The 517,742-nt window shown below is 52.5% G+C and overlaps 28 protein-coding genes across 44 annotated transcripts; 20 read left to right on the top strand and 8 right to left on the bottom strand.

Moving 5' to 3' along the window:
* Positions 1–9,463: 9,463 nt before the first annotated feature.
* Positions 9,464–25,366, bottom strand: SBK1 (SH3 domain binding kinase 1). Of its 3 annotated transcripts, none has more exons than XM_065644705.1 (4): positions 24,667–25,366; positions 11,437–11,639; positions 11,130–11,332; positions 9,464–10,608 (listed from the first exon to the last, which is right to left on the bottom strand). In XM_065644705.1, exons 1-4 carry the CDS (start codon positions 24,726–24,728, stop codon positions 9,826–9,828), a joined length of 1,251 nt encoding a protein of 416 aa, XP_065500777.1. In that variant the 5' UTR covers positions 24,729–25,366; the 3' UTR covers positions 9,464–9,825. The 3 variants fall into 3 exon arrangements, with proteins under 3 accessions (XP_065500777.1, XP_065500776.1, XP_065500778.1); XM_065644704.1 differs by lacking the exon at positions 24,667–25,366 and adding an exon at positions 18,658–19,175; XM_065644706.1 differs by lacking the exon at positions 24,667–25,366 and adding an exon at positions 17,771–17,830.
* Positions 25,367–31,372: 6,006 nt separating this feature from the next.
* Positions 31,373–83,988, top strand: XPO6 (exportin 6). Of its 3 annotated transcripts, none has more exons than XM_065645297.1 (24): positions 31,373–31,716; positions 47,912–48,002; positions 49,358–49,470; positions 51,054–51,251; positions 53,760–53,919; positions 54,325–54,402; positions 59,665–60,118; positions 63,253–63,379; positions 64,164–64,273; positions 66,594–66,702; positions 67,490–67,579; positions 69,598–69,667; positions 71,396–71,555; positions 72,250–72,342; positions 73,703–73,847; positions 74,280–74,426; positions 75,225–75,414; positions 76,571–76,726; positions 78,029–78,143; positions 78,621–78,792; positions 79,224–79,385; positions 80,517–80,615; positions 81,573–81,803; positions 83,292–83,988. In XM_065645297.1, the coding sequence occupies exons 1-24, from the start codon at positions 31,714–31,716 to the stop codon at positions 83,391–83,393; spliced, it is 3,375 nt and encodes a 1,124-aa protein (XP_065501369.1). In that variant the 5' UTR covers positions 31,373–31,713; the 3' UTR covers positions 83,394–83,988. The 3 variants fall into 3 exon arrangements, with proteins under 3 accessions (XP_065501369.1, XP_065501368.1, XP_065501367.1); XM_065645296.1 differs by having other exon boundaries at positions 67,487–67,579; XM_065645295.1 differs by having other exon boundaries at positions 66,594–66,735.
* A 3,197-nt stretch (positions 83,989–87,185) lies between these two features.
* Positions 87,186–89,685, top strand: NME4 (NME/NM23 nucleoside diphosphate kinase 4). Its single transcript, XM_065645308.1, has 5 exons — positions 87,186–87,303; positions 88,863–88,993; positions 89,138–89,239; positions 89,312–89,424; positions 89,505–89,685. The coding sequence occupies exons 1-5, from the start codon at positions 87,213–87,215 to the stop codon at positions 89,623–89,625; spliced, it is 558 nt and encodes a 185-aa protein (XP_065501380.1). The 5' UTR covers positions 87,186–87,212; the 3' UTR covers positions 89,626–89,685.
* Positions 89,686–90,592: 907 nt separating this feature from the next.
* On the top strand, positions 90,593–97,346 carry DECR2 (2,4-dienoyl-CoA reductase 2). 2 transcript variants are annotated; one of them, XM_065644725.1, is made up of 9 exons: positions 90,593–90,723; positions 90,866–90,934; positions 91,382–91,433; positions 92,966–93,101; positions 93,538–93,662; positions 94,223–94,316; positions 94,570–94,674; positions 95,271–95,459; positions 96,233–97,346. In XM_065644725.1, the coding sequence occupies exons 1-9, from the start codon at positions 90,626–90,628 to the stop codon at positions 96,265–96,267; spliced, it is 903 nt and encodes a 300-aa protein (XP_065500797.1). In that variant the 5' UTR covers positions 90,593–90,625; the 3' UTR covers positions 96,268–97,346. The 2 variants fall into 2 exon arrangements, with proteins under 2 accessions (XP_065500797.1, XP_065500796.1); XM_065644724.1 differs by having other exon boundaries at positions 90,614–90,723; positions 95,271–95,488.
* Positions 97,347–98,408: 1,062 nt separating this feature from the next.
* RAB11FIP3 (RAB11 family interacting protein 3) lies at positions 98,409–173,448 on the top strand. Of its 2 annotated transcripts, XM_065644877.1 has the most exons (15): positions 98,409–99,084; positions 119,901–119,994; positions 135,291–135,382; positions 148,986–149,173; positions 152,353–152,526; positions 155,847–155,981; positions 158,994–159,029; positions 161,688–161,781; positions 163,629–163,732; positions 165,493–165,633; positions 166,334–166,415; positions 168,357–168,494; positions 169,395–169,550; positions 169,967–170,107; positions 170,889–173,448. In XM_065644877.1, exons 1-15 carry the CDS (start codon positions 98,785–98,787, stop codon positions 171,000–171,002), a joined length of 1,989 nt encoding a protein of 662 aa, XP_065500949.1. In that variant the 5' UTR covers positions 98,409–98,784; the 3' UTR covers positions 171,003–173,448. The 2 variants fall into 2 exon arrangements, with proteins under 2 accessions (XP_065500949.1, XP_065500950.1); XM_065644878.1 differs by lacking the exon at positions 155,847–155,981.
* A 2,954-nt stretch (positions 173,449–176,402) lies between these two features.
* SEPTIN12 (septin 12) lies at positions 176,403–186,850 on the top strand. Of its 2 annotated transcripts, XM_065644544.1 has the most exons (11): positions 176,403–176,543; positions 178,949–180,016; positions 184,553–184,744; positions 185,173–185,301; positions 185,414–185,495; positions 185,592–185,729; positions 185,810–185,927; positions 186,007–186,102; positions 186,193–186,289; positions 186,548–186,599; positions 186,706–186,850. In XM_065644544.1, exons 1-11 carry the CDS (start codon positions 176,489–176,491, stop codon positions 186,848–186,850), a joined length of 2,172 nt encoding a protein of 723 aa, XP_065500616.1. In that variant the 5' UTR covers positions 176,403–176,488. The 2 variants fall into 2 exon arrangements, with proteins under 2 accessions (XP_065500616.1, XP_065500617.1); XM_065644545.1 differs by lacking the exons at positions 176,403–176,543; positions 178,949–180,016 and adding an exon at positions 181,455–181,571.
* Positions 186,851–187,957: 1,107 nt separating this feature from the next.
* Positions 187,958–188,973, top strand: LOC135994188 (myeloid-associated differentiation marker homolog). The gene has a single exon (XM_065644547.1). The coding sequence runs from the start codon at positions 187,974–187,976 to the stop codon at positions 188,838–188,840; it is 867 nt and encodes a 288-aa protein (XP_065500619.1). The 5' UTR covers positions 187,958–187,973; the 3' UTR covers positions 188,841–188,973.
* Positions 188,974–190,830: 1,857 nt separating this feature from the next.
* On the top strand, positions 190,831–198,072 carry LOC135994270 (cytoplasmic phosphatidylinositol transfer protein 1-like). Its single transcript, XM_065644710.1, has 10 exons — positions 190,831–190,915; positions 192,302–192,415; positions 193,702–193,850; positions 195,044–195,132; positions 195,317–195,324; positions 195,617–195,688; positions 195,780–195,875; positions 195,967–196,122; positions 196,201–196,264; positions 197,191–198,072. The coding sequence occupies exons 2-10, from the start codon at positions 192,368–192,370 to the stop codon at positions 197,454–197,456; spliced, it is 948 nt and encodes a 315-aa protein (XP_065500782.1). The 5' UTR covers positions 190,831–190,915; positions 192,302–192,367; the 3' UTR covers positions 197,457–198,072.
* Positions 198,073–198,077: 5 nt separating this feature from the next.
* MSS51 (MSS51 mitochondrial translational activator) lies at positions 198,078–201,240 on the bottom strand. The gene is made up of 6 exons (XM_065644709.1): positions 200,782–201,240; positions 200,304–200,459; positions 199,967–200,091; positions 199,222–199,785; positions 198,636–198,729; positions 198,078–198,559 (listed from the first exon to the last, which is right to left on the bottom strand). The coding sequence occupies exons 1-6, from the start codon at positions 201,072–201,074 to the stop codon at positions 198,283–198,285; spliced, it is 1,509 nt and encodes a 502-aa protein (XP_065500781.1). The 5' UTR covers positions 201,075–201,240; the 3' UTR covers positions 198,078–198,282.
* A 1,392-nt stretch (positions 201,241–202,632) lies between these two features.
* CFAP70 (cilia and flagella associated protein 70) lies at positions 202,633–225,651 on the top strand. Of its 4 annotated transcripts, XM_065645170.1 has the most exons (27): positions 202,633–202,764; positions 204,676–204,862; positions 205,189–205,281; positions 205,528–205,607; positions 206,654–206,830; positions 207,232–207,414; positions 207,885–207,976; positions 209,058–209,157; positions 210,118–210,252; positions 211,694–211,846; positions 212,085–212,165; positions 212,656–212,747; positions 215,080–215,140; positions 216,201–216,392; positions 217,045–217,176; positions 217,794–217,919; positions 218,473–218,606; positions 218,689–218,804; positions 218,965–219,153; positions 220,127–220,234; positions 220,970–221,058; positions 221,761–221,913; positions 222,651–222,812; positions 223,260–223,349; positions 224,329–224,430; positions 224,998–225,045; positions 225,471–225,651. In XM_065645170.1, exons 1-27 carry the CDS (start codon positions 202,633–202,635, stop codon positions 225,549–225,551), a joined length of 3,288 nt encoding a protein of 1,095 aa, XP_065501242.1. In that variant the 3' UTR covers positions 225,552–225,651. The 4 variants fall into 4 exon arrangements, 3 of the variants coding, with proteins under 3 accessions (XP_065501242.1, XP_065501243.1, XP_065501244.1); XR_010607014.1 differs by lacking the exons at positions 223,260–223,349; positions 224,329–224,430; positions 224,998–225,045; positions 225,471–225,651 and adding an exon at positions 222,077–222,273 and having other exon boundaries at positions 222,651–222,730; XM_065645171.1 differs by lacking the exons at positions 202,633–202,764; positions 204,676–204,862; positions 205,189–205,281; positions 205,528–205,607 and adding an exon at positions 206,479–206,537.
* A 159-nt stretch (positions 225,652–225,810) lies between these two features.
* WDR90 (WD repeat domain 90) lies at positions 225,811–257,233 on the top strand. 2 transcript variants are annotated; one of them, XM_065645168.1, is made up of 43 exons: positions 225,811–225,853; positions 226,405–226,496; positions 226,598–226,774; positions 227,066–227,204; positions 227,698–227,868; positions 228,780–228,903; positions 229,597–229,664; positions 229,759–229,868; positions 230,512–230,799; positions 231,229–231,291; positions 231,617–231,685; positions 232,357–232,467; positions 232,572–232,717; positions 233,013–233,070; positions 234,499–234,617; positions 234,811–234,972; positions 235,730–235,860; positions 236,914–237,030; positions 237,554–237,789; positions 238,238–238,377; positions 238,912–239,042; positions 240,329–240,459; positions 240,940–241,101; positions 241,386–241,514; positions 242,038–242,171; positions 242,259–242,296; positions 242,771–242,890; positions 243,306–243,488; positions 244,612–244,712; positions 245,645–245,747; positions 246,206–246,327; positions 246,683–246,842; positions 248,302–248,492; positions 248,767–248,935; positions 249,278–249,389; positions 249,970–250,141; positions 250,962–251,084; positions 251,755–251,935; positions 252,972–253,102; positions 254,078–254,221; positions 255,323–255,442; positions 255,948–256,032; positions 256,849–257,233. In XM_065645168.1, the coding sequence occupies exons 1-43, from the start codon at positions 225,844–225,846 to the stop codon at positions 257,004–257,006; spliced, it is 5,631 nt and encodes a 1,876-aa protein (XP_065501240.1). In that variant the 5' UTR covers positions 225,811–225,843; the 3' UTR covers positions 257,007–257,233. The 2 variants fall into 2 exon arrangements, with proteins under 2 accessions (XP_065501240.1, XP_065501241.1); XM_065645169.1 differs by lacking the exons at positions 254,078–254,221; positions 255,323–255,442; positions 255,948–256,032; positions 256,849–257,233 and having other exon boundaries at positions 251,755–252,088; positions 252,972–253,013.
* Positions 257,234–257,389: 156 nt separating this feature from the next.
* RHOT2 (ras homolog family member T2) lies at positions 257,390–270,539 on the top strand. 2 transcript variants are annotated; one of them, XM_065645173.1, is made up of 19 exons: positions 257,390–257,468; positions 257,953–258,011; positions 259,022–259,103; positions 259,228–259,271; positions 260,533–260,586; positions 261,007–261,059; positions 261,613–261,721; positions 261,900–262,001; positions 262,475–262,573; positions 263,027–263,135; positions 263,389–263,509; positions 264,378–264,462; positions 265,590–265,735; positions 265,810–265,910; positions 265,983–266,113; positions 266,566–266,646; positions 266,857–266,979; positions 267,071–267,273; positions 268,668–268,866. In XM_065645173.1, exons 1-19 carry the CDS (start codon positions 257,432–257,434, stop codon positions 268,783–268,785), a joined length of 1,857 nt encoding a protein of 618 aa, XP_065501245.1. In that variant the 5' UTR covers positions 257,390–257,431; the 3' UTR covers positions 268,786–268,866. The 2 variants fall into 2 exon arrangements, with proteins under 2 accessions (XP_065501245.1, XP_065501246.1); XM_065645174.1 differs by lacking the exon at positions 266,857–266,979 and having other exon boundaries at positions 266,566–266,601; positions 267,259–267,273; positions 268,668–270,539.
* Positions 270,540–272,686: 2,147 nt separating this feature from the next.
* On the top strand, positions 272,687–278,452 carry RHBDL1 (rhomboid like 1). Its single transcript, XM_065644916.1, has 8 exons — positions 272,687–272,752; positions 274,964–275,122; positions 275,376–275,600; positions 276,196–276,344; positions 276,443–276,555; positions 276,820–276,920; positions 277,338–277,398; positions 277,499–278,452. Exons 1-8 carry the CDS (start codon positions 272,714–272,716, stop codon positions 277,768–277,770), a joined length of 1,119 nt encoding a protein of 372 aa, XP_065500988.1. The 5' UTR covers positions 272,687–272,713; the 3' UTR covers positions 277,771–278,452.
* An 836-nt stretch (positions 278,453–279,288) lies between these two features.
* Positions 279,289–283,347, top strand: STUB1 (STIP1 homology and U-box containing protein 1). Its single transcript, XM_065645303.1, has 7 exons — positions 279,289–279,589; positions 280,289–280,487; positions 280,599–280,764; positions 280,934–281,024; positions 281,657–281,713; positions 281,899–282,015; positions 282,408–283,347. The coding sequence occupies exons 1-7, from the start codon at positions 279,404–279,406 to the stop codon at positions 282,531–282,533; spliced, it is 942 nt and encodes a 313-aa protein (XP_065501375.1). The 5' UTR covers positions 279,289–279,403; the 3' UTR covers positions 282,534–283,347.
* A 174-nt stretch (positions 283,348–283,521) lies between these two features.
* JMJD8 (jumonji domain containing 8) lies at positions 283,522–285,881 on the bottom strand. 4 transcript variants are annotated; one of them, XM_065645307.1, is made up of 9 exons: positions 285,794–285,881; positions 285,169–285,252; positions 284,936–284,984; positions 284,749–284,845; positions 284,576–284,644; positions 284,368–284,487; positions 284,210–284,277; positions 283,922–284,056; positions 283,522–283,796 (listed from the first exon to the last, which is right to left on the bottom strand). In XM_065645307.1, exons 1-9 carry the CDS (start codon positions 285,835–285,837, stop codon positions 283,650–283,652), a joined length of 813 nt encoding a protein of 270 aa, XP_065501379.1. In that variant the 5' UTR covers positions 285,838–285,881; the 3' UTR covers positions 283,522–283,649. The 4 variants fall into 4 exon arrangements, with proteins under 4 accessions (XP_065501379.1, XP_065501376.1, XP_065501378.1 ...); XM_065645304.1 differs by lacking the exon at positions 285,794–285,881 and adding an exon at positions 285,353–285,556; XM_065645306.1 differs by lacking the exon at positions 285,794–285,881 and adding an exon at positions 285,353–285,556 and having other exon boundaries at positions 283,522–283,773.
* On the bottom strand, positions 285,859–291,943 carry WDR24 (WD repeat domain 24). Its single transcript, XM_065645299.1, has 9 exons — positions 291,243–291,943; positions 290,753–290,930; positions 289,253–289,928; positions 288,812–288,927; positions 287,599–287,720; positions 287,173–287,277; positions 286,743–287,080; positions 286,168–286,352; positions 285,859–286,027 (listed from the first exon to the last, which is right to left on the bottom strand). The coding sequence occupies exons 1-9, from the start codon at positions 291,721–291,723 to the stop codon at positions 285,859–285,861; spliced, it is 2,370 nt and encodes a 789-aa protein (XP_065501371.1). The 5' UTR covers positions 291,724–291,943.
* A 3,441-nt stretch (positions 291,944–295,384) lies between these two features.
* FBXL16 (F-box and leucine rich repeat protein 16) lies at positions 295,385–298,746 on the bottom strand. The gene is made up of 5 exons (XM_065645302.1): positions 298,051–298,746; positions 296,730–297,238; positions 296,389–296,473; positions 296,003–296,066; positions 295,385–295,533 (listed from the first exon to the last, which is right to left on the bottom strand). The coding sequence occupies exons 1-5, from the start codon at positions 298,744–298,746 to the stop codon at positions 295,385–295,387; spliced, it is 1,503 nt and encodes a 500-aa protein (XP_065501374.1).
* A 16,085-nt stretch (positions 298,747–314,831) lies between these two features.
* Positions 314,832–318,076, top strand: METRN (meteorin, glial cell differentiation regulator). Its single transcript, XM_065644920.1, has 4 exons — positions 314,832–314,973; positions 315,958–316,379; positions 316,564–316,623; positions 316,912–318,076. The coding sequence occupies exons 1-4, from the start codon at positions 314,888–314,890 to the stop codon at positions 317,226–317,228; spliced, it is 885 nt and encodes a 294-aa protein (XP_065500992.1). The 5' UTR covers positions 314,832–314,887; the 3' UTR covers positions 317,229–318,076.
* Positions 318,077–321,340: 3,264 nt separating this feature from the next.
* Positions 321,341–326,342, top strand: ANTKMT (adenine nucleotide translocase lysine methyltransferase). Its single transcript, XM_065645020.1, is given in 7 exon segments — positions 321,341–321,421; positions 323,636–323,761; positions 323,763–323,951; positions 324,039–324,143; positions 324,544–324,684; positions 325,226–325,276; positions 325,856–326,342. Coding segments are annotated over 7 exon segments (882 nt in total). The 3' UTR covers positions 326,045–326,342.
* A 654-nt stretch (positions 326,343–326,996) lies between these two features.
* Positions 326,997–339,494, bottom strand: CCDC78 (coiled-coil domain containing 78). Its single transcript, XM_065645052.1, has 15 exons — positions 339,408–339,494; positions 339,054–339,170; positions 338,756–338,842; positions 338,301–338,480; positions 334,927–335,100; positions 334,790–334,843; positions 334,026–334,114; positions 333,343–333,421; positions 332,778–332,903; positions 331,534–331,745; positions 330,757–330,928; positions 330,041–330,084; positions 328,317–328,383; positions 327,779–327,879; positions 326,997–327,123 (listed from the first exon to the last, which is right to left on the bottom strand). The coding sequence occupies exons 1-15, from the start codon at positions 339,492–339,494 to the stop codon at positions 326,997–326,999; spliced, it is 1,716 nt and encodes a 571-aa protein (XP_065501124.1).
* A 6,695-nt stretch (positions 339,495–346,189) lies between these two features.
* IGFALS (insulin like growth factor binding protein acid labile subunit) lies at positions 346,190–348,703 on the top strand. The gene is made up of 2 exons (XM_065645065.1): positions 346,190–346,205; positions 346,890–348,703. Exons 1-2 carry the CDS (start codon positions 346,190–346,192, stop codon positions 348,701–348,703), a joined length of 1,830 nt encoding a protein of 609 aa, XP_065501137.1.
* Positions 348,704–350,295: 1,592 nt separating this feature from the next.
* Positions 350,296–355,038, bottom strand: NUBP2 (NUBP iron-sulfur cluster assembly factor 2, cytosolic). The gene is made up of 7 exons (XM_065645050.1): positions 355,015–355,038; positions 353,729–353,847; positions 352,795–352,993; positions 352,302–352,456; positions 351,971–352,081; positions 351,596–351,665; positions 350,296–351,003 (listed from the first exon to the last, which is right to left on the bottom strand). The coding sequence occupies exons 1-7, from the start codon at positions 355,031–355,033 to the stop codon at positions 350,858–350,860; spliced, it is 819 nt and encodes a 272-aa protein (XP_065501122.1). The 5' UTR covers positions 355,034–355,038; the 3' UTR covers positions 350,296–350,857.
* A 333-nt stretch (positions 355,039–355,371) lies between these two features.
* SPSB3 (splA/ryanodine receptor domain and SOCS box containing 3) lies at positions 355,372–363,977 on the top strand. Of its 2 annotated transcripts, none has more exons than XM_065644579.1 (7): positions 355,372–355,449; positions 357,238–357,386; positions 358,994–359,171; positions 359,914–360,101; positions 361,979–362,081; positions 362,570–362,695; positions 362,999–363,977. In XM_065644579.1, the coding sequence occupies exons 2-7, from the start codon at positions 357,258–357,260 to the stop codon at positions 363,337–363,339; spliced, it is 1,065 nt and encodes a 354-aa protein (XP_065500651.1). In that variant the 5' UTR covers positions 355,372–355,449; positions 357,238–357,257; the 3' UTR covers positions 363,340–363,977. The 2 variants fall into 2 exon arrangements, with proteins under 2 accessions (XP_065500651.1, XP_065500650.1); XM_065644578.1 differs by having other exon boundaries at positions 355,449–355,491.
* Positions 363,978–365,175: 1,198 nt separating this feature from the next.
* NME3 (NME/NM23 nucleoside diphosphate kinase 3) lies at positions 365,176–369,902 on the top strand. The gene is made up of 5 exons (XM_065645309.1): positions 365,176–365,276; positions 365,634–365,764; positions 366,272–366,373; positions 366,707–366,819; positions 368,218–369,902. The coding sequence occupies exons 1-5, from the start codon at positions 365,231–365,233 to the stop codon at positions 368,333–368,335; spliced, it is 510 nt and encodes a 169-aa protein (XP_065501381.1). The 5' UTR covers positions 365,176–365,230; the 3' UTR covers positions 368,336–369,902.
* Positions 369,903–371,062: 1,160 nt separating this feature from the next.
* UBN1 (ubinuclein 1) lies at positions 371,063–396,245 on the top strand. The gene is made up of 17 exons (XM_065645298.1): positions 371,063–371,134; positions 371,878–372,284; positions 374,112–374,198; positions 375,147–375,242; positions 375,527–375,661; positions 376,037–376,140; positions 376,846–377,284; positions 380,016–380,086; positions 381,382–381,511; positions 381,737–381,855; positions 382,351–382,479; positions 383,411–383,554; positions 386,618–386,668; positions 387,851–387,893; positions 388,243–389,469; positions 390,815–391,067; positions 393,873–396,245. The coding sequence occupies exons 2-17, from the start codon at positions 372,045–372,047 to the stop codon at positions 393,923–393,925; spliced, it is 3,321 nt and encodes a 1,106-aa protein (XP_065501370.1). The 5' UTR covers positions 371,063–371,134; positions 371,878–372,044; the 3' UTR covers positions 393,926–396,245.
* An 802-nt stretch (positions 396,246–397,047) lies between these two features.
* On the bottom strand, positions 397,048–424,910 carry PPL (periplakin). Its single transcript, XM_065645294.1, has 22 exons — positions 424,776–424,910; positions 415,438–415,537; positions 414,755–414,909; positions 413,734–413,854; positions 412,703–412,828; positions 412,387–412,428; positions 412,113–412,274; positions 411,572–411,679; positions 410,942–411,037; positions 409,768–409,890; positions 408,726–408,872; positions 407,740–407,891; positions 407,113–407,210; positions 406,237–406,394; positions 405,134–405,312; positions 404,904–405,042; positions 403,890–404,083; positions 403,383–403,533; positions 403,009–403,092; positions 401,921–402,037; positions 401,139–401,231; positions 397,048–400,633 (listed from the first exon to the last, which is right to left on the bottom strand). The coding sequence occupies exons 1-22, from the start codon at positions 424,835–424,837 to the stop codon at positions 397,949–397,951; spliced, it is 5,292 nt and encodes a 1,763-aa protein (XP_065501366.1). The 5' UTR covers positions 424,838–424,910; the 3' UTR covers positions 397,048–397,948.
* Positions 424,911–432,024: 7,114 nt separating this feature from the next.
* LOC135994608 (syntaxin-binding protein 4-like) lies at positions 432,025–474,801 on the top strand. Its single transcript, XM_065645301.1, has 22 exons — positions 432,025–432,092; positions 441,937–442,010; positions 446,857–446,952; positions 447,732–447,801; positions 448,847–448,921; positions 455,858–455,943; positions 456,722–456,842; positions 459,482–459,623; positions 459,815–459,921; positions 460,345–460,498; positions 461,613–461,685; positions 464,415–464,512; positions 466,888–466,984; positions 468,135–468,262; positions 468,819–468,911; positions 469,459–469,524; positions 469,621–469,809; positions 470,103–470,219; positions 471,448–471,497; positions 472,345–472,475; positions 473,828–473,885; positions 474,696–474,801. The coding sequence occupies exons 1-22, from the start codon at positions 432,025–432,027 to the stop codon at positions 474,799–474,801; spliced, it is 2,199 nt and encodes a 732-aa protein (XP_065501373.1).
* A 10,277-nt stretch (positions 474,802–485,078) lies between these two features.
* SEC14L5 (SEC14 like lipid binding 5) lies at positions 485,079–517,517 on the top strand. The gene is made up of 16 exons (XM_065644787.1): positions 485,079–485,095; positions 486,993–487,068; positions 500,538–500,687; positions 500,815–500,946; positions 502,878–503,006; positions 503,672–503,891; positions 505,681–505,793; positions 510,372–510,561; positions 510,906–510,994; positions 511,526–511,596; positions 512,233–512,404; positions 513,062–513,196; positions 513,601–513,738; positions 514,561–514,806; positions 515,212–515,390; positions 516,539–517,517. Exons 2-16 carry the CDS (start codon positions 487,006–487,008, stop codon positions 516,642–516,644), a joined length of 2,133 nt encoding a protein of 710 aa, XP_065500859.1. The 5' UTR covers positions 485,079–485,095; positions 486,993–487,005; the 3' UTR covers positions 516,645–517,517.
* The last annotated feature ends 225 nt before the right edge of the window (positions 517,518–517,742 follow it).

The raw sequence follows: 517,742 nt of genomic DNA, 5'->3' as shown, positions 1-517,742 counted from the left end.
GATCTCCCATTTTCCGGGCATGCTCTGGCCTGAGCATCATCTCCCTTAGACAGGCGAGTGCCTCGGGGTGCAGAGCAGCTCCTCGTCCCCCACAGAGGTCCGTGCTGCACCCCAGCACCAGCGGGTGCAGGCACATTGTCTTGATTCGCTGCGCGGAGAGCTTGGTAGCTCTCACGTGAGCTGTTTGCTCCGCCTTGGAGCAAATTCATGTCCCGAGGGATGTGGAGCTGCTGGGTGCTCTTCCCTATTGTGGGCACAGGCCATGGAGGGTCGCACTCATGTTGTAGCTTTTGAGCTCGCTTTGTGCCAAGGACAGGTTTAACTAATTTTCAGTTAGGCCTAGAAATCACTACCTGGCTGCCACCCGCAGCAGCAGGACACCAATATCAAGCGGGGTGAATGGAGGAGGATCGTAACAGTTCCTGTATCAGCGCTAAGCAAAGGACGCGCATGCGGCCGTGTGATTCGCAGGTGGAGGAGCTGAACCGGCGGCCAGTCTGCTCTGCTGAGAGGCTGCGAGGGCAGCTCGTCCCCGGGGAGCGCGCACTGGCTGTGCTCTTCTCCGGCATCCAGCCGCTGCGGGACAGACGGGTGACATCTCTGCTGACCGTCCTTCAGCCACCAGTGCAGACTCAGCAGCTGCTCAGAGGTTTTGCAGTCTGGCCAAACTGACACTTCTACCACCACCATCCCTACCCTCCCGCCCCACTCCCAAATTAAAATGACAAGGAAAATCCCAAAATAAAATTAATCACTGCAGAGAAAAACTGATGGGTATTTTGCTTTGGTGTCCCCATCCACCTTCTGCTGTATTAAGCAGATTTGAAAACATGTGACACCTGGAATTGAAACAACCCCCTAACACTGACATGTGCATTTGATTTGGGCCAGAATAGTTCTTTTTTTTTTTTTTTTTTTTCTTCTTCCTTTCTTCTCCAGCCCTGTTCTCATGAGCCCTGCTGAGCACCGGGGATGTCTCACATCACTGCTCAAACCTACCAGCCTGAAAATCACTCCCCAGCAAACAGGATTTACTGCCTTCCTGGTGAGCTGCTGAGAAATGGGGCACTGGTTTCCATCTCCAGAGGCCGACGGCTGCCTGGGGAAGGAGGAGGAGCTGATGGACCTGCTGGAGCTGTCACCGAATCAGCCATCCTCGCTGGGCTGGATGATCTTGGTCCGCACAGATCCCGTGCTCACAAATATTTGCTTTACTTTAGCTGGCATCGCCATAAGCACCTCTGTCTTGGCTGAAAGCCGCCGCTGTTGGATTTCCAGGTGTCTCTGCATCTAGAAGTTTTGCTGGACCACCACACAAGAGAGACCTGGCTGCGCTGAAGAGCTGAAATGCTGTGGGCATTAGTGAGGCCAGCGTCCTGGATGAGGGAAGGGCAGGGGGGCGGCTGGTCCCTGCTGGGGGAAGTGTGTGGCTCCTCCTCATCCTCCTGGGCTGGGATCAGTGCCCAGGCTCTAGTCCCAGCTCTGTCCCATCGAGCAGGCAGTGGCCTCTCTCTGTTGCTTGATCTCCATCTTCCTGGGGCACCATCTCCCAGGCCCGTCACAGCAGGAGCTGCTGATTAATTGGTACTTGGCAATTCCCCACTGACAGGGGCTGGAGGAGCACAAAGGGCAGTTTGTGTGCGAGCTCTGATAGAGCAGGGCTGGGATGGCTCGGACATGATTAAACTGGTTGGAGCAGCGTGTGGCTCAGGCTGAAATACCAGCTCGGTGCGTGAGGAGCTTGTGGAACTGCTCTGAGTCACTCCAGTAAAGCCAGATAGAGACTCCATCAGAACAGTTTCATGTGGTGCAGGGCTCAGCTGGGGACTGCAAGTGCTCCTGGGGAGATCAGCAGAGAGGCTGTAGGGTCAGTCTGGTCTGTCTGTCTGTATGTATCTATCTATCTATCCATCCATCCATCCATCCATCCATCCATCCATCCATCCATCCATCCCCTCTCCCAGCACGCAAACCCATCACAGTCCTGCAGGGCAGTAGCTGGGCTCTTGGCTGTGAGACCTGTCACAGGCTGGGATTGGTCGATGATGCAGGGACTCCCAACCAATCCCCTGCTGCCTTGCTCTCTCTGGCCAATCCTGTGTCTCCCTGCTCCTGCCCTGGCCAATCACATGCAGCTGCTGTGTCAGCAGAGCTATATAAGCGCCTGGGGCGGTGCGCCAGTGGGGGTTTGTTTTGCTGTTTTGCCAGGTGAGTGGGTGGATCTGGGGGTCATTTGTTCTGCTGACCCCTGGCATCCTTCTACTTGAAGGCCTGTGTGGTGTTTGCCATTTTCCAGCCATCAGGAGTCTCCTGAGATTCCCCATGACCTTTGACAAATGATAGACTTTTGCCGCCAGCAAGATCACCAAGCTGCCACAGCTGATCAGGATCCTCAGATGGTTCCAATGGGCCTGTTTGTGACCAGTTTGCCCAAGACCTTTCTCCACTGTGGGTGATGCTCCGTTTGCTGGCTCTGGACTGAAGCTGCTCTGTGCACTGTGGCAGACCGCGTTATGCTGCTGGTGCTGACAGAGGAGATGTTGATGCTGTGGTGTCCTGGCTGACCTGCCTGGGCCTGAAATCTGGGAGACTTATTCAACAGACAGAGAGGGAAGAGGGAGCAGGATGGCTGTCCCTGCCGCCCTGCCTCTGCTGGCAGCCCCTGCCTGGGGCCTGGAGGATGCGTTTAGCTTGTGTGGCACAGCTGCAGGTCCTCATCTGGTTGTGAAGCTCTTACTGCAAACAGCTGCATGTCTATACCCTGAGCAGTGACTTGGGGTGTGGGACTCACCCTTTTCAGAGCTCTGGCAGAATATCCTGAGCTGTTTGTGGCTGTGCACTGAGATGCTGATACCCTCTCAAAGCAGACTGGCCAGTGAATGTCCTCTTGAGAGCTGTGGAGCAGCTGTTCAGACCTGCAGATCTCATCTGCAGTAGGCTGGGCTCACTCCATGGGACAGCAGAAGAGGGTTTGCCATGAACAAGTGGCTCCCAGGAATGGCTGTAGGTTATCTCCAGTTGAAAGCTGAGCAATGATTCAGAGCTGGATCCTTGATGCTGCAGGGAGTTTGCTGTAAGACTAATGTGACTGTTGTGCTGGTTCCAGTCTCTGACCCCATGCCTGGCCTTCCACAAGATCCAGCCTGCCTTGGGAAGCCTGGAAGCCACCCAAGAGGATGTTCAGTTCCTGACCCTGCAAACAGACTGAGAATTCTGGTCTGCTTCCACCAGCTAGAGCTGATGCCAACCAAAGTGTCCGTGGGTCCTGCAGAGCAGCTCCTCTCCCCCAAAGGGAGATACTTGAACACATGAACCTGAACGTATTGAACAGTGATGCTATGAAGCAAACTAAGGACCACCAAGAAGTTCCTGACCACTGAACTACCGCTGTCTCCTGGATATCTGCTGCTGAACTTCTCAAACAACCATAGACTGTGTTCTGGTGCCCAGCCTCCAGAGTCTCCCAGCCAGCATATCTGGCAGCATCCAAATACTGGAGTCCACTTGGACTTGAAGCCAAGTGAGCATTCCAAGCATCCTGTGGGTCGGCCACCCAGTCCTGCCATGCACGCGTTACCCTGGCCAGCCTCAGCAAGCGATGCCCATGAGGGCAGACGTGACTGAGGAGCTCTGCAGAGCAGGACACTGTGGTGCCTTGTCCAGAGCAGACCGACCTTCATCTCTGGAACAGGGTCCTTGCAGCATTGGTCACAAACCATGCTGGGGAAGGGTCAGTCCCTCAAGTGACTGCAGATGTGTCACAAGCTGGAGCGAGTCCAGCAGAGGCTGAGGGAGCTGGACCTTCTTCAGTCTAGAGAAGAGGAGACTGAGGGAGGGGATCTAAATCACTGTCTGGGGCTGTCCATGCTGGGAGCAGAGATCTCTGGGATGGATGGAGTGGTGAAGCTTCAGCAAGAGAAGTGCTGATGGGCACAAGGAAAAGCTGTTCAGGCAGAGGGTGATGTAGCCCAAGGAGAGGGACCTGGGGCCAGTGTCAGTGTTTGCCCTGCTCTGGACAGTGTCCCATCACCTCTCCACCCCCTGCTGGTGACCAGGACAGGTACCCTTTCACAGGGGTGGCTACACTTCAGGTGGGATGTGCCCATCCATTATAAAGTGCCCTTGCTTTGTTATGGGCTCCTGACCCAGCCCCAGGGCACAAGGGTGACCCAAATTCCTTTCTGCCTTTGTGCCAGCGCAGAGGTGACAATGCTGGTAACTCAAACCCCCTCTAAAGCAGCGCAGGGATGGGGCAGGCTCCCTCTCTCATCCACAACCTTTTATCCAAAAGTTTCTTTCTGGTGTGGTGCCTTCAGGGCTACAAGGTGATAACATCCACTTTAAACATGTTCCAGACATGTTCTAGGTGCCTTTAAGCCCCTGAGGTGTTACAGATGGCTTACAAATTTGGCTCCATTAGCAGTTGATTCACTGTTTATTAAAACCTCTATTAATCCTATATTAATGCTTTTCAAATGAGACCTTTCTGGGGATGTAGCAGCCTCTGAGATGAAGAGCTTAGTTTCTCCCCAGCCTGGTGCCACCGATGTCAGTGAGGGTTTAGTTCAGGATCTTGTCAGGCTGAAAGCCGAGGTCCCACCAGGCTGCAGAGAGCAAGAGCTGCCCGTGATGATGCTCTAATTAGCAGGAGGTAATGCCGGTCCCAGACAGCTGCCCTGCAAGCCGGGGTGACTGAGAGAGTCGGGTGCGCAACCTGGGAGCCCACTGCCCACCCTGTCCCCACCAGGAGGACAGGAGGGGTTTGGGGACAGCCTGGGGACATTGTGTCTAGCAGAAGAGCAAAGCTGCAGCAGGCGGGGGCTGCCGGGGGAGAGTCCTGCACGCAGCCCTGCGAGTTGTGCATCAGCTTCAGCTCCAGCACACGCCGCCTGGCTGCAGGGGGGTTTGAACGGGCAGATCCTTGTGTGAAAAGCAAAAGCCTCTCCTGCCCCCACTGCTTTTGGAGGGGTGTGAAGGAAGGTGTAAATTAGCAACATGGACCGGCACCTAGGAGCGAGTGTAAATAGCACCTTGTGCTCTGCCATGGGCTTGGGATGCTGCCTGTGGCACCCTGAGCTGGGGCTGAAGTGCTGCCTGGGCAAGGTGCTGGTGGGGATGGTGAAGATCTGTCCTTGCCAAGCTGGGATGCTGCAGTTGTCATGGCAACATGGGAGGCCTGCTGAGCTGGAGCCCATAACCCAACCGTTCAGGTGGCCAGGGGGTGTGCAGGGCTGGGTGTTCTCCCCATCAGCCTCTGGGCCCTGGCACCTCACTGCATTCCAAAACTGTGAGCAAAAAGCTGACAAACCCACCCATTTTTCAGCAAAAAGGCCCTGTTGCAAACCACTGGGTTTTCCACAGGAAGAAGCACCTTTGGTTGAAAAAATGTGTCTGATCCCGTTGCAGGGAGCACCCAGCCAGGTTGGAGGTGCCAGCAGCCTCCTGCCTTCCTCTGCCCAGTGCCAAAATCCCCCTGGCCGGCAGAGGCTGCAGGAAAGGCAGAGTTTGGCCCAGAGCCGTTCCCTGGGGATGCTCATCGGGCTGTTTCCACCAAGCAGGGACCTGCCCAGGAGATGGGCTGTGGAGGGATGGGGGTGATGGGGATGGATGTGCAGTCAGCTTTGCTCTCCCGTTCTCTGGAGGTGGATGGATCTGTCACACAAGGTCACCTCTCCCTTCTGCCACCAGCCATGGCCCTGCTGACCACCCCATGTGGTGTGACGCTGAATTTCTCCCCACTTCAGGACAGCTTTTGCTGCCTGGCTTCAGTGGCTTGTCCCCACAGGGGCTCTCAGCAGCTGCCAGGCTTTGACTGACACCTGTCCATCATCTCTGCAGCAGCTGGAAAAGTGGACAGTGGAGGGGCCCTGTGGGAAGGACAGCAAGGGGACAAGCCCAAGCTCTGCAGCCACCAGAAAGGGCATCGGGATGCATCCCGAAGCAGACCCCACAGCCGGCAGCATCCCCGAGCAGCGGCTCGTGGTTCGCTTTGCACGGCGGCCTCGAGCTCATCCCATCTCGCTCGGGCGCTGGGTAGCACATGAGTCACATTTCCTTCCAACGCCCAGCTCAGCTCGGTGCTGTCACTATTTTTGGAAACTCTTGAAAGCAGATCAGCCCTAAGCAGCACATTTAACGAATACACTTGCCATGCCGGGCTTACGTCCCCCTGACGTCCCCATGCGGTAGCTGGGGAAGCAGCCGGCAGCCCAGACCCCCACGCTGCCCTCCAGGCTTGGGATGCTCAGGAATGCCTCATCCTGCAGCCCCTCCTGAATCACCGGGGAGCTGAAGCATCATCTTGGTGGCAAAATATTTCCTTTTAAAGGGCTTGTTTGGGGTTGGGGTTTTTTTTGGCAATGCCAGCTTGGCATTGATCATTTGTGCTCCAAACGAGCGGATCATTCACAGTTATTTTTACTCTCAACTTCCAGTATTTTAGCTGGGGCTGCAATGGCTCACTTAGCATCTCTAAGCAAAAACGGGCAAAATTTAGCTCTAGAAATCAAGGGCTGGATGAAATTAGAGGCGGGCAGGCTTTGCTGAGTACCATGAGCAGGACCTCCCAACCTCCCCACTCCGCGGCTCAGGAAGGGTCTGGTTTTTTGGGACGCCGGTGGGGCTGGACCTGCTGCACCCATCCCGCATCCAGCACCCATGCTGCTTCCACGCCTGGCACCCTGCGCCTCTGCCCTCTGGCTTTGTGACCAGTTGAGAATGTGTACAAATCTATTAGTTATTTTCTTTTGGAGCTGCTCATCCATCACTCAGGGACTGCCCAAGGTCAGCAGCCGCTGTCCTGGCCAAACTGGGAGCAAACTCAGAAGGGTCACAGGCAGGCAATGGCTTTGCCAAGCTGCCATTTTTTGGGTCTGAAGGTTTCACCTGGAGGCAAGCAGCCCTCGTCCTCCCAGCACTGTTGGGCTCTCAGCATCCTCGACCTTGCCGGGATAAAATTAGCCATTTCACTTTGAATTAAAGACAGTTCAGCTGAAAGCAACCCGAGTGGTTCATCTCAAAGACGTCAAATGGCAGCATTTCCTTTTTTGTCTGTGATTGGAGAGGGGAGGGTCCTTCCAGCCGGCGCCTGGTGACAATGACATTGATTTCCTAGACCTTTTGGCATGGCCAAATCTGTATTTTTAGCTGGGGGTGGAGAAGAAAAAACATAAATCACGAGTCAAAGAAATGCTTTCCTTGCCCTGATGGGAAGGGAAAGGGGATGAAAGCGTTTGGTGCTGAAGCCCCAGCTGAGCAGGACTTGCTGCCCTCGACCCAGAGCGGGGCTGGGGACGCACCGGAGGAGCCGCTGCCACGTCTGCCTGGGGTCTCTCCCGGGCACTGACCCCCGGCTGTGCCCCATGCCAGCCCCACACAGCCCCTGGGCTGGGGACCCTGACCTGCCATGGGGGCCCAAGGCAGGGAGCAGGCGGGATCCCCACCTTCCAGGGTGGGCGCTGCCTTCATCTCTCCTCCTCCTCCTCCTCGCTCTCCCCCATCCTGTTCTCATTTCCCCAAGAAGACTTTAACGAAATCTGCCCTTAATTAAATCCACATTCATTTGCATAATTACCAGGAAATTGAAATTAGCCTGCGGACGTGGCTGGAATACATTTGGCGCCAGGCAGCCCTGCCTGTTGGGAGGGGGCTGCACCAAGGGTGGCTGGGTCCCCCCCACCCATGGGTGCTGCCACCCCACCCCACAGCCCCACCGTGCTGCTCCTGCCCCACTTCCCTGCCTGCCCTGGGGGCCATGACAATGGGGCTTGTGAGGATGGGGTGGAAGTGGGGGGACGGTGACCCTGAGGCTGTGGCAGGGCGAATGCAGGCAGTGCCCCCCGCCCGCCCACAGCCGCACAAGCAGCAGCATCACGTTTGTTTGATTTAAAATAAAAAGTCTTCACCGCAATCTATAATTTTTTTGTTGCTTTTATAACTATGTATTTTGTCATTTTTTACCATTTTAGTTTTGTTGTTTGGTTTGTTTTTTTTTTTTTATCCTTTTCAACAGTGACAAACTGAGGTAACATCTGTGACACTACAGCCTCTCCTACGGGAAGAAGGTCCGAAACCCGACAGCCGAGGGAATTGGAAATAAAAACCCGACAACCTACCGACACAGTGACCTCGACGGCAACAGAAATCACACCTGGGCAACCCCCCGCAGGACAGACCCCCCCGGGGAAGTACAACTGAGCCCTCCCGGGGGTGGCCGGGATCCCTTATCTACATTATTGCACGGAAGATCGAGGACATTGAGGGACCTAAGGCAAAAAGGAGAAAAAACCGCGTCTAGCGTCTCTACATCAGGGCAATGCTACGTCTAAAACCGGCCCCGGCCCCGCAGGCGGGCGGTGGGCAGGGGTGGGTGCCGCGGGGACAGGGGCAGCGGCGGTGGGGGGGGGTCCGGCTGGGCACCCGCCTGCTGTGTAAACTGCTGCTGCTGCTGAATAGAGTTATAGCCCTTTGTACGGGTACTGGGGGGCTGGAGGGAATGGGGGGGGTCCCCACGGCACCCACCCAACAGGAGGGAAGCCCAAACCATGCCAGGACTTCGGTGCTGCCACCCTGGGGTGCCCCCCAGCCTCCCCACCCTGGCAGCAGAGTGAGTCCCCACACCGCCCTGGGTGCCCAGAACCACAAATGGGGGGTTGTGACCCTTCCCACACGCTCCATGAACTTGTCACTAAGGGGCAACCAGTGGCTCCTGCCACCACTCCCCGCCTGGCTGCAGCCAGCCCTGGGGGATTTACCCCACTGCCTCCTCCTGGCAGCCCCCAGAGAGGGCAACCAGGGTTTGGAGAAGAGGTGACAGCAAGAAGGGGTGATGGGGACAGTGTGGGGAGCCATGGGGACCTGCAAGAGGCCACATGAAGCCCGCTCCCCTGCTCCCCAGGTCCTGCTCTGGACATGTGCCACCACCACCTTTTCCAGTTCTTGGGTACGAAAAGTCTCCAGAGGGGACAAGGGGACACCACCATGGCAGAGCCAGCCCAGCCCTGAGCTCCCACCTGCCGGACAGGTGGCACCGCAGCCACGGCTGAACCCAGAGCGCAGGTCCCGGCTAGGGGACACCAGTCCCTCTGAGGCTGGCACATGGCCACCCATCGGGACAGGGCTGGGGGACAGGGGCTGCCAGCGGCTGGGACACACAACAACACACAGATGGGGACACTTGCTACATCAGTGGCTGCCAGCACCTCCCACGGCAGAGAGGCAGCCGGGGCTGCCGGGGGTCCCGGGTTGCCAGTGACCCCGCCAGGTCCCCATCACTGACCTGGCACCTGCTTTCCCATCTGCTCCCCATCCCCACCAGCAGGACAGGGACAGGTGGCAGGGGGTAAATCAGCCCCCACCCAAACCTCCCTGAAGGCCTCCTCCACGGCGCGGGGTCATCGGCCTTCCCTCCCCCCAGCCAGGGGCCAAGCATGGGGAGGGGGAGACCTGGCGGGCGCTGCCTGCCCTCCCACCCACCCACACAGCCCCCCTGCTCTTCCCATATTGGGACACCCTCTTCATGCCACCGTGATGGGAGCCTTGGAGGGGGCAGCGCGGCCGTGGCAGGAGCCAGGGAGATTGATGTCACCCCTGGCAGCTCCGGCCGCCGGCATCGCCCGGGCGGGGTGGGGGGGATCAGCATCCTCAGCGCTATGGGGCTCAACCAGTTTTGTCCTTTTCCTCTTTGTTCTTCTTTCTTTTTCTTTTTTACTTTGGGAGACCTGGAGCCTGGTCCCGGCTCATGCCACCACCACGAGCAACACCCCCATCCCTGTCCCTGGGCCAAGGGGACAGGACAGGCGGCCGCCATGTGCCACCGCGGCACCGTCAAACGCAGATCTCTATTGCTGTGGCCAGGACCATCTGCCCTTTGCCTTTGTCCTGCCGTCCGTCTGTCCTGCTGGCCGTCCCTGGGGGGGCCGTGTTCGGCTCAGAGCCGCGGGATCCGCTCCCTTCAGTCAGGACGGTCCTCTTGAGCGGGGCGGGGGTGCAGGAGCCTGTGGCCTCGTGGCGATGGGGACCGGCCGGGAGCTTGTCCCCAGCATGCTTGCGGGAGCGGTAGGAGGGTCGGCGCCGCACCTCGGCCATCAGGTCACACTTGATGAAGTAAAAGACCTCCTTGACGGGACAGCGCTTCTCGGGGTCGAGGGCCAGCAGGCGCTGGAACATGCGCAGGGCACTGTCCGTGAAGCGCCGCCACTGCGAGGGCAGCCCCGCCAGCCGTCCCTTCTGCCACCGCACAAACTCCTCAAAGAAGGCATCAGAAGCCGACGCCGCCTCCCAGGGGAAGTTCCCAGTGAGGACGCAGAAGATGAGCACCCCAAAAGCCCAGACGTCGATGCTGGTGTCCACGGCAAAGCCCTCCGCTCGCCCGGCTTGGCAAACCTCGGGCGCTGTGTAGGGGATGGTGCCGCTGATGCGCTTGACCCGGCAGCCCACCTTGCGGGTCATGCCGAAGTCGGCCAGTTTGACGCGGCGGCAGTCACGGTCGAAGAGCAGGACGTTCTCCGGTTTGATGTCCCGGTGCACCAGGCTCTTGCTGTGCATATAGTCGAGGGCCAGGCCCAGCTGCTGCACGCAGCGCTTCACCAGCTCCTCGGGGAGCCCCACCTGCGGGCATGGGGACATGGTGTCACCACCCACCACCAAACTCCGTGGTGATCCCACCCAGCTCAGGGACCGCCACAGCTGTATCATCCAACATGGTCACAGCCACATTTATCTAGGGTGCTCTCTGTGGCAAGGAGACAGGTGGTGGGTCCTGGGCCACCCCAGGGATGGGCGACAGGTTTCAGGACCCCCAGGGGACCGGTGACAGGTCTGTGGCCACCCAAGGGATGGGTGATGGGTCTCAGGCTCCCCAGGGGGTGATGGGTCCCACGCCACCCTAGGAATGCATGATGGGTTGCAGGCCACCCCAGAAGATGGGTGATGGGTCCCAGACCTGCTTGTATGTGCTGCAGACTCTCTGCTGCGTTTGGGGCTGACTCATCCAGGGATGCCCAGTCCCCACACACGGGGCCCCCTCCTGCACGGCCACCAAAGCACAGCGGCAGCTTTGCTCAGTGCCCTGGGGATACTGAGCCCCCACACCCCAAAGGGGCTCCCATGGGAGGGGTGGGGGCTCCCACCTGTGGCGGGATGATGTCGAAGAGGTCCCCGCCGGGGGCATACTCCTGAGCAAAGACATAGCAGTCCTCGGTCTCGAAGACAACGTCGAAGACCTTGATGATGAAGGGGCTGGAGGAGAGTGTGTTGGTGATGCTGAACTCCCGCAGGAAGTTCTTCAGCTTTGTCTTGTTCTTGTTGACAAACTTCAGGGCCATCTTGGTGCCTGCAAAGGGCAGAGGATGGGAGTGAGCAGGCACAGTTGGGACACACCAGGCACCCCACTCCCAACACGGCCACATCCCCTGCACCCCCTTTAGCTCTCCCCACCTGTGCTTTTGTGGGACACCAGGTCCACCTTGCCGTAGGTGCCCTTGCCAAGCTCACGGATGAGGTCGTAGTGCTTGCTGATGTCGGTGCCCGAGAGGGTCCGGATGGCCAGGGACTGCATGTCCTCGGTGATGAGGGGCACCCCACAGCAGGCCAGCTTGCGCGACGGCTCTTGATCAATTGAACCCGCACTCATGGCTGCACTGCAAAGCAGAGGCATGTCACCGCTTTTGGTGGGTGCCGCAAAGCTGCCGCACCCTGTCCCACCCTGTCCCCTCCCTTCCCATCCCATCCCCTCCCATCCCATCCCTGGCACTGGCAGCCACGGCGCCTTGTAAAGGGCCCCGGGCTGCTCGGGGCGGTGCTGAGCAGCACCCGCTGCGTGCCACCCCTCTGTCTCGGGGGGGCCACCAACCCAATGGCTCTGGAGAGGATGCTCCAGCCTCCGCAGGGGCTGCAGCCTGTGCCCCTGACTCGCAGGGATGTCTGGGGGCAAAGCGAAGGATCAGGGTATGGCTGAGCCAGGAGGGCAGAGACACAGGGACACACACACACGTGTCCTCAGCCCTGGTGTGCTCACAGCCACCACAGAGGATAGGAGCTGAGGCCCTTTGGGGTTCCCCAGTGCTGCTGCAGACCCCCACGGGGACCTCAGGAGCTGGCCATGTCCCCCCCACCCCTCCCACCTTCGCAGAGCACGGAGCCGCCTCCAGCGCCGAGCCCAGCGGGGAGCCAGCGACGCTCCGGAGTGCAGCTGGGGTCACACCGCAGGCGCCAAGCAGGACACGAGGGCTCTGCAGCAAACTGCCCCACCATGTACCTTCGACCATCCCTGAGCACTGACTCTCAGCTCTGCACTGCCAGGGCGAGGGACACGCTGGCGCAGAGCCCAGCCAGCAGCACATGGATGGCAACACTGATGTTCCCCGCTCCCAACAAACCCGTGGTGGTTTTTCCTCGCCCCAGCCATCCCCACAAGAGCCGAGGTTGGACTCACCCGCCACACCACCATGCCAGCAAAACCACCCCGGGATCTCCTCTGATGTCTTCAGGGTGCTGCATCACCCTCCGTCATCCCCCAAGAGCACAATCCCAGCTGCAAGTGCGCACAAGAGTGCAGCACGAGCACCCTGTGCTGAGTGAGCCCCAAGCAGAGACACGGGCACCCCAGGGGTACCTCAGTAGATAAATCCAGCTGCTCTGGATTTTATAGCAGATTGACAAAAATCATGGGACAGCAGCTGAGCGGGTGCTGGCTTATATTTAGATTTTTTAATGCATCTCACTGGGGGGAAAAAAAATATCTCTGCTCAAAATGAGTCCTGCCCTGGGACCAACAGCACCCGAGGGTCCGATGGGTGCCAGGACAGAGCTGGGAGTGTGGGTGGCCAGGGATGTGACATGGGTGCTCTGCAATCACAGCCATGGGCTCACTGCTTGTGAAACAACCAAATGGGTGTTTTGCGGGTGGTGAGCCCACGGCTGCGAAAGACAGAAGCCGAAAGTGGCCCCACCACGGGAGGGAACCCGCGCAATGCCCACGAGCTGAGCCCTGTGCTACGGCCACACAGGGGCTGTGACAGCCACCCCAAATGGTGCCAGATGCCCCACAGGCACCCACGAAATGCCAGCAGCACCTCAGGGTCAGGATCCTGCCCGACACACGAGGATCTTCCCAGCCCTTTCCCAACAAGGCTGAGCTTGATCTCCAACCTCTCTCTCCTTCCTTTCCAGCACTGCACTGCCTCTCATCCCGAAGCAAAGCTCAGCTTCTTAATTTTTTCTTTTCCTGGGAAGTTGGGCAAAAAATAGAAAAGGAACTTCAACATCATGATGTTCCAAAAATGTAACGGCTTGACTCATAAGATCTCCAAAGCAGCTCATCTCCATAGTGTTTTATTGGCCTCCTGGAAGAGGAACACCATTTCAGTGTCTGGGTGCTGGAGGTGGAGGTGGATCCGCGCAGCAGCTCGGTGGATGCATGACTAAAAACAGCTCCCAGCATCCTGCAAGAAGAATTCTGTCTACACTTGAATTTACAATCATGCTCGTCAATGTCTCTTAATTAACTGGTGTTGAAATGCAATTATTCAAGTCAGCAAAGTTGGGGTTTGAGTAAAAAAACCTGCCGGTGCAAAGAGAGGAGGTGAAGGACTGACGACTGCTTAAAAGACCTCTCCACGTCAAGGACTATTTGCTTTTTCCCTTGGCTAAACCTGTTGGGTTTTCCAGGCAGCTCCTTTCCAACCGGCAACCAAGAAACACCCATGACAAACGGGTGTCCCACCACATGAGATGTCCTGCCTGCCTGCTGCCTGCCCGGCTTTCACAGCCACCCCAGGGCTGTGGCTCCTGCATTTGCGGAGCTCTATGGGGCAGACAAAGCCGCCGGAGTGCGGGTGGGCATGGCAGGTGTGGGGACACGCTGATGGGGATGCCACCGGGATCCTGCTACCGTGTCCCCATTCCTGCCGGCTTAATATGACGCCCTGTCACAGCTAATGGGAGCGCAAAGCCAACGGCAATCCCAGGGAAAACCAAACAGCGATGGTGGTCAAAATACCAACACGCCAAGGCCAAGACAAAGCATAAATGCAGAAGTTTTCATTAAAAATTGAAATGCTTCTGGAAACATGTTGGCTTTGATGTAAACAGTAAAGCAGGGCAAGAGAGGGAGCGAGGGTTCATTTCTAGCTTGTTCTGGACACTCCCAGGGATGGTGGGACACGGGTGCTGGTGACAACACGGCAAGAGATGCTGCCAGTCTGGCCTTGCTGGGGTCGAGGTCCCACATCCTCGACCAATGCCAGTCACACCGATGCAACTGCCCATGCAGCTGTGTGCCAGATTTGGTCAAATTGGAGCAGAAACAGGCCTTTTCCCAGCACACCAGCTCTTCTCCCACCTCCACAGCACAGCCCCGAAGCCTCGGGGCAGAGAAGCCAGCGCCTGAAGGAAGCCCAGACCACCTCCCAGCACTCAGCCACTTGGCTCAGCTGTTTCAGGTGTTTGGGAAGAAGGAGGTTACACAAGCAGAGAGGAACGATGCACATCCCAAGTCCTGACCCCAGTGGCATGAGACCCTGGGCAACAGCAAAGGGGCAACAAAGATGCTGCCAAGCGGCACCAGGACCCTGCCGCTCACCACAGGTGGTTCATGTCGTCATCTCCGTGTCCTGAACCATTTCTCCTACTATTCAGACTAAAATTGTTCTGTGTTTAAGCTTCAGAACCATTTATCTCATTGAGTGAGGAGGATAATCCACCCACCTCTTCCTCGTTCCCTGGCAGGTATTTATAGGCAGCCACTTGTCTCCTGGCAGCAGCGGCCGCTCCTCTCCCCAAACCTCCCCGGCCTGATCCCCAACACCACAGAGCAGCTCCAGGGAGGATGGCAACCCATCCCCGGAGCCCAACATCCTGTATCCAGAGTCCATCATCCTGTATCCAGAGCCCAGCATCCCACAAGCACTGGGACCACCACCATTGACCCACTCCCGCTCCAACTCCGCTCCCTGCAAGAGGATGCTTTCCCCTGTTCTGCATCCCGCTCTGCTGCACACCCAGCCCTGGGTGCATCAGCTCTGCCAATAAGTAATTGCAAACTCATTAAGAGCTCATTGAGAGGAGCAGAGGCCGCCGGGGAGAGCTGCCCCAGGCATCTGGCAGAGGAGGCTGGTGGAGCAGCGGCTGCTTGGAAATTAAGAAGGAATGGGGGGAAAGAAAAACCCTCTGGCCATGTCAGAGACTGACGGGTCAGAAAAATAACCTGGTTATTGAGTGGGGTCCGAGGAAAAGGGCTTTGGGCTGAGCCCAATGCAGGGGTCTCTGCGGCCAGGCAGCATGCTGGAAGCCCGGCCAGGGAGCAAGACTTGCACCATGGGCTTCTCTGGGGCAAGGAATTGGGAAGACAAAGGGCAAAACCATGCGGGTCAGGGTTAAGGTCTCTAAAAGACTCAGACTTCCCTTTAGAGAGCAGAGAAATGAGAAATACCTGGCAGCTGGGTGGGTGCAAGCACAGGCTGCTCTGCCTCTGCGGGTACCCCAGCCACACCACGTGTATTCTGTGGAGCTTTGATTTCCCTCCATCCCCAAACCCTCCTGCTGCTGCAATGCTCAGTACAACAGCAGCGTGCTCATTAATTATGGTGTAATTGGCATTAGTTATTAGCAGATAACACTGCCTCCCTGCCAGCCTGGCAGGCTGGAGGCCAGGGCACCCATCAGGAGCTTGCTCACTCCCTCCGCACCCCAGCCAGCTCCCAAACCTCCTCTATTTTCTCCAAACCACCCGCTGACCCAGCAAAGTCATTTCCAAGTGAGTGCTTGGCCCTGCCAGCGTTGTCACCGCTCCTGGTCACCCACCTCCTGCACTGCCCTGGTTGTGCTGGTTGGTGGCCAGGTGCTACCAGGGCAAGGGGACAGCCAGTGTCTTGGCCATGCCCTGCGCCGAGCTGCTGCCTCCCAGCACCCTGCTCCATTTCCAGCCTCTGCTGCTGCCGTTCCTGCCTGACCCCATTCTGGGGACATCCTCTCATCTCCTCCGTGCCGCTGGGACTCGCGTGCTGGTGCAAGGCATTATTAGCTGCGCTTCCAGGGGGCAACAGCACGCTGGTGCCCAGGGGGGCTCACAAAGGCACCTTTGCCTAACGAGGATGACATCTCTGTGGGTGCAGAGGGGGGACAGGCATCTCGCAGGGGCTCAGACATCCTCTGCCCGGGCTGGCTGCTGCCTCCCACCCCACCAAAACCAGCAAAATAGGCATGGGGAGAGGGTCCCTTCACCCATGCACTGCACCAGGGCCACCCAAAGATGCTCAAGACAAGCTGAGTGTGTCTGGGAGGTGGTTGGTTGAACACAGTACAGGGAAACCGGCCAGCGGCTAAAGGCGGGCAGCATTTTGGGAACAGCCCCTCTGCCAGCATCCCATGACCCAACAGGAGCAGCCACACCACAAAGAGGTGATGGATGGGGCATGTCCCCATGTCATCTCACCGGCTCCATGGTGGTGGGAAGGCACTGGGAAACACTCAAGTGCCACTTGCACCATGAGCCTGAACCCGCACCAGCCTCCACCAATGCACCTGCAGCAACTGTGATTTCCCAGTGCCCCCAGTTTGGGACACTTCATTTGATGGCAATAAATTCCCGGTTATCTGGAGTTTCTCATGCCAGCTCCTTGCCTAGACTGGAATGGACTGTCCGGCACCAGGATCGGCTTTGGCAAAGCCAGTGAGCACCAGACACACGTGGGCTCCCAGGTGGCGGGAGCTGCTCTCCCAGTGGGATGTCTCAGCTGCAGGGCAGGTCAGGCCCTGTCACGCGCATCCATAGGGCTAACTGTCCCTCATCCCAGCCATGAGCCTGTGACAAGCTTCTTCAGCCTTTGGTCCCAGGTGTCAGGTTTTGCAGGCAAATTTGGGAAGAGCAAATAAGGCAGTGCCTGGGCTCTCTCTTCCAACAGCTCTCGCCATCCTCCCAAGGGACAGGTGGCAGCTGCTCCCTGGGGAGCCACCACTCTCCCCTCCCACCGCCATCCTCTGTGCCCTCTGCACTGCTCTCCCGGAGCTGTCAGCAGGATTTTCCCTGCCCTCGGATGCACCATCTCCACCTATCAGCCCCTGACAGCAGGATCTTGGCCACCTTTCAGCACTTTGGCCTCCCAGGACTTCTCCTGACGAGCGGGATGGCTTTGTTAGGGCCCCAGCTACTCCAGCCTCCAGCTCCTCCCGTCTTTGCCGTGCCTTGCTGCCGGCACAGGGAATTATGATTACTTCATTGTTTGATTGGTTTCATCAGCCATTCATCATCTCCCTCCCAAAACTCTTCCACCAGCGCCGGCAGCATTGTATTATTGGGATCTGCAAAGACAAACGCCCTGAGCGGCATCTGCCCATCACCCACCCGGTCCCCACGGGCAGGGCCAGCCAGCCCCTCGGCACCTCTCACTCTCGGGGGCAGTGGGGCATGTCACCCTGCTGCCAAAACCAGCCCTGTCTCCACTCCAAGGAGCTTCACAGCCTTTACATGCGGTGGGACTGCTGTAACCCCGCAGCCCAGGCATCGCCCTGGTGGCCTCCACCTCGGCCCCAGCTCCCCCAGAGGGGGATGCTCCCACCTCTGCCCTGCCTCGCCTTCACTCCCTTGCCCCCCAGGCAGCCCCCTCCCGCAGCATCCCAGGCAGGGTACAGAGCCTGCCTCTGTATAGGGTATGGAGAGCCAGGCGGGTCACCCAGCTCCGAGGCTCTGCCTCCCGGCAGGTGACACCCCAACATCAGATCCAGCACAGAGGGGCACTGAGATTGAAATGCCTCATCCCTCGGCACCACTCACCCATCCCTGAGCTGCCGCAGGGCTCCTGGCTGGCATCACCCGCCCGCGGCCACCGCGCCAGCGAGGCCGGACCTGGAGGAAAGTGGGTCACGCTCCTGCTTTCCGAGCCGCAGCCGACAAGAGGCTGGCATGGGCTGGAGGCCGGTTCCCGTGTCCTCACCGTGCTGGAGATGAGGGGAATCGAGGGGAGACGAGGGGAATCGAGGGGAGATGACGAGGAGAGATGGCCTCAGCTGCCCCCGAGGCCGCCTCTCGCCTGCCCTCCCCTCCCTGCTCTCCTTCCTCTGCCTCCAGCCGCTTTCCATCTCAGCGCATCCTTCCAGAGCCACCCCCAAATGCATCGGGACCCCTTTCTCCCTCGGATACCGGCCCCGCCTGCGGCCCCGGAGCAAGTGCAAGGCACAAGCCCCCCCGCCGCCGCCCCGGCCCCCGGCTCCGGCCCCGCTCCGGCACAAACTCCTTTCAAGTGTGACTCACGCCGCTTCCGTCTCCGGCCCCGAGTTTGTCCCCGCAGCCGCAGGGCCGGGGCCGGGCCGGGGCGCAGGTGGCAGCGGCTGGAGGACGGACCCGGGACCCGGAGGCGGTCGCCGGCGGGACCCTGCGCTCCTGCCGGGGAAGCGGCCGAGCCCCCGGGGGCAGCACCCCCATCGCCCGGCGATCCGCCCCCCGGGGGCTCTGCAGGGAACGGCGGGAGGCGACCCCCCCCATTCATCCCGGAGCCCCGGTTGCACCGTGATGCTTATTTTGGCTGGCGGGGAACCGCCGCCGTCCCACTCCCCCCCGCGCCGTGCGGGCAGACAAAGGGCGGCCCCGCCACAAAGGCGCGGGCCGGTACCGGAGCGGGCGGCGCCCCCCGTGCCCCCTCCCCACCGCCACCGCCGCCTTACCGGTGGGGCGAGCCGCCGCGCCCCGTCCTCGGCGGGAGAGGAGCCGCAGCCGCCCGCCCCCCGCGCGGGGCCGCGCCGCGCCGCTCGCCTCCCGCACCGCCGGGCTCATGCCGCGGCCCCGCCGCCGCCGCCACCGGAGGAGTGGAGGGAGCGGAGCGGAGCGCGGCCCCCCCGCAGCCCCCCGGCAGGGCCGCCGCCCCCCGCGCCGCCCCGCCCCGCGCTCCGCCCGGCACCGGCACCGCCCCGCAGCCCCCGGGGAGGGCGGGGGGGGGCTCCGCCGCCGTTTCCCCGGGTGCTGGTGGGGATGGGGGGCGCTCCCCATCCCCGCCCCTCGGCCCCCCCAGCGCCGGCACCACTCCGGCCTGTGGGCCCAGGCCCACGTGGGGGTTGCGGGTGGGGTCGCCCCGGTGGAGCCGGGGGCACTCGGTGCGGGAAGCCGCGGTGTGTCCCGGGGCAGGAGCCGCCGGCCGCCGCTGAGCCGTCCGACCCCCCGCGCCGGCCGTGGGAGCTCCAGGCATCGCAGGGTTCAGCCCGGGGAGCCACCTCACGGGTGGGACCTGCTGGTGAGCAGGAGCTGGGACAGCTACCTTCCCACTGACCCACGCAGGGATCGGGCCCCTCAACCCTTCCCCACCCCACTTGTCACTGCACGCAGCAAAAAGGACTCGGATAGCCCAAGCCTGGAACATCTGGGGTTCACCGCCATCAGCACCACTCATCGGAAATGTCCTTGCACAGGACCACATCCTGCTGTCGGCAGCTTCCCTGGCTCCTGCTCTCCCTGAGCCTTCCAAGACTTTGTATTTTTTCTCCTCCAGCATGGGTGAGCCCCACCGCCGTGTGGGCAGCACCTGGCTTGCCCCTCCAAAGTGCTGCTCCTAAACACATGCAGGACACGTGGCTGCTCCCTGTGCACTCATGAATTGGTGGGACCATTTGGACCGAGCCAGGGAAAGCCGGCTGAGGTAGACACGCTGCATGGGCTTCCTTTCAGCCTCGTTAAAGTTTGGCAACACGTTCAGCAAGTGATGCCAGAGCCGAGCACCAGGAGCTCCCGGGCACCTCCAGCTCAGACGATGGTGGCAGCTCTCCTGGAGGAAGCTGAGCGGTGGGCACCACACTCTTCCTTGAAGCCTGGGCTCGTTTAGTCTTTCCAGATTTCTTTCTGCACTCACCAGGGCTGAGCAGGGGGGGTTTAACACAGGTCATGGTCTGCTTTGGGGCTTCCTTAGCTCTCAGCTGGGTGCTGGGTCCTTTCACTCCTGCAATGCCAACACACAGCCATGGGGCTGCCCCGTGCTCCAAGGGGTGATGGTGGGTTGCTCCCACACACCATGTGGGCCATGTGAGCTGGTTGTGCCCACTCTGCTGGGACCAAGGCCATCCTGCTGCCACCTGAACCCCCTGCCACTGGGGAGGGCAGGAGAGCCATTGCCACTGACTCACTGGCAGCTCTAATCTGCTTCTAGTTTAGCAGGCAGAGCAATTAGTCTTTTCATGAATGACTTTGAAGCAAGAGGCTGAATCACATTCTGACACTTCTCTTTAATTCAATGCCAGGTGCTAAGGTGACATCGCCACCCTTCTCATGTCCAGCAGCCACCCAGGGCACAGCCAGACTCCAGTCCAGGCAGCAGAGGGGTGGCTGTGGCTCGTGAGCGCTCAGTGGTCCCCTTGATCCCCCCTCCACTTGCCACTCCCTGCCACAGCTCCTGGTACCTGTGGCTTGGATGCTCTGAGTACAGATAATACCAATTGGGATGGAGGCATCCCTGTTGCATGAGAGGAGAAATGTTGTCCCCTGCGTCACCAGAGCCCAGTGACCCAGAAAGCCAGGGCAAGCTGGATGGGTGCCAGGTGGGTGCTCAGACCAGCAGCTGCAGTGCTGGGAAGGGGCAGGAGAGCATCTGAGGGGTGAAAGAGCCAGGAATGGGCATGGTGCGGGAGACGGAGCTGAGGCCTCGCAGGTGCTCCCTGTGCTGCCGCATAAGCAGGACACAGGCTGGTGAAAGGCTCCGCAGCTTTCCTCGCACACCCTGCTCCATCGGCTGCTGGGGAGGGAGTGTTCCAGCCCCATCCCTTCCCTTGGCACCCACACAAGGCACTTGTCCACCCATGTCCCCTGCTTGCCCTTGCCGTGCTGTTCCCCCAGCTGTGGCTCCCTGGCTCCCGCAGCCTCCTGCTTGCAGCGTTTTGAGCTGCGTCTCTGAGCTCTCCTTTGGCTCAACCTATTTATAGCTCAGGGCTGTTTCTAGGTCAGGCGTGAGGTGCCAGTGCCCGGGGAGCCTGCACAGGGACCTGCAGGGACGGTGTCACACACCCTGCACGCTGTTCAGCTCCCAGTGTCACTGTCCTGGTGTTGGACGATGGGGCTGTGCCGTGCCCCAGGTACATGGAGGCTGAGCTGTCAGTGAGGGACCAGTCACGCTGTGGCAGGGCTCCATGGGGCTCCATGGGGCGCAGTGGGACTCTGTGGGGCTCTGTGAGGCTCAGCAGGGCTCTGGGGGGCTCCATGGGGCTTGGCAGCTCGTTTTGTGTCTGCCACGCTGCAAATCAGCACATCGCCAGCACATGGGTCACGCACAAATTGAATAATAGTAACACCAAAAGCACCCATTAGTGTTTGCATTGAGCTCGTGGTCTTCAAAGCACTTAGAGAATATTAATAACTAATTAAGATTAGCGAGATGAAAGGAGCCGGATCAAACGTTTATCACCTAGCTCGATCCCAAACCGTGTGATGAGTCCATAGCCCCCAAGAGACCACAAAAGCCCCTGGGATTTCTGCTCGGAAAGGAAATATCCTGGCTTGTGCCACAGGGTATGTGCTCAGACAGGGCTGGCAACAGGGAAATGACCTGAAAAGCCCAAAATATTTCTAGCAAGCCAAATCCCCTCCAAATTCAGCAAGAAGGTCACTCATCTCTTCACCATCACTTGGTGCCCTCTGGCAGAGTGGGAGTCAAGAGGCCATGTCCTGCATAACACACAGGTCGAGGTGCCATGGCCACCCGCAGCCTGTCACACTCCGGTGACATGAGCTAAAATCAGCCTTAAGATGCTGGCAGGGATGCTGGGAAGGAGCAGGCGGGGAAGGAAGGAGGGAGGGCAACGCGGGAGCAGAGCACGCCGGGAGCCGCAGTGCCAGCGGAGGGGACATGCTCAGCCTGGGGAGCTGCTCACGGTGTCTCCCAGCTGCTTTTGGATGTTTTCTCCCCCGCAACATCCACCAAGCCCCCCCAAACCTCCTGCCCTGCCCCTGTGGTTGAGCCAGCCTCACCACACTGAGCAGGCACCAGCACAACCTTTGCTACACGCTGTCCATCCCCTGTGGCCAGGGCCGCTTGCCCGGCATCCCTCTGCATCACCAGCCCGCGATGTACGACCCATGTTGGCGGGGGGGCAGGTGTCCCCTCAGTCCCTGGGGACAGGACCCAGCCAGGGGGATTTTAAGAGGAAATAGGGATGGTGGGAGCTGGTTCCCAGAGTGCTGGGGTGGGGAGTTAAGTGCCCCCCACCTCAGTGGTCGCCCCGAGCGATGTGCCACCATCCCCTGCCACGGTTGCCGGGATGAGATTCCCAGCAGTGCCTCCCAAGGTCAGGGAGGAGACACAGCCCAGGCGCCATGTGGCACAATCTGCAGCTCAGCTTTGTGGTGGGGACGCACTGGACTGCTGTCAGAAGCCATTGGTTTGCTGCCTCCCCTTCTGCAGCCCCCCAGACTCTGTCCCATGTTCCTGGGGGGCACAGGATGGACCCAAGCCAGCCGGGCTGGGGGGACAGTGTCCTGTGTGCTGGTGCCCCCGCACAGGCTGGGTCAGGACCTGCGGAACCATCTGCCTGTGGCCACTTGCCAGGAGCTTGGATGTGGCTGGCTCTGGAGCATAACGATGACTATTCGGCTACTGAAAGGAAACGGAATGGTTTTCTTTTGAATGGGTTTCTTCTGAAAAGAAGCAGAATAGATTTCTTCATGAGGGAGATGGAATTTGGGGGTGTAGTGGGGTCATGGCATTGTCCTGCTCCCATCCCCATCTGGGTCTGAAGCCACAGACACCAGCTGAATCACTGCCTGGGGCCACGGCACAGCTTTGCCCACAGCTCCCGCTTGCAGCATTTCCCGTTCCATCACCAGCTGGGGCTGAAGCAGCAAGCAGGACTAAACTGAGAGCACGGGAAGAGCCATGGGGACTGCTCCAGCACCCTGGGAGCCTGGGGAGAGCCATGGGGCCTGCTCCAGCACCCCGGCCAGCCTGGCACCGTCCAGCACCGCATGCCCGCCGGCCGCCTCCACTCGCAGCTCGTTCTCCTGGCACCATCTAGCGAGGCTGTGGGGACAGGCACGCTGCCGCCGGCACCCCCCCACGGGGGCCCACGCGCTCCCGCGCCGCAGGGTGACAGGCCCAGGGACGGGCAGTGGCACGGTGGCAGAGCGGAGGGCACTTGGTGGGTCTCTCTGCAGACACCCCCCTGCCAGCCTGGGAGGAGCCCACCCCGGCAGCTGCTGTGCTGGTGGTGGCAGGCGATGACAGTCCTGTCCCCATGGCCTGGAGGCAGGCCCAGGGAAAGGCTGGTGGGGACAGGCTGGTGACAACTGAGGCGGTTGTTCAGGGACAGAGAGCCCCAGCCAGCACAGCCCTCGTTGAAGCAGGGCAGGATGGGGAAACGTCTCTGGGGACAAGCCATGAGTGTCCATCCCTCGCTGTCCCCCTGCACAGGGAGGCATGATCCCTGCAGCCACCATAAAGGACCGCGGGCCACCACTCTGCCACTGTGGGTGCTCTGCTCCCTGGCTGAGAATGCCAAACTCGTGCCACCTGTGCCCAGCACAGGCTGGATGCAGCCACTCAGCTCCAGCTCCAGGTCAGGCTGTTAGAGGGGAGCCCCGGGGATGCTCTGTGTCCCTGTCCAGCCAGCAGCACCCACATCCAAGGGCCCCCTCCCACCCCTGGTCTCCCAGTCTCCCCCCACCTCACCCAGTGCCTTCGCAGCCAGCGCCAAGCTTGTGGGCAATGTATCATGGGAATCGAGGCACCAAAACCCATGATTTACACCAGAACAAATCCTGCAGCTTCTTGCACACTGGCAGGAAGGACAACTGCCTGGACTGCCACGCACCCACAGCCCAGCTGATAGTCCTGCCCAGGTGCCAGCCCAGCATTGCTGTCCCCCTGAACCTCACCACGGGTAGCCGGTGCTTGTGGGGGGCTCCCAGTGCTTGTGGGGGCTCCCAGTGCTTGTAGGGGGCTCCCAGCCACAGCAGGTGGGAGCTTTGCTCTGAGGATGGCAGCGTGGGACAGGAGCTGGCAGTGGCTCAGTGCCACGGAGGAGCAGTTGGGCACAACATGTGCCAGCATTCACACCTCGCATCCCTGCCGGCTGCCGGGCTAATTCCGGCACGGGCACATTCGCCTTGGCTGCTGCTCAGCAGCGCGGATAGGAGAGGAGCTTTCGGGGAGGAGAGAGGCGAGTGCTGGTGCTGCTGCCGAGAGGGCCAAGCCTTGGGGAGCCTCGTGGCCCTTCTTGGGGACCTCCCCACTGCCCTGGCCCCCTGACCCTCCAGACAGCCCCTGCCCCAGCGGCGGCAGCAAGGCCCTAGGAGCCTAGTCTGGGCAGAGACCCCATTCAGGGGAGCACGATGGCTCTGGGACAGTGTGGGTTCACACCCTGCTTCAACAGCCCCTCTTCCATGGGCACACCAGCACCACTCGGCATGGCACAGCACAGCACACGACACCTGCCCCATGCCCTGGAGAGCTGCTGCCAGGGAAGCACATGCTGTGCACACAGCCTCTCTTGGCACAGCATGGCAGAGCACCAGGCCACGGTCTCCTCTGGCCAGGAGAGGATGCACCTGCTCCAACAGAAACTTCGGCATGGCCAAGGCAGGCAGCTCTCATGCCAGGCATCGTCCCCCAGCCCAGCTCAGTGCCATTCTCCCATGCCCATCACAGATTCGCAGCATCTCCACTAGCGGCATGCTGCCCAGCCGGGTACCGCGGCACTGACCTGTGCAGGTGCAGGGGCTGCAGCTCCTCTTTCTGGAAGCAGACGAAGCAGAAGGAATCCATCGCTCAGCTCCAGCAGCCGCCGTGCCCGAGCGAGGGGGACTGCAGGCCAGGCAGTGCCAGAGTGGTGTTGGCATCTTCCTCCCCCTTGCCAGCGCGGCCAGCAGCGGGAGGCTCACACTTGCCCACCCAGGGCCATGGTGCCAGGGAGCCCTTCACACGGCCGGGCTGAGCACTGGGGTTGGCCACTCACTGCACACAGAGGCAGCACTGGGCTGTGCCATGTCCCACGTCGCTCTCACTCTGGGGCCAGCGATGCCCAATGCCATCCCGGCATCCATCGTGCAGCCCAGCTGGAGTTGGCACCAGTCCTCAGGGGGTGTGGGCAGGGACCTGGGGTGGCATTGCCCAGGCTGAGGAGTCCGGCAGGGCAGGATGAGCCCTGTGGTGCTTCAGAGGCCGGAGGAAGCAGCTGCCCTTCTCCGGCACGCAGCGCCCATGTGGCACCGGCCGGTGGTGGGCACAGAGGACAGTGCCCACAGCACTGCTGGGGAAAGTGTCCCCTGCACAGGACCGTGCAGGCAGGGTCTGGCAGGATCTGGCAGGGTCTGGCAGGCAGGCGGGCAGGCTGGGAGCCCCGCACACTCGCGGAGGAAAGTTGTGTCGTCGGTGAGCTGCGGCTCGCGGGGCTTGTCTCACTGGCAGAGCAGCCGCTCGCTCTGACAGCTAAACCAGTGTGCGAGTATTAATAGCTCCAGATTCATGCGGCAAGGCTGGGAAGTTAACTCCTTGGCTGCCACTGCCAGCCCTGCCCAGGCTCCAGCCGCCCTCTCCCGCCTCCGGGCTGCTGCCTTGGGGCTTGCCAGCACCACAGCTGAGCCCTGGCAAACTCAACCCATCTTCTCAGTGCACCGAGTGTCACTGAGAGACCGGTGTTCTGTCCCTCAGTACCCTGACCTCCTCCTTCCCCCGGCTCTGTCGTGTCCAGCCCTTGGCGCAGGGCACATGGCACAACCAGGGAGGGAATTTGTCTCAGCCTGGGTGCCTGTGGGTGCCCTGAGCCGCAATGGTGGTGGAGAAGGTGGTCTGGAAGCCATTTCAGGGAGGTGGTCCCCACTACATGGCCAGGCATGGTGGGGCATGGCAAGGCACAGAATGGCAGGGCTCAGCGTGACAGTCCTGTGCGGGCATGGCAGGAGCATCATGGTGCTCAGTGAGGGGTATCCCTGCCTCACAAGTGGTGTGTCTTCCCCACGGTAGGTGTTTTCACCCCACAATATGTGTTTTTGTCCCACGAGGGGTGTCTTTGTCCCACAAGAGGTGGCCCTGCCCCACAAGGGGTGGCTCTGTGCCATCGGGGCAAGACAGGGCAGCTGTGACAGTGATGTCTAGCTGCTCCCCAGGGAACAAGCTGGGCCACTTCGGGGACAGCGTGCTGGGTCAGGAGACCCCTCACCCATGTGGCCACATGCCCTCACCGAGCAGCTCTGCAGTCTCACTGTTCCTCATCTGCTGGGACCAGGTCAGGGACCAGCGGGGGGTCCCCAAGTCCCTGAGACCAAGAGTGGTGATAGTCCCTCACCCCAGGCAGCATCCAGCACCCTGGGACAAAAGCAAAGGCCACGTCCTTGGGAGGTGGCAGCAGGAGGACATAGAGAGGCATCCCCAGCCTGGCCACAGGCTTTGTCATTTCTTCTTGTGAATTATTCAGTGTGTGGCTCTGCTTGCAGTGCATCTGCTCCAGCCACACCCCCTCTAATGGCAAAAATCGATGACTTTTTAATTTCTCTTGGCGGCAAAGCTCCCGGCCATGCTGCTCGAGGGTCCCGTCTTCACTGCACAGCTGTCTCAGGAGACAGGGGACCCAACCTTGAGGGTGGTTTATCCCAAACTTCTTTCCATCACTTTTTTACATGATCTAGAAGGGTGCTGGGCTAGACAGTTCCACCTGTGAGGCTGCGAGGTGCCTGCGCTTTGTAGTTCTGGTGGGGCTCAGCCACCTGCGCTGGACCCAATCCAGGATGAGGCCCAGGGCGCAGCAGAGACCCCTGCCCTACAGCCAGGTCCTCAGACCTGCCCCCAGTGGACCAGCCTCCAGTGCCTCAGCTGGCTGGGACGGGGCAGACATGTCCCAGGGGTGTGTGGGGAGCATGCCTGGCTGGCTGTGCTCTCTGGCCATGGTTGTGGGTATGTTTACATGGGCCAGGCTGGAGTTGATGTACATCTGCATGCGTGCGCAGCTCTGCTCAGCGTGTACGCATGTGCATGGGTGTGCTTGGTGTACATGTCCACACATGGCTGAGCGCAGCGAACACGTGTGTGTGCAGCCATGATGGATGAGAGCATGTTGCCCCAGGTGTGGAGCAGCGGGAGCTTCATGATTCAGAGCAGGGGGCTCTTCCTTGAGTGCTCTCCTGGCTGACCTTGCGGGCTGGGCTGATGTGGAGGTGGCACCATCTTGTCACCCCCTGCCCATGTGGGGAGCTGGCAGGGACATCTGCCCAGGACGATGGGGCTGTGCAGTGTGTTTGCAGGGGTGCTGCTGCTGTGCTGGTCTTTGAGCATCAGCATTCCGCAGGCTTCTGGCACCAGAGGAGCCCCTCTCCAGCCCATGGGGTGCGGGCGGGTACCCCTGCCACAGCCAGACTCCCATGGTCCCCCAGGTCCCCTGGGTACAGCACCAGGGCCCTGGCACCCACCCAGGCACCCACTCACCAGGAACGCACTGCAAAGAGCAACAAAAAATGTTAAAATTTAATGCTTCAGCTAATGGGCCAAGTGGAGAGGAGCAGAAATCCAGAGAGGAAGGGCTGCTCTCCCACAGAAGGGAAGAGACGAGTGTGCCCAGCCCCGGGGAGCCCCTAATGGCTTCTAGCTTCACAGCTCCCTCCACCTCGCGCTTCCTGGAAGAAGGGGAGACCTTCCCGGTCCACCATGGTGCCTGGCTGATGGGACCCTGTTCCCATCTCGCTGCACCCAGCTCGATAAAAACCCATTAGCTGCCTCCCAGTGCCTGCCGAGGCGCGGGACTGAGCAGACAGTCGGGAACCCATGCGGCTCCCGGTGGATGCCCCACAGGGCACCGACAGCCTTGCTCATGGGAGCCCGAGCTGTGCTCCTCCACTGTCACCTGCATCTCTGCTGGTCCTCTCTCAAAATCACGGGAGGCTGAGAACAGGGAGAGGTGCAGAATTGGCATGTTGGGACATTTTGTTGCTTTGCCTGGGTGGGTTTTTGAGGTCTAAGAAGTCAGGGACAGACTCTGAACTTTGTGTGGGTTTAAAAAAAGCCACAGCCCAAAAGTCCTTTCTCCCTTGCCTGTAACAGAAGCAGAATCTCTTATCAGAGAGGGTGAGCTGCCTGGGCTGCGCCTCTTGCACCCTGCTCCTCTGGTCTGAGGCTGCTGGAAGGGGCGATTTGGACACTGGGATGAATTTCCAGGCCTCCCTTTCAAATGCACATGGAACACCAGACCTGCAAGGCCTGTCTGAAGCATGGTCTTGCCTGTACTCCCCCCACGTCTGCATTTTTAGGGACCTCCTGTCATGTCTGAGCCCCTGGCTCCAAGGTCTTGCTTTGTCCTAGCCTAAAGCAGCTACCCTTCAATGGGAATTGGGAAGCCATTCCCTGTGATATAATCAGCAAAAAACCCAGCACCTGAGAGCCCAAATAGCCCCAGATAAATCCCAAAGGGGTGCAGAGCAGAGGCTGGAGCACCTGGCCAGGAGCTGTGGTGGCCACAGAAGACCCTTGCCCACCACAGATACCCTGCCCAGGACGGAGTGATGGCAGCAGGGGAGGAAGGACACCCATCATGGGGAGGGGTGTCTCGGGAGCACTTCTTCCCTGGAGCAGTGGGCTTGGTTGTTTTTTTAAATTAATTATGCACATCTGTACTTTCCACAAGTATTTGTACTCCAGGCCTTTACCTGCTGTATTTTTTATAGCTTGCTAAATAAGCAAACTTATTGCCAAGCCACTTGTGAGACACAGGGACTGGTTGGGGTTTGCTGCACAAAACTTTCCTTCACATTTCAAAGTTGCTTGGTTGTACTCATAAAATACGGTTTAAATCTTTTCATGAAATTACTTTACATTAGGTGGCAGGGTAGTAAGATGCTCATTTATACATTGCATTCGGAATGAGTTACAGCTCAATTTGTGGTAGGAACAATAAAAGGAGATGGAAACAGATACATGGCTGGATGTGAAGTGAAGCGTTGCCAGCTGCTAGGTTGGCATTAGGCTCAGACTAACCCTGGAGGCAAAACCCAAACTCTGCAAAACTCGAATAAAGCAATTAAATGTGGTAAATATTTCAATGTGTGATTGAGCGGGCTAGAATCAAGGCTGGGGCTGTGCAGGCGGCTTTGATAAAAGGGCTTCAAATCACATTCCAGCAGACACATTTCTGTGCATGTTTACAATAAAAATTGAGGGATAAACCATGCAGTAATGAATGATTTTCACAAATCCTGTACCCTTGGTGTCCCAACACAGCTGTTCAGCTCCATAGTATTTCCCTTCCTAAAGCAAGGACGAAGGCTTGCTGTGGCAGATGCACTCACTTTCAGCCCCAAATCCTGTGCTAAAAGGTCTTGCAACCCCTTGGGTTTTGTAGGGGAAACAGGAATAAAGAAGAAAATCTCCCTGTAAGGATCCCGCAGTTTGGTGGAAGGCTCCTCTTCTTTCTTTTGGTTCTCACCACCTTGCCTTATGCCTGTAGCATGTCAGATCCCTCTCACCCCAGCCCAGGGAGCTGCAGACAATCCTGGAGAGACAAATAATAAAAAAAAACACCCCAAAAAGCTACAGCGGCAGGAGAAGCAGGTCTCCGCAGCTTTGGAGGCAAGAGGTGCATGGCTCAGCAGATCCATGTCCGGCAGCTGTTTTTCCCCGGCTGGCAATGTGCACCTTGGAGCACGTGTCAACAAACAACCCCCGTGGGAATAACAAACAGCAATAATAAGATTATCCTTTTAATGATCACCATGGCAACCTGCCCTTTGCCAGCACAGCTGCAATATCTTGATGTAACCATCACTGAGGTGGTGTCTCAAGGCAGTTCCAGCCTCTGTTGAATGTACTGGTGGGCACAGCATATAGCTCAGCTCGGCCTGGAGTTTTGGAGATGTTGGAGTGGTTTTGGAGATGCTGGAGGGATTTGGACATGTCAGAGGAGTTTTGGAGGTGTTAGATGAGTTTTGGAGGTGTCAGAGGGGTTTTCTAGGTGTTGAAGAGGTTTTGGAGGTCTTGGAGACATTTTGGAGATGTTGGCGATGTTTTGGAGATGTCGGAGAGGTTTTGGAGATGTCGGAGGGGTTTTGGAAGTGTTGGAGAGGTAGGTTTTGGAGACAGTGCTCTTCCTGGGGGTGCATACAGTAATTCTTCAGCACGTGGCAGTGAACAGACGCACCTCCCACGCGCCCAGGCGCTGTCTGCTCAGCCGTGAGCTGCACGTCTCCTTCTTGGCGAGTTTTTATCAGCCTGCATGGCCCAGGAACAGCATTTCCACCCACGGGGAAAGGCTGATGGGGACGAATGGGATGGGGGCCCATGGGGTCAGCGCTCTGTTCAAAGTGTGGAAGCGGAGGAAAATCTGCCGTGGAAAAGACACAGGGCTGCTCAACCATAATCTCCTTGTTGAGCCTCGTGGTTTGTTACACCCCGTGGAGGGTTTATTTTCCTCCCTCTCTGGTTTTGTTTAATCCTATAATGTAACTGCAAGCATTTGCAATATCCTCATATGTATATTGTCCCCTCTAAAGCCTATTAAGCCGCTAGTTTCAGCGATTGCTTGTAACAGTGAATGCCACAGGATAATTTGGGAACTGTAAGAAGTATTTTGATCTGTATTAACTTGACTGCTTTGGGGCACCAGTTGGCCCCAGCTCCTTGATTTTGTCAGGCAGCAGCTAGGGGCTGGATTTCATATTTTTCAAATTCACCCACTCTTCTGGATGTCTCCAGACCACAGCAGACGTTGGAAAACTGAGGACTGCAGAGAGGCCCAGCTCGAGTTAAAAACTGGGGGATGGGAACAGGAGCTTAGGAACGGGTTTATGTACCACGTAGCTTCGTTATCGCTGCTGACTTGCAGGGTTTGGGGTTCCCTCTCCCCAGTTCATTTTAAGTATTTAATTAGTCACACGGGCACAACGCCAGTAAACACAGTGTCCCTGTATGCCTGTAACTTTCTGGAGGAGCCGGGGGGCAGCACGGCCACCCCTGAGGGCCGGGGTTGGGGGCGAGACCCAGGCCCGGGCCCGTGGCTGCCCCACCGCGTTGCCAGGCAACGCTGCCCCCCGCGAGCCTGGCAACGGGGCGCACCCAGGCCCCGCCTTCGGGGGCGTGGCCAAAAGGAGCCCCGCCCCCCCGACACACGAGGGCAAAGGGCGGGCACAGACCCCACCCCGACCGCCGCTTCCTGCCGGGCGGGAAGCGCCTCCCGCGCATGCGCAGCTGTGCCGGGGCGGGGCGCCGTGCACCTCCGGGCGTGCACCTTCCCTCCCTGCCCCACCCCGCACCGCGAGGCACCGCGCCATACTCCAAGATGGCGGCCGGCGGCGTGCCGCGGCGAGTTGCGCATGCGCTGGCACCACCGCCTCGGCCCCGATTGGCTGCGCGGGCCCGGCGACCGCTTCCGGCGGGAGGGCGGGGCGGGGCGGGGCTGGCAGAGCCGCCTCCCCGGTGCGCGGTAGGATGTGCCTGGCGTAGTCACCGGCCGCACCGACAGCCGCCGCACCGGGCCGCGTTCCCTTCCCGTCCCTTCCCTCCCGCCGGCGAACGCCGCGCGGGCCAGCCCTCCGGCAGCACTTATTAGCGCCCCGGGACTCCCCGTCCTCGCCGGCCGGCGGAGGCCCGCGGTCCGGGAGGCGGCGGCAGCAGCGGCGGCTCTCCGGGCGGAGGGCCGCCTGCGGTGCCCGGGACTCTGCGGCTGGCGGGGAGTTCGCCGGTGCATGGGCGGGGAGGCCCCGCCGCCGCCGGCCATGACATGAGCGGAGCGCGGCGCCCTGCCTAGAGCCGCCCCGCGGAGCCGCCGGCAGCCATGGTGAGTGCGGGCGGGGAGCGGCGGGGCTGGGGGGCTCCGCTGCGCTCCGGCGGGGCCTGCGGCCTGTCCCGGGCCTGCCAGCCCTTGGAGCTGCCCCGGGCACGGGGACCGGGCGGCCGGGGCCTGCTGCGGGGAGGTGCCCGGGCAGCGTGCCGGCCGGACCCGAGGGGCCTGCGGGTGCTCGGGGCGGTCTTCACCCCCGGAGCCGCCGTGGTAACAAATCTCAAAAAGCCGTGAAGGCAGAAATTCTTCATGGGAGCGTCTGTGCCAGAGGGTGTTGAGAATTGCAGATTTTCTGCAGTGCCAGCCGTGGACTTGGCCTGTTCGCCTCCAATTTAGCCTTGGATAAGCTGCAGAAATGACCTGGATTCCTTTCCGTGCAGAGCGTTATTTAATTCTGCTGTAGATAGCGGTCTCCAGCCGCCTTCCAGCAGCGGGGGTTGCAGCTGTGTGCAAATCTACTGAGAGATACAGAGCTGAGATACAGCGTGCTTTGATTTGCACAATCTTTTTTCTCTTGGTAAGAAGCTAGAGAAGACATCTGCAGTCCGTTGGGTGCACACACAGCCAGGCTTGCGGGGCTGGTAGGTGGAAATGTGTTTTCAGGGGATCGTGATGTCGCTCACTGTTGCCATGCCAAGCGCTGGCAGTGGTGTGCTAATAACAGCTGCTCTTCTTATTTTTCCTGTGTTTTACCTGCAGGGAAACCTTATATCCCCAAGCTTACTGGGTTGACAAAGGGAAGCCACAAACAGGTACTTTCCAGCTGGTCAGTAAGTAGAGATGTGTTTGGCAGCCCTGGATCTTCTCAGGGAAAACTGCCTCCTGTCCTGTCTCACCCAGAGAGTCCCCCTGGGCAAAGGCAGTAGTTACTGATCTAGTTTTCAACAGCTTTCTAGCTTATGCTGTCTTAAATAATGTAGGATCAGGCCTTGCACCCCTTTGGGAAGTTGGGATCTTGGTTTGCAGTTGTGAATTTCTTCACCCAAGAGCAGAAATAATCACATCTGCACATTGTTTGCTGTGTTCCTGGTACCATCTGTTGGTAGTTTATTGAAACCTTGCTATCTGTAGCCTGTTTAAGTTGAATTTCATTGGTCTATTTGAGAGGCTTTGCTACTCCTTGTGTCTGCTGGGGTGGGACATGATCTCCTCAATAAATACACATAGCAACCAGATACTGCTAGGTCTGCATGCACCTTGATCAGTTGGAGGGATGCACCTGTCTGCTCAGGACAGACTGCCAAATGTCACCGGTGTTCCTGAGTTTAGCTTTGGCCAAAGCTACAACAAAGGGTGATATTCTTGAGGTGGATTCTTTGTAGTGAATACCCCTGGTTCATGAAGATTAACAAATACTATAGTGAAGTTCGGTGAATTTGGTGGATCAGTGGTATAGAGCAAACTGGAGCTCTGCATGTGGCAAGAGGTTACAGAGTTTTGTGCTTCAGGTTGTGCGCTCATAATTGCAGATGGCACAAGGGCTTCTTAGTTTTTCCCTTGCCTTCATACAGATATGTACATTTAGCCTCCTGAATTACACCTAATTTTCTTTTTTTCCTTGACCATCCAATATTTGGTTCAGCTGCAAACTGAGTATTGGCTTTGGAAGTTCTGAAGCAGTCATTGGGTTATCCTGCAGAATTTACTGTTGTAACTCATCATGTGACTGCTGTGCAAGATTTTCCTTATGTTCCCATTTCCTTGGAGCTTACAGATGGATGTGTTCTGCTGCTAGTGTACTCTCCTTCCTGGAAACAGTTGGAAAAATGTGAAGATAAGGTGCTGTAAGGCCTACTGGGAACAAATAAAACGTAATTAAACTCTGCTGTCAAAGATACAGACTTGTGGAAGCAGATTTTATTAGTTGAAGTCAAATTGGGTTGATATGGGAGTAAGTAATGGGAACAGTAATGAGTTAGATCTTGATTAAGTGAGAAGGAATATTGAGAACAACAAATTGTAAAGTCAGAGCACCCATCAAGGCAGGAGGGGAAGCAGTGATGTGCAGCGTGCTCAGAAACTGTGCATGTGTTGTAGAACCAGTGCCGGTTCGGTGTGCTTAGATGCCACTTGTGGCTCACAAATCTTATGCCACCATTAAAAATGTATTTAGTTTCACAGGAAGCTCAAATCGTTCTTTTGCATTCTGAGGCATTTGTAAAGAGCACCCCGGCTGCGTCGAGCTTTCTGGTTGTCGTACAACGTGTGGTGGTTATTGCATGCTTGTGGCATGTCAGACTAATGCACGTTGCACGTCTACTAAATAGTTCTAGTACAGCACCCAGTTTGTGGCTTTCTGTGAAAAAGATGCTTTAGTGTTGATTATATGATATTTTTGTAGAAAAAATAGAGTATTTTACAATACAGGCTTCTCAAGTGGATTTCTGTGGAGTCAAGTAAACCTCTAAACATGTAGTAACTAGCTCCAACTTGTGCACTCAGGTGGCACTCCTCAAGCTTTTCTTTAATAGAGCAGAAGGTATTAATACGGTTTCCTCTTCAACTTCTGGGATCCTTCCAGGTGATTTAAGTGAACAGCTTCAAAATAAATATTGTTGGTGGAACTAGTCCTTGAGTGCATTTGTGTTTGCGTCCAAATAAGCTATGCGTTTGTCTCATCACTTGTTCTTTCACCTTTTTTATGCTTCCACTATCAAAGATGGCCCACCTCTGAAGCCGTCAGCACTCAGTTACAATCTCCTGAGCCTTATCAGTCACCTGGCAAGTGCAATCGTAACTCCCATGTGAGGCTGGAAGTCAGGTGATTACTTCCGAGCAAATTTATTCTTCAGTTATCTGGGATTTGTGTCCTCCCAGCAACTAGAAGAACAGCTTAGGAAAAGGGACTTCTTCCAGGAGATGCTGTTGTGTTAAGGAGCAGATTTAAAGCTGAAGTCAACCCTTCAGTTAGAGAACTGCAAACAGGCTTCTCAAACATGTTTGCTTTAGTTACAAAACAAGTCGCTCTTCTTTCAGGTTATCATTAGGCCACATAAACCTGTAGGAAAGCAGGAAGCAGACAATAGAAGCAGCAGCAGATCCAAAGAAGCTTCTGTCCCTATTCTGCCTGAAGCAAATACAGCTTGCAAAAATGGAAGCAGGCAGTGGGCGTGTGTAGCTTGAATCTTTCTAAGTTTTCTACAGCAGCATTCTAATTTTTATTTTATAGCCCCTATTATCACCTTTGAATTTTTTTTATAGCAGTAAATGGTGTCATTTTTCTTATGCTTAAAGCTTTCTTTGGAGACCTGATGATGGTTTAAGTCTTCCATTTGCTAAGGAATGAAGTATATCTGGATTGCGGTGTATCTAGCCAGGTATTGCTGGTGTGCCATAGGTTATTCTGGCACTCTTGGTTACCAAGGAGCTTGCTACTGATTTACTGAAATAGCTCACATTTATTATGTATGTCAGCAGAGCTGAGCTGGTGGCACTGAGACTGGATCAGGTCTGTGAGCTTGTCCCATGTTGTGGGACCACTCCTGACGTCCCCTGTGCGGGTGGCTGAGGACATTGTCATGGCGGGAGGCAGCAGCTTCTTGCTTTCGCAAAACCCCCTGCCTGGCCGTCCCGTTGTGCCAGAGACGCATAAATCACCTTTGCGCTGCTGCTGCCTGGTCCTGGAGCAGGTGCCATGTGGGGGTGGGTGTCTGGCCATAGCAAAAGATGGAGCAGAAGGTGGTGAAGCTGAGCGCGCTGCCTTGCTGCAGCAGGCAGGACAGGCAGCGCTCGCGCATGGTGGGGTGGCCTCAGCCTGATTTTTGAGATGAGGAGGGGGCTGGAGCGGGTTGTCCCCTCCACCAGGCAGCGCCTGTTCTGACGCTGCTGGCTGACGTGCGGCGTCAAAACTAGACTGCTGTGGTGTAGTGGTCTGAAGTTCTGTTGGCTTTCTGTATATCCCCTTAAAGGACGTAGTTTAAAAATAAAAGTAAACCCTTTTAAAAACCATTCTGACTCACTCTACTGAGTAGAGAAACAAGAGAATAGGAACTTTGAAGTTCTAGCCTCGGCTCCGACATTTGGCTTCCGTTTTCGGCCGAGTCACGTAATTTTCTGTGCCTCTGTATTATCCCCCCCTTTATTAAATTGTGGAACGAGAGTTGAGACTTAATGCTGGTGTTTCACGTGTTTACCAGTTGTGCAGCCCTGCCTGCTGTGACACCCTCGGCAGTGCCAGCTGACCTGGGTGGCCCCGGTGATGGCTGAGCCTGCGTGTCCCTTCTGGCGGGGTTAGAAGAAAAGGAATTGGAACTGAGTTTGTAGCAGGGACGCTGGTCTCCAGCGTGACTGTTCAGGATGCTTCCTCCAGAATGAAAGCTTTTTCTCTGAAGAAAATAGCTAATTTAGCAGAATGGTTATAGATAGTACCTTTCAGGATCTATAATAGTGACAGTACCTGTGCCATATTTCAAAGACCTTGGCAGCTAAATCAGGCTGCACTGTCTCCAGTTGGACTAAAAGGCAAAAATTGTTGAGCCTCAAGGTTCACTAGACTAGCTTGAAAAACCGCTTTCTGCTAGGCGATGATCATGGCAATCCATTGATAGGCCAGTGTTGGTTATTATGATTATTTTTGTAGAAAAGCATTAAATCTGGCATGTGCTACTAAGCTCATGCAGTGGGGTTCAGCACTGTGAGATCGCTCAGTGCGCGGATACCTGAGAGCTCCAAGGAATTTGGGTTCTGTTTGGTTATTATAATGCATGTTAGTAAGTGCTGCCATTTAGATCAGGGAGAAGGAGCTGCTATTAGTGTTATTTTATTTCTTTAACGGGTGTTAGTACATGCAAAGTAGAAAAAAAATAATGTAGCTTTTATGTGTATAAGTTGATACCTGTCTGGTAGAATAACGTGTCCTAAGATCCTCCCAAATCATTATCCTTTGTCAGTCAGCTGTTCTGTTAGTGAACTCTATTTGTATTTGGGTCACTGCTGCCTTGGCCTTCTCTGCATCCCAGGTGTTAACGTGGCAATCTTCTACTTTCAGAGAAAAAAAAGTTTGCCAGCTTTGTTTTGTCAAACTAAAATGCTTAGAATACCATTTATAGAGGTAAAGTGCGTAGCATGTGCCTGTTCTCTGGTGAAGGTCTGGTTGTTCCAACAAAAGTGTAAATGTTAACAGTTTGGTAGAGGAAAAGCAATTGGCTCTTTCCTGTACCGCTGATGATGGTCAAGTTGCTTTACTCATCCAGGCAGCCCCGGGGGTTTGTTTTACATCAGAAAGGGAGCGGGTCCCCTGGTGAGAGCCCCTGGAAGGTCAGGATGGCTGCAGCTTCTCCAAGCCCAGGCTCAGGAGCGCCTACAGTTTACAAAAGGTGTTTCTGCAGTGAAGCAACTTTTTTTCAATCTTACCTTCTCCCCCGCCCCCCATTTTATTCCTTTCTCGACCCATGTTTCTGTTTTCTCTTTACAATCAGAATATGAAGCTTTTGCTTTACCTGAAGCATTTCAGGCTCTTTTAGCAACATCAGAAATGCCTTACTTTTTTTTTTCCCCCCCCTAATCTTCCCTGATCCCTCACCTGTGGGGATCATGCCCAGGATTACATTTCTTTTACCATTTTCAGCACTTTGCATTTCATGCACCAGATTATCTTTTATTTGTGTCAGCATCTCCAAGTTTGTGGCTTGGTCTTCAAATCTCTGTGTGTATTTTTAGTAGTTTGATTTAATATTTTATTACAGCTTTAATTGCAGCATGAATTTCTTCCCAAGAGGGATTTTTGTGATTCTTTTGGTTCCCTCTTTTGAGAAAGGAGCGTACTCATCTGTTTTGTATACTGGCTTGTCAGGATGCCAAAGTCAGCATTGAATGCAGGAGATGCAGCCTTCGAGAGGAAAAGCTGTTGTGTTTGGTTGGTTTTTTTCCTTACAAGAGATGATGATTTTTTTCTGAAAAAATCTGTATTGTGCTTGGTTGATTCTCTCCTGCTTCAATGGGTGAAAACAGAGCAGATTTCTTCTTTGTTATCGTACAACTAGTCCTTTTCCTTGGCACTGAGGGCAGTTGCTTCCACTGAAGTTTGTCCAAATGGTTGATTTCCTGTGGTTGAAGAACAGTGTGTTTAAAATCAAAGTCTGGAAGGGAGACAGTAGAGAGAGCTACTCTGTAGCGGCTGGGTTTGTTGTTGTCCCTCCTTACCATTGCCCAGTTCCTTTGCTTATAGGGAGAAAATTGGATTTTCTCCAATTCCTTGGCTACCTTTTTGCGAATGTGAAGAAAGAAAAAAAAAAAGAGAGGAGAGAGGTGGATGGTGCGATCCATAGCTTATAATGTCTGATGGGCAGGTGCTGAGGAGTGAGGCTGTTCCTGCCCCATCCACATCTGCCGCTGAAGGCTGCACCAGCTGCTCCTCCGACCCCACAAGCAACCCAGGAGACCAGAAGCAGCTGTTTTTGTGATGGGGAAAAGCTGCTCTGCAGCAGCTTGCTGCAGAGTTTCAGCTTCTTTTTCGTGTTTCCTGTTGCTGCTTGATGAAGTGGATTGGGTTGGCCAAAGCCCAGTTGTGTGTCCTATGTCGGCCCATCAGAGCCCCCTGGTTCCAGGAGGAACAGCCCTCGACCTTCCCCAGTGGCAGCACTTGATGGTACCCTGGAGCTGCAGGACATGCAAGGGTGAGAAGACAACTGCTGTTGTGAAATACCCCAAAGTGCAGAAGCATTGCAGATACTAACATCTTGTTTTGCTTTAAGTGGACTGGGTGTTCTTCCTGCATGTGCTGTCCTTCGGAAACATTTAAAATTAAGAAAAAAAAAAAAGTCTTGCAGAGTTATTCCTATGTAAGTGTCATCCATGGTAGCTTCATTATACACTCTTAAATGCCCAACACAATTTTTACTGCTTTTGCCAGGAATTAAACTTTCAATACCACAGTCTTTTATTTCTTCTCTTTGATAGGGAGTGACTATTTTACAAAATATTGTGGTTTTGTGTATTGTAATCATCCCTTCTTGGAAATCAACTCTGTCTGGGGTAATATATTGGGCAAGGTATAACCCTTCTCCCAAGATTGCCATAAACCTTGCATTGATGTCACATTGTGTAGTCTGGTGTTGGGAGAGTTGTTCTCCAAGGTAATGGGCTTAATCCTGGCAGGAGGAGATGTTGGGGAACAACCTGGAAAATAAGCAGCTGGGATGTGTCAAACCTTCAGCAGCCTTTGCCTTTCTGTAGATGGAGCTGCATCTGAATAGAAGTGCCACTTTAAGAATTATGCTGAATAATTGTTTTCTTCTTACATTCACTTTCTTTTTTGCTTGTCCTAGTGCTTTCCATTTCGAGCTCTGCATATGTGCATTATTTCAGAGACTCCTTAAGTTAGGATTGCAAACAACTGCAATTCAGAGCATTTGTCCGGGTATTATTGTGAGTTGTCTGGAGGTTGAGATAAATAAGGGCTTATTTTTGGCTTTGCAGACAGTGAAGTATTTAAGAAGTGTTTTTAAAAGTCTGTTAATGCATCTTGGATGGCTTAGTGCTGATATGCAAGCATGCCAGGTTTATGACTCCTGTCACTTATGCATCTTTTTTTCTAGTCTCCTCTCTGGTCCAAGGAGCTGCCGCATTTGAAGGAGTGGTGAGGACCGAGCTTTTTAGCATTTTTTAAGTGCCAAACATCCATCTGTCAGAGCAAGAATAGTGTTCTGTGTAGGAAGACTTGGTTAAAACTTGAAGATAGGTGTATTTTTTTAAAGCTGCTTTCAACTAAAAAAGCCATGCTTTGTACTTTTTGTATGTTCATTTTACACACAATTGCTCATCTATTTACTGTTCTGGACCTTAACATCTGAGGTTTTTTTATTCCTCATGTGTACCCTCCTGCCTTAACATACTTGTGTCCAAAATACTACAGTCTTGGGATCTTTTTCCCACCCGCCTCTTTAAAACTCAAGTTATTTCACCTAAAATGGCAGGGGAAGTGTTATCTCAAAATGAATGTTGCATGCATTTGTTTGGTCCAGCCTTGTGGTCCCATTTGTGCAAGCCTCGATTTGCTTATGCAAAGAAAAGGGAAGTGATTTGTACCCTGTGCCTGTGGTCCCCGAGCTCCTGCATGAGCATCGCCCTACAAAAAAGGACGGGATCTCCCTCTGCGGTGTCACAGGTGAGGTGAGAGCACAGACCCAAACACTGAGATGTAAATTTCTAGACTTCACTGGAAGAGTTAATGTTACTTTTGTACTCTGCGAGAGAAACAGAGTCACCTTGTGGTATTTTAGCATCTGGAAGGCGGCACGTGCCCAACCAGCCACTGTTGACATTTGATCAACCTTGTGCAGTGTCCATCTGAAGAGGGTACTGTGACTTTATGGCTTTTTTCCCTAATAACACCTAAACTGAAAATTTGGTGGTGGCTGAAAAAGTGGTGAACAGCAGCTGAGAACTATCTGAACTGAGTGTCTCCTGAGAAAGCCCAATGACTGTAGCTGGATTGTCAAATTTAAGTCATAAGTCCAAAAGTGACTTTGATGCCACCTGTACCCGCCTGGGAGCCCTGTGCTATGTCCACATGCAGTCAGATGATGCAGAACAGCAATCTTGAGGACTCTGCTTTGGATGCTTCTGTGCATCTCATCTGTATGTCATCGTTTTAGCAACTACTTGTTTGGGGAAATAATGCGTTGCTAAGTCTTTTCCAGCAGCTAAACCACAATAAATCTATCGGCAAGTCGTTGCCATGTGACCCTCTGTCTTCCCTGGGTGGTGGGGGCCTATAAATTGCTTGTGTTCATCCTTGGTGAAAGCCTGGCTTGTAGCAGCGCTGTCTAAATCTTGTTTTGCTTATGCCAGCTTGCTATGATTATTTTATTTCTTGGTGGGTTTCTAAGAGAATTTCTGGCTGTTGAATTTTAATGCTCTATGCTTACTGTGTTTCTGTGTAATGAACATCTTTTGTAAACGGTAAAGCAAATGTGAAATGCTTCGTGGATGACAGACTGGCTGCTGGACTTGTGCTGATTAAGAGTTATCGGTTTAGAAAGAATCAGACTTAGACACTTGAGCCTGTTAGTCAAAGTTCAGCCTTAAAACATGAAGCCTGGTTAACTGAACCTGCCCGTACAAGAAGATTTAAGAAATAAGATCTCTTAGGTATTCAAAAAGGTGCCCGATTACTTGCGTAGCAGGCAGTGTTTACAGGTAAGATGATCTCTTTATCCTGTTTGAGAAATCAGATTATCACTGCTGGCTTTCCATAGCCTCTTCTGTGCAGTAGTGTTCAGCCTGTGGTCATTTTCAGTCCTTAGCTGATGTTTCAATAAAATACATTGATTCCTGAAGTGCAGCCTGGGGTTTCCAAAGCGATGAGCTGTGCAGGCAGAAGGGCCTGGAGCAGCTCTGGACGTCAGCTCCACCACAGCAGGGAGATGGAGAGCAGCATAGTACCTTCATTCCTCTGCCAGTAGCCTCAAGGTAGAACAGTAATTCATTACGTTTATAGTAGATGTTTTTTTCTTAAATTGTGGTATAACAGAAATGAGTTTGCAAAAATCTGCATCTCATTAGTGAGCTGCCAAAGTTATGGCCCATGAAACAAATGACCCAGATGACGGGTTGTATTGTGTGGCCAGGAGATGTCTTGAAATGGCACCAGGAGCTTGAGCTTGTTCTCAAAGCACAGAGTGAAGCTGACTCTAGTTTCAGTTCATTAAACCACAAAAACATCTCTGAAATGCAATGCGGAAACTGAGAATAAAGACAGAGCCACGTCTTGATAGCATCAGCAGCGCGCTGGCAGGGAGCACATATGCTGCAGGGTCTGTGCGCTGTCTCCTGGTTTAAGACCTCTGTGTCAGTTATGCTGGTAAGGAGACCCTGGGAATAAGAGTGAAACCCCAGACTTCTGATATTATTAGTTGGAAATGATTAAATGTGGGAAGTAACACTGCCTTTGAGCTGCACAGCTCTGCCTCTCGGTCATGTGCATTCATGCTTTCTAGGAGATGTGTGCGATGTCGTACAACTCTTTTAAAAAATACTTCATAATTCTGCTTTTGTTGCTAAAAATACTATGCTTCAGTTCTTTCGTGAACTTTAGTGCATAGAATGACCCAAGGCTGCTCCAGGGGTTCACTGAAGTGGTGATAGTATCTGTGCTTTGCTGACAACTACAAAAGGAAAGGCTTTTTATGACCCACACAAGTAGGCTTGAAATGAACCACCATCTTTCTGAGAGCGTAATTACTAATTTATGTGTTCATTATCATGTTATGTTAGGGATTGGGCAGGGAGGGGCTCTGAAAGACACCCTAGTGTCATTCTCAAATGAGTAAATTACTACCTTAGTACCTATGCATGTCAGGTATGTCTATTATTAAATTAGCCTTGATTGAATTCCTTTAAAAATTATCTACAATACTGAAAAAAAAAAAAACCAAACAAACAGAAGGAAGAAAGTTCAGCAGCTAAAGTGTAGTGGTTTGAATTTGTATGTGTACACCTGTACTGTTAAGTAACCATGCACGATTGGAAGCAGAAAGCTCTGAGGTAGAAGAGTGTGATTTAGGAAAGGCAGGGTGATGCTGAGTTATTTTATACCAGCAGCTGCCATTGTGGTGCGTGCATGATTTTTCTTTTCTTAATCCTGTGCACTGGCTTGTTGGTGGCATTATAGCAATTCCTGCTGGAAACACTTAAGACAAAAGGGTTTCACGTTGTGTGTTCTCCTGCAGTCCCTGCTCTGCTGGAAAAGTTGCCCATTACGAGCACAGGCTGGTAGATGTATCTGATACTCATTTTAGCAGAGCTGGGTAAAATGCGATAAGATCCAAACCTTGATAACCAGGAGGAGGCTGAATTGTTCCAGGCTGTGTGTCTTGCACTGGTGATGGTAGGAGACATAGTGGGTAGGAAGGGAGTGGAGAAGCAGGCTCAAAAAAATTAGGAAGCTGGAAAAATACCTATATTTGCTATCAATAAATGGTATAGGGAGGCTTTATGGGCTGGTAGGTCTGAGATAGTGTGAAAAGTGCTTCAGGTATTGAAGGAAGGATGGAACAAGAGTGAGGATCTGAATTAGAAACATGATGCGGTGCAGAGGGGTGGTAAATAACAGCTTCCTAACAGAAAGAGATCCTGTACTCTTTATTTAAAGAGACGTTGCAGGAGGCTTTAGAACTGTGGCAAGGGCTTTTGCAGTTCAACAGTGCAGGTGTTTTTCCTACTTGTCACTGAAGGAGGTGTTTTTAAGGTTCAGCTTGTGTGGTGTAAAATCCATCCTTCCACATCAGAGGAAGGTGTTCCAGCGCTGCTTGAAGTCGCATTGGAAACGTTGCAGCTGCAATCAACATCTTACTAAAAAAGGCTTTGTAGAGGGATTACCTTAATTTTGTCTTGCGGTGATATCCATTTCCAAACACATTAGAAAAAAAATCAACAGGCATAACTCTCCTTTTACAGTCGTCATCAGCCTGAGTTGCCATATTTAGAGCATCGTTTGTATGATCGATACTCGGACCAAGCTGTTAATAGCAAACATTAAAAGGTTAACAGCTTGTGCCTTTATGGCATAGCATTAGAGAAAAGCTTTTCTCTAAAAGAAACAATTGCTTTAGAGAATGTAAAATGAAGTAAAAAGATAGGAAGGGAACTCTAAATGAGAGCACTTCTGGAGAAAATGGAAATAGCTTTATAAAGCACTTTCATATCTCCCAGAATGATCAGGTAGTTTTTTAAGGGGAGGAGATGGTGTCTTTGGTTTAATGCAAACTAAAATTAGTGTTGTATATTCTATTAAAGTATATGTGCAATGTCTAAATTGCAATCCAAAAATCATTCCTCTATTATTTGCCAGAGTTGGATGAGTAATTCATCCTACCCAAATGCTTTAGTCATAGGCTACAGGCTAAACTGAACTTGTTATGGAGCCCTGGTTTAAGCAGCAAGGTACAAAGATTTTGCTTCTCTAGAGCCTTATTGAGGTGCAGTGAACTGCAGTTTGAACAGCTTAAAATATAGGAAGTTAGCAGCTATTAGTATTTTTCCTTAATTAACAGGACTCAGTTAATGGCTTATACATCTTAAAATGTAATTGCATTATAGCCTTGAAGTCAGCTGTTTTTGTAGAGCCTCCTTTTGATACTTGGGTGGATGGAGAATGTCTTTGAGTTTGCAAGTTCTTGGTAGCAAATCTCATCATTTCTGTCCAAATAGGAAGCTGTAGTCTCAGCTGTGAATCTGTCATTGTTCTGGTCGTATGAAACTGCTATTAAAGGTTGGAGTCCATAGATAAATGGTATGAGTAAGCAGCTACGTGCCTCTAGTTTGATAACTGTTAATGAAACACCTTTAGCAAATTTAATAAGGCAAAAATGGCATAGATTGACAGTGGCTCTCCCACCCTGATCCGCATCAAGTCACGCTCATCAGGCAGGACAACTCCAGAAGCAGCAGACTTGGGACAGACCTGGCACCCAGTCCACGTGGTGCGGACCCGACGCAGCACAGCAGCAGGTAACAGCTCCTGTTTTGGGGAGAATCACCTGTAACTCATCTCCCGGAGATGGCCTCTTGGAAACAATTTCTAGGTCGAGGTGTGGGTGTCCTACTGGCACACAGGAATCTGTAGCTGTTTGCACAATCATTTAGACCTCTTGCTTACTTCTGTGCATCGCTGACTTATTCACCTACCCAAGCTGTGACTGAGGATTTCATCTGTGGCCAGAGGAACTGCTGGAACAGCAGCTGAGATCCTCCCTGCAGGTCCGAGCTCAACCCGAGCGTTTGGGCAATGGGAAGGAGTGGAGCTAGTGTGGATGGTGGCGTGTCAAATTGTACCTTGACTGCTTTTAGTGAATTGGAAAGGTTTTCATGGAGCTTTTGCTCCCATTACCTGCTGTGCAAATGGGATTCATAGAACTGAGTATTTTTTACTTAAATGGCTGACAGAAGAGAGCAAACAGCATTTCCTGGCAGTTTGATCCAGTCCTGAGTAGCCTGAGACATTGGGGATGGAGTGGTCAGATTTTACAGCTTGTGAAAATAAGTGGGAAGTACTTCGTGTTTAATAGTTGAATATTTTGTAACTGCCAGCCCTCACACAGAAACTCTGTAGTTAAATTCTGCTAATGATGGTCCAGACTTCATGACTTTCCTTGAAAACCTTTAAAAATGGAATTTGCATGTGACCCAAATGGCTGAATTTCAGATCAGACAAAGTGAAGTGAGTGCTGCTGGCTCTGAATGCCCGTGGGGTTTGATCTTGTCCCGACTGTGCAGGACTGAGGCAGCTGTTAATGTCCACGTGTTGTTGCTCAGTACCAGGATTTGTTGGCATTTCTCTTTGCAGACCCTGGTGATACTTTCCAGTTCTCTTGTTAAATTCAGAGTAAACACTGAGCCCCAGTAGAAAGCAAGCTGCATATTAACATGAGCAATAATACTGAGGTAGAGCTGGAAATATTACAGCTGCAGGTCCTACAAACAGCTCTACTTTTTTATAGCCTTACTAGATAATCTACTTTCTGGGGTGTCTGGATATAGGTACAGCGAATTTCCTCTGCAGGTCTCCAACAGCATGTGTCCTTTTTATCTCAATGACCCTGTTATCCTTTGCTTGGAAGGCTGCTGATCACCACATGTTCCAGGAACAGTTAACTTGAGTAACACCCAAAGGTATAAGCAAATGCAGAACGCAGCTCTCCACCTTTTTGAGTCCTACCAAAAGCTAGAAGGAGGTGCACTTGGTGCAGCCATCAGATGGCACCTGGAGGAAGAGCTGGGATGGTCTCTTGTTCCCAGAGCCCATCATGGGCTGGGTTTTGATTACTTCAGACAATCTGTGCTACTCCACCTTCCTTTGGCCCAACTTCTGGAACAGCCAGGAGAAGACAAATAGATGAAAACAATCTTGGTGGTCACACTGTTTCTTTCTGCTCAAGCTGGCCTTTGATTCTGACCAGCCTGGGCTTTTTACATGAAATGCTTGTGTTGTGCTCTCTATTTTCTCTTTTGCTTTTGACACATTGAACATTGTGATGATGGTGTTTTTATATAAAAGGTTGTGTTCCCAGGAGTAGACACTGTCATCTTCAAAATCACAGTGCCAAGGCAGTGTTGTCAGTGGAGGACATCAGATGTTCAAGATTTATGAGAACTCTGCAATTCATTTCCAAAAGTAGGAAATAAATCTTGAATCTTGGAAAAAATGACTTAGCTACTCTTCCTAAAGCAGGATTGAATTCACCATCTGAAAATGACTGAGTGCTGCCATTCCTGTGTGAAGAGCCAACACCTCTCTGAACTGAGGTGATCTTGAACTTGGCTGGTGGAGGGGTGGAATGGGAGAACAGTGCTGCTTATGGGGGAATTTACATGAAATTGATCTGCCCAGTGTTTGGAAAATCCCCTGTGGGGATTTGGTGTCAGAAACTGCTGATGAGACTGAACTCCATGTGGAGCAGCAGAGAAGTAAACTACAGGGATTTACGAAAATGTTGGATATGTGTGTCTGGATCTAGTTGGGAGGAACTTGCAACGATGTCCAATGTCCCAGAAATAAATGCATAGAAATGGCAGTGTGGCTGTACCCTAATGTCATTAAGGACTACGCTTAATTTAATTTTTTTTTTAAGGTAAAGCTCTTGTCCAGAGTGTTGCTTTTATCTGGGAAATGGTGACTGGCAGGAGGAGCCCCTTCCATGGCTGAAGGGCTGTATTTGAGGGGAAGTCTACAGTGCAAGGGACTGTTTGCAGAGACCGTGTATAAATGGATTAAAGAGGTGATAATGGGTGCTTGATCTTGGTTAAGCTGGCAAAGTGGCTTTGATTTGATTGTAGGTTATTTTAAGCCAATTTCGCACTAACAATGAGTCTTGCTAAAATAGTCCTTGCTTGCTAGTACAGGTCTGAAAAAAAAAAAGGGGGGGGGGAGGTGTGGAGGACAGGGGGAAGATAGGCTGAAGTTCAGTATGCCTTGCTGAGTAATTGAAAATGCGTGATGTCCGACAGAGCATCCATTTCCAACTGTTTGGAGAGCAGAGCTGAGTTTGTCTTCCTGTGCTGTTGCGTTGAGCTGTCGGTTCTCCTGGGGGGTGGATCCAGGCCCCGGGCTGTTTGGGGAGGGCCTGAGGGTCTCCTGGTGCTTGGCCCTGTGCTGGTCCTTGGGGAACCTGCTGGACGTGGAAACGGGAGCTGGCAGAAGCCTGTAGTGGTTCTGCAAGTTGTCTCATTTGCTCACCTCTTCGCAGAAGATTGCCAGTCATGGGTTTTGTTTCTGGTTTTATTTTTTAGAGGTAGAACTTTCAGTTTTCTTTAATGGCTTACTTTGTTTCTGTGCTGAGGAAGGTCAGGGCTTGAATCTTAATGCATTTATTATTGATAGCATGCGTTGCAAACATTAGAGGAATGACTAATGGCATGGTCTGTACCGGAGCAGCACTGGTTTTTAAGGCAATCCATTACCAGGCTTAGACCACTCTGCTTGCGAGGCTGAGCTCAGCGGTGAGCTCTTACTAGAATAAAATCATCCCAACTCCAGAGACTTGCAAAACTCTAGTGACCTTGCAACAACTGTATACTAATTCTGATAATTTTTTTAAGAGCTTACAAACACTGAGCTATAACTGGCGAATTCCAATAATAACAGCTAAATTTAGGGATGGTGGCATGTTCTTCTGGAATCCAATTGCAAAATAGTTGTATATTGTTTTTCAAAGTGCTGGAAATTCCTTAATCTTTCAAGCTGCTACTTCCTGAGCACCTTTGGTGTTGCAGGTGGCAGCATGGCACAGTGTGGCACCCAGGCAAAGATAACAAGAGGTGTCAGGAGTCTTCTCAGAGTTCATGTTCCCCATGCTATTGCTGCATTTATTGTCTCTAAACATCTAAGAGCATCTTCACTTGAATTTGCTGTCTTTGTGAGAATTACTTGACAAGGACGAGCTAACTTAAAATTACTAAATGACACTAGAGAGAGAGGGAAAAAAAAAAAAAGCAACTTTCTCATGTTGCTTTTGTTAGTTAATGCAGCTGAGCAAGTGGCCCTTCAGGTCCAAAGCCTTCACTTGCAGTGGACAAATCTAGTTGCTACTCAGCACCAATGAGCTGTTTAAATTCCAGATCATTTTGCCCGCCACCTGGACTTCATGTTCTTGTTGGTTTTTAGGTGCATCTGTGACAGGAATGACACCAACCTCCTGAGTGCAAGTCAGAGTGAAAGTTGGTTTTAACTCTTTCCTTTAAATGTCATTCCCAGGCATCTGAAGAGGCCTCGCTACGGGCTTTGGAGAGTCTCATGACAGAGTTTTTCCACAATTGCACAACGAATGAGCGGAAACGTGAGATAGGTGAGTTCATGCCACTTCTCAAGGGTGGTCCCCTTTGCTTTCTGCTGCCTGCAGACCTTGGTGGAGGTGACGTGCTTTTGTTAAACAAATACAGTGGATGAAAGTGCTCCATCTGATACCAAACCGTCATCTTAGCCCCTCCTGCTTGAACTTTAAGGCTTATGCAGTTTGGGTTTTGGAGATCCCACGGCAAGTTCTATAGATAATTAATAGGTCAGTAACTGTCTACTGCTGTGAGTGTGGAGATGCAGGTTTTTATCAAGGGTAGCAAGTTGGTTAGGGTAGGAGAAGGATGTTACATTTTTCTGTGTGTACATTGTGGAATTGCATGTCCTGGAAAATCTCAACTTTCTGCCTAGAGATGGAGCATGGACTTAGATTTGTTCAGCATTAAGAAGGGAAAGCAGAAGACTCTCCTAGTTATTGCAAAATGACAAGTAGGAATAAACAGTGGTTTCATTTTGGCTGATGTTATTACTTAATGTCCTTCTGAGAACCAGGAGAGATCTTAGCAGTGCTCCAGGTTGGCTTCTTGCATTCATGGCTAATGGCTGTAAACTGGCACTTTGTTTTTATTCTCTAACTTCTGCCATCTCTAACTTCAGTGCCAAACGTATGGTCAGCATGAAAGACTTCTAGAAATCTAGTAAAATAAAGAATAAGCAACCAGGCAAGTTTGTTTATTTGTGTTATGGAGATCTCCTGCTGTGGAAAAGGTAGAAGCCTTTGACATCCTCTGTTTTCCTGCTTAAGTTCCAGGAAATAAACCAATCGATTAAGGCTTAAATTAGATAAGCCTGTAAAACAGTCCTTGCAGCTTTTCCCTTTGCCACATTTGGTATGTAGTCACTTGATGTGAGATGACCAAACCCTGTACCAGACTGTTTGGAGAGGTTTTGGGTATGCTGGCCTACAACAAAGTCGATGGCTCGTGGAGCAATTGCATTAAAAGGGGTGATTTATAACCTGCATGTGATCTGAAGTACTCCTAGTCTTTCATAGTGACCTGGTATCTCAACATTTGGCTTTTATAGATAAAACGGTAATGCTTGCAATGCAATTTTTGTGTGATTTATTTTAATATTAAGCTACTAGTTGAGTATAGTATTTATGTCAAAACTGTATTCTAAAATGACATGCCTGTTTTGTTTTCATTAAAGCCTATTGTTAGATTACTTTAAATATTTTAGAGTGTGATTTTATTATTTTTTTCTCTCCTCCAGGTTGAGTCATTCGCTGAACATGGGGTTCCTTCCATGCTCAGTGTGTTATTGTGCTGTCAGTATACATTTTTATTGATTTGTTTACAGCTTAAAAATTTTAATGTGATTTTTTTAATACTTTATTTTTTTCAGAGGAGCTTTTAAATAACTTTGCCCAGCAGATAGGAGCCTGGAGGTTCTGCCTCTATTTCCTGTCAAGTACAAGAAACGACTATGTGATGATGTACAGTCTGACTGTGTTTGAGGTAAGATGTGTACTGTTGCCTGCTCAGTGCATTTTCTGTTCGGTGCAGTTCTATATGGCAATCGATTTTATTTGAAAATGTTTGTCTAAAATGGCAGTCTAGTAAGTACAGTGATAAAAGATGCTTTTATTGCTCTCTACTAGAGAGGTTGCTTAATGGCAGGCTGAGAGTAGGAGAATATGAATCTTTATACACAAATTGAAGAATTAATTTCCTGGCATCTCTAAGTACATATTACCTACAGTTTCAAGGGCTGCTTGAATTTTCTGCACAATGCTTTTAAGAGTGTTATTGCTTTTATACTGTTTATATGGTCAGAACTATGTGCATGATTACCTGATACTAGCTACTGGAAACTTTAATGCTAAGAGGGAAGACAAAGTTGCTTTTATTTTTCTGATGTCTCATGGTTGTGGTCAATGCTATTGAACTACATCCCACAAGCTTATGTGCTAGTTGTAGAGGTAAAGTCTCTTTTAGAAGACCACATCCCACTCTTCACCTATTTATAAAAGAACAAAGTTATGGTTAAAAGCCTAAATATTGATTTGTGTATCTACTAGAAGAAACAGAAGTATTTTGTGAACAGCTCTGTTTTATCAACAATTTCTCAGTGACCAGTGCGGTGTCTTTCCCTGAGGACGTTCTGTTCACTTTATTTATCTTGGGTTGTGTGAGAAATCTGGACTCTATCTGCAAACTGAATCTGGTGTGCCATCTTCTCAGAAGGGGTAATCATGGCAAACGATATGGGAGTTGTTCCCTGCTCTGGGCATGGATGTCACACAGCAGTAGCCTGCAATAATTAAACTGATTTTCATGAAAACATGCTTGATTAATAAACCTTTGCTTCCCTGGAGGGGGGGAAAAGGTAGTACTGAAAAAATAATTGTGCCCAGAACTAAGCAGAACGAAGAAGTCACTGTCCAAGTGTAAAGTGAGGCATGTGAGTCCACAGCTCAGCTGAGAGATTAGGATCTCTCCACTGAGGAGCTTGAATTTCTGAAGTTAGCTGCTGTAGTTCCGGGCACTCATAGCTGTACTCTGTCGTAGTCTGCAACTTCATCAACCTTGAACTTCTCTGAGTACTGAATGTCAGTAAAAGTGTGTGTATAAACACAAGGATTGTTCCCAAAACTAGCCTTTCAGGTAGCTGTAGAGAGTGATGAGGTCTCCCCTCAGCCTCGACTGCTGAGCAGTTAGAGCATCTTAAATTTCAGCTCTTTGCCCCACAAGCCTGTGTCACAGCTCTAAGAAAAGAGAAACATCATCTGTTTAACCTGCTAATACCTGCTTGTTTCCTTATCTACAGGTCTGCCTGTGGCAGCAGAGAAGGTTGAGCTACATCAGGTGTAGATGTTTAAGTTTTTTAACTGCCCAGGCTTGGACAGCAAGAGGCCTGGCTAGATTTGACAGCTACAGCGTTTTCCCTGCCTGTGCATCGCGGCAGGTGCTGGGGCATGAGGTGGAGCAGCTCTGCCTGGTGCTGTGTCCCTGCGTTACGTGTCTACATTCTCTCACTGTTTAACTTCAGCGCAGCATGTCTGAGATGAGCTGATTTGGGAGGTCTGTTTCTTTTCCAGAACCTAATCAATAAGATGTGGCTTGGGGTCCCGTCTCAAGACAAAATGGAGATCCGCAGCTGCCTGCCCAAGCTCCTTCTAGCTCAGCATAAAACTTTGCCTTACTTCATCAGGAACAAACTCTGCAAAGTCATTGTGGATATTGGCCGGCAAGACTGGCCAATGTTCTACCATGACTTTTTCACGAACATCTTGCAGGTAAGAAGGTTCTAATGGGAAAACTTGGCTTCATTCACGGAGAGACATTATTTTGTTTCTTTGAGTAGTGACTTCCCTTAAAGGTTAAATAATTACATGAAAAACAAAGTTGCTTCTTAAATTCCTTTTCTTTAATTTTGTAAATGACCCTAAGCTTCCTACATGTTACATTTCTTTCTAATGTTACAAGTTTTTTGACAAAGCAACAATACTAGGCAACAAGTATCAACTGCACTTTGACTTCTGAATATTTAGGAGCAGTTGTTGTAGGGGTTGTGTGTTCTTTAAAGAAAAAAAAGTCAGTAAAACTATGCATGCGTCACTAGATGATTCTCAAAAGTGAAGTTTCTGAATATGGCTGTTGAAGGTTTTTCACCTGAAAGCCAGAGATACCCTAAATTTTTTGGCACCTAATTGTGTAAAGTCACTAATGGAATGGTGTTGGGGTGTTTAAGAGGGCTCCTGCAGGAAGATGAGTGTGTGTTTGAGGATCCTGGCTGAGATGGTGCCACTAGTTTGAATGTTGGTTGTAATTCTGTATCTCCACAGTGAAGCCTGAGCTGAAGTGCTGCACAGTCTTTTTCTGCTGACATAATTATATGGTTTTGGATGCAGCTGTGCCCACAGACAAACCACAAGGCAGTTAAAAAAAAAAAAATCAAAGTCCCTGAGTGTCAGGAGTTTACTTGTTAAGGCACATGGCTCTAGTATTAATTGCAAAATTAAAAAAAAGCGAACTTGGCATACAGAGCTTGTTACTAACTGGTGTAATCTCTTTTCAGATAGCTTTTTTTTTTTGTAATCATGTAGTGCAACATGCTGCAATTTTTTCCTGAATTGTGAATTTGACAATAAGTACTCTGAGACAACTGTCTACACTACAGATTTGACTTTCATTTCATTTGCGTCTGAATTTCTGAGCTTCTACTTGCTTTTATAGCACTTTGGAGGTTATCTTTAGTGATTGCAGAGCCCACTTTTGGTATCTATTTTTCCTTAAGCCTCTCTTCGTGAACGCAGCTTCAGAGGGAAATGTTCCTGTCAATTTTTATAGCAGACACCTTCCAAAAATGTTCAGAGAAAGTGGGGAAAAAGCCACTAATACTGAACTTCAAGACTTCAAAATAAAGAAGAGTACCACAGGAGCAGAATGTTTTTCTTTTGGAGTTGCAGATGAGTCTTCTCTCCAGACTTTCTTCTGAGATAATTTGAAGGAACTATTTGATTCTTTAGCATTAATTTGTATCCCAGTACTCTAAGTAGTCTTAAACTTCTACTGAATCATTTGAGGGATGGAGGAGAAAAGTAACTTGGGCTACTGTATTGTCATTATGGAAACCAATAATTTTATGTAGAAAGTGCTACTTTTTTAGAGGTATGAAATTTGTTTAACGTTACTGAAGTGCCAGGACATGGTATTGCTAAACTTCTTCATGTTGTCAGAAAATATTCTGAGAGATATTGAGTGTCTTTGCAACTTGATAACAAATTATGTATTTTCTTTTTTGTCTATCTGCTTATATGCCATCGTGTTTCCTTTCCGAAAACAAGCATACATCTAGACTAAGAGCTTTTCGATGGGCTTTTCCCCCCAATGTGTTTCACCAAACTGTGTAGCCTTAGCAGTGTTAACTCAATGTTTTTCTAGTTTGGTGGGTCAAGGAGATTAGGACTGAAGTCAGCCTGTGTTACAGAATTTGACTTTAAGGATTACTTGTAGTAACTGTGATTGGCTTTAGGCTTTTTCTCCCGGAGGGAGTAGTGCATAAATTGTGTTGGATGTTCCAGGTCAACAGAGAAGAGAAGCAATGAATTTTAGCTGAAAATAAATCTTTGTCCCACTTGAATGTGTCTTTAATATCCCAGTGGCTAATGTAGGCAAAAATCATTGCTTGTTCTGATCCTGTTCCTCCACAGTCTGTCTATGGTGGAAGTCACTCTTTTTAGGGTAAATATGATTCCCAGTTTGAGATGCAATACAGATGCAAGGAGAGGTATCCCTTAGCTGTGCTCCTGTCTCATCCAATATTGGCTGTGGCTCTTTGTGTGGGAAGGGATGAGCTTTTTAACGGGAAACTGCTCAGCTGATGGTGTGGGCTCCCGAGCTGAGCAGGGCTGCAGCAGCAGCCCCGTTACGTGGTGAAACCGCTGGGGCAGTTCTGAGAAGTGATGATGTCAGCAGAAAGCAGTAAACAGAAGGAACAAATGGTTACTGGTAAACATGCTGGAACAGAGAACGCGTGCAGTGACATTATGAAAGCTCTCTTGAAACCCCAAGGATTCCCATGGTACGTGAACTGTTGCAACATCGTTGATTAATGTCTCAGGAAATTGAATATTTGCAGTTCTCTTCCCTCAACACACAGCGCTGCAAACTGTGGGAACTGATACTCCTTCCGTCTTGAAGCGCTTCTAAACTGCTAATAGTGTTACTAACCCCCTGTTTGTCAGCTAATGGCTTTGCAGAATGTTGTCATCACATGTTGAATTCATGTGTTTTCCTCTCAGTTAATTCAGTCTCCTGTGACCACTCCTCTGGGACTGATCATGTTGAAAACTACTTCGGAAGAACTGGCATGTCCACGGGAAGATCTTAGCGTAGCCCGGAAAGAAGAGCTACGCAAGCTGCTCCTAGACCAGGTGCAAACGGTGCTTGGGCTCCTCACAGGTACGAGTTACTGCACTAGCAGCATTGAAACAAACGTACTGCTTCACCATCCCTGGGATGCCAGCGAGCTGCATGTTCCTGGTTCAGGGAAGCAGCGTGTGGGTGATAGAGTGGCTGCTCCTGCGGTCTGAACACTCAAATCTACCCTTAGGCATTTGGGTCAGTTTACTGTGAAACAGGCTTGTGTAGCAGAACAGCTGTTCAGCTGTGTGTGTGTCCCTCTTCAGGAAGAGGGATTGAGACTGTGTATCAGCACTTGGTAATTTCTTTGGGCTCCCTAAGAGAAGACAACGTTCCTTGTCGAAGCACTAAAGATGTGTTCTAAGGAAGTTTTCTTGCAGTCTCCAGTGTGTTAGGCCAGTCTGTCTTTTAGCAGACTGTTCTGAAAAATATCTCTTTGGCCAGGTATTTTGGAGAGCATCTGGGACAAACACAGCGTTACTGCTGCCACTCCACCACCATCCCCAACTTCAGGAGAAAGTGGTAAGGATGGCTAAAGCTACAAGATGATATTTCCATGTACTTAAACTTGTAATATTGGGCATAGATTCCTTCGTTTACTGTCTAACTTCTTGTAATAACCCTTTCCTAGAGCTTTTCATAGGTCAACAAATTTCTGATCAAAAAGACAAAGCTTACATGAAAAAGCAATTTCCACTGTGGGGGATGCTCCAGTGAAAGTGCCACCTCGTTGAAAAGTGCACACATGGCTTCCATTGTCCTCAGATGGCAAAAAGCTTTCTGAAGTGTCAATGCAAAATGCTCTAACATCAGTGAGCTGGCATTGTCCTTTATGAATTTCAGCTGTAAATGCCAGAGTGGAGCAAAACTGAAGCCTTAACTAAAAAAATGTGGCTAGGACTTTGTATATATTTATTGCAAAAGTTTGGTTTCTACCTATTCTTAAGGGTTTTTTTGTGTGGGTGCTTATCTGATCTAAGCTCATTTACATATCTATTTCTTAGTTACCTTCAAAATAGAAGATGTAGTTCTGTGGTCCTTGTACTTGGTGCACATTTTACTCATCCTGTTAAAGCTAAATAGGGGATAGATGGATATGGTCATCCCAGGCTGATCTTGATGACCACCAGTTTCTCTTGTGCCTTGATGTAACACAGGTTGTTGTTATGTTCAGCTCACCCAGCATTGTCCGGCACACTGTGGGGTCTTTGTTCCTGCTTCTTCGAAAACAAATCAAGAAACAATACCATGATGTAGTGAAATCAATAATATTGTCTGATCATGGTTCTGTCTGCTTTTAAAGAAGGAAAAAGAAGGGCTTAGGGTAACCTGAAATACCTGGTTGTGCATAGGGAGAAGGTGAAACACTTGTGGATCTGGTATTTCTTCCTCTGGGGTTGTATTGACTGAGTTGTGCTTGGTGCAGTGTGTTCTGTGTGTTAACACAATTGTAGCAGGTACCTTTGTCTCTCTTGTCTTTGGGACCTTAAACAGTTAACTGAGAGTTGCAGGTCACTTCCTTGTGGCCAGATTGCACTAGTCAGCTTCAGGCAGCTGCCCGTGATAAGGTTTTGTTAGTGTTTTGGTTAGTGTTAAAACTTTCTCATTTAAGTTTGAGTTGGAGCGGAATTTCAGGTGCTGCTTTCCTGTAGAAGAGCTTAAGACACTTTTATTTATACATGAAAGAAACTTAAATGGGAAAAAATAATATTTTCTTGGTTTGAGCAGGGAGTGGATGGATTTTCCTATAGAAAGCAAAAGTTTGAAAAAATAACGTTAACAGAAAAGGACAGAACTTGTAGTATCCCTTGGGAAGAGTGAACGTGCTGCTTGGAGAGGGCAGGAGCACCAGCCTCACCCTGGCAGCAAGAGCCTCAGTACTTCCATGTGACGTTGAGTAAGACTGGGGTCTTCCATGGTAAAACACTGATTTATGTTAGTATCAGTTGTTGGTAGTAAATGCCTCAGTAGCTAAGAGGGATGCTGTATTTGTGCAAAACAGGGTGAATTGCTCGGGGAGCCCAGGTGTGCACTGGCAGGTGCTGGTTAATGCAGGCACATCCACGCTGTGCCTGCAGGAGGGGGTACTGCACTGCAAACTGCAGGTTCCAGAATTACCTTGGAAAAAACCCAACACTGGTTTGTTCTGAGGTGCTAGTAACGTGAACTGATACAACCAGAAATTCTCTGTTTTGTTGTCTAGAGTTGTAATAAAAAAAAAATTACCAGTGGAGCAGATTGTGGGCTGATTGTCAGTGGAAGCTGGTTTGAGAAGTCTTCTCAGTTCATCGCTGAATTGCTGGATGGTGCTTGTGCTGAAGCTGCTTTTCGTCCACCTAATGTGTTCACCTGATGACTTGAGATTGTATTTCTCCAAGTGAAAGTTTCTGTTCTCGGTCGTTCCTTTCTCCCCTTTCAGTGAAAACAAACTTCTTATACAGCGTATTTTCAAGATAATCGCTAGTAAATAAGACTACACTGACAGTTCATTTAGAAGTTCAGGCTCAATTTCATTTGGTCCTGTGCAAACTTATTTGAAACTTCCTCTGTTTTCTTCTGTGCTTTGCCTTAACTACCCTCCCCATGTTCACCCTGGATGTGCTTCAAGTTCTCAAGCCCAAAAGGAAGAGCACTGACTGCTTCCCTCTTGTCCACTGCTTGCTCACTTTCTGTGTTTTGTGAAGGACTCTTTTCTTTTCCTTTACTTTCTTTGTTAACCAAATGTCTCTTGGGTCAAATAATGGTATGATATGCTCAGTCAAATGAGACAGAGTGGAGTAAGAACACTGATGGGGTTGCTGTTGTGGGGAACCCGCAGGGCTGAAAGCCAGATGTAAAGGTCAGTAGCAGTGAGTGGCAGTCATGGCACTGCAAGAGATACATACATGATTGGAAGGTGAACTATAGAACAAACGTGGGTTTAGTGAAACTCTGCCGTTACATTCTGTACTGGCCATGTTAATTGTTTCTCTGTCCTTAAAATTTGTGAAATTTGTAAGCTGCCCCAATCTTTTTACCCATGTATTCTTGTATTTGCGTGTCATTCATGCAGCAAAGTATTTCTGTTTACTGGTGACACTTGGGCTTTTTTATTGCTTAGATGAGGCCACCACCTTTTTCTCTTTACATGCAAGTGAAATTAAAGATGTTCCAAAAGGCAAAATAAGAATCAGCATCCCTATAAATGTTTAATATCATCCATCAGAGCCAAAATCTCTTTAGGAACTTGGAAGACTGATGCTTCCTTTTTCTGCATAGGAAAGCAGGGTGAAATTATTACTTGTGAGTCTTGCATAGTTTTTAAAAAGCACTTGAAGACAATGTTAATTTCTCATAGCACTTAAGCAAAGGAGCTCTCATAATGTCCTATGTTGGGAAACATTTGAGTTATTGCATCGGTATAGAATTTGTTCAGCAATAACCTCTCAGCCTCCAAATGTTGTCTTTGCATGATTTATAGCTCTTTACTTGATGAATCCCTTCCTTAGGCATATTCACTCATGTGTGGTAAACAAATGAGTAACAGAAATAAATGTTTGTTGATGTTTACTTCTGCAGAGCTAGCCTGATCCCAACTTCTCCCCAAGAGTTTTCTCCCTGTGCATGAATGCAGTTGATCCTGTAAATTTATCACCTGTTTGCAAAGACATCAAATATAACTTAACATACCTTAAACTCTGAGCTTCAGTACTTTAACTGGGTGTAAAGCGCTCAGACCAACTGGTGTGGGGTTTGGACTGGACATTTGAAAGAAGCATGTTTGCTTCTGTAAAATCACAATGCAAGCAGCTCTTGCACAGCAGCATGTGTGTAATTGTGAATGTTACTGTGGGGGCTGCTTTAATATGAAGACTAAGTGCAGGGTGATCTAATTCAGCTGAAGTAGCATGATGCCTTAAATTCCTGGAGCAGAGGAGAAAGAAACAAGGATAAGTTGTGACAGAGTTATGAATTCAGTAATGTAAGACATTGATCTTGATGAAAAATGGAGACTTAAGAGGAATCTGTGCATCATTCATGCTTCTGAGTACTTCGGAAATAGCTCAGTAAATCATATCTGTTTTCGTATTCCTAGTGTGTTGGGTCATTTCACTTTAAAAAAAAAAAATTACTCAGATTTTCTGGGGAGAACTTTAAACTTACTTAAAGTAGCAAGTGCCTGTGGGTTTCTAAAGGTGAAGAGACTATTTGTACTCAAGGACGAAGAAGCGTATTGAATAACCTGGGGAAGGCGAATAGGTTTTCAGCATGTGGTCTATGGAAGCCTCCGAGTTAGTCATCAGCCTTAGCTGGGGGTATCTGCTTGGATTTCCATAAAGCTTGCAAGAAGGCTCCTCACTAAAAGCTTTTGAGAAAGTTAAGGCCATCAGGGATGAGGGGAGTCTCTGCATTGTTTAAAAAAAAAATATGGTTAGAAGGTAGGAGGTAAAAGGTACATGGAAATGGTTCCCTCTCCCCACGATGGGGGAGGTCACCTGTGGAGTAGTGATTGGGACTGTGCTCGTGGATGTACATGGAGACCTTGGAAAAGGGCTCAGTAAAGAGCCAATGGCACCAGGATGGTCAGAATGTTGCAAAGGAGGTATGGCTGAAGACCCACAGCAAGATCTTGCGCATCTCTGGGCAAATGGAAGGTGAAACGCAATGCAGAGAAGTGTAACCTGCATTTGGGCAGGGAGAGCAATATTCATCTCACGCCAAATCATGTGCTTCAACTTCACCTTCAGTATATAGGATTAACTTCTGAGCATCATACCACATCATTCTACAAAAATTTCAGATCAGTAGCACTTAAAGATAGGTATCTGCTGTGGTGCCGCATGGACTTAAGGTTCATCTGTGCCTTGAATAGCAGCTGCAGTTCTGGTGTTTGTACATCGATACCGTGTGGATCGGTGTATATCGATATGGTGTGGAGTAGAAATGAAAGCTTTGTAGAAGGACAGTAAAGATGATTCAAGATATTGAATGGCTTCCATATAAGTAACAAGGAAAGTAGTACTCTTCATTCTCAAAGAAACTGAGAGTGAGGAGCTGTAATAGGAAGCTACTGAGTGACATGTAGAAGGTGAATGGAAAGAGATACTTTTTTGCCGTGTTTGGGTACAGGAGGTAGGAAATGGAGCTAGCAGCTGACAGGCCCCAGAAAAAAACTATCTTTACATGATGTGTAGTTAAGCTGTGGAACTCCATTGCAGGGTGTTGCAAATATTAAGTTTGTGATTTTAGTTGGAGACTGGATAAATTCATGAAAGGTAAATCCTGAGGCTGTGCAGCATTCTTCAAACCCCATCTGGCTCAGAAAGCTTTTGTAATGTGAGTGGTTGGAGGCTGAAGAGTGTGATCTGTGCCTGCCCTGGGCTTTTGGTCACTGAGAACAGGTACCCTACTAAGTCAGCTTTTGGGTCTGAGTGGGTACATCTGCTTTTACATCATCCACAAACTGGCATACGCAAGCAGAAGCAACTCTGCCAATGTTCAGTGTAACACAGATGTGCCAGAGAACTTGTGCAAGCTTACATCAAGGATGCTTGACTTTGGGAAGGGAGTGAATTTTATAATAAATTCTTAAAATACACCCCATGGCATTGCTATTATCTGAATAAAAGTTCTGAAAATTCCAGGATACAAAAACGACTAGTTCATCTTGGATAAATCTTGGTACACTAACTTGCTGAGTGCCAGAGGCTCTGATGCCTTTTGCTTTATAGCTGGGGTTGGTAGTTGCACCATTTGAAGGTAATTGTCTTGATTCATAATGCAGATGTGTGCTTTGTTTCCTAGGTGACCTGTTAAGTAGCCTGTTGCAGAGTCCCAATGCAGCCAAGTTATTGAACCAGCCAATCCCCATCCTCGATACAGAAAGTGAATATATATGTTCCCTGGCACTGGAGTGCCTGGCACACCTGTTCAGCTGGATTCCTTTGTCTACCAGTATCACCCCATCACTCCTTACCACCATTTTCCACTTTGCTCGCTTCGGCTGCGACACCCGTGTTCGGAAGATGTCTTCTGTCAATGGCAGCAGCCAGAACTCGGTGTTGGGACAGGAGCGTGGCCGACTGGGCGTCTTGGCCATGTCTTGCATCAATGAACTGATGTCTAAGAACTGTGTGCCTATGGAGTTTGAAGAGTATTTGCTGCGGATGTTCCAGCAGACTTTCTACCTCCTGCAGAAGATTACCAAGGAGAACAACGCCCATACGGTGAAGAGCCGGCTAGAGGAACTGGATGAAAGGTAAGAGCAACCAAACAGCTAAGTAGCTGTGCTAGGGCCTCTTGCTTTCTAAGGGACTGTCTTTATTATTTTGCGGTCATGCATGGTGTGTCTAATGGCCTTTTTTTCAGAGTACTGTGCTGGGAGAGACAGGCGGAAAGGTAGGTGCCCACAGGTAAGGTTCTGGTAAGGGGCTGAGTTTGCTAAGGGACTGTGGTGGCGCAGGTTTGTATTCTTTCCTGTCCTCTTCCTCCCCTTTCCCCCGTTCGTTACTGTTTGACTGCAGGTCTGAGGTGGCACAAGAGCTGAACCTGCCCTTCATTCAGTTGTAACAGAAAACAGAAGAAGCTCAGTGAGGTAAAGGCATTGCAGTATTCCCTTCCCTGGTCGGCATCTGCCTTCTCTGCTTAAACATACAAAGAGTGGGTAGATATTCTGCGAGTCATGACTTGAAAGAAAATAGAAGTAGTTTCCTACCCATCATTGAGACGTGATGATTTCTGATTGCTTTTTTATTTTTACTATTTTTAAACAACACCAAAAGACAGCTTAGGGAACTCCATTCACAGCAGTGAATGGCTGTCTGGCACGTGTGACTGGAGGCAGCAGAGAAGTGGCAGCATCTTGGAAGGCTGTGTATTGTCATCTTCCAGAAAATGAAAGTTACTATTAATACCATCCTTGTTGCCTAAAACAGCTCAACTCTATTATATCAGCTATTCCTACTTGTAGGAGAGAAAGTGAGACTTGTCTTGCTGTTGTGTGGAGTGGTTGAATCTGTGTGTTGGCAGGGTGGTGGCAGAGGTGACAACTTGCTGCTGCTGCTCATTGCAGGCCATGTGTGCCGTGAGAAGGTGGGCAGACTGGTGCTAACGCTGGCAAGTAGGTCACAACTGTGTGAATGTGCTCAGTATCTTGCTATGGATACCTGATGATGGAAATAAACTTCTGGTGCAGCTATATACTTGTATTCCCAGATGCAGCAGCAAGGCTTTTGAGCTTCTTGTTGCTTTTCTTTGATATCCACTTGGGAGAAAAAACAAATTTAGGGGAAAACTGGGTCGGTAGAGATGTAGAGATGACTTGCATGTTTCTTGTGTAAACCTCCCTTTTTCCATATCTTTAGATACACACCCACCCACCCACCCTCTTGGGATAGTAACTGTAGATTAATCGTGACTTCTGTTTAGCAGTGGTATTGCCACATCCTTGTGTTCTGCTCCTTAGACGTGTTATCCACAGAGACGGTTGGTGTCTGTAATTGTGAGACCCCTCGGTATTCATGGTCTGAAATAGAGATGTAACTAAGATGTTGTGGAGACTGGAAAAATCCAGCTGGCTTCTGGAGGAGTGGAGCTTTTTCTGAGCTGACCCTGTTTTCTCTGTGGAAAAGGCTGTGAGGATTTTCCATTTGTCACCTAAGGGCATAACTGTACATTTTATGTCCAAAACTAAAGACCTTACCACATGAAAGTGTTGTCCTGGCTTGGACTAAGAAAATCAGAAACAAAATTGACACCGAAGAAACTACCTTCAGTAGATTGCCATCTTCAGAACCTGCTTGCCCTGGGTCTTTCCATTCCTCTTGTGGTGCTGGCTATGTGTTCGTTACAAAATCAGTGTGTTTCTGAATGGTTTATACTGCCAAAATAGTCCAGAAAGAGTAAGCTTAAACTGTCTTCTTGCTTTGTGTTTGGCTTTAATTTGAAGATCGCAAAATATGGGGAATGGCTAGTAAGGACAGCAGCAATGGCACGGTGGCTGCAGAAGGGACTTTGGGGCTGGCAGAGCTAGAGGCCGTGTAATAATTTCAAGGGTCTCAGATCAGAGCCTCTTTAGAAAATAAAAATTGAAAGCAATGTTTGGGTCTGGACTTTTTTGCTGGCTTTACTTTTGAAGTGTTTGGTCAGCAAGATGTGTTTAGTGATGCCTTGTCAAGTAGGCAGTACCAAATAAAAGTGAAATATAATCTTTTTGCATATTCAAAGTATTGTGTGTTTTCTGTAGGCTTGTAATAACCAACAGTGCTGTAGCTGTTTGTTAGGTGGCAATGCTTCTGGTCTTGAGTGAGTTTTCATTAGAAAGAGCAGGGGATTTCCCTGAAAAAGAATTAAGAATTTGCAGAGGGAGAGTGCAAGGCAGCTCGGTGAAACTAGGTTGTTCAAGCATGCCTGAAACTTTGCCAAGCCTAACTTTTTATTTAAAAGAAAAACTTGAAGTGTTCTTGCCCTTACCATATGGGAAGAGTGGGCTTCTCTGCACACACACGCCCTTGTCACCGGGTCACCAGAGCTCTTGCTGTTTGTGTGCGATGCTGGAATGGATGGGTCCTGTATGCTGGTGGACTATTTAACACTTTTTTGTATAGGTAGAAATGAAGATGATTTCTAACCTTGATGAAGCTCACATTGTGCAGGGTGTGATCTTATTCCACAAGAAAAGCTTACTCCATTCTGGTCTCTGTAATTTTTCTCCAGTTGTGCACTCAAGAACCCACCAGTGCTTGCACCGAGGTCATGCTCTTGCTGGACTCCCTGAAACTTTGGTAGCAGGCTCCCTTTTGGATCGTCACTTCCTACAGTCCCAAGCATTGAGTAGTCCCATGCTTTGGAGGAAGATTTGTCCTAGTCCAGTTCAGAAGCTTTTAGATAGTTGATGTACACTGCAGAAAGAACTGTCCTTTCCAGCACTCAGCTCTGTGGCTCTCCGTATCTCGTGTAAATGTTTAACATGTGTATTGCTAACTTCTGCATTAACTTCTTGCTTCCAGCTGAATTCCTCCGTGGTCCAGTTTGTTTCACTAATCCTAGCTGCATCAGTAAGATGACCCTTGCTATTAAATACTTATTTCTCTATGGTGGGAGGGTTTGTGCTTTATTTGCAGGCCTAATTTCATTTATATTTATCTGAATATTAAAGTTGCTTTTGACTAGACTGTCTTTTCTGCTGTTTCAGGTATTAATGGAATGAAGGGTTGCCCATCCCGTAGGTAATTGTTGTAGGGCTTTATATTTTAATTGTTCTACTGGCTGTTATTTGTAACTTTCTTTTTATTGAAAGGATTTTGAGTGAATTTTATCACTATTTCAATGAAATTGCTTTCCCTTGTGGCATCCTCATGTTTTCTCAGTTGTGTTTTCTTCTTTCTCTTGTAGCTACATTGAGAAGTTTACCGACTTTCTCCGTCTCTTTGTGAGCGTCCACCTACGAAGAATTGAATCCTACTCCCAGTTCCCTGTGGTTGAATTTCTGGCACTGTTGTTCAAATACACTTTTCATCAGGTACAGCCCTGCGACATTATTTTTCCCTCAGTCTGGTCTCCGTGTTCTGTTGTCTTGTACAACAGGGGTAGCGTGTTTTCCCCAAAGAAGTTGATACCTAAAGTTAGCCCAGCAAAAAAGCAATTAACTTGTCTTACTGGCACTTTCCCAGTAGTGCTGGGGACTGGGAAATGGCTTAATGTGCTTTTGGATTTAGTTGGAGACAGCAATCACATGCAGTTACCTTGCAAGAGCAAGCTGTCTGGTGTTTAACTTTGCTTCTGCTTTTACATTTTTTTGTTAGTGCTTGCAATGGACTGTCTGGAAAAACTTTTCTAGGTTGCTTGTTTTGTGTTTGAGATGCTTTTCTTTCTCTTGAATCTGCTGCTTTTACTGTATCTGGTGCTTCCATGTGACTTTTAGATGTAGCATTAAAAAAACAACTCCATGGCTTGTGATAGGTGTCACCTTGCTGTAGCAGCTGTCACAATGCAACTCAGCCCTGTTGACCCCCAAATGTGAATAATGACAAGCAGATCTATAAAACGCTGGAAGCTGATGCAGCAAGCCATGGGATGGGTTAATGCTGAGACCACCCTTGTAATTTCTGGGTTCCCACCCTTGTGCAAAACCTCTTGTTCACCTTTTGACAGCTATAAATCTTTCCAGTGACCTCCTAGAAAATTTGCAATAAAGCAAGGAATTCTTCCCATGGATCGAAGTGCATGTTAACTCATGTTTTCCTTATGTGAAAACAGTCTTACCATAGCTTGTGATATTCATTGTGAATTTTGCTGTATTTCAGCCTACCCATGAAGGTTACTTTTCTTGCTTAGACATCTGGACGCTCTTCTTGGACTATCTGACTAGCAAAATTAAAAGTCGCCTGGCAGACAAAGAAGCAGTACTCAACAGGTAAGCAGGCAGGAAGCTGTCAGGGGCAACAGCTGCAGAGACTTCATGGTCACCATGGAAGGACTGTGAGAAACAAGCCATTGTTCCAACTTCACATGTGGTTGAGTGCTTGTTTTTTCTAAAATAGAGTATAAAAAGTGTAAACTTAAGTGTTTCACACACATTAACTCAAAAGAATTCAAACTGAGCAAACGAGGGCAAAAAAGTGTCACTTGTGTGTGAACCTAGCAGCCAGAGAAAGAAAGTTTTGCAGTCTAAAGTTGAATTGTAACACATTCTAGCAAATTTTAGAGCACATATTAGAGGAGGAGACCATAGACTAAGTTGCCTACTAAGTGTTCACAGCTTATACAAGCAATTATTGAATTAGGAGAGGTTTTAAATTTAATTAGGATTTTAAAAATCCTGTTTAAATGGAGTCTGTATTTCTGAGAAATATTGATGAAACTGTGTTTGAAAGTTAAAAATTCCACTTGCTTACCTCTGATGCTAGTTGTGTGTATCAATTGCAACAGCGGTTGGCAGCTCTTCCTTTGTAGATGCTGTCTCCTGAAATGGGTGGCTCCCTTTTGATGAAAGTCCCTTTCCCTGCCCTTTAAAAAAAATCTGGTGAATATACTGGTACCTTGTTCAAGTCTTGGAGGCTTAAAAGTGCCATGGCTTGTGCCATAGTATGTTCTGCAAAGTGCAGAAGGAAGCTTCTTTCCCTTGAGCACACTAAATATAGGTGGTTGGTTTTTGAAAGACAGCCTGGCCTCTTAACCACAAAGGACAAATGTGGAACTACCTTACATGAGGCAGCTCTCTTCCTTTCAGCATGGGAACTGTGGTTTTTTTAATTTCTCAAGTAGTAGATATTTGCATTTGAACTTTGTTATAATTTGTTCCTAATTTGCTACTCTCTGCCTAGTGCTGTTGAATTCTGGCATTCTGCTCTTTCTTTATCTGGGTAACATACGTGTAACCTGTGTTATCTTGGTGTCAAATGGTTTGTTATGGGGAGAACTGAAACAAACAATAGATGTCTCTCTAGGAGATAAAGTCAGACTATAAACAAACAAAAACATCATGTAAGTGATTGAAGCTTGGACTGTTTTGTCAGAACTACCTCTCCTTAGTGACAACTTCTGTAGGTTTATTTCCTGCGCGCTCTCAGACATGTCAGCACTGCAGCGTGACAGGCTGGGAGTGGTTACACCGCAGGAGCACAGAGGAAGTTTCCTGTTCTGTGGTTTAGAAACTTTGCATTTTGTACATGTTACAACTTCTACTACTGGATAAGTTGCCAAATCCAGAGTTACGTCTTGTGGTTACGGAAAAGGTGGTAATTCAGCTACTTTGCACAGAACAGCTTTCAGCTGCTTAGCCAGTGACACAGCTGACTTCTCTGACACTTGGATTGCATCATGCTCTCAATCTCTGTTAGTGTATGCTAATGCCTGATTTTTCCAACCTGATTCCAGCTAGAAAAGAGTGTGACTCTTTGCATTGGATCCCAGCTGTTTTGAGGAAAGAGGTTTTTTAAAACAAACTGTCAAACCAAGCCCCCTTGAAATCCCTAAACTTAGGCGTTATGTCACCAGGAATGATTGTGTGCTCGGGTGGCTCTGTGCTGATTTTGCAACTTGACGTTATTCTTAGATGATCAGTGAGAAGGACGGTCTTCTGTGCTCTGTCCCAGCTGCTTAGCTCCAGGAGGTGACAAGATATCTTTCTGTTGCATGCCTTTAAGCACAAGCAGAAAAAATGCTGGCTTTGTTTCAGAGGACAAGGGCCTGAATTCTTTGGCCAATGGTGTAGAGAAAGAGCATAGCAGAACAAATAGCCTCAGGGGAGGTCCTTTTTTGAGAAAGGCAGCAATAACTCTGCCCTGTTGCATCTGTTCCTCATTTGCTGCCCAAAAAGCAGAGCACCAGACAGACTGCTAAGGAGCAGTTTAGCAACAAGAAGCTCTTGGTGCTGTTCATGTACATCTGTTGTTATTCCTGGCAAGCCACTCCTACCTTTCCTGTTTTGAACTCTTGGGCTGCTTCTATTGCTAACGGTTCTCCCTTTCCCTTTCAGGGGTAGAGGGATACCAGATATTACCAAGGCTCTTTCCTTTTGGTAGCTTGTGACCTGAAACGACATAATGCTCTTAATCCCAGGATCTGCTTGATGTTTCCTCAAACCTGTAAAGCTATGCTGCAGGCTCTTTGCAGTGGCTCACTTTAAACTCTTGTCTGTTCTATGTGTCGTCTTTGCTGCAAGGACTGTGGGCACAGCAATCTCTGCAGAACTGTTTTATGAAACTCTTGCTCTGTTTTCTCCATGGTCATAGGTACGAAGATGCCTTAGTTCTGTTGCTGACAGAGGTGTTGAATCGAATCCAGTTCAGGTATAACCAGGCACAGCTGGAGGAGCTGGATGACGAGACACTGGATGATGATGTAAGGAGCAGAGTTGAACAAGGACAGCTGCAGGTCCAGATATTAACTCTTGCACTGGTAACTCCTAGAATGTCTTTCCCAGAGCTTGTACTTTGGAGTACAAGATAGACAGCTGCTGCTTTGCTCCATTCTTTTGTGGGGTTTGAGGTTTAAAGCAGCACAGAATGCTTTTAACAAAAATGTACTTAGTCACACTGAAAGGATATGACCTTTGTTTTTAATTTGGTTCTTATGGGGAAAAAGTTGTAGATACTTCTGATTATCAGAGGCATGAGGTGTCTGCATCTGGTAGCTTTGGAATTTTAAATGCTGAAATATCTCTGAGACAAAAGCTTTAAGCTGTATGTATTGTTGGTGTTTTAATTTAAGATTTTCTCTTTAAGTCAGTACTGGTAAATATCTCAATATTGCTGAATGTAAGAGTAGAGTAGGTGGCCGAAATGGATGAGACCAGAGCACTGGAAGGGCAGGTTGTTCTGCACAACAGCTGCTTGTTATCTGAGGAGTAACTATGTTTTAGGAGTGAACACCTGTGACTTATCACTCCAGGGAAACATGTATGTGCACCCAAAGTGTGGGTTGGCAAAAATTATTCTCCATCAGATGTCTGGCTGCATACAAGAATCATAAGAGCAGTATCTCTTCAGTATCCTTGTGTCTGCAAAAGCCAAGCTCTGGGAAGGAGCTAGCTAGTCCCAAGCATCAATTAAGACTGACTAGTCTACAAAAAGCCATCTGGTTCCCTCTGGAAGTGCTATGCTTACCTTGGTGTTTCTTCCCATAGCAGCAGACCGAGTGGCAGCGGTACTTGCGCCAGAGCTTGGAAGTGGTTGCAAAAGTCATGGAGCTCTTGCCAACTCATGCCTTCTCCACACTAGTAAGTAGTTATCCAGAACAAAAGTGCAATGTGAAATGAGAACCAACTGCTGGAGTTTGTTACAAGCTGTTGGATGGAGCCACAGTGCCAAACAAGTAGGGAGATTTGGTTTTGGATACAAAAACTTGGCAAGGAGAACAGAAATTGAAGGGAAAAACCTTGGTTTTTTGGCTTTGTCAAATTTCTAGGTGTGTTTTTAAAGAGGGTACTTCAGTTAACATCTGCACCCCACTTGCTGGACACTAAGCTCTTTAGAAATTCCCATCTTTCAAAGTGTAAACATTTGGCAGCAATCCTTCACTGCTCTTTGTCTTGGCCTTTATATTAGGAGGCAGCGCTGCGACCTGAGCAGATAAGAGCGTCATTATTAGGGTTTTAAGGAGAGTGAAATCTTTGTTTAAATGAAACACTAGATACAGATGCTGAAGAGCACCTTGGACTACTAGTATCTGATAAACAGATAAGTGCTTCTCTCCAGCTAGTGTCACTGCTGTTGCTGGAATTGGTGATGTAAAAGTTGCCTGAGTTTGTAACACTATAGTGGTTTTTGAGGAGTTGATCTTGAGGCTATAAGCCATTGGAGCACAAAATTTGAAGTAGTTGGTGCCTTTTCTCTGGGTGAGAAGAACAGCAAGTATAGCAGGGGCATCTCAAAGCAAATTTATTAATTCTGCCGGAGATACTGTGTGTCTCTGAACCTTCTTCCCAAGAAGCAGAGAAATCTGAGCTGCTGCAGAGGCAGAAGATGCCTGACCTGAACTGCTTTTGTTTTAATTGATTTTTTTTTTTTTAATTTAAGAAACACTGACTGAGCTAAGCACTAGAAGCATATTACTAGAAACTCTGAAGTAGTAAACAAAAGTAGAAGTTCCTCTGCAGTGTGTGGCATGGTGTGAGTCAGCAAGAGGCAAACAAATGGAGCAGCTGTTTGTGAGCAGACAGGTCATATGGTGAAGAGCATGTGGCTTCCTTAAAGTAACACATTAACATGAGGAAGACTCTGGGTTTTTTTAAAGTAGTTCTCCTCCTGTGGTTATACAATGGTGCTCAACTGTTAGGCACAGCCTGTTAGAAACTTGCTAGTGAGTGCTTTCCTTGAGCCCTGTTAGTTCATTTTTGTACAGTGGATAATCTTGGAGATGCTCGAGCAGTTTCATGTGCTTTTCACAGCGGTCTGCAGTGCAGCTGAACGCAGTGGCTCATCTGTCAGTAGCAAATAATGAAAACCATGTACAGCAACTGCTGTTACTCTGTGCCATGCTGGAAAATGAAAGGCTGTAGTTCCCTGTGCTGGTGGATGAGTGAACTTTCATAAAACCAGCCACTTCAAATGTGATGACTTTGCCAATAGAAATTAAGTAGAATTATGCCAGACTGAAAGGGTTGGAAAATATTCTTTCAGGCGGGATATCTAGGAAAATGTCAGCGTGCAATTTTGTCCTTTATGTACACAGAGGCCTTCAGGCACAAGGCAAATAACCCCTTAGCAGATCCCATTGCAGTACCTTGCCTGCCTGAGCGCTGCCGAGAGGCCTCTGGTCTCTGTGTACAACACACACCCCCATTGGTGTCACCTGTTGCTCAGCTGAATGTCACCAGGAATGGGTGTGTTTGCTGTCGGTCTTGAGCAATGAGGTTAAGCTGACACTGATCCCAGACCAGGATGCATGACGATGACTGTGGTGTTTGCTCCCTTGGCTGCTTTCCCTGTGGGCTTCAGCTGTTCTTGTGTGTGCCGACAGTGCTGCAGTGCTTCCCTTCTGTGCTCTGGTACAGAGGCACCAAACCCATCTTCTTTGATTGAATGATATTTCAAAAGCTGCATTTTGAGAAGCCGATACTTATGGGTGAGGCGGGTGCAGGATCAGCCCAGAACCAAGCAACTTGCCTTCTCCCTAGTGCCTTTAAAAAGACATTTGGAGAAAAATGAGAGAACTGTGCTCTAACAGAGTAACTAGTAGTTGGGTGCTACCTATCTGCCAAGGATCAAAATCATGCTCACTTCTTGTCTCTTCTAGTTCCCTGTTCTGCAGGATAACTTGGAAGTGTATCTGGGACTCCAGCAGTTTGTGGTCGCTTCAGGGACAGGTAATAACCAGCACTGTGGTCCTCACCCTTTGAATAACTGATTGCAAAAACATCCTAGAGCTGCTTTGGTATGGCTTCTTCTATATTCCATTGAGGATCTGAACACACGTATGGTGACTAATGGCTCAGTAGTCGAACTCCAATAACAGACAAAAATCTAATTGTGTGATTTATTTTTTTATTGGTGTAGTTCTTCCCTTGTTCTGGTACTTGAAATGAAGATACCATATGTATTAAGAACAGATATGCAGCATCAAATACTGCAGTAACATGGAGGGGTAATGGTTATTTTCCTCCCACTAAAACTGATTTCAAGAAAGGTTGCGCTCCTGTTTGCTTTGGGCTCAAATCTGGTGTGAAGTTGTCCACCATAGGAGCACTTTTATTTAGACTTGAATTAAAACCTTTGTGAGTCAACGAGAGGATGAACTATTTAGGATGTAGTAGTGGTTTCTGAAAACTTACCTAGCTGGCATTTCAGGAGCCTCGTGTATGAAGTATTTTACAAGGATACCAGTGCTCTCAATGGAATAAAAAGCCCGAGTGTAGCTTTGCTCCTTCCTGAGAAATAAGGAAAGTAGCAGTAGTGAGATCTGTGTGAGGGAAGATTGTAGCTAAGGTTATGTTTAAGTTTTCTGGAAGGGCTAGTAAAGGAATCTGTTACGCGTTCAATACTGCTATACATGACAGAATGGTGATGATTGTATAGACAATTCAAGAAAATATACTTCAAATTTTAGGATCATTTCAGACCTAGGATAAGCAATGTGTAGGTTTTTAATTCTGTAGCAATGATGTGTATCAGAAATTCACGTGGGCTGGCTGGGTAGCTGATGGACCAGGAGCAGCAGGTCAGATGCAGCTGGGGATTCAGATCTGGGTGGTAGTACACTGGTGCTGATGGTACAAAACAGCAAACTTGTTGCTGAAAACTTAATCTGAGATTAAATATGGACAGTGGAAAGAAAAACTCTTTTGGGTGTTTTTGTTTTGTTTTTTCAAAACATGGTGTTGCAGAATGTGTTTGCTTTTTTTAGTAAAAGGTCTGGAATATATGGAGACCAGGAATATGCAACTGAGTGGTAGGACAATTGTATTGGTAATAAGACTTATTGGTTTGTTTCTTGTATCTTAGAAATATGAAAGTAAATAACCACACTTCACATCAAAAGCGAATACATACTTATTCTAATATGCTTCTGCTGTTGGAACCTTTGTTGCCCTGTAGCCAGCAGAGGGAGTGAGAGTTACAACCGTCTCTGCAGAGCTGGGCTTGCTTTTTGATGTCAATGGATAACCAAATGTTTGTAATAGGTATTAGTACCAAATAGAAGAAAATAAATGTATAAGTTAGTTGGTAACATCAGTTTCAGCCTTCAAAGAGGAATTTGAAATGTGGCAGTTGGAACAGTTGAACTCGCTCAGTTGGACCATCTCAGTCGCTTGGACAGTGCTCTGGTTTGAACTGTGACCCTCCGCCGAGCTAATTCAAGAAGAATGCTTGTAATGTAATTAAAATAAACTTCGCATTTCCTGTAGCTTTGTAATTAGGTTTCCCATCCCACAGAGCTGTATTTATTAGCCACAAGGTTACATTTGTTTTTCTTGCACAAGGTTTTTGAAGTATGAGTTTTCAGACTGCCAGGCTCTTAGTGCCTGTTAGCACAAGCGATTATTTACACTTAGATCTTTTGGCTTCATTGCTAATGAACCATAATGTCATTTCAGGTCACAGGCTGAACATCACTGCAGAAAACGATTGCCGCCGCTTGCACTGTTCCTTGAGGGACCTGAGCTCCTTGCTGCAGGCCGTGGGTCGTTTAGCAGAATATTTCATCGGGGATGTGTTTGCTGCCAGGTTCAATGATGCTCTGACAGTAGTGGAGAGGTAGGTGTGGGCGGGAGATTTGCTGTTCCTTCCCCAGTACAAGGAGCAGTTGTCATCACAAACCAAGGAGTTTTTCTATCTTGCCTTGTTATGATGAAATTGAGATACGAAGAACTGTGGCCAGAACCTTAGTTGTTACATTCATCCATGCTGTGTTTCCCAGATGGCTTTCTAAATCCCTAACTAAAGAAGTAACTAATAGGAGGGATTAAACAAAATCGGTCACTTGAAAACATTGAGGTGGTTGTTGTCCAGCATCTGCATTTGCGATGCAATGAAATGGGATATAGTCTGATTACTTCAGAGTTGTATCTCTCAAAGCTAAATGACCAAAATCTCTTATCTGAAAAACTTTGTGAAAACTGAAAGGCAGACATCATTGGATTCTTTGCCTCCAATAAACTTAATTAGTATGTAGTTGCAAATTAGAGAATTTCAGGGCTTTACACAGCTGCCTTGGTTATATTTTTTCATTTCCATGCAGGAACATCGTACTTGTTCTGTCTTATCACAAGCAGTGAAATAGGCTTTAAATTATTTTCAACTAAGTGGTCTAAATCTTGTCTACGTTTAAGTTAAATATTGACACAGACTTGCCAAGAGCTGCATTCAGATGAGATGTTCAAGTGGATTTGTACATGTATTTATCCATCTTACAGTCCCTTTACACTACTGTATATGTATTTGCTTCCAGGTTGGTGAAAGTAACGCTATATGGATCCCAGATTAAACTGTACAACATTGAAACTGCAGTACCATCTGTATTGAAACCTGACCTGATCGATGTGTGAGTGCAAGATATACACTGCAAGTTATTGTATGCAAATTTGGTACCTACCTGGAGGGAAGGAAGCTCCTTAGTCTGGTGCTCTAACCTCTTGCTTGGCAAATGTTCTGCAAAGTGCATCTCTCCAGTGGTTGCTGGAGGGCACTTTCTTTTAACTGTTGAAGGTCAAGGCTGCTGCCAACATTTTGTACCACTGATTTCTCAAATTGATTTACTGAGGTTATTTAAAGAGAAATAAAATTGCGCTGGGAAGTAAAAATGCCTGTTACATTGGCTTTAAAAGCAAACTGTTACTCTGCCCTGTACTAATGGCTATAAAAGCTTAGTTCTTTTACAGTTTAATTAAGTGATAAAATAAATGTTATAACAGCGCTTTTTAAGAAATGGATCCACTGTTGGTATGTAGTTCCAGTTTATGGATTTTTTTGCTATCAAAGTCAGATCTATGGCTCAGGTAAAAGATGTTTGTCTTAGCTGAAGACACAAAACCCTGTACTTCTAAGACAAATCTATGCCTTCCAGCTGTGCAAACCATTTCTGAAACAAATACCTTCGATCCAGAAGTTGACATTAAGTGTGAAATCTTGATGCTGCTAGTAATAGAACACCCCTCTGACAGCCTTTTAGAGACTTTCTATTCTTAATGTTGTGTAGTACAAACCTGTTGCTAGCCAGCCCCTGTTTTGTGAGCAGAATTTAAGATTGTCCTTTTGAACACAAGTGCTTATACTAATTTGTGATTGTATGTATAGCAGTTCCTTGAAAATCCACACTAGATTTCGTCATATAGTTCCCTGGACTTCTAATAATCCCGATTTACTAGCACTGAGTTTCATGCAGATTATGCTCTATTAATAGTCTATTGTCTTTCCTGGTTTAAAATAATTTGGAAGGGGTTTTTGTCTGTTAGTGAGGGGGTTTTCATCCTTTCCTCTGTCCAATGTCCCTGAAGAAACTCGTGATCCATTTTCTGATGCTAGCCTAGCAAAGGTACATCATCAGCATTTGGAGGACACCTGTCTGTGTGGTCCCAAAGAAATGTCATGTCTCAAATCTTAATATGGTGTTGTGCCAAAAGTATAATTATGAAGTACAATTATAGTTTGATCTTATCAGGTTATAACTTTGGCTCATTGGGTGAGTCCAGTTACAGCACATCTTTAAATGTACAGAGCCCAGGAAAAAAAAAAAAAAAAAAAAAAGAAAAAGCTGCCAGGTTTGTCTGACAATACCAGTGTTCTTTCCCAGTATCATGTCAAAACTACCCACCGTGCTCAGGACTTGTGTCCTTGTGCAGCTGTCCTGCTAGTGTGCCATTTGTCCCGTGTGTGCATCTCACCCTTGCTCTGCTCCTCCGCAGCCACGCGCAGTCCCTGGCAGCGCTGCAAGCCTATGCGCACTGGCTTGCCCAGTTCTACAGCGAAGTTCACCGGCAGAACCCGGAGCAGTTCATCTCTCTCGTCTCCACCGCTCTGGAGGCAATCACACCCCTCATCAGCTCAAAGGTACCTTTGCTGGCGCTGGGCAGCGACATTGTGTTCGGATGTTTAACCATCTGCTCTGGACCACACGTGGGTCCTAATGTGAGTCAGTCTGTGTGAGCTGGATGTTTGTCTTCCAGAGTCACAGCAAATGTCTCATGTGAGGTTAGACCAAGAGCAGTTCTAAAAAGAGCTGTAGGTCAAGTTAATACGAGAGTAAGCAATTTACAGGCATATAAATTCAACCTAGGGGCTTGAAAGTAGAGACATTTCTATCTTCCACGGTATTAAGGGAACTCACCTGTGCTATGATTGGCAAATAAACACTATAAACTGTCTTGCTTGCAAAAACCTGGCAGTGGCAGCTTGCTGTGCTGTGTGATGCCAGTGTTGCCTCATCTGGGTCTGTGTGCTGGTGTCACTGGGCAGCCTGACCGCGTGTCCCCTCTGTTTCAGGTGCAGGAGAAGCTGCTGCTGTCTGCGTGCCACCTGCTTGTCTCTTTAGCGACCACAGTGCGACCAGTGTTCTTGATCAGCATCCCAGCAGTGCAGAAGGTGTTCAACAGGATCACAGACACTTCTGCTCAGCGGCTTCCCGACAAGGTGATCTGTCTCAAATATGAAGAATGTAGATGAGGTGTAATTGGGAAGCTATGTCTCAGTTCTTACTATGGTGAGGTATAACCTCAAAAAAAAAAAAAGAGGGGGGGAGAGGGACTGGGGGAGCCACAGGTACCTCTGTACTGTGAATATCCAGGAATCCCAGTGATACGATGTGTCAGCAATGATCTGTTTCAAGCAACATTGTAAGGAAAAAGCACAATTGCACTTCTTGGATCTTAGTCCTTTCTTGCTTACTGACAGAGTCCCTGATTCTGCATCATCTTTACAGGCATGTTGATTCTGACATACAGCAAGAGTTTTCTGTGAAACTTAACATTAGCATTCCACATACCTCACTCCAAGTTAGTCTTTATATTACAGAAATACTGGAAAGCTACAGTGGAGGTTGTGATCTGCTTGTACTGTGTGCTGGCATGGAGACAAAGTGCTGTACAAGTATACAGGCTTGCTGTGCAAACCAGACAAGGACTGATGAAAGTGGCATCATCTTCGTTTTAGAGATAGGAAGAACAGAGTTACCATTGCAGGGAAGGGCTGACAGAGCTGGGAGCTGGTTCCAGCCCTTAAGTGGTGGAGCTTTGCTTCTCTTAACTTGCGGAGCCGGGAGCTTTCACTTGGGCTCACCTTCTGCTGTTGATCTGTTTCCTCAAACAGCAAGCACTGCTGGTGTCCTGGACAGCTGTAAAATGTCACTTCACTCTAGGGTTGCGCTCTAGCATAAAGTGAATAGTAAACACAGGAAAACTTTCTCTTTGCTTAATGTCTCGTTGTTTCTAGGCCCAGGTGTTGGTGTGCAGAGCGCTGTCAAATGTGTTGTTGCTGCCCTGGCCAAATCTTCCAGAGAGTGAGCAGCAGTGGGCAGTTCGCTCCACCAACCACGCCAGCCTAATCTCTGCCCTCACGAGGGAATACCGCCAATTAAAATCCAATGCGATCTTGCCACAGAGGAAAGTGCAGCTGGAGGACAGTAAGTTCCAAGTTTCTTGTTGCATGCTGTCTTCCAACAGCTGCAGTGCAAACTGCTGATAGGCGTCATTAAGCTGGTCTTCTAATTATTATTTTGGTGGAGAAACTCTAGTGTATGGGGAGGGCAGGGAAAGAGTAATTATGTTTTATTTCTTTTTTTAGAGACCCTTCTTCTGTGGGTGTGCACAGGGCAGTCTCACACCAGGCTGCCTCTAAACTTCCGTCAAAGTGCTGTCTTTCTTAGTCGTGCAGGGAACGTGGGATCAAGTCTGTGATAAAACTTTGAATAGCAGTGATTGCATTCGGAGTACTTAACAGCGTCATGCTGGGACTCCCATGCTACAGTATTAGAAACATTGACTAGAGGCAGTGTTAATGAAGATAATGGTTATAAAAACTTAAAGGGAAAATAATAATTTCTTCCAGACTCAAGAAGTACTGTAGAGGGTGAATATATGTAGAAGAGCCCTGAACTGATGGGAGCTAGGGAACTTTGGAAGTTTCAGTGTATGTTTTGGGACTGCTTTTTGGTGTCTTTTTTTTTTTTGAGAATCACTTTAAAAATTGTTTAGAAGTATGCATTGTCACAGCTTCTGACCAACCTGACAAGCTGGTCAGCTGTGTGCAGGGACAGAGTGTGGGAGAGGGTGACTTGCTCCTCACAAGAAGAACATCAGCAGACTGGTTGAACTGGGTTGAACTGAGCCAGTTCTTCCAACCTTTGGGTTAGCTTATACAGTGACTGTGTATCACTCCAGTTGTTACTTTTAGAAACAGAAATCTGCAGTACATTTTGGTGTCATAATGTGCTGCTTTTTTCTTGGCTAGTGTTTCTTTAGCATTAGTGTATTGCAGATTATATTGTTTGCAGCTCCCTTCAGTCTCTCCACCTTAGTAGTTGAGCAGTGGGTGCATCTGTTGGGCAGTAAACCTGTATAATTTATGAAAGCGAGTGCCCACAGTGACCTAATTGAACCTGTTTAAATGTTTAAAATGTGACCACACACTTGGGAACATTTTTTACTCCAGCCCGGGTTTGGTGTGTATGCCACCTTGTACGTTGTTTTAGTTACTGTGTCTGAGAACTTGTCTTAATTTCTTGCCTCTGATTAGTAGTTTTGACACATGCAGGAGATATCACCTCTCTTATTTTGCAGCCAAAGTGATCATCCATCAGACACTCAGCGTTTTAGAAGATATTGTAGAAAGTATCTCTGGAGAATCCACCAAGTCTCGGCAGATCTGTTATCAGTCGCTGCAAGAATCCGTGCAGGTCTCACTAGCCCTCTTCCCAGCTTTCATTCATCAGTCAGGTATAACCATAGGACAGGCTTTAATGCTGTGAGTAGCTTTATGACCCACTGATAACATCCAAAGTCCATCAGCATAGGATGATGGTGGTGTTCATGTGAAGTGTGAGGGTTTGCTGTGCCTGAGTGTAACGTGAGTCTGAATTTCTGGGTGGGCTGGGCTGCATTAGAACAGGAAAGGGAGATCTTCTCTCCCATCCAGATACAGGCATGAAGGTTTGTCACACTTCCAGAAGATGGAGATGTCTTGTGTTCTACACTGAAACAAGACTGGAGATCAATCCTGACCACCAGAAAAAAAAAAGCTTTAAAATACCCTGTCTGTCTGTATTTGCCATTTATTTTCTCTCCAGTAGCTTGAAGAGAAAGTGGAGTAGATTTCATCAGATTAGGTCAAATGATGTGGTTTTTTTTTTTCTCCTGTAAAACAAAAGCTCCTGAGATATAACCAGGACTGTTGCTTGGCAATCTTGTGGCCGGCAGCTTACATCTTGTATCACATCAGGGTAGCTCAAATGCCCAGGACTACCGCAGATTCTCTTGTGAAAAGCCAGACATTCCAGGAAATCTTTTGGAGCTAGGTGGGATTTTCTCAGAAGCAGACATGGGAGGGAAAACAAAGTTGGAATGCAGAGAGGATCTGAGACAGCAAGCTGATGCTGTGACTCCAGTGAACTGTTGTCTTCAGAACAGGCCAGCAGCCTCGTGCAGTTGCTATTTATGGGCTATAACAGGCTGTACAAAGGAGCTGAGCAGCTCAAGCTGGTTATTCAATAAAGCGTGTTGGGACTGATGAAGAATTAGCTGCAGTGCTGATCAGCCAACTGCATAACCATGCGCTGAAGATGACTTCTGAAGTTAGAAGGGGCTTCTCAGCTCCAGACAAAAAAAAAAAGCTGGGTTCTGTCTCCTGGCCGTCCCAAGCTGTATAGCTCTTGTGGATTTCTCTGTATTTCTTGTTAACCCTGCGTGAGCATTGAGTAGCTGGAGATGGGCCCAGAGCCTTCTCCAAGAACTCTGTGTGGGCAGACCAGACTAAGGGCCTTTCCGATAGTATCGTATTTGTTCCGAGTCGTTTGATGCTGCCTGTACTTGCCATCCCTGGTGGTTTTCAGAAATGGATGAACAATCTTTAAGCCCTGCAGTACCAGCTGTTGGTTTCAGTTGGAAATGGCAACCCTGCTGCTAAATTTCCAAGAGTAAATGGGGTTCCCTGAACAGGAAGAGCAAATCTCACATTAAAAAACTTAATGATGCACTTGAATGTTATCTTAACATCTTTTTGCTTTCCTGTTTTTACCTTAGATGTGACGGATGAGATGCTGAGTTTCTTCCTCACTCTGTTTCAAGGACTGAGGGTGCAGATGGGAGTACCTTTCACCGAGCAGATCATACAGACCTTCCTCAACATGTTCACCAGGTATTGTCTGGTGTTGGTCACGTCTTTCTTATCCCTCAGGATGATTTATCTTAGTAAGTTGCTCACACAACAGCTTCCTGCCCCTAAAGACTGTAGTGTTTCCAACTCCTTTGTATCCAGACTTTTGTCATGTCCCAGGGCTAAACCTAAGGAAAGTGCTTCCGGGTCCAAAGTCACCCAGCCCATGCACGTCAGTCATAACTTCAGCTCTCGAACGGGCTTTCTGGAAGTGTGTGATGCTGAATTGGAGTCTCACACTACCTATTAGCTCCTGCCCAAGATCTGGGGGTATCTCAACAAATCCCGAGCTTTTGTTGGGGAAGGGTGTCTATCAAAACCTAGCTCCTTTCTGTGGATTAACGTACTTGGTCTGTATTACTTGAGCAAGTTTAGAGGCACTGCCTGCTTTCCTTTAAATTGGGTAAGTGTGCAGATCTCTGGGAAGGTTCCTATGCAATTACTTTGTTTTTGTTGTAGGGAGCAGTTGGCAGAGAGCATTCTCCATGAGGGCAGCACTGGCTGTCGGGTGGTGGAGAAGTTTCTGAAAATACTGCAAGTGGTGGTGCAAGAGCCAGGCCAAGTGTTCAAGCCTTTTCTACCCAGCGTCATCTCACTGTGCATGGAGCAGGTCTACCCCATCATCGCAGAGGTACGACTATTCTCACACGAGGTGAAGGAAGAGGGAGATGGGATGGGAAGGTGTTGCTGGGGGTGTGGGAGCAATGAAGCTTTTTGCTTTTCAAGAGCTGTAAATCTTAGTCCCTGTGCGGGGGGAACTGGGTGACTAGGCAGTGGGGATTGGAAGCAGTGTGGGTGGAGGATTTTGTCAAGAATTGTCAAAGAGGCTAAAACTACAGATGTGCTCAAAGCAGGAGGTAAAACTCAAAACTCAGTGCTGTGTTCTTAACATCACCAAACAGTTGCTGAGTTTGGTGCCTTCCTTAGGAGGAAACATTTTCATGCTCTGGTATCTTGGCTGCAAAGCGCTGCCCTGGGTGGCACCTGCCTGGGTGCTGTGAGCAGAGGGATCCAGGGGATGAGTGGGATTCCAGCACAGAACTTGTTCTCCTCTCCTCCTAGCGCTCATCTCCTGATGTGAAAGCAGAGTTGTTTGAGCTACTTTTCCGGATCCTCCACCATAATTGGCGGTACTTCTTCAAATCTAGTGTGTTGGCTAGTGTCCAGAGAGGAGTAGCAGAAGAGCAGATGGAGAACGAAGCACAATTCAGTGCCATTATGCAGGTAACTCAGCTATTCCTGCCATTGTCCAGAACCCTTTCTGCAATGGAGCATAGGCTGCTTGCAGCAGTGCATTAAACATGTGGGTGATGGGGGCTAGACTGTGTCCTGAGTGAGGTTTTGCCTTCAGGAACCACTGAAAATCAAAGCATTTGCAAAGTGCCCTTGCTGATGTGCTCACAAGGCACAGTGCCTCCCTGTGCAGGGAAGCAAGCAGTGAGGAAGGAACCTTAATTCCTTCCAATGCCTCATACTGCATCTGGACCTAAAAGTATATTGCTGGCTCTGACCTGTTTATTTCTGTTACAAGTCTTGTCATTAGCACTAGGACAAATTGCCAGTGCAGGAAGGTGTTCTTGAGACGAAGATGTCTTTTGGTTTGTATGGACTTGTTCTATGCTGTCCCGTTGGATCTGGTAGAGAGGGGTCAGTAGGTTAACAGGCTTTGTCCTGGGGAACAGAGAAGGCAGGGCAGTGTGCCAGCCCATACACAGAGCCAGCACCAATCTTCTCAGGTTGAGGAATTTGATTTTTTAAGAACAACAGACTGTATTCCACATGATCAGAGCTGGCCAAATGAGTTCCTGTGCAGTTCCTAGCAGTAAGAACTGTTGCCAAAACAGGTAGTGCAACTTAAAAGTAAAATAATTTTTTTAAAAAAAGCTTCCTAATCTGCTCTCAGAATACCTCGTGTAGGGCCCTTCACCTCCAGGCCACGTTGGTGTAAACAGAAGCGTGCGTGTGTGTTCTGGTTCTGTTCATGCCCACTGTGCTGCCTAATGTCCCTGGGAAACAGCCAGATCCTTTGCGAGCAAACTGCCCGCCCAGGGAGCGGTGCTCAGCAGCTCTGTTCCTCTTCACCACAAGCTTGGCCCACCTCTTTCCGACAGACCCAGCTTAGCAACTGTTCTGCAAGGATATGGCCATGTTTCCATTAAAATTTCTTCACTCTCCTTGGTCTGGCAGCATCACAGTTGACTTAACTGCCTGTCTTGTTAGCTACTGCACTGAGAAGCAGCAGAGGCTCCCAGGGGTTTGTTCTGGTGTCAGGGTGGAAATGATGTTGTTCTGCCTGGTAGGTATGATATTCATTGTAAAATTAGTCCCCTTCCTGCAATTCTGCTTTGTTCACAGGCATTTGGCCAGTCCTTCCTGCAGCCTGACATTCACCTGTTCAAGCAGAATCTCTTCTACTTGGAGACGCTGAACACCAAGCAGAAGCTGTACCACAAGGTGGGTCCTAGTTGACCAGCAGGTGCTCTTCTGAGACTTGTTTTAAACTGCTCAGGAACTGAAGGTCAGGATTTTGGGGGCTTTTATGCCACAGCCTTTGTTTGCTGTAATCCTGATGGATGTATTGCTGGTCAGGGTGGCATTCCCACCTCCCTGATTCTGCTGCAGTGGGCACAGGAGGGATCCCCACTCCAGTCAGTCAAAGCAAACTCTTGATGTGTTCCCTTTGGTGGCAATGAGGGAAAACAGAGCGTGCACAGTGACAGCACAGTTGGTCCGAGGAAGAAGAAATTGTGATCATCTGTGGGACAGCGCCTGAGTCCCTCTAGCATTCTCACCTGAGTCAGCAGCAGGGTATCTGTATTTACAGTCGAGTCACTGCCAGGTGGTTGTCTCCATTGCTGTCATGTAGGACCTGTCACCCAGACCCTCTAATTTAGACCTGTTAGCTGCTGTCAGGAAGGATTAAAGTTGTAATCCAGTGTCTTGCCCTTCTGGCTAGCCTGTGAAAGCAGAGCTTTCAGGTTCGCATCTGTGGTGACAACTAAAGGACAGCGTGTCATGTTAACAGCTGCCTGTTGCAGCCAGATTCTCTGGCTTTCAGGAGCACTGTGCAGGCCTAAAACTGGCTGGAGTTTGAATGGGACCTGATGCTGTTTGCTTAAAACTTGGGTCAGACACATGATGTGTGGCGAAATTCACGGTTAGCTTTAAAGCTGAAATTAGTCCTAGCTTACTGTAGCCATTTGTGATCTTGTCTTGGAAAATTAGCTCTGTGCTCACAAGAGCGCAGACCCCACTGATAGCTCAGAAGCTGTTGATGTTGGAATGGCCCTCTGACTGGTCTGACCTTGGTGAATTTGTACTTCTGAAGCGCTGTGCTGGTTGCTGTGGTCCCTCTTGTGGGAGGATGGCTGGTGTGAATGCTCCTAACAGTCTGCTTCTCTCACTGTGCAGAAGATCTTCCGGACGACCATGCTGTTCCAGTTTGTGAATGTGCTACTTCAGGTGCTTGTCCACAAGTCGCACGACCTGCTGCAGGAGGAGATTGGCATTGCCACCTACAATATGGCCTCAGTGGACTTTGATGGCTTCTACTCAGCCTTTCTCCCCGAGTTCCTGGCCAGTTGTGATGGTGTGGACTCGAACCAGAAAAATGTGCTGGCAAGGAATTTCAAAATGGACAAGGTAGGAAGGGGAAGTGCTGCAGCAGAATGTCGGTATCGCCAGGATGCACAGTGTTTTACTCCTAGAACATGCTGGCAGACAGCCCTAAGCTTCTCAGGACAGTGTTTTGAGGCAGGACCCCTTTTGTTGCAAACGGTTCCATGCTCAACAATGCCTCGCCAAGGAGTTTTTGCTGTAGGTAGCCAGACTGCTGAATGCTGTGGGAGTTACAGTATGTATTTCCTGGAGGAAGTTTTCATAGGGGTAGACTGACACTTTCTGGAGTGGGGCGCTCGGATCCTTGCCAAAATCTCCCTCCAGCTGATGGCCAGTTGTTTGAGGGTTACATCTGCCCTGTGCTCAGGATGGGTGAGGCTGCACCTGGAATCCTGTGTTCAGTTTTGGGCCCCTCACAACAAGAAAGACCTTGAGGTGCTGGAGCGACTTCAGAGAAGGGAACAGAGCTGGGGAAGGGGCTGGAGCACAAGTGTGATGGGAGTGGCTGAGGGACCTGGGGGTTCAGCCTGGAGAACAGGAGGCTGAGGGAAGACCTCACTCTCTAGAACTACCTGAAAGGAGATTGTAGCATGGAGAGTGTTGGTCTCTTCTCCCAAGTAACAAGAAGAAATGGCCTCAAGTGGCGCCAGGGGAAGTTTAGATTGGTCATTAGGAAAAATTTATTCACTAAAAGCGTTGTCAGGCATTGGAACAGGCTGCCCAGGGAAGTGGTGGAGTCACCATCTCTGGAGGTGTTTAAAAGATGCATAGATGAGGTTCTTAGGGACATGGTTTAGTTGGTGGACTTGGCAGTGTTGGGTTAACGGTTGGACTTGATGATCTTAAATGTCTTTTCCAACTTAAACAATTCCATGATTGAAGACAACAGCAGAGTATGGCTCACAGTTCTTTCAAATTCCACAGTACGAGCATGGAGCAAATGGGGGGAGTCTGTAACCTCCACGGGGAACATTATAGCAGTGCAGTGGGTCATGGTTCCCATCTGCTGAAGCTGGCTTGTCCATTGAGTGCTTCCTCTCCTCTGGGAGATGGGAGGGAGTTTGAAACCAAGGGGGAAGATAGGAAAGGAGCCTGGGGAGAATCACTGAGCTCCAGGAGGCATTTGCTCTTCAGGGAAACTGGCCCTTGTTACGGGGTACGTGGCACCCAGGAGCCTTGGCAGCAATACAGAGAGTGGTGGTTGCTGCACATGGCCACGTTGTGACCATTGATGTGGTGCCTGACTGCACAGCAAGGAGCTGGTGCTGTGAACAGAGCCTGGTTCTCTGTGGTCAGCTCTGTGCACAGAGCAGCTCTGGAGCCGTCTCTGCTCCCTCCCTGCACATGGGTTGCAGAAACTGGGCTCAGACTCTGGAGGAAGGGGTCTGTTCTCCTGTATGAAAATACAGATGGGTGTCTGGCCCTCTCGGTTCCTCTCTGTCCTCTGCTGTAAGGAAGTGCTTGTAGGTATTATTCTGTTTGCAGTACAATGTGTTGTTTGATCTTTTCCAGGATCTGCCATCGTTTACCCAGAATGTGCACAGACTGGTGAATGACCTGCGTTACTACAGACTCTGCAATGACAGTTTGCCCCCTGGAACTGTGAAACTATAGTTGCTGCACTGGACTCGTTTTGATCACTGTAGGGAACGGATCTATGTTTCGTTTTGCCACCACCTTCTCTCCTCCCTGGTTTCATCAGTACTGCAGGACGCGGTGTCTTGCACATGGGCACATCTTCTTGGATTCACGCACCACGCTTCCTTTTTTTTTTTTTGTCCTCTCCCAACCCAAAGGCCCCCAGCTGGAGTCAGCACTGTCTGCAGGATGTGTCTTAACGCCCAACCGCAGGGCATCTCAGCTGCATGGAAAGTCCTCGCGCTGGGGTTTTGTTCGACTAACGTAGCACTTTGTTGCTTCCAGAGATTTCTGTGGAGTTGTCTTGAGAGATCATGTACGTATCAAACGTGAGGCAGAAGCGCCAAAGACTACTTCAGACATTCGTACCTTCGTGTCATTCCACCTTCCTGCCCCTGCCCAGCTCTTGGAGGAGGAGACTTGTGATGTTGGGACTGTTTTGGCACTTCTGTCACTCCCTTCGTTTTTAAATTGCCTTGAAAACCTCCCTGCTGTTTGTGGGGATTAGAGACTTTTTTTGGGTTTTTTTAAACGTTTTCTCATCATTCCATTGTGATACTAAAACAACATGCTTAATGGAAATAAAGTGCTTACTTTGTTGTTTTAAATAACTTGTAGCTTGTTTTAGTTTCCTTGGAGGCCTGTTTGTCACCAAGCTGTTCCACTAGATCAAAATGCTGCTGCAGGCAGCAATCTGCAGCCTTTCCCCGGGATCAGGCAAGAGGACAGGCAGCAGGTCCCTGCATTGCCCGTACTGCAGCCTGGGTGCAGAAGCGTCTTGCCCGGGCTCCCAACAAGGTCAACAGCTCCTGAAGGGTGCTGTATGGAGCTGGTGCACATCAGTGTTGGCTGCTTTCTTCACTCTCCCCTTGTATTATATTTACCATGTGTGCTCCCTAGTGTGTTTTGTTACCTGTTGTGATGTTCTATTTGTTCCCCCAGCAGTCTCTTGGCTGAATTGATCGAGAGCTGCCTGCGGGAGGAAAATCCCTGAACATTCACAGTGTTGCATCATAGGAGACCTGAGCTGAAGGCCCAGCCGCTGGCTGGAATGACCCGATAGCAGCATCTGAGTGTGAGGTTAAAAGCCCAGTCAGACAGGACCAGGCCTTGTAGAACTTCTGAATCTCTGATCATGCAGCTGGGAAGGATTTTTTTTTTTTTTTTCCCTGAAGTCTCTGGCCAGGTAGCCCATGTAGAGTGTTAAATCAGGCTTAATTACAAGAGCTGTGTGGTGGCAACAGCACTGGTCACTGTGAGGGCAGCAAGCCTGGAGATGGTGTGGTTAACACGGGTTCTCCTGTAAACCTCTGTAGAAGTGGACTTGGGTGAGATGGCTGCTTGTGGACAGCCAGGAGGCATCAAGGGTGAGTTGGAGTGTAGGAACACTTGCTCCATGGTTCCTTTACAGTTTTGTGGAAAACATCATGCCGTACACATGTTTGCTGTTGGGTGATAACGTATGCTGTTTGGATAACCTGTGGACAGACAGAGCCTTGCATCCAGTCTGTCTGAACTGGGACCAGTTTGATGTTTGTGCTTCATGCCCTGCAGCAAGCAGCTGGAGTTGAAAGTTGCATGTGAACCAGAGTCCAGCCTGCTGAGAGCACGCCTTGGGTACAATCCCTGCACCCAAGGGCCGTGAACCACTGTCTGCAGAGGTCACAGGTGTGAGAAGACCAGTGTGGTGGGAGGTGATTGCCAGCAGACTGCGGAGCTCTGACCAGCCAGAACCTGCACCAGGAGCATGTGGTTTGGAGCAGTCAGCTCTGGAGTAACTCAGTATCTCCATCTGCACTTAAAAATTGGAGTCCTTGGTTTTCCTGCTGGTTATTAAGACTATGAAGATGTCGCACAGGCTCCAAACCTGTCCGCCTGTCCACAGAGCCTTTCCCTCCTCCTGGGCTGCCACCCTAGTCCCTCACAGCAGTTCTACCCTGCTCCAAGCTGCGGTGGGGGACAGTGGTGGCTCCTCCACCAATCACCCAAGGGGTGGTTTCCCTCAGAGATGGGCTGAGGGGACTTCACCTGCTACCGGCATGGATCTCTGGTGGTGCTTCTGTTTCTTGCAAAACATTGAGTTGACAGAGGGTGAAAGTGCATATTTTTCATGGTTTTTACCTTGCTGAGTATCTGGTCAAGGGCAGCAGCTGGAAGGTGGCCAAAGCCCAGGCTGGAACCTGCCACCCCTTGTGCTGAAAGCTGATTCTCCTTCGCCAGCCATCACCAGCTACAGCACTCAGCCCTCTGTGTGAGCCAGGCAGCTCCCTGGGTGAAAGTCAAAGAGCACCTGATTTCTATGTATCTGGCTGCCTTAATCTTCTTCAAAGCATGCTGCCTTCTGTACTATCACCGCTGGCACAGCAGATACTTGAGAGGGGACTTTTCCATCCTTGAGCCCCCCAGCTTCTGGCCACCAAAGAGTCCATTTTGCAAGAGCTGATGATCTCTGCCCATAGGGAAGCCATGTCAAATTATGCTCTGCACAGCTGCAAAACCATCTCCATGTGCCCCCCAGGCTGTGGCTATTGGGAGCCCTGGTCCCCCCACTCCCTGTAATTTGGGGGGCAGGAAGGAAATGAGGAAGGAGAAGGAGATCAAGGAGCCAAGCCCAGCCTTCCTGGGGCACCCAGCCCCATTAATCGCTTTGAGCCACTGTGTGTTGTGCATGTTCCTTGACGCATCACTCATCACAGGTTTAGAAAACAGACTTGAAGTGATCTGGATTTTCCATGAACTAGCAGATATTTTAATAGCAATGTTTGTGTCAAGCTACTCTCCCAAAAGGTGTCTTGGGAGTTTGGGAGGGATAGGTAGGTCAACAGAGTGGTTTCCCAGCATGGGATCTAGGATGGGGCTGCCTGTTCAAACCAGACCCTGGAGAACTGCCTGCAGGGCTGCCCATGCCTTTCAGGAGCAGGCAGAGCTCCCTCACCTATTTGAGGAAAACTCAAATCTGAGCTGGAGGGATGCTGTGAAGGGGAGCATCCTTCTCTCCTGCACCCAAGGCTCTGCCTATTGCTGCTTCACAACCTCCCTGTCTTTTCTGCCTCCTTCAGCATAGGCTGAAGCACTCTGCATGCATAGGGCTCATTCCCCTCCCTGCTTCCCACAGCCTTCAGTGATTATTTAAAGCAGAGGGGCTCCCACCTGGGCGGTGCTGCAGGAGACCTGGGCAGTGGCCTCGGGGCCTTGCACCCCTTTCCCAGCACCCACTACACATCCAGGGCAGCCCCGTGTTGAGGGCACCGGACTGGGTGCTGCCACTGTGGCCCTTCAACAGGGCTGGGGGTCCACGCAGCACAGAGCTCCCTTGCACCCCAGGCTGGACGGGCTAACGCGGGGTCTGTCCTCGCCTGGACCATCGGGGTAAAGCACGAAGCAGGTCTGGTTTTTTCTCAGGGTCCGGGCCCTCCATGTCCCTGGGTCACCCGTGGGGTCGTGCAGGCTCTGCTCCCACTGGGGCTCAGCCCCGCAGAAGGAAGGGCTCCGTGCCGGAGATGCTCCAGACGAGAAGATTGTTCCATACCGAGGATGCTCCGTGCCAGAGATGCTCCGTGCCAGAGATGCTCCATACTGTTCTGTACCGGGGATGCTCCGCCCCGAGGGGATGCTCCGTGCCGGGGATGCCCTGTACCGGGATGCTCCGTTCAGGCGCGGTGGCCGCCCGGTCCCAGCGGCTGCTTTAAGGGGAGGGACGGAAACCCGACCCATCCCCGGGCTCGGCCGGGCTCTTAAAGCCTCCGCGGGGCGGCCGAGCCCCGCCGCGGCCAGGTCCGACCCGCCGGCCCCGCCATGGGCTCCCTGGGGCGCTGCCTGGCCCGGAGCCTGCTGCGGGGGCAGCCGGGCCTCAGCCTCCCCCCCGGGCCCCGCTGCTACGGCTCCGGTGAGACACGGCCCCATCCTGTTCCCCGGCCCCTTCCCCGTCTGGTTCCCGGGGACCCTGTCCCCATCCTTGTCCTGCCCTCAGTCCCTTCCCCATCCTGCACCTGGGGATCCTGTCCCCATCCTCATCCTGTTCCTGGCGACCCTGTCCCCATCCTCATCCTGCCCTGGGGACCTGGTCCCCATCCCTGTCCTGCCCTGGAGGACCCTCTCCCCATGCCCATCCTGCGCTTCGCTGCTTCACTATCCTGCCCTTGGGGACCCCATCCCAATCCCTGTCCTGCTCCTGAGCATCCTGCCCCCATCCTGCACCCATCCTGCCCCCGTGAACCCGGTCCCCATCCTGCCCTGAGTTCCCTGCCCATCCTGCCCCTCGGGGCTCCCGTTCCCAACCTGTCCCCGTGATGCCCACTGCCCCATCCCCTCCTAGTCGCCTCGGCCCCCCCAGTGCCCTGTCCCTTTGTTCAAGGGGCAGCCCCTCAGAGTGGGTGTCCAGCTTATGGGGCCTTTCACTTCTTTGCAGTGTGGGTCAGTGCCGCAGTCTCCTGCCCCCAGCCATGCGTCATGACGGGGCAGCGGCTGGAGCTGGTGGCTCCCCTGGCACTGTCCTGTGGATCCCGAGGGGCTTTGTGTCCCCAGGGCCAGGATGGGTCAACCCCTGTGCCATCCCCAGGGCGGGAGCCATGTGAAGCCTGGTCATGTCCAGCAACACCCGGAAAAGTGGGTGACATCGTGGGGTCTGCCCCCACCGGCACTGGGGCCCGGTCTTGCAGCCCAGGGCAGGATCCTGAAGCCTGAGGCTGGCAGGGAAGGTCCCGGCTTGGCAGCTTCTCTCCCTTCCCCTCCTTCCTGCCCTGTTCCTCTGGTGGACAGGACATGTTGTCCCCTGGGGACTTCTGTCCCCTCCGGCCAGTGTGGCTCCAGCAGGGCCAGTGTCAGGGCTGAGGGCATGATGGCGATGGTGGACCCTGCCATCCCACGGTGCCGTGGGTGATGGCAATGCCAGACCTTGCTGTGCCACAGTCCGCGGGTGACAGTGACGCTGGACCCTGCCATCTCACAGTATCCATTTTGCTCTCTGCCAGTGGAGGGCTGTGACCAGGGGCCTGCTTTGTGCCAAGGCTGGTGCCCCGCTGCCTCCAGGCAGGGGGAAGCGCTTGAGGCCGGGCAGGAGTGATGGCACATGGGGTGGCACCTGCAACCCCAACACCAGGACTTGGCAGCTGAAACCAGAGCCAGCCTGTTAAAGGGTGTCTCCCAGCCACAGATGTGTTCCCAGCACCCACCTGGGCTTTGCAATGTGTCCCTTGGGTCTCCTATGGGACCCCCCCCAGTCTGCAAGGCACAGCTTGGCCAGGGGGATACAGCCCTGGGATGGGGACAGGGATGGGGACAGGGTCACCCCGCAGCAGCCGCTGCCTACTGGAACTGAGCAGTGACAGGTGGTGCCCCAGGAGCAGCACGCGGTCCTGTTGCTGCAACCCATGCCCGTGTGCCATGTCTGGCGGTGACCTGTGCACCATGCCTGGCAGTGACACTGGCCCCCCCATCCCCACGCAGCCCCCCCAGAGCTGCAGGAGAAGACGCTGGTGCTGGTGAAGCCGGACGCGGTGCAACGGCGGCTGGTGGGGAACGTCATCCAGCGCTTTGAGCGGCGTGGCTTCAAGCTGGTGGCCATGAAGCTGCTCCAGGTACCTGTCCCCACCAAGCTGTCACCTGTCCCCCCTAGGGACCCTGCTCCCCTCACCCTGCAGCTGGCTCAGGGGGAGCCGTGAGGCAGTGCCAGCGGGGGGCACTGGCCAGGTGTCCCCACTGTCACCCCGCACTGCCATCAGGCAGACCAGGGTCTCCTGGACAAGCACTACCAGCAGCTGCGGCAGAAGCCCTTCTACCCAGCACTCCTCGCCTACATGACCTCGGGGCCACTGGTGGCCATGGTGAGGGCTGTGACAGGGGTTTTGGGGGTCCCGGGGAGGGTCCAGGGGGCTCAGGTGTCCCCTGTCCCACAGGTGTGGGAGGGCTACAATGTGGTCAGGTCTACACGTGCCATGGTGGGGGACACGGACTCAGCGGTGGCAGCAGCAGGCACCATCCGAGGGGACTTCAGCATGCATGTCAGCAGGTAGGGGTGCGGGGCAGGTGACAGGGCTGGTAGTGGGACCCCACGGCCACGGCACCACGCCCATCCCCATCCCTGCGCAGGAACGTGGTCCACGCCAGTGACTCGGTGGAGACGGCCCAGCGGGAGATCGGCTTCTGGTTCCAGCGGAACGAGTTGGTGGCCTGGGAGAGCGGAGACCGGGACTACACTTGGGGGCCATAGGGCAGCCCTGGACGGCACCGACCCCCCCACCCTGGGCAGGACCCCCAGCCCCTCAATAAACCCAGCGTCTCCAGTCACGGCTCCAGTTCCCTCCCTTGGACACTGTCAGGCTGTCATGGGGCCACTGGGGGGCACTGGGGTAGTACTGGGGGCACTGGAGGGATACTGGGATGTCCCTAGAGCTCACTGGGGGGATACTGGGAAGCTCTGGGAGGCACTGGCATATCCCTGGGGTGGTACTGGGAAGGTTAGGCAGGCACCAGGATGTCACTGGATGGCCGTGGGACAGTACTGAGAAGCTCTGGGGAGGTACTGGGAAGGTTAGGCAGGCACTGGGATGACACTGTGAAGGGCTGGGATGCCTTTGGGGGGCATTAGGGTGGTGCTGGGAGTCAGTGGGCTGTCCCTGGGGGGCACTGCGGTGATACTGGGAAGTTCTGGGAGGCACTGGCACATCCCTGGGCTGGCATTGGGAACCTCTGGGAGGCACTTGAAGGTCCTCAGAGCACGCTGGGCAGGCACTGTGCTGTCCCTGGGGGCCACGGGGGCGGTACTGGGCGGCTCTGGGAGACAGAAATGTCCCTGTGAAGTGCTTGCGTGTCCCCAGGGAGCACTGCGGTGATACCGGGAAGCTCCGGGAGGCACTGGGCTAACCGCGGAGGGCACTGTGGTGGCACTGGGCTGTCCCCGGGGGCAGCAGGAGGCTCTGCAGGTCCCTGGAAGAGCCCGGGGTGGGTCTGGGCTGGCAAGGGGCGTCCGGGGGGCTCCAGGGGGCACTGGGATATTGCTGGGAGGGCCGGGGGTGTCGCCGGGCTGCCACCGGCACACCAGTGTGCCCCTAGGGACACTGGGGGGCGCCATGGGACGCCGCGCCACCGTTGCCAGGCAACGCCTGCCGACGCCTGCGCATGCGCGGGGCGGGCCGTTTCCCGGCGAGGACTACATCTCCCGGCGTACTCTGCGGCGGCGCCGTCCCGGCGTGCTCTGCGGTGGGGCCAGCATGGCGGAGGCCGCAGCAGCGTCCCGTCCGCCGGCGGACGTGGACAGCGATGACTGCCTCCGCGAGTACCGCCACCTCTTCAGCCCCGACATCCTGGCGTGAGTGCCGGGGCGCTGAGGGCTCCGGCCCGCCCTGGGGCCTCAGCTCGGGCCGCTGGGTGTGCGGCCGCGGCCTGGGGGGCACAACCTCTCCCGCCGGCCTTGCCCGGCGCTTGGCTCTGACTGTCCCTTTGTTCCCCAGGGGCCAGGTGGCGTTCGTCACTGGGGGCGGCTCGGGCATCGGCTTCCGCATCGCCGAGATCTTCATGAGGTGGGGGAGCGCGGCGGGGCTGCGGTTGGCGGCGGTGCCCGGGGGGGCTTGGGCTTCCTGGGGCGCCGGTGGCACAGAGCGGGAAAAGCTTCGCTTCCGCTGAGGCGGCTGTGGTAACGTGGCCTGGAAGAGGTGGGGTGTGAATCCGGGGGCAACAGAGCCCTTAGGAGAGTTGTGAACAGCAGGTGCTGGGATGTGAACCTGCAGGCTGGGGGGTGTGGGAGGCTGGGGCTGCCGCTGGCACAGCGCTGGGACGGGTCTCTGGTGCCCCGGCCAGAACTCTGCCTGTTTGTGAGTCCTGTGGGGTTGGAGGAGCAGCACTTCCTCCAAGGATGTTGTGCCACCTCCTACTGCTCACCAACCAAACTCCTGGTAATCCCCAGAGGGCTGAGATAACTGGGAGGAGCTGGCGCCTTGTGGTCCTTCTCACCATCGCCTTCTTTGCAGGCATGGCTGCCGGACAGTCATCGCAAGCCGGAACCTGCAGCGCGTATCAGAGGTGAGTCTGTGCGCTCCAGTGGGAGAAGCAAGCAGAAGGGAGAGCTGTGAACACCTGGAATTCCTTCTGCCCTCTCCTCTGGGCAGAGCTAGGAGCCCTGGGAATGGTGTAACAGGAGTGGCTCACCAGTGCTGCCTTGTCTTCTCCCAGCTCTGAGCACTCCAGCACCAGCAGTGATGGGGAGGACGGGTGCGGGTTTAGGGTGAGCTGCACCTACTGCACCTTGCAGTAGAGCTCAGTTAATTGTGCAGATACCTTCCCCTGCCAGCTTTGGGAGTGTCTGTTCCAGGTATCACATCACCTTTTTGTTGATGAGACAGAGAGAAACACACTGTGGGGAAGGTTTGTCAGCAGGGAAGTGGCAGACCCCGAGGTCACACCTGAATCTCAGCCTCAAGTAGGGCAAGTCCTCCTTGTCCAAGGGTTACCTGGGCTGGGGGAGGTACTCTGAGCCCCCAAATCTTGTTTATCTTGCATCTGGAGACACAGGATGCAGGGCTGGGAAGCAGTGACTGAAGAAGCTCTACTAGGTGGTAGCTACCCTGTGGATGGCTGGGCTGAGCAAACACCCACCCCTGTGTATCTGACCTGGGGCTGGGGTTTGGCTGATCACAGTTTCCGTTTGTCGCTGTGGCTTGTGCTGTGGTCTCAAGCCAACACAGACTGTGAGAGAGCTTTGTGGTAGCTGTGGGGGGCCTTCACTGAAATGTAATAACGATCAAAATCGGCACTTGGGAGTGAGCTGGCACGACCCAGCTGCCTGGACGTGGTTAGTGCTGTCATTTCACATTTCTTCATGGTCGTGTACCAGAAAACAAGCTGCAAAGCTCAGCACCTTTTTGTTCCTAAGGGGCTGGGGTCTTCTGAGTGCACAGGGGCTGCTTGCCCAGGCTCTTGATGCTGGGTGTATGCTAGTTGGTGCTCAAAGCCTGGAAAGGCCTAATGAGCCCGAGCAGGAACATCGCTGGGTGTTGTGCAGGGTTGTTGCTGAGTTTGTGCATCCCCTATGCTTAATTTGCTGGGGAGAGTCATGTTCTTAATGAGCACCACGGGGCTGGTTTGTGGCAGGCACTGAGCCGCAGAGCTGGCCCGCTCTGCCTCGCAGGCAGTGACCCTGGCAACTGCTGTTCTGCATTTGTCCTTTTGCCTACTGACATTTTTGGATCTAAAGGTTAACTATGCCTGGGCTGATGTCAAAAATGCCTCGTTTGGGTCCAACCTTTGTACTTGCCCTGCAGAGATGCTGCTTGGGATGTGTCAGTGACAGGCCACGGAGATAACTGCGCTTAGTGAGGCCTCAGGGTCAGCCTGTCGTGTGGCTGGAACACGACATGCAGGAGCTTTCTGTGGCTACCCTAGGGCTTTACCTGCTGCAAGGCTGAAGCCATCTGTGTTTAGGCAGGTCTCTCCCATGCCCATAGTATTTTGCATGGGGCTCCTGCCTGACTTCTTCCTCACCTGTTACAAGGTCCGGGTCTAACCCTCACTGAAGGACAGAGTCTCAGCATGAACCTCACCTCTCTTTTTTGTAGGCCTCTAAAAAGCTGGTGGCAGCCACAGGCCAGCAGTGCCTCCCTCTGTCCCTAGATGTCAGGCAGCCCCAAACCATTGAGGCAGCGGTGGATGAGGCGCTGAAAGAGTTCAAGCGGATTGACATCCTCATTAACGGTGACTGCTGGGGTGGGCAGGGGGAAGATTTGGTACAGACTCACTGCTAGGAAGGGCATTTCCATGCATGGGTGTTGTGTTTGCCTGGTGTCTGGCTTATGCTGCTTTGGCCTGGGAGCATCTGGGCAGCCCCTGGGAGCGCAGAGGAGATGGGCTCCAAGGAAGCAGAGACCCGTTCGTGATGCATGGCCATCCCTACTTGCCTGGGTGTGGATCATCCCTGCTCCCACTGCACCAGCACTCTCCTGCCCTCAGGCTGGCTTTGCTGCTGGCCACCCAGAGCCACAAGTTGTCTATCCCCTTACCAGGGCTGTTTCCACATGCTCTCCAGTCTACCCAGATGGTATCGCTCGCCTTCCCTCTTGCAGAAGTGCACTGAACATACTTTATCTCTCCTGGCCCCATCTGACTCTGCTCCTGGCTGCTTGTTCTTCAGGTGCTGCCGGAAACTTTCTGTGCCCAGCCAGCGCCCTATCCTTCAACGCCTTCAAGACTGTGATAGATATTGACACCATTGGCACCTTCAACACCTCCAAAGTCCTCTTTGAGAAATATTTCCGGGTAAGTGGAACCAGAGCCAGGAGACTCGCTGGAAAGGCTCCTGGTAAGGCAGGTTAGCGTCAAACAAGCCACACTTCACTCCTGAGAAATTCAGGGAAGTTTGAAGGACAGAAGGGAGCACAGAACCCATGTAGCAAGGGCCAGGCTGCTGGGCCTCTGCCACCACCCTGCTCAGATCCAGTCCGTTCCATCCCAGGAATGGCAGCCCCTGCACAGGAACCAGGAATCCTGCCTGTACCCAGCCCTGGGGCTTTGACTTTAGTGGCACCTTTCCATGCTCTGCCACCTGCCTGGGAGAAGCTGTGATCTGCTGCTCCTTTTCCAGCTCCTCTGCTTTCCCTCGGCCTTTGCTTGTCCCCTGCATCTCCCACCTCTCTGGAAGGGCCTTGCTGGCTGCCTCAGCTCGGTGACGCTGGGTGGGCAGTGCTGCCTCAGTGATGGGTTAGCAACGCAGAGGTGGCAGTGCCTGTGGGTGAGCTCAGCTCTCTTGTCCCATCACCTTCCTGTGCAAACCTTTGTGCTGCTCCCTGCCTAATGCCACATCCCCTTTCCTTCCCCAGGACCACGGTGGGATCATTGTTAACATCACGGCAACCCTGAGCTACCGAGGGCAGGCCCTCCAGGTGCATGCTGGTTCTGCTAAGGCTGCCATAGGTACTTAAACACTCCTTGCTGGGGGTCTGCAAGGGGATCAGGAAGGAGGCTGGTTCTTCCCAAATATTGGAATGGGAGAGATGAATGTGAATTGGTGTGGTTATAGGTTTGGGCCGAGGCTTTTCTCTCCCCCAGGCTTGCTTTTACAGGGCCCTTTGTTCTTGTCCAGTCTCTTGTGGCTTTTTGCCCCCTACAGAAGTTACTGGAATGGCTCTGCTCTCCCTTTCTCATTCCTGTTGTAATCCCTTCCCAGATGCCATGACCCGTCACCTTGCTGTGGAGTGGGGACCCAATAACATCCGAGTGAACAGCTTGGCGCCAGGCCCCATTACAGGCACCGAGGGCTACCGGCGGCTGGGTGAGGCAACCTGGAGCTCTTGTCTCTGCTCAGTGGTGGCTTGCTGGCATCTGTCTGGGAGAGGGCTGTGATGGACCACCAGTGCCACTCGGCTCGGGGGGTGTGTGATGCAGTTGGGGCCGTTGCTGTTGGGCATGGCTGTACTGTGACCCAGCTGCACGTCTCTTTGGGGGAGCAGCCCTTCCTGTGTCCTTGGTACCTCGCGGGGCACCGATTTTTCTGCTGAATGGCAGCTTTTTATGCTCTCTGACACCATGATGTAATGTGTTCTCACAAAGCTCAGCCTGACCAGCTGCCATGCCTGATGGTGCAGCTCTTGCAGTCCATCAGTGGCATGTGGGTTCATCCCTGGAGGCTGGGAAAGCTCTCTGAAGTGTTGTCTTGAACTCAGTGTTGCGGTACAAACTCCACCGCTGGGCTTGAGCTCCCCTCATTTAACCCTCTTCTGAAGCCTTTTCCTCTGTGCTGTCCTTAGGGCTGTGCCAGGATCTCCTCCAGGTTCCCTGGGGCTCTCAGCAAGCCCTGCGCAAGCGGCACTGCAGTGGTGGTGGACAGGGGTCCCATGGTCCTACCTCACTCTTTCTTCCACCACTTAGGTGGGAAATTTGCCAAGGAAGGAGGCCAGTTTGACATGATCCCCCTCCAGCGTGCAGGGAACAAGACGGAGATCGCCCACAGCACGCTGTACCTGGCGAGCCCCCTCTCCTCCTATGTGACGGGAACCACCCTGGTCGTGGATGGTGGGAGCTGGCTGACCTCTGCCAACAACTTCCCCGCCTTGCTGGGTATTGCTTCATCCTCTGCTAAACTCTAGGTGACGTGCATTTCCCATTCTGTGGAAATAAAGCAGGGCTCGTGTCAGAAACCCTGTTGCCCTGTGGTACAGGGACATGGCGTTACCTTCTTCAAGTGCCTTGGTCATCTGGTGCCAGCACCAGGCTCTGCCCCTCCTGTGTTGGGGCAGAGGGGACAGACGGTGGGTGTCAGGGTTTCTGAGTGAGGGCAGCCAGCCCAGGTCTCGACACGAAAGCACTTTTTTCAAGCCTTCCTCTGTTTTTGGGAAGGTGGAGCAGGGTCTTCCCCCATGCTGTTATCAGAACAGGCACTGAGCAACATGGGGAACATCTCTTGAGTCCTCATGGATGGTTCTAGGGATGACTTGGGAAGGGCAGGAGAAATTGCTGGGTTTTTCCTCTGAGCCTGGGGTTTATGTGGTATCTCTTGTTGTTCCTGCTGGAGGATCCTAGTCTGGACACCTCTGAGTGTCCCCTGAAGCGGTATGATTCCCCTCTGCTGTGCCTCACCAGCAGGACTGGGCACAGAGGGTCCTGACAGCTTCTGCCTCTCTTTTCTTCCTTGCATGAGGTACTGCGATGTGTTTTGTGTTGCAGTTGAACTGTATACAGGATTCTGTAGAGGTGGGATGGAAGCTGATGCCTGGTTACTGGGGCTTTCTGGGAGAGAGGTTTCCCTTCTTCCCCTTTCCTCCTGCCTGGCAGCCCCCTCCAGCCCAGCAGGCCCAGGCAGGACTCTGTACCCACTCCCTGCTGTCTTGCAGATTTCTGGGCTGCAGGAGCAAACAAAAATCAATGATGGACAGCCTGAGACTGACCGATGGACAGAAACAAGATGGAATGCTGCTGCTCTGGGACATCTCGGGGTGACATCTCACAGTGTCATAGCCGATAGTTGCTGCCTGTGACTGGTGGCGACACTGATTCTGCCTCGGGGAGGAAGCACTGGGGTGCTGGGTGGGGAGCAAGGCCACCCCCGTTCTGTGCTGTTACTTTCTTCTGAGCTGACATGGCTGAGGGCGCAGGGACAGTGTGGGACATTCACTGTCCATTTGTGTCTCCTATGATTTGCTCTCCTGGCCTTTCCCAAGTCCCAGGCAGTGTTGCCCATGGTTACCTGTCCTCTTCCTCCCCTCTCCCCCATCTCACTCTGGGAGCTGCCCAAGACCCCCAGCAGCAGCTCCTTTTTGGGAGGGGAGAGTAGTTCAGCCTGTCCTGGGCTGAGATCAGCATTTTGGGGGCAGCTCTGGCTTGGCAACAGGAGCTGGCAGCTCTCCGGAGAGGAGCAAGGACCAGGCTGGCCCCTGGCATGGGGAAGTGGCCCTGTCCCCTCTGGGGGAGTTCCTAATGGGGCAGCAGTCCCCAGAGCAGATTTAGCTGGGGTGTCCCTCTCCTGGGAGCAGAGGTGGTGTGAGGTTGGAGCCCACCAGAGCTGGCTCTGTACACTGTAGCACTGTATCTGTTGGGAGCCTGGAATGTCCAGTTGTCTGTCTGCCCCCCCAGTCTGTCTGTCACGCCAGTCTCGTGCTGTCTCCTTTCTTCATACAGACACTACAGCCGAGGGTGAATCAACGGCTACTGAAATTCAGTCCTTTCTGAGCAGGGCGCTGAGCTGACGAGCTGCAGGGGCTGCACCAGCTCTGCGCTGGGCTGCCAGAGCCAAATATGCCCCTGGTGCCAGCACCTCGGGGGCACACGCACACACACAGCTCATGTGCTGCAGCCTCCTGCTGCTGACAGCAATCTTTAAGCTTATCCTGAATTCCGTAAAGCTTGTTTTTCTACTTGATTGTATTTCTTACTTGATTGTAGACTTGCCAGGTTTTGCTCCTTCCTCCAGGCCACAAATAAAGAACTTCCACCCTGAGCTGTGACACTTCTCATCTGTTTGTCTGTGCAGGCGGTTGTTCCTGTGGCCTCTGACTGCTGGGACCTCGGGAAGGTTTGCTGGTGCTCCTTGTCCTCTGTTGAGCCGGTGGTGGCAACAGGAAGAGCTTTAGGAGGCAAGTCATGTCTTTGATCAGAGCACCAATGTATAGATCACTGCTACTCGAGCAAAGCCAGTGCCTGTGCCCTGGGGTGCTGACTGATCCTGATGGCCCGAATTGTGCCCTGAGGGAGGTGGAAAACCACCGTTCGTTCCCAAAGCCTTGTGCAGTCCCAGTCTTTGGTGGCTGCTGGACCCTGTCACCCCATACAAGTGGTACTTGAGGACCTGGTCCCTTCTTGGCCCCAGCCAGCTCTGGGGAGATAGTTCCAGCAGCCATTGAGTCCCTCAGCAGAGGTGACAGGGAAGTGCTGAGGGATTTGGTGGGAGGGACACGCCGACCCCTTCAGTGGGGATGGGGATGTGGTGCTTGCCCTGGGGTCTGGGCACTGTCCTTTGCCCAGGACTCTCCTAGGATTTGCATCTGGCCACACTATCCCTTTTCCCAGACAACACGGCAAGTATTTCCTCCTGGAGGACTGTGTGGGAGGTTTGCTGGTCCAGGCTTCTGCATCCCTTGTTCTGGGTGGATGCACCTATTCAACTGGGTCTCGGTTCACCGTACCCGAGCGGGTTGGGGACTGTCTGTAATGACGCGTGGTCCCTCCCATAGGCTCAGCTTGGGCCAAACCCCGGGGCGGGGTCCACGGGGCGGCTAACACGGGCAGTGTGGGGCTGGGAGCGGGGCAGGAGGATGGGATGCGCAGGGCCCGGCGCACACTCCCCCCGGGGGTGCGGGGGTCCTGGTGCCCCCCACGACCCGGAGTGGGGCGCGGGCGGCACGTGCTCCCGCGCCGCGTGGTCCTTACCCCTCCAGCCGCGCGCGGGGCGGGGCAACGGGCGGGGCCTTCCCGCGGCCTCGCGCCGCGTCGGGGTGGGCGTGGGGGCGCACGGGCAGACGAGTGACGTCACCGCCCCGGCTGCTGCGGCGGCCACCGCATTGGATCTGGCGGTTCGCCGCGGGCTGCCCCGGAGCGGCGGCGCGGGCGGGCGGGCGGGGTTGTTTCTCGGCACCGCCGCCTGCTCCCACTCCCCCGGTTGCGGGGAAGAACCGCGTCACCCCGGCGCTCGGAGCCGCCGGTCCCGGGCGGGGCGGGGCGGCGGGGCCGCCTCCGGTGAGAGCGCGGCGGACGGGGCGGACGCCGCCTCGCACAAAGCCGTGTGCCCGAGTGAGGGCGGAGCTACCGCTGGGACTGCACTGGCATCGCCGCACCGGTACCGGCACCGCCCCGCCGGGCGGCCGTGATGTGAGGGGGTGATGGCGACGGGGCATGGCCGCCGGGCAGCGGCGGGGCGGGCGGCGGCGGGCGCTGAGCGCCGCCGGTGAAAATGGAGCCGCATCCGCCGGCGGCCGTGCCCGAGCCCCCGCTCCCCCGGGGGCCGCGGCGGGACGGGCCGGAGCCGATCCTCTGGGCACCTGAGGCCGCCGAGCCCGCCCCGGGGCCGCCGCCGTGGTCCCCGCCGGGGCGGGGGGGCTGCCCGGCCCTGGAGGAGCCCGTGGAGCCCCCGGCCCGGCCGGAGGAGGAGCCGCGCCTCCGGCCTGTCTTCGATGCCCTGGACCGCGACGGCGACGGCTTCGTGCGTGTGGAGGAGTTTGTCCAGTTCGCCACGGCCTACGGTGCCGAGCAGGTGAGGCTGGTGGCTTCCCCGGGCACCGGGTCCGGGCCCGCCCCGGAGCCCGGTCGGGCCTGTGGGGCCCGGTCAGGCCAGGGCCTCCCCTCACACCTGCCCGGCGCTTCCCAGTTGGTGCCCGCAGAGCTCGGTGCCCCCCAGGGAAGGAGCCGCGGGCCCGGGGTGTGAGCCGAGCGATGGCTCCTCTGCCGTGGACTCTGCAGCTGCTGTCACTAGTGGGGAGCCCCCGCGCTGGGCCTTTGGTGGTCACCCGTGTGCCGAAGGGGTGATGAGCAAAGGCAGCTTGTGTTCACAGCAGCAGCCCTTGGAGGAGCTTTAACCATGAGCGAGCGCAGTGTCTGCATCACCGGCCTCCGGGTTGTCCCAGGTGAAGGGCAGTCAGGGGCTTAAATGGATGCAGGAGGCATGGAGGGAGCTGGGCGAAACTGGAGCTCATATTTTCTAGGTCCTGATCCTCTGGGAACAGCATGTCAGCAGTGCCGCGGGGAGCCCGCGTCCCCTCTCTTTGTTCTCCATCACTAACACGTTTTAGGTTCGTCTGCGCAGCTCCTGTGTGTAAGGGACCAGCAGCGAGATCCCGGGATCTCAAGCGGCCCCGTGCCCTTCCAGCTGCCCAGGGTCCCTGCGTGGGCTTGCTGGCACCACGCTGAGTACTGAGTCGCTCGCTTATCACGGGTTTGACAATCCTGAATGCGCTTTTTTCTTCTTTGTGCTGCTTTGTACCATAGTGAGCTTGTGTTTCCTTGTAGCAGATCGGATGCGATGTAATTTGAAGCTGCCTGGTATGACCCAAAATGGAGAGACCTCTAGCAGCGTACCAGGGGATGGAAATGAATTTGTTGACATTTTGTATGTTGGCCTGCACTGGCATTGCTACGAGAAAAAAAAATTATTTTTTAAGGCATGCAGGTATTGTTATGAAGTTTCTATGTGCTCACCCAGATCTGCTTTAATTCTTTATCTGTGGCTGCTGTGTAGGTATTGAAGTGGCATGACAAAGCAAATCATCGTGTGTGAAGGAGTGTTTTGGCAGAGGAGAGTTTTTTATTTCTGTCCTCATGGTAAAAACACCTCTTAAAGATAAAATAAAGGCATTTTTTCTAGAAAATATCTCCATGAATTGGAAATGTGTAACTTCTCTGTCAGATGCTTGCTAGTAAGGAGCAGTGTGTGTGCAGATGGCATCACTTACTGTTCGTTGCATGATTAACCGGGTAGTGTCATGGCACTGGGGGGAGTTACACGATCCTCTCTGCAACATGCTCCTGCATCAGCTGGGCGAGAGGAGCTTTATTCAGCCTAAAGCCTCCAACGTGCACCTTCGTGCTGCGGTCCGAGCGCTCTGTGCTGTTGCGCGCCCGCCCGGTTGCTGTTGCCAGCAGAGGAAGCAGAAGGTCCGTTCACGTCGGCGCGCGAGTCGTTCTGCAGCAGCTCGCAGACCCGGTGTGTGTGATGGCCATCGCTTTGGGGCACGGTGCAAGCGTACGGAGAGACCGTTTGCCTCAGTGTGTCTCTCCCTGCGCTTTTGGTGTGGAGCAGCCCAGGTATGTGTGAAATAAGGGCAGGCAGACTGTGTGTGCGTGGCAGGGGACACGGCGGGTGGGTCCGGCATTTGGCAGTGCCAGCAGCTTGTGTGGCTCAGCCCAGACCTGCTGCTCCAGTCCTGTGTGGCACTTTGTGCTTTGATTCTGATATGAGACTTGTGCCAGTGCTTCAAAGGTGCAAGGATAAGCCTGTAAAGTGATTTGAGATCTTGGCCTGAGAAGTGGTTGCAAACTGTTAGGGTCTCTACTCGATGAAGCAGGGTGTCCAGGGAGGTTTTGCACTGCTAGGAGCTGTCTGTGAAAACTGACCCAACTTAAAGTGGTTGCCTGCCGGCTTCTTGCCTTGGCAGTCCCTTTAACATCATTTGTTCCTTCCCACTGAACACAGCTACCAGTAATGCTGTCCGCGCTGAAATACATTATGCTTTTTAGATACATTTATCTTCAGCAAGAGACTCGTACAGCTAGCTCTTGGTGTGCAGAACAACTGTCCCTTGGTACAGCAAGTGCTGAACACCCTGGTGAGTTTGATGTGACAACGACTGAACCAACAGGTAACAGGCACCCCAGGGAACACGGCCTGGTACCTTTGGCAGAGGCATCCAGGAGAGGAGCAGTGATGTTTGTGATGCCTCTGCATGCATCATTAGTAGCCTGCAGCTTAGAAAAGCAAGAAGGCAAACTGAGTGTGAAGGAGAAGGGGTCAGTGATGGGGTCTGTATGCTCCCAGCAAATGTGCAGAGTTATAAAGGGAAGTTTCTTGCCCTGTTTTGTTTTAAACAGATGTAACTTGGGCCAACATGGAGTCTTTTGGAAAATGAAAATCCAGCTCAGATGAAAGTTAAAGGATAGGAACATCACTACGTGGGTAAAATGGTGTTAAGACGACTAAATGGAAACTTCAAGATGTAAACAAAGGTTGTACTGGAACTTGGAAGCTGGCAAGAGAGGTTCCAGGGTTTGATGGCCCGTGAAGGTATGGGGTAGCAATCATCAGGGAGTTAACAGGGAGCAAATTCCAGTCCTCTTACTGTCCCTAGCAAGAGGAGGCGGCACCTGCTTCCTTTTTTTTCCTCCCCCTCCTTTCTCCAGGCTTCTGCCCACATGGGGGGATGCAGGGAAGGTTTGCATGGGGTGGTGGTGGAATAAACTGCTAAATTTAAGCACAGTAAGTCATTGCAGCCAGCTGATTCATCCAGGGCTCAGAGAGGGTTGAGGAAAGCATGTGTGTGTATAACCACATGTACTGTGGAGCTGGAGAGCAGTGAGTGTTGTCTTTAGTGTTCAGTAAAACACTAGGGGCATTTATGGACTACTGAGCTGAGCGCTGTCAGATTATTTGGCTGAAACAATTATTAGCTAAATGTCAAAGGAAAGAGACCAGCTGACGTTTATTCCATAAAAATGACATGGCTGTGAATGTCTGTTATGTGAGGGTTTTTTTGTTTGGTTTGTTTTGTTCGTTTTTTCTCTGCACAATGAAAACCATTAGTAAAAAAAAACGGGGTGGGGGGTGGGGCTGGGATGTTGGTTTGGTTTTTTTGCTTAACTATCTTGGGTGGTTGAAAGTTTGTCCTAAAGAGCTTCATGGTTGTGGTATTGGTAGTGAAGCGTGGGTACGGACCAGAAGAGATCAAGGCATGGAAATCTAAAACCAGTTTGTTCTTCTCTGAAATGACAGGGGCTCGAGGCTATCACCTTCATGGTAAAAGGTACATGGAAGGGATGATGCTGAGGTCCCAGTAGCTGGGGGTGACACCCCTAGATAGGGGTGGCCTTGGTCTTGAGCAGAGAAGATCCAGCCGTGGGACAGTCCTTCAGCAATCTGTAACAGGTGGCTGTTTGTCAAACACAGATCATTGTGCCACTTGAAGAGCTTGCTGGGGCCCATTATATGGTCTGTGGACTAGTAAACAAGATGAGGAAAAGGTCACAAGGATGGCTTGACTTTGTACAAAAACCTCTGGGCTGCTCACTAGTAGCATGTGAGACAGCTTATAAACGTGGTGTATTTTTATTGTCTCCTTTCTGTCCCCTTTATCACTTCCCCTGGGATCTGATGCTCCCTTGGAGCTGCTGTGCAGGAGCAGCCAAAGGAGTCCCTACCACCAGCTGGTACCGCACCTGGAGTAGGGTTGGTTTAGAGAGTGAGTCGGGAAGCAGAGGCACACTTCAGTTAAATGTTTTGTCACTTTCTAAAGCGAGGAGGTTTGTAACTTGCAGTTCTGTGGGTTATACAGAAACTAAGGCTATTGTGCAATAGTTTAAAACAGCAAATACATAATACATCTTGCCTGTTGTACAATTGCACTGTATCTGTCTGATCACAGTGACACAGAGGCCAAGCCTTTTCTCACTAGATTTGTTTACTAGGTGGAAATGCAGGGTTGTGTTGGGGTGGAGTAGCACCTAGTGTTTGTAAGGCATGAGGAGAAGCTATCCTGCTGGCATCTTGCATTGTTTTCCTTTTTGTTTTTATTTAGAAGACAGTTGGAGGTAGAAAAGCCTCTTGCACCACATGATCTCACTGCCTCTGCTCCATTAAGAGAAGTCCCAGAGTTCGTTTAGCCCATCTTCAAACGCTTCAAGCTCTATGGCCTCTCTGCCCTCCAAGCTCTGACAGAGATCTTCATCCTTTTTTTTTTTCCTTAATGATTGGCTCAAACTTCATGTCAATGTGCTTTGTTTTGCTTTCTTCAACATTTATGTCCTTTGAGTATCTGTCCTTGACTGCTAGCCTTCCTCAGCCCCCACATCAGTTAATTCTCAGCTGAGCCCTCCATATTCAGCTTTGAACTTTTCCTTGCAAGATGGTTTCTGAAGCTTTTTATCAGGTTTGTTATGCTCTTCCGACCTCCCACCACCTTTTCAGCTTCTTGTAATGAGATGTCCAGCCTGAGCCGGGTGCTGCAGAAGAAATCACGTTTTTGGAATAGCAGGTATCACTCCAGACAGTGGCTGCAGAGAATGGTGGGATTTATTTTTATTTTTAAACAGAAAAATCTGTAAGATTTGGCAATTACTTTCTGGAATGAAGTCTGGATAGTGTCAAACTACAGCTTTTTAGTGGTTCCCCTGGTGAATTCAGGCTTGTTTTTCGTGCTCACCTCTGATGGATCCTCTGGGAATTGCACATGGACTCTGGATCAAATGCTTCTTACCTCCAGTGTAGTCCTCGCTTGGAGTTGCTGACATTGCATCTGATCTTGGATGCCCTCCCTATTCCTCTTGGTTTTCTCCCTCTTCCTTCTGAAATCTAATAGTTTGGATCTCTGTCATGAGGAAACCCTTTTTTTAAAAAAAAAAAAAAAATAGCATTCTTACACCCTTTGAGCAGAGGAAATAACTGTCTTTGCTTATAAAGAGATTTCTAAAATTATCTTACATGGATTCACAGGCCATGTAAATATGAGCGAAGCTTAAATTGCCTCCAACTGTGTTGCCGCTGCTGTACCTTTGGAGATTTTAATTGCTGTTTAACTTTGGTGCCTGCTAGTGAGAGTGGAGCTGGGATTGCAGCGAGGGTGATCTGTGGGTGTATAGTAGGTCTGAGCGTGCCTGTGGACATGCATGTGTGTTTTGGAATAGGAACAAATCTGAAATATTTTGCTTGCTTTGACCAAGGGCCCAGTTTTTACCATAAAAAATCACGGCAAAGCTCCCGTTTGCTTTGCTGGTTCAGGCGTGAGCCTGTCCTCACCTCAAATACCACTCAGGCTACCTCTGCCCACCCCCTCTTCAAAGGTTGTTTTATCATCATTAATAACACATCCATTCTGCAGGAGCTCGAAGATGGGAGTTTTTCTTTCTCCCCTTGAGAGGAAAATGCTTCCAAGCCAACATATTTCATGTGATGTATTTTGGGCGAGGTGGCTGCCAGTTAGCTGAAAATGGAATCTGCAAAGAGGTTTATTCATTTGTAAATGTCCCAAAGACTCCAATAACGAGATGATTTCTGTGCTCCTGGGTTTTGCTTCTCCTACAAAGTTTTGGCTTTAAGCTTCTTGAAGGCGTCCCTTCTTGGAGTGGCTGGGAAGGGTTAGGAGCGTATCATACCGCGAACAGATCTTTTCGGTGATACGTTTCATACTTACATTTGTGGCTGTAATCAGATTGATGGCTTATCTGGGCTGGATCAAGTCTGGCAGGACCGTGAATACTCAAAGGCATGATTTGTCTGCAGGGGCTGGGAGGAGGGCAGCAATGGTAATTTTATCCCAGCTGCCAGTTTATTTAAGAAACCTTTTAATTCTTCCTTTCTCCTTCAGATTGAGAATACAGCTGTTGCTGAGCAGGGTGTTGATTTATTTTAATTGCAGATTTTTGATAAAAGTTACATGGGTTCCTCTGGAATTTGAGATAATTTCTACAAATAAAGAAATGTTCTCCCCTTCCCTCATTCCCAGAAGAAAGAAAAAGCCTCAGTGCCACCTTTGAGTGCGGGATTTCCAGGGAAGTGGGGTGTGGATGCGGCACCCAGTAATCCCCAGCTGTGAGGCCAGTTTGTACTGGGTGAGTGCTGTTGGAGGCTGGGTCAGGAGTCTTAGCAGGTAAAAAGAACCTCATCTAAAGGTTTTCAGAGGTGTTTGTTTGGTTTTCAATTATTTGTTTAAAATGCTTGCAAGAGCTTTTTCCTGTCTTGTTTTGGTTTTGTTTCAATGCAATAAAAATTCTTCCACAGTTTTGCTTAATGTTTGCCACAGTGTGTGGGGCAGCTCTCTGTAAGACAGAGGTGCATTCATGAGAGGCTTTCTCCCTTTTTGGGAGCAGGATATTTTTTAAGGCTATGACTGACAAAAATTGGATTTGGATCATCATTAACTGACTGGAATATGATACTGTACCACAACACAGTGATTCCACTCTTTCAGAGCCGTTTCGACCTGGTATTGCTTATAACTGAACACTCTCAAAGCATTTCAGAGTTGCTTATACTATTGTGTAAGTCCATACAGCCAGTAATTGATAGTCATTACAACAATTGCCTATATAATTTCTCTCAATTTTATTCTTCTTTTGACTGTCATTTGCCGCTTGTTGTCAGATGAGATCCACTTTGAACCTAGCAGCTTTAAAATTTTTTTTTTCCTGGCTTTTGATTTTTGCAAAACAAATGGCTTCCTACAGCTCAGCTTGGGCAGGTTGATCTGCTTTTGCTGGGCCACCCTTGGCGTCCCCTCTTCCCTGGGACCATCAGGGCCCTGACACTGGAAAGCTGCTGGTACGGTCCCCATGAGAGCAGGCAACCGGATGGGGTGGATTATGGCTTGCTTTTCCCTATTTTTCCTGCCTGTCTCCATCCTTCCAAAATTCTGCTTGGGTTTCTGGTGTAGAGCACAGGACTGGTTCTTCCATGTGAGTAACATAATCTGTCGTTGCTTAAACTCAAACACCTGTGGAAAATGTGGATACAACACTGCCAGACTGGTTCTGGTGAGAAGCAGCAGGACTCCTCTGTTGGAACATTTTCCCCGGCATGCTGTGGTCAGGGGAGGCTGGTACTGGTTAGGGATGCAGCAGAAAGCGAGCTCTAGCAACTTGAAGCTGAAGATGCCATCTGATTGACCAGGTCGGAGCATGTGCATGGAGATGAAAAGGATTAGGTAGCGATTTGAGATCTTGCTACTGTGTTCACGTTGTGAAACGTGCCTGCTGCCACAGATAGTGAATTCATCCTTGGGGAATTGTGCGTTTTGTGCTTTCAGTGACTCTTGTGCTCCCACGTGCCAAAGGTGGTTCTACCTCCTCACGGACTGTAACGCGTGTTCTCAGTGCTGCACTCGGCTGCCCAGAGCTGCTCTCCTGACGGTGCTTTTTCATGACATCTGCAGTACAGCTGTCTGCTGAACTGGCCAAACCAAGTCTGCGAGACAGTCATGCTTCTCTAGTTATTCAAGTCCAGCAACACCCTCCCAAGCTCTTTTCAATCTTCTTTTTTCCACTTTGAAAGCGTTGCATTTTTCCACTTCCAAATTGATCTTTACCAGGATGACTCTGCCTAGTGGAGGTCCATGCTGGGCTGTGGCATTGCGGTGGCACAGGGCTGTGATGGCCTGTGCATCGCTGGTGATGCTGATGGAGGCTGGTCCATGCGTGGCCAGGTTGTGTGACGATGGCAAAGCACACGTGGGACGCTGCCGAAGGCTGATGCTTCCTACTGGTGCTGCTGGACTGCAAGTCCAGGTCTGAGGCTTCCCAGTGGAGGCAGGACTTCAACTGAACACAGAGGGAGAGAGACATCATGGATTTCATACGGCATAAAAATCACTGTTTCTTGAGATCTTTGTGTGTTTCTGTTTGATAGCAGGAAGATACTGAAATACCTAGATGCCCAAAGGGAGCTCATCCTCTGTACACATGAGGTGTGGGAGGGATGCAGTTCGTATCAGTGGTGCCCAGCATGAACCTTGTTTTGGGAACCCAAAACATCCAAGCCCAAGGAGTAGCCTCGAGGATGTAAAGGGGCGGTGAAAAAGCCATTTTGGGCTTTCTGCATTGCTTGAAGTCACACAGAAATTGTCTCTTCTTCCCAAACTTTCGTTTGTGATACAGTTTCCCCTTCTCTGTAGACTCTCTGCTGGAGTTGGTACAGGTCAGAGAATAAGTTGATAACAGCCTTGTGTGTTTGTGGAGGAGGAGGGAAGAGGAGCAAGCATGCCCAAGGACAGCCCTGGGGACAGCTGCTTCCCAAACTGCTGCTGCCACCAAGCTCGAGCGGATGGCGTTTGCTCCGCAGGGGAAAAGCAGGCTGAAGGTGAGTTTAACAGAACTCGGATCGTTGTACGTGGCAGTAGGTAATTCCGCAGTGCGCTGTTGTGGTTTTGGGGCTGGGCTGGGGTTTTTCTCAATGGAGGTGAGGAAGTGAGAGCCCTGGTGAGCTGTGCGTCTGGGACAGGGCTCCACGGTGGCTGGCATGCGGTTCCTTACAGCTGTGAACATGCTTTAGCCCTGGTGTTGATCAGGATCTTTCCCCTCTCTAGGGAGAAAACTGCTCTTAAAGCAGGAAGATGCGTGGAGGCTCCTTGGTGCTTGGCATGCTCCAAGCTCTGCTTCTCCCCATCCAGCTCCTTATGCTGTAAAAGCAAAAAAGCCTTGTCATAGAAAGAAATATTAGCAATACCAAACTGCTGAATTTGCTCGCCGAGTGTTATTTTATTTGAGGCAACTAAGCTGAAGCGAGCAATTGAGTGGCAGTGGTATTGCTTAAATGACACCAGTTCTGGTGTTGCCTTTGTGGGTCCTGGCTCTGGTGTGTCCCCAGCACTGCAGAGTCCACCAGAGTCCTGGGTTGGGACAGTGACAGCTCTGGGGATGTCCCACGGTGCTGTGTGGGAAGAGCAGCATTGCTGTCTGTGTTACAAGGGTTGGTTACAGCTGGGGGACAGGCTTTGTTTGAAGGCTGAATGTCCCTCTGTTTGGTTACGTTGTGAGCAGCCTTGTAGTCTTTTGATTTTTTTTTTTAAATTTTATTTTATTTTTTTTAATAATGCATTGTAGTTCTTCAGAAAAAAGAGCTACTATTCCCTCTGCTACAATAACCCTTGGTGAAATACCAGTAGCGTTACACTGGGTTTGAGTCACTGCTGCTTCTAGAAGGGGTTTTCAGCTTGCAGAAGGTTTCTGGGCTGTTCCTGCTTACTCCTCTCCCCTGAGAAGGAGTAAAACCAAAGGGAGAGGACCTGGTGCTGGGAGCTGTGTAATCTGGCAAGACTCAGCGGAGCCGACTGCGACAGCCCTGTGGAAAATCCATTTCCCAGAGTCCAATAGGAAACTCAGCTCAAGCAAAATGCACAGGAGGTAAAAGGAGCCCAAACCAACAGTTTTTAGAGAACAGAAGCTGTCAAGGGCAGGAAACAAATAGGAGGGGGGAGACACAGGGCACAGTGCCGGACCAGGATCCACGTGGCTGCTCTGTGGTTCTGCGGTCCTGAGCAAATGCAGCATGAACTGGCGGGCTGCTTGAGGGGCCCTTCTGCTTGGGGTAAGTGTAGCGGTGTTGAAAGTTAAACTCTTCTAATGGAAAAATAATGTTCACTTCCACCTTGGCTTTAAAAGCTGATCAGGACATTGTGGCTTTCACCGCTGCCTTTGGCTGTGGAGGGATTAAAAGGCATCTGTTGCCTCCACTCTTGCGTGGCCACATTCCTTATTTTTTCCCAGGGGAGTGGCAGTTCTTCGCCTCGTTCACTGTGTGTGCGTGAGGAGATTACAGCTGGGGAAAAAAAAAATTGGGTATCCTTGTGGAATTTTTTTCCTATGCCGCCTAAAAGGATGCAGCAACTAGCTAATCCTCCCAGGCTACTTGAAGCTCTGGGACTACTGTGCTGGCAGGAGCACAGTGGAAGGATGCCGAGAGCAGACACAAGGTTTGTGGGAGGCCGCTTGCCCTGAAAGGGCCAGGGGAGATGCTGGAGACCTTGGTGTGCAACAGGGAACGGGCTCTTGGACTTTGTGCTGCACATCTTCAGTCTCCGTGGAGCATCCATTCCTTGGTGGCACGGTGGGGACAGGCTGGCAGCGCGGGTGGCGTGGCAGAGGTGCAGCGGGTGGAGGAGGGATGCTGGTGGGAGAGGCAGGTGACTTCAGAAGGGCAGATGACTTGGGTGCCAGCCTGGTGGAGACCTGCAAAGCCATGCTGGAGCACCAGGAGCAAAAGCTAGACCTCTTGCTCTGCTGGGCACATGGTGGCTCCTGGAGAAACATTAATATTGTCCTGGGTGGTGGTGGTGGTGGTGTTGTGGTGAGGCTTGTGAGTCCTGTGCTTACAATGCCACCCTGAAGTCCTGGGCTCCCCAAGCTATGCATCTCAACCTCTTCTCCCTTCTGAGCATCTACCTCTGAGCCTAGAAACCATTCTGGGCTGCTTTCTCCCCCTCTCCAGCACGTCTGCTTTGTGTACTTGCCTTTGCACAAACAGCCCTTTCTGAAGGCTGTGCAAAGGGTTGCCAAGAGGAGGGAACTAATTTGAAGCAGTTCTAAAACAGAAATGAGTCTTTATGCTTTGCTGGTCTCTGAATCACGCTTGTTTGTACTGCGATAAACTTCGTTTTGACAGTGTGGCAGGCTCCGTCTGGCTGGGGAAGGCGAGTTAGTTCTCTCACGCTCGGGTCTCTAATATTTAGCTGCCTGGTTGGGAATGGGCTTGTGTCTCGCACTCACCTGGGCTGCAGCTTTGCAGCCCAAGGCTTCTTGTGCTCACCAAGTTCCAAGGGTCTGCAAGGTGGGAGATAAGACTCTCTCCCCCTGCTTTCAGGGTTTGCTTGTTTGTGCGTTGGCAGTAATAGGTTTCTCCTGTTTCTTGTTATTATGATTTTGTTTCAGGGATTATAGCATGTACATTGTATTTTGGAGAGGGTGAGTTAGTACAAGTGAGTCCCGAGGTAGTGAAAGGATTTATTCTGGGATGTGCTATGGGGTTTTTGTGCTACTTTCTAACCTGATTGGGAGGAAATAGAAGCAAAAGCTGCAGTCTTGGATTTATAAGCCCAGACAGTCTGTTTGGTAACCAAACAGCCCCCATCACAGAAGTACCTGGGTTTGTTGCAGGGGACTTTATGTGAAACCAGACCAGGCACTGCAAAATATTCAGCATCTTAAAATGCCTTTTCTTCAATATGTGACCTCCTGGCATGTCTATGGAGTTGCTTTTTGTCTGTTCAGATCAGCTCGGAAACCCTGCATAGGCTTTCTGCCCCAGTTCTGTGCTCCAGCAGGATGCAGCCATCCCGCCTCGAGCCCGGGATGACTTCGGTTGTGGCGCTTGGCTCTTCTCCCAAGGGTGGCTCCAGCCTACATTACTGCCTGTGGTTTATGTAAGAAGTAACCTAGCACTAAACCTTTTTTGTTTTTTAATCCATTCTCCTGCCTCTGAGCCGTGTTTGGAAGGGTGAGAACAGGCTTCCCGTGTTATTAGAGGAAAAAAAGCCTTCAATGTTTTGGAGGGTGGAGGAAGAACACTTTTCAAGTTTCATTAAACAAATGAATGTTTATAGTAGAGCGTCACTGCTGAAACCTTTGAGTGCTTAGGTAGTGACAGGAAATCTGGAACACTTGAGACAAACGCAGTTAAATTTGGATGAAACTGTATCAGTGTGGCTTACGTTCCTGTTAATATTTCCAAACCATCCTTGAAGTTGCTTCTTTAAATGTGGGGTTTTTTTTCTTTAAATGTGTTTTTACACTTCAGTGACAACAATTAATGGACAACTTGGAAATAGTCATGCTTGATGTTTGAGAACACACTTGAACATATGACAAAGCAAGACTCCTGAAGCCATGACGAACATAAATATATTAAGGCTGCCTGTGAATAAGCCTTGGAGCTGGTTGGGTTAGTCCAAAAAGGTCCTGTACTCATGCCTGTTAGGTAGTACAGACCAGAGGAATTTCTACCAGAAGGTAAAAACCCCAAAACTGCTGAATGTGGGTAATCTGGGCTGGTGAAGACATCCTGCAGTTTGGCTCCACACTATGCACACAGATTCTGGCTGGATGCACTGATTTGTTCTGGTTTCTTGTGAGGGTGGGCAGGAAGGGTCTGGATCCTCAGGCTTCTCTGGCTGCCAGCTCTTTAAAACAAATTCTGGCTTCTCTTTCTTCTTCCTGTTCAATTTTGAGCCTTGGAAGGGAAATCTCTTCCTTTGCACAGTCTTGATGTGTATGGCACTCTGTGGCTTTGGGAGGGAGACGCAGGAGACTTCCTCCTCTGCATCAACTTTAGGCTTGTTCTTGGCTCACAATTTGGCCTGGAGACCTTCCTTCCCCTTCCAAAAAGGGAAAAATAATGGTTTGCTGGGGAGGGATTTCTCTACAGGTTGGTCCTCTGCCACCTGGAGTAAATACTCCTGTTTGTTACATATTTGCATCTCCTCTGGTATTTCCTGTGCCTGCAGAAGGAGCCCAGGGACCCCGAGAGCAGCTGGTGAGCAGCATTGTGCTTTGGGGCTCAGGGCCAAAGCCACCTGGGTGCAAGGTTGGTGTAGAACTGCCCAAAGTAGGTGACATGCATCAAAGAGTCATGTGAACAGCTTTTGTTTTAGATAAACAGGAGGAAGGAGGGTTTCTTAGGCAAGTGCATGTGGTCAGCGGTGAGGAGATCATCTTCCTGGGCAGGTGGGAAAGGAGGGGAGCTTGTCCCCCTTGGGGAACTTGCTCAGTTTGTTTCGATTGAACTGCTGGGGCTTCTCTCCCTTGGTTTGTGGGTGGTGCCCCCCTGTTCCAGTTCTTTAAATATTTGCAGGCTGATGGAAAACCATGGGAGGCTTATTTCCCTTTTGCCTTACATGGTAGGTTTGGTTTTTTTCTGTAGCAGGAAGAATAAACCAGGCCGAACCTTTTTCTTTGTCTCCTTCTCAGAAAAATGTCTTGATTCTTGGTTTCAAGTACTAGACTGATAGTGGAGGGCCCTGAAGTCTCTGGGGCTGAAGTGACAGCAAGGACAGGTGAATCGATGTGGGATGCACGTTGCAGAAGACATCTTCACTGGGTGTTGCTTATGGTGGACCTTTAAACAGAGACTTGACCAGATGCAATCTGCCTGCTGATCAACTCCTGGAGCTTCTGAAAGGGCTCAGGGAGCAAAATGCTCTGCGGCAGCCCTGGATGGGTGCTGCCAGTTGCGAAATAAATAATGCAGCTCTTGTACTGCTTACTCACAATTGACCATTGCTTCTCCCTGTAATGAGATCTGCCCCCTTGAGGGTATTTTAAAGGTTAGTTAATTAGGTGTAATTGCAGCAGAATAGAAACCTGTTCTGAGGTTCCACCTGCTTTCTGTAGTGCCAGATCCTTTAACAAATTAGAGAGTTCAGTTCCTATAAAAATTGCTGGAGCCAGTGTAATCCCGAGTTATCAGCCTTCCACTCAGGCTCCCTGTTTACATTGATAAAGCTGCAGAAATGAAGCACTGGAAAGGGTGTTCTGGCTTTGAGATCGGTGCAGCCGTGGTTCAGATAACAGCAGCGTTCTGAGAAATACATCACATGAAGTGACATGAAGTTATGCACACAGTGTTGGCATGTTAGTGCTCTCTCAGCACCCAGCACAGGGCAGGGAATAGATGTGGTCTTAGCCCAGACAAATGCTGCATTAACAGGGATCAATTCATTTCAGCTGATCACATTGCAATCTATTGATTTACTGTCTGCACGATCTATAGGGACATCTATGTCTTTGGCAAGTCGTGCAACTGCTCCAGTATTTGGCTGCAGGAGATTCAGCAGTTCCAGCATGTTTGCACATTTCCCAAAGATTAAAAATTCCAACTACTCTGACTTCTGTAATTAACATTTTAAAATATTATTATTCTTTCTTTAAAGGATGGGTTTAGCCTTGAGAGACAAAGTGGGTTTTTACAAACAAATGAGTATGATGGCTTGTTCCCTTTGGTTACATGCGGAGAGTAGAGATGCTGCATCCACCTTTGCATAACCATGAGAGTTTTTTACATTGCATGTGCTTGCTCTGTTAAATTCCTGTGTAGCACTTCAGGCCAAAGATCTTGCTAAACCAAACAGGAGAGCGTCTGGCATGAGCCCTCTCCTGTACTTCAGTGTATCACCAGCTAAAAATCCCCTCTGGCAATCATGTCAATGTGGCACTTGGCTTTTGCTCTGATTGAGTTCAGGGGTTGTGTGACTTGAACTACTGTTTTTCTGCCTGAAGATAAAAGGGGTTCAGAGCAGATTTGGTCTTATTGCACGCAGAAGAGGGTAGTCAGAGTTAAGAGGTGCCTGGATTTTCATGTCCAGTGTCAGTTGAGCAGGATTTGTGGGCCCATGTATACCCAGAATTGGTCTGGACCTGGCTGTTCAATGTGAATGAGTTTCCTATGTTTAAAGCTCCAAGACCCACTGGATTTTAGGACATTTCTGGTCCTTTGTTTTGCTCGAAACTCCCCAGGTTGTATCTGGGTGGAGAAAGGTGCTCTGGCACATGCTGGCTGGCAAGGTCTGCTCCTGCCATCCCATGTGTTGTCCCTTATTGGCTGTATGAAGTAGGAAACCCCAGTACTGCTGGACACAACAGAGCGTCTTCAAACAGGTCCTTGTAAACCAGACTCTGCTACAATCCAAAGACTTCAAATGAGGTGGTTTGAACAGCCCAGAAGGCCAAGCAGAAGACAAAGGCTGTTTTGGGGCATGTTTAACATAGTGTGGAGCCTTACACCAAGCCGGGCAGGGATCCAGGCAGCAAAGGGGAGCATGGTCCAGCTGGAGAAAATGCAAAGCAGAGGCTGATAGAAAAAGCTCCACATTGGATTAAAAGTGAAGTTTTATTTTCTGTTTGTAATACTTCAGAGTCCATGTCCAAGTGGAACATCCAGATGCATGGGGAATGATGTCTGCATGCACTGTGCTTAATCATGCAAAGCTGATTAAACAGCTACATAAATGTTTTGGAAACCTCTCTGGGCTGTTAACAGAAATGGTGAAAGACTGCAGTTACTCGTTTCCCTTTGTGTGTACCCAAGGTCCTTTCCCATCAAAGGGCTGGCTGTTTTCCTTAGACTTTCATCAAAGGTACCAGGTGGAAACTGGCCCTTTGGAAGCTGATGCTGAAGTTGCAGCTTGTCTAGCATGGACCCTGCTTCCTTGCCTGGTCCTGCCTTTGTGAGTTTGAATTTGACCACAAAGGCTCCCATTTCTTCTGGAGGGGAAGAGACAAGGGTAAGATTCTCAAACCTATTAGTCTCCTGTAATATTCCTTTGAAGAGAGAAGAATTTCCTATTGATAAATAGTTTGGGAAGAGCTGGTGTTAAGAAGAGTATGGGGCTGAGGTGGGTGTTTGGGAGGGGGCTGTATGAGGTGTCAGGGGCCCAAGGTCACCATTTCTGTTTCACACCCCTGTAGCAGAGCTCTGCTCCTTTAGAGCCGTGCACAGGAATGGTCTGACCCAGTCCCTGCCTTGCAGCCTGCTGGCATCTGCACATTCATGTCGAGGGGGCTCGTGTGTGCAGCCCGGCTTGCCGAGCCCGGCAGTCAGCAGCTGGTAACCGGATCCAGTCAGGATGTTCATGTTAACCAGGTATTTTCTCTGCCCACCACAATCTCCTTGCTGGAATGCCTGCCTGAGGTGGGGGCACCCAACCCACCTTCTTGCTGAGCAGCTGCTTTCAAAGCTCTGGTATGAGTGCCTCAGTGCTCATTTTTTAGGCTGAACCTCTGCCTCTCTCTAGAAATAAGTTTTAATAAGTGAAATGCAAATGTGTGTTGAACTGCCTGCAGGTAGCTGCTGCTTTTTGCAACAGTCTCCAGTCAACGCTGGCTGCTGCCATCAGGTCAAAGAATGGCAATGAGTTCCCTGGTGAAGGTCTTCCTATAGTGGTTGTGTTAACAGTTCATCTGATGTTTGGGACTAGAATAGAGTCCCAGCCAGCAATAAGCATGCTGTGTTACCTAGTCAGAATCTGGACTGGGCTTACTGGTTTTATGGACTTTTTGCTGGATGGGCTGGTCTGTCTCCATTGATTGCTCAAGTGGCCAAAACATGCCAAGCCAGGCACCCAGTTCAACCAGACTCTTAGTAAGTCTCTGGCTTGTTTATTCTCTGGACAGGTCTCTTGGTGTCTAACAGCTCTGTAGGTTCTTTTTGCACGTATTCTATGTTGTTTATCCCTTTGGGCACCTGGGACTAGAAGTCATCTATTAAGCAGACCAGACCTTCACCATCAGTCAGTTTCCCATGACTTACCTTGGCACTTGTCTTATTACTCAGAAGACTGAGACCACACGTCGAATCCTTTCCAAGGAAAGGAGGGAGTGACTTCAAGACAAAAGCATCTGTCTTTGCTTATCGCAGCATGTGTGAGACTGCAGGTGCACAAGTTCATGGTGGGACCTGCAGCCTGCTTGCTGGCCTGCCTTGAGTATTTGGGAATATTGTAGCAGGGATACATCAGTATTGATTCTGCTTTGTCTCCTTTCGATTTGCTTCCAGAGTCTGTGTAGAGTAAAGCAGTATTGAAATGCTGCTTTATTACTTTCATCATCAAACAACTGGCTTATGTGGTGTGGAGGACAAGACGTGGCCCTGGTTGTGGCCATGTGAGATCCCATATGACCGCAGGAGATGAGCTCCACTGTCTCTTCCTTGCGGACTGCTGTGGCTACTGGAAATCCGCAAAAGAATTTCTTTTTGGAAGCAGATTCAGCCCTGGTCTTTGCCAGAGTATGAAGGAAAACTGGCAAGCTCAGGGTTTACAAGGAGGGTGTCAGCTGGCTAGCACAGCCCTCCCATCCTTCAGAGTTCAGTGCTTAAAACAAGCGCAGTGGATATTTTGTTCTGCTGAATCCATCTGCTAAGCGGTAGAGACATAGAGCATCAATAAGGTAAAGATAAAAGGCCTGGAGCTTCCATTTCCTTTTCCTCCAGCCTGCTTAACAAGGCCACTCACAGCTGGGGAATCCCTCACCTCCCTGGGAAACTTCTATTGTGTGGCTGCCAAGCCCTTGTGTTAATTTGAATTTGGAGTTGTCACCATTGGCTTAGCTGAGGCTCGAAATCCCTTACTGAACTGATTTCACTGCATTGAAGCAAGGAAGCTCTTTTTGTGCTCTGCGTTATGGGGAAGCTGCTAACAGCTGGCGCAGTGGTACAGCATGGTGCTGGCGTACATGCTTGAAGCAGGCTGTTGGAGATGGACGTTGGTTTGCAGCAAATCTTGTTGGTTTTGGAAGGTGAAATGCCCTGCCTGCATGCAGAGCTCTTTAATACAGAAGGCAATGTGGTAGTGTGGTCAGTTCAATGAGCAGTTCTTGCCTTGGTGCTGAGATGCCAGATGATCTCCCTCGTCCTCCCCAACCTGCTTCCCTCTCCATGTCCCTAACCAGCAGAAAGCCCAACGGACTCGTGCCAGGAGCTCATTCCCACTTTGGTCTGGACTGTGCCTTGTCCCTGGCACATGGGTGAGCAGGGACCCTTTGGCAGTTCTCACCACTGGTTCTGCTTCTGCGGGCTTGTGTTTGTGTTCAGCTTAAGGTAGATTGACTTACAGCAGTTTAAACCTCTGACTTTCCATCAGGATTTAAACCACGTCATCGTCGTTGACTCTTTAATGCTCTGCATTTGTAGCTGCTCTTTCTTCTTTGGGATGAATGTATAACCAGCTACAAATACATTAAGTAAAACCTCTATTTTCAATATTTATTTCTGGCCCAAAGAAGGTACCTCCCTGTGACTGTGGCTTATATCTGCTGTTTAGCTTAACATTGCAGTTTGGGAGAGTGTTAACTTTTGCTTTTGTGCAAATAGGAGCGTGGCATTAACTATTCTTGCAGATTAGTCTTCAGCTAAAAGCAACAAATCTGTGCCTTCAGAAGTGCTAAGATTTGCTAATCTAAACCAGTTTGGGCCATAATTCTTGGGGTTTTTTCCAAGTGTCCTAATAAGGTAGGGTTTTTAGCCTAGTAATCAGAATGAAGAAATGGAGAAAACTGGCAGTTAGAACCCGGGAGTGAGATGGGGGAGCTGTCGTTGGCCATTCCTGATGCAGGTGGCTCAGTGCTGTGACGGTTCACGTGTGAACAGGATGGCGGGCTTTGGGAGGGGACTGTCGGAATAACGCCCAGGACCTCTGTTTGGCACCGTTCAACATCTTGATGTACCCTGTCTTGAATAGTGTGTGCGGTTCTGGCCTTCCATCTTGAAAAAGGATGGGGGGGCTGGAGAGGGAACAGGAAAAATGGCCAAGAGGCTGGAGCAGCTACCTTGCAAGGGGAAGAGAGGAGAGCATGGTCCAGGGGGATCATACTTGCACCTCACCACATCTTTTGGTGGTAGAACTGGGAGGCAGTTGATGAAATAGCAAAAATAAGTAGGGGAAGAAGAGTTAAAAGGTGGTGTTTTTGTACAGAGCAGGGAGTGAGCTTCAGGAGCTTGCAGCCCCAGAGTTGGTGGAAGCAAGTTCAGAGACTTGTGGCCACTAAAGGGCCAGGGCAGGGATGTCCCCACAGCATCTCTGGCTGTGTCACTGTGGGTGCTGGGAGATGCTGGGTGCTGCTGCAGGACAAGCTGCTGCTCTCCATGGGGCTGGGGGGGCTGGGCAGGCACTGCTGATGTTCTTGTCCTCTGTGTGCGGTGAGCTCTGCTGAGTGTCAATGGTGATGGGAGCGTTGTCCCGATCAATGATTTAATGATCAGAGTTCCTTTTAAGCCTGCTCAGCAAATACAGACACATATGGATCAGCACAGACCATGGGCTTGAGCTTCATCAGTTGTGTGGCTTTTGTTTGTTTGCATCTGTAATGTCAGGGTTGTGAAGTTTTAAGAAGCATTTCCACTCATTTCCCCCTGCTCGCAGCTTAATTTAAATACATAGGTGGCTCTTTTGCATAAGCAAAGCACTTGCCCAGCTGCTCTGTCTCTTTTGAAGGCACGAGGGCTGGAAGCCGCTGGTGCTGCAGCAGCGCGGTGAGCGGCCCAGCCCGCGTGTCCTGTGTGTCACAATGTGGCTGGATCTTCGCAGAAACTGTGCTTCAGAGTGCGTCATGATAATCACTTATAGGCTTATCAAGTGTGATTAAATGTCACTTGCATTTCTGTTATCTATATACACAGATAACAAATTAAGCTACAGCTTTTGAACTCAAGGAAGCTGCCAGATGCGTTAACTGGAACTGACACATTCCTGAGAGTTGTTTTTATTAGTCTGAAATACCTTTGTTTAGCAGACGAGAAGCCTGACTTGTCCAAGTCAATGTGTGCCATGTGAGTTCAGCAGTTTTGTTATCTGTCTACTGAAGAAGTTCCCCAGAAGAATGGAAAAGATGCTTGCGTTATACTATCGTGAGTGGAGAGAAGATAAACTGGCAGGCAGGCAAGCCCGGGCCATGCTGGGCTTGGGGTTTCTCTCGTGGTGGCCTCAGAGAGGCACAGCCGAGGGATTTTTATGGTCTCAGCCCTGTGGTGACGGCTGCTGCGGGGAGGTGGGATGCCCCGAGCAAAGCCTTGTCCTGCCTCCCAGGTGGACACACAGGTGAACAGCTCTGAGCCTGTTGCAGATGTGATTTTCGTGTATAAACGCAGACCTGGGTTTAAGAAAAACAAAACGGAAAGCCAGCAAACCAGTTCCACTGCTGATGATGAGCTGGGCAGCTCTGAGCACCACGGCCGGGCTCGGTCGTCCTCTGCGCCCTTAGATAAGTCTCCTCTGAGATGCAAGGTTTCCTTCCCTGGGAGGAGAGCTTTGGTGAGTCACCATCTTTTTCCCCAACAACAAACCAAAACCAGGAGATTGCCCGAGTGAGTCAAAAGCCAACTGGTTGTGCTCATGAGAGCTGAACAAATGCAGCACTGCAGAGTGCCTGAAGCCTTCCTCCTGTGTTTCAGCTGAGGAGGAGGAGGAGAGGTCCATGTGTTTGGCAGGGCAGGGGCAGCCTTTGGGTACGAGCTGATTGTACAACTCCCTCTTTCATCTCCTACACCCTGCTTCCTCCTGGGCTTGTTTCTGAGCTGAAGGATGTGGCTCTAAAATATATGAACGTGCCTCAGTATCTCTTAAAATGAGGGTCTGCCTTTTTTTTTAAAGGAGAAAAAATGTCTGATTGGCTTAGCTTGAGAAGCATCAGTGGTATAAAGGGTTTTCTGAAAGGCAGGCTTGCGGCATCCTGGAAGGAAGAAACCAAATGCACCTTTTAGAAGGTTTTATTTGGACCCAGAGGAATGACTTTGGTTTTGCCTTCAACCTGTAGCCTGTTCTGCTTGAAGTGCCCAGATGAATCTCACCAGGTCTCGCAAGAGTCCCTTGTTCCATGTGTGTGCCTGTGCCAGCACCCGCGTTCTAATCCTCGCCAGCTGACGTGATTCCTTCCCCCTTGGGCATTGTCTAATTGTGAAAATGTTTCAATTGCATGGCCTCAATTTGTAACGTGGAACAGTTCATTATCACTGAATCCTCTTAATTGGGCCCTCCTACTGGGCAGCCTATTACTGAGTTTTCCCAATTAAGATAGGACCTCTTTAAAAAGCATAAAAATAAACAAATCCCTGGCAGAGAAGGACCAGGTTGCAAGAAATACTGCCTTAACCTATGTTTCAAAACTAAGCAATAGTCTCAGCACCAGCCAAGTGCTAATTAACCCTTCTGTACTGATGATTTATGTTCCCTTCACACAGAATGGCTGCAGTATGGTGTCAGTTTAAGAAATTCAACGTTACGAGCTCAAATCTTTTTCTTGTAAGGAGGAAAAAGTTGTTACTAGGTGTTTCTCTGATGGAAGATGCTGCTTCCCTGAAGGACTCTATGGGTAACTCTGCTTTTGTGGTTGCAGGTAAAGGACCTAACAAAGTACCTCGATCCGAGCGGACTTGGAGTCATCAGTTTCGAAGACTTCCATCGAGGCATCAGAGCTATCAAAAATGGAGGTGAGTTTGCTTCTGTGAGGACAGGAAGACACCAAATGTAATGCCACGGGGGTTAACCGAGCTGAGAAGTCACTTGATGAAAACAAACTGGATTAGGTTTTCTGGAAGTCACTACTCTGTGTTGGGTGGAGGGCAAGGGGGAGAGGTTGGGTGCATTTAATAATAGAATTGAAAAAGGTGCTACAGCAGTTGTGGTGGTCGTAATGTTTTCCTGTTTATTAGGAAAGTTCCTTCTTAAACGTATATTGGAAACAGAAAAGCCATTGAGCGAAAATCCCTTCTGTCTTGGTGTCTGCTTTCGCCTGTGGTTTTGTGGGGGTTTGCGACTCTGACAGATGAGCAACTCTTGGCTGACACACTGCTGGAGATGTCTGTCTGTCTGCTACAGACGGTAACATCTTCCGAACACTTGGGCACTAGCGTGTTTACCCTTACTCAAACTCTTTGGAGGACCAGCATGCCCAGATGATTTCTAGCAAGAAGCACATTAAACAAGAGCTTTAAACTCACTGACTGGTAGGGAATCTTTAAACAGGTTCCCAAAGCAGGCCTGTGACAATCCCTGTGTTGCTCTTGATGGGCTTGTTGCAAGTGCTTCCAGAGCAGTATCTTGGTGAAATGTGAAGTATCTTTCTGGCTGGTTGGCATTTGAACTCTTTTGCTGAGTTTTTCAATTTGGAATTCATCTCTAATATGAGGGTTAGAGGGTCCTTTTGGGGCAAGCTTGTTGTTAAGGATGGGGTGTGAAAAATACTGGAAGCCTCATGCTGAGCAGATGTAATTTTAAATGTGAAAATATGAATTATCACACTTACACGTTAATCAGTTCTCTTTACAGTAGTGCTTGTCTTAAACTTCAGCGTTGCTTTCATGCAGCAATGAACCTGCAGCATGTTGTCAGGACCTGCACACTGAGTGTGTTTCTGAGCACCGAGACAAGCAAAGGTGTGGACAGACTAATTGACTATTCCTGTACAAACCGTGTTGTTTCCTGAGTAGAAAACCCTCCTAGGAGAAGTGACTTGTGTTTTTCTGTCAGTTGTCCATCTCTCCTGCTCCTCCCTCCCACTCCCCAGCTTCTTTGTGCTCAGGATTGTGGTGTTTTATGGCAGCTCTGAAGTTTTCGTGGCTGGTGTAGCTTGACGATGCAGCTGATTCCCAGTTCTCATGATGCAGGAGGAAATGCAGTGTGCTATTAATTTGTAATAAATTGCTATTGGAGTAGAGCGTGTTTGTGAAAGCTCTGGCTTATATTTCTCTTCAATAATTCATTGCTCTGGTATTGTGTTATATTAATTGAATAGAAAAAGCAGATCTGGATAAAGCTTTTAGGATCCCTATTTATTAAACCTGAAAGAGAATATGTATTTACTACAGTGGTTAGGAAAGGCAGAGCTCTTTAACATTGCATGGCATTAAACAGTTATAAAAGAAACCCAGGGAAGGACACAGAGGGCATTTCTCTGAGTCTTACCAGCTGAGCAGTTGCTCACGTTGAAGTGATCTTGAGGATTTGCTGCTGCTGTTGAGACAATCAATATTGATCATCCCTTTGGAAAGAATGAAGAGCTTGTGCTTGCTGCCGGGTGTCCCTTTTAACAAGGTTTTTTTAATTAGGTGGGTCTACTTTTAGCCAGAGATCATTCTGTTGCACTTCCCCATACTCTGTAATCCCTTGGTCAGTCACTGAAGTGAGACCTGATGTAAGCTTGTACCTTGCAGTGGCTGTTTGATGTAGGGAAGAGTTTATTTCTGAATATGCTCCGCTTTTCTTTCCCTTTCCTCTCCCCCCTCTCTTGGAGACTCTCCATAGAATAGCTGTGACTTTACTTGAGCTCTTATGGTCTATCTTGGCAAATTGAAGGTGCAGTTACAAAACTAGCAGAACTTGCATAGTCAGCTGCTTTTCTTACAGCTGCTTTCGTGTTGAGTTGGCCTTTTCATCCAGGGAGGATACTAAACTCCTCGGTCCTATACCTGTGCCAGCTGTTTGGGGTACATTCCTGCTAGCTGAGGAACATGCTGATCTAGGGCTCCTCGAACTCGCCTTCAGTGCAGAGCAAAGCACCACTTAACCACTCAGCACTGAAAGCCACAATGCCACCGCTCTGCTGCCACACAACAATTCTGATCTCCCTGCTGCTGTAATCTTCTGTCTGGCCAGGTAATGTTAATCCTGGGAGAGGAAAAAAGTAGAATGACTTGCATGCTGCAGAAACTGTATTTGAGACTTCAGTGAGTCTTTAGCCTGTTGTGGCTGCCTTCTACCCTTCCCAAAGAGAAGACTTAATAGGAAAATGTGGTCCTCGTGTGTGCATGTATATATATCTATCTGTCTGTGTGTGCTGCATGTGTTTGTGACTGCCATTAGAGTGCTGTGTTGGGTGCTGGAGTCTGCAAGAGCTGGTGAGCCCACAGCTCTTGGGTGCTTGGGCTCAGCTCTCAGGCCCAGCTCCAAGCATTTGTCGGGAGCAGGCTGGCGTGGGGACCTGAGGGTAGTGCCTGGCTTTGGGCACAGGGAGGCAGGCTCAGAGGCACTGCTGGGAAAGACTTGGCTCCTCGCACCCTGCTGCGTCCCAGCTGTTCTTGCTTGTGGGGTGGTGCGGCTGCTGGGTCACCCTTGTCCTCCCCCTGCTCCCTGAAGTGCACGGTTTGCCTGTTTTTAAAGTTTGTGTGAATGGTGCCTGGATGACTGGCCAGTCCCGCAACATGTAAATAGCAAAGCAGAGGGGGAAACTGCGGATCAAACATTGGCAACGAGTCAGGGATGATAAATAACTCTGAAAAGTGAAATTTTAGCTGATAATGTAGTGGAGGCAGTAATAATACTGATTTGAAGGAGCGGAGTATGTTATAGAGTGTGCTTAAAGAAGCCAGATAGTCTGTAATGCCTGGGGAATCTACAGCCAGAGGAAAAGCTGGTGCACTTGGCTGCCATCAGTGAGATCCAACGGGACATCTTTCTAGTCATCCTGCGGGGAAAAGAAATGGGGAGCCAGCATGGCTGCTGCGTTCATCGTGCTTAGGAGCTACAGCTCAGGAGGGATCTTCTCTGGAAGAAACAGGTCTGAGGGACTGCGTGCAAGCCACTTAGAAAACTTAAACCAGGAGTGTGATCTCTGTCTATTTGTATGTCAAGGAGCTGAATGTGGGATAGAGGGTAGTAAGAAGGTGTCTATAATTTGAAGCCAAGGTGCCTGGACCGAAGAGCAACTCTGGTCTGCTGCGTGTTGGATGCAGGAACTGCTGGAGGGGGAGTTAGTTGGCAAACATGAAATCTGGGTAGGATCAGCCACAGCTGGATGCAAACAAACAACAGGGCTTGTGCTCACAAGCAGATTCCTTTCTTTGTCAGGATATTTAAAAACCTTTTAAGCTTCAGACAGTTGTTCTACAGGCCTCTCAGCATCCAATAGGACATATTTAACATCTCCTATTTGTAGCAGAACAAAGCTTTTACTCGAACTCAAAAGCAGCAATGAACGAGTTGTGTAACTCACACATGCTCTGAACATCTGTAACATCTGTCTTCCAAAAAAAAAAAAAAGCCCATTAGGAGTGGGGTCTCTGCAGGTACCCACCTGCATGCAGGGGAATGCTGTTGAAGTCGGTTCAAATACCAGCAGCGTCAGGCAGGGCAAGGTGCATTCCTGGAGCTCGTGGCCTTGTCTGTCCCTTTGCCTTGGCTTCTGATCCCTGAACAAAGGGGCCCCTGTGCGTTGAGAGCAGACAGTGCATCCACTGAGAAACAGATGTGTTCACGAGTTCAGGGGAGAGCCTGAGGATGGAAATAGTTTTTTTTTTTTTTTTAAATGCTTCAACTAAAAGCTCTTTGGATGTGGGAAGATGGAAAATACAACTCCAGAGCCAACACCCAAACCTGGAATCTATAACCGAGCTCCTGTTTGCAGGGACGGCGAGCTGCTGGCAGGAGCCGGGGGGACAGGACGGGGGGAGACGCTGGCAATGCAGGCTTCAGGGGGCCGCTGGGTCAGGAGTTGGCTGCTGTGCCAAACGAAGGAGCTGAGCTCAGTGGAGATACCCTGGTGGGGCTGAACAAGAGGCGTTCAGCAGGAGGAGTGTGTTCAGCTCAGCAAAAGCATTTGATGGGTTTCCAAATGACAGCTGAAGGGAAAAGCAGGGAGCTGCGGAGCCAGGCAAGCTGGGGTGGGTGCAGGGCAGGGTGTTGAACAGCACATAAAGGGCTGGCTGGTGGTCTGGGCTTTGGCAGCGCACGGGCCGGCTGCTGCAAAAGAGCCTCTGTAAAAGCACCGTGCCATTGCTAATTGGAACCGGCAACAGCGTGAACTCGAGTCGGCCAGTCTTTGTGGGGCTGTGTCACTCGGTTCCTGAGGGCAGCCCTGGGAGGATTGTGATGGGATCCTCAGACCAGAGGCTACAGTTGCTGCAACTGGCATTCATGTTCTGAAATGGTTGGTGTGCTCCTGGTAGCTGAATGCTAATTTGGGAATTTCCTGAAAGTAAATCACATATCCAGCCCTCCTGCTAGATGAAGGCTGTGAACATTGACATCTTAAAAGCTTACAGCCAAGAGAGAACTGCACATCGGTTCTCAAACCCAGATCTGAGCCATTACCCCCACGTTGCTCGCCCCACGTGCAGCACTGCTGCAAGCAGGACAGCAATGGTCCCCGCTCCTGCGGCTGCACTGCCAGCATCTTGGAGAGTCTCTGGGTCAGAATGTGCTCAGATGACGTCTCTGGGTGCCTCGAGCCACTTAGTGCTTATGTGAGTTGCTACATAACACGCGGTGGCTCTGAATTAGCTTGTGGAGAGCCAGGCTGGCTGCTGCCCTGGTGACATGGATCTGCTGTGGCTCTGCAGAGCATTTGAAGGTGCAGAGTGTATTGGATATCTGGCTCCGTCTGGTAACGTAAACCACTGTTTGTTTTGTGTGTAGCTTTTTTTCTGCCCTCGCTCTGTAGGATCTGCACTGCAGATAGCTTTTGCTACGTGAAATGAAAGCTTTCCTTGCACAGGGATAATTCCAGAAGCCAAAGCTAACATTCCCTTATACTCTCCCAGTCCAGTAATTATTTCTGAGGCTGTGTTTGTGTGCATCTTCAGCAGTCTCTCTTCCAGATTGATGCTGGAAATATGGCAATATTTGCAACAGGCTACTGCTGACATCTAAGCACACTTTCTCAGTGGGGGTACCCAGGCCCAATTTAATATTCAAGGCTTTTGCTTTTTAAAAGGAAAGGCTTTGCTGAAGCTTAGCAGATGGAAGGAGAGCTTGTGTGCTCGTTTGACTAAACTCGGTGAGTATCTGGCACGGGTATGAGCTATTCCTATGTTCTCATCAGATCTGCTGATCTCTTTATTCATGCGGCATTGCTGCAGTGAAGACTTTCCCATTGCTCTTGCCTGTTCCTAACCCTGGCTACACCATCGCACATTAGGGAGACAGCTCATTTGATGGCTGAAGGTAGGACAGATGCCTCTTTGTGTACAGCTGTTGTTCAGGGAACGGGACTACCATGAATGGGAAATCAAGACTGATTCATGTGCAAGAATAAAATCAAAATTGCTCTGATTATGTCTTCTGCATTTTTTTGCATTATATCTTGCTCTGCTCTGGCATATATATATATATATATATGAATGTACTATATGTACTGCTTGTTGTGATAATGAAAGGAGTGAAGACTTGCATGTCACTTTAAAATTTATATGTATACTTGAAAAAAGAAAATCCCCCGCTGTTCTTTGTAGTGCTGTTCTTTGTAGATCAGAGTTCTCCTCATCTCTATAGTGCAGAGGGATGCTTGTAGCACTATTACTGCACTTATGAAGTTTGGAGTCCACGTGCTCGTCATCTGTGACCCCTTCTGCTTGGGACAGAAGCAGCCAGGCTGTTCTTGGAAGTACTGAACTTGGTGGTTGATTTTTTTTTTCTTTTTTTTTTCTTCTTCCTTTCTCTTCGCCTTGAAATAGTGGTGCTTAAACACCCTTGTCTTAGAAACTGCTGGGCCAGCCCATGAAAATATGAGGGCTGTCTGACTCTGTGTAACTCTCCCTGCTCACAGAGGATGAGGAATTAGGAGCATAAGCGCTAGTCAATGATGAGGGCGAGCTGCTTTGGTGGTGCCCTGTTGTCGAAACGGCCTGTACTGCTGCGGAGCGAACTGCAGGCTGTGTGGCTGGAGGGTGAGGATGCTCCTTGGCTCACCTGCAGCTGGTGTGGGGCAGGGAGCAGCTCTGGTTCCTCCGGGAGAGCAGCGGAGAGGTGGGAGGTCAGCGCATGGCACTCCCGATGCTCACGCTCATCCTCCACTTTGGAATACTTTCACACTGGAAAGGATGACTCCAAACTGGCTCAACTGGGAGGAGGGATATTTACTACTTAAAAGCAAAACCAGGAACAAACCCACCACCCGCAAAACTGTTTATCTCCAGCTGTGCAGCTGCCAGGATTCAGCAAGGCTAACTCCGACTGCAAACTTTCCCTGCATTAGCGTAAGCAGGAAGATTTGGATGAACGGGAGTAGCTGCTTGTTCCCCTTCAAAGTAGGAGCAGTGGCTGGGGAGATGCTTCTCAGCCGCCAAGCTCTGGAGCAGCCGTGAGCAGAACCACAGAGCCCACATCACCCGCAAGCTCTTTTAAGTCACTATTTATTTCTGCTATAATATGCTATGGAAAGGACTTGAATGGAGATGCGGGGAGGGGGGGGCACTTCTGGCTCCCCACGGCTTTTTGTGGTTTTCATTTCTCTTCTAATTTACGCAAACAGTTTTATTCATTTTTGTAACTTGGCAGCTGGGTGCAGGGTTACATCAGGGACGTGGCTGGCCCGCTCGGCGTGCGCCATGCCTGAGCAGGGAGCACGTCTTCCCAAAAACAGCCTGGCAGATGACATGCTGCATTGACCTACTTTCGGGAGGCACGCAGAAGTGTTGGAGAAGCTGTGTCCATGGGCCTCCTCGCAGCTCTGGGATGAGAACGGCGGGGAATTACTCCAACGTGCTGCCATAAAACTGCCGCTAAGGCTCAAGAGCCCCAGGGAACGGGAGATTGGCACGGGTATCCTCACTATTTTGAGAATTCTTTCTTTATGATTATTTTGAGGTATACACCAGAGAAATCCTGCTATGTCCGGTCACTGTCACAGAGTGTAAGAGGCTGCAGATCCAAAACCCACACGCAGTCCAAGGGAAATCTAGTCCATAGCACTGCAAAGCTGCCCATCGCTCACCATGGTGAGCAGCTGGCCTGGGATTATCTGCCCACAGCATCACTATTTGCACACCGTTCCTTGTGAGGGGAAAGTGTTACTGCATAACCAGATTTCTTGCAAATCATAGCAAATTAGAGTGGAAGGGCTGGCCAGGGACTTCCCTGTGTCCTCATGAAGGACAACTTGTGGTGGCTGCTTAGGGCCTCAGACCATAACCTAAGCCTGATAAAGGCAAGCTAGAGTGAGTTTAAATTGCAAATTAAAGGCCTAAATTTGGCAGTCAAAAAAACCTAATTTCTCTGTCCAGAGAGAAGAAAAAGCACTGCAGGGACTACCTGGTTTTTTTGGGGACATGGTCAGTATAAAAATAGAGAGCAGTGTTTTATTAGAGCCTAGGAGCAATTTTTAGTGCACTCTCTTGTACAGAGATGATGATAACTGAAAAATAAACAAAGGTAACTTCTGTTAGAAAATAGACATTTCTCATCATCCATCTGCTGTCTCAGTGTTTCTCCATCGTATGTGTTATTTTCTCTGTTGGGAGAATGCTGTTCTGTTCCACATCTGCTGCTATTAATACTTTTGGGAGACTGGGCTGGCCTGCGGTTTGGGGAGTGCGTGGGAGGAGGTTGGGCTGGGCTGGTGGCTCCAGATGGGTGGTGGTGGTTTCGGTCCTGCCTGTTTTGATTTCTCAGGTTTGAATGTTGGCTCCGGAATGGGCGTTTATTAATGCTCTGCTTAACCCGGGAAGCTGGGGAATGTCTCCTCGTTGTCACCAGAAATATCTGGCCAGAGATCAGGTAGGGTTGGCTTCCCGAGCTTAGGTAAAGGAAAGTGAAGTAGCCTGTGCTCCTGCCTCTGCACCAGCAGGCAAGCCAGATCTGTCAGACCATTTCTCGTTAGGAATCCAGTCAATCTGGTGTTACTAATGAAGGGATAATTACTCACCTATGGCTTTTACTCCTCCGATGAACCCTGCTCAGCTCTCATGGCCTGGAGGCTTGTGACTGTGCAGTGAGTGTTCCCATGTGACACCTTGACAGGTTGATGTGGCAAAAGCTTGTTTCTTCTGAGTGTTTCCTGGTCTCGCTCTTAGACAGGAGGGGCTGCGTGTGATGTGGCTTTGCTGGGAAATTGGTGCCAGTTGCAGAGCTGCTGGGTTGGGCTGTGATGGGTGCGCAGCAGGCGGGCTGGCTCTGGTGGGCATCCCCTGCCTCACAAGAAACCTTTCCCTGGTGCTGTGACTGGCCATAGCTTGTTCCATCTCGAGCCTGTTTCACTTGTACCAAGCAATGTCTCCTCCTGGGTTGGTGCATGTGTCCCTTGGACATCTTTCTCCTTGATGACCTTTTGGTCTTTTCCAAGTGCACACAGTTTGACTGCTCCTGTAAATCTGTCTTGCCACTGGGCAGCTTATTTTTCCTTCAGATTGGAAAGACTCCTGCTAATGAGGTGACCAGTGCTGAGTTCACTGATTAGGGATTCACAGGATGGCAGTGGACTCCTGTCACCCTTTGCAGTGTACTTGGGGAAGCTCAGTTAGGATGGTCTTTTTCCATAGTTGCATGCAGTCTTTCAAGAGGTCCTGCCTCATGCTTTTCATAGAAAATGGAGTAAAGCTGTTGACTGCGAAGTCCAGCTTTGTTTCTTGAAATATAAAGTTATTGCAAGTAGAAACTAGAGTGAAGGAGATGGCGGACATCAGGTCTCTTTGCCAGGGCAACTTGTGCTATTTTGGAGGCTCAGTCTCTTGGCCTTTTTTCTGTGGGTACATCATGAAGTGGCTCTGAACCACTTGCCAGTGGCCACAAGCCTGCTCCTCGTTTTCCACACCTCCAGCAGCGAGCCTTTGCTCCAGGCTGACACAAATCTGGAGGAATTTGAGCTGGTCTTGATGACTAGCACACACCGAAAAGATGGCTCAAATTGCTGAGAATTAAAACCACGGACTCATATGTTAAACTCAATACCAAATCCCACATGCATTAGCAGTGGCTTCCTGTCCTTGGTCCATCGCTGCTGCGGAGGCAGCAATGCTCACCTGGTCCCCGAGGTAAAGTGAAGGCAGCTAGATTTATGCTTCCAAAGTGCTTGGATACCTTGAAGTTAATTCTTTTTATTATGTCTTTAGATGGTATGTCTAAACAAAGCTTGAGGGCGTGCACTGTATGAAGAGGATCAAAAGGAATATGCGATAAGTACCAATCCATGAGTAACAATATTCAGGAAATGCAGGACTGCTGAAGCGAATTAGCTGAGAGTGGCTTGGATGAGAGTTGTGTAAGGAACCTTAATTCTGACACTGCCTCCTTGGGAGCCTGAGCTTGCTGCTCTGTTATTCTGTTTGTGTAATTTTTGGTTGTAAAATTATAGTCTTCAGTAAGTGCTCCTGGCCCATTGTCTCATCTTTGGAGGAGCCAGCAGGTTGAGTTAGAGGGAAAACAGCAGAAAGCTCCTCTTTCCAGCTCTGATCAGTGCCACCACTTTGTGTGTGAACATCAGATTATAAAGGTACTCCTGGAAAGCAAAAGGCCGGATGGTTGGACTGGTGCTGGCTTTATCCTGCAGTGACTAACACCACATGGGTGCTGGAGCTTCAGGGAAAGCACAAGACCCTGAGCTGCCTCTGGAAATACTGGACGGTGGCTTCCCCACTGTTTCTCTGCTTTGAATGCAAGATCCTCCTAAATGCCTGTATTTTTTTAGTACTTGCTGTGTGTCTTTTGCCACCTCATTTTCAAACAGTGTGCCCAGTAAGGGAGGTCAGTTTATACCAGTTGTCCTCTCTTAAGCCGATTATAACTTCATCTTACCTTTTCTGAGGGTCTGTTTTGTTTTGTGCCGTTCATGCAGGTTCCTAGCCTTATTCTTGTGTTGAATAATTCAGGTCTGTTAACTGCACATAATCCATACTGTTTGAATCACTTTGAGTTTGTGGCGCTGTGGCTTGCAGCAGTACGTACAGTGTGTGTTGGCAGATGACTTAAATACTTGTGAAAGGCTCTGTTTTTCTAGGTCATTCCTATATGAAGCTGATAAAACTGGCTCTGTTTCTGACCGGGGTGTCACTACTATACCCACAGCTCTTGACTCAAGGTGCCTTTTCACTGAAATCCTGTCTTCTCAAAGCAGTTTTTAGAATCTATTTCAAGAGCCTTCTGTACCCCGGGACTTCTGTTCCCGTAGCTCTACTCTCTGTTGCGTTTCTTGAAAAGCCCAGGTTCCTATTGCAGGTCCAAGCCCTTTTGAAGCACAGCAATCGTTCTGTCGGCACAACGAGATGGTGCATCTGCAGGGGCTCGGCAGGCGTTCGTCCCCGCGAAGAGCCTGGGACTTGTCCTGCTTGTCCTCTGGCTGTGTGTGCGCCGTACGTCCAGGAGGAATTTCCGTGTGGCTGGCTGCATGGCTGCTCTTGGCACTGCTGCTCTTCTGAGCTGCCAGTGGCTCTGAAGGCTCAGTGGACACTGGATGGAGGTTGTCCTTGGCTTGCGGGCTGCATAAAGGACACGAGCAAATGATTCATCAGTGGGAGAGAGTGTGTTTGGGCAGAGATGGTCCTCACCAGAAGCTGTACACAGCAGTATTTGGGCAGTGAATCTTTGAAATGCTGGGAGGAATAAGGGCATCTTCAGAGGGAGGCACAGGATTTAGTGCAGAGGCATCAGCCAGCGAGAAATGGCGCAGCACTGGGGAAAGCAGAAAATCAAATGCCATGCCTGGGGGAAAAGAAGGAGCTGTGGCTGGCTGGTCAGTGCTGGACTCATGGCAAAATTTGTATGATGGCGTATCTGCATCTCCCAAGCGAGGGGTGTGGTTGGTGCAGTGAGCCTGGAAGGTGGTGATCGCAGTGGGCTTTGAATGAGAACATGCTGGGCAACAGGAGCTGCAAGGCAGGGACAGGAAAAGGTGTCAAAGGGATGCAGCAGATGCCTCACAGGAGACTTAATCTGCCTTTTACTTTTTTTTTCTTCCCCCAAGTTACCATAGTTTCACTGGATGATATAGTACACGTGCCTGGTTTTACTGGTTACAATTACTTCCGTAAATTCTCCATCAGCCACATTTCTCTGGTAAAACTGCACTGCTGCGATAGTTGAACTGAAGCTTTATCCAGATGCCTGGTACCCTGCCCGCATATTCCAGTCAAATAAATTAGTGCAATTAATTTGGGAAAAAGACCTAGCATATAGCTTATAGTCTCTTTGCAGGAAGATTGCTGAACAGTAAGGCTCCCTGGAGAGTCTCTTGGAGTCTTTTTTTTTTTTTTTTTTTAGCTCTGAGATTTTTGTCTGTGCATGGATGTAATGGGACTAACAGTGGGAGTGATGGATAGAGCTGAAACCACAGGAGAAAGCTGGTTGTGGGAACTCAGGTGTGAGGACAGAGAGCAGTCCCTAATGACATCTGCATCTTGGGGCAAAAGCTGTGATTTTTGAGCAGTGTTGGAAAGAGGTGATCCCACGTGTGCTGACCACATCAGCTCTCGAAGAGAAGGAAGGAAAGAGGTCAAGTGCAATCAGGGATGAGTGTAAGAGATGAACGAATGCCTTATGGTGCAAGGGGCATGGAGAAGGAGGTGTGAAGGAGAGTGGTGCGTCAGCTGGGCTTTGGCTTTGAGGTCCAAGGGGGAGAGCAGAGGGAATTTGTGCTCACGGTGTGGGGCCGGAGCAGGGTTCTGTGGTGCTACAACTGGTGGCCCATGGCCACCCTCCTGTGCTGTTCGTGGTGCAGTAGGGGGACAGTGAGCAGAACCCTCCTGTTCCGACCACATTCCTCTTTCTGCACCTGCAGGATGGTGCTCCTCACATGGGGAGTACCAGCTGAGCAGCAAAGGTCTCTTGGGCGGTTTTTTTGGCTCTTTTGGACGGGAATTTGAAAGCTTAATGCAGCCTATTGTGCTGGAAGACTTTGCAGACAAGCTCTCCATGGCAACTCTCCCTATACACAAAGCACCATATGGCTTTTTCGGAGGGGGAGGTAATGAATCGAGTAGAAAAGTCAACCTTTGTTTGTGGTGGTGTTTGTCTTTGCACTCTGACGTGGAGCGCAGGGTGGTGGAAACACGGGGTGTTGTCTTCTGGGCATGGCTTCTGCTGGCCATGCCATCAGGAAGGGTGCAGGTGACCTCTCAAATGGTCTTTCCTTGCTTTTTACAGTGGAGCTTGCTGTAAAAATAAACCCTGCCTGCACAGAGACCCCCTCTTTGGGCTGGGTGCTCCGCAGACAGATGGAGCAAACAGTTTCGTGTTTGCCCCTACATCAAGAAACACCTGAAGGGCTGGGGAGGCTCCAGGAGCCCTTGGTTCGGGCAAGAGCTCTCCAGGAGGCAGCTGACGTTGGGGAGCTGTTTGTGTGTTGTCTGCCCACGCTTTATACCCCCGCTTCGGAAGGGAACTGGAAGCTTTTGCTTGACTGTAAATCCTCCCTTTTCAAGTCCCTTTGGAAGGAACGAGCGGAATAAGTATCTTTATCTGTGTCTGTAGAAAAGCAGGAAGCTTTTGTGTGTCTACTTGGAGGGGGAGGAAAGTAAATGATACAGGAATAAGCAGAAGGAAGCAGCCTGTGCCTGGCTCCGCTGCCTTGGGGGTGCTCTGCGGTTCCCAGGGCTGCTGCGGGGTGCCACCAGCAGCACTGGAGATGGCCCTGCAGGGTGGGCACCGGTGAGGCTGGCCGGGGTGCCCGGCTGTACCCAGCAGAGGTGCAAGATCAGGCAGCTGGAAGCACTGGCAGCTGCCCAGCACCCAGCTCTTTGGCTGGAGTCCTGCCACTGCCTGTTCGGGGGTGCAGATGCGCTGTAGATGAAGCATTTGTGCTGTGCCGGGGCATGCTCGGAGGCTGCGGAGTGTGGAGCTGTCACCGGGGCTCAGGCTGGGACAGGACCAGGGCACTGTGCCTGCAGCCTGTGTCCTGGGGAGCTCATCTGGCTCTGGGGGGGCTCCCATGCACATCATGGGCACCTCTCTGGAGGTGGCCATTGCCTACATGCTGTGCTCTGTAGTTGGCAAGAGACATGGCTGTCTGTCCCCTCTGTTTTAATTATGTGACGGGGGTTGCCTGTCAGGAGCACTGTTTGGTTTTCCCAGAAGTGGGCAAAGGGTCCTCCTGGTGACACCCACTCTCAGGTGATCCCATGGCTTTGCCGCAAGCAGTTCACTCCCCCTGTCCCCTCAGTCCTCCCTGCTGTCAGCAAGGATGCTCACAAATTTTGGAATATGGGCAAGGATAAACTATTGGGTAAACTCCTCCCAACTGCAGGCTCAGACCCGCATGTGGAGCTGAGCAGGTGGGGACAGGGTAACATTTGAGGAGAAGGAGAGCACTGTCTGAAGATACCTCAGTACTAAACACATTCTTTATAGCAGGAGGTGGCCTGAGGCTGCCTGGCCTTGAGCAGTGTGCTCGGGCAGCAGCATTTCCACGTACATCTGGCTGCTTCGCTCAGGGTTACGTGCAGGAGCCCGGCAGCTGGAAGCACAGCTTGCAGCAGCGCTGGTGCCGCGAGCGGGGAGAGCAGCGGGGATATTGGAGACATAAATTGTGAACAAGGGCACCTTTCAGCCCATGAAGCCATGACCCTTCCATGTGCTTACTGTAGAGCACAGTATCATGTGCTGGGTTCTGGAAAAGCAATTTGGCTTGTTCCTGGTTTTGATTTACAGTCTAACCCTTGGAAGACCTAGACCTGGGTTAGAGGAGGGCTCATTTCTCAGTGCCACGTGCTCAGTTTCTCCCACCCCTGTGGGCTGCTGGTACCTGTTGGGTCAGTGGCTCCAGTATCTCCTAGGGCCCTGGCTGCATTTGCATCTAACAGTTACCTCAAAGAGGCACTGAGGAGGGTATTTGGGTGGGAGGGCTGTTGCTGCAAGCTCAACTCCTTCCTCTGTCCTGTGTGCTAATCCCTTGACTTTGTACTAGAGGTACAGATCCCTTAATGAAAAATGGCCTTTCTTCATATCTGGAGATAGACCCAAAGCAGGAGTGCTGGCTGTGGCTGTATAGGGAATGTGCCCTTTGAGGGAGGCTGCGTACAATCCCGTCTGGGTGGCTGTACCACTCAGCTGCAGCAAAGCATTGCGTGCCCCTTTGGTCTGGACTCGAGCCTGGGAGCTGTTGGCTGCACTGCCAACCTGCTGGGAAGCCACCAGCATGAAGGATGCAGGGCGCAGACCCTACTTTGTAGCTCTGCTCTCATCAGCCTCCAGCAACCGTGAAAGGAGAGCCCATCCCTCTCCAAATCCAGGTGGCTGCCGAGCTTTCCTAGGAGCGTTGACGTAACGAGTCCCTCTGCCTGGCCAAGTTTATCAACATCAGACAAACCTAGTGCTGCAATGCTTGCAGCTCCAAGGCATGTGGGTTTGAGCCTGCTATTTATTTTGGGACTGCAGCATCTGATCTTGATTTGGTGTTTCCAGCCTGTGATCTAGGTCGTGTGCTGGATCAGGCATTAGCTGTTGCTTGAGGGACCATGGGGAATTTATGGTCCCTTCCTCGGTGGAAGGGCTTGGAGAAATGCCGATCTGCTCTGCTGCAGATGGGTTTTGGGGGTGGGAGGAGTAGTATTTCCTTTTTTTTTTTTTTTAAAGAAATCTCCTTGAAAACCTCCTATTTTCCTGTCCCACTGTGAGGATGGCTCCTGATGTGGCTGGCCACGGGAGGAGCAGTAGATGATAAAAGCTTCAGTGCAGGCTGCTCTCTCTGCGGTTCCCATGGTAGTTGGCTGTCACACATAGATCTAACGTATTCCCTGCCCACAGCAGGATTAAAGCCTTCTGGGAGAAGACTAAGAGGATGCAGGAAACGGAGATAGGGAAGAAACCAGGAAAAGGAACGGAGACCATGGCGGGGTAGGGATGAATGCAGGTGTGAGCCCCATCGGAGCGGCAATGGGCCTTTAGCACCTCTGCCAGCTGCCTTCCAGCCCCGGTGGTGGTCGGATGCCTGGAAGCAGAGGTCCTTTCTGAAACCTGAAGGCACCGGTGTGTGCAAGAGGAAGTTCTTGTCCTTCTACTGTCCTGTCTCTCTTCATTTGAGGGTGCGCATTTCCTTTTGGTGATTTTTTTTTTTTTTAATTTTTTTTAATTTTATTTTCCTCTGCAGATCCTGACAGCCAGTTGTATGATATGGGATACACCCCTGAGGAGGAATCCCCACCCTGTCCTGATGAGTTTGATGACTTTGTCACGTTTGAGGTGAGTATGAGCGCTGTTAACTCCTGCAAATGTCAGCTGTGTGCAGTGTGAGACTCGAGCATGGAGGGTTTGGCTGGGGGAGAAGAACATTTGCTGTGATAGGGCTCAGGGATGCTCAACATGTAGTAAAGATGAATCCTTGGATTCTCTATGGGTGACTGGCCCAGAGAATTTGCACCAAGCATTTGGTGTTGTTTAAGTTAAAATTGATGTTCAAGCAAAAACCCTCAGCTAGTGCTGTCTTACTATGCAAAGTGCCGAAGCATGGTGCCCTAGGTGAAAGAGGGGAATCCTTTTTGTGGTGAAACACCAGCAACGGAGGTAGGGTGCCTGCTGCTTTTGTGTTTGTCTTGTTGCTGGAGTTTCTGAGTTTGGAGAACCTGAGCCTGATTTTGAGATGTACCAACCAGGAGCCTACCGGAGAGGCGCAGTGGAGGAGTCGGACATTAGCACTTGATGCTATTGGGCCAGTAAAAGGCAGAGCAGAAGTCAAAAATGCATATATATATATATATATATGTATGTTTGTTTGTTTGTTTGTTTGCTTCTGTCTGTTCTTGGGCTTATCTGACATGTATTGTTTGTGTTTGGGGGTTTTTTTGGTGTGTGTTTGTTTGGGGTTTTTTTCCTTTTATTAAAGTTGTGGCCTCCATCCCTCCCTTACTTTCTGTATTCCTTAGCACAGGAGCACACTGGACTAGCATCCCATATCTGCTCTCCCCAGCTAGAACGGAGGCTGCAGCCAGAGTGACCCATTGTCTGTGTTTGTGAGCATTTGGGCTTTGCTTGGTTGCTTCCTTCATTCCTGCTCTGTGCCTTCCAGCCTGGAGCAGAAGGAGCTGCAGGTGCTTTCCGAACAAAGGGCTGGCTGGCTCCTTAGTCCCATGTGAAGACTGAATAGCTTCCTTCTGCTTCTCCTTTTCCAAACTTTCCTCTTCAGTTTTTTGACTCTGTCTTGGTACTGTGGATGTTTTTATCACACAAATTGTCACCTGCAAAGGGACTCCCAGCCTCCTTTATATTTGCATGCAAATATACATCTTTGCTTTGTATAGTCTGTAATATGTTATTTTGGCCGTCTGACTTCTCGATAAAAGGCTCAAGTTGTTCTTTTGAGTTTCGTAATGATAAACTGGGTGTTGGGCAACTGGTCTTCCCCATGTTAGCGAGAAACACAGGTCCATCGCTTGAGATGGCTTGAAGCTCTCACTTTGACAACTCATGCCTGACAATCAACCAGGTCATCATCCCATTTCCCTGCCAGGCGCAGGTTTTCTCTTGAGCCAGTTTGCTGGCTCCTGCTCTTGATCAAGTTAACAGAATTGCACTGTCACCTGAGAAAGCCCCTTATTCCCTTAGGACTGCTCGGACAGACGCAGCCTTAAGAGATTGTGATCCTGGGTTCCTCCCCCAGAAGGCTTTCAAGGGCTTGTTGAATATTAGATTATTTTACCTTTTTGAAAGACAGTTACAAAAGCCAGTAATAGCTTGATAGAAGGGAGACAGGATGGCAGGAAAGGAGATGAGTTTTCATATTATTTTTCTGTCTGGTACAAGGTCACAAATGTGCTTTTTAACCGCTGGACTGAGTGGTTTAGAGGTCTGACAGTCTGTGTCGCAGTGCTCGTGCAGACAAGGGCTTTTGCTTTTTGCTTCTCAGACCTGCGTCAAGGGACAATCTTCTGAGATTCAGAGCAGGGATGTTTTCTAAGGGCTAATTTAACGTAGATGAGCTCTGTCAGTGCTGCAAGCTATTCTGGGCAGGAATACCAACAAGGCGGGTGTGTGCCCTGCTGGGATGAAATACTTCTGCTGCTGGGCCATCATTCCCTTGAAACAACAAGGTGACCTAAAGAAAAAAGGTGATGAATCCTGAAATCTCCTTTTCAGAAAGATGTAAATGGATTCTTATACTGAATTCAGGGTAATCATCTAAAGATCAGAGCTCTGGCAGTATCTATGTTTAATATGCCGGGTAAGAATTACCCTTGTTGTCTTGGATACATGATTCAAAATAATTTCCAGCCTGCAAGGATTTTGTAGAGGTTCATCAAATGAGTACATGATTGAGAAATACCGTTCAGTTTTGTGAGTGTAAAAATAAATCGGTGTCTTGGGGTGTGTGTTTTTTTGTTCTCGTTCAGCTAAGCAGTGAGCTCCCAACGTGCGTTTTATTCACCATGTCCTGTAGTGCTATACCTTGGAAAGCTTGAGCTGTTTGAGGGAGTGAGGAGGAGAGAAGCCGTTGTACAAAGCAACCTGCTGGGAGCAGCAAATGAGTGTTTTTCACCGGAGCACGGTGCAGCCCTGCCTGGCAGAGCTGTCTGCTGGCAGGTCCTTCTCCCTTAGGTGCAGCAGGAGCTGCTCTGGAAATGGTAAGATGGAAAACAGAATAAATGGCCTTTCCAAATGTATATTCCACCTTGCTTGGATTCACCTGGAAGAGAGGAGGGGGGAAAAAAAGCACCCTTCTAAAAGTAGAGGTTTTGCCTTTCCTCTGAGCAGACCTCCCACACCACCAAAAAGCAATTTGTATTCTGAGATGTCTCCATTTCAGACCTGGGAAGATGGTGCACAGTGAGCACACAGCGCTGAAACTTGCTGCTACGTGGGACCACCAGGCAGCTAAACAGCTTCCGTAACACGACACCTTCTTTCTCAGCCCCCAAAATGCAACTACTGGACTTCAGACAAGGGGTGAGCCCCTCTTGCTTTGACAGGGCTGTGGGGCGAGGGAGCACAGCTAGCTTTTCACCTCTCATGTCACATCAGAGGATGTTTGAAAGGTGAGCTGAAGGAGAGGTGCAGCATTTACTGGTCCAGGATGCTGAGAGTGATCATGGTTGCTGGATTTGTATTATTGCCTCTCGTCCCCCTTAAACAGCACAAAATCACAGTGGCTTGAGTGCTTGGCTCTTACAAGTGTTGGGGCCTTGACAGAGAGCTTTTCTCCTAAATGTTTGTTCAACCAAGTGTAAACAAGTGCTTTAAGCAGTTTAAATGAAAATGTCTTCTCTTTGTTAATAAGGTTGCTCTCTTCTTGGTGACTCATCTCCTCTTCTGGTGCCTGTCATCAGAGAGAGCTGAATATCTGCTGAAAACCCCAAGTACCCAGTACTGGTGTCTTTCAGCGTTTGCTCTACAGACTGAAGAATCAACACATGCGTCTTCTAGTAAAGGTGTAAAAGCCTCTCAAAGGTGGCAAGGTCTGAATTTTGATGCTTCACACGGGGACCTTTGTAACGTTGGATACTTCCACAATTCAGCCACTGGTGTGGCTGATGTGGCGTGGAGCTTCTGGCTCTTGTTGCACCTTGCCAGGTCTGTCCAGCAGACAGGTCTGTCTCTTAAACTGTTTTCAAAGAGGATTTCAGGTTGCGGGGCTCTGCTGAGACAGCAGCTTGCAGGGGTTTGGAAATGCTGGAGCCTGGGTTCCTGCAGCCACGTAGCTTCTTGTGCACCCAGCTGTGCTTGTAGGAGGCTCATCACGATCCCTAAAGCTTCGCTGTCAGGAGTGCAAGAGGAATCTCATCCTTGTCTGCCTGCCCCAGAGCAGGGAGAGCATCACCTCGCCGCGGTTATCCATGGCCTGCAGCCCCAGGGACTGTGTTTCTCCCTGCCCAAGGTGGACATGTGATGGTTGCAGGGTGGGTGGTGACAAGCTTACTGCTTTCTATTTATGCAGGGAAACACCACTGAAAAATAATGACAATGTTTTTGCCTGCCTTGCTTTGTAAAAGCTATATAAAGGGAGCCTTGAGTGTGTCTGTCCAGACTCCTGAGTCCTCGCCTGTTTTCCCCCAGGCTGAGCTGGTGCAGCTTTGCTGGTGACTAACTGAAAGGTAGGAGTTCTCCTCGCCTCCCCTGCAAGCTCCCGTGAAGCTTGTGACTCAGTTCTGAGGTACACAGGCTCGTTTGCAATGCCTTCCAGTGGGGAAGGAGGTGAAGGTGAATTTGGAGTTAGTGTTATTGGTGCCCCCTGTGCCTTGTTCTAGGACAAGGGCTCTCTGTCCCCTCTGCCCTGGCTCCTGGGAGCAGATGAGCCCGTTTGAGCAATGCAGAGCGACAAGGCTGACTCTCTTGAAATGAAAGCAAGCCACAAAAATGAGGTGTGCTGCCAGAGTTAGGCTGGGATTGCCATGGAGATGTGTAACCTTCGGTGGGCTGGAGGAGAGGCATGGCCGGTGCAAGGCTGTGCTCCGTAAAGGCTGACCGAGAGCACAGTAAATAGCACAAATCCTGATTTTATCCATGGGAACTCGTGCTTTGGGCCAGCAAGGTCATAGGAAGGCCCTTTTTGAGATCTGTAAAGCAGGGCAGCCGAAACTCCTGCGGGTGAGAGGTGCGGTGCTGCATGCCTTGTGCGGGGCTGTTGCCATCTGCTGGGCGGCTGCCGTGGCTCCTCTCAACAGCAGCCAGGAAGATGCATCGCGCTGAGCTGCGCGCAGCTGCGAGAGGAGTATTTTGCATTCTTGGGACAGCGGCACTAACCAGGCACACAGCAAAGCTCACCGGGCATGCACAGGGGCACCCTGCAAGCCTTACCTCCCCCCGGCATGTCCCCTCTAGCTGAATGTTCTGTAGGAAGTTGTACAGCACAGTAGGAGTGGATCTGGGGAGTAAACTGGTCCTTGGTGAGGTCCCACATCTAGTTTTCTGAATTTTGGGAGGAGGGTATATTCCTGACTTTTTCCAGACTGCCTGTTTGCAGGTGTATCTGGCGGCTGCTGAAAGAACTGTTGCCTCTGTTAAAGCTGGAATTTCTTTTCGTGTGGAACAATTGAATTTAATGCTTCTTGAAAGGCAAAAGTCAGAGTGAGGCAATTTAAATCCACCTTGCTGGATTTTTCCAGCTACTCCAAGTTTCTGCGAAGGGGACTGAAGACGTGTAGGATTCCAGCTGTGCATTGGTAATGCAGAAGCTGTTGCTGAGAGTATGTGGTGTACCACAACTCGGGTGTGCAGGAGCCATACCCTGGGGGCAGCAGCTATTGTTCCTTATGGCTTGTGTTTTGCAACAAGCCCATGTGGGGTGGTTGCACAAGTCTGCTGTAGACTCACTGTCTCTACTCCTGGTAGCCCAGTGGACCTTCTGAGCCCCCCTTTCTTGTTACAGGCTCCTCTGGAAGTTATTTGTCTTCCCTGAAGGCAGAGGGAGCTGTGCCACCTGAGCAGAGAGAGGATTTGGAGTACATGTTTTCTGCCTTGGCGGTGGACCTGCTTTGTGATCCTTAGCAGTTTAGTAAGGTTTTTCCTCCTCTGCCTCTCCATACCACTGTTACTAGCAGGTGCGTGTCTGGTAGAGGCCAGCTGGTCTGAAGAGACAGTTAAGCTTTGCAGCCTTCAAAGGCAACCTGCCTCTAAGCTGAGCTGCCGAGGGGCTCATGGCACCAGGCAGACCTGGGGTTCAGCTCTCCAGCTCTGCCAGGGACTCTGTGGGCTGTTCCCCAGTCACCCTAAGGCAGGTCTGAAGGTCTGCAGTCCTTTGCCACGCCGGCACTGCTGTCCCACTGGAATGGGGATGGGAAGACTGTGGCTCTCCAGCCCCCGGCTCAGGCTTTGCTTACCAGTGCCGTTCCCATGACTGCAAGGACTGTCCGCAACAGGCTTCTCTGCACAGTGTTGACCCAAAACCACTGCCGTGTCCAAACAAAAGAAAATCACAAATCCCTCTCCAAGTTGCCTGCTGGAACTGAGGTTAATTTTGTCATCAACAGCTACTGCACTAAAAATCTCATAGGTGGCCAGCGCTGCAGGGCTATGAAATGTGATGGATGCAGTTTTACATCTGTTCATCTGTCTCCTGGGGAAGCACATGGAGCCCTGAGCAATGTCCCCACTGTCCCCAGAGTCTTTCTGTTCCCCAGCACTGAGAGGCAAAGGGAGCTGCCTGTCCCATTCACACGTGTGGAGCGCATTTTTCACAGCAAACAAGTGAACAGTCCGTATTATCTTTGTATGCATTAGACACAAGAAAATACAGTAATTAAATAGCTAAAATTGCTCGACTAACTCCAAAATCAGTCTGTGGTGACAACTTTGTAACAAGAAGCCTGAAAATACCAAGGAAATTCATATATTGTATTGGCTCAGTACTGTTTAGGGGAAAGGACTGGAGTGTAGATTGGGCACAAATGTCCCTGAAGGCAGGACTGTAATTCGGGGTTATGGTGAGAAATTTCTTTGCTGGTCAGAAAACATCGTATTTGGAGTGTTTGCCTTGTGCAAGATCGGTTGGAAGGAGTTTGGAAAAGCAAAGACCTTGAAGCCTTATCTTGAACTGCGAGTGCAGCGCGTGGGACTGAGAAACGTGGGAGCTGGACGGCAGCACAGCGGGCAGGGTGACAGCAGCATCGGGAGGCGAGCAGGACGAGCAGCCTTGGAAGCAAATGTGAGTTTGAAAAGTAAAGCTGGTGATGGTTGGGCTTTCTCAATTATCTTTACTATAGGAGTGTCTCACTTCGGGATCCTTGCAGTGGTGCTGGACCTTTCCTGAGGTCTTGCAGCGCACACAGAGGAGCCAGGAGAGAAAAAAGGGCTGCAACCTGCTTGTTGAGTAGCATATCCGGACAGAGCCAGGAAGAAAGCTCGGGTTAAAGCATAACTCCCCTTCTGCCCTGCTCATTACCAGAAGTCCGTGCTTTTTTTGGACTCAGCACAGAAGGTCAACTGATTATCAAGGTGCAAGACGCTTCCAGTCAGTGTTGCTGAGTAGTAGATTCTGCTTGGGGCACTGTGCTTCAGGAAGGATGTGGCCCAGAGGGGAGCAAGGATAAGCCGGAGAAAATGAGAAAATGTGATTTGTGAAGGTAATGGAATGAAACAAGTTTGTTTATGCTAGGCAGGCATGACCGAGGGAGACTGAGGTTTGAAGAATGTGAAGTTTCTGTAGAGAGGAAACAGGAAAACAGACGAAACCCTCACATCTTCTGGGTTTGAGCAGTGCATTGCAGACTGTGTGCTGCTAAGGACTTTGTACGTGGGCCAGGGAGGACGCTGTGGATGGGGTGACCCTGTGGATGCTGTGGATGGGATGATGCTGTGGATGGGGTCTCCCTGCGGCGCTGGCTCTGCCGGGGCTCCCGTGTCTGCAGACAGCAGCTGCTGGGTGAGGGGGATGCAGAGCGGGGACAAAGAAGGGGTCGATGTGTTTGTAAACCTGGTTGTCACTGATAACTGAAGCTCCAGCCCTTTTTTGAGGGCAGTGTTGTCATTGCACATGGTAAATTGCCATCTGATTCACCCAAACGGTGACTGCGATTGCTTATCAGTAGCACAGTGCTCCTGATCTAGCAAGCAACACAAGCTTTATTCGTTTTTTCTATTTGTCGCTATAAGGAAGGAATTCGTCATTTAGTGCTTAAACATTCACCAGAAATATCAGGAAGGATGAGGTAAGCCCCAGCAGTCTCTATAGGTCGTCTTCAAAATTCACCTTTTTGATTGGCAACGGTTTCATGGGAGAAGAAGGCGCACGCACCTGGAGCAGGGCTGGTGCTGGTGTGGGGCTTCAAGACGTGCTTTTATTTTGGTGCTCGCCTAACCGGCAGGGCTGCGGTCACACGGCGGGGCAGCGCGCATTAGCTCACCTCTCCTTATCGCCGAGGTCGGAACAAAAGGCTCTCTGTTCGGGACGGAGTCGGTAAGCCTTGCGCCCGGCGGCTCCTGGACTTTGCTTCCCTCCTGCCTCGCAGAAGCAGCCGGCAGCTCCTGGCGGTTCGTGCTCCTGGAGCCGGGTTGGACGTGGGCGAGGAGACGATGTGTCCGCAGGTGGGTTTGGAGTGCTAACGCAGCATGAGGAAGGCTGGGTTCCTAGAGGGACACGGGTTTCCAGCCCTGGGACCACTCTCAGGCCTAGAGGTGCCAGGAAAAGGCAGGTTGAGCGTCTGCCCAACTCGGCCTCTTGGTGTTCTCTTACAAGTATGTTGGTGTGTACAGTGTCTTTAGGAACAGTCTTTCCTTGCTGTAGTCCATGGGGTGTGTGCATATGATGTAGTCCTCTCTGCCTGAGTCTTCTTGGGGGAGTTGGACCAGTTGGGACGGTGGCTGCAGGCTTTCGGGGTGCTGAGGACAGCCTGCAAAATATGGTGTCTTGTGGGTTGTTGTTTGGTTTTGCGCTTTTTTGTTGTTGTTGTTGTTGATTGGGTTTGGGTTGTTTTTTGGTTTTGTTTGTTTGGCTGGGGGATTTTTTGTTTGGTTGGTAGGGGTTTTGTGGTGGTGGTGGGGTTTAACGTGTGCGTGTTTGGTGTTGCGGGTTTTTTTCAGTAGGTGTTTCCAATTTGCTCTGACAGTCGCAGCATGATTCTCTTGCCCAGCCTCAAGGGATATTACCCAGCATAGCAGCCTTAAAACCCAGTTTCAGGGGCTGTATTGTGAAAGGGGAGCAGTTGCCTTTGCTGTAGGCTGAGTGTGGGCTCCCTGGCTTCTCTGAAAAGCGAACATTGCCCGAATATGCGGGAAGAGGCAAATATTATGGCCAAGATGTCAGTGCCTTGCTACCGGTGGCAACCTCCAGTGTGGGATCACTCATTGGCATGATGGTTTCTGGCTGCCAGCATTCAGAGGCTGAGCTGCCTTGGGGTGTTTCAGGGGGTGGTTGTATTAGTGTAGACTCCGGTGGGACTATAAACACAGCTCACCTCCCTTCTCCCCAGCTTTAAACTGGTTTAAAGCCAGTTCAAGCCCAGGTTGCCTGCTGCGAGGCTGGGCAGACGTGTGTCCTTGGCAGCACCATTAGCCGTGGGGCTACTCTTCACCTCTGCTCCTCTCAGACGGAGCCTGTCCCACAACTGTGGGTCTCTGGGCGTTCCTTGGGTCAGCTCCAGACAGGGCAGCATTCCCAGCCTGGCGCTGGCACTGGGGCCCTGGCCGCAGCCAGCAGGGGAGGGTGTCCTTGGAGGGTGGTTTTTGTAGCTGGGCTGTCTCCCCCGTCTGTCCTGTGTGCAGTCAGAGCCGGCATTCATCATAAATAGGCTCACGGTTGCTGGGATAACAGAGTTGTTTTGCCTTTTCCTCTCCCTCCCGCACTTCCCCTCCCAAGCTTCTGAGTGCTTGTGGCCAAGGACAGCAGAGCTTTGGGGTGCTGGGACAGTTCTGGGGACAAGCAGGGGACCAGCCCTGCAGAAAACGCCTGGGAGGAACTTTCCTGGGAGCCAGACTTTGCTTCTGTTTCCAGGGCAGCTCCTGTCCATCAGAGATCAAAGCTCAACTTGTCCCTGCCCAGACCTGGCAGGTGACTCCCAATAGTCTTGTTTCCTCTCCTTGTACTCAAATGGCTCTTTTTTAATCAGTGTGGTTTTTACAGCACTTTTGCAAAATTTAATCAAATGGTCTTTACTCAAATGTGTAATTAAATGCCTGGAACAGATGAGCTGCTGCTGGAGAAGTCTCCTAAAGGTGCTTCATCGTCTCACCCATTTTATCAAGGCACATTACGTCACCCTGATGCAGATTTCATCCATTTATTTCCTTTTAGAAGCAGGAGGGCTCACTGCTTGGCTTTCAGATCCCCGGCGTTTTGCCGAACACTTCTCAATGGTCCAAGATGTGCCTGAGTGACCGATGGCAATATTGTCCTTGCTGGGGCAAACAGGTCTGACACAGGGGAAGTACCTCCCGGGGGTCAGGGCTGGGAACTGCAGTTGAACCGTGACCCTGTGTCAGCTCAGGGGCTCTGTGTGTATGTCCCTGTTTTGAGGTCTGAGGTTTACCTGAAGTGTCTAAGGGTGTGTGTGTGTTTTATTTGATAAAAACTTAAAATACACTGATACTGGTGACACAGGCCTGTTCTGAATGTGGTGGGGACACTCCTGGCAAGTCCCCCAGGCACTTGCAGCCTGACTGCCCCGAGCCAATGGCTGGCTGTAAGTGTATTGTGGGTTTTTTATAATCTGGAAAAAGTGTTTATTTTCTGCCTGCTCATAGAAGGGCAAACCTGGCTGCACAAGAGCTGTGGCTGGGAGGTTTAAAGGGTCAGTGCACAAACCAGCTGCTTGTGAGGCCACCAAAAAGCTTTCTGCAACCTGCGGCTGCACCTTTGCCCAGGGCACAGGGGCTTGGTTTTGCTTTGCTGCATCAGGCATTTGGTAATATCTTACCTATGTCCCCATGGCTTCCCCATCTCCTTCCTGCATCTTTCCTTGAGGTTTAGTTACTTAATCTATGATCAAATGTAAAGCCAAGTTCTCCACGCTTATGTGCAGGAAAAGGACTTTGTTTACAGTTTCAACTGCCTCTTAATTCATTGACCATGTAGTTTAATTTTAATAGGCCTCATGTTTGAAATGTCGTCTAGGCTAATATTACAAGGTAAAAACTTTTGTCCTTTGCTAAATACAAAGAAAGTTTGCAAATTGTGTTACAGGTCATCTTTAAAAAGAAATAGATAAATCACTGCACATCCTCAGTGTGGCAGAAGGAGGACAGTTAATGTGTTGTTCTGATGGCTACTTCTAGCTGTAAAGGTTTGGTCTGTTATTCAGCCTGTTCGTACTGGTATTTCCCATCAATAAGATGTTCTGTGACCATTTTATTAGATAAATTGCCTAACCAGGGGCACTGGGATGTTCCGATGCTGTGAGCTGTTCAGCTTCTGGTTGTGCTCCATGTTGAGAGGGCCAGCAATGGTAACCACAACAAGGTGGTTTTTAATAATTTCCCTGTGGGTTGGGGTACTTTGGTTTTGTGGGTTTTTTGGTGTGTGTCATATTTGGGTTTTTTTTGTTTTGTTCCTTTGCAATAGTTATCTTTACTTTGCGCTCGTTATCGAAGTCCGATGTATGCTTAAATTCAAGCTTTTCCAGTGGGAATGGAGGGTTTTTTTGTTTGCTTTTTAAAAACCTGCAGCATTTACTTTGGAATCTGCAAGCAACTTTATTTCTAGTTTGGCATTAAATCCTTCTTCAAACAGGCAAAAAGTATCTCTTTGAAACATGTGGGGACGTCTGCTCTCCTTTCTTGGGCCTTCTCTGCTGCACCGAGTTCCCATTGCTTCCACCCACCGTTCCAGCACGAAGCATCATCGCTGGGGCCACGCGGTGCGGGGTGGAGATGGGTTTGATCCTGCAGAGCGAAATACAACTGGTGTTACAACACAACTTTGATACGCGGAAGCCTGGCTTCTCCTAAACTTGGTGTATTCTACAAATAGCTTGGAAAAGCACTGGAATTGCCTGAGCACACCGTCCTCTGGAGGCTGGGGAGCTGCCGGCTCCTCTCAGGGATGGTGCCATGTCCTCACGTGTCAGTGAGCTGGCCGGCAGACCCAGCCTCCGCTCCCAAATCCCCCTCGTCCTCCTCCTGCTTGAGCATTAGGAGCCTGAACAGCATTTCTAGAAAGTGCCACATAAATCCAGTAAAGCACTTAAGCAAGTGCCCAGCTTTAGGTATATAAGTAGTCTTGCTGGATTTATGCTTTTTAAAGTGGGTGGGAGTTTTAGGAGGCTTTTGTTTTTCTCTCAAAGGCCAGTGAAAAGCCACCTTTTCCCATGCTCGGGATGACGTTCACTGCAGCAGCCTCTCCTCTATTAGAATCGACATCACGTGAACAGACCTGTCTTTTCTTGGTGCTGACATTAGGCTGCAGTTTTATGAAGGTTTATGTCATGTTTAACTTCAGGGTGGTGTCCCAGAGAGATGCTGTTGTCCATAGGTCAGTGTGGGGGTGTGAAAGCTGAGCCAGCCTTACAGGAGGGGCTCTTGTCTGTCTGTCTGTCTCATCCATCACCCAGCTGAGTGTGCTCAGGTGGCACACGAGCTGATGAGAGCACTCAGCAGGGAGCAAAGCCAGGGCATTGACTTGGAAGCTTTGCTTTGTTCCTTAAATGTCCATGTGACATAGGAATCACTGTTGAACAATTCTCCCTCTGTCCCTTTGAGGTTTTCACAGCAGCTGTATAGGTTGTTGCTGTCCCTCTTTGAGGCAGCCTGGGAATTTGTAGGTAAAACAAAATTAGATGTTGGTTGTGTTTTGAGCTGCAGAAGTTCTTTGGGCTGCAGAGTATTTACCCAAAAGAGGAGAATCAGACAGGCAAGAGCAGCATTTGTGAAGTCAAGGCAACAGAATGGCAGTGGGGCATTTGTCTCTCTTGGTATGGTGCTCTCCTGCTGTACAAATCCAGCATGTGCCCTGAAAGCTGCTCTTCTACCAGAGGGTACCTGCAGCAGGACTCTTCCATCCTGCCACGTACACACCCTGCTTTGAATAACAGCTCTAATGTAACTTTCCATTCTGCTGCCACAAGGACAGTGTGTCTGTGTGTTTTCTTTCCAGCTGCTGTAACACAGGACTTTGAGAAATCTCATTTTCTTGAAAATCCTTGGAAAAAGCACTGAAAGCTGCTCTGTGTGCTCTCTGGCAGAGGAAGAGAGTTTTGCTTCAATGTTGGTGCCTGCATTCAAAATGCTGCCGCTGCTTTGCCCTGCTGCTGTGCTAGAGGGGATGCAGCCAGTCCCGGAGCAAGTTTGATCCCATTGGGTGAACTTCAGATGGAGCAAATGGCTTTTCATGAGCATCTTTTTCTCTTGAGGCCAGGCAGGAGGGCTCCCGCCCCTCTGCTCAGCACCTCCAGTGACCGGCGATCAGCTGGAGCTCAGCACCAGCACTGGCAGATCCCACCATGATTGCGATCCCAGAGCCAAATCTATTGGATTTGTTCTGAGATGTGCAGGGGAAATCCCACCAATGCTGGGAAATGAGCTGGCACTTTGATGGGTATCAAGAGGTTTTGCTTTAGCAGGGTGTTTCTTCTAGTGCTCCCACAGCTCTCCTCCAAACAGGGGATGGCTCTGGGCTCAGCACCGTGTGTGTCCCGGGAGGACCACCCTGCCCACATGTATGAGCAGAAGGGCAGGACCAGCCGCCTGCCCGAGGGGCAGAATTGGGAGGAAAACCCAGTTCTTCGTACTCATAGCATAGTGTCTTAAAAACCAAATCGTGCTACTTTCCTAGAGTCTGCCGCGGGTAGCAGATCTGGGGAAGCAGTGCAAACTATTCACGTGCTTTTCCAGCAGAAGTGCAGTGGTTTGAGTGTCCTGCTGATGCAGGCCCTGCAAGTTAGATGCTGTAATGAAGATTTATAAACCAGCTTATTTTCCGTTGAGGAATGAAAGGTGCCCTGGTATTAGTAGAGGGGGTGAAAATGTGCTTTAAGGGCTAACAGGTAGTTTTGAGTGGTGCTTTTTCAGATTAATAATGTGTCCTCTTAAAATGGAGTGGGTGAAAGCAACGGTGATCGGAACTGCTGAGTAAGCAGCGGGTAATCCCTCCTGGACTCGACAAATCCATACTTGCTCACAACAAAATCTCCCTCCAACTCTTATTTAGTGCATATTTCCATAATCTGCTTTCCAAACACTGCTGTTGTGAAGCATGAATGGCCCAAAGGCCACGGGGCACCCCAGGGGGTGCTCAGTCCTTGGACCTGGAGACAGAGCAGCACCTGGATGTGGGGTACAGCTCACGCTGCTTTTAGGAGGTTGGATTGCTGTGCTTAGAAATGCAAGGCAGCAGTGATTAGCTGCCCATGCGTGTTTTGTCCTGTTCTGCAATGAAATGGCACAGCTATACTATCTTATTTTTTTTCTCCTCATGTTTTTTTAACAGGCAAATGAGGTGACTGACAGTGCTTACATGGGCTCAGAGAGCACATACAGCGAGTGCGAAACCTTCACAGATGAAGACACCAGCACACTAGTACATCACGAGATGCACGACGAAGTAGAAACAGACAGTGCTATTGACTCCACCGTGCACTCGGAGTTCACTGACCCCATCGAGGAGCCGGAGCATGGGTGAGTGGGAAGGGTGAGGAGCAAAACTCACCGTGCAGAGCAGGAAACTCCAGCAAACTGGGAGCAGACAAGGACCGAGGGAGATGCAGCCTGAGGATTTAAAACAAAGTGGGCTGAGTCTGTCTTGCTGAAACTGGTTGGCTTGTTCTTTATCTTTGTAAGTTCATCCAGGACCAAAATAGCTCTTAAGAATAATGATAATAATTAGACCGCACCATGTGTAGGCTGTTTTGGAGCTTGGCTGGGCAATCTCTTTGACTTAATTGTTGCTTGCCTTTGGAAAACTTCTGTACCCTCATTAGCATCTTTAACCTCTAAAATAAGTTCTCAGATGATCCAAACACCTGAAATACTTGCAGTTTTTAATCTATTGCTTAAGCCAGAAACACAACATGTAATTTTCAAGTCAGAAGGGGAACTCATCATATTCTTGTTTTTCCTAAACATGTGTGCACCCTTTGATGTGCAACCACCTCCTGTAATAACTAGTTTTAAACTTGCGCCTGAAGCACAGAAGTGTGAGCTGAGATCATCTTCCCCGGGTCTGAACTGCTGCTGGCAAAACTGCTCCTGGGCCCGCCTCATTTCCTAGATTTTGCAGGAAAAATGTTTTTTGGGGTGAAACTGGGATGCTGGCAGGCAGGAGGGGAGGGAATAAGTCATTTAATAGTGACCAAAGAGCACTGGTCTGTGCTGAAACCATCATTGCTTGAGGTCTGCTAATGCACAGAATTATTTTGGCCAAAAACACATCACCCAGGCTTGGTGCTCTGCTGAGTACTTACAGTTCTTATCGCTTTTAGAAGGCACTGGGCTTCCCTCTCACCCCAAAATCATGTCTGGGGACATTAGAGATGCGGTGAGTGGTCACTGCTGCTGGGCACTCAGCACTGGGGCTGAAAGGGTGCTGTGGATTAGAGAATAAATGAGATTATCTGGCTAGGCTCTCCTCATCCCAGCGTGTTCAGCTCAGTGACAGTTAAATTGGGATACAGTCGGTTGCTGAGCTCCCCGAGCACCAAGCGGAGGGTCTCTGGAGGGGCCATGGCAGCCTGTGTGCGCTCTCGTCCTCTGGGGAGAATGACGTGCCTTGGATTCACCTGCCTGTAGGTAACAAAATTCTTGGGAATTTCTTTTAAGATTAGGTTGTTCTTGAGGCTTGCCTGCTACTCCCGGTGTGGGCTTGAGAAGGGCGGGTGTCCTTTGGGTGCTCTACCCAAGCACAGTGGTGCCTGTTGTCAGGTGTGTTAAATGTGCGCAAACTCCAGGTAGGCAAAAAAAAAAAATCAAGGAAAAAGTTATTTTGGTTTAAAGATTTGGAAGGCTTGAGACAGAAACCTCTGGAGGTCTGTTCCCAGGTTGCTGAGGGCTGGTTTTGGTGCCATCAAACACCAGGCGGGACAATGAGTACCCAGAGCTTTTCCAGGCGACAGTAAGTACAATCTGAGCAACACAGCTGGTGGACTGAATCAAAGCTTCAATGCTGCTTTTCAGTAGCTGTTAAAGCTCAACATACCTTAGATGGTTTGAACTTAAGTGGTTATTTAGGCTTTGTGTAGTAAAGATTAATTGGACTCTGGATCTCAAAACTCATAGAGCCCCCAATAGGTGTATATGAAATACTTGCACTTTTTATTGCCTGAAGCATCCCTGGCTGAGTGTTTCCAGGTGCCCGATCAAATCTGCTTCTGTGTGGTGCTTTTCAAACCGCAACCCCAAATTTAGAGATTTGGGGTTGGATTTTGCTTGTCAGTTAGAAATTCCACCCCCTGCCTTCTATTTCTGGAGAGATTTCCGATGCTTTTGGCAATGGTTTGCTGGGTGCAGGGTCTGACTCACTGCCGGGGAGGATGGGTTTCTGCTAGATCCCACTGCGGGAATAACGGGATTTCGGAGCACACAAGGAAGATGTGCAGATGCCCACAAGCTGGAGTGGACTCGTCTGTGGTTAAATAGAGATCTGCCGCTGTTTTGGCTGGAGAATTGTCATGCTTTTTATTAACAGGATAAGGGGAAATCCTTCAGATGGTGCAGGTTTTTGTTATAAATGGCTTATCTGTAATCTTTTTTTCTTTCTGATTTAGTACAGCAATCTAGTCATACCCCAATTTTCTCTCTCCTAGCAAGTAGATGAAGATGGTAGCATAGCCTGAAATACTAGTTTTTATAATACTACAATATTTTAAATTTTTTTTTAGCACTGAATTTTGGAGAGGGGAGTGCTGCTAGTCCCCCAAAACACATACCCGTGGCTCATAGACATACGGGCTGCTTTCACAGTCTGGTTCTTAGAAACACCCCCAAGCTTAATTTTAAAAGCTCTGCAGTCCTGAGCAGGAAAGTCCTCCAAGAGTGGACACATACTGCCATGGTGGCTTGACTTCATACAACACTGTGCATGTGAAAAGACACGTACAGAAACAATGACTTCTGTGCTGAGCTGTGTCCCTGCCGAAGCAAGGGGTGTCGCAGGACCTGTGCTGAGTGTGTTCAGGGTTTAGGCTGAGCCTTAACACACTACAGCCTTCTGGATCTGGTGTCAAAAACACATGAAAAAGCATGCCCTCCCCCTCCAAGATTGTCACGACTACGTACAGTGTTTTCCCAGCAGGAGCAGGGAAAGGGCTCCTTTGTCTTGTCAGGGTTTTTGTTGCTGCCAGGTTAGGCAGCCGCCTGCAAACCACCGGAATTTGTGTCATGCGGGGAGGTTACAGTGTTAAACCCCACTGCTGGGCTTTTGATAGGATTATACAGCACCAAGTGAGCGTGAGCCCGGCATGGAGGCTGATGATGTAATTCAAAACATATTTAGGGTGTGTTTGGGACGTGCCGAGTTTTTTCTCTGCTGTGCTTTTGGTTGTGCCCATGCTGTGCGAGGGCTTGCCACCAACCCTGGGTGCTGTCCTGCAGGTCCTACCCCCAAATCCTACATTGCAGCTGCCAGGGGAGCTTGTGTGAAAAAACACTGGTTTGTTGTGGAAAAAAAAATTGCTGCAAACTTTTTGGTGGTGCCTGGGCTGCTCCTTCAATGTTCAAGGTATAAGGTGAATTGCACTATAAGGAAGAGCCGGCCTGGTCTGCCAAAATGGGGGATGTGACTTGGCAAGTAGATGTATCAGATGCAATTGGAAAGGCTGCTGCGGTGGCCACTTTCTAACATCTCCTCTCTGCTCCCACAGATCCCATCCACACGACCTGCCCCTGGGCTCAGACCTCAGCCACTCCATCGTCACGGTCATTAGTGGAGAGGAGCATTTTGAGGATTACGGAGAAGGAAATGAAGCAGATTTGTTCTCGGACAGCTTGTGTAATGGGGAAAGCAGCTTTAATAGCTCCACGTTCCTCTCCCCCAGGTAACGCTCAGCACAGCACTTGCAATGTTTTAACCCATTTCACTTGCTTAGTGCCTTCACCTGGCTTTGTGTATGTGAGCTGTTTCCTTTGGGTCTGCATACCAGTCAGCCTGCAAGAGAGGATTCCTGGCAAAATTTGGATACAAGGGGGTAATCGGCTCAGAAGTAGAAGAGGAGTTACCTCCCTCGATCTTTTCTTTCCCTGAACAGTGTCCTCTCTCCCATTCAGAGGCACTTGTGCCCAGCAGCAGGTCTAAGAGCAGTGTGTGTTTCATGTGCACCCAGAACAGCACCACATTCCCATTCCTGTTAGGGAGATGGCTCCTCACAGACCCTTCCAGCAGAGAAAACCATCCCTTGTCTGGTTGGATGACTTTTTTAAAAATTTCTTCTGTGCTTGTATATTTGGCTTTGATAAAGTGCTTGGTTGGATTTGCACAAGCTGCGGCAGCCTTCCCTCTCCAGGCAGCTGTCCTAGTTCTGGGATAGACAGCAGCTGATGGGATATATAGAGCCCTTCCTAGAGTCTGGGCGATTCTGGTTGCACAGGGCTGACAGGGAAGAACTACTGTCAAATCTCCACACCTGCACTCTGCTGCAGGTCAGGGCTGATTTTCTTTTTTGCTGGTACAGCAGCTATTTTGAAGACATTAACGAAACCTGCAATAGGAGAGTGTTGCTGTAAAGCACACCTAACCCATGCCTTCAGGAAACCGGGGCTCCAGTGCTTGATGTGACAGGATACTCTGCCGTGGAAGGGACACGTAACTCATCCACCCTTGTTCTTTGTTTGCACTGTGCAGAAATGCCAAGTATGTCTGTCTGTACCAGTGCTGCAGCATAGGAAGTGCTCTCAGATGAAAACCAGCCTTGGTGTTTGTTCTGGGTTTCTCCTTGAGGATGGGCCTCCAACCTAGTCCAGAAGGCTCCTGGCAAGCAAATACTTAGCTAAAAGAGCTTTGCAATCAGTTGAACTTTTTTCTTTAATACCAGTCTGGAGCTCCCAGGCTGCCTATGCTCCCAGTGTTCATATCTTGCTCTGTTGAGGCACTGTCTCCCCTCTGCTGCTCTGTCTCTTTGGATCTTATCCACAAGATCATGCTCTGCAGCATCTTTCCCCTCCTGGGAGGTGCTCACTTGGCACGAGGCCACGCAGCTCATGGTGGTTTATGCTGGAGAGTCGCTGCTGGGGCTTGCTGGGGAACCAGGCTGCAGAGAAACCCTGCAAAACCTCCAGAGTAAAGAATGTGGCTCTGTTTGAAACAGAGGATTTCCTCATGTCTTTCAGGTCTAGCCCTTACCTTGGGTTATCGTTGCGTGCATGAAAGTCCTTAGCTGATCGTTCTCTGAGATTGTGCTGTTTTTCTGAACAAAGCCCTGCCTTGTCAGTGCATTTAAATATAGTGAAATCTCGAAGAACTACAGGATATCACTGGTTTAGGCTGAACTCTGGTTTGTTTCTTTTTTTTTCGTGTGGTTTGAATACAAGGAACAGTATCGCTTATAAACGGGCGCACTACCACACACCATTTCCATGTTACAAGAGTCTTTAAACAGGAGCAACATTGACAAATTTTCCTGCCACAGCTCCAGATCTTCATCAGAAAAGTAATGCAAAATCCAAGAGCCTTCAGAGAACACTATAGGGTATTGCATTTTCCTGCTGAGTCCTTGCGTGTGCATTTGCAACCCCTCCCTTTGGGTTGCCACCTCTTCTCCGGCACATCCATCCTGTAGAAGTCTGAAAGGAAGCCTCCTCGCATGCACCCATTTTGACTGCCAACATGCTGAGTTGGTGATTACCGATGGCCCATGGAGGATGAACGTTGCTCCGCGAGATGGAGGAAGGAGGCAGGAGATGGAGGAAGGAGGCAGGGAGGCTGCCCGTGGCGCAGAGGTGGCAGCTTGCCACCAGTGGTAGGTGAGGATGCCCCGAAGCGCAGTGCGGCTGAGCTCTCGCCCACTCAACAGGCAAGAAACCAGTGCAGCCAGAGGCCAAGTATATCTGCACGGGCCCGAAGAGTTGCCATGCTGGCCTGCGGGTTCTCCTTTATGCTTTTCTCGTTGCGATTAATGGTTCGGGTTCACACCTCACACACGGGTGCGCCCGGCTGGGTGAGCTGTTCTGCCTCCCAGCAGGGCTGAGGACTCGCAGAATGGGGCTGACGTGCAGCCGGGCATGGGGCAGAGCCCAGGAAAGGGCACATTGCTTCTTCCAGGTGCCACAAAGCCTCTGTCACCTCTTACCCTGCACAAAGCCTGAGCAACAACGGACCGTTGGTGGGTCCAAACTTGCCCCAGAGGGTAGGGGTAATGTTTTACATTTTTTTTTTTTCCCAGGGATGGGAAGAGATAAGCAATTTGGTATTTACCATTGTCCAGTTGCCTGTTTTAATGGGACTCGGAAATACTGTACAGATGGCACAGACTGTCAGAGGCCTGACCCTGGGGGTGGCTGGGCTGCTGACACCCCACTGCCACCAAAAAATGTCAGTGAGGGGTTATGCAAAGGTGCTGAGCCAGGGGACCCCTCCTGGAATGTCCTGGGCCCTCAGCATCTCCCGGGCCAGGACTTGCCAGCCTGGATCTCCATCACAGGATTGACCAGCCCTTTCAGATGCCTTCTGGTTTTAAGCTTGCTTGTGTTTGCTCACACCTTTACTTGTCTTTCTTATTGAACTGCTTTGTTCTTCCACTATTAACCTTTCTTTGATTAAAGTCTATGGCTTCCAGAAGCACGTTTCGCTACAGAAGTGATTTGTGGTGTATATTTGGCCCCAAAGTAACACAAACTCTTTGCTGTTCAGAATTCCTTGGCCAAATGCTGTCCTGCCCATGTCATGTCAAGTGGGGGAGATGGCTCCTTGGTTTGCCAGTGTTGGTGATGCCTTGGCACCTTGTTTTCCATATCAGCTGCTGAAAATGAAAAGCTGATCAGACCCATTAGCTCCCTAGGCTGTTAAAGTCCTGTAGACTGTGGAAAGTGGGCACTTTGCCTTCCCTGTGATCTCAGGGGGTCTCCCACAGGAGCAGCCTGGCACAGGGGTTTGAAAACATGAGCCAAGCTCAGCTGCTGTAAGTCTCTGGAAGGAGGGTGATGGAAGTCCTGCTAATTTATAGCAACTCCCTATTGACTGCCATTTGGCTTCTAAAATTGAGGGGGGAGGTGACCCAGTCTGCCTCGAAGTTTTTAATTGCAAGTCTTGCATTTCACACCAAAAGCTCCCCTGCCCCAATATACGCTCAGCTTGTGGAAGCCATGGATGAAAATCAGTCCTGTCTGTTCTGTCCTGTTGAAATGACCCTTGTGATTTCTCTAGCACCAATCCTCTCGCTGCGAAACTGCACAGCATTATTGCAGATGAAGCATTTGAGTTTTACTGTAGCCAGTGCCACAAACAAATCAACCGCCTCGAGGATCTTTCTGCTCGCCTGAATGATCTTGAAATGAATAGGTAATTGGGCTTGCGTGTGGCCGTTTCAGTGTTGGGAATGATGCTCTGGAAGGGAAGACTCTCTTTGTCCTGCATGGCTTTCCTTTGCTGGTGCATTGCTTGATTCCTGGTTGCTGAAGGGGATGGATTTCACTGACAGAGGTGAACCTCTCCAGGGGGTAAAGGCTGTGATAACATTATGGAGGGTGAGCAGAAGTTTCCTTTAATCTGAGCCATGGAGGTTGGCAGACAATGAGAGCCTTCCCTTCTGCTCTGGGCAGCCTCTTTGCATGTCCTGCTGAGTGGTGGAGGCTTCTCTGTGCTCCAAATAATGCAGCCCCTGCATCAGGACTTGAAACCGTAAGCTGGTCACGTACAGTATTTCTGTCACCAAGGAAAAGACTGCCAGGTCTTCTGGCAGGTGATGCCCAGCGTGGAGGCACACCTGAGCTGCTGGTCCAGCCTGTCTGAAGGTACAGCCCGTCCTCCTGCTGCCGCAGGAACCTGAAAGCATCAGCTTGCTCTCTGGGGCTTGGGACCTCTCCTGTAGGCTTGCTTTGCAACAGGAAACTCCTGTTTCACCCAGTTTCACCAGCTGCCTGCCTACCAGTGTGCCACCACATGATAGACGCCAGGGCCTTTGTGTAGAAACTTCCCAAGTTGTTGAATGTAACGTTTTGAGATCTACCAGCCAGCAACTGGACTTGCAAATTCAACAAGTGGGGAGGGATTTCTGTTTGTTTTTCACACCTGTTTGCCGTCTGCTGGACAGCAGGATGATGGCATTAATGGTAATCATTCTGCTCAAATCTGGTGTGCTTTTTCAAGCCCAGTTTTTGGTCACGCTCTTGATCTCTACCTGTCCTCTACAGGGACAGTGTGATATGGGAGCTCTCCTGGGCTATTTAGCTATGGGAAGAGCACTGGAAAACAATTAGGAGCTTGACCTTAATTTTTTTTAATGGAAAAAGTATTTGTCTTCCTTTCTCAGGTAAACAGTTGCCTTTGCTGTTGGAGGCCTTGAGGGTCAGCGATGGGTCTCACATTATGCAGTTAAGGAGAATGGTGGACTTCCCTGGGTGCACCGGTAGCCCCACTCTATTTCAGGCTTTCTCCACCAAATTTACCTTCAAAGCAGAAATAACACCTCAGAGCCTCCTGTGGTAGGTTGGGATTTTCAGAGGAGGCTTTGTGGTGTCACAGCGGGAATTCCATAGCTTTTGATTTAACATGTGCCCTTTGGGCTCAGGGCGAGCAGCAGCACCAGCAACACGAAGCCCTCACTGAAGGGGACAAATCCTGGGCTGCAGGAGAAGAGAGCAGCAGAAACTGGACCTAAATCTGGGCCAAGCACTCGCACCGTGCCTGGCAGGCAAAGCCTGAAGACTCCTGCTCCAGAGGATGCTGGCAGCTGGGGTGGAGCCCGGGCCTCCGTGTAACAGCCTCGCTCTGAAAGGCTGTGAGTGTTTGGCATAAGGTGGGGAGCCTGGTCTCAGCATTGGGTCGCTGCTGGCTGAGCCCACGGCACAGGAAGACAGGGAAGAAATCAGTCAGAAGCTCGAGATGAACCAGTTTTGCACAAGTGCATTTTGTTTTAGTGCCCTTGAAGCAGAAATGGTGTGTCTCTTCCCCCCCCCCCGAGAGAACCGCAGGTGTCAGCACTGCTTTCCTATAAGCTGTTTGCAGAGAAAAATATTTTTTCTCCCTCCAGTGCTGGGGACATAGATGACCGGTTACAACTGCTGGCAAGCATGAGGGTCTGACCTCCTCCCCTGGGCAGGTGCCGAGCAGCCTTGAAGCCTGGCCAGCAGCGGCTCTTGCGCTCCTTGGAAATCTGGGGTTTGAGGATGCACTTTTGACATGAGGGCTGGTAACCCTGACAACAGCCCCTGGTTGATCATTGTTTTTTATAAAAAGAAAATTGTCCTCAGCTATTTCCAATTCTTCCTTCTAAGAACTAATATAATTGTTGCAGCTCTAGGCAGGAATGAACTCTCAGATGATTTTCTTTATTTTTTTCTTTAAACTGAGCTAAGCACCAGGGAATGCAATTGCTGCTTCTCCACTCAGGCTAGAGCGGTGTTTGCTGTCATCATTCAGTGATGATTTGGTGTCAGTGATGTGTCCCAGTGGCATCTGTTTGACAACAGTGTGTGTTTGAGTGGAAGATGAGGAGTGAGATCCAAGCCTCATTTGCTTCATTAGCATATGCAGCTGCATCGATCACAACCAAAGGACTGGAAGGAGCATATTAGCAAGTAGTCATTTCTGAAAAAGGGCTTTTTTCCTCAGCAGGGAGAGCCTGCAGCCCTGTCCTGAAGAGCAGGGTCATGCAGACCTTGGCTGTTAGTACCGTGGGTCATGCTGAGCATTAGCTAAATCCTGACCGCTGTGGTATGGTGGCAGCTGGCTCAGGCATACTCAGAGGCAGGGTGTGTGATCTCTTGTCAGTTTTCTGTGCAAAGCAGAGCTTGTACCCATCCCCAGTGATTATAATGGTGCTTGTGCTTAAAATCCAGAAAGGAACGTGATCACAGCTCCTAAAATCTCTGAGCTACACGTAGGCAGCAATTCTATGGTGATCCAGAGCCAAATAGTGAGAATAATCTTTATGAGAAGTGCAAACCAGCATGCAGAAGGATGGAAGTGCCTGTTGGAGGACTGGGGCTGCTGTGGTGGGCAGGAGATGGAGCTAGGGCTGCCATCAGCTCCGGGCTGAGCCCCACCAAACTCACTGCTATTCTTAGCCCTTTCCCTGGGGATCGGCTTTCAGGACAGGGATCCGCCGGTGAGAGGATCCCATTGCTGGAGGCGGAGAGGTTTTCTGCGACGATATTCCATTTGGTTCGTTATCGCCGCACTGTTAAATACGTGAGCGGTTTCCTCGCCTGCCTTTTGCCGGGGCTGGCCGGGCTATGCGGGTGCTGCATGCCATAGCGAAGGATGTGCCCGGACCGCTTCCAGTTTCCTGTTTCCCTTGCTCTCCACTGTCAGCTTTCCTAACTCTTTCCTGTGTTTTCCTCATTTTTGCAGTCCGAATAAAAGACTCTCAAGCAAGAAAGTGGCAAGGTAAGCTCATGCTTGTGTTACTGCTTGGTGAGAGGGGTGCTGGGCCCGTGGGAGGAGGGCTGTCAAAATCAGTTTGCAGTGTCGTACTTCTAGACACATTGCATAGCGCTGGGGAAAAGCTGGTTTCATTCTGATATAGTTTGCAATAGCTGTTTTTCTGAAATGGGAATTTCTCACTCGTGCACACAGCTGGAGGCTGGTGTCAACTGATGTTTTTCCGGGACAGCAGTAGGGGTGCTTTGCCCCCTCCATCCCACCAGTGCCCTAGCAGGGGGCATGTGGAGCAGGGAATGAGTCTCTAGAAGGGCATGTCCCTCTGACTGCTTGGCTGGGCTGTCCCCTCCCTGGTGTCACCATGGTGGGTCCCTGGAGTCTTTAGAAGACCGGCCCAGTCAGTGCACCCCCTTGGGCTTCTCCAGCGCTCCTAAAAACCAACCACCCTGGACAACTCTCTTGGTTCTATTTTACTGTGCTCAGTGTAATCCTCAGTGTATGAGTTTGCTGGAGCAGCCCCCCCTGCTTGGATCTGACCCATCAGGGGCTTTGGGGACTTCCCAGGAGGAGCTGGGGTTCAACGCTGTGCTGCTCCTCTCCCGTGGGACCATCTCATGTAGTGCCAGTCGCCCTTTCCGTGTGGGCATTTTTATCTCTGCCTCACAGGAGAAGCTGCAGATTTTGCCCTGAATTGCTGGGGCAGAGGGTCCGTCCCCTCTCGATGAAACCTGGTGCTCACCTTTCCTTTCCCAGCTTCACCATCCCTCCTGTTCCCCTGTCGTTGTGCTTTTATCTCAGCTGTCCCGCCTGCCTCTGCCCTGCTCGAGGGGGCGATTGCCCTCTGCAGTGCTCGATTCCAAGCTGGCAGAGATGCTACAGAGGAGTTGGCAGCTGGATTTGGGTGATGCTCGTACCCCTGCACCCTGGCACTCTGTCTGCTCCCCACACTGACCTGAGCAGCTTCTCTGCACCTCTCCCTCCTGGCTGTGCTCTCACACCTTTCCCTTCTCTATTTTTCCTGCAGTCAGCAAGTCTCCCCTGGCATGATTTCCCCTCCTGGCAAGGAAGCAGGTCCTTGATATTACATTTCCTAGTTCCAGTCATCTTACTTTCTAGATCTTTGTTAAAAACACTGGCAGGAAAGAAGGTTGAAGGGAGCAGCTTGTCCCCACGTTTCCTGTTTTAGGACTAGTTTTTGTCCTGTGTCTGGCAGAGGAAATTTGCGTTAAACTTTTTGGAATGGAGATGCCCTGTTTTATGGGAGACAGAGCCCTCCTGACCCTTTGCATTTGCAAGATGCTTTTCTGAGACTGGCACTTGTGGGCTTAGGTAAATATTAGTTAATTCAAGAGCAGCTGAGTTCAGTTTGTGATAACCACAGAAGTAACAGGGTTTTGCTGCAGCGTAGAGCCAGATCCTTAAGATTAACCCAAAGAAAGCCCTTTGTTGCAAATATTGTAGTTACTGAATAATACCAAAACATTTGCTTTTAGGAAATTTGTTTTATTTTTGTAAGGGCTCTTTCCTGATTTTTGTTATCTGGGTTCTGCTTGTGCCAAGAAAACTCAGCTGCTTAGGCCCTGTTGTGCTTGGGATGATTTAAATTACAAATGTGCCCAAGACTTCAGAATCTAAATATATGCTCAGGGTGAGGATGCAAAACCAGGCTGGCACTCAGCTGTGGTCTCTTCGGTAAATGCCAGTTATGCTCCCTGAGTCTTTGCATGAGCATATTGTGTAGTGGGGTGAACTTGAGAGCCCACATTATGAATTCCTAGGGAAACTGAGAAAGAGCTGGCTTCAACGGCAGATCAGGCTACTCCTCATTTGTGTTGCCGTGGGAGAGCAGAGTGGTTTTCTCCAGGCAGCATCTGCCTGGGGTTCTCAGAGCTGGAATACAACCACCCCTCCCTGGGGCAATAGCAGTTTCTTTTGCCCCAAGATGATGGAGCTGATCTGCAGTCATTAAGCACAGATCAGTCCCTCCATGGGGTGTTCTGGTCCTTTAGGTGCCCACAAAGCTGGAGACACCGATGTCGCAAGGCCTTGCTAATGATTAGCTCGCTGTTGTGGACGGCACGAGGAGGTGGGCTGGGGTGTTTCACAAAAGGTTCAGGGGGTTTTCTCCCCTCCCTCTCCTTACAGCTGCTGCCTCCCCACTTCTTATTAACCTTATCGGTGGCTGGAGCAGAGTACTCTGTTCTCTGCTGGATAATACACAGCCTTGGTACATTCGTAAAGAAAGAAACTGGAAAGAGTGAGCCCTTATCTCTTCCCTTTCCAAAGAGCAAGAACAAGTGATCATAGTATGAAGTCCCAGCAGCTTGTGTCCACGTCTGCGCTTCCTTCATGGGGCACGTTCCTCCAGCCAGTAAGCAGCCACCTGCTCAGCCCTCATCTGGGCACGCTGAGTTGCTGAACGTGGTGGTGCAAAGGACCGCTGCTCTGCCAGGGACCTGCCCCACGCCACCCTTTGCTGTAAATCCTGCAGCCCAGGAAGGAGCAGTGCTGTTTGGTTCCCTTGGAAAAGGAGGTGGCAGCTGAGGAGGGGAGAGAGGGGACTGTCTCCTGCAATAGCCATTGTCATCTGAGATTGCCATGCCCTGCGATGTTTGCTCTAATGTTCGTGTTCCTGGGGGTTGTGGTCGTTTGTCTCTGTTATAGACAGCTGCATCAGACGAGCACGCTGTCCGTGGGGGTGATGGAGGAGTCTTACCGGGATACGCTGGAGTGTCTAGAAGAGGACATCACAGACAAGGTAAGAGCGGTGCTGTCCGCACCATCCTGGAGCATTAGTGGCTTGTGATGCTCTGAGATCCCCAGGCAGGAGTTAGGCTGAAGCTTCTCTTGCTGTGCAGCTGGCGCTGGGTAGATCAGCGCCGGGGGGACATGTGAAGCCCCCGCATTGAAGGGATGGAGAACGAGAGCTCCAAGTCAGCTGGCCAGGGTCCTGTGCTGAGTCAGGAGGTGGCACTGGTGCCTTTTCCCAGGGTGGATGTGTCCTGCCCAGCTCGTGGTGAGCCCGGCGTCCCTCCAGCACGCCGGGAGGAGGGCGTAGCAGTTCGCAGGCTATATTTTCACTTCTTCTTAACGTAAGATGTTCTCAGATTCTGCTTTTCTGAGATGAGCAAACTCGCCTGATGTGAAACAAGGACTTCCTTTCTTTGGCATGCTCTTGCCGCTGCTGCTCGTGCTGTGAAGATGTAAAGCTGATTTTGTTCTGGTCCTGTTGGGCTTTACTGGGGTGTTACGAGAAAAGGATTGTGGGGAAAGATGGGAATGGGACAGGAGCACAAGAAAGCTTTTGTTTGAGCACCCCTAGCTAAAAATAGATAAGGGAAAGACAGGCCAGGTGATCCTTGAAGTCCCTTCCAACCTGTTATTCTTTGTTAAAGTTAAAGATAGGGGAGTTGCAGCTTGTGTGAATGCTTGTCGCAGTCCTGAAACTCCTTGAAGATGGCTTGTTAATTCTGGAATCACGAATAGAGAGCTGTATGGAGCAGCGTATGAAAGAGAAATACATATGTGTGTGTCTGCGCTCAGATATAATTATAAGGCATAGAAGACCTTTAAGAAACAATTAAAAATCAATATTTTTCCAAGTCTGAAAGCTGAATAAAACACTCATGTTCCCTGAGGCATCTGGTTTGGGAAAACATGTATGTGCTTCTGGCAAAGGCCTTGCGCCCTGCATGTTTCTTTTTTTAACACACTTGCATGTTGCTCGCCCTTCTCCCCAGAGCGATGATTTGGGTTTTGTAGACATGCTTCTAATTGCCTCTGTTTTATGATTGTTCTTGTATGGGTATAAATGGGATTTTTGGGACCACCAGCTCTGTCCTTCTGCAGTTCCCCTCCCACCCATACTCCTGCTTGGGTGGGAAGCAGAGGGGCACTCCCGACCCCCTTTGCTCTTCAAAGCTGTGCACTATTTAGGGAAAGTGAATGAAAATGCGAATACAGCTGAAATAAGACCCGTATAGGTACAGGGAGAAAATACGCATCTTTGATCCTTTCCCACCAGCTAGCATTGTTTCCTCCTACGTGACTTTATTACACATAGCTGTGAACCCAGGATCTTTCGGTTCCATTCCAGGCAGCGGGAGGTTATCCCCAGCCCCAGGGCTGCACTTGGGGGCAGCAGAGCTCTGGTGATCCAGCTGGGATCCCTCGAGACCTCCATGTAGGGTTTTATTATGAAGGGTATGAAGAAAGGAAAGAGTAAAGTGTTTGGCCCTGTATTGGTACATGGGAGACATCAAAAACTGAGAAACCAGGGTGTAAAAGGATGTTTTAAAAGGGTGTTTTAAGTCATGGCTACCTGATTCCAGTGGCAACCATCCAGTTTTGAGTAGCTGGCCCAGGAGCAAGGCCCAGTGATGGCTCCTGCAGCTCAGCCTGCCTTGCATGGCGAAAAGCAGCACACAAATAACACCAGGAGCTGTGTCAGGGTGGCCGGCTCTGAATCAGTGCAAAAAACCAAGGCAGCCCTTGGTGGGGAGCACAGGCACAGTGTGCTGGGGGTGGTGGGAGTTGCTCTGACACTTGGTGCCAATTTTGCACCTTAAGTGTGGACAGCTGATCCTCCCCTCTCCCGTCGCACAGGTGATCTTTCTGGAGAAGCGGGTGACAGAGCTGGAGAAGGACACAGCCGCTAACGGTGAGCAGCACAGCCGCCTCAAGCAGGAAAACCTGCAGCTCGTGCACAGGTAAGGGAGCCTGGCTTGTGCCACGGCCAAAATCTAGCTTAGCATCGCCTGTGGTGCCTTTCCTTCCCCCACCTGTGCTGCAGCACCCCGTGCCTTCCCCATGAGCCCACTGCCTGCATGCAGGCTGGGCTGCTCTGGTGCTACTGGAGCAGGGAAAGGAGGCAGCAGGAGAGGAGACAGACGAGCAGAAAAAAATAGCAGGAAAACTTCACAGCTCTACCCTCGCTGATTCAATTCTACCCTGGCACAAGGCAGCTGTGATTAGATCCAGCCGGAGTTCAGGCTGCCTTCTCTGCATAAGGGCCGTGTGTGGGACCAGGACACCCTGCATGGGCTTTTCTGGGTCGCTTTATTATCTTTTTTTGGTGTGCCTCCCTACCCCACATGTCCATCCTGAAAGGTCTCTGTGGAGCTCTGGAGCTCCAGGAGTTGGCTCAGAGGACTGCAGGGGGCTCATGCTTCTTGGAAAGTGTCCCATTCAGGAAGGATATAGACTTTATACTCACTCAGTATAGACTGTTTCTGGCCCTTGTTTCACCCATTAGGTCTGGCTGGAAGGTACAACAGGGTCCCTAATACCCACATCTACGCTCCCCACAGCCAGCATTGATCCTGTTGCTCTGGGATCCTGGCTGGGGTGTAGCCCTTTGGATCCCATTTGATGTAATCACTGCCTTAACTAATCTGGCAGGCTTCTTCCTTCCAGCAGCGTATTTACCCTCTGCAGATAAACCTGGCAGGAGTTTATCTATAGGGCTGTAAGACTATTAAGTAACAATCGTGTCAGGGAACTGAGCAATTCAAACAAAGGTTTCTCTAAGCCCTGATAAACTTTGCAACGGAGGGAAATGTTTTCACTTTAGCGGCTTGGCCCAGAAGCGTCAGTCAGCTTTTAATCAAGTAAATCCCCGAGTGTAGTTGTTGCTGATTGAAGAATAGATTCCTCTGGCAAAAGTCTTCCCCACCTGCCCATGCACAGCTATTGCGTAAACTCCAGCCCACCGGCCTCCGGGCAAACCTTGGCTCTCAGACCGCTGCTGGCGCTGGGTGATTTACTGCAGCGCGGGGCTCGGGCTGCCCCCGCCTGCTCCAGAGGGCACGTAGGTGCGTTGGCACGTACCTCTGCCCTGCCTGAGCAAACACGGCTGCTGCCTGCACCGTCGCAGTCTCAGAACCCCATGGAAATTGCTGTTTTGCTGGCACACAGAGAGGGCTGACCTGCAGATCCCATATTTTTTGTTAGAGACAGGAGATAGTGAAAAAGAGGATTGGGATGAGATTCTGATTAAGTAGCTTGTTCTGGGTGATGCTGTGACTGTGACCCACAGGCTTTGGGTTATAAAGTTATTTACCATGCTTTCACCCTCACCGCACCCCCTTGCCGGCCTCCCCCTTAAAAAGGGTTTCGATGCAGCCTGGAAACTTCAAAAACTAGACAGAGAGAATACCAGCATGTACCACCTGGCTTGTGTTATTTGACTGTTGTGTTGGTCAGCGATGGTGTCCTTGGGGATTTCATCGACCGTGTTGGGTTCCCAACACATTTTCTGGGATGAAGTGAAGCCCTTGTACATCTGCTGCTTGAGATGGTGATGGGTGCGCTTTCCCAGAAAAGTCAGCCTGTTTTACAGCCCCCTTCTCCTAGTTATTCTGTGGGGCGGGAGAAAGGCTGAGAAGAGAGTTTGACCCCTCCCTTGGGATGGCATTGTGCTGGCATGAGCCATCAGGAACGGTTAATCCTCTCTCTCTCCTCTCCACAGAGCAAACGCGCTCGAGGAACAGCTGAAGGAGCAGGAGCTGAGAGCTGACCAGACTCTCCTGGAGGAGATCAAGAAGCAGAGGGAGCTGCTGAGCAAAATGGAGAGGGAGAAGAGCATTGAGATTGAGAACCTGCAGGCCAGGTGGGGCTGGGGCAGGGCTGAGTGGTGGCAGATCTCCTGGACCTGCATGTACACGCTGGAATATGCACACAGGCTGGCACTTTGCAGCTCCAGCCTTTGACAGGGACAAAGTACAGTAGACAGTGAGTTTAGCTTGGTTAAAGGTGTAACTAAAGTAACTATAAACCTTGAGTTTTGGCTACTTCTCCTGCCTTTGTTCCAAAGTCAAGCTCCTCCTTGAACCTGGTCTCAGACACTTTGTTTGAATTTCCCTGATGCAGTTTAGATTTAGGTCACATTCTCCATCCGTGGACCTGCCCCATGGTGTGTGGATGGAGAGGCGGTTTGATAGTGCTTGTTCCCATGAATGACCCATGGAAGTACATTTGCTCAGATGTATTCAATTTCATGTCTGCTTTCTGGTGCCTTGTGTCAAGGCTTGCCCATGGACTGATGAAGCCCTTGGCCTAAAGAATAGTGTTGGACCTGGCTGAGGAGGGCATGGCACTGGACAGCAGATTTGCCAGAAGTCGTGTGGATGCCCCTCTTATTTCCCTGGGAGTAGAAATCGTGGAAGTTTCAGGGTTTGCTTTGAAAAGATAAATCATTGCTGGCTGGCCTTCAGCAGGTCCTGGTTTAATATTCCTAGAGATGTTTCAACCAAGTCTCCTACGCTTGCGATCTTTGGGTGAGTTTCTTACAAGTTTCTTTACTGTTGCAGGCTGCAGCAACTGGATGATGAGAACAGCGAGTTGAGATCCTGCGTCCCTTGTTTAAAAGCCAACATTGAGAGACTTGAGGAGGTGAGGACCATGTGTGCTTGGGGTGCTCAAGCCAGAGCTGTGTTTCTGGCTTCCCACCTGCAGCCTGGCATAACTGGAGCTGAAATTCTTGTCTGCACAAAGGGCCTACATGAGATCTGTTTAATGTAACAAGCAAATCCTTTCAGAGCTGCTTCTGCCTTCCAGTCCCCGCAGACCTCACGTCGTACCGGGGCGATCCCGTACCGCTATCCATGCAGATTCCCAGTGTTTGGCTTGGAAGCTGGGATTAACAAACCCCCTCATCAATCTCTCTCTGACAGTGCAGCCTGCGGGAAGCCGAGCTGCAGCGTGTGGTAGTAGCAGCCCTGTCCTGGCTGCTTGGGCGGGGACTCGTGCCCTCTCTTGAAAGCTTGTCCCCATCCCTGCGGCTTCAGCCCGCAGTGGGACAGTCCTGCTGTGAGGGAGGAAGAGGAGCGGGCACGTTTCATCTCCGCATCCTGCCCGGGCAGATGTGCCCTCGCTGGGATTTACGTGTTGAGTCTTCAAAGCGTTGTTATCATCTCCCAGATCCTCTCCCCTCTCGCCCTGCTCAGGGTTCAAGGCCACGGAGCTGCTGACAGGGCCGGGGCAGAAGGCTTGCCAAAGTGCCGTGCTCTCCATGGGATGAACACGATCCTCATTTTTTGGGGAAGGATTATGGGTTACAGCTGTAACATCTGGTACAGAGGATGCGTTTTGTTTCTGTGCATTTCATCTGCTCACAGTCTTTGAGCCTGAAGCTCCATCTCTACCTGACGTGGCCACAATGAAGTGGTCTTCATCTGCCAAGACCTTGTAAGCACAGTGAGGCTGGGGGGGCAGGAAAACCACTGTGGGTCTGAGGATAAATTTCCTGCCTGGTTGTGTTTCAGCCACACAAAGTTTGGTTTGATGCAGAGCAGTGCTGCTTTTCTCCACAGTTAATAGGATTAATGAGGAGTGAGAGGTGCGATTGCTGCCCATCCCTGCCGAGGAGAGAAGCCCTGCTGATGAGCTGCTGTCTTGTCCAGCGTCTGAAATTAGGATTTTGTTGTCAGTGTTGTGTTTCCTGCTGGTGTGGTGCTTTTGGTGCTCTGCTCCGTGGAGCAGGGCACCCAGACCCAGCAGCTGGAGCTGCTCCTTACCTCTTCATGGCATGGGCCACCCCCATATCAGCATTGGCTGGGGTTTTGTGCCATTTTTGGCTTTCTGAAAGCCAAAACCTTCCTCACGGAGAGAGCCGGCCCGGAAGCTGTGAGCCTGGGGAGGGGATAAATTGGTCATAGGCACAAGGGTGCTGCTGTACAGGGAAGTGTCCTGGGCACCAAGTTGTCATCACCAAGTGACAAGCTTTACCTGCCACCTCAGACGTTCAGTCAAGGCTTTGAGTATAAGAAGGGGACAGAGCGGGAGAGCTGGGCTAGATATTTTACTTCCTGGCTTGACCTCTTCATATTCCTTCTTGGGTCAGTCCTCAAATTATTTCGTATCTGAAACCAAGAATGAGCATCCCTAGAGTAGCTTAAGATATTGGATTTGTGGCTTTTCTGAAATTCAGACCTAAGGAGCCTTATGATTTAATGTCTTTTCTTGGCCTGTAGTCCCTGTGCTGGCCCCAGTTCCACCCAAGCCATGTCCCACACCAGCACCACACTGCCCAAAAAGCTGCACGAGTGGGGATATTTGCCTGTTTGCATTTATTCTGGAGTCATCTCTTGTACCCCTCTCTCCTAGCAGTGCTATTTTTGGTGTGTGGCTCTTCTTGCTGTTGCCAAAGCGCTTGGGCTCTGAAGCCCTCAGACAGCAAATGAAATCCCAGCAGGCAGAGCATCCAAATGCGTCAGCAAGAAGAGCCTTCCCCACTGTGCTCAGCGTGCACCGTGTCCTTGAGCAAGTGGGAAGAGCCCTGGCAGCGCCGAGTGAAGACTGGCCCTGTGACTGTTGCCTTCCGTGTCGTTACAGGAGAAGCAGAAGCTGCTGGATGAGATTGAAGACCTCACTGTGCAGCTCACAGAGGAACAGGAGAAAAAGAGGAAGATGGGGGACAAGCTGAGTCAGGAGAGGCACCAGTTTCAGAAGGAGAAAGAGTCGACGCAGGAGGTAAGTCAAGTTGGCTGCCTGCCACAGCCCTGTCCTGCTGGTCCCCCAGATTAGGGTTGTGTGGGGAAGCTGGCCTTGGCAGCCTCCCCAAAAATAGATATAACTGGAGCATTTGGTCCTGCCAGGACAGAAGAAGGTGGTACAGCAGCTTAACTAGATAACTCCTGTCGCTTTTGCCTGCATTAAAACTTAGCCGAGCGTGTCTGCATCTGCAAACCCAGCGGGGCTGTGCCACCCTGACCCATTCCTGCAGGGCCCATTTCTCTCCTGCATGGAAGGAGTGGTGGCAGAAGCACGGTGGTGATGGACTGTGGAGCCAGTAGGCATTAGCAGGTAGGAGGAGAAGGGTGTGAGGCTGCTTGACTGAGAGCTGCCAGCTCTTGTGTGCTTGGGAGTGGAAACGCAGCCCCCCAGACACCTTCCCAGTGTCTGTCTGGTTGGTATTTCCAGCTGGAGGCCCAATCAGGACTTGCCGTTGTGGTAGGAAAGGAGCTTTGGGCCTTAAAGTGGAAATTATTGTTATTTTGGCAATGCTGAGAGCCATCAGGTGAGATGAGGGTTCACAGCGCTGTGACAGGAGGGAGCTGCCCAAGCAGTTGCCCATGTTTCTGGAGGGAGTCTGTGCTGCTGCAGACCCATAGCCAGCATCTTTGGTGCTCCAAAAAGTCTTTCCAGCGCTGCTCTTGTGTGTTTAAGTAGCTTCCCCTCTCCTGTTCATTAGAGGCCTGGAGGAGGATTGGGAAGCCATGTGCACTCCCAGAAAGGATCTGTTAATCCTGCAGTTGATGAGGCTGTTCCCAGCTGGAGCACAGCCCGTCTGCCACACCAGTCATGACCAGTACCAGCTGCCGTGCTTGGAGGACATGCAGCACTCAGTTGTCCTCTTCCCTTGCGCTGCAGCTCATTGAGGACCTCAGGAAGCAGCTCGAGCACTTGCAGCTCTTCAAACTGGAAGCTGAGCAGCGGAGAGGCAGGAGCAGCAGCATGGGGCTCCAGGAGTACAACAGCAGGACACGGGAGACGGAGCTGGAGCAAGAGATCAAGCAGCTCAAGCAGGTATGTGGGGCTGGGCAAGGAGGGAAGCATCTTGGCTGTTCGGTCTGCACAAGGGGTGACACCAAGGACACTGAGCAGCGGTCAGCTGGGACCCGGGAGCTCCTTTGCGAGGAGCTGACTGTGGATCCAGCAGCCCACTGCTTGCTCACTCTCCTGCCCTGGGACAGGAGGGATTGGCTCCTTCCTCTGAAGGACAAGCACGTACACTCAAGATTCCTTCTCTCTGCTTTGTCCCCTGGATCTCTGCAGCACATACCACATTTCCAGAGGTTCTCCGGGCTCTGCCAAATTGGAGTCAGGAGACTCTGTGCTGTTCCCAGTGCTGTGTGAGCTGCTGCCCCTGCCTTCCCTGGCCCGATCTGCCCTGGGGACACCATGTGCTTCAGCAGTGTCTGATGTTTGTCTGTTGTGAACAGGATAACAGGAACCTGAAGGAACAAAATGATGAACTGAATGGACAGATCATTAACTTGAGCATCCAAGGAGCCAAGAACCTCTTCTCAGCCTCCTTCTCTGAATCCCTGGCAGCGGAGATTAGCTCAGTCTCTAGAGATGAGGTATGTGCCACAGGGTACTGCTTACCTCAAACCGCATCTTCCCGGGGTGGCTGGTGCATCTTCTTTCCTCTGAGCCAGCCATGGGCCTGCGAGGAGCCAATGTGTCTCTGTCTGTGCTACAGCTCACTACCAAAATTCGCTTTGCTCACTGTCATGTGCAAAGAAATGCCCAAGCAGCTCTTTGAAGAGCTGGCAGGACTTGCCCTGCCTGCCAGCCTTCCTGCCTCAGAACGGGGAAGCTGCTCCCTTGCAATTTGCTGATCCTGGCAGCTCCACTTTGCTTGCACTGTGACAACTTTCCTCTTCCTGGGACAGACCAGTGAGCATGGGCTGTGTCTGTCTGTCTGTAGCTGTCCTAAAACCCCAGGCAGCTGGGACATCTGCCCTGGAGATCTTGGCTTCTCTGGCACATGTTGTCCCTGCTCTGTGGCTGTACCCCGGAATCTGGTGTGTGAGCCTATGTAAGCATCAGAATTAAATCTTTCAGGCCCCAAGAAGTGAGGAAACAAACCTGGATGTTTTGGGGGCCAAAGGGAGGTGCGATGCTCCCTACTTTCTCCAGGGTCCCATCTGGCTGAAAACTTGGGGAAGGACAAGAGTGAGGCAGAGCCAGCAGCTGAAGGCATTTTTCCTGGTCACTTAGAAGTGGCCAAGAACATCCCAGGCCAGAGTGAAGATGGGGTGAAACCTCCATGGGTGCACAGAGCCATGAGAAGCCCTGCTCCTGTCCCTGGGCAGCGGCAGGCAGCGATCGCTCACTCCCATTCTCCCTCCCTTGCAGCTCATGGAAGCAATTCAGAAGCAAGAGGAGATCAACTTCCGCCTGCAGGATTATATTGACAGGATCATTGTGGCCATCATGGAGACGAACCCCTCCATCCTGGAAGTGAAGTAAGGGCAGCCAAGAGCTGCCGACTGCGTGCTCGTCTATGGGTGTGGATTTGGTGCTCTGAGAGGATAAAGAGGGACCTGAAACATCTTTGCTCTTGATGAAGGCACAAGGAAGCATCACGTCAGATCAGTGGGTAAATTAACCAGCGGACCAGGGAAAAAGAAAACCAGCAGCAAGGCTTTGTTGTCTGACTCCATTATTTTTAAACCTTTCTGGTTTTGAGAGGTCAAAGGGAACATGGAGAAGAAACACAGGCGGCAGACAGCTGATGGAAGGACCCATGTCGGCCCTGCTACGCGTGAATCTGGGAACCGTCCCAACAGCAGCATCAGCCCCTCTGGCACATGGGGTGCGAACAGGAGCTGTCAGGAGAGGGTTTCTCTGAACTGCGAGGTAACAGGACAGAGAAGGAAGCGGCAGACCCGATGTTTTCCCTTGCAGCCCTGTCCAGCCCAAGTATCTGCTTTGCCAAAGTGTCCACGACACACTCACTCACTGGGGCAGATCTGGGAAGAAGGGAAACATGTCCCGGACTTGTAGAGGTGTTTTTTGGTTTTGTTTTTAATTAACTTAATGCAAATGTCCTCATTCAGCTGGCACAGTTGATCCTCACCCTGCCGCTTCTGCTGGGGAAGGGGTTGTGAGCAGTGAGCTAGCTGGCCCCTCTCTCACTCACTGGTGGCAGAAAGAGGCAGGGGAGCCGCTGTTTTTGGGACAGGGCGTAAGCGCACTTTGTCACCTGCCTCCTTATTTATTTTTGCTGCCCGTGGCTCACTAGCGCCGGCACACCTCAGTGTTCATGGCTCCTCCTCCTGCTCCAGGCTCTTCTGCCTGCGGATGTCTGTTGAGCTGGGTGGCGCTGGGAGGAGAGGTCCCCTCGGCCCCAGCTGCAGACACACGGGTGCTGTCTGTCCGGCCGGCAGGGACAGGAATTGGCTGCGACTCTTCAACTTGCACTGGAGGCTGGTCCTGGCCACCTCTCCCATCCCAGTTTGGCTTGCCTGGCCTGGTGTGGGGGCACAGAATGGCCGAGGGTGGTCAAGGAGCTGCAGGGGAGAGGGCTGAGCTCTCTGTGTGGCCTCCCAAGGTCTGTGGCCTGGGGACAGTGGCCCGTGCCATTCCCACCGGAGCAGGGCTCTGCTGGTGATAGCTGCAGTCCTGGAGGGAGAGCCCCCCGCTCTGGCCGTTTTTCCCCACTGCTGCCCTGCGCTGCAGCAGGGGATGGAGCAGCTGCTCTCATTTCTCAGCCCCTGGGCTGGAATCTCTGTGCCATTGGGGAGAGGAGACCAGACAACACGACAACAGCTCCCTGGGAAACAAAAGCCATGTTTACATCAGACAGCTTTTGGCTTGCTGGCACAAGTGGCCGTGGTGCAGCGTGACCCTGCTCCTCTCCAGCTCCTGGGAGGAAACAGCCAGCGATCTCCCGAGGATCCGGCTTCCCTGAGTCTGTCAGACTCTGAAAAGCATTTCTTTGTCCTGTTTATCAGGTTTTAGAAATGCCAGAGTGGCCTGAAAACAGAAGCCACAGCGCTCCCTTGGCCGTTGCTGGCGGAGGGGTGCCTGCTCCTCCCCAAAATGCTTCCACGCAGGCAGCACATCTCTCTTCCCACAGTGGCAGAGGAACCAGCTCAACGTTTGTCCCTGGAGGTGCCGCTGGCTGGGAGAGGTGGCAGCTGCCGCAGCCTTAGTTTCTGCTGGGGGGTCCCCGGTGCCTCGTGGGGGTCCCCTACGCTGCTGGCCCTGGGGGAATTGGCCAAGCCACTGCTGCCGTGGCCTCCCCTCTGCAAACGCATCGCCTCTGGGTGCTCAACTTCCCCGTGGCCTTGTGCGAGGTGCAGCAGGGTAGGGGATGAGCCCCAAAAACCTTGGGTGAGGGGGGCACCCAGCCCTCCCTGGCATCCACTCCCCTCCCTGCCCCGAGTCTGTGGGAAGAAGCCACGTAATGTACATTTTCCAGAGAAGCTTTGGGTGTAAATCAGTGTATACTTGGAGAGGGAAAATTTTTCTATCTTGTAGAGTAGGTATTTTTATAGAATGAAGGTTGATCATTTTTTAATACTTTAAAGAAGAGAGAAATGTATCTGTGTATACACAAAAGCATATATATATATATGTATAAATATATAAATATTGGAAATCTGCCTTTCTCGACTTGGGATCTTGGATCCCCAGTTCAAACAATCGTCTTTTTTTCCTGTCGCTCACAAAGAGGTACTGTAACTGTAAATAAGCACCGGGAAAAAATTTTAAGCAAACAAAGCACTGACTTGCACATTCACCATGCTTTAAAGTCCCTATGGAAAAAAAAAAAAAAAACAACACAACAACACACAAAAACTGTACTTCCCAAAAATGTTCCTCTTTCCCCACCGATATGTGAAGGAAGTCCCCAAAAAAGAGGCAAAAATGGTATTGTCTTAAATGATGTATCAATTCTCGTCAGATTAAAAGCTGTTACTATTCCTGCCCAGAGACGTCCTTTCTGCAGGGGTGGGCTCTGTCCATCAGAGCATCCCAGTGCTGCTGTCCCGTGGGGCTGGATGAGGTGGAAATGCCCCTGCCCTGATGGGTGCCCTGATTTTGAGGGGATGAGGGTGTGGGAGGCTGGACCTGGCTGGATCTGAACAGGCCAAGAGAGCCAAAACCTCCCCCTTAGCCAAGCCCTGCAGGTGGGACCCTGGGGGGCTTGTCCTTGGCTGTCCAGGTGGGGTGAGGGATCTTCGGAGGTGGCTTTGTCCCCCCCCCAGGGTGTCCTGCTGCTCTGTAGAGTTTGGGGAGGCTGAGACGGGGCCGGGCTGTGGTTTGGCACTTGGGTCTGCTCCAGGTGAGGACATGGAGGGTTTTCCCTTTTCTCTGCCAAACCCCTCCGAGCACTCAGCGGTTCTGAACCGCTCTAAAAATCCCTTAAATGCTGTGACCCACCCCACTAAGCTGCTCCACACCCTCTCAGCTCCCTCTGCCACCTCCCAGCCCCTGTACACTGCCCCAAAGGGATCTAATGTGTGAAATACCCTCCGGATTACTCCAAACTGTTGCTCTGAACTTGGCTGAGCAGCTCTGAAGCTGCTGCAAAGAGCCCTGAGTGCCCCTGCACACTCTGAGCTCTCTGGAACACCCCAAATTACTTCGGGCTGCTTCACGCTCCTCTGGGCAGCACTGAGCTGCTCTAAAACACCTGTGTAGTGCTCTAAACTGCTCTACACCCCTCTAAGCAGCTCTAGTGTGCACCAAGATTTCTCTAAATGCCTCTAAAAAAATCCTTTAAAAATTCCTCTGAAAAGCTCGGCCTCCAACAGCATGAAGCTGCTCTAGAAAGCAGGTAAGTAAATGCCTCCAGGGGCATCCGTGTGGTGCTGGGTCACTTCAAGGAGCTGTAAACCACCTCCGAACAGCTCGGAGCTCTGGAAGGACAGACCTTTGGGCAGCACTGAAGCACTTGAATTGCTCAAATAGCTCTCAGGCTCCTCAAACCAGCCCTAAAGCACACCAAGATGCTAAAACTGCTTGGAGCAGCTCAAAGTAGTTCTTAGAAGTCCTCTAAATTCTTATAAAACTCCTTGAAATAGCTCAAAATGGATCCTAAGAAAGATCTTGTAGCAGCTCTGAAGCACTCTAAGCCTCTTCTGTGTGGCTGTGAAATGCCTCAAGTGCTCTAATGTGCTCCAAAAGGCCCCTGAAGTTCCTCTGGACCTTTTGAAATGCACCTCTCAACAGTGTTAAAACTTTTCAGTAACGTCTCTAAATGTCTCCAAACAGTTCAAAACCACCCCAGACCCTCTCCAAACAACACTGAATAGGCGTAAGCCACCCTGACACAGCTCCGTGCTGCTCCAAAACTGCTCTAAACCTCATTGAAAAATATTTGTTGCTGCTCAGAAGTGCTGAAGCTCTTCTGCGCACCTTCTGAAAAGGTCTCTAAATGTCTTGAAACCTCTCCAGCCCCTTCTGAGCTGTTCCAGAAAAGCCCTAAGAGCTCTGAAGATCTCCACATCCTTCAGAACAGCTCCAGAGCTGATCTGAACTGCTCTTGCACAGCTTGGCGCTGTGCTGGCAAGCCTCTGAGCAGCTGCAGGCAGCTCCGAGTTACTATTTATTAGAAAAAAATAAATGCATTTAAATAAATGTATCTGCAATAGGGTTAGAAATTTGTAGAGCTTTTGTAGATCCGAACTCCTCAGGGACGCTGAGCTGCTTCTGAAATGCTGCTCTAAATGCCACTGATGAGCTCCAGCTTCTCCCTTGGTTACGCTGGGATGTGTGACCCCCAGGGCGACAGCAGCGCCCTCCCATCCCAGGCCACCCTGCACCCAAAAAGCCACAGGGTGGCTGATGAGAGCCCCTTCCCCAGGGAGCCAGCAAACACCTTCAAACATCCTCAAAACCTGCCCAAGAACACAGCCACGTCCTGCATCCCCCAGCAAGGACCGCGCAGCAGGGCCGGGGCCCAGCTGCACCCCCAGCCCAGGCCCAGTGCAGGGATGTGCCCCAGCTGAGGGTGTTTACTGGCAGCCGGGGGGCTGCAGGGGGGTGAAGAGCAGAGACCCCTGGCTGGAGAAGGGATTTCCAGCTCCTGCCCCTTCCACATCTGCTGCTGATCCCGGCATGGGGCTGGGATGGGGTTAACCCTTGGCAGCTGGGATGGGAGGGGGATGGATGATGCCCGCCACTCTGAGCATCTTGTAGGGCCAAGGGGGGCAGCCCTGGTGCAGACTCTCACCCTAGAGCGCTGCCTGCAGCACACCCGGGATTTGCTGTGGGCAGGACCACCCGGGGTGCTCATGGGAAGCATTGTCCCCTGCAGCTGGTCCCCAGGGATGCTCCAGGAGCTCAGATGTGGGGCGCAACCCCTGGCAGCTACCACAGCAAACACCCCACACACCCAGACAGGAGACAACAACAAGCAGCCCTGCCTGCAACAGCACATTTTCTCCTCTTGCTCCAAGCTGGAAATCCCTGGGGGAGCAGGGACACCCCAGCCTGCCCAGGACAGGCAGCACCCAGAGTGAGCAGGGCCAAGGCAGAAGCCGGGTGCACCCCTAGAAGGGGATGTGCTGTGGGGCAGGGCAGGCAACGACGGCTGTGGGCGGGCGGGGGGTCCATCCTCCCTCAGTGCCCGCGGGTGTCCCGGGCCGGTGCGGGGACGAGGGGCTGCAGCATCCCAGCGCTCTGGGCCCGGCCTGGCGAGGGGGGACGGCGGGCACGGAGCAGCGGGGCCCGGGGGAGGGGGCTGGCGGAGCTCCGGGGGCCGGGCCCGGGGAGCCGGAGGGGGTCCAACCGGGGCGGGGGCGCGGGCAGCACCTCCCCCCTCTCCCTCCCTCCGCGCCGGTCCCCTCCTCCTTCCCCTCCCCGCCGAGGAGCAGCCGGCGCCGTCCCGTCCCGTCCCGGGGCTCGGCGGGCTCCGCTCCGCTCCGCCTGGTGCTGCCGCCGCCCCTCCATGCGGGTGTCCCGAGTGGGCAGCAGCCGCCGGCTCCCCCCACCGCCCCGACATGGCCCGGCTCTCCGTCAAAGAGCACCTGGATGGGATCCTCTCCGACTTCGAAGGTGCGGCCACGGCTGCGGGACCCCCCGCGGGTGATCTTCGGGGGCTGCGACCCCCACTCGGGGCTGGGTATCGTGGGGAGTGGATGCCCCCCGGGGGAGGTTACTGGGGGGGGATGCTGCTGGGGCTGGACGTCTTGAGGGGGGTGCGATGCTCCCCAGGGGCTGAGCATCGTGGGGGGCTGCGCTCTCTGCCGGGGGACTGGAGGTCGGGGGGGTAGGTGGATGCTCCCCGGGGGCTGCGCGTCGTGGGGGCTGCGTTCCCCTCATGGGAGCTGCGCATCGTGGGGGTGGTGCCCCCCGGGGGCTGCGCGTCGCGGGGGGCTGCGCATCGGGAGGGGACTGGGATGCCCCCTCGGGGACTCAGTATGGTGGGGGGCTGCTCCCCAGGATCTGGGCATGGCGGGGTGAACCCGACGGGGCGCAGCCTCGGGGGGGACTGGAGGGGTGCGCCCGTGGGCGGGGCAGGGGGTGTGGGGGGGACTGCAAAGCGCCCCAGGGAGGGTGAGGGGTGCGTGTGTGTGTGTGCGGGCGCATTCCCCGCGTGTGCGTGCTCCGACCCGCGGCTGCGCTCCCCCCCTCCGCCGCCTGGGGGGCTGCGGTGCGGGGGGCAGGGAGCGGGATGAGTTTGTCGTTCTCTTGCTCGCGATTGTCCCCGGCCGCTTCCCCGACGCCGCGGCGGGAGGGGCTGGGGCCGGTGGGGAGGGGCGGGCAGCGAAACCCGACCCCGGGGCTGCTGCTGCCCTCGCCGGGGAGGAATGTGTGCACCTACCCCGGGCACCTTAACCCCGCCGCTGCCGGGCCACCCCGCCTCCTGCCACCACCCGCAGTCCCTGCCACCAGTCCCTGCCACCCCCCTCCACGCCCCCTGCCATCCCCCACCTCGCCCTGCATTCCCCCGCCTCTGTGTCTTCCCCCCGTCGCTCTGGACGCGGTCTGAGTGAAGATGGGTCAGGGGCAAGGGGCAGGTTTGGGATGAAAGGAGGCATTTTAGTGTGCCGCCGGCGGTGCCGAAGCAGTGAGATGGATGTGGGGAGGGGGATGCTGTCCCTGTGTCCCCATGGCCCCCGGCCGCCTAGCCAGCTGGAGAAGGGCAGGACCGGCCAGAGAAATAACCTGCCCGGGGGCAGCTGTTATTAGCAGCACCCGCGCCCTGGCCCCTGACCCCTGCTCAGCCCGGGGCACAGACGTGAGCTGGGGAGGGGACAGGGACAGGACCCCAAGTGCCCTGCAGCCCCCAGTGCTGCCGGGACTGTGGCCAAGCCAGGGCAGCAGCCATGGGGCCGAGGAAGAGGAGGGCAAGGGTGGCCTCGTTGTCAGTGGGTGCCATGCCAGGGTAGGCTGGGGCGCATTCTGGCGTGGCAGGGATGAAGTGGCGCAGCGTGGGCTGCCCCCCCAGCCTCCTTGCCGGCAGCAGCCACCCGCTGCTTGGCAGCGGGGTGCAGTGGGGGCGAGGAAGGCTGCCTGGCAGGGGCCTGGGCCCCCCATGTTCTCCCGGGGGCTGGGAAACTGGCTGCCAGCACCAAACAGTGCCGGTTTGGCAGAGCTGGCAGGAGCGTGGCTCCTAGGGGCCCCAGCGCTCTGGCAGGAGGGAGGGAGGGGTGGCTGCCTAGTGAAGGCGCTTCCTTCCTTTGGAGGCTTCGTGAGGGTCTTGGCTGCTCACAACTGCCACAGCAGTGCCTCACCAGGCCATGGTGCCCATGGGGACAGGGTCCCCCACCACTGCCAAGCAGCCCGTGGCTGCTCCAGCAAGATGCTTCACACCAGAGCCAGGAGCAACAGTGCCCACCTGACAGCAGGGTGGTCCGTAGGGGGCACATTTGCACTGCCAGCAGCCCTGGGGCCACAGCGCGGGCTCACGGTTGTCGTCACTATTGTGAAGCCACATAGGTGGCATGGCTGCATGTGCCCCCATGGACCATAAAGTTGCTGCTGCATGTAGCTATAGCTCTGGCCTGCCTTGCCATCAGTAGGTTTCAGGGTTAATGCCAGGGGGGGTGGGGGAAGTCCTTCCCAGCATGGCTGTTTGGATGGACGCAGGGGGAGACCGTCGGGCGGGGGATCCAGTTACTTGGGCCCAGATCCCTTACAGGGGGAATAAAGCAGACAGTGTGCTGAGCGGGGAGCCAGCAGCACCGACCAGCCGGGCACAGATAAACTGTGGGGAACAATGATAAAAACCACGGTGAACAATGCAGCAGGGCCATGGGGCTGCCGACACTGAGCTGGTTTCCCATCCGGCCCTTTGGCACCCGACTGCAGGGGGGGCGTCTCCGGGTGCTGGCACAGGGTGGCACTGCTGGGGGTCCATGCATGGGGGTGGCCGTGGGGTCAGCTGGGAGAGGGCAAAGCCCAGCCAGTGCCATTGGGTGCCACGCTAATGCCGCCATCTCCCTCTCTGTCCACAGCGCTCAAGAAGTCATTTGAGGCAGAGGATGGGGACAAGATGCCCGGCTCCCCACCAGTGTTCCCCCTGCCCTCAGGCACTGGCGAGTGCCACCAGCCGCTGCAGCCCGGCCACCCGCCCCGCTTTGGCACCACTGCCAGCCCCAGCCCAGCTCCCAGCCCTGTGCTGCGCAGCCGTCTCAGCACCAGCCTCTCTGTCAGCAGAGTCAGCGGCACCGCCAGCACTGGCATCACCCGCGTCGCGTCCTTCCAGACCCGCCGGGGCTTTGCTGCAGGGCCAGGCAGTGACGGCGAGAGCCTCCGCAGTTCGTCCTCCAGTCTGGAGAGCCCTGCTCCCCTGCAGCTTCCAGGCACCCCCCCAGCTGCTGGCCCCGGCCTGAAGAAGGTCCCATCCCATGGCAGCGTCTTCCCGGTGGAGCTGGAGCATACCCTCCGTATGGCCACCACCAGCCACAGCTCAATGCCGGCGCTGGACCTGCACATCGCCGAGGAGCCGGGGATGGGGCCCGTCCCACTGAAGCCCTTGCTATGGGGCTCCCGGAGCCCTGCAACCCAGCCCCACACCCAGCAGCCCTCCTCCTCAACACCATGCGATGGCACCGAGGTGTCCCCGGGGCTGCTCATGCTCCCTGATGGGCCAGGAGGGCAGCTGCCAGGGGTTGAGGATGTGGCCCCCCGTGCACTTCCCCGGCTGCAGCTGAGGGTCAGCCTGGGTGCCAACCCCAGCCTGGCCCACTGGCCCCCGTCGCTCTCCCGGGGCCAGGGAGAGGCATCGCAGGCCCCCACAGCCCCTTCCTTGGAGAGGGCTGAGGGGCTGCCACCACTGCCAGCCCCTCAAGCTGCCCCCTTCAAGCTGGTGTCGCAGCCGCAGACAGTGCAAGTGAGCTCCCAGCCTGCCTTCCTGGGGGGGCTGGTGCTGGTGCCGACCCTGGGGACACTGGCAGCACCCAGTGGAGCCGGGGCGAACCACCCCAGTCCTGGGCTGGTGGGGCTGCGGGGACCCTGCGCGACAGCGGTGGCTCCCGGTGAGGCTGCAGATGGTGGCTGGGCTGCAGTGACGCCAAAGCACGGTAGGACTCGCCTTTGTCCCCTCTCCCCACCGGGACCCCCTTGCTGGGCATGGTGTTGCCAAACCCTCCCCAAGTGACTCCTGCTGCCTCCACCCGCTCCAGCACTGCCAGTGTCAGGGAGAGTGTTGATGTGGGAACATGGAGATGCTGGGGACAACGCAGTCAGGATGAGCCCCACCAGCTCCCTCCTCCCTCCCCATCGGTGCTGGGGTTGCTGCGGGGCACGTTGGATGCCACCCAGCACGGCGTGCGGTGCGTAGCGGCAGGGGGGGCCATGCGGTGCGGAGCTGAGCGCGGCGCTGGCAGGACTCCCAGCCCGCCCGGCCCCAGGGTGCCTGGCGCACTTCCCGCACCGCCCCGGCGCTCATCGTTCTCCCTGGTGCAGGGAAACAGGTCGGGACACATGTGCCCCATTGGCAGCAGCGCCGAGCGCTGGGGCCTTGCGCGTGCCGGCTATCACCATGATCTTGTCCCGCGTCCAGCGCTTTCTTCCCCTCTCATCCCTCCTTGTCTTGGCACGGGGATGGATCCTGTCTCTCCCTTCCCGCGGGGGCAGAGGATGTGGCAGGGGGCCAAGGTGCACTCAGGTGTGCTCAACACGCACCTCGTGCTGGGGGGAGGACACAGAACTCCCTGGCATAGCCGTGCCCCCGGCTCCCACTGTGCCAGCGTGGGCTCCACAGAGCCTGTGCATGTCCCCAAGCACAGCGTGGGGGACACCCAGTGTGCCCCTTGGGAAAGGCTGGAGGGTGCTGGGGTGGACAGGAGACGGCCGCCACCACCGGTGCTCCATGTTTGGGTGTTTGCAGCTCATTGCCCGTCTCGCTGGGGTGTCACGAAAGCCGCCGTCGCCGGGCTATAAGTACTGACGCCGGCAAAGGCATCCATACATCTGCTGTGGGCTGGAGTGAATCATCCCCCAGCAATGCCTGTGGCCGCACTGCCCAGCCAGCCTGGCTGCCCTACCGCTGGCCAGGGGGTGGGGACGGTGCTCGGGGCCGAGCTGGGGTGAAGGGGACGTGGGGGGACAGTGGCTGGGGCTGAGATGGAGTGATGGGGACGTTGGGGAATGGTACTTGGGACCAAGCTGGGGTTTGGCAGCGCGGCCAAGCGTGGTGTGCCCAGGCTGCAGAGTGGGATGCGAGCCGGCGGGCAGCGCACGGGCATCGGCTGCCCTGTAGATGACAGGGGACTGGCAGGCGCTGCCTGGGCACAGTGGTTTCTCTGCCAGGAAGAGCTGGGGATGTGCCATTTCCTCTCCTGGGAGGCCACCACAACCCCCAGCTGGTGGCACCCATGGGTGGCCATGAGGTAGTGCGGCACGTTTGGTCCCGTGTCCCGTGGGAGGAAGCACCAAGCGAGCCAGTGGCTGCTGCGTTTCACTTCCACACCGAGCGGGCGCCCGGGTCGCCCACGCAGGGCCCCGGGCGAGGAGGAGGAGCGGAGGAGGAGCCGTGGGCTGCAGCCGTCCTCCCCGCCTTGCACCCCAGGAGCCATTTGGCCCTGGTGACCAGCTCTTGACAGCAGCAGCCCCAGCTCCGGTCGGCTTGTGCAGGTAGGAATGACCACGGTGACACTGGGCAGGGTCGCGTGCGGGCAGGGGGGTGCTGCTGCAGGGGCAGGGCGAACCGCTCCGTCCCCTGTCCCCTGCGGGCAGGCACAGAGTTTCACCCACTGCCTCACTTCTGCTTCTGCTCACCACCGGCAACCCGTGGTCCCAGCCCTGCGCCATGGCTGCTGCCTGTGCCGTGGCCAGCCGGGCTGGCTCCAGGTCCGGCCATGGATGGGGATTGTCACTGCTGTCCCCTTGGGTTGTGTTTGGTGCTGGGAAAGGTGTTGGCATTTCTGGGTCATGCTCAGCTAGGCTGAGTAGAGCTGTGGTGAGCTCCTCACAGGCACCTCTCCCTCTGCATCCCCCAAATCCTCCATTCTTTTGCTGGAGGGTCTGGCTTAATTGTCTCCACCCAATCTGGAGCCACGCTCTCCCTATCCGATGGCTAGTTCGGCGCGACAGCGAGCGGCCGAGCTGGGAGCTCCTCTCTCAGCATCCTCCACCCCTGGAGCCTTATTACAGGCTTCCCTAGGAACTGGCCAATTAGCCCTGCATCAGTAATTAAATCCATGGAGGAGGCCATGGACCTGGGATTACTTGGCTCTGCCTGGATAATGAGAGCATCTTTAAAGAGTCCTGGAACAGGTCTGGCTGCAGGAGCCATTAGCCCTGGAGGTGCCTGGTGATGCCGAAGAGCTTCCACAAGGCTGCCCAGCTGCCGGCTGTCGCCGATGGGTCTTTTCGGCAGCGAGGGCAGGGACATGAGGGCAGGGACACGGGGGGTTCCTGCGCTGCAGGGGAGGCGGTTGTGGGTGCAGCACCCAGTGCAGCCCCGCAGCTCCACCCGCCGCCCTGTCCAGCTGTTTGCAGCTGCTCAGCCCTGCAGCCAGCAGGGCACAAGGTGAGGGCTGACAGCTGAGCCCCTGTGTGGGCGCTGCCTGCCGGGGAGCTGTCTCCCTACACCACGTCCTGCCTGCACCCTGCCCTCAGTGGCCGGCCACCCTGGGTGGCTCCAGGCAGTGGCTGCTTCACTTGGTTCTGGTTCTGTCCCGGCCATGGTGAGGGGCTGGCAGGGACCAGGGTGAGGGTGCAGGCGGGGCTGGTGTCCCTTGGGAGTGGTGACATGTCCGGGTGAGCATCGGGGGGGTCCCACCTTCCTGCCTGCCTGCAGAGCACCCCAGCACTGCTGGGTGGGTGGGTCCCCGCAGGAGCAGTCACCCTGCCTGCCCTCGCCCCCCCTCGTCAGGGTGTCACTGCTGTCACCAGGAAGTCCCCGGCTGTTTCGCCACTTCTGAGGAACACCCTGACCCACAGGGGCACAGGGGGAGCTGGGACATGGGCACTGCTGTCCCCAGCCCCGCCACCTTCCTGGGCATCCTGCCATTGCCCTGGTGAGGCAGTAGGTTTGCACCCACACGTGGGCACAGGGTGCTGGGTGCCCCCCCAACCAGGACCCTGTTGCCACAGCAACAGGCATGTTTGGCTCCATCATCTGGTACCCCAGGGCTGGACTAGGCTGGACCTTGCCCACGTATCCCTCGTCCCCAGGCTGCATGGCAGATGGCCACAGCCTCGGCAGGGTGGCTCGGCCGCCTCAGCAGCCTGGGCCATCAGCAAGCTGCCGCTTGAGCCTCACCGATGCCAAGAACCAGCTGGCCCATATGGAGCAGGCAGGGAGGCTGTGGCGTGGGGGGACGCAGGTGCCGTGGGGCACTGCGGCAGTGGGGCCAGTGGCAGGGCCACCACCCCCACCTCACCCCACTGTGCCTGTGCTATGGCTGGGCACGGGTGCTCCTCGGGGGGCACGGTGCAGGGTTATCCCCAGTGCAGGGTTGTCCCAGTGCAAGGGAGCTGGTGGGTGTCAGTGGGGTTGGTACCCACAGCAGAGCGTGCCCGCTCCCCTTTGGTGCTACCACAGCCACCCATGGGGTGGTGGGTGCCATGGTGGGGGCTGGGCATCCTTGTGCTGGTGTCCCATCTGCACTGGCCTGGCTGGAGGCCAGCAGCGCCATGTGCCAGGTGGGCACAGCCAGGTGGGCATAGCCAGGCGGGCGCCTTCCCCACTGTGCCAGGCAAGCAGCAGACTCAGCACAGGGGCTTGGCTGTGGTGGGGACAGGGCTGGGAGGGAGGAAGGGAGGGAGGGGGGAGGGACTTTGCCATGTTCGCCATGTGTTGGAGCGTCAGCCTCGCCAGAGCCGGATTTGGTGCCAGTTGGAAGCTGGCGGAGGGGAGGGGGCCAGGCTGCAGCACTGATGGGAACAGGGATGCTGATGGCACCCAGGAGACCACCCTGACCGTAGCGAGGTGCTGAGCGAGGGCACCGCAGCACTGAGGTAGGACTCAAACAATGGCTGTGCTGGGGAGGAGGAGGAAGAAAGGGCTCGGGGGCCCCTCAAGCTGCTGCACAAAGGGCTGGGGTGGGTGCAGGGCTCTGGTGGACCCCAGGCTGGGGCACACTCTGAGCACAGTCCCCTGGGCAAACCCTGCATGTCTCTGGGGCTCAGGGCTGCACCGATGCCTCTGGTCCCCTCCCCAGCACCCCCAGGGCCGCAGGCGAGTGCCTGGGCACAATGTGGGGTGACAGGTCCTGCCCCGTGCCCGGAACCCCCCAGCTGTGCTGGGGCTGGAGCGGATGCTGCAGGAGGTGGCCTCAGTGTGGGTGGCGGTGTGGGCTGGGTGAAGCGTGCTGGTGGTGGCCGTGGTGCCTGATGCAACCACCTTGCAGAGCAGGTGGTGGCATCGCGGGGGATGGGAAGGGGTGCCCGGTGGCCGCGAGAATGCCACTATAGCACCTCCCTGTCCCCATCCACCAGCAGGGTGCCGGGGGGCCGGCGTGCCGCGTTGCCATGCCGAGCCTCAGCAGCTGCCAGGAATGTGCTGGGGCTGCATCCCTGCCAGGGTGGCTGCTGCTGGGGTAACGGTGCCGGCAGAGGGGTGGGCACTGAGGGGGTCCAGGCTCAGCCAGCTTTGCCCACCCACACAGGGAGCAGCCTGGAGCCCGAGGAGCGCAGCATGGAGCCGCCAGCCGTGCCGGAGGAGGAGATGATGCCTCTCAGTGTGGCGCCCAGCCCGGCGGGTTGCCAGCTCTTTGGTTATGTCGGAATCGAAGCCGTGCTCGACCAGATGAAAATCAAAACCATGAAGACAGGCTTTGAATTCAACATCATGGTTGTGGGTGAGTGCCTGCCGTGTGGTTTGGTCTCAGTTGGGGTGGGAATCCTGGTTATGCCGCTGTGCCAGGGAAGATCATGCTTTTAATGGATTTAAGCAGTAATAAAGAGAAGCAACATCCCATAGACCATAACGTAGCGATGCTGATGCGTGAGCTCATCCCAGCTGCTAGGATGCTCCCAAATGGGTACTGAGGGGTTATTTGCTTGAGGAATAAATTTACTGGGAGGATAAACCAGGACTATCCCAACCTCTTGGGTGCTCCCAAATGGGTACCAAGGTGTTACCATCCTGGGGAATAAATTCGTTAGAGGGGACAAACCAGAGTTATCCCAACCTCTGGGATGCTCCAAAATGGAAACTGAGGAGTTACTGCCCTGAGGAAATTAATGTACGGAGGGGGACAAACTGGAGCTACCGGTATTCCCTCAGGACAGAGCGGGTTGGGAAAGTCAACGATGGTGAACACGCTCTTCAAGTCCAAGGTGAGCCGCAAAGCCTCGCAGCCTGGCCAGGAGGAACATATCCCCAAGACAGTGCAGCTGCAGTCTGTCACTCATGGTAAGGTCACCACCACGGAGTTGTGTCCCATGTGTCTGCGACCTCAGACATCCCCGGGTCCCCTGCTTCTCCCTGATGCTTTGTTCCCCTGACACACGTCTCTGCTCCATAGTCATTGAGGAGAAGGGTGTGAAGATGAAGCTGACAGTGACAGACACACCAGGGTTCGGGGACCAGATCAACAATGAGAACTGGTAGGAAACAATGGGGTGCAGCATCCCAGCTTAGTGGGTGGCAGTTTGGGGTGGGGGGTTGAGCTCAGATGCCATCCCCCAACTCCTCATCCTCAGTTGGGACCCCATCATCAAGTACATCAACGAGCAGTATGAGAGGTACCTACGTGAGGAGATACTCATCACCCGCAAAAGGAAGATCCCAGACACTCGGGTCCATGGATGTGTCTACTTCATCCCCCCTACGGGTCACTGGTGAGTCCCCACTCACAGCACCCATGGGTGCTCCCTGCTTGGTGGCGGGGTCACCCTGGGGTGCTGGTGGTCCTTGGCAGGCTGCGCCCACTGGATCTGGAGTTCATGCGGCGGCTCAGTAAGATCGTCAATGTGGTGCCGGTGATCGCCAAAGCCGACACGCTCACCCTGGAGGAACGGGCAGAGTTCAAACAACGGGTGAGGGCAGGTCACCAATAGGCCCCCTGGGGTGCCCTGGGTCCCTCTGCAACCCCAGCTCAAGTCCCGTATCCCACAGATCCAGGAGGACCTGAAGACCCATGCCATCAGCGTGTACCCGCAGGAGGACTTTGACCAGGACCCAGATGACAGGGTGCTGAACGACTTGATTCGGGTGAGTGCCAGGATGCTGGGGCTGGGGATGCTGCTGTCCCGGGGCGGCCCAGCAGCAGCCTGGGGCAAGCGCATCCCTCTGTGCTGGCAGGAGAAGATCCCCTTCGCCGTGGTGGGGGCGGACCAGGAGCACCAGGTGAACGGCAAGCGGGTGCTGGGCCGCAAGACCAAGTGGGGTATCATCGAAGGTGAGCGGAGCCTCTTGTACCCCCAGCCCTCCCCTGGTATGGGAGGGGATCTGTGCGGGGGATGCTGGGAGCAGCACCCATGGGCACATCCCTGCCTGAGTGGGTGCTGGCGGGGTGTGGATGGTGGTGTGGAGCTGTGCCGATGCTCCAGTGGTACTCAGAGCCTGCCAAGCTGCGTTCCCCAGGCACCACCCTGCCCTCCTGCCCGCACCCTGCCCGCCCCGCTGCCCATGCTGCCCACGCTGCCTTGCTTTGCAGTGGAGAACCCAGCGCACTGCGAGTTCCCCCTCCTGCGGGACCTGCTGATCCGGTGAGCAGGGGATGGGGCAGGGGGTACCAGCACCCCGTGGAAGGGGTAGCATGGCAGAGGGGGACAGTGACTTGATGTCTTTCCTCCCCACTGCCACCTTGGGCAGATCCCACCTGCAGGACCTGAAGGACATCACCCACAACGTCCATTATGAGAGCTACCGCGTGCGGCGGCTGAACGAGAGCAACCGTCCGGGGCCGAGCCCCCACAACGGGCTGCCTGGCAAGGGCGAGGGTGGCAGTGACCTCTGAGCCACCAGGTCACCCCTCAGAGCTGTCGCTGGACCCCCATGGCAGTGCCTGTACCCTGACCAGCAGTGGCTGTGCCCGGACCCTGCCTGGGGTGAGGAGCCCTCCAGAATGCCAGGCTGCCCTGACTCCTCATCCCCAAGTTCTGCCATGGGCACAGACCTCTTGGACCCTGCACAGCATTAAAGGTCAAGCCGGAGCCTTCAGCCTTCACCATAACCATCCTCCTGCTGGACCTCCCACCCTTCTGATGTGCCACCACCCTTCTGTGCTGCTCTGGCTGCTGGGGCCATGGGGCAAGACCTTCCCCCAGCAAGTGCTGCCGGGGTGCCCCGTGCCAGCACCAGCCGGGCACCCTGGGGAGGTGGGGGTGCTTACGGCGGGGTGCTGGTGGTGCCATGGGTGGCCGGGGCGGGCAGAATGCAGGTCCCCTCCCCACAGTCACCCCACCCACCCTGCCCAGTTAGGACAGGTGGCACAGATGGACTTTGAGCCGCTTATCGGGTGCCGGAGGTGCCAGGAGGGGTGCGGAGGTGCCACCCTCAAGAGTGTGTGGGGGCTACACCCAGCTGCTCCCCACTGTGTCACCCCCCTGCCAGGGGCACCTGGCACTGGGTGCAGCCCCCCAAACTCCTCAGGCAGCCCCCACGGGTGCTGCCCCACTGGCTGCTGGCCCCGGCATGGTGTGAGCAGTGTGGGAATGGGGGTGTCGGGGCAGCCCCCCCCCGCTCCAGGGGTGCATGAAAGGCCCCATTGTTCCTCCCACCGTGGGCAGGCCCGGGGGTGGTGCCCGGATGGCAACACCAGCAGCTCCCTGCCCCCCCGCCCCGGCACTGCCGCATTGTTCGGTGTCACCGCGAGTGCCAGCACCTTCGCCCAGCACCGCGTTAATGATCCACCCGCCCGCGCCACTGCCGCCAGCCCCCAGCAGCCGCCCCGGTGAGCCGTGCGTGGCGGGCACCGTGGTGGCAGCCAGGGAGCTGGGGGTCCTCGGTGCAGGCGTCTCAGGGGGCCAGCGGCTCCCTGCCCCGTGCCCCACCCCTCTGTCCCAGCACCCAGATAAGAGCGGCTGCCGGCAGCACCCATTTCCCGGCGTGTGGCGTGAGGAGGAGAGACGGCTGGGACCATGGCCAGGGCGACAATGAACCTCCGTGCCGTGACCTCCTGGGTGGGCATCGCCCGGCTCTTTGCTGTCGTGCTGTCCTGCATCACCTTCAGCTTGGTGGCCTCCACTGGGGACTTCGGGGGTCCCTATGGGACATGGTGTATGTTCACCTGGTGCTTCTGCTTCGCCGTGACGCTGCTGGTGCTGTTTCTGGAGCTGCTGGAGATCTACCCCAAGCTGCCACTCTCCTGGGATGACTTCACCTCGGCTTTCTCCATGCTGGCAGTGTTGATGGTCTTCACCAGCTCGGTGGTCTTCCCTGCCACCTTCATCAGCAGCCCCTGCAGCGGCAGCAAGTGTGCCCGCCAGGCCGTGGCCACCACCATCTCCTTCCTCTGCTTCCTCGCCTACGCCCTCGAGGTGGGGCTCACCCGCGCCAAGCCAGGGGACATCAGCAGCTTCCTCTCCACTGTACCCGGGCTCCTCAAGGTGTTTGAAACCTATGTGGCCTGTCTCATCTTCTGCTTGCTGGATACCTACAGTTCAGAAGCTGGCCTGCAGTGGTGCGTGGCCGTCTACTCCATCTGCTTCATCATCACCCTCCTCATCATTATCTTCACCATCGGCCGTTGCCTCAGCTACATGCCCTGCCCGCTGGAGAAGGTGCTGGTGGGCTACAACGCCCTGGCCCTGGTGATGTACCTCACCGCCACAGTCCTCTGGCCCCTCTACAGCTTCAAGGAGGGGGGCCGTCCTGCGTCCTGCAGCAGGGGCTGCAGGTGGGACAAGAACCTGGGGGTCACCTTCCTCACCATCTTCAACCTCATTGCCTACTTGGTGGACCTGGTCTACTCCACCAGGATGGTCTTCATCAGGGCACCTCCCTAAGGGCTCGGGGTGGTCCCGGTGGGGAGAGGGGTGGCGGGACATGGCTGGGTGCCAGTGCGGGGTTCCTGGTGGAGCTGAGGAAGAGGCCGGACACCTCGGAAAGATCCTTCTCCCCACGCTGGAGCAGAGAGGCATGGGGTGCTCCCAGGGGTGCCTGGCTGGGGGGCCGGGGAGCTGGGTTGGGGGGAACAGGGTGTTCCTGAAACCCTGGAGCTGGGGGGGGCTTTGAGATTAAATTGGGTCATTTTTCACTTGCTTCTGTCTCCTCTTTCTTCTGCTTCCTGGCTTTCTGCGGGATCCTCCCCAGCAGCATAGAGGTCTTGGGGATGAGAAACCGGGGGGCACCAGCAGCACCAGGAGGGCACTGGCAGCGGCACACGGGGGCACTGGGCTTCAGCAAATCTACTTTTGTCCTCCTTGTTGACTCTGCACCAGAGTGAAGCAGGGCATGGTCAGGAAGAAAAACAGCCCGGATGCCTTTGCTTTGGCACCTGCACAGGACCCTGACAAACGGGTTTGGGAGGAATGTGGCTGCTGGGGGGGCTGAGCCTGCCAGGCCCTTGTCACCAGCACCACCAGGTCCTCATCTCTACCACTGTCACCCTAGTGGGAGCCCTGCTGGGTCTGGTCCCAGCCATGCTGGCAGGATCCCTATGCCTGCTGCTTTACCCCTTGGGAGCTGCCAGCGAGTCCTCTTCCCTGAGGGGACACAGGGCTGTGGGGTGGCTGTCACCTGGTGCCGCCACAGCTGGAGGTGCTGAGACATGTCATAGGGAGGACAGTGTCACGGTAGACCAGCGTACCAGGAAGAAGGCAGCAGAGCAGTACAAGCAGGGGAAGGTGTGCCCAGCGGGCAGAGCTCCTGGCATGGTGCTCCCGGATGTGGGACGGGCACCTTGCAGGGCACCCTGGCGGCTTTTGGGGCCACTGTCCCCAGCTCGCACTGCTCCCTCCACCGCTGCTTGTCCTGGCACTACCGACAGCCTCAGGGCATCCCTGCTGCCTCGGGGCTTGCTGGGGGCCAAAGAGTGGGGTCCCCGCCATGGTCCCACTGGGGTCCCAGCTGGTGATGACAGTGCCACAGGTCACCTGGTGGGCATCCCCTTCACCCAGTCCATGTACCCGTGGTGGCTATCACCCCATGACTGCGGCAACCTAGCACCAGATGGGCTGGTCCCTTGCACCCCAGGCAGTGAGGCTGGAGCATGCTGTGGTGCTGCAATCATACTGAGTGGCACGGCTTGGCCTTCGCCCGCCCGGCAGTGCCGTGGGAGCCGCTTACAGCCTCCAAGGCAGAATTTTTGGAGCAAATAAAGTGAAAACCACACTGGCTGGGCACAGCCTTGCCCAGCACCCGAGCATGGCTATTTTTAGTGCTCAGGTTGATTGAAATTCATGGAGAAAAGGGGAAGGGGAAGCATCGTGACGGCAGTGGCTGTTCCCAGTTGTGAGGCGTGGCGCTTCGTGCCAGTAACGTGTTTGGCTGTGGATGGTACATGGACGATGCTGGTACATGGGCTGCGGTGAGGGTGGGGTGCAGGAGGCTGTGTGGGCAGTGGGGTGCAGCATGGATGCTGGGTGGTGGTGGTGGTGGGTGCAGGGGTAGGGGTACAGGAGGAGGCTTGGGGGCTTCCTGCACTGCGCTCCAGGGTACACCCCAGCAGGAAAGCCCGGGCCTGGCGGCACTGTTGGGGGTCTGAGCCTGGGCAAGACTGCGGGGCACTTCCCGGCAGCTGCTGAGTGTCCCGGGGAGCTGCCGGGCCTCCGGCGCCAACCCGTGCTGTGGAGTCCTGGTGCCAGTGCGGTGCACAGGCGCCGGTGCGGTGCCGGTGCTGTTGCGGTGCCTCTGTCAATGCAATGCGGTACAGGTGTGCAGCCGGTGCGGTGCAATGCCAACGCCGATGCCGGTCCCGGTGGCGTGCAACGCCCATCCCGGTCCCGGTGCCGGTGCATTCCTCCCCCTAGGGGTCGGTGTGCCGCGGCGCGGGAGGCGGTGCGGGAGGCGGTGCGCTCCTGCGCACGGCCCGGGGCGGCCGGGACACGGCGGCGGGGAGCGGGCACCGCTGCGGGTCCGGGTGAGTGCGGCCGGGGCGGCGGGAGCCCCGGCCCCGCGGGGATGCGGCGGAGCGGGCCGGGCGAGAGGGGAGCGGAGGGGAGGAGGCGGCGCAGCCCGGACCGGGGGAAGCGGTGCCGGTGCTGCCGGTCCCGGCCCCGCGGTGCCCCGAGCCCGCCGCGGCCCGGGCATCTCCCGCTTGTCCCGTGGCACGGCCGGCCGGAATCCCCGGGCAGCCCCGGAGCCCACCCCTGCCCCGGGCGGGACGTCTCTCCCTCGGGTTAGACCCGGACCTCCCGGGCCGGTCTGAGCTGCCCCGGTGCCGGGATGGGGCAGGGAACGCGGTGGCCCGGGGGTGTCCCGTAGGTCCGTGGGTCCCCGAGGTGTCCCCTCCCGCACCGCACCCTGACGCATGCTGGAGCTGCCTCTGCCCCTCAGCCCGGGGTAGCGGGGTCCCGGGGATGGATGAGGAGCCTCCCGGGGCGGGCTTACAGCTTCCTGCAACACAGCACCAACACCCAGCCCTCTCCTGTCGGCAGCATGCCCCTGTGTCCCCTAGGGATGCTCCTGTGTCCCCCCAGTGCCCCCGGGGACACCCTTGTGTTCCCCAGTGCCTCTGAGCCCCCGGGCATGCCCCTATGTCCCCAGCTGGACAAGCTGCCCCCCCGACAAGACCTCCTGCGAGTCCCCATCTGCCCGCTCCAAGGCCCGATCCCCCATTCAGGGCGAGTGCCTAGGGGGGCTCACGTCCCCTCCCTGCCCCAGGGGGCTGGCGGCCATGGCCAGGAGCCCCCTGTGCTGCTCCATTACCCACTCTGAGCATCTCCAGCCCCTGCTGGAGCAGGACCAGGGGGAGAGCAGGGCAAGCTGGCAGTGCCGCACACTGGGACGAGTGCTTGGGGGCAAACCCGGGGTGGGGGACTCTGGCCCAGGGAAGGGACATCCCACACGTGGCACATGACCAGGGGTGCTCACCAAGAGCAGCCCCCTGGGGCAGGCCAGAGCTTGAGTGCCCAGGGATAGGTCCCCATGAACACCAGCAGGTCTGATCCCATCCTGGTGTTCCTGCAACCCTCTCGCTGTGCTGGCCACTGTGAGCAGGTGTGGATGTGGCACCCCAAAGGGATGGCACCATATTTTGAGGGGGACACATGTCCTTCAAGACAGCTGCCTGGCAGGGAAGGGGTTAACACCAGGGAGGGTTTTGGGGTGCCGGGGTGTCCCCAGCTGGGTACACTCAGGCTGCTTCTCGCACTGGTGACCTCACACCACTGCCATGGCAACGGCTCATGAAGTCACCGGTGCTGGGAATGGGGCGGCTGCCTTGAGCATGAAGTGATGGGATGGGAGTGTAGGAGGCTGCTGAGCACCATCTCCCCACTCTCACTGCACCCTCGGAACCCCCCAGAATGAGCTGTGCTCCCACCAGCGCCAAAGACTCTGCCTGACCCCTGCCTGCCCTGCCCGCGCCACCATGCTCATCAAGGAGTACCGCATCTGCATGCCACTCACCACCGAGGAGGTGAGTGTGGGGCAGTGTGGGGCCAGGGCTACCTGTGCCCCTGGGGCCAGGCAGGAAAGGGGGGTGTTGGTTGGGAAGTAGGGGAAGAGGCAGGGTAGGTCTGAGTCACCATGCCATGGATGCCAGAGTCAGCTTGGCTGCAGGGACCCACTGATGGAAGGGGTAGGTTGGGGTCCTGTACCCACAAGAGTGGAGTGCCAGGGGGTCAGGTCCATGCCTGGAGAGGGGCCAGGGGATGCTGCAGTACTTTTTGCTGTCCCCTTGTGGCACGGACTATCTGCCTTAGCTGAGCTGCCAAGGTGCTTTGGCTACAGCCGTTGGGTTTGGGATGCTGTGCATGAGTGCTGAGCTGTGTTTTGGGGTGCAGGCAAGGGGCACATCCCATCCCTGAGCATAGTGGCCTTTGTGCACAGAGTCCACCAGCAGCACTGGGGGCTGCTCAGGGGCATCCCAGCCCGAGGACCACAGGATAAGTTGGCTGGCAAAGGGCATCGGGGGTTTGGGTGCGTGTGGCACTGTGGTGCTGGGGGTGACTGCCCCCACGGGGCACACGAGCTGAGCCCCTGCTCTGGCAGGGAGCCATTAGGGCTGTTTGCCCCATCGGCAAACAGCAGCGATATCCAGCAGTGATATCCAGCAATATCAAGCAGCTGGTGGCATCCCCAGCCAAAGGTCACTTGTGGGCATCTGGCACTGACAAGGACTTTTTGGGGAGCAGGGAGCTGTGGTGACATTGCCCACATCATGCAGCGCCAGCCCTCCCCAGGCACTGGTTTTGTATTTGCACCTGGTGAAGGTTTCCAATTAGGCGGACAGGGGTGATAAGATCATGCTGGTGGTGATGGATGGGATACTCAGCGGAACAATAAAACACTTATTGCGCAGCTGCCTCATGAAATACGCACACACATACATATATATACATATTTATATACATAGTTTTTGCTGGCTCCCAAGTAGCTTGCTGACTAGAAAGCCTCCAGGCACTCCACACAAGGCATTTGAGCTCCAGAGAAGAGCAGGGAGGGCAGGATCTGCCCCTCACCCAAGCGCTGGAGCAGCCCAAGGGCAGAGGGGGTGAAACAGGGTGCCCCAGGAGACCCCTGCCTGCTGCACGGCTTGGGGTCCCTCATCTCTTTTCTCCGTGCCTCAGTTTCCCCACTCAGTGGTACAGCTGGAAACCTGTTAGCCCAGCAAAGAGGAGCCCAGCCCAGCACTGCGCCAGCTCTGCTGGGAGGGTGCTGTGGCAGGGGTGGCGGTGCTGAGGCTCGGCGCTCTGGTTGCAGTACCGCGTGGGGCAGCTCTACACCATCAGCAAGCACAGTCATCAGGAGAGCGAGAAGGGTGAGGGCGTGGAGGTGGTGAAGAACGAGCCCCATGAGGACCCCATCCATGGCCCTGGCCAGTTCACTGAGAAGCGTGTCCACCTTTCCAGGTGAGGCTGTGACTTCAGCAAGCGGGGGCTGCATGGGGAGGGGCCCCCAGCACCCAGCTCCATGGTGTAGCGCTGCAGTGAGGGGCAGTGGCAGGCATTGGGGTGGTCCCGTCCCACCCTCCAAAATTCACAAGGAGCATACTTTCCAGGTCCTTGACACCCTGCAGTGTGGCTGCACCCATCTTCGGGGGCTGCACCTGTCTCCCAGGGGTGTACCCATCTCTGGGGACTGCACCCAACTTTGGGGGCTACACCTATTTCTCAGGGTGTGCCCATCTCCTGGGGTGCACTTATCTTGGGGGGGCTGTACTCATCCCCTGGGATGCAGCTGTCTTCAGGGCATGTACCCATCTCCTGGGGTGCACTTATCTGAGGGGACTGCACCCATCTTTGGGGGCTATCTTCCAGGGTGCACCAATCTTCCCAGGGGTGCACACCTCTCCAGGGGCCACAATCGTCTCCTGCTGGGCACCCATCTCCAGGTACTGGTGGGTGCCTTAGCTGCAGTGCAGGGCTCAGCAGGGATGCCCAGGCTGCTGCTCAGCTGGTCCCTGGGAGTGTCCCCGTGTCCCTGCGTGCAGTCCCTGGTGCCCATTGGGTAGCGGCTCACACCTGGTGCTGCTGTCCCTGTGTCCCCGCTGCCGGCTGCGGCATGCCATGGTGCGGGCATCGGCTGTCCTCCCCCGACTGGGGAGCTGCTGGCGTGAGAAGAGCTATTTTTAGCCACAGCACTCACGATTCCCCTCTCGGGGATGGTATTTATAACACTTATAAATTAATCAAAACCCACCTCCCGGCTCCCTTGAGGGGCCTGATCCTGCTCTGGCACTGTGGGCAGCCATGTGGTGCTGGGCTGGGGTGCCTGGGGGCAATGGGGGCACTGGGGGATCCTGGCCCTGGGGAGGTTTTGGGGTAATGGGGAAGGGGGTAGGGGTCCTTGGGGAGAAGGGTTAGTGGTGCCTGGGGGGGTGGTACAGGTGCTGGGGAGAGGATGGGGGCCCTGGGGTAGAGGTGAGGGTCCTGGGGAGGTAGCAAGGGTCCTTGGGGAGGGGATGGGGGCCCAGAGCCAGGGCTGTGCTGTGAGGGGCTGCATCTGGCAGAGCAGGGACAGGCGGCACTGGGCAGGGTTGTGCCCACCAGCCGTATCCTGCCCTGAGCTGATCCCCCCCTCCCTGCCGCTGTGTCCCCCACAGCAAACTGCCAAGCTGGGCACGGGCGGTGACCCCCCGCATCTTCTACATCACGGAGAAGGCCTGGAACTACTACCCCTACACCATCACCGGTGAGCCCCAGGCATGGTGTGGAGATGGGCAGCAGGGCACCGCCGGGCTCCCTGTCCCTCTCTGGCGAGAGGGTGGGGAGAGCCCGGCCATGGCCACTTCCCAGTCTCACCACTCCCTCTCTCCCCTGTGGTGCCACTCGGTGATGCCACCCCATGATGCTGACGTGCCACGGTATCCCTGCAGAGTACACGGTAAGGAGGTGGCATGGGGCCACCTGGTCCCTTGCCCAGCACCTAGTATGGCTGGGGTGGGTGTCTCCTGGGGGTGGGTCTCCCCTGTGGTTGGCATCTTTAGGGGTGGGTATCCCTTGGGTCTGGGCATCCCTTGGGGTGGGTGTCCTTGGGGATGTGCATCTCTCAGGCTGGATGTCCTTTGGGCTGGGTACCCATTGGGGATTCACATCCTTGGGACTGGGCATCCTTTGGGGGTGGGTGTCATTGTGGTGGGTGTCCCTTCGGGCCTGCTGACAGCCACTCCCTGCAGTGCTCCTTCCTGCCCAAGTTCTCTATCTACATCGAGACCAAGTACGAGGACAACTGCGGGGACAGCGAGAACGTGAGTCTGCACTGCAGCTGAGACCTGGCAAACTCACTGCGGGGTGACATAAATGTGTTGCTGATGCCTCTCACTCTCCTCCCTTCTTCAGATCTTCCGCAGCGATAAAATCCTGGGTGACCATGAGGTCTCCTTCCTGGACATTGCCTTTGACGAGATTCCTGAGCGTTACTATCGCAGCCTGGAGGTAGCACGGGTGGGGATGGGGTGAGGTCCCCAGGGTCACCCCCTTGTCCCCCATCTCCAGGCGGGGCTCATGGCCATGATTTTCCCCCCAGGACCCCCGATTCTTTAGCTCAGCCAAGACGGGCCGGGGGCCGCTGCAGGAGGGTTGGCGCCAGCACACCAAGCCCATCATGTGCTCCTACAAGCTGGTGAACGTCAAGTTTGAGGTGTGGGGGCTGCAGACGCGGGTGGAGCAGTTTGTGCACAAGGTGAGGGGGGGCCAAGGCCATGGTGGGAGGGATATTGGGGGACAGTGACATGGTGCTGACCCCCACGGTGTGTCACAGGTGATCCGGGACATCCTGCTGATCGGGCACCGGCAGGCATTTGCCTGGGTGGATGAGTGGTGCGGTGAGTCTGTGGGGTCACCCTGACACTGCTGGTGAGGGGGGAACACGGTCCCTGAGGTGGCCCTGGGTCCCAGGAGTGGGCTGTGAGTTTAACCGCCAAGGCCACTAACCCCGCGGGCAGCTCCTGCTCTTCATCCAGCTCCCCTGCTGCCTGCACTGCCTGTTCTGCCTGCTCTGCTCGCTCCACCTGCCCCCATTCCTGCCTGCATCCCCACACGCTGCCCACTCCGCTGCACACCTGGGGAAGGCTTGGCTGCAGCATGGGGTGGGCAAGAGGAGACCCAGCATCACTGCCTGTGCTGCCTGCACCCCCGCTCTGGCAGGGAGATGAGCTGCAGGCGGCTGCTGCATGCAGACACGGGATGGAAGCCCAGCGTATGGCGATGGCTGGCAGTGGGTGATGGCAGCAGGTGCTGGGCCATCCCGGTGAGCGGCTCTCTGCCTTCCAGACATGTCCCTGGAAGAGGTCCGGGCCTTCGAGACTCAGATGCAAGTGGCCACAAACCAAAAGCTGGGGAGCCAGCACCCCTGACCCCACTGCACAGGCAGCCCTGCTGCGCGCTGCCTGCAGGGGACGGAGACCCCAGACCTCGCCACACTGCCTGCAGGCAGGTGCAAGCAGGGGGGTGTGTACAGGGCACACCAAGCCCCTCCTGCACCTGCTGCTGTCCCCACATGTCCCCTGCCTGTGCTGCCTGCGCAGCCTGTCCATCCCTTCCCCGCTGCTGACTGGGCTGGTGCCCGAGTGGGGGGCTGGCTGTACTGCCCAATGTCCCCCTCCCTGCTGTCCCCTTGTCCCCAGCCCCTGTTCACCTCCCCAGTGCCCAGCTCAGTGGGGAGCCGGTGCGGGGGCGCAGGCTGCTCTGGGATGATGGGGTGCAGGATTTGGCTGTGCCGAGCGGCCCCAAGCCCAGCTGTGCTCGGCAGGAATGACGATGGAGGAGGTGCGGCGCTATGAGAAGGAGACACAGGAGGCCACCAACGAGCTCATCGGCCCGGTGGCACCCACCATCTCAGTCAGCGAGGTGGGGCAGCCCACGGCCACACACTCAGCCCCCGCCAGCGCCCCCTCCACCCCCCTCAGTGACGAGGCCCCTGATTTCCTCGCTCCACCTAAGAATTGTCTGCGCAAGAAGTCAGCGCCGGAGACCCTGACTCTGCCCGCGCTGCGGGAACGTGCTGACGCCGAGTGACATTGGCTGTGCCTCACTGTGCCACCTCCCTGGCCGGACCATACCAGCCCCGCTGCCAGCCACAGCCACTCTGACAGGCACCAACCCTGGAGAGGAACCCACCGTCAGGGCGCGGGGAGCCCTGGGGGGTACCAACCTCCCCAAGCCATCACAGGTGCCCACACAGGACGTTGCCACCATCGCCGTGTTGGACCTGCTGGCTGCGTGGGGAGGGGATGCCAGGCCGGCGCAGGTCCCCGGCAGTGTTGGGTGTTGCTGCAGGGGCTGGTTCACTCAGCACCACCAGCCCTGGTTTCCACAGGGGCCACCGAGGCTGGCGAGCGGTGGTGGGGGCAGCAGCCAGTGCCCGTGTGCCATGGATGGGCTGGGTGCCAGTGCCAGGCTGAGCAGCTGCAGGACTCGGCAAGTGATGCTGAAGCACCATCGGCACAGCGTGTGATAGTGACAGTGACAGCCAGCTGCCCAGGCTGGGGCTCCTTGGGGGCTGCGCAGCCCCGTGCATGGCAGGTCCCGTAGTCGGGGTCCCCTTTGCCATCCCGAGGGGAGCTGGGGCAGGCTCAGCCCTCTGTTTTCTTTAGGAAAACAAAGGGCTTTTCAGAAATAAAAGCTCGAGACACGGCGTCCGGCTGCCACTGGTGGTTTATTTGGCTCCGTGGAGGGCTGCCGTGCCTGTGCCGGGGTGCTGTGTCCTCTGGGGCTGGATGCGTGTGGCAAGGGGCAGCCAGGTCGCCAATCCCAGGATGGGGAGATGTGGTCCTGGGACGGGGCAGCAAGGGGCTGGGGTTCAGGTGGGCAGGGCAGGCAGGATGGTGCTGGCTGCAGGGGGTCAGCCCAGCCCTGGGGCAATGTCCCCAGCAGCACCCGCAGCACTGGGCTCCTCTCCCTGCCAGCCATCATCATCCTCCAGCTCCCCGGCACCTGGCATGGCTGCTGCTGCCGGTCCCAGCAGGGCGATGTAGTAGGAGCTGCAGTAGACGGGCGCCTTGTTGGGGCTAGAGTAGACCTGCTCAGGCCGGAGGGAGGCAAAAGGATTGGCAGCGAAGCCCATGATGTGCGTCTCCAGCTCCACCAGGATCTGCAGGGAGGACTTCAGCTCCTGCTCGCTGCCGGGAGAGGGGGAGGACGGGCCCATTACCAGCCAGCTGTGCCAGCACATGGGGGCGGTGGGGCCATGCTCACCTGTAGACAGTGAAGAGGACGGGCAGGCGGTAGTCCCGCAGCAGCAGCAGGGTGGGCAGCCAGCCTGCCAGAAGGTCCGGACAGGCGTGGAAACCTGTGGGGACACAGCAGTGAGTGTCCCACCTTCCTCCTGTCTCACCCTGGCCGCAGGGAAAGCTGGCTCTAATGGCACCCACTCTGTGCTGGAGGCCCCCAGAGTGCATGGTGACGCTGGCAGGGGACTTGGCAACCCTTAGCAAGGAGGGTCCCGTCTCCCCACCAGCACAGGGGATACCCCCTGGCTCTGGGTCCTGGGCTGAGCCACTGCAGCAAAACCTCAGAGCAGGGATCCCTTTGAGTGCTGCTTGTATCTGCTACTGTAGGTGGGTGATACTGAGTGCCTGTGGGGATGAGGCAGCCAAGACCTGGGGGTCATTCGGGCTGTGCAAGGTGGCCCATTGTGGCTTGGTGCACGGCCACGGCAAGACCTGGGCATGTCATGAGGTCCAGTGGTGCTGGGGCACTCAGGGTCTGTTCTGCCAGGGACATCCCGCTCAGGGCAGTGGGGTGGTGAGGGTCCAGGCCCCTCCACGGTGCGGGCACTCACCTGGGTGAAAGCCCACCACCAAGTCAGGGCGGGCGGCCAGCTTTGTCTCCACATGGCTTTCCCAGAAGTCGTGGTAGAGCCCCTTGTAGCTGCTGAGATAGACCCTTCCCCGAGGCGCCGGCATGGCCAGGGGTGGCCTCATGATGGGTCCATCGACCACATCCACCCCCACCATCACCACCTCCATGCCCCAGTGCTCTGGGAACATCTTCGTCAGCTCATCATAGTCCGTCAGCCGGGTGTTGAGGGTCTCAACGTGGGATGCCCCCACCACATGCACAGTGAGGGCCTTGGTGAGGGGGTCGATGCCGAAAAGCCGCAGCCCCAAGCCGATGGTGAGCGGCCGCGACTGGAAATCAGTGACCAGCCGCCGGACAGATTCACGCAGCTCCGCATCCTCCGGCCGGGGCTTCCCAGCGTTGGCCCAGAGGAGGGTCATGTACCGCCCAGCCAGGATGGCGCCCAGCTTCTCCTCCAGCTGCCCCTGCATGGAGAACCAGTCCTCCCAGCCCTCCACGGCCCGGGCAGGTTTTGTCCAGCTCTCCGTGGGGAATGGGATGTCTCCTGGGGGAAGAAAAGGGAGAAGCATTGGAGTGGCCTCACAGCCCAAACCGCTTGTCCCATCCAGGCTAGAGGGGGGCTGTAGCTGGGAGGAAGGACCCCACATCCCTTTGGAGGACCTGTGCAGCCCAGGGTGGGGTCAGGCAGGCTGGTGGGGGGATGCACAGGCTGTCCCCTGCCCCACCTGTGAAGATGAGCCACTCCACCAGCCGATCCAGAGCCACCAGCTTCAGCTTCTTGCAGAACTTCTTGTGCAGTGGCCAGTTGGCACGCTGGCACGCCACGCCGCAGTAGTACACGTTCTGGCACCTGTGGAGAGAGGGGCAGCGTGCCCAGCCATGGGCGGGGCCACGAGCTGGCCCGCTGAGCATGGCTCCCTGCCATCCCCCAGGGCTATGTCGCTGTTTTGGGGGTGCCCTGCAGCTGGAGGTGGGTGTGGGGGGCAGGCACCCCAGCTTCACTCTGGCTGGAACTGAGCGGACAGATCTGGTCCCATGACACGAGACCCTCATCCCCCATACCTCTTGCATCGCCGGAGGCTTTTGGGGTCAGGGAGGGCATCGGGGAGCTTTTTGCATTCAGCACAGAACTTGAAGGTGTCCTCCATCTTCTGGAACATGTCAAAGTAAGTCCGGATGCCAAAATCGCTGCCGCTCTTCCTCCCGTCCATGGCAGACCTGGAGGTGTCGGGGCGGGTGAGCAGGATCCAGCCTGCTGCTCTGCTGTCACGGCAGGGCTGGTGTCCTCCTTCCAAGGCTGCTCAGATTTTTAGCTCCAGCTAAGAGCATCCTGCTCCAGGCTGGCTGGGGATAGAGAGCTGGGGAACAGGCTGGTGGATACGGGCACCCAGGAGCCCCGTTAGAGCACCCCACCTGTGGGCTGAGCCAGGGGGGTGGGATGAGCCAGAGGAGATGCTCCAGCTGGGGGGACATGCAGGATGTTCTGGCTGGCGCGGGAAGAAACACACACCTGTGCCAGCACCCATGGGTGCTCACTCACTTGTAGTCCTCGTAGCTCTTCATGTTGAGCTTCTGGAGGATGACGTGGGACAGCCCCGGCACGTTGCGGTCCATGGCCTGGAAGCCCAGTGAGTCCACGTCAGGTCCCCTTGCTGCTGGCTCCTCCACAGGCTTCTTGGGCCGGCCAGTTTTGGGGGCAGCACGTGCATTTCGCTGGGCTGTGGTGGCTGTGGGAGAGAGGGGTGTGGGCGAGGGGGCTGGTTCGTGGGTCCCTGGGTGCTGCCGGGGTCCCCCATGCCGCCCACCACCCCCACGCCGCCTCCCGCCCGCCATCCTGCCGCTTGTCCCCGGCTGCGCCAGCAGGGAGGACGGAGGAGCCGGGTGATGTCGGGTGGCCCCGACACACGTCCCGCTGCTGGCCAGGGAGAGCCAGGCTCAAATGTCAGCCCTGAGGAGATAGTGGCGGAGGAGACAGGCCACCGGCCCCTCCAGCAGGAATCAGATAGCGGAGCTATTCTGGTCATCCCCTCCCAGGGAATGGGCCAACCCGCAACGGGGCTCCAGCACCCGCCCCAAAGGCTGCTGGTGGTGGCAGTGGGGTCCCCCAAACCCCTGTCTGCCCTGGAGCTGCTCCCACACTGCACCCCGGGGCAAGCAGGAGTGGCTGCCCCTGTCCTCAGGACCATGCCCCGCACCTCTCCCCTCTGTCTCTGTGTGGCCTGATCAACACCCTCCCCGAGGTCCCCGAGGTCCCTGCCCCGGGTCGGGCTGTGGGGATGCCCTCTCACTCTGAGCTCTCAGTGGGGTGTGGGTGGGCTGGGTGGGCACCATGGCCTCTGCCAGGATGGGGCTGGGTAGTGGTTGGGCTCCCTAGGAGCACATCAGGCTGCAGGGAAGGACATGGCGCCCCTGCAGCATCCCCCAGCCGAGACAGGTAGGGTCGGGGGGACCCCTGTGCCCCACGGGGCGCCCTACAGGGGCCTGGTAACGGCTGCCCACACCCAGCATGGCGGCCACAGTCGCTTCACGGACACGCCCCCCAAGCACGTGGCGCAGCGCTGAGATCTCGCGAGGCTTTGGACCCTCGCGGGAGCAGCCGCGTCGCCGTGGTTACGTGACGCGAGCCCTCCCCCGAGGCAGGTGAGGCTGCGGGTTCGCGCCCCGCCGCCGGCCCGACCCGGTTCTCGCTGCCCCGGCCGCCTCCTGGGGCCGGTGCGGTGAGGGGCGAGGGGCTGCAGGGCGCACCCCGGGACGTTGGGGCCCCCGGGCCCGCAGGTGGCGGCAGGAAGCTGCGCTGAGGGGGCTGCCAGCCTTGGGGCAGACACTGGTACCCTGTGTCCTGGCTGGGGCAGCTGGAGCTGGCAGAGCGTGAGGCCTTGGGAGCAGTGGGGTCCCAGGGGTGTCCCGAGAGGGATTTCACACCCGCTGGGATGGAGGCACCACAGACCAAGCTGTGGTGTGGGATGGAGCCAGGTCCTCTGCCTGTGTGGGAGCCGACGGGAACGGGCTGGTGGCCAGAGGCCTTGGGCACCACAGGCTCCTCTGAGTTAAAGAAGCAGCAAAATAGAGCCCAGGGCTGTGCCCTGCACTGGGGAGAGCCCTCCTGGGAGCAGCCGGTCTCACCGAACCCTTCCCGTGCGTGTAGAGGAGCTGAGAGCTGCAGCTGGGTTACATTTACAGAGCTGGACAATTTTCACATTACGTTTCTCCCTGTCCTCCCTCTGCTCCTCGTGAGAGATTTGTCACTGACAAAGCCTGTGCTTTTAATGGTGTTTTGACAGCAAAGCCCTGAATAATGCTAGCAACCACGGCTGCTGTGTCCTGCAGATGTTTCTGGGAGAGGAATAGAGCAGTTGCATGTTTCTTTCCCGATTCTTTTTCCTGCAGAGCCATGGAGGTCCCTGCGGGGCTGCCTGCCAGAAAGGACTCCTCTGCCTTAAGTGCTACTGCAGCTCTTCCCAGCGAGTCACAACCAACACCAGCAAAACCAGTACAGGTCACAGTACTGGAGGCGCAGAACCTGGTAAAGTTCTTCTGAAAATGTTTCTAGCAGTTTAATAAATGAGGCCAGGGCAAATCTGTATGCTGTGATCCCATTCAAGACTAGACATGATGTGATAAGGCTATAGGAAGGAGCGGTGAGAAGCGGTGCCACTCTGTGGCTTCCTCCCCACCTACTGAGGGCTTGTTTGCACAGAGTAAAGGCTTGTGATCCAGGTAGACTGGGGAATGCACCTTCTCAGCAGCAGTCCAGAGGTGCTGCATTGAAATGTACCTCTCTGCCTTCTCTGCCTAGCTGTATGTAAACGGCAGCTTTTTTAAGCAAAACACAGTATGAATGTGTATCAGTGAGATAAATGCCTCTAAAAAGATCTGACCTTGCATATAAAGCCAGATTTCCCAGCTACAGCAGTTTAAATCATGTTGAAGCCAACAGGGTGGCTGTAGTTTTAAAAAGGCAGTGGCTCCAGTGCAGTTACAGGGCAAGACTATGTGCTGGTTCTGATCAAAACATGACTGCTATGATTTCCATGTGCTGCGTGATGCACCCAGCTGTCCTTAAAGGCTTCTAGAGGAACTGGCATTTAGGAGGGAATGCAGAGAAACCCGGCTACCGCTGCAAGCAGAAAAATGCAAATCTCTGCTTCTGCTCTAGCAGCAGACAAAAAAAGCAAACCAAAAGTACCTGCCTGGTTTTTTTAGGTTTTTGGTTGTAGCATTTGAGTACCTCTCGCACCAATAGATTCAGCAAACAGAATCTTAAGTGAGAAGTAGAGGGTAAGAGGAGGGAAAACAACGCTGAAAATAATAGACCAGTGGAGTGTCTGCATCCGGCATATTGCTTTGTAGTTCTGATTGCTCCATCTTAGAAAAAGCAATGGCAAAATGAGAGAGGGTTGCAAAAGTGCAATAATAAGAACAACAATACGAACAAAAAAAAAAATCTAACTATAAGAAGCGTGGAATCTGCTTGACTAGAGGTGATGTAGAGAAGGATGAGAGAGGAGTCTAGGATAATTAATGGTACAGAGAAAGGTTAATTGGATTCTCCTGTTTAGCCGTTCATAGAATATGTGCTCAAGGAGACAGTCAGAAGGACTGAAAATTAAAACAAAGTAAATAAATCTCTTTTTTGCAAGAACCATATAGAACTAATTACTCCGGTGACACGGTGAGGGGAGGCTGAGGGAGAGGCCCGTGGAAATGAGGCATCTCTGTGTTTCAGGACTAAAGAAAAGCCAGGTTTGGATACAACGGTACTCATGTTCAGGGCAGCAGCTACCCCTCCCGGGCTGGGAAAGTGAACCGTGTTTCTCCTGCGGGGAGGCTCTTCGGTCCCTGCCTGTCTCAGCACTTCTTGTGCTGTTGCTTGGCCAGAGCTGGGACACGTGGTCCCCGCTGCCCTGTGCTGTCACCATCCCTCTTCATCTGTGTTTAAGCCCCTCTGTGGAGATATTTAAAGTTCAAACCTCCCCATCTCTGTTTAAAGCAAGAGGTTTGAAGCCGGTGCTGGAGCCCTTCTTTGATTTCAGGGCACTCTCCAACCACACAATACAAGCGAGTGTCCTGTGAGCTCAGGAGCTGCCTTCTTAGGAGACAACAAAAGTCTCAATCTTCCTGGAAGCACAAAAATATCAGTGGGATATTTTTGGATTTGCTCGAGATGTGCCTTTCATTGCCTTTCCTGGGGTGAAACCTCAACCTCTCTGTCCCCTCCCACCCTTCCAGCAGCAGCTTTTGATAATCCCTGGGGCATCACAGCCTGGTGGAACAGGAAATTTCCCTCCTAAAGACAGCAAAGAGTGAGGCCTCAGGATGGCCAAGCCCTGCAGCTGAAGACACCCAGCAGTATACTCTGAACTGAACTGCCTGCCAGAGGCAACTTTGGTCATGGGCAGAGCCAGCTGCTTAATGTGCTCCTGTGTTTTGACAGAAAAGTATCAAAAGCGATGTGTCAGTGACTTTGGTGCGTGTGGAGTACAACGGAGCAGGGTTGGGAGACTCCTGCCAGACTGATGTCTTGCCAGATGGGACAGCAAACTATAATTTCACGACCAGCTTTGAGTGCAGCCCCAATGGGCCCAACTCCTTGGACGACATTGTGCAAAAACTTGTGCTCTGTAAGTATTTGACGCTGAGTCTTCCTCCATGGAGGTAGGTGCTGTCAGCTGCTCCTCTCTGCCTGCCTGCCGCGGGAGTCACTCGTTCAAGAATAGCACTTCAGCAGCAGCACTGAGGGGGGTCTCAGCACTTCTGTTCCCATCTCTGCCAGCTGGAAGAGTCCCCTTTCATGTTGGGCTGTGCTCCTTGGCATCACTCTTCTTGTTGGCCTTGAGGAGATGAAGTACGAGCATGTGCCAGAGCTGACACAGACCCTTTGCCCCTAAACTGTGGGTCTGAAGCTGTCTGAGAAGCTCTGCCACCTCCTCTCTCTTTATCTTTCTAGTGACAGTGATAGAAGTGCAAAAGGAGAAGAAACAGAAGGAGAAGACTGTGCCTCTTGGCCAAGCTGTGCTCGACCTTCTACCTCTGCTGCAAGGTAGAACATCATTGACTTTCACAGGCTCCGTAACCACTTCTTACTCCTTGGCACTTTTTGGGCTTCGCTTACGGACCCCTGACTATAACATACCTTTCTTTTGACAAAATGCACTTCATGGCATCTATAGAAAGCTGGGTCAGGGGGAAGAGGAGGTGACATCAGTAGCTCAGCACTAGGAGTTAGTACATGATTTCTCTGCAGATGGTCTCACTTTATGCTGTTCTCATTCCTGTTTCTTCCCAGGACAGTGTTCATTTAAGGTCTCGGCTCCTTTGTATGCAGTGCCTGCCTCTCCGTTAGAGAGCCTTCAGCTGGAGGCCAAGGTATGCGGAGTTTGGAACTGTTCCTTCGCTCATTCAGCTCTCTGCTGCTTTTTAATGGGAAGGCGAGCATGACTCAGCTGCCGAGCTCATCATGGATATGTTATGGCCCTATATGTTACGAGTTTGGAGGCCTTTCCTACTCCCATTGACGTCTGTCCCTCATTGCCTATGATAGGTGAGGTCATGCTAGGAAATGTTGATGTGTGCAGCTACAAAATTGCTCTGGAAAAAATATTCAAGATGGAAAGCATAGTGCTGAAAAACCAGAAAAAGGCAAAGGCAGGATTACCTGCCTGACTTTATTAGTCTTCATTTCTGTGGATAAAACGTCTCAGAGTCCATTACTGTGCATGCTCTGACTGCCTTTCCTGCAAAGTCCTTATTCATTCAGCCACTTGAAAAGTACCCAGTGAATAAAGCAGGGAATGAAGTATGAGACTGGGAAAATGTGTCTCATTTTGCTCCAGAGCCTGCCTGCAGTTAGCACAAGGAGTGAATTGGAGGGGTGAATGTTGCATTAATTTTTCTGCGTTTAAGAGCTGGTACATAGTAAGCAAAGCAGAGGGACACCCATCAAGGAGGATAGTTAATAAATGCTGGCCAGCTGGTTTTTTGTTGCCCACCATCCACCCAGGGTTGGGACAGGTAATTAAAGACTGCTCACAGCATGTGGAGATAGGGCAAAGCGTGGCCCAAGCTTTGGCATGCTCTGAATCACCAGGGGAAAATAATTATTTTCCATTCCTGATATTCTTTCTCTGTGGCTCATTTTAGGAGACCCTGATTCTTATCCCTGCCTCATTTTATGAGACCCTTGGGGCATATACCATACCTCAAGCAGGCTCCAATTTAAACAAAAAATATCCCAATTCAGACAAGTTGATAATGAAATTCTTCTCCTGTGCTGGTCTGTTTTCTTTTACATCTGAGGTGAGGAATAAGATAACATTATACATTCTGGCCTTGGGTTTTTGCTTGCTTCTCCTTCAAGAGCAGGAGAGTTATAATTGTCTAGTTACTGGTTCTACTTTATCCTTGTCTCACAGGGTAGCCTTGAAGTGACAGTGTGCACCGAAGAGCCTCTGCTTTCTGCAACGCAGCTTTCTGATGGAAACCTCCTGAGCGTCACGCTGGAGGCTGCTTATTCTGTCCCCGAAGCATTTGCTGCTGCTGGACCCCTACAGAACTTCATGGCTTGCTTGCAAGTGCCAGCAGCTGGGGAGGTGAGGATTGCTCCAGGCATGATCAGAGGGATTTTAACTGCTACAAAGTGGGTTGTTCTTCCACACTACGCACCATGGAACAAATGTCTATTCCCATGGGGTGTACAGCTCCTGGACTTGTGCAACAGCAGTGTTTGGTGCGAGTGCTCAGGACCTCTTTGGTGTGATGTGTTTCTTTAATACAAACAAAGGTCTGCCTAGCAAGATTTGGATTGAAACTGGTAGGGTTTTTTTCCACATGGCTATTTTTTCTCTGTTCCTTGGATGCGTGTGTTGGAGTGTGTTTTCCAAGCCAGATCCCTGCGCTGCTGCTTTGCTTCGTTAGACCCAGCTCGGAGCAGCTGGCACTTGCTCCTGCTCATACTGGAAATGCAAGTCCTTTCATTCTCATGTCTCTCTAGAAAGAATTCCCCTTGCTCTTCATGAATGGCATCTTGAAGGCTGCTGGTGAAAAAGAGCCATTGCCCCGGCCCAAAAAATGGCCCCTTGCTAATATCATGGCCCCTGGCGCTCTGAGCATACCCAACTCCTTCATCGTTGGTGGTCCCTATGAGAATGAGGATGGAGAGCTCAACAAAAGAGAGGTGAGGAACGACTGGCAGTGTCATGGCTGGAAGAGAACCAGCAGGTCTCACTGAAGGGTCTGAGAAAGACTTGCAGAGACTTGTTATGGGAGGAAAGCAGGTGGTCAGTTCTCTGCACGGTGTCCAGACACAGAAATGGTTCCACCGGGACGGCAGGCATCCTAACTCAGAGCAGAAGAGTTCTTCAGGCTGCGTGTGGTGGGTCTGGTCCCCAGAAAGCTGCCCACTCCTGAGCTGCAGGGCTGGGAGTGGTGTCATCTCCTTGTGAGCTGGGCTCTTAATGCTAGCGGGCTCTGCTGTCCACAGGGAGGGCTGCTAACTCACTCTGCTAGGATGGCCTGGGTACGGTGAGTTGGACACCTCTGTCTGATTCATGTTCTCTCCCAGGGAACATTTTTGGGGACAATTGGGGGATGACACAGGCTGTGGAGGTTGCCTTCCTTGCTCTGACTGTGTGCTGTTTCCCACAGGACGTGGAATTTAGGATCCAGGCAGAGAGCACGAAGAGAATCGTATGGGACGTGGAAAGACGCTGTTACCTGGATCCTGCTGCAGTAGTCACGTAAGGGGCCTGAGAACCTCCCTTCCAGCACAGAGCCGTGGGGAGAAACCACCCCAGAATGCATGCAGCTGAGTGACCTCAGGCAGGGAGCAGCAACATGCAGGTGCTCTCAGATCTCTTACGTGGTCAAACCGTGGCTCTTCCTCGCCTCCCGTGGCTGCTGTGGCTATCTGTTGGCGAAAGGTGTTCACAGGATCAAGGGAGCAGCTAACTGCCTTTAATTGCTGGTGGCAGCTTAGTTCTGCTCTGGTGGGAGAAAGCAAATTAGCTGTAGTTGCTGTCTCTGGGCTGTAAATACTCTCTCACGCTGCTGGCAACTAGAGCTGGTGATTGTTCCCTCCGCGGTTTGAAGGAAGGGGCAGCAGAGTTACGGTGAGCAGACATGGAGTAGGGTGGCCCACACAACTCTCCCCAGAGCTGCTAATTAAGTTTTGCTGAATGCCCAATACATCAAAATCCTTTCACTCCATGTGGGCACTCTTCATTTGCTTTTTTATTGGATAAATGTTACCTTTAGCAGCTCCGGATAATGCTCAAGATCAGGATAAGTATCCCATTTCTCTTTGAATCCTGCTATATTCTTGGCCTCAGCTGCATCATGGCTGTGAATTTCACAGCCAAATTGCTCCTTGTGTGGAAATACTCCCTTCTATCTGGTTTGATTTTTAATTTTTTTTTCCCCTGCACTTTCATCAGCCTGCCTGTGGTTTCAGAGTTCCCAGGCACATTGAATGGGAGCTCAGGGTCCACTTGCTCTGTGCAGTTCAGGATTTATAACAAAGTTAATAATGTTTCTTCTTATTTCTTTCATTTCTGAAGTAACCAGGGGAGGGAGAAAACCTAGTGTGCCATGCTCGCAATTGTTTTATAGTTGTTTGTGCCATAGATGCATATAGCAGTAGATGGAAAAGAAAATCCTGCCCCAAAAGCACAAGTGTTCCTGTGGCCCAAGGGTGCTCGCTGTATCTCTTGGGGGTGGGCAGGAGAAAAGCCGAGGGGGGATGCTCTGGGGCAGAAAGGAGGGTGGTGTGGCTCTCCAGCTTGCTTTCTGCATTTTCTCAGTGCCGTCCTTTGTGTTCAGCCTGCAGAAGCGCATTGCAGAGTGCCGATATTGGCCCGTGGAGGTCTGCAGGGTGTTTGTGGGCTCACCCAGCAAGGGGAAAACTAGCAAAGCTGACAAGGTAAAAGTGGGGAGGGATATGTTGTTTTAGCTTGTGGAGCAGCATTGCTTTATTGAGCATTTTCCTTTCAATGCCTTTGTAATACCAAAATCAGCCTTGAACCAGCCAAAGCGAGTCAGACGGCTAGAGGCTTTGTGAAGGGATTAATCAGCCTTGCAGAGCTGTTAAATAGACAAAGGATAACATTTTTTCCTTATAGCATGCAGAACTCTTGCTGATGGTCTGTGGTAGATTGGTGGAAAGTGATCAGGGAGGTGATGCTTTTTGAGAATTAAGGTAATTTACTGAGCTTATCTTCAGCCAATAGCATTTTGGAACATCTTGAATAAATTCATACCTTCTTTCTTGGAATGTAAATAAGTTACACTTTTGTACACTAACTGGAATGGTTTAGCAAAGAAACAGCCCCTTAGCTAATGGTTCTGTTCCTGACAACCGGTCGTGTGTGAGCTCCTAATCTGTTCCAGGGCAAAGTCAGGTAAGTTGGTATAAACCCCTTTCAGCACTCACTGGTGCCAGGATTTCACAGATCTGACGAACAAGTTTCTCCCTCACCCTGGGCAGTCTGCTGCTAGCCCAGCCTCTCAGCCTTCCTTAGCTACCTGATTTCTGCCAAAACTGAGGTGCACAGCTCTGGTGGGCTCACTTGAGCTTCTAACCACATGGCTGATAATTTTGCAGCTGTATCTCACAAAGGCCATCCTGAGGAATGGCACAGTGTGGGCATTAGAGAGAAAAGCTGCCCTGCAGGGATTGGGATAAAATTGATATTCTACATATCGAATGGCTCCAGCGCATTGGTCCAGGTTGTCTCAGCTGTGTGCCAGTGACAGAGAGCCACGGGCTCAGCAGGCACACCTGTTTGCTGCATGGCCTCTTCTTAATGGGATCGATGACCTTGTTTCTCTAAAGAGAATAAGAGTCCATTCCACATCTCAGTCCCTCGCTCTGTGTTTCCAGGGAGATGAGGACAAGCAGATTTCCTTCCATGGTGTGGCGTATGTCGACATGGTGCCTTTGCTGTGCCCTGGTGTGAAGCAGATCCGAGGTGCTTTTCGTGTCTTTGCCTACCACAGCAGCGAGGTGTTTGAGAAGGTGAGAGCAGATCAGACAGCCAAGCTCTGCTCCAGCTCTGCAGCTGTGTTTGCACAGAGCGGGGCTGGGAGCAGGCAGCATGGGCAGCGTGATAACTCAGAGTCTGGCTCTGAAACTTCACTGCCCTTCTGGTGATAGAGAAAAATGAGACAAGCTTTTAGGTGCAGACTTCTCAAAGGCAAGGGATTTCTGGGCATGTGTGAGCAGGTTTGAGGGCTGAGAGAGGCTCTGAATCTCATCCCACACTCTCCTATGCCAGCAGCTGAGCAGGGAGAGCTCTAAGAATGCTTCTCTCTCTCCAGTCTGGAACATGGGCAAATGAACTGCGTTGCTGGGAAGAGCAAACAGTGGCTCTAAAAGGATAGCGTTACCCCAGGCAACAACCAAAAAAGCTGTCACTGGAGCTCTTTCAGCTGTAGCTCACGGAGGTTTATTTGTCTTTGAGTTTCTCCCATCTCTGTTACTAAGAGTGACAGTTACATCTCCATTTTCCCACAGCACTCCTGGAACAGACCTGAGCTTGTTTCAGGAGGGCAAATGCACAGCCACTTTTTTCTGCCCACCATTCCCCATGGTGCTGCTGCCCAGACCGCAGGAGCTGGGTGAATTCCAGCCTTTCTCCCTGCTCCGGCTGGCTGCTGCAGCGCAGGGCTGGGCACACGGCTGTTTGCTGGTCTCTGCTTTGGTGGCATGAATAATGGCCTCTTGGCTGCATGGTACTTCTTTTCCTATAGCATTTATCTGTCGCAAATGAAGTGACACGTGCTCTCTCTGTCACTCATTCTGCGTTTTTGTGGATGCTTTGGGCTGTTCCTTGATGTGGGTGATCTCAGTACAGCTGCTCCCAGATGCCCTCAGTTCTTGCTAGCCCAGCTCTCAGAACAAGGACAGCTGGGACAGCAGTTTGTAAACAGACAATCTGAAAAACTTATTCCTTGCAATTCACTGACGTATGCCAGGGAAGCTGCTCCGCAGCAGAAGGTGAGCCAGAGCTGAAAGTCACTGCAGGGCAGGCAGGGGCACCCAAAAAGTTGCAGAGCAGACTCGGTGAGGGTAGCCAGGTTCATCTAACAGCCCACATCATCAGGCAAGTCCACGGCTATGAGGCCGGTCCAGGATCAAGCTAGGAATTCAGACCAGTGCGTCTGGATCAGGGCAGCACAGGGCTGGCTCCAGCACGTCTACCACACAGCTCAGGCAAGAATCAAGGGCCAGCACCTCAGCGAAAATGCAGCTCTCAGGAAAAAACCCCACTGAGGTTTTCTCAGGCAGCTCTTCACTGCAGTCTAACCTGAGGCTCCTGGGAGGGGAGGATGAGGTCGCACAGCTTCTTAATGCATTTAGGACCCTGACAATGTGTTTTGCGATGTGAAAGGTTAAGGCAAAGGGGTGGGGAAGCCTAGTTTGTCCCTTGATTCCTTCTGTTCCCTCTTTGTTTCAGACCAAAAGTCAGCACAGTGTTTTCCGGGATCTCAGGAAGCTCAGTCTGAGTAAGGAAGGGTCGTGGACCCCAGGAATCGGTTCTCCCCTTTCCAGAGCTGCTCACAGCAAGATTCAGAAGGAAGACAAAATCACCAAAGATTCTAGCAGAAGGGTAAGGCCTAGAGAGGCAAATTGCAACATGGTTGCTCCATTTCCACATCAGAGGTAGCTGGGACATGCAGAAAGCAGGGACTGATGCTGTGTTGCCTCAGCACAACTGAGAGATACTTATGGTCTTGAAATATTAGTACATGCTACCTGAACAAATGTACAACTCGCATCCTGCATTTGCGAAGGTGTGAGGTTTATTGAATCTGCAACAAAAGACATGTTTTCTTTTTCTTCAATAGATGTCCACCCTGCCCAAAATCCCATTCTCAGATGGCATTGCAGAAACTGAAAACGTCACATCTCTCATCCTTGATGGACAGGTAATTATGTATCTCCAAAGAGAAGAAAAGACAGCCAGACCATTGCTGCACTGGTGTCTCACACCTTTCACGCAAATACATTCTTCAGGAGTGAGTTGGACAAGGGACATTTTACATAGATGCTGTCCTGGAGTTCTTCCAGTGACGTCCAGCTGAAGGGCAGTCTAGCATGGGGCTAGAAGGTCTCTGTAAATAATGAGCTGTTTATTTAAAATGGTTCATTCATATTTTGGCTTCTTCCTCAAAACATCTAGAATGCATATTCATTCTGCAAGCAGAATGATTATCTGGGCTTTCTCCTTTTTCCTAGACTGGTTTCTTGAGCTGAATTTTGCTGCTGTAAATTATTTTGAGGGCAGGTTATAAAACAAGCTGTATGTCTGCAGTTTGAAGATTTGCTGAATATCTGTGGCTATATGCTCAGCTTTTTGTCATGCTAGTAATGGCTCTAGACAGCATGACATTGAGAGAGCAATATTTATCTTCACAGCAATACACTGAAGCAGAAACGTTCCTGGTGATGGAGATAAAGCTGGACAAGGCCTTGGTACCAAAGCGATCACAAGAGCAGCTCGCCAGCCGGTGCGTAGAGATGTGCTGTAACTCTGTGGCTGACAGCTCCTTTCTGCAGGACAGAAACGGGGCTGTACAGCGAGGCACCCCCTTGGAGTGCTCTGTAAGGACCAGCTGAGGGCCTCAGCCAAAGCCCATGGGAATCAGGGGGAGGATTTGGCCAGACTGTTTAAGAGGCGGCATCTGGTGTGTTGGGAAAACACTTGTGTTCGTCCAAACTGGCATCTCCCTGCCATTCCTCTCAAAAAGAGAGACACCAGAGCAGCGCAACAGTGTCTGTGTTCCCATCCAGGATTTGTTTCCCATTAAGCCCTGTGGACTTGCCTCTTGCATGTGATATTCAGCTGCTTGGTCAGGACTGGCCACCAGCGTGGCCTGCCCTGGGTAGCACTGCTGTAACTTCACAGCATTCTGTCATTTTTTTCCTTTTTGGAAGTTTTCTCACAATCATCTACCCATTCCTTGGCTCTTCCATTAGTTTTCATGTCATTGCACTGTAGAACTGCTCTCTCTGCTGCTTCGAGTCTTCCGCTGTCTGTTTGATTTCAGGCAGTTTCTTCCTGACCAGTTGTAGCCCTGCTGCATTACACTGTAGGAAAGACCTAGAATGTATAATTTATTGAATAAAAAAGAGAAAATGCAGTATAAAGTATAACAAGTGCAGGCAGTACATCTCTCAAACAGGAATATAAGCAGCAGCCATTCTTTGAAGGGAAAATATGTGTATTGTCTTCTGTGCTGCCTGCTGTCTTCTAGGAAGAGCAGGCAGAGGAAGGCGAACACCCCTTAGAACAGACCTTCTGGCCCTTTTGATACCATTTCTACTCTACTGCAACTTGCGTGAATTCAGTGTAGCTCCTCCTCGTTCACCTGCCATGTGCAGCTGCAAATGTCAGGCTGAAAAATCAGCCCTCCTGGGTCATGGGGAGGGCTCTGTTTTGGGAAGCAGCTGATGCCTCGTACATGCCTGCTGGCAGATGAGATCAACAGTGAGGTCCTTTTTCAGGAAGGATGTTTAAATATATATCTTTGTAGCAAACCATAGCTCTCTTTCTTGGGCTCCATCCAAAATCCTCCATCAGCCTCCGCTTGGCCCTTTTCACTCACTCACTTTCCCCTGGTGGTTTTTGTTTTCCCTTTTCTCACCTGAAAGTGAAGCAGATGGGTTTTCATGTGTACCACTTGCAGAGGTAACACGTCAGTGGCGGGTGCTGAGGCTGGGTGAGGCTGGGGCTGTGAGTGTGGGGGCTGCACGACCCACATGTTCAGGCCTTTTGGCTTCCCAAGGAGCGGTGATGGGTCCCTGCAGAGCCAGGGGACCATTTAGGGCCATGGCACCAAGACCACACAGCAGAGAGTGCGGGAGGCGTTTGTGTGGGAGAAGTGGCCAAGGCTCGGGACCTGGAGAAGGCCAGGGGCGCTGTAAGCTGGCAGAACACTTACAGGAGTGGTTTCTTTTTGGTGGGGAATAAGCAATTTGCTTTGCTTGTTGTAGGAGCCAACACAGGGATGTGACACATTTGCTTGCTGGGCTGGAGTGTGTTCTAAGGACCGACAGTGTTTTGATACCAGCAAGCAGGGAATCCTGATAAAAATCCCAATGGATTTAAGCTGGCTTGACACCAGGGATTTTAATAAAATCTTAGTAAAAATTACGATAATCCCAAGGGCTTTTGAACCGTATTTGAAAGGTTATTGTAACCCCAGTAGTGGTAGGAACAGGGTTGGTATGGTGCCTCAGGGTCAATGCACAGCCAAGGGACGAGGTGCCACAGCCGCACTGTGAGATGTCAGGAACTGATGGGTTGGGCGGCCCAGGGTTTACAGTAATAAAATTCTTCAAAGCTCTCCTCAGGCTGGCTCCTTTCTTACGGATGTTCTGGCAGACTCAGAGGGTTGTGAGTTAAAGGAATAACAGCTTGATAAGATCTCCTTCTGTAGGAGAGTGGTTTTGATTGGTAGCGATAACAAATGCTAACCCTACCTGCTGGCTGAGCTTCTAGGATAGTTTTTGTGTGATGGGTCAGTCAAGCCTAGTAAAAAAATAACATAAATCAATCTTATCTAATCCCCATGGAGTGTAATCATCAGCAGGGAGTGAGGCAGCAGCTGGTTATCTCAAGATGCTATGATGAGCTACAAGCATTTAATGTAGGTGCCTGGTCTTTACAGTTCATTCTTGGTCTGAGACTTTTGTTTCTCCCCAGCCGGAGTACCTGTGAGGTGTCTCAGGGATACAGTGACATGCTGGAGCCCTCGCACAACAGGCTGCCTGAGCCCCAAACAAGCCAGCATTGCTGGCAGGCTGTGTGGCTGATCTTTGCTGTCCTCTCATTGACAGGGTCAGCCAGATGATTCCTCCTCGCCCTCCGCTGCCTCCTCGGACTGAAGGAGCCAAGAAGGTACATGCAAGAGCCTGTGGCCTTGCCACCATTCTGCCACCTCACCCTGCCCTCATCCCTCTTATACAGGAGAGTCTTCATTCTCAGTCTGAGCCCCACTGCAACAGGTAGATTAAGTTTGCAGAGAAAATACACAGAAAACTTCTGGATGTGTTATGTTCATAGCAGTATGCCTTGGGAAGTCATTCCTGGGCTGCATTGCTCATGTTTGCAGCCCATATGAAGGAGAGAGCCACAGCAAAGGCAGGGAAGGCAGCAGTGTGGGGGTGTTTGGAAGGAAACGAGGTGCAGGAGAAAGAGGCTCCCAGAACCTTATGTTTACCCTGGGCAGTCCCAACAGTTTCTTGTCTCAGACTAGCCCATATGCTTCATCAGACCCAGACAAACATGAATCAGCCCCGACCACTCTCAGGTCACTCAGATTTTTTTAAAGAACTTTAGTGTGTGTGACATCCTCAGAAAATGGTCTGAGGACGCTGGCTCATCTTCTGTGGGTACAGAGCAGCCATCGAAGGAGAATGTCCTCAGATGGCCGCTGCCTGATGGGAAATTCAAAGCAACAGTGGAGGAAGAAGCAGCATTTCAATAACTGACCCCAGTGCTGCTGCAGAATTGATTTGTGCTGGACTGTCTGGAGTGCACAGAGTGATACATTTTGATTATCACGGCTCATGGAAGTTTCTGCCACTGAGATTATGGAGATTACAGACTCTGCTGAAGAGGGCTGGCCCGTGGGTTTAAAAGGCTCCCAGCAGATGAGATATATTTTACTTATAGCCAATTATACTGCTATAGAAGAGACGACAATGACTGAAATACTGCGTTCTGATTGAAAAATATAGCAGGAGCAGTATCTAATTATGAAGGAGCTCTTTTGTATTTACATGTAGATGTTTTTGCAGCCTTCAGGCATGGACAGGAAAGGATGCGTGACAGATTAATTGAGACTTGAGTAAGGGGGAGTTTATGGGAGGCGTGGGCTCTGGCAAATAAAATACATTTCAAGGTTGATGGCATAAGTGACTTGTGAAGTTTGATTAGTTATTTATTTATTTCCTAGGCTGTGGAAGATTATCATAACCATGTCACAAGCATTGCTGTTGCCATCCTAAGTGAATACCATGAGCTCTTTGGGAAGCAGCTGCCTGACCGGGGAGCGATAGACCCCCAAACCCTGCAGGAACAGAAGCGTCAGCTCAACTTTGAGCTCAATAGCTCTGGGAAATATTTTGCTTTTAAGGAACAGCTAAAGGTAAAGAGTCTGTTTGTGCTTTTCGCTTCCTTACTTGTTTTGTCCTGGCAGTTTCTCAGTGAGGAACTGCTGCTCCATGGTGGTAACTTTAGATGATGTGTTGCTCCAGAATCTCTTCCTGCCACGTGGGGCTGTTGCAGCGGGCACGCAGGGGACAAGTTTTCCCTCTAACAGAGCAGGCACCAAGCTGCTTTGGTCACGCACCAGGAGAACTGCTTCTGTCAGTGGAGGCAGACTCCAAAGCTGGTCATGTCCATTTGCCCTGTGCTCATAGCCTGAGGAAGGCAAAGCTGACTGCTCTTGCACACCCACAGTCCTCCCTGGCAGAAAAAGCAGGTTCCCCTCTCTCAGCTGGTTGGCCTTGGCCACAGCGTGCCCAGAGACCCCCTCTCTGTGCTGAGGGGATGAGCCTTCCTGCATGTTGTCCCTAAAGGGACACTGGTGCATCAGGGAGAGCCAGGGCTGGGAGAGGGGAAAGGAATTCACCCCGCTTGCTTTTTTTTTTACTCTCGTCAGTGCTGGGCTAGATTTCTTCCTCAGAACTAAGTTGGAGCTTCAGGCAAAATCAGTGTGTTCTGGCTCCGTACAATTACAGAGCTGGTGGGGGGCAGTGGAGGGACCTGCCTTGTCCAACAGCTGCATGTCTCCACAGTATGCTGTAGTGAAGATTGTGAGGGAGAAATACCTGAAAACCACAGCGTTTGAGACCCAGGAGCAATTACAGGCATTTCTCAGTGAGCTCTACGTGTACCTTGTGGACCAGATGCACATTGCCCTGAACCAGGTAGGGAGAAACCTGAGTGAATTGGGACACGTCTTCACTGTGGATCCGGGGCTCGACACTGTATCTGGTGAAGGCAGGGAGACTTTGGCTTTCAAGACAAAAGCAGACACATGCTTTCATTTGCTGCAGTTATCATATGGTACACTTGGGGCAGGTTCTGGTGCATCTGTATCCCACTGCTACAAAATCCTGATGGTGGGATATGTGCAAGATGCCACTAGTAAAACCTGCTGTAGCTGGTTCATGGTGAGGGAGGCTGGGTCTGTGCCATCTGCCACCCACCCGGGCAGAGCACTGACCTTCCTGCATGAGCCAGGTCACCAGTAAGTGACACCACAGAAGTTTGATGTAGTCTTGATCTAGGGGATGCTTTTACTTGTCACAACTGCAAATAACTGATATTGCCCTGTCCTGGTGTGGCAGAGGTACCTGGGAATGACAGGGATGTGTCCCATCACAAAGAGGAGCTGGGACAGCTCGCCTTTCCAACCCACCCAGCCCCAGCCGTACCAGGCTGTACTCGTCACAGTGCCATACTGGGGACTGCTGCTGTATTGAGATCACAGGAACTGTTCCTACTCTCCCCAGGGCTAATACTTTGTCTCACTCCTTACCAGCTACTCTTTGAGGAAGCTGCTCCTCCTGCCCCTCCTCATCGCATGACCGAGGATCAGCTTTGGCTCTTTGCTCGCGAAGCTGAAGTCAACAAGGACTACAAGCTGGCAGCTCTCTACCACCAGCAGGTAAAGGAGCCCCTGTTCTTTCCTGTCCATTTCCCGTGTGTCTGGGCTGGCAGCCAGCTCACCATCACGGCAGCGTGGGGCACATGGTGCTGACAGTCCAGCCAGCTCTGCCTGCTGTGTGGGGAGGAAGGAGATGAATGTGACCAGGATACTCAGGCTGAACGTGTGAGGGATTTTCTAGGGAGATGCTGCTCTCTGGAGGATGTGAGACGAAGCCTGGCCAGGTCACTGAGGACTTCAGCCTTGAGGCCAGGTGAAATGGGATGAGCTGGTCCAAAAAGTGTGCTGGGTCAGCACTGGGGACACTGGGCCCTCTAAGAGGAGGTCAGCTGAAGCTGGAGGACATGTGTTAGGTGAAAGATGCTTAAAGGGAGTCCAGCACCATCCCAGTTAAGGAAAACCCTAGCATGTGATAGACAAGGACTTGATTGTTGCTAAACTGGGCTGAGGTGGCCGGAGGAAAGCCATGGTCGTTCCAGGGTTGTCTCCGCACTCCACTGCGTGTGCTGAGCATGATTGCAGCAGTCCTTCAGTCGTGATCTCTTTTATCTAGAGAGTAGCTCAGGACCAGCGCAACATCCAGTACTGGCTGGACTATGGGATTTTCTGCCTCCTGCTTGAGGAAAGAATGAAAGCCCAGGAGTGCTTCAGGGAGGCTCTTTCTCTGGATCCCCACCACATCCAAAGGTGCTGTGTGCTCCTAGTTGGGGGTGTCCCCTACACCACTGCCTGGGGCCTGCAAGGCTCATCTGTCCCACCCTGTCCCCAGCTTGCTGCTCTGTGGGATTGTGGCAGTCATGCTGCAGCACTGTGAGGAAGCAGAGATTTTCTTTGAGGATGCCTGCTGCTTGGAGCCATCCAGCATCGTAGCCTGGACGCTTTCAGGTATAAAAGCAAGCCAGTCTGTGTGCTCAGGGTGCTTCTGTAGTGCCAACCATTGCTTCTGCCCCTGCTCCTCTTCTCCCTGCTCTGATATCAGGGCTAAAGAGAAGGATTTTGCTAAGGGTTGAATGTCTGCTCATGCTGCTCTTTCTGTATCCCATAGGTTTGTTTTATGAGCTGCAGGATAATAATATTCAGGCAGAAATGGCCTTCCGTGAGGCAAAGAAGCTACTGCAAGCACAGCTTGCCAAGGAGAGCAGCATCCCTGAGGCTGCTGAGGGAGGAGGGGAAAAGCCTATTTCTGCCGCAGGTGTGAGGTCTCCCAGCCCAAGTCCAGAAGAGTGCTCACCAGGTAAGGCCCAGCAAAACCAGCAGGTGCTTCAGCACGAGCAAGGAGTGGGCTCGGAGCAGTGTGGGAGATGGTGAACAGTGGAAGGAAAGGAGAAATTTCTAAGTAGTTCTAAGAGGAGAAATACAAAGGGTAAAGGAAGAAGATGTGGACTGTGAGTTAGAATAGACCGACCACAAACTACACCAGCAAGAGACAAGAGCAGAAAGCATGCTGCTTTAAATGATGAAGCTTTCTGAAAGCAGCATAGCTGGTGTCTCATCTTACCTGCAGCATAGCAGAGAGACCGGACTTTGCATTTATTTTTCTGTCCCAGCCCAGCGCTGCTGTTACACCAATGTGTGGGCAGTGGCCGGGGCAGCTGGAGGAAGCCAGTGTGCTTTTTGAGGCTTTGGGAGGGCAGAGCTACCCCTGTGATTGTCCCATGTTAGGGTCATCGAGGTTTAGCTTTCATGAAAGCTGTTGCTGTGACCTCCCTATACAGCCTGGACAGCACTGCCTCACCAATTCAAAGGGCAAAACAGATGCCTGGTGGTGACCCTGAACCAAAGGCTTCCTTTGGAGCCTCGCTGAGTCTGGCCTCACCCTGAGCCAAGACTTTCTGTCCTGAGTCCCAAATATTTGGCCAGGCTGTGGGGAAATGTCATCTGGCTTTATTTTTAACATTATCACCACTCCATGCAAAGTGGCTCAGGCAGGCAGCCTCATGTCTCATGCTTTTTTGCTCCTTCTGATTATGAGGAAAGGGATATTCCCTCATTTATAGCTGTTTCTAGCTTCACGTGGTAATCTTTTACTCAAGGCCCCAGACCCAGTTATTGCTTCCTGCAAAAAATAATTCCTTCCCAGTTCTGAAAATCTGATAGATCTTTTATATTTTTTCTTGTCCCCATTTCTGTGGAATTATGCTCCAAACTGGGCAGTTTATGGCAAACTCTTTGTTTGCACCTAATGGTTGTTGTGGGTTTCATTCCAGAGGGGGTTCCAAATGGCTCAGCTGACAAACTGCCAGAGACAGCAGAGCCTGCCCTGGACTGCACAGCACCCAAGGAAGAGGCTACGGCCCTGGAGGCAGCCCCAAAAGGTCAGGGGATGGGGCTTGGTATGGAAGGGAGAGCCTAGTGTTGGGAGATGGCCTCATGCCATCAGTGGGGAGGGGAATAACTTGGGAGCACTGAGCTGTGGCCATCCTCATGCCAGGGCAAAACACAAAGGCTTGTTCTCTGTTCCTAGCTGGGGAATCTCCAGCGAAACAGGTTCATCCCAATTTTCAGAGCAGCACATCTCAGGATGGACAGCCAGCAGGTGAATGGAGCTCTCTCCCTACATGTCGCTGCACTCAGTGGCCTTCATCAGCTGCTTGGATGTCTGTCTCCTGAGATGCCAGCTCTTAAACTGTCCCTGTGGATCTCCTCTGGCCATGTGCTGTGTGATCTCCACAGCTCCACTCTCCAGTGGGTGCCAAAGAGATGGCAGTGCTGGGTGCTTCAGGCCCCACTGGGTTGGTTTGGGGAAGCAGGGGCATCACTGTAGCTAACTCTGACAAACTTCAGTCATAAATTCCCACCTTTTCTTCCTTTGAGTTTGGGCTGGAAAATTAGTGGGTCAAGAGTATAGTTCCTTTTCGCATCTCTTACAAAAAACTAAGCCCTTCAGAAAGAAATGCTGAGTTAATCTCTGCTTCAGCTTTCCCTGCCACCTCCTGGCTTTTACACCACGTTGCTGGGATTTCCCTGTCCCCACCAGGGTCTCAGCCCCTGCTCTTGCTTCAGAAAAAAAAAGCCTGTTTTGGGACTGATGGAGACACGTTTTCTTGCAGCACCATCCCCTGGCTCAGAACTTAGCCAACCTCCCTGCACAATCTTCATGAAGACAGTGGAATTCCTGATGAAAGTCAATGCTGTCCAGGTCAGCTCAGTGTGGAATGGAGGAGGAGGAAGGGTGTTTTGCTTTCCTTACCTGGGTAATTACCAAAGAGCTGGTGGCAAGCTCCAGCAAAGCCCCTTCTTGGGCTGAGAGCACAAGCTGTGGCTACCCCTGCTGCCACACACAAGACAGAGCAAAACCACCATTGCCCAGAAATGTAAAACTGTGGTCAGGCAGAGTATTTAGGTCCAAATGCTGTTTGGGGACACAGTCATCTCAGGTAGGCAAGGTTCTCAGGGTGCTTCAGCTCAGCTCTGCTTGCTGCAGAGGGAACAGCCAAGCCAGAAATGGTGCAGATGTACTCTGCTCTGTACATTTGGAGGTGAGATCCATTATTGTGATGCTTCTAAGGTGCCAGTACTCCTTGTTTCAGACACTTGTGTATGTCAGAGTAATTTTTGTGTCACCTGTGGAACGTCCTTGTCCCACACAGTCACCTCTGTGGGATCTCCCTGATTGCCACATTATGCTGCCTGCCTTAATTTTACATGGCAGAAAGAGCTGCTTAAAGCAAAAGAGGACTACAAGCAATGGAGCTAAATATTCAAAGGAGGGGGGAAAAAAATCATGTTTCCTGTTCATAGAAGTCACCTAGGTGTGAGTCAGTCCTCCTGCCATGTCCTTCTGGGGGTGTCTGTGGTTTGCCTGCTCTCCTAACCGCACCAGTGTGCTGTTCCTCCACAGTTTGTTCACAGGGCGCTTGCCCACGAGCTGCTGAACCTCCAGGGAGGTCCCTCCTGTGCTTACTACCTGGCACTGGCCCAGACTTACTTGCTGAAGGAAGATTTCTCCAAATGTGAAGAATGTCTCTGTGAGGCCATTAACATCAACTACCTGGTAATTCTCTGTGCGTTCCCGGGATGCAGCACAGTGTCCCGAAGCAGGACAGTGGCCAAACACCACAGCTGACCCTGCTTGTGTTCTTGCTGCTGCGAACCTAGAGCCCAGGTTTCATTTGCACTTGAGCAATTCTAATGCTAATCTGCAGCAATTTCTGCAGGGGAAGACAATCGCAGCTGATGAACCACATCAGGCGGCGGCTGCAGCACTGCCCTCCTCATTACCCTGTGTATTACTTGCCTTCTGTCATCTCCTGCACTGACAGGCAGCATTTCTGAGTGAGGACTCCTCTCTCTGCAGCGTCTGCCTTTCTTTTCCTTTTGAACACGTATATCCTGATTATCTTTCCCTCTGTTGGTGAGTCAGGCTCTGTTTCATAAGAAAACAAGGCTGCTATTCAGCAGAGAGGGAAGGTGGCTTTGTGGAGTCAGGTTGAAGGGAAGGGAGACAGGGCTGTGAAGCTGACATCTTGGCATGCCCTTTGCATGCTCACTGTGTACTGGGGAGCCTTGCATGAGCCAGGACACCATGCATGGAAAGGCTGGAGGGGGCTCCCAGTGCTGGTGTTACGTAGGCAGCTTGCTGACTTGATTTTAACTCTGTACATAAAATCTGTCCTGCTATAATTAAACACCAGTCAGTTCTTCCTTTCTGCTCGTGACAGGGCTCCCTGCCCCATGTCTCTCTCCCGTGCGTCTCCCAGCCACATCTCACTCCTGGCTTTCTGTGTGCAGAATCCAAATGTCTGGGCTCAGAAAGGGCACCTGTGCTACCTGAAAGGGAACTTTCGTGAGGCAAAGGAGTGCTACGAGCGAGCCATCAGTTTTGTGGAGGATGCTGCGGATATGCACTTCATCTACCTGCGCCTGGGCTCCATTTACCTGGAAGAGAAAGAGGTGAGGAGCAAGCAGGAGCAGAGGAAGGGAATTTTACCCAAAGTAGTGGATTTCAGAACTCAGGTACAAGATGCCATTATTTGTAGTTATAGCCAAGATCTCACAACATAGCAAAACCTTGGAGGGCTCGACTCCTTGGAGCACGGACCTGCCCTGTTCCTTTGTGCCAGGCTCAGCTGCACCATCTCAGGGTGCTTCTGAGCTGTTCTCATCCTCCCAGCAATGGAGGGGAATCCTACATTACTGTATTAGCACCTGCCAGCACAGAGCCACCGCATCAGGGGCAGCGGGGAGGCTCTCAGCACCCCCAGCAGCGGTAGGGACAGTGGGTGCCTGAGCCCCACTGGAGATGGGGTGTTTGGCAAACTGCCGAGGAGGGGGGGGCGGGCTGTCTGCGGACTGATGCATTTGATGCAGAGAGAAACACCATCGTCTCTCTCCTGGCAGTATGGCCAAGCGAAGCAGACCTACCTGCTCGCCTGCAAGAACTCTGCGTCCTGTCTCACCTGGCTGGGTGTGGGAATCGCCTGCTACAGGGTAAGTGCAATTACCTTCAGGTCTTCTGCGCTTTAATTGGCTCTGTGGCACGGGATGATCCCCTTTAACAAAGTAAAGCTTGACTGCCTGTGAAAGCAATGCTCCTGGCTGAGCTGCCATCAGTGTCCCAGTGTGGCTCCCTGGGCTGCTTGTATGGGAGATGTCAGGGGACAGTCACTCCCAGCAGCTGCTCGGGGAGCAGCAATCCTTCACCTTCATCCCACTGCCAGCACCTCTTTCCCCAGGATGTCATGGCAAGCCCCTAATCTGGGCTTGGGCTTTGCTCCGAGTGCCTGCCTGCACATGACCTACATGTCACCACAAAGGAATAGAGCAGAATGTCAGCAGAGAGGAATCTTGGTGCTTTCCCTGCCCAAAGGAATCCGGCACCTCTGAAGGGCTGCCAAGGACACCCAGCCACCAGCAGCCTGGTATCTCCCAGAGGAACCTTGTGAGGTTCCTCCAAGGGAGTTTGGCTGAGGGAAGCAAACAGAGAAGGAACTCGAACTTTTATGTTTCCCCCTTGGCCAAATGCACACGTCTGGGGAGGCTGTGGGCTCCAGCTGGGGAGGTGAGCCTGGGAGCCGCCTGCAGCCCACTGGGCACCAGCTACCCCCGGGAACAGGGATCAGGACCGGAGTCATGTTTCCCAGCGGAATTGGACCACTTGCTTCCCAGAGGTGGAGGTGAAGGTGTTTGTGCTGCTTTCCTTACAGCTGGAGGCTGATTTGTAAAGACAGTGTGTGCTCCACAGGGGTCAGGCGTCAGCTGTGAGAAGCTTGTCCTCCAGACAGGAGAGCTGGCTGCTGGCACTGAGGATCACTGGTTGTCTCTGCCCTAAATCCTTTCCCTGCAGCCCTGTCAGGGACACCCTGCTAGATGCTTTTTCTTCAGCTGTTGGAGCAGATGCCTGTTTGGTTCTGAAGCCTTTTGGCCTGCTGTTTGCCTTTTGTCCACATCTTTCCTTCTCTCTCTCAAGCTGGAAGAGATGGTGGAGGCAGAGGATGCTCTCTCAGAAGCCAATGCCCTAAATAACACCAATGCTGAAGTGTGGGGATATCTCGCCCTCATCTGCCTGCAGGTGAGTGCCCAGCCAGCCAGCAGCTCCCACCACCAGCCTGACAGAGCAGGTTCTATCGGCATCTGTTCACAAGCCTGAAGAACGTGTTGTAGATCTCAGTGGTAAAAATAGTTTGGGGACTGTGCCCAGATGGCAAAAGCAGCACCCTTCCTCGCTGCTTGTCATTGTCTGATGCACATATTCTCCCAGGGAATGTCCTTCCTGCTGAGCTTTCTTACAATATCTTACTTTCCCGAGTAATAAGTGATAAAGTGAGAGGAAATGGCATCAGGTTGGGCCACGGCAGGTTTAGATTGGATAGCAGGAAAAATGTCTTCATGGAAAGGGTTGCCAGGTATTGGAACAAGCTGCCCAGGGCAGTGGCAGAGCCACCATCCCTGGACGTGTTTAAAAGATGCGTAGATGGGCTTCTTAGGGACACGGTTTAGTGACAGCATAAGGTTAACAGTTGGACTTGACGATCTCGAGGGTCTATTCCTACCAAAATGATTCCGTGATTCTAACATTATTTCACCAAGAACACTGTGGGTTGTGTCCTCAGCAGCTGCTCTCGTGCTGTTTCTGCAGGGAGGCCGGGAGCTGGAGGCAGAGCAGTGCTACAAGTACAGCATCAAGGTTTGTGTCTCCGCGGTGCTGCGGGCAGGCAGGGCGGGTAGGGGCGGCCAGCGAGCAGGAATGAAACCTGGAGTGCTCCCACAGCGCAAAGCACTTGCCCTTTTCACCCGCAAAGTGTAATTTGAGGATGTGGCACAAAAGGTTATAGAACCATAGAATAGTTTGGGCTGGAAGGGACCTTCAAAGCACATCCAGTCCAAACCCGTGCCATGAGGAGGGGCGCCCTCCCCCAGATCAGGACGGGAAGACGGGACACATGCAGAAGTGGCTGGGACAACCTGCCCGTGCTGAGCCCCTGCCGCCGGTACCAGCAGAGCGAGGGAACGGCCGTTTCCTGGGGAGGCCCTGGGGGGTCGGTGGGTCGCAGCCGGGGGCGGGTGTGGGCGGCCCCGCCCTTGCCTGACCGCCCCCCCGCTTTCCCGCAGCTGGGCCTGAGGAGCGACGCGTTGCTGCGGGAGATCCGCGCCGCCCAGCAGCGACTCGGCTTCGGCAACCCGGCCCTCTGAGCCCCGCGGAGGCCGCCCCGCCGCTCCCGGCCCCTCCGCTCCCTTCCGGCGCTGCCCCCCCCGCCGGAGCCCCGTTGCACATAAAGTCCCCGCACCCCGAGCGCTCGTTTCCGCCTCTATCGCGATCGCCACGAGCTCCGCGGACCCGCCCAGAACGGCGGCCGCGGGGGGACATTCCGAGGGGGCGGGGATCACGTGACATGTCTCCCCGCCCCCCCGCGGGGCGTGGCGGCGGGCGGCGCGCGCGGATTGGCGGCGGCCGCGCGGGACGGTTGAGCCCGCGGCGCGCGCCATGGCGGCAGGTAGCGGCGGGGAGGGGGTGCGGGTCACCGGATCTGGGGGGACTCGGTGCACGGAGGTACCGGGGGCGTCACTGGGTCTGGGGAGCTCGGGGCGCGAAGGTAACGGAGGCGTCACCGGGGCGGGAGGGCTTGGAGTACGGAATTACTGGGGCTGTCACCGGACTCGGGGCACGGGGACAACACCGGAGCTGGGGGAACACGGGGAACGGGGGAGTCACCGAACACGGGCAACACCGGAGCTGGGGGACTCGGAGCACAGAGATAATGGGGGCGGCACTGGGGATGGAGGGTGGGGGCGTTACCGGGGCTGGAGGGCACGTAGCATGGGGGTAACGGGGCCCCCAGCGGGGCTCGGGGGTTCCGGGGATATCACTGGGCTTGGGTCGCAAAAGTGACACTAGCGCTGGAGAGAATTGAGATATGGAGACAACAGGGTGCGAGCAGAGCAGGGGACCTGGGGACAAGGGTGCATCAATAGGGTCCCCACTACAGGGGCAATGGGGTTGTTGGGGTGTGGGGTACCGTCCCCCCACTGATCCCGGTACCGGCAGCCTGGCAGCGCCCTTACCTCAACGTCTTCAAGCACTTTCGCGTGGAGGAGTGGAAACGTTCGGCCAGGGAGGGGGACGTGGCCGCTCTCACGGTAACGGGGGCACTGGCGTCTTGGGGTGGGGGATGGCACTGGCCACAGGTGGGCAGCGCTGACACCCCCCTCCCCTTCACCCCTTTCCGTGGTTCTGGAAGGACACGAGGCTGAAGGGAACCATCTACCGGATCCGGGGCTCCAGCCCTGCCAGCAGCTACCTGCAGCTGCCCCGCACCGGCACGCAGTCGCTGGGGCTGGCAGGACGCTACCTCTACCTGCTCTTCAGGCCCCTGCCCTGCAAGCACTTTGTCATCCACCTGGATGTCACCACTGAGGTACGTGACACGTGGTGGCCTCATTAAACCACTGTTGTTAGCATCATGGCCTGATTAAAGGAACAGGGGTTGTGACAGCTGTGGTCTTCTGCAGTAGGGGTTGCAGAACTTGGCTAGTCCTTGTTGCTGCTGGTGGGTCACTCTGGGCTGGAGAAGGTTTCCATCTTCATGGCATCTCTTCTGGGAACAGGGGACGCAGAAGGGCCACAGCCACACAGCTTCTCCTCTGCAGCATTTCCCTGCCAAAGCCACCAGGGTGACTAAAGCTCCGTGTGCCTCTGTCTTGCTCAGGAACATCAGGTGGTTCGCATCTCTTTCTCCACCCTCTTTAAGGAGTTCAAATCCACAGCCACCTGGCTGCAGTTCCCCTTTGTCTGTGGAGCAGCTGCTGGCTTAGTGAACGACCGCACGGCCAGGACATCCAGGCGCGGTGAGGAGCGTGCATGGTGCTGGGGCTGCTCGTGGTGCCGGTGGGACTGGGCTGGCACATCACTGCTGAAATAAACTGTTAGAAAATAAATTGAGTTCAGAAGTTGACTTGGTGCATTTGAGGAGGGTGAGGAGTGGTGGTCCTGAGCCCAAGACCCTGAGCAGCTGGAAGGTGGGAGCTGGAGCATCCATGAGGGTTGTCCCCCATCCCCATTCTCCCGAGCAGTGGGGTGCAGCATCAGGTTGGGTACAAGTCCACAGAGGCAGTGGGGCTGTTTGTCTGTCCTTCACACCCCTGTGCTGCAGGAGCAAGCTCCAAGGCTCACTTTCCCATTTCTCGTCTTGGCACAGACAAGCCAAGCCTAGGGGGAGTCTCACCTGGTAGATACTTTTTGCTTAACCACGTTAATCTTGCGTCTCCTGTTCTGCAAGGTCCAAGGTCTGTAGCATCTTTTCCCAGCTTCCCTTTTGCCACCTGCCGCTCTCCTCCCCAGATCTCGTGGGAGCAGCCCCTGCCGATGTGCGCTGGACCTGCCTGGTGCTCGACCTCCGCTCCATCCTCTCCCTCTACCTCAATCGCCGTTACAGTCACCTGAAGAGCATCAAGCTCTGTGCCAACCTGCTGGTGAAAAACCTCTGCACGAGCGACTTGGTGTTTGACCCAGGTGAGGAGCTGAGACCTCAAGGTGGCCTCTGGTTTCTCCAGCCCAGCTTGGATGGAACCCCTGTGGCTTTTCAAGCTGTTTTTGCAGACGTAACACCATCACTAGTTTGCTGTTACTGCAGCAGTAGGGTATGAAGCAGAAAGGGCGAAGTACTTGGTACAATGTTAAGTTTCCAAATGTGCTGGTGAATACAACCTCCTGACCTCTGGAGGAAAGTGTCGTCTTATTTTCCAACTGTAGAAGAGCATGATAAGAGCAAGGTTAAATATCATGCCAAGGTTACAATTTTTTTTAAGGAGGGAAAAGTAAGGGTATTACCAAGCCTCATTTCTCTGAGGCCTTGTGCTTTTATCTGCCTGTGGGGTTATTTTTTGTCTCAGGAATCTTCCAAGCTACTTTTTTTATCCACTTGCCAAGTGCAGCGGAGGCACTTTGGTCAAAACCTCTGTTCCTGCGTTTCTTTTTTTGTGCTGGAAATCTGCCTGAACTGACTGGCCTGCTTGAAAGCATCAGTGAGGAGGAAGTTACAGATGCTGCTTTCAGATTCCTGAGATTTGTTACATGAAGACTTTCATGAAGTTACAAATGCATGAAGGAAGGAAGGCAAGAAAATGAGAACAGAGCCTTAACACCAATCATGTGAAAGTGCTGAATCACTGAACAGAAAACTAAGTGAATCTTAGGCCTGGGGGATTTATAACTTCATACCAAGGGTCTATGCTCTTGGGCCATTTTTGGAGGTCGAGAGTTTCAGGAATGTTCCTGTGCAAAGGCGTGTTAGTTTGTCACAGACCACGGGGTTGTAATCTTTGTTTTTCAGGTGTTCTTGAGGAAGGAAGTGCTTTGTGCCCATGTACCAGCTCCATGGGTGCTGGAGAACTCACTCTCTTTATCTGTCCCTGTGCTGCCAGGTGTGACCTTCTCCGAGGCCCGGCAAGCTGACCTGGCCTGCCACGGGATCGCTCCCATGCCGCGGGAAATGGCTTTCCCTGTGCCAAAGGGAGGGAAGTGGCACGACCTCTACGACTACATCAGGTACGGCTGCTCCCAGCTGCGCTGGAACCCGCCACAGCTCTGAGACCTCCCCATGCTTTGGGGGAAGGCAGGACGGGGATGACAGATCCAGACAAACCTGGGGTCTGAGTGGAGACATTTTGGTCATCCCAGCTCCAGCATTTAGGTGTTGTTAACACATCTATCCTGGTCTAAGCTTAACTGCTGATCAGTGATGTTTTGAAGCAGGAAAAAGGCTGTAGAGCACTCCTTTGCCTGGCATTAACACCAGTCCTCTCTTGCTGGGATTGCTCCCGTGGCTCTTTCTAGGAGCACTTCAGCCTCTTGCTAGTTAAAGAGCAGTCTGAGAGGGGCTGCTGAGCCGTAAGACCTCGTCTGGGGCAGATGTAAGTAAACCTTCCTCAGCATCACTACTGGGCTCCCAACAGTGGTGAGGGTTTTGCCAGAGAACTGTGACAGTCATAAGTTGCAGCTCATCCCTGTTGTCAGCTTAGCAGTGTTGTCTGAAGCACGCAGTGCCAAGTTAACCCCCAGAAAGTAATGACCAGATCAGACCTGGGAGATGCTTTAGTATCCCTGCATTTGGGGGAGGAGGGGGAATCTTACAGGAGACAGTGAAGAGGCTTTTATGCCAGGCAGTGAGTTATTGCGTCGGCTTCCCAGGTGCCGGTGCAGCATCTCGATAACACGGCACCTTCCTCTGATTTTGCTCAGGTTCCCACCCGAAGGGTCCAAGCTGCTGTATGATTCCATCCAGAAGAGCTGTTCGGGTCCTGTGGCAGGTGGGAAGGCTGGGGGGAGCAGCCCAGGCTGTGCCGTCCCAGGTGGATGCCTGGGGTTTCCAAAAGAGCCCAGCTTGCTCCTTCTGTCACCCAGGTGACCAAGTCTCGGAGGACTCTGTCCACCAGCCGCCCCAGTTGGTGATGCTCACCAAAGCAGTCCGTGACCGACTGTCCCTCGTCCATCAGATAACCAGTCCCAAAGCTGTAAGTGCCCTGTGGAGGAGGCTGGAACTTCTTCCCTTCTGCCTCCCATGGAATTTTCTCCCCCCATCTTGTCTTTGAGTTCCTTTATTTAGGACACAGGAGCTGCTTGTTGTCATTCACAGTTGATCCAGGCAGGGCAGACCCCCGATCTGGGCACGGTCTTTTGGCCGCAGCCCTGCCGTTAATGACTGAGTGGTTCAGTCTGGTGTAGCGCAGAGACAAGATAAATGCCAAGCACTTTGTAATCTCCAGGCATCTATCCTCCCTGTCTCAGACTGAGGCAGCAAATAGTTGTATCTTCAAATTATAGATAGGAAATGAGGACTGGAGACTAAAGAACTTGATCAGGTGCACTTAGGGAGCAGAGCGGTGTGTGGGGTCCCGATTGCAGGCGGTTGCCCTCATCGCTGGTTTGCTTTGCTGTCTGGAGGAGATGAACTGTGCACGGACAACACTGGGAGCACAGGGAGACTGGCTGGGCCACAGCTAAGTTTAGGTACTGACAGGGTTGCTCTCCTTCCATGTTGCTCTGTCCTTGTTTGTGTTGCTGCAAAGAGTCACTCAGGAGTGACATGAGTGTCTCCCGTCTGCCTTTGCAGTGGGTGGAAGGCTGATCTCTGTCTGGGTCTTTGCTCTTTCTCAGATGCTGCGTCGGTGTCCTGTAATTACAAAAAGCATCCCTGAGGTTCATCTGACAGCCCCAGGGCCTCCAAGAGCTGGGCCTGCTGTGGACCAGGAGCTAGAGAAGAACCAGAGACCATACAGTGTGGGTGACACTGGGCAGTCACAGGCAGTCAGTGATGGTGGCATCCATGTGTATGCTCACCAGAGGAGCGAGCGAACTGTCCAAGCCATGCATGCCAGCTCAGAGGAGGTCGGTGAAGCACTGAGGAGTCACAGCAGCCCCAAGGTGGCTTTGGGACGTTTACAGGTGATGCTTGTGAGAGGTGTTCTCCTTCCCACTAGTATCTTAGAATCATAGAATAGTTTGAGTTGAAGGGACCTTCAAAGCTCATCTAGTCCAATCCCTGCCATGAGCAGGGACATCTTCACCCAGACCAGGTTGCTGAGAGCCCCGTCCAGCCCAGCCTGGGATGTCTCCAGGGATGGGGCATCCGCCATCTCTCTGGGCAACCTGGGCCAGTGTTTCACCACCCTCAGTGTAGAAAATTTCTTCCTCATGTCTGGCCTGAATCTCCCCTCTCTTAGTTTAAAACCATCACCCCTTGTCCTATTACAACAGACCCTGCTAAAAAGTCTGTCCCCATATTTCTTATAGGCCCCTTTGCCTTGAAAGAGGGACCCTGTGTTTGAATGCCCTGACCTTAAGCCAATAATGTATGTTTATTAATTTGCTCAGAGCATATACAGGAAGGGCCCTGGACCAGGCGTGCTGGCCGGCAGGAGAGTCCCTGTCCGCAGGGTAAGAGGCCAGCCCTGCCCACGGGGTGAGGGGACAGGGCAGCCCTGCCGGCAGCAGCCACTGGCTCTCTGGGCATGGCGAGCGTGCTGGGAAGGGCTGGCTGGAACCTCCAGCCTGGGTGGGTGAGCTGCTTAGTGCTGGGCAATCCCAGCTCCTCCTTCTTTCCAGATTTGAGTTCTGCCGGGTTAAATACTTTCAAGTCATCCCCTCTAAAAGGGAGAACTCAAAGCTGCCTCTGTGCTTTAGAGCGAAAGGAGCAATAGGGATGGGGGACCTCAGTCCCGTCATAAGTGCAACAGTGCTGTTGTTTGTTTGTTTTTTCCAGAGGCTCTTACCAGATCCCATCCTGAAGCTGAGAACAATTATTGGCTTTGGAGGCTGCAGCACCAAATGGGTCAGTAGCTCGGACAGTTTGGGGAGTATATGTGTAATCACAGATTGATATATATATATATATATATATATATATTTTTTTTTTTTTTTTTAAATCATAAAAGACAGCTGAGAGCCATCCTTCCTGCACTTTTTGATGGGGAAAATGGCCCTGAAGCAGATGGACACGAGCTTATATTTGTGCACAGGTCTTCTACTGTTGTGGTGATGAATTAGAAATTATGGGGGCCTTTTAGATCTCATGGCTTCTGCATTTTAATATGTTAAAATTAGAGCCACTTTGTAGGAGTCTGGAAAGGAAGAGCTGTGGTTTGGATTGTTTCCGTGGGGCACTGTGCCTTGCAGGAGCCCAGCTTGCCGTCTGTGTTATGGTGAAGAAAAGGTTATTTTGGTTCAGCCAGTTCAAGGTTCTGCCCAAAAAATGATTTTCCTTGTGTCTGCTGTTTATGTAGTAGAGACGACTGGTACGGTAAATCCACTGAATTGAGTAGCATGTCTGTGGGGCTCTTAGTTTTCCTTTGCAAGTTAGAAGAATACTTGTATGGAAGAACATCCTCTCACCTGTACACATGCAGCAGATCTCCTGTGGAAGAAATCTCTGCAGGTCCAGCATAGGACCTGGGGCATCTCTGGAGGATCTGTAGCCCTCTCGCTCTTGTCTCGGTCGTGCAGGCGCTGTGGACTCGGAATAACTCTGCAGTCGTCTACCCCTGCCATGCCGTTATAGTCACCCTGCAGATCCAGACCGGAGAGCAGAGGTTCTTCATTGGACACACGGATAAGGTGAGCGTAACTCTCTTTATGCAGCTGTACAGCAATACTGTCCTTGTACCCCAGGAATACCCCTGGTCCCAGCTCGAGAGTCTCTAACGCAGTGCTTCCCGCAGGTGTCGGCACTGGCCTTCAACGGGAGCAGCACCTTGCTGGCTTCCGCGCAGGGTGGTCCCCTGAGTGTAGTGCGTGTCTGGGACTTCCCGACAGGCACCTGCCTCTCGGTGTTTAAAAGCCACGTCCGCTCCCTCTTGTCCCTGAGGTGGGTTTCGGTCTGGGTGCAGGGATGTGTTCAGCTGGGCTCAGTGTTGCAGCTTTTCTGTGCTGCTAGTGCATGATAAACTAAGGGTGAATTGCAGCTCTCCTTTAGCCATTCGTGTTTATCACCAAGACCTGCTGGCAGCTGGCCCAGAACAGCCGATTCGCTGTCAGCTCCCTCCCGAGCTTATCCCTCAGGTCTTGCTGTCTCCCCATACCCTGATCTTGTCTCCTTTTATTCGCCACTGAGATGCACTTGGGGTAGAAGGAGCTGCTTTTCACCATGTGGCCTCTTGCAGCTTTTCCTACAGCGGAACAGTTCTGTGTGGTGTCGGAAAGGATGGGCACGGCAAAACGGTGAGAACTGAAACCTGGGTTTTGGAGTTTTCCTTTCCCCGCGAACAAGTAACATGAGGTGGTTGTTCTCCAGATTACACAGGTTTTTTGCAGACAAACCTGTGCTCTGGGCTTTCTTAGACACATTCTTCACTGTACTCAGAGGGAGATCCCTTTCTCATTAGCTGCTTAGAAAGTACGTCCCTTCTACCCGATGCTTGTGAGTGTCTGCATGCACGGTCCTTGGCTGCAAGCAAACAAATTGTTTTGGAAATGGCATGAGACGTGTGCTCGGCTGAAAGTTTGCGGCTATTTCTGTCCCTGGTGTGGTCCCTGCCAGGTGACGAAGGTGGCCCTGTGATTCTGCCTGCGCCTTGTGGGGATCGCCACAGGTTCACGGGCAGTGTTGCCACCCACCTCCACAGCCGTTCAGGCCCACCAGGCTGAGGGTGACGTGTTTGTGTGGCATTTTGAGCTGGAAGGCTTGCAAGCATGTAGTGAAAGAATGAGAATTGAAATGGGAGGTTCAGCACTGACTGGAGCCAAAAATTCCTTTTTTTATAGCATTTAGGGTGAGATGTGAGATTTAACCTTTCAGTTCTGAGCATCACAGGCATTGCATGCTGGGGACTGAAGCTGCCACCCACCGATGTAGCTAGGGGATGACGCAGATCCCACGTGTAGCAGTCAAAAATAAAATTGTTTCATGGGCCTGGGGGGGGTTGCTTTATCAGTTTTCATCCACTGATCCCTTATTGACAACCCCCAGCAATTAGCTGTGCTGTCGCTAACTGCGTGCCACCTGCAGGAAAAAAGCAAACGGCACTCTGTTTCTTTTCCCCAACACATGGCAGCGGTCCATGATCCAGGTGGAGATGCTGAGATGGCTCCTAGGGGGCTGGCTATGAGCATCTCTCCCAGGGCGAGCCTGTCCTGGCCTTTGAAGTGACGCTGGGTCTGTTTTTAACACCGTTCTGAAATGCAGAACATCAAATTGCCTTCATTTCTTCACCCATGTCCCCTTTTCCTTTGGGGAAGGTGCTGTGAGAGCCAGTGCAGCTGAACACGTGCTACCTCCAGCTCTCACAGACCAGCTCAGCCCCAGTACAGCTCTTGTATCTTGGCAGACGGAGTTCCCACTCCTCTGTGGATTTTCTTTCCAAGTCTGAACCCTGTTGCCAGGCAGCTCTGAGATTTAGAACCTATAATTATGGATGCCAGATAAATACATTGCCATTAAGCTTTGCAAAGCTGTTGGACTGTCCTAAACCCTCTGTGTGAGAGAGGGTTTTTTTTTTGTCTGCTTCAATTCTGTTATCAATACTTTGTGTGCCCAGCTCCGGAGCAGGCTCCCGTTCGTGCAGCTGGTCAGCTGCTGTGATGAAAAGCCCTTTTGTTGCCAAGGTTTCCACGTTTGAGCAGCTCTGCCATGGTATCTTCTTGCTTCAGATGGTGGTGGTGTGGAACACTGCTCAGGTGACCTGTGGCGGAGAGGTGGCCATGCTGGCCAAAGCACACACAGATGTGGACATCCAGGCCTTGAAGATCGCTTTTTTTGATGATACCAGGTAGCATGCAAAGAAAATAAATCAAAAGCTTTGGTTCTGGCCCAGCTATGGGGGGAATGGTGGCACTGCAGCCATCTGGTTGCCATTGCTATTCTCGGTTCTTGCTGTGGGCTGGTGGCCCTTTGGGCACTGACCTTTCACCAGGGGCTTGGAGAGTCCTGCCCTGGTCCTCACACGGTGTCCCCCGGGACAGGATGGTGTCGTGCGGCCGAGACAACGTCAGGCTGTGGCGAGTGCGGAATGGAGTGCTGCGCTCATGTCCTCTCGATCTGGGCGAGTACCATTCCCTGGAGTTCAGCGACCTGGCCTTTGAGGAGGGACACGTGGCCGAGCGGGAGCCAGAGGACCGCACGCTGTAAGGGGCTGCTGGGCTCCACCGTCACCCGTCTGCAGCTCTTGGCTGCCTTTAGCATCTTCCTGCCCCCTCCTCTGTCCTCTGCAGGAGCATGGCATTTTGTTTGGGTTTTCCCTGCAAAATACAAGTGCCTTCTGGAGCTGGGAGGGCCTTTCTCCTCTGCACGCTTCGTTTCCCAAAAGAGGCTCAGCTGCTTGCAGAATAGCCCAAGAAATGGGTTTTTTCTCTTGCTGCATTGATGTTTTGTCATATTTAGTGAATGTCCCCAACCTGAGGCTTGTGGTTAGCTTCTGTTGGCAGTGGGAGGAGTATGGTACATATCCTCTTGTATAGAGACAGATACATGCTTTTTTTGTTGTTTTATTTTAATCACCAAAGCTAGACCTTTGTTGATCCCACATACTGTTCCATAAAGGCAGATCTGTCGGCTCTGCTGGCCTTGCCATCCCCCGGGCTGTGTCCTGTGGCAGAGAGAGGTTCCTTTCTGAAGTCTGTGCCGAGCTTTTAGCTCTTCTGCTAATTAATGTTTCAAAGGGGCAAGAAATAAAATAGGAAGCTCTGACTTGTAGATTTGTAGGGCAGCGCAGGGAAAGGTGCCCTTGGACACCTCATTGACCTGTTAGGTTACTATGAACCAGAATTGCTTCTCATCAGGCAAACAGTTTAACGGGTAAACCCAGCTGAGTTTTTCCTCACCACGCCGGCACGGTTACTCTTCACCCCGGGGTGCCAGCTCAGGGCTCCATCTGCTTCACAGCTTCGTCTGCAGCAGGAGCGGCCACGTCCTGGAGGTGGACTACAAGAACATCTGTGTGCGCAGCGCGCGGCGGCTCCTGCCCGCGCAGCCCCGGGGCTGCCCGCGGCAGGACCAGGCAGGCAGCGGCACAGGTAGGAGCATCTGCAGGCAGGGAGCACCTATGCCATCATCAGCGTCAGAAATTAATTCAGACAAATCTCCGGTAAAATAAACCAGCTATTTGCCTACTGCAAAGGGTTATTTGGGGCTGCTTAAATCTTTGCTAGCTATTTGCCTCTTAAGTACTGCAAATAGTCTTCCTTAGTACAGCAAAGTATCATTTTAAGAAAGAATTTTAGCTTTCTAAATGCTGATTGCACTTTCAGAGAAACACTGCTTTTAGAAACATGAAACAAGGTCTTCATTTGCTGATGGGAATCTTAATGTAGAGATGGAAAAAGCCGAACAGACCAATGAAAAAGATGAATTTGGAGATTTTTTCATTATTCAGCCTGCGCAGAGTGTTTGGGAAGTCTTTGCTGCTGAATGTTAAGTAGTACAGCTTTCAGCTCTTCCATTAATTTTAACAGCAGGAAGAATTCACTTTCAAGTTTGATTGCTCTGATATCTTAAAGCTTAGTGCATAGTTTGCTTTGGCAAATTGAGCTAATTAATCTAGGGCATGCCCCTTTGAGAGGTTTGTAACTCTGGTTCTCACTTCATGGGCAAGAAAATGCCCAAGAGGAGATTAAATGATGTCCTTGGGTGTCTTCCTGGCAGCAGTGCTGGCCAATGCCAGAGCTTTGACCAATAGATCAAAAAAACCTAAATAAAAAACTGCCAGTTTCTGTAGATCTGTGTTCTCTCTCCCATGTCACTACGCTGCAGAGAGGATTTGAGACACGGAAATGAAAGGGTTTTGTATCTCAGGCGGTTAATCTAAGACATCCCTTGCCACAAGATCCTGTTCAAGGCAAAAATACGGCAGGGTTTAACAAGTGGTAAGAATTTTCTGTGCCTTGCGAGAGTTGCACAATGATAAAGAGGGGTGCTGGAAAGGGACGGGAATTGAACATGTGTTGAGTTCTGAGACTTCAGCTGCTGGTGTGGGTGGACAACTGGACTTGGCTGTCTGGCTGGGCAACCCTCAGTTTGAGTTTTCTTGTTTCAAGTGTACAAGGTACTGTTGTTTTTTGGGTTTTCAGGCCCTGGGATTGCTATAAACAGTATCAGCCTCTCTTCAGCCTTCTGTGCCACGGGTTCAGAAGACGGCTACCTGCGGCTGTGGCCACTGGACTTCTCAGCCGTTGTCTTGGAGGCAGGTGAGTAGAGCTGGGACCGGTACTTCTGAGCTCTACATCTCCCTCAGCCGGCTGCTGGGAAGCCAGAGCTCTGCTGCCGTGTCTTCTCAAGCAGTTCTCATGAACGAGGGCATCCTTTGTGGCTGCCATCTCTACAGGTGGCTGGCTTGGAAGTCTTTTACTTCAACAACAATTATTCATGTTCATTCTTGTACCCTGTAGGAGAAAGGCAAGATCTTGGGGGTGAGAGCAGGTACTCGGTATTGATTTCTGTGCACTGATACCCATAGCTCTTCTGTCCATGAAAAATTAGTGGAGAAGTTGAGCAGTTCTCTCTTTTTGAAACAACTGCCAAAACAGCAGAGCCTGGGGACTTCTAGAAAGGGCAGAGACTCATTTGTCTTGCAAACTTGCAAACATTCAATCCTGAGGTCATGTGGGATGTTCATCACTTTCTTAAATGTGAATCTGGTTCAGTAGCTGTGCTCCTGCTGCTGCTGCACTTTTTCCAGGGGGATTTGCTGACTCCTGTGTCTTTCCCCAGAGCACGAGGCTCCGGTGAGTTCTGTCTGCATCAGCCGGGACAGCCGCAAAGTCTTGTGCACAACCGCTGCTGGGAATCTGGGATACCTGGATATCCAGTCCCGGGACTATAACACCCTCATGCGCTCTCACGAGGACTCTGTTTTGGCATTCTCGGTGGAGGGGATTTGGAATCAGATGGCAACGGTGTCTCAGGACAGCACCATCCGAGTCTGGGACCTCACCTCCATGCAGCAGGTGGGTGAGACGAGAGTCAGTAGGTGTCTCGCATTTATTAATAGTCTGTTTAGCCTCTGTTTAGTCTAGTTATCAAAGCTCCATGGTTTAATAGTCCTTAAATGTCCTTCCTGAAGCATGGGGGGTACCATGGGCAAAAAATCCTTCTGGAGTATGGAGTTTTAGCTTAGTACATAGTTTGGCCTGAGTTTCTGAATGTACTGTTAAACAAAAATATTTTCCTCCATCTTTTGAATATTGCTTTTTAACACTAAACGTAATACCCAAGGGCTTTATCGAAATGCCCAAAGATCTGGGACTTCACCGGGCTTTAGGTCCATCCAGGTAGGGTGAGACTTCTGCCATGGGACATGCTCACGGTGAAGGTCTGAGGCTGTTTTTGTGGTGGGTACGGCTGCCAGGTACAGCTTTACCCAGCTTTGGGCCTTCTGCGTGTCCCTCCCTGCAGCTGTACGACTTCACGGCTGCAGAGGAGATGCCGTGTGCCGTGGCCTTTCATCCCACCCAGCAGATCCTGGCATGTGGCTTTGACAGCGGGATGGTGCGGACCTTCAGCCTGGCCGACTCCGATCTGCTGGTGGAGCACAAGTGAGTGCTGGCAGTGGGAGCTGCACTGGGGCGCGTATGGGTCTAACCGCAGCTATAATTGTGGAGGTGGGAAAAGCGCTTTTTGTGCGCTCGACAATACTTCCATCCCAGCTAAGTGGTTTTCAGGTGGAGAGAGCTGCTGTGTCACAGCTCTGGGTGGTAAAATCCAACCTGCAATGTTTGTGAGGACTTTCTTCATGACTTCCTGGTGGACAGTTGGCCAACAGTGGGAAATGGCTTGTCTTAGAGAGCAGCTGAACAGGGAGCCCTTGTGAGCCTCGGCCTGGGAAGCTGAGGATGCTCCAAAGGGAGAGGGAGCACATCCCATGCAGGGACAGCTGGACTGCTGTGCCTGCTGCTTGGTTTCCCAAACAATAGAGTGTTGATTGTCCTGGGTTGTTGCAGGCCTGAGCACCATGGGGTCCTCTGCCTGTCTCTGATTTTGCTCCCCTGGGTTATTCATGTTGCTACTGTTTTCTGGGGTCTTGTTTGTTTGTTCTCCTCCAGTTTTTTGTGTTTTCTGCCTTCTTTCAGGCAGCACCGCACTGTGATAATTGGACTGACCTTCTCTCCAGATGGAAATTTCATGTTCAGCTCCTGTTTGCAGGGAACTCTGGCTCTTTACAATGGTATGGTGCAGAAGAGCCATGTCCTGAGAGTCCTGGGTAAGACTTTGGGGTTCTGGGTCACCTTTCTTCTTCTTCTGCTGGCATAGACATGTTAACACCAAAGCCAGACCAGACTCAGCCTACTCAGAGATATTTTCTGATGAACCTTCTCAGCTGTGTCATTTGTGTTTGTACTGTATGTGTGAGCAAACCTCTAGCAGCTGCCAGCCATTCCCTGCACGTTCAAATGCTCTCAGCTTGCTTGGTGTTTTGATTTCATGAATAGGCTGGAATCACAAAGACCTGCCCTGTCAGGTCTGGGTTCAACAGTGCATTGCTTAGAAGTAACACAAGGGTGGAGTCTTCTTACTTATTCATGCCCAAGCCCTGACTCTTTCCATTTTGTGTATGTGCGGTTTAAATTTGTTTAAACGGGATCCTTTTCCTGGTCCTGCTGGCAGCACAGCTGTGCAAAGAGCGATGCTGCTGAGTGGAGAAGGTGGAAAGCTGCAGGCAGGAGAAGCAGCGCGTGGGCAAGGCAGTTCAGAAACATTAATGTCATGTTGAATGCACACTTTTGAAGTGAGCTGTGGCAGCACAAGTGTGGGCAGGGAAAGGGGGCTCTGTTGTGCAATGTTGTACGAAGAGGAGGATCCTGCCCCAAGAAATGTGCAGTTGAAGTAGGTGGACAAGGAATAGGGACTCGGAGAGAACAGGGAATTTGTCCAAAATCCCCCAAGTTTGATGTCAGTGATGCAGCTGGATCATCACATTTTGACTTTACTCTGAACCTCTGTTTGCTGCCTGGCCACATTCCGGGGACAGAACAGTGGAATTTTGATATTGGAATAAATAGAGAATTGCTCTGATTTCTGTGGTTTTTAGACCTTTGGGTCTGTCTGCCCACCGGACTGACATCAGCACAGCGGAGTCTGGCACTGAGTTCACTCTGTGCAGGGTTCAGACACTGAGGCTGCAGCTGAGATCTCACATCCATAGCGCCTTGTCACGGCTTCTTGTAATGTTAAAAAATAAACACTAAAATCAATTTTATTCCCTTGTTCTGCTGTCCTTGAAAACACTGCACGTTCAGTCAGGTGACAAGCCGTGTATCTAGACCTTGTCTTTGAGGTGGTTCACTGCACACTTTGGGTGTTGCAGGTAAAATTTGTAGCATCTTCTACAACAGAGGTTGCTTGTTTCTCAAGGCAGAACATGAACCCAAGGCTGATTCAGAGGCAGGAGAAGCTGCAGCTATGGGTCAGCAGCACCATCACAGAGTGAGCTGGCTGCAGCCTGGGCTTTGCTTCTCTTTTCACTTTCTCTTTTACTGTGGCCCTCAGGCAATGTGGTGGCCCGGGATGCTGGGAGCAGTCCGGACGCTTTGGTGGTCAGCAGGGACAGCCGTCTCTTGGCCTTTGTGGGTCCCTCCAAGTACGTGGTGACCATGATGGAGGCCTGCTCACTAGATGAGGTACCCACTGGGCTCTCTGTATTCCTGGAGGAAGGTGGGGAGGGAGGGGAGCACGTGCCACAGGGGAAATTTCCATTGTCTGTGTCAGCTGAGATAGCTCAAGGGCCTTGGGCTCCAGCAGTGTTGGAGAGGGTCCTTCCCTGCACAGCAGACGCTTGTTCAGGATGCTTACAATGAGGTTTATTTTCCGTTCTGTGTGATAGAAACAACAGAAGTCAAGGTTTCTTCTTCTCTGGCTTCATTCCCCTCTAGAAAGATAATTCGGAGAAGTTTTGTGTAAACTGTCAGCTCCAATTCCTCTCTGTGAGCCGCTCTCCTGGGCAGCAGGGACATTGCCTGGAGCCTGCAGCCCCTCATTAGAAGGGACAGGAAGAGTCTGGGGGGCTCCGTAGCTTTGTGCTGGGAGAGCCACGAGAGCAATCCTGAGCCTTCTGCAGTATTTGCTCCAGGACGTTTGTTCAGTAGCTCTTTGTTTCACAGCTGCTGAGGGTGGACATCAGCGTCCTCGATTTGAACAGTACAGCCTTGGACTCTGCAGTGAGAGTCTACTTTGCTCCAGTGCCTCGAGGCGAGCTCCTGGTGTCCACTTCTTCCAATAAAATCCTTGTGCTTGATGTGAAAACGGGACGACTGGTGCGAGAGGTAGGACACCATGAAATGAATGCAGAGATCTTGTGCCATGTGGGGCCTGGGCACTTTGTGTAACTGTGGGAGACTAGATGAGAGAAGAGCTCATCCTGGAGCTGCCAGGCTTCCAAGAAACACTTGAGTACCAGGCATGTAGTTATCCTGATGTGGTCATGCTCAGGGTGAGCATGATCTTGCCCTTGTTTTCCATGCTGTCACACTCCTGTCCTCTTGCTGAAACACAAATAAGGATATGAACTAGCTCAGTTAATGCTGCTGGTGCCATTTCTTGTTCTCAGGTGTCTCCCGTGCACAAGCTTTCCTGTTCTTCCTTGGCGCTGAGTGAGGATGGCCGGTACCTGCTCACTGCTGGTGACAAAGTTATCAAAGTGTGGGACTATCAGATGGGCTTTGATATCAACTTCCAGGTACTGCCCACAGAGGGAGGGAAGGGGGTTGGATTTGTCCTGATCAAACACTTCTGTGTCCCTGGAGAAGAGAGCAGCAAATGCCCTCTGTGGGACCCGGCCCAGTGTCCCCAGTCCCAGTTTGCTCAGCAGCTGAGGAATGCAGCCCTGTTCCCACGCTGTAATAACGCCGTGCTCTGAGCACAGGCTGGGGCTGCCAGAGCACCAAGTGAGACCCTTTGCGAAGGACAGAGGTGGTGTTACCTCTGCCGGGGACAAAGCCACCTAGAGAAGAAAATGGCTCACCCGGGGTTTCAGAGGCCTTGGAGGGCTTCAGCTTCTGCTTGTTTCTGCAGATCAGCATGCTGAAGGTCAGTCCCAGGTTGATCAACCCTAGATCTGAGCATTGCAGGAGTGGTGCTGGCCTCTGAGGGGCTCTGCTGAGGAGTGCAGACACTGGCAGTGCAGGGCACGGGGTGCAGTAGCCACCATGCTGATAAGACAGGCATGGTGATGGAGAAGTTCAAGGTGTGTTCTCTCCCAGGTGTACATTGGCCACTCAGAGCCAGTGCGGCAGGTGGCCTTCACCCCAGACCAACGGCAGGTCATCAGCGTTGGAGATGCCATCTTCCTCTGGGATTTCCTGGCTCTGCCTGCCGAGAGGTCACCTCCAGGCAGGTGAGTGCTCCGTGTGGGGCAGCACCTTCCCCTCACCTTCCCTGCCCTGTCCCCTCTCGCTGTAATGCCCGTCTCTTGCGTTTCCAGGGTTCATTCCTGTGAGCCTGCTCTGCTGCCGGGAGCAGGTGAGTCGCCTCCTCCTGTGAGCTGTGCTGGCCAGCAGGTTGGCAGCTCTTCCACTGCTGCTCTTCATGGCAGAGCGTAGGGGTTGGGGGTTGTTGGTTCCTTCCCTCAGGGAGTCACATAGTGGGGGGGGCAACCAGCTAATTAGCCCCCAAGGACAGTCTCGAGTTAACTAGCATCTCTGAGCAGGACTCTGCCAAGGAGGGGATGTTCTGAGCGGAGCCGCTCTGGTTTTTCTGGTAGGTCTTTTAGCTTTGCCTTCTGTCTTTCCCTGCCTCCATCTCTTCTGTCTTTTCCCTGCCCTCACTGTCCCTCTCTCTATCTGTCCCTCCCTTTCTTGAAGGACAGAGAAGTGGCTTCTTCTCTGTAAGAGGAAGCTGAAGAAATGAGCCTGGAGGTGTCACCATCGATCAACCCAGGAGGATGAGAGGATTTAAGGGATGAGGGAAGTTACACAAACCCTTTTCTTTCCACAGAAGGAAGCTCTGAGAAGCTAAAGGACACATCTGAGACACCTCGGCAGACAGTGCCTCTTCCATTGTTGTCCTCACCACCGTGTTTGGATGTCAGCTCTGTCCACCAAGCAGGACGTCAAAGTAAGAGGAACTGCTTGCAGGAAAGGGGAAAATTAATCTTGTTTTACAAAAAACTCCTTGCCTAATTCAGCAGCATCCTTGGAGCTGTTACTGCCAGTGATCCTCTTCCCACAGACTGACACACCAGTCTGCATTTTCCTTCCCTAAAGCCAGCCAGAGGTGTTTGGGTTCAGCACTGCTTTATCCTCTGCTCTCCTCCATAGACTAAGCTGCTGGCACAGCTGCTCTGAGGGCTATAGCAACTACCTCACTGGACATACCCAGGAGGACATGTCTGCTTTGCCCTCCACCCTAACAGATGGGCTGTTACACAGAGCAGGAGAGTGACACTGCCAGAAACCGAAGGGTCGGTCACACATGAAGCAGTCCTGAAGGACATGGATGGCTCTGTCCTCCCACTAATTTTTCTCTTCAGGTATTTCCTCCGAGTCAGACAAAGAGGAGGAAGCAGGTCTGCGAGACAGCAGCAAGACGGTGGTAAACGGAGATGCAGGTGCCTCAGTCCTTGTGGTGGAGTCGGTCAGGAACGAGGAGCTTATTGTTGTGAGGCCCAGAGTGCGGCAGGAGAGCTCGAAGTCACCTGAGGAATCAGCAAACGGTAAATCAGGTGTATTCCCATCTTTTACAGAGGCTCCTTTGGGGCACGATGTGTGCAGGCCTGCACGGCAGCTTGGTCTATCCCTGAAAAATAAAGAGGGAGGTTGTAGCATGGAGAGTGTTGGCCTCTTCTCCCAGGTAGCAAGCGACAGGATGAGAGAAAATTACCTCAAATTACACCAGGGGAGTTTTAGATTGGATATTAGGAAAAATTTCTTCACAGAAAGGGTTGTCAGGTGTTGGAAGAGGCTGCCTGGGGGAGTGGTGGAGTCACCATCCCTGGGGGTGTTTAAAAGACATGTAGATGAGGTTCTTAGGGACATGGTTTAGTGCCAGTTTTAGGTTAATGGTCAGACTTGATGATCTTGAGGGTCTTTTCCAACCAAAATGATTCTATGATCATTATTCATATGATACAGATAGACCCAGATGTGCGCTGAGGTGTTCCTTGGGGCTCTTCCCTTGGTTGTGATTTACCACAAGAATCAGTACTGAGTGAAGCTCACGTTGGCCCCAGGACTGCTTGTTTTTTTCTGGCTCTTTCCCTGCTGCCATTTCTAGGCACACCAAAAGCCCCTCTTCAGCTTGGAGCCAATATCATCTCTAAGTGGCACATTCTATAAACCCAGCTGAAATTAAAGCTCCCAGTGTCTCTATTAATAGCTGCACAGCCTCAAAGCTGCAGCAGTTCATGGCGAGCTGCCAGAAACGGGCAGCTGCCAGCACTCAGCCCCAGGCAGGATGTGTTGGAAAGCTTGAACATAAAACGGCGCCTCCACCACTCTCGTTGAAAACCTCTTTCTCACTGTGTGGCTTATGCTTTTGCAGCGATGCCCAGGCCACATAGTGTGGATGCCCTCAGGCTGTTTGCAGTGTGGTGCGGCTGAGCAGGATGATGGGGGGAGATGAATGTTCCTCCTTTGCTCCTGGAAAGCTGGAGCTTTTCCTCTGGCTGGTCATGTAGGAGCATGTGTGATGCTGTAGTCTGATTTTTGCCTTGCGTGTGTGTGTATGCACATGCATGCACAGATATGAACGGAAGGTCAGCCCCAGCCCAGCTGCTGCTCCCAAACCACTCCCAGGAGCAGCATCCCATCCGTACCATTTTCTTCTTTGTGTGGCAGAACCCAGCAAGGAGACCAAAAGTCCCAAGTCCCAGTGCTCCGTCCGCCCTGATTCCTACCGGCATTTCACTCCTCGCTTTAAGGCATCGATGCTGCCCCAGGTGAGAATTGTGCCAGGGCTGGTTCTCTGGGCAGGTGGCAAACAGGCGTTTTGAGGTGGGGATCGGTGGATTTTCCATATGGTTTCCATTTTGTTATCTGTTTGAAAGCAATTTGTGAAATATACCCCTGGGCCTGATGTTAAATTAGAAACTTCTAACATTAGTTCCCCTTTCTCCTCTACATTCAGCTCTTTCCAGACCAGTAAAAAGTGAGTTGTGATCAACTCTTTCTGTTCAGTAAATCTGCATACATTTTTATTCAAAAGAAATGGAAATGGCATGTGCTATTGAAAGTGGAAGACGAGTGAGCAATGGAGTGATTCATCACGCACCCATATTTGCGAGCAGCTGTGTTGGCAGAGCAGGCTGGGGAAGGCAAGCCATGGAGTGTAGGGAAGATAGTCAAGGCACAGCTCTCGCTCTGTTAACAAACAGAGCAATAATAAAACAGAAACTTCACTCAACCTTTTCCTAAGCTCTGCTGTTCATGGTGCTGGAAGAAAAGCTATATTCAGCTTGCACCCTCAATTCTCTCCTCTGTCCCTCCACCTGGTAGTGATTTTTTTCTCCCCACGGTCTTCCTATTGAAATATCTGCATCTCCAAATCAGCAGAACCCATTGAACTCTTTCCCAGCAGAATGAGCAGCTGCTCATCCACTGGGCAGTTGCTGCCAGCCTGTTTTGTGCCCCAGCTGAAAGCATTTGTGCCTGGGTTTGTTGGTGCAGTTTCTCTTTCGTATGTGTAAGTGTGCACTTCAGTATTTGTCTGATGTGTTGAACTTGAGTTGTGCAAGTATTGGCTTGAATTTGCGTGTCACGTGTGAAGACGTGTGTGCTTGCACACATGCTTTTTCTTACGTGCGTGTCGAGTGTACCTGACTGGGCCATCCTTCTAGAGCTTATTTTAAGCCAGTGTCTATTTTTCTTGCAGAGTTTCTCGTCTCCTCCAGCTGGCAGTGAGGTCTTGAAGCTGAAAGCCGTGATCGGCTACAATGGGAATGGCCGAGGGAATATGGTGTGGAACCCGGACACAGGTACACTGGGAAGGCTCTGCAAGGGCGGGAGGTGTGAGGACTGAGCCAAGTTATGATCTTCTAGCTCTTGGGCTGGGATCTTTGCTTTAACACAGGGGTTCTTTGCGTTGGTAAAATCCACTAACCCTTCTTCTTTGCTATTGGCAAACGTTAGTTGATACAGGCAGACTCAGGCTTCAGTTGTTGAGTGGGCAGAGCAGAAGGGAAAGCTCTTGCACAGGCCATCTCACCTCCATTCTCCAGGCTGGAGTGATGCCCAACAGCTTTGCTTTGCTCAGGTTCAGGGAAGTGAGATTTTTATGCCACGCCCAACCTGACGGGAAGGATGCTGACAAGCTGTGTTGAAGACTAAGCTTTTACATATTGCTGAAAAAAAAAGAATTTTCCTGAATTGTGATGTAGGTTGTAGTGGGTGAAGCCTTTACATGAAAACATCCCATCTCCTCCTTCTCTGCTAGGCTTCTTCGCCTACACCTGTGGCTGCATAATCGTGGTTGAAGACCTGCACTCGGGATCACAGACTCACTGGCTCGGCCACGCAGAGGAGATCTCTACACTCGCCGTCAGCCACGATGCCTGGGTAGGAGAAGCTTCTGCTGCCCCAGGCTGGGTTTTGTCTGTGTCGCTTTGGGTGAAAGGAATGTCACAGGCTAAAATCCCATTTGTCCGTTCCTTCTTCTGCCTGTGGAGACCTGGGGTCATGGAAACACAGTCAATGGTTTTGGAGCCTGGCTGTCCGTTGTGCTGGCTCGGTGTGACAGTAAAGGCTGCTGCCTGAGTGATGCTACTGTTCCCTCCTGCTGTCAGCTGATAGTTGTTCTCACAGAATTTTCCTTTTGCCAGCCTAATTTGAGACTAATAGTTGCTAAGACTAATTAATTAAGTGTTCTCTAATTACTTACCAAGGTCTCAGTGACAACATATTGTTCTGTTAGGTTCTTGCCTCTGCCTCAGGAAAGAGGAACGAAGACTCCCACTGTCAGATCTGTATCTGGAACATCCAGAATGGGGTTTGCACAGCAAATCTCTTCCATCACAAGACACAAGTACAAGCCATGGCATTCTCTCGGGATGACAGATTCCTTGTTACCCTAGGTGAGTACACTTGTAACACCAGGTGTGCATGCAGGAGTACACCCTGGAATAGACAACTCACAGGAGGAAGGTGCTCTAAGCATGCAATACCTGCAAGAGACGTGCCAGGCTTGTGGATATGAAGCTGTTGCTTGGTAGCCTCAGGATGATGGATAATGCAGCAGGTAAAACTGCAAGTGATCTTGGGTCCTCCTGGCAGTGACCATCTGCAGAGGTACTCTTTGCATCTGAGCGTGCTTCCAGGGCACTACCAGCAGTATTCTGAGGGGAAGCACACGCCCTGTCTGTCTCAGCCACAGGTATGAATGCTGGGCTCCCCCAGCTCCCTTTCAGCAATTTCTCAGTACCTCAGCTAGCTCATTTTTCTTGAAGTTACAGCTTTCTTCTCCTGGCTCACTAGTGCTTGCTAAGCCTGTGTAAATAGTTTGCAGTTACTATATATAGTATCCAAAGGGAAAAGCCTTCTTCTAGAGTTCTTATTGCTGCTTAGGTGGAATTGCATAGAAGTAGCCAGGCTTCAAACTGTGAGCCTGCTGCCAGGCAGCGATGCCAGCACAAGACGGACGCTTAAGCTGTGTGTTTTGTTTAGGCAGGGGACATTTAAAGGACAAATATGCAATTAGTAAGTTGTTGTTTTGCATGAGAGAGGACCTGTGGAGCAGGCAATACGCTCTCTGTGGGCTGGTGAGTCTGCCCTTGGAAAAAAAGCAAGCTTTGCTGGAGAGGAAGAGAGCTTTGTCCTCTCCTTGGACAGCATGGGAGGGGAGCTCTCCTCCCACAGCTCTGGTCTGGACTGCAGAGAAGATAAAAGCTGAATGTCTCCACTGAGCATGTGGAGCCTGGGAAAGGCAGCAGGAGGGCACTGTCCTCTGGAGCTGTCTAGGAGCTGGGCTTGTTTTACTGTCACTGAGGCCAGTGCCTTCTGCTGCTACCCAGATACAGTATCTTCCATTAAGATCAAGTCCCATCTCAGCTTTGACCTCAGCAAAGGTGACGTCCTTTCCTTATTTCAAGACTGTTGTTCACCCTGGGTGCACAGTATCACTGGAGGACTGGTGTGTGGCATACACTGAGGTGTGCAGTAGCTCCTAAGGATGTAGAAACAGCAGAAAACCTGCTCTGCCTGCTGAAATCCCTACCACATCATCCACTGGCTGCTCCAAATGCTGGCTGCAGACCACATCACAGGGCTGGATTTGCTACAGCCACCAGCACAAAGCATTGGGCTGGTTACATCTGTCCTCAGCTTGGCTGAGGGCCCATCATGTTGTGCAGCTTTTGCTGAGCACACAAGGAGCCATGTCCAGGCCTGGGACAGTGCTCACAGTGGTTGTCTCTGAACAACTGGACAAGGGAGCAACACGGTTGATACGTGTGTGCAGCATGTGTGCTTGCGAGCATCCTGAAGAAGCACTGAGGCTGCTGACTTCCCTCCTACTATCTTTCCTATTCTACCTAGGGGACTACAGTGATCAAACCATTGCTCTGTGGAACACCTACACTTACGAACTCATGTCGTCGACTTGTATCTCAGAGCCAGTCCACGATGTGGCTTTTAGTCCTTTTTCTCACAGAGAGCTGGCCTGTGCGGGGAAGGGAGCCATCATGTTTTGGCTCTTGGAGCAGCAGGGAGCTGATGTCAACCTCAGGGTAAACCTCAGTTTTACCTTCTTTTAAAATTTATGTTCAGCATCTCTGACTTTTTTTCCAAGCCCCTGGTGAGTGCGATGGAGGCTCTACCTCCACAAGTCTGTGAGAGCTGATGATTTCTCTTAGTGAGGTCATGTTGGCTGGCTGTGAGTGGCTTTCAGTTGTATTTGAGGCATTAACTGCATGAACTGAGGGTAGGATGAGGGGTTGGGGTTTTTTTGACGTAGATAAGCACCATGTTCTCTCTGACGTTTCTGTTTCATGTGCTCGGCAGGTTCATCAGGCCCCGTCCCCGGCTGTGCTAGGGCCAGTGGAGCTGACCTCTCTCTGTTACGGTGCCGACGCTCTGCTTTATAGTGGGACCAACTCAGGCCAGATCTGCGTGTGGGACACCGAGACTAATCGCTGCTTCATGACATGGGAGGCTGACGAGGGCGAGATCGGTGGGTGCAAATGCCCTAGGTATCTGTCAGGGCTGTACCAAATTCCATGGGAACTCATTAGGGAAGAAAAGCAATGAGCCTACAGGCTTCCAGATTTCAGCTGTGCTCAGAAAACCAGTTTGTCGTGTCGGATGCAAGATGCATGGGGTGGCAATGGATCTGTGACATGGGTTTCCTCATCAAAGCTTTGGGGTTCACCTCTAGTCTGTAAAAACACTTGGGTATTGGGCTGTAAAAGACCCCTACTGCCCTGCCCAAATGAATCGGTAGCCTGGCTGTCCAGAGCACACCTTGGGTGATGCCTGGGAGTGGTGGGTGTTCACGGGTGCCCTTTGTTCCCAGGTGTGCTGCTGTGTCGGCACAACAGGCTGGTGAGCGGCAGCAACACAAAGCGTATCCGCCTGTGGGAAGTGACTGCTGTGCAGGAGCTGAGGCTGAAAGGTCCCGACGCCAGGTAGGAGGTTGTGACCCCAGCATCTCCGCTGCACTCACGCCCCTCTCAAGAACACTCTGTGCTCTTGAGATGCCTCTAAGATGCTTTTCCCCTCATCTGGCAGCTCCCAGGACCTGAGAGGTGGATTTTCACAGACAGACATCAGCTCTGCCTGCAACCACACAGCTCCTGTTGCTCTTCATCCTTAGCTTTTCCTCTCCATCCCATGACTACCGATTCTTTCTGACTGGATCTTTTAACTGAGTTTTTGCCACAGGTAGCTGAACACTCTTAATGCTGGAAATGGATGGATGCCTGAAGTTTGTATCAGTGATTTGTAGAAACTCCTTTAAGAGAATTAGTGAAAATACATTGCCTTTCTTTCTTCTCTCACGCTATTGCATCCCATTTTCTTTCTTTCTTATAAAGTATAGTTGCAGTGTAAATGCAACGGTGAGTCACTGTTCAGTTTACAGGAGCCTCTCATTGAACCGTTTAGCTGCAAGTACCTGACTGGGCTCATTAGAAAATTGCATTTAAAGGAGGCAAAAGTGGCTGTTCTCAGTTGAGCCAATCCTTCTGGCATCCTCCTTTCCTCTAGATCTAGCTCCGTCCTGCTACAACATGAGATCACCCTCGACGGGACGATAGTCAGTGCAGCCTTTGATGACTCTCTAGAAATGGGAATTGTGGGCACCACGGCAGGAACGCTGTGGTACATCAACTGGACGGAGAACACGAGCATCCGACTGATCAGCGGCCACAAGAACAAGGTCAGAGGGGCTGGGCTGGGGTGGTTTGTCCTGCAGAGCAGCGAGCGCTGTGTGTGCTGTCTGTGCCCCAGGACACATGTGCAGGCTGCAGAAGTGTTCCCTGCTCTGGCCATGGGAGAGCTCAGGGAGCTGCAGGGATCACTAGTGCTGATGGGACAACATGGAGGAGTCTAGAGAGAAATGGACACGCTGGGGAGTCCAGCATCAAAAAGTCTGAGCTCACCTGCTCGAGCCTTAGGTGTGTAACCGCCTCAGTCCCGGAGCAGCTTTGGGCCTTTCTGTTAGAGTAGAAGAAAGTCGTTTGTAGTCACTAAAGCTTAAATCCTGACTGCTGTGACATCTACCTGCCTTCAGTTTGCTAGCTGGACATCCATACGGGAGAATGTTTTCTTTGCCTACAATACATAAAACAACAACAACGACACCACCAACACAACCACACAAACAAAAAACCCAACAAACAAACAAAAAAACAGATGAAGAATGACTGTTCTGAATTTTGCTGTTGCTTTTGGGGTATTTCTATGCTACAGAAAACAGATTTCAAATGGTTGAAGAGAAGGTATTTTACTTACAACTACGTTGTGTAGTGCCTGGTCCTAGCTTTTGGGTTAGCTTTACTGCTTTCTATTACAAGCCTAGTTGTCAGCCCAATATTTGAGGACAAAACCAAAGCACCCCACCTTCCTTTACATCCTTTTACAGATTTTGGCTGGCGTATGTCATGAGAGAGGTCCTGGGAAATGAGAGGGCAGAGGAGCTGATGTGCTCTAGGCTGTAGCATTTGTTCCCCTGTTCCCTATCTCTGTTCTCACTGCAGGTGACCGAAGTGTGCTTCAGTCCTGACGAGACTCAGTGCGTAACATGTGGGGAAGACGGCAGCGTGAGGATTTGGTCTCTGGGCAGTATGGAGCTGGTGGTGCAGTTCCAGGTGCTCAACCAGGTAATTGTATTATATCAATCTCTTCCTCGTGGTAGAGCCCACAGTCCACTGCTTGGGTTTGCAAGGACTGTTGTGTCTTCGTGGAACATAGAATCATAGAATAGATTGCATTGGAAGGGACCTTCAAAGGTCATCCAGTCCACCCCCTGCCATGAGCAGGGACATCTTCACCAGCTCAGGTTGCTCAGAGCCCCGTCCAGCCTGGCCTGCGATGTCTCCAGGAATGGGGCATCCACCACCTCTCTGGGCAACCTGGGCCAGTTTCACCACCCTCATTGTGAAAAATTTCTTCCTCGTGTCTAACCTGAATCTCCTCTCTTTTAATTTAAAACCATCACCCCTTGTCCTATCACAACAGGCTCTGCTAAGAAGTCTGTCCCCATCTTTCTTACAGGCCCCTTTTAAGTAGTGAAAGGCCACAGTAAGGTCTCCCTGGAGCCTTCTCTTCTCCAGGCTGAACAACCCCAACTCTCAGCCTGTCCTCACAGCAGAGCTGTTCCATCCCTCTGATCATTTTTATGGCCTTCTCTGGACCCACCCCAACAGGTCCAGGTCCTTCCTGTACTGAAATTCCAGCAGAATAAAGCTGGAGAAATACTTGCATGTGGAGATTTTGGTGCTTTTGCTGCCTTCTGTGTGTCATTTGGTCTCTGCCCTGGTTGCTTTGCAGAGCTGCCAGTGCTTGGCCTGGGAGCCTCATCCCATCGTTGCGTGTGGAGCTGAGAGCCAGCACGTGGTGGCAGGTTACAGTGATGGCACCATCCGCGTGTTCAACATTTCCAGGACAGAGATGGAGCTGAAGATGCAACCCCATGCCACTGCACTTACGGCGATTGCCTACTCCATGGACGGTGAGGCTGCCTCGGGGAGTGTGGCTTGGTTGTGCCTGGGCTACCCTGACCTCCAGCTGCTGCGCACTGGTGACCTGCCCAGACTCCTGAGGCCACAGAGAGCTGGAGAACTTCTATCAATGAGCTTTAGTGATTCCGCCAGCTGAATGTGTGGTAAATGGGCTATAGGAGGTATATTGACAGTGGTATAGGAAAGGGGTTTGGGCACCAGAAACATTCCTTTGTGTCCTCCTGCTTATAATCTGCAGTGGCTCTTCAGTGTGTTAAGGAAGTTCCTTTTCCCCAGGCTCTCCATAGCAGACACCCAGGCATGGATTCCAGAAATTCTTCTAAAATAATTTATTCACAAGGTACAATGTAGAGCAGCTCGAGCTGGTGCCTCCTGAAGAGGGACCCTCAGCATAAAAAAAACTTGGACAATTACACCCCCACAATCCAAGCCCCCACCCTCCATGTGTCATTCCAGGCCAATGGCAAAATTAGAGCACGGGGTCTCCCTGTTCTTCATGGGAGCTCTTCATTTTCATCAGGCGCACCATCAGTTAAAGTTCTGACCTTCAGTTGCTATTTTGCACCCACAGCTGGAGAAAATAAGTTCTTGGTAATAGCCAAAACATTATTCTGTTAGACAGCATTCTGTTCCTTTACTTATCTACAAGGACGCAGCTCCCCTTATCTTCCAGCTTGAAGACTCGGAGGCCTTTTTTAGTTAATGAAGCAGCAAGTTCAAAGGTTCACAGCTTGTAGAAGTTATGCTAAGCAAACTTACTTATGCTAAGTGAATTCTACAGAAGCAGTTTCTAAACACGTTCTAGAAGAAGAAGTATACCCAATAATTCAATAAACTAAGGCAGGCTGTTGAGTATTTTAGTGGGTGTCTCCAAGATGTCTTATCTTACCCAGCCCTTGACTCAGACGTTCCCAGTCTTTCCCGGTATTTTGGGACACTGGTATCCCACGATCTTAGACTCTTCTCTTATGGGCTGCTTCTTCTTCTACAAGAAATGTCCCATTCTCTTCTCTCTGCTGCCCACAGGAGAAATGGTCTTATCGGGGGGCAAGGATGGGCTCGTGGCTGTCAGCAGCCCTCACACCGGAATGACTCTCCATGTCCTCGCTGACCACAAAGGCTCCCCCATCACCGTCCTCCAGTGCACCGGGAAGCAGGTGAGACCTCACCCCCTGCCCCAGCACTGAGCAGGAGCAAATTCCCCATGTGTCACCCCACAGCTGTGGGAAGCAGCAGCAGCGCAGCCAGGTTGGTCCTTTGTTGTCCCTCACCTTTCCTCTTTGCATCCCCATCCCCTCCAATATCTTCTGCTCAGTTTTTCTAGGGATATAGTCAGTGGAGTAAAGCTGCAGGCATTGCAGGTGCCATCCTGAGTGAGGCTGTGCCTTGGCAGCTGTTGTAGACGCACACTGCACGCAGATGTGATGTGCGCCTGTGCCACAGGCTCTCAGGGAGCAGCAGCCCTTGAGAGCAGACTGGGCTGTGAGGTCTCAGCCCCTGTACCCCAAGAAAGGACTCAGCATGCTTTCCCCACTTCACTCCTTGGCACCCTGCCCTCCTGTGCATAGCTGGCTCTGTATGATCCCTCTGTGGAGCCAGGAAGACTTGACTGTGCAGCAGTGTGATGGTTTTAGCATCTCCTTTGCCCTTCTCTTCATGGAGAGTCTTTTTCCTTTGCACAGTGGAAATGAGAATAATTTTGCCTAAGTTTTCAGGCTTTAAAATCATCCATGCTGCAAGGCTGTGTTCCCTGATAATTATAGATTTAGGAGATCCCCTGTTTTAGGTGAAGGATGTTGTTAGGGGACACATGGGATCTGCAAGCTCCCCATTAGGAGGTGTGCAGATCCAGTGGGTATCCCAGGGAAGAGATCTGTGTTGATCAGGCCAGGTGCTTACTGCTCCTCCAGCATGTTCTGCTGGGATTTTCAGAGTGTGCTGCTGGTTCCAGTACCACGGCTTCCTTGTCCTATTATTTAAGTACTGCCCAAATAGACGTTAATCCTGGTGTTGATCCCCTATGGCATAAGGCCTGTGTTCCCACGAGCTCCTGCCCCATGCTAGCTCTAGTAGCAGCTTTCTCTAAAGCTTGTGTACTGCCAGAATCACAGCATTGCTTTTGTCTTCCGTAGTACCATGATTTTGGAGTGGAAGGAAGTGAGCTCTGGCTGGCCACCAGCTTGGACCGGCGGGTCAGCATCTGGGCCTCCGACTGGCTGAAGAACAAGTGCGAGCTCCTCGACTGGCTCAGCTTCCCGGCTCCTGCTGGCCCCGAGGTGAGCGTGGCCCCTGCCTGCCCCTGCCTGCTCGTGACGTGGGTCTCAGCAGCAGCCAAGCTGGAGGAGGGATGATGCCTCAAGGCTCGAGCAGGATGGGGCCAAAGAGAGTGTTCTGCTGCTTGTAGAGTATCTTGTTAATTTACCTTCTTGCGTGTCAGAAGGCAGTGGGAATTGTAGCAGCGCCTAACTGCTGGGAAGCACTGACTTTGTAAGCATCAGGAGTCAAAACTGCATCTGCAAAGAGCTGACACCCCTGTGCTATGCAAAACTGAGCACAGGCAGAAGTGAGCACAGCATGCAGAAAAGACCTAATTATTAGCATGCTGCTAACATTCACATTCCCAAAGAGCATGAATATTCAGAGCCAGGAGCCTGGTGACGGGTTCATAGAGTGAAGTACTCCAGCCCTGTGTGTCTGCGATGCTTTGCAGAACACTTTGGCTCCAACTCAGGTGTGGGATTTGGGCAGAGGACACCTGCTAGAAAGGGAGGACGGTCTGTATTGGGCAGTGCATGTGACACTGGCATGCAGAAGGGAGCTGGGTCTTTTTGGGGGCAAGTGGTGGTGCCTCAGCCTCCCACCCTCAGGGTCAAGCACCATCTGGGCCCATACAGTAGTTGGATTCTGTCAACATTTCTTCTGTTTGTTTCCAAAACAATAGATTTCTTCTCCATGAAGGAAACTCACTACAATTCTCTCCACAGTGAACTGGAGAAGTACTAAAGATCTGTTTTCTGGGCCCTATTTTCCTGTGTTAAACCAATCCATAACCCAGTGCCACCTTCAGGCCCATGTAGCAATAATGCTGTCATGAAAGTTCAACCTGTTGGACCCTTGTGTGTCCCACTCCTTTGACAATAAACAATTTCTTTCAGGTTTCTGTGGCAGTGTGTGGTTGCTTCTTGCTTTGCCATGAGCACATCTGAGATGGCAATGCAAGAGGGAGAAAACAGCCTCCACCATACTAATTTCCTGCTGCTTGGACACCCACAGCCCAAGGGCTGGTGTCTCTCTGTGCTCTCCTGTTGTTCCCCACCATGGTGTGTTGGGCTGGAGAAGCTAACCTCAACTTTGTTGCCTTTGGTTTCCCTCACCAGGGTCTCAGCAGCCTGCCACCCAGCTTGGCCGCCTTCTGCCCTTGGGAACCTGGTACCCTGGTCTATGTTGGCTTTGGGATGCAGAAGGAAGCCTTGTTTTACAGTCTGCGCAAGAAACAGGTACCCTAGCCCTGTCAGGGTGGCATGGGCGCTCGTCTGCTGCTGCAGGGCCATGGCCACATTTAACAAGGCGCAGTGTGGGGGAGGCAGCACTGCCCTGCATGTAAAGCCAAGTCTGAAGGTGTGGGGTGGGCTCAGGCAAGCAGCTGCTTAGGGCAACAGCTTTTCAGCTCGGAAACTCCTGAGCCTGGCCCAGGTGAGCGGCAGGGCCCTGCCCCTGCCTTGGGCTGCATCTGGGCAGGCTGCCAGTCCCTGCTGCTGCCCTGCTGTCTTTCCATGACGGGAAGGGAAGGTGTTTGCTTTCAGGAGCAGTAAGTCATTGAACCGAGTCTCCTCTGGCAAGTTGATGCCTTTGGCAGGTTTCCAATCTGAGAGGTGCTGTGCATCTGTCAGCCTCCCCTTTGAGAGAAGCCCTTTACCCTCCTAACGACTGTCACTGCAGCAGCTCTGGTCTCCTGCCTGCTCATTTCTGAGGTGTTGGTGTGTTTCTCTTGCTGGAGCACAGGTTGTTGAGAAGATCTCCCTGCCATACTTTGCCACATCGCTCAGCCTGTCTCCTGCAGCATGCTTCATGGCTGTCGGCTTTGGCGGTGAGTACTGGAGGATGCTGTGGGCTCTGCTGCCCACCTTGCCTTTGGTGGGGAGGGATCTGTCCTTCTTCCTCTGAGGTGGGGGAAACTAAGTGTCTCTTTTCCTTTAAATGAGAGAAATGTGTACAGACACCAGCCCGGGTTCTCAGACCCTGGGTGCTGCAGTCTTGGGACTGTGGGTAGCTGCCTGGGTGCTGGGCAGGGTCTGTGTCAGGCAAGGAGAAAGCTTTGGAAGACACAGGTCAGAAATGATGCATGAGCTCAGTCCTGTTCATCAATGAGCAGGATTTGTCACTCGAATGACTGCTTGGAATTACGGCTGTCTCCATCTCTGCTTATGAGCAAACAGCTCTGTGGCTGTGTGAGCAGGCAGAAGGGACCTTCCCCCAACACAGGGACAATCAGCACTGTTCTCCTGTCAAGGGCACCTTGTTCCTGGAACTGTTTGTACCTGCCTGGGGAGGCAGCACTTACATCCATCCAGCTCTGACAGCAGGGTGAGCTCCACACCTGCCCCAGAGCCATGGGGCAGCTGCTGAGCCCAGGGCCAGGTGCTTTGGGGGATGTGAGACAGCAGAGCTTCCCTAATGCCTGCTGCCACATCCCTTCCTGCAGTGTGATGGTCTAACATGCCATGCTCTCTCCCCATTACCAACCATTAATTGCTGTCCCCTGTTACTCAGCTCATTGACATGCAGCTCAGCAGGGGGATAAGGCCCTGGGGGAGGTGACTGGGAAGCGTGCTCCTGGCGGGGACAAAACTCATGGTGGCAGAGCCTCCTTTCTCCAGCACTGAGCCCCCTCCTTTCCCCACAGAACGGCTCCTGAGGCTGCTGCGGTGCCCCGCCAGCGATGTGCAGGACTACGCCGGCCACGATGACACTGTCCACCTCTGCTGCTTTGCCTCCTCGGGCCGCCGCCTCCTCACGGCCTCCCACAGTGCTGTCCTCCTCTGGGAGCTCACAGGCAGCTGAGCACGGAGGCCCCTGGTCCATCTGCACTGCTCAGCAGGGACAGCAGGCCTGATGGGGCCCTGCACCAGGCCCTGGCTTCCCCAGCCAGGCACCAGCTCCTGGGCCAGGCCCCGGCTTAGGCCTCAACCAGGCCCCAGCCACAACCTCCCCTCTACCAGCGGGCTGCTGTGGCCGGGCGCGCCGTGGGGCCCGCAGGCCAGGCCAGGGCGGTTGCGGGATGTGTTTTACGGCCCCGTTTGCTGTTTGGTTTTGTTAATAAAACATCGAAAGGTGAAGCCGGGTCGTCTCCGAGTGCTCGGCGCCGCCCCCGCCCGCCAGGGGGCGCCGCTCTGCCCGCGCCGCTCTGCGCCGCCGCTCGCTGGTGTGACCGGAAGCCGCGGGGACGGGGGGGACGCGGCAGCGGCCCCGGGAGCGGCGGCGCCGCCATGAAGCGGGACGTGCGGATCCTGCTGCTGGGGGAGGGTAAGGCGGGGCATGGCGGGGGTGGCTACCGGGATGGCCTGGGGCCCGGGAGGTGCTGCCCGGCACCGCGAGGGCCTCGCCTGCGGGGGAGCCCGGGGGGAGCGGCCGGGTCTGCCCGTGGCCCGGCCCGGCCCGGCGGGAGCCGGGTCCCCCCCGGGTAGCAGCGCTCTCCGGGCGCCCTTGCCAGCCCGCGGGCCCCCGTTACAGGCGGCTTCTGTGGGCAAGGCCCTTCCCGCGGGCTCCTTCCAGCAGCCCCGGGCTCCCGCCGCGGGCAAGCCGCTCCGCAAACCTCCGCTCCGGGGCCTCCCGCTGGGCAGGGGCACCGGCGGCCCTTTCGCCCACGGGCCGAGGCGCTCCGGGCCCCGCGGGTGTGCGTGACAACAGCCGCTGGCTCCGGTCGTGGTAGCCGCCTGCGGTTACCCCCGGCCCGTGTCCCGCTCGGGCTCTGCCCGGATGGTGCCAACGTCCTCCCTTTCTTTCCTAGCCCAGGTGGGGAAGACATCGCTGATCATGGCTCTGGTGGGCGAGGAGTTCCCGGAAGAGGTGAGCGTGAGGAGGGGACCCTGGGCCCCTCGCTGGGTGTCCGCTCAGGCACTCTGTGACGGCTCTGTCCTCAGCAGTGGCTCTGTCCCCAGCAGCGTTACCCCCAGGTGGGGCTGTTGGGGGTTGTGTGCAGCTCCTTGGGGACTAGGGGCAGCCATGGGGCTGGTGCAGCGGAGCTTAAGTCTGTGAGGACGTGCAGAGCCCCACTTGAAATGGTGGGGTCTTCAGTCCCTGACATGGGGCCCCGTCTGCCCTGGGGAGGGTCACAGGTACCACCGGGGGTCCTGCTCACCGCTGCTGCGGTCAGCGTGCTGCTGCTGGGGGTCTTCGTGTCCACCAGTGCCCCAGGCCATAGGGCCCAGCCCTGTGCTCTCTGGCAGGGCTGTTTGCTCCCAGCTGTGGCCTCGGGGCAGTAGCACCAGCACAGAGAAACGGGATCGGTCTGGCCGGGTGTGTTTGACCTGTGCCACCGTGTGGCTTGTTTCACTGCCCACGAGCAGATGGTGCCTTCTGCAATGTTTGCGCTGGGAAGCATCAGTCCGGGGTTCAGGGAAGGACTGGCTCCGTGCACCTTCGTGTGCTCTCACAGCAGAGCCCGGACAATCGGCTTAGTGCTTCTCCCAGCTGTCAAGAGGTCAGGCTGGAGAGCCAGGAGAATACGGGGGGCTTATCTGCAGAGCCATAGCAAGGGCAGCAGTGCTGACTTGTCTGAAAGCTGCTTTTCTGATGGGACTTGGCTGTCAGGAGCTGTGTCTTGAGTGAGGGCTCAGGGTTGGGAGGCGGTTGGAGGTTTCACTGTGGGGACACTGTTTGCGTGATGGCTAGACCGTAGCAAGCTAAGCTGTGGCTGCAGCCCAGTGGACCAGGAGCGATCTGTGGTCTAGAGGTCATCCCACCCTGGCCAGGAGAGTGCTGGACAGCGGCCATGTGGGGATCTGAAGTCCCTTGTCACCTGTCCTCTTGGCTGTGTTCAGCATGGCTGGCTGGAACTGAGTCTGCTGGCTTTGCAGGTGCCCCCTCGTGCGGAGGAGATCACGATCCCGGCTGATGTCACCCCCGAGAAGGTTCCCACACACATAGTGGACTACTCAGGTAGGGGCCCGTCCCTCCTGGCTCCCTGCCGGCCTTGCTTCTCCCCTTCTCTGCCCTCCTGAGGGGAGCAGGAAGGGGTCCCCGCTGCTGGGGGTGGTTGGTGATGGCTCTCCTCCCCATCCAGAGTCGGAGCAGACGGAGGATGAGCTGCAGGAGGAGATCGCTAAGGTGAGCGGGGCTGGGCGGCAGTCGTGGGACAGGAGCCTGCAGTGCCTGCAGTCCTGCAGCCAACAAGTGACACATGGCTGCTCGGTCTCCTCATTCAGCACCCGGAGATGCACAGGCAGTTGGTTATCTGTGGATTAATGCTATCGGTTTGTTTGGAGGTTTGTTTAATCCTCCTCTGCCTTGTAAGCTGTGGTGTGTGGCTTGTCCTGGCCCTCCAGGGAGCCTCCAGAAGGAGAGCAGTGGGGCGTGGCTCACTGCCCATCAGAAGGTGGAGGCTGCTGAGCAGATGATGTGCTTGTAGCCTTGGGATGTTCCCGATCAACTCAGAAGAGAGGAGAAGCAGTTGCTGAGCTTGGGCAAGACCCCCCCAGCTCCCTTCATTAGGTCCCTATGGCTGCCTGTTGAAGCAGTGGCACAGAGGAGTTGTTTTAGGAGCTGGAGCCCCAGTAAATGCTGGGTGGGGAGGGACGAGGGCTCCCACGTCCCTCAGAGCAGCTACAGAGGAATAATCCAGCCGGCTGGCTGGGGTGTGCCCAGCTGCTCTTCTCTGCCCTGGGATTAACCTCGGCTCTGCACAGATGAGGACCTCTTGACTACAGATAATAAAACTGTTTCCCCCCTGTGTGTCTCACATGAGCAACGCGATTTAATCTCTCCACCTTGGCAGCTAATGGCCAAGGAGCAGAGCTGGCAGGCACGGGGGTCCTGCTCCCTCCACCCAGACAGCAAGAGTGTACAGAGGCTTAAATCGGCTCCAGGAAATCCTGCCTAAACCCTTGTGTGTCCTCAGGATTAGCGCTGAACTCTCTCCTGAAAGGGCCAGTGATCCCTCCTGTCTGCTTCACATAAAGCGTTGGTGGCAGCGCTGTCTGTGCGGGGTTGGGGAGGGAGGAGGGCAGCGCTGCTGGCCCATCATGTGGCACTGACGGAGCCATCGCGGGGACACGGCGAAGGGTGGGAGCAGGGAACCGGGACATCAGGTGAGGAGGCAGATGTGCTGGTGGTAGCTCCTGCAGCAGAGGAGCCAGGCTTTGCTCCGAGCAGCCTCTTGTAGAGCTGCTGTTGGCAGTGGGCGAGTCATCGCTGTCAGAGGGCTGTCTGTGCATCTGCATACTCGTGTGTGCTCCACCGCTGCTGCCAGGTTTCAGTGCAGGTGCGCTGGCAGTGCGCGGGGATACAGCAGGGCTGTGCCTTGGGCCTCCCTGCTGCAGGGGTGCACTGGGACCCTCACTCACCACCTGTTGCCACTTCTCTCTTGCAGGCCAACGTGGTCTGTGTAGTGTACGACGTCACCAAGGAGGCCACCATCGAGAAGGTACTGGGTCCCTCACTGGAGTCCTGAGTGGCCTTGCTCCGGCAGCAGCACCAGAGGGAATGGGGTTCCTAGCACCAGGTCCTTCCTGGTTGTGCCAGCTTTTTGGCGTGGGTGGATACTGATGCCCGCCAGCCCTGCGGGGTTTTGGGGTTTGAGACCCCTGCAAGCAGAGGCAAGCCGAGCACAGCCAAGGCTTGCACCCACTTTGGTTGTTGTCCTTATGTGCTGAGAGGCAACAGGTTAGTAGATTTGTCACATCCTTCTGCTGGCATCCAGCATCCCTGGGTCTGCCCTGCCTGGTGGTGCGGGGGAATGCCAGGGAGCAGATGGCTGCAGGGCCCTGCTGCGTTGCCGGTGCTGGGAGCTGCCTCTCCCTCCCCAGGCTGCGCTGACAGACCTTTCCCTATGCTTGCCTTTCAGATTCGCACAAAGTGGATCCCCATGGTGAACGGGGGAGTTGAAAAGGGCTCCAGGTACTGTGTGCGACGTGGTCCACAGGCACAGAATTGGGGGATTCTGGAGGCTGTGGGGTGCCTGGCACCTCCACTCCCAGCTGAGGTTGCTCAGATCAAACCAGCTTTGCAGTTTATGGCAAGACTACTTGTATTGAAGGACATGGGGGCTTTTCTCCCTTGCAGATCTAGCTGAGGCAGAGGGCCATAGAAGGGAGAGGGTTTCTTTCCCCCTTGATCTCAGCCAGTCAGAGAGAGGAGGCTACTGAGGGAGTACGGGAGTACAGAAGCCGCAATCTGTGTGTGCATTGCTCAGGCAGAAGGCTGCTGTGCTGGATTAAAGGCTCCTGAACATATTGTTGTTGGGTGAAAGCGTAAGCAGGATCAGGCAGTCTGTTTCTCCAGATGGATGCTCCCAGCCCTGGGAGGCAGGAAAGCTGCTCTGGACCTCGTGAAGAAGGATGGAGAGGCTTCCCCGCTGCCTGGGAGCACATGTGGCTGGGGCAGTGCTGAGACCGAGAGGAAGGTGGCCTCAGTTGTGCTTTCTGACTCTCTGTTTGGTTTTTTTCCCCAGGATCCCCATTATTTTGGTGGGCAACAAGTCTGATCTGCAGGTGGGGAGCTCCATGGATGTCATCTTGCCCATCATGAACCAGTTCTCAGAGATTGAGACCTGTGTAGAGGTGAGGGAACTGGAGGGTTTCCTTTTTGTTTTTTCCTAATGGTGGACAGACATTGCTTTATGCTTTGATGCACATCTTATCTAGCTTGAGGAGCTTGTATCATCCTCCATCTGTCCCCTTGTCACCAGCCCATTGCCCGTCCCTGCTCACAGGGCTGTCTCTTCCTTTGAATCCCCAGTGCTCTGCCAAGAACCTCAAGAACATCTCTGAGCTCTTCTACTATGCCCAGAAAGCTGTGCTGCACCCCACCGCCCCCCTCTACGACCCAGAGGAGAAGCAGGTAGGAAGCACCATTCACAGCCTCCCAAGGAGTCTTCTGCCCATCACAGCACTCTGAGCTGATGCTCTGCTTTTGCCCTTGCACAGGAGGGTGAAAGTTTGGGCTCGGGCAGCCAGAACAAGGGGAAAGCGTTACCCCTGGGCGGAGCTGAGAGAGGGAAAAATACCCATCTCAGTGCAGCCAGCTGAGTATATCCAGGCCAGAGAGATCTGCAAGGACCAGGGACATGTTGGGGCCAAAGCCCTTGTGTTCCAGACCACGTGTTAGCCATGATGGGAAGGGGCCAGAAGAAACCTTCCCCATGGGCTGTCCTGCTTCTGACTCCCAGCTCCGATGTGGCTGTGGTACTGGCCTAGCTGAGCCATGCTCCCAGCCAGCACAGGAAGGGAGCCCCTCTGCACATGGGGTTATAGGAGGAAGGGCCAGGCTGAAGGTCGTGCCCTGTTTTTGTCATTGTGGTTGATCCCTTGCAGCTGAAACCTGCATGTGCGCAAGCGCTGACACGGATTTTCAACCTCTCGGACCAAGATAACAACCAAATCCTTAGCGATGATGAACTCAACTACTTCCAGGTAGGGCTGGCTGCAGAGCTGAGGTATTTTCCAGTCCATTGTGGAAGGCCCCTGTGGTCCCCTTTCCGTCCAATACCAGGCAGAAAGGCTGCCCCTCTCCTGACACAGCCGTCCTGTTTGCATTCAGTACTTCTGCTGTTGCACAGCTAAAGCACTGTAGGGTGCATCTCTGAGCACATGGGGATCCAGAGGTCTCCCATTTTCACTGAGCTGGGGCTGAGTTTGCTCTGCAGTGGGAAGAGCAGAAGGCTCTGAAGGTGTTGAGAGTCAGACGTTATTGGGATGCTGAGGAACAGGGGCTTGGTCAGGGTTTAAGCCAGTAACACTGAGCTGAGTGGATTTTCTCACCTAGAAACCCCATCTCCTTACTAGGGGAGAGAGATGCTGGCGAGAAAGAGGGCAGTGCTGTCTATGTGCTTTGCTGGCAATGACCTTCTTTCTCTTGGGAGGTAGAAATCCTGCTTCGGAAACCCGCTGGCTCCCCAGGCCCTGGAGGATGTGAAGATGGTTGTGTGGAAGAACACCACAGACGGGGTGCAGGACAACGGCCTGACATTGAACGGTAACAGCACAGGGGCTCCATGCCCTGTCCCATCCCATTGCGAGGGGCTCTGTCCTCGGGCTGAGCCTCCTGGCTGTTGTTCCAAGCCTAATTAGTCCCTCTTGTCAAAGGAAACCTGAGCCTGCCACGGCTACAAGAGCTCTCTGTCCCAGCAGCCTGTTTTCCCAGGGAAAGCGTGGTCTTGAGGAGTGGGTCCCTGCAGCTGAGTGCTCAGTTGGCCCCACTGTGCCTGAGCCGCCCGATCTCTCTGCAGGCTTCCTCTTCCTCAACACACTCTTCATCCAGAGGGGCCGGCATGAGACCACCTGGACGATCCTTCGCCGCTTTGGGTACGACGACGAGTTGGAGCTGACGGATGACTATCTCTACCCACAGTGCGTATCCTGCCATGGAGTGGGGCGAGCAGGGTGTGACACCCCCATGGTTTGCAGCTTGGACTCCCCAGCACCTTTGTTTGCTCTTTTCTGCACCCTGGGCTCTACCACGTTCCTCAGCTGAGGCTGAATCCGCACCCTTATCTCATGGTCAGGTTCATGCTCCTCACTGTCCCCTTGGGGCAGGAGCTGACATGGGGGGGTTGGTGACAAATACAACAGGCCTCGGAGCTGCTGCCTGTGCTGCTGGCTCTGATGTAGGCAGGCAAGGAGGTGGGGAATGAAGGCCTGTCTCTGACTTCCCTTGACATCAGCAAAGGGTTTTTGAAGGCTGTTCTGTCCCTGCCTGAGCTGAGGCAGAACGACTCTGTCAGGAGCAGTGAGCTGTCAGCATAGCCCTTGTGGCTGATTCCACAGCTGCTGTCTCTTCTCTGCTCCCTGCCACCCCGGAGGTGGTGATCTGGCAGTAATGAAAGGGGTTGGTGTGTGAGCTGCTTCATGCTCTCCCCAGACAGCAGGCTGTGCGGGGAGGCGACAGGGCTGTGCTGGTGGAAGGCACCCCGGGGGTAGCTGTGCCCTGCTGAAGCCCTGGGCATGAGGCAGAGTGAGGGCTGCATCGTCTCCCTGGCTGCTTGGGCAGTGCAGATGTGCCAAGGAGAGGTCACTGCGCACCCTCGAGGCCTCCTGCCCAAAGCGAGGGGCTGTGTCAGGGCATGGCCAGGCCTGGAGAAAACTGCTGACCTTGAGCGGAGATGTGGGCTGTGTGCTCAGGGTGAGCTCTGGCTTGGCCAAGGACCTGCTCACACACTGCTCTTTGTCCAGGGCTTGAGGAGGTGTGGGAGCTGCTCACTTGAGTCTCTTCTGACAGGTTCCGCCTGCCCCCCGGCTGCTCCACGGAGCTCAACCACTTGGGTTACCAGTTCCTGCAGCGGCTGTTTGAGAAGCATGACAAGGTGGGCAGCGTGTGGTGGAGCTGCCTGGGGAGGGGACACTCTCTGCTTGGCCTGCACGCCTGGGTGTATCTGCTCTCTTGTCCACCCCGCTGTTCCAGGGAGCAGGTGCAGCGCCAGTGAAGGGCTTTTCTCTGCCACAGCCCTCCCTTCATGGCTTCTTGTTGAGGCTTTGGGAGCAGGAGGTGGCCACAGTGAGCTGTAGATAGCCTGATGGCATGTCAAGGGCATGGGCTTGTGGTCACTACCCTTGACTAAAGGGCAGCCAGTAAAGTTTGAGCGTTCAGGGGTTGGGTCTGAATAACACCAAGCTGGCATAGTCCCTCAATGCCTGGCTGCAGCAGGCGGTGGCAGGGACAGCGGGCACAGCTGCTGGCCTGCAGCTACGCACCGAGCATCTACACGGCTGCCAGCCATGTGGAGGGGGTGCCAGGCCGGAGAGAGGGAGTGAAAGCAACTGATTTGTGCCATACTCTTGCTCTTTAGAAAGAGAAAGCAAGAGCAGGGGATGTGTTGGATCCGCAGGCACCTGCTTAGACTAGTTATCCAGATGTTGGTGTGCACCTGGGCTACGGCAGCTCTATGGCCATGGGGAGTTGCAGCATGGAGTCGACGCATGTCCCTGGGTGCCTGGATGCTGGCAGATCCTCTGTGGCGTGGCCCTGTGGCACCCCAGCCTGAAGGTGCTGCGTTGGCGTGCAGTTAACTGGTGGCCGGTGGCCCAGTTGTCACACACAGACCTTGGGTTAGTTACCCTGCAGCATGGAAGGCCGGGCTGGAGTGATGCGGGCTGCTGCGGGGCGGCTGGCCCCAGGGAAGCTCAGGGCTGTGGGGGGAGTGTGGACGCGTCCTGCCCGGTGGTTACAGCTGCAATCGCAAAGCAGAACCCACCTGTCTCGTGCAATGATGTGAGTCCCTGGGGCACAGGCTCTCTGCATGCTCACACAGTTCTGGCCTTGCTTGAAATTGATTTCTGCCATTGAGAACATCCCTGTGTTATTCTTCAGCAGCAAGCAGGGTGGCTTGTCTGCCAGGGACCCTCTCTGGACCCTGACAGCGCTTGGTGTGGCTGCAGAGAGCTGCATGGGCTGTGTCCTGCCTCAGCTGCTGACTCTCCTTTGTTTCGACAGGACCAAGATGGAGCCCTCTCGCCTGTGGAGCTGCAGAGCTTCTTCAGCGTCTTCCCCTGCGTGCCCTGGGGCCCCGAGCTCTACAACACGGTATGCACCACTGATAAAGGCCTGCTTTCCCTGCATGGATTCCTCTGCCAGTGGACGTAAGCTCAGTTCCTCTCCCCTGCCTTTGATCACATCGCTTTGCCCTTGCTGACCTTATGCCCCGTCTTTCCAGGCTCGTGGCTTACCTGGATGTGCGGCACTGCCTGGAGTGCCTGGGCTACATGGGCTACCCCATCCTCTCGGAGCAGGACTCCCAGACACAAGCCCTCACGGGTACGGCCATGCCCTCCCCTCTTGTCATGGCTTGGGTCTCTCCTCTCGCTCACCCATCCTCTCTCCTGCCAGTGACCCGGGAGAAGAGGATTGACCTGGAGAAAGGCCAGACCCAGAGAAACGTCTTCCTCTGCAAAGTGCTGGGAGCCAGGGGCGCAGGCAAGTCTGCCTTCCTGCAGGCCTTCCTCGGCAGGAGCCTGGCGGTGAGTGGCTGCTCCCCTCTCCAGCTCGCTGTGGCAGGGAGTCCTGGCAGAGCAGGAGGCAGAGCCATGAGGCGGTTGAGCAATGTGTTGCATGACAGCACCTCCCTGCCCATGGCCGGGCCCCAGTGTCCTGGCAAAGGGCTTCACAGCCCTCTCCCTGCCAGCGGTGCTGGTTGCTGTGGCTCTTGTGTCCTTAGTTTTGCCTAAGGCAGCAGTCCCGCTCCCTCTGCTTGTCCCAGGGATCTGAAGGGGCCGTGCCTTTCCCAGGCAGACGTATCTCCCTGAGGTGATGTAGCTTTCCCTGCTTGTTATGAACTGTGTCTCATGGCAGTAGCTGGCTGGCCTTCAAGTGGCTGTGACACCATGGGGACTCAAGGCAGTGGGAAATGCTCTCCCTCCCCTAAGCGCTGCTCTTGCTCCGGGCTGTCTGAGACTGTTTTCATTGGTGGCAGGCCCAGAGGGAGAACCCAGGAGTGCCATCCCTCTACACGATCAACACGGTACACGTCGGTGGCCAGGAGAAGTACCTTATAGTAAGTAAGGGAAAGGAGGGAATTGCTGTTGCGTCTGGCTCAAGGGAGGACTGGACTGTGTTCCTCCCCAGATTGCTGCAGCACCATCCCAGCACCCCTGGGCTGGGCTATGGCTGCAGTGACACCAGTGCAGTCTGTGTGCTGGCATGAGGAACAGCCGATCTCCTTGAGACAGTGCTGTGCCATGCATCCCTTTCCCTCCTGCCCCAGCTCTATGAGGTCAGCGCCGACACAAAGTTTGTGAAGCCGTCGGATGCAGCCTGCGATGTCGCCTGCTTCATCTACGACCCGAGTGACCCCAAATCCTTCAGCTACTGTGCCAGTATTTATAAGGTAACTGGTACAGGCCCTGTGGGACTTGAGCCCCATATCTCCTAGGGCTTGGTCACTCACTCCTCGCTGGACCTTCTCCCTGTCTCTGCAGCAACACTACATGGACAGCCAGATCCCCTGCGTCTTCGTGGCCTCCAAGACAGACCTGCCAGAAGCCAGTCAGCAGCCTGCACTCTCCCCCACCGAGTTCTGCTACAAGCACTGCCTCCCGCCGCCCTTCCTCTTCTCCTGCCACGGCCAGGGGCTGCCCAGCACCACTGTCTACACCAAACTGGCCACCGCCGCCACCTTCCCGTGAGTATCCTTCCCGTGGAGTGGGCTCTCAGCTGGGAGCAGAGCTTGGGGAGGGGGCTGTGTCCAAACGCTGCCTCCACTGCAGTGCTTTGGGGTTGTTTTCTCTCTAGCTCTTGGTGTCGTCTGCTCATACAAGTAATTGAACAAAAAGGCCACTTCTTCCCCTGCTTGGAGAGGGCAGAGGGGACTTGGCTCTCTTCTGCCTTGTGTGTGTCTCTGGCAGATTTATTAGATAGATCCTGTCACAGGAGTTTTTGGTTTTGAAGCCTAAGATAAAAAATGCTGAAGGGGAGTCACCAGCCTAGTTTGCCAAGGCCTGCAGAAGGGGGGTGGCAGCTATTTTCTCCTGATGAGGTGGATCAGACTGAAAAGAGGTCAGTGAAGCGAGACCTCTGTTCCCACAGCCTCCCTTGGGGAAGGAACCGCACCTGAAAGGGGCTGAGTGATGGTGTGGCACAGCAGCCAGGCCTGGCATGGACAGTGTTGTGAAATCTGGGCAGGAGAACGTGTCTGCGTGTGGTATCGCTCTGCTCGAGGGGTGGGGGGGGGCTGAAAGCTGAGGGTCAGCACAACACTTGGGGCAGAGCCCTGCCAGAGAGCGCATGTGGATGCGTTGGAAGGCAGGATGGGATTACTAGTGAGTGGTTTTCCCTCTAGCTTCTTTTCAATAAACAACTTTATTTTTAGAGCTGACACTTTTTTTTCCCCTCTGCAGTATTAAAATTTAAATATTCTTAATATATCTTAGGGTATGTGGTATAAATAAATAACAGCGTAATGGAGGACCAGGGATTGGCTGTTCTCCCCTGATTTAGTGGAGAATGAATAATGGATAAGTCTTTCCTCCTCAGAGAGGAGCACATTGGTGCAGGACAACACATGTTTAGGAAGGGAATGTTTACACTCGGGCAGGGCTAGGTCCCATCCCTCGCTGCTCTTAGGTCGGTGTCACCAGCTGTGCCAGTGTCTCCACCTGCATCCACTTCTGGGTCTCTGTGCACTTGGAGTTGTAAAATCAGCTTGACCTAGAAAGGAAGATACATACCTCCATGCTCGTACTAATTATTTAGGTGTTGGTATGCTGTTTCCAGGCCACAGGAGGGTAGAGCCACATCCGTCCCACCAGCGGGGCCAGGAGCCATGCTTTGCCTTGACGATGATGCCAGGTGGCGGGTGCTCTGGCTGGTGCAGCGGGGAGGCCGCTCGCTGCTCTCTGCCTTCGGCTGGGCCACATCCCCCAGCCTGGAGCTGTGCCGTGGTCACCCTCCATTCCCCCAGGGACACCCCAGCCTCCCTGCTTGGGGGAGAAGTACTTGGGGCTTCTGGGGAGCTTCATGTTCGTGCAGCCATCTCTGCGCACCTCACTCACTGGCCTCTTCTCTCTTTCCTTGCAGCCACTTGAATGCCATGGAGCTGGGAGCCGCATCCTTCTGGCTCCGGGTGGCTCTAGGGACAGCAGTGACTGCTCTGGTAGGGTTCACGCTGTACCGCGTGCTAGCCAAGAACAACTGAGAGTCGGTCTCCACCCCGTCCTCCCAGTGAAACCAGCCTCCTCATCCCCAGTGACACCCTGGTGAAGGGCCCTGCCTCAAGCTGGTCCCTGGTGGGAAATCCTCCTTTTCCCCCCAGCCTGGATTGCAGGACCAGTGAATCCAGACTTCCCAGCACCAACAGGATAGATCTCCCGGCACCAGCCAGCCTAACCCTGCCGGCCTTTGTGGCAGCCTCGCCCGTTGTGGCTCCTGCCCAGCTGTGGCAGTGGGGGCCAGGCAGCTCTCCCTGGGGGCTCCACCTCACCAGCACCCGGAGCATCACCCCCATCTTTTATTCTGTTTTTGTTTGTTTGTTTGGGGTTTTTATGTTTGTTTTTAAGCTCAAACATGAGTGTTTCAGTCTCTGTTGGGCCAGGCACATCCCTTCTCTAGAGGGCTGTGCTGATGCCCTCAATTCTGGGGGGTAACACTTGTGGAGCCCCTGGCCCCTCTGGCAGCAGCAGAGCTGTCAAACGGGCTCATGGTTTCAGCCTCCTGTGGCCCACACCATCCACTGGCCCTGTTTCCCTCTGCCAGCACTGGGTTGAGGCAGCCTGAGAGTGCTGGGCATTTACACCCACCACGTCCCTGTGTTTTGGGGTCACTCCTGGCCCCTCCTCCTGGGACACTGTGGCTGCAGCCCCCAGGCTGCAAGGGGAGGGAGCGATACCCAGGACCTGTCCCAGTCCCTTTCTCTCTTGTTTCTGTGTAAAAGTAGAGCTCTGCAGCATGCCAGGCTCTTGACCAATCTGTCTTCCTCTCCTGCCTGGCTATATGGCCTGTCCCTTCCCCACCCCTGCCCTGGCCAACAGTTTTCATGGCCACCAGTATCTGCAGGGTCCCAGGAGCTCTGGTGAGGGCTGCAAGGGCACAGGGGAGCCCACCGTGCTCCCAAGGACAGGCTGCGGTCCTTTCCTGGCAGTGCCATCGCTGAGCTTGTGCCGTGCCACACACTGGCAGGCAGCCCTTGTGCTTCTGTCCCCTCCATGGGGCCCTGGCCATGCTGAGGGTGTCCTGGAGTACAAGACGCTGGGCATTGCATCTCCTGGAACAACTGGAAGCTCTTTCCTCTCCTGTCTCCTGCCTGCACCTGAGGCAACGTCACCTGCCAGACAGCTGCTGTGACTTGAGGCCAGTGCAAATCTGGAGCCCACAGCCTCCCTGTCTCCTTGTCCCAAAGGGTGAGGTCAGCCTGTGCTGGCCCCTGTGCTCTGCTCACACCCATCCCTGGGCTCCTGTCCTGCTGGGGTAGCCATGGTCAACCCCTGGCTCTGACACTGGCTCTGTGACACTGGCTCTTAGGCTTTTCGAGCACACTCAGGGTAGGTTTATTTGCAGGCGGCTGGTGGGGCAGCACCAAGGTACAGCTGGAGCTGCTTTTCTGTACATTTTTTTCTATTTAAACTTTTTTATCATGGCCTGAAGCCGATGAGGGGGTTGAGAAATGGCTGGGCAGCAGCCAGCATCTCTTACGGGGACAGTCCCAGGGTGGTGCCCCCATCCTGCTAGTGCCCAGTCCTCAGTGCTGGCCAAATGGAGGTCCCCTGCTGGAGCTGCTGGGCCAGTCAGGCACCTGCTGCCATTGCGCTCACTGCTGGCCTGCGTCCCCTCTCTGTGGCCAAGCCCACCACGTGCAGTTCTGCTAGTCTGGTGGTCCGACCTCGCTTCCGGCACCCGTTCGGGTCTGGCAAAGCCATACTGTTTTAGGAGGTTTGTTCTCTACAAGAAAATAAATTTTTACACACCTTCTGCTTGTACACCATGTCCTGTGTCTCCTGGGGAGCGAGACCCCTTGCTCCTGCCGGTGCTGTGCAAAGCCTGGAGCCTCCTGTGACTATGGTGTGAGCGAGGAGACCCCAAGGGCCTGCACTGCCCACCCCATCTGGGGACAGTTAGAGGGATTTGGGGCAGGAGTTGAAGCTTGGCCCTGTGGGACAAGGATCAGGACTGACCTTGCTCCTGGGTATTGGGGACATGGATGACTCTACAACAAGTGCCAGTGAGCACAGAGAGCTGGGGAAGGAGGTGGTGGGTCCCTATGTCACTCTGGCAGGATCTCAGGGGTGGAGGAAAGCAGGAGGCTTGGCTGTTTGTGGGAGCTGTGGCTCTGCATGTCCATCCTCACGCAGAGTTAGGGGCTCCCTGCTTCCCTGCAGCCGCCTTCCCCTACACGCCTGCAGCTCCCAGGGCTGTGCCCCCCCCATCTGCTCCCATTTCCCCGTGGCAGCTTTTCCCTCGGCTATTTCTGTCTCAGCAGACTCAGCCACAGGCACTGGGCACCAGGAACATGGGTGCTGCTGGGGAAAAGGCTTTTCCCAGCACCTCTCCAGGGCCTCTGCTCTGAGGCTGAACAGGGCTGCACTGCTCCCCCCATGTGCGAGAGGGTTCCTCCAGGCTGCCTGGGTGGGAGAGAGGCCCCTTCCCCCTGTGGCAACCAGGGCATCCCTGGGGGATATGGCGGGGAGCACAGCCAGTGATAGGAGGTGATGCCAAGGTGACTGGGACACACGATGCTCCCTGGTGAGTCCAAACCAGGCTGGGCCCTGTGGGAGCCATGTGCCCACGTGTCACGGTGCATATTAATAGCACCGATGTGCCGGAGCCGCAAGCATTGTGCCGGGGCAGGCACAGGTGTGGGGCAGGAGCTCACCCATGACCGCGCGCAGTTCCTGAGGAAGAAGCCTGGGCACTGCACCGCTGCCTGGCATCTCTGCCTGCCTTGTGCCAGCTGGCATTGCTGGCCCACACAGCCCTGCCTGCTGCCTCCCAGCTCCTCTGCCCCGGCATGGTGATAGCCCCATGTCACAGCAGGAGCCCAGAGCTTCCCTGGCACCCCCCAGGGGAGCAGAGATGGTGCCAGGGCTGAGTCCTGGGGATGTGCCACCCTGTTGGACAGAGTGCAGGGGGGTCTGGAGGCAGCAGGCTAAGCCCAGAGGCTGCTGTACATGTTGTGTAAAGGGTCCCAGTTCAAGGTACCCAATGCCAGGCTGCCTTGCGTGCTCTGTGCTGGGGCAGGTGCCAGCACCATGTACCCCATGCCAGGTGGAGCACCCATGGGGGACACACCTGGACCTGTCCGGGGCTGTGGGTGCTGGGGTCAGGATGGAGGTAAAGTTTGCGGACACCTGTGCCAGATTCCACAGGTGCTGGGATGCAGTGCCATACTGGGATGCAGGTACCACACCAGGATATGGATGCCTGTAGCTGGATGCAGGTGCTGCACTGGGATGCAGAAACCTGTACCAGTATGCAGGTACTGTATTGGGATGCAGGTACTGTACCAGGATGTGGATACCAGTACTGGGGTGTGGGTACCATACCAGGATGCAGGTACCTCTACTGGAATACATGTACCCATGCTGTGATGCAAGTAATGTAAATGAAATGCGAGTTCCGATGTTGGGATGCAAGTACTGTCCTGGGATGTGGGTGGTTGTACTGGGGTGCAGGTACCATGCCAGGATGTGGGTACCACTACCAGGATGCAGGTACCATACTGGGATGTGGGTACCAGTGCTGGGATGCAGGTGCCATACTGGCATACAGGTACCATCCCGGGCTGCCCCGTGCCGTGTCTCGGGGCGCGGAGCCGGGGTTGCCGGCCGGGCGGAGCGGGGCGGGGCGGGTCCTGGTTCCCCTCGCGGCGGCGGCGGAGCGGGGGGGGAGCGCTGCGCCGCGCGCTGCGGCGGGGGCGGCTCCGCTCGGCTCCGCTCCCGCCCCCGCCGCCGCCCCGCTGCCATCGGCGGCTCCAGGCGCCGTCGCTCGCAGCTCGCTCCCGGGCCCGCCGCAACGCGGGGCTGGCGGGGAGAGCCGCCCCCCCCACCGCCCCCGCCGCCCGCGCCGCTCCCCTGCCCGGCTCGCCGGCCCCGGGCGCGGGGGAGCGGCGGAGCCCGCCGCCCGCCGGGTGCATGGACAGGAGCTCCCTGCTCCAGCTAATCCAGGAACAGGTGAGAACGGGGTAGGGGGCGAACCGCCGGGCACCGGGCAGGGCTTGCCGGGGGACGGGCGGGAATCGGGCTCCGCTGCGGGGGGGCCGCCGTGCAGCAGGCATCGCTGCCGGGAGGGACGCTCGCATGCACCGGGCACGGCTGCCGCGCAGCGGGCAGAGCTGCCCGTGGATCTGGCAGGCAGCGGGCAGCGCTGCCCACCCGAGGCGGCTACCGCACCCTCTGTCCCCCGCTGAGCATCTCCCGGCGTCCCCCGTCACGGCCGCGGGCGACTCGGCCCCGCCGTTGCGCCGCTGAGATCGCGCAACTCAGCTCACTTGTGGCCTTCTCCTCCCGCCAGCACTCCCTGCTCCACCTGCCCCGGGCCAGATCCTGCCGGGTGCACCCTCAAGGACGAGGAGTGCTGGGCAGCTGATCCGCAACGCCTGCCGCGGTGCTGAGCCCCAGCGCTGGGTGCACAATGGGAGGTCCTGGGGCTGCCATGGGGCTCGGCCACCCGGGAGAGTTTTGCCCTCATGGGGGGCTGCATCTGGACCCGTGACCTGATTGCAGGATCAGGCTGTGGAGCATTAACACCGGGTAGTGCTGGGCTCTGCTCTGCTGGCAGGATCTGGCCCCAATCCGTTAGCACCCGCTGCACCCCGGCCCTGTCCCTGCTCGGTGCTTGGCTTCAAGTGGCTCCCCTTCCACTCGGCCGCCTTGTCCCTCCATCCCGTGCCAGCCTGAGCCAAGCCCCTGGCTCCCCTCCCTCAGTGGGGAGGGTTTATTGGGGATCAGGAATATTAATGGTCTGCCCTCAACTCTGGCTGGGTCTGTGACCTTGGCTGAGTCTCCCAGTCTTCCCAGCTGGGGTGCTGTCCCCCGTGTCACCCCACTGTCAGGTGTGGGGTCTCTGCACACCTCTGAGCCTTTCAGGGATGAGCAGCGTCTTCCCCGGGAGAGAGCAGGACCTGAGAGAGCCCAGCAGGGCCGAGGGGCTGAGGGGGGCTGGGGATCAGGACCCCCAGGGGGACTGGAGGGGGCTAGCGGAGTTGGGTGGGGGGGAGATGCTCCCTGAAAACAGAGGAACTTCTGGTTGCTGCCGGGGCTCTCTGGGGGCCAGTGAGCTTGGCATGTGCTGGTGTGTGGGGACGTCGTGTGCCAGGTCCCGGTGTGGCTCATGCATGTGGCGCCTGTGGGATGGTGTGCGTTTGGCATGGGGGATGGGTGGCTCTGGGGTGCAGGATGGCTCGGGCTGCTCCCATGGGCTGGCAGCTGCTGTGAGGATGCAAGTGCTACCTGCACTTGGCACCCTACACCCTGCACCCCACGCCCTGCACCTTGCTCCCCGCCCTGCACCCATTCCCACCTCAGGCAAGGACTCTGGGCAGCTGGACCCCCGCTGGGACAGGGACTTTGGTTGTTCCCTGCCAGGGCCAGAAGGATGGGGTGCACACTGGGTTGGGGGTACAATCCCATGTCCCCCAGCACTCCCTCCCTGCCCATCTCATGAGGATGAGTTTCCTCTCCTTCATTTCATTCCCTGGTGAAGAAAGGAGCAAACCAAACACTATTTGCTGGGTGATTCTGTGGGGTGTGGGGTCCTGGCCACCCTTGGCAGGGCTTGAGCTGTGCTCCAGCCATCAGAGCCCCTTCTCTGTCTCCATCCTCCTTGTGCCACACCGGGCTCGTCACCTCCATGAGTGGGACAGTGTGGGGTACCCCATGGTGTGGGATGCCCGATGGTGCTGGGTGCCTGATGGTGCTGGGTGCCTGGAGGACTCAGGGTGTCTGGTCAGTGCTGGGAGCCCCAGGGGTAGTGCAGGGTGTGCTGGCACGGGGTGCCCAGTGTGGTGGAGCCCAACATCCAGCAGTGAGGGCACACAGGAGGAGGAGGAGGAGGCTGGTGCCAGGGCTGCACGTGTGTTTAGCTTCGTGGCTTCCTGGCTGGCAGGCTGCTGGCGGCAAGAAATAACTGAGTGGGAGAGTGTTGGCTGCGCCATGGAGAGATGGGGACGGGGATGTCGGTATGGCATGGGGCGCCCACACACTGCGGGGTACAGCGTGGGTGCAGGTTGTAGCCTCCCTCGCAGAGTCAGAGGCTGGTGTTGTGGAGTGCTACATGATGCCACTGGGCTTGAGGCTAGGGTGACGGACACCAGAAGGTGTCCCCATCCTATCAGGGAACCGCAGTCCTGGCGTCTTGGTGATGCCCTGTACCGTGCCCCACAGCTTGACCCCGAAAACACGGGCTTCATCGGGGTGGAGACATTTGCCAGCCTCGTGCACAGCCATGAGCTGCCCCTGGACCCCGCCAAGCTGGACATGCTGGTGGCCCTGGCACAGGGCAACGATGAGGGGCAGGTCTGCTATCAGGAGCTGGTAGACCTGGTCAGTGCTGGAGGGCCCTGGGGATGGGGGCGAGCTGCTGGGTGCCGGCTCAGGGGTGGGCACTGGGCACCTCCCTGGGCCCCTGGGGAGGGGGCGGACACCAGTGGTTCCCAGGGACTCCCCTGGTGGGGGATGATGGCACAGCCTTGGGGTGGCTTGTCCGGCCAGGGTGGTGGTGATGGGCAGGGCTGGCCATAAGCCCACTGGCCCGAGCTGCCCCTGCGGCCCCCGTGGGCACGGCCTCTCTCCGCAGATCAGCAGCAAGCGTTCAAGCAGCTTCAAGCGCGCAATTGCCAACGGGCAGCGAGCCCTGCCCCGAGACGGGCTGCTGGACGAGACCGGCCTGGGCTTCTACAAACGCTTCGTCCGCTACGTGGCCTACGAGATCCTGCCCTGTGAGATGGACCGACGCTGGTACTTCTACCAGCACCGCACGTGTCCGCCCCCTGTCTTCATGGCAGCTGTCACCCTCACCCAGGTACAGGGCATGGGCACCAGCGAGCCTGGCTGAAGTGTCCTGGTGCCCCAGGGCGGACAGAATGGGTGGCTCCGGTTGTGATGTCCTGGTGCCCACAGAGGGGCTTGGATCTGAGGTGAAGGAATGGGTGACCCCATCTGTGATGGACTGGTGGCCATGGCGGGCTCAGACCCAGGGTGGGGGAACAGATGACCCTGGTTGGTGTCCTGGTGCCCATATGGGGGGAATCAGACCTGAGATGGAGGGGACAAGTGACCCTCATTGTGATGCCTTGGTGCCTGTACGGGGGGCTCAGAGCCAGGGCAGAGAGAATCGGTGATCCCAGTTGTGATGTCCCGGTGTCCATGGCGGGGCTCAAACCTGGGGTGGAGGGGATGTATGACCTCTGTTTTGGTGTCCCCGTACCCATGGAGGGCTCAGACCTGAGATGGAGGGGTTGGTTGATCCCACTTGTGATGTCCTGGTGCCCATATGGGGAGCTGAGACCCAAGGCAGGCATGCGGGGTGACTCGTGTCCCAGCGCCCTACCGCAGGCCAGAGGGCTGGGCAGGGGTCTCAGCAGTTCCGGGAGTGATGACCATGGGGTTTGGCACAGATCATCGTGTTCCTCTGCTACGGGGCCCGGCTGAACAAGTGGGTGCTGCAGACCTATCACCCGGAGTATATGAAGAGCCCCCTTGTCTACCACCCCGGGCACCGGGCGCGGGCCTGGCGCTTCCTCACCTACATGTTCATGCACGTGGGGTAGGTCCCTGCTGGGGATGCAGGGGACACACTGGGGGGGTACACACTGAGGGCTGCATGGCCTGAGCCACTGTATGTCCCCTCCTGTGTCCGGGCAGGCTGGAGCAGCTGGGGTTCAATGCCCTCCTGCAGCTGATGATTGGAGTCCCCTTGGAGATGGTGCACGGCATCCTGCGCATCAGCTTCCTCTACCTGGCCGGTGTCCTGGCAGGTGGGTGCGTGCCCGGGGGGGCTGTCCCCATCATTCCCCATCACCAGCCCCAGGGAGGGCACGGGGATGTGCACCCTGAGTTTGATGGGGATGCAGGGCTTCGCTCGCTGCTCACTCTTGACTGCTGGGTACCACTCTGCACTGCCAGCATCGCTTGCCCCTGGGGGCTGGAGGGCAATGCAGCCCATAATTCGTTAATGTGGACTGTAATTAATTAATGTTGGGGGGGTGAGGCACCATGCTGAGCCCTGCTTATGCCCACAGGCTCCCTCACTGTCTCCATCACGGACATGCGGGCCCCCCTGGTCGGGGGCTCAGGGGGGGTCTATGCACTCTGTTCAGCCCATCTTGCCAACGTTGTCATGGTCAGTGCCCCCGGCATTGGGGGGGGGCACTGGGGAGGATAAACATTATGATGTGACATCGTGGGGATGACAGGGGGTGGGTGCCATTGGAGGGTGGGCAGCATGGTGTGATATTGGGTGGGGGGATACCGGGAAGGTGGCTTTGGGGGGGTGGGTGCCATTGGGTGGCATTGGAGGGTGGGCAGCATGGTGTGACATTGGGGGGGATGCTGTGGGGGTGGCATCATGAGGTGAGCACCATCATGGGGTGGGGGGAAGAACCTTGGGTGGCATCATGGGGTGGGAGTGGGTGGGGAGGAGTAGGGAGCTGGGGGGCTCTATGGGGGCAGGGCACAGCTCTGCTGGGGCACACTGGGGGCCTTGGTGCTGGACCATCATCAGTGCCAGCCCATCGTCCGTCTGTCTGTCCACTCACAGAACTGGGCCGGGATGCGCTGTCCCTACAAGCTGCTGCGGATGGTGCTGGCGCTGGTGTGCAGTGAGTACCTGGCCGTGCCCTCCACCTCAGGGGGTGCCCATTTTTTGGGGGGGGTGAGGGGAGGTGTGGATGCTGACCACCTCCCGGCTCTGTCTTGCAGTGAGCTCGGAGGTGGGTCGCGCCGTCTGGCTCCGCTTCTCCCCACCGCTGCCGGCCTCGGGCCCCCAGCCCAGCTTCATGGCGCACTTGGCGGGGGCCATCGTGGGCATCAGCATGGGGCTGACCATCCTGCGCAGCTACGAGGAGAGCCTGCAGGACCAGTGCGGCTGGTGGGTCCTGCTCCTCTCCTACGGCACCTTCCTCCTCTTCGCTGTCTTCTGGAACATCTTCGCCTATGACCTGCTGGGGGCACAGATCCCCCCCCCACCATAACCCACCTCCCTCCCCTCAGCCCGTTGTTTGGTTTGGTTTTTTTTTAATATTGCTGGCTGAGCCCCAGCGGAGGATGAGGGGGGGCCCTGCGCGTGACATGGGGACAGGCCACCCCCTTGTTGCCTGCCCCCTCGGTGCTAGCTAGCGCGCTGCTCCCCCCTCCATGGGCTGCGTCCTCTTGCCCCCAAATGTACAGTCGCAAACCCCCTGCTGTGCCCCCTCCCCCTAAAGGATGCTTCAGCCCTGCACTGGCATCGCCAAAGCCCCCAAGGTGTCTGTGGGGCTCAGGATGTGCCCCCAGGAAGAAGCTGAGTGGGGGGACCCCCCACTTGCTCCTGTACCCCCTTTCCGGGGTGGGGGCCAACTCATTGCCCCTCCAGGGGGCACTTTCACATGAAGGACTGGTGCCAAAATAGGAGCGATTTATTTTTCTATGCCAAAATAAATATAAATAAATGCAAGAGAGAAAAAAAAAAAAAATAACACGGGGCAAGCCCAGCAGGAAGGCGAATCAGCTGAGACCAGCACAACTCGTTTCAGCAGTGCCCTCGGCAGCGCAACCCCCCTCCCTGCGCCCCGACCCCCCCGCTTTGCTGCCAGCCACCCTCCCCCTGGCGGGGTCTTGCCCTGGGATGGGGGCATGGGGGGGAGGCCCCTGCTCCGACACCTCCCCTGACTTTTTTGGAGTATAAATAAATATTTTGCACACTGCCAGGGCCTGTGTCTCTGTTTGGGGGAGCAGGGATTTTGGGGGTGTCTCCTCCATCCCTGTTGGGTCCCTGCCGACTCAATGGGGGCACCAGGGCTAGCTGGCCCCGAGGGGGACGCGGCGGGGAGGGGACAGCCGGGGACAGGACTTACTGGAGCAGAAAACACCAGGATGCGTGAAACGGCACCCGGCTGAGCCCCGCGGTTCCGGCTGCCACGGCGAGAGGGGGGCGGGATGGGGATGTGTATGCAGCAAGAGCTGCACGCCAATCCACCCCACACCCCCACACGCCCCAGCGCACCCAGCTCTGGTGCCACGCATCCAAACACACACCCCCGCTCCGCACCACTCTGGAAACCGCCCCCCCATCCACCTCACATCCCCTATCTATCCCTACACCGCCTATAAAGCCCCATCTCCCCTTCACTCCAACCCCCATCCAGCCCCACACGCCCCGTGCCTCCCCGCCAAACCCCACACCTCTCTGTACTCCCACACCTCTGTGCATCCCCACACCCCCCCGCACCCCTCTATTCAGCCCCACCCCCCCATCCAGCCTCCCCCACTCCGCCCTGCACCCTCCTATCCAGCCCCACAACCCCTGCTCCCCATCCGATCCCCCATATCCCCTCCATGCAGCCCCTCCCTCCAGCCCTACAAACCTCACCCGCGCCCCGCCCTTCCCAGACCCCGCCCCCCCGCACCCTACGCCCCGCCCCTCCGCTCTCCGCAACCCCGCCCCGCCCCACGCCCCGCCCCTCCGCGCCACAGACCCCGCCCCTCCGCTCACTGGCCACGCCCCAGGACACGGCCCCTCGGCGGTCCGGCCCCGGAAGCGGCGGCGACGGCGGCGGCTGTCGCAGTGCGCGGCCGGAGCCAGCGGAGCCGCCGGCCCCAGCGGGCCGGGCCGGGCCGGGCGGCGCCATGAAGGGAAAGGAGGAGCGGGAGGGCGGCGCGGTGGGGCCCGGGGCGGCAGGGCCAGGAGCGGGGGGCGCGGGGGGCGGCAGCCCCGAGAAGAGCCACAGCGCGCAGGAGCACAAGGAGCAGGGCAACCGGCTCTTCGGCGGCCGCAAATACCCCGAGGCCGCCGCCTGCTACGGCCGCGCCATCGTGAGTCCCAACGGCACCCCCACCCCGGGCTGGGGACCGACCCCCGGGGCGGGACACCCCCTTCCCCACCGCGGGTCTGGAGCTCCCTTCCCCGCGCTTGGCCTGGGCACCCCCGGGACAGGATTCCCCTGGCCTGGACACTCGTCTCTGGGCCTGGCCAGGACCCCCCCTGGACCTGGACGCACCCCCGGGGCTCGGCCCCCTCCCTGGTCATGGACCCCTTTCCCCTGGGCCTGGCCTGGTTCCCCCCAGCTTAGCCTGCACTGCTCTCTCTGGGCTTGGACACCCCCCAGCCAGGCCTGTCCCAGCAGCAGAGCCTGAGCTGGACCTCTCTCTGTCCACACCCCCAGGGTGCCCCCAGCCTGGGCCTGTCCCTCCTGACCCCACCACCTTCCCAGGCTGGGCTTGGTAGGGCGAACCCACCCTGGGGTAGAGGGCTCCAGCCCACCTGGGCAGGGCATGGTGCTGGGGGGGGCTGTCACCCCTCCGGTGGGGGGACAGGCTATGGGGACTGGTCCCAGCTTGTCTTCTCACCGTTCTGGCAGCTCCCCACAGGGGTGCAAGCCTGAGCTGGTGCTCCTGGCTCTCATCAGGGTGACGGCGTTGCACAGCCAGCTCACCGAGTCACCCTGTTGTCATCGCGTCTCACCTCTGCCAGCTGTTACCATCGCTGGCCGTAACACAGGTCTTGCCTTGCAGAACCGCAACCCCTTGGTGGCCGTCTACTACACCAACCGAGCCCTCTGTTACCTGAAGATGCAGCAGCACGACAAGGCGCTGGCGGACTGCAAGCGAGCCCTGGAGCTGGATGGCCAGTCGGTGAAGGCTCACTTCTTCCTGGGCCAGTGCCAGATGGAGATGGAGAATTATGATGAGGCCATCGCCAACCTGCAGAGAGGTGAGCAGGCATGGTGCCGGTGTTCCCCCTCCCCACCCATCCACTGGGAAGGAGCCAGGGATAGGGAGAAGGAAGCTGGTGCCGGCTCTGAGATGCCATTTCCCTCCGCAGCCTACAACCTTGCTAAGGAGCAGCGGTTGAATTTTGGGGACGACATCCCCAGTGCGCTGCGCATCGCCAAGAAGAAACGCTGGAACAGTATTGAGGAGAAACGGATCAACCAGGAGAACGAGCTGCACTCCTACCTGACCAAGCTCATCATGGCAGAGAAGGAGAGGTAACACAGGGTCATGGCGGTAGCACCTGTAAAGTTTTTTTAAGTGCCATGAAGCTGTCAGTGCTCTGCCTGGTGCCTCTGGTGCAGAGCCCCGCAGCTGGGGTGGCAGCAGCAGGGGAGGGAGCGAGAGCCTCCATCCATTGCGTCTCATCTCCCCGCTCTGTCCTAGGGAGCTGGCCGAGTGCCGAAAGACTCAGCAGGAGGAAAACGTGGATGAGAGCCGGAGCCGAGTTCAGCTGGCCAGCATCGAGGCCAAACATGTGAGTGGGGGGTGCCAAGGCTGCTCACAGAGGCTGGGACATGAGCTGGGGCTTCCTTGTTCCATCCTCATCCCCGTGCCCTCCTGCGGCCAAGGAAGCCTTGGCTGCGGCTGTGCAGGTGAAAGTCAGGACACCCCAGGGCAGAGCATGGCTTCTCAGCCTTCATTTTGTGTCTCAAGCTGCTGTTGCTGGGCTTTCATGTCCCCCTGGGACAGCTGCCCCTGCTCTGTCACCTCTTGTCACAGCCCAGGGCAGCCCAGCAGCGGTGACGCCTGTTTGCGTCCCCAGCTGCTGTACCTGTTGTTCTCCGAGGGCTGTGCAACGTGAGCAGCGAGTGGCTGTGTGCGGATCTGGGTGCTGGTCCGGCACAGGGGACTAATCCCAGGATAAAAATAGCGCCGCAAAGGCAGGTTCAGGTTATTTTTAAGCTGGATCATTCCTGCCACATGGTTCAACCCGGAGCTGTGCAAACATTGGCCAGGGGCTGTGAGGGCTGAGAGGCCACCGAGGACCTGCTGCCTCATCTCTGCCTGCCACAGCACCCATGGGGCGGGAAGCTTCAGAGCCCTTTCCCTGGGGACCTAAAGCCCCATACACCAGGGTCCTCTTGTCCTCAAGGCCTTCTCTTTCAGGACAAATACCTGGCAGACATGGACGAGCTCTTCTCTCAAGTGGATGAGAAGAGGAAGGTGAGTGTGCCCTGGCATCCTCCCGTCTAGACCTGCCTGCTCTAAACCTGCTTTAGTCCATGCTACCAACTCTTCTGTCTTCCCTGCTTCCCCCTTTTGGGCTGGCATCACCTTTCAGCCCTTTTTTTTCTTAATGCTGGGCTCACCCAGCCCCTCCTGACCCAGTTCTGCTTCTCTCGAGCCAGAAGCGGGACATCCCTGACTACCTGTGTGGGAAGATCAGTTTTGAGCTGATGCGAGAGCCCTGCATCACGCCCAGCGGGATCACCTATGACAGGAAAGACATTGAGGAACATCTCCAGGTACCACCACATTGCGGGCAGCGGGGGCTTCTCAGGACCACCTGCAGTCGTCCTCTGGGCGTGAAAGCAGCTGCCTGCCTAACTAAGGGCTCAAAAGCCTCCTTGGCTTGGTCCAAGTTACCTGCCCAGGAAGGCAGCAGGTGCTGTCAGGTCCTGCCTGAAGCAGAGGTGGCTGTTGGCAGGGGTCTTGTGCCTTGACCCGCTCTCATCCTGCTGGGAGGCACCTTCCGGGGGAGGTTTCCCTCCACCCCGTTCTATCCTCCCCTCGGCAGGTGTGTGGATGCCTGGCTGCTGCCAGACACTGGCACAGCACTGGCCTCACAGCTGCCTGCACCCTGGGGCTGAGGCAGACGCGTGGAGTAACCGGTTCACAGTCATCTCCTCCCTTGCAGCGCGTGGGTCATTTTGATCCAGTGACGCGGAGTCCCCTGACCCAGGACCAGCTGATCCCCAACCTCGCCATGAAGGAGGTGATAGACGCGTTCATCTCAGAGAACGGCTGGGTGGAGGATTACTGAGGGGCCCTTGCTGGGCTGGCACCATGCCTTACTCGCTCTCCAGCTGTTCCCCCTCCGCTCCGGGTGCCCAGAGACCCAGCAGCAGCACTGGGTGAGGGCCTGTTGCCATCTCCCCTTCCTGAGGAGCCACAGTGGCTGGGTGGGCATGAAGGCTCCCTGCTCCACCAGCTCCTCATGGACCATAGCACTTGGAGGAAGACCTGCCGGGCAGTTTGGAGAAGGCTGGCTCATCACAGTGGCCTGGAAGGTCTCACCACCATCTTCATCACCTAGAGAGCAGGATCCCCCTTGGCTACGGCAGCTGCCAATCCCTAAAGATCACATCCTGCTCTGGGGAGGTGCCGTGAGGAGCTTGCCAGGATGAGTGCCTGGTGCTGGTCTGGCCCAGTCCCCTCCCTGTGTACATAGTTGTTTCTGCCTCCTTCCACCTCCTGCCTGGTCAGGGTCACGTTTGCCTTCTTCCTGTAAATAGCCACTTGCTGGGGTGGGAGACCCACATTCCTGCTGTGGACACCGACTTGCCCTCCAGCTTCTCCTGGGAAACAACTTGCCCTGGGCTGGAAGGGGGTGGCTCGTGCGTCCCCTTGCCTGCTGGGGACTATGGTTCCCTGCTAACAACTGCCTGGGTTAAAGTTCTTCTTCCTTTTACTGAAATCTCTTAAAAAAACCCCACATAACGAAACAAAAACAACCACCAAATCCACGGCCAACTGAGCTCTGGCCTTACAGTTGGCTGACAGCCTGCCTGGCTTTTAAGCGCCCTCTGGAAGTTTGCCAATGTCAATTAAAAAAAATAAATTAAAAAAATTCAGCAATAAATGTAAAAAAAAAAATAGCTGGAGTGGTTCATAGCGGCAGCCTCTGTACCATGGGAGTGAGTTTGCTTGCCCTGGTGTTGCGACCCACCCCGCCCGTGTGGTCTGGGGCTCACCCCTGCCTGCGCCCCCGTGTCGGCAGAGATGTAGCAACACAGGAGGAGCTATGGCAGAACAACTTTAATCCAAGGGGGAGGGAAAAGACCAGTAAAAACCAGAATGTCTTCAGGGACTTGGTCCTGACACCAGTAGTTGAGTAGCTGGTGGCAGAAGCCAGCGCTGCCGCCCCAGCTCGTTGTCATCACGACCAAGATGACAGCAGTGTGTCCTCAGGTGTCCTTACTCTACCCCAGGAAGGTGGAGATGAAGACGCTGGTGTCAAGGTTGAGCGTGGCGTGCCACCAACGGTCAGGGAAGTACAGGACCTGCCAGGGAGAGGTTCCATGGGCTGCTGGGGTGTTACCCTGCCTCCTCCCACAGCTCCCAGGGGTGCTGGCAGGGCTTCGTGGGTATCCCCTCCACTCTCCCGATGGGAGGCAGGGTGACGCGCGAGCTGGCCGGGGCTGGGCTCACCTCCCCAGGGCGGACGGTGCACTCCAGTGGGCGCTCAGCCGGCGGCAGCGCCGGGTACGTGTGGTGGAGCCAGGCCAGTGTCGTCTCGTTGGGGTGGAAGTGGGGTGTTTTATCCGGCGGGTACAGAAACCAGCGCTGGAAGACACCAGGGGAGGGGGAACACACCCCCATTTCCCCTCCAGCCCCTCAGGCTCAGCCTCCAGAGGGCTTCCCCATGTTCAAGAGATGCCTGCTGGGGGTCTTTCCCCCTTGTCGATACTTCCCCCACCCCCAGGGCTTGATTTTCACCTTCCTGCCAAAGATCACCTCGGAGTAACCGGGGCCGTGCCAGTGAAAGGGAACACCGGAGCCAGAGCCTATGGCAGGAGGGGGATGTCAGTGCTGGAGTGATCACCCCATCCCAACCTGGGGCTGCCCACACCTCCAGCTGCCTCCCCAGCACCCACCTGCGATCCCAAAGCTGTAGGCAGGGCTGGTGCCCGGAATGCGGAAGGCGGGGGGCACATACTGCTGGAAGAGGGGGCCCCACTCAGTGAAGTTGTTGTCTCCGAAGAAGTAGAGGGTGTCTGGGGGGTGGGGGGAGATGAGGAGGATGAGGCTGGTGGGGGGGGAGGTTGTGGGTGCTGGCTGCGGAGAGCAGGACTCGCTACCCACCGCTGCCCAGCTGGGCTGGATCCTGCGGCTTCAGCAGCTGCTCCACATACTCCCGGAAGGGCATGTCCACTGCAGGCAGGGCAGAGCTGCAGGGGGGGCCACACCGGTACCCCCGGGCAGGCCCTGCCCGCTGTGGGGGGGGCTGCAGGGAGTGGCCCCCGCCCCCCGCTCACCTTTGCGGTAGGAGTAGGTGTTAGCCGTGCTGAGCCGCACGGGGCGGGCCCCAAAAGCTGCCAGCAGCTTCTCCCGGGTGCAGAGGGCACGGAAGGCCTAGGGCAGGGGGGCACGTTGGGGCCGGGATGCTGCCCCGCAGCCCCGGGGTTACTCCTCAGCCGCCCCGCTCCCCGTCCCGGTACTCACCGAGTTGTCCGTGACCCCGCGGAGGATGACTGGCCGGGAGAAGGCGAACCTGGAGGAGAGCATCGCACCGGCCTCGGCCCCAAGGCCCCCCCGCCTCCCCCGGGGCCTGGCCCTCCAACCCACCTAGACCCCGGGGTCCGTCCCTGGTCGCCTGCCCGGGGCACCAACGCCTGCCCTCGGCCCTCCCGTTCCCCCGCCCCGGGACCCTCTCTCGGGGCAGCGGCCGCCCGTACCGCTGCATGAAGAGGGAGTAGGTGAGGGAGGCGTCGGCCCGCTCCACTGTGCACCGCTCCTCCTCCGGCACCGTGCCCGCCAGCCTGCAACGGGAGGCTCCCATCGGCACCGGGACCAGCTCCTGCACCGGGACCGGCTCCTGCACCGGGACCGGCCCGGCCCTGCCCGTCCCCCCGCCCTTACCAGCCGCCGTCCCAGGCCCAGGCCAGCGGCAGCAGCAGCAAGAGCAGCCGCCGCGCCGCCGCCATGTGGAGCGGGACCAGCGCCGGTACCGGCGCCGCGGCGGACCACGCTTCCCGGCAAGCACCGCGGCCCGCGCTGGCGCCGCGCACTGCCATTGGCTGGCTTGGCTACGGATCCCGGCGGGGGCCATACCTTAAAGGGGCCACGCCTTAAAGGGGCCACGCCTTAAAGGGGCCAAGCGGGAAAGTGGGGCCCACCGCCTCCCTCGGCGCGACAGGCCCCGAGCTCCCCCCGGGGCCCCGAGTCTGGCCCGGGGGCCGCTGCAGCCACGGGAAGCAAAGGCAAGCGGCACGGCTCTGTTCAGCTGCTCCATTTCATTTTAATCCAGTACAAAAAGTGCTGGGCTGGGAGCAGGAGCACACACAGCCCCTATTTACACACCAATAAATACAGGAGGGAGCTGCGGGCAGAGGGCTGCCCGCCATCTGCCCTGGCCGGCAAGGGGCTCAGGTGTACTCGCAGAGGTGGCCGCAGCCAGCGGGGCAGTGGGAGCTGGTCTCCAGCCATTTCATGATATGCTGGAGGTGGCCACCGTGGCTGCAGCCTTGGCACCAGACGAAGAGCCCCTTCACCACGTGGTGACAGACGGCACACATGCTGGCACACTGCCGACACCTGCACCGGGGAGAAGGGAACGAGCATGAGAAACCTGGGGGGCAATAGGAGGGGAAGAGGGGGCACCAACCCCTTCCTCCTGCAGCCCCTCTGGGACTGCCACTGGTGATAAGAGCATAGCCCCTCTTCCCCGCCCTCACCTGTCGCAGATCCAGCCCCTGTTGCTCATGGGCCGCTTGCAGTTGCTGCAGTTGACGTGGAGGGTGGTGGAGGCCTGGTTGAGGCAGTTGATGGCTCGGCACGTGCTCAGCTTGATCACCTCATTGGAGATGTTCCAGAGCTGGAAGCGCTGCAGCAGGTCAATGTAGGACGTGTACCAGTGTTCCTGGGGACGGTCGCGGACAGCTGAGCCCTGACATCCCCCAGAAGTACCCCCCTCTGTCCCCAAGGCAACATCCCTGCAGTGAGGGAACTGCTCTGCAGGGATGTGGAAGAGGTGTCCTTCCCCAGATCAACAGGACAAGGCCACTTCCCCACCCTGGCCCTGCAGACAAGCTGGGTACCAGGGGTCCTGGAGCAGCCCCGCAAGGTTAGAGCAGACCTGGCCAGGGCTGGAGGACAGAACTGCCCAGAGCCCAGGCAGGATCTCATCACTTTGGGATACACCACACCTGAGTCCCACTGAGGGGTCCTGCTGCATCTCATGGGGTTGAACCCAGCCCTGAAGGGAGGGTTCAGGTCCTACTCAGCCAGCAAGGGGCTTCCCGGGGTCTACCTGGGTCTGCTCATCTATCTCCTTGCGGATGCGGTCTCCCAGCACGATGAGGACAGACACGGCCGTCTGCACATCCCCTTGCTCGGCGTAGAAGAGGAGCGTGTCCCGCACAATGGGATTGAAGAAGTCAGAGGGCAGGCGGTTCTCGTAGAGCGAGTGGGAGATGGAGATGAGGGAGAAGGACTCCACAGGCGTCAGTGACACTGTCTCAGCCTCATTGCCGCTGACGTGAGGGGAATCAGCCTTGTCTTGCAGGTGGTCCAAGGCTGATGGGTTGTCCACAATTTCATGGCGCAGGGGGAAGGCTTCTTGGGGAAGGCTGTATTCCTGCTCCTCAGCTGCAAGGAGAGATTCCAAATGAGAAGGGAGGAGAAAATCCAGCCACGTGTCTGGGACAGGCAACACCTCCCAGCACCAGCTGTGAACTCACTGTGCGGGTTCTCATGGTCCATCATATACAGGTCATCTTCATCCGCTTCCACGTCTCCCAGCAAATAGTCAGCAGGGACATCGCTGCCTTCTGTCTCCTCATTGTCTGCATGCCCAGGGAGAGAGAAATCAGCTCATCCACATCCCGTGTCCTGCCCCAGCATGCCAGGCTGTGCCCGAGCCAGACATCTCAGCTCCCCACTGCAGTCATGTTCCTGGCACCTGCAGCCCCCACCGTGGAGGGCACAGGAGAAAACTGTCCTTTTGCAACTCCTCAGGGCTCAGTGTGCTTCACCTGGGGGCTGCAAAAAGTCCAATCACCCCAATTTACAGGATAAATTTACTGCTTTATCCCATATCAAGGCCATTTACAGCTGAGGAGGGAAGACCTGCGGGACTGGGACTGTGCCTGTTCCAGAAACATTACCCTCGTTGTTGATCAGGGTGGAGGAAGAATCCATGAGGATGTTTTCTGAGCGGCTTTCTCCTTTGCTGCGGTCCAGTCTCGACTCACTACCCAGCCCAGAGGGAATGTCCTTCAGGTTAAAGCTGGGAAAGAAGCCACTTGCTCAATGTAAGAGTCTCAGAAGTTTACAGCTTCCATCCCAGCCAGCAAACAGCCTGGATATAGGTCTCCAGCTGCAATTTGACCGGTGAAACACAAGACATGGCTTTTTCCCTGAGAGCACAGAAGTCAATTGTCCCCACTTTGTAACTTAAGAAAAAGAATAAAGACACATTGCAATTGTTAAGACAGCCCTTTCTCCAAGCTCTGTGCATGCACTGAAAAAGGATTTCGGAGCTGAGCATAGACTCTTGACTCCAGCTCTTAACACTTCCCTTCACCTCAGAGGTAGTTAAACAGAAGCTGCCTTGCTACAAGTTGCTTTGCTGTTTGTTATGCATCGCCATTCTCAGGCTTCACCGAGATGGAAAAGGAAGGGAACGGGGTTGAAGCAGAGCTGAGCTCTTCAGCTTGCTGCCTGTGGCGTTTGAGCCAGTGACAGACAGCAACTCACCTGGCTGCAGAGCTCGGTCAACAAGAGTGTTTTGTTTGATGCTATTTGAGTCTTTGCCACTCACCCTGGGAACCTGGCCCTGCAAGGTCTGATAGCTAATTTAGAGTCCTCACCTCTCACTTTCATGCGTCATTGAGAAGAGGAAAAACAAGTTTTCCTGCTTCATCAGCCCACGACAGGGCTCTCCATGCCAGCAAGCCGAGCTGGGCTGTCCTCTCCCTTTGAAAGGCAGAAGACGACCTCTCCACACCAGCAGCTCTGGCTCCGGTGGCAAAACAGGTTCTCCAGCCCCAGTCCTTGGTCACTATCACTAATTAAATAACTGCAAAGATGGTACCACCCCCACATCCCACCACAGCTTCGAACTTTGTTTCGAGGAGGGAAGAGAGCAGGACACAAGGCTGTATGCCTCAAGGCCAGGCTGGCCACTTGCTTTTCACACCCACATGGAAAATGGCTGCGTTCAAATGAAGCCAACTTGCAAACCACCGTGGCCTGAGGCCAGGGGAGAGCCGTCCCTGCTCCTGCCCCATGACCCCAGCCCAGCCAAGGAGCTGTCTCTGCACTCGACCTCATGGAGCCACCCCCACCATTGTGTTGCTCGGCTCCATCACCCCATACCTGTTCATGAGTGGGAGGGCGGTGCTGCCTTTCCCCAGGCTGTGGTTCAGGTTGGTGGATGACACGATGCCAACGCTGGAATAGATAATTCGCAGCATCGTCCACGTTTGAGCCACCTGTGTGAGAGATAGTTGTGGTCAGACCTTGCCAGGCTAAAAACCAGGCCCTGTGCCTGACTGCAAATCCTCATCATCAGCTGATCTAGAGAGCTGGGCAGCCTCTCAGGGGAGTCAAGTTTCTGGGGAAAAATCTGCACTCGCTGTGGGAAATAGCAGTTTGGGTTTGGTGCCAGCTGGAGATAACACCTTCTGGGGACAGCCAGAGGGCACAGGCAGACAGGGAGCTGCCACCCAGTGAGGGTGGCGGGCCTCATCCTGACAGCACCTTTCAACCTTGGTGCCAGCCCAGGGCCGCGCTGGGAGTCTCCAGCCCGGATCTCACCTGGTTGCGGTCCAAGCCCTTGGCCACCTTGGCGTTGTGGTCGCAGAGCTCGGCCAGGGGCCTGCCGGCCAGCGCGTACTGCTTGGCAGTGTGCACAAACCAGTCCATGCTGCCGCTCTCCACGTCCGTCTCGAAGACGCTGAGGGCGCTGGAGGAGGAGATGTACTCAAACTGCTCTGTGGGGTCTAGCTTGCGCTTGAAGAAGATGGGGTGACGCCGGTCCCCGATGTAGGGTTTGCGGTTGGAGTCGGAGGAGATGAGGCTCTCCTTGGCAGCGAAGGCCAGGTCTCCGTAGAGGCTGTAGCACAGCCCCTCAGGGTTGGCCCGGTCGATGGGCTGGCTGGCGTCCTTGAAGATGTGCTGGTAGAGGGTGCTGTCCTTGGAACCCGACAGGAGGAAATAGGGGTCATGGAGGTGACGCCACACGATGCCCGTGGTGACGTCCTTGTGCTCCTCGAACATGGCGGAGGGGATGAAGGGACGCCGCACGTCCCAGACATAGATGTTGTGGTCCACCATCATTGAGCAGGTAGCGATGTGGTGCTTGCACTCCGGTCGCCACTTCACCCGGGCCACCGAGGCGATGGTCTGCACACAGTAAATCTCCTTCGCCCGTGTGGTGTTCATGTCCCACACCTTCACCATCTTATCCCGGCCGCCCGTTGCCAGCCAGCCCCTGGGCAAAGGATGGAGAAAGATGGTGAGACACCAGCTTGGGCCAGAATCTCTGCCCATTCACCTCTCCTCTCCTGCTCCAGCACAGATGTGACCACATCGATGCCACGGAGAAGCAGCCGGGCTGCAATCACATCCTCCCACGTGCTACCCTAATACCCCAACTCTCCAATAACCAGGTCAGGCAACACCTCACCTTCCTGCTCCCATTTAAGGCCTTGCGTCTTTAAAGCCACGCTCATCTGAACAATTCCCAGCCAGACCAGTTCCCTCTGCCTCTGGTTTCCACTTGCCAGGGACACAGAGAAGGAAAAAGGCCAGTTTGAACATATTTCTGTGCCTCTCTAAGCTTGTCAGGAGTTACAGCACTGCCTGGCAGGGAGTGAGGAGGGACCCACACACCACAACAACTGTTTCCATGCACAGCCCAACCGCTCCAGGTGAAAGACATGAGGGAAATGTGATCAAACACAAGCCACGTCCCACAGCAGCTGCACAGTGTCTGTTCCTGAGCTTGGCACCAGAGCAAGAGGCTGCTCTGACACAGGGTCAAGACAGCAGCTTGCTGTATCCCACCAGTAGCAATCCAGTGCTTCAGGATCCCCTGACTTGCCAAAAAACAAAACCAAAAAACCCCAAAACAGCCCCAAATCCTCAAAGTAATAACTGCTCCCACCTTCCAGCAATGGCCCAGTCCCTGACACAAGAGGCCAGGGTATCAGAAACCCTGCTTTCCCCTTCTGAAAAATGCCCCAACCCTGTTTTCAGGGCCTCCGTCGTCTCTGCCAAGGCCGGGTGACTAGTGGGGCCCAGCCCCACACACACCTGTCCTCTGGGTGCCAGTCACAGCAGAAGACAGGCCCGTTGTGGGCCGTGAACATCCTCTCATAGCGGTCCGGCCGGCGGATGTCCCACAGCTGCACATTCCCATTTTCAAAGGTGGCAGCGAAGGTGAAGTAGTCCCGGATGCTGAACTGGACATCACGCACGCTCTCCGACTGGCCTGAACAGGGACAGAAGTTGAGATTTGGTGAGACAGAACTCCAGAAAAGCTAAAAACCCCACTAGAAGAGGCATGGAGGTCACCAGCCCAGAGAGAAAGGGAAACTGGGAGCGATGCGGCTACCTCCCACCTCCTGTGCAGACCCAGGCCACTGTCAAGTGGCGAAAAAAAGCACCAAAATGCTTCTCAGCTCCTGCCCTGCCTACTTTGGACATCATGCCCTGAGCAAACCCTCCTTCACGGCATAGAGAAAGGCCAAAACCCTCTGCCTCTCATCAGCATAGAGGGGCAAGAAATAGCCCGTGTTCGTACCAGAGAAGGTGCTGACAGAATCCTTCTTGCGCAGGTCAAAGCATTTCATGTAACCATCCTGGGAGCCGCTGAGGAGCATGTAGACCTCGGTGGGGTGGAAGCAGACCTTATTGACAGTGCGTTTGTGCTCAGTGAAGAGCTGGTCTTGCTTGTTGCGAGACGGCTTGCCCAGGTTCCAGGTGACGACCACGCCATTGGTGGCGGCGGTGGCCAACAGGTTCTCGTCCATCTGGTGCCATACCACGTCCGCACAGCTGAAGTTCAAGGAGGGTTTGCGGCCAACACGGAGATTCAGCTTCTCCACAAACTGGTCCTCCTCGATGGAGTAGATTTTGAAGATGTTGCGGCCGGCCACCACCACCTGGGCAGCATCGCGGCACACGCTGATAGCATTGGCAGGGGCATCCAGGTGGCAGAACATGGTCCGTCCCGTGAGGGTGTTGCCCCCCAGGGCAGTGGTGACCCTGGCCATTTTCTCCATGGCTGTTCTCGGGGCACACTGACCTCTCCGGGAACTGGCTCGGAGGCTCGTGTCCCCGCAGGCTGCATTCACGCTTGTGTGGCCGCCCTGCTCCACCTCAGCCAGAGCTGGGAACAGACAGGCTTGGCTCCCACAGCTCCTGGCAGGCCCAGGTGGCTTTGACTGCAGCTTTTTCGTGGCCACATCAAGGGGCTGCAGAGGCGAGAGGCTACAGCCCGGTTGCTACCTGCAGGGAGATACAACCCCACACTGGGCTTCTCCCTCTAACGTAACTCCCTCTTAGGGAGTTCTTGTAAACCTCTTCTGGGTTTCTTGTTCCCTTCTCAGTTCAGCTGCCTGAGATGCTCCGCTGATGAGAGCGGCTGTTGGTGGTGCTACAGGAGGCCGACTACAGCAACGTGGACTGAGGTGAGCAGCGTCTCCAGCACCAGGCCACAGTCATCTCCGTGGGGCACTCCCAGTGCCCGGAGCCCCTGCAAGCACAGGCGGGGTTCACTCTGCTTCTCTAGCAGGCGAGGGGCAGCAGCTTCCCCTGCTAGGCAGAAGAGCAGCTCATCCCAACCCTGTCCCAGGCCAGGGTGCCAGGGGGGCTACTCCGGAGGAACCCCGGGACTAGCCAGGCTGCCTGGGGGTTGCAGGCTCTCTGGGGCACCCACAGGACGGCTCCTCCGAGCCAGGCCCTCCCGTTCCTGCACCCTTCCCCCGCCAGCAGCCCCAGCGCCCCTCACACCCCACACTCCCCCACCGCAGGACCCGCTCCTGACCCATAGCGCCTCCTCAGGGTCCCCTCAGCCCCCCAGGGCCCCCTCAGGGCTCGCTCCCGCCCCTCACATCCCACAGTCCCCCCACCTCCGTGCCCACTCCTGGCCTGCAGAGCCTCCTCAAGGCCCCCTCAGGGATCCCTCCTGCCCCTCAGGCCCTCCTCCACTGCCGCGGTACCGTACCCGCCGCCTGCGCAGCCCCGCCGGCAGCCCGGGCCCAGCAGGCCCCGCCGGCCGCCGCCACGGAAACGGCCGATAAGCCCCGCCCCTTCTTCGCCACTCTCCGCCCCGTTCCGCCGCCGGGACACGAACACCCCGCCCCCTCCCCTGTTCCTGAAGCAGCCCCACCCCCGGAACAAGGACCCGCCCCCGGGAGGCCCCGCCCCTGAGTCAGACCCCGCCCCTGAGTCAGACCCCGCCCCCCGAGTCAGACCCCGCCCCTGAGTCAGACCCCGCCCCCGAGTCAGACCCCGCCCCTGAGTCAGACCCCGCCCCCCGAGTCAGACCCCGCCCCTGAGTCAGACCCCGTCCCCCGAGTCAGACCCCGCCCCTGAGTCAGACCCCGCCCCCCGAGTAAGACCCCGCCCCTGAGTCAGACCCCGCCCCCCGAGTAAGACCCCGCCCCTGAGTCAGACCCCGCCCCTGAGTCAGACCCCGCCCCCGGCACAGAGCGAGGAGGTTGGGGCGCGGCGGCGGGGTGCGCTCGGGGGACGGGGGTAAATGGAGGTGTCAGGGGGATACGAGGTGCATCGTGGGGTGCCGTGGAGATGTGAGGTGCACTGTAGGGGAGAATGCAGGGAGAAAATGAGGATGTTAGGGGGGAATATGGAGTGAATTGGGGTCGGGGGTGTCGGGGGTACATAGGGTGTGAGGGGATGTGATGGAGAAAATGGGGGTGTCAGGAGGATATGAGGTGCATGGAGGAGGTGCCGGAAAGATCTGGGGTGCACTAGTGGGGAGAGGGTGCAGGGGTAAAATGGGGGTGTAAGTGGGATATGGGGTGTATTGGGGGTACAGGGATGCACTAGGGGGATATGAGGGTGCACTGAGGTGTGGGGCTGCCTGGGGGATTGGGGGTACCGCAGGGGGTGGGGGTGCACTGGGGTTTAGGGGTACACGGGAAGGTGGCTATACAGGGAGATACAGAACTGCACTGGGGGGTGAGGGTGCACTGGGGAGGTATGGGGGTGCACTGCTGTGGAGGGTGTGGAAGGGATAGGGGGAGACCCCAGCTCTGGGGCTGTGGCTGTGCTGGGGCTGCCCACGTGACATAGAACTGTGGGGGTGCGCAGGGCTGATGGCACCCCCAGGGCCTGCTGCCGTCACCACAAGGGTGGAGGGACCCTCGTGTGCCACTGCCCTGCCTGTCCTCTGCCCCTGGCCAGATGCCTCAGCTCCCGTGTGCAGCTCGTGGAAGCATGCTGGTGGGTTTGGAGGTGCAGGCAGCCCCCCACCCTGGCTGCCGCTATGTCAGGGTGCTCTGTACCCCAGCAATGCCACCCTGTCCTGCAGCCCTGCTGGCTCCTGGTTCACCATAAACCCCCTTCCAGGGCCACAAGGGTCCTCATGCCATTTTGGGGCCAGAAAGGCATATTTTGGACAAAGGAGGGCATGGAGGCAGTGGGTGGTGCAGCAGTTCCTTCCTGGCCAGTACAAAGGCAAAACAAACTGAAAGCTTGTCCATGTCCATATCCATGCCCATGCCCGTGTCCGTGCACATGTCCACGCCCGTGCTCCTCCTGGGGCTGTGTGGGCAGCTGGTGTGGCAGCGGGAGATGCCCTGGGGATGGCCACCAAGCCCCCTCCCACGCCGGGTCCCCTCAGGCACCCCAGGACCATGCCCAGCTCAGCCCAGCCTGGGAGGTCCCCCTGGTCCCTGCTTGATGCTGGCATCAAGGCGATGGCTTTCCAGCTAGAAGAGTGGTGGCAGTCGCAGCGTGTCCTAGGGTGCCACCTCCCGATTTTGCTCTGTGCCCCTGGGGTGCCCATGGTGGCTCAGACCTGGGTTTGGTCCCCGGGGACATCCCATCCCAGCCGGACAGGTCGCTCCTGGGCATCGGCATCCCGCGGGAGGCAGCATCGCCCCACCGACCCCACGTAAACCAGGATGCCACGGGGTCCCTGGGGCGAGGGGGATGCTTGCCAGGAGAGCCCGGCTCCTGGGGCAGGATCTGGCTGGGGCAAAGCTGTATGTATGCAGGGGCCAGGTGGGGGCTGTAACTTGTCACCATCCCCTTTTGGGCACCCCGGAACCTGCCGTACCATGAGACTGAAGCAAGCGAGCATGCGAGGGTGGCAGGCGGAGAAAAACATCGTATTCACCAGGAGAAAGCACTGGGCTCCCCAAGGGCAGGGCCGGGGGCTCAGAGGGACACGCAACACGGTGGGGAGCGGCTCAGTGGCCCACTCCTGGGGTGTGAGGGGACCCATTCAGCCTCTGCCACCATCCACGGGTGCCAAAAGTAAGCATCCTCCTCTTTCCCATCCCCAGGAGCATACTTCAGTCCCCAGGAGCATCCTTGGTGTTGGGGCCTTGTGCCCACTTGGCACCAGTGTGGGGGAGTAGGATGAGGCCGTCACCTTCCCACTTTGTGTTTCCGTGATGCCTGTTCATCTGTCTGGAAGGCGTTGGCAGAACACTGAGAAGAGGACGGGCGATGGTGTTGGTGTGGGGGCAATTTACAGGGAACCCAGGGGGGCTCTGGCGAGGGGTGACGCCATCCCCCGTCTTCCCCCAGAGCCCCGTGTCCCTCAGAGGCATCGATGCAGAGGGTGTCCAGGGTCAGTTGTAATCAACGGCGTCTTTTGCATCCCTCCCAATAGACGGAAAGAAATGGGGTGAGCATGTCAGATGGGGCGGCGGCGGGGTGGGCGTGGGAGCAGGGGGGCTGGCTCCAGCACTACTCAATCACCATGCAGCATGGGAGGTGCTGGGAGAAGTACTTGAAGAGCTCTGGGGTGGCCCCGGGGCAGTTGGTGAGCTCCAGCTCCTCCAGCTCCTGCAGCTGCACCAGCCCTGACAGTCCCGTGGTGGTCAGCAAGGGGCAGCCTGCAAGAAGATGGGGCACACTGTCACCCCAAAACACCAGCACTCCAGAAAACAGCATCCAAAAAAACCCTAGCATCCCGAAACACAAGCAGCCAAAATGACCAGCACTCCAAAAAACAGTACCCAAAACCACTAGCATCCTCCTCCCAAAATAAAAAAGCCAGCATCCCCAAAAAACAGCACCCCAAAGCACCAGCATCCCAAACACATCACCATCCCAAAAGAACAGCACCTGAAAAAACTAGCACCCCAAAAACCCCAGCACCCCAAGAGCCCAGCCATGGACCCACTCCCGGGGAGCTGGGCTGGGTGTGGGTGCCTGGGTGACTGGGGGGTGGTGCAGGAGTTGTGCCATGTTGGGGAGGGGGGTGCTGGCTGTCCCCCAGGCTCTCCCTGTCCCCACGCTCAGTCTCTCCCCATCCCTGTGGGGACCCAGCTGCTCCATCCCGGGGTTCAAGGTGGGGCTCACCGGCCAGCGAGAGGAGGCGCAGGCTGCCCATGCTCAGGAGATGCTTCAGGCCAAAATCCTGCACCTGGAACACAAAAAACAGTGGGGGGGGGGGGTGTCAGGGAGGGGCTCAGCATCGCTGGTGCAGGGTGCTGGGGCACGGAGCAGGGTCAGGGGGGTGGGTGCTGGGGCAGGGGCAGGGTGCCTGGGCAAGGTGCCAGGGCTGAGTCCTTCTGAGCTCACAGGAGCACCCCATCCCTTCTTTGCTTCCCCAAAACAAGTCCAAGGGCTCCAGCTGGCCTGGGGTGTCCACTCTGAGCTCATGGCCTGTCTCCAGGGAGGTGGCAGCCACTGTGCCCTCCCTGCCATGTCTGCTGGGATGGGCACGGCTGTGATCCCCCACCTACCTGGCAGCACCAGCGCAGGTAGAGGCTCCGCAGGGACGACATGGTGGACAGGTAGCTGAGGCCGGTGTCGGTGATCCGCACGCACCTGCCAGGGACATGAGTGTTAGAGATGGCTGGGAGTGGGGCACCCATGGGTGGCCCCAGGCTGTGGCACTGATGCTGCACCCACTGCCTCCAGCTCAGCTCAGCAGGTCATGGCATGGCATGATGTGGCATAGCTTGGCACGGTGGGGCATGGCATGGCATAGCATGGCTCAGCATGGCACAGCATGCCTTGGCACAGCTCATTGTGGCTCATTATGGCTCAGCATGGCACAGCATGGCTCAGCATGGCCCTATACCTGTCGAGCACCAGCTCCTCCAGCTTGTGCAGGTCGCAGGCGATGTACTCCAGGGCCATGTCCGTGATACGAGGGCACCAGGAGAGGTCGAGGCTGCGCAGCTTCCGTAGATTCTCGGCCACCAGCTCCACACCATCATCTGTCACCTTGGAGCAGCCCGAGAGGCTGAGGACGCTCAGGTTGGGCAGGCTGTGGACCATGTTGACCACGCCGTGGTTGGTGATCTCCCAGCAGGAGTTGAGGCGGAGGGTGTGGGTGGTGTAGCCTTGCTTGGCAGTGAAGTAGGCGAGCGCCGTGTCTGTTACATGGTAAGCTTGCAGGTTGAGCTCGGTGAGGTTGGGCAGGAGCTGCGAGATGGCGGCGATGGCGTCGTCGGCCACGTTGATGCAGTCACTGACGCTCAGCGCCGTGATGCGCGCGTTGAGGCTGGACCACAGCCCAGCCTCCGTGAAGTCGTTGCAGCCCGACAGCTCCAGCCGCACCACACCCTGCATCTGCTCCAGCATCACCTGCCAAGGGGCAGGGGGTCAGGGCATGGTGGACACTGCTGCCCATCTCACACACCCCCACACCCCACCCCAGCTCCCTCTGAGCCCACTGGGGTTCTTCCTGCTGCCCCCAGCCCTGCAGGGGTCCAACCTTCTCCCTAGGACCCCCCCAGGGTTGGAGCAGTGCCCCATTCTAGGACGCACCAGTGTCCACAGGAGAACGGGATGGAACAGGCAGGGACCCCTGGCCACTGTTCCTGCTCTGTACCGGGTGCTGTTGGTGGGGACAGGATTAATTCCCACCCCCAGCCTGGACGCTGGTCAGGAAGGATGTGGCTGTAGCTGGTGCTATGTTTGTCCATTGCATGGGGTAGGGGACCTTGGCGGTGACCATTCCTAGCCCCGTGCAGGACCATGAGTTGTCCCATCTCTATCTGATCCGCAGTCCCCTTGCTGGGGAACAGCCAGCCAAGAAGGGATGTCCTTGTCCTCTGAGCCCTGCTCACCACCCAGCCACGTGACCACCTTGCCTGGCTTTGCCTTCCTGGCAGCATCCGCAGGCAGTATCCTAAGGCAGCAGGGACGAAGCCCCCTGGCAGCATCCTCAACCCTGCCTGGGAGGGCAGCACAGGCTGCAGCCTGTTCCGCTGCCTAGATCACAGGCATGGACTCCTGACGCTGCCCGCATCTGTAGGATGGCCACACTGCCTGTCTGCTACTTGCCTGTGGCCAGTGAAAGCTCTGCCTGCCTGTGTGTGTGTCCCCAGGACCACGGGAAGGACCCACCATTGCCACATCTCCTCCACCCCAACCACCTCACCAAAGTCACCTACCTCCAACCCCGCATCTGTGATGGTCGACCTCTTAAGGCTCATGGCCTTGACCCCCTTCTTGGAGAGAGGGTAGTTGTCAATGAACTCACAAATGTCCAGGTCAGAGACGCCCACGAGGCAGAAGCCATCGAAGCCACGGATGGCAAAGCCCTGCAGGCTGACAAACTCCTTCTCACCGCTGGGCAGGATGTTGTAGAGCTCTTTGGTGTGCAGAACAGGTGTCAAGCCCACCCAGAACTTGGGTTGGTAGAGCACCCGCCGCCACGCCTTGCATACCTGTGCCAGCACGCACTTCTCACACGCTGAAAAGTACCAGAACAAGCGGTTGAGGATCTTCTCATCCACTGCCAGCTGCCTTTCTGAGGGCGAGCCAGGCAGCCGCTCCGGTGAGGGCTGCTCCGAGCCTTCGCTCGTGTTCAGTCCCACCAAAGAAGGGCCGGGAGGAGAGGAGACGCTAGCCAGAGCGGCCAAGGAGAGTGGGGAGGCCAGGCTGGGGATGGGCAGGTCGCTGCGGTGGGCTAAGGCCGGGCTGAGGATGGCAGGCACGGAGGAAGGCTGGCACAGGCGGTTTTTCATGGCGGGGGTGCCTTTGGTGATGCTGGCAGAGCCGAGGCCGTTGGGTTGTGTGGGGATCTTCACCAGTCCATTGCGGGGCAAACATGGGGGCTTGGTGTCACCGTTTCTCGGGTTCGACATCTTCCACAGGTCTCTCTGCAACATAAGGGTGTGGGATGAGGGGCTGCTGGTCTGGCAGGGAGAGCAGGCAAGGAGGGTGGGCAGGGAGGGTGTGCAGGGTTAGGGGATGTTGTGGCATGGGTGGGCAGGGAGACCTGGCGGTCTCTGGGCAGGGAGCAGGGTGGCACAGGGGAGACGGTGGTGCAGGGCTGGTGGGGACAACCACAGAGGGGACCTGCCCAGGGCACAGAGTGGAGTCTTCCAAGGGGCTGTGTGGCCCTGGTGTCCCTTGTGATGGGAGATGGATGGGGATTTGTCCCTGGATGTTCACATCCCTCTCTGAACCCGGGATCCAGCCACTGATGGAAGACGGAGCAGGATCACAGAATCGTAGAATCACAGAATGGTTTGGTTCAAAGCTCATCTAGTCCAAACCCTGCCATGAGCAGGGACATCTTCACCCAGATCAGGCTGCTCCGAGCCCCATCCAGCCCAGCCTGGGATGTCTCTGGGGATGGGGCATTCACCACCTCTCTGGGCAACCTGGGCCAGTGTTTCACCACCCTCACTGTAAAAAATTTCTTCCTCATGTCTGGCCTGGATCCCCCCTCTCTTAGTTTAAAACCAACACCCTTGTCCTATAGCAACATGCCCTGCTAAAAAGTCTGTCCCCATCTTTCTGACCAGCCCCTTTTAAGCACTGAAAAGCCACAATCAGGTGCCCCTGGAGCCTTTTTTTCTCCAGGCTGAACAACCCCAATGCTCTCAGCCCTTCCCCATGGCAGAGGTGTTCCAGCCTCTGATTGTTTTTGTGGCAGGGAGAGGAGGCAGTAGTGGCAGAGCTGAGCTGCCTTTGCTTGCCGTGCCAGCCATGCGCTCGGCAGCGATCCATGCCAGCTGGGAGCCTCGCAGCAGCCGGGCAGCACCCAGGCAAATCAGGTTGATAAATATTTCAGTGGCAGTGAGGACAGCTTTCCAACAGCCCCGCCACACCCTGCCATCCATTATTCAAAGCATTTCCCTCTATAAATACAGAGGTGAATAATTGATGGGGGCTTGGCCCCCCCTCCTGCCCCAGCCAGTGCCTGGCGCGGGGCCCTGCCCGTGTGCTGCCTGTCCTGCCTGTACCCTGCTTGCCAGCGCTGTGCCAAGTAGCTGAGTCTGTGGCTGGAGGGCACTGGGAACCTGGCAGGCCCTGGGGACGCAGCAAGGAGCTGGAGCCTGGAGAAGCAACTTGCAGCCCAGGGACAGGGTCCTCGAACCCTTAGGGGCAGCTGGCACATCCATCCGGCAGTGGCTGATGGGACCTGAGGACCCTCTCTATTGCTGTCTCTCCCCCTGACCCAAGATAAAGCGAGGAAAATATTTTAGCTGCTTGAACTGGAACAGAGAGGCCAGGCCCATGTGGGGGCACCAAGGGAGGAGGATCCCCACCCGTGATGCTCATGGCTCAGGTCCACAGGGCTCTGATGATGCTCCATGCAGCCTGAGGGGGGATTGCTGCCAAGGCGGGTGCAACCTAGATCTCCCGCTGCCCCCAGCCCATCATTTCCACCCTCACAGCATCCCCAGGCCTTGTCCAGCCCTCTTGGAGCAGCCACAGAGGAGAGCAGCCACCCTAAAAGCACCATGTAAGAGCCCAAGAGGACAGGCAGCTGCCAGCAGCACAGCTGGCAAGCCCCACAGGGTGCATGGCATGTGACATCTCCTGGGGATGCCCTCCCTGGCACAGCAGGGCCACGGGATAGGGCTGGTGGGAGCTGATGAAACCTCTCCCATGGTGTAAATGGCAGCATTGTGGAGGTGTCTGCAGACAGCCCTGCCCAGTGGCAGCGGCACTACGAGAGCCCAGTCTCTGGGGATGAGCCCAGCCCTGTGCAGACAGTCTGGCGCCACTCCCTGCTCAGATGCAGCCTCTGCTGCCTCTGCTCATGACAGAGGAGCTGGGCCTCTGGTGTTTGGATATGTGTTAAACTCACTGGAAAGCAGGAGAAAAGGATGAGAAAGAAGGAAGAAACTTAAAACCAGTGGCTCAGTGCTTGGCAGCAATTAGGGAAGTAAACACAACATGCACCAGGGTGTCTACCACAGCCACACAGCACAAATCCAAATAGATAATTACCAGGCAGCACGGAAAGGCTGTTGCTCTGGTGTGGAGCCCATAGCCAGACCTGTTCGGCATGCTGGCTGTCCCCAGGGAGAGGGCAGGTGGTGGCAGAGGGGCAGTCCTGGGCCTCAAGAGCCCAAGGGGACAGTCACGGGAGGAGACAGATGCTGACAAGTCACTGATTGAAATGCAGCCAGTGAGAAGTGTTGGCAATGGTTACAACCAGCTCAGACCTCGGCTGGTTCCCAAGGCTGGGCTTGGGGGGTGCTGAGCAGATTCAGTAGCTTTTCCAGTCCTGCCTTGGAAAGCTGAGCCAGATCCCCCTTGCCCCAGGCGCTGAGGCTGCTTGTCTGGCTGACAGAAATCCCAAACCATGAATGAGCTGGGAAATCACTTCAAATAGAAAGACGGTCAGAGTTTCTGGCCTTCTGGTCACAGGCAGGCTCAGGTGAGGCCAGGCAGTCAGGCTGGCTGTATGCAGCTGCATCTCTCTAGGGAAATGGGCAGGGAATGATTTGTGGGTTCCTACCACTCCAAAAAGAGCAGGACTGTGCCTGGGGAAAGGACACCAGCCTGAAGAGGGTGGGCAGGGGGAACAGACTGGGGAGGAGAGTGGGTCTGACAGCCACTCTGTCCCATCTCTAGCACTGTGGGGCAGCGCTGGGATCTGCCCTCCACTGCTACTGGAAAGCACCCACCTGCAGCCAAGCAGCCTCTCAGGCTCCTGTGGCCCAGGGCCAAGGCCACGTCACTCCGATGGACAGTGTGAACACTGCAGCCCCTGGAGATCAGAGCTGCTGTATGCTGGGATGCTCAGTGAACACTCTGGCCTGTGCCAGGCCCTCCCTCCAGCCCACGGAGACACCAGAGGGACAGGGAGATATGAAGCCATCTGCCTTGGAGGTGTCAGTACAGAGCCCTTACGATGTTCCAGCAGATCCATGAGCACCTCCATATGCTTTTTGGTCACCCCAAAGCAGCAGAAGAGCAGAGGTCTGGTCTTTCCTCGTCACCCTGTCATCTCACTGTTTGCAGACTGTGTGATGGGCCAACCACAAGGACATCAGAAGGAGAGTTCAGTGCTTGGAATGACCATTCTCACTCTAGGACCCCGCAGGGAGGGCCCAGCTTCACACCCCCTGCTCTGCTCTCACAGGCCACATCTCACAAGGGAAGTGTCTGCCAGCAGTGGAGTGCCAGCTCCCAATCCACAGTGGGAGTAAACCTGACAAAAGCAAAGGGCAAAGTCTTTTAGTCTCCTGAATTCACTCCAGGGTGCACATTTCACAGGAAACATCATTGCCAGAGAAGTCATTCATGAGGGTTTTGTCATCCACAATCAACGATGATGCAGTGGTGGGGGGCGGATTTGACGCAGAAAGAGAGAAGAAAGAAGAGGGTCTAAGAGTCTGTCACTACAAACATTGCACTCGTGATGAAGGTGCTGGGGATAATAGGATGAAAGCTGCCAGGAAGAGAGAGCTTGTCCAAGCAGTTGGAGAGTTTACCATCTCCGTGTGATGGTGAAGAGGGATGAAGGTCTCAAGAGACAGTCAAGATGATCAGCCATCCTGTTAGTGACACTTCCGTGTGGGTGTTCACTAGGACACCCCAGGCAGTGGCGGATAAGACGTACTGGATCAGACTGTCATCCTGCTGTGGCTGGACTCGAGGGTGAGCTCTGGACCAGCCAGGCTTGGAGCCTACCGAGGGCGCTGGGTCAGCGTGGCTCGGAGACCACTGAGGCCTCAGACTGACCAGGCCTGGGAGCCACCGGGGCCCTGGTCATGCTCACCGGCAGGCCCGTTCAGCACCGCGGACAGCGGTCCGTTCAGCACCGCGGACAGCGCCCGGCCCCGCACCTTTCTCAGGGCCACGTCACTCCACAGGTCGCCCCGCAAACGTGCCCCTGCGGGGCCCCCTGCCTCAGCCGCCACTGCAAGGATCCACTATTGCCCCGACAGATCCCTGTGAGGATCCACAATTACCCCGCCAGGTCCCCATGAGATCCTACTGTTACTCCATCAGCTCCCTGTGAGGATCCACCATTATCCCACCAGGTCCCTGTAAGGATGTGCTATTGACCACCAGGTCCCTGTAAGGATGTGCTATTGACCACCAGGCCCCCATGAGATTCTACTACTACCCCCCCGGCTCCCTGAAAGGATCCACTGTTGCCCCACCAAGTCCTTATGAGGATCCACTATTGCCCCACCAGATCCCTGCAAGGATCCACTATTGCCCCACCAGGTCCCTGCAGTCCCTCCTTCTGTCTCGCTAACCTGCCATGAAGCCCTGTTATTGCCCCGCCAGTATCCAAGGCTGCTGCAAAATTATTTCTGTAGAGCTACTGCTTCAGTGACAGTGTGCTGCTTGGCAGCAGGCAGCCATCGCTCACGGTTTCCTGAACACACACACACACACACACATAAACAGACACACACACATACATGCACACCCAGACACACATGGACACACACACAACCACCCTGCCAGAGCCCCAGGAGGTGGTGGATGCATCTTGCGTGTGTTTTGGTGTTCAGCTGTACATATACATGCACATATACACACACAAACAGAGATAAGCACATGCACACACACACACACAGAGGGTTGCATCAGCTGAATTCATTAGCCCATCTATTTTTACTAATGCAGCAAATCAAGTTGCTCTACAGGCAGAGAAAACACACCCGAGACATAGTGCCGTGGCAGAGCACACAGCCAAGGCTTTTGCCCAGCACTCCTGAGGGTAATGGCTCCCTGGGACTCCCTCAGCTCTACACAACATTCCCAACCAGCAGCAATGCCAGACAGGCTCTTGCTGACCAAAGCACATGGTAGTCATAAAGATATCTCACCGTATAAATTGCCTCCCCCGGCAGCGCTCAGTGGTGTGCGAGCTGCCTCCTGCTCTGATCCCATTAGGTCAGACCACTGCCCATGCTGTGAGCAGTCAGAGGGGTCTGTGATCACTGGGCTCTAAGGCCAGGTCCCCTCAGAGGCCTTGGATCACCCCAGCAATGCAGAGGAGCCACAGAAGGCCCTAGAGGAGCTGTTGGCTCCCCCAGAGATGGAGGGGCAGCAGTTGTGTTTGGGTACAAGCTGCCTGTCCATGTGCATGTGTGTGTGTGCACATCGATAGCACTCTCAGGCTCAGCACTCACACAAGTCAGCTGGGCGAGAGGCTCAGAGCACAGCTCCAAACTCAGTGCTACATATTCGCCTGCTGCACAAGCCAGGAATTTGTGGTGTAGAAGGGCATTACTGCTCTGCCTGGTCCCAGAGATCTGTCCTTTTTGTGAGGAGAGCCAGGAAACTCCTTCCTGAGATTACACTGAGAGCTCCTTGGGAGACTGAGAGCTGGAAGAAGCTGTCCTGCTCCCTTGCTGCCTCCTAATGACACCAAAGAGCTTGTTCTACCTTGCGGTGGACAAAGAGGCTCAGGAGGAACTGGGAAAACAACTGGTTTTAGTCCCATTCCTGCTGGTTGCCACTCAGTGTTGGGCTGGCTGGTAAATCCATCACTGGGACTCAGGCTGCTCCTGGCCAGGCAGTGGAGCCATCATGATAGGGAGTCCCCAGCACAGCTCTCCCTCAGGCCCTGCAGCCTTTCCAAACAGCAAGACTTGGGGCTGGGCTATGTCAGGCATGCCCAGTCAGCCCAGGGAGCAGGGGAAACATCTGGATGAGGTGTCAAAGCCAAGCTCTGCTCTGTTCCTCACCACCTTTTACTTATCTGAGAGAATAGTTCATATCCAGGAGCAGCAGGAGACACCGGACCCTCAGTGCGGTGCAGTGGTACGGAAGAGGCAGAGCTCCAGCCCCTCAGGCATCACCATGAAAAATTTCCTCACAACAGGCAGCAGGGCCCCCTTCAGCTGCTGCAAGCCCTTCCCACAGCAGCGCTTATCTTTTCTGCTAAGACCCAAATCTCCCAAAGACATCAAGCCCTGGCCTTCCTCCTTATCCCAGGCAGCCCCATGTTCCCAGGGTGGGAACCCCCATCCAAGATGAGCATGGGATGCACAAAGCAAGGCAGAGTTGGACCACAATGTGCTGCCCTGGGCCCATCTCATCCAGCCTCCTCAGGAGGTCCCAGCCCTCATCCTCATGGGAGGATGCTCATGCTTCAGCCAACCTTCTACCCTGCTCCCCCCTCAACTGCGGTGAGGGGAAGAGGGAGCAGCTCCTCTTACGCCGGCTCCTGCCTGGCCTGGCCTGCCCTTACTGCAAGCCCAGCCAGAGCCCAACCAATGGCTCAGCACGTTACAGCCCTTCTCATCACCCCTCTTGGGCCCAGGAAGGGCTGGACAAAAACGCAAGACAAGGAGTAGGAGCCAGGAGACCATGGCCCATGGCTGCCCCTGAGCCCTCTACGCACTGACGTGCTCCTTGGGTACTGCTGGGTCTTGAGCCTCTTCTTCAAACCCCTTCATCCCTTCAGACATAGCAGCAGCCACGTGAACAGTGATGCCCCTTTGCCCCTGGGCACAGGGATCCGGACAGGAGCCCAGGTTGGGGTGAGGCAGGCAAATGCCTGCCCATCATGGGGGTCATTGGTGCCAGACTCCTGTGACTCCGGGACAGGCAGGCAGTGGTCAGCTGTGGGACTCCTTGCTGCAGGAGTTGTGGGTGCTAAATGCCAACACTGGCTCCAAAAAGCCTTTAGATGCATCCTGGAAGCAAAGGCACCGGTCTCATCCTGCTCCCAGGGCAGTCCCTGACCACCTGCTTCCCCCAGCTAGGACGGAGGCACAGGTCACACCTCCAGCGAGGAAAAATCCTGGAGATAAGGCTTCTGCTTACCTGCCCTCTCCCAAAACACTCCCTGTCAGCCCTGGCCCCCTTCTTTGCACCACCAGCCCTGGAGCACTCGGCAAACATAATCAGTTCCCCTGGTGGGTGGGCAGAGGTTTGATGGGGGTGGGATGCTGCTGAAGGAGCCCCACTCACCTGCGCACCCCATCCTGCTCCCTCCCACACCATCAGCACCCACTCACCACCCGAATCCCTTTTCTCTCTCAAGGAGCTGCTCCATCCGTGCAAACCCTGGTGAGCAGCAACAGACCATGACCCGCAGCTGGGGGCCAGGAGGGCACCTGCTCTGGCTCGTGGATAGGGTAACTGAGGCACAGGGAGGATGTCGTGGCTTTGCCATGGAGTTGCCAGAGTCTGAGCCAGGCAGATCTTAAACCCACAAAGTGTGAGGGAAGGATCCAGCTGCCAAACCCAAAGTGCTCCTGCTCCAGCCTCCCTGTTCTTGGCTGGAGCATGGCCACATCCCCACATGATGGTCAACACAGAGGTGACTCTGATGGAGAGGACAAGGGGGACCCTTTCCCCCTCTCCACCCTTCCCACACATGCTGCCACGGCCCAAGTGTGGGTCCCTCCATTCCCAGGAGCAGGATTTGGGGAGGTGGGATGTTCCCAGTGCCAGGGATGCTCATCCCACTGCTCCCTACTGCCATGGAGCCGCTGGCACGGGGAGAAGAGCAGGCCCAGTGGATGGCAAAGGGATCGATGTGGGGGAAGCCAGCTCGGGGAAAAATAGATATCTAGCTCATTAAAAATGGATGCTCGAGCGAGTCCTCCCCACTCTAAAGCCACCTCCCTCCCTCTTCCTGGTAGCTGGAGTGAAATCAGCACCCAGCTTTCAGCAGAGGGGAGATGCCAGCATGGCACGACACTCACTCTGTGCTCACTGCTCCCATCCTGCTGTGTGCTGAGACACCCTGGCTGCTGCAAATACGGCCTGAGCTCCCTCTACCCTGGGCAGAGGGGGTCCCAGAACATCCCTGCTGCAGGGACTGCCACGCTCTGGCCTCCACCACCTGGGCACCACCATATCCCACCAATGCCGGTCCAAGAGCCAGACCCCCAGCACCTCGGCCTGGTGACCCATGGCACCCCAGACCCTCATCTGGATGAAGTTGTGGGGATCTGTGCCTGGCTGCTGCCACATCCCCATGCCTCAGTTTCCCCCATTACCCTGCTCCCATTTCCATGGGGCTCAACCTGCCCAAACAGCCCTCGGTCCCAGCCAGCCTGGCACATGGGCCCCTCAACCCATTCCCATCCCCTGCACTACCCAAACAACCTGCCCCCAGCCCCTCAACTCCCTCCAGGGCTGCTGGGGTGTCCCTGGCCCAGTGCTGGGCTCTGTGGGACCCCGCTGTGGGGCTCAGCTCCCTCGGCCCGATTGCAGCTGAAGCCTTCCCCTTCCTCCATCCCCTGGGCCTCAGGATGGGGGGTGGCTGCCCATGTCCCATCACCCAGCCTGTGTCTCCTCACAGTGGAGGAAAGCGCCTCCAGGTTGTTGGGGTGTCAGGGTCTTGAGGTGCAGACTTGGGGGTGCCAACAGTCCCATGGTGCCACTCAGGAGAACAAGGGATAGTTTGGGGGCTGACAGTAGGCAGGGGGGCAGTCAGCAGCTCCACACCCGGGTGACCCTGTCCCCATGGCAACATCCCCCTAAACTCCCACTCCAAAGCATCCTTGCATCCCCAGGTACCCACCTAACACCACTCCCCGCTCCCTGCGCTGTTCCCCAGCCGGTGGTGCCCAGCCATGCTGAGGGGGAGCAGGGAGGCACCACCTTACCCCCCCACAACATCCCCCGGTCCCCAAACCGGGCTGAGGGGCGGGGGGGCAGCATCGCCGGGTGTGGAGGGATCACCGACCACCATCCTCCGTTGAGCTACCGGGAAAGGGAAGGGATGGGGGGGGCGCCACCGGACCGGGAGCCCCGGGGCCGGCTCCGCCGCCGTTATATAACGCGGCTCCATGATGCGGGATGCGGCGGGGGGTGGCTGCAGCCCCGGTGCCGATGCCGGTGCCGTTGTCGCTGCCCGTCCCGGTGCCGGTTTCCGGCTTTGTGTTGTAAAGGTTTTTTCCGAGCGGTTCTTACCTCCAGCACCGTCTCCCGAAGCTCATGCCATGCCTTGTGCCCGTCCTCTCTTGGTTACAGGAAAGAAAACCCACCGGGAAGAAAACCGGCAAAACCCCCCCAAAAAAATTTCCCCGTTGGAAAAGGGGCCGGATCCTGCCCGGCCCCCGCCCCAATCCCGCTAAACAACAGCAAAAATAAACGATGGGTGGGGGGAAAGGGGCCGGATCCGGATCCGGGGGGGGATGGAGAAGGGGGGTCCCTCCTGCCAGCCCAGGGAGCTGCTCGCACACGCACACGCGCGTTCGCACACGCGTGTCAGCGGCGGAGGTTGTTAAAGAGACACGGTCGTCGGTGATGATAATGGATCGTGGAGGGATGACATCGCCACCGGCACCGGTACCGGGAGGGAGCGGCGAGTTGAGGGTGCGGGACACGGACATGGAGGGAGAGATGCGGGGGGCGGGGGGGAGTGGTGCGGGCAGGGCTGGGCAGGCAGCTGGGTGTGCAGGCAGGGGGGGAGAGGGTGGGTGGGTGGGTGAATGCAGGGGGGGAATGATGAAAGGAGGGAGAGAGAGAGGGAGGGATGATGGAGAGATGGAGAAAAGAATGGAAAGATGGAAGGATGGAGGGAGAGATGGAGGGAGGGATGATGGAGAGAAGAATGGAGACATGAAAGGATAGAGGGATGGAGGGATGACGGAGAGGTAGAGGGATGTATGTGTGGAGGTTGGAGAGGTGGAAGGAGAGATGGATGGCTGGATGGAGAAATGGTGGGGTGGATGGAGAAATGGTGGGGTGAATGGACAGGCAGATGCTTGCTCTGGCTCTCTCCCCAGCAGGGCGCTGACAGGCTGGAGACCTGCGTGCAGACCCCTCTCACCCCAGTAGCCAGCTGAGGCCCTGCTCACAGCTCCTGGGGTGCAGCAGGGATGGACACTCCAGCTTCAGCACTCCAGGGTGCTGCGGGCACCCAAGGAAGGGTGCTGTGCCCAGAAGTCAGAGAGGTTCACCCACCCAGGCCATGGCTGGCAGTGGGACCTGCAGCTGGAGGATGCCCTGTTGCTGCCCCCTCTTTTCCATCTCCCCCAGCTCTACACCCAGCCAGTACCCCCAGTCTGGGGCCCAGCTTCACCATTGCTCCCTAAACTGGAGGAAACTGGTTAGATGCCATGTTCAGCCCCGTCCCCTCTGCCTTCCCCTCGCACAGCCCCATGTGAGCAGCGGGACCAGCTTGGCCGCTGCCCCCAGCTGGGCCCTGGGGAGGCTGATGGAGCTGCCTGGATCCGGCCGCCTGGCTCCTGCCTCCATTATTTATAAGGCAGGTCAGGTTTCGCACTGGCAGCCGGGAGGGGTTTGGGGGAGGAGACTGCACATACACTCACACCCACACTCACACCCACACTCACACCCCCACCCCACCCTGTCCAGAAGGTGACAACCACAGGAAAAGGGGCCAGAGGGGCAGGTGACCACAGGGACGTGCGGGTCAGTGGCCTCACTCAGGTGGCATACCTTTTCTCCATTGCCTGAGGAACTGGGGGTGCTTCCCACTGTGATCCCTTGTCCCCCCAGCAATGCCCTATCCCCCTGTGATATCCTGTCCCCATGGGTTGTCCCAGGGGACTTGCCACCTGGCAGCAGCGAGTGGTGGTCCAGCCATTGAGGGTCATGCACCACTTGCCTTCTCAGTGCATCCCTGGACATTCCCAAGGTGGTGACAAGAGTGAGCCCAGGGCCAGCGGGCCCTGTTGTCTCCTTGGTCCTGGCACAGCCCCATTGCCACTAACCCCTGCCAGCCTCAGGCCCCAGAGGGTACATGTTTAGGTGATCTCATGTCCTGGGAACACTGAAATGCCAAGAAGGGTCACAACTGCTGGAGGAGTCCCTAGGCAGGGGAACTCTGTGCACATATCTGCAGTGGAGGGGACACAGCTGGGGTGAGCAGTCTGTGCCACCAGCCCAGGGGGATACCCACATCCTGGGGTACCTGCTGGGGGGTGCCCGGCCACCCCAGCTCACCCCACAGCCATGAAGAACCCCAGCTTGTCATCCCGTGCTGAGGCAGGCTGGGCCCCTGGAGCCTCCTTGGAGCATGGGGACTGTCCCCCCTGGCTTCCAGGAAGGTGGTGGCTGGTGTCCCTGTGCTTGGTCCAGGACAGCAGCCAATAGCCAAACACCACCACTCCTCAACAACTTATCTGTATGCAAACTGCCAGCACCCCATTGGCCTCTGCTTCCCTCCCATCCCCACAACCCTGGGGGTGCTGAAGACTCTCAGCCCCTGCACCCAATGTGTCCCCATGGTGACAGGACCCTGGGCCAAGCATCACTGGTCCAGCTGGACCACCGGTGCCCAAGCTGGACCGCAGTGTGCTAGGTGTTGTTGCCACGGCAACCGCCATCGCCTAGCGCCGGCTGTCTCCCGGTAACCCGTCGCCTAGCAATGGGGGATTTTTCACAGCTCGGGATGAAGAGTTGAAAGTTATTTTTAGCCTGGGCTGTGAATCAATAGGCAGCTCCATTTGCCACCCTGCAGGATGCACGCGCGGGGGCCTTGCTGCGGTGGTGTGGGGCAGAGGTGCTGCTGAGGGGAGCGGGGTGGCCTGGCTGGCCTGGGATTACCACCCCAGCACAGCCCAAATGGAACCCCAGGGTTTGGCCTCCCCTTGGACCCTACCTCCAGTCTCAGCAGCCCTCTCCAGGGCTTAGCTCCCTTTGTGCTGACCCCAAGGCTCAGCCCCTCTGGGCCTCCTCAGTGTCCTCCATGGAGCTCAGACACCCTGCTCCCTCACCCCACCAAGGATCTCACACCCCCCAGGACTGCTCCCCCTCCAGGCCATATGCAGGTGAGGGTGGGTGAGAGCAGGGCCAAGCCATGGGGACCCTCATGCTTCTGTGGGAACTCTCATGTGGCCAGGGAGATGACTACACTGCTGTGGGGACATTCATCTCACTCTGGGGAACCTCACCCAGCTGCTGGGAGCTTCATCTTGCCATAGGGACCTTCTCCTATTAGTGCAGACCCCCTCCTTGCCATGGGGACCCCCACCTTATCCTGGAGACACTCTCCTTGCCATGGGAACCATCTCCTTGCCATGAGGACCCTTGCTCTGCCACAGGGACTGCTACCTTGCAATGGGGACCCCCATCTTACTGTGGTGACCCTTGCTCTGCCATGGGGACCCTTGCCTTGTCATGGGGACCCTTGCCCTGTGGTTTCCCTCCTGACAGCCTCCCAGCAGTCCTCCAGTCCTTCCGGGGCTCGTGCCTGCCATCAGGGACACCAGCCTGGGGGTCCAGATGTTTGGGGGTGCTGGGAGGGAACAGAGCCCATTTGGCACCGGGGTTCCATAGGGAGGGCTGGGGGTATCCCCGCATGGCCCTCGTGCTGGCCCAGGAATTGGGATGAGGCTTCTCAGCTATTTTTTGAAGATGAGGTGGGTGCCTACCATAGCCACATCTCCCACAGGTGCTCAGCTGGGTGGGAGAGCTCCCCATGTAGCTGTCAGGGGCCAGACAGTGGGGTGGAGAGAGGTGGGGGACCTCCAGCCTCCGAGTAGCCCTCTGAGGTCTCAGCCCCCCACAAGCCCTGCTTTTGCCTTTCCCAGAGGGTTTCTGCCCCTGGGCATGGTCCAGCCTGTAGCATCCCTGCCCTTGCCATCAACCACCCACAGCACAGGGTGAAGGGTGCCCAGAGCCATCCCATGGGGACCCTTTGTGGGCACAAAGGATGCCCCAGCTCAGCAGGAAAGTCCAAGGACCTGCTTGGTGGGGGTGACTGCCCAGGAAAGGAGAAAGCTCAGTTGAAGGTGGGTGACCTGGCAGGGAGGTGGAGAATCAAAAAAAAGCACAAAGAAAGGTACCATGGTCCCTCCTGCCACAGGGAGATGTGGAGCTTTGAAGCCCTGGGTGCCCATAGGTGGCAGATGGGTCTCGGACCCTTGGTCTCCACCAGTGGTGGCACAGCATGATCCCCCTGGAGCACACAGCCAGCTCTGAGGACACAGCACAAGGCAGACCTGAACCTGTCACAGCGGATCCAGAGGGTACCACAGAAATGGCTGGAAGAGCCTCTCCTGTGGAGAAAGGCTGGGACAGTCTGGGTTGTTCAGCCCAGAGAAGACCTTCTTGAAGCCTTTCAGTACATAGAGGGGCTTATAAGAACAATGGAGAGAGGCTTTTCACTGGGACCTGTAGTGACAAGAGAAGGGGTGACGGTTTTAAACTGGAAGAGGGTGGATTTAGGCTGGATGTGAGGAAGAACCGTGTTGCAGGGAGGGTGGGGTGCCCGGAGGAGCCCTGGATGCCCCATCCCGGGTGCCCCAGGCCTGGCAGGACAGGGCTGGCACAGTCTGGCCCAACAGGAGATGTCCCTGCCCAGGGCAGGGGCTGGACCAGGCGATCTTTGAAGGTCGCATTAGATGTCTCGATGCTCTGTCCCACTGCAGGACGTGGCTTCTCCCCCACCGGAGACCCTCAGGGTTCCCCATCCAGGGGAGGCAGCGATTCACTGCCCGGGGGTAGCGGGCGGAGCAGACACCGTGCCCGTGGTCACAAGAGGGCACTGCGAGCCTGAGCAGCCCGGGGTCCCGCTGGCCGGAGCGGGGCGGGGGGCGCCCAGGACCAGGCCGGGAGCGCGGAGCGGCCCGAGATCCGCTGCAGGGGTCGGCGGCTTCCCGGCGGCAGGTCCCGGGGGGCTGCCGATCCCCAGCCCCGCCGTCCCTGCGGCAGCCGAGGACAAGGGGGACACGGCCAGGGGACAGATGCTGGGCACGGCCAGGGAGCACGGCCACCGCCCAGAGCTCCAGAGCACAGCCGGCAGCCCGGGGATGCGACATCTTGTCAGGTGGCAGCTCCAGTGGAGCCCCGGGATGCTTTAGCCCATCGACTGACCCAGCGCGATAGGGGAACTGGTGGGTGCTGGAGGAGTTTTGCCTGGTTCCGGAGCAGCCCCATCTCCGGTGGCTGCTCTGAAGGGGCTCCTGGCTCCCCGATGGCAGTGCCCCGAGGCCGTGGTGCCCCAGTGGCCATGAGGAGGGAAGCCAGAGTTGGCTATGGTGGTTTTGTCCAGCTGTTGCAGAGGTTTCTCTGATAACAGCCCGTTAAGGTGGATCAGGCACTGCATGCCCAGGCTGTGGCAGGGCCAGGGGTGCCAGCTCACCCCAGGGTGCTGGGGTGGGGTTAGGGCAGGCTCACTGCCATGTGCCTGCAGGGACAGGGACATTGGTCTCCAGCCTGCAAACAACCACATCCCACCTCCCTGCACCCTGTGGTGTCCCATGGGAAAGTCCCCTGAGGGTGCTGAGCACCCCACTGAATGGGGGATTAGCCTCAGTGGGGAGGTCCCTGCCTGGGGACACCAGCACCTGGTGGCACCTGTGCCACCCCAACTTTGGTGCCACCCCATCTCCAATGCTACCTCGCCTCTGGTGTCACCTTGCCTCTGGTGCTGCCTTGCCTCTGGGGACCTGGCAGAGGCTGTTTGGGGGCTCCCACGTCAAACTATGAGCCCAGCTGGCTCTGCTTCCCCATGGTGGCACAGGACCTGGCCCCAGGACCATGTGACCCTCTGCAGGGCGTCACTGTGACCCCGCTTCACTTGCACAGCCAGGATCTTGAGCCCCGCCACGCTCTGGCAAACCCCACACAGCAGCCAGTGGTATCAGCACAAGGGCCAGCAGGTCTAGAGGCATCACCCCAACACCCCCAACCTGACACCCCAACGCCCTCACTCTCCCATCCTGACCCGCTCCACCTTAACCCGCAGCCCCTCTGGCCCCTCATTTTCCACGGATTCCAGCAGCTTGACTTCTTTCAGCATCATTTCATGGCCAAAAGGCTTCGAATCCCCCTCTCCCCCGCCTGCCACCCCCCCTCCGGCTCCCTCCCCTTCCTCACTTCCCCTCTTTCTGTCTGCCATCCAAATTTACAATCCCTCATTTCCATTCCGCTCCACCCTCTCACTGGGGACTTTGTTCCTGGCCTGTATCATCCCATCCCAATTGTTCAGTGTTTATTTCAAACATTTTGGCGGGCTGTCACTGGATGGAAACTTAATTAATTGTGGGGTTTGTGGTACTGGCACAATAGCGGCTGAAGGGGGGGGAAAATATCGAGGGGCAGGTTTGGAGGGGGCAAAGTGGGGGTTCGAGTGTGCACGACTCCCATGCCAGGCTCACTGCCACACACCTCTGCTTCCCCTAGTCAAGAAAATGCCCCCATGGGAGAGGGGTGCTGATGAAGGAGGGGGTTGTATTTTATACTGAGGCTCGGTGTGCGTAACTCTTGGGGTACACAGTTTTGGGGGTGTGTGTAGATCAGGGCAGCTGTAGCCTGGGGTGTGCACATAGTGGGGTGTCCATAGGTTGGGGTGTAAATAGCTTGGGGTGCTTATAGCCTGGGGTGTGCACAGCTTGGGGTGCGCATAAGCATGGGTGTACATAACCCAGGGTGTATATAGTGTGAGGTATCTGTAGCCTGGGGTACACATAGCCTGGGGTGTGCACAACTCGGAGTGTGCTAGCCTGGGGTGTGCATAGCTTGGAGTGCCTGTAGCCTGGGGTGCGCATAACTCAGCGTGAGCATAGCCTGAGTGCCTGTAGTCCAGGGCACATGTGGCCTGGGGTGTACACAACCATGGGCATGCATAACCTTGGGTGTACATAGCCTGGGGAGCATACAGTTGGGCTGTACCCCATCTGGGGTGCCTGTAGCCAGGATGTGCGCAGCCATAACTCTGGGTGCACACAACCAGGGGTGCCCGCAGCCCGGGGTGCACCTGCGGTACCCCAGCCCTGTCCCCGGGGCTCAGCCCTGGCGTTTCCCCCCAACCCCCCCACCGCTGGCAGCCAGCCCTGCCGGTGTCCCCCAGCCCGAGGAGCCCCGGTGCTGCGGACCCCGGGCTGGCGCGGGGAACGGCCCCCGGGAGCCCCGAGGCGGGGTCCGGGGATGCCCGAGGCGGGGAGCGGGGGGAGAGGAGGGGCGGGGGGAGAGAAGAGGGGGTGAAAGGGGGGCGGCCCCGCCCCGCTGCCGCCATTGGCGGAAAGTTTGGGGCGCGGCGCGGCGTGGCGGCTCCGCTCCCCCCCCTCTCTCCGGTGCGGGCATCGGTGCGGGCAGGGCCGGGCCGGGCCGGGCCGCCCCGGGGCCGCCGCGGGCGCGGCCATGTGGGCGCTGCGGGCGCTCTGCCTGGCCGGGCTGGGCGCGGCGCTGGGCGGTGGCTCCGCGGATCAGTGCTCCTGGAGGGGCAGGTAGGCACCGGCGCCGGTACGGGGGGGCAGCCCGGGGCAGGGGGAGGCGGCACACGCGGGTCCCCAGCTCAGCATCCCCCACTTCTCTGCGCGGCTCGCAGCCCTCCGGGGAGCTCCCGCCGCCCAGGCTCGGGTTGGGGCTCTGCCTGGGATGCTGGGACCTGCGTCTGCCTCAGTTTCCCCACTCCGGTGTGCAGCTGCCCACCACCCCGCGGGATGCTTGCCCCCGGTGTGCTGGGGCCGCTGGGCTTCCCACTTCCCCTTCCCTGAGCTCCCCTCCACCCATGAAACACGGCTCTGCGGCCGCCGGGGCCCCGAGCCCCTCCGCAGGGCCTGACCCGCAGCCGGCCGCGATGGGGAAGGCGCCGAGTTCCGAAACAAAGAGCCGGGGCCCGCCGGGAGGGGCTGCCGCGGGGGGCGTGGGGGGCCACGGGGGCCACACAGCCACGAGCAGCGTGGCCGGGACAAAGCAGCCCCACGGCCACCTCTGCTGCCCCCAGCCTGGCTTTCCCGCGTGTCCCCCCCGCCCCCGCTAAAAATGCAGCGGCAAGACGTGGGTCCAGGCATCGTTTACACGCGAGCCCGAATCCTGTGAGAGTGAGGGGGACACGGAACCGCCCCAGCTCCCACTGGGGATCCCTCGAAGCAGGGGGATGCAGAGGAACAGGCGACCCCAAGGCCATGAGCACCGTGGCTCGGGTATCTTGGGAGCCTAGCCTGGGTGCGAGGGGGCTATGTTGCCTCCCGCTCAGCCCCTCTGGGGAGCTGTCGAGAAACACAAACACTCCTCAAATGATATGCTTGCACCCCAAATCCGAGGCATCAAAGGCTCAGTGCTATTCCTCCCTGTGTTCATCGCACACGCCTCTGCAGAGGTGCTGCTCGGGTGCTCCAGTGCTGCTGTGTTGGGGGGGCACATGGGCTGGGGAGGGTCCCTGTCACCCGGGGGGGGTCCCGGCTGATGGGGTCTGCTGTGCCTCGCAGTGGGCTGTCGCAGGAGGCGGGCAGCGTGGAGCAGCTCTCCCTGCACTGCGCCGAGGGTTCGCTGGAATGGCTGTACCCCACGGGGGCCCTTCGCCTCCGCCTGGCCCCCCGTCTACCCCCCGCCACCGCCACCACCAAGGGCAGGAGCCCCCAACATGTCACTGCCTGCGTCAAACCTTCTGTTACCTTCCGGGGGGCTCAGCTCTACCTGGAGAGGGAAGGGGTGCTGGAGCTGCTGCTGCCGGAGGCCCCCCGGCCCCGTGTTCGCTGCTTCAGCTGGCTGCCCTGGGAGAAGGTGGCTCTGTTCCTGCAGGCCACCCCGCACCGCGACATCAGCCGCCGCATCGCTGCCTTCCGCTATGAGCTGCGTGGGGACTGGCTGGCCCACCCAGCACTGCCTGCTGCCAGCCTCACCGGAGAAGGTGAGCACCGAGTGTCCTGGGTCAGCCTGACTCAGTTTCCCCAGGGATGCTGTTGCCTCCCTGAGGCAAGGGTGTCCTTGGTCTGCACAGAGGCAAGGGGACAGAAGGGCCAGGGCTGGGATGGTCCCCCCCCAAGGCTGGTCACTGAGAGCAACCGGTGACAAGGTGTGCTTGGCCATTGCAGGGGCGTGCCGGCCGTGCAACGACACCGAGATCCTGATGGCCATTTGCACTAGTGACTTTGGTGAGTGCAGCCCCCTGGGGTGCTGGAGGGGAATCCTGGCACTCTGGAAGAGGGAAGGAAACTCAAACTGGGGGGACAATGGCCCTCAGGCAACCCTGGTCTCCCCTTCCCAGGCTGGCCTGGCTGGGGCTGCTGCCATCAGTGTCACAGAGGCCACTGTGGGAGGGGGATGGGGACAAAAATGGAGACGAGGCTGTGAACAAGGATGGGGATAAGGACAGGGATGGGGACAGAGATAAGGATGGGGACAGAGACACATTGACACCCCTTCCTGCCTTCCCCCCACAGTGATCCGTGGCAGCATCCGGAGTGTCTCCAATGATGCAGAGCTGCAGGAATCCATCATTGGGGTGAGCGCCACCCGCATCCACCGCCAAAAGTTCCCCCTCTTCCAGGCAGGGGGGCGGCCAGGGCGGGTGGTGGGCAGCATCCGCACTCCACTGCGCTGCGGGGTCAAGCCGGGCCCTGGCACCTTCCTCTTCACGGGGTGGCTGCATTTCGGCGAAGCCTGGCTGAGCTGTGCGCCCCGCTATAGGGACTTCCAGCACATCTACGAGGGGGCACGGCGCACACGCCAAAACCCCTGTGAGTTCCCCGTGGACTGAGCAGCTGGGGGAGGGTAGCCCGGCTCCATGGGTACTGGGCTGCTGGGGTCCCGCAGGCAGCGAGAGCATCCCCAAGGGGATGCAGGGAGCAGCGTGCCAGCAGGGATGGTACCTGGAGGGAGTGCGGTGCTTCGGTCCTCGCTGCGTAGCCGGGTTCTGGTGGCATCTGCTGCCAGGCTGCAGGGGTCATAGGAAAATCCTGCTGGAAGGGAAGGAGTTTTTCCAGGGTGCGCTCACCTGTGGTCCCCAGGGACCTGCTGGGTGACGGGTGCAGCGGCATGGGGCAACGGGTTGGGAGCTCCCTAGGGTCTGGGGTGCTGCATGCTCAGGGGATGCTGCGGGCTCGGGGAAGCTGTGGGGCATGGTTGGTCCAGCATGATGGGAGCAGCTGTCCCCACCTCCAGGAGGGCTCAGTGGCAGGTGGCCATGGCGGTGGGTGGCCATGGTGGCAGGGCCAGGGACACAGTGGGCACCGTGGGGAGCAGAAGGGCCAGGAGGTGGATTTGCAATGTTGGGGGTGGAAGGGGGAGCAGGGTGGCAGCAAGACTTGCCCTGGTCCTGCCTGCAGCGTGGGGCACGGGCAGCAGCCATGGGGTGGATGCTGAGGAAGAGAAGTGAGGCTGAAGGGAGCGAGGGGGATGGTGATGTGGGAGGAAGACTGGTGCAGGGAGCAGAGGTGTCCCGGCACAGCTGGAGCAGGACCAAAGCGCTGATGCAGGAGGGTGCCACGGGAGCAGGGAGAGGTCCGGCTGTGCCACCCGTTACCGCCAGCCTGGGGCTGTGGCCTCGCAGCAGCTGCTGGGTCCCACTGTGCCATGTTGCCTGTGGTGGGACACGCCGTGCCAGCTGGGGGGAATTTCTGACTGTGGGGGTGGGGGGCATCATGTGCACTAAAGTTATAATGATACCAAATTTGTGATTATTTTTTTTTTTTTATAAACTAAGCCGTATTTGTAGCATGTGTGTGTGCATTTCCTTTTTTTAAAAAGCTGAGCAGGATGTTCACCAATGGGTGCTGTGGGAAATGTCTATATAGATATAGGGATATATTGCTGTTTCTAAATGCTGCATCCCTGGCATTCCCCGGGGTGGGTGGCTTTGGGGTTCCCCTCCCCGGGCAGCACTGAGCAAGCGGGGCCGGGGCTGGGGGCGGGTGGCCCCCTGCCAGGTGGGTGACCCCGTCGGCGGAGCCGCTGTCAGGGCTGATTCTCGTCAGAGCCACCAGCCACAAGGCCTCATTGTGCCGGGCTGTGCGGCACCGGCTTCCCAGCCCTGCCCTGCCGCTGCCCCCTCCACGGGGGCTCCAACCCCCAGTCTCTGGCCCCCGCTCCTCTGGGCTGCGCAGGCGTCCCTGGGTGGTGGGGAGGGGGACAGGACCCCAGCCAGGGATGGGGCGTGGGACGTCCAGGCAGAGATGGGGCAGGAGACCCTCAGCCACGAGCGGGGCACAGGACCCCCAGCCAGGGACCTTTCCTTCCCATCAGTGATGCCCACAGGGGCTCAGCACTGGAAAAACTCAGCCCCTGAGCACCCCCTAGCCACCCCCACCTCCCCAAGCCACCCAAGCCAGGATCATGGCACATGTCAGCTTGTGCTTTAATACCTCTTCAGTATTATTTCAATAACACCTTTTCAAATACCACTAGCCAGGCTGAACTGCTGGGCATCTGGTGGCCCCGCTGACCATAATGTACTTTTCCTTGCCAAGAAAGTATTTCCAAAGAGTTCTGTGGAGTTCAATTAAATATATGTGTGTGTGTGTGTGTGTGTATAAAAATGATCTGGTTGTGATGAGATCCTGCCTGTGAGGCTGCCTGGTGGGTTTGATACGTGACACGTTTTCCCTTGAGAAGAGTTCGATGCCTATTTTATGCTTTACTGCCAAAGGGCTGGTGATTGTTTTGGGGCTGGGCTGGGCCTGAGGGCAGGATCCGACCCTGAGGGAGGCCAATGCTCCACGGGGGGCTCGTGATGCCAGCATCCCCCCGAGTTTTGGCAGCAGGCAGGAGCCGGGGCAGGCAGGTGAAAGGGGGAAGGAACGGGAAACTCAGCAGAGGAGCAAAAATAAGGCTGGAAAAGCAATAAATGAAGTGTGAAGGGAACTGTGCTGCCCACGGCATCCTCTGTACGCCCCGGGGATAGAGCACTGTTGCTCCAACCCCATCGCAATCCAGCACATTCCTCTCAGCTAAATTACGGCATTTAATGCGCTGAGCATCCGGCAGCTTTCTGTCCAGCAGCAGAATATCTTGTTTTTCTTCAAATCTGTTTATTTGGCCAAATCAGCTCATTTTGCTGCAGCGGAAAGGGCTGTTATCCCGCTTGTTCTCTGCTGCAGAGGTTTTCGAGGTGTTTTCGGTGCCCTCTGCCCTGTGTCAGGTTGGGTCGGCCGCCCTCGCTTCCCACAGCTGCCGGCTCCCGCAGTGGCTGGGCTGTGGCCAGGCCACAAACACTTCCTATGGCAGCGTCCCACAGGGGGACCAGCCAGCCGGTGCCTCAGTTTCCCCACCGCAAGATGGGGATAACAGCCCTCCCCCACTGCTTGGGGCTGCCGTGGCACCGGGCAGCGTCCCATGGCCTCAGCATCATCATTTCCCTGGAGACGGTCATCTGAGAATCTCCCCAAAAGCACAGTCTGGCACTGGCCAAGCCAAATTCCTGACTGGCCCCTCCTGCCTCTTGGCGCAGAGGGTAAAAACACCATGAGACAAACTCCATCATGGTTAATATTTCCTCTGCAGGATGGAAAATGTGATGGGAGGCAGCATGGTGGGGGGGAGAGTGGGCTGGGGGCCATGGCGTGCCAGGGGCTGCTTTGGGCAGAGCAGATGGGAGCTGGGGGGCTCTGGAGGAGCAGTGGGAGCCCAGCTGGGCTTGGAGAGACAGGTGGTGATGGCAAAGGGCTGTGGTAGCACCCTGTGAGCCCAGGGAAGGGTCCCTGCTGCAGCCATCCTGATGCTCACCTGGCTGAGCTGTCTGCAGCATCCCCAGAAACAGTCCAGCCAGACCCACTCCAAAAGCCACTCCACGCATCCATCCACCCCCCGTGAGGGTGGGTTTGGGGGTGCCATGGGGAGCGGCACCCCAAAAGCAGCTGCCTTGGTGGAAATGTGCCCAGGGAGGTGCCTGGGGCTCCTCGTCTTGTGAGATCAGCTCCACCACAGACTCAGGAGTCCGGGCAGGGGGACACACACATCCCAGCCCAGGGGACCCTCTGGGGACCGGGGAGCCCTTTGATCGCACTGCTGATGGGTGTCCACGCTGGGACGGCAAAAGGCAGTGGTGGCGTTGGTAAGGTGTCTCCTGGTCCCTGTCCCCATCCATCACACAAAGGGAGCGCCATTTCCCGCCATTCTCCCCCCAGCCCTCCTCCTTCCCAGACGACGGATAAAAGCCTGAACATCTGAATCGTGGGGCACAAAGGGGAGGCACAAAGGCAGGCGGCCCTGCTCAGCCCTCTCCGTGGCCCCTGGCCCTGAGCAGGGACCTGCAGGCTTCACATCCACCCTGGGGATGTTCGGGCAGCCTGCCTGCCCTGCCCACAGGAGCTGGCATGGGGCAGAGGGATGCCCCTGGGACCAGGAGCTCCGCAGTAGGGTCTCCTGCTGTTAGGGGATGCCCTGTATGGTCAGCATGACATCCCTGGGGTTAGGAGGCATCCTGTAGGGTGAGGATAATGCTCCTGGGGCCAGGGGATGCCCTATAGGGTCAGGATGAGGCCCCTGGGGTTTGGAGGTGCCCCATAGGGTTGAATGATGCCCCAGGGCCAGGGGATGCCCAGCAGCAAGTAGGATGGTACAGTTTGGTTATCTGTGTGGGCAGCAGAGGAGGAACTGGGGGAAACAGGCAGGATAGAGTGAGTTCTGCCCCATGGCCCTCCGTGAGAGGAGAATGAGAGCCTGGTGACCCCCAGAACACCGACATCCCCCAACTCTGCTACCCCTTGGGTAGCTGCACCCCAAAGCCTTGGGGTAAGGGGGCTGCCCTGAGCCCCCCCACTTTGGCCAGGCTGAGGCTGTTCTAGCATCACCCCTGTGCCAGGCAGGGATGCCTGGGGCCAGGGGAGGACCCTGGCCCACAGCGGGGCCCCCGCAGCCCCTCGCTCTGGTCCAATGCGCCTGCGCGTGGCAGGCTGGGATGCCGACAGCTGGCGGGAAGGAGCTTTCCCAGCACATAGCGACAAATTCCTGGCGGTCAGGGCTGCTTTGCAGCCGCTGTGGCCTCGGCGGGGGGAAGCTGCCCTGGAAAGAGGCGGATTAAAAGCTGTTTGGCTCCAGTGGCGCATCCCAAATGGTCCCCTCGCACAGCCACCTGCTTGGCCCGGCACTCCAGGATGCTGCTGGACACCCCAGGACTGGGGCAGAAGGGGATGCTGACACCCCTCCCCAGCCCCAGCCAAGTTCCAGGGGCCTAGCAAGGAGTGCTCAGCCCTGCCTGGGAATTGTTTCATTAATTAATTTGCTCTGCAGCATCATGGGGGGGGAGCTTGGGCTGCCCTGAGGGACCAGCTGGTCCCCAAGGACCATTCTGCTCCTCAGCAGCAGCCTCCCTCTTCCCCCAGCTCCTATTTCCCCTGATTTTCTGCTCACTCTCAGCTTTAACTGGCTCCACCTGCCAGCCAGCACCAGAAAATTGGTGAAATCCCCATAGCCCCTGTTTTGGCTGCAGCCGTGCTGGGCTGCAGAGGGGAACCAGCCTTGGACAGTAGCTCTAGGCTTATATGCAGGGTGTAGGGATGGCTTTTCCTCCCTGATGGAGCCCCATCGCTGCTGGGGAGATGTTTTTAACGGGGTTTGGTTGTCATTAAGTGCCCTGAGCCGCATGCCCTGGTTTGAGGGTAGAGCACATGTGTGCTTGTGTGTGGGTGCATGTGTGTCCTCATTCCAGGGGCAGAATATTTAGTTCCCACAAATAAGGATGAGATTGGAGCAGAACCATTCACTCACCTTTCGCAGGTCCTCCCTGGGCTGCTGCCTGCATGGGCTTGTTGGGAAAGGAGGTCTCCAGGTGGGCTGGTGCTGGGGGCCACCAGCTGTGCCACCCCCAGGGCTGGAGAGGTGGGAATGTTGCTCCCCAATTCCCACTCCCCTGCACCCCAAAGCCATTCTCAGTTTGGGGCTGTCCACAGGGTTTCATTCTCCACCCACAGTTACCCATGGGTGATGTCCCCTGGAAGCCTTGGGCATGCAAGGAGGCCAGTTTCCCCATGGTGAGGGCATCAGATGCTGCTGTGCATTGCACAGGCTCCCAGGGCCATCCCTGAGCTCGCAGGGGACACCCCGATACAGTGCTGGTGGGGAGCCCCTAGGGAACCCTCCAAATATTGACCCAAAGGACAAGGAGGGAGCAGGGGAGGAAGGCGATGGCCATGACATCCCAGGCGAGATGATGATGTGGCAGCAAACACCAGCACGGGCAGGGAAGCTGCCTGCCTTTTGTGCACCCACTCCCCTAATTGAGCTGTTATTGTTCCCTGGTTTGGTTCATTTTGTGGGGATTTTTATTAATTGCGGGTGGGCGGGGGCCTGGCTGCACTCCCCCGCTCCCCTGGCCCCTGCACTCCCCTCCTGCTTCCCACACACTGGAATTTTCCCACAGTCGCTGCTCCGTCGCAGCAGGAAACCCACCACCCTCACTCTGTGGCACGCACAGACGCAAACAACTGCAAGCAACTGTGCACAGCCACACACAGCTGCACACAAGTGTGAACGACTGTGCACAGCCACGCACAACTGCACACAAGTGTGAACGACTGTGCACAGCCACGCACAACTGCACACAAGTGTGAACAGCTGTGCACAGCCCCACACAACTGTGCACAAGTGCACACAACCCTGCTCAACTGTGCACAGTTGCATGCGACTATGCACAGCCGTGCACAGCTGTTCACAACTGCACACAGCCATGCACAACTGCACACAACCATGCACAACTGTGCACAGCTATGCACAACCACACGCGACTGTGTACAACTGCATACAAGTGTGCACGACCACGCACAGCCCCATGGTCATGCACAACCACACACACAACCTTGCACAACAGCACACATCCCTGCAGTCGTGCACAACTGCATGCAGCCATTCACAGCTTCCCACAACCATGCTCCTCCACACTCAACCGTACAGGCGTGCACAACTGTGCACAGCCACACACAACCGTGCATAACTGCACATGACCATACACAACTATGCACGGCCATGCACAACCACACACAGCCCTGCACAACAACGCTACAGAGCCGCACACAACCATTCACAACTTCACAGGACCGTGCTCATCCGTGCACAACCGCGCACAGCTGCACAAAGCCGTGCACAACCGCGCACAGCTGCACAAAGCCGTGCACACCCCCTCGCAGCCGCGCACACCCGCACAGCACCGCGCACGGCCGTTCCCCGCCGCAGCAGCCGGTGCCGCTCCCTCCAGCCCCGCAAAGACCCGCCGGGGTGGGGGGAGCAGCCCCCCCCGCTGCCGGCAGCCCCGGGGCCGCTCCGCGGCGGGGCGGGGAGCGGCGGCGGCGGAAGGCGGGCGGCGGGGCCACCCCTTCCGGCAGCCATGGAGCCGGGGGAGCCGGAGGAGCTGGTGTGGGGGCAGCCGGAGGGGAGGGCACTGGGCGGGTGGGGGCTGCTGGAGGTGGCGGTGGCCAGCGGGGTGGCGGCCTGGGCCACCTGGGCCACCCTGCTGATGCCCGGTTTCCGGCGGGTCCCCCTGCGGCTCCAGGTACCGCCGCTGCCCCCCTCCCCCCGGCCCGGTCCGCGGGGATTCCCCCCCGGCCCCCCGGGCTCTGACCGCCCCTCTCTCCCCCAGGTGCCCTACGTGCCCTCCAGCCCCCAGCAAGTGGCGAACATGCTGGCTCTGCTGCGGGGACGCTCGGGGAAGACGGTGGATCTGGGATCGGGAGATGGACGGATTGTAAGGGTGGGCGGGGGGGGCTGGGGGGGACTTGGGGCTGCCCTGGGATGGGCAAAGGGCAGGAAGGGGGTCTGGGAGCCCTCCACCCGGCTGCCCCACTCCTGGCTGTGGTTCTAGATGGCCCTCCTGGCTTTGGTCCTGGACCATCCTGCGTGGTCCTAGATGGTCCAAAGTGGCCCTAGACAGTCCTAGATGGCCCTAGAAGACATCACATGTAGTGAGCAGGGTGGGAAAGACCACTCAAGGAAGAAAGAAGCCTTTGCAGCTGTAAGGTGTCAAGGTCCAACATCACCCTGCCCAGGAGCCATCAGGAGGGAGCGAGTGGAGCTGGGCAACAGCTCCTGTCCCCCAAACTCAGCACCGAGGTTCCTTTTAGTTGCAACTCTATCTCTCTCTCCAGGTGGTAGAGGCTTATAAGCAAGGGCTCAGACCAGCTGTTGGCTATGAGCTCAACCCCTGGCTGCGGCATCTCTCCAACTACCGGGCCTGGAAGGCTGGGTGCCACGGGGAGGTTTCCTTCCTGAAGAAAGATCTGTGGAAGGTAACAGCATCCTGAGGGTTCGGCTGTGCTCAGCACTGGCCGTAGCTAGGGCAGGGCCAGGGCTTGGGCCGCATCTCTAGACAGACTTCACTGATGGATATCTGCTCCTTCCCTGACCCATGCTGCTCCCAGGAGGTGGAAAAAACACCCTCCTTTCCAGGGAAATGCCAGCTGGTTGTGCAGGCAGCAGCACTCCTCAGAGCAGCTTTGAGAAGAGGGCTTAGGTGCTCCTGATACAGGGTGGCCTTCAGAGATGTGCTGCTAAAGCTGGCATCAGGTTCCTGCAGCCTGACCGGAGAAAACCCAACAGGGAACACAGTTCTGGGATGATGCTGGAGGCAGGTGTTTTGCAAGAGGCGCTGCTTTCACACCCAGCTCCTGGTCACACCAACACATCCGGTCCCACATGTTGTGGGGCATCTTTGCTTCCTCTGAGGTTCAGAAGATCACCTGAAAAGTGTTTGGCCACTTGAGCAGCTACTCCCGCTGCTCCCCCTCTGCCTGTTGCTTCTTTCATTTTCACTTTTTTTCTTTTTTTAAGGTGAATCTTTCCGATTGCTACAATGTGATTGTGTTCCTGGCCCCCAGTGTGGTAAGTCAGTCTCTTGTACCCTGCCTTGATCTGAGCAAGCTCAAGTGAGGGTTTTTCCAGAAAAAAAGAGACAATCTGGAACAGTGGCAAAGACTCTTTAAAATATAAGTCCAAGTGGGCATCACTGTGAATAAGCAGTTTGGTGCTCAGCACCACTGGAATTTATAGAATCATAGAAGTATTTAGGTTGGAAAAGACCTTTAAGATCATCACGTCCAACCGTTAACCCAACACTACCAAGTCCCCCACTAAACTATGTCCCTAAGCACCGCATCTATGAGTCTTTTAAACACCTCCAGGGATGGCGACTCCACCACTTACCTGGGCAGCCTGTTCCAGTGCCTGACAACCCTTTCGATGAATAAATTTTTCCTAATATCCAATCTAAACCTCCTGTGGCACAACTTGAGGCCATTTCCCCTCATCCTATCACTGGTCATTTGGTCCTAGTTCCAACAATATGCAGGGCTAGTACTAGCCCTGTGTCTTGGAAGGGTCTTTGGTTGATGCCACCTGCTTGGGATCCCACTACATGACTTTTCTAAGGCCACCTGGCTGTGGCTATCTCTCTCTCCCCAGAAACCTCCCTTAGCTGCCAAGCTCCTTGCAGAACTCCCCGACGAAGCCCGGGTGGTAGCTGGACGCTTCCCCTTCCCCTCTTGGACCCCTACCAGCACCCATGGGCAGGGGCTGGACCAAGTCTGGGCTTATGACATGAAGGAGGTGCGACGAGCAGCGCAGAGCCACGCAGAGGGAAGCCCAGTCTAACAGCAGCTGGTTAAGCCTGGTGTTAAAGAGTCAGCAGTGGTAAGGGTCAGAGTCTCCCCAGCCCTTGGGCTCAGCTCAGGACAGCAGCAAGAAGGATGCTTGGCCAGGCTTTTTCCTGGGGACATGCAGTGTGGTCATCCCTCCAAAGAGTGGGCAGTTTGGGGAAAGCAAGAGAAGGCAAAAATCAGACTGAGAAATCTTGGAATTATCACAGGATTTAAGGGCTAAATCTCCAGTGCCTCTTTCTGTACATTTGCTACTTTAGTTAATTTTTCAAAATAAACATTCAGATGGCTCTTCCTTTGAGAGTTTTGCTTTGCCTTTGAGCTGCAGGGTGCTCCTGGAGCCAGAGCAGACGTGGCTCCTGGCCTCAGACTTTGCTCCACTGTCCCTTTGAAGGTGGCTCAGGAGGAATTTGTCTAGATCACCTCCTGCTGAAGGATCAGTTTGGCCCTGCTCACCTTACATAACATTTCCTTTTCCACTCAAACACGGTGCGGGGCTGCGGGGGGGAAGGTTTTCCCACCTTTAAAAAGCAGCTCATCCCCTTTGTCTACCCTCTTAGACCAAAGTCTAGCTTGAACCAGCCCTGGCCTTATCTCTTAGAAGCTGAGAAAGGAGCAAAGGCAGGAACGGGAACTTGTCCCTGCAGCCTAACAGTAAAAAGATGCCTGGGAACCTGACCCTGTGTCCCGAGGCGTGATATGCTTGGGGAACGGCAGAATTCCTACAGGCGAGGGGTCAGAGGATAGACGAGATGCAGTTGTCTCATCCCATTTTAGTACTGTTAATTTGAGACCGAGAACACCCACGTGGTTTCCCTTACTGTGCCTCCCAGCTCTCAGCCAGGGACGGATACTTGCCCTGGCCAGCCCACACAACAGAAAGCTCCTTCCTTTTGAATCCTGCTCTTTCCTCTGATCATGCTGCTTCTGAGAGCCACAGGGAAGAGCTACAGTTTGTGGCTGATGGTTCTTCTGGCTCTGGGCAGGGAGTGAGTATTGGCCACCCCAGCACTGAGCACACGTGGCACCTCGCTGCCATCAAGCTTCCTCAGCTGGAGGATCTCCTGTCTGTACCTGCAATGGGGAAGCAGCACCATTACTGCCTGCATGCTTGCAATCCCACTGATAACTCACACACACAAATGATAAATTTAAATGTACACTTTGCCTTGTGTTTGCTGCATGCTAAGGACATGCAGTGACAGTTAATTCAAACCAGCCAGACCAGTCACTGAGCCAGGCTGGGATCTGAGCCCCTGCAGTTATAAAATCACAGCCTTTTCCCGAGGAAGAGGTGTTTGTTGGCTCTGCCAGGTAACGGTACCAGCAACAAGCCCGCTAGTCTGACCCGAGTTCACAGCTGAGCTGGCCGGCAAGTTATGGCAAGCGCAGTTGGGCCATTGATCAGGGGCTGCTGGAGGCTTTGGATTTTAGGCAAGCCCTCTCTTAGCTTCCTCCAAAGGATGGGTGAGCGCACAGGGAAGGAGGTGTGTGGCTGGGCAGGCCAGACACTGTCCTTCCTGCCCTGCAGAACATGGCATGGTGACAGCTGCCCGCACGGCTGGACATGCTATGGAACATCAGCTGTGCCAGCAGCGCTAGGGGAAAGCAGCCGGGAGGTCAGGTGCTGGCAGCATGGTGGGCATGGCAACATCACTGGCAATTAGCCTGGGAGATAAACTCTGAGAGTAATGCAGAGAATACGTGAAGTGGGATGCTGCCATCTCACCTTGCAAGATGCTTATCAATGTATTCCTGCAGCTCTGACACCTGCTCCTCTGCCACCACCGCCCGAGTCAGCAGCTGGCTCCTCTCCCGCTCCAAATCCTCCTGGAGGAGCAAGGAAATGTGGAGGAAACAGGGAGCTCTGTGAGATGGGGTGAAGTTGCTCAGTCCCCCTGCCAGGCGAGACCAACCACTTAGCCATCACTCAGCTCTGACACCACTCAGTGTTTGTCTATAGACACAACCCAAAACTGAAGTGCTTGGGGAAAGGAGCCTGGTGATGACAGCAGAGTGTTCTGCAGGCACCACCACTCTGGGGCATTGGCTGGGCAGACCAAGCAGCCTTCCCTGGCCAGAGCACAGGCACAGGGCCCAGGGCCACCCCAAGACACTTGGCGGGATGAGGCCAAATCCACAGCAAGGCTCCGTAGAAAGCTTCCCCAGCTCCAGCCTGGAGCAGTGTATTTGCCCCAGGTCAGCAGAGCTTTGACGTATGGGTAAGGGTTAAGCTTTTATTCAGATGCGCTGTTCCAGAGCTCTACCTGGGTGGTGTGTGTGAACTCCCGGAGCTGCTTCCTGACCTCTGCCCAGCCCTCCTCATCCAGCTGCCTACGAGAGAAAAGCAGATTTTGATCATGCCCAGACATTCAAATCCAGCCCATCTGCAGGTCACACAGCTCTGTTCAGGGGCTGGGCATAACTTGTGTCCATCAGACCATAAACCCCAGAGCTGTGAACTCTCCCAATGCCCCAAATTTCTTTAGGGCATGCGGTGCCATCCCTGTGCCCACGCACGAGAGTCACAGCCCTTCTGCCAACCTGGGATTCCCCGCTGCACCAGCTGGGTTTGTTCCAAATTCACATCAACACCCACACATCAGAGGACTCTGTGCAGAAAGAGTCCTGAACCTGACACTGCAGGACTGAATTTGATGGAAACAGAGAGTGAGCAATGCCAAATGCTGGGGCTTTTCATGTTTCGGAGCACAAACCCACCCATTCTGGTCGCCGAGCACGATAGGTGAGCTGTCTGTGCAGCCCAGCCGTGGGAAAGTTCTTCCTATTCTGTCCCAGTCTGCATAAGCAAAATACAGGTCACATCTGATGCTCGGGGAATTTGGGTTGTATGAAGGGAGGAATGCATTGTACTCAAGAGCTGCTCGGCTGTGGCTGCCAGAGTTCCCTCTGGTGGCTGCAACCTCCCAGCCCAGGCACACGGGAAACCACGGCTGAGATTTCATGGGAGCAGAAGCGAAGAGAACAATAAACACTGAAGCCACACAGCTGATAAAGATGAGAAGCAGCAGGAGCTATAGCTGAAGTGCTGCAGTAACACCAGGCCTCCTGTCTCTAGCTAGAGGAACAGTATGGATAAACCCATCAGCACACAGAAAACAAGTATTTGAAGCGTGCAGAGTCTCTTGGCAGCTAAAAAATTAAAACCTTAACAAGATGAATCACTAAAATTCAGGTTTTGGGCTTTCTGTGCTTGCTCCTGTGGTGAGTCTGCCAAAATTAATGCATCTATGCAAGAACTACTACTACTTTTCAGTGTGGTAAACATGGCAGAGCCTGGTTAAGGCTCAAGCTTTTCTCCAAGACACTCCTCGGGAGCCCGGTGGCTCAGGCACTGACTGACTCCTCAGTCCTGGCATCCAGTTAATGAACTACCTGAGGTGTTTTCTAGGCCATCACATTTTAAAAGGATGAAAAATACCAGCTCTGATTTCTCCTACACTTTGTTCCACCTCTCCACAGCTATAGTTGATAGAGTTTCAACAGAATAATGGGACAGGGGGAAGAGACACATCAAAAATGAGCAAATAATGGGCATGTCAGGAAGCCAGAGAGGTATCGGTACAGGGTCACCTAAGGGTTCCAGCCCAGCTTCTGTGTTGGGAGAGATGAGAAACAAGATCATCCCAAACCGGTAGTGGTTCACTTGCCTTTCTCAGGTTGTGATCCACCAAAGCACTCAGGCGTATGCTGAACTTCAGCTTCTAAAGAGATCAGCGAGACTAAAAACATGATTAAATCAAACATGTGCTTAAGAGCTTTCTTGGATCAAGGCCCAAATGACCAACTCATTTCACCGCAGGAAAGGCTGCACTGAGACGACAGCTGGCTTTTCTTCTCGGATGAGTCCCTATGAGCTCACTTTCTCCCTATTTATTACTGTCTCCAAGTAAAGCAGAAAAGACCCCTCAATCCACACAGCAAGGATTATGAATAATTACAACTATCCTGAGAAACGAACAGCACTTACTGCTCAGGGGACAGTGGAAAACCAGGCGTTTCTTTCAGTCTTTTCTGAAGGCAAGAGAAGAACAGTATTTCTGTAAGCATTAAACCACTGCAATCTCACCACAGTCCCTGCCACTTTCTTCAAAAGTGGCACAAAGTATCCCAGCACTCTAACAGCCACCAGTGCCCTGGCAATGAAATTATGTGCAGGACAGTCTTAAGGTTTAGCTTTCCCATCCTCTGAATTTTTAAATAAATGTATCTTGGGCAAATCAAGAGACACGCCTCTGCCCAGGCAGAACCAGCGGGAGGATGTGGAGCTGACTGGCATGTTTCTGAGTGTGGTCTCCTGCTCCATCAGCTATTCACGCTGAGGCAGAGGCATTCAAGAACAGAAATTCCCATCCTATCCTCCCTTACTCGCTGCTTCTTTTAGCAGTGATTCTGCTGGCCTGGCAGCTCTCCCATAACATCTGCTATTCCTCATCCCTCCCAGAGCTCAGAGACCCTAATCTATGGGGCTGTCCAGCCTCTTGGATCTAACTGCAACTCATGCCTATGCAGGATGGTTGAAATGACAAGGGGACAGCCTGGACATCCCGTCTCTTCTCAAAATGAGAACAGACACAGCAAATCTCCAGGGAATGCCCGAGGAAGGGGCTCAATCTATAGTTTCTGAGACTCTCCCCACCACCCCCCAGTTTCACCCCCACAGAAAGTCAGCAGCCCAGCCACCACCTTCTGCAATTCATGCAGCTGCATCTCCAGTTTTGCTTTATCCTCCCGCAGCCGGTTTAGCTCCTGGGTTGTGTTTGTCAGCAGCTCTGGGTCTGTGATGGCAAAGTGCAGCTCGGCAGGGCCACAGTCCATAGTGCTGCTTCCCAAGGACCGGATCTGCTCTCGCTGGAGCCTGTAACATGCCAGAGAGGTTAGTCCCTGGTAGCTTTCATCAGGTAACAACACTGAATGTTGCTGCTACTGATGGAGGTACCATTCACTTGGGACCTGCTGGTTTCTGGCCACCTGCAAAGGATAAGTGGGAGAGCCCGGCCGTATGCACGATATTCCTGGGAGTGTTTCTGAGGGGAGCTTGTCCTAGAGCTATTTGTGGTTTTTATGCCACAAGAATTTCTGCAGCTTCCCACAGCCCAAGCTGCTGAGAGAGCTGTGGAGCAGAGCTGAGAGGACTGCAGAGACAGCCTGGGAGGCAGGAGTTATTTGTGGTACCTCTGCATTTCCAAATCATCCACCGTGGAATCAATCTTTCACCCTAAATTTTACACAGGAGAAATGTATGTGCAAAGCAGCTCCAGGGTGTAGAGCACCCCGATGTGTAGCTGGAAACTCCTTGCTCCTGGCTTGTCAAGAGCAGGGAGATAAACATGCACTCTAGATCCTCTGCTCTGCCTGGGACCACCTCTCGGCCAGGGGGCTGGGTGCTACAGGGCACTTCCACTTGGTCCTTTGCAAGAACGTGAAGAGGCAGAGGTAGCCCAGACCCTGGCTTTGCCCTACCTGTAAGCAATCAGCAAGTTCTCATGCTTCTTGACCAAGTTCTTCATGCGTTTCTTGTAGCCACGTGCCGCTCCAGCTAGCTGCTCTTCCCGAGACTTGTAGGAAGCCCTGATGTCCTTCAGCATGTTGTCCACAAAGCATTTCATGTGAACATGATCAGCTGGGGCTTTGCTAGGCCCTGTTACATTGCTGGATTTGCTGTCCACATAGTCCTTTAAACATACAGAGAAAGAAATTGAGGTGATCAAGTCATTCCCAAAGGCATGTGATGCATTTTCCAAAGAGAAGGTCCTGGTGTATTTGTGGTAACAGCAGAGAGAATAGGGCATATCTTCCATTTTCTAAAAGAAGGAAAGTCTAATTAACTTCCATCATGCCCCTTCCAGACAGGGATGGCATCTGTACTGTATCAGTGACCCACCCAGGGAAACATGAGTCGGCATCGGGAGTTACTATCTCTAGTCCCGTATTCTTTCCACCATGCCCTGCTCCCTCTGCTAGCTAGAAGATGCTTCAACATCGCTCTGTTAGAAAGTAAACTATTCTTGATAGTAAAAATTGCTTTGCTTAGTCTCCTGATCCATCACCACACCATGTTCTTTGGTACCAGCCTTCCACCAGCACAGAAGCTCTTGCCAAAACCTGCTTATTGCTACCCGAGGAGGCAGAAAGAGAATTCCTCCCTGTCTCACTGCTCAGTATAATCAGGTATCCATGCCTGATTATATCTGGGGGCCCTGCTTGCACCAAAGGTGCTTGTTCCCAGAGCAGGTCCCAGGCACTGGTGTTACATGGCTCTGTAGCAGACCATGGGGGCTGGCAGAGCTCCCTGCGGGGACAGCAGCAGAGTCACCATGGACGCGGTGACAAAGACAGCCAGAAGTGGCATCGCCTGGCCTGCCAAGGGAAGTTGTCAGGGCAATGGAGATTAGAAGCCAACTGGAAGGCAGCCATTGTAAATAAGAGGATCTTTCAATCCAAATAATCTGACCAAGAAAGAAAGTCTCAACGGAAACTTGCAGATCCTTTGGTGTGGCCATACAGGAAATCTGGGCAAGGAGGGGGCTGGTATCTCCTCCCCCAGAGCCCCCTTCCAGCTACAAGCATGGCTCCCCAAGCCCCACTGCCTGCTCTGCTCCACTGCCCACCAAGGTAGGGAAATAGCAGAAGCCTGCAAGCAGTAGGCAGTGAGCATGGAGAGAGCTCCCCAGGTCAGGAGAGCCCCTGGGGCTGGGGGTACCCACCACCACATCCTTGAGGTACTGCGTGAGCCGGGAGCGATATTCCTCATTCAGCTCCTTCAGCCGGAGCTGCAGCTGGGAGTTCTCTGCCTCCACCTCTTGGAGCTGGCTCTGGGAGGTGAGCAGCACCTGGGCACAGCAAACACATGCACTGGAGCTCCATAAGAGATGGGGGACTTCACTTCCCGATATTCAGCTTCACTAGAGCTGGGAAGGTCCTGGGTTTTCACAGAAGCCCACTGGAAATGTTTATAGTCCCTATTCCCCTGCTGCCTTCTGTCATTGGCAATCCCCACCCTGGTGATTTTACCAACTTTCTAAATATCAATGAACAAAATTCCTCCCACCACCTGTGGCAAGCAGCACCTTCCACCACCTGCATCGCACCGCTGGAGAAGGAAACTGCACCTTGGTGTGCCAAAGTCCCTGGAGAGGGAGACACGTCAGAGTACCTCCATACGACACATCCACCCCCTGCTAGCTCCAGGAGAAGCACATGGCACCCAGGAGGAGCGGAGGAGCAGGGGTAGCCCTGGGTCCCGGGGGCTGGAAGGCAGCCTGCCCTCACCGCTGACTGCTCCACCAGCTTCTGCTGCATGTCTCCAATTGCTCCCTTCGCCTCCTGCAGCTCCTTCCCCATCGTGGTCCTGGGCACACAGAAAAAAGGTGTATTTGTGTTAAACCCCCAAACTTCTCTGTAGCTCCAATACAGCCAGCTTGGAGAAGGAAATCACTATGGGGTGACAGAAATGTCCCAGGGGCAGCTGCCAGGCCCTAGATGTGTGCCAACCAGCAGCCCCAGAGCTCTCACAACCAAAGGTGAATGTCCTCCCCAGTAGGAGGATCTAGTTCTGCAGTATCTCTGCTGTGGCAGCCTTTGCTGGGACACCAACCCCAACCCATCCTGTTGATGGAAGAACAGCTGTGGGGGTATGGGTTGGGGCTGGATTCACCTCTGGGCCGTAACACATTTGTTGTGCGTGCCACAGAAGGTGGATTTTCGGAGGTGTGTAGGCAAGTTGGGTACCTAAACACCACTGACTTCTAAGCACACAGCTGATCCTCTTAAGAGCCTTGAAAATATCAGGTTTTTCTTCCAGGCCTCACTTGTTCCAAGGATGAACCATCTTTTCCCACCCTGTACCCCACCAAGGCAGGCTGCCTCCTCTCCTGTGCCCAAGGATCAAATTCAGCTGTAACGAGCTCCACAAATGCCCAGTCAAACAGAAGGACATGCCCTCAAACACTCACATTCTCTCTTCCAGCTTCTGCTGCTGCAAATCATAGGTTTCCTTCAGTTTCTCAAGCTCCACTTTTATGTGATCCTGGTTTCCAAGCAACTGAGGGACAAAGGAAGAGGAAGATGAGACAGAGGGCTGAGCTAAGCAGAGGGATTCGTGAGTGGGGAACAAGTGAGGAGAGCCTCCAGCTGAGCACAAGGCCAGCTGACCGGTGACATACTGGGGAAAGGACGTGTTTAACTGGAAGTGACCAGTGCCCTGTAGCACACCAGAAGCAGCGTGTGCTCTGGATACAGGGCACGTGGAGGTGCACACATGTTGTTCCCCCGAGGGAGAGCCTCACTCTGAGTGTCAGAGTCTGAGCAGGAGCTGGTGGCAGAGCCCAAGCTGGTACTGCATGGGCTGCAGATGAGAAGGAGGCAGGGAGCACCTCAGCACTCTCAGTTTTGGGTGCTGTCTTTCTCAAGTATCAGCAAGAAGAAAATAAGCATGTGTCCTTGTGTCCTCTGTACTTCTTGGCTTTTAAACTCCTGCCTCTGTTCACCCAGGGGCACGGACTGAGGAAACCACAGCTGCCCTCTGTCAGGTTTTGTCTGCACAAGAGCTGGAGTTATTCTAGTCTCATTTTTCAACTGCAAAGATCAAAGAAAATTTAAAATAAATCAAGGCACCAGCTCATCCACAGAATTCAAGTCAGCACCAGGAGGTGTCAGCCACACTTGGAAAAAATTTCCCGCTCTGCTTCCTCAAGGATCCAGGAGCAGACCACCCCACCATGTTTCTCTCCAGCTTTTGTTGCTTGTGTTTGGAGGTAACTACATCTTCTGGCTGTTTTTAGTAAGAGACAGAAGAAGGTGCCTGTTAGATCCTTGTTCTCCAAGGAGCCAGCAACAAAGCAGAGAGGTTCTTACCTTCACCTTCCGAGCCGAGAGACGACGCACCATTCCTTGCACTCTTTCCAGTTCGGCGGAGGATTCATCGGCCACGGCAGGGGAGTGGTGGTGGTTGCTCTCTGTGCAGGGAAGGGTGCTCCTGGCATTGGCCAGTTTGAGCAGCTCTAGGCTGAGCTCTTCATTCTTCATGACCTGCCGGGTCAAACAAGAAGGAAAGAGTTTCTGAAATCCTACCTCTCCAGCTCCACATGCTGTCTGTTCAGCACATACCCACTGCTCTTGCTGTGTACACAAGGCAGGCACTCACATCCCCTCCTAAAAGCAAGTTTTATTTTTAGTTCTCTCTCATATGTCCAAAGATATCAGTGATTTTCTAATTCTGATGGAAATCATAGAATCATTTTGATTGGAAAAGACCTTTAAGATCAAGTCCACCTGTTATAAATGTGAGCTGAGTATCATCGCCACGCATCATCATTCACGTGTAATCTTACTCCCCCTGCCCATCTCACTCTCGCATTCAGACACAGATCCCGGTGCCAGTCCAGCCCTGGGCACAGCTCTGTCACCACCTCTGCATCCTGACCTCCAGCCTCCCTCCTCACTCCAACCCTGTACCCTCCACACGGCTCCCCAACACTTCAGGCATGTCTTTCCCCATACAATGGCTTTGAATAGTGCTGGACTCTGTAATGTAAGAGAAGGGCCAGATCTCCATCCATTTAGGCTGATGCCACCCAGATAATTCCAGTTTTGTTTGAACGCATCCCTCCAGCAGCAGCCAGCCCACAGCATGGTGTAGGCAGCAAGATTCAAAGCGGTGCTGGTGTGAATGTGACACATTTCCAAAAGATAAAGAGGATCTGAATGAGAAAGACTGTTACAGGTGATCTGGAAGGAACACTGGGGGAATTCATGTCTCAAGGGAGGGTTTCTATGTAGATAACAAAGCTTTGATGGAGTTTATGACTGGGGACAAGCTTGAGTAATTGTTACCATGGCAGTGAATCAGGAGGATGGGAGGCAGAGGTCATCTGAGTCATCTGTGGAGAGAATAGCTTATCAAAAGATAGCACAGGGTGGGCTGAGAGAGAGAGGAGAGGAGAAAAGAGGCTGACAAAGAGGTGAGATATACAGCTGTGAAAACTGACAGCTACGCAGAGACAGGCTGCTTGTTCTCCAACCAAAAACGATCCATCTGCAGCTGTCAGCCCTGACAATTTGATCAGAGGGGGTCACACAAGCACAGAAGTACCAGCTTAACGAAAGAAAGAGGCAGTCCCAGGTTTGCGATGGGTTTCACTGCCTCCCCTGTGCTCCCAAGACTGGCCTGGCTCCAGGGAAAACCCCGGCATGGAACTGGTTCGCAGGCACTTGGGTTTCCTCCGACGGCCTCACTTTGTACCACTGATGCAGACAACGTAAACCCGCTGAACAAAAGAGGAGGAGGAAACAGAGAGTCGAGGAAAGGTCAGAGTCTCGCAAAGGAAGAATTTACAGCAAGTTAGAAAACAGGCACAAAGTGCCTGACTGGCATCTTCTGGAAGGCACTTCCCCAGGGACGTGCAAGGCCAGCTCTGCCGCGCTCCTTCGCTGGGGACAGACACAGGGCGATGTGTGAATTGAGCCGGACAATGCGGGCCACGACAATTCAGCAGCTCTAACTGTTCCTGGACAAGGGACCGTGAATGAGCTCGCCGAGCTGCTTCTGCGCCAAGCAGCCATGACAACATATTGGCAAGGTCACAAGTAGCACTTGTAATTGGGAATGTGTAAAAGGTTCATTGTCTCCCCCGAGGAGCGCCGGGGAAGGGGAGGGGGTAGAACTGCAGGCTGCTTTTCCCATTTCCTTTGGGAAAGTCCACAGTGGGAAAATAATGAGCAAGGGGCCCATGCCGTGACAAGTCCCAGTCTGCCAAGTTGGAGCCTCTTTTTCTTCAGGCAAGGATACTCGGTAGTGGGAGCCAAGAAACTGGGGTAAAATCCTCAGCCTATGAACTACAACCAAGCAGTTCACCTTTGGCTTCTGGACCCTGCTCCACCACTTCTTCAGGATTCTATCCGGGCACATAAATGAATCCATGTGCTTTCACTCTCTGAGACACCCATGTAGAAACAGGGTGTTATTACCACCAACCTGTTAAACCCATCATTTACAGATGTCAGCTATGTGAAAATCCCATTTTTTTACTAACACACTGCACCCTCTTGGGGACAAGAAGCAAGGAAAATTGCTGAATGCCAAGCTGTTCCTCCGCAGCCGGGCAGTGCTGTGTCTCAGCAGCATGCTGCCTTGCCGACAGTCGGCTGCACGAGCTCTGCCTCGTGCTCCGGCAGGACGACGGGGGGGTTCACACCCCTGCAAGCAGCTGAGTTTTCCTCCTCCTAAGAAATTTCCATTTTTCAGCTTACAAGAGACACATGATAGCTTCACAAGAGTCACTAACTCGCATATTTGCCACAGGATGATCACAGCCTCCTATCCTCCTCTACTAGAGCTCTACAGACAGATGCTTACCAGAAAGTCAGACTGGACACTGCCTAAACCAACATGCCTGGTCCCAGTCCCACATTTTCCCCTCACAGCTCTGCACAGGGCTGGCATGGTAAAACAGGTCATTTGGCTGAACCAGTGAAACTATCTGCCAGGGGAGGGAGGCTGGAGAGTGTCAGTCATCTGATCCAATTCAAAAAGAAGGAGAAATGGGAGGGGGGAGAAGGAGGGAAGAGAGGAAGGTCTATTGAAGTAGCTGTTCTTGCCAAAGAAATACACAAATCTGGGTCCAAAAGACTTTAGTTAATCATCACTAAGCTAAGAGTCACCAGGTAATTAGCTGTATTTTAAGGCACAATCAGCAGCTTGCTTACATTTAGTGTTTTTATAAACTTGCTGACCTGAAAAGCTTCCAGGCCTCTTCCTACCACCATAAGAAACGAGAAAAACTACAATCAGTTCACGTGCAGCCTGCACAAGCCATGCAGAAAAAAGGGAAACAAAGAGTGCTGGCAGTAAAGAGGGGCCTGTAGCATGCACTCAGACCAGCCCCACAGTGACCTCTTCATTACTGGTGGTGATGGGGATCTGGGAAGGCATGAAAAGAGAAAGACTCTGACAGTGGGGTGCCCAGAAGAGCATGGCACACGGGTCAGCACTGTCCCTGCTGAACAGAGCAGGTTCTGCAAGCTCTGCTAGAAGGTGACCATGTTGCATGAAATCCCTGGGCCCTGAAAACAAAACTGTGCCCAAGCAATGCCATCTCACAGCTGACAAACCTTACTGGACCTGAGCTGTGACATGGATATGCAACCCCAAGCCAGCCAAGCTGGCTGTAGATCAGGTCACGGTGAGATGAAGTCGAGAACACCAAAGCAAACACTACAATCTGTCTTACCTCCTGCTCCAGTTCCTTGCCTAGGGCCAGGTAATTGCTTTTCAAAATGATGTACTCATCTGCCAGCTCCTTCCGACTGCTCTCCAGAGTGTGCAGGCGCTCCTGTAAGGCATCCCGCTCCCCAGTGACTTTCTCGCTGCAGAGCTCCAGCTCCAGCACACGGTTCTCCAGGGCCAGGATCTGCAGAGGGGAGGCAGCAGAATTAGACTGTAGCAGAGACCAGCAGCATTCACAGGGCATTTATTTGACCAAACAGGTTCTGATATGCTATGACTTAGAGAGAGATGAGTTTCACATGACTTTCATGGTATTTGGAGTGTCGGAGGGGAATTCTTTGCTCTGGCTAAAGCCAAGAGCATGCACCAAGCAAAGCAAAGACTGATGAGCAATGAACTGTGGTTCTGGATAAGGGCACTGGCAGAGAAGCAGCAACTCTACTTCAAACTTTTGGATACCATATTTTTCAGTTTGAAGTTCTCCGTCTGATATTGCTCCTTCATTTTGTTTGTCTCGATCTGGAGATCAACAAGGTCTTTGGAAATCTAGGAGAGAGAAAAGACATTTTAAAGGCCATGGACCAATTCTGAGACCAACATACTGTTTCAACAGGTCACACTAGAGAATGCGACCCCAGAACATACACTCCTTAGAAAGAGACCACAACATTTCCCACCAGATTTTCCACTGCAGACCTACTGGCCTCACATAGCTTCACAGCTCAGTTATCTCCAACTCTTCAAGTATTTGTTTTACCTTCAATTTTTCCTTTTCAGTGAAGACCATTCCGGCTGACAAATCTGTTTTGGAGCCAGCCAGTTTCCCCATCCTCTCCTCCAGGTCTCCAAGCCCATACAGCCTCTCATTCCCATCCTGCAGCTGCACCTAGAGACACACGACAGCTCCAGCAGCTGGTACCAGCCAGCAGAGCCCTCCTCTCACCCATGCTATTATCCCACTGCAGTGCTGGCGGAAGGGAAGAACATAGCATAACCAGCTTTTCAGAGCCCGAACAGATTGTACATGGGATTTTCAGCTGCCATTTTCCTCCTGCAATTAGGATTTGGTTTGCAGAGTGCTGGTTCCGTGACCCAGGAAGGAGTTGCAGACCTTCATACTTATATTTTCGTGAGCAAGGTGCTGCACGTGCTCTGTCAGAGTACTTACGTTCTTCTCTGCAACACTTGCAAAATCCATGTGCTCGAAGGTCAGAATCTTTGCACGGTATCAGGCAGGCAGCAACTGAAGAGCAAAGGAAGGATCTCTACGGCAGCAACATTTCCCTTGAGGTAGGGCACAAGCAATGTTGCTAACAACTTTGGTTACTAGCGGGTGCAGCATCCACCTTAAGGTGGAGCCAATTATTACAGCCACCCCAGGAAAAAAAATGATGCTTGTCAGGAGGTTTCCATATTTCTAAGACAGCACACAGCAGATACTGAAACAAGCAGCTTCGCAGACATCCCCAGTGAAGAAATATTTCCAGCTAGGAGGAACCACTCTGTTTATATTACAGGCCATTCCTCAAACCCTGCTGTAGGGATGGCCTCCATCTCTATTGCAGGGATCTTTAGAGAATTTCAGATCAGATTAATCAATTAATCAGTCCATTAACCCAAACATCTGCTGCAAGACCCTCCAGTAACATCTAACATCGACTTGCCTCTGGGCAATTTTCTCTTGACATCTACAGTCCCTGTGTCTCCTGTGTCCAAAGGATAAGAGGATGTTTGAGCTCTGACCAAGCTGCAGCTGGTGACAGGAAAGACTTTTGCCAATATATCACTTTGCATCAGAGATGCTACGTGGAAAACTATAACTTACAAAGCAAAGCATGACTGAAACAAACTGATTAGCCCAGACAGTGGTACAGCTGGATTGTGCTGGTCTACACACTGCTGCTGACTCCAAACAGCAGCCATCCAGGCCTGGACAGGACAACTCCCAAGTGTGTGCAAAGCTACGAGAACAGAATCTCTGATGTAAGAGCGAGGGTAACGGAGAGTGCGAGGCATGGTGGATAACGCTGGAAGACCTTGGTGAGCAGCAGCCATGGGGTAAAATGAATGCCAGTTCTTAATCTCATCACTTTGGTCTTATTATTTCTGCTATTTTTATAGAGCGGGTGAGTTTAGGTAGAACTTGTCTCTTACAAAAGAAAAGCTTTGACAATATAATGTTCAAAAAGACCAGAGCTCTGAATAACTTCTTAATAACTGTCAAAGCTAAGAGGGTGAAATATGGAGAGGGGCAATCCTGAGAGCAGTTCTGTGCTGAGCAGAGTTTACCAACTCCTCACCTAGTCCAGGTTCTTGGAGAAGATCCTGTAGCTTCTCCACACGGATTTTACGAGCAGCCATGGAAGTGAGACCCAGAGGATGAGCTCTTTTGGGACTCAGGGCAAGGAAAAACTAATGAAACATGCAATTAAGTTTTATCTTTCTGCAAAAGAACTTAACAGACTTGAAGTAATTCTATTAAGGTAATGAAAGTGCTGATAAGAATTCACAGTCTCTGCACACCCACTGCCAAGCAGAAGCCAAATTCCCACACCGCCTACAGCGCTGGGGGGCTTGGAAGTCTTCAGCAGGTGCTCTGGCACATGAAGGAGCTGAGGTGCAGCTCTGCTCTGCAGGCACACACCATCTCCCACTGGCTTTCAGCACCACACAGGGTCCCAGGATGGGCATTTGCAGGACATGCACAGGCTGGCTCATGCTGCTACCCAAGACAGCCCCAGCCCCAGCAGTGGTGTGCCCAGGCCCCGAGACTCCTAATTCACAGGGGCAAACAGCCCACCCCAGCTTGTCAGCAAAGCCGGGAGCTCCCTGAGCTGCAGGGGTGCCCGTTTCACCTGGCAGATAGCAATACTGGACTAATTAACATACAGAGTATTACTTTATGCTCCTGCAGTACCTGGGAGACCCAGGCAAAACCACTTTTGTGCCAGGTGCTGTACTGGCACCAGAAACAATGACAACTTTTCCCATGGTTTGGAAATATGAAGCAAATTTTAGCCTGGCCAACACCACAAATAGCAAAATTGGGCAGAGAGGAATGAGGTTTTTAGGGTGTTATTGCAGCCCCAAATTTCTATCACTGCTCCAGAGCAAAAGCAAAGAAGAGTGTATATTTCATTCACCCCAGTAAGAGCTGAAATGCCAACTCTGTACATAGTTTTTCTTTCCCTCTTCCTGTAAAAGCCACTTTAAACACAGCTGACGTGGCGGCTGGATCACCAGCCAGCTCCGAGGTACAAAACCTTCACTCTGGATGCAGGTCTAAGACGTGAAAATGCTCCCCAGATCCACAGCAGCTCAAGAGGAAACTGGCTGAAGATTTCAAGCACACACCCACCAGACTGATGCCCACTGTTTATTTTCACCTCTCCCCCAGCACCAGCCAGACCTGCCAGCCCCTGGCAGGGACAACCGCCCAGCTCTGCCCGTGCCCGGGCCCCCGTGGTGGGCCGGGAGGGGAGCGCAGGCCACGGCCACCGCTGCTACGGCTCCTGGGGCTTCGGCAGGGCCCCGCGGTGACACAGCCGCTGGCTCCACCTGGCTTCCAGCACCAGCAAAGCAAATTTGTATCCGTTCCCGGATCTAGCGGACACCCCCTGGGCGGCCAAAGGAGCGCCCCGGCGCCGCGGGAGCGTCCCCCGCTGGACCCACACGGCCGGGGAGCCCAGAGGCCGCAGCCGGTGCGGGGAGCTGCCGAGGGCCGAGCCCTGCGCGGCCCATCCCGGGGCAGCACCGGCCGTCGGGGTGATGACCCTGGGGTGACGCCCTGTCGCTGGGGGAGAAGGCCGGGCAGAGCGGAGGGCAGCGAGACCGCCTCCGCGGCTGCGGCGTTGGCGGCCGGTGCCCCGGGCCGGGCCCAGTCCAGTACCGCCGCGTTCCGTTTCCAGGGCAACGGGCGCGGCCGCTTCCGGAGGAGGGCGGCGAGGCGGGCGCGCCCTCTGGCGGCGGGAGGCCGCGTTATCCCCGGTCCAGCCCTGTCCTGCCGGGCCTGGGGCACCCGGGATGGGGCATCCAGGGCTCCTCCGGGCACCCCACCCTCCCTGCAACACGGTTCTTCCTCACATCCAGCCTAAATCCACCCTCTTCCAGTTTAAAACCGTCACCCCTTCTCTTGTCGCTACAGGTCCCAGTGAAAAGCCTCTCTCCATCGTTCTTATAAACCCATTTATATATTGAAAGGCTTCAAGAAGGTCATCTCCGGGCTGAACAACCCAGACTGTCCCATCCTTTCTCCACAGGAGAGGCTCTTCCAGCCATTTCTGTGGTCCCCTCTGGACCCGCTGTGACAGGTTCAGGTCTGCCTTGTGCTGTGTCCCCAGAGCTGGCCGTGTGCTCCAGGGGAGCTCATGAGAAGGAGGACAATCATCCCCCCACCTGCTGAACATGCTACTTGTGATGCAGCACAGGAGATGACGGGTTTGCTGGGCTGCAATTGCCCAGTGACAACTCATGTTCCATTTATCACCCCCCAGCATCTCCAGGTGCTTCCTTGCAGGAGAGGCTGGAACTGGGCAGGCAGGAGAGTCAGGCAGCACAAGGGGTCATGGCCATGCCACCTCAGGCAGGAGGAAGGGGTGCAGCTGCTCTGCCACACTCCCACCTCATCCCACCAGCCAGATGCCTCAAGGACCAGGCTGCTCCTCCATTGCCCACTGCTGGGACGGGCTCTCCTGTCCTTCCCTGTCCCCATGTGTCTCCAGTCCCCTGTTCCCAGGGATTCTCTTTTTACTCCAAAACTCACGGTTTGGGAAATTTCCCATCTCTGCCTCCGATGATGACATCCCTGAGTCACAGCTTGGGGATGTCCTCACCTCCCCCAGTCCAACCAGCCTGGCCAGGCTGGTGGAGGTGACATGGTTTCACGTGGCCACATGGAACACCCGCATGGTAATTAGCATTCCCAGGAGCCGCTGGCACATCAGCCACCTTTCCCAGCTCCCGCGTGAACCTGCTGCAGCCGTGGCAGGGCATGAGCCAATGCTTGGAAATGCTGATGGGGACCTTTGCCAGCAGCTGCCAAAACCTCTCGCCAGCACTGCCAGGTCCCCATCTTGAACAAAACAGAATGCTTTGTGTGAAAAATGATGTAACACAATGGATGGGGACCAGGATGACCAGAAATGCAGTCAGCCGGTGAGCACCGGGCAAAGCCCATCTCTGCCAGGACGATTTCTCTGGGAGGGAGCTTGGTCCCTGCAGGTGTCCCCAAGAGAGTGGCACAAGCTCTGGGGTACCAGTGTCACCGGTCCTGGCTCCCTCCGGTGGCAGCGTCGGGGCTTGCACATTTTTGGTTTGGGATGAGGAGCAGCAGCACTGGTTGCCCTGCCAACACAAGATGCTCTCTACCAGGCAGGGACAATATTTGGCAGCATTTTCTAAAAATACTTCCTAACTCAGCTGTGAAAACACCACCCGTGTCGCATCCCTGCTCCCCCTCAGGGCTCAAGCTGGGTCAGGGCTGTCCCTGCTGGTACCCAGAGCTGGCCCTGGGCTGCTTGCCATGGGTGGGGGGGATGGACCAGGGAGCTGCTGGGGTGCCACCAGCCTCCCCAGCTCCGACAGACCTGGCAGGCCCACTAGCACCAGTCCCTCCCCAGCTCAGCCAGCTGGAGTGTCTGGGAACAGAACATGGAGCCAGGGACAGCTGCTGGCATTTATCCACAAGAATGGATGCGGGGGGGAGCCCTGGGGAGGGACCTGTGGGCATGGGAAGGGTTCTGGGGAAGGTAATGATTCCTTAGAGTTTAAACAGGTTTAAAAGCTTTTTTAAAAATTATTTTACTGCTTTTCCTCTAATACCATTACAACCTTCTCCATGGTAACCAGGTGGGGTGGCTCAGACTTTGGTCCCAGCTGGGAAGATTAACTGCTGAAGCTGAAACGATGGGGGGATCAGTTGGGGAGGTTAGTGCTGGCCAAGGCCATGGTGGGAGGAAGACACGCATGGTGAGGACCCTATGAGGGTTGCCATTCCACAGCACCCTGCCGTGGGTGGTGGTGGGACATGTCTGGAGGAGATGCCCTCACGGAGGTTTAAAGGTGAAGATGGCTCAGACTCTTCCCTGCACCGCAGCCATATTGGGAAAGGAATTTGCTTATTTACCCTCTTTATTTTCCCTTTGCAGCTCTGACATTTTCCCAGAAAAAGGGCTGTTGGAGGCAGGGATAAACCCGCTCCCAGCCACAGGTAGGGCTCGTTTAAACTTCCCAAAGAGGTTTTGTGGGTTTTGGCTGGCTAGTTCGTGCTGGTTCAGCTCTTTTTAGCTTCCAGATTGATTACACCTTGTGTCAATATGTGCTTAGCGCTTATGAGTGGGTGCATGTATCTCCATCTCTCATTTCTCCCTTCTGATCTATAATTTCCCAGAAGAGATGATTAAAAATAGAGGGGGAGGAGAGCACCTCTCAGGGCCATAAAGAAAGGGAGAAACCAGTGCTTGTGGAAAAGTTGGGTTGCGAGGCTGGAGCCTGGCTGCCTCCCTCCAGTGCCTCTTCCCGTGAGCATGATCCTGCTTCGGCTGGTGAGAACATTGCTTAAAACCCCTCAGGTTAAGTAGTGAAGAGCTGAGCTGTGCCCTGGACAGATGCCAGGCTCCCACGGTGATGAGTGAGGTGGAAGCATGGTGGGGATGCCCATGGTGTAGGGCTGGTGACAGAGAGCATCCCTGTTCTACCTCCACCTCAGAGACAGGCACAGGGAAAACCAGGGGTGGGAAGAGGTTCAGTACCAGTAAAAGATGCCCATTCCTGGAGCCATGGATGTGAACGATGCCAGCCCTGCCCTGGTGCATCTTCAAGGACGAATGGGGATACCAGGGCATTGGGAAGGGTTGGCCACAGCTTTTCCATCCAGCAGCCACCGGCCCACACAGCCCACACTGGGGCAGAAGTGGCTTTTTATTTATTTTCTCTTTCCTGGAAACTGGTAAAAGACTCTGCAAAAGCCATGTTGGATGCTGGTGGGGAAATAATCTGGGACACAGAACGAGGTCACCAGCCTCCCTGGGGTGGTTTTGATGAGCTGCCAGGCAGAGAGGGCAATCCATCAGCCCCTGAGCATCATCTGCTATCATCCCACCACATGGGGGGCTGGCAGAGGAGCTGAGAGATCTTGGCAGCCATCGCCTCCCCAGTGGGACCCGGGCTTTGCTCTTTGCTTCCCCTGTGGCACAAAAGCAATAAGCTGAGAGGTGCTGCACTGCCACCACCATCTCCACCCATGAGGCAGATATACCTGCAGGAGGGGTCTGTGGGTTCAGTCACACGGAGAAGAACTTTTTCCCATTTTCCAACTCATCTCACACTTTCATCACCACAAAACCTTGGGTGTTTCAGCCCACATTCCAGTCAGGGTAATCCTGCCAGTCTGCTGTGCAATATGGATGCTGTGAGCCCCTGTATATTTTTTTCAGGTCCCAATGCCGGGGCTCACCCCAGTGCATCCCCAGCAGGGTGGGTGCTGCTGCCCAGGACCCTCCAGGAGCCAAGGACACAGCCATGGGGCATCCCGTGGGGCTGCTCCCTCCATCCCTGAGTGCTCACTGCCCACCAGATACCACCTCCACCAGGACTGTCCTCACCCAGCACCACTGACCCCACTACAGCCTGTCCTCCTCAGCCTCTCATTTCACCCCTCACTTCCGAAGCTGCAATAAAGGCAGTTACAGACTGGGAGGAGAAGCAAGGAGCCCATCCCAGGTCACGCTTGCCCTGGCCGCACCATTCCAGGGGGCTCAGCCCATGTCCCATCCCAGCACCAGTGGGGTTAAGCCCAGCCAGGCAGGCGGCTGGACGGGCTTCAAGGTGGTTGCTCCATCCATCCCTGCGCAGTCAGCGGGGCCGGAGAGCAGAGAGGGAGTGTTGCCCACCACCATGAGCGCAGGCAAAGGTAAGGCCAGGGGGGTCCCCTCTCTCCCCCAGCCCAGGGGGGACAAGTGGGGCTGGGGGGGAGATGCTACAACTCTGTGGGGGCCTCGCACTCAAGTCATCCTGAGCTTTTCTCCCCTCTCTGCTGCTAATAAGGTATTTTGGGAGCTCCTGTAGCATCTCAGGTCACAAACCTGGACAGGGGTGCAGGGAGGGACAGGGGCTGCAGCACCGAGACCCCTCAGGTCCAGGGAAGAGCAAGTTAAAGGGGGGCAGGTGGGGAGGAAGGAGAGGGGGGCGGCGGTGTTGCAGCTGGCCTTTCCCAAGGGGAGGTGAACACAGAGGGAGGAATTTCAGGGGTCCATGCATCTGAGGGGTCTGAGCTGCGGCAGGAGTGGCGGGACAGTCCCGCGCCCTCTCCCAAAGGCAGATCCAGCCCCTGAAACCTCTTGTAGCTGCCCAGCATGTGCAACGGGCCGTGACTGATCCCTCCATCTACCACCCACTCCCCCTCGGCAGCACAGGCAGCCAGGAGGGTCCAGGGGGCTCCTGGGGAGGGTCCAGGGGGCTCCTGGGGAGGGTCCAGGGGGCTCCTGGGGAGGGTCCAGGGGGCTCCTGGGGAGGGTCCAGGGGGCTCCTGGGGAGGGTCCCAGGGGGCAGCCATCACCCCATGCTGACAGTGCCCCCTTTCCTCTGCACCCCACAGCGGGCGTCACCCTCCTGCTCCCCCTGGTCCTGCTGCTGGCCACTGCCTCCCAGCACCCTGGGGGGGACACCCCAAAGGACCAGGGGGATGTAGACCCCCCACACTGCCCCAGCCCTTGCGCCTGCAGCTTGGATGACTACAGCGAGGAGCTCAATGTCTTCTGCAGTGCCCGCAACCTGACGCGTCTGCCCGAGGATGTGCCCCTCAACGCCAAAGCCCTTTGGCTGGATGGCAATAACTTCACCCTGCTGCCGGCCGCTACCTTCAGGAACCTCTCGGCTCTGGACTTTCTGGACCTGCAGAGCAGCCAGCTGGCTGCTGTGGAGCAGCACGCCTTCCACGGGCTGCGGAGCCTCTACCATCTCCACCTCGAACGCAACCGCCTCAAGCACTTGGCTCCCCACACCTTCCTGCACACCCAGAACCTTGTCTCGCTCAGCCTCAACAACAACTACTTCAGTAAGGTGGAGGAAGGGTTGTTTGCTGGGCTTTCCAACCTCTGGTATCTGAACCTGGGCTGGAACTCACTCGTGGTCCTGCCCGACAAGGTCTTCCATGACTTGCCCAACCTCAGGGAGCTGATCTTGGCTGGGAACAAACTCGCCTACCTCCAGCACCAGCTCTTCTGCAGCCTTACTGAGCTGAAGGAGCTGGACCTAAGCGGGAATGCGCTCAAGGGCATCAAGATCAACATCTTCGTCAAGCTGCAGAAGCTACAGAAGCTGTACCTGAACCACAACCAGATCAATGCCATTGCACCCCGTGCCTTCATGGGCATGAAGTCCCTCCGGTGGTTGGATCTCTCCCACAACCGGCTCATCTCACTGTTTGAGGACACATTTCTGGGCCTCCTGAGCCTGCATGTCCTACGCTTATCCACCAACTCCATCACCAGCCTGAGGCCCAGGACTTTCAAAGACCTCCAGTTCCTGGAGGAGCTGCAGCTGGGGCACAACAGGATCCGGAGCCTGGTGGAAAGGACCTTCGATGGTCTGGGTCAGCTGGAGGTCCTCAGTCTCAACAACAACCAGTTACAAGACATCAGGGCTGGGGCATTCCTGGGGCTGTACAATGTGGCAGTGATGCACTTGTCTGCAAACTGCATCAAGGTTCTCCCTGACTACGTCTTCAAGGGGGTCACCAAGTTGCACAGCCTCCACCTGGAGTACAGCTGCCTTGGCAGGATCCGGGTGAACACTTTCTCCAGCCTGTCCAGCCTGCGGCGACTCTTCTTGCAGCACAACGCCATCTCTGTCATTGAAGACCAAAGCTTCAGTGAACTGCATGAGCTCCTGGAGCTTGACCTCAAGCACAACAGGCTGAGCCATCTCTCGCCCCAGCTCTTTGTAGGTCTGAGCAACCTGGAGTACCTCTTCCTCTCCTCCAACCAGCTCCTGGAGATCTCCCAGGACACCTTCAGCCCACTCCAGAGACTCTTCTGGCTCGACCTCTCTCATAACCAGCTGGAGACGCTGGACAACACCATCATCTCTCCCCTGGCCAACCTGCGGTACCTCAGCCTGAGGAACAACTCGCTGGAGACCTTCTCGGTGGGCTTCCTCTGCTCCTCCTTCGCCCTGGAGCAGCTGTGGCTGGGGGGCAATAATTGGCACTGCAACTGCTCCCTGAAGGGCCTGCGGGACTTCTCCCTGCAGCACCCTGTGGTGGTCCCACGCTTTGTGCAGTCTGTGGCCGAGGGGGACGATGCCCATGTCCCCATCTACACCTACAACAACCTCACCTGCCTTCACCCCCCAGCCGTGGCAGGCCTGGACCTCCGTGACACCACCGAGGACAGCTTTGCTCACTGTTGACGTGCACTGGCCCTTCCCAAGGGACACGCCACTTCCTGGCCATGGCTCCTCACCTGCCACCTCCCTGGCCCTGTCCCCAGCTTGCCAGGGCAGCAGCAGGAGCTCCGGCTCCATGGCCACCCCAGGTTAGCCCAGCGTTACCACCACCTCCAGCTGCCCATCTTGGTGCTGCCGCAGCAAGGAGAGCTGTGCCCAGGCAACACTGGGTGGGCACCAGCTTTCTAGGCTTCAAACTGAAATATTTCAGTCCTTTAACATTTAAATAGCAGCCCCTGGGTCAGTGCAGCCGCTTCCAGCTCCTGTCAGGAGCACAAGCATCTCTGAGCCTCCGGGATGGGGGAAAGCTGCACCCCCAGCCTGGAGCCCTCCCCATGGTGAGGGACATCCCTGCTGGGGCCAGGACTCATCAGTAGGACAAAGCAAAGCATCTTCCTGCCAAGAAGCAGCTGGGAAATCCTAAAAGGCCCCCCTGAGCTCCTCAGTAGGTCTAGGGAAGGGGGCAGATGACTTGCTTCACTCATTCCTTGCACTGGCAGGTGTAGGCAGGACGCAGAAAGCTGCACACGTCACTTACCTGATAAATCGTAGCAGACAAATAAACCTTTGGAGCTATCGCAACCCATCTTGTAAGTATGTTTTTTCCAAAGCACATGCTGCACCCGGCTGGGCCTTCTTATCGGAGCCCCTCAGGGCTGGCAGATGCAGGGTGAAGGGCACAGGCTCCCCAGGGTGCTGGAGGAGTTTGCAGCAAGTTTTCTGTAAGCCCTGGGGGGGTGACACATGCCCAGGGAGGGAGTGAGAGGTGCCGGCCATCCCACAGAAGCCAACAGCCCGGTCAGACTCCAGCCCCGCTGCTCAGCTCTCCAAATCCCAGATAAGTGACCAAAGGTCAAACAAAAGTTTCCAGGAAAGTTGCACATGGGAAAACCTGGTCAGGTGCGAGTCCTCGCTGTGGGCACAGCACGAACAGGGACAGATGCTCCTCCTGCTCACCTCCAAACAATGGCTGCCAGCCATAATCCAGTTTGGTTCGTAGAAATCTGAGATTTCCCCTTTCCTCTCGAGAACAGCACTGCAAGAACAAGTCCTGAGCCTGGAGAGGGCACTCAGGCAGGAGGGGCTCAGAGTCCAGGAAGGAGGGAAATTAGACGAAGGATACCACCTTCATTTACTTCCCCAGCTTAACTCCAGCCTGCAAGAACAGGGCAGGTCCTGCGGGAGCAGGAGCTCTGGGGCCATTGAAGGAGGTTCAAGGGAACAGGACGCCCGGAGCAATGAAGCAGGAGCCACCCGGGGACACGGAGGAGCCCCATGTGTGGCAGGACTGTGGAGAACAGCTGTGGTAAAGCATCCTGCAAAGGACAGCCAGGGCCTGCTTTCAGCAAGACGAGGGACTGGCAGGATCTTGAAGCAGGGGTGGAAGGAGGAAAGATTTAGCTGAACTCCAGCAAGGAAATGAGGTGAACAGCAGGAAATACCTGGATGTACGTGAAGTGCTTGTAACACCATGACTCACAGCTACAAGGAGGCCTGAAGCCGCAGAAAAATGCAAGTCACAGACATGGATTTTAAGAAAGGCATTTACTGTCTGAAACTTTTAAAAATATTCCTGAGTCACGATAACCCCCAGCAGATCAAACAAGGCCTCAAACAAGGCAGGATGCAGACCTCAGACAGGTGGCCAATCTCCTAAAGATGTTTTCCTCACACAAAGCACATGCCATGCCCTCATCAGCCCATCAGGAACCAGCAACGTGAGACATCAGAGCGCGGCAGCCTGGCTTGGGTCCACGTCAGGGCGCCCAGCATGAACGCACCAGCCACCGAACCAAGTACCATATGATCCGTCATGCAAGAACGGCAGTAGGAGAAGGCAGCAGCACATGGAACCATGATCCAGATGGTCAGTGCCGTTTGGGTTCAGCGAGGGAAAAAACAGTCGATGGTGTTTGCCATTGTCGCTGCATCAGGTGATCATCAGATCCAGGAGGATAGAGCGGCACTGAGGCTGTGCTCACCCCTCCCTCTGGTGCCCCCACTGAGACAGTTTTATAGTTAAACAGTTTCTGCATCCCCCTTCCTCACCAGCACGGGCTCCTGGTGGTGCTGCTGGACCAGCGGCTCAGCCAGCAAGAGTCCTGCTCCGTGCCCTCCTCAGGAGCTCGGCTGTGACATACCGTCCAAGATCTGCTGGGCAATGTGAGCCAAGGCAGGGAAGGCAGCACTCTTGGGAAACTCTCGGATGAAATCTCTGCCTTCCTCCAAGCTCTGGCTGAGTTGGGGGTCCAGGGGAACACAGCCTGGGGGACAGGAGGAACAGGGAGAGTGACTTGCTCATCGTAAGGCAAAGGCCTGGAGTTGGGATTGAAGAAATACCCTGCCAGAGTCATCTCCAGGAGAAGCGATGGGAAATAGAGCAACCACCAGCCTCACTGAGTGCTCCAGGAGCTACTTCTCACCTGCGACTGCTCCCTCTGGGCCCAAGACCCCCTCTCACAGCGCTTCTCAGGACACTCTCACCCCTGATCCCACCCCTGTCTGGAGGGCAGGGTTCAGCCCTCAGCCCCCATTTCTCAGGGAGGCTCCAGAGCACTTCAGGATGGCTCTTGTGCACCTTCAGGCTTGCTCATTCTGTCACCATAACGTCAGCGGCCAGTGCAGACTGCTGATCGTCACTGCCTCTGCTCCAGTGGGGCCAGACACCCACTCTGAGCAGCTTGCACGGCTGAGAAACAAAGCGATAACCGCACCTTGCCTCTCAGCGGGTGCCAGGGGCTTGCAGAGACCTGGAGCACAGCCTGCCTGACCTGTGACGCTGCATCCCTCCACTCAAGCACCTCCACAGAGACATCCCCTCTAACTACAGAGAGCTCTGCTCAAGAGGCCACTCACCTAGGAAGGGGACCCCAGCGTGCTTGGCCAGCTCTTCACCTCCCCCTTTGGAAAAGATGTTTGTGCACTCCTGAAGGAGGAAGAGCAGAAGCAGTTGAGTCACAAACCCCAGAGCCCTGCACAACAGGGCAGGTACTGCCTGCACGTGAGCAAAGCCCGTTCCCTCCACCTTCCAGCCTCAGGGCACTGCCTTTACCCTGTCCTTCCCCAGCTCTCTTCAGGAAAGCAGAGCCAGTGGCTTCTTCCAAAGCCAACATGCAGCAGCTCCTCATCTCCCTGGCTGACAGCATCACCTTCATGGTATTTGCTGATTTTGCCACCTGAGGCACCGCATCCTACAACACCCTGATGTGACCAAGAACCCAAGAAACCCACCGAGCAGTGCGGGCAGACGAAGCCGCTCATGTTTTCCACGATGCCAAGAACTCGTAAGCCTGTCTTCTTACAGAATGTCAGCTCTCGCCTCACATCTCCCACAGCCACGGCCTGTGGGAGAGAGCAGGGGAGGTCAGGGGTGTCTGTCTGTCCAGACAGACTGTGGGTCTGGAGCAGACATGCACCAAATGACAGGTAGATATGTAGAACAAACAGCCATGGACAGGTCTGTGCAAACACCCACCCTGGGGTGCATATTCTCCCCCAAAACCATGTCCAGAGGCAGGAGTCTGCCTGGGAACTCCAGCGCAGCCCCGGCTGGCTGCCCTACCTGGGGCGTTGTGACCAGGATTGCTCCAAGTGGCTTGTAGGGCCGCAAGGCCTCCACCGTGGAGATGTGCTCGTCAGATGTGCCTGGTGGAGTGTCCACAATGAGGAAGTCCAGGTCCCCCCAGGCCACGTCAGCAACAAATTGTTTGATTAAAGCTATGGAAATAAAAAAGGCAGGAAAAAAAAATGAAAACTAAACCAGGTTTCAGCAGGTGCCCTGGGAGCTGTGGCCCAGGCAGGGCAGGGGTCAGGAGGCAGCCTGTGTGATAAGGGCTTGGGGAGAGATGGTAGAGCTATCTGTCAGCACGTGAGATGTACTCTCCCCATCCAAGTGATCTGAACCCACTCCTGAAGAATAGGAGCCTTGTTCCTCCAAGGAATGACCTGCCCAGAAAAGCCTGGCCCTCAGCAGGAGCCAGCACCATCTCCAGGAGGGTTCACAGGAGGTTCCTAGCACTGGAAAGTGGCTACCGACAGCAAAACCCAACTGTTACCATTTTTCTTGGGTCCTCTCCACACCACAGCATCATCCGGCTTCTCCAGCAGGAAGCCGATGGACATGAGTGAGATGCTCTTGTCTTGGTCCACAAAGACGGGGACCCAGCCGCTGTCACATTGGTGCACGTCGTTGTCCTGTACCCTGAACATGCGGGGTATGCTGGGGCCACACAGGTCCACGTCCAGGATCCCCACCTGCAGGCGAGGAGGCAGAGCCCTTCAGACAGGGCTGAGCACCGCAGTAGCACCCGGTGCGCTCCTTCCTGGGGCAGGGGGAGGCAATGCCCAAATTTCAGCTGCTCACAACACTTTACAGAAGGGACTCTCTAGCTTAGCAGCTAGATTTGAAACACAAAGAACTGCTCTCCCTGTCTCCTTCCCTGTGAGGAGCATCTCCTGGCTATTTCCAGGCACTTTGGGGAAATCTTTCTGCCAGACACCTGTCAGGATCCAAGTGGCATTGGCTCCACAGAGCCTCTAAAAAAAAAAAAAAAACCAAACCAAACCCAAACCCAAAAAAACAAGCCTGGGGAATTAAGCTCATCTCATGCCCATACCATTCCTCTTTGTCCTCATCATAATGCCACCCTTCAGCTCACCTGCTTCACTCCACAAAGGGAGTGTGTGTTACACCACAAACCAGCCAAGTCATTTTTTGGTGCCTTGGCTTTGAAAACAACAATACCAGTGAACCTTGAATGGTTTGAGTCTCTTGGATGAAGGGGAAGTGAACTGCAGTTAAATGCAAGGGATCAAGCAAGCATAGAAAAAAAGAAACACTTGAGCTGCTACAACAAACAGCATTTTCACACAAAGGATCTATATGTTGCCCACACAGGACACATGTATATAAAGGATAAGCAAAACCCAGCCCAGCTGGAGGCTGGGAAGGAGAAGATGGAGCCCAGCAGCCCACAGACCCTCGTTCACCTTCTTCCCAGAGTGCCGCAGCGACAGAGCCAGCTCAGTGGAGATGGTGCTCTTCCCCACGCCGCCCTTCCCGGAGAGCACCAGCAGGATGTGCCGCACCCCAGCCAGGTTGCTTCTCTCTGGGAGGAACGAGAACAGCAACAAGGCATCATAGTCCCTCTTGGTGTAAACCGGCAGCATCTGACGGGTCAGTGCAGAGACACGGGTCCCTGCTGAGGGTGACAGTGGCCATCACCACTCCGAGAAGTCTGGTTTAAGTGTAAGGGAGATGGAGAGAAGAGATGGATGTGCCAGAGCCCTTTTGCCATCAGAAAAGGGATAATAAGAGCAATGACAGAAAACAGTCTGTGGGAAGTAAAGGCTTTGTCCTGATGACTGAAGGGACGATTAGGCAAAGCAATAAACACCCACAGGGCCTCGTCACGCTGTGCCTACACCCGGTTCAGCCCAAGCCCTCTCAAGGAATGGCTGGGAAGCTGTTGGTGAGGTCAGGCCCTTGGTGTTTCCTTCCTCCATGCCACACTGGTCACCTCCCTGTGGTCCCATGCTCCGCTCCAGCCCTTCCACTGTTTCTCACTGTGCTGCCAGTGCTGCTCAGGCCTCCACTTTGGGCTCAGCTGCCACATCCCATCACTGCTGAGCTGAGAACAGGGAATGCTTATGGCTGGTTCCCCAGCTTGGGGCTACACAGGCGGGAGAGGGTCAGACCCGGTGCTCTGGCCACAGCTGAGCAAACACCACCCACCAGGCCCCGCGTTCCCAGGTGCCCTGTCACTACCGGCCACTGACTCACAGCGCCAGCCCCGGCCCGGCCCCGCCGCTCCGGCATCACACCGGCACGGAGACCAGCCGCATGGAGCCCACAACCACCATGGCGGACCTCATCCGCATCTCCACCGACGGTAACGGCGCCCGGTCCTGATAACGGGGAGGGTGGGAAGAAAGGGGACCGGGGCGGGGAGATGGAGCCCCGCCGGGGGGTGCTCCCGGGAGACCGGCCCGCTGACAGCGGCAGCCCCACACCAGGCCCGCTTTCTCGGCATTGCCCGCTGCAGGAGCCAGGCCCGGGCCTCCGGCAAGGCCCAGCGCCACCCGCCGGTAACTGGGCCCCGCTGCCTCGGGGCCTCAGCCCAAGCACCGCGGAGCTACCCTCACCGGGACCCGAGCCCCAGCGCCATAGCACTCGGCCAGGCCCGGTCACCCTGGAATCCTCCCACCCCACATACGGCCAGTTCCGGCCCAGTGGCACCGAGGAACCACCAGGTCGCGGCCCCATCACCGCTCACCCCCTGCCACTGCCTCCATGCTGCTACCCGGCACGGCCTGCTTCCGCCTTCCGCCGCGTTGAAGCCCCACCCACCAAGACTGGCAGGCACCATCCCCAATCGCGAGCCGTGCTCTCACCGAGGACCCATCCCTCCAGGCTTCGCAGCCAATCCAACCCTCTGAACTCCCCCGTCGACAGCCAATGGGCTTAGCGTTTTCCCTCTACGATGCGCACTCGCCTTCGGCAGTGCCGCCCAATGGCGCGCCTCCCCAAGGATTGACGCACGGCCCAGCCAGTGGCCCCGGGCTTTCCTCAGGCGCTGCCCCCTCCCTCCTCCTTCAGCTGTGAGCGACAGGGCGATGAGCCATTGGCGAGGAGGCGTGGTGCGGATGTAGCCAATGGGCGCCTGGAGGGCGGTGTCGAGAGGGGATTGTTTATGTACCGGGAGGGAAAAGTAGGTCAGAGCGCGGCGGCGGGGCCGGGCCGCGGGGCCTCGGTGGGTTGGGACGGGTAGGGCAGGTGGGCCGGGGCGCGGGTGGGACCCGGAGGCTGAATCCCGAGGCCTGGGCACCGCTGGGACAGGCCAGGCCAGGCCGGGATGCACGGCCCAAGCGCGGCGGCCTGGTCCTGTTGGGCCTTATCTGCGCGGGCCGGCCGGGCCGGGGCTCCGCTGCCCCGCTGCCTGCCCTCTGGCGGGGCCGCTTGCCCCTGAGGCCAGGCCGGGGCCGTCAGGGAGAGGGGACCGGGCCGCGGCTTCTCACCGTGATGAGCCCTTTGGGCTGCAGGTTTCCCACCCCGCTCGGTGCTGGGCAAGCGCTGCCCCAGCGAGCGGGGCTGGCCGGGCCGGGGGCTCCGTGCAGGGCCCGGAGCACTGTCACGGTGGCGGGAAGCCCTGCGGCAGCTCCTGGGGCTGCCCGTCGGGGTCAGCTGTTGGGCCGAAGTGCAGAGGAGCGGGTGGGACCCGATTGGCAGGTGCTGTGCTGCTGTGGGTGCTGGGGAAGAGGGGGGTTGTGGCGTGGTTTTCAGTTATTTCCCAACGTGGTTGTGTATAGCAGAGGTGAGAGCCCCCTGATCTCGGCGGGTGGGATGCTCAGAGCTCTTCAGAGCATCCATTGGCACCTGCACAACCGGCTGTGGCTTGGCCTGTCCCTCTGCTGGAGCTCCTGGGCCGCCAGGGACTGAGGTGCAGGAGGAGCAGGGATGGGTGCTGTGTGGTGCACACTGGGATGGGGCTGACACCCCGCACGTTTGCAGGGTTTGTGTGTGCTCAAGGCTGACCTGCTGCACCCCGGGGACGCACTGAAGTGGGTGTGCAGAGCAGGGAGGCAGCTGGAGAGGCTGAGCAGGGAGTTCAAGGGATTGGGAGGGGGGTCACAGCCCTGTGGGTGCCTCTTAGTGGGAAGTATTTTTCTGTAAAGATCAGCTTTGAGGGAAATGATATTAGGTGTTGAGGTTCTCCTCTCACATCCAGTGTAACGCTCCCCTGTGGTGGCTGGGAACTGGTGGGGTCTGTCAGGCTGTAAGCAGGGAAGGAGCTGGTGGAAATCTGCTGCTTATTAGCACCCCTGCTTCAGTCGGGAGATAGGCAGCTGCTTTGCTTCTGTCTGTTACGCTTGAGGCAAGTTAGGACAGGTCTGTGAAAAGGCTGGTTTCCTTTCAGTGAGAAAGAAAGCGGTCTCTCCCCCACTCCAAAGGCTGAGAGCAAAGTCTTTTCTAAGCAGGCATTTGCCTGGAGGTGGACAAACAGCCTGTCCTACAGACAAACAGACAGCTGGGCCGTGCAGAGCAGTGGAGACAGCTGAGCAGGGCAACTGGAGCCCAGGCAGCTGCTGCAAGGTGACCAGGTGCCAGGGAGGCTGTTCCTTGGTGACTGACAGTCCTGACACTCTCCAGGCCACCGGTGGGAGGTAGATGCTGGATCCATTTGCTGCAGAGGGAGCTGCTGCTGCTGCTGGGTCTTGGGAGCATTTCTGGCGGCCGGTTGAACACCTGGGCTCGGGGAGAAGTTGACTCTGCATGGAGAAAGATGTTAAAGTTTGCAGGGGCTTGTGATGCAGGATGATCTTATTTTGCATCAGTTTATCCATTGGTGGGACCTGTGCAGATGTGGTTCATGTTGATCTCTTCCTGGGGGGGCTATGGTGACCTGGGGGAGGCTGCTTCAGAGGCCAGAGCCCGGTGAACGGTGGGTGAAAGTGGGACGTAGCCACTGTGTGTAACCTCCTATCCCTCACTCCCCCAGCTTACCTCTCTCAGAACAGCATGGCGCGACGCACACGGAGCAGCAGGGCCTGGCACTTTGTCCTGAGTGGGGTGCGGCGCGAGGCGGACACCCGGGCGGTCGCCTTGGCCACTGGTGCACGTGGCTGGGGCTACGACTCTGATGGGCAGGTAGGCTGGTGCTCAGGTGGCTCTGAAACGACACGAGGGAACTTTCCTCTCCCCTGACAGCAGGCACTTACTTAAGGTCTAAGCAGCTAGTACTTGAGCATGCAGAACTGGCCAAAATCACAAAAGACTTAATAAAATGTACAGGCCATCTAATGAGCCTCCTCCAAGCTCTAGCTTGGGGCTCCCAGCACATCTTCCCAAGGCAGACAAGGCAAAGCTGCCTGTGGTCCGCCCCCCAGTCATGCATCACAGCTCTATGTTGTGTCAGTAGCTGAGCCAGGGAGCTGATCGGTACTAAGCGAAATGCATTTTTAAATATATAAAGTGTGCGTGTCGTATATAAAGTACATACAATGTTTTTTAAAATACTATTTTTTAAGTAGTCATCTAAAGATGTGTTTAAACTGGCTCAGTTCTCCAGTCTGGCTCGCTGTATGGCTGTGCTAACTTCTGGTCTTTGTGTGGCTGGTAGATGGTGGCGGAGGGAGTAGGGCTGCTTGAGTCTTTTTCTCTGCAGTCAGAGTAGCTTTTTGTTTCTGCAGTAATGGGAATGACCAGATTTCTATATAGCAGTAGTTAGGAAGGGCAAATGAAAGACAGAAATCAGGGTTTTTAATCTGCAGGCTGGAGAAGGAGGAGTGGGCAGTACATAAATAAGCCTGAGTCATTTGCAGTCCCACTGTCTTAGGCAGCTACAAGAACATGAGTTTAAAGGATTTTTGTCTTCAAATACTGCTTACAAAGTCTGCCATGGGGGTCAATAATGAGCAGATACACCTGACTGGCATGTAAACCCAGAGTAAGTCACTGCAAGCTGTGGTAAGATACTCAATTAGGTGACAACAAGCCTCCCAAAACACAGGGAGTGAGATGAGGCTTTGACTCTTAGAGCATGCAGTGCAGGGACACTTTGGTCTCTTTGCACTTGGGAATAGTAAATCAAGTTTTTGTTTTCATGCATGAAAGTAAACAAAAGCCTTTTAATCCTTCCATAGGTGCCCTGTGGGCCTGTCTGCAGCACTGGCTGGTGTGAGGAGCAGCAGCCGTACTGCTTAACTGGTTCCCCTTTGTTCTGTCCTCTCCTCTGCATGGCCTCCTGTCCCTTTTCCTCCTCATCTTGTTTGCCTCTCTCTCTCCTCTGGCAGCTCCCATGCTCTCAAGAGTGCTGATTTTCAGCCGTGTGCTCTGCTTTTGTGATGCCTTGGCTGGAGTCTCCAACTGGCTGTAACCTGCCCATTGAAAACTGTAGCTTTAGCACAGAGTTTGCTTAAAAATGTTTGTATTAGACTTGGACTGTCACACTACTTGCCTGCTGTGACAGCTCCTTGCCCCTGGAAGGCACAATGAACTGAGTAGGTCTCTGCAGCTCAGACAGATTGCTGGCCAGGTCCCAAAGCAGAGTAATTTGACTGGCACAGCCCCTTGCTTCCCAGTGTGGTGGGCCAGGCCAGGCCACAGTGCAGCTGTGCCACCACTGACTCCCACACGAGCCTGGGGACCTCCCCGCACAGCTCTGCGGCATGCCAGAGCTTGCTGACCTCTGCCAGCCCAGCTCCCCGAGCCTGGGGGATGTTCAGTAGTGACCGTTCCTCCACTCTCCTCGGCAGCACAGCGACTCGGATTCGGAGCCAGAATTCTCCTCCCTCTCACCCTCCATCCCAAGCGCCATCCCTGTGACCGGAGAGTCCTACTGCAACTGTGAGAACCAGAGTGAAGCGCCCTACTGCTCCAGCCTGCATGCCCTCCACCGCGTCAAGGACTGCCAGTGCGGCGAGGAGGATGAGTGTAAGGAAGGGGCTCCCCAGCTGCCTGCCGTAGTCCTTTGGGGTTTGAGGTGGGTGCAGTCCTGGCCTGGTGGCATGGACTGCACTCCTGCACTGATCCTTCGCTTTCCATGGGGACCCTTATCTCTGTCCCAGTGTGCAGTGCTCCTTTATATCTCAAGGCTGTATAGAATGTAGCAAGATGTTTCAAGGGTTAAGTGCTGAACTTGTTAACACATCAGCATTCACCTCTGGGGACCTGCTTTCAGATCTGGCTGAGGCCACAAGTGAAACCAGCCCTTGTGGTTACAGCTCTCTTGCCGCTGATCCCTGGTATGGCTGGCAGGGTGTGTGGCCGGGGTGCTCGGAGCAGAGGGGAGAGGCAGGCAGAGGGTGGGCTTGGGCTGGCTGAGAAAGCCCGTGGTGTAGCGGAGCTACCCCGTGAGCCTATGAGAAGCGTGGGAAAGAAAGAGGCTCTGCCTGGGTCTGTGGAGGCTCATGTTGGCCAAAATGGGGACTGGTTAATGCTGACAGCTTGGGGTTAGGGACACTGAACTGTCCCTGGTGGGACACTGCAGAATAGTTCAGGCCTCAAACAACCCTCTAATATGCACAGCTTATGATTTACCCTCTTATAAGGTAAAAAAAAAAGTAAATAAAAACGCCGACAGGCCTTAAAAATAAATGTCCATGTGTGCCTTGGCTTGGGGATGGCTGCCTGAGGGCCTTTGCCCATCCTTGTCCCCTCTCTGCTTCTTGAGCAGATTTCGACTGGGTGTGGGACGACCTGAATAAGTCGACGGCCACCCTGCTGAGCTGCGACAACCGCAAGGTGAACTTCCACATGGAGTACAGCTGCGGCACTGCCGCCATCCGCGGGAACAAAGAGCTGGCAGACGGGCAGCACTTCTGGGAGATCAAGATGACCTCCCCGGTCTATGGCACAGACATGGTATGTGGGGCAGAGTTGCTTATGGGCACAGAGAAATGTCTAGTGTTCTTTGGACGGGGACTGGGAGAATGGAGTACTGCCTGCTGGAGGAGATCATCAGGTTTGAGGTCATCTAAGGAACCTGACTGTGTACAAGTCCATGAGACCTGATGGTCTCATCCACGAGTCCTGAGGGAACTGGTAGATGAAGTTGCTAAGCCACTATCCATCATACGTGAAAAGTTGTGGCAGGCTGGTGAAGTTCCCAGTGACTGGAAAAGGGGAAACATAACCCCCACTTGTAAAAAGGGAAAAAGGAAGACCTGAGGATCTACAGGCCTGTCAGTCTCACCTCTGTGCCTGGTAAAATCATTAAGCAGGTCCTCCTGGAAACTAAGCTGAGGCACACGGAAAACACAGAGGTGACTAGTGACAGCCAGCATGGCTTCACTAAGGGCAAATTGTGTCTGACAAATTTGGCGGACTTCTATGACGGGGTTACAGCATTGGTGGATAAGGGAAGAGCAACTGACATCATCTACCTGGGCTTGTGCAAAGCATTCAGTGCTGCTCCACACAACATCCTTGGTTCTAGAATGGAGAGACATGGGTTTGACGGGTGGACCACTTGGTGGATAAGGGCTGGATGGTCCCACTCAAAGAGTTGCAGTCAACGGCTTGATGTCCAAGTGGAGACCAGTGACGAGTGGTGTTCCTCAGGGCTCTGCACTGGGACCAGTATTAACATCTCTATCGGAAATGTGGATAGTGGGATCAAGTGCACCCTCAGCAAGTTTGCAGATGACACCAAGCTGAGTGGGGTGGCCGACACACTGGAGGGAAGGGAAGGCATCCAGAGGGACCTAGACAGGCTTGTGAGGTGGGCCTTTGTGAACCTCCTGAAGTTCAACAAAGCCAAGTGCAAGGTCCTGCTCATAGGTGATGCCAGAAATGGATACAGACAGACTGGGGGGATGAAGGGATTGAGAGCAGCCCTGAGAAGAAGGACTTGGGGGTGCTGGTGGCTGAAAAAAGCTGGACATGACCTAGCAATGTGCGCTTGCAGCCCAGAAGGCCAAATAATTTCCTGGGCTGCATCAAAAGCACTGTGGCCAGCAGGTTGAGGGACGAGATTCTGCCCCTCTGCTCTGGTGAGACCCCACCTGCAATTGGAGCTGTGGGGTCCTCAGCACAGCAAAGACCTGTTGGAGCAGGGCCAGAGGAGGTCACAAAAATGATCTGAGACTGGAACAGCTCTGCTGTGGGAACAAGCTGTGAGAGTTGGGGTTGTTCAGCCTGGAGAAGAGAAGGCTCTGTGGAGACCTGATTGCGGCCTTTCAGTACCCAAAGCGGGGCCTACAAGAAAGCTGGAGGGAGACTTTTTGCAAGGGAATGTAGTTTTTGGATGAGGCGTTATGCCTTTAAAGTCAAAGAGAGTAGATTTAGGTTAGATATAAGGAAGAAATTCTTTACTGTGAGGGTGGCGAAGCACTGGAACAGGCTGCTCGGAGAAGGCATTGATGCCCCATCCCTGGAAGTGTTCAAGACCAGGCTGGACAGGGCTTTGAGCAACCTGGTCTAGTGGAACGTGTCCCTTCTCATGGCACAGGGTTTGGAACTAGATGGTCTTTTAAAGTCTATTCCAACCCAAACCATTTTTTGAACAGGACAGCAAGCTTTTCCAGCAGTTCAGCTGGGCCTCCTCACTTGGGAAAAGGAACTGGAGCTGAGAGCCTTCAGCTCCGGCATGAAGCCTCTGACTTAGCTTAACTAAAACCTCTGGGCATTTTGGACCGTGCCAAGAAAAGGAGGGGAGAGCCGGAGGTGGAGTCTCGGTTGTGTTTTGTTACTTGCAAGCACGCTAAGCTTGTGCTCTTCTTCCTGGCCTTGCCTCCCAGATGGTGGGAATTGGGACATCAGATGTGAATCTGGACAAGTACCGCCACACCTTCTGCAGCCTGCTGGGCAAGGATGAGGACAGCTGGGGACTGTCCTACACAGGTAACGCAGGCAGGGCAGTGGCAGAGGGTAGGATGGTTGGAAAGGCAACAGCGGGCCTAAACCTTGTCCTAAGAGAGAGAGAATTAAATGGTCTGAATGGGACTGAGGCCAAAAAGGCCACCAGCCTGTGAGTCCCCTTGTTAAGGAGAACCAGAGCGGCTGCCTGTAGCTGCAGCGCTTGGAGTGTCTCGCCTTGGCTGCATTTTGCAGAGCCCTTAGAATGGGTGCGTGAACCCCCCTGGGTGCTGGGGTGGCTGGTTGCACATTGCTGACTGGGGGTTTCAGTGCCACTGCCTGTGCTCTGGTATTGCAAAGCCTCAACTTTCACCTTTTCATTGCCACTCTGGGGTGAGTGGGCAGGGATCAGGCATGCAGGGATTTTTTTAGGCACTGAGCAAGGCTGTGCCAGTGAGAACTTGGAGTGCGGGAGTTGGGATGAATTTGTGGAGTGCAGGCTTTCCACTGAATGCCGTTACTTCTGTTTTAAGGGCTACTGCATCACAAGGGAGACAAAATAAGCTTCTCTTCAAGGTTTGGCCAAGGTTCCATCATTGGGGTGCACTTGGACACGTGGCACGGGACACTCACGTTCTTCAAAAACCGCAAGTGCATTGGTAAGAGTGAGGGCAGCTGCTGCAGGGAGCGGGCAGAAGGGCTGGGGGGGAGCAGCACAGCTTTGGCTGAACTCAGTCTGGCTGCAGCAGGGCTGCTGGAGAAAACATTGGTGAAGTAGAAGACCAAAGCATGAAGCGAGTGGGAGGAAGGCTAAACTTGGTTTTTAATAGGTTGGGATTTCAAAAGTCTGTTTTCCAAGCACTTTCCAACAGCTCTGTAGTTAATATGATCAGGATAGCTGGGAGGAGTGAGGTCACCTCATCAAAACTAATGCAAAAGCCCCTTGATGCTGTCCCCCACAGGAGTTGCAGCCACAAAGCTGCAGAACAAGAAGTTTTATCCCATGGTGTGCTCGACAGCAGCCAAGAGCAGCATGAAGGTGATCCGCTCCTGCGCCAGCTGCACGTCTCTCCAGTATCTCTGCTGTTACCGCTTGCGCCAGCTCCTGCCCGACTACGTGGACACGCTGGAGGTGCTGCCGTTGCCACCGGGACTCAAGCAGGTGCTACACAACAAACTGGGGTGGGTCTTGAGCATGAACTATAGCACGTCAAAGCCTTCCTCCTCCTCGGGAAGCGACTCAGACAGCTCCTGTGGCTCAGATGCAGAGGCCTGCCAAAGGAAGAGGTGCAGGAGGACATAATGTCTCTGCAGATGAACTGCTCTGAGGGAGTTGGGTGGGGTTTTGTTCTGCCGCCTGCAAGGGCTGGCCGGGCCTGATGCACCTCTTTCTTCATGGGGACTCCATTTCTACTCGTTTGCAAAGATTTCTCTTAAGTGGTTGGAAATCTTTAGCCTAAACATCCATCACATGCATAGAAAACGCCTGTAGACTTACAGAGGTTCCAGCTCTGTGAAACTGGTAAACTGCAGCCAAATATCTGGGCTTTGTCTCCTGAGTTACTATCAAAGCCATCACCTCTTCCCGAAGGATCCCTCTTCTTTGCAGACTCTCAGCAGGGCCAAGATTTAAGGTGCCCTCTCGGTTTCACAGCGTACTCGACTCTAGTCAAATAACGGACTTGACTCATCAAAATACAAAATCAAAGACTGGCCCCCTCCTCCTAACTGCTGTTTGTTGGTTTGGTATCTGCGATGAACTCGGCACACTGCGGGGCATGATCTTGTAGCAGTGCGTGGGGAAACAGATTCCTAGAGCTGCATCTGCATCGCTGTTGTGAAAGAGCGGTTACTTAAACGAGCCAAGCTCTTGAGCTCCCCATGACTTTAATTGCTTTGCATGTTGGCTCCTCCTGCTTTTCCTCTATCAAAGACTGTATTAAACTGTAATAATAAAAGTAGAAACTGTCTTTTGTTCCTCTGATGGCCCTTGAAGGCAGGAATCTGAAGGTACTTGTCAAAAATAGCCATGTTAGCACGGCCACTGGCCTTTTCCTCTGCTCCTATTACAAACCTGCAAAGGTTCTGGTAAAGCTATTCGCACCACGGTAATTCCTTGCTGAGCCACACAACTCAGTGCCTTTCTTTCTCACATCATCAATCTTTAAGTGAAGCTGGCATAAAAGGGCCTGGGGATGTTAGTTGACAGAACATGAGCCAGCAGTGTGCCCAGTTGCCTAAAAAGGCCAACAGCATCCTGGCTTGTACCAGCACTTATGTGGCCAGCAGGACCAGGGCAGTGACTGTCCCCCTGTACTCAGCACTGATGAGGCTGTACCTCAAATAATGGGTTCAGTTTTGGGCCCCTTACTACAAGACCTTGAGGTGCTGGAGCAAGTTCAGAGAAGGGAACGGAGCTGGTGAAGGGGCTGGAGCACAAGTGTGATGGGAGCGGCTGAGGGAGCTGGGGGGTTCAGCCTGGAGAACAGAAGCTGAGGGGAGACCTTCTGATCTCTGAACTGCCTGAAAGGAGTTTGGAGCCAGGGGGGGTCGGGCTCTGCTCCCCAGGAACAAGCACCAGGACCAGAGGAAACGGCCTCAAGTTGCGCCAGGGGAGGTTGAGGTTGGATCTGGGGAACAATTTCTTCCCCAAAGGGCTGTGGGGCATTGGAACAGGCTGCCCAGGGAAGTGGTGGAGTCACCATCCCCGGAGGGGATGTGTAGATGTGGCTCTTGGGGACATGTCTTAGTGCCAGTTTTAGGTTAATGCTTGGACTCCATAATCTTGAGGGTCTCTTCCAACCAAAATGATTCTGTGATTCTATGGCTCTCGCTTCTCTGGTGCCAGGCTCTGAATGAGATCCTTAGTGCGGCAGGACAGGCTCTGTCACCCGCCCGCACCCGTGCTGCAGCTGAAGGAACAGCCTCGCTGGGCTGCTGCTCCCCAGGAGCTCGCTCAGGTATCGGCAGTCGAAGGCAGAACTTTCCGCCCGGGACCGCGCCGCTCGCTCCCGCCATGGGAAGCGCCAGCCCCGCCCGTTGCCATGGGAGCGGCGGCAGCGACCCCGCTCTCGGCCCCGCCGCTCCTCGACCCCAGCACGATCGTTCCGCCGGGGGCGGGTGTGGGGCCGGCCCGAGGGCGCTGAGAGCGCGGGGCGGGGCAGGGGCGCGGCCCCTTTAAGAGCGGCGCCGCCATGATCTGCCTGGTGCTGGGCCTCTTCGCCGGCCTCTTCCAGAGCGGTGCGAGCTGGGGCGGGACCCCTGTTCCCCCGCGCTTGAGGGGCTGGGCCGGGCCCCCCCGTTCCCCCCGAGGCTGAGAGCCCGGGGCCGGGTTCCCCCTTGTCCGCCCCGCGGCTGAGGGGCCGGGCCGGTCTCCCTTTGTTGCCCCCCTTCCGCGACCGCGGGCTCGGGGCCGGCAAAGACCCCTCCCTTGTTCCCCACCGCCCGCTGTTGAAGCCTGGGGCTGGGCAGGGACTCCCTCCTCTTCCCCTTCCCGGTGGCTGAGGGCCCGGGGCCGGGTCGGTACCCGCTTTTCCCTCCGCGGCTGAGGGCCCGGGTTGGGCTCCTTCCCCCCTCACGCCTCCCCTCTCCCCGCAGCCTGCAGCGGAGCCAACGAACGCACCTTCGTGGCCATCAAACCGGACGGGGTCCAGCGACACCTGGTCGGGGAGATCATCCGGCGGTTCGAGAGGAAGGGCCTGCAGCTGGTGGGGCTGAAGCTGCTGCAGGTGAGCGGCCTGGCCAGGGCTGCCGGAGCTGGGGGGTCACTTGGTGTCAAGGGGGCCAGGTGGGAGCAAAGCCTGTGCGGCTCTGCAGACCCCGGCTCTGCTGGTGAATCCCAGGGGGTTTCTGCTTGTCCCCCAGCTTGTACAGCCTGCTCTTGCAATTCAGGCAGCAGGTCCTTGCAGGTCAGAGGGCTGCTGGCACCCAGGTGCCTACACTGCTTCTGGAGGGTGATTCCCGCTGTGCAGATCATGCCTGCCCTTCGCTGTCCATACTCCAGGGCTGTGTTGCTGTGCTAAGCTAGCTGGTGTTGCTCCTCTGACCCAGAAACTTCTCCCCTCCCTATGTCAGGCCTCAGCAAAGCAAAGCCATTTCACTCCTGGAAGTGAGTGTCTGTCCAGGAGCTTAATTGGAACATGTCCTATCCAGCTTTAATCACCTCCCTCAGGTGTAGACCTTGCCCAAATTGCACCCACTCAGAGCAGACTAAGCTTTATGCTCTTTGTGCTCAGGCCTCAGAGGAGCTGCTGAAAGAGCACTACATCGCCCTTCGTGACCGTCCCTTCTACAGCCAGCTGGTGAAGTACATGAGCTCTGGGCCTGTCGTGGCCATGGTGAGTGCGAGTGCTGGCCAGGTCCTCATGAACCAAGGAACAGAAAGTAAGTGCAAAGAATAAGAGGCATTGGCTTATGGTACAATGAAAACAAGCTGGCCTCTCTCTTCAGAGGGTCTCTTAAAGCTGTACTGAATTGCAGGGGCATTTTCTGAAATAAATTAAATCCAGAGACAGTTTTAATTATTTTCCAAAATCAATTTTTGAAGACTATTTACAGAGAGATCCTTTCCTGTCTCTCGCCCAGGTGGATCAGGTGGGGAACTTTGAGGACAGATGATAGGACCTGCTAGGGGAGTGGTGGAAGCTGATTCTTGTTTTGCCATCACATAGGTCTGGCAGGGCCTGGATGTGGTCAAGACAGTTCGCATGATGATTGGGGAGACTGACCCAGCCGAATCCAGGCCTGGCACCATCCGAGGAGACTTCTGCATTGAAGTCAGCAAGTGAGAGCTTTGGTTTTTTGTTCCCTCAGTATTTCTGGGCATCCCGTCTCGGCCTTCCTGTGCAAGGCCTGCCTGAGCCACGTGAATCTGTATCCACAGAGCAGAGCTTCTCCCTTCTGTGCTCAGATCAGAGCTGACAGCCTGCAGAGCAGCTCTGGCAGGAGGAGCTGACTCTCTGCCTCCAGGGCTGGCTTAGCCAAAAGGAAGAGCCTGGGTTTGTGTCTTTCCTGCCTCCTGAGGCCTCCTCTGCCGCAAGCAGATGGGGGTTTGCTTGTCTGTTGCTCTGGAGAATCAGGACTGTCGGGCTGTGAAGGAGCCCTCTAAGCCCCTTCCTGGGAGAGCAGGGCACCTGGAGAACTGCTTCAGCTCCACTGGGCATCCGAGTCAGTAACGAAAGCCAAGCAGGAGCTCTCTGTGCCTTATGGCTCTTCACTGGTGAAGATCTGCTGGCTGTGACCTTGGGTGGCTGCAGCCTGGCTGGTGGTAGACACTGCTTTTATGGAACCCTCCTGGGTTAGGTGTCTGTTCTGTGGTATCAGATACCAAACCTGCTGCAGTGGGCCTTCTTTGACAGATGAAGGGGGGGAAATCTGGGGGCAAAACTTGTGGCCTCACCTGGAGCACTGTGTGCAGTTCTGGGCACCACAGGATAAAAAAAGGTATGAAGCTATGGGAGAGTGCCCAGAAGAAAGCTACAAAGTTGGTGAAGGGTTTGGAGAGGAAGCCATATGAGGAGCGGCTATAGTCACTTGGTTTGTTCAGCCTGGAGAAGAGGAGACTAAGGGGAGACCTCATTGTGGTCTACAGCTTCCTCACAAGGGTAGGAGGAAGGGCAGGTGCTGAGCTCCTCTGTCTGGTGACCAATGACAGAACCTGAGGGAATGGCAAGATGATGTGCCAGGGGAGGTTTAGGTTGGACATTAGGAAAAGGTTCTTCACCCAGAGGGTGCTGGAGCACTGGAACAGGTTCCCCAGGGAGGTGTCACGGCCCCAAGCCTGACAGTGTTCAAGAAGAGTCTGGACAATGTCCTCAGACACACGGTGTGAACTGTGGAGTTGTCATATGCAGGGACAGGAGTTGGACTCGATGATCCTTGTGGGCCCCTTCCAATTCAGGACATTCTATGATTCTATGAAGCAAATGGCTCCTCATCACAGGAGGAAGGAGTGCAGGGAACTGGCAGCTTCTCCACATCCATGACCTAAGCCATGTTCAGTGTAACCACAAACAGCCCCTGAGCAGGAAGGATAGGGCCTGTGCTGTGGGGAAGAATATCACAGGATGTAACCGGCTCAATCGGTATAATTAATTGTCAAGATGAAACTTTCCAAACTGCAGCTTCCCTCTCCCACCTTTCTCTGCTTGGAGCTGGCTGATCCTTCTCTTCTTCCCTACAGGAATGTGATCCATGGCAGCGACTCGGTTGAGAGTGCCCGACAGGAGATCTCCCTCTGGTTCCACCCGGAGGAGCTGACTTGCTGGGAGGACACAGCCGAGCACTGGATCTATGCGTGAGAAGCGCGGCCCGAGGGCAGTATGTGTTCCTGAGTGGGCACAGGGCTTTTCCATCCATTTCATCGCAGCTGCCTGGGCTGGTTGTGGATCCTGCTGCAGCATCATGTGCTGTGGGAGTGTCTGTTCTGCGTGTGGATGGAGGGGTCCTGGGAGCTGGTCTCTGTGTGTAACCCTGTGGTTCAGCTCCCTGTGATAGCAGCTATTTCTTTTTTTCTCTCTCTGCTATAGTAAGTAGCTGGTGCTTTTGCTCTGTTTGCTGCAGCATCTTAAATCCCAAGTAGCTCAGGTTGATTTATTGAAGCAAAAACTGGGCTCTGTGCCCGTTCCTGTGTGTTCTTAGACCTGCCTGGCACAGGAGAACGCGTGCTTCTCACCACTGGGAGAGACGCTCTGGTCACTACAAAGTCATGTGATTGATATCATCTACCTGCATTTCTACAAGGTTCTTCACCAAGGGCTCTTAAAGAATTCAGCTGCTATGGAACAAGGGGGAAAGTTGCCCTGTGGGGCAGGAGCTTGTTCCAAGAGAAAGAATGCAGGACAGGACGAACCACTCTCTCTGCCTTGGTGGAAGTGCTGTGTGCCGGGGCTGGCACAAATTCACTTGGCTTCAGACATGATTAGCGAGTCTGTGGAAGGACGATTCACCAAATGCTGTTAAACACACAGTTTCTCTTGCTTTGGTTCCTGGCTATGGCTGCTGGGAGCACGGAAGCAGCTTCTCTGGTTCTGTGGGCTTCTGCTGCTGGCTGCCTGGCCCTGGCCTGACCCAGCTCGGTCAGTCTCCTGCTGTACCTCCACGAGGACTGATGTGCTAGTGAAGCTGCAGCGCTGTGCAAACTACAGGGATAGAAGGGAGTGAGGTGAAGAAGGATTTGTAGACTTGGGGCTCAGGAAGGACTAGGAGGACTATTTAGTCCTCTGTTGTGTGCAGTGCAGGCTGTGGAGTCCTGGCACTGAGCTCTGGGAGATCTCAAGATCTTTCTTGTCTGGTTGTGGAGTTTCGCTGCTGGGATGGTTTCTGGACCAGCTGGACACCACCTTGAACCTGCTGTGAGCTGCCCCTGTAACATCAAACTTCTCTGAGCTGTGTTGTGTCTTAGCTCCCTGTGCAGCCTTGCTGGAACGTAAGGGCAGGGACAGCAACGCTGCACCTGCTGTAGAACAGGCATGGTTAAACCCAGGGAATGAGGTCCCCCAGGGCTCTCCTCCATGTAGGCTGAGGTGTTTTGCCCATGCCCTAAAAGCCTGTCTCTCTCCCTGGCTACCCAGCTTTGCAGCTGCTGGGGAATGAGTGCAGCTCTCCAGGGGCAGAGAGGAAATTCACCCCTGCTCCCGGCTGGCCCTGTGGCTGCTGGGGCTGAGCCAGGAAGCACCAACACTGACACAGGAACGAGCACTAAGGGGACAGAGATTTTTTAGCTGCCCCACTGCCGCAGTCAGAGCTCCTCCTGCCCTTGAGGCCTTCTCCAGGTAGCTGGTTAAAACTCTTGAGTATGTGACGGATTCTGTTTGTTCCCATCACTCACCCATGTGCTTTTTCGTAATAAACTCTGCAGTCCAATCATCTCTCCCACTGGTTATTTCCCCAAGGACTGAGAGGGCAGAGCGGGTGGTGGCTGATGCCTGGGTGCCTTTTGGTGTGCCGAGGGGGATGTGAGCAAGTGTTGGTGGCAAAGAAGCATTGCTTATGCTGGGTTGCCACTCACTGCTCTGCTGCTGCCATCTTGCCACATGATGGGTGGCACCTGTGGTGGAGCGCAGCCTGGGGCAGGGCCATGGCAGAAACTGTCAGAAGCAGAAACTGCCAAAAGCAGAAACTGCCTTTTGATCCTCTTATGGCCCTTGAAGGCAGGAATCTGAAGGCACTTGTCAAAAATAGCCATGCTAGCACAGCTACCAGCCTGGAGGGATGTTTTAAATGCAACACTCGCGCGTCCAGTCTTGAGGAGGTGAAGCAGTGAAGAGTGCCCGGCCTCTGCCCTGGGGAGGGTTCTTGTGCTTTGCTCTGAAACTCCAGCCTGGCTGGGATGGATCTTCAGCAGAGCCAGAGAAAAGCCACAGCACCAGGCTGTGAACTGGTGAATTGTGAACTGTGAACTCCACGGGCTCTGATGCTCCTGTAGGGCTGGATACCAATGCCATTGCCGTCCTTGCGTTTTCTGATCTTGTTTGCTGATTATTTAGATCTGAGCTGGTGCCATTAGCCAAGTGCAAAAGGGTATCAGGAAGTGGAAGAGAGTGGGTATAAATAGGATGGGAAATGGCTTCTACCTGTCTTCCCCATGAGTCTCCTTCCCAGCACGGTCACTGGGAACACAGAGCTCCTGCCTCTTCCCCTCGTGTAACCAGGCTGACCTTGTCCCGGGTGGAGAATCTGGCACTTGCTCTTGTTAAATGTCATACATTTGGTTGTTGCCCGGCTCTCCAGTCTATCCAGATCGTTCTTTGAGACCTCTCTGCTCTCCAAGGAATATACAACGCCTCGTAGTTTAGTATCATTGGCAAACTTAACGTCCGCCCACCGCCCCGCGGCCGCCATCTTGCGCCTCCCTCCCGCCGCCGCGCGAGGGCTGCCGGGACGGGGCGGCAGCAGCAGCGCGGATAGGCTCGCCCTCGTCACGTGGGCTCGGCCGGGCGTCAGGGCGCCCGTTCCTCCGAGGCGTGACTGCGACGGCGGCGGTGATTGGCCCGCGGAGCTTCAGCGCGAGGGCAGCGCCCCCTGCACGTGACGTAGGAGCGGGGCTCGGAGTCGGCCCGGGAGTCACTCGGCGGCGGCCGCGTCCCGCCGCGGCGGCGGTGAGTGCGGGGCGGCCCCGCCGCTGCCCTCGCCCGGCCCCGCTGCTCCGCCGCTTCCTCCGCCCGGCCAGTGGCGTCCCGCGCTCCCCCCTCGGCACCGGGGCCCCCGGTTCCCCTAAGCCCGGCGGCCGCCTCGGTCTCCCCGCGGCCCACTCCCCCTCATAGCGGCCGGGGCTCCCTCCGGCGGCGCAGCCCGGCCCGGGGCTCCCCTCAGCCCCCCGCGGCTGCCGGGGTCCGCGTTGCTCTCCCCGGGCCGAACGGAAGCCCCGAGGACGGGGGACCGTTACCGGCCGCGTCCCGCTGCGGGGCCCGTTGTTGAACGGTGCAGCAGGCGGAGCTGAGGGCGCGGGGTCCGACCGGAGCCTTCCGCGCTCCCCTTCCCGGCGGGGGGCGGCTCTCCCGGGGGCGGCCGCGGGGAGCGCGGGTCGGGCCGGAGGGCAGCGAGGAGGGGCCGGTGAGCGGCCCGGGGCAGGGCCAGGGGTGTCCGGGCCTCCGTGCAGCGGTTGAGCTGCTGGCTGGAGCGGAGCCCCTACCCGGGGCAGTGCGGCCCAGGTCGGTGTTCCTGCCCAGGGCTGCTGGGCTGTGTCCCAGCCGGTCTGGTGGGGCCGTTTGGTTCCCTCCGAGCTGTGTTTCCATCAGCCGGCAGAAGTGGAGCCGCATGGGGCGAAGCCAGAGATGTGGTGGTGGGCAGCACTCGAGGGAGTTCTGGTTCTAGAACTGACTTCTTTCCTTTATGATTGCAGGAAGCTCTACCATCACAGGCACTTGTCATTGCCCAAGAAAACTTAAAAATCAAATGACTTGTTCCACTACCAACGTCCAGTGAAATCCATATCTGTGCAGCTGGGGCAGAGCTTTCGTGAGGCAATGGGAACTATGCCATGAGGACTGGTAAGACTTGGCTGTAGCAATGACAGAGCCCCACAGGGTTTCGTTCACCACTCTCCATGGTCCACTGAGCAGCAGCTTCTTGAAGAGGTCTCGGAAAGACGATGGAGAGCAGCCCCAGGACTCTGAACCGGCTGCGACAGCTGTTCGAATCACACTTACTCTCTTCGAACCAGATCACAAGCGTTGTCCTGAATTTTTCTACCCAGATCTTCTGAAGAGTTGTCGAGGGAAAGTAAAAGGTGGTTCTTCAGGAGACAAAGTAAGTGTCGTCATGGCTTGTGGGGAACTGCTATTGTATCTGAAGATTTCAAAGGCTTTTCCACTGTTGCTGCTTTGAGAGTTGGCTGTTTGTTAGCTGTTTGTTAGCTGTGAGGTGCTGAGGGGTGGAAGGAGGGTGGGCAGGTGTCCAGCAGGCAGGAGAACTGGCATCCAGGCAGGGGTTCTTGTTGTCAGGCCATGCTGTCTCACTCCTTTGCCTTGGCTGGAATGTCATATCAGAAAGGTGATGTGTTGGTGGCAGAGTGCGGGATGTTGCTTGTTTAGTTTGGAATTGCTTGATTAAAGTTATTTTTGGTACCTAGCTGGCTAGCAGCTATGAGCAGCTCTTTTCTGAAGAGCATCCTAAGGAGAGATGCTTCTACAGTATGTGGCTGCATCTTTTGTGGGACCCTGCTCTACTGGACATGAATATTTCCACCTCGGTGCTTGACATCTCTTCCTGTATGGTGAAAATGGTGCTTCCAGGCATTGCCTGACAATTCTGTTTGCCTTTTGAAAGCCATTTCTCAAGAATTGATGGCCTGCAAACTTCTGTAGCATCTAAACTTTGTTTGCAAGTGTTTTTCTATGAAAAGAAAGTTGATTGGATTCTACTAATTTTTACTGTTGCTTTTCAGAACTGTTTAGCAGTCAGTTGATGGTTCATGCTGCCGTTGTTGGTGGTGGTGGTTTTGAGAGTTGGGAGAAGCAGATATAGGTACAGAACTAGCTGAGAGAGCACCCAAAACATAGAGAGACTCTCAGAATCACAGAATGGTTTAGGTTGGTAGGGACCTTCAAATGTCACCTGGTCCAACCTCCTACCATGAGCAGGGGCATCTTCACCCAGATCAGGTTGCTGAGAGCCCTGTCCAGACTGGCCTGGGATGTCTCCAGGAATGGGGCATCTACCACCTCTCTGGGCAACCTGGGCCATGACTCTCAGCGTAAAAAATTTCTTCCTTATATTTAGTCTGAATCTCTCATCTTTTGGTTTAAAACCATCACCCCTTGTCCTATTGCAACAGGCCCTGCTAAAAAGTCTGTGCCCATCTTTCTTGTGGGTCCCCCTATAAGTACCGAAACGCCACAATCAGGTCTCCCCGGAGCCTTCTCTTCTCCAGGCTGAACACCCCAGCTTTCTCAGCCTGTCCTCTCAGCAGAGCTGTTCCAGCCTCAGATCATTTTTGTGGCTCCTCTGGCCCCTCTCCGACAGGTCTGTGTCTGTCCTGTGCTGAGGGCTCCAGAGCTAGAGGCAGCACTGCAGGGGGGTCTTACCAGAGCAGAGCGGGGGATTTGCCTCCCTCGACCTGCTGGCCACACTCCTTTTGATGCAGCCCAGGATATGATTTGCCTTCTAGGCTGCAAGTGCACATTGCCTGCTTGCGTCCACCTTTTTTCAGCCACTAGTACCCCCAAGTCCTTCTCTGCAGGGCTGCTCTCAATCCTTTCATCCCCAGCCTGTACTGATACCGGGAGTTGCCCTGACCCAGGTGCAGGACCTCACACTTGGCCTTGTTGAACCTCGTGAGGTTCACATGGACCCAATTCTCGAGCTTGCCCAGGTCCCTCTGGATGGCATCCTGTCCCTCAGGTGTGTCATCTGCACCACTCAGCTTGGTGTCGTCTGTGAACTTGTTGAGGGTGCACTTTGTCCCCCTGTGTCATTGATGAAGATATTAAACAGTCTTATACTAAATACTGTACTAAAGGTTGATTTGTTTGAGCTTCTTCCTAGATGCTCTAGTCGGGGTGAGTTTAATACATAGGGTTTTGGTGGCTGTGTCAGGATTGGCTCTGATGTTTTTGTCTCTTTTTATTTTTACAGAAGAAAGACCCTACTGATCCCTTTAATGATGATGAAAAGGAAAGGCATAAAGTGGAGGCTCTTGCTAGGAAGTTTGAAGAAAAATATGTAAGTTTTTCTTCTTTATATGATGTTACCTCCTAGAATGGGTAATGCTGTTCAGCTCTCAACCAGGAGATTAGCTTTTATGTTCCTGTTCTGCAGTCCTTTATCTTGGCTGGAAGCTGCTGTTTTCTGTGTTCCTTTCCTGTCTCAGGGCTGTGGTCCATGAAAATAGTTTAGATATGTTCTTACATCAGATGAGTCTGATTAAAGTGAATGACGTTCTCAATTGTAGTGGCAAATAACTTACTGTAACTTATAAAATCTAATTTTATTAAGCACAAATTAATTTCTACGCCTTGTCACTGTGGCATGATGTAATCTATCAAGTCTCTAAGCACAGTGCTCTGGTGAGTCAGCTGCCCTTAGGAAAGTGCTGCGCTGGGTAGCGTCAGAGACGCTGATCTCCCATATGCATTTCTTTGCTGTTCTTCCTCTTGCTTTACTTCTGTAGATGGCAATAAAGCTGTGTTATGTTTTACACCTGGCACTTTTTAATAGCCAGTTGCTGTATTGTCTTGTGATACAAATTTGACCTATGGGTCACCCTAAGGCACTGCATGTGTTCGACGTGTGTAGTACTGAGTTTGTACCAACTGTATAGCAGTTATGGGGGAACAATCCATCTCTGCACTGGCAGAAACGTTGAAGGAGCGCAGACTCAATTTGATGTATAATCTGCTGGCATGAAGGCAGCCTGTCTGGCAGGTCAGCGTTTTGTTTCGTTTGGCCGCACTGGTTTTGGTTCTGTATGACAAGGCCTAAACTGGATTTACTATGTCCTGAGATTACAGTATGACAGGAATTAATGTTGGTTTGGTTCTGCTGCTGCTAGGAGCAAAAAAGTTCTCATTCTCTTTTCTGTACTGGAGCCAGCATCAGTGTCCTGTGTCAGGGCTATACCCACGGCAACTGGGAAAGAAAGATGAACACAGTCAATCTCTTCTTGTTTAGGGTGGCAAGAGACGTAGAAAGGACCGTATACAGGACTTGGTTGATATGGGGTATGGATACGACGAATCCGACTCCTTCATCGATAATTCTGAAGCAGTGAGTACAGGGTGGGGTGTGAGAGTGGTTAAAGTTGTCTGCCGGGAGTCTTTGCTGGTGTCTGGGAGGAATCTGAGCTGGGTGCAAGGCAGGAGTGTGCCAGGGCTGGGGAACAAGAGCTCCTGGGGCAAGCGCAGGGCAGGAGGATGCTGGTTAGCAGGCGTGCCCACAGCCTTCTCTGTTCTTGGGGGAGCACAAGTCCCACTCCATTCTCCAAGCAGCTCAGCTGCAGAATCAGGTAACAAAGCTTCCAGTGCCAACAGATTGTTCTCTGTTATTTCCAGTATGATGAGCTTGTTCCGGCTTCTCTTACTACGAAGTATGGAGGGTTTTACATCAACTCGGGAACACTGCAGTTTCGGCAAGCGTCTGAATCTGAAGATGACTATGTTAAAGAGAAGAAGAAGAAGTGTCCCAAGGTCAGCAAGCCAGCTTTCTCAGTGATTTCCCCTGTTAGAGATGTGTTTCTCTTTGGCAATGTCTGTTGGAGGCAGCCCTGTTTTCATAATGCTGAAGCGAGGCAGCTAAAAGGGAAAGAATAGGAACTCTTGGCATCCTATTGCCTTTATTGGTGGGATCATCTCTAGCGTACAAGCTGGGTGCACTGTGCAGTGTTGAAGACAGTATGTGCCAGAACCATGGCGATAGATGTAAGGGGTTTGGGTTAATGTGTCCAGTGGGGAAGGAGCTGCTCTCAGATTCTTGGGAGGGGGCCGAGAGTGGTTCTGGGCATGCAGATCCAATTCCATGAGTAGGAGATGCTTTGATTGTGACTCCGTTTTAACCCTCTCCAGAAGCGGAAGTTGAAAGATGGAGGTGAAAAACTGAAGAAGAAGAAGAAAGATGATTCTTATGACAAGGAAAAGAAATCAAAAAAGTCCAAGTTCCCAAAAGCTGGGTAAGGAGGGGAGGGAATGCTTTCTGCTCGACACCTTGCTTCAGGGTTACAGGTGACATTTGTTACACTGCAGTAGTACCTGTTGCAGGGGGGATTGGCTTGAGTGTGTGCTGCAGAAACACCAGTAGGTAAACCCCTGTTGCTTCCGAAGTGGGAGAAGAGGCAGCTGATCAGGGAAGGAGCAAAGCTCCACAGCGAGAGTGTCTGAGCACAGAGGGACAGAGCTAGCTGAAATATTGTTTTTTCGTGGAGCTCTGTTTAGGCACTGATGGTGGGAACAGATATTGGAGAGCCCTAAGAGAGGGAATTGGCTCTCCTCGTTTTCATATGCAGAAAGCATCAGCTGCTGTCACGCTAACTCTCTCTTGCTTCACTTCCTCTGCACTAGTTGTTTGTGCATTTTCAAATCATCTTTGCTGGAATAAAACATGTAGCTAAATAAGAGCATAAGTCGGTGGAGATGGTTTAAGTTCCATCAGCTCTCTGCAGTGAGGAAGGAGGGCCTTCCGTTCTCCAGGCTGAACAAGCAGCAGGACCTTAAGAGGCCATAGAATATTTTTCCTGGTATAACTGGTTAAGGGGCTAAGATTTTCCAGGGGATTGTTGCAAATGGCTGAAGTGAACCGGGGCGAAGGTGTCCTTGTCTCTTCCCCTTCATCTTGTATTCATTTCAATTATCTTTCATCCTCTGTACTTTGTTTACAGCTTTACGGCATTAAATGCAAGTAAGGAAAAGAAGAAGAAGAAATACTCTGGTGCTCTTAGTGTCAAGGAGATGCTGAAGAAGTTTCAAAAGGAGAAAGATGCTCAGAAGAAAAAAGATGAAGAGCAGAAAGTGGTGCCTCCGTCACCAGCAGAACCTCCAGCCCCAAGGGAGGCAGAGGCGATGCCTGACCCTTTGCTCTCGCTCTTTGGCCACACCACCGATAATGACCTGCTTCAAGCAGCGACAGCCATGGACTCCTTAATGGACCTGGACCTGGAGCGGCTCCTCAGTGAGTCCCCAGAAGGGAGTCCCTTTGCTGATGTGGAGGATGGGAGCGACCCTATTGGGATGGGCTTGGAGCAGGATTTCAAGCCACCACCATCCCTCCCAGAAGGTCTGCCAGCCCCTTTGGAGAAACGCATCAAAGAGCTGGCTCAGGTATGGCAGTTCGCTGCGGGGCTGTAGGATTGTGTGATTGCTGGAGGGGGAACAGCTCTGCTGGGTTTGTGTATCTTCGCCCAGAGACAGAGCACACTCCAGTGGGGGAGTTTTGCAGTGCTATGTGGGGTCACACCTTTGTGTCACCCAGTTTTCTCTTATGTCCAAGTGACTTTCTTGAGTGTCTGGATGACAGGTAGTGTCAAAGTCTTTGGTCTTGTCATCTACTGAATGTAACACTCAGTATCCCACCTGTCTGTATGGTTTTACCTCTCTTGGCAAAATATGGATCTGATGCAAGAAGTAATTTCCAAAGTCAATTTAAGATGAATGAACTTAAAATGTGAACTAATGAGGCTGAAGAACAAATTCCACCATAATAGTTGTAATGTGCTGTGATGGTCAGGACAGTGTCTGTGAAGTGGCATGCAGTGATCTGTATGTAAATTATTAATAAGTGGATGCAGCTGGAAAGCATTACCTGCTCCACAGTGTGAGAAGGCATGAAAAGCCCTGTAGATGGGGCTTGAGGATTTGGTAGAACCATTTCTCATGTCATACACAGGCAGATACCTTCACTGAGGCATGGGTACAATTTGGCATCTCCCATATAGGACCTGTGTCACTGGCAATTTGGGTTCTTTACCCATTTTTAACATCTCAGCCTTGGGGTACCATTTAGAGAGTGGAATATACTAATTTCTGGAAGAGTGATCCCACGTCTTTTCATCAGTAGCTCCTCCTGCAGTTGGACTCCTGTGGGACTCACCCATCTTCTCCAAAATGTGAGGTGCTTTGGGAAGCTCTGGGTGCTGGTCAGGGATCCCTCTCCTGGCATGTTACAGAAGTGTGCCTTCAGACTTGCTATGGGGCTTCCCTGCTCTGAGGACTGTCACCATCAGCCTGTCAATAAATGCTGAGGTGTTTTGCTCCTGCTACTAGTGTTGTTTGTAAACATTGATTTTGAGTCGTAAACAGTACTCTTGGAGCTCTGTGGTGGTATGTGTTCTGCCTTCTGGGGCACATCAATTTAGAGCACCTGTTACTTAAGCATCTCTTACTTAGTAACTCCTGTTACTGAAGATGAGCTTCTGTTAAAGATAACAGTGTTCTGCTGAGAAACTTTAAGTGTATATAGTGCTGGTGAGCAGATGGAGGAGAAGGAGGAATTGAATAAAGTATTGCCACAGCTGATAACAAGAATGGGCTCTTCTGTTTGCTATTCATGCTGTTAACAGAAAACACTGGAACAGCTGTTTCTGAACTATATCTGAGTTAAAGGAGAATATTACGGAGGCTCCCATGATATCGAGTTAATTGTTATGTTGCTGCAAGACAGTGTAATATCAGGCTACCCACAGATTTTCCTACTTAAATTTTCCTGCTGCTGTGTCTCTTGTTGATGAAGTGTATATGCTAAGAAAATAAACCAAGGAGGAGAAACTCAAGATTTAACAAATGGAGACCTCTCGGTCAGTTAGGACTTTGGGATGTGAACTCTGTTGCACATGGGATAGAAGAGGTGCCATAGCTCTGTCTGAGATCCAGGTCTTTTCCATCTCAGAAGTTGGGAGCATCCCCTGAGTTAAATGGAGCCTCCTGGCATTTCCTTTTCTGCCTGAACTGATTTGACTTTAACCTTCTACTTCCTAAAAGAATTTTCCTGTTGAGGATTCTCTTTAGCACTGAGCCTTCTCCTTTGATATCACCAGCTGTCTATGACCTGCTGCTGACAGAGAGGAATGTACACCTTCTGGGCATAAATTAATCACTTACCAGCCTCAGCCTTGGAATGTTAAATTGGGGGATTTCAAAATCACGCCCTTCTCTCTTGGTCTCCTTTCCCATGCAAGGAATCAGTAACTTGATGTGGTGCCTTGTGGTGAATCTCAGTTTTGTTTACAGTCCCACTCAGAAGAGATGGAAAGCTCTTGGCAATTTTCTGCTATCATTCATCTTTTGGAATTATTTTCCCGCTGGACATATTTTTCATGGGTGTGATTTTTTTTGGGCAGTACTGTGTGTGCTGCAGTCATAGCTCAGGAAGCTTCCTGAACAGGATTTTTTTTTTTTTTTTTTTTTTAGTTTCCATGGTGTTGACTGGAAATAACGTGTCCCCTGTGGCTGCTACTCTTTCTGTTGGTTTCTTGGCTTAGTGTCCAGGTTGGTTTAGAAAGCCTAATGATGAGTATCCCTGATGGTCATTAAACGTGACTAGGATGATCTTTCCTGTTCCAGGGACAAGTTCTATGCTCATATTACTCAGTCTAACAGCTCTTATCTGAAGGTAAAGCCATGCCCTAGAACTGTCCCCTCTCCCCATGGGAAGTATGCCAAGGAGGCCAGTTGCCACCAGGCTGTCTCCTTTGCCCTGTTAAATGGAGGAATCTTCACTCCAGTATAGTAACTCCAGTGCACTCAACTCTAGTGCATCTGGACAGGAGAATCCAGAATGGGAAGGTTTGTGGGCAGGACATGATCTTACCAGTTCAGATGGCAGGTTGGACTTGAACTGAGGAGGTGTGAGAGGAGAGGACAGGACACAATCCCTTTTCTGTCTGTCGATTGTGGCATCTTTTAGCCCAGTTACAGCAGGTAGCTGGTGCAGAGCTTGATGGAATAAAACTGTGCCTTGTTTTACAGTATTTCTGAAGTGGTTTAAAAAACACTTGATTGCTTTTGCTTGTCTCTGTCTGTGAACTGATGACATGTGTTGCTTGTTCACTTCCAGGCTGCCAGAGCTGCAGAGGGAGAAGGCAAACAGAGATTCTTCACTCAGGATATCAACAACATCATACTGGAGTAAGTGCTGCCAGGAGAGAAGAGTGGGAAAGGAGAATCTTAGGCAGAGCATTTTTGGTAAATTTAAGAGCAGGTTTAGCAGGAGTTGTGGGCGTGTCCTTACACAGGTCCTCCATGCAGAATATACCTAGGATAACATGAAAATCTTCCAGTAATGGCTTTCAGTTTAAATATGATGTATAACTGAGGTAGGAGAATCTTGGAGGATGTGTAAAAAGGCCTGTTCTGAAGATGATGCTTGATATCCATGTGCCTAAATTTGGTCACTTGACCTGTGATCATGGCTTGATACAAGAACAGTAGATCTCTCCGTGTCAGAGATGTCAGGTGTGTTCTTTGCTATTATGTTATGTGCTATATGGAATATTTTATAAATGGGATAAGGCTGCTGTGTTCAACTGACATTCTGCACAAACTGGAGGAATTCCATCACTGCTCTGTGTTTGAGTCCCCCAATTATAGAATGCCAGTGTTGCTTCATGCAGCTGTTGATAATGGCTTCATTCTTCTTCAAGTGCCTGGTGAAGGCTGCTGAACGCACACAGCTTTGTGATCATCGCAGTGTAATAATAGTTACACAGAGGCTTTAATTTCATTAAGGTTTTTCAAGGCACTTGAAGGGAATTGCCGAAGGGAAGTTTGGGAGTCTGTTTGCCTCTCATTTCAAGTGGTGATTACCACCTTTCCGCATTCCAGTGCTGACTGCACCAACAGTCGTAATCTGTTGTCAAAGTGATAACTAACCACATTCAGAAGAGATTTAGATAGATTCGTATGACTTTGCCATAGAGTTAGTTTGGGGTTTTTACGCTTATTAGTGACACTGAGAAAAAGCTAGTCTCCTAAGTTATATGTACCTGTGTAGGTGGGTTTGCCACACGCTGACCTCTCTAACCTACTCACTGGGAAGTACGTTCAAGCCCAAGGAATAAAGTTTGGCTCTATATTATCCTGGTTTAGACTGTTGCAGTATCTGACATAAGCAGTGCATATCTCCCATTTCATTGCCTGATGGTCCTGCACTTCAGCTGCCAGGAAGCACTGCAGGATAAATGATACGGCTGATGTCCTGATGTTCCTTTTCCAGACAGTCTGAAACTCTACTAAAAGTCATAGCCTGGGATAAAGGGCTTGAGTCTGTTGATTCTAAAATCTGAAGAACTGTCCTGTAGTTTGTCAGGCTGTACCTTGTCCCTCTCCCTGCCTCCAGCCCCCAGCATGCATCAGTTGCATTTGTGTTGCTAAGGGAATGCTGGCCAGGTCCCTGCTTAATGTTGTGTGTGTTTGTTCTTCAGCATAGAGCTGCAGACCCGGGAGCTGAACAGCCAGGTCCGCTCAGGGGTGTACGCCCACCTGGCTGCATTCTTCCCCTGCAGTAAGGACACTCTGGTCAAGCGCGCCCGTAAGCTCTACCTGTACGAGCAGGTGAGTGAATTTGGCAGCACAGCCCTGTCTGGTGTGCATGTTACCCCTGATCTCCAGAGCGTGGTTGTTGTCTACCTAATGTGGTGGTGTCCTCCACTGAGCATGGTGCTGGCACCACGTCTGGTGGTGTGGATTCAGAACTGGCCGGGTCTCAACCTGCCAGATCTGGGTGTCTCATCTGGCACAGGCCATGTGGAACTTCAGTGTGTTCTGTGATTGCTCTAGGGTGGCCGCTTGAAGGAACCTCTGCAGAAACTAAAGGAAGCCATTGGAAGGGCCATGCCAGAGCAGATGGCCAAGTACCAGGAGGAATGCCAAGCCCATACTCAGGCCAAGTTTGCCAAGTAAGCTCCTTGCTTGCTCTTTATGCATCTGTAGCTCTTCTCAGCAAGCTCCCTGTGACGTGTAGGCTGCTCTCATGAAGTATACCACCTATTTTTGTTCTGTAGTCAAAAATTGCTGACAGGCATTAATTGGCCTAATGAAGCTGTGTATGTTTTTTTTGTGCTATCTATGACGATGCTGACTGCAGCAGCGCTGATGGGACCAGAACTTGGCTGAAGTGTTTCACTTCTGTGTGGGTGTATTTTTAGGACCATGACAGCCTGAGAACAGTCAGACCTTGATTAGTCCTGTGGCCTCTATTACACAGTATTGGGAGATTTCTTAGCCTTGAGCACTTAGCTCAGCTTGTACCCTAAGCAAGAGATTTAGGCCCTTTTCCTGCGTGTGTGTTACCATTGACTGTTGAGACCTCTGAACACAGTATTGTTCAGAGATACTTCTGTCCTTGAATCAGGAGGTCAATGCCTTCCACAATATCTCTGTCTCCATTTTAGGATGCTGGAAGATGAAAAGGACAAAGAGCAGCGAGATCGAGTTTGTTCTGATGATGATGAGGATGAAGAAAAGGGAGGGAAGCGTGTTGTGGGACCACGAAAGAAATTTCAATGGAATGATGAAATCAGGTTTGCATAATTTAGATATTAAGTGAACCTGTAACTTGTCCTGTTCTATGCAGTTGGAGGTGAAGCATTTCAGTATTTGTATCTTGTTTTCAGATCAGCACTCATCTTCTGTAGTAAGCGTCAGCTTAAAGGTTTGTGGCAGACTGTGCTGTTTATGGAAGCCACTATTAAATATCGCCACTATTAAATATCACCCTTATATACATTGCAAAAGTAAGCTGTTTTCAGGCACACGCCAACTCTGAGAGAAGAGCTAAGAAACCTTGGTGCAGGGGCCAAAAGAGAGGGACAGATCTTTGGGAAAAGAAGGAACTCAGCTGAATTGCTGAGGTCCCACAGCCTGGATTCTTAACAAGACCAGACTTGTGGTTGCGTGAGCAGTTACAGCTAATGGGGATTGCTGCCCCTGGCACCCAGGGGCCTGACAGAAAACAGAGTGCTGTGTGAAGGGGAGAGGGACAAAGGATAAAATGAGAATCAATCCTGCTGTCGTCTTCATCATGTTCCATAACAATTTGGGGTGCTGCTCTGTAGACGGCTGACTGATTTAGAACAAAGCAAGCTTTGTGTCCTGCTGTCTCATTGCCTCTCAGCACGGAGGTCTGCAGTGAAGTTCAATTCTGCAGTTGTTGATGGCACCTGTAATTCTGGCACTGGTTTCCTACCTCTGCTGCTTCAGGATACTAACACGGGAAGGGGTAACAGGGCTTTTCTCCCCTGGCACGTCACTCTGTGTGCACACACAGAGCAAGGAATGTGCCTTTCCTTTCCTCTTTCTTGCGGAGGCAGTGCAGGGTCAGTTTTATTAGCAAGGTGTTATGCAGAGCCAAGCATGTCTTGGTATATTTATCCAGCCCCTGATAAACAGCGTGACCTTCAACTGGGGAAAGTTCATCTGCGTAACTGTATTTGAAATCTTCCTGTTCTTCAGGGAGCTGCTTTGCCACTTGGTGAAGATTAAGTTGGATGGTTATGACCTTGACAAGAATAAGGCTCAGTCTCTAGAGGATTTTGTGAAGACCTTCCTAGATGGAGAGGTGAAGCCCCTTTGGCCAAAAGGCTGGATGCAGGCCAGGTGAGCAAGCATCAAGTTGTACTCCAGGGATTCACTGTCATAAGGGACCTCGGAAGGTCATTAGTCCCACTCCTGTTCAAAGAATGGCCAGCTTCCAAGTTAGATCAGAGCACTCAGGGCCTTGTCCTGTGGAGTTTTGGAAATCTCCAAGGCTGGAAACTACCACAGCATCTCTGGGCCCCTGGTCCAGTACTTAGTCACTCTTCATGAACTCTTTTCTCCTTATTTCCAATCAGAATTCTCCTTGCTGCACTGAATTGAATATTGCCTCTTTTTGCTTTTTACTGTGTGCCTTTGAGAAAGGTCTGGCTCGATCTTCTTTATGCCCCCCTGCCCCCCACACTCTCTAGGTGGTGGAAGACTGATGTTAGATCCCTCCTTGGTCTTCTAATTTTCCAGGCTAGGCAAACCCAGTTCCCTCAGCCTCTCCTTGTCTGTCATGTGTCCCTGTTCCTCAGACATTGTAGTGGCCCTAGACTGTCTCCAGTTTGTCACCATCTCTCTTGTATTGTGGGGACCCTGAGACTGGATGCTGTATCCAGATGTGGCCTCACAAGTGCTAAACAGAGGAGAGTAAGTACTTGAACTACTACTGGCTGTGCTCTTTCTCATACGTGCCAGTATATAGTTAGTTCTCAGCACTACACTCTTGCAGTGCCTCATGTCCAACTTGTCCCCCAGGACCCCCAGGTCTTTTTCTGCAAGGCTGCTACACAGCCAGTTGCTGCCCAGCCTGTGTTGCTGCGTGGAGTTATTCCATCCCAGCTGCAGGACTTTGTGTTTGTCTTTGTTGAACTTTACAAGGTTTGCGTTGGCCCCTTCTCCAGCCTGTCAAGGTGCCTGTGAATGGCAGCCCTGCCCTCCAAAACATATTCTGCCCCCTCCCTTTGTTTTCATGTCATCTCAAACTTATTAAAAGTGCAGTCTGTGCTGTCGTCCAGGTTGTAAATGACGATTTTGAGTAGTCTTGGCCCTGGTATTGACTTCTGATGGATGCCACTGGCAGTAACAAGTTACAAGGTAGAACTGAGACTGGGTTGGGGCTGACTGGCCTGTGGTTTCTTGAATCTGTATTACAAAGGATCACTTTTTAATCTGTTTCATGAAAGACAAATTTTTCAGACACTTTGGGAAGTCTTCCCTAGAGTATTCCCAAAAGAAAGCAAAGCAGAAAGTTTTAGTGGCTTACGGACTTGCACTAGACAGATCATAGAGTCAGCAGAGTAAGCAGGAATTTGGTGTAGTTTTTGTTACCCTATTTGGTGTCTTCGCTGCTGTTTCCTGCTCTTTCATGCCCTCCATCATCCATGCCATTGAGCTGGCAATTGCACAGAGCCATACAAATTGTAGAGAGTCATGCTGCTGGGACTGTTATCAGCTTCTGGCCTGGTTTGTTTTGCTCAGTAATTTTAAAGTAAGGACAACTGTACAATCTTACTACTGGAATCTTTGTCTCTTTGCATTTAAAGAGCTGGGCAGTGCTGTCTTCTCTCTGCAGAATTTACTTTTTGGGTTTCATGGGGTGTAAAGGAAGAAGTAGGTACCAGTTCTTAAGAGCCGTAAGTATGAGTAGCACATTACAGATCCGTTTGGAAAAGTCTACAGCCACTTATTGCAGTAGCATGTGCACACAAAGTACAGTAATATGCACAGTTGTAGTGTGGTGTTGTAGTGTATGGGAGCTGAATGATGGCATTGGGAGGTGCATGCAGATTCCTACTTAGTTCATGAAGATATTACCAGCTTGAGGGTCTCAGCTTGCCAAGTTTAAAAACTTTTTTCTTTAAATAACAGGAAATTAAAATATTTTGGCTCTAGTTTATAGGTGAAAACTATTCTTAGGTGTACAGATGTTCACCTAAGACTCAATGTAGGAGGGCCTTCCAGTGAAGTTAACTACAGAGCAGCTGAATAAAAGTGGTTTTCCTGGTTGCTTTCCAGTGGCTCGAGGACAGTGGTTTCTCCTGCTGGGACTTGATGCAGTTGGACTTGATGGTCTTTACGGGTCACTTCCAACTCGAGATATTCTATGATTCTGTGGCTTTGTGGTTTGAAGACAGAGAATAAACTGATAGCCACATGAAAGGGAACAGGAGGGACTGGCAATGCTAGGAGAACTGTAAACAATTTTGTGGACAAGTCAACTTGATTCACTGTCATCATGATCACAGAAGTTCATCTTTAAGAGGAACTTGAAGATGGGCAGAGCAGCAACTTTGGTTTCAGAGAGGCCCTGCCATGATTCTGTTTTCTTAGCGCTAAAAGGAAATTAGCAGAATATAGCGTTAAAATAAGCTTGTTTTTTAAAAGAAAAAGGATGACTAAAGTCTTTATCAAGCTGTTAATGGCAGATGGGAAGCGTATTCCACGTGGCAGTACTGCAGGTGTATTTATAAGCTTCTCACCCTGACATCTAAGAAAGCAGCTGAGCAGCAGCTGAGTGGCAGCTGGTTTAGGTGCTATAGCATTCATGTGAAATTCTGGTTTACTTAGCCCCAGTAGTAAAGCATTTTAGATGAAGCTCTATTTACTAGTTGTGGTTAATCAATTGTTACAGAAATGGTTGTGCTGATTTGAGAAGTCACCACAGCTGTTTGGAGACATGAAGGCGACAGAGACAGGCAACGTGGGAAGGCTTCTCATCCATGTTGCTGCATTTTGGGCAGGGGAAGGTAACCTTTGCTCCCTTGAAGCTGGTGAAGAGCTCTTGTATGGTCTGCCAGCTCTTGGATGATCTGTGGCAGCAGTAACGCTCAGCTTGAATGATTGTACTGCCTCTCCAACTGGCTGTCAGCTTTTTAAGCTGGCAGAGCTTTTTCCTTAGTTGTTGTTCAACAACTGCCTTAATGGCCTTTCCAGTGCCTATAAGCGTAGCTCCCCAGAAAGTGAATTGTGTGGGGGAGCTCAGGAGGATTTTCCTGGAAAAGGGATGAATATTTGCTCTCTGTGATTTTAATTTCACTGAGTCCCCTGCTGTACCGTGCAGCTATTATCTCCAGTGATCCCAGCTGCTCTACTGGGTCTTGCTGGATATCACTTCTCATTGCTCTCTTCCCTTCTTAGGACACTGTTTAAGGAGAGCAGGCGTGTACACGGACACCTCACATCAGTCCTGTGAGTATCGCGCAGCATTCCTTTGGAGTGATAACTGGTCAACTCCGTTCCCTGGGGCCTGGGTGGATCATGCAGGAGCACCTGAGCTTGCTTGGCTCCCATCACATAGTTTGACGTTGCTTCATTTGGGGAAGTCTAGGGAAAGCAGTTGTTTGTGTGTGACATCTCCCAACCACAGCCTTCCTGAGGTGCTTTAGCCTTACACTAGGCTCAAAGACAATAACTTTGGAGCCAGGTTGCCTCCTGGCCTTGTTCAACAGACTGGAGTCAGGCCTCTGTGCTAGTCCCTGGGAGGCAGATCATGGTAAAACGGAGCGTGGTGTCAGCACTGTGATTATTTCTACCTGTTCAGTCGGTCCTTACTGGATTCTGGATCCCCTCTTTCTTGTTGCCTAGTAAAGGAGGGCTACAATGAGCTCAAGCTAGTGCAGGTGAGTGCAACAGGCTTATGGGTGGCAAACCAAGAGAGCCATCGGAATCCAGCTGTGCAGGTACTTTAATGCCAAAGGGTCTTGTGGATCTTGCTGGCAGTCTATGATAGATGAAGATATGGACTTAGGCTGATGTCTGTCTGTTTGACAGATGGTCCTGTTCTTGGCACTGGATGAGCAAGGAGAAGTGCGAGAAGGTTTATGAAATAGTGTGTAGAGTCATCCTTCCCTCAGCCATACTGTTCTAGCAGTTCAGGGATGTCTTGTACCAGAGGTTGCATCTGACCAGACCAAATGATCTATTTTCTGTGAATTTGGCAGATGCTTTTGCATCCTTGACTTCTTCTGGAAACCTAAAAGAAATATGTAGCTTTTCTCCAAAACAGTCTCTGTATCAGTTTCTCTCTGGGTATTGTTCCAGTTAGGTCAGCAGTGGGTTCCTGTAGTAGCTCCTGGCCCTGCAGCTGGTACAGGACGTGTCTGTTGAGTGCTGTCACTGCTCTGCTGCCATTTTCAGACTCTGCTCTGCTCCCTAATTCATTCCCCTGTGTGAGAGTTGGGGCTTCCTAGAGCAGCAACCAAATGTCTTATGGTTTTGAATCCTAGCAACCTGAGCTGCTGCCTCTGTTCCCTTGGTTCTTTGCAAAAGACTCAGTGGATCGTCATTAACAGGGCCCAAGTGTGCTCCCTAATTGGATGCTTCCCTGCAGGCATTCAGTGAGCCATGTTTCTTTTGTCTCCCTCAAAACAGGGCGAAGAAGAAAGTTGTAGCTCCTACTAAGGTGAAAGTGAAGGTGAGTTCTGTGTTTTCTGGTTCTCATGGTTGACATATACCAAGAGTCAAGTGACTGTCATCTTAAATCCTATATGTGAGTCTTGTTATCTGTACATTAGGTACAAGAAAGTTGTACAGTGAAACGGCTCTAGTCAGTATTGGGCTTGAAAAAACGACTAGAACAGCAGTTAAAATTGATGGCAGCAGCAGCTGGGAGGGAGGTGGGGGCCTGGCAGGCACAGAACATGCTTATTCTGCCTTTTATCCCCAAACTGGGAACATTCCCTTCCCTTTTCAGTGGTAAACCCTGCCTGTGTTCTGACTCTGCCTTCTCGTGTGATTTTTATTTGTTGTTGTTGTTGTTCTAGGAATCTTCCTGTAAGCCAGATAAAAAGGTGTCAGTTTCTGTTCCTTCAATGCACTCAAGCAGCACCTTAGCTCTGTCTGCGGAGACCCAGGGAGGAGCTCTGGGCCTTAGTGCCCAAACGAGAGAACTCTTGTCCCTTGAGACAGCCCAAGCAGCCAGCAGCGCTGGCACTCCTGCCACCTTCATGGATGACTCCTTGGATGAGGACTTAATTCGTAATCCCACTTCTTCCCTCGAAGCAGTCTCTAAGGAACTGGCTGTGCTGAACAGCAGAGCGGGAGGGAGCCCTGACTTTACTCTTCCCGGAGCTCCAAAAGCTCCACCAGAGAAGATCCCAACTCTTGCATCCTCAGAGGAGAAGAGGACATTTCCGAAGTCCAACCCTTCCACTACATCATCCTCTGGTTCCCTCCAGTCTCCTCTAAATTTCCTGGCTGAGCAGGCCCTGGCATTGGGCCAGTCTTCTCAAGACAAAAAGACAGAGAACTCTAATTACAAAGAGCTCTCCTGCCAAGCCTCCCCCAGCAAAATCCTTCCGGATGCGCACCAGGCTAAGCAGAAACACCACGGCCTGGTCCGGCCAAGCCATGGGCCTCAGACCTCCACCTCAGTGCCGGCTTCTCAGGTGAAGGTCTTTCACTCAGGCACCCAGCTACAAAAAACTTTCACCTCCCCAGCTCCGTTTGTCAAACTGCAGAATCCCAAGTCCTCCTCCCCATTGCCCCAACGCTCCCTCCTCCAGCAGGTCAAGTCATCAGCCAAAGCTCAGAGCTTCCATTCCTCCATGTCACCAGGCAGCACCCAAAACTCCAGCAGCTCCCACAAGAGCCCAAGCTCATCCTCATCATCTCTCAGCCATACAGGAAAGCACTCAAGTGGCTCTAGCTCTTCAGGACAATCTTACAAATCGCCCTTCGTTTCTGGTTCCCTCTCCAAGCATGGGCCTTCTTCCAGCAGCTCCTCCTCTGGAGCTTCTGCAAACCAGGGTTGCTCCTCCGGGAGCTTGCTGCCCAGTGGGCAGACCCCTTCCTCGGGCCAGGCTTCCAGCCGCCCCTCCTCAAGCTCCTCAGCAAAGAAGATGCCTGTTTCGCAGAAGCTGACTCTGGTGGCACCTCCGGGAGGTTCAAATGGAGATTCTAGTGGGGGCACTCAAGGGGTGGCCAAATTGCTGACCTCCTCCCTAAAGCCAGCTGTTGTTAGCAGCACTGCATCTTCTACCTCTGTGCCGGTAAGCACGGGTGCGCTGGCCTAACCAAAAGCCAGAATGCAGGGCATTGTGTCAGGCTGTCTCCAAACTTGTTCAGACCTACTGTAAAGTGATGACTTCAAAAGAATTTCCTGAAATTCTTGAACGACTGTCTGGATCTTGGCTGTGTAGGCTAGGAAGTCCTGGCCTTTGCCATGGGCTTGCACTCCTGAATTCAAGCTTTCATTGTCAGCTTAAAGTTAAAACTAAGCAAAATAACTGTGGTACCTTCCAGACTCCAATTTTTGCATAGGCTGTATAATGTTCCTGCCCCGACTTTGCAAGTTACAGGGACAGCAGGGCTCCCATTTGGGTCAGGAGCAAGTGCAGTAAGGGAAGTTATCACAAGAACTAAAAATCATTGCATAAAATAGAATTATAATGGTCTGCAATCTTGACCTTCCTTAAATTATCACAAGCAGTTTTAGTATTATTGCCACTTTTTTCATGGGTGACCTATAGAATAAATAACCTATGGTACTGGGCTATAAACTCAAAATGCCTGCCCAGCTTTCTTTGGTGGTTATCTCTGTCCACGTTCTGTTGCTCCCTGCTTGCTGCCATAAGCTACTGAAGTGATGTTTGTAATTGAGCTCAGTGGCACGCTAAGGAATTCAGGGTCTGGCAGTTCATTGGGATATAATATCTTATGCAGGACTCCTGGGTTACCTGTACAGACTTGTGTTATTCAGCCATTGTATTTAATGGCCTTAATTTTCATCTATAACAAAAAAGTAATTGTTTCTAATGCTGCTGTATTAATTTGTTGTTGGCTGCTCATACCTGCCTTCTTTTGTGGCAAGTGGAAAGAGCTGGGCGATTAAATATATTTAAATGAGTCTGAAAAATGTGTACTGTTCAGCCTGTGCACCTTGTCTGTTACTGTGATAGAGATCTGAAAAGCTCTCCATGGAAGAGATCTCAAATGACATTTTTGGGTGCAGGGCTACACCAGGCCTTGGTGCCTTGAGTTGTCAGCAGTGATATGCTCCAAAAGTGAGTAGGAAGCCTCCTCCCTGGAACTCGCAAGCAATGTGTAATCTTTTCCTCTGCCTAATGGAGGTACAGTTCCAGAGTAAGGGAACGACAGCATGAAATCCAGTAAAGTCACGTTTACAAGAGCGTAGCACCCAGCAGCAAGAGTGCCAGTGTCCCGTGCACCTCCAGGCGGCCTCAAGAGTTGGCAGCTCTTGGGCCCTGGCTGGGAGACTGTTTCTTGCAAGGAGGAATTCTTGAGCACTCCATCTTTTGCAGTTTTTCTCTAAGTATGAATGATGCCATGCCTTGGTTTTCCCACTTCTGACTGACCTTTTCTGTTGCTTTTCAGAAAGGAACTAGTGGAGCTGTGCTGCTAACGAGTTCTTCGTCCTTAAGTGTACTGGCTCCATCCTACAAGTCCAGCAATCCAAAGCTGCCAGCTGCCCTGAGCTCCACCCCGTTAGGTATTATCTCTCCTATTCATTCCTTCCCTCTTCATGTCATCTCCTTCAGTTCAGACTCCTCTGCTAAAGCAGGAGTATCAAAGGATGCAATAGTTACAGGACCTGCTCCAGGAACTTTCCACCATGGCCTTGGCCACAGTGAGTATCCTCCTGGTCATGCCCATGTGTGTTACTTGCACCTGTGCTGTTGAGTAACATGAGAATGCCAACACTTGGCTGTGTTAACCCATTGCAGACCAACCCATCTCTCTTGCTGTTGCTTCATGCTATAGTTCATGCACTTATATCTCCAGCAGTTGCATTTGGAGAACCTTGGGCACATCGCTATACCTAGCCCAGAAGTCCCAATAGCTGGAAACTGAGCTATAGGCTAACTGTTGCTGCTCCTCTGCTCATTTCTGTCTTCAATGTATATTTGTTCTTTTTTTCCCCGCTCCTTTCTTTGTTTTTCTCTCTAGGTCTTCTAGCTGGCTTGCACTCCAGCCCCCACCATGCAGCGCCACTCCCACATTCTGCCCTGTCCACTCATTTACCGCAAAGTTTGCCAGGTAACTTGTCAGACAGTCGTGTTTGTGTTTGCTTCATGAGTCATCCTGTATCTCAGTGGATACTTCTAGGGGTGAAAGCAGAGCGGTTTTCCACGTTGTCTGACTGGTGCGGTCGTTGCTAAAGCCCACGGCCTCCCCGAGGTACAAAGCGAGGTGTAGCGCTCCGTGTCCTTTCCTTTTCGTTACTCAGGGTAAACTCATGCGTTTCTGGAATGATGAACCGTCAGAGCTTATAGCAAGTATTGGTTCCTGGAGGTACCCAGCTTTGCTGCTTGTGTTGCGGTGAAGAATTATCCTGCCAGGATTAGAGCTGGGCATGTTTATGCGCCGTCTGCCAGGACTGCCCAGGAATGAATATTCTGGCTCTGTGGAGTTTGTTACTAGTGACCTATATAAAATGTGTCAGACCAGAATGTCCTGTGTCTGTGTGCTGAGCTAATTGCTTACATGTCCTTTGTGACAAGTTTGTAGTGTAAATGGAGACTGCTTAACTTGGTGTTGAAGTGATGATTTTGCAGTTAAGCCTGTTCCTGCCCCAGTTTGACACCTGTAGAAGCAATGCATAAAACAAGAGATTTCTGAAGAACACCTTCTCTGCATATAAATGGAGCCCTGCCTGGTGGGTTGTGAACATGTGTAAATGTGGTAGCACTGCGCAGGAAGGTGAGGAGTAAGGGGATCCATGCAGGGTTCAGTAAATTGAAATGCAGGGCCAGCAGGTTGGGCTTACCTGCTTCAGGGAGTTGCTTATCCTGTTGGTAATCACTACTGCTGCTTTCTTGATCAAGTGTCCTTTAGCGCTTCGGTGCAGTTCAGTGCTGTTGTCTCCGTGCCTGCTCCTGTTGTGATTGTCCTACTGGGCTGTATGAGCTGAAATGCCCTTGACTGCTGGCACAGCGCTTGTTTGCTGAAGAAAGAAGAGTGCTGTGCGCAGGTGAAAATTCAAAGAATTAGTTATTTTTGCTTCTTTTGCTGAAGTTTGAGGTGAGTTGTTAGGCCATGCCAATGTGGTAGAGGAGAAGCAGAAGTTACTATTATAGCAGCGATCACTGGTGTGACAGACCGTTCCTGTTTGTAAATTCACAGTTACTGGAGAGTGAGGTGATTAATTTTGGTTTGAACCTGGGCTGTGAAATGTATTCTGTGTCAGTGCAAAGGAGTTTTCTGTCCTGTTATTTGAGGGAATTTCAAGTGGTTACTGGAGTTGTCATAAGCTGTGAGTAGACAAGAGGTAACTAGGAATAAGTGAGGAAAACCTGACCATTGAGACAGCTTCAGCAGCGTCCCGCTTTCTCACTTGGTATTTTCACACAGAGATTGGAGATGGAGCTTAGTGCTCAATATTGTCAATTGTGGTGCTTTGTAGAAGAACACAGATGATATTTAAATGGCCACCATAGACTTAAAAGGTATTAATTTGTTTTGTGGAATAAACTGTGGTTGGCTGTATAACCAGATGGCCACAGCTGCATTGCTCTGTCTGAAAGCTGTGGGGACTCTGGTGTGTTGGGAGGTTGCTACAAATGCAAGGAGACATTGATGTCTTAACTGAAAGTGCTTATACCGGCATTTATCAAAAAGCTTTTGATCAAGGAGCATTCTGTGCTTGTTTGTGTGTTGTCACGGCTGCGTTTGCTGGTGGAGGTGCCTGGGTGCTGGTGCTGTGGCGATGGCTCTGACTGCGTGCTTTGGAAACATGATCTGCTGGGACTGAGCTCTTGCATGGAAACAACTGTCCTTGTCCTGGAGAAGAAGCTGTTGCTGTGCTGCTCAGTGCTGCTGCTGCTTTAACCACGTCTCAGTGCACCCATTTGTTCATCATGGTCTGATGGCAGTTTTAATTGCTTCTGGAAAACTTCTGCTTCCTTAAACTTCCTTCCTTTTTCTCTTCAGTGCATTTTCTCTTTTCCCTCCATGTCTGTTCCTTTCTTTTACCTCAGTGGTTAGATTCCTATGATTCCTGCCGCGATCAGTGGGCACCTAAAGCCTTCATTACAATGGCAAATGTGTACTAATGGTGTGATATCAAACCACCTTTAGGTGCAGGACAGCTAATACCAAGTTTTTCTGGTATCCTAGATTAGGAGATGTGGTAGGGAGGCCTTTAGAGAAGGACATAGGCTGGCTAATCAACCAGTATCTGAATCTATGCTGTGGTGCTTTTGCTGGGAGGCCACAGCAGACCCTCGGTGCTTCCCGTGTCCCTTACTCGGGAGCAGAGGCAGCGCTGCTCCCAGGTGTGAGATGTCTCCAAGCATGTCCTCTTATCCCAGATTCCGTGGTGCTGGAAGGGAAAAGTAGGTCTTTCTGTGCAGAGATCTGGTTGCCCCAGTTGCACGCAGCTCCCTAGAGCTGATGCTGAACCCCCTTTCCACTTGGTTTTATTTTCTTTCAGATGCTTCTCAGCTTCACGGCAAAGGGTCCAATGCACAGCAGCGCAAGTTGTGATGTCTGCAAGGAGGAGAGCTAGAGCACACATAGGATAAAACCAAGAGGAGCAGGTCATGGACTTTGGATACCGGCTGTGTCTCATTTTTTGGTTTTGGTTTTTCGTTTGGTGTTTTTTTTTTTTCTTTTTCACATCAACTGGACAGACTGAACCGTGATGAGAAACTCATTGGTGCGTTTGCTCAGAGGCTTTCCCAGCTAAGCCCCACGCAATGGGCCACCTTGAGCCATGCCCTAATGAGAGAAGCATTTTGTAGCACTGTTTTATTGCTGCTGCCCTTCATGCATTCCCTGGCACTGGCAGGAGCCGGAACTTGCAGGGAGACTTGGGGGGCTTGGCTTTCATGCAGGGGATTCCCACCCACCTGTGTCTGTATCTGCCAAGTACCTCCAAGTCCAGTTACCTCCTTGGTCTCCCACTGGAGGGTATGAAAGGTGCTTCTTTCTTCGGCTTCGGATTTACTTGGATAATTCTAGCACTGCCAGTGCTTTCTGAAGACATTTGACTGACTTTTCAATTGTACTATAAAACTGTGCTACAGTTAATTGGAGGACTTAAACATTTCCTCTGTGGTGAATCTAATGAACCACCTGATGTTCCCCTCTGGAGAAGAAAGAAGACTCTTTAGAGAGACATTTTTTGATGCAGTCATTGACTTTGAGAATTCTACTTCTTTTGGGTTTGGGATTTTTTTTCCTCCAAATGGATGCTTTTTTTTCCTGCTCAGTTTTATCCTCATTACCATCGAATGCATTGGATTGAATGGGACACTTCTTGGCATGTCACGTGTATAGGAAGACATAATTCCAGTGCCTTTTATGGTGGAGCAAGAATGGACTAGTGACACACATTTCAGCCCTATTTTGTGTGCTTCTCAACCCTTTTTTAATCATTCTGTATTTAAAATGTATTCTGTTTTATTTAATAGAGCTTTTTATGGTTGCACATCAAAAGAAAAAGCTGCACTGTCTGGACTTCAGTGGTGTCTTGGTGACTGTGAACAACAGTACCAAATCCAGCAAGAGCACCAGTTCTTATCTGAGCTTGTGCAAGCAGGTTCCAGACCCTCCCCTGAAGCCATTCTTTCCTAGGGTTGTCAGTTGTGATCTCTTTGGTGGGCAAGGGAATGATCTAGATTAACCAAGGTCACTACTAGTCAAATGAATTCCAGAGAATAATACTGCTCTCCTCAATGATTTCTGCACTAGGATCATGTGCTTGTTACAGCTGCAGGAATGGGGACCATCTAGAATTGGGGTCTATCTTTCCTTTTTAATTTTTTAACTCTTAGACGTAAATGCTTCTCCTGAGCACACCCTGTCAATCTGTGTATAGCTAAGGGCAGGCTGTGGTGCTAGCTGAGCTTTATGGGGTTTGATTTTTCTCCTTTTTGCCCAGTCTGCCTTTTCTTAGGCCCCCACAGCAACATCCTAATTGTGCAGTGGTAGCTCTGATCCGCATAGACTTTACTGGTTTTTCAAACAAAAGCTTTCAGCCTCCTTCTTTAGCTAGTGAAGGATGCTGACACTGATTATACCAGCAAATAACCTGCTTTAGTTTTTCCCCATTTTTGGTAAGAACCAAGATGGACTGTTTTCAATTTAAGCTGATACATAATTTGCCAAGATCATTGCATTGTTTGTACTTAAAAACAAACAAAAAGGAGCTCAGATTTAAAATTTGTTTACAGAAAATACCTAGGTTGTAGCAAAAGAGCCAAAGACAGAACTTGTGTTATTAAAACTAAGCACAGCAGTTATGGATGGACTCTGAGCAGTGGATGTCGTGTGGTTCCCGTTGAAGGCCTAATCCTGAGAGGTACTTTGCACCTTCAACTTCCCATGGTAGCTGAAAGAGTGTTCAGACACCTGGCAGGACAGGGACTCTCAGCGAGTGACTCGAGGTACTGGCTCTACTCCCTCTCTTTGCTTTCACTTGAATGCTTCTGCTGGGAAGCACTTGTGTGTGTGGCCCAAGCAGAATGCCCTCCTTCTAGGAATTTAGCGAAGCCTCTTGCCTCAGGGAAATGTTTATTTGGTGGAGATTCCGTGAGATTTTTTTTTTTCTTTACATGCAATGAATGAGTGAATGACACGGAGCAGAGTCGCAGCAAGGCAGAACCACGTGGAAACCTGACAGCAGATGGGGAGCCAGGAGTCTGGTGTCTCTGCCTTGATGAGGCAACTTGTGACGCTTTTGTGACGGTGTGGGGAGGCGAGGCTCCCACGGCACGCACTTAGTACGGCAGTTCCTTCCAGGTGCAAGAGCTGCAGTTTACTATTATATTTTTTGTGTGTGTGTTGGGACTGTCTTGCTGAAGATAGTGGGGGTGGTATGAAAACTGTTAATCTTGTACAGAACAACTGAATAAATTGTTTCAAAGTTTCCAAAACACTTTTTTTTTGCATCTCCTCACCTCTAGTTTTATGACTTTGTTTTCAAGAATTTTTCTTTTCTGCTGAGATGATCACTTCTTGATCATCTTGTTTCTTGAGTGAGTAATGAATTTTTTGGGTTTTAACTGAAGTCAAGATTTTTTTAGCTGCAATTTGCATAGTAAGTAAATTACAGCTCTCTTTTTCTAGCCATTGTGGTGGTAGAGTTGCATATTCTCGTACAGTGTGCTCCGGCTGAAGCTTGAACTTGGCATCTGCTGGAAAGAACATGTGGGGATCAAACCCTGGAGCAACAGTGGGATCCTGTGTGATCCTTTCATGCACAAAGGTAGAATAATGGTTTTAATCCCCAAAGCCAGAGTGGATGTGCAGTGAATGCTCACAGCTGCTTTTGTTGACAGGAGAGTTTACTGGGGCTCAGCTATTAGCTGAAATTTGGGAAAAAGGAAATGAACGTGCTTTAGATGTGGAAGTCCCTGGTACCATCCTCATGTAATTCCCTGTTATCCCGCAGCTGCAGTCGCATTTTATTAGTGCAGTTCACTCCCATCTATTGCTGCTAATTAGTCCCAGCTCTAATGCTGCTCCAGCAATTTCCCTGTTGGAAAAGAGTCAACAGATAAAATTAACAGTATTTTTTTTAACTTTGACTCTGAAATGGCATCTTTCTGTAAAGCCAAAGATGAGGAGACTGCCATAATTAATAAAGAAAAAACAACTTCTGATTGAAACCACTGCATTTTTATTTTGTACTATAAATAGAATTCCCCTCTATTTCCCATTCCCTTACACAAGTAAATGAAACGTGTAGCTGCATGTAACTCTATCCAGTAAAATACCAGCACAAATGGCTTTTCACCATGAGGTAAGCTAACTGTTTCGAAGGCACTCTGCGTTTGGTTACAGTTGGATGCTTTACACTACCCTCCTGTGTTGGGCAATACTGCCATTCCTTCATGTACTTCTCGGTGACCTCTGTGGTGGTTGAATGCTCCTCCTGATGCCATCAAATTACATCTGCTTCACTCTTCCCCAGCAGCATAGGCACATAGGTGAACAAAATGATAGTGTTAAGGCATTAATGTAGTGATACTGAACTGAGATGTGTAATACACCTTTGTTTTTACAGTGCTGGTTTTCTCAGAGGATGATCCCGTCATTTAGTCAGTTGTCCACGATGAAACTGTCTGGCTTACCAACATGCAGCTGATGTAACCAGCTCCTGCTGGTCACCTCGGAGTCATCTTGACCTTCAGTCTCTCTAATGGCTGCTGTATACAGCTTTCTATGCGACTACGTGAGTATATGTTGAGGAAACTGCAGGTTCTACTGAGTCTTTGAACTTAGGGTCTTTGCTGTCCTAAGGCTTTTTGTCTTGGTTTTTGTTAGGTTAAGTGATCAGGTAGGGATGAAGAGGGGGAGGTTTTGCTGTCGTCCTCACAGATGTATTTTCCACTACTGGTGGTGCTTTTCTGCAGTGTATGACAGCAAGCAGTGTGGCTTTGTAGCACAGCTGGGGCAGAGGCTGTAGCATTTTGGAAGATGCAAATGAGGGCAAGGATTTGCAGTGATCTGGTAGTCGAAGAAGTGGTCCAGCTTGTCCTAGCTGCTCTTGAGAAAAAGTTTCTAAAGTGGAGGGAGCGCTGTGTAATTACTGCCGGACACCAAGACAGCCAGCTCCTGGATCGACATCTGCTTGTTGAGGTAACTGTTGTACTGAGCCATGGTTAACCTGCCGCTCTTCAAGGCATCCTCAATTGAGAACTCCCTACCAGACTTCCTGTCAAGGATCACAGATGATTCCCCATTGGGACCCTTTATTGAGATCTCCTCCCAGTCACATTCCTGACTCTTCAGTTTGACAAACAGGCTCCATTCGATGAGGCCTAACACATGAGCTTCCTCTGGAGACATTTCTTTTCCTGTATCGGGGTCAATGACCACAATGGAGCGCCGCAGGTGGTTCTCTCTTTGTTCCCTCTTGATAGCCACTGTCTTCAGGCGGTTCTGGAGTTGCTCGATCTCTGCATCTTTTTCTCTGGATAACTGCTTCAGATCATCTAACTCTCTTTCCAGAGCTTGGAATCTGGAGTCCAGGTTTATTCCACTGTCCACGTGGGTCATGTTTCTCAAATCCCGAGCTTCTGTTGCTGTGAGTTCAATCTCTGACTGCAGTCTCTTTGTTTCCATCAGCAGGTTCTGTTTCTCAAGGTGTAGCTTGTGGTTTTCCTCCCTTAATAAGTCTAGCTCCTTTGATGACTTGGAGTTGTTGAATTCTACCTCAGACAGCCTGGTTTCAAGGCGGTTGATGTCTGCATCTAGCTCCCTCTTACGCCTGGTTTCTTCCTCCAGATTGCTTTTCAGCTTTTGAATCTCGTACTCTGTGTCTCCTTTGTCCACTTGGACACTCTCTGAAAAGACCACTTTCTCTTTGACCTCCATCTTCTCCAAAGAAAGGAGCTTCTTTCTCAGGGCTTCTAGTTCAGTTTGCAAGACTTGTCTCCGGTGCTTCTCTTCTTCTAGCTCCAGCTTGAGGAGGGAGTGCTCCTTCTCTTGCTGGGGATCTTGCTGAAGGATCACTTTCTGTTTCACAGTCACTCTTTCTGTTGTCTCCCTCTCCTGTTCTTCTAACTCATTCAACCTGATCCTCAGCCTCTGCACCTCCAGTTCAGCCTCTCTGCGGGCCTGTCTCTCTTTCTCAAGTTCTTCTAGCTGACGCTCTAGCTCAGACCGCCTCCTCTGCAGCTTGCGGAGTTCTTCACGGAGGCCATCAATTTGCTTGAGCTCGCTCTCAATGCTCTGGGAGAAGGAGTTGACTTCAGCTTTCAAGGCAGGATCTTGCTCATACTTCACTACTTCCTGCTGGACCACTTTCTCCTTCACCTGGGAAAGCTCTTCTTCCTTCTGTCTTACTTTCTCTTCTTGGAGTAGCCGCTCCCTCTCCAGGTCAATGTGTTTCATCTGTTCATCTGCTAGCTGCACTCTCAGAGACTCCACCTCCTCTCTAGTCTTGGGGTCTTCCCGAAACTGCAGAATTTCTTGAACAACTTCCTTTGTTTGCACTTGAGGTTTGGCATCTTTCAAAGCTTGTATCTCTTGTTTCAGCTGGTAGATCTCAAGATCAGCTCTTTCAATTGCTCCCGTCCTCTCTATGATTTCCTCCCGGAGTCGCTGTAGCTCCTTTTCAGTTTCCGGATCATTCTTGTACTTAATGACCTCTTTAATGACTTCTTTGACTTCTACCAGTGGCCCTCTGTTCCTCAGAGCAGCCAGCTCATTCTGGCAGCTCTTCAGCTGTTCGTCACCACCTCGGTATTTCCTCTCCTGCTCTACCAGCTCCAAACGAAGGTTGGCAACTTCATTTTCAGCCTTGGGATCTGGGCGTACAATCTCACGCACTTTCTCCTGGACAACCACCTTGGAGTTCTCTTCCTCCAGCAGCTGGATCTTCCTGAGCAGCTCAGCCTTTTCCCGCTCATTGGAACGACCCTTGGACTTCTCATCTTCGTACTGGCGCCGGAGCTCATTTACCTCTCTCTCAATGGCTACGTCTTTCTCTACCTTGAGCACCTCCTTGACGGTAATTTTGCCCTCAGCGATGGCCCGTTCCTTCTCAAGACGTTTGAGCTTCTCCTGGAGGAAGCTGAGCTCTTTCTCGTGTTTCTGCCGAAGGGCGCTCTCCCTCTCCTTGTTCTCTTGCAACATCCGGAATTCCATCTCCAGCTGGGGATCGTTCTGCAGCTTCAGTACCTCCTTCTCTGTTACCTTCTCCTGCTCTTTGTTCTTCTCGCTGGACAGCACAGCAATTTGTTGGCGTAAAAGGATGACTTCACTCTCTCTGGTTCCTTCCTGTCTCCTGAGCTCTTCCAATTCTTCTTTGAGCTTCAAGATCTCATCAGCTTGAGCCTTGTCTTGTTCAATGCGCAGAACCTCTTTCACTATGTACTCCTGCCCTCCTTCGCTCTTCTCATGCTCCAAAACCTGCAACCTAATTTTAAGAGCCTCCAGCTCCTCCTGGAGTACCTGGTTCTTGCGCTGCTCTTCTGCTAGGTTTTGCTGCAGTTTGTGAAAGCTCTCTTCCAGCTGAGGATCAGGCACTTTCTTCAGCAGTTCTTTCATAATGACAGTTTCTTGGGGCTTCTGGTTTTGCAGGTGGACAATGTTGTTCTGAATGGCTTGGATTTCTGCTTCTAGCTGCTGCCGACGCTGAATCTCATCCTCGAGCTCTTTCTTCAACTTCCAGACTTCTTCCACGGGCCTTAAGCATCTTTTGGTCTGGAGAAAGTCTTGTGTCACTTGAACATCTGGTTGCTGTTGTTGAAAAAAAGAATGTGTAGTCAAAAAACCCCAAATAATCATACTTTTGGTGCTTATTTTCAGTGCCTCCTGTGACAAAACGACAGGAGGATATTGAGCTTGGTTAATGGAGGTTGCCTATTGCAAATGCTGAAGCGGGTGTATTTGCAAGCAGGCATCTCCTGAATTGCTCTGTGGATTCCCGGCCTGTGAAAAATGTTTATTGTGGTGCCTGTTGCTGTCAGAACAAAGCTTTTAGCCACAAGGGACACTAATTCTGGCATGTGCTTGGCAAAAGAAGTGTTCAAAATTATGTGGACCTTCCTTGGATGAATGGGAGATGGGACTGGGGAACACAGAGGGGTTGTCTATCTAATTTAAGTGTCTGCTGATTAATGATTTTGGAGGCATTAAACGCTAGCTAGATTTATTTCCAGTTCAACTTGTCATAGCAAAGGCACGTGTGTATTATTTACATGCCTGTCCTTTCAGTATCGCGTTGCCCCTGGTGATCACTTACCTGCCGCAGGAGGCTCTGAGCGAACTCCAGGTTCTGCAGCCTCTGTTTGTTCACAGCATTTACTTCGGTAAACTTGGCTGCCAGAACAGCTTCCTACAGAACAAACATGCATTGAAAAGAGGTGGTGGAACCAGGGGTGCTTGGTCAAGACTTGCTGAATAGATACAGGCCCTAAAGAAGTAACCTTGGGTGCTATTCTAAAAACCTACAGTGGTGATCTACCAAGCTTTGGGGAAGAAAGGGCGATTCTCATGTGTCATACACGTCACACTCTCATGGTCATACTGTACATTTCCTGCTCAAGAGATGCAAAAAGAGATGCAGCTGAGGAAGAACTGGGTGAATACTTCCAGCTGCCTCGATAGGCAGGATGAGCTTGAGACAGGCAGCAAACAGATCCTGCACAAATAAGTAGCTTGAGGCCTGTTCTTGCTGTATTTCTATCTATGATGGGGTCTTTGGCAGTGAAATCTCACTCTCTGTTTGAAAGTCTTGGGAGGGGAAAAAAATCTCAGGGTTTTGGCTCTTCTCCACCCTTCTCCCTTTCAGCAGGGAAGTGTTAAATCCAGCATTTTCCTTCTCTCATTTTGCCCAGCCTAGTCCAAAAAAACCTGATGGATTAAGAATGATTAAAAATCCCTTCCTCCCCAATTCTCTGCCCTCCCCTCCAGTCCCCTCTGGGACCAAGGACACTGACAGTAAATATAAGTGTTTGCAGTATCCCCATGGGTCCCATAAGGTGTCATCTGCTTTAGCTCACTGTAGCCCCCCCCCTTATTTACCTCTTCTTTCACTTTTGCAGCTGGAGACTGAAACCTGGGCTTCTTGCTCATGTACCCATTCCGGCCATTCTCTAGGTCAAGGATGGACCGTAGCTTCTCCGCTTCCAACTCGTAGTCCTGCGGGAAGAATTTCCCAGAAGGAAAGTGAGATTACTGAGTCCCCTTCATGCTCAGGTCCCTCCTAAACCTTGGCTTTAATGACTTCTTCCTTTGACCTGTGTGTTAGGTGAGCTGCTGAGGATGGTGGGATGTGCAGCACTGTTGGCAGGACCTCCCAGCAGGTTCTGAGATGGATACTGTCCTGTGACCATAACAGCACAGCTCAGGCATGTGCTGACCTTCCCCTTATGTTACAAATGCAGGGCTTGGAGTGGAAACTCTCACAGGCAATAAATCTGAGCCAGCTGCCATGCTAATGGCCATGTGATGTCAACGTCAGAGCAGATACAACCTGGTTTTGGCTCATCAGTTGACTGAGCAAGGGCACTAGGCTTTCTTTAGGTGGCTCCTTGTAGGATGTAGGTGGTTCTGCCCCTCTGAGGCCCCACCTGCAGTTCTGAGTCCAGCTCTGGAGCCCTTGGTTCAGAAAAGACCTGGACCTGTTGGAGCGGGTCCAGAGGAGGCCACAAAAATGTTCAGAGGGATAGAACAGCTCTGCTATGAGGACAGGCTGAGGGAGTTGGGGTTGTTCAGCCTGGAGAAGAAAGCTTTGGGGAGACGTGACTGCAGCTTTTCAGTGCTTAAAACAGGCTTATAAGAAAGATAGGGACAGACTTTTCAGCAGGGCCTGTTGTGACAGGACAAGGGGTGAGGTTTTAAACTAAGAGAGGGGAGATTCAGAATAGACAGAAGGAAGACATTTTTTACACTGAGTGTGGTGAAACCCTGGCCCAGGTTGCCCAGAGAGGTGGTGGATGCCCCATCCCTGGAGACATCCCAGGCCAGGCTGGATGGGGCTCTGAGCAACCTGGTCTGGGTGAAGATGTCCCTGCTCATGGCAGGGGGCTGGACTAGATGAGCTTTGAAGGTCCCTTCCAACCCAAACCATTCTGTTATAGTTCTCCCACCGGCAGAACTGCAGTCCTCACCTTCACTGCCTGCTGGTATTGCTGAGCTGTGGCGGAGACCTTCTGCACCTCCTGTTCCTTGCTTGCAATGTCACTGAGAAGCGCCTGGCATGCACAGAGATACATGTCAAAGGGAACACAAAATCTATACGCATTGTTCAGCCTTTTTGAGGATTGCCATTAAAATTACAACACCGAGAATTACAACCTTCTCAAGCTGCCCCGCTATGTATAAACAAAGCACAGGTAGGACAGTGGGACCTTATAGCATAAAAATAAATAAAGCTAATTATTTATATTTTTCTATTTTATGTTCAGGATCTAAGTTCTATTCCTTCTAATGTTGCTCCCTCTCCTCTCCCTGTGGAACTCAGGGCACTCTCAGAAAGAATTACCACTTGGTTCTTCAGCTTAGTTTCCACTTGCTGGATGTTGTCAGTCTCCTGTGGCTCATAGTTAGGAATGTTGCATAGAAACAGGTTGACTTTGTCGTAGCTGGTGCGGTAGTTGGAATAGGCGCTTTTCGCTTTCTGCAGGGTCTGTGTTCTGTAGGGGAAATCAGCTCCGCTTCAGTCATATCGCATCTCTTGTGATATCTTCTGCAAACATCTTTTAACCTGTCCCCACTTCCCCTGCTCACTAAAGAGACAGATTTGAGCCAGAGTTGTTCTTTTGCTGAAGTCTCCATCTCTGTTGCAAGAGCACTTAATCCTAAAGGCTGCCCAGATCTACCCAGCCAGTGTGTGCCAGGAACCTCGTTCTCTTCCTCCTCAGCCCTCCCTGGAACCCCTTCTGCAGCTGCTCATTCCCACAATGGTGTTATGCCTCTTCCAGATTCAGTGTGGTTCCAACTCTACTGTAAATATCCCAGCTCTCCAGGCCAGCCCAGTCCTGTGTCTTACCTGTGGTCGATTTGCTTGCTGAGGTTGTTGAAGCGCTGGTTGAGTTTGTAGAGCTCAGCTTCTTGCCGTTCGATGTCAGGGCAGTGCTCCTGGAACTGGCTGGCCAGGGTGTTGGAACACGTCTTTACCCTCAGCAAGTTCTGCTCTGCTTCATTGAGCAGGAACTTCTTGGACTGGAGCTCAGTGCCCATGGCCTGCAGAAAAAACAGGAGAGGGGGGTTTTCTGGGGATGCACACATGCCAGGCTTTTGTCACTGCTCCCCATCAACTGCAGCAGCTGCACCAGAGCTGCACAGGATGCTGAGGAACGGCTGAGCTGCAGGACTGCTATGAGGTGTGGAGAAAAGCAAGTTAGAGGCTTGTACCATAAGCAGAGCCATCTGATAAACCTGATGGGGAGAAAAAGCCAGCTCTTGCTCCCTTCTCCACCTGTTAACCTTTAAAAGCAAGCATACCATGTGCAAAATATTTGGTGCTCTTCATGCCTTAAACCCTGCTCCTGCCAGTGCAACAACTCCAGAACAAGCTGTGAAAGCTTTTGCATGCTAGTCTGAAATTGGGGACTTGATGGAAAAGCTGAAGAAGGACAGAAAATTCTGGCCTAGCTGGTTCTTGGCCTTTCTATAGCAGAAGGATTGCCAATTTTGGTCAGTAGCTTTTCCTACGAATAACTGTTCTCAAAGCATTGCTAGGTCCATCTCTTTCAAGTGTCAGGCCTCTGCATTGCTTTTCCCAGACCGTTTTATCCTTTGCTTCTCCATTAGTCCTTCTGGCAAATCACAAATATTCAACTGGCATTTGATTTCTGGTTTGGGGATGGGAACAGTTTGCATTTTAAGTAGGTGAGGATGGCCCCAGTTAACATGAGGTCTCATCTCCACCCGGGGGGACACCATCCCTTTACCAACTGATTCAAGCTTGTGAGTTGAGAAGCAATTACCCAGGATTTTGGAACGTGATTTTATATGTGGAGCATGTCAATAGGGTAGAAAACTGGCTGGAGACAACACTCACCAGCAGCTCTTCTTTCTTATGGTCTACCACTCGCAAATCCTCTGGTACCGTGTCATCGATGACCAGTTTGTTCTCATAGGTAGACAGCAGGTCTCGGCCTTGTTGGAGGCTCCTCTCAAGCTGTGTGGCCACCTCAACTCTGTAGGAACACAAGAGGAAAGGTGTTTAAGCACGCCTGCACCTGTCTCCTGCAGGATACTGCGTCACGCCAGGCTCAAGCCATGACTTACTTCTCTTGGGCAGCGCTGAGCAGCTGAACCACGCGGTTGTACTTCTTGTTGGTATTCTCCACCTTGTTCTTCACCAAGGTGGCACTGCCAGTGTTCGGCACAGATTCGATGAAGACCTCGCACTCCTGGATCTTCCTTGTTTTCTCAGGTTCAATGCGACGGACCTCATTGGTGATGTTCTGCAGTAGGAATAAAGCCTTTATAGCAACTGAACTAGGGCCTTGTGGCTATAAAGAAGCTGACCCTTGGCTGTCCAGTGTGAGAGGAGAGGTCAGGGCTGAGGGCTTGTGTTTGATGGCAGGTGCCCTTCAGCCCTATAAGGGATAAAAGGATATTTTCTGTTGGCTTGCTATTAACTTGTATCTCTTCTGGGGCAGGCAAGCTAGCCCTTAGTAAGGTAACTCTGGCTGGGGAGTGGTTCCCATTAGCTCTTGCTCTGTTAGAAACGTGCTGGGCTCATCTGGACCCGTTGGGCTCTGCAGTCTGACAGATTAATTCCTTCCTGGACAACAAAGCACTGCAGGCAGTTGCAGCAATTTGCTTTCACTTGTGGTGGCCCTTGCATTTTGACACAGCCCTCAGCAGGTGATGTAACCAGGACCTGAACTTCCTCCTAAACCAAGGGAGGTTTGTGGCATGGAGCCTGGCTTAATTAGGCATTGGTAGGAATGGAAAGGAGCAGGATGCCACCAGCACTGGAGCCTAGCAGAGCTGGTCCACAAGGAAAAATGGTGCCCTGGACTGTGTTTTCTTGCTCCTTTTTGAGTTGGTGATGGTCAACATCCCTGCTGTGCTTGGAATATGGGCAGGATCAGACCTTGAGGGCTCCCCTCCCTGCAGCCATCACCTTTTTCCCCATTCAACCTTTCTGTGACTGAGCTGGGCCAGGAGCAGGGCAAAAGTTTTGGCTTCTGAGGCTGCTCAAATGGCTTTTCCCCATATCCACTGGAAAGCACCACCAGCTGTAAGCATTGCCCTGTGCCTGCATGCTCCTGGGCTCGGGGAATGCTTACAGCACCCAGCATGCTGAGGACCACCCTGGAGACCCCCTCAGGGGCACGGTCCCTGTTCAGCACTATCTGTCTACTTCCACAGCTGCGTACCTTCAGGTCCTTGGAGCGCTCAGTGCTGTCTTGCACAGCCCGACTCTGCTCCAGCGGCGGACGGAGGTTTGCTGTGATTGCTTTCTCCTGCTTGTCCAGGTCGCTGTTCACTTTCTCCAGCCCTGCCAGAAGCTGGCGCCCCTGAACCGATGCAGCATCTGGATAATGAGAAAGGACCAGTTAGAGCCAGTTGGAAGCTGGGTCTAGGCTCAGTCCCACTGGTGAGTGAAAAACCCATGTCCCTCTCCACTCCCCGAGCTCTGCCCACAGTGACAACAGCCTGGCTGTGCTGCCCTTGCATGCATCCCAGCACTGCACCCTGACACTTGTCACCAGGACCCTTAGAAATCCTGGAATCACAGAATGGTTTGGGTTGGAAGGGATGTTCAAAGCTCATCCAGTCCAGCCCCTACCATAAGCAGAGACATCTTCACCCAGACCAGGTTGCTCAGAGCCCCGTCCAGCCTGGCCTGGGATGTCTCCAGGGATAGGGCATCCACCACCTCTCTGGGCAACCTGGGCCAGTGTTTTTACCACCCTCATTGTAAAAAAAATTTTTCCTCATGTCCAGCCTGAATCTCCCCTCTTTTAGTTTAAAACTATCACCCCTTGTCCTATTGCAACAGGCCCTCCTCATCTTTCTTATAGACCACTTTTAAGCACTGAAAGGCTGCAATAAGGTTTCCCTTGGAGCCTTTTTTTCTCCAGGCTGAACAACCTCAGCTCTCTCAGCCTGTCCTCATAGGAGAGGTGAAGCTCTCCTCATAGGAGATGGGAAGCTCTAGGTGACATCCCCCCTAAGATGGGCCACACCTAAGTTCAAGGCTACAGCAGCCTTTAGTGCCTGGGAAGGAGCAAGCCCTTCCAGCACCGCACCTCCAATGCTGTCTGCCTTCAGCCCCTCATAGCGCTGCTGGAGGATGTTCTTGCAGTTGGCCGTCTTCTCCTTCACGTTCACATAGTGACTGGCAATTCTGCAAAACAGGACAGTGTGAGCATCAGGTCAGAGTCAGGTCCTCAGCCCCTCCATCACCCTGTTGCTCATCCTGGTGCTGCTCTGGGGACAAGGTGCAGCTCTGGAGGGGCTCGTGGGACCCGACCCCTCATGGCAGCCATGAAGGGAGTTGGGGAGAGGCACCTTCACCCCATGTTGGCAAAGGGGTAGAGCAGTGTCTTCACCGGAGGAGTGAGAGCAAGGGGCGGCAGCAAGGGCGGGTACCTGCCTGCTGAGGGAGGGATGGGCAGCTGCCCCACTATAATGGCCCCCCCCTAGAGAAGCAGGGACCTGGGTGGGATCTTGTGTGCAAACAGGATGGAATCCCTCCTGGAGGAAGCCTGAGGCTTCAAGCAGGCACAGCTTTGCTGTGGGAATGGGGCAGGACCCCCCTGTCAGCACTGCCAGACGTGGGGGTGCAGCGCTGGTGGTGTGGCCTGGGGCTGGTGAAAGCAAGGGCTGGTACTGTGGGGCAGCGGGAGGGTCCGACACAGCTGGGGGGCACATACTGGTCTGCCAGTGCTATGGCTTCGGGGTCAGGCGGGGGGATCATGAAGCAGACCCCTGGGGCGCTGATCTTGTCTCCTGAGCTGTCTGCCACTTCCCAAACATCTCCGCTGTTCTTCTGCAGGGTGTAGAGGGCTCCTCGGCTTATCTGGCCCTGGGGAACAGGAAGGGTCACAGCAGCAGGTCAGGAAATGCCCCCTGCCCCTCACTATGCCAGCAGCCCCAGGGAGCTGCACTTGCGGGGCGGCAGGACCGGCATAAACCCCAATCCCTTCTCTCAGCATGCTCCTGCTTCTCCATGTATCTGCCATTTGCCAAAAACTCATGTGCCTGCTCCTCCCTCCCCTGAGCCTCTAGGAATGAAGCCATGCCTCCTCTTGCAGCTGCCACGGTAAACAAATTCCCACTGGGGCAGAGAGGAGAAGGTGTTTCCAAGTCTCTGCTGTGGGTTTTCCTTTCGGAGAGGCAGGCAGCTGAGTCAGCCCGAGCCGCTCGCTCCTCTCCGGGCCCCAGCCGCCTCTGTGGTGTGTGTCCTTTGGTCAAGTACTCAGTCCTGCAAAGACTGATACCTGATGGTGGGGATGCAGATGTGCCCACCAGGACTCTGCTGGTGATGGTGGGGTGAATTTCTTTGATCAGAAACATGCCCAGGCATCTCCACCGTCCCAGCATAGGGAGCGTGGGAATGTGACAGAGCCAGGCTGTCGCAACCTCCCAAAGGGTGTGTGATAGGGCACGCTGTCTGCAGGGCGGACAGAGGCTGTGTTTCGCCAAGACCCCTCCTGCTCTGCTCCTCCCGAGCTGCCAAACCTGCCTTCTCACCAGGACGAGCATGACCTTTGCCTTGTCCCCACTGCGGGAAATATCACTGCTTGGGCACTGGCAAAAACTGCTCCTTCCCCAAGGGTCTCTTCCATCCCCAGTGCCTCCTGAGGAGACAGTCCCCAGCAGCACCTCCGCATTGCCCATGGGACAAGGGAGACATTACCTGCTCGCCTTCGTACTCGCAGAGAGCTTCCACGGGGACAGGCTGGAGCGGCATCTCACGGCGGTACCGCAGGGGCAGGACGTGCTGGCTGCGCTCCTGCAGGGACTTCACCACCTCCTCGTACTTGTCCAAGGCCTTCTCCTGGTCCTAGCACACGGTAATGACCAAAACCAGTAAAGAAACATGGGAAGAACAAGCTCCTGGGCTCTGCCAACCCAGGGAAGGGCTGGAGAGGAGCTTGTCCCAATGCTCTTTTCCTTATGCTAGTGAAAACGGCTCCTGGGTCCTGCTCTGCAGCCGTTGTGTTCCTGCACTCTCCTGCCTACTTTTGCAGCCAGGCTGAGGACTGGGACTGTGAGCTGCCATGCCTTGACACTAGCCACTGGGCTAGTAATAGCTATTCCCTGGTGTATGGTCCACATCTGCCTGGCTGCATGTTGATGAATGGCCCCATTCTCATCTGTTAGCTTTAATTAGAGCCCTGTGAAAAGGCTCCTCATCGGTTTTGCTCTATTTCTAGCTGTGCAGGTGGGTATCCCACAATGGTGAGTGGGATGGAGCAGGCAGGAGGAGAAGGACAGCTGTTGGGAAGAGCTATCAGCTGTCCCAGGACACGTGCATCATCTGGGCCTGCTGCAGCATGCTTGGGCTTGGGCTGGGCCAGTGGCTTGGCTCAGCACAGCCCTTCCCAAGTGGATGATTTCGCATCCCGGCTCTCGGCAGCACACAGAGTTCCACAGCCTCCTTTGGCAGCAGGTCTAATTATGCTCCTGCCCTTAGTGAGTGCTAGCTCAATGAGAGAACAAATAAAAACCAGCCCAGTGAGCAATTACATTGCTACGGGAGAGGCAATCTCTAGCTGGAGGGGAAGGAAGAGTGGGTGAAGGCTGGGCAAAGGGAGGCAGCAGCATGGTCCTGCTGCTCATCATGCTGAAGGCTGGGCTAGATGCCTGCTCCGGCAGGGATGTCCCTCCACCGGTGTCATAGGGACACTGGCTCCTGCTGCTGCCTCCCCTTCGGTCCTGCCTGCACCAATACTCACGTCCAGCTCCCGGAGGAGAGACTCAAGCTGGTATCTGTCCTTGAACTCTGGGCTGAATTTTTGATCCAAGTCTGTATCCACCTTCTTCAAGAGCTCCTGGGCATCCTTAGCGTCTTTCTGAAACTGCAGGAAGGCAAAGTCTCTTGTGAGAGAGGGTCCTGCTGAAACATGAAGCAGACCCACCCTGGCACCCTGATCTTCATGCTGCCTAGCACAGGGGCAGCCACCAGGCGCCTGGACAGGCATCTGAGCACTCAGAAGTGCACCGAGAAAGGTGAGGAATTGCTGTTTCCCACGCTCAGGACAGCAGAGCTAGGGGAAAGACAACCAGGGGCAGCTTATTCCATGGTCTTCTGCTGCAGAGTTCTTAAATCCCACCTTTCCCCACCCTCAGTTTTGTTTCACTTGGACAGCATCACGATGGTGCGTGGTGGCTCCACTGCCAGCGCCAAGGAGAAGGCAGAGCCCAGCCCTTCCACGCACAAACCACCCCCTGGAGCAGTTATTCTGGCAGATACCCACAAAAGGCACTGCCTGGGCTGGGCACCATGGTTCAGCTTTGGCAACAGACTCATCACGTCGTCTACACACCCAGGCTGTGGGAAAGGAATCCAGCCTGACCTGCTCCCCAGCAGAGCCTCCCTGGCTGTCGGTGCAATTTATCCAGCAGACATCTGTCTGTTGAGCTCAGCTGGGGCTCTGAGCCGTTGCGCAGGGCTCGCCGGGGGGCCAACTGTTTTCTGCAGGTGTAATTTCCCCACTCAGACCTGTTCTGCTTCTGCAAGAAGCATACAAGGTCTCCCCATGCCTTGTTTTGGGGGTGAGGTACCTCTGTGAGATACCTCTATGAGATACCTCCACTGTCCTGCAGACAAGGATGCAGGTGCTGGACTGTGGCTCTTGAACCTTGGCATTGGAGCAGCTGCTTTCTGCAAGTCATGCTTTGCCAAGGAATTACCGACCTTTCGTGCTCGAGCAATTATGACTTCTGTTATATCAGCACAAGGTGGTCCTCCTAGCCTTCAAAGCCCTGTAGACTAGAGGACTCAATCTTTTCTACCCTGTTTCCAGAGCAGCCATACCAGTTGGTATCTTGGGATTTCCTGCAACCCAGCACCTACTCTCCGGCTGTGCAGAGCAAAAAATAATGCCTCGCTGCCCAGGGATCTGGTACCTTGTGGAATTCCTCCATGAACTTCAGGTGGCTCTCCTCGCAGATCAGTAGGTTGAGGTACTCCTTCCAGTCAGCATGCACAGCCTCGATGTGAGCCTGCAACAAAGGGGTGGAGGAAGACATTGGAAGGACATCCTGTGCTAGGGGTGAGCCTGGGCTGCCTGCCAGAAAGCACCTACTTCCCTCTTGAGCAAACAGCTCCTTAGCTGCCTGTGAAGCTGCCCAGATGCTCTCAGATCAAAGCGAGAATGAGAATACTGGAGAGATGGTCCAAAGCTGGGATGCTCCTATGGGAGCGTGGAGATAGCTGGAAGGAGGTGGCAAATCCTGTGGCCTTATGTCCATCTTCCCACAAAAGGTAGAAATTGCCATCATAATTTATCCTTTGTTGGCAGCAGGCACAGGGTAATCACCACAGGAACGAGGACTATGGGAAGAGCTACTTAGGTTTATCTCGGCTCCTCCAATGGTACACACTTGCAAGTGAAGGAGACTTTTTTCCCACTTGGCATCCAGGGAAGTAAAGTCAAGAGTCATGCTGGCACCAGGTCCCACACTTGCAGAAGGGCTGGGTGAGTCCCCTGAGCTCAGGGGCAGGCAGGGAAGCTGGACCCCATCCCTGATGCTCACCTCGATGGCATTCTTCCCAGGGTGATTCTGGGTGAGCAGCTGATCTCCATCCGCATGCAGCTTGTTGATGGCCTCCTCCTTCTCCTCCAGCTTCCGGTGGATGAAGTTCTAGATGGAGAGAAGTGAGATACTGATTCCCACACAAAGAGAGGGGAGCCTGGCTGCATCCTGTGACTGAGCTACTCTGCAAAGGCCAAAAGCCTGATGTTCCCCTACTGCAGCTCTTGCTTTTCCTTCCCTTGCAGATGTTGCTAAAGATGTGACTCTTGCCAATGAATGCTGAGATAAGGGAGCAGAGAACGAGGAAACTCCTGAGCTTCCTCATTGCTTTATTTCTGGCAGGAGGTAAGGATTAGCCTTACTATCCATATGCTATCATCTGTATATCTCAAAGTGCTTCATGCTGGAGTGGGGGAAACAGAGGCACAGGGGAAGGGACATTTTCTGTCCCAGTCCAACCCCTAGCCTGCTCCCCTGGCTCCATGCCCCGCTCCCCTGCTGCAAAGCACCCAGCCAGCATGGGGCCGGGCAGCCCACAGACCTCGTACTGGCGGCGCCGGCTGGGGTAATCCAGGTTTTGGTCACTCCAGTCGTAATGGGTCCTGTCCTTTGCCTGTTGATCCAGCCAGTAGAGCTTGTTGGTGCAGCGCTGCATGTAGTCCTGCAGCGAATTCAGATCCTGCTGCCGCTGCTGGGAGCCGGCCTGGAAAGGGTCAGAGGGAGAGATCAGCCCAAAGCTCCTCTTGACAGGTCCCCTGGGGGTGTTTGGCCACCCTGGCAAGGGCTCTGTCCCTGGGATCCGGGAGGTCTCTTACCAGCAGCTTCTGGTATTTGGCTTGGAAGTCACCCGTGCATTCCTGGTAACAGAGAAGCAGCAAGGCAAGAGTTAGGAGCATGTCTCTGGACAGTGGTGGTCTGGCAGGGGCTGGGTGAGGGAGGGGAATGTGGGCTTTAGGGGGTTTGCCTCATTGTAAAGCTAGAGTTGGTGTACGATGCTGAGTTCACAGGTTAGGCGTGGGTTTGGGCGACCACCCAGCCTGGTCCAGGCAGTAGGAGCTTGGATGGTGGGATGCCCTCGCCTTCATCAGTGGCTGGGGATGGGGCAGCAGGGAGAGGGGCCAGAGAACTGACCTTGTTGCCTTCCTTGGCAATGTGTGGGCCGATGGCCATGACCTCATTGTGGAAGATGTTGTGCTCTTCTACTTGGCTGTTGACCAGCGGCAGGTCAGTCCCAAAGCCCTTGCTGCTTAACGCATCCTGCGGCACACAGGGGTTGAGGTTAGCAATGGGAGAATGGGATGCAGCAGCTAAGACCTGGGAAACTCCTCTTGGAGGTGGACATGGACCTGGGCTTGGACAAGCAACGGTGAAGGCAGCATGTGGGTGCCTGGGAGCCCGTGGGTGAAGATGGCTGTGCCAGATGGTGGCCATGGGAATGCTAGTTTGGGGGTTTTAAAGCTTTTCTGGCCATAAGAGTGTAGTGCTGGGATACAATGAAGAGGAAGGGCCACAGAGTAGAGCACAAAGCAGCTGGTGACTGGGGATGCCAAGCCCAGGAGCCAAGAGGAGAGGTTGAGGCTGGCTCAGTCTTGGAAGGAGAAGGCTTTGTGGGGAGACCTAACAACATCACTCCCATAACTACAAGGAAGTTACTGAGTAAACGGAGCCAGGCTCTGCAAGGTGGTGTGTGGTAGGGAGACGAGAGATGACAGGCATTAACCGAACCAGTGGAAGGCCAGACTGGGTATAAGGAGAAGCTTTTCTACTCTCAGGATAGTGGGGTGTTGGAGCATGTTGCCTGGAGAGGGAGTGTGGTCTCCATCCTTGGCTAGAGAAGGGCAGAGGTTTGCCCAAGCTCACTGAAGAGGTCAATGGCCAGGCTGAGCTGTAGGAGCCCATCCTCTGAAGGCCAGACTGGTGCACTCCCTCATGGCCCCCCTGATCCTCTAGAGCTTTTCCTCGCTTAGCCCAGCTGCTGCCAGCGGCGGCAGCTGGTCTTTCTCCACCATCTCTGCGATCTCCGCTGCCACCCAGCACCCCTCCTCCTTCCCATGCTGTTTGCAGCTCCCAGCAGCCAAGGTCTCCAGGAGCCTGTTTCTCCATGGGGAGATGCACAAGGTCCTGCCTGTCCCTAGCTGGTGCACTGATGGTTCCCTGGGTACCTGTTTCTCCTCGATCACTGTTGACCAGTTGACCTGGGGCTCAATAGGCTGCAGGGGTAAGTTGTAGATCTTGTCATGTTTCGTGCGCAGGTTTGTCACTCGTTCCTTCAGCTGCCGGATGCTACGGGAAGGGAAAGATGAGGGTGGGATGCAGGATGTGGGCATGGGCTGGCATTAGCATTGGTAGCTATAGGTGAACCTCTTCCAGCTCCCCGGTGGGGGGAGGACTGTCCTTAGGGGACCTCAGTGAGCCCCGTGCTGCCTGGCAGGCTGGCAGCAGCCACCTTGTGCAATCAGCCATGGAGGGAGAGGGCAAAGGTTCCCCCATGCACTGTCCCCTGCCAAGGGCTGCAGCACATCTGCCAGCTCCAGGCAGGCTGGTGCTGGGGGAGAGTGAGGTCTGCTTGCGCAGTGGGCAGGTATCACCCCATGGTGCTCCGTGCAGAGTTGCCATCAGCAAGTGTGCAGCCGTTCTCACCCTACCCCTGCCTGAGGATGGCTGCAGGTTCTGCACCTCAGCACAAGTTGGGCTGCGGAGCAGCTTGTGGTGCCTCCTCCAGCTGCAGAGAGGAGCTGAGCAGGGCCCTGGAGAAGTGTCATAGAGTCACAGACTCATGGAATGGTTTGGGTTGGAAGGGACCCTCAAAGCTCATCTAGTTCAACTCCCCCTGCAATAAGCAGGGGTGTCTTCACCCAGATCGGGTTGCTCAGAGCACCATCCAGCCTGGCCTTGAATGTCTCCAGGGATGGCGCATCCACCACCTCTCTGGGCAACCTGTTCCAGTGTTTCACCACCCTCATTGTAAAAAATTTCTTCCTCATGTCTAACCTGAATCTCTCCTCTTTTACTTTAAAACCATCATCCCTTGTCCTATCACAACTGAACCTGCTAAAAAATCCATCCCCATCTTTCTTATCAGCCCCTTTTAAGTACTGAGAGGCTGCAATAAGGTCTCCCCAGAGCCTTCTCTAACTCCTGCAAGGCTCTGGGGACAGGTCTGCCCCCTCCCCCGGTACTCACTCTTCTGTGATCATGTCACCCTGGGGGTGCTTCATGTGCCGGGCGATGGCTGCATCTCCATCCAGCACGTAGAGCAGCTTGTCGGACTCAGCGAGTTTCTGAGCTGTCAGGTCCTTGTGCTGCGCAGGCTGGCATGCCTTGATCTTGTGCAAGTCCTGGGCAGGCAGAGAGTGGGGAAGAAGGGTCACCAGGGGAAAATAAAATGGTATCCAAGAGGCCTGAGCAAGGTCCTCCCATAGCACTGCCCCTGGGTATCAGCTCTGCTGTCTCATGTCCTTCAGGGATGTATTTTGCTTTCCCCTCGCCTATGTTAGCCCCAAGGAAGGGCTGTGGCTGGGGTGGCTGGGTCACCTGGGTATGCACCATACTATTCAGGAAGAGGAGGACAGTTCAGGCCCTTTCTCCACCCCAGCTGCCTGCTGGGATGCACATCCCTGCTCTGCACAGTGCTACCCTGCCCTGGCTAAGGAAGAATTTTGGGGCCCCATCACCTGTTACACACCCCTCCACCTTCTTCCCATAACCTGGGGGAACCCACATATCCCTCCCTCATGGAACCCACCATAGGGCAGGGTGACTATGTACATGTGCCCTTGGAGAGGAGACGAGACAGCAGTGGAGCGGGAAGGGCTGCGGCAGGAGGGGGCTGGAGGGGACAGAGCTGCTCGGGGGACACGGCTTACATTCTGCATTCGGGAGTCGATCTCCACAATGTTTTTCTCCACCTGGTCGGCATTTTTCTGCAGGCGTTCTATGAGCTCAGTCAGCTCTTTACTGGAGATGCTGGGGAGAAAGAGGGGAGAAAAAGGTGGACTCGTCACCCCACAAACACGGCCACAGCCTTAAGCGGCTGCTGTCACGGTGCTGTGACCTCGGGGGTGGCCGGGGGCCAGCCCAGCCCGCCAGGCACTGCAGCTGTGCGTGACTCACTGCTGCCTTTCTAACACTTTCCAAAATACTCGGCTGCTCTGCCAGGATGGGGGTAGCAGGCGGGGACATCGAGCCTCCCACACGGTGGAAAAGGGAGCGATGCTGCAGGTGACGCTGAGCCTCCCTCGGCCTCAGAGCAAGACAGAAAAGAGTCGTTTGCAGGGGACAAGGAGAAACAGGAGAGCCTGAGCAGCAGAGAGGACCTAAAGGCCCATGCAGACAAGCAAGATGCCCCAGGTGAGGCTATTGCCTGCAGACCAGGGCTCGCTGCCTGCACCACAGGCAGCCCCTGCCTAGGAGCCCCTGCTGTGCCGCTCCGTGCTGTGCTCAGGACTTCTTTGCTCTGCCAGTTATTCACAATTTAAAACAGATGAAGGGATGGGACAGCACGCATTGCATCTATCTTTTGGTGCTTCGTCTCTTGCTAGGCACTGGTTTTTGCTCCCAGTGTGATGCTGGCCCAAGCCTCCCCATTTGCAGCTGGGTTGGCAGGGTGCAGGGCCAGCCCAAATAATGCCAGCCTCACTCTAGGGACAGCTGAGTTAGAGCAGAGTCAGAACAACCCGTGACGCAGCTTTTGCATTGCCAGAGTTATTTTAAACATTTTGTCCTCTTGCTGTCACTGTAAGGAGAGGCTGCAGCATGCCAGGGCAGCTCCAGGGCAGCCTCCTGCTGCGGTTCTGCAGACCGGAGGCAGAAAGCGGGGTGTGCTCCCCACCAGTCCCTGCAGCTGGAGGGGTCCTAGAGCCAAGGCTGGTGGCAAGGCTGGGGCTTGTGTCCCAGCTGTGCTGCTTTGCCATGTGGGCTTAAGCCAAGGGCTGGTTCACTCCAATACTAACCACCTATAGAGCAGGGATAATGAGGCTTAGCGACCTCGTTATGTGGTGGTAGAATTAATCTTTATATGGCTCTTGGAAGTGTTAATTGCTGTTATAGATGACAGCAGATGAGTTGCGTGTCTCCTGCAAAGGCTGACAGGCTGGGGGAGAGCAGAGTTGTCTGGTGGAGCACCAGCATCCCAGCCGTGCTTGCTTATGGCATGTGGGGAATCCTGTGGCAGCTCTTCATCCCCAGGTGGACAGCTTCATCCAGCAGCTTTGTTTGCTCAGTTCTGAGGGGTCCTGCAGCACCTACGTCCATCACAGGGCAGGGTTGGACACGTGAGCTTCTCCAGGACAACACAAGGCACATCCTCCCATCTTCCACAGTGAGGTGGGCCAAAGCTGAGAGTGGAAATGGCCTGTTGACCAAGGCAATCCTGCTTTGCAGTGGCTTCCCTGGACATGTGCTAGTGCTCAGCTACCAGCAGATAAGAGCAATACGTGGCATTGGCAGTCCTGTGCATCTCGGGGACCGCATGCAGTCTCCAGCAGGGGCATCTCAGCTTGCTGCCTTTCCAGTGTGGGTACTGGGGCAAAAAGGTTGGCAAGCCCAGGGAGTCTGTCCAGCCTCTTTCCTGGCACTGGTGCTGAGCTTCAGGACATGTTCCTGCCTGCCAATGTGTGCTATTGCTTTTGATGCAGCAGAACAAAATAAAACTCAGTTCTGGGGTTGTTCCCCCCACCCTCGATCCTTGTTTTGGGCTACAGGAGCTTTGTAGCATCTGACAGCTCCACAAAAGTTCACACTTCCCTGGGAAGTTCTGGCATGGGCAGGATTTACACTGTTGTTTGGGTTTTTTTTTTCTTTTTATAGAAGCTGCATCATCAGGATGGTACTGAGCAAGGCTGGTGGTTTGTGTCTGTCACCGCTGCTTCTGCTGCCTGGCACCTCCTGACAAGCAGAGGAATTGCCCTAATTATGGGCCCTCTTGCATCAGCAGAAATGAACTGAGCAGGTATTTCTGAGTAGGAGAGCAAATGAGGGGGTCATTGTGAGTCATACAGCTGGTTGCAATAATTGCAAGGATGAGCCTTGTTTTCTGTTCAACAATCACAGCCGGAGGGTGCAGGGGTCACCGAGAGATGGATGTGGGTGGCTGGATCCTGCTGCAATGGTAGAAGCAGCTCCTCAAAGTCCACTTGGGAGCTTTCCCTAATCTGCATCCTCCCATGTAAACCAGGAAAAACATTTTACAGGGGAAATAAAATTAAGCCAGTGATCATTTGGGATCTGTAGCAACGCCGTGTTTCAGACACGGCTTCCCATGCTGTTGCTGCTGATCTGGTCTAGCAGAGCTGAGCCTGGAGCCTCTGCCCAGCCTTTATGCTTGCTTTGCATCAGCAAAACTGATCTTGAGTGCTGGGAACCAGATAGTGCAACGCCCAGGCCCTGACCCTCTTACTCAGGTACTGGCTTTGCCGGGAGCACCCTCCATGGCCATGCTGCTGCCGCTGGAACAGCCAGGCCGGTTCGGTGTGAGGATGACGTGTCTGGGCAAGGATGTGCCCCTTGTCCCCTTCTCCCCGTTCTTCCCCTGGGTCTGAGCCACAAGCTCTAATCACCCCCGTTAATCACTGAGCTGGGCTGCCTCTGCCCTGCCAGCCAGTTCCCACGCTGCCCCCAGCCATGCCCTGCTCCCCATGGCTCAGGGGAGCCAGCGCCAGGGCAGAGCCACCTCGAGTCCCGGCGGTACCCAGGGGACAACAGCCCTTTCTCCATCACTGCAGGGAGCAGAGTGAGTGTCAGGGCTGGGAGAACAGGGAGGGTAGGGGATGGCATTTCGCTGTGTTGGAGAGGATGGTTTCCCCGGTAATCCAGAAGCTGCTGCTTTGATGTGCAGTATCTGGGTGACCAGGGAAAAGCAAATGCAGAGCTTGCTCGGAGCAAGCAAGGACATGCTCGGTTGTGATGTGGGCATGGCTCCGCTGCTCAGCCTCAGCTTTCCTGACACAAGCAGGAAGACATATTTGCTCTCTCCACCTCTGCGGTTTGCATGAGAGTCACTGGCAGAGTAGGTGACTGTCACCAGCTGAGGTTTTGCTGCAGGAAAATCTAAGAGAAACCTCCCACAGGAGCTGCATATCAAAACAGCCACCTCAGCATCAGGGGAGCTGCTTCTCCGCACCCCATCCTCTGCAGCTCACCCCCACTGCTGCTTCAAATGCAGAAATAAGTGTGCAGAAATAAATACAGAAAGAAGGGAGCTCCTATTCTCTCTTGTAAGATCTCTATTATTTCTGTATTTCTGCATACTTATCACTTCTGTGCCACTTAATCAACCAACTTGGACATTACCAATATGAGAAGATCAGCCCTATTAATAATCTTCTTGTCTCCTCCATAGCTGGGTCTTTGTTAATAAAACACGAGGATGAGCACAGTCCCTGCATCCGTCTGGATGTCAAGCAGGGCACCAAAGGGATCAGCTGGGAAAGCTGAAGCCTGGCTGAAATCTCTGTGTCAGGGGATGGAGAAGGCTGGGTTCCCTGTGCCCTTTGTCTGCCGAGAGGAGGAAGATGCACGAGAAGCACAAGGTGATGGGCAAAGAGGTGAGGAGCCCGTGGCTGGCCCAGGAAAGATGTGTGGATGGGATTTGCAGGACATTGCTCTTTCGGGAAGCTGCTGGGAGGAGCCGCGGGTGCATCTGGGCTTTGGAGCAGAGCTGCTGGCAGGGTAAGGCAAAGGGCTGCCAGAACCAAAAAACAGGCAGGAGGAGATGGCCGGAGCATAAAGCAGAGCTGGGGAGGGAGAAGGGCAGGATTTGGCTGTAGCCCAGCTGGGACAGGCAGAGCATGTGAGACTGAGCAGAGGCAGAAGCAAAGGTGCCCAGGGCACAGCCCTTGCGAGGCTCCAGCAGAGGGAAGGGAAATGCAAAGCTCTTCTGCTAAAATAGAAGTCTTTGTTTTTTGTTTTTTCGTTTTTCTTTAAAAAAAAAAAAAAAAAGCCTGGAAAAACTGGCTTTGCCATTTCTGTAGAACTTTAACATTTTCTAATCAGGAAGGAAAAAATGATATCACTCATGAAAAGCTGCGCTTGGCAGAAGCGTTATTGCCTTTCAGTGCTGCTTTGAGCAGCTGTAGCATCGCCTGGCTGGTGTGAAGGACCTGAGATGATTCCTGTGAGGAATGGGAGGGTTTTTTTCAGGTGTCTCCCAGCCAGGGAGCTGGGAGGAGGCAGCTGCTCTTTGGCAGACTTCACTTCATCCATGTACCACAATTCTGACATCAGGTGATGCTTTGTTTCAGAGGGACTTGGGGTTTTCTTCAGGTTTTGGTTGTGTATTTTGTGTTAAGAGAGATTCTCAACAGACAAAACTGATGATAATTATTATGATATGGAAACTTTGCTGCTGGAAACTGGACTTTTTTCTCTCTTCCTGTTAGTTTGCACCCTCACTGATAAGAGTAATTTTGGAGCAAACTTCCCCAAGGCCGGAATTTCCGGGATGTCTGCAGGTTCTCACCCTGGCTTTGCACTTGCTGGCAGGTGGCAGTAAATCCCTTTGATTTCTCTGTCTCCTTTTTTCCCAAACAAGGAGGCTATTTCACTAATCCCCCCAAATGAGGATGTTCAATCAGATACTCGTGGAGGTTTGACTGCTCCAGCTGACTGTGGTCCCTGGGAAAGCTCCTGCTGGAAGCTTGTCCCATGAACCAGACACTTGCTGGGAGGGTTAATGGGAAGGACTCTGTCCTGCTCCTTCCCCCAGCCCAGCAATGCTGGCCATGCCCCTGCTCTCCTGCTAAGAAAACCTCCCCGTGCCAGGAGCTTTTCCACAGGTGGGACCACTCGGCCAGGGACAAGTGAGTTGTTTGAGGATGAAGCCTGAACATGGATCCTGGTCCTGCTTACTGCATCCCACTACTGGGATGCACAGATGGGGCATCAGGCAGTGACCACCTACTGCTGCTCTCCATTCCATCTCTGCTTAATTTCCAATTATACGGAATTCATAAAAAACACACCCGTGTGAGCATTGCTGGTGGAGACCAGACTTTAGGAGGGACTTTAATTGCACTTTAAATGCCCTTAAAGCTCCCTGAGCCACAACTACCACTGCATATTTCCTTGTGCCGCTTATGACAGCACTGGAGTGAAACTGGCAAAGCAGAGGACACAAGAGCTGGGCTATGGCCAGTGTAATTCAGGTTTGGGAGAGATTAAGATCTGTCTCACAACTCCAGAGCAGTGTGCTGTCAAGCTACCCACGTTAGGGTGTAGCTGGACAGCAGGGTTGCTGTGCTTAGTCCAGCTTGTTTCAATTATATTTATCTTCCCTTGTAGCAATGGTGATATATTATTGTAATGCACATGGAAATTAAAGCAGAAATAGGCCAGGCGATGGCGAGGCTTGCTCCACCGTAAATACAGAGCAGCTCCCCTGACTCACCTGCTGTCTGGTCCTTCATGCTGACTCCAGCCCTACCAAACAGCCTCTAGAAATGGGTGTCAGCCCTCCCGGCTTCTGCCCCAGCTGCCTGCACCCCCTCTTAGACAGGGACTGGGTCTCCTGACCCCATTAAGGCTCTTCCGGGCTGGGAACCCTCCTGGATGGATGCTCTCACCAGGGGACCCCAAGGATGAACATCTTTCCTGCTGGTAGGAGGATGGGTTTCAGCAGCAACTTCACAAGGCTGAGCTGTGTTTTCTACCTCCCAAGCTGGGACTTTCTAAGAGAAGCCAACCTCCTGTTTTCTAAGCATGGCAAGCATTTGGTGAAGGTAACAGGGAAGGAGGGTGATGGTTTTCCCCCATACTACATCCCTATTCAAGGCTTCTGCCTTCCTTTCTAGGGACACACACACACACATATGTGTGTGTATATATATATATATGATGTGCTAACAACACAGGAGTCATGGCCAGTCCCACCTGAATCCCAGGGCCTTCTACTACTGGTATGGGGTGTGCAAGAAGAGCACAAAGCAACCAAGCCCATGAGACAAAAGAAATTCCGTCATCATCCACATTCCCCAGGCAAGGTAGGGAGATGCCCACATACCTACTGAGGTGCCCAGGGTTGGATGGGGTTGGCTGCTGAGCCTGGAGACCACACACCCAGGCCAGAGCTGCAGCAGATATTCCTAAGGAGTCACTTGGACCCTGTTCCTGCTAATTCGTGCATCAGAAAAACAAAACCATGGGGAGCTGTTGAGGAGCATCACCTGCACACTGGGGGTAAAGCTGGTGCTGTGGGTGGCATTAGGCGGTGGATGGAGAAGGATGTGGTCCAGGGTACTTGGCACAGAGCATTGCTGTGGTTTTCTTCCAGCCAACCCGTGGCACAGCACATGGCTGGCGTGCTCCAAGACTCAACTAGTGTTACTGAGGACAGACGAGCTGCTAGGAACAGACCAGAGGACCCAGCACCAAGTCATCTTCAAACCATCATGGCTTTGCAGGATTTAATGTCGCTCTTGTTCTTTCCCTGCTGTTGCCCTGTTAGAGCTTCAAGGCAGGCTGGCTTCTCTCCTTAATAACGTGAGCATGGGGCTACTGGCCTTGAGACACAGAGACAGGTGCCACAAATATCTCTGTCCTTGTATAGAGGGGTTTCAGCTCCCAGATGGACCTGCATCCCCAGCACGGCAGCAGAGATGGAGCAGGGAAACCCATCCCTGCCCACCCTGACCTCGCACCCCTGGGTCTCGGGCAGGCTGTGGGCAGCTTGGGGAGAGGGAGGGGAGCTGCTCGAAGCTCATGTGCTTCAAGGTGCTTTGGATGGGAGGCTGAAGGGCCAGCTTGGGTTTGGGGAAGGGTGGCTGTCTGCGTCCAGGGGCACAAAGAGTGATGTTCACTGGCAGATCACAGTGCCTGGCTTGAGCTGCACAGACCCACAGAGATCTTCACTCTCCAGTGCTGTTCATCAAGATGCCCCCATCATGGGAAAGACTTGTTCCAAGGCTGAAGAAGCCACCAAGACTCACAGTGGCTCCTCGTCAGGCTGTGACATGCCATAGGACGGTGCTTCCTGGGCAACCCCTAACCAAATGAGCAGAGCTTGTAGCCCCGGCTACTCATTGCTTAAAGAAAATGTTCCAGTGCCCTTGCACACTTGTCAAACTGGTGCTTGGTTATTGCCCTGTCACCACTGTGCTTTGAAGGCTCCATCACCAGTGGCACCTTGGAACTAAGCCCTTGTCTAAGGTGCAGTCCCCCCACACCCTGGCTGTGCAGCCTTGCTGGAGTGCAGCATGAGGCTGGGCTGTACACGGTGTTGAAATCTCTACCCCTGTTTATGGCAGGGGCGGTCAGTTGATTTTAGCAGCGTTGTTCTGTTTTTCTAGCAGCAAAACTGGGCGGGAGCCGGCTGGGAGCCTGGCAGTGCCTGGAGCAGGGGACGGGACAGCAGGAGCTCCTCACTTCTTCGCAATCCTTCTCCAGCAAGTTGTTTAACCGGTCCAGCACTGGCTTCCCCATCTTGATGGTGGGGCTGTTTCTACACGGTGGGAGTGTTCCCTGGATTCACAGATGTTTGTAAACTCCAATACAGGAATTAACAAATTGGGGCTAATGAGCACAGCCTTCCCCGAGGTATGCGTGGACAGCTGGGGTGCAGGGAGGGAGGGTGGCCTGAGGCCACAGCCCTGCGCTGCTTCCTCAGCCAGCCAGAAAAATAAAGATTTCAGCCTGGCCTGCAGCCTTCAGAGGTGCTTTGGCACCTGCCCAGAGCTGGCTGGGCTCGCAGGCAGGGTGGCGGAGGGAAGACTGTCTTCCCAAGCCCCATCTGCTGTTGGATGACATGAGCAAGGGGTACCTGGCATGGGCAGGGCTTGGAGCACAGCAGTGGGGACCCTGGCCACAGCCCCAGGGCGGGTACCCAGCGCAGGGGAAGTCTGTCCTCCTGCCTTCCAAGAGCCTGATGCTGCTCAGAGTCCCAAGATGTCAAGCCAGGTGTGGCATTTCTCATTTTCAAGCCTTCCACTAACACCCCCGAAGACTGTAAGTGCAACTGGGTATTTATACCATCCTTCAACCATGGGAACACTGGAGCCACCAGGGAGGCACATGCTGAGCCTCAGAGGGCTCTGCACCACCTGTCTCCTCCTGCCAGCCCTCCCCAGGGCAGGAGCCGGCAGCAGAGTGTGCCCCAGGCTTTGGGAGCAGGAGCTGGGGTGGCCCTGCTGAGCCAGCTGGGCTGCTCGGGGAGCCCGTCCCAAGGTCTGAAGCTGAAGCCTCAGCCCAACTGGAGGGAGCTCAGCAAATAGCAAAGCCTGAGCACCCACTGTTCCATGGCAGCACCCTCCCTTCTTGGGGAACAGCCCTCAGACACACACAGCACCGCACCCACAGGCAGGGAGTAGCAAGGGGCTCCTCCAGCTTGGAAGATGTCGGCACCTTCTGAGTTCACCAGTCACTTTTTGGGGTCCCCAAAGGCAGCTCAGCCTCTATGCTAGTTACCCAGTTTCCTTCCCAAAGGAGGATTTTTGGGAGCAGGGTGGTTGCTATGAGCCCACTGGCCAGGACAGGTGCTTCCAGAGAGGGATGGAGAGGGACGAACAAGCCGTGGGCTTGCATCTGCACCAGCCATCCTGCTCGGTGTACTCCAGAGCCCCTGCAGCTCCTCTGGGAAACGCAGGACGTGCTTCTGAATCAATCCAAGCATCCACCTCTGGCAAAATGTCCCCTGTGCCACCTGCCCTGTGCAGGAGGGGCTGAGGGCTGCCCGCTCTCCAGTCCCCCTCCTGCAGCAATGCATCACGCAACCCGGAGAGGGGCCAAGCCTTCTCAGGGGGGAATTTTTACATCTTTTCCCTTTTAATGGTGACCTTTCACAGAGTACATTCAACATGCTGCTTTTTTTAATGACCAGTACAACTGAAACGTGTCCCCACCCCATCAGAAAGAGCTGAGGAAAAGATGATCAACTGAATAACTTGGTCCTGGTGGAACAAGTGGATGAAGGCTGAGGACAGCAAGACTTTTTTTTCCCTAAAATCTAATCCAGTACATGCCTGGGAAGCAAAGGAACCTGCTCCCTGGAGCTGCCACTACTGCGATCTGAGGAGGACCAGAGAAAAACCATCTCGGTGCTTTCACCAGGCACCAGAGACGTGGACCCAGCTCGGAGAGCAGCTTACACCTCGGGGGTGCCCAGACTCCGCCAAGCCCCGGTGCCAGGCGCGGATGCTGCGGGATGGGGACCCCAGGATCGCCTGGCCCGGGGGGAGCGGGGCTGCCCGGGGCCGCGCGGGGCCGGGACACTCACCTCTTCTTCTGCACGGAGGGGCTGTATTTCCCTTTGTTGCGTTTCCTAAAGAGCGAGTGCATCTCGTCTCCGGCACGGCGCCCGCCGCGCTCCGCCTGCTCTTCCCCCGCCGCCGCCCGCAGCCTCTGCGCCGCCACCGGGCCGGGCCCCCCGGGGAGGCGGGGACGGGGCTGCACCGCCTCCTGCCTGCCTCCTGCCGCCCGGCCCCCCCTTGCAGCATCCTCCCCGCCCGCCCCCGGCGCTCCCCGGCTTCCAGGAGAGTTTTGGCGGAGCGCAGCGCTCCCACTTCCAGCCCTTCCTGAAGGGGGCTCCGGCGGGGCTGGACTCCCCCCAAAATGTGTGTGGGTCCCCGTGCAAGTGGGGAGCAGCTGGGGTGATCCACCAGCCCCGGTGCAGGCAGGGGTAACGGGCACAAGTGTGGAGGGACATCCAGGGGGATTGGCTGTCTCCCCCAGCCCCCCTGCACCATCTACTTCCTCCCAGCACCTCCAGGGTGTTCTCTGTCTTCAAGAGGACTGGTGTGCTGAGCATCACAGCTCTGTCAGGTGCATCCTGCAGCCCTGCTCTGGAAGCCAGCGCTGCCCTGGTGCGTGCTGGAGCAGAGCCTCCCGACAAAGGGGGAACCCTCCTCCCAGGGGGCTCAGTCACACAGGCAGCAAGAAGGCAAAAAGATACCTCCCCCAGGCCCGCTGCAGCCTGAGAGATTTTGCTCACACATCCATGAGCACATGGCAGTCAGCAATTAGGACCAGCTCTGGCCTTTTTATCCTGGGATTTTGTGCCCATGTGGGATTAAAGGCCTGATTGTAGCTTCTCCATCAGCCCCAAATCCTCTGTTGATTTTCATTCTGGGGGTAAGTCAGTGCATGCTGTGACCTATTGATCCCGATCCCCTGCATACAGCAAATCAACTCTGCTGCAGGGTGGCTGGTCTCTTAGAGAATACAGAGCCCTCTGGCCAGCGAGACGTTCCTGTGCGGTTCTGCCTTCGCTTGCTAGGGGTGCTGGGAGGCTGTGGGGGTCCTGGCAGCAACAGTGCAAGGTAAGTGTGTGTGTGTTTGTGTGTTTGTAGGAGGGTTTCTTTCATCCCAGTTTGGTGCAGGTTGTCCTCTTGGCTGCTTTTGGGGGGTGAAAGGCAGTTTTCCTCTAGGGCTGAGCTCACCAGCACACAGCAGGGAGGCTGCTGGAGGTTCTGCAGCATCAGGGTGGTCCGACTGTGCTCCTTAGCTTTGCCAGCTGCTTCTCGGTGGTGAATTAGTCATTAGAAACCAGCTCGGCTGTAAGGCTGAAACCCACAGCTGATGCTCTGTGGGGCCTTGACTCTGCTCAGATCCAGGCTACCAGCCTGCAAAATAGCAATGCTTTGTGTTTTCATGGCCTTGTCCAGCAAAGCATCCTCAAGCCTTTGATGAGCAGAGATGCACTGAACATGCTTGTAGGTGGTCAAGGCTGTGCCATTGCCCAATCTGGTGGTGCCATGTCCTGGCAGGGTCCTCCTGGCCTCAACCTCCCTGTGAGGTGAAACTGTGCAATGAGCCTCATACCCCATCTGCTGCTGGGGGTGATGGGGTGAGGCTGGAGCAGCCTCCACACCAGCCCCGAAGTAGCCTGAATCAGGGCTGCTGGCTTGACCCCATGCTGCCTGGGCTTTATCAGTTACCAGCCACGATGACTCCATTTTAACTATAACCGAGGTTACGGCTTTATCTTCAGGGTGTCCAGCTTCAATTTCTGCTGCTTTTGTGAGAATCCTCTTGGTAAGAACCATTCATCCGATCCTGCTGGTACCAGTTAATCCCTGCGGGCTGGCTGTGCTGGGAGGCTGGCACAGTCCCTGCCACAGCCATGTGTCCCTGCTGGGCTCCTGCCTGGGCTGAGGAGCAGACCAGGCTTTCCCTGGTTTTTGGTGGGGGGAGGATTGGCCTGGTCCCGTGGTTTCTTCAGAGGCTGTGAGCATCCCCGTGCCGCAGAGGCAGCCCTGCCCAGCCAGGCAGCACCCACATGCCCATTCTCCCTGCCCTGGGCAGCATCTGCTGGCTCTGATTCCAAAATAAGGGGAGATGAGGAGGTAAAAACCCAACTTGCCTACGTTTGGTTTGGTTTTGGTTTTTTTTACTACATGAAGTTCTGTGTGTCTTTATTTGCTCTACAAACACTGTCTAGTTTTTGTGCTTTTGTATCCTCTCCCCAATATCTAGCAGCAATGCATTCCTGGGTGCTCCTCTTTGGGCTTCCCAGAGCACCCCATAGGCCCCCTTTGTACTTAAACCCTTTGTGAAGGTGAGCAGAGCCTGCATTTAGGGATGAAATGCCTTTGCCTACCGGAGGGTTTTTACATCTTCTCCTGTGCCAACTCTGCAGTCTTAATCCTCCTAATCTCCCCGTCTCTCTGGTGTGGCTCATTTTTGTGTGCGAATGCCCTTGAGAGTAGCGAAATTGCAGCTGCTGGGTCAAACACCGGGCGGAGAGAAACTCTGTTGTAGTGGAAAACTTATGTCTTATGTAAACTGCCCAGGTATTTTGCCTTTACATTGGCTTGGGATCAGAGGTGCTGCACAGCGTGCTTTTGGGGACCTGGGGGCCTGTGGTTTGGAGGTGCTGGCAGCTTTGTGTGAGCTGTGGTGCCTGCCCAAAGCACCGCATGCCCCATGCAGAGGTTTCCTCCCCAGCTGGGGTCTGCCAGAGCCACAACTCGGAGCTGAGGCAGGAGGATGTAATTTTTGCAGCATTCATTTCGCAAATGAGCTTTTCAGTAGCTTTACTGATGCAGCCGGTCCCTGCCGTGCTCTGTGTCCCCCACTCCTGCTGCTGCTGGACCTGGTGTACCCCATGCTGTAACCCATGCAGGTGTCACCGGCTCCTCTGAAGTTTCTTGAGCATTGAGAAGTGGGGGTTTCCCTGTGCTGGGGAGAGAGCTTTGGCTCTGTCGTGCCTGGGGAGCTGCTGAGTGGGGCCAGGCCCCTCTGTGGAGCAGCTGGGAGCTCATGGGGGACACTGAGCCCCAGGGGTGCACTGGGTGCCACTCAAGGGGACCCAGAGAATCCACGCTCAGGGCTGGAGCCCACCAGGACCGCCCCAGCCGTGCTCGCATGACTCCTCTCCAGCCCTTAAAACCTCCATCGAACTCCTTCTGCGGGGCAGCAATGTGGCAATATTGACTTAACCTGGGTAAGAGGCTCTTGAGCCACTGCGGCGGGAGGGGAGTGGGAGAGGAGCATGTTTTATGCAACCAGATTGCATTTTCCTGGCAAGCCCTTCGCTGGCGCAGATCCCACACCCTGCGAGCTCGCCCTGCTCCGCCCTGCGCTGTCCCAATCAGCCCAGCCCGCTGCCAGGAGATGTGGGACAGGCATCCCTCCTGACAGCTTCATCATGGGCTTGGCCATCCCACCGTCCCACCCCACGCAAGCCCATCCTAACTTGGGCATCAGGGCCCTGTGGGTCAAGCCAGCATCACGGCAGCGCCACCCTCCTCCCCATGCACCCCCAAAAAGCACCGTGGCCCCAGCATGTCCTGCAATGCCAAAGGATTTTGAGGACCCATCACAGCTTATGAGCTGGGTATGGGGATACTCAGCCCTGGGGACTTTTCAACCATGCTCCCCAATGAAAAATGTTAGGATTGAGCTTTGGATGGATGGGGGTGGGAGCAAAAATATTTGGAAATTTCTTCCAAAAGCTGAGACACTCAGTGAAACACAAAGCAACAGTGGATCAGCCAAAAATCTCTTTTATTTTTCTGCGTGAGACTTTTGAGAGCCCTCCTTGGAGGGGCCAGCTGAACCACTCACTCCTGTATCAGGTGGGAAGGGAGTTGCCGCTTGCAGCTGGCACGGTGCAGGGAAGCTGGGCACCGAAACACCTCCACGCTGCTGCTTCCTTCTCGCTGGCTCCTACGTGCGCAGGAATGCGGCAGTGCTCGTTCCTCGCTGGGCCTGTGCTGGGCGAAACTTCCCTCAGCTCCATTTAAGGCAGGTTTTGCTCCAAAATCAGCAGCCAACCTGGGTCCTCCGGCCCCATCCTGCAAGCCCCGATAGCTTTAAATGGATCTTGTGCGATGCAGTGGCTCAAAGGACCAAGCTCGGGGCTTCATCGAGCTGCAAGAAATAAACAGAATAAAAGAAGTGCATCACTCTCAAATGGAGCTGAAGGATGGGAAAGCTCCTGCCCAGCAGGGAAGTGGCTTTTTCTGCTGCACTTGCTGGTATGAACTCAAGTGCCATCAAGGGAGTTAAACATTGAACAAACACCAAGCAAAAGCTGGTGCTAGCAGCCAAGCAAAACAAAGCCTGAGCGAGGCCAGTGCTCTGACTCATTTGGCATGAAAATGCAGCATGGAATAAATTAAATCTGGCTCTTCCTCATCCTCCCAGTGCGGTACCGAGCGGAGGAGCTGCGTTGTCACTGTTGGTGTAGCTGAGCATGCTGGTGTGGTGGATTTGGGGTGCTGCTGCCACCTGTACCAGGCTGGAGGCACCAAGTGGTGGCACACACAGGCCATTGAGGAGGGTTGGGGGGCATCTGTAACAAACTGTGGGGAGATGGACAGAGGGGCCCTCCTGTCTAGGCAGGTCCCTATCCTGTATCCTCAGCCATGGCTTTCAGAAAGGCACTGTATGGCGGGGTTGGTAGCATCAGTATTTTAAGACTGTGATGTGCTTGACACATCTGAGGTGGTGACAGCTGCTCTTGGTCCTTATTCTCCTGTCTCATGAAGGGATGGAGAGGGGAGGGGGTCTCCAGTCCCCAGTGGGGACACGCAGGTGTCCCCTCTGCCTCATGTGTGGCACGGTGCTGCGGCACTGAACACCCGTGCAGGAACCCTGGTCTTGTGGGAGCTTGGAGGTGAGCTGTGCACCCCAAACTGTCACAGTGGTCTTGATGCTGAAGGGGGTCCCACTGCCCACAGGGGAGCATCACCCACAGTTGAGGTCCTGGCCGGGATGCCCCAAGGCAGGGTCCACCCCAGCACAGACTCCCCAGAACCCATCGAGAGGGTGAAAAATGTCAAGGCTCCACAGCAGGCTTTGGTCTGTGATGTAAAGATTGGGAGTTTCCGGGGTGTAATGTTTGCATCTGTACAAATATGCAGATGGAGCGCACCCAGGGGCAGCTGCCTGTGATGGGCGAGGGAGATAATGCTCCTTTTCCGCCAGCACGGAAGTTCTCGGAGGAAAGGGCAAGGCTGTGCCTCGTTCCCGGCACGTCTCCATGATTCACCATGCAAACCCAGCTTGGGGGATGCTGTGGGCAAGGGGGGACACACCTGTGGGTTGTCCCTGCAGGTTCCCGGCAGCTGCAGGGAGGGAGGTGACATGATGCCCAGGGCACTGGGCACCTTGGTGGAGCTGGACTACTGGCACCAGGGCTGGACTGGGGTGGCCTTGCTGTCCTCGCAGCCCCTGGGTGCTGTTCTGCCCCGGAGCAGGGTGACACCGCCTTTGACAATCCCAACCAGTGAGACTGGGAGAGGCTGGCCCAGCCCAGCGCCAGCTGCGGCACCCCTGCACCCGCCCGCTCCCTGCGGTTTCGGCAAACCCTGCCGCCCGTCCTCTCCCGGCACCAGAAACCGGTCCCGGGGCTCACGCCCGGCACCGCCTGGCACTGGGTCGTGACAGCCCTGGGAGTGGGTGGCTGTCCCTGCACCAGCACAGAGTAGCAGCAGGCAGGGGGGTTCACTGGGCTGGGGAAGGTCATACACCCCAAATGCGCTGTGGGGTGCCCCTAGGGAGAGGGGGCCTGGCCAGGGATGCATTGCAGAGGGCCGGCCCCGGGCAGGGTGTAAAGCAGAGCTGCACCGTCTAAGGTGTGCAGGCACTAAGTGCCAGTGGTGGAAGCTGTCCCAGGCGGATGGCTGTGTCTCCTCAGGGGAGCTGTCACCAGGCTGGGAGGTGGCAGGTGAAAAGGATTTTGGCACCAGCACATCCTGCACAGTCACTCAGAAAGGATGAGGAGCAGGATCAGCCTTAATTCACTCCCTTCTCCCAGGCAGCCTGCGGGCTGTCACCCTGGGCACGGGCGCGTTCTCCTGAGTGGCTGCCGGGTGCTACAGGGCCCCGTGCACACCTGTCCCAGGTCCACCCACCAGCCTCCTCCCTCCTCTTCATCATCCCGTGGGTGGCATGTGATGGGGTGGCTGCACTGACCCCAGGGACTGAGCTCTCCCAAGTCCTTTCCCGTGGACACTTGTGCCCTGGCTGGAGATGCCACAAGCCACCACCGAGTCCCCAGGAGCCCATTGTGTCCAATGCCTGCAGGATGCCTTGGCTCAGGCAGCAGTGTCCAGACGGCAGATTGTCACTGTCCCTACCGTGTGGCGTTTCCCCAGTTAGTCCCCAAGTATCCCAGCGTTACGTGGAGCAGAGAGGAACGGTGGGCAGAGGACCTGGTCCATGGTGGGGCTGACAGCTTTCCCAAGGCGTGTGGGATGGGGACAGACAGATGCATTTCATAATCCCTGGGACTCACCTAATCCCCAGGCACTCAGCTGCCCTGGTCTGGGCCCATGGGACTGTGCTTGGTGGAGAGAGGGAGAAATAGAATACACATCGCACAGGAGGTTGATGCTCATTTATGCAAGAATTGTGCCCCAAATTACATAAATACTTAGAAAAGCTGAAGCCTGTTGGTGGTGACTGGGGCACCGCAGCCTGGGCTTTGTGCTTGTCAGTGTCGCCTGCAATTGGCTTTAAGTAGTTTGTTGTGGTGGGTTAACCACTGATTATAACCATCATTAATGATTATAACCATCATTGATAGCCACTACAAGTACAAGGCAAGGGGGAGGACCTCACTGGTAGTGGGGTGAAGGGGTCATCCTGCTAAAATAAATGCTCATTTTATTAAACCGGGGGCCCTGCCAGGCAGGGAGAGGCCCCAGCTGATGATCGGACACCTTCACTGGGTGCTATGGGGGTGCCATGGCCTTGGCGCTGGCCATGCCATGCCTCGAGCAGCTCTGACCCCGGCGGGGCTCAGACCTGCTGGCTGGAATTATCTGTACCACAGCATCTCCAGGCAGCGGCACAGCCGCTCCGTGCCTGGCCAGCACTGCAGAACTGGAGACATTGGCGGGGTTTAACTGGGGGGAGCTGGGAGAGGGGCGATCACATGCTTGTCCGCCTGGGATTAGATGTGACTGTCTGTGCCAAGGAGCCGTGCAGGCCACCGGCGCACTGAGCCCATGGCCCCGGGCAGTGGGAGCCGGCCGCGGTGGCCCTGAGGGCTCGGTGGGGACGGGTAGCCCCAGATGATGTCCTACCTCCTGCCCCCTGGCCGGGACCTGGAGCACTTCGACGGGCTTTCTCTCATTTATTGGTAAGCAGGGCAGGATGCTGCTGCACCGGGAATGGGGCATCACTCGGCATCTTGGACCCCATCTTTGGGGAGCGGCGTTTGGGACGTGTTCAGTGATCCTGCAGCTTTTTGCGGGGTTTAATTCAATCCATTCTGGTGCCCCCTCTATCGAGGACAGGGACTCACAGGAGTCCCACAGCACCTGCATCTGAGCTCTACCAGGATGGACAGTGCACAGGTGAGGCTGGTATCAGCCAGGGGTGGGGAAGGGTATTTATTTTGCAGGCAGCAGCTGGGGAGGCATCTACAGCCTCTGCAAACAGCTGTGGGTGCTCTTGCTCCTGTTGCAGCCCCAGTGCTGGGCTCTCCTGTACAACAAAACTAATCTCCCTGAAGGGACTGTGTCCACCCCGTGCTGGTGCCCAGGGACAGGTGGGTGCAGAGTGGGGACCCCCACGTGGGTGCGGGGAAGGCAGCAGGCACGGTGCAGGGGACGGGAGGTGACGGCAGGCGCTGGGCGGCTGCAGATGTCTATGTAGGGCAGAGAGAGCCGGCGGGAGCGCGGCTGCGGCTGGGGCCAGGGTTCAGAGCGTGCGGCTTTAGCCGATTAACTGGGGGTCAGTGGGCCGGATCCAGAGCCAGTGGGGGGCCCAGAGGGCTCTCGGGGCCACTCTGAGGTTTGGCAGAGACTTTCTTGGGCTGGCTGAGCCTCAGCGTCACCCCAGGGACTGAGAGCCCAGGGCACCTTGCAGCCACCGGGAACCATGGACGCTACTGAAGCACAATCCGTCTCCTGCTGAAGTAGGTCATTGGAGCGAGGGATGGGGGTGGCAGCACCCCATGGGGGTGAAGACAGGCTGGTGAGGGTGGCACCCCTGGGGTGACAGCTATCCTCACCCAAGAGGTCAGTTTGGGGCACTGTGCTGATGCTTCCCTGCTGCTTTTTGGGTGCAGAAAAGGCAGAATCTGTTGCTGGTCAGAAGGAGGTAGTGCAGCACAGGCTCAGCCTCACCGAAAGGATTTTGGGGGGCACTGCCAGGCAGGTATCAGGAATGGGTGCTGATGCTATGGGGCTGTGGTGTGTGTATGGGGGCAGAGGGAGCTGAGGCAGCGCCATACCCCTTCCTGGCAGTGTCAGCATCCTCACTGGGATCCCTGGCACCACAGGGCTGCTAAGCCCCACTTCCCTGCACTTGCAAGGCAAAAATACTCAAAACCCATTTTCTACTTCAGAAATCTGCTTATGTGTTGGGGTTTTAGCTTGAAACCTCCCCCGCCTTATCCTGCTGGGCTGCGCTTCGTGTGGATGGAGAGACCTAGCTGAGGGGCGTCTGGTTTTGTGCCAGGGGACCAGCCCCCGTATGTGGCAGGTACCAGATGCATTGGGTGGCCTTTGGCTGTCTGGTGGCTCCGCTGGGATGCAGTGCAGGACAGCGAGCAGATGGCATGCAGATAACACCGCAGCACTCTGATAAGTGTGGCCCCACTCTGCCACTGATTAAAAGATTAATTTTAGAGTTTGAAGTAGGAATTTAACAAATAAACATGAGCCATGAGCAGGACATCACCTGGCATCATCGGGTCACAGAGTGGCAATTGACGGGGCGCGTGGCTGGACCGGCAGCTCATCCCTGAGCACCGGTTTCTCGCGGCGGTGATGCCGGTGTGACACCGTGGGGCACTCCCGGCTTCGCTACTCGGCAGAGCGGCTGCTGGAGGCTATAAGCGGGTTTTGCAATGGTGGCTTTTGTGCAAGAGCTTTGCCAAACCCAGCAGGAAATAAAACAGCCCTGAAGGTGGCCATCAGTGTCAGGCAGGTCTTGTGGCTGGTGGCCGGACCATGCTGTGTGTGCCATGGGTGGGTGGTACCTGCTACCAGCTCCTCACTGGGCACAGCTGGGGTGCAGGACCAGCTCGGTGCTTCCCTCAGTCCTCTTTGTGTCATTATTCCTGCCGTGATTGTGGCTTCTGCTAGAGTCTGGGTTTGGGCACAGAGATATTTGCAGCTTGAGGATGAGTTGAAGTTTTTCCCCGACCCTCTGCACCAACTTCTGCCAGCTCAGTGGTGTGTTCTGAAATCTTTCCTAAAAACGTTATTTTCCTGTCTTCCCATTCTCAGTCATTTCCCTCTTCTCTTTCTTTCCGTCTTTTTTTGTTACACATTCATTTGAGTTCTCCGCCACTGTTCTTGTATTTTACCTAATTGGGGAAATTAATTAATTTGCCACTCCCCAGGGGACCTGGAGACCCCAACCCTGAGGACAGACTGGTGGCCTGGATGGCAGAGCAGGGTCCGCAGCCCCCACCAGTGACCATCCCCTGTTAATAAGTTTATAACCAGTCCAATCCCACAGCCCAGAGGATTTAGAAAGGCAGGCAGGTTAATAATCCTGTTAACCCTTCACAGGAGCTGATGCCCAAATAGGGGCCACAGTGTGAGTCCCCAAGCAGAGCAACTCATGGGAGGAGGAGGAGGGAGGAAGGCTTTCCTGCATGCAAGATGCCACCGTGCCTTGCTCCTGCTGGGGCTAAAATGAAGCAAGATTGTTCCAGCTTTCCCCTGTGATTGTATTTAAATTGCTGTAATCCTCATCTCAAGTGGATACGTGGGAGGTCTGGGCTGAAGAAGATGTTGGGGGACAGTCATCTCTGCTGGGTATGGGGCTCTGGTGTAAACACCTTTCCCAAAAACCTCTAGCAAACCAAGCCTGACCTTGCTTCCACCTGAAACAAACTGTTTTCCTAATTACTGCTGGACAGGCTAATTAAAGAGGCCCTTTTGCCTTTTCCTCAAGCAAAACCTTGCCGAGCAGCATGGGAAGAGCTGCGTTGATGGAGGGGCAGCAGGGACCTGAATTTTAGATAGCAAATGTTCCTTGGGATCAATCCCTTGTGCTGAAGAAATCTGTTGGCTGAGAAGGACATTGGAAAACGGGGTGAGGTTTGGAGGAGGGTCAAAAGCAGTTGAAGAATGGCAAAGCCTGGCCAGTAGTGGGAGGTGGCATTTCCATCTGCCTGTGGCCTTGGGGACTTGGTGGTGCTGGCTCATGGGGCAGACGCACTGGGAGAATGGGGTGTTCCTCCTTGAGGAGTGAGGAGATGCATCCAGCCCAGGGTAGAGACATCTTCCTTCAACAGATGGAGAAGCATTGGAAAACTGCCTTGGCTTTAAAAACTCCTTGCCTCTCCGTCTTTAGACTAAAAAGCAGACTTTGATTCAGGCAGGAGTGAAGGGTGATCCACCACTACAAGGAGTGGGGAGATGAAATGTTCCCTGGGAGCCACCCTCTGACCTCTGCAGCTGGAGAAGACCCATGCTCAGCTCCAAGGAGTGGAGCTGTGTCGGTGAGGGGGGCTTGGTAGGATGGGGTAGGGGTGCTGCAGCCTCTGTCTTTCCTCAAAGGAAGAGCAGGTTCCTTTCCCTTCTGGCCTGGAGGACCAAGCCCCTTTGCAAGGGACACTGTGGAGATGAGGCGCATGGCAATGACCAGGGCTGGCTATCCTCTCCTTAGGGAGGAGAGGATGGGTGTGCAGCCATGCAGGTGGTGGTGGGAAGCAATCGCTGCCCCTGGGCAGGCTCTCCCATCCCTTGGGATCCCCCTCTTTGTTCAGAGGAAGGGGATGAAGGAGCACTGAATTCTACACAGCAATGGAGAGGAGGAAGGTGCCTGTAGGGTGCAGAGACATCAGCATGTGGCTGTTAGCAGAAGGACTCATGGGGACAAGCTTTCTCCATGAGTGGTGTCACTAGGAAGAGGCAGGACCCCTGGGGAACAGTGTCACCCCACAAGGGCCAGTAGCACCTCTTCATCATCCAGCGCAGAGCAGCGAAGATGATTAAGGGAGTGGAGCATCTCTCTTATGAGGAAAGGCTGAGGGAGCTGGGTCTCTTTAGTTTGGAGGAGACTGAGGGGTGACCTTATTAATATTTATAAATATATAAAGGGTAAGTGTCACGAGGATGGAGCCAGGCTCTTCTTGGTGACAACCAATGGTAAGACAACGGGTAATGGGTGCAAACTGGAACACAAGAGGTTCCACTTAAATATGAGAAGAAACTTCTTCTCAGTGAGGGTGACAGAACACTGGAACAGGCTGCCCAGGGAATCTGTGGAGTCCTTCTCTGGAGACATTCAAAACCCGCTTGGACACCTTCCTGTGTAGCCTCATCTGGGTGTTCCTGCTTGGGCAGCGGGATTGGACTGGATGATCTTTTGAGGTCCCTTCCAATCCCTGACATTCTGTGATTCATCTGCCACCCCTCCTCTGCCTGCAGGTGGGTGGCCGGGAGCTGCTGTGCCCATGGTTGGGCAGAGGGAACCACCGTGGGTGCGTGGAGCTGCCAGTCCCTGGCTGCTCCCCACAGCACCTGCCTGCATCCCCCACCAGTAATTTCAGCAGCGTGGTATTGTTTATTCACTCTTCTGTTCAGACTTGTCTGTGAGCATCCCTCAGCTTATGAGCTCATCTGAAGCGACTCCACGTGTAATATTTATGAAAATGATGTGGGCTGTGCTGTGACTGTGGACAGTGTGCAGTTGCTTCCCAGCTCCTAAGCAGCTGATTTCTTTTGATTTAGTATCAATGCTTTGTAGCTGATCCTGTAAGCAGCACAGTTGCATTTTTCTGTTTTCTAATCAGATGTAAATGAGTTTTCAGCCTACTCTGATTTTGTTTTGTCATGACACAAATCTTGAGTCATTATTAAGCAAGTGCTCGGTGCTGCCTGGGCAGCCCTCTGCTCCCACCACAGCTCATGGCATTGGTGGGATGTGGGCAGAGACCGTAATGTGGTGCCCTGACTAGGCCTGCAACCTTCCACCTCAAAACTTCTTATTGCCGCATTCTGGAGCCGAAAGCCTTCAGACAGACCTCGCCGCTGCTGCAGGATGTCTCTTCACCTCTAATTCCCACCCACACGAACCTGCTCAGACCCTGTTCCTCTGCTAAGCTGCACGCAAAGGCTCCCTGCGGGCTCGGTGATGCTGCTGCCCAGCTCTGGCATGCTTGTGCCACTGCTCTGCTGTGCTCAGGATCCTGCTCAGAACAGTGACTTGGTCCTGGCCCAGATGTCATGGGCAGAGGAGAGGTGTGTGCTGCCCAGTGTGGAGGGCAGGGGTTTGGGGCCAAGTCACCCAGTGAAGGTTGCCCCGGATTGGGCATGGCCAAAGCGGAGGTTGAAGCTCAGAGGAGTCAGAAGATAGACCAGGGAAGAAATGCAGAAAGGCCTTTTATCCACAGACAGGCTGAAGGCTGCTTGCCCAGAAGGTCCTTCGACCAATGTATAGTGGAAAGGTGGATAATAACGTAGCAGTGACTTGCATCTACTCCTGATTTTCTGTTGGGTAGAAAAGAAACTCTCATAAATTTTGTTGCATCTCCACCTAAACCATTGCTTTATATCTCTGATCCTAATCGTGCTTTCTAAAGCAAGAAGACTGAAGTCTCCTGCCCTGGGCACTGAAGGGCAGGGAGCCTCGAGGCAGCTCTCCCCTCGGCAGCACAAGGCTTGGCTGGAGGCAGGGAGGACTGCATAACTGGTGTTTAGGAGAAAATCCAAATTTAAAATACTCTGCCAGGAGAACTCACAGCAGAGAGAAGCAGGAGAAAGCATCCTTCCCATGGAGTCTGCAGACCTTCACGAAGGGGCTGAAAGCTAGCACCTGGAAAGTCCAGGAGCTGCTTGCTGCAAAGCCTGGAAGTCCAGAGGTGCTGCGTGGCCTGGGCAAACAGCCCTGCTCTGGTGCAGTGATATGTACTGGTCCTCCTCAGCTGAGGAAGCAGTAGAGTTGTCTTCTTGGCTGTCCCACCTGCTCCTCTTCCCTGAGGGCCACCTGGTTGGATTTTCATTTGCTTCACTACTTTGCAGACAAATGTGGTTTATTGCAACATCCAGCCCAGCTGGTATGAAGTATTGGCACATGGGAAGGGAGAGCATGGCTCCAGGTGCAGCTGGCAGCAGTCGGTGGGACCATGGTTGGTGGGACCATGGTTGGACTGCTGAAGGATTTGTTTTTGAAGGTGTTGAGCACCCAAGCTCCAAACAAACACATGTCTGCTTAACACTGACCACGGAAATTGTTCACTGAGATGCAGAAACCAAGGTGGAGGAACTACTGAGTTGCCGTGCAGATAAATTCTCCCATTTGCCTGTGTCTTTTGGGTTGGGCTGGTCTGGCTCCAGTGAACTCTTCCTGCAGCCCCTCTGAAGCTGGTCAGGGAGGTCACCTTGTCCTGTTGGCATTGCCTCCAGCGCTGTGCTATCCATTCCCTTCAGCAGTGCTGCTTTATTCCAGCCAAGGCTCTGGCCCGTGACTCAACGGGGTAATTCTGTGAACTAATTTATTAGCAGTGTCTCAAAGGATCTCAGAAGGTTGCACATTGAATTTTGGTGGTGGGATGGAAATTGTCTCTTACTGGGACTGGGATGATTATTAGTACATTAGAGGACTCAGAGTATGATCATTAGTGTAACTGGCAGGAGGCTGGTGGGTGAGGGCTGCTCGGGCATCCCTTCACAGGTGAGCTGTAAAAGGCCACTCTAAGATTGAGATGGTGCTGGGGTGCTCCTGCCCCTCAAGGAGCTCTGTCCTGGTGTGGACCAGCCTCCCATCACAGGAGAACAGGCATGGTGGGGGGTTACCGCACTCCAGGGGATTTGAACCTGTGTGTCTGCTCTGCCACAAAACTCCCTGGCCAGCCTTGACCGAGTAGTACCAGAGCTGGGAGTCACCAGGCACTTAGACCATCCTGCCTTAATGGAGCATGATGTTTGGCTCTCCGTGCCCTGGATACTGTCTGCGGGATGGCAGGAGAAAGAACATTTCCCCACTGTTGGGTCAGTGTGAGGTTGAGAAGCTTTGTGAGGCTCTCGGTGCAGGGAAGGCTGCAGCCATTCAGCAGACTGGGAAATGGCCCCACATACAACCCTCCATGCTTAGCTGGGTTTGGCCAGAGCCTTTATGCAGACATAGAGTAGGTGCTGGGCATGCCTGGCTTCCGTGGGGTGCATGTAATATACTGCCAGATGCATCTATGTTTGATGTCTAGTTGGCACTATTTATTCAAATTTTGGTTTTTCAGCTAAATTAATTCATTTCTTAGGAGAGTTTTGGCCACCTAAAGGTCTGGTCTGCTCAAGTTTCTTATATTTTATCTGAATGCTCCCAAATGGAAGGCACTTAAAAAAAAGGAGGAGGGAGGGTGTGGGCTTCACCTGACTATCGGGGAAGCTCTTGCTAATAAAATTAGTTGTTTACACACGGGATGCAGGACCTGTGTCCTCCCACTGCCTGCAGCTCCAGAGGAGCATGTTTCCTGGGAATTTATCTTCATTTCACACTGTGCCCACAAAGATCACAGCCCTGCTCCTGCTGAGCCCCAGGGTGGCTTGTTCCAGCTCCATCCCTGCTTGCTGGCCAACTGTGGATAATCTCATTTCATGTCTCTGTCTCCACATCCCACAAAACAGGGGTCACGCTGCTTCTGCAGCTGGGTGATGTGCATCAAGACGGGAGTGAAAGATGCTGTTTAAAGGCACATCGTACTTCTGACCCCCCATCGGATAGTGGAACAGCTGAATTTGTTTTGTATTAAGGAGGAAATGCTGTTGACTGGAAAAGATGCTAAAAAAAAAAAAAAAAAAAAAGCCTAAACCACCCTAAACCCCCAAGTGCCACAATCTGTTATTACTTCCAAAGCTTTGCTATGGATTTTAAGGTTTTAGGGATGGTGAGCACACATGCCCTGCACTGAATTCTGCCCTCCATCCCTGGAAGGGCTGTTCCAGAAGATGCACAATAGGATGCATCCAAATAATTACCCCGTTGTGTTAATGATGAGTGTGGCAAGCCCTGCGGGGGGGGCTGGGGAGCTCCCTTCCGACTTGTTCAGGAAGGCACTTGCGATGGGCTGTGTTGGCTTTGGCTTGCGTAAGCTTTAATCTAAAGTTGGAGATGTTTTTAGCTGATCTGTGTTAATGTTGGGTGGAATTAACATGCATACGGGGAGACCACGTGACCCCTCCGACCTCCCTCTTTTTTTTTTTTTTCCTTTTCTTTTTCCTTTTTTTTTTTTCCCCATCATTTTAACGGATTCCTGCCAAATCAGAGTGGCTGGCGCCCAGCAGGGCTGGGCTGCCGTGGCCAGCAAGATGCCTGCCGTCTCTGTCCTTTACAAGGGAGTCATCATCATCAGCAGGTAATCCCCCCGCAGCCAGGGCAGGAGTCGGGGAGGGGGCATGGGGCAGCCATGGGGGTCCCGCCGGCCACCTCCCTCCAGAGAGCCAAGAGTGATCTGCTGTGGCTTCTCCAGGAGCAGGGTTTGGTGGCAGGGATGGCTTGTGTGCAGCAGAAAGAGCCGAGGACATCATGACCAGCACCTGGTTTTGGGTTTCGTGCATCTCTAGCATTAGCAAGGCTTCTATGCCGCCTTTCATGCGTCCGATCGGGGATAAAAGTTGATTGTATCATCTAGGCATCTGCTTTACAGAAACCTCTGTCCTTATGTTTCAGCCCGGTTTGAGCTATTTCTGTTTACTGGTGGCGGAGATGCCTTGGTGATTTACTCAAAATACTCTGAAAATCCTAGATGGTAAATTCAACCAGTTTGGGCCCAGGGCTGCTATGGCTTTCTGGGATGCCTTCAAGCTCTGTTTTCTGACAGCCAGTTTTTTGTCCAGTCTCTTGAATATACAAAACATTGCAAGAATAGCAGGGGGGCGGTGGGTATTTTTAACAAGGAGAAAAAGCTTCCAGTCTGATTCTTAGAGGTGGGTGTTACTGGCTTTGCAGAATAGCTTGATATTTTGGATGCCTGAAAAGAGAAGTCCCTGAGGTTTATTCCTCTCCTCTTTCCCCCCAGGCTGGAGGAGCCTGTTGTGCCCCACAGTGTTGTTGCTCTTCAGCTGCATCCTGATTTGGGATCTGATATCAATTCAGAAACTCCTTTTCTCTTGAGACTTAAATCCTGGGAAGTGGAATGTTTTGGGACCCCCCCCCCACACACACCTGGTTTCCCACCTGGCACACCTGGCTCTGGTTTTTCAGATCAAGGTCCATCCATCTTCATGTTCACCCATCCTTAGGAAACTTGACCACCATGGGCTACCCAAGGAGGAGAAACACTGGTGGTCCTGGGTTTGGAGTCCAGGGTCCCCAGGTAGAGCAAAGTGGAGCTGAATGCTTTCAGTGTCATTTATTTGGAGCACTCCCCCTTGCCAGATCGTGTTTCAAGGGAGACTGTGGGGCAGTTGAGAGAGTTCCTTGGTGCAGGGGAAGCTCGGGTGTGTGATGCTCTTGCACCTCTTGCACCCGCTTTGGCTCATGAGGAGAAGCTTCCACCCTCAGCCTGGCGAGGCTGGTACGTGAAGCGGCTTGGCAGATCTTGCACCCCCGCTTTTCCAGACCCCCTGCCAGAGGGATGGAGGCTGCCTGCATTATAAAACCTCTGGAGCGGATCGTGCCCGGCTGTCTTCATTACAGGCTGTCTGTATTTGTGAAACTGCTTTATCCCCGGAACACTGGTCCGAGCTCTGATCTCATTTCCCGGGAGCTGGACAGCTGTCCAGCCCCGTTAATCTGGCGTAATGAATCACAGATAGGTCCATGAGATTTGCTGGGTGGGGAGGATGATGTCCAGCCCTGCACATATTCTCTCATTTATCTCTATAAACTTTGAGGAGGGTGGGAAGGGGTTGCTTTTTGGCAGTGCAGGCTTGATGTGCAGGGCTGTGTCCCTCAACCTGGGTGTCTACATCATTCCATGGGCAACATCTGGAGTGGTGGGAAGGATGTCCTTGTGCACATGTTGGTTGGGCATGTCTATTTTAGCCCATAAAAGAAAGATGCCTTTTTCTCTCTCCCAGGACACTCATGGGACCATATGGGATGGATCGAGCTGTACATTGCTTTGATTTCTACGATTGTGCAAATGGGCTGGGTGAGTACAGAACCTCTGCAAGGGACATCAGGGTGGGCTGGAGCAGCTCAAACATCCCCCTGGGCCCCAGCACCTGTGTTGTGATGTGCCTCTGCATGAAGTCCGATATCTCACAGAAATACCAGTTCTTGTGCCTGTGTCAAGCATCTGATAGCACCTTTTGTGGCTGGGAGGTTAAAATAAGGTCAAAATCCTGACTAGTTCCCTGTTGATGGTGAACAGCCATGGTGCTGAGAGCTGTGTCTGGAGCCAGAGCCCGTCCCTGGAGCAGGATCTGGGGGGAAAAGGCTTTTTAAAATTTTATGATTTTTTAAAATTTAATAATAAAAAATAAATAAAATTCCAAGTGCTTCCCAGATGATTTCCCTGTCCCACTGCAGGCAGGCTCCCTGGGAAGCCGCCCTGATGGGTGACGCAGGGCGTTGCAGCTCTCCTGGGGACTGGGCCATGTGAGTTGTTTTTGGAAAGTTTGGCTGGCGGGTAGGAGTATGAACACTGAGCGAGTCAGACGTCCTTCCACAGTGCTCTGAACATCAAAGCACAGAAGAAAAAAGAGATGGTCATATCCATGAGAACATGAGAAATGGCCACAGGTTCAGAAAACTCAGCCAGAAAGGATCCAGTGTAGCATCTCATCTGACCTCTGTGTATCCAGCAGTATAAATACTGATGCTCTTTCATGGACTTTATAAAAAATTGCAATCCTGCATCAGGATTTCTCGGAACCCACCATGTAGTCTCCTCCATAATTTTAAATTGCAAGTGCATCATCCTGCAGAACGGCTGTGGGCCCTGTGGTGAGGTTCCTGGGTGACCATTTGGGGACCTGTCCTGAGAAGTCAAACTCCCCAGAGAAATAAGGTCATGTTTCCTGAGACCTGAGATTAATTATAGATTCATTATTGGCTGTTGCCAGCTCTTGGGCTTTCTGCCATGGAGGAAAAGCTTTGCTGACTCCTCTCCTGGTCTTCTCTTCATGATGTTCACAGGAGCTCAGAGAGATGTCTTTGCTTGGTGAAAATGATGTTTTAATCACCAGAGGTGGATTTGGTTGAGTTGATGGGATTTTAACTGTTGGGTTAGATTAGCTCATTAAAGGAGGAGACCTAGAAAAGCCTGACCGAGCTGATGCTGACCTCTGGAAGAGGTTCACAGATGCTACAGCCTGCTGCCAGCCTCTTTGCTGGGTCCCATTTCTCTTCCTTTCCCCCAGTCTGTGGCCACAGGGTCTTGCAAGCACTCCACAGGGTCTTGCAATGTGCTGCAGGAAGGTATAAAAATACGGATTTTCTCATGCCATCATCAGCTTTCTTCATCCTCTCTTGTGAAGCCTGAAAGACCCAAGACAAGCAATTGTTCTCCAGAAACCATCCCTCTCTGCTGAGGAACAAGCAGTGCTTGCAGGAGCCCCGTGTCTGCCATAGGCGTAGCTGCTCAGAATATGTTTTTTGGGGAAAAAAAAAGGTGCCTCCATGAGCTTCTTATGTTCAGATGCAGGTGTTATTCCAGCAGAGTTTCTTTAGGGCAGCATCAACCACTGTGGCAGGTCAGCGTTTGGCCCCAGGTCTGTTGCTCCGTGGCTTTAGGTGGAAACCCACATGTGAACCTCAGCAGAAGTTCAAAGGGGTTACCAGGCAGCTCCTAAAACCTGAACTTTGAATTAAAGAATAGCCATCAAAGGGAAGTGCTGATTAAGAAGCATTTCACAGAAACACTGAGATCCCATTATCTTGACCTTGATCTTCTTAGGACAGGGCAGCGGGTGATTCACCTCCAATCTGTCCCTTCCTCCAGACAGAAAAAGCTGGCCGGGGCTGCAAGATCAACAGGGGGATTAAGGGAAATGTAATTGAACATTGCTAGCTTAGGTGCAAAGCGGGCAGCCTCTCTCTGTGTGGACTGCCGGGAACACGTGGTGAGGTCGGGATGCTCTGGAGATGATTACAGTTGGGCTAAACAACCAGATTAGCCAGGACACCCCTTGACCCTGTGGTACAGAGCTGCATAGCGAGCCAGGAGGAGGTAAGATTACAGCCTGAGAAGTTGAGAACTGCAACACTGGCATTAGTGGGAGTGGGATTAGATGCGCCAGAGAAGCTCAAAGGTCTTGAAGAAATTTATAGGATCACTAAGAATCTCAAGAAAACACTGTCTTGGTTAGTCACCTGTATGCCCAGCTGGAGTTTTCCCATGAACATTTATTCTCCAAAAGAGAAAATACAGGAGACATGGGCATCAGCTCCAGGACCTTTGCCAGAAGGGAAAGATTAAAGAGAGAGATCCAAAATAGGCTAGATTATCTGGCCCTAAGTATGACCTAATAAGCATTATACTGGGACTTTGATGCTGTGATAATTAAAGAGCCGTTATTTACCTACACTGGGTCCCAAATATAAACTCATGTTTATAAAATACGAAGACTCCCAGGAGTGCTGCCACCACAATCTTTGATGATTTGGGTTTGTTGCAATCAGTCCCAGGCTGTCCCACGGGTCGGTCTGAGCCCAAGCAGGTGTGAACCCCTCCTGCTCCTCCTCCCCGCCCTGGTGGGACCCCCCCAGTGCGTGTCTCGGGGGGCAGGACCCGCATCCACGGTGCCTCCATGGCAAGGTGATGGGTGGGTGGGCAGACCCTGGCAGCACCCAGCTGGTTTCCCAACAAGGGAGTTTAAAGTCAGGATTTTTTTCCTCCCTCCTGTTTGAGTGTGTCTGGGAGGAACACTGTGAGTAATCGCTGATTTTAATAACAAGATGGAATTTTCTCCTGACATCATTGGGCATAAAGGAGCATTTGTAGATACTTCAGTTATCTTAAGCCATTATTACAAATGATTTGTGGACACGAAAGGGAAATGAGTCATTATTGGTTTGATACCTCGGCAGAGGAGCCCATTGGAAGCAGGTCCTGTTGGGCTGCTGGGTGATGCTACAGCTGTGCCTCTTCTGAGATGCAGATTTTTACATGATTTGTCCGATATGTTTTATCATTCCTAATTATTTCATGTTGTGGTGTGAAGAAAGACATAGGATGCCTTCTTGAGTCATCACCTTGGCTTAAGGCAGACTTCCAGTGTCCTCCCCATCCCAGGGGTTTCCCAAACCCTTCCCACATGTGAGCCTGCTTCCCAGGGCCTCTCTGCCAGCTGGTGGCAAAGGCCACCAGCAGCCCCCCCAGCCCAGTCAGGAGCCGAGAACCTTTCCAGCTGAGCATCCTCAGTGATGAGCAGGTTTTACCTTCTGTCAGCAGGCTTTGGGGCTGCAGCATCTCTTCCCAGCTTTGGTCCACAGGTGCCCAACCTGCCCCCATGCCTTGGGGAGGCTTGTGCCACTCGGAGATACCTCTTTTGGGCAATATTTCCAATTTCAGTTAATTTATTTAAAAATACAATGGTGCGTGTTTCTGAGGTGTTCTGCTGTGAGTCCCCAGTGCTATCGGTAAAATAGCTCCTTGCAGATGCCCAGGGGTTGTATGGTTCATATGTGGTTAATGCATTAAGGCCAGGGAATAAACTCCAGCACTCAGATAGGGCTGGGGTTTTGTGCTTGGGACAAGTGGCAATTGGTGCATACAGGAATGAAATTAAAAATCGTAGCAATCTGGTTTTAATCACAATTTTAATGTAAAGGTGACTTGAGAGACAAGATCTTTCTCTAGAGGTAGCTGAAAGCTGTGAGTGTCCTTGCAGCAGAGCTGGGGTTACGAAAGGGAGGGACCTAGGGATGGAAATAGTGCCATTGTCCTAAGAAATTGCAATCCAGGGTCCACTCCTCTTCTCTTCTGCTTGTTTCAGAAAGAGATCTCAAGTTTTGGGGAAGAAGCTGTGCTCTGCTCCCCTGGAGGGAGGTGTTTTTTGCATGGGGTCACTTTGTGCGCCCCAAGGCTGGGAGCAGCTCGGGGCAGCAGCCAGAGGATGGAGGTGGCGTGACGCTGGCAGTGTCCCTCTCTGCAGTGCCGCCTGTCCTCAGTGTGCCCTCCTGTCTGGAGCAGCAAAATGCCTGACCGGCGGCTCTCAGGAGAGATTTGTTAATTAAAGCCGGGCTTTTTAATCCTTCTGTCCACAGCCTGGATCTTCGAAGCAGGACTTAATGAGCCCTGGACAAATAAGTCTCTTGGGCCTTTTCCTGCCAGCCGGCTTATGCGGGCCGGCAGGGACATGTCCCATGGCTGGAGAGGCGGCCGTGCAGCATGCGAGCCCTTTGCCAAGGCGCTGCTGTGGGGTGTTTGAGCCATGCCAAAGGTCATCTCTGCACCCTGGCTGCTCCTCCTGGCTCCAAACGTTGATAAACTGTGGGTGCTCCTGATGTGCAGCTCTGCCATCACTGGCGGCTTCAAAGGCTGCAGTGGAGATGCTGCTGGAGGCTGGTAGGCAGGCGAGCTTGCAGCAGGGATGTTCTCACCACTGTAGTGAACCTGGGGCTTGTCCAGAGGTTGAACCTCAAAGCGGGTGTCCTGGGGGAAACGCTTGTCTCCAGTAATGTTTCCTATGACAAGGGACATGAGTAGAGGCTGAGGCATCCACAGCAGAATCGGGTCCTTTCCCATCGGTGAATTTGGGCTTGGGGAAGGTGGTCGCTCCTTGCCCGTGCCTTTCTCACAAGCTTTGTCTCTGTAGCTTTTGCTCCAGGCAGGTGCTACCAGATGCTTTTAGCCTTCGTGTTTTGTCAGCAGCTGCATCCTTTTGCTTCTGCTGCTGCTTGTGTAGCACAGGGGACACATGGGGCTTTCCACAGATGGTTTTTAATGGGGGTGTCAGGTGGTGCTGGGGTGCCTGGGAGCTGTACCCAAGGCAGCCTGTGGAAACTGCTATTCTTCTGCTGCTGTGCCATGGGCACTTCTTTTCCTCCAGGTATTAAGGTAATCGGTGGCATCAAGGAACTCACTGGAGAAGAATATGGAGTTTATGTCAAGAGGATCCTTCCAGGTGGTGTTGCTTACGCAGATGGTGAGTTAAACATGGTGCGGAGTACCACAAAATTTGAGAAAAGCCAAAATCCAGCGTATTTATTTTATATGTTACCTTATTAGACACTTCAGGTGCTTCTTCCCAGATTTTTCAGCAGTTGGGGCATACTTTTCTACTGGGGTAGTCATTGTAACATCTGACAGCAGCCTTGTCTTGGCTTCTGCAGGATATATATGATCGCTTTGTGTTTTTAATGCAAGATCCATCTCTGCCACACAAAGAACTTCACTGTTCTGCCTGTAGCCCCAAAATGACGGGAGATCCTTTTGCAAATTCAGCTCTGCTCTAGGCCACTGATTTCATTCTGAGCATCTTCAAATAAGGAGATATTAGGCAAGGCTCTGCAGAGTTCACCTTTCATAACTTAAGCCAGAAAGATTTTTTTTTTTTCCCCCCAAATGTTACAACATAATTTTTCCATGTAATAAAGAAAAAAAATCCAGGACAGGTGGATGTGCCACTCGTGGTTTTCTACCTCACCTCAAACTGAATTAAGTAAAAGCTTTATTGCTTTTTTTGGTATTTATTTTCGTAACTTCCTACAGTAGAGGAAGTGCTGCGACACTGGCACAAGTTTTTCAGGAAGGCTGCAGAAACTTCATCTGTGGATGTCTTGAAAAACAGGTTGGATAAGCATCTCTGGAACAACCTATGCATATTTCATCCTGTCTCAGGGCAAAGAAAGGAACTGCCCAACCTCTCCCAGTCCCTTCAAGCTGTATTTTCTGCAGTTTCTATCCATTATTTTTCTTTTCTAGGGCGCCTGCAGCCAGGAGACCAGATCCTGGAGGTCAATGGAGATTCCCTAATTGGGGTTACAAGTGAGAGGTACCATATCCAAACGGAAATCTTGCATTCCTGTTGCTTTTGTATAATTCTGTGAAGTGGTTTGGGCTGCAGGTTGCACGGAGGACACCAGCGCCATCGCTTTGTCTGCACTGTGACACAGCCACGCTGTTCCCAAAAGCCAATTTGGGAATTACCAAATGAAAAGTTTCTATATAGAAACAGACCAGTGGACACAAACTGTATTTGTGAGATATTTATACATCCCCCCAAAATGCTGGGGTTTTTTAACAGCTCCTTGCACTTCCACTCCATCTGCTGCAGCTTCCCAGCAAGCCCCGCAGCTCCCAGCACAGGAGATAGTGCCTAAGCCTGACAGCACTGCTCTGCACAGGGGGTTCCCTCCGGAGCTGCAGTCCAGCCCCTCAGCTCCCCAACAGGAAAATAATTCATTGCCGGAGGAGTGGCTGCATTTTTTGGGGGCCCCTTTTCCATTAAATGTGGTGCCAGCCTGCTGCTGCCTTCCACTCCTGCAAGGCAAGAAGTGTGCTTCTGCACAGTGTGCTCAGGCTGGGTGGATGCTTGGGAAGCAGCATGACGTGTTTCTCCTGCTCCCAAACCCCCAGAGCAGCGGGGTTTGATGAAGGAGGTCCCCGAGGACATCTCTGCAGCTGCAGGGAGTCTGTGTCTGGCCCCCAGCACACTGTCCTGGCTCCCATGGGGACACATGAATGAGAAAGTGGCCATCTCTGAGACGGAAACTTCGCAGGGGAGGAGATGTGCTGGGAGGTGTTTGCTTACCACCACGTGCACCTCCTGGGTCTGCTTTGTTATTGGGGACTTCTGATTTATTGCAGAAGTGGGAAAATAAGGCTGCGACTTGCCTGCCCACCAGCCCTGCTGCCAAGGCAGGGAACGGGGCTGTTCCACAGGCGTCCAGCCAAAAAAGGTCACCTGGCTGCTGGCAGTGTTTGCCCAGGCCATGGGTCTCTGCCCAGTTTGCCATGAGCTTTGACACGTGGCCAGGTGAGCTTGGTGGAGCACCACTGTGAGTCAGCACTGACATGTTGTCATCCTTTTCTTGCAGGGCTGTGGACATCCTGAGGACAGCATCAGCCACCAGCCACATGCGCCTTCTTATAGCCCGCGACGATGATGCCAGGTAAGGAGTGTCATCTTGTGCCGGGAAGGGGGATCTGGGCGCTTGTTGGCACCATAGCTATGGACTGCCTTTGAGCTAACCGGGCTCAAAGCCCATGGTGAAGATGGATGTGGCCAAGGGTCTTTGATAACTGTACACTGATGGGAATGCTGTGGAGCTGTAATGGGAAGGGAAGCAAAGCTGGCGGCTCCCAGCTGCAGACCTGGCTCCCGCCCAGCCTGTGCTGGCTCCGCAGGCCATCCTGGCATCGAGCAGGTTTCTGCAGGTGTTTCCCTATCGAAGACCAGGGCAGCTCCAGCCTCAGCTGTAGGGTAGCACAGACTCCTTCAGCTCTGCTGTGCAGTGCTGAGCTGCCTGTGGCTTATCACATCCTGCACAGAGCTTTGGATGAAGACATAGGGACAGCAGAATCTTCCCTTTCCTTTCCAGTTAGACATGTTGAATTAAGGTCTTCCTTCCACAGGGGATTCCTCCTTCCCAGCAAGGACAGGCAGTTTCTCCCTGAAACTTCTCCCCTCACCGCTCCCTGGAAAATCTTGCTCCCTCTATACATGCTTGGAGGATTCACAAATAGAACAAAAGAGTTTGGTTTTGTCTTGGCTGGATTTAAGCTGTGTGGGACAATGATGGTGTCATGAGAGAGGGCAGGGTTGTGGAAAGGAAGGTATGGGATCAGCGAGGTCTTTTCTTGCATTCCCCAGGAGATCTAGTAAAATGTGCACGAGCATCTTCTCCCTTGAACAGAAAAACAGGTCTGGAAATTTGACATACACCAGGAACCACCAAAATGAGAGCGGGTTTAGGCAGAGCGTGGTCATGGGCAGGCAGGCTGGTGGGGCCAAGGCTTTGCACTGTGTGTGGGTGGCTGAAGATCACAGAGTCATTTGCTTGATGTACCCGCATCCCGTTAGCATAGGAGATGGTGGTTTCATGCCTTATCCATCAGCAGCTGTGGAGTGTTACTGCATTAGCAGAATAGTGAGAGTGCTGTAATGACAGGGATGAGACTAATTTTGACATAGTAATATACTGGTGGAGGAATTATTTGCTATTAATGACAGACTGCTTTTTACCTACACTCTTCCGGTGAAAGATAGTATCTCAAATTGTTATATTAACTGCAAGTCCTTCAGCAGCTGCTGAGAAAGCACTGGGTGAAGCGAACAGGTCACCAGAGCTCGACTCAGGAGTTTGACCTTCTTTTACTTAGAGTCTGAGTAAGGATGTGCAGGATGCACTTCTGTGCCACAGCGGTCCCCTGTGTCTGCCTTAGTGGGGGAAGTGGCAATGGGTGTCTTGCGAGATCCCCTCTCTGGGTGGCTGTTACTGGGGCTGGTCCCCAGCAGGAGGGGTGGGTTCCCACAGCTGAGCAGCTCCCTGTACCCATCAGTAGCAGGACTTGCTCAGGAAAACACTTCATTTCTCAGCCAGAGCCCCCAAAGCAGGTCTTCTTCCTTTACCCATGCCGGTCTGTTCCAGGCTGTTCAGGCAGCTCCTAATATCTTAAATTGCAGCAGATGTTTCTTAAAACATACGCACGCATGGCTTTGGCAGCAGCTCCAGCTCCTTCGTGCATCTGTCCACAGTTCCCAAATCGCCCTGTAAAGGGGCTACCTGAAAACCAACTGCAGAAGACTCTGGGAAGCACAGTGAAACTTTAAGTAATTTATTTTGTCTCCATTTGCTATTGGTTATCTGTTAAATCTGAAAAAGGTTAGCTGGTGGGAGAGTGGGGAAGTAATCAGTTTATCTTTTTTTTTTTAAAGATTTGCAGAGATTTCACTTACATAATCATCTCACAAACTGTTTAATACACGAATACATATCTCCAGGATTAAGGACTGTGGAAATGGGGGAAGGATTTTTCCGCTTTCTACTTTTTTTTTTTTCCCCTTAGTTTTTTTCTTTATTTTATTGATGTCCTATTACCTTTTAAGTCACTCCTTGAGCATGGGCGAGCAGACAGCCCTCTGTCTGGCTTGAAACGGGCTCTCTGACTCCCCAGAGACTATCAGCTCTGGAGGCGATACCCACGGAGATGCTGCACTGTGAATTCCCATGAGCTGAGGGCAGCCTTGCCACTGCCCAGCAAAGTGGTTCACGAGATGCCAAAGCTGAAGGAAGACACGGGGAGGAGTGTAATCAGTGTATTTACAGATACTCACATGCAGGTCACCTTCATAAACCCTGAGCGCATAAGGCATGCTGGAGGAGGAAACGCGATGGCTCTGGGTTTGGAAGACGATCCAACCCACCTGCCAATTTTCCCAATGACTCAGCTGAGTAGCATTTTATTGTGGTTGCCATTGGGTGAATTTGACTCATAAATGCTATTATTTGTCCCTGGAGTTAATTATAGGCCCAAATTACTTGTGCTCTTAATGGAACTCAGTCCTGGCATATATAAGATGCATGTTTTCAGCCTGTCGCATCAGACATGCTGCAGAGAGCAGCAGTAATGCTAGGGCTTAAAGCAGAAAATTCAGATTTAGAGCTGGACATGCTGGGTTTGGATGAAGGTTAGATCTGATTTCCGTCTGTCCTCATCTTTACCTAATGAGGATAATTTTATTGCATACACATAATTATTGTTTATTCATTCTCAACCTGAAAGTTACAATAGTTCCTCGTTTCTATGCGTTGCACAGATATCATCCTGGTCTTTCAGGTTTATCACTGTGAGAAAGCTGGTCTGCCCTGCACCTCCTAGTACGTACTTGATAAAATGCTAAATACATTGCGTCTCTGCATGATATGCACAGTCATCTCGGTGAAAACAGGTTATTTATTAATAGGGCTTGCACAAGAAGCAGCCAGGAAAGCATTCTGCTTTCTGCAACTGTGTAACCAATGTCAACCAATATCCAGGAATCAGCAGAGAGGCTGTTGCTTGGAGTTCATGCCCAGCCTGGTACAAATGCAAGGTAATTAATCCCTTTTTTTCCTGCGAGCCCTGCATGACAGTGGCGGCTCAGCCCACTGGTTTGTTTGAGCACTTGGTGCTGAACTGGAAGGCAGTGCTGGCATTGTCTCCCGCAAGCCTGGGGTGTCCCAGGGTCATTGGGGAAGAGCACGTACCCTTTTACACAGAAGCAGAGATGCACCTGTGCATGTCACTGCTTTGGAGGCATTTATGGAAAAGCAAAGCCCAGCAGTGGCTCAATGTGCTGCCCAGCACAGCTGGTGGAAATGCCACAGCTGCTGCAAGCTGGGCGCAAGAAAATCTGCTTTTGTGATGCTTTTGCAGGGCTTTGGGTTCACGGTTCCTGCTGACCTGCAGGCTCTGGGGTTTTTTTGAGACAAGCTATTAATCTATCCAGTGTCACAGGCTCCTTGTTCTGTGGTGCCCCAGCTGTGGTGCAGAGCTGAGGTTTCCAGACGCTGTGCTCTCTCGTAACCTTTGATGTAGGATTCACCCTTTGTTCTCCCAAGAACAAAAGGGCAGGACGAAAAGGTATTATGAGATAAAACAACAATATTCTGCATGAAGATTGGCCCCCTGCTGCTTAATCTGCAGCAAAGTCAGCCTACAGCTGGCTGCTGCTGGCAAACCCCATTATCCCCCTCTGCGCCGGGGGGCTGGTTGAAGGCTGTGCGGGTCTGAGCTCTGTCACAGGCATCCTCCAGACCTCAAATGTCTGTATCTTAATTAAAAAGAGCTGGAGAATGGATTGTTAAAATGAACTTTCCACCTAATGCAACCCACTATATTTTTTTTTTAAATAAAGCTGGGCATTTTAGTGTTGCAGATGTGTGACAACTCAAGTGTTTTACTAGGGGTCAAATTTTAAATATTAAAGACATCTTCTGAAGTCTCTTAGTGTCTCAAAGCACAAAGCAAGGCTTGTTGGTATTCTTTCAGCGTACTTGTTCATTAATTGGTAATGTTTGGGCATTGTCTGCCTGCCTGCAAATTCCTTCAAATACAACACTGAGCATAAAATTAATTCTTGGGAGATTGACACCAGAAAGTGTATTGCTTGCTGGTGGAATAAGCATGGGCTTCAAGTTAGTCGTGTCTTTATGTCCTTGGTGCAACCGGGGTTTGCAGTATTGACCAACAAAGCAAAAGCCGGGACAATTGCCCGTGATGTAGCATTTAGTCACATCGTCTCTACAGCAAAGCAACCCTGGGCTTGGAGCTCGTTGTTCAGGCTCCTGAGCAAATAATGATAAATACTCCTTTATGGATGAACTTAAGGACATGAAACAAACAACAACAAAGAATGCCCAAGTCATACCCACTCTTGCTTATAACAGAGTTTGACAGCATGGATCAGTGATTGGATTTGCATTGTTTAGCAGAGTTTAAAGAACATAAGAGCTGCCACATTAGTTGCATTTGCATTGACTAAGAGTTCTTTAGCCATTGTTTTAAGTTCATAACCTGTTCTGTGCTCTGATGAGTTATTATCTGAAGAAAACGTAACAATAGATGACCACAGAAAAACCCAGCCCAAAACAAAAACCCAACTCCTGATGGCTGGGTAACCACTGGAAATAATACATTAGCTTCCAGCATGTTAGACCTGTCGTTGCAATATGTCATGGAGGGATAAGGCCATCAGTGCATGAGTTACTAGGGAAATGAAAGTGTGAATCAACTATAGAAATACAGAGACTCTAATGGAAAGTTAGAAAAATTCTGCTGAGGTAAGATCCATCCAAGGTTTAACCCAGGGAACCACAGAACAGCAAACTGCTGTCCTACTGCTATAGGGTCTAAGCTTTCCTTCCATTTTCTCAGTGCTTTTACATACATTTCCATGTCTAACACTGTGAAACTGCCTGTTAAAACAGTTTTGTGGAAGGTGAGCTTTCTGAACAAAGTAGTTGTATTATTTTTAAGGTCATGGGTTTAGTTGATAAAGACAATAGTGTTGATGCAAAGTATTGGGATTCATCAAGGCATTCCACTAAGTACTGTGTGACACTTAGAGTTAAAATTAGCATTAAATGGAATGAATAAGCTATACCTCTGATGGCAATATTAGATAAGGCAGGTACTGGTCTTTGAAGTTTGTTAATGAGCTTCTTGTTAATGGGAAGACATAAAGTACTGAGAGTATTTCCAGCAGGAATCTAAACAGCTGGTGATTCATTTGTCATTTAATATTGTTGACTCTAATCTAGCCAATAATATATAACATCTGTCCCGGTAAAGTACGCAGATGACACAATGTCTGCTTGTGTGTAAGAGTAGCCTCATCACTGAGGAAACTTTGCTGTGGCTGGTTTCCTACAGGTTTATGTCTTAAGCTTGTCTGTCTGTCAAGCATGAGAGCTCGCCACTCATAAACAGGCTTTTCCTGTAGCTATAGCATCAAGAAGACACCTTCCCATGGGGATTCCCTCATGCCTTCAAAGTGCACATCTAATGATGTTACCGTGGCCACAGAAGCAATACTTTCAGAGTCTCTTCCCTTTGCCTAGCTGCTTATTTAATGACACCTGTAAGAAATTAGTCATCCTTGAGGCTCTTCTCTCTGCCAAAAAGTTGGATTGATCAGGTAGGGTTGGGTTATGAAGGAAGAAAATGACATGGACACAGAAGGACACATGCTTCTGGGAGTGAAGAGTGGCAGGGATGGGCACAAGAGGATGATGCTGGAATATGGCATCCCCTCCTCTGTCTATAATCCAAAAGGATGAGAGAGGCTCAAGGCAGCTCAAAGGAGGATTCCAGAAATGATGCAGCAGCTGGTCCATATGGTTAATGGTGGTTCTGAATGAAGTTTAAAAACTCGACATGTTACACTTGGCAAAAGGAAGGTCACGAATCCATTCACCTGTTGTATACAGGTAGTTACAGCTCATTGAGGACTCAACATACTTGGTAGATATATGATGGTCAGACTCAACCTGGAAGGAAAGCATTAAGGAAGGCACTGAGGCACTGAGCCAGCTTTCCAGGGGATGTTGTGGAGGAGATTGCTGTGCAGAGAGGTAATATAAGAAGCAGGGAGGGTTGCCTCAAGACAGAGGGATCATGCTAAATGTTTGTGGGCTGCCATTCCTCCCTGCTCTTGAACTCACCAACAAGCCGTTCTGATCTTGATATTTGTAAGTTAAGCATGCTCCTGCTGGTTCAGCGTCTTCAGCCATGGACTACTGGGAAAAACACAGAAGACTGTGCTGCCTCAGCACGGTTTATGTATGCAGGTCTTTGTTAAGGTCTTATGCTCCAAGAGTTTATCCTGCAATGTTCATAGAGGATATCAACATGAACAGATTCAGAGAGTGGGATGCTGCTTTTGCATGTGCTCCAGAAACTATCTCCCATCTTTGTCCCAGCAAGAGCTAGCAGGAACTGCTTTCTGTCTAGGAAAAAACAAACCAATCCAAAACAAGCAAACCCCAAATACCCCAGAGAATAATCTACATTTAACTATTCTGGAAAGAGTCACAAACAGCAAAGCATTTTTATTTTATGTGTGCATAGTTACAGCTCCTTCTGACAGTCTGTTTAATTTATGAGGTGTGTTAGCAAAACTTCTAAGCCTTATAGCTGGGCATGAAATTATTCCAGCTGATTCCTAGGATGGTCCATGTGGTGGCATGCAAGTCAGGGGGCAAGGCAGGGCTCCTGCATTCGTCTGCCCTCTCTCTGGATGGACAGTCCCTGTCACCAGTGCCTGTCCATATGTCCCTTCCAAGCCTCTCTTGCCCGCTGTCACCCTGAACGCTTTCCAGGGCAGGGAAGGAGCACACCGAAGCTCCAGCCCATCGCAGGAAAGCTGCACTAACGTGAGATTGACTATCGACTTTAAGCCTTGCACAGCCTCTTGAAACAATGGGGTTATACTCTTATGCAAGAGAAAGCTCTGTCTGTTCCACCATGGCAGTAAGTCCCTGCCATCAGGGGCACTGTCGTCATATAGTCAGGTGGGGAACAGTTTTAAGCAGAAGCTGAATATACAGTGTTTTTCTTTTCAGGAGAGAGTTCTCTGAGCTGCTGGAGAAGTTTGGCTCCCAGAGCAACACGGGCTCAGCACGGAGCTCGCCGATCCTGCACGGCGGCGGTGAGTAACTCGGCATGTCTTTGGGGGCAACCAAAAACCCCTCTCTCTCTCTCTGCTAGGAAAGTTTTCTTTATCCCAATGTTACTTTGAAGGAGTTTTGATTTGATTTGTGCAGGTGTTTGGGTGGAGGTTTGAAGGTGAACAAGTCCTGCTCCTCCTTATTGCAAGCACTTAGTGTGTCCTCGAGTGCCGAGCGCAGGCAGGGCCAGTCCTGCCTGCACAGAGCGAGCACAAAGTGAGACAAGCTCCTTAGGTGACCAAGGGAGAACCAGGTTGGGGTTGTAACAGCTTCCCAGATGCCCCGGCTTGGATTAAGTGATGTGCTGAGAAGATAGCCCCAGCAATACCTTTCTCTGTAGGTGCAGCTTTCTACTATGGATTTCAAAGCATTTCAGCAACTGTTCGTTCAATGGTAATTATTTTTCATTTGCAAATGGGAAATGTTTTGAGAAGTGCAACAAGGTTAACCTAAGCCAGGTGCCAGCGCATCAAATCATGTGTGCATGGGGAAAGAAGGTGTCCCTCTGGCTTAGTATCCCACCAGAAGGCTGCCAACTCTTCCCCTATGGCAGAGGTATGTCGCGCTGGCAGAAGGGTGATAGTCCCATGCTGGAACTGTGCCGAGAAGGCTGAACGTTCCTCTCCATGTCTTTAACTACTATGTGTTTTTTCCCCAAAAATCTGGGAAAACAGTGTCAGCTCTCAGTGGTAGACCAGGGGAGGAGGCTGATGCTGGAGTATTTGTGTTCCCTGGACTGACTCTGACTTTGCTGTTCAGGTCGATACCTGGAAAGTACATCCTCAGGCTCCTCCTCGCGCTCCCAGAGCCCGCTGCTGCTGAGCCCTGCCAATTCCCACAGCCCCTTCATCGGGAACCCGGCGCACCCCCAACACACACAGTACGTACAGGTTGCACCGGGTTGGCCCTACAGAGCCTGTCCCTTGGTCAGTCATGAAGATATCACCGAATGTCAATCACTGTCTTAGGGGTAGAGCCAGTGAATACTTCCAGTGTTTGAAGAACAGCTTTGTTCATCCTCACCTCTTCTATACTGTTGTATCACCACAAGGGCTAGGAGACCATGGTGTCTTCTAGAAGTCCTTATTGTGGTGATAGCTTGACTGCTCCTGGGAAGCCTATGCCCAAGAACTGAAAAGCTTCCCTGTTGAGGCAGTCAATATGTTTGCAACATGGTTAATATGCGATATGGTTACCATGCAACTCTTCCTCCTCCCCTCTGAAACCTGGGGAGAAGCTATGGCCTACAGCCAGCTGAGAGGACCCTGCACACCACCTTCGTAAACCACGTCATGAGCAGAGTGTCTCTGTGTGGCCAGTGGTGCTTTCGGAAGGTGCTTCAGGAGCATGTTTTCTGTTGCCCTTGCTTCTGGCACGTTGACATCGTGCAACAGGAGCACAAGCATTGACCTCTTGATGCAAACACTTCTGACGCCCTTTGCTTTGCTGTCAACAGTGGTTACCTACAGACACTGCATCCTTTTGTCTCCAGAGGATCTCCTGGAGCATGTGTTTTCATGTGGTCGTCTGTTGCTTTCATATTTCACAGGGTCAGAGGTTTGGACAGGCAGAGCTTGTTTTTCTGTGGAGTCTCCTCTCCAGGGTGCTTGGGGTTGCCCGTCTCCAGAGGGACAGCTCAAAGTGTGTTAACAGTTGTGGAATTGGGACCATTTGTCCCCAGGGCTTGCAGCTTCCTTTTCCTTGCCAGCGTAAACAAGCCAAGTCACTGTTAAAGAGAATCGGCCCTTACTGCAGAACCAGTAAATCCTCTTGCTAAATACTAGCTCTTTATTAGGGATTTGCAGAGGACAAATATTTGGCACCAGAGGTTTAAGCTGCTTGCATGGAATGAGAGACCTTTACAGAGGAAAGGCCAGCTCCTCTTACTTGTCAGCTGATTTGGATAGACAGACACCCTTGCTCTGCTGTTAACCCACTCTGGGCTGCAATTCAGGCCAGAGGGGACCTGGTTTGGTTGCCTCCTCACTCAGCACTGCCATGCTGTGCCATGTTCTGCTTGTGTCCGTGCTGCTGCCAGGCCCCAGTGGTCTTCTCCTGGGAGCAGCATGAGCCGTTTGAAATCACCAGCCACTGACTGCAGCTGAGCGTTGGTGGTCCACTGCAGAGATGTAATTTGGGCTACTGGTCTTTTCATGCACGTGGCTGCCACCCCTTCTGCTCACTGCACGTTGTCCCCAGGCTGTGGCCTCTCATCATGGTCTCACCTGAGGTCCTGCCACCCCATTGAGCAACAGGAATCTGATATGGTTCAGTCTCACCACAGATAGTTTCTGATATTTTGATGTGAACGGAGAGTTTTAATGTTATGTTTCATGACATCTTTTTCCTAAAATATTTCTTAGAACAATGTCTTTTCATAGGACTAAGACACACGGCTGCGTGAATGCAGTCCCTTTCCCCAGCAAAGCCAGCTGGCTCTCGCGGGGCCACACTGCCAGTCTGGGGGTGCTGGCAGCTTGCTGCTCTGTCACCGGGGTGTCTGACCACAGGGGATGGCATCGCTGAGGAGCACAGGGTGGTTACGCACTGGTGCCACGGTGAGGCATGGGATGCACAGCTGTCGTTGCATCTTCAGTTATCTTATAACACAAGGAGGGCCACAAACTGCAGATCATTTGGTGAATGGCTGCTATGGAAATAAACTGAAACAGAGAAAAGCCAGCCCATTAGGAGGAAAAGGGTTGCTGACCCTTAGATCCCACTGAATCCTTCCCCCGAAACCTCCCTGTCGCAATGCTGCCCGCCATCCTGTGGGTGCTCAGTGAAATCTCTGCTCCCACAAACACTTACTGCAATTGTTGAATCTCCCCTCCACACAGAGCCACCTGTGGTGGCCTGGTCTTAGTGGCCTGTTGGGTCTCATCTAGCAGGCAACTTTTTGAGGGTAGGGTCCAACCTTACTTGAACATCCTTCATTAGGCAAGTCATCTGTACCACTGCCACAAAAGTAAATCACAGTGTAGTGGGTATTGCTATAAAGGCACTTAAGGGCTCATTTCTTAGGGCATCTTGCAAGATCTTGAGTCCAAACCTCGGTTAAGACACAGATAGCTGTGTATCCTGAGCTTCACTTTGATGTTTGCTAAGGGCTGCTTAATAGTTGACCAATCTGTAAATTGCTGTCTGGTGATTTAGCTGGATTCAAACAATAACCACATCGATCCTTTGCGTACTTTTGGCTATAAAAACCAAGAGTCCCAAATATATTCTTTTTAAACCTTTATTGTCTCTTTATTTTCTAAATGCAAACAAGTATTCCCCAGCATTTGGGATTATGCAAGACAGATGTCTTCATAATGTTGAAAAATGTTTGCTGAAAAATGGGAGTCCTCACCTATGCTTTCCAAGGTTGGGTGGAAGAAAAGATGCAGAAGTAGAAAAAGTTGAGAGAAGTTAGAAGGATCATGCACTGAAAGAAAACCAGGCAGAGTTCGCTCAGTGACATAAGAAAATGAACCAGATCACCTTGAGTCACCTGCTAACATCTCTCCCTTGCAGCTACTCCATTGAATCAGGAATCCAGAGCATTTCTATAGCAAAATCCTCCGGCTTAGGGCTGACAATCAGTGGTGGATCTAACAGGCCTGATGGCCCCATGATTTATGTTCAAGAGCTTATGCCAGATGGTGACTGTTACAAGGTAAGTGACCGTGGAGACCCTCAGTGACTTTGCAATGGGGACCTCTCCTAGAAGCTATAGCTGTTCTGAAGCAGCTTTTCTAAGAATAGATGAACAATGCATTGCATGGACTAATGAGGATCTGTGTTGCAGGAGAAGGCTTTGGGCAGAGAGATATTCCTTCCCAATGCTCTTTCTCCTTCTTTGTTTAGGATGGTAGGCTCCGACCTGGTGACCAACTAATTGCTATCAATAAAGATTCTTTGGTGGGCAGCACACATGAAGAGGCCAGAAAAATAATTGCTAAAGCCAAATTCAGGTAGGCATGTAACATATTTCCTGTCATCATCATGGTGCTGTTGAGTTTTGGGCAAAAATCCCTGAGGTCATACCAGTCTTTAGCTTCAAGAACCATAAGTTAAATGATGCTTTGAGATGGTCCTGGTAGGTGATCATGTAAGGAAATCTTGAATGCATGGATCATCCTGAAGTGTAATCCAGACCTTGCCAATGTTCTGGTCCTCATGAATATCCTCTATCAGTGCCCAGCAGAGTTCTGCAACAGAACTGAAGTTCAAATAAGCAACCCAGTTGCTGGAGATCCAGCTACACCAGTGCAGGCTACATTGGCCTAAGTGAGATTATTCCAGAGAGAAAAACAACTGGCATGGAAGTTCTGCAAATTTAAGTTGTGCTTTTTTTAATTGTTAATAAAATGTTCTGTATTTGTTGTTTCTTTAAGACATGAAGGAAACACAGAAGTGGCCTTTATTCCTGGAAGGGGACGGTTACATCCTGGACTGTCAGTTCATAACAACATTCCATCACCACCTCCGAAGGCTGTGGGGAACGGTGTAAGTTCCTGCAGACTGAAGGCCCACATGAGGTCCCCAGAGGTAGGTTGAAGTTCATATCTAAGACAACCAACATCAGTCCTGTGATCTGTCTTTGATCAGAAAACTCTTCTTCATGGACTCCATGGTAGTCCTTCTGGACAGTGGAAAGTCTGTAATGCTGATGTATGTACCCCTGTCTTACAGCCAGGTATTTTAAATCTGAAATACTGATTCTTCTTTCTTGGGTTTGAGACAGCAAGTGATCTGTGGAGGTAATGAGAGGAGCTTCATCTCCAGGGCCTGCATTCAGACCTGTTTCAGAAGTCTCAGGTTTAAAAAAACCACAAAACCCTTCTGTGGATAGCAACCTGCATCTCATTCAATACCAGTCACAGGGCTGGAAGGGATCTCAGGAGTTGGTTTGATCTCGTCTCCTACCCAAAGGCAGGAACAACTCTTTGTTCTTAAAGACTTCTGATGGTGAATCCACAGCATTCCTAAGCAGCCCGTTTCTGTTCTTCACTAGCTTAATGATAAGTCAGGCTCATTCCTCCTTGTGAAGCCCAGCTCCATGTTGTGTTCACAGAGACAAGTGCTCGAGTTGTGCGTGGTGAGACAGGATCGAACCACACCACCCTCATGATAACTTAGGCCCGTGGCTGGATTCTGTGCTCAGTGTATCTACCTGGTGACTCTATTTTTTCCTCTTACTTGTGCTTTCAGCTGTCACCTGGCACTCAAGAAAGGGTGGGCACTGGTCTCAGTTCCCTGTCATGCTCACTGTGATCATTATGTGTTTTGGGTAAACAACGCAGCTGGCTGCAGACTCAGGACCTCACTGGTGGGTTGGATGCAGAGCTTGAGGGAGAACTTCAGTGGAGAAAGATGTAAGGTCAAATTCATCTGCAGCTCTCAGTTACAGTAATGACAAACTCGGTTTTCTGTGCATCACCAGAGATTCTGGGATGGCTCAGGAATGCACCTGTCCCGAGTGCTCCCAGAGCAACCCCCAGGGTCTCTTTTAGCCCATCTGCACAGGACACAGACGTGGTGCCTTTGCTCTTTATGGGTCAGATGAATTGCTCTCTCTTGAACTCCTCTATCTTCCGCTCTTTATTTACACCTACAGATTCTGCTTAGCGACTGTCTGTGCTGTTGTGTCTTCTTTTTCTAGAATAGACATGAAAATCATTTTCCTGTGCCTTCTTTGTCACCGGACATTTGCCCACCAGAGCTTACTGTTTCAGGTAAGAGTCCTGCTAGATTGCTTCCTTTGTGAGGGTGACAAACACAACCTTGGCTGCTCGGAGCTGAGAATGATGAAATTAATTTTGATCAGTGTTTATGCTGCTGTAGTGGAATCTAATGGTGCGATAATGAGACTCAGATGACTAGGAGAGAGGGAAGGGAGCAGCTTGGCTTATTCAATGAGTAGTAATTATCTCCGTGTTTGTCCACAGTAAATAGCAAAATTCTTTACTAAGGCATTCAGAGGACTAAGGTACTCATAGGAGACTTCTTTCACTCTCAGCCTGTGTTTCACTTGCAGTAGTGTCTTTGCCCACGTGCAAAATTATGTCAGACTTGCATCCAGGAGGTCCCATTGCAGGCAATGTTTCTTTCTGATGGGAACTGGTCCTCGGAGACACAGTATAAAAAATACGATTAATTATAGTTGTAACGTACACAGCAATCCTGCGCATTACACAGGCATCAAGGATGCCCTCAGTTGGTCAAACTGGGAAATGCTTATAGGTGTGGTTAAGTCGCATTTTTCTCCAAATCCAAGCTTCACTTTTTGCTTAAGTTTCCATGCTGTGTTTTCTCTCCATGCTCTGAGTCCCCTGCTGAGTTCTTGACTTCTGTGGGAGAGATCTGCTCTGTTCACTCGACGGGACGGCAGCAACAGGGGGGTGAACTGAGATCAGCCTGCAGTTTCACAGGTCTCTTAGGAATTGCAGGAAACCTCACTAACCCCCATGATGCAGCGTCCAGGGAGATGACCTCCAGCAAGAGACCCCATACCCCTATGATACGAAGGTTACTCCTGCCCCAAGGAAAAGCTGGGCTTTCCCCAGCAACTCCTTAGCAAGACTAGCCCATTATTCTCACAGCTGCGAGTCAGATCCCTTCCCTGCTGAGGCACTGGCCCTGCTTGTGAATCCCTGTGCCATGTTGTAATTTCCATCTGGAAGGCTAAGAACGAGCATTGCAAGGTAAATTGTGTTTAGTCTATATCTGGAATTAGTGGGAGAGACAGGGAGCAGACGGTGCTGGGCTGGATGTGTGTCAGCACTCTGCTCCCAGGGGTACCTGTCTCACCTTGGGCAAGCTCAGCAGGCTTCAGCCTTCACCTTCTGTGCTCTGCACCGCAGAGACCCTGGAACAGGGACTGCTCTTGGTCTGTCCTCCCTGCCCCGAGCATCCTGCAGCCTTGATTTCAGGTATGCTTTTAGGTGGCCACCAACAGCCAGAGCTCCCAGTGATGGGGAGCAAAGCCCTGGGTCATGTAGGCAATCCAGCAAATAGCAATGACCTAATCACCTCCTGACTTAGCTGGGGGCTTTCATTACATGCGTTTTTTTAATGTGAAATGCTGAAGAGACTTTGTGTCAGTGTTGTCATCCACGAAAACAGACAACTGGCTTTAAAAGAGCAGCAGCCAGGCCTGGAGCCTGGGCCAGTGATTGCCTCCCTGTTGGTGCCTGATGGATGCCCTGGATATCTGCGTGTCCAGAGCTGACAGCAAAGCCACGTGGGGCTAATCCTGATTATCCATGCGTCAAAGGGTAACAGCTCTGCCCTTGAACTTCAAGAGTAAGTGTTGGTGGCTGATCCAGCAAACCCATTTGTTACCTCTTGCTGCTTCCCAGCTGCTGGTGTTGGCAGAGCGGATGAACACCCGGATTAGGAGGATTACGCTTGTGCAGCACCTCTGCAAGCTCTGCCTTCTCCTGCCGCCTGGTCTCTGTCCCTTTGGTCACAGAGGGTGCAGTGAGAAGTGCTAGAGAAGTTCAGGAGAAGCAGTGCTACTTGGCCAGACAGGGCTTCCCGTGATGTTAATCAGATCCCAGACAGACGAAATAAATTGTTCCCTGGGAAAATCCTGTGCCACTGGCACGAGAAGGAGTTTTGTCACCAACCTGGGCTGATGACTTGAGGGTGAGCAGGGGCAGGCAGAGCAGTCCTGCACCTTTCTAGAGTCTGGCAGGGCAGCTCCTGAGCAAGTAACGCCTTCTGCAGCCTTTTTCCCAGGGAATGTCACAGGTTCTTATGGACAAATGTGAAGGTGGTGCCCACAATGATGAGCCAGCTGTTAGCAGCTGGCTCTTCTGATCTCATAACAGCTTTGCACCAGCAAAGCAGCTGCTGTTTCTGCCTCTGTCTCCCTCTGTGTCAGCCTTGCAATGCATGTGGCTCCTTCTACCCCCCAAAAAACCTGCCTGCCCAACTGAGGGAAAAGAGTTCAAGGCTTTTTGCAGTCTTGAGGAGGTAAAAATTCTTGCACCAGCGTTTTTCCACATTACTTTTAATCTGTCAATTCTCTTTTCCATGGGTGTTGTGAAAGCCAAGGCCACGCTTTATAAAATGTTGGGTTTCAGTTCTGCTTAATCAATTAGAAAAGACAAGATCCAGGCAGATGTTATTTTTTCACAGATCACCATAACTACAGACCCCAACATTCCATGAAAATTTGTGATTAGACATTTCAAAAGTTCTGGTTTTGCAGTCCTAGGTCCTTGCCTATATTATAATAAACTGTGCAGAAGCCCAGTTTCAGTAAGGGTTTGCCCCAGTATCCAGTCTTTTCAACAGGGGCCTTCCAGGACTGGATTTAGTAAATCCTAGTCTTTTATATCTGGCCTGCTGCACACACATTATATTTCATGCAACAAGAGTTCTGAATTTTGCTTTGCAGGCACCTTTTTCCTCTACCCAAGTGCTCTTCCATTAACACTTATTTTTGGCTTTTCAGCACCCGCTTCGGCATCTAATCATAAAGCAGCTTCAGGCACCAAAGCAAAAGTAGCGCTGGATCCCCATGTCCGGCTCAAGGACGGGAAACTGGAACTGGTAAGTGGAACAGGTCCCTCTCCCCAAAACAAGGTCTCCTCTTGATCTTCTCCAGAGGTGCACTATGCAGAAAACAGTCCACAGGCATGATACCTCCTTCCTTCCAGCTGTCACAGTATTGGCAAACTCAGTAAGCTTATGTGAATGGTATCCTTCTATTCCTTTTCTGTGAAAGAACTGGTCGAGACCCTCTAGTTTTGATTCTTGCACCAATGTTGTGCTCAGGCTTGTAAGGACTGGGTCAGGTACTAGCAGGGGGGTCACTATGTTGCTTGTTTTTTGGAGGGACTAAAAGACATAAGCCTGAATAGAAACAGTTGAAGAGAACCAGCCTGCTTGTTTGCACAGAGTAAAGGTATAGCACTTGATCAGTGCCCTAATCTACACGTACATCCTCCACCGACCAGCCTGCGCCTGCCTAATTCCACTTCACCTCTCCAGGAAAAGCAATAGTGCAGGCGATACAGAGTGCAGAGCCAGCCGCAGTGCTCGGAGCATCGCTTTCCTTATCAGCATCCCACTGCTCACGTGCCACAATTAATTAACCTGTCTACTGAGATGGAGGCATAAGAGTTGGCAACCAAACTGTATTTATTACCAAGAGTCTGTGAAGAACAAAAAAAGAGTCTCAACTCTCTGGTTAAGTTTGCTGGAGGTTGTCCAGCCTCTGAAGGTAAAAAGGGAGAAAAGGGAGTAGTGAAACATTCCAATCATGTTTGAAAAGGCATTTAAACATATCTTGGCTATTTCTCAATGCACTGGGAAGCTCCAGAAGTCTCCTCCTGGCAGTTGCATCTCCCCGGGACATGACGCATTTGAGCCAGGGCTGTAGGTGCCGGCAGCTGCCCTCCAAACTGCTGCTGGGGTGACCTCGGGCAGACTGGTGTGGGTGAGAGAAGGCTGAAATATGAGAGATCTCATTGAGGATCCAGCCAGTACCGCTGCTCCTCTCATAATTTTATGGACAATGTATTCCATGGGCAGGGAGTGGAATATATTCCATCAAAGAGCAGGGAATGGAGCTGCCCATATGTTCACTGAGACCCTGGTGAAGAGCAGACTGCCCCTGGGGGGCCATGCCGCCCCCTCTGGTTTTGGGGTGCACATCCCACCCTGAGTACTACTGGACTTGGAGGCGGGGAGAGTGTGGGAACACAGCCCCTCCTGCAAAGCCAGGGGGCTCCAAGGAGAATGTTGCAGCGAGCATCTGCTGCCACCCCACGGCAGATGCAGCGGTTGCCCTTTTGCTGCTCTCTCCTCCTGGGAGGGCAGCACACAAGCAGGAACTTCTCCTCTAAACCCGCATAATTCTCCTAAAGCAGGATTTAAGATTGTATTTTTGCACCGACCTCTGCTCATCATTGGTATGAAAGGAGCTCCTCTTTGGAGGGGGGAGCTGGGGATGCTTGGCTTCCCCTTTAAAAAGCCAGTGTGATGAGCAGACAGCTGCAGCAGTGCTGGGGTCAGGATGTCCACCCTGACCGGTACAACCTGAGATGGTTTTGGGGTAGCCCACGCCAGGTGCCAACATCAGCAGGCTGAGGATCAGGGCACCCCAAAGCCTGCAAGCCTGCAGCACTGCCTGGTGCAGGGGTGGTGGGCAGAGGAGGAGAGCTGGGACTCAAACAGGCCTCACGGGCAGCATGTGAGAGCAAATGGGTCCCATGGGCTTGCTGGTGATGGAAACGTGAGCAAGGGTTTGTCTGCAGCCCCTTCCAGGGGACCATGTAGGTGGTGCTGTACCTGCATGAGCAGGAGCCATGTGTGCAGCCTAGGACAGGCGAGTGTTTAACCCTGGCTTGACTTTCAAAAGCTTTTACTTACTGCTGCCAGCAGCAAAGTGGGGTTTGTGCAGGTTTATCTGCTTCTGTGTAGTTCCCTAGGGCTGAACTGATAAATATCAGTAGAAGATAAGGCATCAGGCGTAATGAGAGAGCAAAAGGTGCAGGGCAGAAGGAAAATGTTTGAATGTCTCTTTTTGCCACAGGAAATATTCTGTGAAAAGCTTTTATCTTCTCGGTCCCAAATACAATTCTTGGGCAATAAGAGAAGGAGGAGAGGCTGAGCTCTTGGCAGCTACAGCTCCACTGGCTTCTGATAAAGCTCCTGACAGTTTGTCATAGCTGCAAATCTGCTTGCAATCTGTATAAAATATTCTTCGAGGGATGTGAACATGTCCCTGTCTTCAGGGACAGACATTTCCGTACACATGGAGGAGAGAGTGGAAATCCAGCCCAAGACTGCTCCTTTGGGACATGCTGCCTGGAGAGTCACTTCCAGGAGAAAACCCAGCACCAAGTGTTTTCCCAGCACCTACTTCAACAAGTTGCTTTTCCAGTATTTTTCTTATTAAAGGCTCGTTGTTTCTGCTCAAGGTCCTGCAGTATCTTGGTCTGGATGTGGCTGAGGAGAAGAAGAGGCAGTTGCGGCAAAGTTTGACCACAGACTCACAGGGGACGGTGGCCTTTGGAGGTGAGTGGGCAGCTCTGTGTCTGACGGGCTTTTTCATTTTTGCGTAGTTTTGCTGGAGGCTGAGAAAGGAGAGAGGCATCTGCTGAAAGGTGGCAGGTAAGACACCTGCCTGGGTATTGATGTAGCCTCAAAACAGTTAAGAAAAGTCGTGAATACAAAAGGCGTTTGGTAGAGGTGTACGTAAAATGAGAAAAAAAAGAAAGTCAGTGCAAGGGCTCACGTTCCTTAAAGCCCAGCTCACCTGGCAAGAGCTGGCCAGAGGACAGGCTGAAAGTAAAAGCCTGCTCTGCTTTCTGTGACCTGCCAGAACATATCTGGCCTACAGGGTCTACTCCCCAGAAGCTTTTTCACAAAAATTCAAAGCCATCAGCAATGTCCCCAACAGCCTTGCAAGACACAACACCTCTTGGATGGATGTTTTTGTGCAGTGAGTGATGAGATATGGAACCATGCGACTGGCTTCATAGTTTCTGGCAATAGAAATAAGGACAATGAGAGGTATTCGGCAAATACGCTGGCAGCAAAGATGCTGCTCTCGTGCAAAGGCTCCGGCTCCTGCTGCAGCCCAGGGACTGAGGGCTGGAGGGGCTGGGATCCGCTGCCACCCCCTCTCGGTCGCACCAGCTCCCGCCTGTCCCATGCAGCCCCTCGCACCGAACTTCCCTCCAGGGCTGAGAGCAAGATGAATCTGGGTTTTCAGTCTTGTCGATGTAACACCTTTTCTAAGTGCTGAAGTAATTGAGTTAGGTTGGTTTTTTTTAGTTAGTTTGTTTGTTTAAATCAGCAACATGAGAAATGCCAGCAGACAGGTGAGTGCCTTTTGTCAGAGAAATGTGGTTTTGGCTTAAAATTTTATAATGCTGAGAACCACAATTGTGAGAACTCTGCTGTGAAAATATCTGGAGTTTTTTGGTTTTTAGAAGTTTGTTGTTTTCAATTGGATAAGAAACGAGCCTGGTAAAGACCGTCAATGAATTATGTAAGCTTGATGGATTGTCAAAGAACTGAAGAGTGTTAAGAGAAGCCTGTTTGGCATCTCCAAACCAACTCTGCTTGCCAGTCAGTGGATGTCCCCAAAGTCAGTGGCGTTTTCTCCTAACACCTAGTGCTTTTCTCTTCTAGCCCGTTAAAAACTGATCCTTTCTCGTAGATCTTCTCCAAGCACTCAGGGATCTGATGCAGGAGGAGCTGGATGAGGCTGGTCTGGATTCCAGCTCCATGCTCTTCACGCAGCATGAAGTGGCCAGTTTGCTGGATACGTCGGCTTTTCACTCCCCGGTCAGTCAGTCCATCGCTCTTCTGCATTTAATCCATGAATCTTCTATAGGAAATCCATTAAATTCTGAAATGGGGAAAACTAAATTACCATTTCCTGGCTGTTCTAGAGTTGTAAATATAAGGCAGAACTATCCATTAATCATTTTGATTATAGGAGATTCTATAAGATACTGGAAACTTCTCATTTTTAAAGCAAATAACAGCATCTATGGGATGATATGAAGGAAGTAGCCTGGCAGTTATGCAGAAGGAAAATTAGTCCTAACTAATGAATTAACTAATTTCACCTGATTCACAAAATGAAAATTCACTGTAGCACAGCTATTCCAGCCACGTCAGGGATCAGAGAGTGAAATCCTGTGGGATGAAAAAAACCCCTGCAGTTGAATTATTTAATGTGCCTTTTGATCTGTTGCATAAAAATGCTGACTCCTTTCCAAAGTGATTTTGATTAATCGTTGTTCTGGGTACAGAAAACAATATGCCTGCCATGTAGCCCCATGCTTTTGGTAAAGCGTGAGCGGGGTGTGATGTTGTCTGCCCCTCTGCCTTGCAGACCTTTGACTCTCTCAGCTGTAATGGCAATGAGGAGCTGGAGCAGCTGCAGCTGGAAATGATGGATCTGCGGCAAGAAGTCCGAAGGCTAAAGGTGGAGCCCCTCCTCTGAGCAGATTTCTTGTCTGGTGCCTTCTGCTGTAGCTCGCTGTAGTCGTACGCGAGGGTAATGGTGTAGCCTGTCCCTCTTAAGAAGTCACCAATTTGCATTCTGTGCATTCCTCATTACAAAGGAGACTCTCACCCTTGGCTCTACTTAATTGCCTCTTTCTCGCTCTCAACCCCAAATGAAAACTTATTTGTGCTGAAAGTATGCAGTCTCTTTTTAGCAGTGAGTAAACATATTTAAAATATAAAAACATGCATTACAACTAAAGTCCATGAATAGCAGAAGCACGGCCTGTCCTCCCATCCTGGCCCAGCTGCAGATTGCCGGCACGGCTGTTCACACCGTGGCCGTGTCCAGGTGGATTTCTGCAGGCCTGCAGGTCACAGCCCAAAAAGCACTGGCATGGGGGAGAGTACACATGACAACTTCTGTAAAATATTATTCCAGTGGGTAGGGACTACAAGACCAGGGTGTCTTCAAGGGAATGTCCTGTCGCTTGTTGCTTCTAATCCAGTGAATGTATTTTCCCCAGTCACTCCTGAAAGAGGTGGAGAACAGCAAGAAGTCAATGGAAGATGAGCTTCAGAGACTGAACCAGGTTAGTGAAGAGATTTCTGGGGGCCTTGGGGCAGTTTGGGTGGTTGGCAGCTGAGCGGGATGTGGTGCATTGACCAGAACTTCTCACTGCTTCCAGAAAGCCCTGGGCTTCCTCTCCGAGAACCGGACACTGCACAGCAAGCTGCAGATGGCCGAGGTGGTGCAGAGACAGGCTCACAGCGCCGAGCAGGACTATGAGGAAGTGATCCACTTGCTGGAAGCTGAAATTGCAGAACTGAAGATGCAGCTGGCAGGGAAGAAAGCAAAGCATGTCTCTGAAATAGAGGTAATGCAACCCCTCCGCCTGGGAAAAAACCCACAACCTTTCTGACCCTTCTTCTGTGGGTTCCCCTTCTATTTATGAAGGAGAAAATGAACGTAGCATATACGTCATTTGTTGTGTATGATCACAAGGCCAGCATGGTCTCTGCATCTGTGTTATAATCTGTATAATTTCCACTGTCCTTTCCAAAAAAACGTGGCTTTCTGCTTGTAGCAAATGCCATAAATTGATATTTCCAAAAGCCAAGGCTGGAGCATCATCATCACCTTTCTCTTCTTCCTCCGGCCCCATCTCAGGAGGACATCCTGGAACTGAAAAGACAGTTGTCCCTGGCTGATGGCCAGTTACGAAAATCAGAAGTCTCACGGAAGCGCCTGGAAATCTGCAATAGGAAACTGCTGCTGTTTGTGCAGGTGAAGTGCTGAACCATCCCAGTGCTGGTGGCATCACTGTGGCTTCTTACCTTAAGGCTGATTTTGCAAGTCCAAATAACTTCCTGCTCCATAAGCAAGAGAGTGTTTTTCTTAATTGTATCTCATCCTAAAAAGGCACTGTCTGTTGGTTAGGAGAAACTAGGGAATGAACTCATATATACTTATATACCTAAGAGCAATGTAAACACTGTGGTGCAGGTTTAGCCTGGCAGCTCTGCTGTCTCTGATTCACCAGGGTCCCTGTGATGCTCTGGTTGAGGCTGCTCCAGGAACTCTCAGACATGATGGTCGAAATCATGTGTTTTATCTTCCTCTGGATGGTTGGTTCTCTACAAAATAAATGTGAACTCGAAGAGCAGCTTTGCTCTTCTGGTGCTTTTTTCCCCCCAGATTTCCTGCAAAATCGTACACTTAATTGCTTTAGTCTTTTAACTGGCAATTCTTCCACTTCACTACCTGTACTGGGAATACAAGCTTGCGTAATTATTAGTAAACTGGCCAGCATGGGATCACTAGTATTCAGTATATCTGCTACAGCTACTAGTGGCCTATCTGAAGAGCTCTTGAAATCAACGGGAAGCAGTGGAGCACGAGGAAACGTAGACGCTGTGTCCTCTGCTTCAGAGAGAGAAGAATTGAAACGCCCCTAGACCTGCAGCACTATGTGGTGGTGCCTGTATGGTTTGGGGCTGGACTTTGGAAGTGGATTTGAGTTGGCCCCAGGGTCAAACATCACAGGATTTTGACCACTGGAGCAAAATATCTTCCTTTTTTATACATCCCTCAGTAGTGTTTGAGAATTCACTAACTGTGCATGGTAATGAGAGTGTAGGTGTGCAGGTATAGTCCAGAAACCAGGGACTGCAAGTAGTGATCATCAAGACTCGCTAAAACGTAGCCTGCAAAATTGTTCTTTGGAAGGGTATTTTTATGTTGCATTTCACATATTTTAGTGTTGGTATTAAAAAGCATAATTTAGATGTGTCTGTATATTTGCATAGCCTGTGAATGTTGCTTGAGTTGCAAAAGGCCTTGAGATATTTGCTTCAAGGGCAATGAATAAGCAGAAGCTGATTACTGTCATACTAAATCTGATCATCAGGAAAAACCCATGGGGTTTGTTCTCAGGAATTATTCATTCCTACAAGTCTGAAACCTTTATTTTTGGTTGTCTTTTCTTTTTTTTTTTTTTTTTTTTGCATGGCAGAACGTCCACAAGGTCCTGAGCACACGCAGTCATTTACCAGATGAGAAAAGGTAGGAGATGGCTTCCGGGAATCGTGAACAGCAACATGAAATGTCCTTTTCTGACTTTTCTCAGGGGGAAGTGATTTGAACATAACCAATGCAGAGTTTCTAAACATACTGTCACTTTGGAAGTGAAGCCATGGGAGAAAGATGATCTAGAGGCTGCTAGTGGATGGGTACCTAGGGGGTGTTGGCTTTTTGGGGAATATGTAGGTGAAACACTCCTCTGGTTAAGTTGCTTTTGTTAGCAGAGACCCTAAGCAGGTTGTTTCAAATAAGATAGTTTTGATCCACCTGCTTTTCCCAACATATGTCAGTTTTTGGCTTTAGGACCATGTCCTTTTCCATCAGCAGTTACAGAAACTGATAGAATGTAAGCAAAGAGCCAGCATGACTCTCAGCTGCATGAATGGGTGGAAAAATAAGAGTTTGGGCTTCTGGACTGCCCTTCAACCCGAACCTATCTCCTATCACTTGGAAGAAACGTATCACAACTCTACTATCAGAATGCTGGTGTTTTTAATTGATCATTATTCATGGAAAGGTCACAGTCTCATAGATAATGACCAGCTCCTTAAAAACAAGTCAGTTTTTAAGAATGATGGAATCCAAGATGAATACTTCTAACACAATGAAGGAAAAATGTTTTTGAGAAATTCTAAAAAATGCATTGATATCTCTCTGTAACACAACATAAGTATGTCTGAAAGAGTTTCCTGTGATGCTGAGTGACTGAGATGCAATCTCCCCCTAAATACACAGAATTTACATAGAATATCCTTCACAAGAGGCTGGCCAGGATTTTCAATGACTGTTCTATGATAGAAATATTGATGGCACTTTCCGTATTTATAAGAGTCAACAGTGAAACAGAAGAGGATAAAACAGATGCAGTCTCAGACACATCTCTTCCATCTTCAGATCTTGTTGACCTTTTGCTATCAGAAGCTAAAGAACTGCTAGGGCAAATCCTCTCCAACAAGGACGGTAAGCACTAAATTAACTGGAGAAACCTGAATCCTAACAAGTCCCAAGGATTTCTGTTAATGTTATTTACAGTTTCCACCACCTTACATATTTTTTGCCATACCAGTTAAGCCTCCCATACATGTATCTGATTCTCTCATGCTAACCAAGATGTAATTGCCCTCCCTGTATCTATGTGACTCATCTTTGAATCTGAAATGCAGACTTGCAGTGTAAGGAGTCAAAGGGTGTGACTTGTGCCCAGGGACAGAGGAAAGACTTTTTTTCCAGGGGAAAAAAACTAATAGGCAGGAAGATGGTTTCATAGAATTGTAGAAATGCTGGTTCAAAAGGACTGCTGGAGATCAGGAGTCAAACCTTCTGCTCCAGGTAGGACCATCACACTAGACACAATCTCCGATGGGTTTAGCCAGCTGTGCTTTCAGCCTCCAAGGATGGAGACCCACAGCCTCTCTGGATAATGTGTTCCTGAACTGCTTTGCGCTCTGTGAAAAAGATTTTCCTAGACTTTAGTCTGAACTCCCCCAGGTGCAATCTGTGGCTACTGCCCCCAGTTATATTGTCTGCCACTGCTGAGAGGACTCTGGCTCTGACATCCTTCTCATTGCCCCTGAAGCAGGCGTGGGTGCTGCAAGATCACCTCGCAGCCTCCTCTTTGCCAGGCTAAACAAGCCCAGCTCCCGCAGCCCTCCCCAGCCTCCCCTCGCAGGTTATGAGCCCCAGGGCTCCCTTTGCTGGACCCCGTCCAGTTTCTCAATAGCTTTGAACCAGGGATCCAAACCTTTGTTATACTATCCAGGTATGACTACAGCGATGCTGAGTCAAGGGGAATAGTAATTTAGCTGTTTCCTTGGCATACAAGTCAGCCCAGACCGCCTCCCACTCACATGGCTGTGGATGGGAGAACATCAGACAAAAGGCATCAAGCTCCATGGGAGTCTGAATTAACTTTCCCAGCCTGAGACTCTGAGCTTATTCCATAAGCCATAAATGTTTCTTGGCAGCAGTGATGTGACCCCTCTTGTCTGTTTCCATACAAAAGGAGAGTTAATGGTCTCCTCTGTGTCACGATCAGGTGAGCATACAGCCCCAAATAGGTGCCCAGTCTTTACTCTTGGATGTTATTCACCAACTAAACGTGGTCATGGTCCAGCATTGTCTTTGTCTTAAAGCACAAGACACAATGAATATAATTGTAGCCTTTAAGGAGCACCTGTGATATATGAGCATGGCAGCATTTCCAGAGTTCCAGCATCATTCAAATAAGCATTATCATAATGTAGCAGTGCTACTTGCATGGGGCATGTGTTCTAACCCTTCACTTATACTTGGCTGTGTGCTTACATTTGCAGCTTTGCCATGTGACAGGGACCAGTGCCTGCCTGCTGAAGGAATCCCAAATTACAAGGAGTAGGTGTCAAAACTGCTGTGGTCTGTAATTTTGACAATACATGACATACAAAATTCCTGTTTGTTTTGTTGGGGTTTTTTTAAATCAAAATTTTTCCTTGACAACTTTTAGCCATGTAATCTAGTAGAGGCCTCCAGATGGCCACGACAGAAAAATACGTCCCTTTCTAGACAGCAAGAGACTTCCCACCCCGCACAGTGAAGTATAGTGTGAATTCCTGGATCTCTCTCTCTCTTTTTTTTTTTTTTCCTAAGAACATTTCCTAAAATGTTCTTTTTTCTTCAGACCAAATGGGAATTTATGGCTTGTCTAGCTGGCATTTTAATAGACCACTGTGAGTTCTGAATAAGGAAAAAAGCATCACTGAATGTGTTAAACTTTTATGTTGTGATATTAAGATGCTGTGAAATCCCAGCCAAGGAGAGCGAGACAACACGGCTTTGTTTGGAACTTCAGTATCTTAAGAATTCCCATAAAACCTCTTAAATGGCTTATATTTAACAGAGCCATGTCCTAAAGACATCTGCTGAAAGGGCACTTTGAGACCTAGGTGTCTCCTACCAGTGTCTTAACTGATCACCTTAACCTCAAGATCTGACAGCAGAGTTTTTTAGTTAGGCACAAAGTAGACATTTACAAACCACAATTTCAAGGTTATGGAAAGCATTTTCAGACAAAACAGATGGCCACCACAATCCATTAGCCCTGCAAGACCTGTGGCCTCTTCTTTCCTAAATAACCAATGTTATCGTCTCGTTATCCTCTGTGTCCTTCTCCCAAACTATGTAAAACATATTTCTCATTTTCAGCCACCTTCATCAGAAGACCACGTGGCCCCCTCCTCCAAGCCAGACCAAGAGCGATCAACCGCAGCCACCAAGTCCAACCAAGGAACTGCCGAAGAAGCCTACATAAACCTCCCATGGCTTGCTTGTGCTCCAGACAGCTCCTGTCCATAACACAGCTGCTGCGGTGCTGGGAGATGGGAAGGACACACCACGCGTGCTTCAGCTTCCAGGCAAACCAGGCTGAGAAACAAGCTTTCTAACAGGAGACTAATTCTTCCAAGCTACCCAAGACTTCTTCAGCAACCTCCCCTGCGCGTCTACCTCTGAGTTATCATACAAGGCTATTTGCTCATGGTTTTGCAGCTTTATAGGAAAAAAATTCTCAAGAGGCTACAAGGGCCTGGATTTCACTGGCAGCCTTTTAGAGCTTATATCCTGGGTAGTATGAGGAGCATGAACTTACCCAAGGGACTCAGGGGTCTCCAACAGATTCTTTGTGGTATTTCATCTGAAAAACCAAAGTGTATTTAGTGACTGTAATCAAAGCAGCTTAATCTGTAGCATCCTAGCTGTCTTGGGATAGGTACTTCTCTTAATTCTTTTTGTATAGCTTATCCCAGCTGCAGTGCTTGAAATGGGAAGCACCAGCTCAGCTAGTTGTTGAGCAAAGAGTGCAGAGAGAGCCAGCCGTATGCTACCAGTGATGATGTACTGCTGAACACCAAGCACTCCCTGGAATGCAAGAGAGGACATAGTGAACATATTTCAATAGAGGCCCATGGTGTCACTTGGAAATTAGATACAGATGATGCAAGATTGTATGTGAATAGCGACAAATGCGCTAGACATCCAAGATGAACACAAGGTCTGGAAAATAAAATGGAAAGACTGCTGACAAGGTGTTTGCTTTCTGGGTTATGATTGCAGTTGCTGTGTTCAGAGTCTCTGAGACAAATACCTGCCTGGGTCCTTTTTTCTTCCCTCTTATTTTGGCAGCTGGTAACAAGATGCCTTGAGAAGATGCAGAAAAATGGGGTGCGTTCTAGCTTTTACACAAAATTGTCACAATTATTTCAAATCTCCTTTGTGGGTCCTTTATAGCCTAAAATAAAGGCTTAGGAAAAATCATGACCCTCACCAGGATCTACTGTACTCGAAGATACTGCTGAACTGCTAAAACAGTAACTGTGTGGAGGAACAACCAGTCTGAAGTTTTGGTTAAACTTAATTTCATAGCTCAGGGTAAATTAATTCTTTTGAGTGCATGCCTCAGAATATAAATTAAAGTACTTATTTTAAAAGGAAACATAATTCTTTAGACCACTCACAAGGAATATTCCCAGAAAGTATATACTTTCAAAAAATATTAATCTTAGGATTATGGTTAATAGCTTGTTCCTTGGTGCTCTCCGTTTTGATGGAATGATAGTAAATACTGGTGTTACTTGTGGGTTTAGCCCCCGTATGGCTTGGTTCTCATCTCATGAGACAGGACAAAGCTGCGAGAAGACAGGTAAGAGGTTCACAGAGCAAAATCCAGTCTCACCAGTTTGGCCTACCCCATCTCTAGAAAAATATCTCCAGTTGCCCTGCTCCCGGCGGTGTGTCTTCAAAAGCATTTGGCTAGAGGTGGCATCTCAGGGAGAGGGAGATGTCTCCAGCCACTGCTGGCCACACTTGCCAGAGAACAGTACAAACAAGATTTTGGGAAGCGGCAGGTCTTCAGCTGTGCTGTGTCATTACATGTACCCAAAGACAATTCAGGAACCTAGTAGAAAAGGGATGAGTTATAGGGAAAACAGAACTATTTAGGCCAAACTTTAATCTTGTGGAAGTCAACAGGAGTTTTGCTACCAACTCCAAGAATCATGGCATTTTCTTAAAATATGGCTATTGAGCTGCACCTCCCTGAGTGCTGGAATGGCACAGCCCAGTCCTGTCCCAGCAGGGACCTGTTACGTGTTCTGAAAGAGAATATAATTGATGCTGCTTCCATAGTGAAGTGATTTGTATTTTAATGTCTCAAGAAAGAAGACTTTCTATAGAAGTATCACAGTGGGTGAGGGCTTGGATGAGACAAGCCTGACAAAGCACAAACATTGTGCAGTTGATACAACACATGGCAAAGGGTGGAACCAGCGAGATGCCGATCCAGGGATGCTGTATTTTGTGTATCCCGAGCTGTCTGCTTGCAAAAGAGCTGCAAAGTTACCAACTTGTTAAAAAGCCCAGACAGCTCTGTGCTCTCAGCTTACTGGCAACCTCTTTGGAAAAAAATCCTCCAGGTTCCTATCAGCCACTGGACATCCTTGCATGGAGCAAGGATCGAGCATTGCGTGCTGCCCAAAGCAGTCATATTTCTTAGCTGTTTTCCATTATTTTCTTTGAATTTATCGTGTTCCTTTTGCCTTTGCTTCAAGCACAGAAAACTTTCTGTTCTCTATTAATAGCATTGTTACTAACTGCTACCTTTTCAGAGCAATGTTGAAAGCTAAGATATGACAAGACTTGTGCTCCTGGGGGTTATGTTGACTTTGGTGACCCAGAATAACAAACCTGTGTCATGCTTTACTCCCAGGCAAGTGGAATTAGGCAGAACTCAGCAAGTCACAGGGTGATGTCTCCTCACAGAGCTACCAAGAGGCAAAAAGGAAAATGCATAAAGGAACAAACAGCACATGAAGAGAAGTCACGGAATATGTCATTTAAACAAGGATACATTTTATTTAGGCAAGGCCTGTCTAGCACTCTTGCAAAAAGCTGAATTCTATCTTCATTTGCAATATTAAAGCTTGCATTGTGGAAATGTGCTGCTGTCACAACGTGCTGCATCTGTCTAAGAGAGTCTCAGTGTGATTAAACAGAAATAAGGAGGAGAAGGAGGAGTATTTCAGATAAAAATGAGTCCTGTATGGTATCAGATCTTCCCAAGTAGATAAAATGGAAAATGGCAAGCATTCTATGAGCCACTGGAGAAAATGCAAACAGTCCCTGTAAATGGAAATAATAGTGTTGGACGTAGTGTGTTCAACACATTGCTGTGTATAAAGTCATAAAGTTGCATGTGAAGAGCATCAGCATGGTCAGCTGTTGACATGGAATCTTCAGGGGTTAAATATCACTGATGAAACGGCTTATTTTGTATTTTTCTTATGCAAAGCAGAAATTCAGTTCTTAACTGTTGGTGGGTCAGAAGTTCGGAGACCTCTTTCCCTAACAAAATAAAAGAAAACAAGATATTACTACTATCTATTTTAACAGCTACAGAAAAGGGGAAGGTTGGGCAGGTAGCCACCTAGGCATTATCTTGAAAGGTGAATGTAGCAGGGAGCCATTAGCAGAGTGTTTATCTGCAGGCTGATGGGTAAGGTAACCGAATCTGCTGTAAATGTGCTGGACTAGAGCTCATTAGATCTCCTGTTTCGTCTCTGCCAGTGATCTCTGCCATCTCACTGTGTGACCTTGGGCAGCACATTTCATCTCAGTTTTGCACCAGAAAAAACGGGACTGGCAGTATCAGCTTTCTGAGTGGCAAGGGGAAGGCAAAGCCCTGGGAACCCATAGGATGTGGGGGACAAGCTTCTGGCACAAAAGGATCTGGCAAATGGTGTGGTATGATGTGCTGCTGATCTGCATTTTCTGTGAAAAAAAAAAGCTTCAATATTTTAACTTTTGCTGGCTATCAAAACAACAGACCCAACTTTTGCTTAGCTTTTGTGGAACAGAGCTAGGTTAAGTGCTAAAAGGTTTCTCTAGAGAGATGCGGTGGTGAAAGCTGTCCCCGGACCCTGCTGTGGAGCAGACTGGCATGGCTGTTCCAGCGCTGAAGGCTGCAGAGGTTCCTCCTTCTCCCAGCTCCACTCAGTGACACGGGCTGGACTGACGCCCAGTTCTAGAGAGTGGAAATGCGCTTCTACAGTGCTTTAAATATGGCTCTAAAAAGCAGGTGAACTTTGCTGCTGAATTTTTAAAGAGACTCTTTAATGTTTAAATAATGCTGATTTTCTAAGGGTTGTTGAACACGTGTGAAAATGGGCTGGAAAGCACCTCAGTGTGACAAGGCAGAATAGGGCTTGGCTGGCTGGGTGATGTGTTTCTGTTACACCGTGATCCTCCTCCTGCACAGGGCTGAGTCTACCCCAGCACCCCCAAGACAGACCACAGAAGTTTCTGGCCTTGCTTACTACAGCATTGCCACAAACCTCCTTCGCAGCTTCTTCAGAGGTCGGCTGCTTTCATAATTAGGTAAATCACAATAACAATACCATGAACAATCCCTACAAGCTTTTTTCTGCACGTGATGCACCAGCTCACTCGAATTTCTCGACTTTTTCAAATGTACGCCCACAGATGAGGCATGAAAGTTGAGAGGAAGAGAGAGTTTGCAGTGAAAAGCCCTTGCTGATGGGGGAAGTGGAAGCTGAGCGTTATCTCCACAGCAGACATTCTTCCTGGCAGACGTTCTCCTTTCTAACTGCAGAGACTGGCAGGAGTTCCTGGGCTGGGCTGTTATGGGGTGAGAACTTCTTTCTGAGCAGCTCCCACGAGAAATACTGAGGGCTGAATGCCAGCCCTTGAGGCAAGCGCCCAGGCTGGGTTGGTGGAAGGACAGCAAGGGACTTCATGGCCCTTGGGAATGCCAGGACAGAGTTGCCTCTGCAGGGAAAAAAGCAGCCGACACTGGAAAATGCCAAGGTGACCTTTTGGTGGCAGGAGAAAATGTATGTCGGAAAATGGGAATTATAGTCAGGGCTGCCCAGCCAAGGAAAGGATGGGATGTTACTCACCAAAATCTTAACCAGCTTTTATAACTAGAACAAAAGGAAAATTGCTGCTATTAGGTCATGAAGTAGTAATGGGCTCCTCTAAGTTTTGTAGCAAGAGGGTAGAAATGGTATTCTATTTTTTCTTCTGTTTTCTCTGAGGAAATTTAACCATGATTGAGGAATGAGAGAGAAATACCATTTCTCTGAAAAAAAAAAAAGTTGCAATCTGAATGGGAGAAGACAACATTTATTTATAAAGTGAATGTAGATGTTGCAGGCCTTGGATAACTTTGCAGCTTTCGATGCCCAGCCATTCTAGGAAGAGCTGCCTGCTCTGACTCCACAGTCTGCAGCCTTGAGCACTTTGACATTTGATGGCTCTGTGGGCTCGTTGTTTACAGAGCAGTGTCAGGCTGGTCTCCTCAGTTTCAGATAGCAGAACATTTCAGGAAATATTGCTGATCAAAAGTAGGACCACGGCTTCCTGAAATGCCTGCCTAGATAAGGGGATGCTCTACAGCTAGAAACGATCAGATGGAAAAAGCAGCAGTAAATGTGTGATATTTTAAAATAGCGTCACTCAAAGTGGCAGCTGGTCCCTAGGGAGATCTTGAAAGGAGGCTTTGAAGGTGAAAAACATTCCCAGACTAGTCTCCCACATCCCTCTCCTTCACCACTTCTTGGTGCCACGTGCTCCTCCCGCCCCAGGACCATGTGTCTCTCAGCAGCTGTCTCTTCTACCTCAAAGTGTTTGCACATCTTTTCCTCCAGTAGAACCGTGTCCCCAAGCAACTGCACTAGATGGTGACAACTATCTGAAACAGCCTCACAGTTTCACAAACAGGGTCCACTCTCACCATGTGCCCCAAAGCACAACGCAAGCGTCATCTCCCCAAGGTTCATGAAGCAACGTGCAGTTTTTCAAAGACAGCGGAAGACAAAAAAGGCTGAGAGGTGAGAATGCACCCCAGTGTCCTCCTCAACACCACTGAGCTGAATGATCGCCTTTTATCTTGTCAGGAGAATTCACTTACGGGAACGTTTGCTCAAAGTGTGAGCTTGTAGCTACGTAATAAGTCATGTAATGAATCAAACCTTCATACAATGCAATGATAAGAGTTCAAGGACTGAGGTATCTCAGTCCATTAAGGTCTGATCTGCCCTAAGGTTGCTGGGTGAGGTCTTGTTTGGGAGCCGTGGTTCAGCCTAGAATTGTAGAATCATTTTGGTTGGAAGAGACCCTCAAGATCATTGAGTCCAACCATAACCTAAAACTGGCACTAAACCATGTCCCTAAGAACCTCATCTAAACACCTTTTAAACCCCTCCAGGGACGGTGGCTCCACCACTGCCCTGGGCAGCCTGTTCCGATGCCCGACAACCCCTTCCGTGAATAAATTTTTCCTAATCTCCAATCTAAACCTCCCCTGGAGCAACTTGAGGCCATTTCCTCTCGTCCTATCACTTGTTCCTGGGGAGCAGAGCCCGACCCCCCCTGGCTCCAAGCTCCTTTCAGGCAGTTCAGAGATCAGAAGGCCTCCCCTCAGCTCCTGCTCTCCAGCTGAACCCCCAGCCGCTCCCATCACACTTGTGCTCCAGCCCCTCAGCAGCTTCGTCGCAGCCCAGACCCCAAGCGGGTTGCTCCTCCTCAACAGCAGATGCCCGTTTGGGAAGCTCAGCCTGCAGGCCGGGATCAGCTCATCTCCACACACACGCGTCTTTTAAGGCAGGGCACAGTCATGAGTTAAACCCCTCCATGGCTGCTGAGTTACCCTGGTTTGGCCTGCTGGGCCGGGCCCGTGGCAGCAGCCTAACGGTCAGCGGGCGGGAAAGCCCGTGCCACAACCTGTTGCAAGATCCCCGGGGCAGCCCGGCCGTGCCCTGCCGGCTGCTCCCGCCCCGCCGCTCCCGCCCGGGCCGCCGCGCTCCCCGGGGACGCGCCCTGCCGAGGCCACCAACATGGCGGCGTGCGGCGCACGTGCGCGGGGGCGGGGCCACTGCGTGTGCCCCCCCTGCCCGCAGCACAATGGACAGCGCTCTGCGGCGCCGCGCGGGGCGGGGCTTCGGGGCGGGGCCTGGGGGCGGGGCTTGCGGCGGGGCGGGGCCGGCGCGCGCGGCGGTTGAAGCGGCGCGTGGAGCCGGCGGCGCAGCGCAGGCGGGCGGGGAGCGGGGCCGCCGCGCTCGGTCATGGGCCCGGCCGGGCTCCGCGGTGAGGAGATGCGGGGCGGGGAGGGCAGGAGGGGGGTGGCCGCGCTGGGTGCCCCTTCTCCGGGGGTCCTTCGGGGCAGTCGTGTGAGGGAGGGAGCGCGGGGGGCTGAGGGGCGGCCGCGGTGCCTCGCTCTGTGCCCGGGCCCTTCGTGCGGCGGAGCTGTGCGGGTGTGAGGGGATCGGTGAGCGGGTGTGTGCGGGTGCCGGGAGCCGGGAGCCGTGCAGCTCGGGGAAGCCGAGAGGGAAATTTTAGTCATAATCCTGTGGGGATTAGGGAGGGATCGGGTGGAAACCTGAGCGGCAGGCGCGGGCTGGCGGCTGCCTGAGGGTCGCTTCGGGTTTACTTAAAAAAAAACCTAAACCCCCCCCACGTTTTTGAAGTTTGCTGGTTACTGTCCTACTCGGAGGAAGTTGGACCAATGCTGGGTCTCCTCTCACGGAAGGCTGGCGGTGGTTTGCTTCAGATCCCCGCGCCTTTTGTGTGTTATCCTCTGCTGAGCTCTCCGGGGTCTGAAACGTGAAAAAAAAAACCCAAACACCCCCCCCCACCCCCAACCAGCAAAACCCGGCCCTGAAGTATTTGTAAGCTCAAAGGCTGACCCTTGGAAGTTGCTACTAAATGTATTGATGTGTTTGGGCCAGCTTCTGTGTAAAATCCCACTGGCTTTAGGGCAGGGTTAAACCAAGCATGTGCTGTCCTCTGGGTCACTTGGTTTAACTCCTTCAAGCAGTAAAATCAGCTTTGGGGCAGTGCAAAGGGGGTTGTGTTGACCTCAGTGCTTGTCTGATCGGGCTAATGAGTGCGCCTGTGTACGTGAAGCCTGTGTGCAGAGAAAACCTGACTGTGAACTTCACTCAGGGCAAGCTGAAATGGTTTCATGCTGGTGCTTTGTTGCACTGTCAAGGGACCTGCTGACTGGACCTGCTCTTGTTTTACATGTTAAGCAGAAGCAGTTCTCCACTCTTAAATTGAGCTTCAGTGTTGAACTACTGACTGTAGTGTTGATGGATAAAATGGCATAGTATGACTTCTTATGGAGTAGCAAGGTGAGCAAAGAGGAACTTTCCTTCAAGAAAGCTTATCTACTAGTGCAGGTTGGGAAATGACTGGGGTTTGTATGTGGCTGTGTGTAAAAGGTCTGTGGTGGTTCTTTGGAGAGAAAATTAACTTAGGAAATGAGGACCTGGAAGTATTAGGCATGAAGCTTGTTTTGATACATACATGGAAGAAACGGATAGCTTTACAAGGCTTTGAGAGCAGAATGCAGTACGCTGTTCCCTTTTTTTCTTCCTCTCTCAGCCAAAGAGACTGTTCCTTATTGTGCAGTAAAGAATATGAGAATGTTGTTTGAATGCTTGTGCTACTTGTCTTTGATCATAATCCACACCAGGACTCCAGGCATCTCTGCAAGGTGTATGGAGTGGTGGCCAGGCTCCACAGCAGTGTGCTGGCTTGCAGCCCTCTGTGCTGCTTCACCTCTGTAGCACAGAGTTTTCTCAGGGGTAAGATGAAGTCCTACCTGAGAAGATGTGTGCTTCTAAAAGATAGCAAAGGCTTATGCTGGCACTGTTCTACTGTGAGGCTTCCTTATATCAAACTATGAAAGACTTGTTCTCAAACTTTTAGAAGAAAGACCTAATAAATAGCCTACAGTTTGGTATCATCTTATTACGTGTGTCAAGCATCAGCTACGGTGTCAATGTATACCTGAGTGAAAGAGATTTCAGGTAGAGGAAATGTCACACACCTTTCTCTTCACTGTGGTCTAGAAGGGAGGAGGAAAGACTATAGCCCTGCGGAGTCCCCCTTTTTCTAGCTGGAAATATCAGCATAACTGGGTGCTGCAGCTGGCTTTCACATGTTGTAAATGTATTTGAGGAAGTCTGGAATTCTGCTGTTTTCAGCAGTTGTCAAAACCAAAAAATGCTCAGTTGTTCTCTTCCAGCTGAGAAGAAGCCACCACAGGTGGGAGAAGTTAATAAAGTCACTTGCTGCCGAGTTTCACCATCCAACAGGCAGCTCTAATGTGGAAAGAGCTGCATGAGTTCATTCTAGCCCGGATGAGAAGAAAGGTTTTGGGGGCTTTGATTCAGGGCTTTATGTATATTTAATATATAAACTCAGTTTCTGATTTCCAACTATCTGACTGTATTCTGTCAAGCAAGCCTTTCCTACAAATAGTAGAATAAAAGTTAAGCATGTGGAAAATCCCTCAAGTACGTAGTGGATGATTCTAAATAAAATGGAAACATGTAGTTAATATCCCTGCTTCCTTCCCTTTGCTATGTGTTTAGTGATGTGTATTCCTCATGGGAACTTGGCTAATATGTAACGGTAGCATCGCATGCTGTGTGTACACCACTTCTTGTTAGGAATTTGCCATTTCTCTGAAATGCTACTACAGTTACAGCCAGGAAATGCATGTGCCATCAGAGGTTCTTATCCTTCCATTTTGTGCCCCCTTCCCTGCCCTCCTTCCCCTGGTACAGTGCCAGCTGGTGTATCTCAAGCTTATAATTAACTCTCTGCCTTCTAGGGTTCGGTTCCTCTGTGAATTGCCGTGTGGGCTGTAGCACAGGGGGGTAGGGTATGCAGGCCAGCTGGACTCTGCAGGGAGCTGCAGGCTGCTGAGACTCCATGCTGTTGGCACTGCTGTCACTGTGTCATGGGATTCTTTGTCAAATGCGGTCGCTGCTGCTGTTTTCTGTGTTCAGGTGTGCAATAGTTGAAACACTTTTAATATCTAATTGGGCTGGTTAAAGTGATTATTAACTAGATATGTTGCTTCAATGCATTGGCAGCTCCAGCCTCTCTGAATTTTTACAAACTGTGCTGGGCTTGGCCAGCTGAAGTCATGCTCTTCCTTGGTGTTACCTGGTGAATGGCTACAGGTCTGCCACAGGCTGGAGTTTCTGAGTGGTTGAGCTGCAGTTAGGGAGTTGCTGCTCTTCAGCTGAGCTGTGTTTCCCAGTATGTGCTTTTAGCCAAATGCAAATATGAAGTAGAGCATGTAGGCTGGGCTGCTGTAGAGGCTGAAGAGGTACAATGGGTGTTTAAGGAGCATACACATTCTGTAGTTTCTTTCTGGTTTTCTTTACAAGGGGGTTGAACATATCTGAGTGGAGTACATGATGTGTCTTTAAAAATGTCTGTCTTTTTGATTCTAAAGCCCTATGAGGATGCATGTCTTTAGCCAATATGACCCAGCTGCACAGCAGCAGCACCTTATGTCATTATCAGTGTAGATCATCCATCTGTATCTGTGTACTCCGAGTAGCTACCTTTCACTGCCTTTTCTGATTTTTTTTTTTTTTTTTTTTTTTTTTTTTTTTTTAATTTCAGGAGTTATAACTGGAGTCCCTCTTGCTCTGAGAAGCAGAATGACTGTCTTGCAGCTCTGTTTTGAGGAGAGGGTGTAGAAGGTCTGCCACTGCACTTTCCCCAAGGTATGAAAGGTTTCTCAGGTGGGTGTGAGTTATCAGCTGTCTTCCATGGTTATAATAGTCACTGGCTCTTTTTCACAAACTTCTCTCAACTAGAGAAGTATGGGGCAGTAAACCTGTGGCAGTCAGGTATTGCGGCGGCTCAGGAGCCACAGATCTGTCCAAGCAGCATGGTTAAGGCTGTTGAACTACAGTTTGTGCCATCCTGTTGTTCTGTTGCTGGTGACTTCTTTTCTGAGCTGTGGGTGATTTAGACTGGTTGGTCTGTCCTGAGACTTTCTCCTGTAGAGGTCCCTGACCCTCTCCTACAGAGAGGCAGGAATTCCTGGTTTAGCAGGTGAGGTCAAAACTGGGAGCAAGATAACAGCTAAATATGTTTGAGGCTTCTCTTGCTATATTTGCACTTACTTGGAAGGTTCCCGTGCAGCCTAGGTATTGCGCTTGCATAATCATATTACAGCGTTGCATTACAAGGTACCTCATGCCTCTTGGCTCGGGTATCTGATACGCGATAGCAGCCTGGGCTTCCTGAGTGTTTACTTTTCCCTGCTCCGCTCACTTCAGTTGGAGTTGGATGCTCTGCTGATGCGTTGTCTCTGCATTTACTTGTTCTGCGTGGACTGGCTTTTAGTACCATTAAGACTCCTAGAGATCCAGCAAGTCCTGAACATTGCTTCTTGGGTAACGTGATCCTCTGCAGAGTAATTTCTACAAAGGTTCCCCATTCTCAGGTATTCAAACTTTTTGAAGTCTTTTTCTCCCCCCTCTCCCTTGCTTAGGTTTTACTGTATAATGGCATTTTGCAGCAGTCTTTCTGAGGGAGAATCTATTGCTCTTTGCCTTTTAGTTCATGTTTCATCTCAATTTTTGGGCTTAAAATGTCAAGGATATGTTGTCTTAATGCTCTGACTGTTGAGTTCAGTGCTACACTGCGTCATGTTGCCGAGGGCTGTGTCTGCTCAGCAGTGGAATTTGAGTGGGGTGGAATCAGCAAAGTGTATCAGACCAGCCGTTCAGTCTTTGTGTTTCTGATGTTCATAGATGGTATTAATGGGAGCGATATAAAAATACTGAAAGGAATTGCAGAATGCAGCCTAATAACCTCTTTTTTAATTGTTTACATAATTCCTTGAGATGCTGGTTATTTATGCGTATTCGAGGGTTAAAACCCCAGCAAGAGATTCTGAGGGAGGAATCCTGATGAGAACAGTGAGAGGTGGCTAGGAGAAATGAAATGCTGAGAACTGAATTGTTTCCATTGCATGCAGTTATTTCCTTAGTTCAGCTGGAAGCAGTGGGCATCCAGTCAGTGGGATGTGATTGCCAGCTTAGCGTCAGGCATGTTCTTTAAGCATGCGGTTTCCTTTTCCTTTCTTTTAGTGGGTTAAAACAGCTGAATGCCGCTTTGTGCACAAAAGCATTTAAAACACCAAGATATGGGAAGCTGTGGAAGCTTTCCAAAAGGGTGATTTTGCATAATGATTACAAATGTAATGAAGAAAAGGGGGATGTGGGGAAGAACTGCAATTTAAGCTTTGCAAAGCTCCCAAGACAGGCTCCTTCTCCAGAGTACAATTGATTCTGGCTTTACATCTGTTTTGTGCTTTAGTTATTGTGAGTTTTGTTGGAGCTCTAAGTTGAATTTACTGTAGTAGTGCTAGGAAGCAGTGAAGGACGCTACCATGTGCTGGACACACCACTGTACTGGGACCACAGAGATCTACCTTTTGTTCTGCCTCTGGCTTGCTGAGTGATGCTGGGCAAGATATTCTACTTAATATGTCTCCTCCTCTCTATTTGTGAGAAAGAGTCAAGGCTTGTAGTAAGGTCTGTCTGTGAAAATTGCTAGAATGTATTGTGTGTAAGGGATCTAAAATTTTCCAATTTCTTTCTATTACAGGTGTGTAGTAAAAATGGTGCAGAAATACCAGTCCCCAGTTCGAGTCTACAAATATCCTTTTGAGCTCGTCATGGCAGTGAGTAATACTCTCAGCACTTTTGCTTCTCCAGCTGTGAAGGGCTGCAACCTCAGGCCAGTGGGAGGTGGGGGACTGCGGTTTTGGCTGGCCTGTCTTTGTAGCAACATCATGGGTACATTGCGGGAACAGAGGTTTAGCTCGCATTATCTTTTTGTCCTTTCTTTAATTTTCCATGAAAAATAAGAATCGACATCTCAGTATTTTGAGAGAGGCAGTTTAGTCATTAGAGGGGAAAAAAACAACAACAACAACAAAAACCCCAAAACCCCAAACCAAACAAAAAACCAAAACCCCCAACTTTCTGTAATTACAAGGAAGGGAAAATTGTGACATTCAGGTAGGCAGGGTGAGTTTGTGGCCAGGAACTGTCTTTGCCTTATCACCAAATGCTATTCAGTTTAGAATCTTTCTCGATCTGATCCCAATCACTATGGTAGGATGTATGTATCTGGAACTTGATTCTCAATCATACCAAGCTTTTTGATTTGGTTAAAAACTAGAAGTATTTGGAAAAATAGTTCTGTATTGTTCTTCCCTGTTCACCCTGTGATTGAAATGTTTAGAGATCTCTCTCTCAAATTTTGTGCTTTCCACAAGGGGCTTGAGGACTGTAACTGAAGTTCATTTGCTGGTGATGTAGAAAGCTGATGTGATCATGGCAGCTCCTTTAGGTGAAATTTAAAAGCAATTGTGATATTCTGAACTCTGTCACTGCTCTTCAAGGTGTGAGTCAAATATCTTTCTGAAAGGTTTGCTGTTTACATTTCAAGGGCACACTGAGCATTTGGGCATTTATTATATCTGAGATGGTTGCTTATAGACTCTTGCAAGACTTTTTGTAGTCTGCTGGGCATTCCAGTCCATTCTAGGGATCCCCGAGACTTAGTATTTGCCAATTCTAGTCTGCTGCTTTCTCCATTTTCTCTCTTCACTGCTGAACAAGGACACCAGTCTTCTTTAGTGTATTAGAGATCAGGAATGAAGATGGAAAGCTATAGTCACTTCAGGTAGCTGAAGTCATTCTCAGGAATGGAAGGGAGAGCCTGACGTAATACATTGCATTTCTTTTGATGATGTTGCCTCTTCTAGATTCCTGGGAAATAAGTGCCATAAGATTTGTTTATCCAAAACAGTCTCCAGTCTTCTATTTCAGTAGTTAAAACTGGGGAAGAGATTCTTTGTTTAGTCCTAAGTGTGAATAATGGACCACAAAGGTAGCAGCTGTTCCTCAGTTGAAAGCAGGTGCCATTCACTTTAATGCTATCTGATTATCGAAATACACACTCTCATTTTTACAGTTGTCCCTCCCAAGTTTTCCTCCTTTTTTCTTTCCATTGTTATCTAGATTTGCCATGTCTGTTAACAGCTAAGCCTTAACATGCTGTAGAAGTGCCCCAGCCAGTCTGGGGCTGATGTTTGTGGGAATTAAACTTTTCTGATCATGTTCTTTGCGCTCTCAGTGCATCCTGCATTAGAATAAGGCACCAATGCTTGTTACGAAGATACAGTTAGACTTTGCTCTCTGCATACCTCTCCACATTCCTGCTGCCTGTATTAGCAGGATAAACCTAACACCAGATGCCTGTCAATAGATTGGCTGCTAATATAGGAGGGCTGCCTCTAGACAAATCCTTTGTAAGCTTGTTAGCAGAAGGCCTAAAGGCTGGGGTTTGATGGGTTTATTTTTCAAGTGGTTTAGTTTTATTTTCTTTCAGTTTTTCAACGTGACAGAACTTCAATTTCCCTGGGATTTCAAGGCTGGGATTGTGAATGTCATCCGTTAGATGTTCAGCAAACTTAAATTCCCATTACCTTAGCAGAGTTATTAGTCCTCTTTCTTATGCAGATCAAGTTACTTGTCTGGGGTCACCCAGAGGACTCTGTAGTGGAGTAGGGAGCTGAATATAGACCCCTTAGTCCCACTCTAATGTCCTGTGAAAATCATGTGTTCACAGCAAGATCTGCTTTATTATGAAGACTGGCATTATAAAGTGGCAATTCAATCTAGAGGCAGTCCATGCAGGCTGAATTGGGTGTGGGCTTTTTTATTGCATTTGACGCGTTCAGATGGAGTCTCCCATTTGTGTGGAGGCAGTGCAGATTTCGTGGAGCTGTCAGGTGCTAGCTGTCAGTTGCTGGAGGTTTTGCAGAGAGAGTGGGCGTACAGTGAAGCTGTTTTGCTCCTCAGCACGTGACATTGCTGTTAATCTGCTTCAACATAAATCTGACAGCAGCTTCCATGGCACTGGGAACCTGATATTCAGCTGCTTTCATCTTTTCCCCGCAACTGCTTTGTGTGAACCTTTGGAGTGCTGAGGTCTCATACTGTGGTTAAATAGTAGGAAAGCAAAGGTCTTGTGGGTGACCTCAAGACACCTCCTTATTTTATGGGTCTCTGTGCACCCTTCAACCTGATAGACTTGTGCTTGATTCCTCCTCTGTATAATGGAGAGGGTCATACTTCCTGTGGTCTGCTCACACTATGTCATGAGATAAGCAGTGTTAGGAAAAGTATTTTTTCCCCCAGAATCTGGCATGTTTGGACTCCACTATAGAAAATGGTGCATGTGCTTCATTCAGATATGAGAGCCTGAGAAATAGGGTTGTTGTATACAAATGAGCCAAATGATTCATTGCTTCCTGGCCTGGTTCAAATGCGTTTCCCATGGCTCTTGTTGGGCTCTACCATCAGGAAGACAGCTTATCTTCCTTGAACTAGTGCAGAGTGCATGTGCGTGCTGCTCATCCTCTAGGCAGCACGGGGCTGTGCTGGACAGATGCACCGCTACTTTTACTGTTAATACCTTTGTTATTGTATGTCTCTGGATAATTGTCTATGGATTTACACTCTGCTACTTACTAATACTTCTGCAGCTTGCATTCTGGCATTTGCAGGCAGTAGATTTGACATTATCTTCCAAGTCCTTTGAAGGAGGACCACATTCCCTTTGTTGCTCTCTTTGCCAGTCCTGTGCCTCTGAGGAAGTAAAAAGAAATCAGCTTACCAGGTCTCTTTTGGTCATTCAGGAGATTTGAACTTTTTTTCTCTGAGCCCGATCTTGTCTTCTGTTCAATTAGATCAGCAGGTTTGAGATTGCATGTATCTCGTAATTTTATTTTACAGCCAAGAAAATCCACAAGTATGAACATACTTTTTGTTTCTTTGTGTGGTAATTGTCGTTTTAAAGCTAGAAGTTTAACTAAAATGTTATAGATGGAAAAATCCAGAAGGAGAGGTAATTCTGCCACATAGTTCCTGAGTGTTAACTCTGGTGTAAATTGTTGAGAGCCTTCTCTGATGTATGGATACAAGAATTTGATTTGGGTGAGCAAGTCCAAAATGCATAATTGCACAGGAAGCAGAGCTGAGAGAGGGATTGCATATTTAATATTATTTGTTGCCAGTGAATTATTTGGTTAGATGAGGTAGTCTTAGCTGGAGAGTTTTAGCTTTGAAAGTAGTAGGAAGATTTGTTCCCATTAATGTTGGTAGCACACTCAGCCCTTCACACTTGCAATTGATATCTGCCATTTTCACATACTGTATAATATGCGCTAAGTTTGCTTAGGATCATTCATAAAGCTACAGATCTGAAATAATCCCCCAGGGACTCTTACACAATCTTCCATGCTTGATGTATAGTTTGAGTTGCTGCAATAATGGTGTAAATGAGAAACTTCATGACAGCACTTCTGTTAATTGCTTGGTCCTCTTGCCATGTGTACAATGTACTTTATGTTCAGCTCTTATTGCTACTAATAGCAATTTATGGTTTCTGCTGCAAGTGAGGGGTCTTTCTGCACAGCCTGGTGCCAAGGGAATGGTAAGGATGCAGATCTGGAAAAGGGGAATGTTCTGCTTGCAGGTTTTACACCTTGAACCAAATCAAACCTTTATCACTTTACTATCTGAGATTCTTTTCTGTGAAATGAAAGGTCTGCAAAACACAATACTAGTAGGTTAAAGGCTGGGTTTAGTTAAAAGCTAAACAGCTATACATATATGTGAAAATATATATATGTAACTTGACGTTTAAGCTTACTGAATACAGGATATCATGCTTGCAGCCTTTGAGGGGTTTACTACTGTTATCTAAAATATGTCATGGTTTTGAAAAGACAGAACAAAGATCAGGCATTTGGAAGTTTGCAGTAGTATCAGCTCTTTCGGCATGTACCAGTTGTACTCTGTGCTTAAGACCGAACTGCTCTGGAGCCCCACACGTGCACAGTGTGAGTCAGTGCTTCTTTCTGCTTGACCTCATTTCTTGGTGCTGCCCACGGCATGTGTTGACACACATATGAGCAGCTGAGAGCCCAATCTCTTGAAAATGCACGCATGGACAACAGTGATGCGTGTTCCTTGTTGCCCTGATTGAGTGGTACTCTTCAGTCTAGGGTGCTTCTGCTACCTGCAGCATTATTTTGGGATGGGGGGGGCGGTTTTTTCCTGTGGGTACATGTGTGGTACACAGGCATTTCTTATCTCGAGCATCGCTCAAACTCTCTAATAGATACCTTGGGTGGCAGCTTTTGATTCCCCTGCCTGCATCTGCAAGTGAAAGCTTGGTCATCTGAGGTCCTGGCCTGCCACTTGTCCTTCCAAGCAGCCCTGTGACTCTCTTTTCTAGTTTTATTGGTATTTCAGTGTTCTTTGAATTTAGTTGATCTTTATTTTTCAAATATGATAAAGTAGGAAAACAATGGTCTATGCTTCTGTTGCTTCTCAGTGTGGTTTGAGTGTTGGGAGTGCCAACAAGCTGGGTGGCAAATTTAGTTCAGGCTACAAATGTTGCAGGTTTATTTAGAGTCAGAAATTACTTCCCATGGAGTGTGCAGCAGAAAGTATTCTGTCTTGGTCGTCTTTACTCTCTCATCCTGTAACACAGGGTTGTAACCTATCAAGCAAACATCTGCAGTCCCTGTGTGAGATGTCTTTCTCACTTGCCTGACCCTGCTGAAGCAGTCTTGATGGCAGTCACTGCATTTGGCAGGAGTTCTCACTCTTGCCCCCAAATAGTCCACCAGCAGATCAGCTTTGACTATGCTATTTGCACACTGGCAAAGCTGCTTTGCAGCCGCTGAGGTTTTGCTCACTTACAGCAGTTGAGGATCTGGCGCAAAGTTGCATGCAGGAGTCAAACATCCAATACAACTAAAATCAAAATGCATCACTTATTTCACAATCATGCCAACGTTCTTTTGTGCCAACAATGTTGGGAGGCTTCTATGTGCAGTCTAACTGAAGAGAGCTCCTTGCTATTTTAGCTGCCAGGTTTGGCTGCAGGAGAAGAAGCTCTAAATACTGAAGTTGAGGTCCTGACAGCTAGACTTGCTTTCCATACAGCATTTCAAAATTATTTTTATTCGTGCCATTTCAGCATCAACATGCATTGTGTTAAAGATGTTAGATCTTTAAGTAGCTTTATTTAGTGATTTCTTCCTGTTGCATTTAGCACATGGAGTGTATAAAGAAACTGCTTAAATCCTGATATATTGTGCATGCTCTCCTCTCTAATGCTATGGTGTCTTAAAGGATTCAGTATTTCACTGACTGATGTAGTGATGCTTTTGCAACAGCTCTGAGCCTGTTTTTGCTGCGTAGGCACCACAGTGAGGCCCAAACGGATTGTGGTACACATTGGTAGCAGATAAAATGGTGTGCGTGTGGTAACAGATAAAATGGTGTGTGAAAGCAGGATAACGTACAAGCAGACTGATGTCTAGCAAGGATCACATTAGTTCTGTGGGTTTGTTTAGAGTGACACGTTCAATATGTGTGTTCACAGCCCATCCAGGTCTCAGAAAGGGTGCTGCTGCCTTGCTACACGAGATGTGCAGGTTGGCTGTCGAGGTCAATTACAGCGCGATATCTTATAGTGCATACAGCACAAATACACCACAGAATACATTTTTGGGGGTTCCTATATAACTAATTGTAATTACAGAATCAAATCTCAATCTGGAGCTCCTAGTTGTTGTTATTGTAGTATCATCACAGGCTGGTTTTAGATAAAACTAGAATTTTAACTAAAATTCTTGATGCTGGTTTGCAGCCTCCACTTTCAGATGTGAACTCCGGAACCAGAAAAGCACTTGTTGCAGGGAGGGCGGGGTGATTCCTGGCAGCTGGAATCTCGCTGAAGCAGCAGTGATGGTGCAGCTGGTCAGAGGGCTGTGCAGAATAGCCAAAGAGACTGGAGTGGACCTCGAAGTGCAGCATCTGCAGGAGTGCCAGAGGAGAGGTTCCTGAAGTGGCCTGCTACCCACTGTGTCCTTTGATAGCCAGAGATGACACATGGCAGGGCTTTGCAGTGTGTAGGCTGTATGCCCAGGGCTCAAAAGCTCCTTTGGAGCTGCTGTGACATAGATAGTGACACAGTTTTCAGATACTGTCTGAAATGGTATTTCTGGTTGGCAGTACCCTGGAGATTTAGAGTCAATGTGCAAGGGGGAAAATGTTTTTAAATAGTTACTCTTTGGTGTTCAATCCATGTCATATATGACATGAAATGTCCTGATAGTAGTCTGAGCAATAGCTAAGAAATGGATACTCCCCTACAAAACAGAATCTGTTCTCTCTGGCAGGATTGTTAGGTCTATATCCCTTGCCTCTTAAGTGCAGACAAATAATTTTTGGATGCGGGTGGTCTGTCTGCAGCCATGGTCTGTGCCAGCTGTTTTAGAGAGGACAGCTTCCCTTTCTCTTCTTTTTGCCATGTTTGCCAGATTTGTTGTGACTGTCAGAAACTACTGGGTTAACATTTTATGCACTTACAGAGGATCTAGTGTTGATTCAAGACATGATGCTTCAGTGTGACTTGATGGTTTGAAATCATGCTGTCAAGATACACTATAAATATCCCATCATCTTACTGCTGAGAAGCATTTGGCAACAAAAGTCTGAAAGTAGAGATCTCTTTGTCAGCTGGGATGACTCTTCGCAGCTGTATTCATGTGTTCACTCCCTGTGCCCTGCCACCACCTCCTCTTGGTATTAAGCAGGTAGAAATTGATCAATAATCAGGCTGAGCAGGGAGCTGACATTTTCCCTCGAGTAGAAAAATGTTTGAGTGCTGTTTACCACAGCTGCTGGAAGAACTGCTTATTATTAATTCAGAGTTCTGGAGAACTGCTGGCAACATCTCCACACCTGGCCTGCTTAGTGTATCTTGTGTGGATCATACAGGTCTCTGATAGCTTTGTATTGCCACTGTTAAGACTCCATTTGCTGGGTGAAGAATGGTTTAGGAGTAGGTGGTGCTGGCACCATGTGTGGATTGGAAAGGTTTACGGTAATTCAGAGAGTCTGTACAGGATAGTCCCTGTCTTCTTTAATCATCTTCTCCAGCTGTAACACAGAGGCTCACTGCCTAGAAGGATGGGTTGCACCTCAAGCTTAATCTGTTCAATGCAGTCTAGTGCTGGAGTGGATGTGCTCTAAAGTAAGCTGTAGTTCAGTGGCACTGCAGCATAGCACAAGGAGGCACAACATAGCTGGAAGTGTCACCATTATCTAATATTCCAGTAGGGACTAAAAGACTCTTCTCTCTTCTTCTGAATGTGTAGGTGCAGAAAACAAACAATAAGCTCTTGAGCAGGGACTAAAAGAGGTGAGAAAATTTAGAACCGTCATCAGTTGTTACCTCTCAGCCAGAATGGATTTTTTTTTTAACAGCTAAGCACAGTGATCTGCCCAAGTTTGACCCTTAATTATGGCCAATTTGTGCAAATTCTTACAGCAGCTTCTGGCAATGAAAGGTTGTCCTTCCAACTAGGCATTACTTTGTAAGCCAGCCTCTTTGATTTTTTTTTTTTTTTTTTTTGGGGGGGGGTGATTCACTGAGCAGTAAGTGTGTGAGGTACCACTTGGTTGCTGTGTTTTGCCCATAGTCACCTGAGATGTCTGCTTGCTTGCCTTCCTATTTCAGTGTATCTGTCTCTTTCCACAACGGGCTATGGCAAACGTGTCTAACCAGCTAACAATGGTTCCTGGATAAGGTATTGGTTTGTAGCTCTTTGTAAAGGCCAATACATTGTGCTGTTTGTGACTTGAACTGCTCCACCACCAAGTGTCTTCTCTCTGGTAAGCAGAGGAGAATGTTGTAGTGGAATAGCTTGAATGGGATATCATCTCTCCTCAGACAGGAGATCAAGCATGCTGGTAGTTTCCTGACATAGCTTTGTGCAGCTGCAGTGCCTGTCCTGGCTTTAGTACACTGACTGTGTCGCTCTGTTGTGCCTGTATTGTAATAGACAGCTGCTGCTCCCTGAATTGTTTCTTTCACCAAAATCTGACGAAATGAGGCAAATTATTGGCGATAGTCCAGAGACAGATAACACTGGGTCAATGTTTGTACCCTGGGTACCATGGTCCAGTGGACTTCTCACTGGCAAACCTTTTCCTTCTTTCCAGCCAAAGTGGTTTTTGTTTGGGCGTTGTTTGTTTGTGTGTGTTTGTTTGTTTTTCAGGCCCCAAAGACTCTTTTCTGCTACTCTGCAGAAGCTCTGCACTTCCTTAAAATGAAGTTCTCTTTTCCCTGACTTCAGTGCATTTCTATACCCCAAATATCTGTTGGATCCCTCCCCTCTCCCAGATGTTCCATGTGTATTTTATTTTGCAACGGTATCTGTTTTAGTGATTAGGAAGCAAACGGATTGTTGTGTCTGAACAAGTGTGCAGACTCTGGCTCCCTTCATTATTACTTTTTTCTTATTTCTTAAAAGGTCATAATCTGAAAACACTTGAATCTGGAGACAGATATTTATGTATCATTAGAGCTGGTCAAAAGCTAGTCTGAATGCATCCACTTCCTACCTGAAAGTGATCTAAAAAAAAAAATCCAACCAGCCAAACCCTAAAAATACAATGGCCGTGCAGCCACTTCAGAGCATCATTTATCAAGTAGATGATGGATGTTTTCCTGCCAGTCACTGTTCCAAAATAGCTCAGTATGTTTTCTGTATGTGTTCATGGACAGCAGCATTTAGCATGCAAGCTCTTTATATTTCCTCTGCTAAAGGATCTGCATGCTGATAGAGAGAATCCAAACCAGTTGCTCATTGCCTGTGTGTTACTGAGAAGCTTGAAGAGTCACCTGTCTGAGAGAGGTGAGTGGTGTGGGAAGAAAGGCAGAGCTGCTGCCCTGGGAGTCTGTATGCAGCCCCAGCACTGAGGAGATAACATTCCCTCTAGAATATTAAGGTATAAAACTAGATAATCTAACAAAAACTGCCTTTTGTTGGAGCACATTGGAGCCGCTCAGGACCTGGCAGATACTGGGCTGGAAGAAACTACCAGGAGCCTTGACATGTGCAGAGGAGTTTGGTTTTTGAGGTGTTTTGTTTCATGCAGTAATTCAGTGCTTGGATGTCCCTGTTTTTTATTCCTAAGGCCTCTGTTGTATAACTGATTCCAAGGTCCCTTACTAGAAAAGTATGTTGAAACCTGCAGAGGAGAAACAGGAGCAGATGTTATAAAATATCCTATTCTCTGGATTGTATAGGGAACAGCAGTGATACACCTGTCATCAGTCTATGGGAGACTGAACTGGAGCAGGAGCACACACTGTCAATATGTGTAACACCTTGGTACTAGGAAGGTGAAGGACTCAGGACCTCTGTGCTCTGGAGGGGAAGGAGTCAAGCAGGGGGATTGTAGGGGAAGGTAATTTTCCCTTTTCTCTGCGTAAATTCTTTTTTTTGTTTGTTTTGACGTTTGTATTCTTGTGTAGCTTGTTCTTGTTTGGCATCTGGCTGACCTTCAGGGCAATCTCTTCTCACAGATGCATTTCTTTCTACTGGTTACTGTGTATTTGACCAGCAATTTAGGACACTTAAGTGTGGCTTCCTTGCATTGTCCTCAAAGACTCTCTTCTCACGAGGTATTTTTGTCTGTCACAGTATTAGTCCCATAATGTTTAGCATCAGTAAAACCACTCAGACACATCTCCCAGGAGAGTGCTGGCCAAACCTTGTTATTGCAGGGCAAAACCTCAGTCAAAGCACTCCTTAATGATTTCATAGTCAGCCATATCACTGATGAATCATTTCTCGGTGTGGTTAGTCATTTGTCAGCTACTGTAGCACTAGAGGGTCTTGGGCTGGGATGCAGAGGTCTCTGTGTAAGCAATTTGATACAGTCTGGGTTTATAGATTCTGGGTTTCTGCAGTAAGGCTGAGAGCCCCCCTCCCCAGCACTCCATGCCCTGGCAGTCCCCTGTGTCTGCTTGGCCATGCGTGTTGCCACAGCACATTTGCTGAGGCGCTTTGGGATAGCGGGGCAGGTCGTGATAGTGGCACGTTCATGCAAACACCCACTGTGGCCTTGCACAGTCTTCCCTTGTCTTCCCTTCAGTGTGAAAGATCTGACACTACTGAACCCTTGAGTATCTGTTATGACTTTCCTGCATGTTTAAATTTATTTAGCTATAAATTTTTCATGTATAATTTTTCTCTTTTTTTTTTTTTTTTTTTTAAATTTTCAAACTCCAACAGGCCATTGTCTGTTTTGTTGGTTGGGTTTTTTTGTCTGACTTTTGTTTGGTTGTTGTTGTGGTGGTTTTTTGTTTTTTGTTTTTTTTTCGCTAACATTTTAGATGCATCCAAAACCAATTGGTTTTATTTCCAAGCAGAATATCTTGGAGAGTTCAAACAGATCCCAAATCCCTCTGTCTTCACCCAGCTCTGTTGTGAAATTTACTGTGTTTCAGTCCGAGGGAGATAACTGCAAAGATTTGCATGGCATTTGTATGTTGGTCACATTATGTATACTGTCCACTACAAAAAAACCCCACAACTTTGCACTGCTTTTTGCAACAATTATTTTGCAAGAAATCTGGGGAAAAAACAAGCTGGAATTCAGTGTGGTGAGTTGGCTTGCTCGGGCTGGAGGGTTTGCAGAGGTGTGCAAAGTATTAGCTGGGTCTGCCTGTTGGCGTTAATCCTGGTGGGGTTTGGAAGAAGGGAGGGAGTTGCTTCCTGGAGCCATTCATTTCATAGATATATTTGATGCTGTTCAAGACTTTGGTCACCAAAGTGGTTGTCTTAAAGCAATATTGTGGATATGCACTTAAAAGTAGCAGCACAATACTGCTGCTGTTTCTTCTGGTGGAGGGACAGAGAAGTGAGAGACAAATCATAGTTCCTATATACTAGTCAGTGCAGAGTTACTGCAGCAACGAGATAAGAGCAAATGCAGGCAGATTAGAAGCCAAAGTATTAAATCAAGCTAATATTAAGTACTCTCTGCTTTTCATTTGACTAGGATATTCTGTTGTTCACCTCACACTCTGCAGAATCATAGAGGAGGAGAGAATAATTCTGGCAATGTCTTGGAAAAAAAAAATTGAAAATATTTCTCTGCCTTGATATCATTTAGCTTCTCTGTTGGAACAAGAAGGTACTTTGTGTATAGATACTGATTTTGGTAAGAGAATGCTGGCTGCAAAAGGTAGATTGCTGTCCTGATAGCTCAGTCTTGATCAGGCATGTTAGCAGGACAACTTTGTTGTGACTGTGGTGTGGCACTTTAGCTGTCCTTCATATGATCTCAGGCATCGTTAGCTGCTGTATTTTTAGAGTTGTTGTGCAAAGATGATTAGCAAAGGACTTAATGTTGATGTGCGAAAAGGATTCTTTCTCAAATATGGAAGTGTTCCACCTATTTAGGTGATGGGTTTGGGCTGTTATCTTAGTTATATCACCAGGGCTACACACAGATATGTGCCTCTCTGCCCTGACCTTACTTCATCTCCAGATGTTGTTTAGCTGTCTGAAATAGCCATTGCACTCTGTTAGTAGTTGTCTTGGTCTAGGTTTTGCTAGGTTTAATGGCAGTTTATTAGGAAGCCTGTCTCCAGCTGGGTCAAGTGCATACTTAATGGAGGAAGAAACAGTTATGTTGAGATCCACTGGCTTTATCTTCAAATGGGAGCCAGAGGGTGGCATGTGGGGCTTCAGACTGGCCATCATAGTCTTTCAGTGGTGAGGAGCAGCTTACAGCTCGGTACTCCTTGTGAGGCTGTTGAAGTGAGGCCTTTGGAGGGTGGCCAGAACTCCAGCTAGTAGTCTGCTTGCACTTTCCTCCTGATACTACAGCAATACGATGATCTGAAATAACTTCTATTCCATTCAGAGGTCTAGGAGCAGGAGATATGGAATGTGTCCTTAAGTGCCTGAGCTATTTTAAGAGCAAGTATTATTCACAGCACCAGGGTCCATGAATACGTACAGGGGAAACCAGCCTTTGAACTGCTGTGGTAACAGAGAATGCAGCCACCCTTCAGCATGCCCATGGCACTGTGCATGTGCTAGCAATGGAGATCATCTTGATCACTAGCACATTAATATTTTCTTTTGTGGGAGATAAAAGTATAAATACTCATGAGAATTACGTGCTGTATAAAACGGTCGTGTCTTACAGAAGACAGGAAGATAGGAGCAGTTCATAGTGGGCAGGCTTGTGTGTGGAATGATAGCAAAAAATTCTTATGACCAAAATGGTGTAGCTCTCTGAGTGCAATGGAAAGAGAGCACAGGTTCTCCTGTCACAGCTGTAGTTGAATCTGGGGCTACTTGAGCAGCTTGTGCTAGTGTTGCTTCAATTATGTATTTACAATAGCATCCCGAAGTGCAAGGTATTTTTCAGAAATCTAAGGAAAACATTCCATCCTGCAAAGATTTTGCAATATAATAAGAGATGGAGAAGTTAGGGAAGGAGGAGCAACATGCCTTTATGCAAGTTAATTTTGTTTGCTGCAAGCTCTGTGGAAAGCTGGATTTTTTTCTAGAGCTGATAAAGAAGCTTTAGAGAAAAGGTTTTTCAGAGGGATGAGAGTTAATTAAAACAAGGAAGATTTCATAACCAGGACAGAATTGGTTTAGAAATTGATAAATCAAGGCAAAGTGAGTAGCCAATAATTGGTGGTCTTACCCTTAATAGTCTAGGGCAACTAGGACTGTTTGACGTATCACACTTTTAAGGCATAGGAGTATTCAATATTTTTAAATAGCTTCTTCATACAGGCAATATGTCTGACTTGATTTTGTTGTGTAGTGTTGTGTTTGTGGTGGGTTTTTTTTTTTTTTAGTCTCTGGGTCAAGTCTGTAGCCAGCAGAAATCGGTGGAGCTGTGCTTGCTTTTGCTAGCTAAAGATTAGGTTCCTGCTGTTCAAATTATTAGCAGTCCCTTCCCAGTACTCTTTAACAACAAGCTTTTATTTCTACTTCATGTGTGAAAGAAAAGTTATATTAAGACATGCTTAGCTTGATGACTGACATGAGCGGATGCCAGCTCTGTTCATAACTATTTTGCTTCAACTTTAACCCTTGTGTTGGCTTCCCTTTTCTCAGAGGTGAAGGTCATCTGTTTTGTTGGACTCCTGCTGTAACAGAATTAATTAATTCGGAAAGAGCTACGGTTGATCCTAGCCAGAAGCTCAAAGTTGCTTTCTTTTCACTTCCAGGCATATGAGAAGCGCTTTCCTACATGTCCAGAGATCCCAGTCTTCCTGGGGAGTGAAATCCTGCATGAATCCAGGAGTGATGATGGAGCTATACATATCATTGAACGGAGCTGCAAACTAAATGTGGATGCTCCTAGGCTGCTAAAGAAGGCAAGTGGGACCTAGAGGGCAAAAAGTCCTGGGTTTTGTTAGCTGGCTTAGATCAGTAAATGTTCCTAAAGTTATTCGCTCTCTCTTCCCCTCCCCACCACTCCTTTTGATTCTTTGTCCTTTTCAGATTGCAGGAGTAGAGTATGTTTTCTTCATCCAGAAAAACACAGTGAACTGGAAGGAGCGAACTCTCCGCATTGAAGCCCACAATGAGACTTTTGCCAACCGTGTTGTCGTCCTTGAAACATGCAGCTACTCGGTAACTGCCTTGTTTCTACTTCTCTGTGAAGGTGCTGCTGAAAGTCACACGCTGACACACTGGGTGAAGTTGCTTGAATGAATTTGAGCAGTGGACTGTTGTGTAATATGATTAGATACTCTTGGACTGGAAGGCTGTTGGCTCGTAGGGTGCAGGCTTTTTCCAGTGCTTTCATAGGGCTTAAACTTTTTTAGATTGATTGAGATTCTCTAATTGGAATGAGAATAGGAAACATGGTTGGTGCTCCAGAACTAACAGTGTTAGTTTCAACTAAGTAACTCTTTTGAGTTGAAATTTAAGTTAATAAAAAAGTTAATAAAAGCATCTGAAGCTTGGGCATGTATTTAGATCTGGATAATTAGAAGAGAACCCTTAATATTTATGATGATGAGAGCCAGAGGGAAGTCTGGCAGTTGATTTTTGCCCACAAATAAGTGAAGTTTTAGCATCTTGTCATGATCCTTATGCTCTAAATATTTGGAGAAAGGTCTTGAGGTTTTTTTGTGGCTCAGAATGTCTCACTTTGTGGCTGTATCTTCAGCAACAATGTCCCATTTCATTGTAATTGTGCTATTAGGGCTCAGTCACCATTAAACAGCTTCATCAGTTTCTGGAAGCAATCAGATACTACTTTTTGTTCCCTAAACAAAAGTCCAGATCCTGTTACTTACCTGCCCTTTTGGCAACTGGACAACAGCTCAGCTTCCTGGGAGTAAGCAAACTGGAAGTAGCTTCTGTTTCAAGCAAGAGACGGAGAGTTAAAAACCTATTGACGTTCTGGATCATGAATGGTTTCCTGAGCCAGAGATGACTTGGTGGCTATGCAGGGCCTCCCAAAAACTACGGTAAATCAAATTCCATCATTGTGAAAGGTGCTGACAAATTTGAAATGTTCCCAGGTTAACTCTGGAATTGCACAGACATCATTGCACTTGCTGATTTTGGCCATGTTGCTTCCAGCTCTCATACTTCAGAAGGAAACGTTAGCAGCTGTGCTTTGAGGGGAGCGCTCTTCCTGGAACAGGGAGCTAGCTGTCTGCATCCTCAAGATCGGTGCCTGCTCTATTTTTACCAGTTCCCTTTTCCCTGCCAGAGTGTACCGGAAACAGGTTTATTCTCATCTTTGCTTTCCTGCAATGTTCTCTGAAACAACTTGGAGAAATATGATCCTGCTCTTGCAGTTACTTAGTGTCTCCCCAGGGGGAATGTGTGTCCTTTATAGAGCTCATATCTTTGTGTGTGGGCTGGAATATTTTTCTTTCATTTCAGTTCGTGAATAGCAGCACCTACTGAGAAAAGGCAGAGCCTTCTCAGAAAAGGGTTAAGTTTAAAAGAGGTAGGTTTTTACCACATATAGAGTAATTGAGGGGCAATGGCTAGAAAGGAAAGGTGCATATTGAACTGGCAGTGGGAGAACTCCCTGCTCTGCCATGCCTCCTCTGTTTTGGGTGGAAGACTGACATTCAGTTGCTGAGTTTCCGATCCAAAACAAGAAAAAAAAAAACCAACACTTTTCTTCCATTGAAGACGTAGGTGTTTTAATTGCAGGTTCTGAGAGGCCATCCCTGCCTTTCTGTAAGGAGATCCTGATATAGTTTCAAGCAGGCAGTCTCACTATTATTTTAGTGCAACTTCTGCTATGAATACTACTGTTCAGTTGTGCTGGGCAGAGATGGGTTTTAATCTTGATTTCCTTGTGTGTGTGAAGAATACTGAGTTAACCACAAATGTCTGTATGTCCAGTTCGTGATGTCCTTCTATTACTCTGGGAAAATTAATCTGACTGCTAAATGTGGGTCTGAGGGTGCCTCTTCTGCACCCTCACTCTATAGCTGTGGAGATTAAATAGCCAGTTTTGTACCAGGGCAAGGGCCGTGCCGTGTTGTGAGCTATCTGCTGCCATCCAACCCTCTGTGTATTTTTTGGCTTAGGTTCACCCTGAGAATGAAGAGTGGACTTGCTTTGAGCAGTCTGCATCTCTTGACATCAAGTCATTTTTTGGCTTTGAAAGCACAGTGGAAAAAATTGCTATGAAGCAGTACACTTCAAATATCAAGCGGGTAAGATGGGCTTCCCTTTGTGCCACAAAAACCTGCTCTTGGTGTGGCTCTATTTTCTTTTCTGTAAAATAGACCCACTACAGTTTTATATCCTTGCTTATGTCTCTGAAATCAGTAGAGCAAATGAAGAAAAATCCAGTGTGCAGTGAGCAGAAACAATCTGCTTGCTGGAATATGTCTGTGCAGGGAGGGGAGCAGGCTGTGCCAGAGGAGGCTTGTGGTGGATGCTGTGGGTGCCAGCCTCCTCAGACACCGAGGACACTGTTCTCATGCAGGAAGAGAAATTTCTGGGTAAAAATCACCACACTGTCTCTCCAGGAGCTTGGGCAGAGGCACTTCCTGTTGGTGGCCTTTTCTTCTGGGCTGCAGAGGAACAGGGCAGCTAACTGATGGTTTGGGAGCAGGAGAACGGGATAAAAGTGTTATAAAGGTAGCTGCATCCACAGCATTGGAATTTGCTTAGCCAGTGTTATAATTCACCATTCATGTGGTGCTTTCATACTGAAATTTTTCCAATGGGGTCATGCAGATGGAAGGAGACGTCAATTTCCTTTGTCTTTATTTTAAACAGCATTAGTCATCTATCCTGAGGAAAGCTCTTCTGTGACTTGCTGATTCTGGGGAGATGGGATTGCTTTTTTCCCTAATGAGAGTTTTCCCCTCAGGGCAAGGAAGTGATTGAACACTATCTGAAAGAGTTGATCTCCCAAGGGATCACCTTCATCCCCCGCTGGACACCTCCTCCAGCATGTGGACAGAAGGACGAGCGAGCCCCAGCTGTTGGACACGGTGGTGATGACATACGGCTGGAATCTGGGGCTCGAGGAACTACCACAGAGCAGACTGGCAGCTCCTGCCTGCTGGCAGAGGCTGTCAGCCCTGATGGTATGCACTGGCCTGGCAGGAGAAGCTGCTGGGGGTCTAAATGCCTTGAGTAGCACTGACTAATGAGTTTATTTTTTTGGCACGAGTTGTTTTTTAATTCTGGACTGTGAGTGGGGAGGAGGGAAAGTTATCATCTTTTTTCAAGACAAACACAACCATAAACAAGGGAACTTTTGCTGAAAAGACAAGAAAAATTGTGCAGGCAGTATGTTTTTGTTTGAGCTTAAAAAAACCTCAACCAAACAAAAAAAACCCACCACAAAACACCTTGGTTTTTTATCTGACGTTTAAGGTATTTTATACTTTATATTGGAGAAGCTTAAGTGTATCTTGAGTACGCTATAACTGAATTATAAGAGAATACTTTGGCTGTTTCAAAATTAAAGTTGTTGGGGATTGGTTTGGGTGGTTTATGCCCCTATTATCAAGCAGAGACAAGCTTTCAGAATATTGTCTAATGCATTTCTCACACAAAATGCCTGAATTGGACTTTATTTTTGTATGGTGATCTGATGATATTTTCTAGACTAAATACAATTCTTTTCTGAGAGAAAGAAATAGGAGGGGCCTTTTAATTTAGAGCAGTGGCATTAGAAATAGGAGTTGTCATTCCTCAGAAGGAAACACAGCACTTGTTTTGTTCACTGTAACTAGAGAAAAAGCTTGGAATTTGGAACTATCAATGGTTCTGGTCTCACCAGACCTTCTCTGGTAGCTTCTCTTTGTTGGACTCCATCTGGAAAAAGGATTGAAATCCACAGAGGAGCTGACTATGAGAAATATTAATGTGCTTTGAGATTAAAGTTAAGAGTGGCAGATCCCATCTAGCAGAAGAAGAGACGAGCTCTTCTTTTTCTGCTTATATTCATGTTTAGGAAGTGATTAGCGTCCCTGGGACTGCTCCCCAGCTTGCTAGCTCTGTGGATTTGATGGGGGCGTAGCACTTATCAGATATAATTTCTGTATTATCAGTCAGCAGCAGTGTATCCTGTGGGTGTCCAGGCCTTATTCTGTAGTTATTGGTATCTGCTGAAAAAAAATATCCTGCCTGATGAAGAGCTGTCTCAGAGATTGTTCTCCCAGCCCCGTTCCCCCTGTGCCTGCATGTCTCCAGCACAGCAACGGCCCCGTTTTGGGCACCGTGTGCTCCTGGCTGGCATCTGCACATACAGGCCTGGGCTGGCACATCTGCTTCTCTCGCTGAAAGCCGGCAGAGTCGCACCCCTTGTCCTTTTCTGTGACCTGGAGGGACCTTGAGCTGCTGGTATGCACAGGACTTCTCTTTGCTGTCAGAAATGGTAGCGTTATTCTCCTTTTCCCTCTGGTGTCTGTAAGCAGAATAACATTTCAGTTTTCAGCTATCTGCTTTTTAGCCTCTTGTTATTGGAATTGTGTGTATGATCTTTAGAACACCAGGGGATTTAAGTGCCCATTTTTTTGGAGTGGTTAATGAAGATGAGTTGTGGTGTTGTGTGGTTTTTTAGTTTGTGTGTTGTGTGGGTTTTTTTTAAAGCTCCTGCTGGATCATTTCAGCTTTGAATTAAATATTAGTTTTCTAAGAGACAGGTGGAGTGGTCTAGCTTTACCTTACATGCTGTCTGTGTCCTCACGCCCTAATCACTGTGAGAATATCACTCACTTCCCTCAGGCAGCTAAAATGAGGGCTCCTGTGCTCTTCCTGTGTCAGTCATAAGTCACCTGATGTATAGAAATAACTGTACATCTCCTTTCTGGCTATGCCAAGTCTCCTCTGAACTGTTCTTTTTCTTTTTTTCCCCTCTTCCTCCAGCTGACAAATTGGATGCTGATTACATTGAGCGATATTTGGGCCAGCTGACTCCCATGCAAGAGAGTTGCTTGATCCGCCTTCGCCAGTGGCTTCAAGAAACACACAAGGGCAAGGTGAGGCAGAGAGCAGCCCACTGCAAGCCCGAACGCAGCTGTTCTCATAGTTTGTGTGTCTTCAACCCTATAATGAAACTCAGAGTTGTGGACAGGTTGTGTGTTGAGGCTCAGCTGTTTTGGCAAGGTTAGGTAAAAGGCCAGGCATGGAGAATGGTGTGTGTGACCTCGCAGCAGGATCCAAGAGTACCACAGCCTGCACCTGCTTTGCCCAGTTCAGTCTTGTCAGTACTGAAAAGGCTGCTCTGTGGTCCCTGAGCATAGATATTTCACTGTGAACTTAGACTAGGCACAGACTGGGGCTTGGTGGCCCAGACCAGGCTGTCTGGATGGGTTGTGTTTCCCAGCGCCTACAGGGTGGGGTGTCAGAGGCGCTTGGTTGTGCCAGTGCTGTGTCTCCTCTCTCTGGGTAGATGCTGCTCAGCAGGGAGGTGGTTGGTAGCACCGAGGTCTCAGCTGCTCTGTGTCAGCAGCGTGCTGTCCGCGTCACATCAGGCAGGTCGTGTAAGCTTGTACAGCCAAGGGCTGGACTCTTTGGAGGAAAAATTCATTCTTTTCTTGTTTTAATCTCCTTTATCAAAATTTCAAAACCACATCAGATTCAGGAAGTAGAGACAGTCTCACCGTGTAGAGGCGTTGAGGTGCTAGACTGGGGCAAGTACAGCTGGAGTTGGCCAGCTAGTGTAGATAGAAACATTCTTTTCCCTGAAAAGCAGCATGGATACAGTGAGCTAGATGTACCTCTCCTATAGTGTTCAGCAGCTGCTTAGACTGAAGGGAAATCTCTGTATCAGGCCAAGAGGGTAAATGGTATGTGGCTGAGAAAATAAAAAAACCCAGGGCAGCTTTAATTCCTCCAGAGGGATCTAACTTCAGATTTCCTGAGAGAGAGAGAGATTGGATGAGAAAGAAGTACCAAGGGTATAGCCACAGGGTAATTGGGTGGGCTGGGTAGATAAAGAATGCTTAAGAAAAGGGGAAAACAGGAGAAAGATGGTTGAAGCAAGTGGTCTCCATCGAAACAGAGTACAGCTAGATAAGGTTTCTATAGTAATAGCTTCTTGGCTTAGCAGCTAACTGTGCAGTCAGTCATACAGAATGGGTCAGGTGATGCTCTGCATTCATTTAGAAGATTTTAATTCTTTTCTTTTAACTGGCCTTTCAAAAAGAAGCTGTTATTCGTAAGGAGCTTCGCCAGTATTTTCTGCATGTCTTGTCTGAGTACAAGGGTTTTAAACATAGTTTTTAAACCCCTGTTTTTTCTTGGAAAAACTGTGTCACCCATATAGAAATAAAATGTAACAAAGATTTAGTGCTATAGTTATTTTATTACTGAACGCCTGAAGAAGTCCCCTTCTGTGTCAGTGTACACATGGGGTTTTTTTGGTACCTGTGAATATGGATGGAGAAACACTTACCAGAAAACCGCAGGCTGAAGAGAAGAATGGTATGTGTTGTAGGTAGTGCGTGAAAGTCTCCCAGCAGCCGATAAGCTCCAGAGACTAACACCACTGTTGAATCTGCAAGAGCTGATAAATTCAGAACACCAAACATCTGCTAAATCTGTCCAAGGCCACTGTTATGCGGTAGCATCAACAGGTTGTATAATTTGGACCATGTCAAAGAGCACGGTGGCTGCTAGATGCAGGTAGAGACTACCGGAATATATATACACCTGATGGAACAAAGGACCCCTTGAAGGACTGGCTGAACACCTACCTGCAAGCTGCTCTTATGTCACTATGATGCTCTGCCTCCAAGTAAACAGCTGGGGCTGGCCTGCCAACTAACCAGATAACTGTATGTTTGAGTGAACTGTGTGAACCTGCTAATAATAACAACTTAACTAATAAAATGTGCTCTACTAAATATTGATTGTGATCTGTCTCTTGTAATTCAGCCTCCTGTCAGATAAAAAGTACTTGACCACAAGCAGACACAAAACAAAGAGGACAGATCAATGCCCAAATACAGTTTTGCTCTGAAATATAGGACATGTGGCTTTTCAGGTCTACCGTGTTCTGTCCAGTAAAACAGTGTGGACTTCTGTGTGATAGGAGATATCTCAGCTATTGGGTAACCAGCTGAAAACGAGCCCTAGATGAGAGAAAGACAGTGAGACTTTACCCATGTGTGATCAGCAAGAGTCTCGGTTTCAGGTGGAAGAAGCACATTCTAAATGTTAAGCTGTTTTGTTACATGTGTTGTGGTGTGTTTTTGTGGGTTTTTTTGTTCCTGCCTCCTAGTCAGAGGCTGAGGAATGGAAACTGGAGAAGGTAATAGTGGCAGCACATGAGCAAAAAGTGGAATAACTGCTTTTTGGGATGCGTGAAGCTCTGAGTTTGTGCAAGCACTTGCACTTCCAGTGGGAAGGATGGTGCTGGCTATTGAAACTTCATCCTAAACACCCTTAATTACTTGCCCATTTGCTTCTCTTAATTTCCTGTTGCAATAATATAAAATCAGGAACTTATCCTATATGAGTTTTCTCTGGAGAGGCTGTTACCTTGCAGTGATAATCTGTTCTTTTAATTCAGAGCAGGGACATCCTTATTTCTCTGTCATAAAAAAATACTTGTAGATCTCCTCTTTCTTGGAAACTGTCCCTTTTTTTTGTCATCTTCATCTTATTTCACTCTCTGTTCTCTGTTCCTTCCGAAGCAGACGTTATTCTTTAGAATCAGATTTATCATTGTTTTAAAAATCTGAGTAGTTGAAGAAACAAATTTCAAATGGTGTTAAAATTGCAGATACTTAAAGCTAGTAATCAAGGGCTTTGTACTATGTAGAACAGTACATTTCACTAGTAAATAGATCAACAGACTGAAATTAAAACCTCGTTTTCTTGCATATTGGAGTTACTGTTTGGTTGGACAAAGATAATTAAAAGACTAATTCCACTCAGAGTGGAATAAGCCCTCTTGGAGCTCCCTGCCTTTTGTCCAAACAGAAGCCCTGAATTTACCTCTTATTTGTAGCTACATACAGTATAGTTTTGAAACATGAAAAGTAACAAAACCTTTTAAGAACCTTCCCCTCTGCTGGGTCTTATGGGAGATCCAGGGGCTGTTGCAGATGTTTGTGGGTTTTGTCTGTTGTCTTGTGAATAACAGATTCCTCTGAGCAGCAGAAATGAAATGCAAGTGTAAATCATCTGATGAAAATCCTGTTGTCTTTGATCTTGCTATGATGCATAAAATTTTGGTGACATTCTTCTAAATACATCTGAGATCCTATTTGGGAAGGCTGCCCTTTTCCTCTCTATGACATACAAATGCAGTATTTGTAGCGTTAGAATATGCTGAACAGCATTAATCTCCTGTCTCCTCTTCAGGTGCTTTTAGGTTTGGCTTTAGGCTGCTTGAACTCTTTCTTTATGTGAAATCAATTCTTAATATCTCTTGCAGCTTCATACCAGCTTGTGAAACTGAGATTGTTCCCAGCCTGACACTGATGGCGGCTTTGCTTTCTTCCCTGCTTTCTGTTTTTGTGAGCATGTCAGTGAACAAACAAAAGAGCTTTGACTGCTGAACACATGCTTTTTTTTTTGTATTACAGCAGGGCTCAGATTGCTTGCATTGTGCTAAGCACAGGACAGATACTCTGGAGGAGACTATCCCTGCTCGACAAAACTTGAATTTTTAATGGAAACTTGATGTAGCAAATAAGGTCGAATACTTTTGGGGGAGCTGGGGTGAAGGGACTGAGAAGAGAAATCAGCAGCATATGCTGCAGCAATTGTCTATGCAACTGGACAGGCCTTTAGTCAAATTTGGCACTTGTATGGATTCTGTCAGGTTTATTGTTAATTCCTGCTGCTTAGTGTTACTGGCAAATTTTCTTTGGTATTTCAGCTAAAGAGAACATGGGAGATCTGGCAGGAGGTTTGAATAAGCCATTCTACAGGCTTGGTTTGGGGAAGCTTTTGTCCCCATGATGCTGGAATTACTGAGTGATAGAGAGAGGGTGTGTTGTAGTTTGGGTTGATTTGTTTGTTTTGGCAAGAGTTAGGATGATGTGATGGGGCGGGGAAGCCTGTGGGAGAACTCAAAACACTGTCAACAGCAAAGCAGAAGAGAGGCCTGGACCAGAACTGGAATTGGTGCCAGTGGGCAATCATGGGAGGACTGTGCAGTCATGATTCCTTTCCTAACAGCATGTGCTTAACTTGGTTAGTGTGTTACCTATGGATGCTTTCCATCCTTTGCTAATGTGCCCTATGGGGAGGTGAGCTTGCAGCTCTGTTACTTTGACACAGTATTTTGTTTGTCCTTGTGGGGAGCTGGCTGAGGGAAACTTCAGCCAGCCCAGAGTTTGCTGGGGCTTCTGGCAATAGGATCGGTGAAAGGCTTCTCACAGGCTGTGAGCTGGTCACTTCTTTGTGATCCTAGCACCATCTGCTAAATTCAGCTGGATTAGTTAAGGAGGGAGGGAGAAGGAATGTAGGTTTAGTATTTGTCATCTTAGCTTTAAGAGATTAAAAAATGCTGCATGCTCTGCAGGACTCTCCGCAGGCTTTATGGAGCAGTGGTACAGGTAATGTACCAATCTTGATCCTTGGACTTTCTCTTCTCTCAGATCCCCAAGGATGAACATATCCTCCGATTTCTGCGGGCTCGTGACTTCAACATCGACAAGGCTCGAGAAATGCTCTGTCAGTCACTGTCTTGGCGAAAGCAGTACCAGGTGGATTACATCCTGCAGTCATGGAGGCCCCCAGCACTCTTAGATGAATACTACACTGGAGGATGGCATTATCAAGACAAAGGTTAGAACATAGCCCTTATGTTGACACTACAGCACAATTTGCATTAAAGAACCTCATAAATAACCTGGGATTTTTGGAGAAAGCTGTATTGACGCTTTAAACATTAACAAAGCAGTACAACACCTGTAAATAGCCACTCTGTTTTGCTGTAATTTTATTTTCTCTGCACAGATCAGGCAGACTAGAGCTCATGCAAAGCAGCATCTCCTTGATAAGGTTGCCTTTGGATACAATTTTTTTTTATCCTTTTCAAATATTCAATCTAGATTTTATAAAATGTACTAAAGTGATAGCTTGGGAGACTAGAGGACTTACCTCTTTAAACCCTTATGTTTGTTTTGAAGATGGACGACCACTCTACATCCTTCGTCTTGGCCAGATGGACACAAAAGGTTTGGTGAAAGCGCTGGGAGAGGAATCACTGCTGCGACATGTAAGTTGTACTTCATTTCTCACCTTAGGAGCTCTCTTTCCTTTGGGGCGTTCAGAAGCCTTGGTGTAGTGCAGCAGGAACCTACCTGCCTGACACCAGTAATTTCTGTGTATCATGGCTGGCAACTCGAAGTTTTCTTAGTGACTTTAGCATATCAAGCTGCTCTGTCTTCCTGCAGAGAAAGTGAAACTTTTGTAATGGTATGAATGGGTCAGAAAGATGTTTTCTGATAATTTGCAGTTTAATTGTAAGCTTTCCGTGGCCCTTTCATGCAGCTCCACTAACAACATTTGATCTTGAGACTGTTACATTTCATCTTAGATTTTCACCACCTGTACCTTGTATGATAAGCACAACTTTTCAGTAGAGAAGCTTTTTTTAATGTAGTCTGTTACTCTCTGTTTTGCACACTGCAAGTTCTCAGGCTGGTGTACTTCTGGGCTCTGTATTTTTTGAAATAAGATCTTTGGGCTATCCTGGTTTCTCAGCCATACTCAGGCTAATCCTTGTCTGAACTGTCTTTGATTTCAGGTTCTGTCAATTAATGAGGAGGGACAAAAGAGATGTGAGGAAAATACCAACATTTTTGGCCGCCCCATCACGTTAGTATAGTTGGTTTTCTTGTATCCTTATAGAGTTTGAACTGACCCGGTAAGAAGAATGCTACTGTGAAGGTTTTAGATTATGTCCTTAGGGTTAAAGAGCAGACAGCAGTGTGTGTCTGCAGACTCTTCCTGGGCTTGGGGTACCACGTATAGTGGACCTAAATGCAGATAAATTCTGCAGCTTCATATGAAATCAATTGTTGGTCCTTTCTTACATGTTTTTGTGTCCCATTTCAGGTGAATTTAATCTTTCTGTCTTGGTGATTTTAGTCCACATCCTTGAAACTTTTTTTTTTAATTCAGGAAACTGTCTGCCAGATTCCACTTTCATTTAAAATGCATTTTTGAATTATTTTTAGCAATAGGCCTGCACACCTTCACCCTCTTCTGCGCTGACAGCATATGTTCTTGTCTTCAGAACTGGGTGTCTGTTTTACTTGAAAGCTCAACTGGATTCAGGCTGTTTGCTGCCTGAGTGGAGATCTAATTTTTATTGGAACTGCTGGTCTCCCTCATTGGCTTCACCTGATTCTGTACAGGCTGTGGCATTACTGAAATATTGTGTGGATTGTAAACTGAGCAGCCACTGTGCAGTGAAGTTCTGACAGGTCTCTTTCTGTGTGTTTATTTTAGATCCTGGACATGTCTGGTGGACTTGGAAGGGCTAAATATGCGGCATCTCTGGCGGCCTGGAGTTAAGGCACTGCTTCGGATAATTGAGGTTGTAGAGGACAACTACCCTGAAACTCTGGGGAGGCTCTTGATAGTGCGAGCACCCAGGGTTTTCCCTGTCCTCTGGACTCTGGTGGGTGAAATATGAACTGCTGGATCATAAACACTTGTTCACGTACAAATAGCTAAATCGTCTAGTCAGTGTAAGTTCTGCTTATTTGAAGAGTTAGGGAGGGAAAAGCTTCCAGGTACCTTGTGGCTGAATGCCTGAAGAGACCACAGCATTCCTACAGAGCAAGCCATAGCGTACCTGTAACTCATTGAATCTTGTGGCTGTCATCCACCAAGGTCGGGTCTAAGCTGCAAATCTTCATGCAGCAGTGGTGGCCCAAAATTGGTGGGTTTTCATGTTAATGGGAAAAGAAAAATATTTTTTAATATGCTGGAAGACACAGAAGAGTAATAAATATGTTTCTGCCTGGTGCCTGCTGGCTGTTCTGGCAGTTTAAGAGCATGCTTGTTAAATTCCTTGGGAGGTTTACACGTGGTGTGGTGACTGCAAATTATTTTACATGAAGTAGAAAATGTTGGAAAGTGTACTATATCATCTCACATTTGTTACCCCCTTCCTTGGGGAAGTGACTCAGAGTTGGGAAGCTCTGCACGACGGCTGGTCTGCATTCCTGCTGATGAGACCTTCTGGCCTAAAGCCTAAAGTGTCCATGTAAGATGGTATAAACGTCTCTAACTTCACTCAGTGACACTGTCTTGTGCCCACTTCTTGTTTCAGGTCAGTCCCTTTATCAATGAGAACACAAGGCAGAAATTCCTCATTTACAGTGGAAATAACTACCAGGGTCCAGGAGGGCTGGTGGACTATGTGGACAAAGACGTGATCCCAGACTTCCTGGGAGGAGACTGCATGGTGAGTTTTCCTTCCTGTTGTGCAGGTGAAATCAACTTTGTGCAAGCTCCCTCGATTCCCTTCTCAACACCCTGGCCTTCCTCTCCATTCCAAAAGATGGTTAAACCTCTATTCTGGCCTGGACACCACTGCTCTGAGCACAGTGCAATTAATTTGTACACAGGAGGCTTCACCCTGAAGTGATGGTGCTGCCCTGGAGAAGGGAGTTAGAGGTCGAATCTCTAAATGGACTTTAGATAAACCATTGTAGTTCAAGTAAACTTAATCCCATGATGAAATCTTATATCGGCTGAGGGTGTTATCCTCTGTGTCTGACAGCCAGCAAGTGTTCATGGTACATATGACTTGATACTTTACAACTAGATGAGTATGAACGCTCACGTTTGTTTGTCTGATGCTTCCAGTGTACTGTCCCAGAAGGTGGGCTTGTTCCCAAGTCACTTTATCAAACAGAAGAAGAGCCAGAGAACTCAGATCATATCCGGTTATGGACAGAAACTATCTATCACTCTGCAAGTGTCCTCAAAGGAGCTCCGCATGAGGTACAAGCCAGAACTTCATAATGCTGAAGGAGGAGCTGAACTGGTATCAGTTGTGTGTTCCTTTTGTTAAGGCTGACTAGAAAAACAATGAGCTCCCAAAGTGTGAGCACAAGATGGTTCAGCAGCAGCGCGCCTCGGGAAGGCTAAGGCTAGCTAATGACTAGAAATGTGGAAGTTCAGTACAGCAATTTGAAAAGCAGTGTCTCTTGTATCTACTATGGTCTGGGCTTCTGTAAGATGCACTTTCCTTCCTCTTTTTGGGGGAATAAAGCTCCCTCTATTTTCATTCTGAGAGTACAGCTTCCATTCTCAGTGGCATAGCCAGCACAGTAATGGTGGTGATATAAGGCGGCGTGTACTGGGAACATCCTGATGGAGTCATCAGAAAAGAGAATGTCCAAAAAAGGACTTGAATTTCAAAACAGTCCACTAGCTTTGGTGATTTTGAGTAACTGGTTTGGCTTGCTTAGACTCCCACAAAAGCAGCAGTGCCTTTGGGAGTGCATCACAACTCAAGGCACTCTGTGCTGTGTCCTGAATGCTTCGCTTTGGTTTCCTGAAGGCTTTCCTAGGACTAGTAAATGGTTTACAAGCAACTCTGATACAGGAGAGAGATGGGGTAAAAATGCCTGAGATGTACACAGATGTGCTGTGGCAGAAGACTGGCAATGGGAACCAGTCTATATCCTCCTTAGGAATCAAGACCAACAGCCTAGCTGAAGGACTGTAGAGAAAAGCATGTTTGCAGAGTTTGGAGGAACATGCTGGCTGCCACCAGAAGACCCGAATCTTTACAATGTGCTTGTTCTTTTTCCTCCTTAGGTAGTGGTGGAGATTCTGGAAGGGGAATCCGTCATCACCTGGGACTTTGACATCCTGAAGGGAGATGTGGTGTTCAGCCTCTTTCACTCCAAACGAGCTCCTCAAACAAGTCATAAAGAAGCCACGTTACCAAGTACCTCTTCTGCTGGGGACAATATGCAGCTAATTGATAAGACGTGGGTCCTTGGAGTGGATTACAGCCGTATGGAATCTCCACTGATTTGCCGGGAAGGAGAGAGTATCCAGGTCAGATGTGTTTGGGTCCTGGCATCGATCTTAGAGTCCTAGCAAACTCTAAAATGGTCTGGTGGTGGGGACGGGGTGGAAGTAATGGTGTGGGAAATTACATATTGCTTGGTAATTGCTGTGGTCGTCATTCTCTGGATTCCCCGTGAAAGTGGCTGCTATTGCAGTCCTAACTTAGAGTGAGCCATTGGAAAGAGATGCCATAATCTTTGATAAAAAGTTAATTGAAGATAACCATTATTTTCTTTTTACTAGAATTACAGAAGTGTGGCTTAGACATGTAAAATAAGTGAATGATGTGTGCTCCCCAAGGCAGTCAGCTCAGGAGTTTCTTTTGACTTTGCCAAGTCATTCGTCTATTTCTTAAGAGACCTGGTAGTCACTTGATGGCACTTTCTCTTCCAGGGATCTCATGTGACTCGCTGGCCTGGCTTTTACATTCTCCAGTGGAAAATGCACGGCCCTGTGCCATGTTCTGGCACCAGCCTCCCTCGGGTGGATGATGTTCTTGCCTCTCTGCAAGTTTCCAGTCACAAGTGCAAGCTCATATACTACTATGAGGTTCTTGCTTCCAAGGACTTCAGGTAGGAGATTTACGGGGGGAGAGTTACTGTAGGACTTAAAATAGAGAAGCTAAATGAGAGGGACCGAGTGAGTTAAACATCTGGACACCAGTGAACCCCACAGGGCGTGTGTTTCAGTGATGATGAGTTTGGCAAAAACTTAGTGGCTTTTTGTGCAAGGAATCCCCTTTAGTCCTGTAGGTAATAAGGAATCCCTTGGCTGTACATCCACCAGTGCAATTTGTGCTTCAGTTCTTGCTTACAGCTACCTGCCGAGGGGGAGGTTTTTCATGGAGGAGTTTTTTATCTTAGGAACGTTTTAGAAGTTACTTTTGTAGTAACTTAACAAATATCAACTATTTTATACATATTTCATTTGGCACTTGAGAAGGATATCAGTTGTGACTTGGAGAGTGCTTTCTGAATAAGTGAATCCATCCACGTTGGCCAGATTTGCCTAGCCTTTGATGCAAAAAGTCCTTTTTAAACCACAGAATAACTTGAATTCTTTGCAAGTACTTCACCTTGCACTAGGAGTTGAAAGTGTTAAGTAGACCAGACTTGCAGGTGGGCAGACGGCAAGCTTGAGAATGTGACCTGGCCAGATCCTGTGCAGTCAGAGCAGCAGCAAATCCCTCACTCCAGTCATTCAAACCTGCTCCTTGTTGCTCTACCTGCATAAAATGTGTCAGGAACAGTAGGCAGTCACAGCTACAGCGAGCCCAGTCTGCTTTTGGCAGGAGGAGCCGAAGACCATGGCTGGACATGCTGAAGCTGGGACTCTTGTGCTTAGCAGGCTGGAGCTCTTGGGTTGGTGGTGGCAGCTGCATTCGCTGAGCTGTGCTGCATTTGGAGCACTCTTGGGTTTTCTGTTCTACTTGGGGGCTGTGACTGCAGCCCCGCAGAGGCTCCAGCTGTGTCCTGCTCCTAGAATAACCGCAAGAGACAAGGTATCATATCTGTAGCTAAGAAGAAAATGTCTGTGATAAATTTTTCATCATGACACAAAGGAACTCTGAGATTCTTAGGGGCAAACCTGAAACCGATGGGACAAAAAATAAAATACTTTTGCAAGCATTATAGAGTGTAAGTTGATCTCCTGTCAGATATACAGTTTATCCTTTAATAGCTGCCTTCCTAACAAATACATCTGGTTTGTCCTATCCCAGGGGATCCGTGTCGAGCCTGGAATCCTGCAACAGCGGCTTTTCCCAGCTGAGTGGAGCCACAACATCTTCCAGCCAGTCCCAGAGCAGCTCCCATCTTTCTAGATAGCAGGACCAAGGCTACAGCGGCAAGGAAAAATCACTCAGGGCTTCTTGGCCGCCCCAGAGCTGCTCTGTGCACCAAACCAAAGAGCCTCCAGGGGCTGAGCCTTGGAGCAGTCGTTCGTGTGACCACTCGCAGAAGCCATTTGGACACAGAGAGGCTTCAGGGGGCTATTTGGTACATAAAAACTTAGAATTCAAATGGCAGATTTAGAAATTTTGTATCAGATGCCTACTTCTTAGTAGTCTTTTTCACAAATTGTGTTTTTTGGATGAATGTCACTTTGCATGAATCCGTGTATTACTCAACTTTAAAGGGCTCTTTCCAGTCAGTCCTTTTCCTATGTGTGGTAGAGGAGACTGATGTTGCCTTATCTGTTTGATCTGTAGGACTAGATTATTCATGTGTAGCAAAACTAATCTAGTTTTCTGGGTGCCCAGGGTACCAATTACACATCAGAAAGTAAAGTGGGCACTTCAGGTGCAGGGACTTAGCACAAACTGTAAATACTGTAATACAGATTGGATGTTTCAGAAGTCAGTTCCAGGTCAAACCTAAAACCTCTTCTGATCCAACAGGATGCTATTGGGGAATGTGTTGGATTTTTTTAACCCACTGAGATACAAAAATCAAAATGGCTTTCTAGAAAGTACAGGCAGAGAACCAGCTGCCAGTAAGCAGCATCTTTCTTAAAGACAGACTATTTTTCCTTTTTCCTCAGGTTTACAAGCAATAATGAGTAGATCTGACCCATCCCGTCGAAGTGGATGGGAACCGAATCAAATTATAAAGGGCTAAGAAAAGCAATATTTTATTTCCTGAAGGCACAAAATTTTATGGCAGTATTATAGAACTTGCTTCTTTAAAACATAAGCTAACTTGAAGAGAAAACTTTAAAATAAGGCATGTATGTATTTAAGCACTTACTGAAATGTATTTATTCAAATACTAGTTTATTTTAAATTAATTTTTAACTTATTTATAATTTCAGAAATGGCTATTTATTAAATCCAGTCAGCTTTTTTTAATGGGACAAACTTTGTTTTAGAAAGGAATAACTGATTGTCTTCAATCCTGAGAAATCTTTCTACTTGGTTTCTAATC

Source organism: Caloenas nicobarica, chromosome 14 (genome assembly GCF_036013445.1).
Source record: "Caloenas nicobarica isolate bCalNic1 chromosome 14, bCalNic1.hap1, whole genome shotgun sequence".
NCBI classification, from domain to species: Eukaryota; Metazoa; Chordata; class Aves; order Columbiformes; family Columbidae; genus Caloenas; species Caloenas nicobarica.
This window is presented reverse-complemented; position numbering and strand designations above follow the sequence as displayed.

Excerpts from the sequence above, each read along its gene's own strand:
- METRN (XM_065644920.1), top strand. The coding sequence starts at position 314,888 with ATGTGGGCGCTGCGGGCGCTCTGCCTGGCCGGGCTGGGCGCGGCGCTG. Across the intron at positions 316,380-316,563 it reads TGCCAGCCTCACCGGAGAAG|GGGCGTGCCGGCCGTGCAAC; the intron begins GTGAGCACCGAG and ends TGGCCATTGCAG. Across the intron at positions 316,624-316,911 it reads CATTTGCACTAGTGACTTTG|TGATCCGTGGCAGCATCCGG; the intron begins GTGAGTGCAGCC and ends TTCCCCCCACAG.
- WDR90 (XM_065645168.1), top strand. Across the intron at positions 227,869-228,779 it reads CGACTTGGTGTTTGACCCAG|GTGTGACCTTCTCCGAGGCC; the intron begins GTGAGGAGCTGA and ends CTGTGCTGCCAG. Across the intron at positions 232,468-232,571 it reads TCATTGGACACACGGATAAG|GTGTCGGCACTGGCCTTCAA; the intron begins GTGAGCGTAACT and ends TGCTTCCCGCAG.
- WDR24 (XM_065645299.1), bottom strand. The coding sequence starts at position 291,723 with ATGGAGAAAATGGCCAGGGTCACCACTGCCCTGGGGGGCAACACCCTC. Across the intron at positions 289,929-290,752 it reads GACTGGCACCCAGAGGACAG|GGGCTGGCTGGCAACGGGCG; the intron begins GTGTGTGTGGGG and ends TCCTTTGCCCAG. Across the intron at positions 287,081-287,172 it reads GGACCATGAGAACCCGCACA|CTGAGGAGCAGGAATACAGC; the intron begins GTGAGTTCACAG and ends CTCTCCTTGCAG.
- MSS51 (XM_065644709.1), bottom strand. The coding sequence starts at position 201,074 with ATGGCGGGCGGGAGGCGGCGTGGGGGTGGTGGGCGGCATGGGGGACCC. Across the intron at positions 200,460-200,781 it reads AAGAGCTACGAGGACTACAA|GTCTGCCATGGACGGGAGGA; the intron begins GTGAGTGAGCAC and ends CGACACCTCCAG. Across the intron at positions 199,786-199,966 it reads GGAGTGGCTCATCTTCACAG|GAGACATCCCATTCCCCACG; the intron begins GTGGGGCAGGGG and ends TTCTTCCCCCAG.
- RHOT2 (XM_065645173.1), top strand. The coding sequence starts at position 257,432 with ATGAAGCGGGACGTGCGGATCCTGCTGCTGGGGGAGG. Across the intron at positions 260,587-261,006 it reads AGGAGGCCACCATCGAGAAG|ATTCGCACAAAGTGGATCCC; the intron begins GTACTGGGTCCC and ends CTTGCCTTTCAG. Across the intron at positions 261,722-261,899 it reads AGATTGAGACCTGTGTAGAG|TGCTCTGCCAAGAACCTCAA; the intron begins GTGAGGGAACTG and ends TTGAATCCCCAG.
- DECR2 (XM_065644725.1), top strand. The coding sequence starts at position 90,626 with ATGGCGGAGGCCGCAGCAGCGTCCCGTCCGCCGGCGGACGTGGACAGC. Across the intron at positions 91,434-92,965 it reads ACCTGCAGCGCGTATCAGAG|GCCTCTAAAAAGCTGGTGGC; the intron begins GTGAGTCTGTGC and ends TCTTTTTTGTAG. Across the intron at positions 94,675-95,270 it reads CGAGGGCTACCGGCGGCTGG|GTGGGAAATTTGCCAAGGAA; the intron begins GTGAGGCAACCT and ends TCCACCACTTAG.
- SEPTIN12 (XM_065644544.1), top strand. The coding sequence starts at position 176,489 with ATGGCCCGGCTCTCCGTCAAAGAGCACCTGGATGGGATCCTCTCCGAC. Across the intron at positions 185,302-185,413 it reads GCTGCAGTCTGTCACTCATG|TCATTGAGGAGAAGGGTGTG; the intron begins GTAAGGTCACCA and ends TCTGCTCCATAG. Across the intron at positions 185,730-185,809 it reads ATCCCCCCTACGGGTCACTG|GCTGCGCCCACTGGATCTGG; the intron begins GTGAGTCCCCAC and ends GGTCCTTGGCAG.
- LOC135994188 (XM_065644547.1), top strand. The coding sequence starts at position 187,974 with ATGGCCAGGGCGACAATGAACCTCCGTGCCGTGACCTCCTGGGTGGGC.
- NUBP2 (XM_065645050.1), bottom strand. Across the intron at positions 352,082-352,301 it reads TCCTGGTCACAACGCCCCAG|GCCGTGGCTGTGGGAGATGT; the intron begins GTAGGGCAGCCA and ends TCTCTCCCACAG. Across the intron at positions 351,666-351,970 it reads TCGTCTGCCCGCACTGCTCG|GAGTGCACAAACATCTTTTC; the intron begins GTGGGTTTCTTG and ends TTCCTCCTTCAG.
- NME4 (XM_065645308.1), top strand. The coding sequence starts at position 87,213 with ATGGGCTCCCTGGGGCGCTGCCTGGCCCGGAGCCTGCTGCGGGGGCAG. Across the intron at positions 89,240-89,311 it reads CGGGGCCACTGGTGGCCATG|GTGTGGGAGGGCTACAATGT; the intron begins GTGAGGGCTGTG and ends CCTGTCCCACAG. Across the intron at positions 89,425-89,504 it reads TTCAGCATGCATGTCAGCAG|GAACGTGGTCCACGCCAGTG; the intron begins GTAGGGGTGCGG and ends ATCCCTGCGCAG.
- FBXL16 (XM_065645302.1), bottom strand. The coding sequence starts at position 298,746 with ATGTCGAACCCGAGAAACGGTGACACCAAGCCCCCATGTTTGCCCCGC. Across the intron at positions 296,474-296,729 it reads GAGGAGCTGGTGCTCGACAG|GTGCGTGCGGATCACCGACA; the intron begins GTATAGGGCCAT and ends TGTCCCTGGCAG. Across the intron at positions 295,534-296,002 it reads GCGCCTCCTCTCGCTGGCCG|GCTGCCCCTTGCTGACCACC; the intron begins GTGAGCCCCACC and ends ATCTTCTTGCAG.
- XPO6 (XM_065645295.1), top strand. Across the intron at positions 60,119-63,252 it reads CTAGAGGAACTGGATGAAAG|CTACATTGAGAAGTTTACCG; the intron begins GTAAGAGCAACC and ends TTTCTCTTGTAG. Across the intron at positions 78,144-78,620 it reads TTCCTCAACATGTTCACCAG|GGAGCAGTTGGCAGAGAGCA; the intron begins GTATTGTCTGGT and ends TTTTTGTTGTAG.
- STUB1 (XM_065645303.1), top strand. The coding sequence starts at position 279,404 with ATGAAGGGAAAGGAGGAGCGGGAGGGCGGCGCGGTGGGGCCCGGGGCG. Across the intron at positions 281,025-281,656 it reads CCAGCATCGAGGCCAAACAT|GACAAATACCTGGCAGACAT; the intron begins GTGAGTGGGGGG and ends CTTCTCTTTCAG. Across the intron at positions 282,016-282,407 it reads ACATTGAGGAACATCTCCAG|CGCGTGGGTCATTTTGATCC; the intron begins GTACCACCACAT and ends CCTCCCTTGCAG.
- CCDC78 (XM_065645052.1), bottom strand. The coding sequence starts at position 339,494 with ATGGATTTTGCAAGTGTTGCAGAGAAGAACGTAAGTACTCTGACAGAG. Across the intron at positions 334,844-334,926 it reads TCTCGGCTCGGAAGGTGAAG|CCAGAAGATGTAGTTACCTC; the intron begins GTAAGAACCTCT and ends TACTAAAAACAG. Across the intron at positions 330,085-330,756 it reads AGCTGCATGAATTGCAGAAG|AAAAGACTGAAAGAAACGCC; the intron begins GTGGTGGCTGGG and ends TCTTGCCTTCAG.
- SPSB3 (XM_065644579.1), top strand. The coding sequence starts at position 357,258 with ATGGCGCGACGCACACGGAGCAGCAGGGCCTGGCACTTTGTCCTGAGT. Across the intron at positions 359,172-359,913 it reads GTGCGGCGAGGAGGATGAGT|ATTTCGACTGGGTGTGGGAC; the intron begins GTAAGGAAGGGG and ends CTTCTTGAGCAG. Across the intron at positions 360,102-361,978 it reads CGGTCTATGGCACAGACATG|ATGGTGGGAATTGGGACATC; the intron begins GTATGTGGGGCA and ends CTTGCCTCCCAG.
- LOC135994270 (XM_065644710.1), top strand. The coding sequence starts at position 192,368 with ATGCTCATCAAGGAGTACCGCATCTGCATGCCACTCACCACCGAGGAG. Across the intron at positions 195,689-195,779 it reads ACTGCGGGGACAGCGAGAAC|ATCTTCCGCAGCGATAAAAT; the intron begins GTGAGTCTGCAC and ends TCCCTTCTTCAG. Across the intron at positions 196,123-196,200 it reads TGGAGCAGTTTGTGCACAAG|GTGATCCGGGACATCCTGCT; the intron begins GTGAGGGGGGGC and ends GGTGTGTCACAG.
- CFAP70 (XM_065645170.1), top strand. The coding sequence starts at position 202,633 with ATGGAGGTCCCTGCGGGGCTGCCTGCCAGAAAGGACTCCTCTGCCTTA. Across the intron at positions 204,863-205,188 it reads TGTGCAAAAACTTGTGCTCT|TGACAGTGATAGAAGTGCAA; the intron begins GTAAGTATTTGA and ends TTATCTTTCTAG. Across the intron at positions 205,282-205,527 it reads CCTTCTACCTCTGCTGCAAG|GACAGTGTTCATTTAAGGTC; the intron begins GTAGAACATCAT and ends GTTTCTTCCCAG.
- RHBDL1 (XM_065644916.1), top strand. The coding sequence starts at position 272,714 with ATGGACAGGAGCTCCCTGCTCCAGCTAATCCAGGAACAG. Across the intron at positions 275,601-276,195 it reads CAGCTGTCACCCTCACCCAG|ATCATCGTGTTCCTCTGCTA; the intron begins GTACAGGGCATG and ends GGTTTGGCACAG. Across the intron at positions 276,345-276,442 it reads TACATGTTCATGCACGTGGG|GCTGGAGCAGCTGGGGTTCA; the intron begins GTAGGTCCCTGC and ends GTGTCCGGGCAG.
- NME3 (XM_065645309.1), top strand. The coding sequence starts at position 365,231 with ATGATCTGCCTGGTGCTGGGCCTCTTCGCCGGCCTCTTCCAGAGCG. Across the intron at positions 365,765-366,271 it reads TGGGGCTGAAGCTGCTGCAG|GCCTCAGAGGAGCTGCTGAA; the intron begins GTGAGCGGCCTG and ends CTTTGTGCTCAG. Across the intron at positions 366,374-366,706 it reads CTGGGCCTGTCGTGGCCATG|GTCTGGCAGGGCCTGGATGT; the intron begins GTGAGTGCGAGT and ends GCCATCACATAG.
- UBN1 (XM_065645298.1), top strand. The coding sequence starts at position 372,045 with ATGACAGAGCCCCACAGGGTTTCGTTCACCACTCTCCATGGTCCACTG. Across the intron at positions 382,480-383,410 it reads CAATGGAATGATGAAATCAG|GGAGCTGCTTTGCCACTTGG; the intron begins GTTTGCATAATT and ends CCTGTTCTTCAG. Across the intron at positions 383,555-386,617 it reads AAAGGCTGGATGCAGGCCAG|GACACTGTTTAAGGAGAGCA; the intron begins GTGAGCAAGCAT and ends TTCCCTTCTTAG.
- SBK1 (XM_065644704.1), bottom strand. The coding sequence starts at position 19,175 with ATGCCTGGAGCTCCCACGGCCGGCGCGGGGGGTCGGACGGCTCAGCGG. Across the intron at positions 11,333-11,436 it reads GGTGTCCCACAAAAGCACAG|GCACCAAGATGGCCCTGAAG; the intron begins GTGGGGAGAGCT and ends TGCCCTTTGCAG. Across the intron at positions 10,609-11,129 it reads TCGACATCATCCCGCCACAG|GTGGGGCTCCCCGAGGAGCT; the intron begins GTGGGAGCCCCC and ends CCATGCCCGCAG.
- PPL (XM_065645294.1), bottom strand. The coding sequence starts at position 424,837 with ATGCACTCGCTCTTTAGGAAACGCAACAAAGGGAAATACAGCCCCTCC. Across the intron at positions 415,538-424,775 it reads CCCTCCGTGCAGAAGAAGAG|CATCTCCAGTAAAGAGCTGA; the intron begins GTGAGTGTCCCG and ends CTTTCTCCCCAG. Across the intron at positions 412,829-413,733 it reads CAGTGATCGAGGAGAAACAG|GATGCGTTAAGCAGCAAGGG; the intron begins GTACCCAGGGAA and ends TGTGTGCCGCAG.
- JMJD8 (XM_065645304.1), bottom strand. The coding sequence starts at position 285,507 with ATGGCAGTGCGCGGCGCCAGCGCGGGCCGCGGTGCTTGCCGGGAAGCG. Across the intron at positions 284,278-284,367 it reads CTACAGCTTTGGGATCGCAG|GCTCTGGCTCCGGTGTTCCC; the intron begins GTGGGTGCTGGG and ends CTCCTGCCATAG. Across the intron at positions 283,797-283,921 it reads GCACCGTCCGCCCTGGGGAG|CCCATGGAACCTCTCCCTGG; the intron begins GTGAGCCCAGCC and ends ACACCCCAGCAG.
- RAB11FIP3 (XM_065644877.1), top strand. The coding sequence starts at position 98,785 with ATGGAGCCGCATCCGCCGGCGGCCGTGCCCGAGCCCCCGCTCCCCCGG. Across the intron at positions 149,174-152,352 it reads ATCGAGGAGCCGGAGCATGG|ATCCCATCCACACGACCTGC; the intron begins GTGAGTGGGAAG and ends CTGCTCCCACAG. Across the intron at positions 161,782-163,628 it reads AAGAGGACATCACAGACAAG|GTGATCTTTCTGGAGAAGCG; the intron begins GTAAGAGCGGTG and ends CCCGTCGCACAG.
- SEC14L5 (XM_065644787.1), top strand. The coding sequence starts at position 487,006 with ATGGTGCAGAAATACCAGTCCCCAGTTCGAGTCTACAAATATCCTTTT. Across the intron at positions 512,405-513,061 it reads TCCCTGTCCTCTGGACTCTG|GTCAGTCCCTTTATCAATGA; the intron begins GTGGGTGAAATA and ends TTCTTGTTTCAG. Across the intron at positions 513,739-514,560 it reads TCAAAGGAGCTCCGCATGAG|GTAGTGGTGGAGATTCTGGA; the intron begins GTACAAGCCAGA and ends TTTCCTCCTTAG.
- LOC135994608 (XM_065645301.1), top strand. The coding sequence starts at position 432,025 with ATGATGTCCTACCTCCTGCCCCCTGGCCGGGACCTGGAGCACTTCGAC. Across the intron at positions 448,922-455,857 it reads GCCCGCGACGATGATGCCAG|GAGAGAGTTCTCTGAGCTGC; the intron begins GTAAGGAGTGTC and ends TTTTCTTTTCAG. Across the intron at positions 473,886-474,695 it reads GGAATCCCAAATTACAAGGA|CCACCTTCATCAGAAGACCA; the intron begins GTAGGTGTCAAA and ends TCTCATTTTCAG.